The sequence below is a fragment of the Poecile atricapillus genome, chromosome 2 (genome assembly GCF_030490865.1).
Source record: "Poecile atricapillus isolate bPoeAtr1 chromosome 2, bPoeAtr1.hap1, whole genome shotgun sequence".
Taxonomy (NCBI): Eukaryota; Metazoa; Chordata; class Aves; order Passeriformes; family Paridae; genus Poecile; species Poecile atricapillus.
This window is the reverse complement of record NC_081250.1, coordinates 144,402,774-144,868,769: the sequence shown is the minus strand read 5'-3', so window position 1 is coordinate 144,868,769 and position 465,996 is coordinate 144,402,774. Positions and strand designations below refer to the sequence as shown.

The following is a 465,996-nucleotide window of genomic DNA, read 5'->3' as shown; positions in this document are numbered from 1 at the left end:
TAGAAATCACTACCTCTAAACAACAGCCATCATCACCTTTGCTCAAGGCCATAGCTTCAAATTTGGGCACCTGTCTTCTGCGTAAGTCTAGTTCAGATGTCAGATTCCTTCAGCCCTGGCTCACAGTTTTGAGCCTGCACTTCAAACCCTGGGTCCAACCCTCATAAAAAGAAAGACTGAGGTCTTTCTTTCTGAGGTCACTGTCCATAGAAGGACAGTGGATCTGGTGAAGTGCCTGGAGCACAAGTCTGATGAGGAGCAGCTGAGGGAGCTGGGGGTGTTTAACCTGGATAAAAGGAGGCTCAGGAGAGACCTCATCACTCTCTACAACTCCCTGACAGGAGGCTGGAGCCAGGTAGGGTCAGGCTTTTCTCCCAGGTAACAAGTGACAGGACAAGAGGAGATGGCCTCAACTTGCTCCAGAGGAGGTTAAGATTAGATATTGGGAAAAATTTTCTTCTAAAGTATATTTGGGCATTGGAACAAGCTGTCGATGGAAGTGGCAGTCACCATCCTGGGGGTATTTAAAAGACGTGTAGGAATGGAACTTGTTTAATTAATATTGTTTAATGGTGGAGTTGGCAGTGGTGGGTTAATGGTTGGACTTGTTAGAGGTCTATTGCAGACTAAATGATTCTATGATTCCATGATCTTGTGGTCCCTAGGACTGTCAAAATGTGTTCATAAAAATTCTGTTGCAGGCCAGTGCCAGAACTAAGTCAAGCTGTGTAGCTTATGGAAATGAAGGCTTCACTGGAGTTAATTGACTTAATTCCAATGTATGAATGCTTTCATGGGCCAAAAATAGCAGTTTCTTGAGACCTCTTTTAATCTAGTGAAGAAAAGCAGAACAAAAATTATGATGGGAGCCTAAAAAAAATCAGATAGGAAATAAAGCACATACATCTGACAGCAAATATGCCTAACCACTGGAACAGGACATGATGAAAAACAATGGATCTGTTATCTTCTGAAGAGTTAAAAATGAGATTATGAAGACCTTTGTGGAAATTATGCTTTATTCAAATACAAGTGCCTGAGTCCACTGATGGGGAACAATGTGTTTTCTACAATCTGTGAAATTCCAACAGACAGGCTGGATATTTCAAGCTTTCTGTTTTCTATATCCATGAATTTGGCATTATCTCTTTACCGCTGAGATAAAAAAACAAAAGAGAAAAAGACAAAGTCTTCAGTCCTGAGAAAGTTTCACAGCTCTTGCTAGTACTGAAGATGAAGTACTGGCTGAAGATGAGGAAGGAAAACCTTTTCAATTTCATGCATTGATTCAGAGCCTGGAAAAAACATAATTTGTTACATGTCTCCCTTTGTGAATGCACTGGAGGCGTTGCAAACCCGTGGCTCAGCTCACTGGCAGACACTCCACCAAGCTATTTAGCTTCCCAATCACTTATATAACTGCTCCATTGATTTTACCAAAAAACTCTGTAGTCAAGCATCAAGAAAGAAACTGAATTACTCCCACAATTGCATTCCACCATTCCCACCCCCTTACTACTCCTCTGCCATTTTCCTTCCTCACCCCAGTGCTCAGAGCAATCTCTTCCCATTGCAGTTGTTCTAAGCAAGGCTGTAAGACCCACAGGGGAAGAGCATTTGTTTCATAACAAGAGTTCCTTCACACAGGGCTCAGTGAGATGTCAGGAAGTGTTTATGGCATTGAGTTGTGTGACCTTGTCCGACTGAGGCTGTTCACGCTTTCCCTTATAACAAGAAACATGTCCTTGACTTAAATAAAGGGTTTTCTAAAAGAGTTTATTGTAATGATGTTTCCCTGACATTTTTGTATAAACATATGATATTACATATGTAAGATAGCCAGCCTGACACGACTTCTGTACACTTTTATTCCACATCCAGAAAAGCCTTTCGGGAACAGAAAACATAGGATGCAGTAAAAGAAGAATGAAAGGAAAAGCTACCTCTGAACTTGTCTGGAAGGAAGAAAAAGAGGCACATCAAATTCTCATAAAATACCTTCCAAATAGCCCAGTTATCTACTTACAACCTGCAATTCATGACGTATTTCTCAAACTTCTCACAAAGGCTGACAAGAAGAATTTTTCTCTTTCCCTACCCAAAATGCACTGTTACTCTGACACCAAGATGAGAATAACTCCTAATTTCTCACTTGGATTAGCATTTCCCACCAAGTGGCAGAGGTGAGGGATTTGTACTGGAAAGTCACAGTGGCAAGGCAGAGTAAGTCTCTGCTGCTCTGAATTATTAATAGTGCCTCACCTCAGAGCACAGCCCAGTCACACTGTTCTCCTGTCAGGAGAAGGGAGCACAGTTTCCAGTGCACTTCAAGCCTTTTTACAGTGCTTTGAGCCTACACAGCCATTTCACACCACCGGTAGGGGCAGGGCAGGGCAGACTTCTTAAGGACATAACATCCTGCTCAGGGGCATCAAATGAGAGTTTCACAAAGGTTATTTTTGGGAAGACATTTTCAATTGCATCTAAGTGGAGAGAGAACAGTTTAGTGTCATCAAGCCCCTCAGATGCTGTTAAAAAATAGAATTTTTGTTAATAATGTAGGCAAACAATTGCGTCTGAAATGTTGTACAACATGATTCCTTTCTATTGGTTATCTTTATGCAGTTTACCCTACAGGTTCTGATGTTCAGCCTATTCCTACTATATCTTACACCATCTTAAACGGTGTTTTTGATGCAGAGAAGCAGCTTCTGCAAGACAAGAGGAAAGCACTTTTGCTGGATGCCTGTCATAGGTGTCCTGAAATCATGACTCATGGGAAATGCCAGCAAGCACAACTCAGGGGCTTGTCAGTCATGTTTTTTCTGTGTCCACATAAATGTTCTGAAATATAATAACTTGACTTTCTAAAAAGCTTGAAGTTTAAGCTGCAGCATGCTAGACTAAGTTGTGTCCATTGTGCCCTTCTATGGTTGCTCTTGAACTATGTAAAAAGTTCTTTCTTCAGAAAAATCTTCATTTACAACATTTCCTACCTAATCTGTCTTAGATAAGTAAAAAATTCAAGGTTTGCAATTCCTCAAATTGCAGAGGAACCATGAACCTCTTTTTTTTATAATAATTTACCTAGAAAACATAAGATTGTATTTCTGTTGCAGAAGCTCACTTTTTATTTCTTTGCAGAAACATTTAAAACATGAAACAAGAATAAATGACACAGCAATTCCTTTTTGCACCAGCAGGCAGGATGAAATTATTGGCCAGAGAGATGGAAAAGATGAAGCAGACACAGCTGGCCAAGTTACTAATTTTGATTCTCATAGCAGCAAGTAACCAGGCTCAGGATAAATCCAGAAAAAAGATGCTGTTGTACATACCCTTTTCTCAATGCCACAACAAGGAAAGGCAGGGATCGTGTATTCAGAGCTGTGGGCATTGCTTGTGGGTACAGTTCTCCTGCACCTATACCCCTGTTTTTACTGTCTTACACTGAAAACATCTAGAGCTGGATAATCAAAATAAATAAACAAAAATTAGCATTAATTTCTGACCTCACTTGATTTTAAACTATGACCTGGACCCCCAGTCTACCAAGTCCTGAAATTTCTCTCCCAATCTGGGGACAGCTAATCCTTTCCCCAAAAGTAAAAATTGCATTTTTTCAAGCATTCATGGGAACTTATCTCCTTCCAGCTGTATCTGAAGATGCCTTAATCATTTCAGGTTTCCACTCTCCTGATGCAAATCTCAGTCACAGACATGCAAATTGGGGGAATGAATGAGCCTAAAGTTTTATTGGAACACCAAATAGCTCAACTAAGACCTTTCTAAGACAAACAGCATAAAGTGGCTACTGGTGTCTCAGAAACCACTGTGAATTCTTCTCCTAAATCTGATTTTTGCTGTTGACTTTCCCTCATGATCATCATCCTGCTGCTAATGACAGACCACTCCAGGGACTAATCCTGGCATTCTTCATGTTGAATCTTGTGCTCTTGCTGGACTGTAGCCCCCGAGCGTGATGTTCATTACTGGGCTTGCCAAAGCACATTAGGGCTGTGAGCTCTATTTCCAGAGCAGCCAGATCAGAACAGATACCTCTCCTGGGTGATGCTATAGCACTTGGCTGCATGATATCAACGTTGGTGCTGAAACACTCATATGCACACTTATATGAAATTATTTTAGCACATGAATCTTCCCACACTTGGCATTACCTGAACCCTTGTTAGAGTTAAGTGAAAATTCTTCTATTTTAATTTTTTTTTTTGTAAGACAGCTGGTACCATGAGGAGCAGCTGAGGTCATTTGGACTGTTCAGCCTGGAGGGGAGGAGACTGAGGGGACACCTCATTGCAGTTACAGCTTCCTCATGAGGGCAAAAGGAGGACACTGACATCTTATCTCTAGTGACCAGCGACAGGACCCAAGGGAATGGCCTCGAGCTGTGTCAGAAGAGGTTTAGGTTGGATATTAGGAAAAGGCTCCTCACCCAGAGGGTGGTTGGGCACTGGAACAGGCTCCTCAGGGATGTGGTCACAGACCCAAGCCTGACAGAGCTCGGAAAAGGGTTTGGATAAAGCTCTCAGACACATGGTGTGACTCTTGGGGTGTCCTGTGTCCAGGACTTGATGATCCTGATGGGTCCTGTCCAGCTCAGCACATTCTAGAATTCTATGATAAAAATTATGGAAGTTTAGAGTCACAAGTATAGAAACAGGATGCAAAACTGCATGCAGAACATACCCATGGGCAGAGTCAGTCCTGCTGATCTGAAACAAGCTGTCATGAAACTGACATGCTCTTATGTCTCACTTCATTTATAAGTTAATAAACACTAAAATCTGTAATATGTTGTGGGTTGTGCGGAAAAAAAGAAATAATATAAGTTCTTTTTGGGGTAGAGTGCTTGAAAAATTCAGAGGAATTCAGTAGGGTTGTCGTAAAAATGGTTCTGGAAACAATCACATCTGCTGACTGTTGCAGTCTAATTCATCTGCAAATCTGTCATGCTGCACACAGAGGAAAACCACAAGCATTAGAAATCATTCCAGTATTTTCTGAGGGATCCATTTACTGTGTAATCATTGTTTAGGTAGCTATGAACAACTTTCCCTCTTTCTTGCTTTCCTGTGACACCCTTAAATAGTACTCAGTCTTTTACCAGCACAGAATGCTAATGTGCAGAAAGATCTGCTGTTTTCATTCCTCTACAGTGCGTCATTTTTAAAAGGAGCTCTCAGCTCATGTGGGCCTCTAATAAACAACTCTCAGATGCTCTGCTCATGCTCAATACCCTCTGCCTTGAAAAAGGAATGCAGATATGTCCAAAAATCTAATGCTATTGTATTTATAGCAGAGTCAAAAATTTGGAATGCAAATTAAAGTGCATGGAAATCACCTGACTTGATTCAAAGATCACATCAGTTTCCCAGAAGTACACATAACATCTGAGATTTTCAGCAGTAAGACCCAAATTAACCTTGAGGTTTGGCAGTGAGGGTGGATGAGATGATCTTTAAGGATCTCTTCCAACCCAAACCAACCTGTGACACAATGCTGTGAATGAGATAACAATTGAAATGAGAAACAGGGCGACAGAAAACAGGTGAACTTTTCTAACCTGATTTCTTCTGGCAATTCCCAATATTTCCTGTGTTTCCCTTCAAACCAGATCAAAGATTTTTTAGTATCTTTGTCCTGTACAGTAGTCAGATGTGCTAGGAATGTCTAAATGGAAGTAATACTGAGAATAACACCCAGGACATGTCCCTGATGGATCTCTGTATGCCCTGGACTTTATGGCATTACAGGTATGCAGTGTGTATATCCCTGTCAATGTCACACAAGATGCTGCAGTAGCTAACACCACCACATTCTAGCTGCACAGACAAATCACTGTTCCCCACAATGCTTAAAACAACCTTACCAATATATTGCAACCCACGAAGTTCTGGGACTTTTGTTGTCTCTGATCAGGAGAACATAGCCTGAGACCCAACCCAAAAAATCCTAAAATCTCTACCCTGTGCCTTATGTTCTCCAAAACATTATCTCATCTGAGCAAAATGCAAGGAAATGGCTCATTCATGGTACACTTACACTTACACATGGTATATTGCACCAGATGCTCCTTGATTTGTAATACTCTCTAGTCAAAATTGGAACCCACTGCACACTGTGTAAAAGGAGTGAGTTATCTCTTCAGTGCTCCTGGAAACGTCATCAGATGCAGGTCCAGGTGTGGATGAGGCTGTGGATGAGGGGAGGAATTCAGCAGTGCTTTTGCACTAATACAGGCTCATGTGGGGTGCTGAGACCTCAGAAGGCATTGCTGATGGACGGGGATCTTCCTTGGTTCTCCTCAGCTCCATCACTGCACACAGATCTGGCACAGTGGGACTACACAAGGCTCCCTGAGTGGCCTCAGGTTGCATTAATCAGGTGTTGGCTGCTTCTGTGAGTGGGTCTATAATGCCAGCCTTGAGGAGTTTGCTACCAAATAAACAAATGGGCTGAATACGGAAGGAAGTGAAGAGCTCTAAGCACCAAAGGGATTTGTCTGATGCTTCTTGGCTTGTTCGTATCAGAGTCAAAATTGCATTTCAGGTTGTTGATCCTAACACAGATCTAAAGAACAGGGTTGTTTCACCTCAGATAATACACAAGATTTTTAAGGCTGCTGTTTTGAATTGACCATACACATCTATCAAACTTTTTTCTTCCCATAAACAAACCCTTATAGAAGAGTTCCAGCCCGAGAAGTTTAATCCTCTTAGAGCCTCAAAGGGACGCATGGATTTTTGTCTGTTTTCTGTCAGTGTTAGAGGATTTGATTGATTCTTTCATTATTCTTCCAACTCAGAAAAATGGAGAGTGGCATTTTACTTGGAGAGATGTACATTGGCTTAAAAAAACACTCCCAGTTCATCCATCTGCTAGAGCTCTGGAGAGCTGAATTGTACTTACAGTTTTAGATGTTCAGTCTAACACAAAAAGGATTTCATTTTCCCTTGCTTTAAACTGTTACACTGTGTTCATAGTTGTATCCCACGTGGGTTTCATTTTTCATCTTAACCAGAGCTGGGCCAGAGCCTTTCCTGCCTTGGAACTGATCTAGGGTTGATTCTTGCAACCCTGTAGGGATGAGACCATGCCCCTCACCATAAAAAGCCATAGCAGAAGCATGACCCAAAGACCACAGAGAGATGTGGTGCCCTGGTGTCAGGCAGATGTGCCTGGGAAGCTTTCACAGCTGCAGGCAGGTCCCAGACAAGACCCAGCATCCAGAGAGATGCACAAAGTGGGATGCACTGCAGTGAATGCTGGACTGTCTCAGCCTATGAGCAGCAGCAGACAAGGTACAGTGTTCAGTTATCACTTTTAGTTTGAGTGCTTAGTTATCACTTTTAGTTTGAATCTGATGACTCTCCACCAGGAAAAAAATAAATAGGTCAGTTTGCAGTAAAAAATAAAAGGTGGGGACAGAGGCACACAGAGGTAACAACCTTTTTTTAGAGCAACCTTCCAGGCAGCCAAGTTTGTCTCAGTTAAGACAGCAGCTCTGTACAGCCACATCCACCTCAGATGGCCATGGGGACAGTCTCCTTCTTCATCTGAGCAGCAGGCTGGAGCACACTGGGGCTTCCCTTGGGGCAGATACTCAGGGTTTGTGTTCAGGTAGTCAGGTGCACGGTGGAGGGATGACCAGGACTTGCACCCAGACCTAGCAGCCCTTGCACACCATTTTATAAGGGGTAGTTTCTCTGCATCCTCAGCCTCAGGTAAATTGTAACAGTTTTGGCTGCACTTGTGACTTGCTGCAATTCACCTCTCATTCTACTGCATTCACTGGAAGACACCATCATGGAGATAGATCCTGCTTGGAATGAGCAAACTGTGTCCCTGTCCCCCTCATGTGTGTTCTGGCATCACCCAGAGCACACTTGCTGTTAGGTACAATATGACAGCAGTGGTAGCAGAAAATGCCACAATCCTGAGGCTACAAAACAACAGATTTGGATCCAAACCCAAGCTCTAATACATCCCTTGGAAAGAAGCCTTCACTTTTCTAGGCTAATTTTTGTTGGTTCCCCCTACCCCCCTACTTTCTGTTTGTCATTTATTTAGAAGCTGAAACATTTAAAATGGGAAAAATTGTCCTGTATATTTTATAAGTAATTAACATGCTGGGGCCCTGTTTGCCTGCAAGGACTACAGAACACATGAATGAAAACACAGCTTGCTGCACAGAACCACTTTGATAAAACCTCTATCTGCATTCAGCACAGCCACTGTGGCTCAGACACTCCCCCAGCAACTCAGACCTGCTGGAACACCCTGACTCCTGCTTCAGTAGCTCTGGGTAAAGATGCCAAAAAACACACCCCAAACCTCCACTCCCCATGCCCACACACCCAATTAGAATTCCTTTATTACTTAGGTTGGATTTTGGGATAAAATATCCCAGAGTGAGATAGTTTTGTTGCCACCAGTGTAGCCCTTTCCATTTGTGTCAGCGTTTCTGCAGGGAAAGAGTGTTTAGAAAGAGAAGGAGGGATTTGAGATAAAGCACCTGAATTCTGAGATAATAGAGCAATTAACACTAGAGATGAGGATGCTGAAGCCCAGGAGACCTTGCTCTGCTGCTGTGCTGTTATCACATGATCGGGGAATGTATTTGAAGGTAATAGCAAATAACTTCATTAAGCTATCAATAGATTGAGAAGCTTGGAGAGCTTTTGAAAAAAAATAAAAATATCTTTCTCTCACCAGGTGGCTTCTACAAGCTCTCCTAGTTCCCACACAATGGTATTTTCAGAATCTTATTAAACACAGTGGGAAACTTAAATGCGTAAACGTCCTTGAATGTTTTTGTCTTGGGTTTCATCAACCATTTTCCTTTGCTGCCCTCTTGTGGGAGAACAGCAAAAACACTCCCATTCAGAAAGAAAATAAAAGCCTTCATTCACCAAAATACACCCTGACCTAAATTCACCTAGACTGGAGATAGATCTCTGTGAAAGAAGCCCGTTTTATTTAATGCAGTTTCTTCACAGGAGGAGGTTTTCTGTTGCTGCTAGTATCTGTATGGTAAAACAATTCAGTGTCAAATATCTGTGTGGTAAAACAGCATCATCCAGGACAAATGAAACCAGCATGAAACAGTTTTTCCCTTAGTGAGCTGGGGCAAAGCAGACATATGTGCATACATACAATATATATCTATATGAACTGTATACACAGGTATGATGTAAATATACATTTAAGCACAAGTACAGGCTGGATGGGGAATGGGTCAAGACTAGCACAGGAGAGAAATTCACTTTGGGGAAAAAAAGATTATTGTGATTCAGCAATGTGCACTTGCAGCCCAGAAAGACAAATGTGTCCTGGATTGCATCAAGATAAACGTGGGCAGCAGGTTGTGGGAGGTGATTCTGCCCCTCCACCCTGACCTGGTGAGACCCCACCTCAAGTGCTGCCTCCAGCTCTGGGGTCCCCAGCACAGGAAGGACATGGGAGCAAGTCCAGAGGACACCCATGACATTGATCACAGGGCTGGAGCACCTCTCCTATGAGAGGAGTTGTTCAGCCTGGAGAAGAGAAGAATCCAGGAAAAATTTATAGCTCCTTCCGGTACCTAAATGGGTATATAAGAGAGCTGGACTTTTGACCTCAGTTCTGAGGTTCTCAGTGTCACTTGCACGCTGCATTCATCTCACTTTACGGATGACTTTCACTTTTGCAAGTACGTTGTTATCCATGATTTTCCAAGAAGAGATCTATTCTTCAGGGTAATACAAATTTATCTCTAAAATGAGGCTGAAGAAAGGTCATTTTGAGGTTTATATATTTGTGTAAGTGCTTGAGCTGATGAATGATGAAGATTATGTAAGCCCTTTTTTATTATCAGCTAAATACTTCTTTATTTATGATTATGACAATAAAAAATACACTTCTCCATGTAGACCATCTTTTTATACATAATAGAAGAAGACCAGAGAAGGAAGAGCAGAAAATACTATAAAAAACCCCAGAAGAAACATACATTATCTGCTGTAAGGATTGCTCAAGTCCATAGGAATGACAAAACTGACAGGCAATTTAAGGATGTCCTGTGGCATCATGAACACAGAGTAACTTTATGGTGGTAAATCATAACAATTTACCTGAGAAGTTTATAGATGTAGTAGGTTCCCATTCACAGAACCAGTTTATTAACGTCTTTAATTTCTGACTAATGGTTCCACATGATGTTTATTTATGAGTAGCCAAATGTTATTATCCAATACAGGGTGGCCCAGAGCAGATAATGTAATCATCTCCAGATGAGCTGCAGCCAAGGCTGCCTCCAGCTTGCTCCACTGTCAAAGGAAATATCCACAGAATGTGTGACATAAACCTGAGAGGCCTGAAGGTCTTTTTGCCATCCCAGTGAAACAGTGCTGTAAAAGCCTGGGGGCTCTGCAGGCACCTAAATGGGGTCTCTCACTAAGGCACTGAAAACAGCACCAGCTCAGACACTTTAAATATGTTACCTTGAGATTATTTCTGCCTCTTTTTTCCTCTCCAGTTAAAAATTATCTCTTTCAGATGGCAAAGGCTGAATTCCATAATCAGCAGGCAGATATTCACATCTTTAAGAAGTGGCTGACATTTCCAAGCTCTGTCAGTTTATACCCCACAAACTCTTCCCATGAGTTTTCAAGAAGTCTCTCTTTCCTTGGACATGCAAAAGCCTTTGGAGTCACCATTAACTGAAGTAGATTAAGGAGCACCCTGTAAATCCACCACAAACCCCCTTCAGATGTCACTTTGGGTGATGCTGGCATGTACAAGTCAGCCAAGTTAGTTGTTTGAGGGTTCTTAGGGAACTAAATGTCAGCCCTAAAATAAATGGATTTTGGAGATTATGCCACTCCTCCCTCCCCCAACATGATTAATTCATGAAACCAGTGCATTCTTTGTGGTACTTCACAGCTACTTTTAAAGTAAGAGCAAACATTAGATTTTATGTAAAATCCTGCTATTCTGAAACCTCATGAGTTCACCTGAGGAGATGTTCTCAAAGATTCCTGTCAGCACCTTCCTATCTTCAGAGAAAAGTATCACTGCAGGTCTTCCTGCTGGGCTGTGCTGTATGTCAGTTTTTGGTGTATGTGACTTCCCAAATCCAAAACAACTACAAATGTTCTGTGTTAATGGTTCTGTGATCATTTGGAGAAACAAAGAACGTTCTTTGTGTAAATTTGGTGAATTACCTTAAAAGTGTTTAAAGGGGGAGACCACAAATCCTGGAAGAGGACATCTGGTAGTTGGAGTGGGAAAGTTCGTCAGCAAGCAATTCATTCATGATGCTGGAACAATGCAGAACAGCTACATTCCCATTAATTTTTCAGGAAGCAATAGAAAATATCTTGTCAAAAGTGGTGCGTGTTGTGAGCCAGAACCTCGGTTCAAGAGGGTGAATCACTGTAATGGAAGGGATTCATCTACTATGAGTTTGGCACTAAAATCTAAAGTGCTCTCACTGGGCTCTGCTAGAGATAATGAAGTAGGCATCACTGGGATTTTTTTCTAGCAAATTATCCCAAAATATTTTTCAATGGAGATCAGCAACACAGCCACAATTCTACAGATGAGATAACTAAAAAACTGAGAGGAAAATCAATTTATTCAAGGTCACACAGAATGCAAGCATATTCCATTCTTTGAACTGGACATCCATACTCTGCCCACTTGACCAAACTGAATAACATTTGCATTCTCTCAGGCCAAAAATGCTCTATTTGTTCATGTAATGCCTGACATAACTAACTGTGAGTGCCTTTCTAAGGCTGATGAATGCCATCCAGTGTGCAAAATAGTCTGGCAATTCACTAATGCTCTCCACCCATGTGACCCCCAAGCTCTTTTTTACATCCTCTGACCACATAGCAACACACAGATGGAGACAGTACTGCCTTATGATGGAACCAGGCAAATGTTATCATCAGTAATTTGTTACAGTAACTACTGTTTTGTTTAAATCACTGACACTTGTAAATTCATGTACTGCCTGTCATGTATCTCATTAACAAACAGTCCAAACATGAAGAACAAAAATATATGTTGCTTTGACATGTGAGGAAAGTGTGCAAAGGAAATCAGGACACTCTTCCAAGCCAATGCAAATTCCTGTAAATCACTGATTGGTGCAAATAGGTGTAGCTCTCTTGCACCAACTGATTCTACATTAATTACCATCTGCAGAAATTCCAGCCCGTAAGGTATCATTTTCCTTGTGTTCAATTTAAGGAACAGCTTAACCAATCTTGTTCTCAGACCATTAAAGACAAACCAACACCTTCAGGTCCTAATTTTCTGCATTTTTCTTATGTCCCAGAATGTGGCAGAATGAGCAAGCACAATGTCAAATCACAGTTCTCCACCCGTTGTATCCACAATAATATTTAACACCCAGAAAACACAACATAAATTATGAGAGAAGGAAGTGATGTCAATTAGTGTCTCACCTATGGATTTTTCCATAAGGAGCAACAAATTCAGTTCTGCAGCAATTTCGGATTTCCAAACTGAAGTGACAACCCTGTTTATTCACACTTTGTGAATTTAGCACATTATTTTGTCTGAGAAGCCAACCCCCACCTGGCTACAACCTCCTTTCAGGCAGTTGTAGAGAGCGGTAACATCTCCCCTGAACTTCCTTTTCTCCAGGCTAAACACCCCAGCTCCCTCAGCAGCTCCTCAGACTTGTGCTCCAGACCCTTCCCCAGCTCCACTGCCCTTCTCTGGACACTAGAACCTCAGTATCATTATTTTTGTGAGGGATCCAAAACTGGGCACAGAGCTGGAGGTGTGGCCTCACCAGTGCTGAGAACAGTCCTGCTGGTCACTCTTCACTGATAACAGCCCGGGTGGTGTTGGCCTTCTTGGCACCAGCTGTCCCCTGCCACCCTCTCTGCTGCTCACCCCATGTGGGAGACCTGCAAGAACTGAACTGCCACACCAGGAATGCCACAGCTGAGCCACTTTCCCTCTGCTCTGGAACTCTGTCTGCAAGCCCTGCTAACACCTTATTTAGCTTTATCAATTTGGCATCTAACATTTTCTTCTTTTATCTCTCTATATCTATATCTAATCTATATATATATATATATATATATAGTTCCTCCATTTTCCTAAATGCCTCCATTTTCTTTCTTTGAATTTTCATTGTGTTGACTGCATTGTCAGTGATGTTCAGAATACAGACACTGACACTGCTCAGCTAAATTACTTTGTTTGCCCAGCTTGTTTATCCTAACCAAAGGTTACAGTAAGAGCTTGTTGAAAAGTTGCAGAGTCCTAAAAAGCAGGATAGAAAGGAAGAACGCATCTGGGCTATCCTCCTGATCCAAATCCTGTCACCTCTATCCATAACATTCCCACGGATATATTTATGTTTCTACATTTTAGCCAGTACCATTAGTTTTTAATATTCCTCTACCTACTGCCTAAACAAAAAAAAACATTTTCACCAGATCATTTTGTTTATTTTCCTCTAAACCAAATCTATTTTTTATTTGCTAGCAGCTTTTGTGCTTTTATCATTGTTACTGGTGTTCACATTTCCCTTTAATTCAAAAGTCTAAGAACCCCATTAATATCCAGCCTACTCAGCCTTCTTAGACCACTAACATGGGTGTTAAAAATGATTGATTCTAACTGCAACCATTAGCCATGACTTCAAAAGTTCTACAATTTCAGTGGGTTTTTTAACCCACTTGCCTGCAAAGACATTTTGAATTCATGTTTTGGGCAAGAATCCATTCACACACCATTCTAAAGATCTCCTTTAAATCAAAAGCTGTTTTGGCTTTAAGGAGAACTGCAGTGGGCAAACTTTTAGAGTGTAATTCTGTCAAAAATCAAGTTTTCAAAACATGTCCCATGTTTTTCTGCACACAGTATTTTCTTCATTCAAAAACACCTCTGTCATTTTATTTGCAGTTTAAGGGACAATTGCCAGGATCATTTTCCTTTCATCTTCTGAGCACTATTCTTTGGATTTTCAGAGCTATCAACTGTCTGATGCTTTTCAAGTTATATTGTTATTCACCTAAATAAATGTATTTTTTTGTCATTTAGACATGTCTCAGCTCAAGGGAAGTGAGAAAAAACAAAATAGCCTTTTGGATAATACTTGATGAGGCAGCTGGACCCTGCACCTGCACATTTGCAAGCAAGGGAACCGAAGGCAGCCATGGCTCTGAGAGGCAGAGTTCAGCAAAAGAGCACAATGGCTCTTTTTCTGATGCTGAGAAGCTCTAGAAGACCCCTAAACCTTTTGCTGGTTGACAAGAGATATGGAGTGTGTGGTACCCCTGAGGACCTGAGCAGCACCCAAAGTGCTGGCTGCCCTCAGGACCCTCGGGGACAGGTTCTGCAGAGACCTTCACTCACTCTTGCATCGTGCCAGGATGACTCAGTATCAGCCCATCATGAAAAAGTGAGTTCAGGCTCCAGGCTATTGCTTTCCAGCTATGTCTGCATCACCTGAGCCACATTAACAGCCACACAGACCTGGCAGATCCTCTGCCTCAAGATCTGCTCCAACCTGGAGGGTTTAAAAGCTCAGCTAAGAAGGCCTAATTAGTTTTGGGAGATATTCTTCTATGCTTTTAATTGGCTTTATGCTTAAGGAAATTTAGGCTGTGAGAGATTTAGATATGGCTGTGAGATATTTAGGTTTTCAGATAGCAGAGAAACTATTTATTCACAGGAATAGGAGGCTGCACAAATACTTGCCCCATTCTGTGAGAGGAAAAAAATATTCCAAACCTGTGGTTAAATGCTTGAAAAGCATCAACATGATTATACATCTACCACTCTTAGAACAGGAAATGATCTGTGTAATAGATCCGTAATTCAGCCACCTGTTTTAATAAGGAAAAATGTAATTAACATTGAAATCACTGCCTTGAGACGGAGGTTTACTGGAAGAATGAATCACTGGTCAAATTAACAATTTAAATGTCCATTTTACATCTAGGAGTTGCTTCCAAACTACTAAACAGTAACTTTTCACACTCTTGACCAGTTACATTTCATTCTTATGTTGTTGCATAGGAAACATAAGCAAAAATATTTTCCTAGAAGTGTATCAGACATTGTCCTCTGCTCAGGACCAGTCCTCAGCAGACATTCACAGGGAGCTCATCCAGCCCTACACAAAGTCTATAGGTCTCCTCTTTACAGTGAGAGGGGTTCCTATATAAAATTGGTATATACTTCTTTAGGCATCTTTAGAACACACAAATTCCCAATTGTTCACCTCAGTTTTAAGAATACTTTCTAATGAGATCTGAACTAGCCCACCAAGGATGTGTATTTCACAAGACACGTACAACAGACATTTTCTGGAGACATACATCAGTAACTGACTGTCCCTAAAGAAGACCCAATTTTATTTTGACAGAAGACTTCCCATAGCAGACATATAAACCATGATTTTCTTGTCAGAACATAGCAAAGAATCTTACATTTAATGCCTATCTTAGGCTTCTCCCCTATCTCATTAAAACCATCTGGAGCCTTTCTGTCTCTTGAATAGGCCCCAAGCAAATACAAATCAAATGTGATTAAGGTTTAACACTGGTAAATTCAACACAAATGGCAGCATTGGTAGTACTTGACTCTGAGAGTTTTTAATCCCACAAGTAACCAGTTAAAATTAATTTTACTTGAGGACTTCTGGACTTTATGTCAGCTCTTGCATGTCATGATGTAGGTCTGCTCTGTCAAAACACCAAAATCCCCAGAGTCATGGGGTAAGTGGGCACAAAAAGCTAAGGGAGGGGAGAGCACAGTGAAGTATTGTCTTGACCATCTTAAGTGCTCTTGTAGCCAGTGGTGAGTCAGTGGAGTGTGGGTTGTGATCCCAGCTGGTCAAATGTGGGCACCTACCTTGCAGTGAGGCAATCCCATCCCACACTCCAATCCCATCCCACACTCCAACCCCATCCCACACCATCCCACATTCCATTCCCATCCCACACTCCAGTCCCATCCCACATTCCAATCCCATCCCACATTCCAATCCTATCCCACACTCCAATCCCATCCCACACTCCAGTCCCATCCCACACTCCAATCCCATCCCACACTCCAGTCCCATCCCACACTCCAATCCCATCCCACACTCCAGTCCCATCCCACACTCCAATCCCATCCCACACTCCAATCCCATCCCACACTCCAATCCCATCCCACACTCCAGTCCCATCCCACACTCCAATCCCATCCCACACTCCAGTCCCATCCCACACTCCAATCCCATCCCACACTCCAATCCCATCCCACACTCCAATCCCATCCCACACTCCCTTAACTCTACAGAACAGATCTCTGCTGATTCCAAAGGCATCCCATGGTCCCATACAGGAGTCAGTATTACGAACACCTAGATCTAAGTGAGATAAATTCCCCCTCAGGTACCATCTTGGATTCTGGGGGCAGTAGGTGCTATATGAAGTTGCTGGAAATGTAAATGCAAATCAGAACACTAGAATCCTGGATGGGAAATCAACTCCTCTGTGCAAAGACAAAAGCAAGGTGGAAGGTCTGGCTCCATCCTTTGCAGCGAGCTGGGAATTAGTGTTCATACTCAAGATCTTCCAAATTCATTCTGCCTTCTCTTATTCTTTAATGGCTTCTATAAAAGGTACTGATAAAATTCTACTACGTTTTTATTTTTCAAAGCATAACTATTTATTATCTTCCTGCTTTGCTTTTCACCGACCACATTTTTTGTTTAATCCTCTGGCTAATATTGACACTGATAAGGTACTTCTCTTCAGAAACTCTGTTTTTATAATTAATATGATGTCTGCCATTCAAGAAAAATGCAAATTTTTATAAGGCTTCTATCAGAAGATTAAAGATCATCTCTCACAGGTGACAAAAAAAAGGTTCTTCTCTATTAACCTTCATTATCATAATGAATTGTCACCACTGACAAGAAGCAGCATAAAATGAGGTTTAAAAATAACCTCAGACTAAAGTTAATCAGGTCATGCCCAGGGATGGGAGAATTTTTAGTTTGTGACATCTATCAAACCCGAACAAACTAAAATTATCAGTACAGGTGTGTTAAAGGGAGATGTGAGACATCAGCCTGCAAATCCAAGGAGGGCAGTTCTTTATTAACAACAAGATATGAACCCCCAAATGAAATTTAATCACCTTTAACTTTTGTCCTTCTGAGGTCATGCATCAGTTTTACTGAAAACAGAAGACTACTGGTACAGCTGTATTACTTTAGGAGTGCTAAAGTATGAAAAACTTCACCTGAGAAAGATCATAGAGGATTTGTTGAAAGTCACAAGAGACCTGAGGTGTTTGTTCCCTCACTCACAGGACCAGCCTCTAATGTGCATCCTACAGCTCTGTCCCTTGGCCAGCTCTCTCTGACCTTTCACAATGTCAGTTTTGACCCATGGGAGAAGAAAGATCCAAGGCCCAATCCTTACAAGCCAATGAATGTGGGTTGCTTCCTCAGCCCACACAGGATGGGAGTTACAAGTCTGTCTTTTAATAAGGATTTGGTTACCTTGTATGAGGTGCTTGAAGTGCATCATGACAGCTGAATAACTTCCTTCAATACCATTGTTTAACAATTGCATCCATATACTTTCTTTAAAATCCCAGAAAAGCTGCAGAGAGTTAACAACTGTGCTGCCAGGCTGTTTTATCAGCCCCTGACATTTACATAGTCAGCAATCAGCGAGGACATTACACTCAAACAGCAATTATACCTCGTGCCATCTAATCAAGATAACTGTGATTGACATTGCTACATCAGAAGAAAGAAAGTCACTTTTCCCCTCATTATTTTATGAAGGCAATGCCTTATGCAACATTACAGAAACTCTCCTCAAACACCAAACACAGGTAGTAGACTCATGTATTTTCTTATGAAGGAATGGTAGTTTTATCCAGAAGATGCACACCTTGAAAACTTCATGTAAATTTATGTTTTATTTATTAAGTGAAATTCGGGATATTAAATTTTGGTAACAAGCACTTTAATTCACTACCTCAACTTGGCTAATGATGCCTGAATGCAATAAAAAATGATGCAAAATATAACTACTGAGCCAAATAATCTTGTACAAGCTGAGAAACAATGAGAAATAAAACATTTCAAGAAAATCTTTTTGCATCTTCATGGGAAATGAATCTGCCAGATGTTCACTGTGATCAACTGGAGGGAGATAAGTGCTGGAGCTGGCAAAGAACTTACTCTTGTGCCAGCTATATAGAGATAAAAATGTGTTTCACATGAGATGGTCGAAGTTTAACCCCTCATCAGAGCAACATCTTATCTTCTGTCTTTACATCCATCACAACTTTGATCACATTCTGTGTTTGCTCCTATGGTGGTGCTTGCCAGGCACAGCTTGTGTTCACTTGCTTCTATTTTAGTATTGAGGTCTTCCCTGTTAAATACTTTTGTGATTTTTCTCCAGCAGCATAGAGGCAGATAAGTACCCTAAAGTATTTACACTTGGTGGCAATAACAAGTTGTTGCAGTCAATGTAAACACCTTTAACAAAACAAGAAATTAAAATTGGATGGTAATTCTAGCAGGAGTACAACTTTTATTGTTTTAGATGAAAGTTATGACAATTTATTGTTAAAAACTCATGTAAAACAAATAAAAATAAATTAATTTGGTTTAAAATAGACACAAAATTTTATTAGATAGTTGCAGAGCCCAAGAATCCAGATTTCACCAGAGTTTTGACCAAATCAGCTTTCAAATTTGCAGTTTCCTTATTCCCTTAAGGGTTGAATTTTTCATTGCCTCCCTAACATAATTTTTCACATTTCCAACCAGCACCCCTAAGAGAAGATATTGCAACCAGAGTTTTTCCTAATTTTTTCTGCCAGCTCCAACTGATGTTTCTACTTTTGATCAACAGGCTACATCACATGTCAGGGCTACTCCCTCTCTTGTGTTTGGTGGCCTGCCTGTCTGGCACAACTATCATATCTCCTTTGCAGAGAACACCACCTTACGAATTAAAATCTGGCTTGAGAGTAAACATCTATCTAAATTCCTGCTTTGCTTTAGGTTTTTTGGTGACTTTCTTCAGAGAACTTCCTCAGGTCACACCTTTTTGACTTGCAGAGGAAATTACAACATTATTCTCAACAGATTGATTATGGGGTTGATTTTAGCTGAAAGTAACAAATCCTAATTAATAGTAAAAAATAGGGTTTTAACTACATACCACTATATTAGATCTTTTTAAATTACTTTTAATTCTGACTTAATGAGACCAGAACGAACCTCATTTTGAAAGGTCATCTTTGCAACCTGTGTGTTCAAGAACAGTTTTCCACTTCATAGTTATTTTCCACTCACCCCTGTGAAAAGTCACATGCCAGAAAGAATGCAGCAACTTTTTTCCTGTGCAGAACAAGACAGGAGAGACAGGAGCAAAGGAGGATTGGCAATGTATCATGACCACTTCTTCTGAGCCCTGTTGAGGGCATTCAGTAAAAAACTTTCAGTGTATATGGCTGAACCAAAAGATTCAATCCAACCATAGCCATTAAAACTCAGATAAATAATTCAGTAGTGAACTTAAATGGGGATTTTGCTCTCTGTTGTCACATTTGCATTTTATTTTCAGAAGCAGCTTTTGCATTATTTGTTTTTTCTTTCACTCCATTATTATTCCTCAGCCTTTGGTCATTGCAGGGAGGCGACTGTAGAACAATGAAAATTTGGCAATATCCTCCATAAAAGTACTCCAGTTTCAGCCAGCCCATGCTCCACTGCAGCTCACCCTTTGCTGCCTTCATGCAGGTCCCTGCAGAGTTTTGCAGGGGTGCTGTTCATTGCGTCGCCCCAAAGCAAAGTGGTGCTCTCACAAATCACAAATGTACCTACAAATGCTCAGTAGAGCTCTAACACAGTGGGATATATAGGACCACATCCTATTCCTACTGCCACTTGCTAAGGGGAGCAAATATGGAACACCATATGCAAAATGAAATAAAGCTTGTTACACAGTTATGAGCAGTGATTAAAAAATTGCAGCTGCAGAGGTTAAATCTGATTCCCACTGCTTTTTATTCATTATTTGACAGATCCCATATCAAGTCTCTACCATAGCAGCAGATATTCTGCAGCTTTTTGATTCACTGCTGCAAGCATTGCCACCGAAGATAAAGACAATATTATTTTATCAGGTTTTTATCAGATACATAAGAGAGTCAGACTGAAATATTAGTGGTATGTCTTTGAAGTCTCTTGGCTCCACCTCAAGATGAAGAGGCTAACCTGGTTTGCAGGCATAGCCAACCTATGGAGATAAGTCAGGAGAAAGGAAGGAAGGAAGGAAGGAAGGAAGGAAGGAAGGAAGGAAGGAAGGAAGGAAGGAAGGAAGGAAGGAAGGGAAGGAAGGAAGGAAGGAAGGAAGGAAGGAAGGAAGGAAGGAAGGAAGGAAGGAAGGAAGGAAGGAAGGAAGGAAGGAAGGAAGGAAGGAAGGAAGGAAGGAAGGAAGGAAGGAAGGAAGGAAGGAAGGAAGGAAGGAAGGAAGGAAGGAAGGAAGGAAGGAAGGAAGGAAGGAAGGAAGGAAGGAAGGAAGGAAGGAAGGAAGGAAGGAAGGAAGGAAGGAAGGAAGGAAGGAAGGAAGGAAGGAAGGAAGGAAGGAAGGAAGGAAGGAAGGAAGGAAGGAAGGAAGGAAGGAAGGAAGGAAGGAAGGAAGGAAGGAAGGAAGGAAGGAAGGAAGGAAGGAAGGAAGGAAGGAAGGAAGGAAGGAAGGAAGGAAGGAAGGAAGGAAGGAAGGAAGGAAGGAAGGAAGGAAGGAAGGAAGGAAGGAAGGAAGGAAGGAAGGAAGGAAGGAAGGAAGGAAGGAAGGAAGGAAGGAAGGAAGGAAGGAAGGAAGGAAGGAAGGAAGGAAGGAAGGAAGGAAGGAAGGAAGGAAGGAAGGAAGGAAGGAAGGAAGGAAGGAAGGAAGGAAGGAAGGAAGGAAGGAAGGAAGGAAGGAAGGAAGGAAGGAAGGAAGGAAGGAAGGAAGGAAGGAAGGAAGGAAGGAAGGAAGGAAGGAAGGAAGGAAGGAAGGAAGGAAGGAAGGAAGGAAGGAAGGAAGGAAGGAAGGAAGGAAGGAAGGAAGGAAGGAAGGAAGGAAGGAAGGAAGGAAGGAAGGAAGGAAGGAAGGAAGGAAGGAAGGAAGGAAGGAAGGAAGGAAGGAAGGAAGGAAGGAAGGAAGGAAGGAAGGAAGGAAGGAAGGAAGGAAGGAAGGAAGGAAGGAAGGAAGGAAGGAAGGAAGGAAGGAAGGAAGGAAGGAAGTCTTCTGGAACCTCCACGTGGGATCACCCCTCCCCTTCCCACTTTATCCTCATGGAAGCACCCTGCACTGAGGGACAAGCCCAACAGACTTCCTTGTATGGGGAAAATCACCCAGTATCTGACATTGCAATTGTAGTACTTTCTTCACAGTTTGGATTGGACACCTCCACAAGACAACTAACTTGTATATTTGTTGTGGTTTTAAAGCTGTAATTAAAAAATTATTAGAAAACTTACTTATTTCTTGCTGTGAGATATGGATTAGAGCAAGAGCAAAACAGGCTTAAAACTTAAAAGGAATAAAGAAAGTTTATTAACAAAACTACAAGAATAAAAACACCAGAGTAAACCTCCAGAAAACCCTTTTATCCCCCACTACCCACCATTCCCTTGTTCACATGACAACATAGAGACAAAAAACTTTGGAACTTTGGTGTTTAAAACAGTCCCAATTCCTGTTAGAGTCTTTTCATCAGCCTTTGTAGAGAAACAGAAGTCTTCTCCTGTTAATCTATAGAGTTTTTCAGGAGAAAACTATTTCTGTTATAGCTTTCTATTTCTCTGATGCCAGCTGCCCGGAAATCTGCCATCAGTTCACTCCTCCCAATTTCACATCACTCTGAGGTGTGTTATGGGTCAATGAGTCTAGGAATGTCATTTTAAGGATGAGTTATTCAAAGGCAAAAGTTCTCTTCATCCGTCTCTGTGAGCTTCCCTGGAAACAGTTTTCTCATTGCCCTCAAGGCCTCAAATCTTTGCTTCACTCTGTTCCAGCACCTCACTGTATCACAATTACTCCACCTTTTGCTCAAAATTTCACACTTTTAACACTCCATTCCTCCCAGTATACTCTGTCATGAATTAAAGGAGCTTTTTTTCAGAACACTATTGTCCATCTCCATAGCTTTAACAGAAAATATTTCAGCATATAAAGCATCTCCTTACTCTCTCTTCCCCATCTAAAACTTAACTCTTTTCTTCACTGTCTTCTTCATGTTGATTGTCTCTCTCTCTCTCTCTCTCTCCGTCTCTCTGGGAAAAAAAGAGTAACCTGTACGTTTTATCCAGGTAGTAAAAGAATTAAAGTCTTGGAAAAGCTGCAAGTGTTCATGGTGTCAGGTTTCAGTCCAGCAGCAGAAACTGAAAACTAAACCAGGCTGCCTGGCTTTGCTTCTTCCCCACCCCCTCTGCGGCCTTGTCCGGCCTGGAGGGGTGGAGGAGGCCGAGACAGAGCCTGTTACTTCTTCAGAAGCCAGAAACCCAAAGAAAACAAGAGAGCTCTGGCTTTACATCTTAAGTAACAAGTTGATCTCGCTTTTCAATGGTCAAAACTGCTGTCAATTCTTAGAAATGACCGATAATTGGTCAGGAGAAAAGACTCCCATCAGCCACCAGCAGCTTCAACTTCCTTAGCTCTCAAAACTATCTTAAAGGTAAAGTCACCCCATGACAATATTAATTCATTAAAAACTTTTAAAATTTTTCATTTTGAGGGTCACATAGGAATCATGTATTTATTATATCATATGTCTTAAAATATATTAATATTAATGATGAAGTATCCATACCCTGAAATATTCTGGTTAGCTGCTCTGTGGTAAGTAGGTCCTCTCCCACTTTGCCACCTTGCCTCAATGTTTGTTACTTTTATATTTTTATACTGAAAATACATCTTAATTATAAAGTCTATCTCAGTTTCCATTAATTTATCATTTATCGTAATCATTTAACAATCCGCAGATAATCCAAATCAGATTATGGAAATTTTTAATTCCTGAATTTCTTAACTGATAAATCACTAGCTCAGCTAGTTACTAGACTATAGTCCAAATACTGTTTCAATTGTTCCATCTCATTAATCAGCTGTAGCCCTGTAATATTTTCTTCACAAGTCTACAAGTGTCATCTGGTTCCTTCTGAGTCTGGGCTCAAAAGCACAGGCCAATAGGTATTTGAAACAAGATTCCTTCCAAGGAGACAAAAGCTGAGCAAAGCTTTCCATGGGATCTTTCACAATATGAGGCTGTGCCTGCTCTGCTGAATGCAATTTTAAGAACAGACATGTAAATAGTCCCTACTGTGAGTTTACACCTGAGGTGTGCCCAGGGAAGCATCCCATGACCATGAAGGTTATTCACTCAGCAGTCTGGGGTAGGAAAGCACAGGATGGGAAATATGTGGTAGAAACACTTCTCACACCAAGTACCTGTAGCACAAAAGAACAAGGGGGAGAACCCACAGTCTGCATTGTGGGACAGGAGCAAACTGCCTCACCTGAGCTCCCACTGAACTCCAATGCCCTGGAGAAATCCTGCCCCTTGTCCTGTGTTCTCCTGTGTCCTCAATCCACTGCTCCAACCCCAACATTGCATCACAGGGTGCAGAGCCTCCATGAAGGGCACCAGCCTTCCTTCTCTCTATCCCAGCAGCCTGGGGGACAGCAGTGGCTGTAGATTTTCCTTCCCCAAGAGAACTGCACTGTTCAGGATGTGCAGAGGGGAAAATACACTGGGTGGAACACAAAACAGACACAGCTATCCCCAGATAAGAGAGGGAATGGGGGACCTTCTTGCAAGTGACTCAAACATTCTAGCATGGAACAAGTGTGTGCCACTGCCTCTTCAGAAATTTGAGGAAAACCTGAGGAGAGAGGTTGCATAGGCACAAAGAGGAGCTTAAATTAAAAATAGCATAAATAGAAACATATTTTGTTGCCAAGATCTAAAAAATACTGGATGGTAAATAAATGGGCTGTGTTAGTTCCTTTATCTTTTATCTAGCCCTATCAGATTAGTATATTAAATTATTTAGGCTGGATTGATTAACTGATTTTCTTTTAAATCCTTTTAAAGTCTTTTGTTGCCTGCAGCCTGGCACAACTATTTTGCTTCCCCCTCCCCTCCATATGCACTGCAAGGCATTAAGTTAATATGCTCTTTGCAAACCACATAATCAGCTAGGTGATATTGAAATGCCTCCAAAAGCCTGAGCAAGTGCAGTGTGCTCAAATCTCTTCAGGAGCAGAAGGACCCTTTAGGGATAAATATTAAATGTGGTGCAGTGGGATTTAGCTCCATGCCTTCACAGGAGGCATGCAGCTGAAGATTTCTGCACCCTGTTAAAAATTTAGGCCTTAATGTTTAAATATTGAACAAAATGTTTAATGTGAGAACATCAGTTGCTCTGTCTTTGTTGTTCAGCCACTACCAAAAAGGGACGCAAACAGTTTATGAGATTTCATTTTGCTTCCTTTCACTGATGCTGCTAAAAATGAGGGCACCATTCAGGCAATTTGTGAGCCTCAGCCAATGGCACAGAAGTGACAATTTTCATTTATTTCATGGTTCATAAATTCATATAGGGAGAAGGTTAAAATTCCCACCCTGGCTTTCAATATCAGAAGCACTACAGGAATATAGATTGAAAGGGAAGAAAAAGTACCAAATTATCATCCCAGGAGGGAAATTTTTTCCTCCCACCATGTTTTGGAAGTCCTGGTTGGAGGCAGCATGGGCCATCCTGGGGAAAATGCAGTTGCTGTATAAACAGGAATAAGAATCATCCCTGCACATGGACCCCTCACCACTTGCTGTGTCCCTTTATCTGTAATAGTATTGATATCTGGCCCTGTGTTTCTAGTTCACTGTTTATTTGTCATGCCATGAAAAGGACAGCCACAGAATTTTGTCTTCTCATTTCACTGTAGGAATTAATTTAGGCAATCGGTCGGATGGCATTATTTGACACATTATTTGACTTGGTTTTTATGTGATAAGCATTTAGTACCTGAAGGTTAATCATGGTCTTCCAGGATTTGTAGACCTATGAAGATCTGAGGAGCTCCCAAAAGTTGCTAAGAAGACAAGGAAATACAATTTCACACAAAGCCCGTCAGACTCAGTGGAAAGATAGAAATGGGCTAAGGGTTAAAATGGTTCTATTGCTAGCTTGTAATGCTGTGGTGTGTTTTGCTACTGATTTCCTTTTTCTGGAGCTCGATGGAGAGAGGAGCCCAGGCTGGAGCAGGTCTGCTGTGGGGGACCCTTGCTGGAGCAGCCTGTTCCTGAAGGACTGCAGCCCATGGAAAGGATCCACATTGCAGCACTTTGTGAAGAACTGCAGGAGTGTCCCATGTCCCCCACTGCAGGAAGCAGCACCTGGGGACAGTGGGCAGGGAAGGAGTGTGAGGAGTCCTCCAGAGAAGGAAGGAGAGGCAGAGACAGTATGTGATGAACTGACCTCAATCCCCACTCCCTGTCCCCAGGTGCAGGCAGGGAAAGGGTAGAGAAAATCAGTAGTGAAATTGAGCGCAGGAGGAAAGGAAGCCTGGGGAGAAAGTGTTTTAAGATTTGGTTCTATTTCTCACTACCCTGCTTTGGTTGGTAATAAATTAGACTAATTACCTCAAGTCAGGTTTGTTTTGTCCATGGCAATAACTGGTCAGTTGTTTCTTCTGCCTTTATCTGCACCCATGACTTTTTGCCTTATTTTTCTCCACCTTGTCCATCTGAGGAGGGGAGTGACTCAACTGCTTTGGTGGGCACCTGGTGTCCAGCCAGGAATAATCCATCACATAAAAAAACTCCAAAGCAGAGGTAAGATAGTTCAGAATAGTTCCCTGGCTTCTAAAGACACAAAAAAACAAAAATGAGAAGATCAGACAAAAGCAAAGAGGTGTGCAATTGATAAGCTTCAAATATTGCTTAATGCTGCACATCCCTTTTATACCAACTGCATCCCAAGAAGAATGCAAGTTGACACGTAGTGTATATTAGTTTAGGGAAATCCACCAACATTTTAGGCAGTGATCCTGGAAACTTGTCAGCATGGTCCTCTTTCCTGATTAGTGGTATAAGAACCTCAGAGTCAAGCAGCAGGGAACAAGAAAGCAGATAGAGAATAAGTGATAGACAAGCCTTTAGTGGCAAGAAATAAGGAAAATATGTTGGAAACCTGTTGCTACTATGATATCATCATACAAGTGAGTAGACATTGTTGTATGAGTTCTTGTATACAGATTAATTTTATCATTTATGTGACTACAAATGAGATGAAATAAATCATTTGCTGGTGACAGCAAGTCTGTATGTCCTGAATAAATGAAGGAATTATCTATTAAGCAGTGCAGAGAAATGAAAGTCAGACACCTGAGGGGTTTTTCACAACTGGTGCTTAATGACAATTGCGTGACATCCCCAAGTCAGCTTATCTCTGTGAATTTTGGATCCCAGCCTGAGGAAAGGACACAGCAATATTTTCTTCACAGAGGCCTCAGGGTCTCTGAAGGCAGCTTAACTGCTATTAATGCAATTGAAAATGGAGATAAAAGCCTTCTTTTTCTTTTTCTTTATTAAATATTATCCTGAACTATAGATATGCTCCAAGATGGTTTTGCCTGTTCATTTTTTCCCTATTTAATAAGAAATAACTCTATCAGAACCAGTTACCCTTCACCACATGGATTTTTGTAGGAAGCATTAAGATCAATTTCAGTTGCATGGCCTAAGGCTGCAATTCCCCTGCACAACTCTCTGCTGTGATATCAACACAGTACTCCACTTTTTAACTACCTCCTCCCATGGAAAGCTTTGTCTGATTGATCCACTGGTTTCTGAGATACAAGAGCTGTACCTTGAAAGAGCTGCTTGTCTGTCTTGAATTCTGTCATCCATCCCAACAGAGTCCCTGGGGACAGCTGTGCTGCCCTTAGGTCACCAAAGGTCTCCAGCTTCAAAAGCATGAACTGAGACCTTGCTGGAGACAGGCACTGAAGCCACCTCCAAGTGTAAGCAAGCACCTGATAACCTGTGCCAAGAATTCAAGAGGGACAGATGGAAGTGATGATTGTACCTTCCCCTGCCCTTGTGTGCTGCTGTCCCTGTGAAGCTGGAATGTCTTCAGTCAGAACAGCCACCAAACCTCACTTGCTTGGGGTTTCTCTTGATAATTACCTGTGTTCAGCAGGATACTTTAGATGACCTACTGAAGTCCACTCTATATTTATAGTCCATGATCATTAGTTATTAGCCAGGAGAAATGATAAAATGGTAAAGAGTAAAGGTGTAGAATGACCCAAAACCAAGTAAATTTCTCAAAGCAGCCATTAGCCATAAAGTGTGATCCAGTGCAAGCTGAACTCATGCAAGGTGTTATTTAACACAGGCACAATGAGGTTCATCACAGTGACTGAGCTGCACTTTCATAACAAAGAACTGTGTTTTTAAAATAGGCAGCTCAGAGTTCCCTGAGGGTAACCAGATGAACACTGACTCTTTTTATAATAAATCACTGAGGAGACCAAGCCCCATTCCCATGGAATGGGAATTTTCTATTTGGAAAGGAAATGCTAATCGAGAAAAGGTCTAAAGTATTTACCTCTGCTTGAGAAACTCATGCTAGGATACTGAGCTCAGTGCTAATGTTTGCATTTGAAGAACAATGCCTTGCATCCACTGCAAAGGTTGGGGAATTATTCTTGTTCCTTTTCTTTAGTTTCCAAGAAATAAAGTCTCTATAACAGTGTAGGGAGAAGTTGGAGATAGCACTAGGGAGAAAGACTAAAGAAGGTTGATAGAGAAGCTTAATAAAAATCACAGCAAGAAGATAAATTGATGAGAGAATATAAATGCTTCCATGAGGAAAAGATGACCTTTATAAAGATTTTTAATGTAACAGAAAAGGATAGAATACAGTCTTTTTAAAGCTAGGCAAATTAAGACTGGAAATAAAACAACTTGTTTTAAAGGATAATTAAGCACTGAAAACCTTTCTTTACAACCTGATTAAATAGTCATCTCCCTTTAAATGCATCCTCTGTGATACTCTGCCTCTCTGAAAGATATTCTTTAACTCAGTCATGGGAATTAAACAAAATTGCTGAGTGATCCAGGAAGTCAAATCACAAGGCAATAATGATAGGTTAAGACAGTGGGGCCCAAATCTTCCAAGTCCTTGTCCAAACTCCTTGTGTGTTTCCATACCCTCCAAAATTCTTGCACAGACCTAATCTTTCAGTGTTCCCTACATAACCTCTCCAGTAGGTGAGGCATCACTGACCTCTGTGCACAAAATATTTGATTAAATCACAACATCAGAACAATATTACTGGTGATATTACACTAAGCCATAGTTCTGTCTCCAGTAGATCCACCTCCATGTCTCTTTGGACTTTTTTTGACTTAAAGAGTATTAAAATGCATCTATTCTTGGAGATATCTTCCAGATTCTTAGACTGCAGTATAAATTCACTGTGACTAGCATTTATTTGTACATCTTCTACTTGCTGAAGCAAGGCAAACAAAAAATCAAAAAAAAAAACCCAAAAAACCCAAAAAAAAACCAAAAGAAAAGGTGCTATTTTCCCCAGCAACTTAATTATGTATTTTGTGTTTTGACCTCTTTGACAAGATAATATTTAGAATTTCACTGATAATCCTCTTTGTTGCTAAGTGACAGTAGGACTGAGGATGTGGAAAACTCAGTTTGCAGGAGAGCACCCACAGAATACTGGAACACTGTTCTCAATATAACACTTGTACTATTACAGTACAACACATGTCATGGAAAATTATAAGATAAAGAACAGCCAAGAAAGGGACTCCTCCAGGAAGGCTGATGGTTTGCAAATTTGAACTGATGCAGTCATTGCTCAAAAAAATAAATAGGTTTCAGAGTGAAATCCATGCTGTCATATACAATTGATATTTCCAGCTCATACAGCAGCCACTTGCAGGGCTCTGATTCAGTGGTTTCTTGAGCTTGCTGCCATAACCCAGCCTTGTGAGGAAATGTGGAGTATCAGTGGTTAAGTTTATTCCCCAGAAGTTTTGAACCCAGTGAAGGTTCAATCAAGGTATTCTATAAATGGCAGGCTGACATTTCATGATCTCTGGTCCCTGTTCTTGTGGGAAGGTAGTTTGTCAGATGTCTGCTGGAAGCTGAACACAGCAGAGAGGATGCAGTCTAGGAAGTTCCTGGAGTGTGTGGAAAAGATGTTATGAGAGTTTATGATCTTCAGAAAAAGAGAAGGACAACTAAGAAAGAATTCAAAGATGCTAGGTCATGTAGACAGAAAATTAGAAAGGTGAAAGCTCAGTTAGAACTCAGTCTAAGCAATGCTGTGAAAGATAATAAAGGGTTTTATAAATGCATCATCAACAAAAGGAAGCCTAAGGAATATCTCCATACTTTATTGTCACTGAGGAGGAGGAAAAGGCTGAAGTATTTAATGTCTTCTTTGCCTTAGTCCTCGACAGTAAGACCAATATCCTCAGGACAAGCATCCCCCTGAGCTGCCAGACAGGGATGGGGAGAAGGCTAGACCCCCTGTAATCCAGGAGGAAATACTTTAGAGTACTGTCTATGGCTGAGCCATTTAGACACTCACAAGTCCATGGGGCTAGCTGGGACCCACCCAAGGGCACTGAGGGAGCTGGTGGAACCGCTGATCAAACCACTCTCCATCATTTGCCAGCAGGCCTGTCTGACTGGGGAGGTCCCAATTGGCTGGAGGTCAGCAAATATGACACCCATGTATGACAACAGCTGGAAGGAGGATCTGGGGATCAGTCCTATCAGCCTGAGCTCAGTGCCCAGGAGGCTAGGGAGCAGATCACATTGAGTGCTGTCATACAGGATAACCAGGGAATCAAGTGGTGCTCCTCAGGGCTCAGTAGTGGGGTAAATTCTGTTTAATATCTTGTCTGATCATCTGGGTGAGAGGGCCGAGGGTACCTTCAGTCAGTTGGCAGATGACAGCAAGCTGGGTGAGAATGTTGATCTGCTGGAGGGTAGGAGGGCTCTGCAGTGGGACCTTGGCAGGCTGGATCGATGATTTAAGGTCACTTGTATGGTATTCAAGAAGATCAAGTGCCAGGTCCTGCCCTTGGGTCACACGAACCCAACAGTGCCCCAGGCTGGGAGCATAGTGGCTGGTGTTTGGTCAAATGTTGGACAGGATCATCTTAAATATCTTTTCCAGCCTTAATGACCCTATGATCAGTATTTTTACAGTTCCAAGGAGTGCTCTGTTTCCATCTGCCTGCCTCAGAAAGGGTTAAGGACTGCCTCCTACACCCATCCTTTGGGAATGACTGGGGACATTCTGCATGCATTGTTGAGGTTCTGTCTAAGTCTTTGCTTGTCCCTGGTATCCTAAGAACACCTAAACTGCTCTGGGCCTTATACACCTGCATTCAATCAGCAGCCTTGTGGTGGATTTGAATCATATGAAAGTGCAATGACACAGCAGAGCAATGTCTTACCACACAATTTATTTCTTCAGAGCAGGAAAGAGGTGTGTGTGTGTGTGTATCTGAAAGTAACAGGAAGCCCATGCCAAAATTTCACGTGGTGAGTCATCTCTAGAAATATATGTGGGGGGAAGGTGTTTTGCAGTTTGGTTTTATTTCTCATTGTCTTGATGTGACTTAATTTGTAAGAAAGTAAACTAATTTCCTCTAATCAAGTCTGTTTGACCAAGATGGAACTGGTGAGCCTTTTCTCTCCCCTATCCAGTTGAGGAGGGGAGTGACAGATTGGGCACCTGGTATCCAGCGGGGCTTTATAAACAAATGACGCAGCCATTAATCTTAACCATGCAGATTAAGATTACCAATTCTTGAAATCTTACCTTTGTTTCATGATTGGCTTTTTCAAAATAGGTATATTATAGGTATATATATTATTATTGTTTTGCTTTTGTCTTGAATCTTCCAGTGAGGTAGAATGACTATATCCCATCTGTTTTATTTTACACTTCTATCCTTGTAGCACTTTAATATTTTCTGTGTTACTTTGCCCACTTCTAAGACTGACCATCTGGCCACAGATCAAATTTAGGCAGCTGCTAGATGCTCCACTGAGGGAGTACCTGTGCCAGGGAGTGTTATTAAACTGATTTGCAACCTTCACATGAAGTTGTGAATACCTACTTGTAGAATAAGCATTCTCTTGCTGTTTCAGTCAGTGGATTAACACAGGACTTCTCACATTTCTGATTAATTTGCAAATATGGCTTCAGAAGACTAGCTTGGTTCAATGCATTTATTGAGTGAAACTGTAAAAGACCATACTTGATGAACAAGATAAAGATTTAAAAATGTGTTATAAAGTCCTTTGCTCTTGCTCCAGCTATGAGCAGCCTATTGAAATGAAAACAAGTCTTTAAAATTCAGGGTTATATTTTCAGTCACTGTTTATTAGTTAATTGCATGTTTTCTGTATCCTGACATAATCTCTATTTGACCATCTAATAAGCAGCTGTACCATTCTACTAAAATATTAGTCATAAAGGCCACCTAAAGGCCTCCTTGTTTTTTAGCAGCCATCTGCTCATTAGAGAAAACCTGGCGCAGAGGGAAAGTAGGAAAAATGCAGAACTCCAGAATAGCTCAGATTTGAGAAGGAAAAAAAAAAAAAAAAAAGGGTCAGTGATAGCAATCTAACAACCCACCCAAAACTGCTGGGTGAAATATGAAAAAGTGAAAAATGTATCCAGGCCTAATGCTGCATAGCAGAGCATCTTGGAAATTCATGAAACAGCTTGCTATGAACACATTAAACCTTGTGCCAATTGATAGCCAAAATAATGGATAACCAAAATGATAACAGGAGTAGTGGAGGCAGGATAATGGATGATAACAGGAGTAGTAGAGACAAGATTTCATATTTTGAAATAAACTCTGGGATTTTTACAATAAACTGTGATTTAACATATCAAACTGCTCACAACAGACTTAAATTTAGTAGAAGATGAATCCCAGTAGAGGAACAGAGCCAACAATTATTTTAAAACTATAGGCTGGTTTTATAAGCAGATAATCTTAATGATACCTGCTAATATCCATGTTGTTGCTATTTTTCAGTGGTCTCTAGGTTTGGTTTGCAGCAAGGAACAAAGAACAAGGACTTGTACCTCTCATCTCCAAATCAGCCACCAGACAGGTAGCACTGCCCTACACATCCCTGTAGGACATTTACAGATTGGTAAATGTTGATATTCCTCCTCTCTCTTCTCTATAGATATGCAAGTGAACATTTGTGTCTGTATGTACAGGCTTTTTATTTATGGTATAACTGCAGATTTGGCTATGATACCTCAAGTATTCAATATTCTCCAGAAAAAGCTAGAAATCACTTTATATCCTTAAACTGGGCTTTTTAAGAGCTATAATTCATGTTTTCTCATCTCTAAAACAGGTTTTTGGCAGTTATGAGGATTATTGAGTTGATGTTATGAAAGTACCTGGAAAGCAAAAATGCCTCATTAGATCTTAAGTATTATTCATAGTGTTATTTATGTTAAAGGTTTTGGTTGACCTTAAATAACACTGGCTATTGGGCATTTTCAGTCATGTTATACATCATTTCATGCAAATGTTTTACATAGACAAAGATAAAATTTTTAGCGGGAGGGGGGAAATTTAAATTTTATTTCTTTTTCTTATATGAAAATAAACCTGCAGGTGATCCTCCAAGGGTTGATAGAGGCCTTACTCAGCCCCTCAAACTGTTGCATGGTCTGTCATCCCTGTGGGTTCAGGCAGGACAAAGGGGTCCCTCACCCAGAACCTCCTGGGCAGTTTAACTTGCCCTTTAATTTCTGACTGTAGGAGATAGGATTGAGAACCTGAGGAGCTGATTAGCTGGGATGCTGTGGGCTAAACACAGTTCACATGAGCTGAAGGAGAGTGTCCCCCTGTAAGGAGGAGGTGATGATTTGGAAAGCACATCTGGGATCCAAGACTGAGCCTTCCCTCCATGGATTTAAGGGTTGAGAAGGCAAACGTCTTTGAGAACTTAGCACTTCTCTGCCCTCATTTTCTCTATCTGTCATTTTCTGCTGTCCACATACAGGTTTTGAGAGATAAAATGAATGTCTATAAATTATTTTGAGAATCTGAGATGAGTGATTTGAACCAGGAGCTGGATTATGACTGAGTAAGGCACATGACAACAAAAAGGATCATCTTGACAGATGGAAAAGTGGGTATTTTTATCTCTTTGGTTCTCTTTCACATTCATTTTAGAGTAAACTGGGTGATTTTTCCTGGAATGATGAGCTGTCTGCCTGGACACTTGTGTGTAAGCCTAGATGAAACATATGCAGAGCTTTATATAGATCCAGCTTTCCTTCTTTTTAAGTAAGTGGGAACCTCTTGCTGCCTGTATTAAAAGAAGAAATGAGGCCTTTGTTCAACTGTTTTGTCTCCAAACTACTTAAATTTCACTCCTGAAGATAAATCCAATACCCTTGCCAGACAGCTTTTCAGAAGACTGCAGCAATTAGAAATCCAGGAAGAACAGATTTGTTTCTCTATTTTTTCAGCTAGGTCAGACACTGACAATGAAAAAAGAAGCTGGCTCAGAACAAGGTGGAAATTCTAAACTTTCAGACTTATCAGTTCTGAAGGTTCCTCATGAAAATCTGCCTTTTTAGACCTAGTAATAGCCAGATGGAAATTTTCTGTATCTTTAAAGACTTAGAGGTTTGCCTTTTCATATTCAGAGTACTTTCTTTTTTTTTTTTAAATGTTGATCTCACTTATTATGATAGAAATATATAGAAATGTTTGAAGGGCTTTGTTGTATTGTGATAATAGCTAACTGAAGCTTCTCTGTGCCACAGTGACCCTCCAAGTAGATGAGGGAAAGTCTGTGAATGTTGTCTACCTGGGCTTTAGCAAAGCCTTTGACACTGTTTTCCACAGTATTCTCCTGGAGAAAATGGCTTCCCATGGCTTGTGCAGGTGTCCTGTTCACTGGATGGTCAGCCCTAGAGAGCAGTGGTCAGTGGAGTTAAATCCAGCTGGTGGTCAGCCACCAGTGGTGTTCCCCAAGGCTCAGTATTGCAGATAATTCTATTTAATATCTTCATTAATGATCTGGATGAGAGGATCAAGGGCACTCTCAGTTTGCAGATGACACCAGGGAGTGATGATCTGGTGGAGGGTGGGAAGACTGCAGAGGAATCTGGATGGACTGCATCAATGGGCTGGATCAATCGTATGAGGATGAACAAGACGAAGAGCCAGGTCCTGCCCTTGGGTTGCAACAACCCCCTGCAGTGATATGGGCTGGGGCAGGAGGCTGGAAAGCTGTCCAGAAGAAAATGACCTGGGTTTCTGGTCAACAACACCTGACCATGAGCCAGTGTGTGCCCAGGTGGCCAAGAAGGTCAATGGCACCTGTGTGCAACAGTGTGGCCAGCTGACCAGGGCAGGGATTGTCCCCCTGTGCTGGGCACTGGTGAGGCCACACCTCAAATCCTGCATCAAATTTTGGGCCACTCACTGCAAGAATGACACTGAGGGGCTGGAATGTGCCCAGAGGAGGTCTGTGGAGATGGGGAAGGGTCTGGAGCACAAGTCTGAAGAGCAGCTGAGGGAGCTGGGGGTGCTCAGCCTGGAGAAAAGGAGGCTCAGGGGGGACCATATCCCTCTCTACAACTCCCTGAAAGGAGGCTGTAGCCAGGTAGGGGTCAGCCTCTTCTCAAGGTAACAAGTGACAGGATAAGAGCAAATAGGCTCAGTTTGCACCAGGGAAGGTTCAGGTTGGATATCAGGACAAATTTCTTCACCTAAGGGTTGTCAAGCATTGGAACAGGCTGCCCAGGGAAGTGGTTCATTCAGCATCCATGGAGGTATTTAAAAGATGGGTCGAAGTGTGATGCTTAAGAACATGGTTTAGTGGCAGACTTTGCAGTGCTGGGTTAACAGTTGGACTTGATGGTCTTGGAGGTCTTTTCCAACCTAAATTATTCCATGATCCTATGATAAACATGAATATAAAAGTCAATACTACAGAAGACCAAAACTCACACCATCAAGTGCAAATTTTGTTTCTAATTGTACCCATTTCATGTTGAGCAAAACATGGAAGATGTAAAATAACTCCCAAAGATTAATATAAAAATTAGCAGGATACATGTACACATACATGTTTTCAGAGCTTTGTCTGATTCTGGTTTCTGTTTCTCATCTGTCATACTCATTCTAGTTCCATCAGATGGGAGAGAAAAAGCCTGAATTATATGTCAGTTGTCCAGAAGGTCCAGAAACAATATCCTGACAGCTCTCAGCAATTCACTTAATGAGAGACAGCTGCTGGATTTGAAGAGCTAAACAAACTGTCTTTTGATTGGAACTGTTTAGGACAGAGGCACCTTCACTAGGAGCATGAATCAGACAGATGTACTCCTTAACAATGTCTGCCAGTCACTTACTGTGGCTCTCAGATCAAAAAGTAATTCTGCTCTAATCCAGACACAGTACATCAGATATCTGCTGAATTAAGAAATATGTCACATGTTCTTCTTTCCCTCTCAACACATGATTGATATGGCAGATATGAACTTGGATATGGACCACTAGTTGCTTGTTTTTTCCATTAAACCAGACTTTTCTGTAAAGCAAAATTTCACTTATAAAAGCATTACTCGAGGAAAAAGCCACCTGGGCTACCTGTGTGTGTATCAATATTCAGCATCCCAATTTCTAATGGCTAAAGTGAACATGTGATTAAAAGCAGGAAAGAAAAACTGTATAGAACAAATCAACCTCATAACAGTGTCACGCTGTTTCCACTTTGAGGTCTAGCAGAAAGTCAGGTTTCCAGCTGGGAGCTGCAGACCCATTTCAGACAGCAGCTGGGAGCCTGTCCTTGCTCCACACAACCATTCACCATGGGATGAAAGCAAATCCTTCACTGCTTGGTGGAAGGACTAAATAGCTCTGCTACAAGATCCACAACTCCAGAATGCAAGTGTCTTGGGATTTTAGATGTCAGAGGAAGAGCTATTAATTCTTATTTCAACTAGCAGTTCCTTCCCTTTTTATATCTGTCTGTCTTGACCCCCTTCTTATCTCTTAGGGATAAATACAACTCAGGTCTCTCTGCTTGGCAAACCATTGTGGAGGATGGTGATGTCCACTGGAGTTTCAGTCTTCTCAGGGAGGAGAAGGAGAAGAGAAGGATGGAAAGAGAAACCTACTTAACATAGGAATGAAACATTTTCCTGTTTTCCCTAGCAAGGGCTGCCTGTGAGAACAGGGCTGTGTTTTCAGACCCGTCTGTGTGCAGGCAGGTCCTGCCATCACTAGGGCTCGCAAGAGAGCTGCAGGAGCCAGCCTTGGCTCTCTGCAGGAACCACTGCTGCTAAACCCAGGCTGTGCCTGTGCCTGCCTGCTGCCAGGAGTGGATGGAAATCTTGGGAGGGCAATCTGCACAGCAGGAATTCTTAAAGCCCCTGCGACAAAATATAGAGGGATGCCCTGCTACCCGAAGGAACCGGGCTCTGCAGCTGCTGCCAGCTGTGTCTGTGGAAATGGATCATTCAGAACCTGCACAGGTCTCTGCTGCTTGATGCCCCCCATCTGGCTGTGCTGCCCCTGTCCCTGGATTGTTTATGATCTCTCAGCAGGCAAACACTGGTGTGATTTTTTTTTCCTAAATCTCATTCCCATGCAAGCCCTGACAGAGTGAGAAAAGATGTATTTTTAAAAAACCACCACGCTGTTACACCCAAACAAACACCTCTAAACAGTGAAATGCCCTGTCATTATTTCATAATTAATCATATGGCTTCTCCTGGCATGACACCACCGCTGGCATCAACTCAGTGTGGGTTGTACCCTGACACCAGCACCAGCATTTCACTGTCATCTCCCTCCCATTCCAGCCCCCTTGGAAAGCGCTGCTGGGAAGGGGAACGTGACCAGCTGCATTTCTGAAGCACATTCAAAGCCATTTCTGTATGCTGTGTCTCCACAGAGCTGGGACAACTTGACATAATTACTGTGCCACATAAACCCTTTCCTAAACAACATGGCTGCTGTCAGAGAGCTCCTTGATAGGCACTCACTGACGGATTTTAAAAATAATTGGTTCATATTTGCACAGGTGCTGAGCTTGTAATCCCAGTCATTTCATTACAGGGTAGGGTACAATGAATTAAGAAAGTGCCAAGACATCACCAAGGTAAAGCAGATCACCTGCTTCTGAACTTGAAGAAAGAAAACAAACAAGTTCTCCTATTCCTGCTTCATTAACATCTCATTTGCATTTGGTTATGCAGCTCTTCAGCTGCACTCAAAAAAATGTGCAGCTCTGAGATATGGGAGACCCTGAAAACAGCATTTGGGAAAAGATTCCACCTTGCCCATTGTGTGCCCACAGGCCATGCTAAGCCAAATAACTGATTGGGCTGAGACCCATGTGCTGGGAAGATTTGTGGTTTAATGGGCATAACAGTGGCTTCAGAAGGGAAAATGCATTATTTAATACATGATTTATCCCCTTGTACTGAATCCTAAAGTGCCTTTCCTTGTGCAAGGTGAGTGACTGAGCAATGTTTAGTGGAGGAGTAACCTAACAGCATCTTATCTCTGTTTTAAGGCTTGGTCCCCTTGTGACTGTCATTCAGATAAGGACATTGTCCCTAGGAAATACAGATTTTTGTCATTCCTAAAAATTGTTCATCACATCTGATTTAGTTGAAATTGCCCTTTGGGGGCACACAGATGATTCACTAGTACAAAGTCAGCTGGACCTCAACACTGCCTTAAAGAAGGGGGCAAAGCAACATCCCTTCAGGCCAGCAGAAAGCAAATCTCTTGCTGACGTCAAGGCCTTTATACCAAGGTTTTGCAGCACCAGGATCTTCTTGGGCTCCATTTTAGTTATCTTATACTGATCTTCTGAGTGATTACAGGAACGTATAAGAGCACTTTGGGCTTTCTGAACCTGTTGGGTGACATTTGTAGTGCCTCTTAACCTCATCTTCTAGAGGAGGCAAAGGGCACAGGAAGAGGCTAGGAGAGCTGTATCTGACAGCTTCTGGGAAAAAAAAAAAAATTATAAAGAGAGTGGTCTGAAAGAGGTGTGGAGAGGCAGAAATCATCCAGCAGTATCCAGGGATCCCTGCAGCTCTGTGCTGTAATGTGAAGAACAGAAAAATGTCTTGCTTGGGAATAAGGGTCTTCCAAGAATTGACATCCTGATTTCTGAGGTACCTCTCCAAGCCACTCAAAACCCAAGAATATCTGTGCATCAGGTAATCTGTGCATTTAGTAAACCAATTGACTCAGATAAGAAATTTAGGGACTTCATCAGTTTTCCATTTCTAGGCTACTGGTAGGAACAGTAAGTTCCTTATAGAAATAAAAATATAAAGCAGTAACAGTTCCACCCTAAATATATCATTTTATGAAACAGAAGAAAGGTGCATTGAAGTTGTTTTGGAGTGACTCTCATCACAGGCTGTTCATACCAGTGAGTCCAAAGGAGAACCACAAAGACTAACAGAGGGCTGGGGCACCTTTTCTGTGAGGATAGGCTGAAAGAGTTGAGGCTATTCAGTTTGCAGAAGAGAAATCTCCAGGGAGCTCTTATTGTGTCCTTTCAGCATCAAAAGCAGCCTACAGGAAAGCTGGAAGGGAATTTTTTATAAGGGTGTGTCATGATATGATAAGGGGGGATTGTTTTAAATTGAAAGAGGGTAGCTTTAGATTGGATATTAGGAAGTTATTTACAATAGGGTAGTGAAAATAAGGTATTTATGTCAGGTTGCCAGAGAAGTGGTAGGTGCCCATCCCTGGAAACATTCAATGTCAGGCATTCAGTATCAAAATTCAATGCTCTGAGCAACTTTTTTTGACTCATTTGAAAATGTCCCTGTTCATGGCAAGGGGATTGGACTAGATAACCTTTAAATGTCCCTTCCAATGCAAACCATTCTACAATTTTATGATTCTATGACTTTTCCACTAAGAGGCAGAGTAAAGCAAGAGGTCAAAAGAAAAAATCTGGGAGCATAAGAAAGTGAAGGATCATGCTAATGAATCTAAGTGTTAATCCTGGTGGCAAAATTAGGAGATTTCATATTAAGAAATGAGGTGAATCTTGGACAGAAAGTGGGGGTGTTTTTGCTCATTTAATTTCTCCTCCTGTCAGGAAAAGGGGATTTTATATATTCATAGAGTCATGGACTTATTTAGATTGGAAGGTACTTAAAAGTCATCCAGTTCAAACATCCCTTCCATGTACAGGGACATCTTCCATTAGGCCACATTGTTCAGAATCCCATCCAAACTGGTCTTGAACACTTCCAGAGATGGGGCATCTACAACTTCTTTGAAAAATAAAAATCTGTTTCTTGTGTCTCTCTCCTCCTTAAAGAGATAAAAAAACAGTTTGAATTCTCCAGTCCATATGGACTATGAAAGGCTGATGTTACTTTTCTGGCTTACAACAATTCTTTGAGCTATTAATTAAAATTATATATAGCACTTGGAACCTCATGTTAATGACACAGTATCTATGCATTTTATCACTTGATTTATTGCAGTCTTGGACACTAGATAGTAATGTTTCTCTACACCTTTTTGTCCTTTTACATTTCTGAAGCACTTCTCTGTTTTCTCTCCCAGTTTTAAACCATGATGAAGTTTAACTAGCCATCTTTTTATGTTTACATCCCTGTCCAGCACCATCCTCATTCATTAGCTGCCATCACCAGGTTCCAGCAGTTTCAGAAACCACTGGTGCCAATGTCTCATAGTCCTCTATCAGCAGCAATTAGTCATTTTGTTGAAATCTGTCAAGGTGCCCTTCTTCTAAATACATGTGCACTGTTATTTCCTCCAACAAACTTCCTGTGTGGCAAGCTGGTGTTCAGTCTGTAAAAGAGAAAGCTCCAGGGAGACTTTACTGCAGCCTTTCAGTATCTGAAGGTGCTACGAGAATGCTGGGGTTGCACAGTGACAAGATAGAGTCATGACAAAGTAACCCCCATAAAACAAAGCAAGCCTGAATCCATGATGCAGAATATGATTTTTTTGAGTGATAAAGGATCACTGAACTTTGCTTATGCAAACTGTTGAGGGCAGGTGCAGCTACTTGTGTGGATAGGCAAGGTTCAGCACATTGGTTAAGGATCTGTCAGCTCCAGAGCACTGGGGACTTGCCTTCCCAAGCAGAAGTCTGGGTCAGAGCATGAAGACAAAGATTCTTGCAACCTAAATAACAGAAGTGAGAGTCAGGTCCCGCGTCTTCATCCATTATTTTCCCTCCAATTATTGGGAAAGGGGAACCAAGCATCACAGTGAAAAATTTCTTCCGTGATTCCTGCCCAGACATGCTCTTCTCCACTGACTCCAGAGGGAATCTCACATTTTCAATCTCTCAAAAAGCCATCCATTGAATCCTACAGTTCTCATCTTCCCAACCTGGCTAGCAAATGCAAATGTCTCACCATGCAGAACTCCAAGGCAATTAATTTCTTCAGCAGGGTTGAAGGTCTCAAGTATAAACCTTGCTGCCCACCAGTGCAGCAAAACAGTACCTGGAGGATCACTGGGAGATCATATGGGATTGCACCATCTTCCTCCTGATTCTGCTGAGACAGTTTGTTCATGTTCATACTCAGAGAAACATCTCCACTTAATACATCGGTCAGGCTGCCCATGACTTCACACATCACTCAAAATGCTTAAATGAGAGCCCTCCCCATCGCCCATTGCACACAAAACAAAACAAAAACCAAAACATTTGCTGGGCAAATACACAAACTAAAAGTCCTTCCTGTCTTCTTCATCTCTCCCTTCACAGGTTTTATGATAATTTTCAAGTGTTTTTCTGCATGCATAAATCTATCTTTGTTAAAATATAGAACTGACAATATGGAAAGCAACTCTTCTCCCAGCAGAGATAATAATACATGAAAATCTCATTACAAATCAGTTTCATATATAGAATCTAGATCTAGAAATTATAAAACTATCTCAGTTTACCAGCTGCTATGAATCAATGCAAAGATGTAGTTGACAAGAACTACAGTTACAAGCTGACATTTGTTAGAGGACAAACCTGCTTTTCCAATTTATGCAAGGAAAAGAAAAATGGCAAGGGCAGAGAAAGGGGAAAAAAGCACAGGACAAAGCAATAATGACCACAAGTCAATGTTCTTTTCAGGTGATCTTTTTGGAAGATAAACACAAGATCAAGATTACCTAAATGAAAGCAACAGACTGGGTAATTTTTTCACTCCTTATATCTCCTCTTATGTAGTTGAAGGACAAGTCTCAAAGTTTGGATTAGCACCTGTAAATTGTGAGCATTCTTCAAGCAATGAGAGAGGCAGTCTTGGCAGCCCTGACCCTGGATTTGCTGTGATCTGACCCTGGTTTGTCATCTCCTGCAGCGACCTTACTGCCTCCCTGGAGCAGTCCAGTGATCTGCCTGGATATTTTTAGAACATCTATGGTGACAGTCATTCTTTTTTCCTAAGAAGTGAAAAAAAATAAATAAAAAAGTAAAAAAACAAAATAGACTTCATAGTTAGAACAGGCTGAGGCCTCAGAAAGAAATGCTTTATTCCTCTCCCTGTGATGAAAAGCAACCAAGAATTCTCTTATTTCTTCCTCTCATTGCTAGCAAGGATCATTTCAACCCTGAGCTGCGGTCTCTGCTTTGTTCAAAACTTAATATGAAGAGATGTTAAAGAATCAGGGACTGATAACCTGAAGGCACCCAGATGGGTGGGATGGAATCTGCATGGCTGCACTGAGTCCCATCAGCAGCCTCTGGCCACAGTGCGACTGCCACTGCCAAAAAGGACCAGGATGCCCTTTGACCCTCTGTCCTCAGTAAAGTCATCCCTGGCAGAAGCAAAAATAATGCACCAGCCAAAGGAGTTTGCATATGCTTGTTCCACTTCCCATTCAAGAAAAAGGAGGCATTTATCAAAATTGTAATGTGAAAGTTCAAACAGTAAGGTTTTCATAGACCACATGCAATTAAGCTATTTTCCCTGCAATGCAGCAAGTTTTTGAGGTAAGGTGCACATACAATTGCTGGCCAGTCTTGATGCCCAAGTTGGCCTAAACTGACTAAAGAACTTGGAAGAGCCAATTAACATCTGTTAAAGTATTTTAAAGTATTTGTATATCAGAGACCAGGGTGACAGCTCATGGAGGACATGGATTATCAGCTTGGAACATAAACATTCCTCTGAAATATCCAAAATGTTCCTTTTAAGAAATGGCTAGCATTTTATGCAGTCTTTTTAGGAAAGACTGACTAAAAGGACTGAACCACATTTGCCAGCTTCTGATAGTTTGTCAAAATATTGTGGTTGCCTCATGGGATATAACATGAACTGACACAGTGGCTGGATGACATAGCTTCAGCCTTGAATATTGTGCAGGCCTGTGGCTTTCTGCTTAGCCACTTCCCTCCTGGGATATGTGTCAGATGACATAGCAGTGGCAGGGTTTAATCAAAAATTGGTGGAGCTTGGTCCCTGCATTCTGTTGACAGGATTTATTCAGGAGTTTACCAGGAGACACATTCAGGAGTGAGAGTTCCTTTTCATCTCCAACAGCCATCAAGACATTGTGACCTATATTCTTGCCACACTCCTGGGAAGAATGGGAAAATATAGGCGGAAAAGGGTGTGTACCAAGGCAGGGAGACTTTTTCCCTAGCAGTCAGTCCCATCACAGTCAGGGTTCCTCTCACACAGTCCTGCCTGCTCCAGGCATTTACACCCATTGCTGCTCCCTTCAGCAAATGCTTGTTTAGCCTGGAGCCCCAAACTTATCGGCTTTGCATGAGGACAACCCAGCCCTTTCCTTTTCACACTCCATCCCTGTGCCATGAGCTTACAGGGAGTAGTCTTAAGCCAGTCATTCAGTATTTCCCCTAATTTCTTGGCTGGAAGTGTGGGGCAAAGAAGGGTGTTATCAATCAATTGCCAATTAACTGTAGCTTTTAACAGTCAGAATCTCCTTTTCAGGAAGTTCAGCAAGAAAGAATAAGCTGTTTTCAGAGCTGAAGGCTCTCAGTACTAGCTCCTTGTCTAGAAAGTGCTTACCTTTACACCCAAAGTTCTCATTTCTCTGTAGCCTACACTGCCCAGATGCTGATCCCATAAAAAAAGGCTACTATTTTGTTTTTTTCAGGTGAAATCTTCAGTCCTTTCCCACCAATGCAGTATGAGCACATGCATTTGGGGTGTATAATTGCATGATACCCACACATTTCCAGAAGACTCTCTTGGACAAGAGCTGCTATTCTAACAGCATTGCCTTCACAATTAAAGTACACAGAAAACATCTTGTTTGCTGTTTCTAACAGCAGCCAAGAGCTTTATGACTATCTGTTCTGCCTGGGGGCAGCCCATGCCCATCACATCTTGGCCAAGCTACTCCAGAAATCTCTTAATTAGTTTGTTGAGATGCAGAACAGGTGAGCTTTAACAAGTCTGCTATGATTCACCATACACGAGCACCAAAATCTCATTTAACCAGCTCTTCCCAAGCACAAAGTTCAAGGTGATGCTTGTGAAGAAGTAACGCATCCTTCAGCTACTGTAAAACTGCATAGCTCCATTGAAATTGAATTTCAATAACCCTTTCAGAATACTTATGGTCTAATGTTGTTTAAGAATTCTTATAGTGCTAATAAATTTTATCCCCAACTTTGTCACTAACTTGTTTATCAAAGAAACCTATTTTACCTTTTCTTCATTGTCCCCAACTGAAAACAGGTTAAGTAATTTTAAGTCTTTATTTTTCAAAGTGCTTTCAAGCTTGGAGACAATTCACCATATAATATTTAAACATTGCTATGACTTTGGCCTACCTTGAAGGACCAAGGTAGCCAAGGACCTCTTTTGAAGATAATATTGTTGCTGAGATGGGTCAAAATGGCCATATTTTTTCAAGAAGGCTAACAGGTAACCTCTCATCTCATAATTTCTGCCTTGTGCAACTAAAGGGAAGTTAAATAAACACACAAGAGAGACTGCATACAATGAAACAGAGAGTACTTTTGACTGGGTCTGATCACATTTATTCCTTTTGAACTTGCTAGTGCTGCATGCCAGAAAACTCCCATTCATCGTGGCCAATTCAGAGGTTCTCTGGCATTTGAAGTAAATAGCAAAGCAAATGTAAGACAATGTTTAATAAATGGCACTCTGACAAGCCTGAGTCCATTTTTCTTTGTGTAAAGCAATACTGAGTTATTCTATTATTTTTCCTAATGTTTTCCTTCCTTTCTGACCCTTGTTTCCCATTGCTGGTTTACAGCAATATAATAATTTCTGGTCCAGTTTAAAACTGATCTTTTTAAGCCTTTTTAAAGTCTATATCTTGATGATAAATAGTAATGGCAATATGATCTTTCTTTATGTTCCATATTGCACATGAAAGAGCTTCCTGGAGGCACTACATGAGGGAGACCACACTTAGATCCAAGGAAAATATAATCCAGAATTGCCTGTGAGGCTCTTTAACAGTGCAGCACTTAGGTTTACAAATAGGAGGGTAGTTGCTTATGTCAGTGTCTAGGGGGAAGCAAAGTTTGGAGAAGGGGTGATATCTTCTCTTAGACAGGCTGATAAGGTCAGAGAAAAGATGAGTTTCATCAGCTTGTTTAGCCCAGGAGACAAGTTTTATTTGCTGCTACCAAGGCACAGACATTTAAAAGAGACCTGCAGAACTTCATGTGCTGAACACGAGGCTCAGGAGTGGTTCCTGGCTCACATTACCCCACAGGAAGGACACAGGCAGCATCACAGCCAGGATGTCCCAGCACCCTCCTCATCAGACTTTCCATACCCATCTCTCCCAGTGAACAGGACCATGCAGACTGCACGGCTTCACCAACGTGGGACAGGGGCACCAGCCTATGCCACAGCTGCTGCTGATGTGCCATGAAAATGGAAAGCTGTGTCTAGAGAAGTCCTGGCTGTAAAAACCTGGCAGTGAGCATGAGCCCTGGTAATGAGCAAGTATTCATCAAGGGGACTCCTCAGTAGGGGAATGCAGATTTTGTGTGTAATGCTAAACTTTGAGATGTCCAGCATGGACAGAACTAAAGTTACAAGTTAGGGCCTTACAGGAACAGAATACCTGTAATTTAATTGAGCTTTCAATGTGCTTTTAAAACAGCTGTAAGGACCCTTGTATGTAGACATACATACAAGGACATATACCAGAAATGTGGACATATAGCAGAAGTGTGATTTGCATGGTTAATAATAACAACAACCTATAACACAAATTAGTTAATTGGCAGCACAACACACTAAAATGGACAATGAGTAAGAGAAAGAGCTGACATCCTTTGTGCTTTGTCATCTTGTCTTATGCCTGTTTCATGGGTGGGTTCTGACCAGCTGTATGCAAGTCATTTTGCTTGTCAGATGGAATAAATAAACAGAGACATCATAACAGCACAGACAATCACAGTGAGAAGGGTCAAAGCCTCTGGCTGAAGAAGACCATAGAGGCTGGCAGAACCTACACCACTAGAAGAAGGCCCAGGCCAAGCATCACATAACCCAGCATATTGTCCAAGCCCATTGTACAGTGCATAACATCTGGTGCACTTTAAGATTTGGATAGTTATGAGGTCTGATAAATGAAGTTATGAGGCCTGTGTATAAAGCATCTATGGTTTTCCTCAGTTTGTTGCACATTGAAGCTCTTGGGTTTTTTTTCATTGAAGCTGCTGGAATCAGCATAGCATTACTGAGAGGCCGAGGAGATCTGTTTTCCACCACTGTGTGGAAAACAGTTTTCTGACTGGTCTTTGGAGCTGACCACTGCTGGAAAATACAGCTCTAAGTAGACTTAGACCATATTACAGTCTATATAAACTTCCTTAGAGAAAGATACAGGGATCTTCTTAAGTAAAGAGATGCATTAGGAACAACTCAGCTGCTCCATCGTTCTCTCCACCTAAGGAAGACATCATGGTGGGAGATTCTTTCTCCTTTGATCTATAATTCAGCAAAAATTCAGCAAAACTTCATCTAACTGTCCTCTCCAGCAATAATCACCTATCTCAGAATACCAGCAAGCTAGCCACTAATTTCACTGGATTTCCTCTCTGACACTGTTGTCTATTGAAACAAGCTAGGAAGAAATTTCTTTACCATATTAACAGCAATTATGCACCTCTAGAAAAATTTTCAAAGTGTTTTGTGAACACAAATTAATTAATCTGCATAGTGGGAACCAAAGTGATGTGACTTTGACTACTGTCCCCTTAGGTTTAAAGCAAGTGTGTATGACTTGGTTTTGCATAAATTTGTTTCTGGGTCAAGCCTTGCATACTTTGCCAGCATTAGCAATAGTTAGAGAAAGGGAAAAATATGCAAGAATGGAAGAGAGCAGATTAAAAATTGCTTTCAAAAATTTCCTTTAAATAAAAGCCCTACAAGGGTGTCTTCAGAGTTCATGAAATAGGAATAACATTTTAACAAGTTTAGATCAATAGTGTCCAGTCATGAAGGATTTTCATTGATGCTGTGCTGGAATAGAAAGTCATTATAAAAATCTAGATGTGTTCAATTTCACAACAGATGAAAATTGAAACCCAGAGCCAGACCTCAAAGTCAGAAGATCTAAATTCTGATCTAGACCATAATGTGACAAATTAAAACCTTCATATCTCTATATAACTTCTTATGACTCTTCACCTTAAGACCTAAAATGATATCAGTAAATGTGAATGATTGTGTTTAAATGGGTTCTTGTCTCTCAGAAGAGTGTGACCCCTGAAGCAGTTTTGACTGTATTACTAAAATCAAGAAATAACTACCAAAATTTTGGTTTAGTTTCAGCATAGACACATATTTGATTATTTTTTTCCTAATGTTACTTTGGATTTTCTCTAAAATGAGCTCCAGGTAGTGAAGATGTGGAGAGGATGAAGGACTCAAAGGTTAGGTGTGGGTGCTGGGCAGTGCTGTGCACCAGGGGCACACTGCATCTCTGAGGAAAGAGATGGTGCACTTTATATCATTAAACAAAGATTACTAACTTCCTGATGACTATCATGGAGAAACACTGACATCACCTAATTGCCAGCTCATGGTCACAAGCCCACTGTTTTAATTCTCTCTTCTGTGCTGCACTATCCCATTCCTTTCATTCTATCAAGGTTTACGCAAATTATTACTTGGATTTGTAAGGTTTTGCTGTTCTCTTAAACTTTCAATTTAACTTCTTCCAGAACCACTTTTTTTAGTTCCAACCTAACAGCTTCACTAAGGTGCTTACAGAGACAGAAGAAGTTGAAAATCAAATCTAAAAAGTCTCTAAAAAGGAACTGGGGCTCTGCAGTTTTTATCCCAATGGGCCAGAGTTGGTTCCTTCCTGTGTTGCACCACAGTCATTCCATCCCTTTTCAGGGGACATCAGTACGTCCTGATAATGTTTTACATGCATGCAGACAGCATGGATGGATGAATTAATTTCATTACTTGATCAGGCATCCATGGAAGTAGAAGACCAGAGAACCTTTTTACCTTAAAGAAAAGTATTTATACTTACATTATCTGTGAAAAATTTGTGTCCTAATCCTCTTAAAAATTGTCAGTGGAGAAGATCCCACAAAATCTGCATACTGTTTGTCCAATGCATCTTTCATATTTTTAAATATTTTCCTAATGTGTAATTTACATTTTCCTTGATGATTAAATTGATTAATGTGAACTGATTTTTTTTTTCCTTTCTTAAAACAAGTACAAATGATGACACTTTCATTGGCCTCATTACAACATTTTGCAGACTAAATATGATTAAATCTGTTTGTTCTTCTCTAGATTAACACACTTTTGACAGCCTTTTCAATTTTTTTTTCTTTCTATTTGATTTGGATTATTTTCTTTTTGCCTATATCTTTATTTTAATTTTTTTCTGGTTATTTTTAAAGTTACTCTGGTCTTACATCCAAAGCCTTGCACAATACTTCTCAGAAGAAAATGCTTGCAACCATGCCCCTTCATAACATAATTTCAGTTCCCCAGTATTCACCATTCTCTTTTTGATAGTTGTACCAAAGCAAACATTAACCACCTTTATCCATCTTTCCAAAGCACTTTCCTTCTGATTCCCATGAAATTTCATCTGACTGCTTTAAGACATTCTCTCCAATTCAAATCTAGTTTCAAAGCTGATCTCCTATGAAGACTCCACAGCCCAGTTCTATCCAGGGGTCTTTCAGCTGTCCTGAGCATGTTGCCTCTTCATCATCAAAATCATTCACAAAGTAATGTCCAGCTCAGCAGACCAGACTCGGCCCCTCTGAACTCCCCACTTTCACTGTAAAATCTCATCTTTCTCTGTGGATCATCAAAACATATTTGTATCCACTGCCTTCATTTAGACCCCACTCTCTAACCTAGGACCCTCTTAATTGAGGTGGAAAAGAAGGAGAAATGACTGACACAACCCATCATTTGTCCTGCTGACCTCCTGTGTCAGTGAACTTTGGCTCCCAGGCATCTAAACTCTGTTCTCACAGTGTACATGCTAGTGTCAACTGGGAGACCATCAATAGCATCACTAGAGATGGATCTATCATTTACCAAACAGACCTCATCTTCTGTGTCCACACAATTTTTCAATTCTGTTCCAAAAAAGAAAATTTATTTAGTTTTTCCCAATTTGCTATTGACATGGCTGCACTCGTTGCTTATCATGACTCAGCCTTAAGTGGAAGGAAGCACCTTTAGGAAAATTTTATTATTCTGAAAACCTGAAGAAACTGATTATTTAGTAATCTCTTCTTGTGTCCACCCAGGTAACAAAGTTAATGTAGCTGATCTTGAAATCCCTGATCCGCTTTCCTTCAGTCCTCTGGGACCACAGTGCCCTTGCTGAGTTCTCAAAGATAATCACGGATAACTCAGAGCTGTCTTGGATATTCCTTAAATCTGCTCAATTTTATCAGGTCCTGCTGAGCTGACAGCATATATTTTATATAAATAATCACTGAGTTTTGGTTCCCTTCCTGACCTCATTTACATTCCAACCACTTTGTTAAAATTAATTTTGTCATGTATCTGGGAGTAAGTAATATTTTTGGGGGAGAAGAGTGAAGTAAAGATGACAATTATATTTTCAGTCTTCTCTGCAGTCTTCTCCCCCTTTTTTGTTCTTCCTATTAATGGTGGGGTGCTACACACTCTCTTTTCCTTCTTTATGTTTCTAATGTATTCTGAAAATGTTCTGTGAACATTTTCTTGTCAGCTTGGTGATTTTAAGTGCTGGATTAGAGCTTGGACCTTTTGTGTTTTTACTTTGGGAAAGATTTAAAGAGGAACAGGGAAAGAATCAAAGGAGAAATCCAGTGAGAAACGGAAGTAAAAAGAAAGAGCAGGACAGGAAAGGAACAGATTTGGAACATATTAATAAACAAAATAACATCTCTGTAAATGCAGTCATATTTTATCACACTCAGTTTAAAGATTTATTCTGTATGTGAAGATGAAAAATATTAATCTAGAAAAACCATAGTGGTGTTTTAAAATTATTTTAATTTCTGGGGACATAGAAGGTTGATAGAATCTGTGAATCTGTGTCACTCTGTCATCTTAAAAATTAGTTGTTGTGCTTTCCCAGAGCACCACTACACGAGCGACCCAGGCCATTTTCAGCTTACTCAGTTGGTGCAGCAATGAAGGTCACTTTTCAAACAGACTTGATGCTGGCAGTGGCCCTCTGATACCCAGAACACCTGTCTAAGTCAGTCTGTTTCAGAAGATCACCTACAAAGACACAGCTGATAGAATTGGGTCATTGTTTCACCCTCTCCTGAAGCCTTGGAGGGTATCCTGGCAACACCCACCGGCTCACAGGCGCAGGCTGTCACCACATCCTCTGCCAAGGGAAAAGGAGCAGGTTCTCTGCTGGTGCCTCCAAGGAAGGAACAGGAATAGGTCCATTGAGCACACAGGGTGCAGAACAGCCAGCTCAGGGGGACCATTGATACAAGGACTGTGTTATTTCCCCTGTGGGAAGGAGTTGTTATTCACTGGGTTGGTACTGTGTGGCAGTGGCACCCTAAAGATGCAGCACTACGGTGACACACTGGTTTTTGACCACTACCAGTAGCTTAACACTGGACACTGCAGAATGGACCAGATCTGCTGATACTACCAGCAAGTTTGTTACCCCTGGAGATGGGATGAATGAATAAATAATCTGATAGAGACTTATCCCACCATCTGCCTCCTTAGGGGTTCCTTGTCTTTTACCTGTGTGCACAGGTAAAAGATGTCTGGCTGCCAGGCTGAGAAAATGTGAGGATATCTAAGCATGCACATTGTATCACTCCTTGAGTGGCTTTAGATCTTTTAACTGACTTGGCATTTCAAAGTTGTACTACAACACTGAACTTTAGGTACCTGGGAGAAGCCTGGCAGCACAGCAGACATGGAGAACGGGTCCAATGCAGACCACTTTTGGAGTAAAGCTGTAAAATATTTGGTAGCTGGTAAGTGGGAACTCAGTTTATTCCATTAATTAATTTTATTTGATATAGTTTTTCCCCTAGGGTGCTTTTCCAATTTAACGCAATGGTTCTGAGCCTTATACTTTGATATCAGCTATGACAACTATAATGGCCAGAGCAAATTGGGTGATTTACATCCAAGGCAAAAGGGACAGACACAGGTGTAAGGAGTTAATGATTTTAAAAGGTGTGACCAGAAAGGAAGGGAGGGAGGCAAGGAAGGAAAGGTAAGTTAATGGGCTCTGTTCTAGCAATTCCTCTTAACCTATATTTTCGTCCCTAAAAGGCATTGGGGTTTTGCAACAGTTTATTTTTTTAATAATCAGAGTGATGAACAACTGTTGAAGTAAGGTGCTTTTTAGTGCTCTGACAGCATTAATCACTGGCATAACTAAGTCAAGGCCAGAGCACTGTCACAGCACAGGATCCATTTGATGACCTCTCATGGAATCTGGTAGAGAGAAGATTGATTTATTTTTTCTCAGTCTTTTTTCAGTCTTAATATTTTCTTTTTCTGATTTCAATCATGTTCCAGGAAAACATCTCTATTTCAGAGATCACTTAGCCACATGCTTACTCAGCAGAATGACTTGCTTAAATCCTGTGAACTCCTCAGCAACACAAGTACATGCAAAACTGTTCATCTGAATTTGATTTACATTAAAGTTGGAATTCACTATGCCAGTAAAAGCAGTACTAATTTATTTCTTTTTCCTGCATCATCATTAAAGATGATGTGATCATTATGAGCAGCCTAAGTTTGCACTTGTAACTTTGGCTCAGATCTGCCCAGTCCAGATCCTGTGAGTTCTGGAGAGACAATGTTTGGGTGCTTACATAACTCCTCAGCTTTGATGTGGTTCAGTTTATTTATAACAGCAAGCTCTTAGGAATAATAATTCCTGCTTCAAAGAGTTCATAGGCATCTTCAAGTTCTTGGCCCCTCGCTGCTCCCCCTCCAGAAGAGCAGTCTGGTTATCACTGCTCTTCCCTGCCAGCCGTGGGGGAGCGTGCACAGGGACAATACCTCCAGTCTGACTCTGGCTGGGCAAAGCTCAGGACAATGCTGTCTATCAGTGAATTAATTCACTGGATTGTCAACATTTTCAGACATAATTTTGATGTTCAGTTTGAGCCTTTTGTCCTCTACTGTGTATTTTTAGAGAGTCTTGCCACTGGCATTAGTGAAATATTTACAGATGAATTCTTTGACTTTTGATGTCATCCAAATGCTCTAGGTGGCAATTAATACTCAAAATAGAGCAATGACAAATTCAGAGTTGTGAAAAAATTTCTTTGCTCAGGACAACATTTTCACTTCAATCTATTCACTGAATTTCTATTGACATGTACAGGAAGTTTGCCCAAGGGCCCTTGAAGAAAGACGAAACATTTTGCCAGTATTGCATAAGGATTCTAAAAGCATTGTGTTTCTCCAGCCTGATCTGACTTTCTGTTCTAAGAGAAAGGCACCAAGTACTCAGAAAAGAAATTTCTGAAGGAAAAAATTCAAGGGGATTTTCCAGCCTTTTGGTTTGTGGTTATAAAAACAATATTTCAGGGTGTGAAGATTCAGCAAGGAGTATAGCTTGTGTTTCTGGATTAAATTGGACTTTTACATTGCTAACATATCAGAATTGGTATTCACCTACACTGTGGCCCTTTGAAGCTCTGTGTGGTGTGGAAAATCACATGTGGAGCCTTTTGTGGAGCAATTAACTCATCATTTCATCTATCCAAGGGTGTGCTATAAGATACTTCATCTTTTCTTCCTAGGTCAGTAATTTCAAACCCCTAATCATTTTTATTGCTCTCCTGAATGCATTCTCATTTCCAGTAGTTAGAACTTAATGCAATATGCCCAGTGCAATTACAGCAAAGCCTCTAAGGGCTAAAAAGAACTTCAGTTATCTTTTTGGTCTTTGGCTGCAATTATGTTTTGCTTTATTTGCTGATAATATCAAAGTGACAAATTATATATCCCCCATCATGGTAATGAATGTGCTCAAGCTATTTTCCACACGCTATATAGAGCAAGTAGCATTTTTTTGACATACATTGTGTTACTTTTTGTTCTGCATTTCTAGCCTGTTTCTTAGTGTCTTATTTCTGTGATTTCATTAGCATGTACAGAAGCTCTAGCCCATTTTAGCGCTGTGTTCATCTGCTCACAAAGGATGATCACCTTGTAACAAAAATCTGTCAGTTATAAGGAATTAAGGCAAAATGTGTCAGCCATCAAGGAACAAACTGAATCTGAATATGATGCTGAGACAGCACCACAGCTCACCTGGAGAAAAGGAGGATAACGCCACTGTTGTGGTTTAATCCCAGACTATTTTTGATGGGCACTTCAGAAACTCTGTCCTCTTCTACCAAACATAAAAGTTTTGACTGGGCAGGGACAGCCTGATTGGCAGATCCTCTAGTGTTGGCCAGCCAGGTAGCTTTTGCTAAATGTGTATCTCTAATGTTTGAAGGTCCCACCACCCACTGCTCTCAGTGCAGCCTTTAACAATCTTTTGCATCATTCAATCTTCCCAGAGGCTGGGGCATGATGTGGGATGTGATATACCCCCTCAGTGCCAAGTGTCTATGAGATTGTTAATGAAATGAGCACCATTGTCTGAGTCAGCTATTTCTGGGATGCCATATCTCCCTAAAATTTTCTTTTCAAGGCCCAGTATAGTGTTCCAAGTGGTGGCACAGGTTATGTTTCCAGACATCCAGTGGTTGTTTTCACTACTGTAAGAACATGGTTCTTGCCTTGGCAGATTTTTGGGACTGTTTATATATTAAGATGTCCTGTGGTGTGGAAGATCCCTTTGGCCAGTTCAGGTCACCTATCCTGCCCACGCTCCCTCATGACTCCTGTGCACCTGCTCAGAGCAGAGCACGGGACATTGAAAAGGCCTTGACCCAGGGTAAGCCCTGCTCAGCCCCAGCTGGAGCGTGTTAGCAGTTATTATTGTACTAAATTAAAAATAAAGCACTGAACCAGCTAATAGGAGGAAAACTATCCCAGCCAAAACCAGGGTGTGTTGACACATGGGTGTCAACTGGACAGTCTTCAGAGGGAGCAGAGAGAAATAGGCACTTTCAGGGAGAGTTTTGTCTGGTCTGCTTTAGGCACCTACCTTGTCAGGACACACCGTAAAGATGCTGTGTCTCTTCACTAAGTGGGGCAGGACTCTACTCTGTAGGAGTAATCTGTGTAATAGATGAATCCTATTTGATTTCTCTCCAATTACAGTGCCATTCAGTCATGTGCAGATGCAGCAGATGCCTGATTTCAGGTACAGGAGCTAGTTTGGCATCACAAACTGAGGGAGGTGATAAGTGAGTTGGATCAGGACTCATTTCCTAGGATCTGCACAGACAGTAGGGAATTTCTACAACACCTAAGCACAGCTCTCAAAATAAGCTAATTGCCAACCTCTCTGTCCCACTTTCACAGTTTTATAGCTTTGATCATGGGAGCCTTTGAGCCAGACTCCTGACTCCCACATTACATATGTACAGACTCCTGCACAACAAGCCCATTTTGCCTAAGGACCCCCTGGGTGTGACTTGAGAAATAATCCTAGACTAAAATAGGATTTTAATTTTCTCTAAATATAGCTCAAGTGTCCAGGCACATTGCTGCTAGTGGATACTTGGATCATATGATCAACCATGAACACCTTCTGTAAATATCTTTCCTGCAATAAACACCACAGAATCTAGTTTGCTGTTATTTCTAAAAGCAAATTTCAGCTTCTGGAAGCTGAACAACCTGAGCAGCTTCTCAGGATGAGAAGAATGACTGAAAGGAGTGGGTACATGCATTCAACAAAACAAGCAGCACAATACCTTCATAGAGGTGCCTTATTTTTAATTAAAGGAGGCTCTTGAAAGCTGACATCATGCCTCAGTCTCCCTCTGTTCAACTAAGAGATCATGGCAGAGCACTTCTCTGCAAGGCAAAAGATGTTCAAATTGAAAATGTTCATTCAGTGCTTCTCCAGTATTGTCCATCTCTCAAGGTCATTAGCAAATCTGCCTACAGCCTCATTTGACAGGCACTGAAGTTGCACAAGTCTGAGCACTGTAAGGCTCAGTGGAACTGATGAGAATTCACAAGCTATATTCAGCTTGCTAAGATATTAGCAGACACCCTCTGGGCACACTCAGGTCTCTCAAGCTGAGCAAGCTAGCCTGGGAGCCAGGGTTGACTTGGCCACTCTGTGACATGTTCTCACAATGACAGAACTAAAGCCAGCAGGTCAGAATGATGGCCATTAGACTGCTTCGATTCACAAAAAAATGTTTTATTTCACCTTGGGCTCCAGATTCAGTATTGTTTATTTCAGGAGAAAGCAGTAATAAAAATGAGAGAAAACACCAGGTTTTCACAAGATAAATAGTCCCAAGGGCACATGCAGGACAGAGGTCTTTTTTTTCCCATCTCTTGCAAAAGAACTGGCTTCATACTGGTTCTTTGTTCTTTTGTCCTACTTCTTGCAGCAGCATCTTTGTTGAGATTTTTAAAAAGGCATGGACCATTATTTATACTCCTGAGTTTTTCTCAGTCATCCTCAGGGATGGCTCTTTACCCCAGAAGAATGGGAGAGCTCCCTGGACTGCCCACACTGGAGACAGTGGTAGGCTTTGTTGTGACCCAGGCTTTTCTCATCACATTTAAAATGTTGACAGGAATTAGACTTCACTGGAAACCCTTGCCTGCTTAAGACAGAGGACAATCCTGTGTTTAAACAATCCCTAACAATCCTTAGGAACAGGATACTGGAAGGATCTCCTGGGACAAATCACATCCGTGGCTGTCACATATCATCAAGTTCCATCTAGAAGCTGATCATGTTTCAAATTTAAAAAAACCTAAAGCCATAAAAAAAAAAATAAAATTGTCCTTATTACCACTACTGGAATAGGAATTCTGGAATTTCTTCCAGAATCTCAGTAATTGCCACAACAATTAGGAGCACTTTTCTAACTTTCAGACATTCATCCATGAGCAGTTTGTACCTAATTTTTCTTATAGTTGTATTCTTCAAATTAGCTGATTCTGATCTTTCCCTGGTGTTCAGCCACTGGGGTGTGTGTATATCTGACAGCAACCCTCTTCTCACTCGTCCTTCTGCAAGATGACACAAACTCCCAGGTCAGTCAGACTCCTTCCAAGTGGTGATCTCTCCTTTCCCAAGCCACCACCATGTCACTCTGTGACAGTATAAATTCATCTTTCTTTTCAAAGGGGTGAGGAGAACAGTGCAGTATTGCAGCACAACACTTTCCTGCTGGAGATACTTCCCTTGAGACACTCCAGGAGTGCCTTTGCCTTCTTCACACCTGCACCATTTCTGTGGCTCATGTTCTGCTTTTATCTGACAATTACTGACATGTCTTTCTTCTCCTTAGTTACTTCCTGCTGATGAGCTCCCAGCTTACTACAGAAATCCACCTTATTACTCTCTAAATCCCTGCTACAACAAAGTATTTAGGTTTCTAATTCCTATTTAGACATCTCCTAACATCCCACTGAAATCAGTAGGAATCAAGAGATGCTACCCTGCTCCCACTGAAATCAGGGGGAATTAGGTTTTGTAGTACAGAGTAGACTAAGTTATCAGCTTTTCTCTAAGATAATAGAAACATTATCAGCAGGAGACAAGACACCATGAGCCTTAATATTTCTAATAATTACTTCAGGAGTAATAAATCAGAAGGTGCTTTTAAAGACCTAGTAATGTATTCAGAAAACAAAATAAGTATGCACACTGATTTGACAGCACCCATTCTTTAAAAAAATAAAAAAAAAGAACTATGCTAACTGAGAAGCCCTGTTTCGTTTCCTGAAGGGAAAAAAAATGTCAATACTAGGTCAAAAAGGCAAAGTACTACTACTAATAATGATAATAATATAACAGTCATAGCTTTTCTCCCTGAGTCAGAAGGGCCAAGTGGAGCCTCATTGTAAAGAAAATTGTCCCTCCTAACCTTCTGGTTCACTAAATCACTGTTGGCACCCCCAGTAATTTTCAGTTTCAGGAGCTCCTGTGAATAAATCTTGAAAGACAGTGACTTCAGAGAGAGTGAACTTTGATTATTGTGTTCTCCACATCACTATTGCTGACATATTCCAAAACTTGCGTATGTTTTCCTTAGTGCTACAATCAAGCTTTACCACAATACTAAATTATTACAGGATGATGCTGCTTGGGTTATCACATGAAAAAATAGGGCACAACAACAGAAAAGTCTTTGATGGAAAAATCACAATTATTTAAGAATATGTTACTGCCAAAGAAGCCAAAACCAGACAATTATTTGTTGGAAAACCTAGACTGTAAGAATATTGCTAATCATTGGGTTCTGCAAAGTAATAAAAGTGTGTGCTATACTTCCAACCTTCTTTATAAACATGAAATAATGTAGTAAAATATGAGAAAAGACTGCATTATAATAATTACATGACAGCTCAGAAGCAAAGGCATGTCAGTTTTCTTCTCAGACAATTTATTTCTTGGAAATTTACCCAGGATGACTGGAATTTCTTCATGCATCAGAGATAAGCCATTGTTGCAGAAATGGGTGCAAGAAAGGGGTAACCAGGACCTCTGGGTGCTTCTTTGTGGTAGCTCATGCAGAGGCAGGGCAGAGCACCGAGCCCTAGGTCTGCACTCAAACACCCATCTCTTCACCTTTCAGTTAAATGAGGAGATTCAATTCCAACAGCATTTCTCTTAGCAAAGATCCAAATTGCTTCAAATCATCGAGCTGTGGAGAGATTTCCCTGACACAAGCTTTTTAGAAGAAAACTGAAATACTTCCCTATGAGAAGACCCAAGCCAGACACAAAGGGTGCTGAAGTAGTCAAGATGTGTCCCAGGAGACTTCAAGAAACTTACAGAGCAGCCTGAAGATACAGCTGAAAGCTTTTTCCCACCTCTCAGGCTTTTTAAAGTAACTCAGCCCCCAGAGAAGCCCAGATTTATCATTTCAGAGGTAACTTGCTGAAGCTAGTGCTGTACATTAAAGAAGCACCATGAAGAAATTTAACCCTAGGAGTGTCATTTTATAGATGTGTGTGTGCACATATATGTGTATATGTTATATATATATATATATATATATATATATATATATATATATATGCAAATATAATAATAATAGGAGACAGTGAGATGCTCAGGTACCAGTTAAAGAATCAAAGATGCATGGAGGTGCAAATAGCAAAGATATGTTGACAGAAATCCTCCCATTCTGTGGATTAACAGATGGATCCTGCAGGGTGGCACAGTCCACTGCAAACTTCCCCAAAATCTGGACTAAGTTTGTGTTTAATAAGGATAACTAAACTCCTTGTAAGGACTTCATGTGAGGGAGAGTTCAGCAGCTTTACTGGTAGCTGCCCAAATAGCTAATTTATCTCACAGCTAAGACACTACCATTTTATTCTAATGTAAAACACATCGTGTCACAATATAAGAGAATACAAAGCTGAGGGAGACCCTGAGAGGCCTCTTGATTCAACTTTTTTCCAGTTTTACCAAATGTGTTATTGTATATGATGTTGGTTCTCAGCAATCCACAGGGACACAGGACCAAATCCCTCATTCCCACTTTCTCATAAATAGCCTGAATAGATTGTGTTCTTTAAATCTTCTAAAGAAAGATTTATTTCATAGTGCTCAATTAGTGTTTGGGCCTGGGCCTCTTCTGGACATCCTTTATTTCCATATCTGTTTGGAAGGATGTCAGCTCAGTTGGATGAAATATTTAGTTCATAAACCATGTGGTGCTGTGTCCAAAGAAAGGATGACTCTCCTACAAACATATCTTCTCTTTTTTTTAATATCTCCTGCAGAGACATTTTTTTTCTTTCTTTCATGTCCTCGCACCTTGATTTGGCATTATGAGCCTTAATTTTCTGGATGAAAACTAAAAAACCACACCTTTCTAATCATTCCTCTCATAATATGTGTTAAAAAGCAAATATTTATCACCTGCTATATCAGAGATGAAATAGTCATATGTTATCTGACCAAGAGCTGGTGGCCAGACCAGTCCTCTACTAATGGCCTAACCAGCACCAGTTAGTTCATGACTCCATTTCCAGTTCTGTCAGTTTTTCATCCATCTATTTTTTGCCCCATAGATTCCCTTTAATGCAAGATTTTAATCAGTGTGTCAGGCAGTATTAAGTGAAGTGCCTCGGAGAAATCCAAAGGTACCTCCTCAGCACAGCTGTCTTAATCATCCAAACCTATAATCTTATCAAAAAGCGATAACAGACTTGTTTAACAAGATGTACGTTCCATTAAAACCATTTTGCCTGGCGTCAATTACCTTCTTAAGGTCTAACTCTTCATTGACAGAGTCCTGAACTTGCTGCCCCACTGCCTGGCCTGTAAGAAATGTCAGACTGACTGATGGTCTCTGATCTCTTCCTTTTCTCTCTTACACAGGAATAAAAAAAAAATTGTCTGAAGATACAGCACTGCCTTATTTACCAGGATGAATTATCAACTAACCACAGCAGATCTGGTTAGTTCTTGCCTCAGCCCTTCCTGATACCTAATGTAATTTTATTTTTATTTGTTCATTTGAAGAAATCTGGTATCAAATTCTGCTTCATATTTTCTTTTTATATGGATAGTAATTGTTTTTCTAGTCATCACTTTTTTTTTTTAATCACCACACCATCACATGTGCTTAGACTTTTTTGTTTTGTATCTTTCAAATACAGAACAAAAATATCTGCAGATCATTTTTTCCTTGTAATTTTTAATTTTATATATACTTAATGCATGATTTTATATCTGAATCCAGTAGATAACTTATACTTAGCTTTTCTTTTCTCCTCTAAAATACTTGTTGTTATTGTTTGTAGTCCTAGCAATTGTTGCTATTCTATTGACCCTTAAGTTTTCCCTATCAATCACTTATATTTTAAAACTTGCAACTCTAATTTGTGGTTTTAACTCCCACTTCTTTCCTGTTCTTTGCAGTAGGGAAATGCTTCTTTCATAGGTGTTTTTTCCTACAGGATGCCTTTTAAAAACCAACCAACCAACCCAAGCAACTCAGGTTTTTTGCTTTGAGTTTGAAAGATCATAATTTTCTGGACCTTCAGATGTACTCAGGTAACAAATTTACAGAGTTCATTAAGCTTTGCCACTCGTGTTCCCACATTGCAAATAGAGGCTTAAGGAGAAGGCAGTTGTGTTGCCCAACAAAAGACAGAAGTTGTAGCTGCTAAACATCTTACACTTCAGTATTTCAAAGATGCATTCCAGCAGTCATTCTGACCTGGAGTCATATATAGATACATAATGGTTACATAAGCTGAGATGAAGAATGTCTTCTCTTTTTTCCTTTCCCTTCCAAATTTACAGAGCCAAAAGGATACTCCTCCCTTCCCCAGAACCTTTCCTCTTTACAGCCAAGAGGGATGTCTGTCCCATTTGAAATGTCTCCCAGGTTCTGTGCAATGACTTCACCTGCAGGTCACTGCCAGGGGACCATGGCACTTTCCCTCCATACCTCAGGATCACACCTGTAGTTAAAAGCTTCCTCACCTTCTCCTGGAAAGTTGCTGTACTATTCTACTCTTCTTTTTGCAGGAGACCTGCCCAGTTTTTCAAAGACTGTTCACCTCTTTTGGCCAATCCTAGATACTTTCTGAGCTGTCCATTTTGAGTTGCACAGAGCTTATTTTCTTTCCCATTTTTTGAACCTGTTAGTTCTTACATATGGTTATCCTTTACCTAACCACATGGAGATATCATTTCCTTTTCTTTCCTTTTCCAAGCTGTTTCTTACCCCGTGCCCCTGTGGTACAACCTCCATTTCCGAGACAGAATGTGCTGGGCTCTTGTGTGTAGCTGGATGTCAAGGAAGTCATGTCTGCTGCTGACACATATGAAGATGATCAGCTATTCCTCAAGAACATAATTTTTCTTTATCTTACAGGCAAAGACTTTCTCTTCAGGCAGGATTTTTTAATGCGTGTCATGACCATTGATTTCTCTATAATGCTTGATAGTGAACTAAACTTGTCCCTAGAAAGCAAGACCACCAACCTTTCTCCAATTAATTCTCATGTAAAATACATTAACTAAAGAGATCTTTAGTTAAGAGAGAGACTAGAAAAATATGTTCAATAGTCAGTTTGTCACAAAGAAAATTGAAACAAACTACTGATATTTCAGACCTAAAGCAAAATGTAGCTGTTTGGGAAGGTTATCTGAGTTTGTTTCACTATAAAATTCTTTCTTTTCAGAAATCTAGACAGGCAAATTGCCCACTTTTCCTCACTTGAGCTGAGATGTTTTTTGTAAGTGTTAACAAGTAGAAGGCTATACTCGTGTACACCATGACATCTCTATAAACAAAGAATACTGGGAGAGGGGAGATGGAAATGCATTCTGGTTTCCATTTAAGGCTCAATATTACCACCCTTGAATACATGGAACTTCATACACTGTCAGCACATGAATGTAGGATGAAAAGAGGGATTGCACAGTAAAATTTCCTACCAAAAAATGCAATGTTGAAAGCTGTCTGTTGAGTGTCCCGTTCTTTGCTTAAATTGAAGATCATTAAAGTGCTACAAACAGAGACCTGCTTCTTAAATCTGGTCTTCTTAAATGAGCAAAAGGAGATGAAGAATCTAGGTCATGTAATTTCAGGGTGTACAAATGTCAACAAAACTTCGTAGTCTAGGGTGATTAACATTCAACTGCAGCAACTGCTACAAGTAAAACCTTTTTTTGTTGTTGTTCCAAAGCCTTAAGATGTAACCATAAAACTGTCTGTTCAGTGATTATTGATGCTGGATTGGGTTTCTCCTGATTGGAGAGTTTTGGACACAATTTTCAAAATTCCTACATTGATTTTCTATACTTGGTTTATAAAATATTGGAGGAGAATGAAATAAGGAGTAATGAGCCTATTTGTGTGCATCGTTGAATCTGAGGGTGAAGACATCAGGATACTGAATTCTTAGGTATTTTAAAGTAGCTGCAGCACCAGATTTTTGTGCTATTTGGTCTCAGGCTGAGGGCACACAGCAGGACAGCATGAGTTTTACTGTACTTCAAAAGATTCATTCCTTCCTTGAGTTACCCTTCACTGTATGAGGGAAGAAAAGGGATTAAATCCCCTCCTGTCTGGATTAGCTGTGGAGGGAAGGCTGCTGCTGTTCACCAAGTACTGTTTTCTCTCATAGGATGTCGCATCCACAGCCATGGGCCTCTAAATAGGTTAGGTGGCACTGTAATTATTTTAGCATAGGTGTGGAAGGAGAGATGGATCCAAAACTCCTCCAGGGGCACCTTGTGTCTCAATGCCTTCCACCAGCCAGGGCGCACCACATCATTCACTGAGAGATCAATGTACCATGCTGGAAAAGCATCAGTGTGGGAAAGGGGCTGCAGTGCAAGAACAAGTCTGGCCCTGTTTGTTCAATTGTCTGTGGGCGTTTTGAGGATGGAGCTTCTCCAAGAATGGACCCTAAAATCAGCAGGTTATTGCTTGGCAGGCTCTTTCATATGCACGTTAATCTTTGCTGGAATTCCTCTGTGTGTTTCTTGCCCTGCCTTGAAGTATATACAGTTAATTTATTACCACACCTGCTGTCCCCAAGGTGTGTTTCAGAATGACCCCTCTCTAACTCGGCATTATTACCATTCCCTCCCATCACCTTTTAAGTCATATTCTCTCCCTGCATTTTTCCCATCTGAATTTAAAGGCGTTGAGAAAGCAGAGTTTAATCATTGAGTTTCACTGGCTTTATTAGGTTATTGCACTGAACCTCAAAGCTTGGTAGTAAGGGAACTTGATAATAAGTTATAATGATCCATCTTTTCTTATGTACAGTGTATTTTAAGCCCCCTTCACTGATAATTTATTATTTCTGCTTGGTATATGAATTATTTTTTTCTCCCAAGCTCTAACATGTAGGAAAAAATGCTATGAAACAATATAGATGTAGACATGCTTCCACCAAAGACAAAAACCCTGGCAATTTCACTGGAAGCTCACAAACTTAGAGGATTTTTTAAATGGAAATTGCTTCATTCCCAAAGAGATTTCCAGTGTTATCTACAGAGCTGACTTTCAAGACTCATGTAGACACAAAGATAATATCCAGTTTCAATTCCTAAAATAAATTCCTGACACTGCAAGATCTTACAGAACTGCTGGCACCTCACTTTCTTTGGTCCTCTCTGGTTTGGTCTCTCAAACTCTGTCTTGGCTATGATCTGGGTCTGAGAGAGGGCACTGCTATGGTATTTATTGTCTGAGCAGAGGAACAACATGCTGTGAAGGTCTATTTTGGCTTCAAGCCTGGATTAGGTGTGGAAGATCATTCCTCAGGACTGGCATAGACAGTACTCTTCTGGGAAGTAGTTGCTGTTTGTGAAGAGTCCAGGTTCTGCCAAATCAAAAAAGTGGATGCCAGAAGGGATATTTATGCATCTCTTGGAAGGCATCTGCAGCTAAGCAAACAGATTCCAAACCTACAGGCAAAGGATCCCAAAAAACCCTCTGCAAAGTGCATCCCAGACACTCACTGCCCTTCATCAGCCACAATCTTTGAGGGTGATGGAAACGCTGCCCATGCCATGCTCCTGGCTTTTGTTGCTGTGGTAATCCAGAAGTTTTTTCAGGACAGAGGTTTACAAGTTCATTATTTACATTGTGTTGCTGTCTTCGTTTCCTTCCACTCATCTTTCTTATTTCCCACTCTTCCCATTCCCATAGACTGCCTGTCCACACCATTAAATAATTAACACCCCTTTGTATTAAGCACCAGGGACAGACTGCAAACATCAGCTGTAAGATGCAATTCAAAAGTACAGAAATTCCTCTCTGATTTGAAATTAAGTAGGGGAAATGTTCAACCCTGAGGTCATATTCTTCAGTGCATTTACATTTCTGTATCGCTCACAGCAAATAATTTTAAAAACTTAATTTGCATTTCAATTTTTGTCATTCCATACTTACTGTATTTCACTCAACACAAAGAATGAAAACAGACTGTGAAACTTACTGGAAGCTAAAAAATCTGGCTCTTCTTTTCTAGCAAAATGATGCAGTGTTTGGCTTATAAACCCAGCAAGGGAATAACTCCAATTAAAATTGTTTTCCTTGGAATGCTTAAATATGGAAATATTTCTATTTGTTTGAATCTTCATTTCACAGAACTTAAATTCAGCTCCAACCTGATGTGTTGGTACAATTTCTGAAAAATCCATATATTTTCTTTCCAGCCTGCAGATCCTGAAGTTGACTAACACCTAAAAAGAAGTTTTTAAGTAAAATTGCTCAGGCTTATCTGATGAGAGCAGGGCCCCATGCTATTTCTGAGCTTAGTGACAGGCTTTAAAACTTCTACAAAGAAAAAAATTCAAGCAAGAAAAATTCACAAAATATATGAGTAAAAATTAATTTGGGAAATGTATTGAAAACAAACCTGAAACAAGACAGTCCTCTTTTCTGCTAGTTAATAAGAATTTTTCAGATTTTTTATCTCCTCTGATCTGGAATTAACCTGCCTTTCAAAGTTCTTTAAATCCAAAAAAAATGTAGGACAAAATCCAAATTTAGCTCTGTGGACAAATTTCCGTCCATTAGACTTTAATTTTTTGCAAAACAGAAATCTCAACTTCATTATTTTCATGTCCAAAACCAACAGAGGATGCTTCCAAATGTAGACATACGGATTTAGTGTACTTCCACTGAAAACATGTGTAAATCTCCAGCTACCTTTCTTTGCCTGGAGGAAAATTCCTTACTCTTCTTGGTCCTTGAAATCAAATGCAACAACAACAAAAAGGATGACTTCTGACAATTAGGAATTGCTTGTGATGGAAGAAGGTAACCAGGTCACCTTAACAGAATATCTTTAACTATGTTTGAGATGCTCTTTCAGCCCCAGAAGGACTCTCTGACCCACACAGAAATAATGCTTCGCCCTTATGAAATGCAACATATCTCTGCAGCATGTTGCTTTGAAGGCTTGGTTTGTTTGGGGCTTTTTTTAATTCTCCAAGGAGAAATTCCACTGGCAGTCTTTATGTTGGAGAAATGAGTCAGGGATAAGTGTTGGATCTGTAGAACTCACTCTCGCTACTCATTAATGCATATCCTGTGAGGAAATGAAACAGCAACACCAATTCTGTCACCAGCATGAAAACAGAAGGTATCTGTTGTTCAGCAGAGAAGAAATGTCTTTTCCTGACTACCCGTCAGTAATTAATTACAGGGCCCTTCAGAGGAAGAAAAGGTGGCAAATAGAGCAGTTGCTTCATCAACCTGTTTTGAATGAGCAGAGAATCCTGATTCAAGAGGTTTTCATGTCTTCTATCAAAGATCAAGACAAAGTCCAAGAATTTTATCTCAAAAAGTCTGTGCTCCGTAGTAATAATTACTAGGCATGTGATATGCTATGGCAGCTCATGGACTGGACCTCAATCCAGGGAGTTCTGAAGGAATGCATTGGGAAATGGGGTCTCCCATGAGATGTGCCTGAGATCATTTCCATATTGCTGGCCACTTGAAGGCAAGGCAGAAAAGACTAATCCCTTGTCCCTGCTCCCAAAGCACAGGAAGAAGATGCCATGTGTCTGGGGTTGGCTGTCATCCACCAGACTGCTGAGAGGCTTTGGCACTCCTCGGCAGTCCTCCCTGAGCCAGCGCCAGTGCTCTGTACTGCAGCCCAGAGCAAGGCTCTGAGCCTCAGCCCTGCTGTGAAAGCACTGATTGAGAAACAGAAGCAAAAGATGAGGTCCCAGAGGGCTGGAAGGAGGTAGTTTTAAAGATGAAGAGGTCATCCAGCAGTGAGACCACTTGCTTCCAAAGGGGTAATTTGAGCTAAGCCCTTGACTTCCCACAGACTTCCAGAGTGCAATCAAAGAGAAATTATAGGCTCTACTTATGTTCAGGTCCCCATGTACATCATGGTGCAATTGTATTTTCACTTCTCCATGGAAGTGTTGGGAGGAGGAGGTGGAGAGGTTCTGCCATAGTGCAGCAGCTGCAGCCGTGAAAGCCTGTAGGATCTGAATGGGACACAAGTGTGGATCTTCTGTGAAACTGCAGGGAGCTAGAATGAGACAGTGGTCTGCCAGGCCAGTACTTACCATGGGAGAGAAACTGGCATGCAGAATAATGCCTTTTGCATTCCCAGAGCAATTTTAGAAAATGACAATAGTATCAATAAAAACCATTCATGGCTCTGTTACACCCAAACAACCAATGCAAAGCTCAGCTAAATGTCAGATCTCCTCCACTGTCATAAAAGAACTTGTGCAATGCTGACAGTCAGATACAAACCATTTAGAGGAATGAAGAAAATCGTAATAAGAAATGTCAGGGAGACAGAAATAGCTGGTCCCCTCACAATTTCACCCTGAAGAAACACTTTCCTACAGCATGAGACTGAGGATGAAAGGGGGTGAAGGAAGGTTATGAATTGTGCCATAGAAAGTCCTTGTTAGAGAGAACTCTATGTAGCTATAAATCTTATAAGCAGGTTTTCTTGCTTAACATCAGCAAAAAGAGAAAGTCACAAGGAAAGGTGTCATAACTGAGAAGAAAATCAAAATGTAATTGTTTGTATACTTTAACCAGAATGAACAGCGCTCACATTTTCCATCATGCTCACACTTGTATCTGAGACCTTGCTAAATGTCAGTGTGTTTAACCACACAGAATCCTTTGGCAGGACAGATACAGTGGGAGGACACAGTTTCTAGGACAGCCAACTGCCAAACACCACCAATGAAAAGGCAACCATGGCCTGGATGCCTTCTGTGCTTGTGCCAAGGTGCAGCACAGCAAGCCACGGGTGGCAGAGACAGAGGGGACACGTCATGGCTGCAAGGAGCCACGGGCCATACTCTCCTCTGCTTATGACATCTGCAAAGCAGAGAAGAAAGAGCAAAAGAAAGGGATGCACCATACCAGGGGTGGCCCTCATCCAACCCAGAGTAGACTTTAGATGAATACACCCATCTTAAACCTGAATTTCCTCACCACATATACTCACATTGTTCATCTTGCCCAAGGCTGCTGGGCAGCTTAAAGTGATTTCCACCATGGTAGCTTAGACCCCAAACCCATAAATTAAATGAGTTTGAGCAGTCACAAATAGTCAGCCTTCAGCCTTCCAGCTTAAGTGAAAGTTTAAGGGACATTGTTAAAATCTCAGTGCACAGGGGGAGGAAAGAAGCCACCATGGAGAAGGCCATGAATTATATTTGCCCTGCAGCTGTCTTTCATCACTGGGATGTGCACTAGCTCAAGAGGGAGCAGTCATGGTGGTCACATTGAGGGTGTAAAAGGACGTTGTTGAAGCAAGGTTGAGCAGACAGGCCCCTTGTCCTGCCCTCTCAGGGGCTTCCTGCATCCGCGTCCACCACTAGCGAGGGTTTTCTCCAGGGATTAGCAGCTTTCCTATTTTTAAATAATTTACACAAAAGCATCTTCCTTCCCTAAGTCTGGTTATTTTTAGACAGAGAAAAATACACACTTTTATCTTTATAAATAATCAGAACCATATGGCCTAAGCATTCTAAAGAGATCAGTTAAACCAACTTTCCAAGGGAAAAGCTGTGTGTGCATGTGTGTCTGTGTGAGTGTTTAGCAGAGCTGAGCTGTGCCAGCCTGGAAACCTCAGGGGCTGAGTGCAGGACTCACAGCTGGCTCTACAGCCCAAGATGTTCTTACACCACTTTTGCAAACCTGCCTTGGGCTATATAAAGCAGGAGACAGGTCATTTTTTGCATGGTTGTGTTTTGTGCCTGACTCAATGTGACCAATAAGTGCCAAGATCAGACTTGGAGCTGCTAAAAAAATCTGAGACAATCTCAACATGACAAGAGGGTTGGAGAACTTGATATGAATAAGGGCTGAAGGAACTGGGTTTGTTCAGCCTTGAGAAGAGGAGGTTAGTGGGAATCTAATCATAATCTTCCAATACTTAAAGATAGTTATAAAGAAGAAGGTACTTTCTTCACAAGGATGAACAGTGAGAAGACAGAAGGCAATGGGAACAACTAGACTTAAGAGAAGTTCTACCTGGATATAAACTATATGCTTCACTGTCTAAACAATTAAAAATTGGAACCAGTTGCCAAAAAAAGCAGAAGATACTTCCTCAATGGAAATATTCAAGACTTGACTTGGCAAGGCCCTGATAACCTAACCTAAGGTCTGCTTTCAACAAAAGGTTGGACTAGGCGATCTCTAAAGGTCTCTTCCAGCCTAGGCTTTTTTTGTCATTCTGTGATTCAGAGTTCTTCATGTAAGACAATTCTACAAGTGGAATAATTAAAAAATAAAGTCCCTTAAGTCCATCAAATGACTCAGATAGTGAAGTAGAGCTCATAGCCTGTGTCCTAAAGATCAAGTTCTGCAGGCACAAAGGTTTTGACTCTGAGGGACCTGAATGTGGCTGCAAAAAGGAATGAGTTTCCATATTTGAGCTAGGTATGCACAAAGTAATTCAGTTCAGTTTATAGTTCATCATATTTGGCAGCAGAGCTGGTATGGAGATACCTGGCCAACAGGGGAGTCCCATTGTACAAGGTATTGTAGTCCACAATGACAATTTCAGTATCAAATGCAAAAGGATAAGCAAGATCAGCTCCCATGTTTCTACGGAAGTCAGTGTTCCTTATGCTGCAAATACCCAGCAAATTCTATAATTCATCTGTTGGCTTCCACTCCCATCCTGCCACTTGGCAGGTCTAGGCAGAGCTCTGGAATATAAATCTCCAAACAGTGAGCAGGAATCATGCTGCAACCTGCACATGGGGGTTGAGGAGACAAACACATTCCCCAGGAGAGCTTGTTTATTTTTAGTTCTAGAGAACCCACTAAAAATCTGTTGAAGAAAATAAAGAAAGAGTCCCATGGTGACAGCTAATGCTGTAAGTAGGAAGACAGATGCACGTATGTGCACAGTAGATTAGATGGGTGATCACTGCCAAAATCAGTCGGCGTATCCTTTTCAGGTCGTAAAACTGTTTTTAATAGTAGGGCAGAAACATGTTAACATTGCTTTTCTGTTTACTTGTTTGTTTTAATTCCTTATCCCAGGAAGTAGTCACTTTGAGCATTTCACACCGTATATAAGCAGTTAGCAAGCCTAAAATTTAAGAGCCTCTGCTGGAGAGTGAATGAAAGTCTTTGTGCTGCCCAACCTCCAGCTCTCCTTGGCCAGCTGAGATTTACCTTCATGTGGGGACCCTTTGATGGATGGTATAATGAGGCTCAGAGGGGTACTAATCCCCCAGGGTTTAGGAGGGTCGAACAGAGGGTATGAAAGGCCATGCTGAAGCAGATTTCAGCAGCTCTCAGCCAACAGCCACTTTGGCACCATTCCCAGCCAGCGTAGGCTAGTGCAGTCTCTGGGGTATTTCTAGCTGCTGAGTGTAGGAGTCCAAGAGGAGAAGAGAGAGTGAGTAGGCTGCAGCATCTGTACCTCCCTCAGTAAAAAGTGCAGTGCCAACCTTGCCTTCATAGAGACACATCTGCATGCACACACAATCTCATGCTTGGCCTCACATGGCCAGGAGAGAATGAAATCTATTGGGTTTGATGAGGGGGATGGCCAGCAACCACAGACATGACAAGCTGGAAAAAAGCAGATTCCCAAAGCCTGCTGTGTCCCCAAACTCAATAGAAAATTATTGATTTGTGCTTATAGCGGGGGCCATAACACCAGTCAAAGTGGTCAGCAGAGGTGGGATGTGCCTGGAGTAGTCTTTTTAGAGATTAGGAGAATTTCAGAAACTTGATCATTGGTGCCAGCAAGGGGCAATTTTACATTTATAGACACCAAAAGTTAATGGATGACAGACATAGTATTGCCACTGCAGCTGTACAGAGCAGCAAAACTGTGAAAGATGACTGTGTGGCTCATCACTCTGTGTTCCCTCATCTCACGGTAAATTAGACACAGAACAATTCTCCTTTTCCCTAGCTCTCCTCTGGTCTTTTCATTTCCACCAACATGACTGCAGACTCTAGTCCTTTTGACCTGTACTGAGGGAGAGAGAAAATCAAACACACACATCCCTTGAATTCATGACTTTTAAGTTATTTACCTCCGTTATCTCTATTCAACCAGAGTACTGTAGGGGCTTTCTGTCACAGCAATATTTGTCACTGCTCTGATTTCAACCTTTCTTTTTGTTGGCACTTTAAAATGATTGGTTTTCTTTATAAACAGGTGCTTAGTTTTAATCAGTGTTTAGCCCCATTACTCATCTAAGTATTCATTATTTCTCAGTTCACTGATGTTTAATCATCCCCATTTGATCAAACCGAGTTCTTCATCTGCTCTTCACAGCTTCCACGCTTTGACTCTGGTCCCTGGTGTACTCAGCTGCTTTTCTGCCTATAAAATGGCTCCATAGACATTTCATTTTTTACTTCATGCACAGTTAGGATCAGGAGATGAATCCTTTCTTTGAGTGATTGCTTTAATATTCATCCCTTTCTTTGCCTTTTCTCGTGCATTACTTGCTTTGTGTACATGTGGGATTTGTGCCAAGAGGTGCTAATTTCTTATGACGTGGGTGTTGTAAGCGACAGGTGTTAATAAGGTTTGATCTGTGACTTTTACTGTACTCAACTTTAGGATTCTTCTTCTCACTTTAGCTGTCTCTTTAACACCTTTGATAGGTCTGTACAACTGTATATCAAGGCATATTAGAGAGGTCTCATTGATATTGATATGTTTGGGATGCACTCCTCTCACTCTCTCTTTGAACTAATCCTTTGATTGAAGAGCTTTTCATTTATGCTCATACTTTCACATTTCTGCCTTGACTTCCAGGGAAAAGGCATCCAGCCATTCCCGAGAGCCTTGGGAGGGCAGAACAAGCAAGAGCCCCAAAGAAAGCAGTCTGGCAAAGGAATACCCACAGTGGCCAAACATGGGTTTACTTTCCCCACGAAAATCAGATTTAATTTTTTATGAGACAGGTTTTCAGTAGTTACTAACAAGGATTTTCTTCCCAAAAATACTTTCCTCAGGTTGAGACATAGCCCTAGAAGCAATGACTCAACAGCTACAAATTCCTAACTGGAAACAAGCCAATAATTAACCTAGTTTGGAGTCTTTGCAGAAAATGATGGACAGAAAGTGACTCTGCACTTGACCCTGGGACCCTGACAGACTCCAGCCTTTCCTACATTTATGTATTGATCCAGACATGGCAGGGAGCTACTGTGTGATCTCAGCAGCAAGAGCACTGCATTTTTCTGCATCAAGTTCTTGCAGTGAAAGATGATGTGGCAGCAAAGTTTTGTCAAGGGGTTGGTGTTCACAGTGTTAACTGAGATGCTGTTCTGATCTCCATAAGAACTGCTTCTGCTGGTTCACTTGGTGCATTTAATGTTGCCTCGGCTACTGTCAGAGCTTCAGTGTAGGTGTCTGCAACTGAACTGTTTAGACTCTTTCTGTAGTCAGTGGAGAGAAAAAGGAATTTCCACAGGGCAGTTCATTCCATCTGGGAACAGGTGGCAAAGCTGAAAAGTAAATCTGTCAAGGAATAATCCAGATGTTGACTTCTGTGGGGTGTAAAGTGCTACATTCATACTCAGATCACATGAATCTCCACCTTGCCTTCTCTTCAATGACCCTTTGCAATGCTTTTACCTTCTCATCATGTTTCCTTGGAACAGGAGAGCACAGGGCTCTTCTCAGCCTCACAGCTCTCTGCAGACACACTGCTCTGGATTCATTTTATTGACTCAATTTTAAACAGAGTGACAACGTGTTGAAAAAAATCTTTTAAAGCCTCTGTCCTACCAACACCCCCAAAATCTTTTGGTTTCTGTGGTAACATTCCAAAACAGGAGCTGAGTTTTACAGTATTCATTCTTTTTGAGCAGGAAAAAGCCTGGCCTACAATTCTCCACAAGTGCTCAAGTTCTGCGTTTTGGGATGGTCCTGAAAACTGAGAGAATGGGAAACTCACAATTAAGTCCACCAGTATGAGGACTTTTGACAAGGCCAGGCCAAGTATCTGCAGCCTCCAGCATCTGAGCTGGACCAGGTAATTGGTGTTTGCCAGAACCAGGATAAATCTCCTCACAGTTCTCCTCAAGGAGCAACAGGTCATTCAGTTAATAACAATAACTTAAAACTATAATTATCCCACCAACAGGGAAGCTGAGAAAAAATTATGGAAGAGCCACTTAGTTATCTCTTGCTCCCTGGGATGTCCTAACACTGCAGAGTATGCCTGAAAAGAAGGGTCCAGTGATCAGGAGCTCGTGTCATAAGGAGTCACATCCATGGCCATAGCAGAGAGATCAAGGAATTTACATTGATTCAGGGTACCCGCTGGAAATGACAGGGTTTCTTTCCACAGCACCATATCCTGTTGTGCTGTCACTTATCTTCCATGTGCTGTGGAAAAAAATAAAAAATGTACTCTCCAACAGCCTGTAAAGCCACTAAAGGCCACACAGAATTTTTTTCTAATAACCATTTACATTTAATTTGTGTCTATTGACATGGGAGAGAAGAGGAAGGAAATGCACCTGTGTTTATTTATCTCATGATTTCCTGATGATTTTGTCAGACCTGCTGTCAATTAGTCACCAGTTTTGCTGTCAAAGAGAATGTTTTTCTCCTTAGAGTTTCACTGGGTTAAATGCATGCTTCGATTGCCTGTTGGAAACTCCATGCTTAAACTGTGCACTGAGGGGATAAAAAAATCTGCAGTCAAAGAGAATAAAATTCCTAAGGACTCAGTTCTCTGCCATCCTGTACTAAATTTGGCCATTCACAGCTGTGCAAAGCAGATGTAAACCCACAACAGGAGTAAGCATCCACTTTGAAGTCACATAAGTGACCCCACAGGGTGCCAGGCTGAAGGAGTTGAGTCTTTGTAGTGGAGAATCTACCAATTATGGAAGAAAATGGGCTTTCAGCATTTATGTATTTAAAGTAGCTCTGTGTGTATATGTGTGCATAAACAGAGAGAAAATAAGAATTTCAGACTAGCCGTGCATCACCCCTCCAAAGCTATGCCATCTGAGTCATCAAGAAACTTAATACAAACATCATGACACAAATGGTAACATGCCTCTGAAGAGATGTTGTTTTCTATTTCCATCGATTGGAAGAGGATCCATCTGGAATGGTCAGATGGGAGGTAATCAAGAGAATCAATGTTGCCTGGAGTGCATTTATCCCATCCCAAAGCAGACATCTCAGGCAGGTAGGATGAATCATGCCTGATTATTAGTTATGTAAAGACATTAGATGCATAAAATTAGGATGAATTTTACCATTGAGGATTCCATCTGATTTAGAAAGCTTCATAATCTCTGAAGAAAAGAAAATATCCTCAGGGATTTACTATTTCTGTCCTACCAAAAGCAAAGATTATTTGGTTTGGCTCTTACACATAAATTAGAACAGAGAATAACTTTAAAGACCAGAACTCCTGAACTCAGTAAAAGTGATTTCTCTGAGCATTGGTAAGTTTTGAATCAAGCCTGAAAGAATCAGATCTTTACACCAAATACCTTCTTGATATAGGAGCAATGTCACACTTTTTAGCTTTGGTCTTCTGCCCCCCAGTCTGGCTGTTTGCCACCAGCAACAAATCTGTTTTGCCCCTTTGCCCACCTGCATTTGATCTTGAGCTGTTGCTGGACTTTTTCAGCTGTGAAGCCATGGTGGATGGTGGATCAAGAGCACTTTCACAGAAACACATTGGATTGTTTTTCTAAAACCAGTTTAAGTTCCCTTAATCTGTGTGTGCAGAAACATGTCAGGGGAATGTGGAGGGAGAGCAGAAAGGGACACCTCAGGGAGGCATTGTTGCCAGTGCTTCCTCTTGGGTAAAGCATGAGGATTTTGATGATGCATGGGAGTCTCACATGTTTAATGGCCTAATCACCCCTGAGCTCCCACCCTGCCTCAAGTGCTTTTTGGTACTGTAAAAGAGAGCCTTTGTTCCAAGTATCATATAAAGAAAAAAATCTATGGTACTCCACGGTAATGTGAATCACTTGATCCAATATTTAGCAACTTAAACAGGTGCCAAGCAGCAGAGTTATTTGGGCATTTTCCAGAAACATAGTTTATCGTTGGGAAATGCCACTTTGTTGAAATGGAGATTTCTCTTGGGAATATGCCAGTTTTGATGAAATTTTCATAAGAAAGGTTTCCATGGTAGGATAGGATTTCTGGTCAAAATGCCAAAGAGAGAGAGAGAGAGAGATTTTTGCTCCCCTAGGAAAGCCAATAGGTTATTGTTACAGCACCTGCTGAGGTCAGGACATCCAGACCCAAATCCATACCCAGAGCACAACTTTGGACTTGGCTGCCCAGTTATCTGGTTGAGTACCTGAACAGTCCATTTGCTGTTCTCAGCTTCAGCGTCCTCTGTAAGAGTTATTCTGCATTCTCTGAATAACTATTGTTGTAGGAATATGAACCCTAGTCCAAACAAGGCTTGAGACTCAGCCAAGCTCCTTCTCCTTTCCTGGACAAATATTATTTATTCATTAGGAATATAGTCACTGGAATGAGTAGCTATTCCTCACTTAGCTTTAGTGTGTGCACCCAATCCTCAGTAGCTGTGGCTATGCAACACTAAAACTTGTTCATGTGTCCATGTTTACTGCTGTATCCAGTTTTCCTTCCCCCCATACAGCAGCCTGGTGCATACCCTGCAGCTTGCACGTTGACTAAAAAGTGCTGAGCAGCAACATGGGAGCCAAAAAGTTTCCACATGTTCTGGAGGGAGCATCCCAGCTCCACCTAAATCCAGCAGAGGACCCTGGTGAAGGTGCAGTGGTGGGTCTGCTCTGAGTTGCAGGCTAAGGGCCATTCAGTAAAGACAGAAAATGCAGACACTGACCTCAACAGGAGTTAAAGACACGGATCACAGTGGATGACACCTGCTAGCGTTGTGTGGATACACTTACTTCAATTAATTAGTTAAAACTGGGAGTATTCTTAGTTCTTTCAATTCACTTAGGGGTGCTAGATATCAGCTTTTGAGTTTGACATGTCTCTGATATTTCCAGCTGTGTGAACAAACTTCTGACTTTTTTGCTGGCAAACTTCCATAGTTTTACATTCTTAATGACATCTGAACAAAGACCACAGATTTTTTTTTTTTTTATTTTTTAAACTAAGAACCATTTCATTATATCTTGAGCTCCTGAAAGAACCACATTGTGGGCAGTAATTGGTGAGAATTTTTTAAGTTTCTTCCATGGAGTAAACATCATTTGCAAGTACGTCATCCATCAGAGTTCTCTGAGATATTGTAGTGATCTGCAGCATAAACAGCATTTTTTTACCATGATCCCAGCAGGCTTTGTTCTTATCTACAGAGTGCTTTGGATTATGTAGGAAAGGGTACATAGGAAGCTTACACCATCCGAAACATTTTCGTTTTATTTCTCACTGCCTTGCTGCTGAGGAAGAAAAGGTATATTTATATATTCAGTTATGTGGACAGTTCTGACTGCTGCTGAGTCATAAAGGGTTGGTTTAGTGGGCCAGGAAGGGGAAGTACAAAGACTGGAACAATTTTGCCAGTCTGATTTCCAGTTACACCACTTGAGATGCCCCAGTCACGAGATGACAGAGAGAGACAGAGGCTGAACAGTGGCTGTCTCTTCCCCAGCCACAGCCCTGGGCTTTGCTTGGACAGAGAAGATGCTGTGGGAACAAAGGGTAATGATAAAAGTGGAGTAAGGGATAAAAAACAACCAGAGGGAAAGTCTTTTTCTGCCAGAGACTCCCACCATGGCCCTGCAGGTATAGACAAATCAAGTGGTTATTGCCTCTGTCATCTCTCTTTCACAGTGCCACTGGTATTTCGGTCTTCCCTTAAAGGGTGAATTCTAGGTTCCACACATGGCACAAGCTGCAGTAGGCTGGCACTTGGCAGTTTTGAAATCTCAAGTTCACACCCCCCTCACCCCTTACATACCCAGGAAAACATGCTTTTCCTTCTAATGCAACAACAGGGTCTTCAGGAGAGTAATAGTTTATTGATTTTTCCCCGTTGGTAAATGTAATAGAGGACAGACAGATGGAGCACTGAAGTAACACCGTCAAAACAAACAGATGATAAAGAAGATTTATCTAGCAAACAGTTCACTTTAAGGCATTAGACTGGGGCAATCTATGGAGTGTAAGGTGAACATCTATCCTCTATAAGGCATCAGTTTCTAGTCAGCCTGTACTGAAATAAAGTTTGACTGCAATTCCATCACCATGAGGACTGTCATCTACAGTATGAGCATCCTAAATATTTATATTTTATCATTATTTTACAGTTCCATGTTTTAATACATTTACATACACTTGCAAATATTTAATAAAATATACAGTTTTAAAGTTTAAAATAATGATTTTTAAAATCCCATTCCTGACGAGGTCTGGACATTTATTGCTTCCTTCAGTCATTTTGAATATGACAAGTTTCAAAGGACCAGACCTCTGTTGCTTAGCTTACAGACAATGTCTTAACAACAATCAAAAGTTCTAAGACTGTAGCTTATCAAAACATGTGATGAAATCCAATCCTGATTAACACAACACCTAAGGACAAGCCTAAGTTTCATTTTTAACAGCAAAAGTTAAGTATGTCCTCGAGTCCCTCACTGGCCCAGCAGCTGAGCCAGGTTAAGGGGCTGCAAGGCACCATTACCTGCCACATCAGGCCTGACCCACATGTCACTCTGCCATCTGGCTTGGTCTCAAAATGCAAGCAAAAGCATTTTCATCTCTCCCCAGCAGACTGCAGCCATAGCTGAAGTCCCAGGATCCCACCTGGGAATATGACATCTCACTGGAAGTGCAGCAACCCAGATTGTGGTCACAAGGAGGTACCAAACACCCACACACTGCTTTTATTCAGCAGTTTTCTCTTTCTCTGAGAAAGAATAACAAAAAGGAAAAAATGTTTGTTAGGTTGAGTTTGTTGACACATAGCTAAGTGTTTCGAATTAAGGAAGTACAGAATTTATATTTTGGTTATTCACTTTGCACAATGGAGTAGAACTCAAGGTTGATTGCAGATATTTCAGATGCAGTCTAAACACAGATTCAGTTGATTTAGGTCTAAATCAACTGCTTACTTCAAATCATAAAAGGGACTAAAATATGTATATCTAGAGGTCAGCAGTAAATTTTTATTTATTCATGAGCTTCTGTCTCTACTTATGGCTGAGCTTATAACAGAAAATAAAACATGGTCCCTTTTTCTATGACTTCTTACTTAATTCTAGCAATATCCCATTAAATAATTGACTTCTACAAAGATTGTACAACTAGATTCCTGGATATTATTTCATAGGTATGAAAACAAATCAGGATTAATTCCATTGGTTTAAAACATGGCTTTAAAATTTACATGGGTGGCATCAGCACCAGACTTTATATACAGTACATTCAATTTCTATGTAAGTTTAAGCTTTGAGGAATTTCAGAGCAGCTTATCTGCCTGAGCATACAAATTCCTCCAGAGACTCCAGCAGCAATTAAAACTCCACAAGTACTGAGCTATGAAAAATTTGGAAATACCACTAAGTTTTTAAGTTCTCAGAAGTTCAAGTATTTGGTGCAGATTTCATCAAAATGAATCAATCAGCCTTCTGGGTAAATAGGCAAAGCTTTTAGGCAGGAATGAAGTAAATATGATATATATATACCTATATATACCATATATATGTGTGTATATGCGCATATATATATATGTATAGATATATAAAAATAAAATATATTTTTGCTAGTTTGTGCTAGACCTGAGGTCCAGATATTTTTTTCCCTCCTGCCACGAAAATTAAAAAGAAAATTAAACCTTCTAATTTTCCAGTCCTGTCTCAAAAATGCTTACTCTGATTTAGCTAAAACTTCCTAAAGAGAAGTTTAGAGGTAACAAACATGTTTTTCCTAGGAGTCCATGAGAGCAGAGCAGGAATGGAGGAGTTCAAGGAAAAATTTCTAAGTCAAGCCTGTAGTGCAGAATAAACTTTAGCCAGACATGATGAGGAGTTCTCCTGCTTTTTTGTTTTTTCATTGTTGAAAAAAATTGTCATTTCATAAAAATGTAAACTTAGCAAGGAAGCCTGCTGATTTTTTTTCTGGACAGACTTTGGAACATTTATGTGGGTAAAAGTGGAACAAAAGCAGTTCCTGTCTTTCTCTGAAGCCTTATATCTGGGGTAATGGTTTGGAATAAATGTGATAACCAGTAGGTTCTGTCCTTCTTAACTTATGGGATAAAACCAAACCTTGTTTCCCCAGCATTTTCCTGCCCTATTTATTTCATTAATTATTAATTATTATTGAACTTCATAAAATAAACACCTTGTCTATCCATGCATATTGGGCAAAATAGGAGCCAGGTTTGACTGGGGGCTTCTGACCTGTGTTATTTTATAAACAATCACCTGTTTGTTTATTTGTGGCTGCTGCCAGCCATCTCTCTGGACACTTTGTGCACGATGAGTTCAGTGCAGAGACCGAGTGACTGCTGCTGCGGGAGTCACACTGGCAAATGATGGAGCAGAGACTGGAAACATCCCCCAGCCAGAGAAAGCTGCAGGTGCCATTTCATCACAAGAACACACTGCAAGGAAAAACTAAGGATGTGACTTCTCTCTTTCAAGGATAAAGGCTGGAGTTGACCCTAAGGAATTTGCTCTTCCTAAGACATTCTGAGCCTATAATATTAAGAAGGGTGTTGGCTATGCTAGAATTACTGTGGTAGTCTCTAGATATTTAAATGCCTAAGCCCCAGCCTGTTCCTGATTTTCTCTGTCTAGACATGGACTCTAGCATCTTTTATTGCAGAAAAATCTTATGCAGTGTTTTCTATCAATCTCCAAGCACTTCATGCCAGGCTGAAAACCTTACACTGAGAATACTTTGGCAGATAACTGATTTTGGCCTTGCATGCAGCGGGGCAAACACTGGCGGAGGGGATGGGGACAGTTGCTGTTATCCTTGGATTCACAGCTCACATCTGCTGCAGCTTTTAAAACTTGCCTTGCTTCCACTCTCCAGCCTTCAGCTACTTTAGTGACTTCAGCTCCCAGCTCCAAATTTAACGAGTTTCTATAATCTGTCTACAGCAAACCTGGGGGTTTTGACTCAACACAAACTTGCAGAATGTGACACAGACAGTTAAACCCAGCCAAGGAGGATTTGGGTTTGTTTTCTCTCCTAAAAAGAAGCTGTAATCCATTCAAAGTATTACCAAGGTATTTTGGAATCAAGCTAACTCATTTCTGAAGTTCATGCTGAGGTAATGTGTTATTAACCTCAATTGTTCTGTTTTAATCTTCTCTGTCCATGGGAACAAAGTTGGGCTTTGGCTTTGGCTTAAAAAAATAATCATCTACCATCCTGACAAAACTCAGAAGTGAATGGAGCTGTGTGAAGGAGAGACAGCAAAGGACATTGGGTACTGTGTTCTGCTGAGGCAAAAAAGCGAAGGATGAACACTATTTTCCAGACCACTTAATGCCACAGGCTCAAATATCATGGGTTTACTTGAGTGAGTGGAGGTTTCACCTCTTACCAAGAGTGTCTGAACACTTCTACCCTAGTGCTGAGCAGTTAATCTGCCCTGGGGTGCTTCCAGTTCGGAAAGCAAAAGCAGCCCAGAGGGAGAGGAGGCTGCTCAGCTCCACACTCTTTCAGGGGTTAATGTAACTGGGTGCCTCCAGCTCTTCACAGATGTCATCCTCTAATCCTCTGCTTTATTCAAAGGACCAGGGACCATGACAAACTCATAGTGACTGTGGCTAAAGAAGTTCTCCAGAAGCCACCAGCTGGCACTTTTCAGCAGTAGCTATAATGCAGGTTTACTGGCCAATTCCTTCTGAGCTGATTTTTCATCATGTAAAATGATTCTGCCTGCCCTGCTGCACTGATAGGGAGAAGCAGACAGAGACAGAAAACAAGTGGGAAATGCCAGTTGGCACTGAGAGAAGTGATGTGCTTAGTGTGGAAATGCTTGTGTTCCATGGGATTTAGCAGGCCCCAGGTCAGGCTAGAGGATCATAAAGACCTTCCCAGCTAGGAATATGGATTACTATTTTGTAATTTCTTAACAAACAACAACAACAACAATTGTTTACTTGCGCAAAATATATCAGAGCAACTGTCACAATCTGAAGATACTTTCACCAGCTCACCATCCCTCCCTGAAGCAGGAAGGAAAGGGTGGGCAGGGCAGATGTCAACAGGAAAACATCTGTCTCAACACCTGGCAGAGATACAAGGTAAGGATATGGGTGGCAGCATCTTCCTGAAGGGCGCCTCAAGTCTCAAAGGCCTGGAAAACAATTCTCACGACTGTGCAATGGTTTGAAAATAACAATGAAAATAACAATATATTATTATTTTATATCATAACATATATTTATTTTTATTATATAAAAATATATTCTGTGTATATTCTCCATAAAATTGCTTGTATCTCTTCTCTCTGCCCTCTTGGCAAGGAGATCCAGATGCTGATTTTACTGAAGTCAGCAGATTTCACAGTCATTTTTCTGTTTCTTGTGAAGTGGTTTCTGCCATTGTCTTTCTCTCTCTTTAATTAATTCTGCATCATCTAACTGTCCCTTTTGGCATTCCTGATTTTTAATGTTCTTAGATTTATATGGTTTTCAACGATATTCCTTAAAACTAAAGTGTATGGCTATCTATTTAATCCAGTTTTCTGCCTTCCTTCCTTTTCATCTGTGTAATATGATTCTCTCCCATCTTTTTTCTGCAGGCTGCCAAAGCCAAAACAAAGCTAGTCCTATTACTCTGGTCATACATTTTTAATGAATTTTTGTTTCATGCTCGCTATTCCATTTTTTTTAATAGATTTCTATCTTTCTTTCATGTATCATTTTTTATAGAGCTCTCTCACAGGTCTCCCTGCTGAGACTCTTTAACAGTAAGTCTCAGAGAAATAGGAAGACTCACATCAGCCAGCCAGAGACAAGCTGGAGTCCACTGGGGCTGTTGGGAGCCCAAGGGCTCAGTGCTGCATCTTCACCCAGGTCCAGCACAGCATGAAGCAGAGCTCCACAGCTTTTTGCTGCAGGAAGCTCAGGTGCAGCTGGCTCAGAAGAGTCAGAGTGAACTCATCTGTGCCATCACACACTGCACCCCATGGCATTCCTCCCCAAGACAGCTGCCTCTAAGGAATGGCTGCCTATCCACCTCCTGCAGGATTTTTCCAAGCAGTATTGCACAGATTATAGCCTTGTCTGCTTTTCTGCTTCTGTCAGGTGGGGTTAGAAGAATATGAAATATGCTGTCCTTATACCTTCCATTCAGGCCTAGTTTATGTTCATTTAGTATTTTGTTTTTGAACCTCTGTGTCCTTGGTTTATCCTCTCCCAAGAAGCCTGCAAGTGCATTTGTTTTCAAAGTCCTTGGGAGGAGTAATTTCTCCACTATGATTCTGTGACCTTTCAATTCCATACTTGACTGCAATCAAGAAGGTGCAAAATTTTTGGATTCTGGATATTTCTGCGTTTCAAACAAAATAAGTATCAATCTTTTTGGATGAAAGGAAGACTTCACTTTTCTCTGCCAGAGAAGAACCTGCTAAAAAAGCTTTTTCTTTTTCTTCTTGCCTTGCCACTTTTGAACTGAAATATTCCATTGCACAGAGCTGAAATGAATTGGTCAGAAAACTTAAAATGTATCACCTTCATCAGCACCATTCTTTAGCAGCTAAGCCCAAAACCACTGGTATGTCGCTCCATTTCATGACTCCAGCACAGTACTATCAAATCTAACTTTTGGGGCTCTCCATGGACCAGGGTTAGCTTATATCAAATATCACATCCAAGTCTCCAAAGACATTCTGTTTTTAGAGCTTACTCAGGTATAAGAACTTATCCAAGAATCCATATTGAATGGTCTGGGATACCAATGCATGGCTTCATGTTTCATTTCTATTGGATGTGACATTCAAATTATCATAGTGAGTAACTGCTCTGCCTCAGAAGAAATTTGAAATGACTGGATGCTATCTAACAAGAAAAAAGAAAATAAAAGAGAAAAGGTCGGGGGATGTTCTGCAATGTTATACAAGAAAAGCAAGATTCTTCAAATATACAAATATGGATTTTTCTATGTACATTATTTCACACAAGTATTTAACTTACAGTTTCTTAACTTCAAGCTTAAGCTACCAATGCTGTCTTCTTGTATACAATCATACAAAGTCAAATGTCAATAAATACATTTCATATGCACAACCTGTTTCCTGGAATTCAGGCAAAAATATTAGAAGAAAAGAACATCTTCAGAGTGGTTTAATTTTTATTTTTTTTTTTAAAAAGAAAACAAAACCTTCTGGAAAATTCTGCAAGTACATTGTAAATCTGGCTGTTCTGTTCACTTCCTCTTACAAATTCCACAGTGATAGGGAGGACTTTGTACACAATGGCAGCTGATATTTGAATAGCTTGCAAGAGGTTTTGCTGTTAGCATCTCAGCCTCAAACACCCAGCAGTATTACCATTTACCCCAAAAAAATGTTTAGAAGGAAAATAGTTTGAAATTGAGTTGTCTGGAATTATTTTTGGCCTGAACTTGAATCACCTTTGGCATTAAACATGCCTTTCATTTTGGCACTTGAACTTTGCTCAAGGAGATGGGGAAGAGCACAGGCACAGTGCCATGTTTCAGAACAAAATACCCATTTTACATTACATTCCCACTGCCTGTATCTAATTGCATGTGAATATCTGACAGGAAATGGAACAGGATACTCAGCATTCAATGCTTTTAGGAAACAGATAATCGGTAAATTGGTCTTTGCTATAGTTAAAGGAACAATTGTTTTACCGGACTGACCAAAACCAAATTACACCAAGGATGCCAAAGAATACTGACAATCTGTACTCTACTGAGTGAAAATGGAATAATTCCTTTTCTCTTTATTTTTCCTTTTCAGTTTTCATTGCATTTCTTTCCTTAATCTGATGCTCTCTCCTTGTAGGTGTGTGACTGGTAAGAAAAAAATATTTAACTTTAAATGCTGTTAAGATAATTAGCTGTCACATACAAGTTTTGTTTATTCTCCAGCCAGGATGATGTCATTTTTAACAAATTTTCATGGCTGGCCCTCCATTACAGAAATGAGCTGTGTTCCTAATGAGCATTTTCTGGCCTTTGAGATAGAAAATGGCTTTGCACTTTTTGAGTATTTTGAGACAGTGATCTATTTATATACCAGTAATCACGTAGTTCAAAGATGTGGGAAACTTTTTTCTTTTTTTTTTCTTTCCTTTCCCATACTTCCCTGATAAAGAAATGAGGGGAAAGAACGCTTTTGAAAAAGATTTCCAGGCACTCATACCCTCCACCTAATGGTAACAGGAAATTATTTTCCTATGAAACTCTCCCTTAAGCAACTTTCTTCTAGAGTATTCCAGGGTGGTGGTGACCCCAAATGTGATAAAAAGGGTCCTTTTCATATGGGCACTTCCAATCATTGCTCAGCTTGATGGAACCTGAAAGATTGGGCTTTGTGGTTGGGTTCTCCTAGGTCCATGATTGACTTACTTGATTTTTCCCCTTTTTCCTAGAAATCATATCCTCACTTGGTTCAATTAATTGCATAAATTACTGAAGTATTTTGGGTTTTTTTTTTCCTTGTCTTTGCAGAGGGATCAGGAAAGAGAAGCACATCAGCTGGGTGGTGGCTGTTCTTGTCTTTATTACACAAGATGATCTGCAAGAGATGCAGATACCATTCGATTGGATATAGCTTATGTACCCACCATGGAGCCAGCCTGTGGTAATGCAGTTAGGAAAATGGTATGACCCAAAGAATGTACCCCTGAAAATGTAAACTTGGAAGTTCTTTCCCTTATCTTGTTCTCCCCAGGTCCCCCTATTGGTTGTGTAAATTCCCACACCCCCTTCCCCTGTCCAGAAAAAGAGGTGCCTCTCGATACCTCTTCCTCTTTCTCTCCTGCCATCTGACCCCGAAGGATCCCAAGAAATAAAGCTGCAACTGCCATCTCAGCAAAGGGAAAGAGCCTCATTTTTAGGGCCTCCTCTGGCAAGCTAAAACTACCTCCCCAGCCTCCCTGGCCACTGCGGGGTGGACAGAGGTAACAGAGGGGCTGGGGACAAAGTTATAATAGCACCAGCCTAGGAAATGTAGTGCTGTTTTCTCAGAGTCCTCATAACTTGTCATCTTGCCCAGCGTGCTTTTGTTAATGTTTGTGACATTAAAATATAAAACACCCATTAAGGAGCAAAACTGTAAGTGAATGATAAAACTCAGTAGGTAAAATCAGGTGAGCCCAGGGGACAATTTGAGTAGCTTCTACAGTTCTAAATCATTTCCCTTAAAATAAGAAAAGGAAACGGTGAGGAAAAGAGTACAAACATCTAACAAATATATATGACTTTAAATAAGGCTTATGGGCAGAAAGATTACATTTTACTTTTTATATTCCTGAATGAAAGAAATAAAATATTTATATTAGAAAGTAGAGGTGTAATTTAGATTAAACCATTTGAAGACTGATATGCCAGACAATGAATTTAATAACACTTCATAGTTTTCAGCATCTGTAACAATAGGATAGTGAAGGACTTCATTAAAATTTACAATGCCCCTGCCAGATATTGCTATTAGAGACCACTAAAAGGAAGGTGACTTGCCCAAGGTAGTCCTACATTGAATTCATAACCCATAAAGCTCAGAAGTCTGAGTTTTATTCCCAGGTCTAACTGGAAACCCTGAACTATGTCAGGTCCCTCACCCGGGGGTCTGGCAGTGCTGGCAGGGCTGCACATCCTGGTGTCTACAGGGGCAATCACACCTTGTTGCTGTTTCTGTCTTCAGACAATTTGGTGTGTCTCTTTGCTTCTTAAACACCATCTCAGCAGGAGATGAGCTAATTTTTGTGGATTTTGCATGGACAACATGAAGTTCAACAGTCCCTGTCTGATCGATGTCTCTGTGGCAGCTAAGAGACAGTGCTGCTGCACAGAGTGAGAACATCGGCTTTTTCTAGCAGGAGCAGCAACCACGAGCAGCTCTGAAAAATGACACAGATGTCCATTTGTTTTTTAAAGATACATTAATCTTTCAGCAAAGTGTTTCTGAAGTTGTATTTGGACTTGGCTTTCGTTAATGTCCCACATTGCTAATTGATTTTTCTGACCTTCCCAGCCCATATGAAAACAGGGCGGCTGGGGCTGCTGAGGGAAAGCACTGTTTGCTGCCACAAGAGCCACATGGCCGGCAGCCAGCAGCACAATTACACCACGTGCCTGGAATGATAATTGAGCTACTGCTCCCCTCTTTACTTTTAACCTTGTTATTAGCATTGATGCAGCCTCAGCGTGACAGATTGACAGACAAGATGGGCCACAAAGACTGATTGTGATGACGCTACATAGAAGCCCTCTGAAGGCACCACAGTGAGGGTCCACTTGGCTGCATGCAAGGAGGAAATAAGACAAATGGTTCTTATTAATAATTATTATTGTTGCTACTACTGCTGTTACTGCAGCTGCTACTGTTACTGTTATAACTTGCTGCATTCAAGAGGATCTGGGAGGTGCTAGACATGATAGTTTCTACTAAGCAGAGAGCAGGATGGACAAGAACATCATGTCCCAGGAGGAAGATCTACCATTTTTCATTTCTTCCATCCCCTTTTACAGTTTTCACAGCCTCTCTCATGGCTCTGTTCCAATTTTTTGCCTCCTCTCAACCCCATTTTTCTGTAGCCTGACCTCTACTCGTCATCACAGAGGCTTGCAAAATTCCCAGGGAGCCTGAGGATAGTTTCAGAAGTTGGATGTGCAACAAGGAATGAAGTTCTAAGCTGAAAAATTGAATCAAAAGTGGGCAACCAGTAAAGAATTTGGCAGGAACTTTCCCTCAGAATTAGGCCCTTTGGAGACCTATGGTGTTCAAATCTGTATAGCACATAATGAGAGACAGTCCCTTTCCTTGAAAAAAAAATTTACAGGCAAAGTTCCAGAGAGGAGACCAAAGAATGGGAGGTACAAGCTGGGAGATAATAAAGGACACAAAATGAGTTTCTTTGACAGAGAGAAAACTTTGCTTAAGATTGGAAATTAGGCAAAGAGGGTAAACAGTGGTAAGAGAGCAAAGCATTTAGTAGAGATCTAGACTGATTTAGAACTTCACATTTTAGTATTCCTAATTTTCAGAGCACATATTTTCTTGGGTTTATTTTTTTTGGGTTTACTTTGTTTGTTCTCTTTGTTGTACAGAACCTGCAAATCTATTCCATTTTAAATTTTACTTCTCTTTAGGCAGGATAGTTTACTTTCTAGGTAATGAGATTTTTTTTCCCAGTAAATTCCCAAGATTTTCTCTATCTCTAGGCTTAACAGGTGTAAAAACTACTTCTACATTACTTTAACATTTCTATTTTCATTTCTGGATCTTTTTATCAATATTTTTCATGTTTTACACACATCTCATGTGTACCAGGATGGTAATTTTTAGGCCCAAATTTAACATAATAATTCAGTCCAAATTTTATTATTTATTAAATAATATTTAATAAATATTATTTAAATATTTATTGTTAAATATTTATTATTTATTTTATTTTAATAATAAAATAACTTAATAACAATACACACAGCACCAGCTGAAAACAAAACCTCTGAGCTAATATGACTCATAAAAATATAACAATCCATTACTTGCTGTCCTTTGCTTTTTTTCCTCTTCTGCCTTCCACAATTAAATACTAATGGTCATGAAGAGATTCTCTGGGGCTTTTTCACAATGTAATTTTTCTCAAAAGCATTTACAGTTGCTCGTGCACTATTGTTCAAAACATACAAATAAGCTGCATCATCCAGCATTTCAAAAGTAGAATTTTACTGCCATGTTTAAAGTGCTCTTTACCAATTACAGCTTGAGAGAAGCCAGGGAAGAGATGTTTATAGATATGCTCTGCACTGTAGGGGTGGATTCAGACACAAACTTCATGGGGCATCGCTGCCTCTCCTGTCTGACTGAGCACTGCACTTATCACTGCTGATGGAAAGATTAAATCCCATTAAACTACCACATTTTCTTATTATTATTCCCCCTTCAGCAGGATTTTATCCAGCAGCAGGCTCAGACCAAACATGACACATGGTTCATATGTGGGGCAGCTCTGGTTTTGTACTGAGACTCAGAGCAGTTCTTACAAGGACGTGATCTCCCACTGACATCCTGAGTCCTTCTCTCTTTCTCTCAGCTCTGCTCAGCTACAGAAGCTGTAAATTTCCACTCACAACTGAGACAAGAGCTAAGGATAGCTGATTTGGCCACTCCTATTGGAAAAAAGAAAGAGGAAAACAATATTGAAACCACATACAATAAATAAAATTCCAATGCCAATTAATAAAGGAGAATGAATAGTTTTCAGTTGTCCACATAGTGCAGCATTGGTTTAGTGACAATTATTTTCTTCTTTAAATAATGAAATTTGGTTTTGATATTTCTGGATGGGATGTGAAGGAAAATTCATGGGTTTAAGTCCAGAGAAAAAGAGGAAATTCAACATTCTTATAGACGCAGTCTGGCGTAACGTACATAGCTTCGTATAAGCACAAGAGTTCAAGTTCAGACCAAGACTCCGTGCTTTGCTCATCATTGCTGCTCTCTCAGAGCCACAGCCTGACATCTCTCCTCTGCCAACCTCAATGTTTTATTACATCTCACATTATTGCATTTTTTTTCTTAAAGACCATGCTCCTGAAAACATGCATTACACAAGAATCTCAGCTTTCCCTTGAAGAAAATGAAGTTTCCAGACCTCACTGCTGCAGGACAAGGCTTGGAAAACATGAATCTTAAGTCAAACATAAAAGCCTCAGAAACCAGATGGAAACTCAGAAGCATACAACTATCTCTCTATTTTTTAATTTTTTTAACACCTTTTTGCTTTTAAAGCTGTCATGCAATTGTTCTGATACCTGACTCATGATTTCTGAGTGCCCAAGGTTGGCAGTCCAGCTTCCTGAGATAGGAGGGTTTGCCAGTTCTGAGAGAGAGGCAAGATTAACAAAACATCACCCCTGAGCTGAGCAGAACATCATTCCACAGGGATGACTCCCTCCAGGCTTTGGAACCAATTGTCAGGCTGTGTCTGCTCATCCTCCAGGCTGCCCTCCCCTTAATTGTCCAATTGCATGAGCTGGGCAGGAAGACTGTAAATATTTAACAAATGTGCCTAAGTCAGGAGCTGAAGCTATATAATCATTAAAGTCAAGGCAGAGCTCTCTTCAGGATGTAATTCCAAGGACTGTCTGGAGATATTTCCACTGTCTGCAGAGGAAACCTTCTGATGACCATGACCCTAATCTAGGCATACTAATTAAGTGCCTAAATTCAAGTTGGATGAAATCAGGCTAAATCCTTGTGTCTTCAACAGCTTCCCCTTCCAAAAGAGGTTTTTACTGCAATCATGAAGTGATTCTGCAACTAAGAGAAAGCTCTAAATGGCCACCTGAGCCAACTCACAGGAGATTACAAATAATCCACTACCACTCATACATATCTCATTTTTCAAAGTATGTCATATGGATTAAAATTCATGCCTTGCACCTGCAGGATATTTTGGTGTTATGCTAGAAAAAAAAAAAAAAATCAATAGATTCTTCCAGGTGTGCATTAACAAATGCACAGGGAAATTTATATGCAGGGGTTACAGAGGTGCCTTTAAAAACCAGCCTTTTTGTTTGAGTATTTCAAGACACAAGCTGTGGTGGTGGTTTGAGGAGTATGAAGAGCCCCTCGCAGCGAGAAGCAGGGTCTTTGACTCAGGGTGCACTAAGATAGCAGGAATATACTTTCTGCTGCCCTCCATGAAAATCTCTAAGATATCTCCTCTTGCACACACTCCTCTCAGAGCTGCTGAGTCAGCTGGGCTCAGCAGTGGGTCCTTCCACAAAGGCCAAGCCCTGGGCAGCAGATGCAGGGGTTGACCAAACCATAACCTCCAGTTTCACCCCAGATATTTATGGTTCCAAAGACTGGGAAGAAGAACCACACATCTGTCCATGCCCAAGTGTCAGGGAGGAGTGGGAGTTGAGAGGAAAAGAGGTTTTGGAAGCCATGGGGGTGATTAGGAAGAGGAGGGTGGTGTGATCACAGGCAAACACATAGATGTAAACAAACACAGCCCAAGGTGCTGAACAGAAGCAAAAAGCTTCCCAAAGCCTGAAGTTTGGAAATACCAGAACTAAAGTTGCTAGGGCAACCATAATTGGCCCCACTGTGTATAAGCTTCAATTAGATAACCACAAACTATTTTTCCACAGGGCCTAAAGATCATTTCCAGTGCTGGGACTGGGTGTGGTGCTGGGCACAAAGGCTGATGCTCCAGCAGTCCCACCCATAGTCAGGGGACAGCTGCAGGGACAGCAGAACCAAGCTGGGTAAGCAGCAGCAAAATGCTTTCACAGCAGCAGAAAGCACAAGCACAGATCCAGCAGAGCAGGGCTTGTCCCTTGCTGTCTGATATCACGTAGGAAATCACAGACTCCTGTATTTTCACAGCTGGTCATTAGTTAGTGATTTCTTTGGATATGTGGCTTAATGAAATTGTTCAAGGCCAGGTTGGTTGGGGCCCTGAGCAGCCTGATCTACTGGGTGGCATCACTGCCCATGGCAGGAGGGTTTGAAGGATGATCTTTAAGGTTTCTTCCAACCCAAATCATTCTATGATCCCATGACTAACACTCACAGGTCTAGAGAGGAACACTCACACTTGAAGGTGCTTCATCGTGGAGCAACCTGACACATGAGGCTGATCCTCCTCAAGCACCCAAAGCAGGCTTTGGACAACTGTGTCCTTCTAGTCAACCCTCATAGAAGCACCAGAGGAAAGTACTGTCTTGAAGTGACATGAAAGCTGGCTGTGTATGTTTAGTACTGACATCACAAACTGCTCAGAGCAGACAAAAAGGCTGCTGGGGCTCAGCACAGAATCAGCACACAGAGGTGTTTGAGAAGAGGCTGCACTGTTGCCTTCAACATCAACATCTCCCTTCCTTGTGTGAGCACCTCAACCATGGCCACATTCCTGTAATACTGAAGTCATGAATATAACATTAGCACCAAATACATGGCAGGCTGATTGCACTGCTCCCCATGCTGCTGCTGCTGCACCTACAGAACCAAGAACCCCTGGGTGACCTTACAGAGTCATTATCCTGGGACACTGCACCTCCTCTTCTCATATTTTGTCTCTCTTTTTTTTTAGACTAGTGGCTTTTAATTCAGAACTTATCCTCACTGACTTTTCACACAATGAAACATGATTTTAGTCTGGTTTTTCAAGCACTCTCATAATCTAAAGAAAACCATCTAAAGTATCCCTGGGTCTTCACTGTGTCACTGCTGTTACAGTGGTATCAGTACGATCATTTCAATATTTCTGTTCAGCTCCAGCACTGAAGGAGAATTTTGGATGTACACACAAGTCTTTGTGAAGCTGTTTTTGCTGACCCAGAGAGGAGCATGTTATTTTGGACCTCCCTTTTGAACATTAACACAAACTAAAATGAAGGAGAACCAGAGAGGAAGTAAGTGGCTCACACAGTAAAATTGCTTTCGAGAAGAAATGACTCAGCCATTTTCTGCTTAAATGCAAACACATACACAAAAATATCCCTGCCACATTATGCAGAAATCACCCTTGTTTCAGCTGGAAAAATAAAGAGCCACTGAAGCGTGATGAAAGCAGCCGGAGCCAGCCAGCTCCTGTGCCCAATGCCCCATGCTGCCCTCCCCCGCTGCTCTGCTCTTCTGCTCCTCAAATCTGACCAAAAGAAAAGGGTTTTGAAAACCAGGAGTAGAAGGGGATCATTCCTGGCCTGAAATCAGACTTTCGCTGCCAAGTTTCAGCCCAGAAGCAATTTCTTACAGCAGAATTATAAAACTCTGGGCAGAAAAAGGCTGGGAAACAGAGAAGGGAGGAAGACTGAGGGATTTTTGATGGATAGGCAGGCATGACCTTCACTTCAGCAAGGCACGTGGGTGATGTTCGAGTCTTCCCAGGGCAGAGAGGTCTTGCTTTAAGGCAAAAAGATGAAACACCATCTGACAAAAATAAAAAATTTGAGATATTTTCTTTTTTTCCTTCCTTGTATTATTATTTATTTCTTTCATCTTCAGACCACTCTTGCTCATTTATCTGAGTTGCTTTAAAGTACCTGTCAGTTGAAGCACTGAGTCATATAATCAGATATTGTCATCTTAATGGTGACAATGTTTCTTGAGCTGGATTTTTTTGTGTTTTACCTTTGGCAGTTATTTAAGACACTCCTAGAAGTAGGCCTGTAGGCACAAATTGTAGTTCAGCTGCATAAAATTTTCTTCTTAAAAATAATTTTCTGTGCTTGCAAATGTTCTCTATCAAATGCTAAAAATCTGGACTTGTCTGACTTTAGACCAGTGGGTCAAATACCAGAAATTAATCATTTTGTGACTATTCAAACATGAGACTGTACTTTCAATTCATTCATTCTGATACAAGTATATGTACAAACAGTGAAGAAGAAAAATGACCATAGATCCAAGGGAGTTTCAAAGTGACTTGGCAAGTATCACACATAGGATTTTGGCAAACGGAGGAGGACCTGTGTCTCATTACAGAATACAGATCTGTGCACTTTTTATCACTGCTCTGACCTCAGAAGAGTGCTTCCCACCCTTGTTAATTAATACGTGTACTGTTCATTTTGAAACAAAATGAAAAACATACAAAGAAAAATATTCACAGAAAGTTTGTTGCAGTGTTGTCACAATATATTTTCTTTTCAAAAGAATAAAAAATAAATGAAATGTTAAATATTAATTTGTTACTTTTATTTTGCTCCTGTTTTGCTTGCTTGCATTTTGAGGGTTTCTGTGTAGGAGTATTTTAGATGGGTGGGAACAGGGTTTTCAATATTTTGTGGAAACACCTCCAGATACTCTGCACCAGTCACCTCGTAAATGAGTTTTTCTCCATCATAAACTGCCTCTTAGTGAGCTTGATGTTGATCCATGGTGTCCATGTTGATGTGCCCTCAACCTGACCTTCAGAAAACACCACAGTACAGGAAAATAGGAATTCTGTCTTCAGGCCATTTACATCTTTGGTCTTGTGGTTTACACCACTGAGCATAAGTGCATCTGTGGTTTAGGGAGAGGTTTACCAGAGATCAGGCACCAGAAGTCACTGGACAGTCAGTGATGATATCAGCTGTTAGGCAGATCTGATTTAGTTAAAAATGGAGATTTCTAGATACCAATGACCTTGAAATGTTGATAAGTTGCATTGTGTGGGTGTAGGGAAAGGCCTTGTAATTTGCATCTTACACACAGCTGCACTGGGGCTTGAGGCACCAGGAGCACCAATAGTAAAGATAAACAGTGTCTTGGCTGGTGGAACTGTTGATTTCTGTTATGTTTTGACAATATTGTCAAGGGCTTTTAGTGTCCCTGGATCAGTCTGGGGAATGACTAGCAGAAGGGAGCTACTCATTCTTGGACTTTAAGGAAGCAGTGACTGCACCACAGCCTAAGGAAAAATCAGTTTAGCTGATGCTCAGGAATCATCCTGCTCATCTGCTGATAGTTGCTCATGTCCACAGTCACGTGAGAGCCACTGATTGAGGGCCTCAGTAAGAAATGTAAAGGAAATGCTCACCTTGCAGTAACTAGGATTATAAGTCATGAAAATATGGCTCCCTCATCCAGACTAGAAATGTTTTTGTAAAAGACCCTTCAGGGCACTCTGCTGCACAGAAGACATTTGTGTAGCTGATTTCTTTTTTACTCTCTAAAAATAGTTCCCAGATTTGTATCTTCTGGTCTGTGTCAGAATTAGGAATGAGGCCAAACCATATCCAATTACCAAGTTACTACTGATGCTGGAAAATATAAAAAAATAAAATCCAAATTTATCCTTGGACTTCATTTTATTACACAGTTTTGCCAAACCACACTTATATAGTTCACAATTTGAAAAAGAAATAAGTCTAAAATATTTGAAGAATTTTCAGAACTGAAGTCCCATTTTTGTATACCACTTCAGCCAGACCTACAAATGCAGGGAACTATGCAATTCCCACTGAAGTAATTTGAAGGTATTTATGAATGTCTTAGCTATTTAAAAACTCTGAACTTCAAAGATACTAGATCTTACATCTTATGCAAAGTCAAAAATTTGGCTTGCATGTGACTTGTCCTGTCTGAAATCATTTAACTGGCATCATCCTTCTGTGAAGAAGACTGGATATTTGATATAAAATGATGTGTCTCATATTTCTTCCATTGGAAAACTGAAAATAAAGCCCCTCTGTTTTATTTATAGTGAAGATTCTTAGACTATCTGCTATGTAGCTTCATGTTCATGTTACAGTTGGTGTAAGCTGGTCTCAGTCCTGGACAGAGGTTCTAGACTGGACACCTCAATGAGTTCTAGGGACTTGTATTATCACTGCTTACAACTCAGCTTTTTTTTCCTTGAGGTTTGGTGGTAGTTTTACGTGCAAAATTTCCAATCCAGAGTGCTGGTTTGCCTTTGCAGCTCTGTCAGCTCTGTAGAATATCAATGGTTGCATCCTAAACCAAACTCAAAAGTGAAATGCTGTGCAGGAGGCTAAAGGAAATGCTTCTGTCTGCTCCTAGATTATTCAGTCAAAAATAATTTTTAGGTTATCTGGCCACTTCCCAGCCTTTCCTAAATGGAAAACTCAGTCATCCCTAATCCACTCCTTTTATATGTTTGTCGCCAAGTTGAAATCTACTGGAAAGATGCAGGACAGGGACTGTCTGCCAGGAGGCAGGGTTCTTATCCCACTCCTACGCACAAAGCCATAAATCATATTCTGCCATCAGATCATTATTTTTCTTCTGTTTCTTATAAACACAGCAGCAGCATCAAATGAAATATGAGTCTTCCAAGGCTGTTGGATTTCCCTGTATGTACTGTAGAAGGCAACATTTGCAGACATATGGCATGCAGGCTACTCTTAGAGAAGCATTTTGAAAACTGAACTTGTCCAATTTTGAGTCCAATAATTGTAGGTGGTCTGGGTTACTAACCCTAAATCACTTCAGTGGTAACTATTTCTCCTAGTCCTACACATCAGTCTACATGACACTATGTTTGATGTGATTTTGTTAAATAGATATCTCAAATATAATCCCCTGAAATGAACTATAAAATATAATCTTCTGGATGCATAGTTCTTTTTTTCATTAGATTTGCTTATTTGGTTACAACACCCAGGAATTTGTTGGTCAAGCACACATAATTTGGAGTGCTCTGGTGAACAACCTGGATCTACTCTCATTTCTTCACCAATTTGTATTCCTTCCTGATTTTTGCCTCTTCCTTTGCCACAGAAGTATAGTTAGGATAATGAGAAAACATTTCTCAGGACTTCACTTGTTACAAGAGAGGAAGACCATGGAAGCATCACAAGTATTTTGTTAGTTTTGCTCTTTTGACTTACATTTGTCCCCCTACCTACAGAGAGAGAAAGAGGAGGTCCATACACATATATTCATATCCATAGCTGAATACACATACCATATATTTTATAATTAATTATTTCTATGTGACTGACTATTGAGTTACCCTCTTCTATGTAGGAACTGTGCTGCATAGGCCATTTTGGAAACTGTAGTTCAGGAATGGCCATGGAAAAGAACAAGGGAAGAACAGCTTTAGTTTTCTTTGGTGTAGAGATCTGTATGGGTACAAGCCCAGAGACTAGAAAGGGTGATGAGGATTGTTGTGGCAGGCAAATGAGTGTGAAAAGCTTTGTGAAAAGACAAAGAGGCAGGATCTGGCCACGTGGGACCTTGCGTGCGAGGGTGGCAACATCAGCCTGACAGCAAGCACATCCAAAAATCCTCCTATGAACTCTCAAAAGCTTTGTTGCTCGTACATTCTGCTCCTGGATGCTCCAAGCTCTACTCCTGAATTCTCCAAGCCTGCTGTGAGCAATGCAAGGGTTGGACCCAAGCCCAGAGATCCCCACTTACAGGATTGGAGGCAGGGCGCCCTAGGCCACACCTGTGCACATCACATGTACCCACAGTAATTTCTCAGCTTTTGGAGAACAACCTGGGTCTGCTCTGCAAAGCAGGGTGGCCACATTCAAACCACCTGTGAGGAAGGGCTCTTGTCCCCTGCTCTTCCCCAGATCATGGCCAGGGGAGATTTGAGAGATAGACCATTCAAGCCAAGCCATAACAGTGACAGAGTGTGGCATTTTCACAGCACAACTGATCAGGTTCCAGTTCTTAGAGCTGTTTCCTGATGCCTTTTAAACCACTGGTATGAATACAGACCTTCACCTTGTCCCAGCCACAGTGAGGCACGTGGTCAGGAGCAGCTCACCCCAGCCAGAATCCCTCCCTGTTTCCCTGCCACAGAGTTTGGCAGCTGTGACCCATCTGCAGAGACGCTGGTCTGAGGACATCCTTTGTGCTGAGCATGCAGCAGGTTTAATCACACTGCAACCTTTAACATGATTGCGTTCATATTTATTGCTGTGCTGACACAGACAGCTCAGCTACTCTGCTGATGGATACCCTCATAGATTAGCTCCGTTAGAAACCTGATTTCCTGCCTCTAAGTGAACTGAGAGATGCACTAGATGCTGATACAAATGCCTTATAATCCAGCTATAGCATACCATTAGGATAATTGTCTTGAGACCAGTAGTGCCAGATTGATAGTCCCTGTTCCATTTGCCAGCAGCGCAGGTGCAGATGCTATTAACAAATGCATCCACACCTTTTTAAAACACTGCTGAGCACTTTGCTTCAAGGCTAACCTTCAGCAAGGAGTTCCTTGAGTTAATTATTCACTGTGTCAGTACAGATAAAATGCCCAAATTAGAATTAATAAAATGTTGGAAAGTTAACCCTGAAGGGAATATCTCAAAGAAGGATGCTACACTGACAAGGAGATTGAGTAGATGACCTAATAAGAAAAATGTAGTCCCTTTTCTAATTTCTGTTTTAAGACTTTACCAGATGTGCTCAAATCCCAAGTATATTACATGCTTTGAAGTACTCATCCAGCCCTGGGTGCCTCTCAAACTAATTTTTTCTCTGTGCATAGTATTCCTCACTGTTGTCTCTTTGGCCTTGTTGCTGCTGACAAAACTGATGTGTGCATTCACACCCAATCCCACTCAATTAACACTCACTGTTTGTGCTCAGTGTTCATAGTGAAACAGCTCCAAGAAGCACTTTGGATAAAGCACAAAATCTTATTGGTTGTTTACATTTCTTTGTTCTCAGCCCACCTCTGCTTTTAGTTATATAAAATTATAAGTACTTAAAACTAATGAAGTAAAGAGCATAAACAGAAGTGAATGATCAAATAGGTCTTCTTCACACTGAACTCTGAGATTTCAAGTGGTGTTTAAAATTCAGTCAGAGCTGCAACTGCATTATCTTCTGTTCACTCAATCCTTGATCGTGAATTGGAAGCATTCATTATTTATCCACATCTGTCATTCATAAACCTGTTTATTATGAAAGGGATTAGACATTTCCCCCATACAAATCCCATTATTCCATTGGATTTGTAGTCATACCATCCTTCTCCTTTGAAAATGCTGCTCTCTGTTTCTCTAGTAACATTGAGCAGTTGCTGCCATTTAGATAGACACAGGACAAATTCCACATTTCAGTGGTCCTTCATGAAGTAGCTGCACTCAGCCACACTGCTGTTCACCTCACCATCCACTTGCCCCAAGTAAAGCAGGGATAAAACCATAGAGTGCAATGAAACTCCTGAGGGTCCTTCCTTCCTCCCCAGCATGTGGTGGGGTGTTGCCGCTGAAGATGAATAGATCACACAGACACAGGTCGAGATGTGGTGAAAGGAAGAGAAAGTTTATTTTTCCTCCCAGGATTTATAGGCATCTGACCATGGCCAGGGATTGGATGGTCAGGATAAGACTTTCTCACTGCACTGGCCATGAGAGATGCCCATCACAAGACGTGGAACAGAAAGAATGTACACATCTCTATGTTTATAGTTACTGTCCTGGGAAAGTCCTTAGAAAACCATGTCAGCAAGCTCAGAAGCTGAGTTTTCAGGGCAACATCTCACCCTTTTTGTTTCCTTAACAAATGAAAAGGAAAAAGAAAAATGAACAAAGAAACTAGCAACATTATAAACAATCAAAAGGATAAATAATAGGAAAATACAATACTCCATACAATCAGAAGGCTGTAGTTTCAGGGTGATAGTGGGGAAAATCAGACTCTCAGACCAGGAGTGCGGAGTTACCCTGGACAACAGATATACCACAGCTGGTGTCCCCTGGCTCACACTGAGGGCAAGACATGGTCCACGGACTGTAGGGGAATTAAATATTGGTAGGACAGTGATGTTTGTAGCAAGAGTGAGCAGAGGACAAAGAAACAGCACTGGTGATTAAAACTATGGCAGTCTTGGGAGCTGTCCTTAGGAAATGAGCTAACAGACAATTCTTTCAGGCAGGAAAATCAGGCCAACAAACCATGGCAGGTTTTTTCATCTGGTGGGAGTTTTATGGTATGCACCTTTCCAAAGGCAGATATTTGGAAGGTAAGTATTAGAGCAAGCATCCTTCTGAAATGCAAATTTTCTGTGCAAATGTCCCCAGAGAGAGCATAGATCTGAGATATTAGTTGTTATTATTATTTTTTATTGTTGTTGATATTGATATGATTATTGCTGTCGTGTTACTTCTGGACCGAATGGGATGGCAACATTTTGGAACAGGGAAAGATCTCTTAGTTGAAGTGCAAGGAAATATGGTTATTCTGGTAACAGTCTTGTTTCCCTTTATTCCATTGTCCCAGGATACTGCAGGAAGCTACTAATACATAGCCTGAGTTCAACTGCTTCTAGGCACTACTGGAGGCACTCAAAAGTACCTGGTGATGCTACTCCCTGCATTTCCAAGCACACTTTTGACTACAGGTCTGAGCTGGGCTCTGCTGCTCTGATTAGCCAGCTCTGTGCAGTCACCACAGCTTTCCCCAGCAAGGCAGCAGATGTCTCGTGGGACCAGAGCCATCTCTGCCATAAGTCACTTGGTTTCACTGAGGCAGGACTGCAGCTACACTCATCCCAGGGGTCTGGACCTTGACTGCTCCTCTGCATTGCCATATGCTCCACTATAATTGTAAGCTGCAAAGCAAAAAACAAATATGCAGCTTAAACAAGCCTGCTCTGTGTGGTGTTATTTCACTTAAGGATTAGGTGAATCAGCTTCACTGAAGAAGGCAATCTCTCACCATATGCCCACCCAGACCCCCAAGGGGCTGCTGCAGGGCAGGAGGGAGGTGTGTGCTGTAAGGTGTGTGCTAGCTCTGTTGTTAATATAGTGTCCTTGATAATGCCTGGCTATAACAAATGGTACTTAGAGAAAAAAATCTATTTTTAGACAAGACCTCTTTAGGGAAATACCTGAAATCCAGCAAGGACTATCCTTAACTCTCAGAGAAGGAGTCTTGAACACCCATGTCAAAATTCCCACTGTAATAAGTGACCCCAGAGCATCATCTTCAGACTCCTCTATTTCAATGCACAAATTCAGAGCAATGAAATCTTAAAAATCTAATTACATCAGCTCCAGATGTTTGCATCTCTGAGGCAGCACTTATTTACCTGAAGCTCTCCCTTCAGGAGAGGAGAAGCAATTAGCACAAGGAGCATCACCCACAGAGTCAGGCATATATATATTACTGAGCATCAAGCTGCGACACCTGAAATACTGGGGCACCAGAAGACAAACAGACAAACACTGCATTTGCTTTTGAGACAGGAACACAGCAAAAAACTACAACCAACATCAAACTAAAAAACCCCAAAACTTGTAATCAACAAGTAACAGCAGAAAATACCGAGAAAATATTATCAATATGTCAGATGGTAAAACTGTAACACATCATGAGGAAGAAAAGGATAACCTATGTATCTACCATAAAGATAAGTGATTCTGAGAGTTTCATAGGCAGAAACTGTATTCCTTATGAAACCAATCAGAATAATGGGTCAAAAGGAGGCAGACAGACTGATGGGCACTATGTCTTCTTTCAGTGAACTTTTGCAGTTGCTTTTCATAGGCAATACAAGCACACCTCAGACTTTCAGATGTGTGCTAGCTCTCACTCATCTCCCCTGACAGAGGGTACGGCCTGACTTGGAGCTGTGCAAAGCTTCAAAGTATTATCTGAGGTACAACAGTGATTCCACCACTTTTATAGATATACAGAGTGAAGTCTTGGTGGGAAACTAGTCAGATGTTCCCTCCATGAGGCAAAAGGAAGGGCAGAATCTTGATTCTCTCTCCCTAAAGTGGTGTTCTGCACAGTTAGCAGAAACAAAACACTATTTAAGTCACTAGCAATGCCATATTTTATTCTGAATTCTTGAAGGAAACAGACCTCTAGAGTAATAAAGGGAAAATAAAAATAATTTCTTTGGAGGAAAGAGATGCTCCAAAATTGGAAAAATGTACTGGACATGTTGCTCTTATAGGAACCATTTATCTTGCATCTGCTCCCTTGACTTTCTCTCGAGCTCCAATTATGTATGAACACAGCTGTGTACATAAAAGGTAAATATCCACATGAATCTAATGGCCCAAGAGTCGTGTTTTAATTCTCTTTCATTTTGTTTTTTAACTCTTCATGCAGTTCTACTTACCTTATGGGCCTGACTTAAAAAACTCAGCTGGTGAAGGGACAGAAGGTCTGCAACTAGCACAGCAATTTTTATTGTTTCAGGATATATCCCAAATATATCCAAAAGCTTTCAGACATAGAAGAGTAGTCTTAGTATTAAATGAATTTGGTTCATTACAGCTAGAAACATTTTTTTTCCCATCAGATTCTACTTAGTTGACTGTAAGGGACTCACTGAATTATTTCACATAACAGAATCACAAAAACACAGTAGGTATGAGAACAGTAAACAAATGGCACTGATTTTTGTCTCATTTACTTTAGTTTCGTACCACTTCAGTTTCACTTTTCCAGTTTTTTATCTAATATAAATCAATAGGTTTCTACTGCAACCAATAGCCCCAGAGTGATTTCATCAATCAAGGTTTAGATCTATTTGGTTCAGTGAAACTACTGCTATTTGTGCCATAGTAAATAGGTAAACACTCAGGTTTCATATCTCATATTTCATTATATTTGTCCTTATGAAAAAATATTACTAAGTATATATGAAAAATGTTTCAGAGAAGTAGGAATGGACAAATGCAGAACATTCAAGGATTTCCTAAGCAGGAAGATAAATATATTTTATTATGTACAATAATTAGCACTAAAAACATTCTCAGCACTTCCAGGGTACTGCTCACACAGCAGCTTGGTTATAGCTATTTTTTGTGTCTTTCTCTTTCCAATGCCCCAGAAGGTTTGGATCATATTTTGTTGCATAAAGATGAAAAAATTAATTTAGATTAAATGTGTCAACAGAGGGTAGTTCCATCAGTGAAGTGCAGTTGTCTCATCTGAGCCTCTACAGGATTTCCAGCAGAGAAATGCCCATTTGCTCGCTTTCCTACTCCACTCTGTGGAGCTCTGTAGGGTAGAGATAATTTTCTCGTGCCTCGGTATTGCTTTGATTCTGAAAGGCACAGGCATGGATTAAGGAAATGCCCCAGCTGAGCAGCTGTTATTTGTGAATCTATCCTCAGGCTAATCATATAGCTAAAGCTCTAATAAAGCAATGAAACTAGAGCCTCAGTGCTGGCAGGGCATTTTTTGGCATGAATTGCAACTCGTCTTAACCAGAAAGGTAAAATGGTAAAAAAACTGAGAGGGTATTTATTTTAAAGCTCTAAGACATTGTTGTTAATGAACCAGACTGTGAACCTCTTACTAACACTTTGATAAAAAAAAAAAAGACAGAACAACCCCCAAAAGGCTGAAATTTCAGGTACTTTGGTGAGCATCCAGGAGAGGTATTTTTCTGTTAAGGTTTGAAGTAAATCCAGCAAGTCATTTTTGAAACAGCAGCAATAGTCTGAAAAGCGTGTGTTCAGAAATAGTACTGATTTTAAAGGTCTGCTCCCCATGTTCAAGGACCAAACAACTTTCAACTTTGAAATTTCTGTATCTACCAGTTAAGGGGAAATAACCCAAAAAAAAAAACAAAAAAAAAAAAACAAAAAAAAAAAAAACAACCCCTCTTCTCTTAATTTGTAAAGTGACTATATTTGATCTTATATCATCAGGAGCTCAAAATTCCCAACATCTCAACATCACCTTTCCAAACAGTGCTTTTTGATCTTCACATCCAAAAGCTGAAAATTTATCTTGTCTTCCCCCAATACCTTTCTACTTAAAACTCAGGAGTTGTAACTCAGGAGGCAGTAAAAAATTTTTGAATTTGTGGAAGAAAACCTGACAAGCCCCAATGAACTAATATGAAGCATTTACAGATTTTCATTATAAAAATAAAATAAAAAAATCACAGATTTCTAATTTTGTCTCTTTCTGAGGTGAAGAAAAAAAAAAAAAAGAAAAAGGAAACAAGAATGGAATTTATATGTTTTAGAAATGCCATAAACAGGCACTATCACCTGTTTATTCAGTGGCTGCAGAGTTCTGCCAGGAGGTAGAAGGTTGGGGTTAAGTTCCCACTTCCCTCCAAGAGATCAGAACCTAAAGGAGGTTCCTCTATTGCACAGGGAAATAGTCTTCTGGGAAATACTTTGTGTTTTGTTTTTTTTCCCCCCCTGTAGATCTTGTTCTACTCTATATTGAATATTGAAATATTCATTAGGCCAGAGAGAACAACTCTATATCATGATGTTTAGGCCCTGCAGTGGAGAGACTGAACATCACTCTCATGAATATTTCAATATTATAAACAAAGTGGAACATACTCTATCAGAGGTATTGAAAAAAGATTTCCTCTGTCTCCATCCTGCACTGGGGGATACCAAACAGTCTGGTACTTGGGGGCTGTTCCTGGGAAATTAAGGTGGGCTCAGATCTCGTCTGGCAGATGAGGAAACTAAAGCCTTCTTTTTTGGCATTTTAAATGAGTCCCTGCCAGATGAACTATTGAAAGACAGGAGACAGGTGGCTTTTTAATCAACTAATCTATCTTTATGTATCTCTTTTTCTTTTCTGCCTCTCACCTTCAAGAATGACAAGCTCATCCTGACTTTTAGAGCAGTTCTAAACCCACTGAAATGCCACTTTTGGGCAAAACACTTAACAAACAAAGCTTACTCAAATCTGAGCATATTTAATGATATTTATGTTTTTCACAGCTTTAAGTTCATCTTTAGGATTATACAAACCATGTCCAGGTTTCTTTCTACATCTCCTCATACTTGGACAATTCTGATTTGTCTCTTATTTGGTGGAAAAGTAGATGGATAGGTTGGAGGGAAGGAAAAGGGTGCAGAGGAACCTAAATACATCTCACTGTAATTAAAAAAAAAAAAAAAAGATCTGTTAGAATTGACATTTGTGAAAAATATTGATCTGATTTCTATGTTACAGATTTAAAGCTGAAAATTGAAAGTTACTAGAACCTGTGCTAGACTGTCCATGATTTTGTCCATGATTATTAAAATCATAGGATTGGTAGCTAAAGTTAAATTCAAGTGAAGTGCATTAAAAAAAGTCCTAACCACTACTACATTTCTGTCTAAGAAAAAAAAAAAAAACCAAACAACAAAATAACAAAAAACAAAGCACAGAAAAAAAAATCAGAACTCTCTGTTGAGCAGTGTTCCCTTATTTATGTGTGAGTCCACTCTGGAGGCACAGCACAGTATTTCCTCACATGCTATATGGAATGCAGTCCTCCTTTCCTACCTAAAAGCTGGGCTGAGGGAGAAGAATTTAGGCCAACCATTTAACTTTATTGTGAATTTTGCTCTTATGACTATACATTATAACATGGGGGCATTGGTAAAGTCAGGGAAGAACTAGAGCAGATGAGCCTTTGGATTTTCAAAGCTTTAACTTCCCAGGCTCTGAATGATAGGCACGCTTAGGTCAGAATATAATTTCTTTTGTCATCTTCAGAGCCAGGAATATCCCTTTAGCTGACTGAGAAAAATAATGTTTGGAAAATCTCAGTGTGATATTATATTGCTTATATTATTTATTTTGCCTGAATTTGTTCTGTAGCAAGCATTCTGGAAGTAATGCAAGTAAAATAACTCATCAAGAAATGACATAAATGCAGTGAACTGTCATTGCATATAGCTTCAAGAAACACTTTCCACGTACATCCACCTAGCTTTCTTCAGTGCAGTTGTCACAGGAGAGTTTGCTAAGGATCCTACATGATGGAAATTTCAAACACATCTTCCTACTGCAGGTTATTCACCAAAGAAGAATCCCTAGGCTCCTGAATACCCAGGGAATCATTGATGTTCTGGGAGACAGGCTGTCACACAGAGGCAATGAGCTTGTGTGTGTGTTTTTGCTCCTCACAGACACACAGTGATTCAGGCTACATCTGCATCCACAAGTGATGTGGTGCAACAGGAGCACCAGATTATCCTATTGCAAATTGCAACCATCACAAAGCCATTTGTGCTAAGGACAGCAGCACAAACGTGATTCATGGGGTTTTGCTTCAGGACAGCTCTGATCTTGTCCTCAGGACAGAACTCCTCTCAGCTGCTGGAGCACATTGGTGCTTGGTTGCCTGCAACATTTGGCTGGATCTGGCTCATGAGCTCAAACAGTGCAAACCAAAACTGGAGAGTGGGGACAATTAGGAGAGTAAAAGGCACAAAGCTTTTATCTAAAACCATGCCTATTCCTTACTTCAAACCCATCATGTCTACACTGTTTTCTCACAAGCCACATGCTCCATGGAAACCTTCAAGCTTCTTTCTCAAAGCAGTGGACAAAAGCAAAGACTTCCCTGAGCCACCAAAGGCAGGACCACAGAGGGCATTACTGCCCAGGTGCAGTTCCCATGGCAGATGTGATCCCTCCTGGATGCCTCTGTGATGGCAGTGGTACAGGCTCTAGCAAAACAGCTCTCACCCTGGAGTCACTTAATCACTTTGAAGAAGCAATTTAGATAATCTGCTGGGACTACATGGGTACATGGAACTGGGGGCTCAGCCATCCCGACTGGCCAGAGATGTCAGGATGAATCCCAAATCCAACCTGTGTGCACTGAAAGAGAAGATATTAAAATTTAAGCATATTACAATGACCTGAGAGCTGTCCAGTGGTAGACAGGTGGTGACAGTAGATGTAAAACTGAGATCTTTACTTATTTGGTGGTTGTGCTGAAGGACCCAGTTCATACACTGGCAAACATCTCACTCTTTTCAATGCCTAAATTGAGGACATGGGACAGTCACAGCATTAAAACAATACCCAGAAAACCTCATTTTATGTGGCTAGCAAATCCTTAGGAAAATTCAGATGGCTTTGGTAAACCAAAACATTTTACTGGCTTCACTGGAGGTTTTAACACATCTAGTTTTATACCCATACACAAAGATAAAACTCCACAGTGCTCAAATTTTCCATGTCAAGACAAAAATTCACCCACTTTTCCCTCTGCAGTTGTAGCCCAGCCATGGGAAGTGCACTCTTCCATTACTCAGCTGTTATCAGAACCAGATCCCACAACTGTTTGATTCAACATTTAAACTCAGCTTTTAATGATATGTAAAAAGCTACAAAGGAAGAACTTTACTTGAAACTCTCAGTTATAAAAGCAAATTGTCCTAAAAATGCACCTAAGCCTTTTGGAGATGGGGCCTACATCTTGGCAGGCTCCACAGGATTGCAGCACATTACAATAGTTCCTCAGCATAAATAAAAATAATCTAGATGGTTTTTTGGTGTCTGCACATTCACATAGCAGGGACCAGACCCAACTGGCCTCCTGATGACAGTGTAATATAAATATTAAATATTAATAGCACTGTTACTGTTAATTTGGCAAAATGCGATACTGTGTAAAACAAACTTTGTCTCTTTTGGCTGTGCTGCAACAAGGAAAACACATGTTCCCAACATTTCTAGCTGGACAGCTTTCTTTTACAAATGTTTGCTTTTCTTAAATTAACATACATGAGTGGGTTGGGGAAGGGGGGAGATGGTGGGGTGGTGTTGCTGTTACCTGAAGTCTTTCAACCCCCTTTTTTGTGAGTCACATTTACACCTACTGGAAATCTGGGCTTAGGTGACATTTGTCTCTAATTCAGAAACAGTCTCTTATTCATCAGATAAAACCAGGAAAAGCTGTCTAAAACCATTCCAGTCTTTGACTTTTGTAGGTTTTTGTGCAGTTCCTGTCATAAATGTAGGTCAGAGACTGAAGGTAGTGGCTGGAGCAATTAAGTGCTCTATTTGACACAATTGCAGATCAAATAAAATACTTGAGAGTTTAACCATTATATGCACACATTTATTCTTATGCTTTCTATGTGCTGTAAATAGGAAATATTTACTTTCATGCAATCTGGAGACACAGTATCAACAGTGAGAAATAAACCTCATGAATATGGCTATTAGAATATTTGCCAGCATCCTCTCTTCGTAAAAAAAAATGTTTCTACCTTACCCCTTTAACAATGTACTTAAATCTTGAAAGGTGAAGTAAAGATTGGAAGAAGTCTGAAGGAGGTATCCCTAACACTCTCTAAGGACATGTGGCAGGTATGAATTGCACTGTTAGATAGCTCTGCTACTAAGAGCTTGCAAACAGCAGAGCTGTGGAAGCCTAAATGTTATTAGTTCAACACAGCACAAAAAGATGAGGTTTTGTTGGCCATTTCATTTTGAGTGGGGAGAAAAGGAGAAATAAACAGGAAAATGCAGGGAGAGCTGAGACCTCTAGAGAGAAAATACCACAACATTATGAGGAAGCACAAGCATGAAGAGAGCAAAAGCTGGTAATGACTGTTTCCAGAGCTGGCTGTTGAGTACTGCTGAGAAGATTGTGAAAAAGTCCTTCACTGTCTCACTGGGGAAAAGGGAAGAAGCAACAGTGTTTGTGGAGACAGGTGGAGGATTAATCAGCTGAGACAATGCTCTGGCACCTTGTAAACACGGTAAGACAGATGCAACTGCCCAAACTGGGTGCCCCATGAGGAACAGCAACTGGAGTGCAGGTAGACATTCAAGGGCATCTCAAGTAGCCCCAGATACTTCCCTGGCAGTGGGATAGCCAGTCTGATGTGCCTGCATGTGAGGTAGATGGATAAAGAGGTGGATGGTTGTGCAGGCTGGCGTGTCCAGTATTATTTTAGGTTCAGTGAAGTATCTGCCTTTTAGTACCCTGGAGGTTTTTCCAACCTAAATTGTTATGATTTGATGACTCTCTGCTCTCTGATGCTGTCTGTGATACTGTGATATGATATGGTTTAGTGGGCATGGTGCTATTCAATCAAAGGCAGGATTGATGGTCTTGGAGGTCTTTTCCAGCCTTAGTGATTCTGTGATGCCACACTGGCCAATCCACTGCAGAAGTGCCATGTATCATCAGGGTCTCAAACACCACTGAACTTGTTTTAAACAGCAGCGTTCCTCCTCTTTGTCACTACAGGCAATCTGAATTGCAAAGGAGCTTCTCAGCCATTCTGTCTCAAAGCTGGCCCTGGAAATTGGCCTGTTGGGTTCTTCTTTCAGGTCTCTGGACTGCACTATAATGTTACCTTAAACATCTCATGCATGTGTAGACTCCTCCAGGTAATGTACCTTTAAGTCTTTAACTCTGGAGATGAAGTCATCCTGAGAAAACAGACATTTGGAGAAATTAATCTCAACCTGGGGCAGTTTTTGGAATATTTGAGTGCTGCTGATCCGCTGAAGGGAGAGGACCAGACAGTAGAAGTCACGACGTCAGCAATGATAGGTTACAGTTAAAGCTATTTGAGAAACACAACACAGCCTGGGTCAATTGGATTGCCTGATGTGGGCTCATGCTCCCTGGAAAAGCAGCCAGCCACGCTCCCAGCCCGCCCACCATGGGGCTGCAGGATCAACAACTGATTCATTTCCATGCAAACAGCATGGTCAGCTGCAGAGCTCATCCCACCAACAATAAACATCAGCACAAGGCTGTGAAAATGGAACTATGTGTCTTTGAGACTCAAAAAGCCATGCAAATATGCTAAAACCATCAGATGAATACAAAGCCTCAGTAAGAAACTCTTACAAAAAGCATTGCCAGGGGTTTATAGGACCTAGCACGAGGCAGGACAATGCAGCCCCTGATCTGGTAAAGCAGAGACAGTGAATGTCCTCAGGGTGAGACAGCAGCCACGGCAGGTCAGCTCTCTAATGGACAGGGGCACAAGACAAGGAACTGAGGCTATAAATAAGCTTCTCTTCAGCCAATGAGCCATGAGAAATGCACCGTGTAGTCACTGAGGAAGGAAGCTACAAGGCTGCAAAGAAAATGGATTGTTACATCTCTGGAAACTAGCACAGACTGCCTCTAACAGCAGTGAAAGCCTGGCAGACACTTGGGTATCTGCACTCACCCAAAACCACAGAACAGAATCACAGCAAAAAAAAAAGTGTCACTGCTGATTACCAGTGAGTGAAGCCAGAGCACCTGGGCTGTTCAAGGCAAAACTGTCTGCTGATGATTGCATCAAGACGAGTCTTAGGGGAAGTGCCATGGATAATGAATTTCCCTGGGCTTGTGTTTTAGTCTCAGCGAGCCACAGGAAAGGTCTGGTGAATGTTGAATCACTAATGGATGCCCTACCAGCAGCATTTACACAAGTTTTTCAGAGTGCAGTCAAGAGTTTGCTGGATTAGAGGAAAGTCTCTGAGCACATGGCTAGAATCTATTAACATGGCTATCATCTGATGGGACAAATATACAAACAGTTGGCATTTGGAAATTACATGGCTGGCCAAATCACAGGGAGTAATCCCACTGAATGCCCAGAAATACACAGAAGGAGAAGAGCATGTAAAGGAAGTATCCCATCTATCAGATTCCAGCCAGGTTCTTGGGAAAGATCAAAACAAATTTAAGAGGGGAATTGCCTCATGAGAGAGAACTTTCCCAGCTTCTAGTAGGTGGATATTTTGGAAACCATTCAGGCAAAACTCCAGTGGGGAAACAGAAAACACATTTTGCAAGATATGACATAACCAGGTCCCACACTCAGACAATCGAGCACATGACACAGTAGCAGAGTTCAAGTGACTCAGCACTCCAGGAGAATTTTAATACAAAACCTCTTCCCCTGGGTACACACAAAGCAATAGAAAAACCAGATCAGCACTAAATAGCCTGAGCTAAACATTCATCTGGACAAAAGAACAATCATGCAGGCAAATCTGGCAGGCGTATATGAAACAGCAACAGGCTTGGGACAGCAGATGAAATGAAACCAGTAGCAATAGAAGACTAATGGCAGGGAGCTGGAGCCCATGTAGAACAGAGGCCAGGGCCAGGAAAGCAGTGCAAGGCACCCAGCAACCAGCTGAGTCAGAGGAGATGGGAGGTATGAGAGGAGAAGGCTGAAGAAGAGATGTGCTGAGCTGCCTGGTACAGCAGAGACACAAATCCTCCACTGACAGGAGGCACATGCTGCTAGTGGCAGCCTTCTTCTTCAGACACCTGTACATGAGAAGGGCTACATGACTTAGTAGGTCACTGCAAATTGGCTGCAAAAGGAATAACCATATATCTCAAACTTCAAGTTAGAAAATGCTTTAAAAATTAAATAAAAAAAAAAAATTGAAAATGGAGTGGGTAGTTCAGTATCTATCATAAAGCCAAAAGGGGAAGCACAGGTCACAAGAGCATGTGTTTTGAAAGGGTCACTGGAGGAGGCAGGCTGGGTGCACATGGCTGGGGAGCTGAGCCAGAGACAGGAAGATAAAACCCTTTTGGGATATCTGAGAAGGTCAAACAGAAACATAAACCTGAAGCTCAGATCCCTTTTTCTTTTTTTCCTTCCCACATTTCCCTCCTGGGTCTTGCATATTGTGCTGTCCCTCTGAGTGCACCCACAAGCTCTGTGGGTCAGGACACCAAGGACACATCACATATTGCGCTGGGAATGCTGCAGTCTCTCTTCTGCTACTAAAAGCCTCAGCAATACATTCCTTTTTGCATTTCTTCTGCTTCACACTGTGCAGGGGCACATCAGCACAGTTCCTCTTAATCCCCTTTTGCTCAAACATCCCCTCTTGCTCAGGCACATTTAACTGCTTATTAGGCCACCACTACCTTAAGGTCAATCGTGATTATGTCGTCCAAAATTTCTGAGTGTTTCTTTCCTATTGACTAACCACATCATACAACAGACTAATTAACCCACCAGGTTCTCATTAAGTGGTATTCCTTTGCTCTCCTCCAGGACCACCAGCTGTGCTGCAGATTTCCTCTGGGTTTTGGAAAATAACAAGATTCATTATTAGAAATGGATTTATTTTTTTTTTCAGCATGTCACAGGCCCACGGTCAGGTTTAAAATAGCAGCCCCCAGACTCTGGGGCTTGGGTCAGGATTTAGATAGACTCCTGCAGGGGATGGGGTTGATGTTTCATCAGTTCTTTGGGGAGTGAAGGAAGGATCCCATCACGAGGAGACCTGGATTTCTACCATATGCCTATTTTGGAGAAAAAAAAGCATGTTTTATTCTTTCACAGACCATGATACACTGGATACTGCTGCTTAGGGTCACAGCAGGTCTGCAGCTGATGTGGTCTCCAGCTCTTGGGCAGCTCTTCTGCCACTTCAGAGCCCGTGTGCACCAACTCATTTGTTTTCCAGAGGAAAAACTAGAATCCTGGCACCAAAACAGAGAAGGGTGCTGAGCTGAAAACAGTCTCAATTTACCCATCCTTTGGGTGGTTAACAGCTTCAGACACTACCCAGGATGTAGCAATTCCTACATCTGGTTTGTGCACCCATTCCTCACATACCAACTGCCAGGTGTTCCTGCCTGGTGAAGGAGCATCTCTCACCTCTGTCAGAATCCTGCCCAGCCTGGGAATTCACTCCAAACTTCAGGCAGCACAAAACACCAGGACACCAAAGTCCTCTGGTCTGGCAGGCCAAAATGTTTGATCCTCATACTTATGTTGGTGGTGAACAAATTAGACATCAGTGTGTGGGCAAGTGCCTCAGCTCTGAACAGGCTTTTAAAACTGAAGGAAAAAGAAAAATCTTATTCAAAGAAAATGGCCCATTTTATTGTCTCTCAATAACTTCCAAGTCAGCGTGGACAGTGTCTCTGGTATTGCTTCCAACCAGCTGAAGAGAGAAGGTGTCCTAATTTCTCCATCAATGCCTGTAATTTGAGGGATGTTACGATTATAAAGGAATGCTTATTTATCATTTAAAATACCACTGATATGCATGTGTAATGAAAACCTATGCTAATTTTTATTAAATGAAATAAAATGTCTATCATTGATAAAAAATTTTATTGGCCTGTTGTAAGTAAAAGAAAGATTTTTTTTTTAAACTAAATTAAGCATAGACATAGATATCTCATTTCACGAGACTCAGCAGCCAGCTCCTATTTTGAAATGAAAGAAAAAAACAAAACTTCAAAACTTTTCATTAAGACACAGGTAAAAAATTATTTAATTTTGATGTGTTTCCTAAACCAAACCACTTTGAAGTATTTATTTAAAATTTAATATTATTCAGCTGCTTATGAAAATAAAACTTTACAAATAAGTTGTTTTGACTAAAATAATTCTCAGCATGTTTTCATTCATGCTTTATTTAGTCTGATTTTTTTAATATGTTACATGTGTAAATTAACTATTACCTTTTTTTATTAGAAAAGGAGGGGGGTGTTTTTGCATTTGGGCCATAGAAAATAAAGGCATACTGGAAGATTGCAAGGCCACTTTTATCTCAAATAAAATGTTTTCTTTCCACAGAAAATTTTAATTTTTCAAGTTCCTAATTTCTTAATTAAACTGTGCAAAAAGGAAATACAGGGTATAAAATATTCATTAGGAAGAAAATCAATATATAGCTAAAAGGCTGTATATTACACGAAGTACATTAGAGCATATCGATTTTATGAAGTTGTCTTTCAACTGCTAATTACACATTCATTACAGGATTATAAATCTTAATAAAGTGATTGAGTCAATGTACTAGAAGGAAGAAATCTTTTCAAGTCCATGATTTGCAAGACCAGACTGTGGTTTCCAGCCTCACATCTGGACAGGTCTGCTGTGGGAGCAGGACGTCAGGCCGTGGAAGGTCTTTGTGTGAAGTCAGGAGCAGCCTGATGGGGCTTCTCCCTGCCTGTTCTCATGAGGGGGGTTTCCCCCTCGAGATGCAGAGATGGAGCTGTTTGGAGATGGGCCAAGATGCAGAGGGATACAGCTCAGCAGCAACCCATGGATCTGACCTAATACGTGCAAGAGGAAGCAGCTTCCTGAACACTCAACCTCTGACTAAAAAAGCTTTTTTAATAGGCACTTCAGGTTGCTTGGAAATATTTCCTGTTGTTACAAAATCCCTAGACAATCAGAACTCAGTTGTCTGCAAACCATATTGTGCAAGGTAAACTGTCAATTTTGAGAGAGACAAATGCACAAATCCTAAGTGTACAGCCTTAGTAAAATTCTGGTTTTAATCTGGCCTTCCCAAAAAGCACAGCATCATGCCCTACTTGGTGATGAAAGACCAAAATGACTGAATTTGATCCTGCAAAAAATACCACTATGAGCCATGGAAGTGTGGAGCACAAGGGACAAGATGGGCAGGTTCAAGAACTTTCAAATGAGAACCTTCTTGCTCAGACGAATCTGACCTGTGCACAGGTAATGGGATCCCTGTGCACAGCTAATGCAAGAAATTGTGGATTACATAAAAATATAGTAAAAAGTAAGGTCTGCTTAAGGGAAGCACAAGCTATTCCACTTAGATGCCAGAGCAGTGGTCCAGGGAAAGCTTAAAGCAGTAGTTTCCTTATGCATAAATTACAGTGGCTCACTTGTGCACCCTAAAAGCCACATTTAACCCAACTGGTGAACCCTGCCCAGCCCTGATTTACAGCATGTTCTGTTTTACAAAACCTTCTTAGCCAACATATGGGAACAAGGATGGGGGAGGAGACACGAACATCTGCTTTCCTTGTCCTGGGCTTGCACTATTGCTGCGTACAGCTTTTCACTCTGGAAGACTTTCAAGTCTGAAAGAGTCACCAACCACTTGGATGCAAGAGTGTGCTCTGATGTTGCTGCTGTCTGTCTTCCTGCTGTGACTAACTCGGGATTTTTCTGGTTTTGACAGAGTGCTGACGTGCCTGGCAGTTTGCTTGCAGTCTTCACTGGCAGGGCCAGGGTCTTCACACCCCACACCCAGCAGCCACCTCGTGCTCATGGTCATTGATGTTACCAGTGAAACAGCTGCTTCTTATTAAAGATTTCCAATAAGGGGACTTGATAAATGACTCCGTTTGTCTCAATCTATACCACTGCTGTCACTTTCTATGTGCATTCCAGGGATGGGAGCATTATTTTTAAGAAAGACCAGCATTTCCATTTTGGAGGCAGCAGAGAGGGAGAGGAGACAGCCAGATGTGGCATTTGGCTTCAGAATGCGCCAGGGCTTGGATCCAGCAGACAGAGCAGAGGTATGGCTCTGGTATGGTTGTGCTGTGCAGACTGGCTGGCTTCTGACAAAAATAAGATGTCTCCTCAAGAAATTGGCACAACTCTTATGAAATGCAGTCCCTCAAGCCTCTACTGCTCTGGGATAAAAGGACTTGAAATGCTCTTTCTAGTCCTTATGGTTACTTCTGTGAGCTCCTATCCCCATAATTTGTTTGAAGTGTGGCAGGAACTTGACCCTTCCCTTGACAAAAACCTTGTAAGTGGAGAAATTTCTGTTTGTCTGAAACTCCTGGCTGCTCCTGGTCAGAATAATGTGTGATCAGCAACTGCACAGAAGCAATTCCTGTGCCTGTATTTCAGGCAGAGAGCTTTCCTCAGCCTCTTTGCATACACCACATCTCTCCATCAAATTTTCTTGCTCCCTGCTGAACTCCCAGCAGCACATAAAGCCTTGGAGTGGGGACTGAGGGAGCTGTTCTGCTTTGCTTTATTACCACAATGATCAGTTATGAAATCAGGCACAAGGGTAACCACTCTGTGTAAAATCACCGTAAAGATGGCCAGGTGAGTTGTGTTTGAGGATGCCAAGAACATGGCTGTCTTGAGGGAAAGAAAATGGAGCAGGTTCTGGTGTTCCCACAGGGTCAGGTCCTGCCACTCGCACATCTGGCCCTTTGAAATCACTGCAGCATTAAAGATTCAGTGGCTGATCTGGCTGGCTGGTATGTGATGAAGCAAGCTGGGGCCCAGAAGTATCCTTGAGCAGGGGAGGAAATGCAGCCCAGGGCCAGAGGAACTCTCAGGATCCATTTGCAGGCTGCACAGGATGCTTGAAGAGACACCCAGCAAGAAGCAGCAGCCTGCGAACTGGAACAGATCAGTCAGATGCCACTTGCCCCATGCAAACAAATCCCTTTCTAGTTGCACTTCCTTGAGACAGCAGACCTGCTCCCAAAGCAGTGACCTTGGCCTCTGAGCACCACTGGAAAACAGGAGAACCATGAACTGGAAAATGTGTCAGAAAGCAGCTGCATGTACCTCCCAAAGCAGCCCCTGCTCCCACTGAGGTAAGCACAGGCCTGTCTGCAGCTCAAAACTGTCAAAAGTCACCACTAATGAGTATCTCTGAAATCAGTCTCCATTACATTTCTCCTCTCTTCATTCTCAAACTTTCTGGGTCACACAATGATAAAGGATGTAATTTTGGTTGTCATGCATGTTTTCTCTTAGTGCCACGGCTGAAAAGTTGAACCAGATGCTGCCTTGTCCATGGCTTTGTCATTTTTCTGGCAAGTTTTTCCCCCTTGTAAGGTGCACTCCTGTACTTTTCAAACCACTGAGCCCAAGGAGCTCTTGGTCACTACTTTTCCATTAAGTGACAACTATCATTCCAGCTGTAGAGAAATTAATATCTCCCAGCCTTCCCCATCGTCCTCCTAAATCCAAAAGGAAACATTTTTCAAAGTGCTAAGTACAGATCAGTACCCCAGTGGTGTCGTTTTTGTGTTGTTCACATCATTTTTGCCAGAGCAACAGTGAAGAAAATAAGCAGTTTGGTGCATGAGCCCTTGCCAGGTCTCACAGCTTTGTCCTCCTGCCTTCCAGCATCAAACTCTGCTCTCCCTCCTGGTGCATCCTCCTTCTCTCTGCCCACTGTGGGCTCATACCCTTCTTTCATATTATTTATATGCCACCAGTTTCTCATGCCCCTGTGTGTTGATTTTTGGGGCCCACTGGACCTCAAGGAGACAGCAAGATGTGTCATGGAGATGGTGACAGTCCAAGATCTCAGCCCCTTCTTCTCCCCTCCCCTGCCCCTACATTATCACTCTCTCCATCCAAACATTCAGTCTGATTTTATCCATTAGTTTCCCCATTAACACCCAGCTTTGGTTACATTTTCCTGAGCAAACTGGCAGAGCCAGTGGGCTTTGGGTGCTGTCTAACAACTACCACTGGATTTTCATAAGACACAACTTTTCTTGGACTCTCTGCTTGTCCCTCTGTGTGCATCCTCTGAGCCCACAGGCCACTCTCAGCCAAGCCTGGACGATGTCAGGACATCCCACATGGCAGGACATCCCAAAGCTACTGTATTATTAGCCTGTCAGACAGGAGACAGCTGAGGAGAAGGCTGCAAAGCAAGCTCAGCCCTTGCTGGACACAAGAGAGATTTTATTAACACTCAAACCAACATCAAGAAATAAATATCAATAAGCCTCAAGGCAGGAGAGGGATTTAGGTGCATCATTTCAGACCAAGAAGTAATTACTTGTTTTCAAAAAGTCATTTGAAGTCAGAGTCACCAGAGCCCAGCCATTAAGAATGACTGCACCTGGGATTGCAGGACCCAGCTTGTTTTTTCCCAGCCCAGTCTGGCACTGCTCCCTCACATGTCCCTCATCAGCTCTTTAGGACCAGGGTCCATCCCACAGGGCTCAGCCCTGCAGCCACTTCACAGCCTCAGTGATCTCCATCTGTACCTGAGGGACATCTTCATCTCTGAAATTATCCAGGCTTATCCAAAACACTGCTTTGTCCAGTGGGATGACATTTGGTTTTCCTGTCTTCTGTGCAGAGGAAATCTGCTCTTCAAAACATTTCTAGGGAGGGTGACAAAGAAATAACTCTGTTCTGTTGGCATTTTGAGTTTATTCTCATTTAATGTTGCTGAGGGTCCCAGAGTCATAGCAGATAACAGCCCCCTAAATCTCATAACTTTTCTTTACCATTTACATCATGTTCTCTGGAGTCACTGGGATAAGTGGAAGGAAGTGGGGAGGAGGGTTACAGATGGTCACTCCAGAGACCAGCACTTCCTGTTCTCTCACCTCCAGTGACTTCAGCACCCAGGCCTGGCCCTCTCTTCAAGACAGTTTTGCACAGTTTTACCTGGGCACTGCTAAAGTGGTAAAAGAGAGGATCTGGATCTGAACATCCAAATTGCACACACAGAATTATTGCAGACTGGTTTTGAAAAGTCAGTTGCTGTCTAGCCTGCTTGCCTTCACACACTGCGTGCTAAGCCTGAACAGCACTATGAACATTAGCCTGTCTCCAAATATTCTCAAATAATTGGTGAAAAAACATGAAAATAAAAAAAAATAATAAAAAAAAAAAGCAAAGAAAGCACTGATCCAATCTGCTCTACCCTGTGTGGGTGACAGAGAAAACTCAGTATCCTCAGGGATTTGTCAAATACAGGACAAAACGTGAAGATGTGTCCTGAGGAACATCTGTCAGTCTCAAAAATGTGTGCATGTCTTGTCAGAGTGGTTTTCTCTCACCTCCTGACACTCTCAATAAGATCTCATGTTTCCATGGATACTTCTGCTTTGGTTTTCTGTGATATCCTTCTTTCTGTGCTTCTTGTTGTCTGCACAGCTGGTAAGGAGACATCACAGTAGCCTTCTGGAGGTAGAGTGTGGATCTGCAGGGTGGCTCACACACCACCTAGAGGAACACATTTGTCTGAACCATCGTCTGTACCTTTACACCAGTGGGGTCCCACCACCAGCCTTAGTAACTCAATGGTAACTCAAGTAACCCTTGTGATGCTCCTCAGAAGCAAAGAGCCCCAAAGACTGATCCAGATTGAGAATTATATGGTCTCCCTCAGCCTGCCTAGTTCCCAGCATCATTCTTGATGTTACTGTGGTATCATCTGCTGAAATACCACAGTATTTTGGACTCTTCAGGGAAACAACGGGAGGGAACTGGGTTTGTATTCACCTTTTCCTAGAGAGTTTTCTTGTGAAAATGGAAAGGAAGTGATTGTTTAAATAAGAAAGGATAAAAAATAAAATAAAATGAAAAAAGCACATCACTGCCTAATCTTGAAGGACAAATGAGCTGGAGTTTTTGTGACAGCACTAGTCAAAGGACAGCCCTTAGAAATGCAGAAACCCACGCAACAAAGAGAGATGAGGAATGAAATCAAACAAGAGGAAAAGGCAAAATGTTGTGATAAATGCACCAACTGTATTTAAGAAAAATTAGAGGCAACATTTTGCTTGTCTTTTTAAGTGACTTAATGACAGAAATATAGCAGAGGCAGACTTGCAATTGAAAACCTTTCATCTTGCCATAGAAATTATTATCACAGGCCTATCTCCTAACATCATCCTAACTATCCTAATCTGTCCTATCCTCCTAACACATCTTCTACCAAATATAATCCTGAACTAGTCAGTTTGAACATTCGTCTTCCAAGCCAAATAGAGCCTCTATCGTAAGAGCTACACAGCTGAAAGTGATTATATTTTACTTGGGCCATAGATTTGATTCACTTTTCAGAGAAAACCAAAATCTCTGTGAGTTACGAGGAGAGACTACCAGTGACACTGAAATCACTGAAAGCAAGTCTTGGCCATACCATAAATCCAGCTTTAAGACATCCATTATCAAATAAAGACCACCACAACTTCATAATACAAAACACTTATGTGATAAAAAACTCAATCTACCTTCTCAGTTTTTTTCAAAACCTGTGGGCAAGTTGACTTCATCCTGGCAGGCTTCAGGCTGGAAAAAACTATCACTGGCTCCTACTGCTTAACTTGATGACAGACCTCTGTCATTCCAAAGTCAGGCTGAATCCCAGCATAAAATCCAGCCTGAACTCCATGGTAAGTACTCAGCTAATTCCTTGGAAAAATGGTTCTCAGCCTTGTTTTCCTACCCTCGGTCTCAGTGGAAGTGAGTGCTGCTGGGCGATGTGTTAACGCGCAGTGCCCGCAGTGCGACTGCAGTCTCTGTGCTCTCCTGCCTCTCTCTGTTGTTTAAAGAAGGTGAAATTGCTTTTTATCCCAGTGAATGCTTTAGAAAGATAAAATGTACCAATGCCAAAATAACAGGAAATAGCTGTTACCACAACGTTAGCTCACTTTGCCTGGGGTCTATCTTGCAGCAATGTGCCAGGTTGCTACAGTTCCTCAGCAACTTGGATTTCCCACCTTGAAAATTCAAGTATGAAACCCAGGGTGGTATCAGCTGGCAATGTGCCACCTCCCTGACACTTCTACATGGAGTGAAATCCCCTTTCCTGGCATCCAATTCACCATGCCCCAGCAGCTGGTGATGGGAGCAATGCAGCCAGCAGATCTCTCTGCCCGAACAAGACTTTTAAATGGTTTTGTCTGCAATTTTCCTCCTTTTTGCTTCCCTGTGGTAGCATAGCCTATTTTGAGAAACAAGATAATCTGAGACTCCATTGGCAATTACCCACCTCTCTGCTGAAGCCCATTACTTTATTTTCAACCAATTTCTCTGCCTACAGAATCCAGCAAAGCCCACACCAATGGGTGAGGAAACAGGGATCCCTCACTGCCTTTAAAAATATTTTCCAGTTCCAGCCTTCTATATTCAGGGTCTTAATGTTGGGACTGCTTGATTTTTGTCTTGTTTTGCCTTTTGAGGAGCAGGACTGTTTCTGAGGTAAAGCCAAAGTCCACATGTGGGGCCACCTTGTATTTCAGCCCCATCTGCAAACAGCGTTTCACAGGTAAATAGTCGTCCCTTTAAAAATCATGATGACTATTTAATAGATTTAGGAACCGTCTTTGAAGGGCTGCCTGATACCCAAAGAGGCCATCCTAGGGAGATGCATAGACATGCATTTCTGTTAGCAAAAGACACTGAAATGAGCTATTGAGCTCAATGAGTTTTTCACATGATTTAACAGGCGTTGTGAAAAATGCCTGAGCGTGCACAGCTTCTGTGTATCCACACACAAATAAAGAAACCAGCTACCTTCCACATTTCCCTTGGATATTCCTTTTTTCCCATCCTACAGCGTTTTCTTTTCTTTATTCTTCAAAAATTGCTGGTAGAAAAAGTACTTTTCTGTTTTTATTTTGAGCTCTGTGTGTGCTGGCAAATTACAAAATATTTGACAATGGAAAAAGACTGTGGTTATCTCAATGTTGTCAATGAAGAAACTGGTATAGAAGGAGGATTTTGGAGGAGTATGTCTTATTTGCAGTATATACCAATGCACAGTTATCCCATTTGTAATAAAAGCTACAACTGATAAAATAAAACTTTCACTCAAATATTTTCAGGAACTCATAAAAATATAGTGAACCAACATGAAGAGTAAAAATAGTGAAAATACTTTATGGATCAAAATTCTTTAAAATTTTTGGGTTTGATTGAAAGCCTTATTTTTTAATATATTTGAAATTTTTCATATAATCTTTACCTTATTTTACCTTATTTTTCTTTTACGTATTAGTGCTTACTCAAAAATAGTCCATTAATTCACATATTACTGTATCCATAAATTCCAACAGTAAGCATCTCAGAAGTAGCTGTTACATGTAATGTTGTTTATTTAGATTTATGCTACTTATAGTAGAACCAACAAAGCAAAAAATTAATTCAGAGATTCAGAATCAGCAGAATACATTGCTGCCATCGTTAGCTAAAGAGTTCGCCCTTTTGTGTTTCTCAACACTATGAATTTCCCTCAAACAATTCAACACACCTGGACACAATTAGGAAGAAAAATACAAAACACCTCCAAAGTATTGCAATTAGGTTTGTTCTGGCAAGTCCTGAATCTGTATTCTGGTGGCAATTGGCTTCTGGTGCAAAACATTGTGCCAAAAGCAATGTTTTCTTTTGCATAAAACATATGGAGGGCTTTTGCTGAATTCCACTGTGCAGCATGCCTCTGGTAACGCTATTTCCAGCCTGGGAAAGGGACAGCCCAGAAAAAGTTACTGCTGGGAGCACAGAGATGTTATCAGGGCTACTGAAAGGAGACTGTGGCTTGCAAGTCGGTGTGAAAGCTTTTCTTGCAGTCAGAGGCTAACCAGCAGCAAAAGGCTTTTCCACAGGAGAAATCTCTGATCCACGTGTGGTGGCCATGGGCACCCTCAAACCCAGTGGGTGTAGGCAGGGAGGGGATTTATTGGAAATGTGAAACAAGGTAAGTACATCATTTGCAAAATTATCCAGCCTGAGCCTGTACCTGCAAAGAGCAAACTTGTGCATCATGCTGAGTGTACCTGTATCTCTATCCACCAACTGTTGTTTGGTGTGACAAATCTTTGGCCTCAAACACAAAACAGATCCTCTGTGCAGAGTGCTTGCAAAGAATTTGATGATATTATTTGATAAATATTTGCATTGTTTCATTTTCTTGTTAAACTAAAACTTTTCTGAAAATGGTTTGCAGGCATCATCCATGTAGTCATATGACCGAGTTCAGCAAGATTAATTTTGTCAGTGAAACTCTTTAGAAACTGAAAGTTGTAAACTGAAAACAAAAAAGCCAACCTCAGAGCACTCTTCTCATAAACTTTCCAAAATCTGAGGGTAGTAAATGACTGTGTCACTGCATCAACTGATCCTTGTAGGGGAAGCATTGTCCAGCCCCCTGTGTGTCCACTCACCCATCTTCCAGCTGGTGAGGCTGGGCTCAGGCCAGAGGTGAGGCATCACATAACAGTGGAACTAAATATTACAAGAGAAGCTTTGTTGTCCTTTCTCCTATGCCCACAAAAGCTCTGCTTTCTGGTGAATATAAAAGAAATGCACTGTTGGGAGAGAGTTTGATGCAGATCAGCAGGGTCCTAGAGCAGCAACTTGAAAGTACTGGGAAGGGATTTGGAGAGATATTTCTGCCTTGGACCTGGATGGATCTGGGAGTGAGGCTGTACCTGCTGAGGTCTAGCTGGAAATATCTGCAGCTCAGGGTGGCAGAAAGCCCTGAAGAAGAAATTTGGTCTCTGTCTGGAGAAGAAAATGGGTAATTAAAGCTGCAGATTAAAACATCTCTTTCCTGTTTCAGTTGGACCAACCATGCCCAATGACAGGTTGTGAGCCAAGGAGGGGACTGCAAGGCATTTTAAGGGGTTTGGGGGCCTGCAGGGAGTTTAGGGCCAGCAACAGCATGGATGAGCTACATGTGGGTGTAGGAGTGTGGCAGAAGCACCAGCAGAAAAGTCCTGCCAGCTTGGCTGGAGAGTGGGACAAGTCTGCTTTTCACCAAAGCACTTCCTACTGCCCTTGAGGTGAACTGAGACAGGGGCTGGCGGGGGCTGAAGAGATGCTAAACCACAGTGTGACATTCCTGTGTGCATGAAAGGCCAGCAACTGGCTTAACATATGGAATAAACACAGTAAGAAGGACTTTATCAGTTTTTACAATTAATTTCAGTGACTCCTCTACACCCCTGTGTATGCCTTTTTTGCACACGGAGTTTTGCAGTCTGTGCTAAGAGCATTGAGCACTGCAGAATCTGGGTTCTGTATTATTTCTGAGCAAACCTGTTCCATTCAGACCCACAAAGCTGTTCCCCTAAGAGGCACATGCTTCACCCCCTTTGGGCACATGAGACATCTGGAGCAATTTCCAGGAGCTAAAACCAGCGCAAAGCAAACATAGACTGTTCCCGGTGTGTCCCCAATGTGTCCCCAGTCTCCCTCCTGGGAACAGCAGAACTACCTCACTTAGAACTACCTTAGAAAAGGTTGATTTTGAAAGACTCTCAGCAAAAACTACTGTATTTTAAAAACAGAGACATATAGTGGAAATATTTGGTAACCTGAGCTCCAGCATGGTCAGTGGCAGCTGCACTGTAAGGATGAGAGAAGACTGTAAATCTGTTTCATCCTTGAGTCCTGTGGGTCCTGCAACTCCTGCTCACAAGCCACAGAGAGCATGCAGTATCCTCAAACTGTTCTTTGGCAAATTTGTGTATTAAAATGACATTTTGCTTGTCATTGAGCACAAAGACACCAGAATATTAATGAATCTGCCCTCAGAGGTTGCTAAGATGTGAATGTTTGGCTTTTGGTTTTGTTTGGGGTTTTTATTTGTTTGTTTTTTTAATGCCTAAACTTTTCCTTTAACTGTTGGATTGGAAAAATAAGCTAGTAATATTCACTTAAAAAAAATAAAAATTTGCAGAGATAGAGCCTTTTAAGTTGTACTTGGCCTCAGTTCTGTTCCAGACCCAGTAATCTTATCATTGATTGAGGCATTCTTAATGGGCCCTTTAAAAAATAAATAAATGAAAACTGGTAGTTCAATCAATGTGCAATCTTTAATTCAATATTCATCCCAATTGATTTTCACTTCCAAGTTTCATTTTAGTATGAAGTAGGGCATTGTGTTAAGGAAGTTGTGGGGGAGCTTGTAGGTTTTGGCAGCTGGGATGAGGGGAAACTGTGGTTTTTAGATTAGAGGAAGGTGTGGGAACCAGTTCTTTAGCGAGCTGTTGGAGCAGCAGGGGCTGTGCACGCTGTTTGTGTGCATGTTTGCTGTCAGCCCCCAAAGCTGCCACGGGCCAGAGGAGCAGGATGCAGTGACTCCCACTCCAGTCCTCTCCTTGCCCTGTCACCAGCTCCCTCCACCGCAGTGACTGGACTGGGCCACCCCAAAACCCCTGAGCTGCTCCCCAGGTGTCTCCTGCCCTCCTAACCGAGGCACCATCAAATCCCCATGCCCGCTTTAGCTGCCTGGGGGAAAGAAACTCCCTTTCCCAGCTGGGACATCTCCATTTACAAGGCTGCCAAGCTCCTGCAAACATATTTCCAGATATTTTCTGTGGCTGCACTATATATTCTGTGGTTCAGTCTCATGAGATATGCAGGGCTTTCCATGGCAACCACAGAGGTAGCTTTCTTCTTAAAGAAACAGCAAGTAACAGAAAACGAGAACTTTACCCAGATAAATTCAACCCATTTAAGGACATCAAGGAAGCCCATCAAAACACATCCTGCTCCCAGGAATGCAACTCTGTCCTCATGGGGAGCAGGACTGTGGAAACAGTCACAGTCCTAGATGCACTGTGGAACAGGGCAAAAAGAGCAGGAGGAGCAAAGCAAAAACCCATCCAGTTTGTGCCTCACCTGTCTGTGCCCCTCCTTGCCACAACCAGCTGAGCCTGTCCCAGCTCCCTCACCAACACTATGGGTCAGGTTTCCAAGTGCACTAATTTCCACAGAAAAAAAAACCAAAAAGCAAAAAACAAAGCAAAACAACAACAACAACCAACACAAAATAATAATAAAAATAAACTAAAACCAAACCAAAAACACATTTGAAAAAAAATTTTAAAAACCAACAAGGTGGTTTGCCTGTGCTTCACTGTCTGCCCAAATACACATCTACACTGGCATCTTGACCATGATCCCAGCTGGTCTCCATCTTCTTTCTCCCTCCATAGTCAATAATCATTTCTCAGTATGTCCTTCAGTATCTCAATCTTTTTGTGCAGCTCTCTGACCTCCTCTCAGCCATATCAAGAGCTGTCAGTTAAGTGGTCAGTTATAATGGTCCATGCAGCACTTTGTGCTTTACTACCCCATATTTTTTTACTGGGAAATCCTTTGGGAAGGCATCTTTCCACTTCAGGACTAGTGATAAAAGGAGGAAACAGCCACTTCTGAATTATTCTGCTAGCTGATATACATGATGAAAATCATTACAGCTGTAATAAAAAATGTTGATAAATTAGAGGTAAATTTAAAAAACAATGGTAACACCATGGGATCTAAAGGGACTAACTTAGAATCACTAGAATGTCTAAATATCCTCCCCAAATAAGGGTGTTAAAAATGCTTCACTAATTCAACAAAGCTGTAATTGGTACACATAGAAGGAAAATACATATTCAGGGTGGAGCCTTAAAAAACACCAGATGAACTGCAGAGGATATTAAGAATCAAAACCCAAAGAGAAACCTTACACCTTGACATGGTTCTCCATACCTGACTACATGGCACAAAAATCTGGAGTACCCAAACCAAGGGCTGCCACAGCTGCCCTCCTTTGGCACAATCTCCATCACCCATGTCCTGTGAATTCTGAGCATCACCTAAAACAGCCTGGATTTTACCCTTGAGAATTAAACCTCAGACTCTCATCAAGATTTGAAGCCAACATTTACACAGGGGGTCAAACAATTACCCTCCTTGCACATTTTCCCTTTAAAGCATGGGTGTGGTCATTTGGAGAAATTTCTATTAAAAGAATGAAATAATTTTTGATAATCTGTTAGAAAATCTGTTTGATAGCAGTCAGAGAATGCAGACACAGGATGCTGTGGCATGGTGCACCAAGTGCTACAACACAGTTTGGAAAACAAGTTACATGATTTGCTTGGAGTCACATGGAAACAGACAGGACTGGCAGCAGAGCTCTGACATCCAAGGTTCCAAATCTGAGATGTAACCACAAAACTCTCTTTCCTTCCTCCCACGGCCACGCTTGTGCAGCTTCACTGGGGGAGGGAAAAAGCCGTCAGTGCTCACTAACTGGAAAATTAACTCAGTAGCAAAAGCAATCCTGTTTCCAAACTTTTAATAGACGAAGACCTAAGGGAGGGAAGGGGTAAATCTATAAACCCAGGTAATCTACAGTGTTCTGCTGACTCAAATCTTTATAAGTGAACTACTATCCAGACAGAATATGTATTCATCGTCACAAAATCACTGAAGTAAGAACCACAATAAATTGCTGCAGCTCCTTTGAAGTCCGCCAAGCTTCTGCAAACTGGGCAGGCTGAGGACAAACTTTGGAAAACTCTCTCTTCATTTGAATATTAAGAGGACTAATAAAACAAAGAGGACATGGTAAGTTCTGGAGGCTTTTTTTTAGTTGCCAAGAGACAATTTGGATGTCAGCATGGTTTTTAATAGCTCTCTTCACTCCAGTCCTTTAGTTGTGCTTACAAAACCAGTTGCAAAGAGCATCTCCTGCTGCTTTGCAGATTAATTACCCAATGTTTGGGTGAAGTGCTGTGTCAGTGCTAAGCATTATTGCTTCCAGCACCACCACTCTGCAGTGAAAGCAAGTGGCCACTTTGGGAGGGCTTCTGCAAGACCTCCACGTTCCTCAAAGCCATGTCCCACCCTCTGCTTCAGCAAGTGGGATTTCTTCATAGAGCTAGAGATACTGGTGTGCTCCAGCAAGCATGAACATAGGCAGCACACACTGCATGGTGATACAGCATTTCATGCACACTGACAGACAGGATACGAGCCCTCAAAGAAAATCCTCAAAAAAAATCCTGTCTGATTCAGTGGTAACATCCATCAAATCCTGCCTCACTACTCTTGTTGCCCAGCTTAGCTGCCTACAGTGCTTTTGTTCCTCCACCTTCAATCTCCTGTGCAATTGGACCCTATAAAATGATTCCCATGGAATTTATATAGCCACAGTGTCTAGAGACTGTGAAATGTTACAGTAATGGCTGTCTTATGATTGCAGAAGAATGAACAGATTCTGCCACAGTGGTGGCTCCCTGCAGAGTGTGAAAGAACTCTTCTTTCCATAGAAAGCAGAACTTTAGGGCCAGAAGTACCTGCTTCTTGAATAATGAGACCCACAAAACATCATTTGGTGCTTTTTCCCACAGTCCTTGGGACAATACTGTCCTGTCTCCAGTAGTCTGCGTGTGTACTTTAACAGAGGAGAGTCATAAGAAGTCCTCTCCTTGCCTGTTTTACTCAAAAGCCAGGCACCATCTCATCCTACACTCAGGAGAAGTGATCTGTGGTTAGCTGGCATGCTCCCCTTATTGCAGCTGCCTCAAACTCCTTTTTGCACTGATATCCTCTCAAGATTCTGGGATGCTGCAGCCACTCCTCCCTTGTCAGGGCATTATTTGAAAGAACAGCCTTTGCAGTATTGCCTCCTGCATATGTTATGTACCAGCTCAGGCACATTCATCACCTTTTCCAGGAAAAGGAGGAGGAAAGTACAGAGCATATCAGAATCAGGCTTTGTTTTCTCACCATCCTTTCAGCAGAAGTCTGGGAGAAAAGAGGAAGCGTTATGAGAACTGTGGTTCTCCTTTATGTTACCATAGGAATTTCCTGTAAGATGGTGTGTGCATTTTCCAAGGAATTTAGTTATTCACTCAACAGTTATGCTGAGTCTGTCCCACAGGGAAGAGAGATGGGAAGGGAACACATAGAAAATGTATCCACACACAGGAACCTTGTATTAAAGCAAGGTTATAGCTCATTGCTCAAATACACATGGAAAAAAAAATCATATCACTTTTATACAGCTCACTTAATTATTATATTCCTAAAAGGAGCACTATAGATGAAATGGATCCAAACTTCTCAGAGGTGTACTACAGAGGGACAACGGGCAGCTTGATCTAACTTTGAAGCTGATCCTGCTTTGAGAGATCTACAGAGGTCTCTGACAATCCCAGTTACTCTTTGCTTCTATGATTAAAAATGAAATGTATGTCATGTAGAATGTTTATTAGGAGGTAACAAGATTTTTAAAGATGCCTGATTTTTTCAGTACTAGGCTTGAAGTCATCAAATCAGCCTGAAATTCTCCCTGAAACTGTCTCCATTTAGCTGAAAATTTCCCTGGTTTTCTTCAGAAGTCAAAATAAATAAGCCATCTCTACATAAGAGATAAACTCATTAGAAATGCCCTGCTGTGTTAGATCCGTCATCCATCTCTTCCACCAGTGACAGTCAGAGATGTTATTTTGAGAGAATACACAAGCCCGGATACTATTTGTGTTAATTCCCCACACACTCCCACAGCACCGGCACTCAGAACAGAGATGTTCAAGTTCCCTCTGGGTGCTGCTCATGGCCTGTTTCACAGTCTCCTCTAGCAGCAGTGTCAGAAGTTTGGGACACCCCACAAAAGCAATCCTTTCTTTTTTGTGCTTTTAAAAGATCCTCTGCTGGTTTCAGCGAATGTCAGGAAGTTCTGGTGTGGTGGGGTATGGTCAGCAACTTCTCTGCAGACACAACCCAGCCTCCTTGAGGCTCAGTCCCCATCATATCCCCCCTTCAGCTTTGTCTTCAGCCAGAAGAGACTCAGCTTTTCTAGTTCCTTCTCATACAGAAGCTTCTCTAATCCCTAAGTTATGTTGCCACTTTCCTTGCCATTTCCCCTAACCCTCACGCCCTTGAGGTGCAGAAACTCAGATCATTCACCAAACTCAAGGCATGGAAGAACCAAAAATGTAACAGGAAAATGACTCTTTGTCATGACTGCAACATCCTTCCTGATGAGCTCCAGCATTTTATAGACATGCTTTGTTTCCACTTAACATGCTCAGTGAAAAATTTCAGAGTTTTCAGTTACAGCTCCAGGATCTCTTGCCTGAGTTCTAATATCATCTTTTTTAACCTGTTACAAAAACTCCACACAGATATGTGAGAGCAAGAAAGCTTTGTGAGTAGGTGGTATAAAATTGGGAGAACTACCTTAGGTCTGCAATTTACAAAAGCTTAGCTGCACCCCTAACTCTTATGGACATTAACTCTGTCAATGTCCATAAGAAAGATGACCTGGTCTTTTACAATAGTAATGCACATTACCTCTCAAGAAATACATTTGTTCAAGTACTGGAGCTTGTTTTGTGTTTGTTTGCAGAACAGAATTTCATTCTATATACATTTTCCTTAGAAAATTTTTCAGATTTTGATTTCTTACACTCTTTAGAAACAATTATGTATTTATGCACTTCCTGTAAAGGTGCCTGAAGTATTAACATTAGTGTGGCTTTTTACAGCAACATGTATGTGCTTATCTGGACAAGAGAGATACTCCTGCCATACTTTTTCCCCTTGTATGTTCAGCACATAAACATGATGGATCTATTTCTCCTACACAGTTTACATAGATTAAGTGTGTGTCAAGAATTAAACCTGAAGAAGATATACACCTGAAATGCAGAAATCCACTCCAGGGCTGAAACAAATAAGGATGTTCTTCTGCATTCAAAATTTTACTTTCTGAAAAATTCATAGAATTCAGAGAATCATAGAAGGGTTTGTTGGAAGGACCTTAGAGATCACTTAACTCCAAATCCCTCCCATAGGCAGGGACATATTCCAGTCAACCAGGTTGCTCAGAGACCTATCCAACCTGGCCTTGAACACTTCCAGGATGGGGCATCCACAACTTCTCTGGGAAACCTCTTCCAGTGTCTCAACACAATCATTTTAAGGAATTTCTTCCTAACATCTGATCTAAAGCTACTCTCCTGCAGTTTGAAGCCATTACCTGTCGCCCTGTAAACTCAGCTTTTTGAGCTTGTTGACATAGTTTCTAAAGACTTTCCCAGGACAGTAACTGTAAACATAGTTATGTATACATTCTTTCTGATACACGTCTTGTGATGGACACCTCTCATGGCCAGTGTGGTTGGGAAAGTGTTATCCTGGCTATCCAACCCCTGGCTGTGGTCAGAAACCTATAAATTCTGAGAGAAGAAATAAAGTTTCTCTTTTCTTCATCACACCTTGAGCTGCGTCTGTGTGACTCATTTTGTGTCCAACAGCGACAATTACCAATTATCCTACCACTACATGCCCCTATTAAAACGTTCTCATCATCTTTCCTGTAGCCGGTCTTCCCTTCCATTCCCTTCTCTTGGAATGCAACTCTGAGGCCTTCTCTTTTCCAATCCAAAGAATGCCAATTCTCCCAGCCTTTCCTCACAGGAGAGGTGCTCTATCCCTCTAATCATTCTGGAGGCATCCTCTGGGTTCTCTCCAAGAGATCAAAGTCCTTCCTGTGCTGAGAGCCCCAGTGCTGGATGCAGGAGTTCAGGTGGGATCCCGTCAGAGCAGAGGAGCTGCATCCCCTCCCTCCCCTGCTGCCCACAGGGCTTTGGATGCAGCCCAGGACATGTTTGGCTTTCTAGGCTGTGAGTGCACTTTGCCAGGTCATGTCCAGCATTTCCTCCACCAACAGACCCAAGTCCTTCTTGGGAGGGCTGCTCTTGATATGTCCATATCCCAGACTGTTAATGCTGGGGACACAGCACCTTGCACTCGGTCCTGTTAAACCTCATGAGATTCCCATGGGCCCACCAATAGATGAACAATAACCACAGCCTCCAAAACCTGTATCAGGAATGTACTGTGACTTTAAGAGTAGTACATTTGTAAGAAAAATGTAGGCAAACAACCAGATGATTAACAATTATGACAATAAGTATAGTGGAAAAAAACCTAGTAGGAACAACTTTACTGAGCAGTATCTGCAGCTAAACTAAATAGGTTTATGTCATCATTCAGATCCAGCAGCTTGCTGCCTGCTCACTGTTTATTTTCAGAGTTTGTCAGCTGTTGAGTTCTGGGCTATGGATTGTGTATTCTGAATTTTTTAGTGACTTTTATTTTGTCATGGCCTACAATTATGAAACATTTGGTCTGAAGAGCTCTTAAGAGCTTTTCACACTGCTGCCTCTTTTATTGCCATAAAATGGGAACATACACAACCTAAGGCTAAATGCTGCTCTGTACTGGACAATGAATTAGTTACTACAGAGAAAGCTATATATGCAACTCATTTCAAAATCTTCCTCCAGGCTCTGAACTCAAATTAAAATCTTTTTATACTGACTTCTCAGCTTGTAAATAAAACTGAAGGTAGGTGAAGAGAAGGGTCTTCCATCCTGGAATTCAAGCATATCTCAAGGGAATTCTGGTGCAGCAAACCTGATCTTTGGGCTGCCACACCATGATGAAAACACAGGAAACAATATGCAAATAGAAAACTCCATGAACTTCAGCATCAATGATAACAGCCAGGTTTTTATAAACCAATTTTGTTCTGCCTTTGAGCAAGTCCAGGTCACTCCTTCACTGACAGTGTAGTGGTGAGGTAACAGCATTTCCCTGGTGGTGTTCTCTCAGATAACACAGTGGCATTTAAACCCTAGATGAAGAATCACTTGGTTTTTAAACCCTAGATGAAGAATCACTTGGTTCTGGGAGAGTCTAAACTCCTAGTCTAGCGGCCCTGCTGTCTATCACCTGAGACAAACATTGAACAAATCCCTCCAAAATTCCATTTTTTAATGACATTCTCTTCACTAAATGAGACAGTTCTCATTTTTAATCCACTGGCTTTCACAAACATATGCAGAATGCAAAGGATGATCCTAGAAATAGACCTGTGGAGAAGGCATGGAGAGCCAGAGGAATTAGGACCCTGCTGGTTGAGAGAGGTCACATATAAGTACTCAGCTCCTGCCTGAACTAGGATGTCCTCTCCTCTGCCTGTGGCCAGGCCTGCCTGCGCTGCCTTCATGGTTACTAGCTTTAAAAAATAGATTATAATAATGAGATTAGCATATTGACATCATAAACCCTGCTACACGTGAATTAAGCGCATCCATTCTCAAGCTGTGAGGTTATTTAATCAAAACCACCCAGGAGAGGAAATGTTTACAGAGTTTATGATGTCAGATCAAGACCTGGAGTGGCAGCAGTGGGTGCTGCTGCTGCTGCCAAAGCAGTGATTAAAAGAAGATGATGTTTATCCACAGTCAGGACTGAAACAGGTTGTTTAAAAGGGAAGTTTGTTTATAGCACAGTAGCATCTACACTTCTGAACGTACTCCTTCTTTCAGGAAGGCATCTGCTCTGTGATGGGCAGAACTGCTTTAAAGCATCTCAATGTGTGGGTCACATTGCCTGGGGAGGAGGAACAGCCTGCCTGACCCTACTGTCCTTCCTTTCCTCTTCATTTAGCACAATCCTAACATCAAACAGGAAAGAGAACAACTGCAACTACCTTCTCAGAGGTGATGTGCTATGAGAATATTTTTTCTTTTACTCTTCCAGTAAATCCCAGATGTCAGATGTTTCCAGTGGATGGAGATGCCAAACAGGAGCAGGAACGGTCACATGGAAGGAATTGCACATCCACCCTTGGTGCTGGGAGAGAAATTACATGTGGAGATGCAACCTGTGCTCCAGGATGACTTACAGATATACCCAGAGTCAAGGCAACCTTTGGAGTCTCCTACAGCTCCAGCAGAAAAGTTTTAGAAATGCTGTGGTACTTTCAGATCAAGGGACAAACAGTGACACTACTGGAGTATGACACTTCATGGTGGAGACTTGGTCTTACCTCAGGGGTGTTTGCTGGCTCTTCTTTGAGGAAAACAGCTCTGATCAGCTCAGCCTCACACACCTTTCTGAGAGTCTGTGCCTCACTTGTTTGCGCTACACTCTGTACATTCCTTATCTGTGCAAAGAGAGCAGGACTGCAATCCTCTCCAGAGCTACAACTGCACCTTCCACCTTCAGCTTGTCTCTATATTTCATCCCATTAGCTGTCAGTATGATATGACCACAGGCAACGTAAGGCAGACAGACCATCAGCCTTGTTTGTCTTTGCTGGGAGAAACATCTCTTGATCCATGGGCTGGCTACTGCTGTAGTAAACAGTACAGGAAACAACTTGGGCTCAATTTTTTTCCAGTTCATTCTGTTCTCATGATGAAAACTCTTTGTGTCTTCTGTTTTACACCAGTCTGTGTCTTGCCATTCATGGGCATGCAAAACAAGTTACTTTATTGCATAAGACCATATCATATTCAGTTGTGGACACTTTTATTTCATTTGGAAAAACATACACCACATCTGGCAAGAACAGTATTCCTTTGATTAAAAACAATGAGCTACATTTTGGTCTGACTCCTGTTTTGCTGAAGTTGTACAGCTGTTAAATCTAATGCATGTGAGTATTAAATAGGGTTTTCTCTGTGTTCATGTGAGCACATGCATGTGGGGAACTGGCAAGTCTTCCTGCCTTAAAAGACAAACAGAAAGCATTTGAGCTTGGGACAACACAAGAAGAACTTGGACAACTGCATGACTGAGTGAGAAGGAAATTCTCTCTGCTGTGCTGTGAAGTGTGGCCAGCCAGCCTTGGGGAGACTTGTCACACACACAGAGGGAAAAGCAATCCATCCCTCTTTGCCTCAGCCATGATCTTCATCTGAAAATTAACTTTCACCAAACAACTGCACATGTTGTTCTGTATATCTGACCTGCAGAAATGTAGCTCTCAGAAGCCATGTCTGACACCAGGTGCTGCAGCAGTTGAGTAAAATGCTGGTAAGATGACCTACACCTGCCTTAGAAGCCTTCCAGCCCCACTGCAGCTCTTCCTGGCAGCAGTAAAGTCCAAAATAAACCATGCTGAACATGAGGAAAAATTCTCCAAGGTTGAGCAATACTCTGTGTCCATTGCAATCTCATTCAACATCTGTCAGTGTCCTCAGCAGGCTACTGCAGTGCATCTTGCTGTAGGAGAAGCAGGGCTCGGGTTACCTCTGTCCCAGGGCTGTTTTGCTGGTCAGGTCCTCTTAGATTGGCACCTCTATTGGCAAAGTGAAATTATATTGGTAAAATAAAAATACTTCCTACTTTACCCCCAAAAGACAAGATTTTTCCAGCAAGAGCATTAATAACAGGGATTAAGAGAGCAGCACTGTTACAGCTAAACCTCTGCTCCCAGCTCCAGTGTGACTGGGCAGCATCGTGGGTCTGCTTCAGCTGGGGTCACATCGCCCTCAGACCAGCACAGCTGAAGATAACCATATCAGTGCTGGGCTTCCTGAAGTCCTACTGAGATATGAGTCCCTATCCTCCCTAAAAGTACAGGTGCAGGCTGCCTCTTCTGCTCCTCCCTTTTCAGGCCGCTACTAATTTTTTTTTGCTTGAAATAAAGTCTAGGACAATAGCAGGACAAAGTACTATATTAAAGATAGCCCTTGCTGTCTTTATTGGTCTGTAATTCCCAGGCCTGGGACATCATCAGAAAATACCAAATTTTGGACCTGAACTTCAATATAAAAATCAGTATCAAATTCCTAAACCAAGCATTAAAAAAAAAAAAAAAATTCAGATTCCATATATGAACCTATTCCACTGGACTGTGCCCTATATTCAGAAAGCATATTTTCTCCCTCTCTAATCTCACTGCAATCAATCCTTAAATTACACTGGGCACCTTAATCACAACATCTAACATAAATATCAATTCTATTAATTCTTTCTGTGTGGTCCAACTTCACAGAAACCTCACAGTAGTTATTATTATCATATTCCACAGCATCCAATCACTTCTCATTGCATTCACACATTCAAAAACCTGTCTCCCCCAGATCTCTGAAATGTTGTCATGAGCCTGCAGTAAAAAATACTGCACCCAACAGAAGAGAAAAGCAAAATATTTAGGTCAGCTCAGAATAAATCAAATTCAAATAAGAATCTGTTTTGCAGCTACATTAAAAAAAATAATAATAATTCAGTGGAGGGAAAAAAGGAAAACTCTTACTGTGATGTGCTGCTTAGGTAAGTTGGTAATGCAGGTGTTTTGATTGAGAAACTAGGTCAAGTTTCTCTGAGACGTGGGCAAGGCCTCAGATGTTGTTTAGCATCGTACGAGTCTGTGGTGTTTCCAGGCACTCTGGTGAGGAGAGAACACTGAGGCAGAGCTGTTTTCATGTGGGTGCAATGGCAGACAGTGCTATCGGCTGGGAAAAAGGTTTACAGACCTTTCATTTGCATCTCTCCACTTGCCATCCCTGGGAAATCAGCTGCTGAGAATTGAGGCGAGGTGCCCTCCCAAAATAACTAATTTGCATCTACTAAATAGCAATAGAAAATGAAAGAGGCTTTCACTAATTCTTTGTTTGTGTTTCATGTTTCACCTGTTTAATCAGAAAAGTACATTCAGCATGTAAAGGACCACAGGGCCCACAATGAGATGAAACACAGCTTTTTCAATGTGAACCCAGATGCATCACACAGGGGAGAGACCAGGCAGGGCTACTCCCCCCACCAAGGGCATCTGCCTCTCCCCTGATGGGAGACCACCATGAGACCACTTGGAACCTGGGCCCATCCTGCATGGACACAGGGCAGCACTGAGAATCCATCCCTGCCACCTTCAGCCCGCCCAGAAACCACCCCCTGACACCTTGAATGGGAAGCTGGGTCACCCTGAGAGCATGAGAGGTGCCAGTGGTGTTTTCACTAGGCTGCACACCATGGCATGGCCAGAAGGAAAACACATTGGTTTCACACAAACAGTCTTCTCTGCTTTTCTGCACTGTGACATCAGACTGCAGCATCCCAGCCACCGGAGCAGACACGCAGGAGCAGCATGTCTCGTCATGGCACGGGTGTTAAACAACACCAGTTCTGCAGAGAATGGGAGCTACAGGACCCCAACAGCTGTGTCGTGATAATTAAAAGATGGAGAAGCAAAGTGGCTGCCAGTCATGCCAAAGACCCCTCATATTTTGCCACTGCTACTACCCGTGTGATCTGCCATTTCCAGTGCATTTCAGGTGGCAATTGAAGGATCTGCTCTTGCTTCAGCAGCCTCTCCATTCACAACTCACTGACACAGCTCTGCTTGTGATGAAACATTTCCAGACAAAAGGTTTTTCTTGACTCAACCCTCCTGACAGGAAAAGAGAAGTAAGATCCTTCCCCATGTGTGTGACACATGACTCACCTTCACAGATCTCTTTCCCAGAATAAGGATTAAAAAAAAAAAGAAAAAAAAAAGGAAGTACAGCCAGAAGAAAACAGCAGAAACACATCAGAAAAACAAGCAAGCACTTAAGTCATAAAAAACCTGCTACTGACAGCTTCTACAAGTCTACAATATCATCACATGAGATTATCATGAAGAGGCCTTGGAAATACAGACAGCAGCATGATGTGTTGTGAGTTGTGTTTGCAAGAGGACAGCAAATCCAGAACAGCATACAGGAAACTGCTGCTAGCATGATATCTGTCAGGCCACACTAACACTGCACCTCTTAGTGACCTGCAAAAAGCATTTGAGAGAGAAGGTAAATGAATTTCCGAGCTTTGTGTCCCTGCTGTTTATATCCTGCTAGTCACTAAGTCAAACTCAGCTGAACAGCTCTGCCAAGCCCCTGCTGCCTCCCTGCAGCCTCACGTGAGCAGCAGTCACAAGGAGCCACATCTCCCCAGCACTGCTGCCAGCACTACATTAAAATTTTGCCCTTGGTTTAACCAGGCATTTATCTGGAAAGCAAGGGTGAGAGCCATCTGAACACATGAAGGTAAATAAAACACAGAGAAGTGCATCTCGGGCCATCACTGAGTCTCCTCTAGCAATGAAATGAGAGGAACCAGCACTTGGAGGCAATAATCTGCCCACCTTGAAGCAGGCAGCACATCTAGAGGAGGGCTAGTATCTCCCCAGAGGCAATGCAGGGAGGCCACCTGATAAACCCAGGTGCAGATGCCAAAAAGGAGGGGACTATTTCCATTCCCACATGCTGGCACATGCTGCAGTATAGCGAGTGAGACCACTGACACCCACATCCAGGTTTGGGGTTTCCCTGAATGAAGCCAACCACCAGGTTTCCATTTAAATCAAAGACACCAAAGAATTGTAACATGCTTCCCAGCTGGTCAGATTTGGTCTGTTTTCATAATTTCCTAATTCTTCTGAATAAGCTTTTCTATTATTTAATTTCTTGAAGCAGTGGGGGTTTCTCCCCTTTATGGAGGCTGGCATGGATGGGCCACCTGTTCAAAATCTCATATGAAAACAACCTGGATGACAGAAACAACAGTGGAAAGAAAAGATTGCACAGAAAAAACAGCAAAACAAAACTGCCTTGGCAGCCCCAATCTTTTCACACTTGAATTTGCTAAGATCAATTCTTCAGTCAGTTCTGGAATACTCAATATGTGGAAAGGGTTCTTTTTATCCCATACCAGAATTAAGCCCAAGTAAATGCCAGTTTATGTAAGGTCCTCCCTCCTAACTCCCTCTCTGAGGAGCCCAAACTGAGTGAACTTGCCTCATCTGCTCTTCCCCTGTGATCCTTTGGGAATCCCAGAAAGAGGGGAGAGAGACCTCTGGTAGGTTTGTAGAACAGAATATGTTGCATTTATGTCCATGAGAAGAACTGATCATTAGACACCAGTCCTGCTCACCAGAAAAGGCAACAGCTTTTCTTCCAATGCCACCCTCATGTGGTTTGCACTGAAATCCCAAAGCCTCCTCCTCCAGCAGCTGAGCAGACAAACCACAGCCCAGCCACTTTCTCTCCCTGTGTTTCAGTTTCCCTCTTAGCAGAAGGGATAATAAAATTACCCAGCACTCAGGAATGCTGTAGCTTTAATTCACTAATATCTATAAGTAGCTTAAAGCTCCTCAGCCATAGGGGGTTCTGGGAATGCCAGCAGAAATGCTTTGCTTCTTGTTGCTGTACTTCAACTTTCCAAATTTCCCTATTGCATCCACTGATTCCAATAATTTGAGCTCTGAATCTTCTGACTTGGCAAATTCGAATCGGCTTTTCTCAATGATTCTGTGAGTAAAAATGTGCTCTTTGTCAGAGAGAGGAAACGGGGAGCAGCACTAGGCTATCTGTATGCTGCGTGAGTCAGCCACACTTTGTGCACCTGCTGTGACTTACAGTCTGAATGCATTGACTGCACTCCGAGATGCTGCTGTTGCAAACAGATGGATTTTGTAAATCCTGTTAATGTTTCTATGTGTAAGAGCTTCCCAGCAGAAAAGGATCATGTCCACGTGAGTATCAGATCCACTTGCCCTTATAGATTTTAGAATAGTAGATTCATTTTCCTCAGGCTGGAGGTATAAATAGATTTATCGCAGAGTGAGTACCTGGTTGTGTTTGTGAGAATGGCGATTTTCAGGAAATTAAATTTTAAATTAGCTGCTCTAAGCTGTAAGAAGAGGAGAAATGTGTGCTTCCACATGCACTGGCTCTGGAAGTTCAGTTCCACCATACTCCAGCAAAATACCCAGTCTGGAGATAACACCGGGGCTGCACAAGCAAATGGCTTGCTCTGCTCTCTGTCAAACACAGGGTTTTATTCCAAAAAAGTTACTGGAATGTTATGTTCTCATAAGATTTAAGCAGCTCAGGCAGGGAAAATTGCATAACCTGTTTTCTAAGTTTCAGACTTTGACATGTAGTGAGCTCCTTTTGCTTCTTTCATGTGCAGTTGCCTATTGCATGGGATGTGACTAGAGAAGTAAATAAGGAAACTGAGCTGGATAAGAAGGGAAAAAGAGTTCTGGGAGCTGCTGCAGTAAATGCAGGAGAAAGAGAAGTGGGACGTAGCAGTAGGGTACAGCCTGTGTACACACAAAATTGCCAAAATCTTTCTATTCTCCTAGTCAAAGAGGCTGCAATGGGGCAGGGCAAACACATGCCCCACACCTGCCTGTGCATGCCATCACCTTCCAAGGACACTGGCTGTTCTGGATTGACCAAATATAACAAAACAAGGGAGAAAAAATAAAAAAAGTGGTGAAGGTTAACATGCTTCAACAGAATCACGGCAGAATGCTCTTTGCCACCCCTGGAAGCAGCCTCTCTTGGCTGCCACAGTGGTGGGTTTAAGCATAGCTGTGGTTTGGGAGGAGGAGGCAAAGAAGGTGGGAACTGCTAAAAACTTGTCATTTTGGTATGTTTGTTTGTGAAGGGACCCTGACACCAGGAGGGACTGAGGTGCTGGGGCAGGGATGTGGCAGTCCAGCCACAACCCCACCACCCAAGCTCAGAGATTGGCAGAAGGTGCACTTAGGAGCTGATGTTCAAGAAGCTGAACCCAGCTCTCAGACCTGCCTGTGTTTAGAGAGACACCATGACACTATACCTCCCTGCATTGCTGGCATCATCAGTAATGGAATGCTAAAAACCCACTGCAGGCTGTAAAACCCTCGCTGCTGTTACCGGAATTTATTATGTGGGCAATTAACATAGGCAATCCCATTACCACTGCTGCAATTTATCTGAGGAAATCTCACATGTGTTATTCTTCTACAAAAACAAGCGATCAACTTTTTGGCTTGGCCTAAGTTTCCAAAGATAAATGTCTCCCCTCATTCATTACTAACTATGCAGCTTGTGGCCATGTGGCATGAGTATAAACAAGCTGAACAAATGTCTAGTATGGGAAGGAATGAAATGTTAATGCAAAAAATTGATTCAGTGATCTCTTTGCAGGCAGCGAGATGGATATTTCATTGCCAGGTCTGGCTATGTAATATAGTAACTGTGTGATTAGCACTTAATGACTGGAGTTTGTTTGTTTTCCTTCCCAATCATTAAAGCCATGTTGATTTGCTCAGAACATATTGATAATTTCTGAATACATAGGCAAGCAAATCAGAAACCACAACAGCATGCTCAGCCTCTGTTTATTTCTCTGCACTGACATGCAGCAGACCTTGGCAGACAGAGAGGTCTCCACCTGGGCAGGACAAAGGACAGGAAAAAGGGGATGAGGTAGTTCCTAAGCTCTCAGTCCTCAGAAATACCAAATCACAAGGCCACATCCATCCAGAGAAAGATGACTGAGGCTCTGCTGCTGTTAAATCTTGGGGTCAGCATCCCACACAGCTGTTGAGCACACAGAACAGCCCCCCTTGCTGTGCACAGCTCACAGCCCTCAGCACAAACATTGACTTCATGAGCTGTCAGAACAAATCCTCACCTGCACAAGACTCAAAGCACGTCTCCTTCCATTCTTGGCCACAAAAGTCTCAGCTTCCAAAGTAGTTTCCTGTTTGTCTCCCCTCATTTCTGCAGCATTTCAGAGACTCCAAGACAAGGCTGCCCTTCATGCAGAGCACTCAGTGTGACTCTGCACCTCATGTCCATATGCATTTCAGCACAGCTACTGCTATTATTTTGTTTTTGTTGACGTCTGTAGCATTTCCCAGTCCTGGGAGATCTGGCCTTTCACCACCACTCAGGCTGCTACAAGTGGTGCTCAAAGTGGGGCTCTTGAGTACCATGGCTGGGACTTTCAAAGGTGTTTAAGAGGAGTAGGTGCCTCCCTCCTGAAGTTTTACAGGAAGAAAGGATGGCTAATTCCTTTAGTTATGACTACTTGCAAGAAAAGAGGCTCTCTGCCCACAGTGTGTAGCAAGGACACTCTCATGCATGCTGTGAACTGACCTGTGTGAGCACATTTATGTCCCTGCTCATCACTTGGCCCAGGGCAAGATGTATGTAGGCTTTGTGCCAAAATCTCTGCAGAGATTCTTGTTCATGTTCTGTGGGAGAAAAATCCCAAAACAGAACGAGCTACAGTTATGGATAAATATTCATCTGGCATTCAAGATAAATGCAAAGATGCATCTCAAGTTGGTTTCCATCTGCTAGTGATGATCCCAAGCTCCGTTACTGGAAGCAAAACCCAAACAGCTAATTCATCCCTATTGCCTCCAATGCCAGAGCAGAAGCCTGTTTCCTACCCAGGTCTGTGTTACCAGGCAAACTGTCTGCCTGAGTGATCAACTTTATTATGAGCAGGAACTGTGCCAGAGCTTTGACTCTGCAGGTGGATGATGACCACAGCATGAGGGGGGTGGCATGGTCGAAGGGATCAGCAAATCGCTCTGGGTGTCTCCTTCCTCAGGGGTGCTCCTGCTAATGTGCATGGATTGACAAGGCAGACCCCACCATATCAGTTAGGAACAGTGTTGTCATGTAGCCCAGATGTAAAAATTATGCTTAGGTAAAAGGAAAAACCTAAAGGAAAATCTTGTATTGGTAAACAAAACAAGCCAGGACACTTTGCATCCTCTTGAGGGCAAATTAAGTGATACATCTCTCACCATTGAACTCTGGAAAAGGAACTCTGTAATTAAACCAGAACAGCTACATCTTCACTTCATCTACACCAAGGGAAATATAGGATGGATGTTAGGAAAAATTTTTTCATGGAAAGAGTCGTAAAGTACTGGAATGGTCTGCCCAGGGAGGTGGTGGAGTCACCATCCCTCGATGTGTTTAAAAAAGACTGGATATTGCACTCAGTGCCATGATCTAGTTGAGATGTTAGGGCATGGGTTGGACTTGATGATCTTGAAGGTCTCTTCCAACCTAGTCATTCTGTAAATTCTGTGAATTCAGTATCTGCTGGCCCTTGCTGTCCTCCCAGCTGTGCCACAGAAACTGTGGCAACAGTGGTTGGGATGGTCAAAACCTTTGAGGCATTAATAATTATGGAGAGAGTACCCAGGCAATACTCTGGCCCTGTTTAGCTCACTAGCCTAAGTGTAGCCAAAGGGCATGACTCTGGAGTCATCCCTTTGGACTAGGAAGTCCAAAGCTGCCTTTTCTTGGTGCTGTGGGTTGAGCTGAGGATGTGAGTCTAAACTGGGAATTCCCAAAGGGACTTGAATTCCCCTGTAATTAGTAAGGGAGCCTGGAGACCATGCACTGTCCCACTTACAGCCCACTCCCACTGGACAGGCAGTGGGCCCAGATGGCTGTTTTTGATATAAAACATGTTTTCCCTATTTCTGTCACTCCCTCCTTGCTACTCATGTGTTCACCCGGCTGTGGCTCCCTCTTTATTGCAGCCTGGCTGTGGCCGTGACTGCCGATGACTCACAGCAGAGCCATAAATGTGGGGCTCAGTACCTGAGTGTAAGCCAACACACCCCACAGAGCAGAACCAATCGCTAACACAGAGCTGGGTACATGGCAAAGGAAATGGACAGAAATCTTCCTAAATCCAACTTCAAAAAAACTGGAAAATAACTCACTGAAATCACTTTATTTCTGGGTTTGTATTTCCGATTGATACTGCTGTAGGTGGACATGTAAAAAATTGTAGGTGTCCTGAATTAAATTTTGAGGGTTCTGATGATGTCGTGTTATGTTATAAATAGTGTCTGCCTAAAGCAGTTAAATTCATTCTTATAATGCTTTTTTTTCCCCCTTAATATCATGGTGCCAAGTCCAATAAATTGGTAGAACTCCCACTCGCTTCAGTAAATTTTGGATCAGATCCTGCAGGATTAACCCATAAGTGCTTTGCAGAGCAAGGACTTGCAGACAGCAGTGACAGATTGATGAGAGCATTTCTGTGACCAAGAGTTTGCTGACAGGGGTTAAGTTTCCATGGCCAAGCACTAACAGACTTATGCCATCATTTTAATGGCCTCTGCATCCATTATGTTGAAAATGAAATGAGCACATCTGTGTGCCTGGACATGAGAATTATTAATAAAGGGGGAACAAAAGGCAGAATACTGAGAAGGTAAAGTGAAGAGCATGGGACTGTTGTTCAAAGAGTTTTGAACAAACATGCGGGGCTCGTGGATCTGATGAGTGGCGTGTGCTCTTGCACAAACATCCTACAATGACAGATGTGCCCTGGGCTTGATTCCCAACTGAGGGCTGCTGTCAAAGCTATACAGAAGTGCAATTCCTGCTCACTCTGGTAGGAGCTCCCTGTGCACAGTGAAGAGCACAGCGGGAGCAGTAGGGCCCAGGTCAAAGCTCCTAATGTGAGGAAATTGGGAGTTAAGTCTAACGACTGGCTGCATGCACAGAGAGAGGGTTTAAATAAACATGCTCCAGTGAGGGGATGGGCAATACATTTGGAGATCCAGACTGGCTCTTTCTGACAACTGTGTTTTGTTTCTGAATCCAGTGCTATGATAATGAATAAGCTATTTGCCCTTTCAACTGCATACCTCATGATAGCTAGTTTCCATCCAAAAGCTTTGGCCCCTGTTTGTAAATTGATCCTGTAAAGTTAACTCCTTTGTTCTAGAGGTTAAGTATGTGATGTATCAATTGGGCTTTATGTGGAAAAGCCAGAGCAATACACTTACTGGTCCATATATGCATTGTAGAATAATTTGCAGTAAGGGTATGTGGAAGAGCAAAGATGGATCATACAAAAATAAAATGTAGGCTTCAGTTCAAGAAAGTATCAGTTCAGAACAGAAGAGGATTTAAGCATATGTCTAACTCCCACCGAAATATGGCTTCTAATCATATGTTTCAGGTCAAGAGCATGGTTAATGGGGAGGCTTGTAGACAAAAGCTTAAAACCTCTGAACTGGGGCAGAGGTGACAATAAGGCCTCTGGTGTCTGGACTGACCAGACCAGGAATCAAATTTGCACCCAGTGTCTACCAAACACACCAGGGAGACCCACAAAGGGAAAAAAAAGTTGGAAGGAGAGAGCAAGATCACCTGGAGACACTTCAGAATGCCAGAAATACAAGCTCAGTTTGATTCCAACCACAAAATTTGGCAATGACGCATCCCTGGGATGCAGCAGCATAGCCAGGAAATGAAGATGCATTGGCCATCACCACTCCTACATGAACACCTTTCTTACAGAAAAGTGGATGCTGAGGATCCCAGCCCTGGACTCACAAGACCTATTTGTTCTTTTGACTCATGCTTTGGGCATGACCTTGGGTCACACCCTCCTCACAACACCACAACTCTTGTATCTGTCCCAACCTCCCACGTGAGAGTAGAGAACCAGGAAATGCTCTCAGTCATGGGGGCCGCAGAAATCCCTTTTGTAGATGGAAAAGTACCTACATTCTTGTTGCTGTAACCATAAAAATATTCCAGGGAGCACAAAGGGCTTCTGTAAAAGTAGTTTTGCCACCATGAAGAATTCAGAGTGAGCCCTGAGGGAAAAGTGAATCTTCCTCACAGGAAACAGGACTGTCTTCACATTGTCTTCTTCAGTAAAATTAACATTGCCTAGGAAGGATGACGTCTCATCTAACATCTTAATCCCTGCCACCTACCCTGCTGGCAGTGGGATCATATGCATCTTTGGCAACAGGCAATTGGCATTTTCAAAGCATGTTAAATTCTTCCCTTCTGCTGTAGTGCATCGGGACACGGAACGTATTGGCAGCCTTGCTCAATGTTATAATTTTACTAGAAACTCTTGAAGGAGTCTATTTGTCTTATCCCTTCAGTTTTTTCTTATTTCTTTCTGGTAGAAAGAACCAACAGCCAGTGAGGTACTTTCCAAAGAAAATAGTGGCACAGTCTCTGCCTTGCAGGGCCTTCAATCCCTTTAAAATCCTCTGCAGTGTTGTGAAATAAGAGAATCAGAAACCCAACCCTACCATTGTGACAATGTAAGGGTACTTTCAATATTTCTCTTTTCTGGGTGTTTGTGTGTGAGTGTGCTTAACCTTCATCTGTTTAATAAGGAGGTTTATTTTTCCATTGTAAATGGGAGGATTGGGAAAAGAAGTGCCTTAATCCAGTTCCTGCTCCAAGGTGGAACATCACATCAGCTGTGCTGTTAAACACCTAAAGTTTCTCTTTTCCTCCTTTTTTTCACCTACTTTTCCTCCTTGGGGACCCTGGAATAAGCAATTCCTATGGATGCCCCAGCAAAGTCTGGAACAGCACTGGCTCAAAGAGTTTTTGGGGATTCCAGAAGTACAGTCAGCATCTCATCTGATCTAAACTGGTAGAGCTCTGCTGTGTTCCTCAGAGCTCTGCCAACACATACCATGTGGGGATCTGGCCCTCAGCCTTTATTAATTGTCACATGCACTCAGAGATGAAAAATACGTTTATCACAAAGCAGGGAGGAACCTGCACGAGCTGCCAAATGGGAAGGTGTTCACTCAGCTCGGCTCAGAGGGGCATTGCCTCAGTGGCACTGGGCACAGTTCTGCCAGAAGCAGGGAGGCTCTCACTGATGTTAACCAGCAGTGACAGAGAGAGACCAGACAGCGCTTTGGAGTTCCTCCCTGCCCTATTTTTCTGATCTCTGTTATTTAATAAGGAACCAAGTCTCCCCTGTTGGTACAAAATACAACAGCCAAGGCCAGGCAATGTCTTACAGGAGCAGAGGGCTCAAAGGGTTGTGTGGCTTTGTTCGGACAGGATTTTGAGGACAAATTTGGGCTTCTGGGGACTGGCGATATGGAGGGGGTAACCGGGAGCTCCCAGTGGAGTAGGGCTACATGCAGTGGTGCTGGTGGATGAAGTCAGAGCAGCTGATTTTCCCCAAGGCGTTTCTTTGCCTGGTTTGGGAGGTTTCATAGGGATTAGGGAAGGATTTGTCAGGCTGTGGTGCCAAACCAGTGTTTATCCACAGAAGCCTTTTGATTTTTTAATTGTGTCAGAGATCTCTAGCTGGCATCTATCTCTCCAAACCTGGCCAGTCAGTGGAAATAGAAGATTCATACCCAGCCTTTGTTTTAGAGCTGGAAGTAGGCAAAGGGAGGGCTGAGCTTTCTTTTGTCTGACTTTAAAAAGATACCCCCTCCTCTTCATCTGCTTCCAGCTCATCCTCCTGGCTGGCAGACATGGAAACACTACTGCCAGAGCTATGGAGGGATGGGGGAGGTAACAATGGCCCCTTAGTGTGAGAGCATCAATAATAACACAAGGCCCCCTCAGATGCACACGAGCCTTTCTTGTTGACTGCTGTGGGAGTTGCCTGCATATTTTAGGAGACAATTAGGCTGATGCTCTGTACACTGCCTATTCACTCTTCATCTCCAACCCTGGGGAGCAGGAGGAATGATTTATTAGGGAGACAGACTTAATGTCTTCTGGCTTTGGTCAGCTGTGATGTGAAAATAGCCTCATTGAAGGCAATTAGTATCAAACCCTAATTAAAACCATAATCTTTCATTGTTTTTTTCACAGACAGCTACTGCACTGGAGCAGTCTTGCAGGGGGAGGACAGGGAGATGGGGAGTGGTGGGAAAAGGCAGGAACTCCCACTCATGAGGAAGGCAAGTGTGGGCACCACTTGGGAGCACTCAGCCCCTCATGGAGGACTGCCTGGCAATGGGAAATTCTCCATCCCGCTCTGCTGGGGCTGTGCAGTGACCTGAAAAGCTCAAGAGAGACGGTTTGTGTCGGCTGGTGCATATCCAGACAGTCCAGGAGAGACTAGCACTGCTCTCCATGACAAATCCTCAATAATCCCCCAAAAGCAGAAACAAAACCTAAACAAGTGATGCAGCCTGAGCTTGCAAACAGGCGTGGGTGGCATTGTTCAATCTTTGGTCCCTGCCCAAATGGGGCTGGCTAAACCCCAGTACTCCCACGAGGTTTGTACCAGCAGAAAGCCTGTGTTTGCATAGGTGCTGGGATGAGATGCTCACCCCTTTGCTTTGCCTGCCAGACCCCATGTCCTTGCTTCTGTCCTGAAGCATAGTGCAGAGCCCCACATTAGCTCTCTCATTGAAAATATGCTTATTCTGCCCTTGTGCCTGGTCCTCTGTCAGGTTCATTTAGTGACACTAAAAGTGACACTGAAACCATTGCAGAGAGGGTGTTTTGTGCCTTTACAAAGAAATGTGGCCACTTTGGGGTGTCCCACTTGAAGCCAGAGGATGCAGAATAGGAGATCATGTGTGGGTGATTGTAGCAATGCACTACACCCTTAAAACAGCTTGTGTGCTTGGGTCTGGGCTCTGAAGCCACTAGAAGGCTGAAGAAGGATGGTGTTGGATGGGCTCTTGTTTGGAGATCTGAAAGCTGGGTTATTAAAGTGACAATAAGATCCAGGGACAAGAACGAGGATGAGCTGAGGGTCCAGGATTATATAAGAGGTAAGAAGGGGTGGTTCAGTGGGCTAGGATCCAATGGGAGTAAGGCAAAACAGTGTATTGGAGGGGTTAGGAACAGGGAAAACCATTGGGGTTGACAAAGCAGGGTAATGCAACAAAACAGGGCCAATAGGGGTCAAAGGAAGGGAGAATATTCTAGAGGGTGTACATAAATGGGAAATGGGGGCCAAACAAGGGTGGTCAGAGCCAATGGTCCAATGGGATAACAGAACCAGGAAATAATTAACATTTGACTGCAAAGGCCTGTGGGAAAGAGGCTTCTCTCACCCCAAACCCTGGGAGATATTAGCTATTACAACCTTTCCAGAGCTGAGGGACAAGGATTTTAATAACTGGCCCTTGGGCCCCATAGGTGATGGGGAAGCTCCTGGGAGGCTGGATCAAGTCTCCAGTCCCCATTAGGCCTGTGGTGGGGGTGCTCCCCGTGCCCACCTGCAAGCACTGCCCTGCCAGGTCTCCTCACTACATTATGGTGCTCCAGGGGACACAGCAGCTGCACCTCTGGTAACAAATTAAACATGCCCAGGCCTCTTCTCTGTCACTGAGGCCAACCAGCTTAGAATAGCCTGCAGATGTACTTCTGAGCTTTTTTGCTCTCCAGAACAGTGTAACCTCTTCCAGGTTGCCTGCTGGGAGAGGTGGCTGACCCATGCTGCTACGTGAGCTGCAATGGAGACTTCTCTAACAGTGCAGACAAGTTCCAGTGCTTTTGAAATGGAAAATCTCCTATCAGTATTTAATTTATCAGTCAAAATAGAGACTAGATGTTTTCAGTATCTTCAGGTTAACAGAGGATTTCTGTGATTCAAGGAGCTATTCCGAAATGCCAATGGTGTGGGAGAATTTTTTAGGGCTGCTGTTCTGGGAAAAGCAATCTCTGCTTGAGCTGAAGCCATTACTAATTTGAGCATGAGTCTATTCAGCAAGTTCACATCCGCCACATCTGCTGCAGCCAGCGGCTGTGGGGCTCTCGGTGCACGCCTGCCCATCTGCTGAGCATCCACCTGCATCCCCCACCACTGCTGCACTCCAGCTCCCTGCCCCAGCCTGGCTTCCTGCACACCAGGAAGGAGACAGAGCCGGGCACTGCAGGTGTTTCCAGTTTCCAGATCCCTGCCGGGATGCTGGAGCAGTGCCTGGGATCCCAGCAGCACTGTCAGCTGGGGATGGCTGTGCTGTCCCCTTCCACACCACCCACTTCTCTCTGCCTTAGGTCTCACCACACACGGGACCTGTGAACAGCCTAAGCAGCAAGCCAGAGCATAGCTGGCCCACAAACACTAGAAGATAGACTATTCTAAACACAAAAATTTGCATCTGGAGTCTGCTCTTTGTGCTTATTTAGAGCTTTATTAAAGTTATATATATTCCAATTAAACATCCATATGTCTCATCACAGTTGAGTAAATCAGATGTCACACGGCAGCCAAATAAACCAACCATATTTCAGCATTGTACAGTTTGTGGCAGCAATGTATATGGGGTAAGAGAAACTCGCTGACAACTCAGTGCTAAAGCATGTGATCCCACTCAGTTCTGATAAGATTTCCATATTAGGAAGAAGTTTCCTGTCCTAATTTCATCCGAGATAGAGTTCATTTTCTTAGTAGCTGGTGCAGTGCTGTGTTTTGGATTCAGTATGAGAATAATGTTGATAACAAGCTGATGTTTTGGTTAGTGCTAAGCAGTGCTTTCCCTGAGCCAAGGACTTCTCAGTGTCCTGGGCTCTGCCAGGGAGCAGGTGCACCAGAATCCAGGAGGGAACATGGCCAGGGGTGACCTGGACTGGCCAAGGGGATATTCCACACTCTAGAATGTCATGCTCAGAGTATAAACTGGAGGGAGCTGGCTGAAAGAGGACTGATCACTGCTCAGGGATGGGCTGGGCATTGGTCAGTGGGTGGTGAACAATTGTACTGTGTATCACTTGTCTTTCTTGGGTTTTATTCCTCTCCCTCTTTTTGTTATCTCTCGTCTCATTACCATTTTATTTATTTATTTATTTATTTATTACTTTACTTTGAGTATTAAACTTATCTCAACCCATGGGTTTTATCTTTTTCTGATTCTCCTTTCCATTCCACTAGGGGTGGGGGGAGTGAGTGAGCAGCTTAGTTGCTGTCTAGGGTTAAACCATGACACTTCCTTATCTGAGGATTCAATAAAAATTTGGTTTCTGTTCCTAAGAGGAACTGATGTATGCTATCATCTGTCCAATTTATTCTGAGGCGTCCTCAGGTTCCCCTGCATCGCTATGAATCACTTCCCCAGAATTATGTGCAGATATTTAAAATGTATGCCTCGAGTATTTTAAAAACAGAGCTAATTGCCAGTTTTGCACTCCTTTTGCACAGTCTATCAAGAAGATTTTGAAGATTAACTGTTTTATTAGATAGCCAGGATTAGATCTTCAGCTGTATAAACTAGGACAGTCTCACTTCAAATTCCCATATATGATCCTTATCTCACTTGTGCATATGTCTTCAGCCTCAGGCTACACTCACTTCTTCTGCATCCTGTGAGAAACTCAATGGGTGGAATAACCTGTTATGTTCCTAGTGTGGGAGAGATGCTGTTGTAGCATCTGCCCTAGTGCCTTTCACTGAAGGCAGAAAAAAGCTGCACTGAGATTTTAGGATCAGACCTAGGCCTGGCACAGCAAAGCACTGCATAAATGAGTAATTTATTTCCACTATGTGCCTCATTTTCAGTGACTTCAGCTAGACTGAGAACTGAGATTTTCCAGAGACTGATTTGAGGCTATGGTGAACAGGTTGCTGAATCAGAGCCTGGCTGGGGTTTTTTCATTTGCAGAAAATGGAACAGGGGTTGCACTGAAGGATGCTGCTGCAAACCTTCCAGGGCAGATGCTCTCACTGCCACTCAGTCCACCACATGCCAGATCCAAGGTTTTCAGATGCTGCAGTTAACCTGCCACATTCCCTAAAGAAAAGTTCTTCACAACTTATCAGGAAATTCCAGTCTTGTTAATGCCTATTTTGGGTCTTTTTAATAATTTTAATTCTAACAGGAAATTGCATATAAAATGCTGTAGAATAGACAGGAAATCTGCTGGATTTCAGGGGGTAGCTCTGATTTTTTTCTATAGTTCCCTATCCTTGAAGATCCTCCTGATTTCACCAATGTTAAATTCTGCAGGACTTTTCCACAGAGGAAATCTGTCATTTATTTTCTTTACAGTTTCAACTGAGCAAATACAGACAAAATAAAGTTTACTGTGGCACAAGGGAGGCTTGAATCTGAAGTCACTTTTCAACAAATACTTGGAGCTGTGAGTGATATCTCATGCCCAACAGCTGAGTATGTAATTTGAAAAATCCTGTTACATGAGCAAATGAGAAGAGGAAAATATCTTGCTCAAAGCTTTTCACTTTTCCAAAGTTTCTTTTTTTTTTTTTATTTCTTCCTCTATCTGCCTTGATTTTAAGAGACTGAATCAGAAAGTGTGCTTTTACTAGTTGAGAGCTGTATCCTCAGAATTATCACATCTAGTCCAAACTGAATCTTGATCCATGTGTTTCCTCAAGCCCCATACTGCTTGAGACTCAGGGCTGTGATTCAGGTGCATCGTCCTAGTGAAGATTAATTATATCTGGGTTTCCTTGAAGCTTCAGAGACCCAAAAGACTGCAGAGAGACTAGCAGAGATTTGATTTTTAAGTGGAGGAAGACCCACTGCTGCACATACATCTTTATATACCCAGTTTGTATATACAAGAACAGGATGATGGAGTATTTTCATATGCCTTTGTCTAATTGGGAGACAGGTACAGGTTCATAAACAGAACAGAGAAAGAGGGCTGAAAAAACGTAGAAGAATAGATTATCAGTTTCATCCTACCCAATCCATGCTCCTCCATCCCCAACTCCTAGTCTTCTTCCCTGTGTGGGGCTCCATCCACTCCTGCCATTCGGGCACATTATCATGCACACACAGCTGTTGCTTTAGAATAAGGAATCATTAAGTTTGGAAAAGACGTTTAAGATCATCAGGTCCAACAATCAACCTAGAACTACTGTCATGTTCATGATTAAATGATGTCCTTAAGTGCCATATCCACACCTTTTGAATGCTTCCAGGGATGGTGACTTCACCACTTCCATCAGCAGTCTGTTCCAATGCTTTACAACCCTTTCTGTGATTTTTTTTTTTTTTTTTTTTTTTTTACTATTATCTAATTAAATCTCTCCTGGTGTTACTGGAGGCCATTAGCTCTTATCCTTACATTTCTGTGTTATACAAGGCCAAACACATATGTGCTATCTGGATGCATCCAGCACTGAAATTTGAGTCACACTATCAAAGATGATTAATACTGATAAATAACATAAAAATCAAGAGGAAATTTTGTGTTTTGAGTTATCACAGCAGTGCAGGGAACCCTCCACAATTTTGAAGTGGCTGCTGCAAAATACATGTTTTGATTCAGTGCCCTGGAAATCTCAGATCTGCTGCTAATATTTCTTTTCCAATTATTGCTATGATTGGATAAAATATATTTTAATATCTTTGTGCTAATAGTTCTATCTAGAGAGAAAGAGGTATTTCCACTGCACTGCAAGACCATTACATTTATTTGTACAATTCACTTAACTCTGGTCCATGATATCGCCAGAAGCTCTTGATGGAATTATGGTTCCATAATTATAGCTTTATACATTACAGTCCCTAATAGCTTTAGGGCTGGGTTCTCACTTGCAATAAATCATCAGGGCTTCATTGATTTCAATGAAGTATATGGAGGAATGTCAACTTACACCAGCTGAAACCTGAGGTGAGATCTTCACCCTTTGAAGTCATTGGGAGTTCTGCCATCAGCTTAAAGGCAGCCAGAAATTAACCCTTGCTCCTCATTTTTCATAGCCACTTTGCTACCATGAACTGCATCAAGACAAAAAATTGTGGAAGCTAATACTATCACAAACCAAGATGCTACTGCTGATTAAAATCTATCATTATCACTCATACTCTAAAAGGTTGGGCACTAAAAGGTTTGATTGCCTACCACTCTGCACCTTACATTCCCTTTGTACAGACCAAATGCAGCAACACACCCTCAACTCCTGCAATACCCTCATACATTTTTATGGAGGTTTTCATATATGCACATATAAATTTAAAGTTTCAAAGTATGTCACTGTGCACTCTCAGATAATTTACTGTTCATATATGAGCCTCAGTGAAAGGAAAGGATAAATAACAAGAAGACATCCAGCATTTCAAATGGTCAGCACATGGATGGATCAGTTCACTCAGGCTCTTCTGGTAACCTCCTTCTTCCAAGAAGCCAGACAATGGAAGAGGAGGTTAAAATACTGAGTGTGAGGAAATGCACTGCACAGGGGGAAACAGATCTGTAACATTCATATGTATGTAAGTGGTAAAAATCACTCATTGCCATAGGTCAGATTTGACCTAGTATTGATCACTTGGCGTGGATGCAACTATCAGTCACTTAATAATAAATATAATACACTATCAAGTCTTTCCCGTGAAAATAACATTATATAGCATCAATGTGTTTCAAGGATAACATTTTTGTGGGCTTAAATTTGGCTATTTGCATCTTCACTTATGGGAACAAAGCTACTGAAAGTTTTGGTCCAAAACAGGCATTGGTTTTTTTGGCATTAAAATGTGGATGTCTGTGCCTTGCCCAAAGTCATCTTTGGCAGGCACATCAGAGATCAGCAGTTCCTAAGTCTGAGCAGTGAACTTTTGATTACAGCTTATTGCCCTCTGAATCTAGTTCCTTTAAAAATCAAAACAGGTCCTCCAGAGGAGGATTATTAGGGGTCTGGTAAGGATAGAATATCAGCACAGGCCCAAATTTACCAACAGATGAGACGGCTGTGGCGTAGGCAAAGGAAGGTATAAAATGTTTATCCCTTTAAGCCACAGTGTCTGATGAAGGGTAAGCTGGAGGGAATGCTCTCTGGAGACCTCTCCTGCACTGCACTGCTCCACTTTTGCTTTCCTCTCTGCTTATGGTTATAACTGTCTTATTTGTCCTTCCACTAAGATAAACATAACTTTCCCCCATTTGAATCCGTTATGACAAATTTATTCACTCAGAGAAAAGCTATCTCTTGCTTCTTGATAGCTCCAGAACAGAAAGATAAGGGTGGGCTGATGAAAACGTTGAGCTTCTCATAACTGGAGAATCCATGGCCAAGGGACAGGCGGGTGAGGAAGCTCCTGCTCCAATGCAGGCTGTGCTCTCCTCAGGAGCCTGTGGCAGCTGGACCACCCTTTCAGCTCTGATACATCAAAGGTGGCATTTGGGAAGAAGAACCATGAGAAGCAAAAAGTAAAGACAGAAATTCAGGAATATGGAAGAGTAGACAAACCATTTTCATGGAGCAGATTACTGAAAAGTTAAAACCACTTGGTCAGACACAAGTGGACAATTTAGCTTAGAGGATAATGCACTGATGCCACAAGCTGCCCTGAAAGCGTGGAGTGGCTTTGTCACAATGGGCAGCTGGAATCCTTTCAGGTCCACTGCAGCACAAAATGTAATGGCAGGGAGGAGCACACTCCAGCACGAACTCCTGAACCCACATGCTTTCATGTTAACTAAGCCCCAAAAATAACATGCTGTATCAAACATAAATTGATAAAGTCAGTCCAGGGTTTTTTCCTAATCTGCTGTCACTTGAAGAATGCTGTAAGCAGTTTCATCTCAGTCATTTAGTACTAACAGATGCCTCTGCTCCTTGCACTGATGGAGAAAAGTGACGTTTTCACATAGGGAACACAGTTACTCCAAACTGCTTGCAAGGCAGTGATGAATACAGCCCCAGGGAACACATTTTTCTGGGTACAGCACATTAACAGAGCATTAACCAGGAGAACGTTAATTACACATTGTCGCTGCTGCTCACCCAAAAGGAATTCAGACTGGCAAAACATGATCATAAAAAAGAAGGCATTTGGAACAAATCAATGTGTGTGTGACATAAAAATGCCATTTGCATCCTGCCTGGGAAGGGTCTGCAAGCCTTGCATCTGCCTCTCAAGGTCTCCACAGCACCATCAAACACACCCTCAGATGATGGTCCAGCAACTCTGTGCTCCACTTAATGAGCTCTGACAGGGAGATTAGAACAAAACCCAAAATACCCTCTGGTAACGTTTCCAGATATAAAACCTCCTTTTCTAAGGATTTTTTAGCCTTTTTCTTTTTTTTTTTTTACTTAATAATTCTGTTTGAACACAGACTTCAACATTCCAGTGACCAAGGGCCAAGACATCTGGGTCTCTGAGGTTAGAATGTGCTGTGAGGACACAGCTTCCTGATTCTCTGCCCAGTTTCATCCCCCCGAGTCTCCCAGTCTGCTCAAGTCTGCACTGTCCCCAGGGCCCACAGACCAGATGGGGACAAACCAGTGGAGCACACCCCGAGCTCTCAGCTTGCACCCATCAGCATCTTGGAGAAGGAGACCAGGAGATCCATTCTGCCATGTCTGTGACTGCTGGAGAAGACACAGTGTAGAGAAGAAAGTCCCAAAATGTCAAATCAATTCCCCTGAGCCACAGACAATTTGGTTTCTACTTAGACCAGTTTAACGGAGTACTGATCATCCATCTTCAGGGCACTCTGAATGAAAGCATACCTGTCACCACCAACACTACCAAATCACTGTTCAGAAAAGCAAAGTGACCTGTATTTTAAAATCTATACAAAAGTTACATTCAACAGCTGGTTCTGTTAGTGAAACACTCTGCTGTTAATGTATGCACACACACGGGGCACAGCCTGGTGTGAGCATGCAACTTTGGGTTAAAGCCACCACTGCTTTATAAATTGTGCACAATCATCCCTAATCTTTGCGAAATACAAAATACAGTTTGCTCTCTGTTGCCTGTTCTGCACAGCCCTTTCATTACAGAAACATCTGTTAGAAGTGCTTTAGCTGAGAGCTCGTCAGACTTTCCATTATAAACCCCCATATTCAAGGGGTTACTGCAACTGAGCCATAAAAAGTTGCTCCAGGCTCAAACTTGGCATAAAAGGTCTCCAGTGGGAAAATTACTTTTTTTCTAAGCCCAAAATGTTAAAATACATGCAGTTAAACAAAATCAATTCACTTTTCCTCAGAGACTGCCTCTCCTGATTCTATGTGTTAGACTTACTTATATGTACTAACATTGTGCATGAGCCTTTAAAAGCAAGCCATTGATTAATTAATTCATTAAGGTCTTTGTTAAGATAAAGTCACCAAATTCACAGCCTCACTGATTCATTTGAAATATAAGTGGCCAGATGATTTCAGATAGAAAAGCAGCTACCATATGGAAAATAAAATATCCATCCATATAAAAAAACAAGGTGGGGGGGAAGTACTTTTAGGTCATATTTTCATCCTCAGCTTTAACTAACTTTCCTCTTGCAGACAATGGATTTACCCCTGGGCTGACAGTAGGATACAATGACAAATATGACCTGAGGGCAAGTAGAGAAGCTATTTTTTTTTCAGAGGCAGCCTGCTCTAGCAAGATGGTGGAGATTAGCAGAAAGATGTTAAGTAGGAGGAAATATGCTTGTTTAGAGAAGATAAACAGGGGCGGGTGGGGGTGTGCTTGTGTGTGTTTCGCTCTACTGTACTGATCAAGGCAGTTAAGGTGATCCACTGATCCACAAGCAGCAGTACAAACAAAAATCCTTCATGCAGCCTGGGGACAATGAAGAAGAGGCAGAAACCATAGGAAAGTTCAATTTAGGAAAGACTGGTCTGCAGGTAAAGGAAGATGAAGCAAAGCTAAAACCCAGGAGACCTCTGAATTGAAGAAGGGTTCATTTTTCAAGCTTGAGGCTAAGAGCAGTGCTGATGTTCAGCAAGGCAGCCCTTGGGTATAGAATGAGCAAAACTCTTGTTACACCATTAATTGTACTGCACCCAGCAGCTGCAGCAACAGACCTCACTGCTGATCCTGCAGGAATTTAAACCCATGAGTAATCCCATTTAAATTAATGGGATTATGCCTCAGAAGTGTAGAGTTAAGCATATGTGTATTGGTTTGCTGGAACAGGCCTGGGGGGACAAGCAGGCTCACAGAGCACCCTGCCTGCAGTGTTGATGCTCTTTGTGCTGCCATCCCACAGCTCCTGCTCTTCCATCCACCCAGCCATTGGGAAGGAAGGCTGAGAATGAGCTCTAAGGTCTCTAAGGAAAACCTCGAAACTGGGGGAAGTCACACAGTGATTCACCATTGAATGAGTGCCACCATTGAGTGGCACCATTTCCTCTGAGTCAGTCCTGAACAAAAGTCCCAGCACAGCTTTAAGATGGGAAACTGCGGCTGAATGTGTGGTCCCATGGTGGAGATGGAAAACAAACATCCTGCTGGTGACCGCCACATAAGGTCTCAGTAGCTCATTTGGAGGGTTCGTTTTTTCACCCTGGTGTTTCTGGCCAAGATCCAAGTGCTGTAATTCCAGCTTTCTGCTTCACCCTCCCAGCATGGGCTCTGGCTGTCTTGTGGCCTTGGTTGCATTTCTGAACACCAACAAGCAGCTGCTGGAGCCCTGATGGGTGAGGGACAGCGGCTCTCTACACACAACAGATGACCCAGACACCCCTAGAGAACAAGCATGACGTGGAGAAACAACACTGCAACCTTCACTCATGCTGAGGAGAGCTTTGATTTGTATTAAAATCAGACATTGCTCAGCATGCTTGACTACAGCAAAGTGGCTCCCCAGCCTTCACTGACATTGGAACAACTCAAAATTTCACTACATGCGAATGTTCCCTTTAATCCACTCCAACGCTTCAGCTCTAGCAATGAGCTCAGGGAAAAGATGTGAACCTTATGTACCTTATGTGAGTAATGCATATATTACATCCTGCCTGTGGAAGTAAGAGGAATATTTCACCACATTGTGAAATATTGTGAAATATCTTGCTATCAGCATGCGGCATATTTGAGAGGCTCCTGATTTTTGGGCATTGGCCAATCTCCTCCAGAGCTCTGGAGTTAACATCGCCATCAGCTGATGCATTGTGTCACACCCTCTCCTGAGCATCAGGAGCTCCTAGAAAGGAACAACTCAGACAAGGAATCAGTCACCTAAGTCATAGGTTATCTGAAGTGAAGGCTACCCATGGCTTCCTTCCTTTTTCCTGTTTTCTGCAACTTTCTTCTGTGGCAGTTGTCACCATATTTCTTAGGTCAGGAACACTCAGATGACCCCTCCTCATACTATTAATTATTATTATTATGAAAATATTTAAGTCCTCCAAATTAGAAAGAGTGTCCCAAACATCAGATATTTGACTGGCTTGCTCACCAGCAATTCAGTTTTCTGTTTTTGCTTTAGGTGAACCTTGCAAATACATGTTTTGACTGGTTGAAAAAAAAACCAACCTCTTCTTTTAAACATAAACAAATATTAAAAATCTGACAACAAAAGCTGACATTAAGTAGCTGGAAAGCTGAGATAGATATCAGCTAAAGGGAATTTCCTGCTGCTACTATGTGTGTTTCTACCTTTAATCACTGTCACATTATTTTCTTATCCCTGCTTGTCCTCCATGGCATGATATAAGCAGGTATCAGAGACAGGTCCTAAAGAAGCCTTTTAGAACAGACCAATCTTTTAAGATTCACATTTTCTGTAAAAAAGGAATAATGTTCACAAAAGTTATATACTAGTCTATGTATTGAAATACTTTTCCTGGGCAGTTATATGTAATGTCAACTCAACTTTCCATTTCAAATTCAAACATGCTCATCTCTACAAGTCCAATTAAAAAAAAAATAATTTTCTTTGCACATTCTTTTTGTGGAAGTGATGAAAATCATCTATTTAAAATGAATGGGAATGGATGTGAATCTGTTACTTTAGCAAGAAACAATCTGGTATTTCCATAAGCAATTAAACTATGTTAATAGTCTATAATCTATCATGCCAAGAAATAACAGAAGCAACTTCTAATCTATATAAAAGCGTCAGGGGTTTAGCTGATGCTTCTTCTTTACAGAAAAGATAACTCACATGTCCATCTGGATCTAACTCAGCTGTTGTGAAAGAGCAGCATCAGCATCCAGAACAGCAGAAACAGCAGAGAGTCAGAGTTCAGGTCCCAGTGCCATCCTGTTGTTTCTGCAAAAGCAAGGCAAATGACCCTGGAAAAATACATCAAAATGCAGCAGGGAGAGGTGTTATCCTTGGCTGTAAAGCTGTCTCTGAAGTAATCACCATGGGTGTTGGTTTGCCTTTCTTTTATTTTGCTTTTAAATAAGATCTGTGATCCTGTTAGCATTTTGCATGTCACAGTGAAACTTCACCCTAGAAAGGGACTGGGATGGAAATTCCTCAGCTGTGGTCCATGGCACAGTGGTGAGCTCACTGTGCCTGCAGTATGCTGACTTGCATCCTGGACTTCAGCTGAATGGAGCAGAGCCAAGGGAAGGAGAAGAGATGAGATAAACAGCAAAAGCAGAAACCATGGTCAACTTTTACAGGAAGGTCAATACCCATATTCCTCTAAAGACCTCTTTAAAAGAGGCAAAAATGCTTTTTCAGTATGGTTTTCCATGTAATGTAAATTGCTACAGGGATGTTACACAATGACTTGAAGGATAAGTGCCCACGAGGCAATTTCTTTATTGAGATGTGGAGCTCACCACAGAAAAGCTGGAAAACACCTGTAGGTGTGGGAATAAGTTTCTACTCTTAGTGGAATAATATAGTTGGGTCATTGTTCCAGCTTTTCAAGATCCCATAGAATACATCTATTTCTGTCCGTCCTCTGAAGGATCCCTTCCATTTTTTTTCCCACAGATGAGATAATTCACCTGGCATTTAGCAGAAGAAAAACCATTAAACCACATAATTAAGATGGCCCATGATGATCAGAAACCAAGAGGCATTGGCAAAGGGAGGAAATTATATGTGTGAAATGCAAGATTATGCCAATCTTGAGATGCAGTGTTAGAATTGGCTTTCAATAGACCATGTATGTTGTATTCCCTGTGAATAGGTACAGCACTGAATGATTCAGAAGTCTGACCTGAAGACCAAAAAACAGAGGGAAAGTTTCCTATTGACTTCACAGCCTTTGGATTACAAGCTTTTTGCAAGAAATTGATTACTGAAATAGCCTCAGCCATATGAAACCCCTGAGAAATATAGTTCACTATGCTGTAGCTATTTCTGCCACTACTTCTACCTTAGCTGTCTGTCTCAGGCTGATCTATTTTAAATAATTATTTCTTTCTGGAACTTTAAAGGCTTGAGTCATCCAAGATGATGAATTTGCAGGGAAAGCTCCTTTTCCACCTCCTCCCTCCTCCCCCCCCACTTCCATTACAGCACTGTGGAGGCCTTGTACATGAAACTTCACTCCTCCATTAGAACTTGAAATTTGACAGTGGTTTGAAATTCAACAGTTTGAATATGGCTTTTCAAACAGACATATACCTTCACATCTTTGAAAGCCAATATATACCACAGAATCACAGAACAAGCTGAGTTGGAGACCCACAAGGATCATGGATCCAACTCCTGACCCTGCACGGCACCATCCCCAAAAGTCACACCACAGCACTGTCTAAACACCTCTTGAATTCTCTAAGTCTTGGGGCTGTGACCACTCTCCTGGAGAGCTTCTTCCAGTGCTCTCTGCCTCTGACTGAAGAAACTCTGTCTAATATCAAAACTAAACCTCCCCTAAGCCTCCTCTGACACAACTTTAAGCCATTTCCTCAGGCCCTTTCATTGGTCACCACAGAGGAGAGATCAGTGTCTGCCCCTCTGCTTCCTCTCACAAGGAATGAGGTCTCCCCTCAGTCTCCTCCAGACTGAACAGAACAAGTGATCTCAGCCACTCCTTATAGGGTTTCCCCTCAAGGCCCTTCACCATCCTTGCTGCCCTCCTTTAGACACTCTCTAACAGCTTAATGTCTTTCTTACATTGTGCCACCCAAAACTGCCCCAGCACTCGAGGTGAGGCTGCCCCAGCCCAGAGCAGAGAAGGACAATCCCCTCCCTTGCCTGGCTGGCGATGCTGGGCTGATGCCCCCAGGACAGGGCTGGCCCTCCTGGCTGCCAGGGCACTGCTGGCTCTGTTCAACTGCCCCCAGACCAGGAGCCCTGGTCCCTTTTCATGGCTCTGCTTTCCAGCCTCTCATTCCCCAGTCTGGCTGTACATCGAGGGTTGGCCCATCCCAGGTGCAAAATCCAGCACTTTCAACTTCTGTGATTGCCCAGTCCTCTGATTTGTTGAGGTCTCTCTGCAGGGCCTCCCTGCCCTTGAGAGAGTCAATGGCTCCTTCCAATTTTATATCATCTGCAAACTTGCTTAGTATCCCTTCCAGTTTTGTATCCAAGTAATTTATGATGATTTTGAAGAGCACAGGGCCTAAGAAAAATCTAGGTTTCTGACCAAAATTGCCTACGACACCCTTGCCATGTAGGATATGCCGGCTCTGAGCTGACCAGGGCTGATCTAGACTGCAACTGGGTCAGTGCACAGACATCTGAGAACTGCAAAACTCACCCCAGCTGAGAAGAGAGGGAGGGTAAATCAGGGAAGATTTAAGAAGTGAAAACTACATATTCACATATCCAATAGGGATGGGAAGAAACTTAAGTGACCAAAGATGGGGAAGAAGCAGCTCTGCCACAGCTCTACCCACGCAGCTTTTAGTGACTGATCTACACTCTCTTACAGTATGGTTATATTTTACAGTATGCATTGAATTTTAATTTTTCTGTGCAGATTTCACAGCCTTCCTTCCTCCTGTGGCTTTTACTACCCAAGAAGGGAGAGAGGCGGAACAAAAAGCTGCAAACCAAAGGGAGTGTGGGTGTGAGGGGGTTTATGTGTGCTTTGGGTTTGAAGCTTTGGCCTGAAAAGAGATATTTCTGTTAACAGACTACAAAAGATGGATGATTTGCTGTACTGAAAAAGTTAGAAACTCCTGCAACGTCAACACAGTTCATTGAAAGTTAAGAGGGGGCGTGTTATTTTTAGGTGCTAAGTAATTCACAACATTTTGTGTTTAAAATAAAATATTCATCTGTATCATTATGAGTCATCTTTGTTCAGATAGTTTACTAAAATATTCTCCTTATGTAATACTATCATCCAACATGCCTGAGATCTATATTTTATTTCAAAGTTGGTGTACAACAGAAAGTCAACAGATATATTTGTGTTTTTAAGGTTAATGGTGAAACAATATTTCAGGTATAGTCACTATTAACAAGTTGTAAAATGTTGACTTCCCTTTCTATATTTCAAATATTCTGTGTCCTTTCTATTATTATTTTTCTTCTGCAGTTTATGTGCTGTACTCCTGCAGCCAGGAACATGTGTTTCCAATTACTTGAGCTTTCCATACCAGCTTTGCGTTGAATAGCAACATTTTTTTAAGGTACAGCTCCTCCTCCCACAGAAGTTAATATTCCTCTCCTTTTGCATTAAGCTAACAGCAGTGGCTCTCGATTTCAGGCTTATTTTAGAAATCATTGGATTGGGAGCTCCCCCATACAAGAATATTGCTTTCTTCTAAATGTCTTGTACATTTCAAGTGAGAAAACCAAGCTTTCATATTGAATATATAAGAAGTCTTGAAGCAAGACAGGGAAAACTGATGTAATCCAGTCTGCCTTGCATGACATTTTCTCTAGTTTCTTATACAGCAAAGAATCCAAGTTGACCACTAGAGCCCCAATGGTAGAAATATGAGACATCATCCCATCCTTAAAAGATATGCTTAAGCCTTACAAATGCCATTCCTGGAGCATCTGTGCAACCTGTGTCCAAGTAATGTCTTGTAAGGTCATACATTGTGATTATGACCATTTGTACATGGAGAATTGAGGCAGATAGACGTTTTTGCCTCTGTGTTGGCTTAGGTGTCAAGCTTGTATTTGACTTTTCTGCACATTTCTGGGAGAAGAGGGATCTGAAGGTCCTTGAATGTTTCCTGAGGAGGGCAACAAAAGCAGTGAAAGGGCTGGAAGTCTTGTCCTGTGAGGAGCAGATGTGGGCTCTGGGCTTGTCTAGTTTGGGGGAGGCTGAGGGGTGACCTCATGGTCCCTAAAAACTTCCTGAGAAGGGGAGGGGGAGATAGAGGTGTTGAGCTCTTCTCCCTGGGATTCATTGGTAGGACATGGGAATGGTTTAAAGGTGTACCAGAAGAGGTTTAGACTTGATATTAGGAAGGATTTCATGGAATCACGGTCATTTTAGGTTGGAAAAGACTTAATATCTTCAGGCCCAACCATCAACCCAACACTTCCAAGTTACTATTAAACTACGGCAAGCTGCTACTAACCCTAAGTGCCACATTTACATGTTTTTTTTAAATACCTCTAGGAATGGTGACTCAACCACTTCCCTTGGAAACCTGTTCCAATGCTTAACCACCTTTTCTGTGCATATTTTTTCCAGTGTCCAATCTAAACCTCAGCTGGTACAACTTGAGGCCATTTCCCCAGGTCCTGTCACTTGTTACCTGGGAGGAGGGACTGACCCCCACATCTCTATAACCTTCTTTCAGTTGTAGAGAGCAATGATGTCTCTCCTGAGCCTCCTTTTCTCCAGGTTAAACACCCCCAGCCCCCTCAACTGCTCTTCATAGGACTTGTGCTCTAGACCATACCCAGGCTGCTTTGCCCTTCTCTCAACGTGTTTCAGAGGGTGTCAAAATAGTGGAACAATCTTCCAAGAGGGGTGGTCAACACTCCAAGCCTGTCAGTGTTTAAGAGGTATAAGGGCATGCCCTTAACAGCATGCTTGGTAAGCCCTGAAGTGGTCAGGCAGTTGGACTAGATGAACATTTTAGGTCCCTTCCATCTGAAATTTCCTATTCTATTGATCATCTGCATCAATTAGACATTGGCTTTCACTCAGGCTTCAGTCTGAGAAAGGCCATGGGCTCACCATACAGAGAAAAATCAGGCACAGAGCTGTAAACTGAGATGCAGACCTACAGACAGTGCAACTATAACCAACATAAAACACCTAACAAGAAAATGGACCCCAACCTGAGGCACAGTTCATCAAGGTAAGAGGTGTAGCCAGAGAGACTCAGGCTGTGTCTTGTCTGAGCAGAAGGTAAAGGGCAATGTTTGAGTGGAATGGAGTAGGGTTACTGCACATTCATCCTGCTTCAGGTTGGGATTAAGACAAAACACAACTAGACAGCTGTTTGGCTGTGCCCCTGCGTTTGTCACTTTAAGTGAAGTTTGAGCAATTTGATCAAGGCCAGCATAAGAGCTTGAACTTGGCATTATCCATGAACCTGCTTAATGAAACTTCATTAACAATTTAATCTGCCTCCTAGGACTGGATAGGGATCAGAAGGGGCAAGCTACTGAGTGTGGTCTGAGCCCCAGGCAGCAGAAAGGCCAGTCAGAAGGTGTTAAGGTGTTTGGAATAGGTTATAAACTTCTGGCCTTTAGTCACTGAGTAACCAAAGATTGACTAGCAGATCTCTCATCTGACCTCCATGAGAGGAAAAGTCACGATCCCTTGTTTGCGTGAAGAACCACATGAACACTACTTTGTGGTTGCCCTGAACACTGGGGAATATGGGTACCTCCATCTGAAGTACGAAGCTGGTGAGGCAGTGTGTGCTGAAATTACAACGTAGGAAAGCAAAATATTTAGCACAAGAAGAGTCATTCAGAAAGGGGATTAATTAATGCATGGTGTTGTATCATCTTGCTCCATGGATGTGCTTTGTAGACCTCAAACAGACCCTGTGTTTTAAACCTCCAATGATAATATGGCAGAGCATAAATGAGAGAACTTGGTGAGCCAGGATGAGTGTTTCAGATGGTGAGCACTTGCAGAGGGATTCACAGCAAGTGAGAGTGGGATGAAGACAGCCACCACCTCCCACAAGAGATGAAGGAGCTTTTCCCAAAGAGAAGCCTATAACCAGTGTGCAAGCCAGAACAGTGATGTGATGAGGAGAAATATGGAAATGAGACATCTGCAGAGCCCGTTCCTTCTTTGGGGAAGTGCTGCAGTCACTGTGGCAATAGTGAGTCTCTTCCCTAATCACTATTTCTCCCCACAAACCTCTCTGATGCTGGTCTCAGGTGCATTGGTAGCAGAGGACAGGCACTGCAGCCCTTCTGAGGATGGTCAGAAGTTTCTGACCAGCATTTTCTGACTCATTGGGTCTAACAGAGGCCACCCCACCACCCACACTACCTTAGTTTTCTCCCTGCAAAAATCACATCTTTCTGCAGCAGTCCCAGCCTTCTGCTGGCCCATCTCCTTCTCATCTACATACATCAGGGCCATAACAAGCAGACTTCTATTTTATCCTTTGGCTTTGTTTCTCAGTCCTGTTTCCTCATCAGCATTCTAGGGTTTGGATTTTGATGACACACATGCATGCATATGCATAAACATAAAAATCTAAACTGCTAATCAATTACAGCCATGGGGAATAAAAAAAAAAAAAGAGTTCATCGTCCTTTTTGTAGTCACGTTTCCATGATGGCAATCACCTGTTTCCAAAAGTTGCGAATACAACTGAAACAACATTATTTTCCCAGTGGCCTTTAATTTTCTGGACCACCCTAAAACTCTCCACACTAACAACTCACAGCCTATGTTGTATCCAAATATTCAATGATTAGAGCATGTGATGCTTGCAGCATTTATAACAGTGTTGACTCTCACATGTCTATGACAAGTCTCATGGCACCCATCCATACTTTCAAATGCTCAGCTCCTTGTGATAAGGGATTGAAAAAAAAGATAGCACTAATTTTTATGTATACATTTAGTCTTCATTTGTAAAAATAGCTTTTAATAATTGCTCATATGACTTCCAAAGGCCCAGATCATGAGAAGCTTATGTCACTTTTTTTAAAAGCCCCCTAATTGCTAAACAAATCTGGTGATCAACTGGGATTTGTCATACTGTTTGTTAATGTCTGGAATTCTTGACTTCTGTTTGTCATTTAACTTTTCTGTAACAAACCAGTGACACCACATTTTCAACCATTCTTTTTCAACCATTTTTTAATAAAGAAAATCAAGGAAAACTTTAGTGACAATTGGAGAATAAGCCTGGTGTGGTGCTCATTTGCCCAAGATGTCCTTCCAACCAAGCCATTTCAGCACGACTGACACCCTGGAAACCTATAGAGAATGATGTAGAGAGAGTCAGATTTCTCCACACAACATTGTTATTGCAGCTTGGGTCTGTGGTGCATAATTCAACTTACAATTGTCTCTCAACATTATCTGGACTGTCCACATATCTTTGGGAAAAGATGAAGCCAACAGCTACTCTGACACCATGGAGACCTCTCCACATGACATCTGCTCTCTAGTACCCTGTACTGTATATTTATGTACAGCATTTCTTGAGCAGACCTGGTTAAAAAAATTGTTTGTACATGTCTTTGGTTTCTTCCCTTCACATGCCACATTGGAAAGAAAACAGGGGGGAAGGGGGAAATGAGAGCTGTGAAAATACTCCCCATTTTTGCCATTGTAACAAGGAACAATGAAGGAGAGGCAAGAGGAAATGCTTCAAGGTTTGGGGTGTTTTATTTTTTCAAAGAAGAAAACTGAAAACAGTTCAAAATGAAACATGCACAGCCTCCTGTGCATTAGTGCAGCCTGTAGGTACCACTAAGGGTCAAGTGCTTCTTGTCAAGGCACTTTCTAATGTCTGGACCTTTTCATAACGTCAAGAGGTGCTATTTGCTTAATAAATGTACAAACATGTTGTTAAACTTGTTAGAACACAGCTTCTGCTGTATTTCACTGAATGAACAGTGGGGAAAGTGGCAATGTTTCTTGTGTAATGCAAGAGCACATGGTTTGTGCTGGATGGAGGGGGCTTGGTGCTTTTCCTAGTGCAACATTGCCAGCAGGGATGCTGATCTCAAAAGTAAACCTCCTTGGCTGCTCATTTAGGAAGGAGCAGGACTAGTAATAAAAGTGGCAGGGATCTCCAAGGAAATGTTAAAATTGAAAGCCAGCGCACAAAGAGATATGTTTTGTAATGCAGCAAGTCTCTAAACAAGTTAATTACTGAAGTTTTCAAGAAAAATAGTGTTTATATCTTATGGTAAGTTGTGTCAGTGTTCATGAAATCCTTTGTTTTCTACTAATTTTCTCTAATGTTTGCAAAGTTTTATGTATGCTGTAGTAAATCCAGGTGGAGTCACAGTGTGATTAAGGAACGTGGTTTAGTGTTTTTCTCTGACATCCAGTTTCTGGTAGCTAGAGAGAGAGTGGTCTAGGATGGCTGAGACACAGAGCTGACCATGCTCTGAAGGGAAAATACATTGGTTTCATATGAATATATTAAGTCATTTTTTTCAAGGATGTAAAGCTTCCAGGTGACGGAAGGGTGCAGAATGACAAAATGGGGACCTGCAATTTCTTTCTCCAAATGTTTTAATTATTCTGTTGAAATCTTCTCCAAATCCAATAAGTAGAGCAGTAAAGAACTGATCTGTCTTTCAAATCTATAATGAAAAACACCAAAATCTTAACTATTATGATGAGGCGGCCTGTAATTGAAACATGAAAAGTAATAGAGCTTGGGGCCTCATAGGTTGACAATAACTTTCTTGAGCATTTTGTTCATGATCTCAATAATAATTTCATGTGATTTATCTTTCATATGCATAGCTAAACCCTTTTAATCTTTAATGAACTGGCTTGTCTTAATTCAGTAGCCATAGAGTTCTTTGTGGAAGAAGTGACAATTTTATTATCAGCTCTAGGAATACACAAAGCTACATCCTGGGGATATAGAGCAAGCAATCAGAAAGCTCAGCTGCTGCGGGTACATCAAGGGTGGATGTGGTTGAGGGATTTTCCCAGTTTAAAAGCAAGCATCTACACATCTGTACTAAGTAAGGCCACTAGCCTTTTTTTTCCCTAAGGTGATGGGGGATTTTTTGCAGCTGCTGTGCCCTTCCAGGAATCTTTATCTACTCTTTAGCTCTGATAACTCTGCTTGTCTGAGTTTGAAAATGTCTTTCTTCCTGATTTCTGCTGCAATGTTTCTGTAAAGTTTATTATTGTCAGCTTCATTATTTTGCCTGCCATGCTGTCCCTGTTCTCCCTTTATCTCGAGGTGGACAATAACATCTTTTTATAGAGTTTTTCAAAACAAATATCTCATAAAATTAAACTTTTCACAATAAGCACAAACATTTTTTCTACTTACTTCTAAACTGGAAAACCAGAAAAGTGTATATATATTTTTTTATGTTTCCTTCTGGAAATTGTTGGAGATGTATTATAAATTGATAGTTTTCCATTGAATAAAAATTATTCCTCCCCATCCCCCCCCACTTTTGAATTTTTTTCTAGACAGAATCCCACTTTTCAGCACTTGCTCTTCTGCTTACAGCCTATTGAAGGTAGCTGGAGGACACTGGTCTTTTCAATTATTGCTTTATCCTCTCTCACCTTGACCTAACTCTGCCCTGGTAGGGAATGTTTGCCTACCTCTAACTGATTTACAGCAGATGTTAGTGGTAATAAATTATATCCCACTTCCCCCAGCTCCTTTTTTTTTTTTTCTAGAGCTGCTTGAACATTTTCAAATGAAAAGTCTTTCAATCTTAAAAGACTTTTTTTTGGTCAAAATGCATATTTTGAAGTTTTATGCCTATTTTCTCTCTTTTTTAAAATTTCTTTCCAGTTATACTGAAAAGGCTGCATTTTTTACCTTTCTCTATTTTTTGCTTTCCTTTTGCTACTGCAAAGAGTGGCACTAAGGAAAAAATACAAGAAAAGAGAAGGTGAAAAATATTATGACAACAGAAGAACTTCTATGAAAAAAAGTGAATAACTGAAATAGCTCACTGGCAAAGCACATGGAACAAGAAGAAAAAGAAAAAAAAAAGATTCAACCCCGACATGTTTTAATTTTTCCATGTTTTTCAACCAGCTCCCTCCTGACATCATCAAGCAACCATTTGGTCCTTGTTTCATGTAGCACGTGCTAGGCAAGCAGATGACTTCATGCCTCTAAAATCAAGTATTTGTTCTACCAGCTCTTTGCACAGATGCAGCCACCAGTGCTCCAACCACACTCATGGGGACTGACCCCCATCACCAGCCTCACGCTTTCCAAAAAGCAATAGGGGAATAACTGGGAACATGAGGACTCAACTTGAAAGATATTTCCTGAGTCAGAATTAGGTTGGAGACCAGATGAGAGCTCCTGACAAAGGGATGCCCCCAAAGCCCCATTTTCCACCCCAGTTCTGCTGCCATTCCCTACACCCAATACAACCCAACTCCACAGTCCAGGCATGATGTCCAAGCCTGGCCATTTCCAGGGAATGCTGTAACCAGTGCTGGTTTGCCAGAGCTTCTGTCTTAGAAATAATAAACAGAAACACTGCAAGTAGTAGAAGGTGCTGAAGTAAGCCTTTTCCTATAGTGCTCCTATTTTGTTCCTAGCAGGAAACTTAATATAATGATACAGGTTAACATGGCATGTGGGACTCACATTAGGGCCATTTCAGATGAGATAATTGCCAATGCCTTAAGTGAGGGTACCAGTCAGTGGCTATTACCTCTGTGTCATTACTTCCACCAGCAGCAAGTGAAATTCAAGGTACTAATTTTGATCTCTTTTTTCTTATTATTATTACTATTTCTATGAAGTCTTAGGAGAATCAGAAAATCTAAACACGTGATGTTTTTTTTCTAACATGCTTTAGGCAGGACTGTCCCAAAAAGTCAATTTTCAGAGAGAGGAAGAGTTTTTGGAAGTGGGCCCTTGCCTTAGGAGTCCACAACCTCTGGAAAGCAGAGAAAGCTGCAATTGTCTTTCTCCAGAAAACACAGTGAAGTCCCCATCATGCAAACATGTAGGGGCTTAATTGTGTGTGTGTACTTGTAATACTATGAATTTAAATTTGGCAGCTCTCAGGTAAACTTCACTTTATTAGTTACATCTATGGGAGCAAAGGGTCAGCTCTATGCAGTATTATTGCTTCTCCTTGCCTTTGTGACTAGCTAAGAGCTTAACATTAATAGTGTAACCAAGGTAGATCATATAAAAGAAATAAATTCAGAAGCCTAATGGTGATATTTTTATGACGAGTGAACCACAAGACACAAAGAACAAAGTATATATTCTGAAAATAACCAACCAAACAGGCTTCATCTTAATTTTGCTAGGGACTGTAGAGTTTGTTCCTCAATTCATAGAATCAGAGGATAATTTGGGTTGGAAGGGTCCTTAGAGGTTATCTAGTTCCAGCCCCTCTGCCATGGAACTAGATTCCCTCACAAAATGGCATAAAGGGAGTCTCCAAACACCCCTGTTGAGTTTAGTAGCCCGTCCCTACCATTTCTAGGGTTGGAAGCAGGGGGTCCCCACTGTACCAGCCTGGACTAAGCCATCAAATATCCCACAATATATGGGAAATGTCCCACAGACAGCCATACAACTCCTGTGTTACAGCAAAAGAGAAGTGGAAAAAGAACCAAGTGAAACTAGCTCAGGACCACCAGGTATCCAGGCAGCAGCACACAGGACTTCGGGCAGGCTGCTGCAGGGCTCAGGGTGCATCTCCTTCTCAGAGGAGGAAAATTAGGAACCTTTCCACCAAGGCAGCCCTGTGTAGAAATCAGTGGAGTTTAAAAAGGCGAGGGCAGGGCTGAATGCAGGGCTGCTGCTCAGACTCCTGAGCGCTCGGGCTGTGGAGCCCCCCGGGCAGCTTGTGTTTCCAGGCGTGTCAGATCGCAGATCTGCTTTCAGGCTCGGCCACGGGCAGGCAATGGGTTAACAGGGACGCTGCACGTTCACTGTATCTGTGGAGATTATGGCATGTTTATCCAGTGTTCAGATTTCCTGTCTGAGTGTTTGGATTTCCTGAAATCCCTGCTATCAGCCCAAGTGCTGTCCACTGAGCAGACCTTTTTCTCTCTCTCTCTTCCCCCTACCCCACCCCCCGCTTTTTTTTTGCTTTTTTTTTTTTTTTTTTTTAACTTTGCTCACATGGTAGGTTTTCCTTCCTGCTCTTTCCAGTTGTAGTGCCTGTGTCTCCTCACCGGTCAGGACATTTATGGATGCTGATCAACACTCTTAGGCTCCAGAACTCTGAGGATTGCCGTACATTGGATTTCCTTTTTATTATTATTATTTTATTTCACAATATTTTATCATTTTGTGGCTAAAAAAACCTGAAGAAACACGCTCTTTTTCAGCTGCCCATGGGAGAATATGTTTTAGTCTGAGATGGAATAATGGCCTTAGGCTTGAGGAGCAAATCTGGAATGGGAATTCAGTCTGCACACGTCCTGGTGAGTTACAGCGCGTCGGGGCTGAGCGTGGCTGGTGAGGAGCAGCTCAGACAGGGACAAAGGCTGAGCCCGTCCATTCCATGTGGCTGCCGAGCAAACTGCGAAAAGCAGATGGGTGAAGCTGAACTCAGAACTTTTCCCAAAAAGAACAACCGAAGTCCATTTCTTAGTTCCTGAAAATGCACACACGGCTCCACAGCCCATGTCTAGGTGAACTTCGCAGCAAAAATGTGTAAGGCCGGATTCTGTGAGTCCTTTCTCATGTAAGAAACTTCTACTCACGTAAACAACCTCAGTGACTTTAAAAAGAGCTCATGTAAGAAAGCACTTGCAGAATGGAGCCCCCATTGTAAATTTCAATGTCTCACTCTCTGCAAAAAATAATTTTAAAAGAAAACCGAGCATTTTCTGATTGTCTTTGCATGTTTTCTTGGCCTTTTACATTTTATTGTGGATCTAGATTTAAGTTTTAAGAAGAATCCGTGTGCCAGCTATTTGCCTTATTGTCTCTTAAATAAGTTTGCAGTAGGAGTGACAGTGTATTCCATGCAGCAGTTGTGGGAGGCCAGAAAGGGGCTTTCTGTTGTTGGAGGGAAAATGCTGAGTGCTCTGCTGCTCTGAATGAGCAGGAAAGCTGCATTCAGACATGGGGCTTAACTAAGGTTTTAGCTTCGGTTTTGGATGTGAGAGTTCATGATGACATTATCAGCCTTAGGTGGTTTTAGCTAAACCACAGTCACAAATGCAATGAATTGACCAGTCTCAAAATCAGTAACTCAGAATTTGAAAAGGAAAAAATCTTCCTTTCAGGACTCTGAAACAGATTTCATTATTGGCATCCATGGAAGTTTTTGCTGGAATAAGTTGTGGAAGATAAAGCACCATCATGTTGCAACTTTTGTTCTGTCCCATGGCTGGAGGCTGTGGTTGTGCTGAACATTCCTAAGCTGCTCATTGGAGCCAGTCCAGGGATTTGATTCTCTAATTGTAGGGGAAAAACGTGTTTCAGGAATTGTGTAGATGTAGAGAAACATCTTTAGCAAAGCCAGCTTTTTATAGTAATTTTACTTCTTTATAGTAGTTTTACTGTTCTTCTTAGACTAATGAACAAATCCTGAATTTTAGTGTACAGCATTGCATGCCAAACAATGAGACTTTGATATTTAAATGTTTTGGGGGGGGGTTAATAGGACAAAATACTTTACTTCTTATACCAATAAAGGAAAAGAGCCATTTTCCAAGTTCTTTGTCAAGCTTTCAGATCTGAGGTTTTAAACTGAAGCCTGGTGTGCCAACTATCTGTACAACCCTTTGAACATGATCCCACTGCTCATCTTCAAGGTTTTGTGTGCTGAAAGTGGACAGTTTTCTGGAGGAGCCAGACCAAACGAATGTCTGCCTAGGAACCTCCAGGAATTCAGTTTTAATTATTGACATGGGGCAACAGTGGTCAATGTGTATTGATATGGTGGCATTTTATGCATTGAAAGGTCAGTTCTTGCTGTGTATGTAGGATGTACTCTCATTCTAGTGGGTTGACTGTCAAAAAAAAATTAGGAGAGCCAAGGAACCCCTCACCTGAATTAGACTGGACCATGGTGTCCTGCCTTGCAGTTACCATGCAGTTTGATGGTCTGTGGTCGTGGATGTGATCAAACTGGCTGTAGCAGAAATGTGCTCCTCTCAAAGATAGCAGAAGGGTCAAATGTCATCAATGATCCACGAACTGCAAAAAATACAGATGAGGAGTCAGGGGAAATATGAAGACTCATCTAAGTCTACCCAAATCTCCTAGCTTTAGAAATTTTGTTAGCCTTCCTATGAACAATATCCTTGAGACTGGGTCAGTTGTGGAATTTTTGGCCCCTTTTTACAGGACTGTCAGAACTTTTCTGGTTTCAGCCAGGTTGGAAATGCTGTGGGAATAGTTCTTTTGGTGGTATTTTGGAATTTCCTCTTCTGCTCACACCCAGAGCAGGAAGTGCAGAAGCACAACCTTCAGCTCATTGTGTACGGGTTTCTTTTTATAAACCTGAATTCTCTACCCGCCCCTCTCCTTTTTTTTTTTTTTTTTTTTTTTCCTAATAGCCCTCATATAGGATTAAGGCTCTGTTGTATTTAGAATGATTTTTTTTTTTATAAATTTTCGTATTACAATACTAAGAAGTAGTTCCTTGCTAATTCCTTAATAAGTGATTATCACACTAATTTTCAATTGTCCAAGTGCAATATTCCAAATCCCACATTCGATAATGTCAGTGTGCTAATGCCCCCCAGTAGCTGCTTCTGCTGGCATTTACTCCTGAACCTTCAGCAGCATGAGGACTAACTGGAGAGCAGGATCTACCTACTGAGTTGCCCATGAAGAAAATCTGCAAATTCTTCTTTTATTGTAACGAACTGCACCATTAAACTCTCTAAGATTAGACACTTTGTGCTTTAATGTTCTTACACATTTTACTTTTCTGCATCAGTGAGGAGGTTCGACTCATGCGCCCTCACTCCATGTGTCCAACTCACTCAGCATCACGACTGCCAGTCCTCCTGCCTTTCTTGCTATTGTTGGCAAGTATGGATAAACAATTTTGACAGGTACAGAGTCCTGCAGAGCTAACTTCATAAGCAGAGTGATGTTTCACTGCTCAGATGATAAATGGACCAGAGGAACTAAACCACTTTCACCAAAAATGTCCCCCACATCCAAAAATGTTTAACCCTTCCTCTTCACGCAGTTTTCCTCAAAAAGCAGAGAATTCTTGTTTCACACCTGAGAAAGCAGATCACGTTTGGATTGCATCTTCCCCCTCAAGACTATCCTAGCCATGCTGTGAACCCTTAATTTGCCATTTTAGAAATTAAAATAAAGTTAAGATGGATCTTGAAGTTGGTCAATGGCAAAATAATTATCTCTATCTCCTTTTGGGTCCACTCTCAGATACACTACATGAACAGCTCTGCCAGTCATGATTGGAAACTCTCTCCATGAGTTTGTAAGACAATTTGCTCCTCAACAGTTTCAAAGTCTTCAAAAATACAAGGAAACACAAGCAAAGGGAAGTTAATTTACTTCACTGTAATCCTCTGTAACTTAAGAAGATTTAAGCAGATGCAATGGAATTACTAAGGGGATTTGAGTTCTGTGCTTGTTTTGGGGTGTTTCTTTTTCTATTGCTATTGGCTCCGAGTCTCTTTCTTGGGCTTTGGGGAGCTGCAAAGCTCCAGAGAGGGCACAAGGAGGGGGATGGAATGACAGCCTGGGTCATTATTTCAGACACTGATTAGCAGCAGCCTCAGCCTAGACCACACATCACTGTGCCATGTGGCACCCAGGAGCTAAGCTCCATCCATGCTGAAGAGGGTGAGAGGTGATCCTTGCTCAGTCCCCCCCTGAACCCCAAAGCTGTGTTCAATCCCACTAAGTGATGCTTTTAGTTTTAGTGCATCTTCCTCTATCTCGATTGGAGTTAACAAAATCCATCTGTCTCTGTGAGTCAGCAGAAAAGTATTCAGCTTTTATAAGAGTTAAGGGACATGGGATAGGACAATGTCAAAGCGCAGAAGTCTTCCCCCAGCTTGGCACTTGCACATCACGCAGGGAGAGGGGGCTGCATTTCCAGTTCCTACGCACCAGAGGAGCTGATTTACACCAGCAGAGGATGGGGCCCGTGGTGTGTGTGGATACAGCTGCTGTACAAGGCTCCTTTCATCAGCAAACAAATGTGCAAATGCCGTCACCCAGCACACACTGTGACACGGAGGCTGCTGGCACTTTAGGAAAAGTCATAAGATAACTCTATTTTCTTCTTATAAAAAAAAATAAAAATGAGGAAGTCTTCCCTCTCCTCTTCTGCCCCCACTGCTACCACCCTGGCTTGAGCAAGTTGATCCTTAGGTATTTGTGTGGGGGTTTGTTCTCAGTGGTTAACCACATAACAATTTGAAGCATGTGGCTCACTCAAAAGAAACTGCCTTTAAACATTTGCAGACTGTAATTGTGTTGGAGAGAGCGAAGTCCCGGCTGGGGACTGCTGGCCGCCCTGGGGCTGCGGCAGCAAGCCCTGAACATCCCTCAGCAAGGTCCCATGGAGAGGGGGCAAAAAGCTGATTTGGTATCTAGGAACTTCTATTCTTGACAATGCTCTACAGCCAGGGCCAGATGTTCCCACCTCATGTTTTGTGTCTTTTCTTGGTGTGTCAGAACAAAACACCCGACAGGAAACAAAACAAAGAGAAAAGGGTGGCAGTGTGGGGGACAGTGTTTTGGCACACCACTTTCATAAATAAAGACAGAGGAAAAAATAACAAATTGGATAAGATTTGCTGTGAAGCTGAGAGTGCCTGAGGCTGCTGCATGATCCTTGGGGGAAGGGGTGAGGCAGGCACTGTGGCACTAAAGAGCCAGGCTCTGCAGGGCATGGCAAGGAACAACCCTGTTTGTGGTGGTAAAATACTTCATTAGAGTTCTTCCATCCCTCAAACCCGAATTTGTTGGACAGAGAGGAAAGACTGGAGAAAGGAAGTGTGCAAACAAGATGAGTAGTTGTGCCTGCAGGGGTAAAGATCCCAATGCCTGCATGGTGCCTCAGCACTTGTTATCCTAGAGCTGTGGGGCTGTGCTAACATCCAGTTTTAGAGAGTCTGGGGCTTAAGGAAGCCACTAAAACTGAAGACTGCAGCGTTTCCCCATGGGAGAAGATGTCTGTGAGACGTTCTGTGAGCAGTCTGTGACTCCCTGAGGCCATGGGCTTTTAATTGCCATCTGATCCAGTGCATCCTCAGTCATCATTGCATCAGTGCATCATCAGTCATCATTGCTCTCTCCATGGTTAAGAGAGCCTCTCCTTAGCTACACATATACGCGCTCCTAAGTGTTCGTTGTGAAAAATAACAAGTGCAACTAGTCTTCTTCACCCAACTACAAGCCTCACTTGTCATTCAGCAGGTAAAAATACTGTATCTGTTCAGTTGTCAAAATGACCCCTGATCTAGGAAAGCAAATGGCTTTTGCAGTATGGCCTTAAGGCTGAAAAGTTAAACTAATTTGGAGAAAGGGTAAATAAGGCCTTGCCAAGTCTTCTCTCATGGCTACAGTGACAGAAGCTGTAGCCTGGTGGCACAGAGATGGGATTGGATTCCAATTAGAAATTGAGCTGTGCTCCCAGGTCCTGGGAGGACCTGCAACCCCACACATTCCCCCATATCTGTTCTCCAGTCTGGGGTGAAAATAAATCAGCTCTTAGTCAGTGGCTGAACAACACCTCTGGGATTGCCACCTTCTGTCTCAGAATTATGATGTGACCATGGGCATGGCACTACCCAGACCAGAAGCAGGAGCAGCATGGCTGGCTGCCACTTTCCTTTTGTTCATCTCTGCAGCAGGCAGAAGGGATGTGTACATGGGAAATGCAGAGCACACGGTTGATGTTCTCCTCAGAACTACTGGGGCAAGGAGAGGGAGATGTCTCCTGCCAAGCCTGGCACGGCTTCATGTCCTTTTTATAGCAGCTGGCCAAGTGCACAGAGAGCAATTTTGTCCTGGCCAGACCTGCCAGCCAGGGAGGCAGCAGGACATTTCAGGCACTAGGACAAGCCTTGTAGTATCTGGATTCAGCCTAACACCAAGCCCTTAGCAGAGTGTATAAAATCATCCAAGCCAAGACTTCAGGATCTTGTCTTCAGCAGTGGCTGGCACATGAAAGGTGCAAGAGTTGAACAGGGAGGACAAGGTAGTGGTATTTCCACAGATAATGGCCCCAGCGTTCCTGGATCTCATCTGGAGGATTTTCTGAGCTTTCAGAGCTCATGCATAGCTCATCACACTTGTCCTGCAGATAGTTGCAACATGCTTTGTAGACTTTTTCCTACTTAAAGTAATACACATTTTAGGCATCCATTTTAAAAAGGCTCTTATAGATACAAGAGATTGTTAGACAAAAATGGGTAGGCAAAGCCATGGAAAGAATTTTGTCCTAAATTTATGTAGTTATTAAATCATTACTGAAAGTGAGGGTACGGTCCTAGTTTCCTACCTGATTTGTAGTCGTGCTATACACTGAATTTTGTAGAAATATTCCAGATTCATTTGTGAGTAAATAAGATCTATGCCAGCACTGTGTAACTCTAGTGATTTATTTATCTAATTTAGCATTGCTACTTTCCTTCTGCATTAAAATCCATGCAGTTCAGTATTCATACAAATTAATATGCCTACTGATGCAATTATTTACATAGCATATTTGTCACAAAATGTGTAAGACTGCATTCTCTACTGACGTAGGAGCTCTACTGGCTCCATCCATCAGATAAGAGGCAGGTTGTAGTTGCACATCCTTTAATAATTATTTCAGCAGGTGTCCTTTTATTCCTGTTCATAATTAGTAGCTGAGTACTTAGCAAAGCTTGTCAGGATCAGAAATTCCTACAATTCAGTAGTTATCTATATGCATGAACAAAGAGGATCTCTACCTCAATAGAATAATTTCTGAAGATATTTAAAAATAATTAAGGTATTTAAAACTAATGGGTACCATAATTCTACATTAAGTATAGAGCTTTTGAATTGTGATCAGCCAGCAGGGTATAATTCTGATGTCTCCTAAATGGATCTGATTCCAGATTTAATCAATGGTAAGATTGGTTTTAGCCATAATCCCAGATCTCACAGGTCATTTAAACTTCGTCATTTTTATTTTCTGTGTTTCTGAAGCTATGGTAGAGAATGATCTATCATATTTCTGTATTGACCAGGATGGGGTTAAAAATCCAAGATGATCTTCAGCTGGTATTCATTCTCACGACCTAGACAAATGGGATTTGGCTCAGTGGAAACAAATTTCCTTACTATTGAGAATATTAGACTTAAAGTGCATCAGTAGCAGAGGAACAAGGATAAAAAGGTGCTTGTAAGTCATGTTGTGCTGGAGCCATGCAACAGCCTACCTGACACCTGGTCTGAATTACAGAAGTCTCTTGATGGCTGAGATTTATGCTTTTCTTCTCAGAGTTCCTCGGAAGCTCAGAGCAATAATTAGGCTTTTCCCCTACAGGGTGGTATATACATGTCTGCACAAGGTATTTCATAAACTCCTACACTTCGTCCCCTCCATTGCCTTCGAGCACAGAGGACAGCCTGGCTGTAAGGTTCCTCTTCAGTGAGAAACATCCTTCCCTCAAGGATCATTTCTGACACTGCTTCTGCCCATTTTAAGAGACTTTGGTTTCCCAAACAGCCACAAGTGGGTGACACATGTATCTCCTTCTCAGCTCTGGGGTCTGAAATAGGCCTGTGTTCTGTGAGTCACATCAGCAGTGTCCTAAGCAAAGGACTGCAAGAGCTCCAGTGTGAATAAACGGGTTAGACTTACAAGTAAACTCCTACCATACATTTACACCATTAGACAGACGAGGCATAAGAAGGAACATGACCTTAATCAGTGAGACCAGGTTTAGCCTGATCCTAAGGAAAACAGGGAATCTTAGAGAACACTTTTCCATGATACTGGTGCTGAAAGACACCTTCCCATTTAAGGGACCCTTATCCCTTATCCAGGATGTGATTTACATCCTGGGGAAAAAAAGTAACTTGTATCATAGGGATCCATATTATTTGAATAGGGTTTAAATAATGTGTCACTGAGAACTCTGCAGTGTCTGTAGCCTGTCCACAAGCGACACTGAGGCAATTGCATTGTGTGTGTATGTGACACCCCAAGACTTTGACCCCCCTTCAGCCAAGACAGATGGAGGAACAGAGGTCTCAAGAGCTCCTACACATTTTGTAAAAATAGGCAGATTGCTAGAAGGAAAAAAATACTATTTGAAACCTCTAACTACCTCCTCCCAAAGGGAAAAGCCACAGCTGCTGTGAGGCTGAAAGAGAATTTCCACAGGAGTGTAATGATGTGCTCTCTGCAACCCAGGAGAAAAGCTTCCACAGCATTTGCCACTCCAGGCTGCCCATAGGGGGTTTCAGAGTTCTCAAATCCTCTTGGTTCTTGGTATAAATTAATGCAAACCTGTGTGTGCCAATGTGGTTTTAGGAATAATAACAGTTCAGTTTTGCTCCTTGCAATAAATACCACAAGCCATTAAACCACCATATTAATGCAAGAAGTGTTTCCTGGAGATAATAATGTCCTGGCATCAGTATTGCTTCCATACTAGTGCTGGCTGCTAGTGCATTGGCAATGTCTTGAGAGGACCCTGTTTGCTAAAGCTGGACATTGAAGGTAAAATCTTAATTAGTAATTTTCAAGAGGTGGTTGCCTAGAATTCAGAACTTTAGCTCATAACCAATTAAAATAGATTGGATTAGATTATTTCAACATCCTTTTGAAAGTGAGGTCGATTATTTTAGTCTAGTAAGGGTTTTTCTAGACAAGAGTTCAGTGCTTCCTCTCAAGTGTCCCAGTGCAGGACAATGTAACTCTGCTCTGAGCTGCAGAACATCTGTTTTTATGATTCAAGGCCTGTTCTGAATAGAAATCATCAGGTGGGTCAGGCTGTTGAAGACAGTCGATTTGAGTTTTGCAGAAAGGCACTAGGCTCCCTTCAGAATGGGAACATAGACGGGAGAGAAAGAGGGATGCCCAGAAAGGACAGGTTTGTGCTTTTGCTCCTTAGCACCTCCAGCCGTCTGCAACATATATTGAGTTTACCAGGTTTGGCGGGAGACAAGTGCTGATCATGAACAGCAGAACTGAGCAATACCAGCCAGCTCCCACTCCAGGAGCAAACTGCAGCAGGTTTTGCTCTGGTTCCCACAGATAGAATGCAAGGGAGGAGGAGCACCACAGTGACCAAGCAGCATCTGTGTGAACACTGACAACACCCTCTGGTTTCGACAGTAGTTATCATGAGAAAATACGTTTCTGCTTTGTCCTTTCTTGTGCATGACAGAAACAAACAATTTTTTTTCCCAGAAAGGAAGCAGGTTCATTTTGGAATGTGCTGGGCAGATCAGGTTCTTCTAAATACTGAAGGATATGTATGTGGGATTTCAACATTTTTAAGCCCTCCCAGGATATTTGTGCAATATTAATTGTGTCAGTTACAGCACTGTTTTTGCAGCAAACAGTAGACCCAGTGTACGGAAAGCTGGGCTCATTTGTGCTGTTAGGTCTTTCTTAGAAGCAGAAACTATTTGCAAGATAAGAATTTCCCTCACGGACACTATGTTTAATTGCAGAAGAGTTCTCTTACAGGAATAATATTCTTGCTTCTATACACATCTGCGTAGTATTTTCCTGATCAGGAGATCAAGAGAAAGAGAATCTGAACAACTGCTTCTCTAAGTAATAATGAACAGAGAGCTGTGCAGTAAATCATAATGTTCAATAAAATTTAAAACAAAATTTGGCTGGAGATTAATGGCTGGAAAGGGACTTACTGAATTAAATTGGATCAGATGTTCCCTGAAAAAAAAATCTGAGATATATTCACAGGGTTCTGTGGTGTTGGTTTTGTTTTTCTCAAAGGAAGATTTAACTTGATTGTTTTGCAGCTATTAAAAATTTCTAGGCCTTGCAGAGTGATCTTAGGGGCTTGTGGGAGAGGACAGACACTGGCTGGAAATTCTGGTCCCACTCAGGCAGGGTGGGGAGGGGGATGAACACGGAACCTTCCTGCTACACAATGCCACAAACTTGTCGAGTGTTGCAGGGGTATTGCATTTTTACAAGATAAGGAGGGCTGACTTCAGTTGCCACGTTCAGGGGCAGATTCATGATTACAGGTCTGCTGCAAAGACTGACATCCCTGAGTTCTCTAAGGTTGTGCTCAAAGGCCAGCTGCACCTCTCATGTTCCCTGTTAGATGGTTTAGGTGCCTCCTTCTTACTGTGTTTTCTCCTATAAACCCAGTTCTAAGTGTCCAGCCCTTCAGATGTTGGCTAAAGACACATATGGGCTGTGACTCAGGCTTTAGATTTTCCCCAGGGACTAAGGCCCTCTAAATCTACCCTTGACTTGGTATTTAACTGCCAGATTTGCTTGTGGCTCCAACCACAAGCAGCAAAACATTGACACTTCAAGAACTGTTCACCAAAGAAACCGACTTAAAACTGTAAACCAATGACGGGAACCAACATTTCCCGCTGGTGCTGGTGGTCTGTCTAATCAGAGATGTCTCTTGTTTTGTCAAGATCCGGTTCATTAATACATCAGATGAGGGAAACTAAAGCTGCATATATTGTCACTGATTGTGCTAGAGATACTGAAAAATTTTTTCCCCCTTCAATTAATTTGGTGAACTGAAAGCGAAACAGACCCATAGCAGGACGGATGAAAAGGCCCTCCTCAACAGGCGTGGTGCTGATAGTAATGCACACACCTCTCTTCTCACCTGCTCTCTGCAACCCAGCACATCTGCAGTGCTGGGGTTAGCAACTTGGACTTATTAACTCCTGCTTCTTAGGCTTTTGTAAAAAATGGACTTAACAACAGTTGCCTAGAGCCAGAAGAAGAGGAGAAAGGCTATGTTATTAAAACCTAGAATGTAATATCATTTTAAAATTCATCAAAGAGATCAGAGCAAATTCTCCAGAGACTGGGGACTTAGTCATCCCAGGTTTCTCCAGCTCATTTAGATAATTGCCCTTGAAACAGCTGTTCTTTCTTTCTTTCTTTTTTCCTTCCCCCGTCCTTTCCCTTCCTTTCCCTTCCTTTCCCTTCCTTTCCCTTCCTTTCCCTTCCTTTCCCTTCCTTTCCCTTCCCTTCCCTTCCCTTCCCTTCCCTTCCCTTCCCTTCCCTTCCCTTCCCTTCCCTTCCCTTCCCTTCCCTTCCCTTCCCTTCCCTTCCCTTCCCTTCCCTTCCCTTCCCTTCCCTTCCCTTCCCTTCCCTTCCCTTCCCTTCCCTTCCCTTCCCTTCCCTTCCCTTCCCTTCCCTTCCCTTCCCTTCCCTTCCCTTCCCTTCCCTTCCCTCCCCCTCCCTCTCCCCCTCCCCCTCCCTCTCCCCCTCCCCCTCCCTCTCCCTCTCTCAGCAAGTATTCGCAGAGCAGTCAGATCAGGTCCACAGCTGCAGAAGAGCAGAAGAAACCTCCAGATACCCACCATTCACATCTCTGCTTTCTATAATATGAGTCAACCCCATCTGAGTGCATTCAAAATACTCATCTACTGTCACTTGCAGAGATATTAGGAATTCATTAGCCAGTTTAACAAATTAATGCACTGGTAATATTAATTTTTTTATTAAGCATTTTATTAAATACCAGGAGCTGTTTAGAGAATATAATGCTATTTATTCCACATTTTTAACTACCTTCAAAGCCTGGAGGCTGTCATTCTCAGTTCTTTCCCACCTTCTTGAAAACTGCATGATTTGCTTACTTCTGTCTTGCTATAAATTCATGCTGTTACCAAGACAGGCAGACCAAGCAGTGTTACATGAGGTTGAACAGGAAACTGATACAAATACAACAGAAAGAAGAGCTTATTTTTTTCAGATTTTGGTACAAAAATAAAACTGACATTCCAACATATAATTTTGTTGTGGGATTTTTGTGTAACTTCTATCAAACAAATTCTGAAAGATCGGTACAACTCCCCGTTAGATAGCCACTGGAAAATATGTAAGCGTACATGGCAGCACATCATCTTTTTTTGTGTTGTTTTCCATTGAAAGATTGGGGGTTTTCTTAATTTGTTTTCTTTTTCCTAATGTCTCTTCTTGACTGTAGAATTAGAGGTACAGTCTTATACCTGCCTGTGGTAAGGTTCAGGCAGAAATAAAAAGGCCCTGCTGCACTGTCCTTAGGCATGCAGTATCTTTGGAGTAGGTGTTCACCTCTGGAATCAGCACCCTACTCTCTCTTTTAGTCAGTAGGATGAAAGAAGCAGTTTAGCATGTGATTCATCTAATTTTATAGACATCTACTTTATTATCTCTGTTTTAAACTTCAGCTTTTGTAAGATGAGGTGAGATGCAACCTACTTTCAGTTGTCTGTGTTGACCATATCATCAGTCATGATGAAAGGAGTCTGGAGTGAACAGCCGAGGCAAAGACACTTTGTCAGATACATCCCACTTTCACAGTCTAAAAGTTGAGTCAGAGCTCACTAAAGTGGAGGTAAAGAATCCCATTTACATGGACTGAGTTTGGGTTAAGTTGTAAAGGTTTTGTTCTGTCACTAACTTTTGAGGTTATCTCATTTTTCTGTGTAGATAGGACATATGATTTCAAAGACATAAATATCCATGCTCATGGATCTGGGCATGACTCACTGTATGGGTAGATACAGACCTGAAGAGAATACTTAGGAACATCTTTCTATGCCTATATTGAGGCTCCTATGTGCCTTGTATTTTGGGAAATTCTCTACAGACACTTTGATAGTTCTGCACTCTGCTGAAGGACAAGACGGCTAGAGGTTTTACCGAGCCAAAATAAATTACATTTTCACAGGGCTGTTAAGTAGGAGACTGGTACTGCTTGGTGCATGTCAAAGAGGAAGGAATGACAAACAAGGCACTGTGAAGGACAGAGCTGTATCAGGAAAAGTGGGGTTGTCACAAACTGGAGCCTGGCGGTCTTGTCTTCAGTCTGCTGTAGCCATCCTACAAATATATATCAAACATATTAACTTCTGTGAGGTGTTCAGACACCAGGACAATGCATAACCTCACGAGTGCCTGACTAATCAATGAGGGCTGGAAGTAGGAGGTGTGGTGCTTGCTTTGCTTGAGTGCTGCCAACTCAGAGTAGAAAAGCTGCTGAAGGAAGGACATGGAATGTTCAAATGCACCCAACTTTTTTGTGCAGAAACAATTTGATCTTTAAAACTGATGTACTGGGTTTAGTTTCTAATTTTAATAATGACTCCTTCTTAAAAACTCAGATAGCAAATGACTGATCTTGATTTTAGCCCACAATCAATGGCTATTGAGAACAAGTGGGGGCACTGAAAAGAGGGCTGTATGTCATATTCACATTATATTATTAATCTATATATACCATGCAAAGGGTATTTTGCAATCAACTTTGTACTGAGTAAATAATTAAGCAGTGACTAAGCATACAGGGAAGATAGGAAGCAGTCTTGTGTGTTATTATCCCCTCAGAGTTTTCAGAAGTGGATTATAACTCAAAATCTTGGACTGTGAATAGCAACCTTGTCATCAAATAATAAAAAATACCTTTGACAAGATCAGTGAAAGCCCTCCAGAGATGTGAAGCTGGGCAGCAGACATTCTGATTAGGTGCTGCCTCCACAAAATGAAAATTCTTCCCTGAGCCCAAGAAACAGCTGATGGATATAGTCAAAAGTGATAAAAAGGTCACTCTTAAGTGGATACAAGGAGATTTAACTCACAATACCACCATCCTGAAGCCCTTAGACAAATAATAAAAGACAGGCTCCAAAGACTAGAAAGTCATTCAGTCTAAATATTTACACAAATCTTTGTCATATATCTGAGACTTAAAGAAAATTCACCTCTGAACAAGACAGCAGAAGATGACCACACAAGTACCTGTGAGCCCTCTGGCCCTCTCTAACAATGTGCTATAAGATCCTATGGTTGGAAAAACAATCTTAGAATTGTGTTTTGCATCATGAATTCCAAGCTGCTGTTCTATAGCACTTGCACAGCCCATCCATGATAATTTCATAATCGTATGACAATTATATCACATGAGAGACAGAGCACTAATTTCCATTCTAACAGTAATAACCATCTCCTAAAACTAGTTTCTTTTTTAATCTGTTGCTATTTCTAAAAGTACCTTGAGAGAAAAGGTGTGAATTATTAAGTTGATTTTCCATACATATTCAAACATGAGGGTATTTCAAGATGAATAGAAGAAATCTCATACTTTGCCAATATATTTAAAAGTTTGGTGTAATGACCTGAGGATTAATAACCCTCTCAGCTTGACATCAATACATGCAAAACCCCAGAATTGTTAATTCCAGGTATTACTTGTAAAAATCAGAGAAAAGTAATGCAATTTATTACTATTTTCATTACTCATTGCATGCCATTCAGGATGGACTTAAGGAAAATATCATTTATTTCAATAAAGCTATCTTGATATTTTTTCAGGTTTTAAATTTTCCTGGGGAAAAGAAAAATCTGTAATACTTATATATAACACTACTTATATATTACTTATGAACTTTGGTAGCACTTGTGGCACTAAGCAAAATTTTGATTAAGAAACCAGAGTTCTCCGAAGTCATCACAGTAATGATTGAATAGATTAAAACCACGGCAACTGACATTCTTGGAAACCCTCATAAGTGGGGACTCATCATCAAGAGGATGTCACTCAGCCCTTCAGGATCACTTCTGGGCTCTGCTCTGGCTAGTTTTCCATTATTGTTTTCTTTCAGGATTCAGCCCATGTCTATAAGCATGCTAATATTTTGATCATATATTTTTAAGAAAACACTGAAAACACATACAGCTAATTCATGAGGTCTGGATGGAGCTTCTATTGCTTAGGACATACTAAAATCAAGTCCACAGACAAATATCCTCAGACTTGCTTCTCTGAAGTTTGTTAGACCACATCTTAATAGTGTTATCCAAATCATGGATTAGGGCAAAGCCAAAGAACATATGTTTGTCAGATCCTGTTTGGATGATACCAACACAGACAGAAACAGAACAAGCAGATTTTGGCATGAAATGAAAAATATTTTTGTTAACCTTACAGTTGTTAAAGAACATGTCAGTTACCACTTGGACTGAGTAATTTAGTTCCATATTTTGCCCATGAAAGTGTCTTAATAACCTTTGCAAAATGTGATTTTGAAGACAATCTTTAAATTTGTAATACCTGCTTTTCAACAGAACATGGATAGAACAATGACTTGATTCACTGCTGTTCAAATAACCAGCTTATTTTTTTCATTTGTGGGAAATAAGATTTTTCTACCTGCTTTATTTTAAAGCTTTTCGGGATATAAAAGCTTTCTGCTCAGTCATTTGCTGCAAATTGCAGAATGAAGCAGTACCCTACAGCATTTCCAGATGAAGTAGTCTGTTTATACAGAAAGCACAAGAGCTATAATTACTACATGATCACATTTGTATATCAAGGTCAGATTTCTGTGATTCACGCTATTGTTTGGACATAAAGGGAGTTGATTTTCAGCATGGTGGTGCACAACTACTATTGTTGTTATATCAGTGACTGTAGAAACAATATTAACTTTTGCTTGTTTGAATTTTTCTATTTAGGCTAACTCTAGTTCAGGCATATGAGAAAATTGGTTGGCTAGTATTTGCCCTAAAATAGTCATTAGACATGAAAAATACAGATTTGTATTATTGCTACTCAGGTCATATAGTCTATTATGAAAGAAAAAAAAGTCCTCTAAAACAAAAAGCAAGATAAAATAGGTCATTAAATGACTTACACATGAAATCACACAGAGTTTAAGCAATATCAAATGCAGGTAATTAAAGAATGTAAAAAAAAAAAATCCTGATATTTTCTTCTCTGCAAAATCCCTGCATAATTTTTTTCTTTATTATGACCCAATATATTCACAATTTTATATTCTCTTCCTGAGAATCCATTAGCTTTCCACAACATTTACCCTGTTCTAAAACCTTAAAAATATGGGGATTCAACTCATTATACTTATTAGTTAAGCATTAGGATTAGTCAAGCACTTAGGTTCTACCAATTAATTTAATATAATTGTATGTATTTATAACTAGGCACAAGAACAAATGCTTTCCTCATCCAAGGACTCATAGAATCTGCTATTGTATTACTGTATTGTGTCGAGTTGTCACCCAGCTGCCATTAATGTCACCCTGTTCTCAGTTGGGCCCCCTCCTTACTTAAGCCCCACTAGACTTTCTCTTTTCAGGTGTAGGTGTTCCTGGGTGAAAGGCAATCATATTTCTCCAGTTTTCATTGTTCTCTATATGTTCTGGGCTTTTATATTTCATATTCACTCCCTGCTCCCACTCACATACTGTCATATATAAGGATTTTCCACAAATTTGGTAATGTTATCTCCACACTGCCACGGACAGTCAGGGAGCATTGGTTTTGGTTTCTTTTGGGGGGTGCGAAGAAGAGTCAAAATGCCATCTTGACACAGCCCAAATTCTACTACTGTCATTGGGTCAAGGGTTTGAGAAAAGTTGTATTTAGCCTCAAAAGATTCTTTACCCAGATAAATTATTCTAATGGGTGTATGGCTTGAGGAATTTGCCATCTGAATGATGTCCTAATAAATGTCCAAGGTCATTGAGTCAGTGTTGAACTCACATGAGCACTTTCATCACTGGACCATCATTCCTCTCTGTAGGAGAGCCACATATGTTTCCTTCTCAGTGTTGTTTCTCATCAATCAATGATGATAACTTCAACCAACTTGATTTCTTTATAAATGTTTTTCTGGATTTCTTCGATATTTAATTTATTTGTTGATTGCTATTGTATCAAGAAGCCCCAAAATGAGTAGGAGACCTAGAAAGGGAATATAATCATGCAAAACCACTGAGATCTAACTGAAAATCCTCATTATGCCACTTACAGCAAATGAGCAATTAAATAATATTCAATAGCCTATTATAGCAGACATAAGAATTTCTGTGACTTTTTAGACTTACAGAAAATAGATTTCCATCCATTTAAAATTTAGTTCAATGTCAATCATAGTTACTTGTAAACTTAGGTCAGCAACTGATTTAGAAAGTAATGAGCCATTATATGGTTTTTATTTCTTGCTTTGATTTGAATAACATAAACCTATGATGATGCTTTTTTTGCCTAAGGAGATGAATAGTATAATTAAAAGGAAGAGGTGTGCTGTAAAATTAAAGAACCAGCAGACATGTCATCATGGGTTGAGTCACATCCAGGGTTGCCAGTGGCTATGGGTTTGTTGTACGATGGTGGTACTCATCTGTCTGCCAGGAGAGGCCTTTCCCAATCCACAAAAACACAGCACAGTGCCAGGGCTGCCTTCACACAACTTTCCTGGATGTAACACAATATTCAAGCAGAATATTCTTGATTTGAGGCAGATACTCTTCCTCTTGCACACTTCAAATCAAGGGACACACCTCCTCCTTATGAGCAATGCTTGTAACCATTTCTCCTCCTGTGTTGCCAAGCTGGTGGCATACCTGGGAAAATCTCAGATCCTTTCCAGCCAGCATGTAAAAATCTGGAATCTGCTGGTAAAAAAAGATGTCTAACCCTCTAAATAATAAAAGAGCTCTTGACAACATCACTTTAAAGTATCTTAAAGGCTCAGAAACAGAAGGGAAAAGAGAGATACTAACATCCCATCCAAAAACTTGTATGCCACAATTTTTAATTGAATCTCATATGTCTTGGAGACAAGGATTATTCTGTGTTATTTTTAATGTTAAGGGTTGGAAAACCTCCAGACCCACATGACATATCTGGAAACACAAAACAAACAGGACAAACCCCATAAACAAACTACAGCAGTCTCTGGGGAAATAGGTCAACAGGCGTAACATTGCTTCTCTTAGACAGAAGGTTAAGAAAAAAAAGTACTCATGGAAAAGGATTTGTGTTTTTCCTCATGGAATCAAGGAATAAAGTGATATGCTCAAATGACAATGGGCAGACTGGTTAATTCAAGGGTGTAACATGGGGATGGCTCTCTCCCACTCCCCTTCTGCCTGGGCCCCTCTGTTTGACCCTGATCTCATCCTCATGGCACCTCTCCCATGTGCAAGCTCACGCACTCCCCATCTCTCTCTCACTGGGCTTGCCCCAGTGTCCCTGCTTTACCATCTCATGGCAATGGCTTCTGTGTAATATTCTCCTTCCCAGCACCCATATCTAGCCTCAAGCCCCTGCCAGTCTTTTTCTAGCTTGTCACTTTGGTCCAAACATGAAGATCAGTCCAGAATGTCCCAAAGTGAAAAGTATTTGCCATCCCTACCCACCTGCTCAGGGCTCTGCACCATGTTTAGCACCTTCCTTTCCTCACAGCAACACAAGTCTTAAACTAGAAAGAGTATGGAATATAATGGCAGAAAAACCTGATGAAAAACTGTGAGACACTCGTCCATATCTTGCTATGTCTGTCTCCCCACACCCTCCTGCCCTCTTCTACATGCAGGATTACTCCCCGTCAGAACACTTCTTGTTCCCAGTCTCTTTATCCTTCAGATCTTATCTCTGTCTTGTGCATACACCTGACACTGAAATTTTCAGCTTGAATGGTTAGACTGAGGTTATATCAGAAAACAGGGTCTTCTGAAGTGTCGGACAACTTGGACAGTCAATGCTACCAGCACTGCACTCAGTGCACCTGACTGAGTAGTTGCCACATTGAGTTAGGCAAAGAGTTTTCCCAGCCAGCTAAGTGAAGCTCTCCTCCAGCAATTTTTAACAAGGTGTTCTTTTTCAGGGAATTTCTAATGGATCTCTTCACCACAGTGAAACTCAAAATATCAAATGCAGCAATCAAAAAGTGTAAGATAAATTTCCATCCCTGAAGAATTAACACACATTGTTTCAAACTGACTGTTTAAATAAGTGACTTTGTCATAGCTTTGGTCAGTTTTACTTACTTGATCTTTTTCTCCTCATCTAGGTAGGTTTCTGGTTGTGACAGATGAGACATGAGATCTTCAGCATCCAGGCTTTCAAGTTTTTCTTCAAGAGATTCACTATGGAATCGGTAAGAAAGACAAAAGTCATAAATATAAACAACTAGTTTAAAGAGTAAAAAGAAGACCAGATGTTTTATCAATTCTAATACCTGCCAGTGGGGTTTTTCTGCTTAATGACACTTTAGACTTCACTACAGTGGGTGTTCCTCAGAAAAAGTCTAACCTACTGATTAGGTTTCAAGGATCAAAAACTCCAATAAATCAGTAAATCCTTACAAAGCTTTGGTCACCTGAGCAATTATTGGAACAAACACCAGAATTTATTACATAGTTTGCTTTGCTTTCATAGATTTCAAAGCTGGATGAGGGGGGCAGGGTATACAAAGGACATTGTAACTCCTTTCAACTGATGTTGTTTTAACTTTGAAAATAACAAATCTCGCAGATCAGCCTGAAAAACCTATGGCAAGACTTGTGCGGGGGCTTGAAAAGAGGAGGGATTCTCTTCTTTGCATGATGTAAAGTGCTGAATAACACACAGTTGTCTAAATATGCTTTTGTTTATTCAGTCTCTGGATGGTGAGTTCTCTTGTTCTAAAGTTTTCACTCTCTTTCACTGAACCACTAAAAGCTACATTTGGATTGCCTAACTTGAATCCCCTACAACAACAATACTGATGGTTAAGGCTGAAGTTTTCTTTGTACTGGATGCACAGGCTGGAGCTACCCTGGCACAGGTCACTGCTCCCTGTGTGACCACACAGCAGTGTGGGACTTGCATCCCTTCCTCCTCCCTAGGGGAATCAGTTGACCATATTGCAGTTCTATTCCAGACCAGCCAAGAGGGTGAATCACTGCTGCTGATCTTCTCAAAACTGAATAAATCCTTCCTTGGCGCATTTGCTTTGTCACATGGCTACACATATTTTTCCTTTTTGAGTCCACAAGGTCTTAAATAAGCAAGAGTTCAGAAGTCAAACAGTCATATTTTAAAAAATACAGAGCTATTAAGCTGGACATTCCTATTTGATTTTGAAATGGCACTTATATTTTTATGTCCTACTGCTCCTAGATTTCCTTGAAGGAATAAAATAAAACACAGCCATCAAAAAGAAAATCGGTAGAGCTAACATCCCCGAAGTTAATGAAGTCAATTTTCCTACAGTTCTGTGGCTTGACTGAAGCTCCTGAGGAGGTGCAAACCATCATTGAAACTCTTCCTATGACTGGGACACTTAGAGGATCTTTACCCAACACTGATTAACTTGACAAAAACAAGGTGACAGTGAGCCTTTCCTATTAATAAAGGCAAGAAATATTTATTTCCCCTGCTCATTTTTATTTTCCTGCAAAAGTTTCAGGAACTGAAGATTTTTTACATCTTTCCTGCTGCCCTTTCAGATTTTCTGAGATCAGCATTGCGTTAAAAAAAATCCTTAGAGCAGAACAGATGAGCAGATGGTCACCCTCTACAGTAGCCAATGGAGCACCAGTTAACTTAGGAAGCTGCAAGCTCAAATTCAGTAGTTAAAAGGAGAAGCAAATGAGTAATCAGCAAAAGGAGCTGCTGAGATGGACCTCTCAACTAAAATTCTACACTGCTAAATTTCATTTAGCACCATGTGAACACTGGCCCAGCAGAAATTTGGTACACACAGCAAGACTAGTTTCCAAAAACTTCCATATGGTTATCTGTCATCCTGGGTTTTACCAGAACCCTACGACTTCAATATTCAAACATCTACAAACATCTGCAAACCATAACTTTAAATATGAGTAATTTTGCTTGAGCATAAAGGAGAAGTGCCACAAATTTTTAGATCTTATGTATCGTTAAACATTCTGATTTCCTTAATAAAACAAACAAATATGCAAACAAAATAATCACAGACAAAACCCAAAAGACATCCCTCCTGAATTGAAAATTTCTTATGCGACTTTAAAGTCTAGAGTCTGCCCAAGTGATGCATCCTTGAAAACAGTAGCTTATATAAGGGAAACACAGATGTGCTACGTTCAGTGGTTGCAAGGACCTTTTTTATAACATCCAACATCTGCAGATTTATTTCCAGCCTTTCTCTAATGAGATGCTATTTAGGAAATTATGAGAAATAAAGTATGCTCAGACAACACTATAAGACAGCATTTAAACTTCAACTCAGTAGGCCCTTACACATTCACATCTGCAAACCGTGTCTTAGCAAAGCTTGTGTAAAGCACAAATTACTTCTGTTTATTATCATGGGGGTCTTAGTCCCTCTTCTTCCACAAAGTAATGCTAGTAAAACTGTAATATAGAGGGAGAAGTCCCTCACAAACCCAGATCTTTCTGATTTATGTTTTCACAGCATTAACAACTAGTAGAAAGAAACCCTTTCATTCACCTGCCAAACCTTTTTGTCTGTTCAAAAAAGTGCTGAAAAAATTGTATAGACTGAGAGAGTCAAACAATGAGAAGAGTCCTTCTCATCCCTCAGCTACTTTTTTTTAACTCTTACAATAAAATATATCGTAAAAATACTTAGTTCTGATACAGCCGTATTCAGCTGAAAAGGCCCAGTGTGCTTTCACCTAGAAAAATAAATGTAATTGTCTGCATTCCACAGATAGAGAAATGATGCACACAGCAATCAGTTGCCGTGTCAGAGCCATGAGTGGCAGCTCAAGGATATGATCCCAGGTCTACAGAGCCTTTATTTCATTCTCCAGCTGTTTCCCAGGTTCATTTTGGTCTGAACCTTCCTTTTCACTGCAGGCAAAACGCTGCATGTTTCCATCAGCATACATTTAGCAGCTTTGGTAGAACCAGAGATGTGCCTGGTAATGACACAGACATATCGTTTCCAGAGGGAAAGAGAAAATATTGAAATGTTTGCAATGTGGGTTGAGGCTTTATTTCATTCTCTTTTTATTTTGGAGAGCCTGCAATGCCAGCTGCCCTGCAACATGTTCATTTCTGCAGTATCACGCTATGATTTTAGTCATTGCTATTTCTCATATTAATAATAAAAAGGAAAAAAAGCATCCAGCTACTATGACTCCTTCTTTGGAAGGACTCTTATTTATCTCCTTTCAATTGGAATATCCCTTAATGACTTACTGGCTTCATCTTTTCCTTTGCAATCCCACTGGCATGGCCTGCTCTCAATGCCAACATGTCTGCAGTGCTGTTCCCAACAGCCCTTCATAGATCTGCTCAGTGTCAGGAATGCAAGGATAACTGGGCCCAGGTTTCCCTGTGGTGTTCCTCAGCCTCACCAGGGCAGTGATGGTGGGTACTGCTGGAACACCGCCTCCCTCAGGGTGGGCAGTTCTCACCTGACCATCTCTGTGAGTAATAAACATTATTGTCACTTGGGCAAGGGTTAATATCAAACTGCGAGTGGCTCCACTGACAGTTCTCTGATCCATCAGCACTCATAAGAGTTTGCTATCTTTGGACTGTCCAAAAGCCAGTCCATATAGAAGAATATATTGCTGTGCTTTTATATTCTGTAGATGTTGTAAGAGCTGTGTTTGAATCTGTTGTCTCCTGACACACAGAATCATAAAACATCCTGAGTTGCAAGGGACCCACGATGTCAGTTCCAGCCATTCCCTTGGGTCAGGTCTCTGGGCACCAGAAAGAAGAGGTCAGTACCTGCCCCTCCTCTGTGCCTTGTGAGGATGTTGGAGATCACAATGAGATCTCCCCTGACTCCTCCTCTCCAGGCTGAACAGCCCAAGTGACCTCAGCTGCTCCTTGTATGGCTTCCCCTCCAGATCATTCATATGCATTATTACACTTCCTATGAAGTGAAGTAAGGTTTCTTAAATGAGCATCTCTAACAAAAATAATCTGTGAAATAGAAATACCAAATTCAGTACACCTGTAACAAGAAAAGGAACCTGTCTATCCTGAGCCTGCTGCCTCTTGCTGCAGGTGAGCATTTTGCTGTTTTCTCTTTGGAGAATGCAGAGGTGGCAGGGGAACAGCCCGCTGCTTCTTGTTGTTACTGGGAGCCTGGGATGACTTTACGTGTTTGTCTGCTTGACACTTGATCTTGCATGACAAAACCAAAAAACAAAGGCAAAACTGAATCAGCAGATTAGTCAGCTTAATCTTGTGTAACTCAAAGCTGCAATTCATTTTCAGTGCTGTTATTTTCAGCTGTCCTTTGAGATGGTTATTTGAGCTTCCTTATCATGCAGCCAAGCTACTTGCCCAAGACATTCAAGTAAATAAGATGCAAAATATATAATTCAGCAAAATATTTCTGATGTTTTGATTTAATCATTTTTTCATTTTGTCCACATAGCATTTAAACCACAAGATCTTAATGCTACTAAAATGTCACTTATAATGAGAACACAATGGACTCTCTTTTTGCTATCATTTTAATATTGAAAGAATGCAAAAAGAACCTTTTGCTTAAGCCACTATTGTAAGTGCTAAAAGGTTTTTAAAATAACATGTAGTTTCTGAGACATTTCCCTATCTCATTTTAAATACCAGATGAAGACAAATGCTGGGAGATGCCAATATTAAAATTGAAATCAGCTGATTCTTGCATTCAAAACAGTCACAGCAGCAGCACAAATTTTTGACACAGTTCATGTACTTCATAAGCCACACTGGCAGATACTGTCTCTTAAAAAACACAGAATTGCAATAAGCATGTTTGCTGGACCTGGATTTTGGTCTTCTTCATGTTCAGCAGTGCAACATAGGCAAGGTTTCTTTTACTTGAAAGTTGACCTGACTATTCTGTCCCAGTAACACAATCATTTCAAAGGTTTGTTTGCAAATGTCAAAGCTAACAGCCTTCTTTCTCAAGCAGAAACACTGCAGTTCACCATGTAAGTTCCCTTAAAGCAAATTAGCACCAGTCACAATGTGTGATGTAGGCTTCAGTGTTTAAAATAGATTTTGCCTTTTGCTGTAAGTACATCATGCAGTTATGTGATATTAAACGTGTAAACACACTGCAGGTTAAAATACATAGTTGTTACATTTTGTACAAGGCTGTCAGCCGTCTGACTGTCCTCTGAGAGGAGGACACAGCTCCTGGAGGTGAAACGCCTTCTGACTAAACATTTCCCGCTGAAGTACAAAGTGACGATGTTACTTGTCCTTACATAAATGGGGTGGTTTTGCTTAGCAAAACAAAACCATGAGAGTTCCATTAACAAAAAAAGTTTACCGAGTTTTAGCACATGAGATATTCCAAAACCAAAAGCATAACGCATCCTGCTGAGATTCTTGTTGATTTGAAGCTTCTTTTATCCTCTAAGCCCAGCATCCAACTCAAATGAGAAGAGCTGAAATTCAGAAATGAGAAGAGCTGATATTCAGAAATATTTGTAGATATTCTAGTGCTTATGGCCATAAATTTAAATAAGCCTTTCCCATTAATTTTGTCAGAATTATCTGAAAGTAAAACTATAAAAATGTAGGAACAGCAATTTACCATATAGATATTTTCTCAGGGAACTTCAAATCAGCTTTATCAGGTATCAAATCCATGGATATCTGATGTCATACAATGATCTCATAAAGTGAGTTAGGATCAGGAGGATGGGAAGTACTGCTGACTGTTGTGTTTAGCTGAAATGGATTAATCTAACACCAAACCACAAACGTATTCAGGATAGTAGTGTAGTAGAAAAACATAGCCTAGGGATATTTTCCTGATGAATTTTAGCACACCACTACTTCTATTGCTATTTGCTGCTAAGCGCGTGACACTCTCCACATTTGTGGAGATGCTAAGGAGCATAAAAAGAACAACTATATTGTTTACTAGGAAAAGCATGTGCATTTCAATTATTTGATATTTTAATTAAATACTAGTCTATTATATTATAAAATCACTACTTTCATCTGCAGTAATAGCCAAGATGGGAATCTTGCAAGTCAAGAAATGAGTGTAGTTGTAAACCTGTATTTGCAAAGAGGCATCATCAATGTTCATACTTGAGAATCAAAACCCCCTGAATTTGACATGTGAGATCCTGCCATGACTACACCTGTACTAATCAAAAGGAGTCACTGCACAGAACGGATGTGTGCAGTGATTTCCTTCTCCAGGTAACAACTCACTTCACTGCCACATTGAGAGGTTGCAAATTGCCCTGGAGGCAGCTTGTCTGAGCATGCTTGACAACACACTGGTGCACAGCCAGGGACTTGGGTCGAGCTTGTTTCCAAAAACCAAGCGGCAACCACACCTGAGTTTGCATCTGTGAGTTTGCTTCCTATGCAGCAGGGAAGCATGACCTCAGGGCAGTCCTGGGGCTGCTCTCTGCAGGCAGTATAATCACATCCCACAGGAGATTCACCACCAGCTTCAGCCCAGATGAGGTGTTGATACCCTGAAGAGCTGACTTTGCATGCCTGAAGCTAGACAGCCGCAAGCACAGCAGGGCCACAAGCTCATCTATCTGGCTCCTTATCTGTAGTGGAAAGATAATCTTGCTGTTCTCTACCTCAGTGCTGTGTGGTTCCAATAGTTAAGTGCATTGATGATGTGAAGAGCTATGCAGGTGCCATATACTCTTCACCTCTGGGACATACTGGTCATGCTGCAAAGTTCACAGTGATGGCTACATCATCACCTGTTCACTCCTGCTCAGCTCCTGTGAGTGAACTGATGAACTCAATCTAAATACAAGCTTTCTAAAATACTGTAAAATTAAAAATACTATAATTGCTATTCGATTTATTGCACAACACCTGTGTCTGTAGTTTGTCACTGTTCCTTAGCCTCTGCCTAAGCATGGCGACTATCAGCAGTACTGCAGAATTATTGTCAATTTGCTGTAATTAACTCTTCTGTTTGCAATCACAGTAAAAGCCAGGGAATCAAGTGGATTGGGTGGATTGAGTGGGATGGCAAGACATCACAACTTCCTTGACTGCAATGCATCAAGCAGTAAGGAGTAAGTGATTTCCAGTGCTGCTTGCATGATCCACACTGGCATTAGCTTGTCCAGGGTGGACAAGGAGATGTAATTCACTTCAGAATACCAAGGGGAGTGAGAAAAGCAGAACTTCATTGGAAAACCTTCCATGAGAAAAAGGCCGTGGCACAGCCTCACCCAGGATCTAGCACAGACTAATATAGCATTACAGCATACGCTGTGAAATATAACTTTCACACTCTGATGATTATTCTTTGACATTTGTGAAGTGAAACAGTGATTTCAGTTAGTGACAATTTATAGAGAAGTGCATCTGACAAATTTAGAATTGAATCTCAGATACTGATTGCAATTCAAAACAGGAAACATGGTTAAATCTGAAATTCACTAAATGCTATTTGAAATACTTACATAATTTGACTAGTTTAAACATTAGCACATTTTTTACAGGCAGCTTGTATAATTTATTTTTATTAACATCACATTAGTTAACTGATCGTACTTCCAGTGAGTTTAAATGAAAATAATCCAAGTCTAAAGAGGTCATGCCTATAGGGCTATTTTCTCTACTAACATTTGAATAGGGAAAGGGGAAATGCTGCTTCTAAGCAGCAAAACAGAGCACTGTATTCTCTCTGACAGAGCAAACAACTTCAGAACTGTCAAAAACAGACCAAGAGGTAATTACGATCATCCCTTTTCATTTTTAGGCCTTGTGTCATTATCTTTATTTACCAGTATTCTTCTGTATTTATTCTATTTCTTATACATTTAATATATCATTTTAGAAGACAACTTTTTTCCTGATGAGGAAACAAAAGCTCAGCTGCACATACTGTCTGCTCTGCCTTCACTTCTGTCACTCTTCTGCTACCATTTCCCTGGCCTGTCTATTCCCTTTATTATTTGAACATGCTTTTCAATTCTGTAGTTTAAATTTTCACAAAATAGTATAAAAGAAATTAGGTCTTTAACAGCATGTTCAGCTTCTGGGGGGATTTGTTTGAGATAGCAGATGAGGTTATTTTACCATCCAGAGATTAATGGTCAAGCTCAGTAACTTCAGCCTGAAGAAGAACAATTCAACCCTAACAGTGAGAGTTCCCAATTAATTAAACCATTTTGTCCATCAGTGTGATGGATTTATCCTCACTTGAAGTCTGACAGCGAGGGATCAGGAATCTTCCTAATGTGAACACCGTGGCTGACCTGCAGACCACCAGTCTGGCCCAGGAACAGCTGTGTGATAGCCCATGATTGATGTTCGGCAGGAAATTACAGGGGATGACCACAGAGACCCTGCTTGGCCCTTGAGCCATGTCCCTCACCCATCCAGCTTCCGAGCAGGCTAGGACAAAACAGCTCTTTTGAATGTTACTAACAGCTCTTCCCTGGCCCAACCCCCCAGCCAGTTCTTTACTCTTCTTTCCATACTGTTTTGATGCCATCAACCATTTTTATCTTCTTGGTCTCTCTTCCTCCTCCACTGCTTTTATGAACACCATCATCGATTTTCTTCCTGCCTCTCCCGTTGCTTCTTCGGTGCTTCATTTTTTTTTGCCCAGATCCATTTTTCAGTGCAACTCCCACACAGTTCTTTTCTTGGCTTCCTCCTCCTCTTGCCTACTCTACCTTTCAGAGTCTCATGACGTTTAACAATCATCTGTACGAGCTCAGAGCCTTTGTGCCAGAACGCTGGATCACGTGAAGCAGCAGCAGCAGCAGCAATCACATGGCCATATGGAGGGCTTCTGCTAAGGCAGTGAAATCACAGAAACATGTTCAGGCAGGACCATTGCTCAGGAGTATTGGTCATATTTTTGCTGACAGAACTGCATAGAAATAGTTTTTATGGGTATACTCAGATCAGGTATCTCCTTTTTATCCATACGCAATCATTGCAGTTTTTAGCTGATACCGTCAACTATTTTTGAATTGCACAGGTATTTTATTAGAATTACATACAAAAAAATGTACAAGCCTAACTGCATTATAATGTGGTAGGTACTTATACAGAGAACATAAAATCTTTTGAAATGGATACAGCCGTATAATACTGTTCATTCTCAGTTGTTCAGGTTTGAGAATGTTTACCATTCCTGAATGTCCCAGCTTCTGTGGAAAGAATCCCAAATACAAGGAGGAGGAAATCACACAGTATGGCTAAATAAATCACATTGATGCAGCAGATGACCACAATTACTTGAGCCTCCTGAGACTTAGCCTTCTTTAGAAAGGAACATATGGGACCCCAAACCTAAGCTTTAAAAAAAAAAAAAAAAAAAAGAAAGAAAAAACAAAAAAGATAAAAGTCATTAGAGCTGTCTGTCTGTCAGTTCCCTGAGTTACATGGTGCAATAATGGATAAAGGACACGTTGACTACTCAGAAATAGTGCTCGTGAGAGGACACAGGGCTGTAAGCCCGCGGTTCAGGGCTCGGGCCGGCGCTGCTGCTGAGGCACCGCGCTGGGCTGTGCGACCCGGCCGCGGCAGCGCTCAGCTCTGCTCTGGAAAGGTTCAGGAACAGAACTAGTAACGCAAAATCGGCAATAGCAACTTCAAGGACTTCTCTGAATCATAGCAAGACTTCTTAAAAATTAACTAAGTCTAAGGAGCGTAAAAATCTGCAGTCAAGATTGCCGAGAGGGATGGCTCCCTCGGCGGTGGCTGCACGAATCCTCGGCTGTTCATCACCGGCGGATGGGGCTTCAACCGGCTGTGACGGACTTGAGGGAAAAAAAGCAGCACCCTGTGACTCGCCCTGGGGGTTCCCTGGACCGGGAGCGAACCCGCAGCCCGAGGCGGGCAGGGTCCCTCCCCGCTGCCAGAAGGCACGGGAAGCTCATTCTCCCGCTTAGGACAGTACTGCAGCCCAGCACCCCCCGGCCTTATCAGCTTCCACCAAAAAGCCCTTTTTTATGATAAGAAAACGAAGCAGTGGCAGCCTCCCCGCCTCAGAAACCGCGAGGGCGGGGGAGGGGCGCGGCGGCCGCGCCTGCGCGGAGCCGCTTCCTCGTTGTCGCGCGTAGCGGCGGCGGGCGGCGCGTGCCCGCCAGCGGTGCCCGTCAGCGCGGCCCCGCGGCCCCGCCGCGCCCGGCCCGGCCCCGCCTCCCCCGCCCGGGGGACGCAGCCCGAGCCCGCACAAGTCAGTGCTCGACGCGGGCGGGAGCAGCGGCTGGGGCGGGGGGCGTGGGGGGTCGGCGCGGGTGGGGAAAGGGGCTGAGCCCGGCGCGGTCGCCGCTCCCCTCCCGCCGCCCTCCCCCAGCGCCGCGGCGGGGCCGGGCTGGGCTGCTCGGAGGCGGCTGCGGGAGCGCTCCCCACCGGCGGGGCCGAGCGAGGGGCGCCGTGCGGGGGCCTCTCCTCCTTCACCTCCTGCCCGGAGGAGGAGGGGGCGGCTGGGGAAAGGCTGGATGTAGCGGGCGAAGCCTCAGCCTCCCTCTGCGGCTCCGGTGCTTTGATGCTGCGGGTCTCTGCTGGCTGTTAACATCTTCTTCCCTCTGCCCTTTTTTTTTTTTTTTTTTTTCTTTCGTTTTATTATTTTTCCCCCCCAACCTTTCCCCTCGAAACTGGGCTTCCCCTCTCTCCGGATCTGTGTGCCCGGCTTCTCCTGGGCTTTACCGGTGGGGCAGGATCATGCCGGACCAGATCACCGTGTCGGAGTTCATCGCCGAGACCACAGAGGATTACAACTCCCCGACCACCTCCAGCTTCACCACGCGCTTGCAGAACTGCAGGAACACGGTCACGCTGCTGGAAGAGGTAAATCGTCCACACCCAACACCCTATCCCCTGTTTTTTATCCTTTTTTCTCTTTTGTTTGTTCCTTTTTTTTTTTTTTTTTTTTTTTTTTATGCCTTTGAGAGAGCATCAGGGACGGGGCAGCACCACCCGCCCAAATCCACAGGAGCCAGAGGCGTTGGTATGCATGTAATCTGGTCTTTTAATTGTGGGACTTTGCCCTTATGTTGAGCTAGTTAGTGAAAGCTTTCCTGCTCTGGCGTCTCAAAGATTACTGCGTAAAACAGTTGTCTTAACTTAAATGTTGCTGTGGTACTTCTTGGTGTTTTTTCAGCGTTGTCAGTTGTTACAGTAGAAAAAAATGCGTGAATGTTGGGATTTTTAGAAAAAAGATGAAGGGTGAGTTTTGTTTGGGAGCGTTTGTAGAGGTTTTCCCCAGCCACTCGGTACATCAAGTATTAGTGCAGAACTCTGCAGAAATCTGCCAAGGGAGACTCAGTTTAAGAAATGAGGTAAGGATGAGGAGATGAATGTGGAGTGAGGGAAATAGTATGAAAACAGAATTGGTGGAAGGAGAGGAGCAAAATAATGCAGCAGAGGAAATTATACAGTCTCAGCACTTCAGCCTTGAAGCCTCAGTGCTGGGGTTTTTTCATGCTTGTTATGAGCGTCATTTAAATGTTCACCCTGCTCTGCTGTCAAGAAATAGAAGCGTGAAAGTGGGTAAACTTCCAAAGCTGGTTTCCAAGGAATATCAGTCTGCTGCTTCCTATTTGAGGTTTCAGAGTGATTTTCTATGGGCTAGGTCAGTGGTTATGAGGAAATGTCTTCCAAATGACTTTAAAACAAGACAGTGTACAGCTCTTCTCTTGCCCTGTTCTTGCTTGAAGGTACAAACATAATGATGTTGAAAGAAGACAGATTTTTGCTATAGTTGCATAGGTTGCAGTTAGTTGTTGTTTTGGATTATACACTTAGTTTATCAAGTATTTGTCGATACTTCAGGAGCCAGAACGTATCTAGGAGATGGATTTAATAGAGTCTTTCAGTTCTGCTGAATGTGTTGGCATGAGCAAAACATTTGGTATGCAAGGAAAGAGTATTAATTATTTAATTACGGTGTTTGCCTGATAGTCTTGGGTATGGAAATATAATTCCACAGGATTCAGATCAGCTAAAGTTTTAATAGAAAAACTATGTTCAAAATTGTAACAGTGCTATTAGATTAGTCAGTCTGCAGCAACTGACTAGAGTGATTGTAAGTGCACATTTAAAATAATGTATCTTATTTTTATTATGTAACCTAGAGTAACATCTGTAACTTTTCCATAATTGCAATTGGTTTGGTTTTTCTTTTCTGTTGTAACTGAACCCTGGCCGCTGATAGATTTGTCAAAAATCAACCTGTTAGGTTAGTGTTTGACAGAATTGCTGCCCCCTGGTCTTAACTATGTGGAATAGGTAGAGCCACTGATATGCTTATTAGTACAATTGACGGCATGCACCTAGAGTTAAGTAAAAATATGTATTTTGTCATCACTGATGACTTACTTCTAGGGTAAGAATACAGTGTAATGCTTTCATGGTTTGGGAGATACATCAGTGCAGGCTGGATGTGATAATGCCCATCCAAAGAGAACCAGAATATAGAAGATAAATACACAGTGTTCTTCACTATTTGTGTGGACTGTTTGTATTTTAGAAGTTTTTATGTCAGATTTGACAGCAGTAAATCAGAGGAATAAAGAATGGTGGGTGCTGCTGGTGCTTGTGTTGCTCTTCTTTGAATTTCTTTTGTTTGTATAACTGTTTTATATGCCCTATTTAGGCTGATTGCAGTTTAAACTGGACTCGTTTTGCATTATTTTTTTATTATCTGTAAATACAAAAAAGCTTTATTTGGTTGGAAGCAAGATACAAGCAAGCTCTACTGTAACATGTGCAAGAAATCTGTAACTCTCCCAAATTTATAGTTATTAATTTGCAAGGGGAAATGCAGACAGTCAGGATGTGGCTAGCAAAAGGCTCCTTTGGAGTCTTTGTATGCAAGCTACAATTACAGTGAAGACACAGTTTTGCTGCTGCTGCTTTCAAGCTGGCTTGGCTTCTGTACACCTGCTTACCTAAAACAGTGAGTTCTGCACAGGCTTGAAAAATGCATGGTTGAAGTGGGCATTCTGTAGCTCCTGCTGCTGTTGTTGATGTGTCATGGATGACCTAAGAACTCCTCAAGCAGCTCCTTCAGTGTTGAGCCTTCTGTGTTAAGGCAAAGGGGATCATTCCATCCCTACAGCTGTTTGATTTTTAACTGGATGTTGCATCTGGGCTGGAGCTCTCTGGGCTTTTGCAGGCAGTGTCAGACTCCGTGCTGTTATGGCGCTGCTGCCTGAAGTATCTTAGGTTGTTCTTTTACAGCTAATTTAATTCATCACAACCTGCACCCACCTCAGTGATTATAAGCTAGTTTGTGGATTAACTAATTATTTTCTTTAAGCAGGGTTGCAAACTGGAACTATTTTCTAAACAGAAGTGGAAGGAAGATTAAGCAGATTTAACCAAAGTTAGCTCTGTTTCCCAGCCTCTCAGTCCAGTGTAATTCATGTTGTAGCTCAGATCAGGGGCTAGATCAGACGCACCTTTTCATACAGAATGTGATGAAAAATAGTTTTGTGTGTGGATGACTTTACCTAGTTCCCTGAAATTCTTAAAAAATTGTGAACATACTGTTGCTGCATCGCAACTCATGAGTTTTCTGAAATAATAAGAGGCGATGCATTCGTTTGCTGATTTTCTCACTTGCTTGTCCATCACTAGAGGGGCAATCTATTCAGCTAGGTAAATTGGGACATATTTACCCCCTAGTTACAACTCTGTTCCTATTGTAATTAAAATAATTTTCCGAGGAGATTTTGGATCCAGTTAGATGTAATTTTGGAATGAGTTTCAACTGAAAATCAGAGCAGACATGTTTACTGATTCTGATGAGTTTGCATTCAATAAGTTTTCAGTGGAAGGCCCAACAAATCACAAAGGAATACCTCACAAAATGAGAACCATGGAAGTGCTCCTCCAAAGGACTTCTCTGTTCTCAACTTATTAAAAAAACAAAAGACAAAACAAAAAAAATCCTCCATTCAAACTTTATTTAAATCCGTCATAATATTTTCAAAGACGGTAGTATGAACATGCTATTCTATAGCAGTTTATTGAATAGGAAGGTTTCATACTACATTATTTAAAACTACTGAAACTTAGGAAGACTTGCAAGTTTGTTTTTTTTCTTTTTTAAGAGACTAAGCTTAGGTTTTTGTCATCCAGTCACACCAGATTAGGAAAGAAAAAAAAAGACCCTGCCATATTTCAAGCCAGGCTTTGGCATCTTTAACAGTAATTACCAAAAGCTGCAAGATTGTTTTATAATATTTTTTAGAGCATGAGTGTTATGCAATTGCCTCAATTAAACACACATTTTAAAGTTCATTCTATTGCTAAAATCATAGGAATTTTTCTCAAACTCACAGAGGGAGAAACAACCATTATGTTGTACTGTAGGTCTAGTTCGAGAGAATTTGCAATCTGTACTCCTTTCTATTGATTTCTTCAGCATAATCTTACATTCATGCAAAAAACATATTTCTGCATACAGGTGGGAGATGTCTTTTATAATGCAACACCTTTCCTCTTTAGAAAGGCTGAGAGAGTTGGAATTTTTTCAGCTTGTGGAAGAGAAGGCTCTGGGAAGACCTTAGAGCAGCCTCCCAGAGCCTAAAGGTGGTTACTAGAGAGTTGGAGAGGGACATTCTTCAAGGGCATGGAGTTTCAGGGCAAAGGGGAATGGCTTTAAACTGAATTTAGATATAGGAAAAAAATTCCTTGTTGTGAGAGTGGTGAGACACTGAAGAGGCTGCCCAGAGAAGCTGTGGGTGCCCCATCCCTGGCAGTGTTCAAGGCCAGTGTGGATGGGACCTTCAGCAACCTGGTCTAGTGGAAGGTGTCCGTGCTCATGGCAGAGGGTGGAACTAGATGCTCTTTAAGGTCTTTTCCAGCCCAAACCATTATATGAATCTATAATGATCATATGAAGAGAGAATTTTTTCATATGTAAATGGATGGTTAATTATTCTTTAAAGAAAAAAGGCTAAATGGTAAGTACGGACAGATTACTGTTATAGTCTCTTAAAATACAGCCTCTGCTATGTTCTGAACAGACATGCTTTTATATCCACAGAAGCTCCATGATTTGTATTACTCAAATAGATTTTGAAAAGTTGATTTTAATCACTGAGTTAATATTATTTTGTGAGCTAGTTGGAATTTTTAGAGAATGATGACATCTGTTCTGAGAATAAGTAGTGCACATGTGGGATCACCACAAGACTGTCTTGATTATCATTCTGCTGTGTCCCAGCTCCAGCTGAAAGGACATCTTTGCACTCAAGGGATAGCTCAGTTATCATGACCAGGCAGTTCTGAGTGTTTCTCCTAAAGTAGCAGATGTTGTGCAGCACTGTATGGAGACAGAGGTTAAGCTTAAATATTTAAATTCTCTTTAGTCAGGCTGGTAGATAGGAAGGGACAGCTAGAAGCTGATGGTAAAATAAAAAATAGCCTCAGTTGTGTCCAATGCTGATTTTGGAGTTTAATGCCTATTTTACTGTTGTACTTCTGTAGTACTTGAACATGTTTAATGACTAATGTTATTTCTTTCTTTCTTTTGCACTTGAGTGAGAAGTTGAAAACTCAAAATGTGCTTTCTGACAATTAGATTGGCTGCAGATATGTTGTGTTTTGCTTTCAAGATTTTTTTTTGTTGTTTTTATTTTGTTTGTTTGGGTTTTTGTTATGTTTTGGTTTTTAATTAAAAAAAACAAAACAAAACCAATACTATTCCTTCAATGATTGTTGCTCATTTTGTTTCTCACTCTGCTGATCTGCCTGAGCACAGCAGTCTGTCAGTCTAGGCTGGTCTTACAACAGATGTGTGCATATACATCTCAGTAAAAGAGTGACTGACTCCTGCTCAGCCTCATACACGTTTTGTTGTTCACAGTGCAAGTCTGGTGTCATTTGACATAGCTTGAAAGGAGAAAATTTCTCATGTTCTTCTTCATATCATGGATACATCTCTAAGATTAAAGATGGGAAAGGGGAATGTATGAGGATGTTACTTTTTTTATTTGGCCTTTTTTTAAAAAAAAAAAACTTTCAAAATGTGTTGTGTATGAATCATTTTCACAGTTCCCCATATGTAGCTTTCCTTTGGGCTTCAGTTTATGCATATATTTCTTATTCTACTGTGAGGAAGGCTTTTTGGTATGAGGGTGAGGGGACAGGATTTTTCCTCCTTATAATTTTGCTGAAATTTATGTAGCACTGAAACTGCTGTAACATCAGATCATCTGTGATGATTTCATACACTTCTCTACCAGAAGATCATTTTTCAGTGACAAAGTATTCTATCAAAGGAGGCAGGTGAAACCATGCACAAGAATAGGAGTATTTCCATTCTGAACCAACTTTTGTTGGTATTATGCACAGAGTTTGTTTTTCAGCCTGGACTGTGATAATGGGCAAGGTCTATTTTGTGTGTGTGTCAAGAGAAAGAAATAATAGAAAAATTTCTATCACCTAATTTTTTTTGAAGCATCACTTCTATATAATTGCAACAAATACATTGTAACATTCTATTCTTTGTATTTCTTTATTTTTTATTAGAATATGTTTTTATTTTTAGGAGGTGAATCCAGGTAACTCCAGCAGTACTAAACTTAAACCCAGCTTTTCCTAATCTTGCAAACTATTACTTATGGCAGTTACAAGCAGTCTTGCATCATAGAGAGCTTTGTACTTCAGAGCTCTTTTCTTTATGTAACAGACCATGAGTAATCTTCAGTTTTTGAAGAAATATACTTTTGATAGCAAACTGACCTAAAAATAGCAGATAAGAAAAGTTATTTGTGTAGTTAATAAAACTCAGGATAATTGTTGCTGCTTTTGCATTGAATGACAAATTACAGCAGAGATGTAAAGATGGGCATGTGAGCATGCTGAAATATAGAGGCCACAGTGAGAGCACATGGGTGGCTCCCAGTCATAATACTGAAAATGTGATACAGGTGAAATTGACAGCAGTGTCTTGTATTTAAAATGCAGCTGAGGATGCATGCTACAGTATTTATTCATTTAGTGTGTAATCAGTTTTACCCTTCATTTGACAGTAGTCAAAGCATTAGGCTGTAATAAGCAGGCAATTTCCTTTTACTTAAATGCGACTGATGTGAGGAAAAATAAGAAATGCTCACTGGTAACTCAAAGTTTCAGTCATGGCAGATGAATTAGCTTTGCCTTTTGAGAATTTGTATTCATTTTAGGCATATTTTTGAAAGTACTTACTGCATTTGGTATCTCATATGTTTTTTTGAGAAGTACTGCTTCTTGTTTTGAACTCCCAACAGGCTTCCTCATGTTTACTCGTCAGTTAGGAAGCTGTGAAAGTGCTCTTTGGTGCACTCTGTTCAGTATGCTGTGCAGATAAACCCTGACAGAGTGTGTACCATGTAGTCATGGGAACTTGGCCCCGATGGAGGGGAGACACTTAAAGTGACATGACTTAAAGTTGAGTTTAATGTTCAGATTTGAGTCCTATGGAGACACCTTCCATAGTTAAAATGCAATAAAAATGTGCTTTGAAGAAAACAGAGAGGGGGAAACAAGCCACAAAGCCATGTTTGTATTTCAACAGGGTGTCACTGAAGGCCTGCATGTGAATGATTCAGAGCAGAATAAGATTGGTTGATTTAATTTCCAGTATTTTTCTTACTACAAAGAGTAAAACTTGATTTTCATAACTGTCTTTGTGATTTGTAACAATACGAATGAAGATGGTTGTTAATAATTTTAAACAGCAGATGTGAAGCAAATTTACAGAGGATAATTGTAAGAAAGATCATAACATCTCATTTTGAATGGAATAGTGCCTTGCAATAAAACCATTAGGAGAAATCAAGCCTAGAATGCTAATTATCAGTATTGTTTCAAGTGAAAAGGTAGACAATATAAGCATGTTTTTAAAAAAAAGGGCCCTCAACTAATAGTGTTTTTGTATTTCATGGGAAATCTTTCAGAGTCCAGTTAGTAGCATATTCTGGAACTTCTCTTAGAGACTGCTCAGTCAGGTTTGTTTGATACTGGCCAAGAGATCTAAAGTTTATTGGTGAATACAAAGGAAAACCCCTGAGATAATCGAATGAGTTTCCTTTCTTGAGGGAGTGCAGCTGGAAGTCCACTCCCTGCTGACAAGTGCGACAAACAGTTATTTTATATTTCTAAAGAGAGAGTGTTGGTCTGTGTTATTTATCTGTATCTATGTATAATGGGTTATAAATACTGCTATCAGTGGGCTAATGTTGAGGTTTTGTATAAGCATTGAGACAAGTAAGATTTTGGAGTACAGTGGGCTTGATTGTGGTGATAATGGATAATGGAAAACTTTTTCTTTCATGATCCTGTGAAAAAGCAACAAAATGCTGTAAGGATCCCATTTCCCCCTTTACACACATAGATGTGCACGTGGCCTTCTTGTCTCTTTTAGTTAGTGGTGAAAGGAGCTGTCTGAAGTTGTGCTATTGCTAAGGTTAAGCTGGAAAGTGTATGTTTTTTCTTTCTTTAAAATAGCCACTTCTATCTTGAATGTACTTGTTTTATCCTTCTTTTTACGTTTCTTAACAGAAGAAATATAAAACTATTTCTGATGCAGAAATAGAAACTTATGATGTCTCTAATTTTGTCTTAGAGTCTTTAATTTCTTGGTTTTCTCTTGGTTAAGAGCTAAAAATCAGTATGGTGCTGGAGATAACTTCCTGCTAAGGGACTGTCAGACCTTAGACATGGTGTGCTCTGGGAGTCTTCTGGCCAAGCTGGTGAGAGATGGAGCATGTAAAGTTTCTGCAGGATGGGTGGGACATGGACTGGCTTGCCAAGGCCAGAGGGTGGGGATCAATGAAGCAAAGTCCAGCTGGCAACAGGTTGCAGGTGGCATCAGTGCCCTCCAGGATCAGTTTTAGGATTAGAACTATTTGGTATCTTTTAATTGTGTCAATGATGGTCTTGAGTGTGATCTCATCAAGTGTTTTTGGATGATACCAAGTTGTACAATGTGCTGGCAGCAGTCACCCTTCAGTGGGACCTGGAGAAGTGGCCTAAACAGGAAGAGCCTTGTGTGACTCACTGAAGAGAAATATGAAATCCTGCCCCAGGGATGGATGGAGTTGCCATGTGCAGAAGGACAGGCTGGCCAGAAGACAGTTTTCTAAGGAAGAACCTTGGAGTCAGGTGGGTGAGTTGTTGAGTGTGGGTTCACAGTGGCAAAAGCCAGCCACATACTGGGCAGTGTTAGTGAAAAAGTGCAGCCAGCAGCCAGAAAGTAGTGGTTCTTCCCCTCTGTCAGCAACTGTGAGACCACATCTAAAGTTCTGTGTTTGGGTTTCAGCAATACATGAAAGAAATTATAGACTGCCACAAGTCCAGGTGATGATTGCCAAGATGATTAAGGGCCTGGAGCACATTGCTTCATGAGGGAAATCTAGACTTCTTCAACCTTAGATAAGAGACTAAGGGAAGGTCATATTGATTTCTCCAAGTATGTAGTATATGTATTTGGAGGAAACTGATAAAGCAGAAATTCCAATTAGTTTTGAGGGGGTGTATTTGTGGTTCTTTATTATTATTATTTTTGGTCCTTGTTTGTTTTGAACCATGAGTCTGGTGAACAAGTGCTCAGAGAGAATGTGAAACCTCTTGTCCTCAGAGACATTCAAAACTCCACTTGACTGTAGAAGTAGACTCCTTAAAAATGTTTGGACTGCTTATTTAATCTTTTAGAACATAAGGAGGCAGAGTAAAGTGGTTGTTTAATTTCATGAATGTGTTTCTGTGTCTTCAGGTAGAAGTTTACAGTGAGCTTTTTCTTGGAAAAACAGCACATTCAAACCCAGTAAAATCGGTGTAAGCAAAGTTGATAATCTTTTTCCTTCAGTGAAAGACTGATTAAATAGAGGAAATGGGATACTACTCACCCTTCTGCAAAAGTGTAGTTGAAAAAGCTTATCAAATTTGGGGCTTTGTATGATTTTTAGGAATAGTTTGAATAGTTATTGAATGTTGAAAAATTATATAATTCTTTTTAAATGATCAATCTGTACTTCTGGAAACTCAGCTAATTTATTCTGTAAAGCTATATTACAGATCAACTATGTCACTACTGGATTAATTTTTATTATTAACTTTTCTTTGTAGAAAGGTAATTTGAATTTTTAATTCTAGGGCTCCCACCTTGAATTTATTACACAATTTCCTTCTTGTAGTATATTTTACTTTTCAAGTAAATTATCTTTTGGTTTTTTTTGATTCTGAAAGAAATAATTTTGGACTGAAGAGGGAAATACACCTGAAAAGTACCCTTAATACAAAACTTAATCTTTTCCATAGCACTTCAGAAAAACTTACTAGGGGTGGGGGATACAGGAAAGAATAAAATATAGCAGGTTTTGTTTTTTGGGAGAGTTGTGTCTTGTTATGAGACCACACTAGGATTTAGATATCCTATTTTGGTTAGTTTTTTAAAAATTCATTTGCTAAAATCATATAATATGGGGAACTTTTTCCTTAATGGCTAACCTAAACCTACTGTATTTCAGTTTGAAGCTGTTCCCCCTTGTCTTATCACTACATGCTCTTGTTAAATGTCTCTTTCCAGCGCTGATGTAGCTTCCTTTAGGTACTGGAAGCTCATATAAGGTTTCCCTGCAGCCTTCTCTTCTCCAGACTTAACAACCCCAGTGCCCTCAGTTTACTTTCATAGGAGAGGTGCCCCAGCCCTCTGATCATCTTTGTGACATTCCTCTGGACTCGCTGCAGCAGGTCCATGTCCTTATGTTGGGGACCCCAGAGCTGGACCAGCATTCCAGGTGGACCTCACCAGAGCAGAGTAGAGGGGGAGAATCACCTCCTTCAGATGTGGACCACGCTTTCCTTTGTGCAGCCAAGGGTACAATAGCAAATGCACATTGCTGGCTTGTGTCTGATTTCATTTCTTTTTGACCACCAGAATTCTCAAGGCCTTCTCGACACTGCTTCTCTCAAACCATTCACCCCCAGCCTGCTGTTACAGGGAATTGCCTGGACCCAGGTGTAGGAAGTTCAGCCGTTGATTCAAACTCTGGATATGGTCATCAAGCCAATTCCTTGTCTGTTGAATAATTCATCCAGGAAACCTGTGCCTCTCTAATGAGTGACTAAGATTCTGTGTGACTGTGTCCTGGGCCTTACAGAAGAAATCAAGGCTGGTGACATAAACACACAACAATCAAAGTACATGAATGCAATGCTCATGCATAACGAACAAAACCATTTTAATTAATACTTCTATGTGTCAGTGTCATAGTCTTGAAAGTACCACACAGTCAAAGTAGTTGAGCTGTTCTGTGCAGTGTGTAGTAAGGAAATGAAAACAGCTGTTAGAAAAATGTAATGGTGATGTTAAAACAAACTTAGGATGCTTTTGTTCAGTGATGACAGAGTGCCTGTTTACAACCTTCAAAAACTTGGTTTTTGAGAAAAAAGAAACAAAGTGGGTTTTTTCAACTAACTTTGTTAGTTGTCAGGTTCTGAAATTGTTGAATTGTAATAAAATTGAATGATGCCAAGATGTAACAGAGTATACAGATTGTGCTAGGTTGTGCCATGCTATAAATAAGCACGAGCATGATGATCCATCCCTGTATTCTGAATAATGTAATACACAATGGCAATGGTGTTTGTGAAATCAGTGGGAATGGATGACTTTTAACTAAGAATTTTTAAGGAGGTAACTTAAATCCAAGGTACACAGATGCTGGTTGTGTTTTGGCTTTGTAATTTTTTTTACCTCACTAAGTGTCAGAATTATGGGGAAAATTGCTAAATGAAGAGTGATGATGCTATGACAATGCAAGTGGGATATCCTGACTATGTCTGTTGTCCAGTCCAATCTCTTATCTTAGAAAAGTATTTATATTATCTGTGTTAGTTGTGAAGTTGAAATGTATTAAAACAGACAAAGAGTTTTAAGTAGACAACAAGTTATAACTAACTTGAATGAGAAAGTTGAATGAAGTTGCCTTAAATGTTTTGACAAAGCTGCTTTTTACTGTAAAACTGGTCTCACACTACATTTTTCAAACCTTATAAATGATGCTTTGATTTCTTTTGCAAATTGTTCCTCATATGAGACTTTGCCAAAGTTAAGCTTTTATGATTTGATTTGGGAAAAGCTGCTTGGGCAAAACAGTAAAATTTTGATTCTTTCGCAAGACAGATGGATATCTATATTTTAGTTTTCTAGTATATTGTCATGGTTGCAGCACCTACAACCTACATTTTTAGGGGATATTTTGTTTTGGGTTTTCTTTGTTTTTTTTTTGTTTTGTTTTTTGTTTTGTTTGTTTTTTTGGTGGTTTTTTTTTGTTGTTGTTTTTTGGGGTTTTTTTGTTGCCCATTTGGTTGGTCATGGTTTTTCTTCCCCCACCTCTAGCCTCTTTCAGGGAGGGATGAAAGAATCCCAAAGAGACTCTTTGATGTGAAGACCTACTTAAATTATTTCTCAGTGTTATGATACCAGAACTGTCTGCTCACAGATTTGGAAAAAATGATGGCATTCCTTAGGTGATGTGATTCAAGCATACAGAGAAGTAAAATCTTTTGGGGTGGGGTCACCCGAAGTAGCCCAAGTGCTCAAAAATTGTCTGCTCTCTAGTGCAGTTATAAGGAAAGAGATGCTAGATGTCTCTAAACCCTCATTTTAAAAAATGTTTATAATTCTCTGGTGGCAGTTTTGTTGCCAAGCTTTCACAGGAAGTGCTTGGAAGGAGACCTTGTTTAAACTGGCAGAGAAAACATGAGAAGAAATGCCATTTTTTCTTTGCTGATACTCTGCAGGTTTAATGAAGCTCTTTGCTGCTGACTTAAACCCTTCAGTTCACTTCCTGCCCTTCCCTGTCTCTCTGTTTCATTTGAAGTGCTCCATATGCTTCTTTGCTTACTTTTTTCCACCATGTCTAGGACAGGTTTTTCAGATTTTTTTTCTGTGGTTAAAACAGCTGTAATGGTGTTGCTTTGCTTCAGCAAAGCCTGCTCGATTTGCTGAACTCATGTGTAGTTTAGTGCAGCTTCCTGTTTTTCTCATCCTATTTAATTAGGCAACAAGTTGCAGCAAAGCAGCTTCCTTTAGAATGAATCAGTGAACGCTGTGCATATTGTAAATATGAAAGCAATTCATGTCTCTTTGAAACTTACAAAATCATGGGTATTTTTCCATAGCTTTAATGTTTGTGTGGAAGGCCAAACCTGGTTGCATAGAAAGCATTTTTCTCCTTTTCTGTGTATTCCTTTTCAGTTTGATTTGATTTACTTTTTGTTCTCTGTTGCTGCCTTTTGATGGTAACAATAAAGAACTATCCTGCCTTATTTTTTTCTGTCATAATCTCTATTGCTTCATGACATATAACGTGTTCCTACAAGTAAAGGTGCTACTTCATTGGGTCCAGATGAGTGTATGCCATTGGATAACTCATCAATAAAATTGACAAATACTTATTAAGGCTGTCTCATTTGTCTTGCAGTGAGCATGGTGTGGTGTGATCGTTCTTAGAGCAATACAGATGTTTCTTTGAAACACTCTGTGTGTGTTCGCTGTGAGAAAAGCAAGGGAAATGAGGAGTTAATACAATGTAGCTGGTGCAGAGGACAGTTCATGTTATAAACCTGGGAAACAATTACATAGTTTGAAATCATTGATTCATGACTCAAACTGGGAAACTACTGGGTGTAGTGATGACATTTTGCTTGTAGTTGAAACATGCTGAAAGCACATGTACAATGTGTACGGAGATATCTGGATGGATGTCTCTTCTCTGATAGTGATTTGCCTGTTGTAAACACACACCTGGACCTTTATCCATGTGCCAAAAGTTAAACCAGAGAGCTGTGATTTAGGCTTACTCAACAGGATGTTTTGGAGTATCGTTCTCTCATCAAGTTGCTAGATGACTTTAATTTGAAACAAACCTATAATCTTGTGGTAGCGGGAGAAAACCTGAACTTTGTTCATTGTAAAGCAGTATTAAGTAGATCTGGAGCTTGGCCTAAGGCTCTAAAAGCAAGTAGATGCACCTGTAGTGAGTGTTATTAGGTGCAAGAAACACCTGTATGTCAGTGAGTGAAGTGCAGTGCTGGAAGGACTTCCCAGTCATTATGGACTGGACTACCAACCTGCTGAATAATTCCACCATTTGGGGAGTTTATGGTGTTTTTCTGCAAGAATTTACAAATGAAGTTTAAGCTTGACCATGACTGAGAATTTTAAAGTAAAGATTAGATCACTCTCAAAACAGCTGTAGATGAGTTAAATATATAAAATACTGAGGTTTGATAGTGTGAATTTTTAACTATTGCTTATACATGCTGAAAGTCTTTCTAGTGTTGTGTCTGCGAAAAGCAATTGCAGGAAAAATAAATTTATATCTCTTGGTCAGCTGAATGCTAGAGAAGTGGGTTTGTCCCTGTCCTGTTAATTAATTTGTTTGAGCTAATCAAAAAGTCATATAGTGTGTTTACCACATGACCTGTAAATTGGAATTTCTTAATTTCTGAGAACTTGCCTTGAAGTTAAGTAGCCTAGCTGAATGAAGAGAATATTGAGGTCTCTACGTGAAGGCAATTGAATGTACTAATTGACCATAGAAAACTTTACAAAACACTGATGTACCAGACACTTAACCTTAATGGAAGATCTTAACTCTGATAGGTCATCTTATTGTTTTTGACAGGGCCCCAGGTAAATGAATTAATACTGCAAAATTCCAAGTTACAGTAGTCTCATAAAATGACAGAAGAAAATTTAGTATTTCTGTTTTCAATGCAGGATTTGGGTAGCATGTCGTTTTAATGGGAAGGAAAAATATGCAAGCCTAGAAGTTTATAATGAAAATAGACTGAAAATGTTTTAAAAAGCTGTTCATGGAGCACCACTCAGCCTTCTGGGAAGATGGGCTGGGATAAATTAAAGTCTATAGAGACAGATGGTCATTTAGGGATGTGTCTTACATGTGGTAACAATTAAGATGTGAATGGAGCCTGCAACTGGGCTTTTGTGTTCTGTACTAACCTTACTTTTTATCCTCTGTGTCAGGGTATATTCACACACATCAATACAAAAATGTACACGCACCTCGGTATAAAAACTGAATGGAGCTGCTCCTTTTCTGTGCCTGTGCTGTGGTTTCTGACCCACTAAGCAATGCACATGCAGCATATATACAACCAGTGCTCTTTCTTCAGCAGTATGGGCATTTAATATGAGTCAAGCTGATGCATAAAGAGCTAGGCATTTCACTTTTCTCCTGAAACTTAAAGACAGTTGGTAAATTTAGAGTGGCATAGAATCATAAAATGGTTTGAGTTGGAAGGGATCTTCAAAGGCATCTATTTCCAACATCCCACTGGTGAGAAGGAAGATCTTCAACTGGTTCATGAGCTTTGGTTTATTTGACTGCATTGTAGTCTCAAAGAGGCTTCCTGTAATCAATAGGTTTGTTTGTAGTTGGCTTTGATATTGTGGATTAATCTTCAGAACAATTTTGACTATTCTTAGGAAGCTTTTAATTGAGTTTGAAGAAGCCCTACTTCATACTTTGTATGCAGTTTTTAAAGCATTTTTTCTTTTTATTAATAATGGAATTAACAAAGTGGAATAGAACAATATGTTGGTCAAAAAGATAGTTTTTGTAGAAAAATGAAAAAATGCATACAGCAGAATAATAGAAGTGGTCCTCAAGTGCATATGATACATGGATGTAATGTCTTGAATGTCACTTTCCAAAAAAGTGTGTGAGCCGTGTGATGAAGTATAAAGCCAAAGGTAGATAATTAAAGTTTATGTCATTATTATATCATATTCCAGGATCTTCTGGGGACCAGGTGTAGTAGTTAATGAGTTCAAGCATCATGTTATTGCTCCAGAATATTAGAATCAGAAAACTTTCATTTCAGCTGAGGAAAGGGAAAGCATTGTTTAAAAACTTCAGCATTATTAAACTTACAATTAAATTGAGCAGTATTTTATAAAGAAGTTTTATGAATTTCTGCTCAAACTTTAAGCAGAACATTTGGATGGTGCTTTCCACCCAACTTTCTATCCTTCTGTTTTACCTTGTGTATCTTGTCCCTTCTTGAATGGCCTAGTTAACTGATACCAAGTCCGTGTGGATGGCTCTTAAATGCTTCAGTACTTGTAGCAAGACCTGCAGAAAGGTTAGGTAACAACTTAGGTAACAACCTTTTCTATGAAAGCTGCTTTTATTTTGCAGAAATAAATGTAATATTCACAACTTGGTAGATTTTGTTATTGTGGGTAGTTTGTTCTGAAAGACAGTGTATATCCCTCTAAATTGTACTGGTTCTATCCTTGTTATCCTGGTATTAATTCTATCCTGTTACCCATTCTTGTAGCTGCATTAGTTTAGAGCTTCTGAGACTCCCTGGCTTGTGTGAGCACGATAATGAGAAAAATGAAGGCTTAGGAACTGAAACACACATTGTGGGTTTAGAAGTGTTGTTGAAATGTGTGCTATGGTTGAAACAGTAAAAAGTTTACTTGCTCAAGATAGTCTCAAAAATTGTCTAGCTTCTCAAATTTTTCACCAGAAGCTATCACCACATTGAGTTAAACCACAACTACCCCTAAGCCTGTATCCAGCTCTTTAACAATCACTGATCAATAGCATCTGTCTTGGGGAGAACATTGACAAGAAAACTTAACCATGATACTGTTTCAACAATCTGCTTCTCAGAAATTTTCTGAGCTGAAGATGATGAACTATTAAACACACAGATGTCTTGAATATCCTTCTCATTAATTAGAATTTGTTAGCATCTATGAAAACATAAATTTCACATCTTACCTATGTGGTGCTTTAGATAAAAAACAGAGCTTTTAATTAAACTTGCATTCTTATGATTTAATTTGTCATTTTATTAGTATGACAAAATAATTAATCATTCTGTGTTTATTTCCTATGATCCTTATGGACTGTAAACCTCTCTTGCTGTACATCATCAGTCTTTTCTTTTTGAGCTTGAAGAGCATTAGCATACACATATTTAATCCCACCCCTTTAGGAAGTGTTTCCATAGCTGAGGTCAACCTAGTTGCCTTCTTATATCCCTCTTTTACCTTTTTGAGATACAAAGAACAAAAGGCAAATGTACTATGAATTTCCATCCATAATGATATCTTTTGTGCTGCTTTTGTACTGTCCTCCTACCACCTGTAGTAGTTTGATATTCAGGTAGCTCCTGAATATTCAAGGATAGTTCAAGAAAACTCTTAAAACTGGAGCATGTATTTTGTCTACCATGGTTGATTCAGAGACTCACATTATATATGTTAAATTCACAAAAAAGGATTTTTATGTGCGTTGCTTTAGTCCTTTACATATATATTTTTCATCTGCTCTCTTAATGGGCAGTTAGAATTTGTGAAGTTATGTGACCTCTCCACATCTAGTTTTCATTTTTCTTTCTTGAATATCTTGTATCATCAGTGAACTTTGTCTCTTTACCATCTACATCCTTTCAAGACAGTGTAGGATGCATTGAGCTGCACAGATGGCAGAGATGGTTCTTGACGATGTCTCTTGAATAGCAAAATTGACATTTTGGAGTTTATTTATACTTCTTTTAATTCTAAACAATTGCTGCTCTGGAAGAATGGCTTTTCCTCATCTTGTGTCAGCTGTTTTTTTATCAAGCAGCTTTGATGCTCAACATTGGTAGCTCTTTTGGAAAATTCAGATAGACTATGTCAAATAGGTTGCTAACAAACCTATTTGTCTGCCAACAAGTGGTTATAGTATATTAAATGACTTGTATCCTGAGGTAACACTTTACAAAATGCATGGTTTGGGTTATTTTTGTTCTCCCTCTCCCCATGTTTGTAGTTTCTTTGCCATTTTGAGGTGTGGGAATGAGAGAGGAAGTTCACAGCAGAATGAAGACAAGCTTTTTGCTTTCTATGTGTTTGAAAAAGATATTGGTTTACAGCCATTTAGAAAAATGGTTACTGCAGATCTCCTGATTTGTGATTTTTACATTTAGTTTGCAGAGTGCTTCTATGATTTCCATACTTGCCCATGAGTTCATCTTTTTGGAGGATGTCATTTAGTAATCTCCTTTGCAGGCTCTTTTGTCATTGTGGTCCTTCTGAAAAGCTCTGGTTTTTAAATGACAGAAATTCATTTTCTTAGGTACAATTACTTAAAACATTATAATCAAAGATCTGAAAGTGTGTGTCAAAGAATGGGAGTAGATCTCCAGCATACCTTGCTGAAAAACTGTAATCCTGAGAATTATATGTGAATACTAATTTGAGTGTTTATACTCTTTCACCAGGAGACCGTCTCACATTAAACATAATTTTAATGTACTTTCAAAAAGTTTTTGTGTTTTCAAATAAGCTTAGGTTAATAATGCAAATATTTGTAGATTTTCAGGAAAAAAAGACCTTTTAGCCAGCTGACCTTTGCTAAAAACCTGGGCAAGACTGGGATGCTTGTGGAAGAATTTTACCTTAGAAGTACAGTGAAGACATCAGCATCTAAATTCAAGTGGAATTGGTGAACGTATTTTTCATGGACTGTCCTTGTCCACTGAGGTGATGTTCAAAATGTCAGGAAATTTCTTTCTTTCCTTGTGGAAAATGAGACAGAACTTCTGTGGGTCAGCGAACATTAGAGTGTCCTGGTCTAAAGTTGTTATCTGAAAATTGAGCAGATGTTTGCTTCAAAAACATGAACGAATGTTCAAAACTGGGCTAATTAATTTTTAGACTCAGGGGAAAGGTTTACAATGTTACTGTTTTATCTCTTGCTTACTTAAATGAGTGAAATTAAAAATATTTTTTTTTTTAAATGTTACCCATGTGTTTTTACAGAGAAGATATTGTTCCCTTTTTCTCCTGTCCTTAGGTCAGTGCATTGCTGTGGGGCAGAACCTGTGCACAGCACTGCTGGAGCTGCATTAACCACACGAGTGCCTGCACAGGAAATGGAAACTTCCTTGCATGCACTGCAAGAGAAGTTGTGACATGATTGTGCAGGTGGCACTGCTGGTGGGAAGTTCTGCCTCTGCAAGAAGGATGTCCCTTCTCTGCCCAGCTCCTGAATAGGGTCAGGCAGAGAGAAAGGTGGGATTACCAATCTTCAAGTGGACATGATCCATTTGGCATTTGAGAATGTGTAGGCAGCCGCTTTTAGTTACACTAAAGCAAAGGATAACTTTGTTTTTATCATGTTGCTTTTCTGCTTGGTTTTGTCTTGGCTTGTTTTTGATCACCAGTGAAGGATGGCAGCAGTGAAGGGTGTAAGTCCTCCAGGCTTAACTTGTTAACCAAGCAGTTTCTTTGTTCTTTGCTTCAATACACATCCTTATATCAAAGGGCATGTGAGCCACTGGTGTTACACAACTCCCTTTTATCCGGGGGTAGTTGCATGTGCAGCAGGAGTGGTGTTTGCTATCACCCTTCCTCCCCAGCCTGCTTTTCTTGCCAGGCTTGTGTGCCTGGAGCAGGGAGCGAGCAGCACTGGACTGTGCCATAGCAATGGCTACTTGGCTCTTGCTGCTGAAGATTGAATTGCCTGCCTCTCCTTGCTTTGTTCCTGTTGATTGGCCATTTGTGGTTCCTTTTTAGGAAAATATTTGTTTACTGAGCTGGATGTTTTGGCTGACAGTTTTTAAATGTGAAAAAAATATCAACAAGGCATCTGCCTCACAACTGGGATTGCACTGAGAAGGCAAAATGAAAAAGTTCTGTGAAAAGAAAAAGGGATCAAAAGGGAGATGAAGTTCTTCAGGCAGGGTGGAGGAAAAGTCTTTCATATTATCTTCAACATGTGGCTCTCTTCATCTCATTTCTTTTTTTCTTTATAAGATGGCAAAATATATCATTAGATTTAACTAGGAATTTGTTTGAGGCCTGAAGGTATTCAGAGTGTGGAGTTTTCTGGGATCTTTGATGTTCATTAGGGAGTAGTTCTGTGCCAGGTAATGTTTACTTTGCCTTTTTTAGTTTCCTTTGCAAACTGCAGTTGTACTGTTTCATACTTCCTCCTGTAAATGTTTCTTATTTAGCTTTTCTTTCCCAGACAATGTCCTAGGCTTTAGAAAATTTGGTTATCTGACTTGTGTGGGATTAAATTTCACACAAAAGAAAATGGATAATATGTCAGTTTGAGTTTTTTTATTTGTATTAGTGTTTGTTTTGGTTTTTTATAAAGGACTGTAAATTTTTTTGCAGTATGCTAGTACTGAGGTTGCATATGAATTGATAGGTTATCTCCATGTGGTCATTAAAGTCAGTACTTAAAATATTACAGTCTTGATGTCATGCTCTGTGCTTGCTTTTTATATTTTTCTTATGATAAACAGTAAACGGTATGTTAATTTTATTTTCTGTTTATGTTCTGAATATTTCAGTGAGTGTTTGTTTTTCAGATAATTTTAAATAAATGTTTATTTTTTAAGTCTAATGGAAACACTTCACAGTCTTAAGAGATGACTTCATAAAACTAGCAGAACCATACATTTGGTGTCATATTTAAATTAAAACACTGGTCATAAAGAGAAAGAGTTGTTTTGCCACACAAGTCATTACTACAGCAAATGGCAACTTTTTTGCTTTGTTTCCTTAGTCACAATACATTTAGTTCTCTCCATTCCTCACGTTGTAAACTTCTGTCTGAGATCATGTGGGTGAGCTGGTACTACAAGCAGGTGTCACGGGTATTTACTAATCAGATTAAGAGAAACTGAAATAGAGAAAGGAACTTGCACGGAAGGTCAGAGTGTTGTGCCAGCAGTAATGAAACCTCTACATGGTTTGTGTAGGAAGCTACCAGGCTTCAGCTTGAGGCCGGGAGCAGAGTAGATGCCTGTACCAAGGTTACTCTGGGTGATTGATAGGAGGATTGCTCTTTGAGGGCTGATGAATAAGCTGGATTCCTATCTCTGTAATCATGTTATGACCCAGGCTGGCCTGAACGGGTCACAGGGCACCGCTGCGGCAGCTGAGCTCTGTTGTTGCTTTCAGGCAGGGATACCATGAGATGTTGCAGGTTGCCTAGGAGAAGTCTGAGGGGACAACCTGCAACCTTCAGGGTATTCTCACTAGCCTTTCACATGTGTACTTCTTCAGTTTCATTGTGAATAGCATTTACTGATTGTTACAGTTTCACTGAAAGGGATTGTGAGAAATGTACCTGAAAAGCTTTCTAATTCGTGGATGTTACAACTTCCATGATAAAGTTAAATGAATGGTGAATTAAATGTAAATGGAATTGTAAATTAATTTAAAATGTTACTCCCAAGACCAAAAGCAAATTCCAGCCACTGAAACAAAAAAAGAAAATGGTGCCAAATATACTGGGTCCTTTATCGAATAAGAGCTGGCTCTGTCCTACATGAAGGCAACTTCTGCTGTCTTCTCACAGGACCCACCTTGCAACGCCTCTTTTTTGCCCTGCTACCAAAACCTTACCACATAAACCAAATGCACTAAATAGCGCATCTACCTAGCAGAGAAGTTATTTTAATGTTGAATTTGGGAATGCCCTTATCCAAGCTGTGGTAACAACAGCTGTCAAGTATGGCTGTGGATTAGAGAATAGGATGGTGAAAGATTGATCAAAACATGCCTGACATCAGCACACAGTGCTGATAGTATAATGCTTTGCATAAGACTCTCTAATATAAAATTGCCTGAAAGTATTTGCCAAGATCTAGTTTGGCTGTGTTAAAAAGGACATTTAAATCAATTTTCAGAGTTATTGCATGTGTAGCAAGTTTGACAATTTGGGGGGAACCAGACTTCAAGTAGAGTTGGTCTGGAAGTGTATGCAGTGCTTTTAGGAGTTCCTGTGCATCCCTTGTAGATTTTGCAGAACGGATATAATGAGTGGGTGCTGATGTCCAGACTGCTCAACATGTACAGGAGTTTCTGATGCACATGATGTGAGCAGGTACTTACATTGGGTCAAAAACCTTCTGGGAATTCAGACAGCTGCAGAAAATCCTCAATTTCTGTGGGCACAATTTCTGAGTTTCTTAACCTATTGTGCCACTTCACTGCTTGGATCATCCAGCTGAAGTGGGAACTTCAGTTATCAGTGCTTCTGATAACTCCTTGAATAATCAAAAGGATGTAGTAGTCAGATGAGGTGTTTGGTAGCACATCTGTCTTGGGTAACTTGCTACATGATGGAATTAAAAATTCAGTACTGTTTTGTTACCTTAAAAATCTCAATCAACTCCAACCGTGGCAAAACAGAGTGCAAATTTGAAACATTCATCATGGCTTTGTGAATGGTAACACACAGTGCAAATGTTTCTGAATGAAGTAGGAAAAAAATGGGAGAATGATACTTAATCAAGTTGCAGCTGACTTAGAGCTTTTCTCCCCCCCCTCTCTGAGTCAGCTGGAGAACTGCCTGTCCTGGATTCTTTCTTTTGTCGTACCTCCTGCTACACCTGGTAGGAAGCACAACCAGCCTTGATGCAGGGTTTGTGTCTATGACTAATCTTATCCTTGAAGCTGTGGGTGGAAAAGAGGGAGAGGTCTAGACTTAAAATTTTCTTCAATTTTTTCTTTCTTTCTTGCAGCTGCAAATATGGGTCAAGGTGTCTTGCAGACTAGCATGTTGTGTTGAATAGGCCAATTAACAAATTGTTTGTCTGAGTGTGTGGTAAAATTTTCTGTCCCTTTTTGTGGCTTGCGAAGTATGTTATACTGCAGAGTCTGAGTTACTTTTTTTTTTTTTTTGATGGCACCAACTGTGACTTTATACACCAGCAATCATATTTTATACAGTGTACTGAATAGGGTAAGTATGTATCATTACTGGCAATGAATTGTGTGTAGCCACAATGAGGTCTACAGTTTTTGTGGTAACTGACCTCCAACTTTTTTCCTTACAATAACAGTAGACAGTAACCCATACCTGCTTATCAAGTGTAAACAGGGCGTGGAATGAATATTTGAGAAAAGCCAAAAACCCCATTACTTTTGTGCATAATTGGTTTTTTTTTTCTTCTGTTAGAATGAGGTGTATTCAGTTGCTCTTAACACAACTGTAATAAAATCATCATCTTGGAAAAAGAACAGCTCATTCGAGCTCATGCTCTAAAGGTATTGTTAATGTATAATATGTTACACAAATCAGTAGAAATAGTTAAATTGTATATTAGTAAACATTTTGTTGTAGATATTCCCTATTTGCTGTGATTTGTGATGAATGAGTTGTAGCAAGACCTGTTAAAAATTACTCCCTTATGTTTACTGATGCCAGTGTTCAGTGAAAAATTTCTGTTCTTAGTTCAGTAGTACAGTAACTGCACCAGTGATGACTTAGCTGGTGTTAAGACCACACGGATGTGTTATTCTTCTTGAGAGCACTTGAGATGGCTCAGAGGATACTATTTACAGGCAAAGCAAAATCGTGGACAGCTTGTTTTTCATTCCTTTCCACCAGCAGTTCAGATCGATTGGTCTGCAAGGTGGCAATTATGTTTCATCTTTGGAGGCCGTAAAAGATACCTTTAAGGTACATATATGTTTTAGTGCCTCTCTTGGTACTTTTTGTAAATAAGGCTTCTCTTGACAAATGAGTTGCTTGGAAACTGCTGGATGATTTGGAAAGTGTATTTTCTGGTCATGATACTCCTTGGTAATGTATGGTGCAGATGCAGTGAAGGCCTGTAAATTGGTAACTGCAACAGTTGCGCAGGGCTGTTCATAGAAACTTGTAAAAAATGGTCTAAGCTACACTGGGTTTGTTCCAGGCTGGGAGCGTGCATGGGAGTATCCATTAATGGTTCAATTTAATTTTATTTGTTAAGATGCTGTATATTGATTATATATCTTAAACTGTGGAAAACAACCGAACTTAGGTTGTATGCTCTATAGACATTCACTCATTGGTAATAACACTGATTTTTCAAGACTTGATTTTGTTTTTATTAATATTGGTGAGTCATTTCTGTAGAGGTTATTTTGTTTCCTTGTGTCACAAGAAATCTTTTAAAAACTGCTGCTTCTGCTAATAAAGAGCAAAAAGCTTTATACTGACTCAAGGCATAAACAGAAGAGAGATCTCGACTGAGCATGCAACTGTTCAGGCATAACAAAGTCAAAGCAGCTGGTTGAATAGCTTGGAGGTTTTTGTTTGTGCCAACCTTGCCAAGACATCTGTGTTCTATAAGACATTAAGGGGAGAAGTTGATTTCAAATAGTTGTGTGTTTTTGACAGCCTGGCATTTGAATAAAGGGTTTGTGTAGGTTTCCTTGGTCAAAAATGCAGCATGCCATGTACTTTGTCTTCCCTGCAATCTTTCTGAAATTCAAAGTGTTTTAGTAAGGGTCTGGTTTAGTTTGAAGCGTTGATTTTATATCAGCTGTTCTCTTACCAAGCAGAGAGGTATTTGGATTCATTGCAACAGTTGAACCAGCACTGAGTTTTGCCTTGTGAAAACTTGGGGAAGAATCTTTGCTTTTGGGGTTTTAGATTAGCTGTTGTATCACTCAGCTGTGAAGCTATGAGGTGCACAAGTTATTTGGCTTTATCTAAGAATTTCAGAAATGGATGCCAGAGGAGTATCGTATGGTAGCTATGAGTGAGTCTTTGGAATATCCTTTTAAAGTAGACAATTACTTCTACCTAATTGATTTAGAATGCTTTTTCTTTCAGTTTTCTTTGTTTCCCAAAGCTTAGAATATAACTAAGATTTTATTTTCCCCCAAGATTCTCAAGATAGCCGGCACACACACTGTTAGATTAGACATTGTAATCTAACATTCAGCCTAACTCCAGGAGTCTGTGATACCACACTTCATTGTGAATTACACTTGTAGGGTTCAAAAGATACTGCTGCATCATGGAAAATGCTTACCTTCTTATAAGATTGAGGATCCTCTGAATTGTGTGAGCTCAGTTGAAGTCATTGACACTTTAATAAAGGAGTAGTACTTTATTTTGGCTTGGATACTGAATTTATAAAGTTACATGCTGCTACAAATGGTAAAATGGTTTAGTTCTTAAACTCAGAAAACAATTGAGAAGAAGAGCTAAGATGCTACTAATTGCTGTGGAATAGTGATGTTTGTTTGCTTGTTTTAATTTTAAAGTTCCCATATGTAAGGGCATGCATACATATGTTACATCAGGTAAACGTGTTATTACCCAAGTATCCATGTAATTTTACCTTGTTAAATGAAGGCACCTCAAGGTAGTAACAAACATTACTCAAAGTAACAAATAGTCTGAAAAAAAATCTTTGGAATTTAAATATCTTACTTCTTAAAATAAGTCTTACTTAACTATTAGCAGTATGAAACATGTAAGTGTGAGCTATTTGTTTGTGGAACTCATAATTACAGGCCAAAACCTAAGTCATTGTTTTTCGGAGTTTCACAGACAAAGTTTCTGTTGCATCTGTTCCTGAAGGTGCTGTCTCTGCATGAGCCTGAGCAGGGCAGTGCTACCTCTGCTCCAGCCCTGGGCTGCACATTCTGCTCTGCCACACGCCGGAGTGCATGTGGTACAGCAGCAGAGTGGGTTTGGGTTGTCTACTGGGAAACCATTTCTGGAATAAAATTTGAAATACCAAGAAAGTTCTGCATTTTTTCCTTCCATTTAAATAGTAGTGCCTATAACAGGACCTTGGGAACAATTCATTTTTTAGTTTTTTAATGGCATGGGTTTTAGGCTTGTATTTTATCATATTAATTAGCGGTCAGTTAATTTATGAATTCACTCAATTGTTTTGTTAGACTATTGGTATATGATATGTTCAATTGTTCTGCAGTTATCCGCTGAAAAAAGCATGTTAAAATATGTGTCACTTGTCTGTTAGTCTTTGGGTAGGTAGTAGAATGCATGGGGTTTTTTGGAAGGATATGAACTTTTCTTGAGCTCTCAGCCAGAACGGCTGCAGATAAATGAGGTTTGCAAGCTGTTTGCAAGGGACTGATTGATAGAAAGAGACAATGGGAATAATGGAGAATTGAGGAATAAAAACATGAAATTCTCCAAGTGAAAGTGGGAGGAGGAAGAGACTAGGTGGAAGAAAGACTGGGCATGAGCTTAGACAAACACAGTAAGGATTCAGAAAAAAAGAGGAGCCTGCAGAACTTTAACAGCAGGCAGAGAAAAGGACACGGTGTTACGTGAGTTGGCTGTAGATTTTTCAAGTCAGTAAGTTAAAACAAATGTAACAAAAGGGAGTTTATTTTTAACAGCCCACAGCAAGGCACCCTTTGGGAAACCAGAACACTTTCAGAGGTGCATGTAATGCAGCTTCTTGGAGATTGTTGACCTTGCCAAGGCCTGAACTTGGTGAGGGGGAGATTTTCTGGTTTTGCAGTGGGTTTTATGTAGTTTCGGGGTTTTTTTAAGTTCATTTATTTAATCCAGTCCTTGACAAATTCACTGATCTCTGGGATACAGATGAAGAATGTGTGTTAACTTAAAAGAGTTCTGCTGAGAAATGAATGCCTTCATTTCCTCTAAAATAGCTGTTCTGGCTTGTGTGTACACCTCCAGCTTTGCTCTTACTTTTTGGGGAGGAGTAACCTTCCAGCTTTCCACTTTTGACTTGTTGTCTCTTGCTTTCTTCCACATTTGTCCATACTTGGCTCTGGCCTTCTGTGTTCTTTTGCCTGTAGACTTAAAGGGAACTTCTTTGACTTTTACTTCTTTGACTTGCTAGGGACTCCCTATGAGTCTGATCAAATGTTACGTGTATCTCTTTCATGTTGTCAGTAGAAACTTGAAAAGAGGGCTGTCTGTCATGCTATCAAGTGCTGTCTTGTTGTACTCCTCCTCTGTGTAGAAAAACATTTTCCTTTTCTTTCATGTATTGCTGCTGTCAGATCAGAGACTTTGTTTGACACTTGCAGAGTTCTCACCCCAAAGGAGTTTGACTTTTGCTTGGGCACTTTGGTAGTAAAGTAAGAATACTCCCGCTTTTGCTATAATTTAACTTATTTTTGTTGTTTTTTTTAATTTTTAGACTATCTTACTTGTGGGAAAGTTGTTATTAATGGGTCAAGTCCTTATTGCTGTAGAAATTATTTTCTTTTCTGCATTTTTTTAAGGAGATAGGGAATGGCATATACATCCTAGCAAGTTTCTGATGATTTGCAAACTTTCAAATAGATCTTTATTTAAAAAATTCCCTTTTTTTTGTATGGTATAAAAGTGTTAATGTTGGAAAAGGCCACTAAGTTAATCAAATCCAGCTGTCAACCCAGCCCCCCCCACCATGTTCACCACTAAACTATGTCCTCAAGTCCTACCTCCACATGTTTTTTGAACACTTTCAAGGGTGGTGACCCCACCAGTTCCCTGGACACCCTGTTCCAAATGACATCTCCTTACTCCTGAGTATCTGAGGTACAAAGTGTACAATGGGGCAGTCCTCTCTAGCTTTATTCTGAAAGCCAGAGGATAAATTGGCTTGTGTCGTAAAAGACTCATCTCCAAAACCACAAAGGGACCCAGTGGAATGCTGACAGGTGGGGGAATAGTCTGAGAAACAGAGCATCCTGACCTGGTTCTTCCCAGGTCTGCCACAGGAAGGTGATCATTTCTACAAGACTTACCATGGGGTAGAGGGGAGGGAACATCCATAAGTTCTTCAGAATGTGTTATAGAATGGTAGAGGAAGGGCAGAAGACAGGGTCTGTGATTGTGTAAAGGAATATTCAAGTTGATTTGGAGTGGAAGAAACATAGGACAGAAGAATGGGGGAATAAAGGGGCCAGTCATGTATTGCTGGGTGAGAGGGCTGTCTTCTGAATACATTTGTATATATGGAGTATTGAGTGCCAGTGTCAGCCCACAGTCCCGACTGGAGAGGGACCATTGGGTGTTAGGGGCCCCTGCACTTTGGTGTCCAGTCAGCTGGAGAGTGTGCCCTGTGTGGGGGTGTCAGTGTGCACCAGCAGCAGGGCTGGTATTGGCCTGCAGAGTGGCTCAGAGGCTTGGAGTCAGATACTAAAGCAGCCACAAATGCAGGAGAGACAGAGAACAGAAGGTTTGCCAGTTGGCTGATAGAGGGTGGCAGGTCCAAGCCAACTTCTGCAGACACGATAAGGTCTCAGGCCTGCTTGAGGGCCATGTTTGTGTGTGGTGTCTGTGCACGAGGCACAGCACACTGCAGTGATGTATTTTTGTCCATGTCAGCTGTAATAGAGCCCAGCACGAGGAGCCCTTTGTGTCTCTGTGTCTGCTGGAAGTACACACTCGACCTTTGTCCTGGCCAGAAGTAGGAATGTGGAACCTCACCTTTCCTGAGATCCCGGAAACAGCCACACATGAGCCATTTGGAGGAGTTTGTGTGTGTGGTTGTCTTTTTCGTTTGCTTTCTTATGCATGTGGCTAAAAATGATACAAGGTAGACTCTGGATATATTTAACATGCGCATTAGGCTTTTTACAGATTTCGGTTTAAAATAAATTCTGTTGTTAAATTATATGTCTAAGGATAGCAAATCTTCATTGAGACATAACAAGTATCTTTACTTCACTTTTTTTTTTTTTTTTTTTTTTTGAGCCCTCTGAATCCTGTTATGAAAAGGGTCTTAAAGGGTCTTCTGCCTCTTCCTGCAGTAACTTAGTCATATCTGCCCTTTTCTGCACAACCTGTAACCTACAGTTCCCACTTTCAAGGAACAGTGAATGAATAGAATGTGTAGAAATGAACATAAAATTTACAGCAGTGGAGGATGAGCAAACATAGTCATCTTACTATTGCCTTCTGGAAATCAGACTCATTTGACAGTAAGAAGCCTTTGATAGGGGGCTCAGTTTTCAACACTGCTGTGTTCTAGCTTGGAGCATGAATGTGTCCTTAATATGTTTTTATGTTCTATGTTTTATATGATGGAACAGCTTTATAGGAAACAAAATGGGATTACTTTTGTATGAAAATAAACTGGTGGATGCTCTCACAGGTATTACTGAGCATTCAGTGCACTGAGCAGTTTAGATCTGGTCTGGAGTAAACCTGCTTTTGAAATGCTTCTTATGTGGATAAGTTTTGTTTCACAGGTCCTATCCTACTACTAGGATCTACTCGTGGCTATAGATATGCTTTCTATTTCATGGAGCAGCACAAATACGTGGAATAATTGTTTGTTTGCTTTTCCTACTTTAAACAACAGAAAAGCTTCACCTAGGAGGAGTTCCCTTCTGATGTTCTCTAAGGGGCATTGTTTTTGTGCACCATCCTGAGCTGCAAGTCATATATTCTTCTTGAAAAAATCCAGGATTGCAAATCAGTTCATCCTTCCTTAGTATGGTGTGTATTTAAATGCTTTTCCACTGTGCTGCTTCTTTTTCTTCTGTTTGTACTATTTCTTCAGTGCTTATGACTTTATCAGTTGAATGTCTGTAAAATAATCCTTTGTTTATGGTCCTCCAGCTCTGCCTTTCTTCTTTTTATAACTATTGTGAAATGTACTATACAATCACATCCACCATGGGTGCTGGTTAGCTGCAGTTGCCATTACCTACTGTATTATGTGACTTTAACTATGACTTCTATTTTGTATATTATACAAACTGTATGTAACATTGGCATTAAATCAGTCTATTTCCAAATTCTGGAACTCTCCAATTTTGTGATTAACAAGTGTTGCCTTTTATGATTATTCAGTATATAACTAGAATTTGAACATGTTCCAAATGTGAATGCTTAGAAAAGTGGTTTACTGAATCTTCTATTTATATTCCTCATGTGAATGAGCTGGAGGTTTTCTTACTTTCTTCTTCGTATTCAGGCAGAATACCAATCAGCAATAGGATTTTTTTGCATCGTTGCACACAGCTTCCTTTTCTACTGCTCCGTTCTATTTGTGTCCTGCCTTCAGCCCTGCTCGGATACAGCCCTTAGCATTCTGTGCACTACAGGCTTGCAGGCAGGCAAACAATGCAATGTTCATGAAAGCTTGGAAAGGCTGCAGTTGCCAGGTGTAGGATTTACTCTGTTCTAGCTGTGTGCTGGTAACTTGTAATAAGCCAAGACAAAAATAGAATCCTACAATATTCTCTTGTGCATTCACAAGGAAAGATTTATGGTCATGAGGATGTAAGTACCTCTGCTTCCTCAGCCCATAGCTGTCTATAACCAAGGTGAGAAATGGATGCTTGTGGGAAGAGTGTAGAAGCAGTTTGCAGTGATATTTCTCCTGGTATGCAGTTCCACCGGTTTTGAACAGGGATATTTTGAGCTGGAGCTGCATAAAAGCTGTTGTGATTAAACCAAGACCTTCTGATTTAAAAGTAGCATCACTACCATGTCTTTTACCATTTCAGTTTTCCCTACCCTCAATTTAATCCAAACCTGTGATGTTGCAAACTGGAATTTTATTGTGTTTTGCCTGGTAGATGCTCACCAAAATTTTTTTTTGTTTATTTGTTTGTCAAAACATTCTGGGTCAGGGTACATGCAGCATTACTTGTTCTCATTGCAGTAAAGGGTAGAATTTACCATGGTAGGTTTCTCCAGTGTCTGATGTATCAAGATTCTTTCTAAAAAAGTGTATGTATTAAAAAAAAAATCTATATTAAAAATGTTAATCTTAAAAGGCTAGGAGCTAACTTAATACAGTCAGTTCATTTTTCTGTAAAGGATTATGGATTTTATTAAAACAAAATGGCTTTCTGGGAAAACTTTCTACTCTTAGTGTTTCAATTTAATGTATTAGTTCAGTAACTTTCCATTCACTGCATAAAGACTGGATGTCCTTGAGTAATATAAAGAAGTTAATTAACTTTCACTCTTGGTGTATATAGGGCAAAAGTTACAGTATCAGACCGCTGTCCTTGTAAAGACTGGAAATAAATCATGCTTTTATTTTTCTGTGACTATAAAACATTCTACAATCTACACATGAAACAATCAGGTTCTGTTCTCTTTTTAGTTTAAAACATACTGTAAAATATTCAACGAAAATTTGAACAAATTGTTTACTTTGCCTTGAGTTTATTCATTTGACTTTGAATGGAGCACATCAATTTGATTTGTAGAACTGTCTAAGGGGTATTGTACATGTAAAAATCAAAATTTATTTAATGTTTCTTCGGTTTGGTAATCTTTATTGTTTGGTTAATTCCTTGCTACTTAGTTACTGTTAAACCTTTCAGAAAATTTTCCCCCTTCTATATGCTAATAGCTTTTGGGGCATTTGCAATGATACCTGATTCTCAGATCTGAAGTGGAAAAATTATCCTGATTTTCTACAGAGCTTTTGTGGACTTTTTTCCCCATCTTTTTACTGAGTTTTGTCAGTGCTTGGCATTGTGCATATATTGTTATCTTCCGGTGAATTCCTTCTTGTTACAGCTTACATAACAGAAATGCCATTCGTGAGGGGAAGAACAGCTGTGATGGGGTAGTCCAGAAGTTGATAAAAACCTAGGAGCTTTTCTCATATTGCCAGCAGTAGAGGATAAGGGGGATGTGTAGGAAAAGGGCAGAGTTATACAGATACCTTCTCCAGTATGACCTCCCCAACTCCAGTAACATGCAGCTCAGGGTCTGGCAGAACAAAGGTATTAAATTGCTATTTAAAGGCCATACTGAATCTTTCTTCCCTGACTTTACCCATTTTGTCTTCTATTTTTGGAGTATATATAATTTTTGAATTCACAAGGAGTTTCACAGCTTACCCTATGTTGTGGTGCAAAGCACTGTACTTTTCCTTTTTTTTTTTTTTTTAATTTGCTACCTGCCGGTTTGTTTAAAGTCCTCTGCCTTTTATGCTGGAACAGGCTGTATTCAGCCATTGGATATCCAGCCCACTTTGCCATTTGGGATTTTTATAGGCCTGTGAGGCCAGGCAGGGTGCTTGGCCCTCTGTCTTGCCATGTGCTTCTCTCCAGAGAGGGACCTTGTGCCTGCTGTGACTGCTCTGCAGACATCTGAAGGATTGTACTTACTGTCTTGGGCAAGAAGGAGGAATGGGTGAGGCTTTTGAAATAGCCGTTCTGTGAAAGGAAATTCAAGGTGAAGTATTTCTAGAAAAGCTACTATCAATTTCCCACAACTTCTGTTGCACCCTTAGTGCAAACAGAAGTTTTCTTTCTGTTTAGTGCTCTGTCAAGGCCAGCATCTGGCCTCCAGAACTAAATTCCCCTTTATTAAATACCACCTTTCTCTGAGCAAAAAGTGTGCTGAGAGGAAGTGCTGTCTGCTTGGAGTGATGTCTGGTGTAGTGGATAAATGGTCTTATAAAAGCAGCAAGGAGGCACTTAAACCAGGTTAATAGACAGTTAATAGTACAGAACACTGGGAGTTACATTAAGTATTTTTCAGATTTTGCTCCATTGATATTATCAAGTGCAGTAATTCTGTAGCTGCAAACATAAAAATTGAGACCATTCTTCAGCCATGGTTTATGTACTTGTGAAGATCATGAGAAATGGTGTAAGGAACAGCAGTGAGTTTCTGTTGTTTAAATAGTTGACTGAGTTTCTGAAGGATAGGCCATTTTAAAATCAAGAGAAACAATATGAGATTTAAACAGGAAATCTGTAGATGGAGTCACCTCTGTTTGGAGAAGGAGAAGATGGAATTTAGCCTCTGTGCATGGATATTTCTGCCTTCTGACAGAATTGTTTTCTAAGCATTCTAATTTTACAGTCTTAAAGTGTATCTTCACAGATCAGAAGTAGGTGGATTACAAGGGATGCAGCTCAGATGGTATGTATTTTAATGTAGTTGAAGTATGAAATATAATCTGTCTTCTCAGGTCACATGGCAATTTTCATGGAGTCCCACAGTGGGTCATCTAGTTCAATGTTCCTGCTCAAGCAGCATCATCCCAGAGCACATGGCACAGGATTGGTCCAGAAGTTTCTTGAATATCTCCAGTGAAGGAGACTTCACACCCTCTCTGGGCAATCTGTGCGAGTGCTTGGTCACTGCACAGTAAAGAATTTCTTCCTCATTTTCAGGTAGAACTTCCTGGGCGTCAGTTTCTGCCCATTGCCGCTTCTCCTGTTGCTGGGCACCACTGAGCAGAGCCTGGTCCATCTTTTGACACCTCCCCTTAGATACTGATAGACATTGATGAGGTCCCTTCACTGTGACCTCTTTTTGAGGCTGAACAGACCCAGCTCCCTCAGCTTTTCCTCATAAGAGATATTCTTCAGTCCCTTAATCATCTTCTTTTCCTCCACTGGACTCACTCCAGGAGTGTCTGCCTTGTATGAGGAGCCAGGATCTGGACACATCACTCCAGGTGAGGCCTTGCCAGGGCTGAGCAGAGGGGCAGGATCACCTCCCTCAAAGTGCTGGCAGTGCTCTTCCTGATGCAGCCCAGGATAGCATTTGCCTTCCTGGCCACAAGAACACACTGATCTGTGTGTGCAAGTTTGTGCATCCATTGAAGGGGTTAGAGCCACCATATATGCAGTTGTGCATCCTCATTTGCAATGGCCCACCAAAAAAGGCAACTTTAGTCTGATCTAATTCCTTGACTTTGTGATCAGTAATGTGCTGGTACAAAGAAGATAGTGGGAACGAGTGGTTGCAAGAGGAGAAAGAGGAAAACCATATTTTTCAGGTCCTGTGAAGCAACTGACCACTCTGGCTTTCCACTAAAACCTACAGGGATTCCCGTTGTCCCATTGCTTTCAATCGTAAAACACCAGCTGGAATATGGAATGGAACCTTCCTTTGCTTAACAATTTCCTCTTTCCTGTCCAAATTTTTGTTATATTACTCACCATTTTTTTCCTATACATTCATTCTGTGTTCCTATGGGAGTATTTTAACTGTACACATACATTTGGTGTATATTGTATGACATCTATTTTATTTTTTGATAACTGAAACAGTTGTTACTTCCTAAGGAAAAGGACAACAATCCATTTTCATTTATATGCCTCCACTCAATTAAATTGCATTTGGAGGTATTTAATTTTTATCAAAAATACTACAAGGAAGCTGCAGAAATGTAAAAATGAAGAAAGTGTCTGTCTCACTAACAGTGATCATGAAATGGTACTATATTTATTGGTCATAACATAGTGTCATGTCCCGTAGCATCAAAGTTTGAAGGTGTTTGTCAAGTGATTATCCTGTAATTCAGAAGTTTCTGTTGTGTTCACAGCTTCTTTGCAACTCTGTGAGAGCTACTGTACTGTTATTTAATTTTAAAATACTATAACCTGTTCATCTGTTATTGTTCAGTATGGCTGTCTGTCTAGTTTTTATGTAAAATTATTCCTTAATTGTGGAAACCTCTTGATTGTCCTTAAGACTGATGTTGACTGAGGTTAATTTCCTTTAATCAGTAGCTGCATCCATTAGATTTAGCTAATACAACATTTAGAATGGGCTGAAATGAATAAATTGTTTTTGGGAATCTGGGTGAATTCAAGATAAATGCTATAAATTAATGGGTTTTAGTATTAGCCTTAATTTTGTGCTTTGGGTGGGAATGTATAGTTAAAAGGAAAAAAAAAAAACATTAGACTAAAATATTACCAACTTGGTTTCTGATTAAATATACTTCATTATGTAATCACTGCTCTTTTGGATGGATTTTAGATTATGGCATTACTTTGTCCTATGTTTAAGTGTAACCTATATGTTCTAGTTGCGTATTACACAAGCATGAAAAGCTACATGGTAAGAATTAACTTTGCCCATGCACTCTTGTTACCCTGTGGTAGTAATCCTGGTTTTCATTTGCTTTCTCACATTCCTTTCTCCATTCTGAAACAGAAATTCTCTTATTTTTGAGAATGATATTGGAAGCCTGTGTTCTTTTGAAGTGACATACATCCTCATCATAAAATCACAGAATGATTTGGTGGAAGGGACCTTAAAGATGATCCAGTTCCAACTTCCTGCCCTGGACAGGGACAGCTGCCACTAAACCAGGTTGCTCAAAGCCCCATCCAGCCTGGCCTTGAAGACTTCCAGGGATGGAGCACCCATAACCTCTCTGGGCAGCCTGATCCAGTGCCTCTCCACACTCACAGTAAAGAATTTCTTCCAACATCCAAGCTAAATCTACCCTCCTTCAGTTTAAAGCTATTCCCCCTTGTTCTTATCATTCCATGCTGTTGTAAAAAGTCCCACTCCTGGTCTCTTGTAGCTCCTTTAGGTACTGGAAGGTGCTGTAAAGTCACCCCAGAGCCTTCCCTTCTCCAGGCTGAGCAGCCCCACCTCTCTGAGCCTTCATCAGTCTGCTGTTTAGATAAAACAAACCAAAGAAACACAGCAGAGTTAGTTACAATTATTTATATAAAATTATTTATATAAAATAATTATAATTATTTTATATTCATTGTGGGTGTCTAGTACAAGTGTTAGCGAAAGTGATTTAAGCTTGAGGAAGAGAAGGATAATTGGGCGTGGTCTTCTCTACCTCCACTGAACTTGAACCTTCTTCAAGTCCTGCATGTATGGGGAAGTTGTGTTCTTTGACTAACTTTTGCTTTTGATTCTGTGGAATGTGAATTATTTTTGTCTGAGTATTTTAAAGAAAATGTTGCTAGTGTAATTTAGCTGTGTTTAGGATCTTGGCTATAAATTATGTCACAAGTGTGATATTATTAAAAAAATCATAGAATATTCTCTAAGGGTGTCTGTTCTGTAATACAGTAATAAAAGAGAAACAGCATGGGGCTCTTTTTGCAAAACACAATACTAGGCTAAAAAAATTCTGTGAAGTAAGTAGCAGTTTGCTTGCAAAGTACTCATAATGTTTCCTAAAATGCTGAAAATTGCTGCCAAATTCTTCTAAGTTTCACTGTGGTTTTGAAACAATACCTTTAAAATCAGCACTGTATTCAAAGTGTCCTTGGTATGGAAGAGAAAGTTGTACATGACTTTGACAGGTCTTATACACAGTTTGGGGAATTTAAGTTACCTTTATACTGTAGGATTTCTTCTTGCAGTCTTGATTGATTGCTGTCACTTATATGCTTATACATGGGTCAGAATTTATTTTTTTTTATGCATAGCTGCTTTACAAGTGGTCATAGTGTCTGCCAGCATCCCCAAAATAAACCAAACAGAGTATAATCAAACTCAGTTATTTGCTTTAGTTTTGATATCTCTTCTTATTTCATTTTTTTTATTTGTATGTTGAGGAAGCAGATTTTATTCTGGTATTAAGTTGTATATAGAATTATTCTGGTAAATAAACATATCTGTAATTAAATCATATGTATTACACACATATCTATGGCTAGATTTTCTTCAGCCTATATAGCTTTTAGAGGTCTGTAGGTTTTCTGTACCACAATGAAGATGAGATGTACATCTTCATTTTCTACTGTACATTTATGCTATTTTTGAATGTTGATTAAAAGGCAGTGTAGAAGAAAATAGAAGCTTTTAGATGAGGCTTTTATTAAAATACTGGACTTGACTATCCTGATTATTGTTTCCTTTTCTATAATTTTCCCACTTAATTATATTTGTCCAGAGAATGTATTAAAGAACATGACATGGAAATTAAAACATGAATGCTTCACATCTAAATTATGCTCATGTGACTATTTTATTTTTTTAAGGGAAGGGTCTCCAGTCCGCTCATTTATGCATTTTGTAAAGCTCTAGTCAGCCTAAGCAGAGTTAGAATTAGCCATATTTTGTCCCAGCAGTTGCGCTAGTGTGTTTATCCAGAAACTGGGGTAAGAAATAAGTAAAGTTGTGCTGCAGTGCCATTTAAAATGGGAAGATTGTTTCACTGGTTTTGCCATTCTAGGTTTCTATTCAGCTTTACTACTGCTGAGTTAAGATGTGTGGTTGTATATTATGAATGATAGCTGTTCCAGCAGTTGTAGCTAGCTCAAGGTGTGTTATTGCCAGTGTAAAGATAAGAATATTTCACTGAGTAGTTGTGGATGCCCCGTTGTGTCCAGAGGAGCTGTGGATGCCCTGTCCCTGAAAGGTTTCAATGCTAGGTTGGATGGGGCTTTGAGCAACCTGATCTAGTGAAAAGTGTCCCTTTCCATGGAGCATTGGAACTAGATGATGTTTTCCAATCCAAACCGATCTCTGATTCTCTGGTATTTATCACCAAGATTAGTTTCTACCCAGCAAAGCCAGTTTAGAGCCTGTGGGGGAAACTGTCATGGATGGTTTCAAGTGTTGTCACTAATTGTGGGCGTTTCAGCATCTCCTACACAACAAAAATTAGAAAATAAATCAGATAAGTGTCATCAACATTCCTGGAAACAAATCTCTTAGCTTGTTTTTCAGATGTGCACAAGATAAGTAAGTTAAACTCAGAAGTGTTGATGTAACTCATCTTAGAACTTAAAGGAAGAAACTGCCCAAAATACTGTTAATCTTTCCCAGGTGTGTCAGAGTGCTCAAAATTCAACATCCACACCATGCTTGTTAGAATAAATGTGATGTTAACTTCATTTTATGCAGAAGTGATCATACATAGTGATTCGTGTCTGTATTCTTGCTCTTGCAGGAAAGGCTGCTGGGTAGGAGTCTGGTTGCAAAGAAGGATCCAGTTGTCAAGCAAATTACAATTAGCAAAACTGAACTTTTACAAGCAATATCTACTGTGCTTCCATTTGAGTAATACTTGGAGAATAATTAAGTGGTTAACATTTTTGCAGCTCTTTCAAGAGCCCACACAAATGAGATGGCTCATCTGTTGTGACCTTTATAGCACTGGAGGTTGGTGATTTTTGTCACATATGTGGAGTTTGGAGAGGATGTTGCATTGCATCAGACCACATAGCTCAGAGCAGATGTGAAGGAAGTTCAACTGATGGGGCCTATGTTAAATTTTGACATTACCTGAAAAAGTACTTTTGGGAAAAATGTATTTACTCAGTTTGATCACTGAATGTTTTTTTCATTAGGTTATGCTTAGAACACTTAAAGCTTGAAATTTTCAGAGAAAAGACAAGGTTTTAAAAATAATGTTATTTTAATTGGTCATCTTTTGAGTGCAGCTGGTAAATGGTGGTATATGAAATGATGCTTGCATCAGTCACTACAATCATAAGTGCTTGTTATGTGTTGTTTTGGTTTGCTTCCTCTCATGGGGAAACCCTTTGGGGTTTTCATAAGTAATTCAGGACAAGTTCAAGCTGGACCTTTCTATATGCACCTTTTACACAAAGAGATTGTCTCTAGAAAATTCTTAACAGTTTAACACCTCTATTTTTTGTCATGTCAACATGTGATGAGAACAGCAATTGGAAACAATTTTCATTCTGGTGACTGGCAGGATCAGTATAAATTGAGTGGAGAGGGAAGGGCAGGAGGGATAGTTTGAGTCACTTCTGTGTGCTCAGAATTAAATGGGTTTGGAAGTGTGCTCATTTCTTAATGAGTGAGCTACAGAAGACCAACAGTTGATGCTAATCTTCTCTTTTGGTTTTATTTCACTGTGGCAATTATAGGGGTTTTTGTTGTCGCAATTTCAGTGGCATGCAATAACTTTTACTAGCTGTCTACTCTGTGTTTATTGTATATCCAATAAAGTCTGGATTTTATGGTGAGGAAGGCTGATACTGCTGCTCAACAGCCATAACTTTGTAAGGTGCTATTGCTCTACTTTATTCCATGGGTCCTGTAACTGGGATTTGAGCAGAGGGCAAGCATGTTTTATAATGTAGCCAACAGTAACTTCTGTGCCAGGGTTAGAGTAGTATGTAAATTGGTAAGTGACAGATTTGCTACTTTCACTCTCTTGAAGCCAATAAATCATTCATGTATGTTCCATGAAATAATTATTCATGTGTCTGACAATACAGGCACATGACTACCAAGCATTCATTACACCCATTTGTGTGTATAACCTCAAATATTATTATATTTCACACGGATTACTTTTTTAATATAAGAAAATAATTTCTTAAAATACATGGAGGAAGGGGTTTTTGTGATGAGTACATAGGTTGTGCATGCTCTTATTGCCTTCAAGGATCTTTCATGGGTTTGTCTTGTGCAAAATATTGCAATGGTTTAAAACATTTCTTCTCTGGTATATAATTTTTGAGGGCAGGTTCTGGTAGTGCTAGGATATGGAATCTTTTAGTACAAACCTCCTACAAATGGTGTGAATTTCTAAACTTCCTCTGGTATAAACATGACTGGTTTGTTCCAATTGGAAAATGCATCTCCTTTGGATAATAATCCACTTGGGGATTGATAATATCCAAAAATATATACTGACATATTAATGTGATCATCAATGTCTTGAGCAGCTTTTTTTTTGTTATGGTAAGGCTGAAACAGAAATTAGTGGGGTTTTTTTACCCCTCTTCAAATTGTAAAGGTTTGCGAGGCACATAAAATGTATTTGATGTTCTAATACTCTAGTGAGCTCAGTGGGCAGTAGCATCCTTTGTGCAAATGTGTGCCTCTGGGTTGGTGCTGGTTTCTAGAAAAGCTAAATTTGTGTGCAAAGCACTTTTGTGATTGGTTTCTGGAAGTAGTGTTGTGTTAATCTAGAAAGAAAGGTTTATGTGGTTTTTAAACCGTGATTTTCATGTATATTAGCAATAAGTATCTCAAATATTCATAAGTATGGTTATAGTATGTAGCCTTTTGTGCGCAAACACATCAGCACAAATATAGAATCACAGAATGGTTTGGGTTGGAAGGGACCTTAAAATTAATCTAGTTCCAACCTCCCTGCCATGGGCAGGGACACTTGCTAATACACTCTAATATAAGTATTTATACACACACATGCCCATAAATATATGCATACCTGTACAGAAGAAAAAGACACAAGGTTTTAAAGATGCAGTTAGTGGTTTAATCTGAATGTGAACCTTCCAGTTTTTACTGCCTCAGAGACAGATGGCGAACCAGAATCTACCACTTTCCACATTGCACTGTTGTATAATTTTTAGTTTAAAATTTAGAGGCTATTAACACAGAGCATGGTCCCAAAATAGAAATACCTTTCAGTGAGAAGAGATCAGGCTCTTGAGGGTTGAGGAGAGGCAAAAGCAGTGTCTGTCAGTGTGAATAGCAGTGGAAAATGTGCAGCAGAGAGGACTGGCGTGGTTTAGGGAATGTCAGCATATACCTCTTCTGACCTGGCCTTGATCTGTATGCTGTGGTAGGCTGGTAAAAGTGCATGTGCAGCTACCCAGTGATCTGCATCAATTAAATGATCCATTGAGAGAACTCACCTTGTCTCCAGCCCAAAATTAATTTGGTTTTACATCCTCAGATGAACAAGTTTTCCATTCATATCAATAGCTACCTGTAAATGTACATCTTAGGAGGGAGGAGGTACCTTCTCTGAATGTGAAATGGTAGCTGTAAGTACAAATGTCTGTCAGTGTGTACTGCACTGAGGGAAGGTGAGCTAGATCCATGGTGCTCAAAAGGATTCATGGGTCTGTTGGCACCACAGCAGCCCCTGAGCTGGGTCACTGTGTGGCCAACATGAGTGCTCTGGGGTGGGGGAGCAGAGATTCCACTTTGTTCAGCACTGCAGATTTGAACCAGGCTGGTGGTTTGAAATGGCAGGCTAGGTTCAAAGCAGCCATATTTTAGCAGAAAGGAGAAATTATATCTGGTGCAACTGTGTGGGGAATTTCACACTGATTAGTTAGAAGAGCTGATGTTGCATGATCAGGAGATTTTCTTCTTGAGCATAAGCTTCAATATAAGTGAATGCAGCAACCTGAAGCCTCAATAAAGAATCTGAATAGAGAATCTGCTGAGAATGGAGCAAGGAGCTTTCCTTGCTTCTTTTTATTTAAGCAGGTTAAATATCATGGGTGCTTTGTGTTCTTTCTCTTTTTTCCATTTCAGTTCTTTTATTTTTATTTTTTTTTTTTGTGAAAACTGATTTTGCATTATTTTGAGCTTGTCTCCAAAATGACTGTTCTCAAGAATAAAGCTTTGTTCAGCTAATAAGGTAGTGAATCTGTGGTGTAGGTACCTTTAAATGATTTGTCTTTCCAAAATGCATGAGAGGGTGAGAAAATGTTCTTCAGTGGAACCTAAAAAGGCCTCCGGCAAGATGGTATCCTAGAAATGAAGAAAGAAGCATTTGCCAGGAGTGGGTAGTGATAAGGAAGAATTTTGAAGGTAGGAAGGAGTGTCACTGAATACCTAGAGATTGTCACAGAAACCCCTTGCATCTCTAAGACATTGCAATTTTCAATAATACAAATGTATGCCAGTTTTAATGGAAGATCAGATTTTTTTTGTCTTCGACAATAGGCAGTTAAAATATTTAGTATTCTAAATACTCGAAATGAAAATCTATGGATACTGCAAAAGCTTGTTTTAACCTAACTAGGGAGGCATATCTATACCTATCTATACCTGCTGAGAAGGGAATATTACTCTGGAATAATAATTGAATTGAGCATGGAGTGCTACTTACTGCCTTTGCAGCAGAGCAGCAGCTAAAAATTATCAGCAAAATACGTCTAAGAGGAATGTAATATATTTGGAAACAAATTATCTCCAGTTATATAAAATAAACAAAACAAAACCAAACAACCAAAAAACCTCAAAACCCAAAAGCACCTAAGCAACCCTAGGAAACAGGTTTTCTGTACCTGGTATGTAAGTGTGTTTTGTTTATAGTTTTGGACTACGAAGAAGTAGTTCACATAAAAATTATATTTGCAAATATAAAGATACAAAATCGGCCTGTGATGTCATTCTGACTTAGATCACTGGCTCCTTCAGGCTGTGGATGTCATCTCTGTATATTGCTTTGCTCAGTGATTCCTCTTTTAAAATAATGAATGTTCCCTTTCCTCCTGCTCTCACATTAGCAATTGCATCTAATTCAATAGCAAATCCAATTTAGAAGATTTTTCTAGTCTGCTTGTCATAGTCTTTTATATTGATAACTTGAGGAAAAAGTTTCCTGGAGTTTTTGTATTTGTTTCTTTCTCCTGAGTGTTCAATTTGCTTCAGTATTAGACCTTAGCAAAAAAGTTTTCTCTCTCAATTTTGTCAATATTAACCATTTTCTTTCTTTCAAAATACTGGTTTCAAATTCTTACCCTGTGTTCAAACTCTCAGTAGACAAGTGAGTCATTATTTTTTTATGGTCATTGAAGATGGAGAAAACTTCAGAGGAAATGTATGATAGCAACTGCCTGACATAGGAGGCAGGCAGAAGCAAAAGCTTTTGACAGCATTTGCAGAGGAATCAAAGAGAAGCACTTGCTGTGCACTGTCTTGGAAAGGAACACAGAGTTCCCAATATTTTAGTACATTTAAAAATGGTAACTTTTCCTGGCAAGATATAAATCAAGTCAAACCCACTGTTTTAGTGGGGAGCAAAAGAAGTAATGATGTTTGCAATTCTTAATGTTTTAATCCATTGTTCTGCTGTAAATGGGAAAAAAAACCCAGAGATAAATAGCCTCAGAAGGCATTTTTACAGCTTTTGTGGTTCCAAACGTTCTAGTTTTAGCTGCCACAGGAGTGATTGTATGATTTGAGAAAATGGTTGTTTCCACTTAAGGAACAGAAACATTCCATTTTATTTTGCTACAGATTATCATGTATTGTTCAGCTATAACATTTTTCATGGTTAAGATTGGGCTACTAATTCATTATATATGAATAGGTTTCTCTGTATGTATTCCTACTGTAAGTGCTCATGGACAGGAACACTCAGTGTTTGGAGCTTTCTGATGAGCAGTACCCTCACGTTTAACTGTCTGTAGTGCTTAACACTGTAGTTGATCTGGATCTCCTGATGTGGTTTTCTGGAGCTTCTTAATGCCCAGTGGAATATTCTTCAATTATAGAATCATACAAGGAAAACTAAATATCATCTAGTTCCTACCCCCTGCCACAAGCAGAGTCACCTTCCAGTAGACCAGGTTGCTCAAAGCCTCATCCAGCCTGGCCTTGAACACTTCCAGGAATGGAGTATCCACAACTTCTCTGGGTAATCTGTGCCAGTGCCTCACCACCCTCACAGTAAAGAATCATTGCCTAACACCTAATTTCAACCTACTCTCAAGTTTCAAGCCAGTCTTCCTTCTGCTATCACTCTATGCCTTGGTAAAACCTTCCTCTCCAGCTGTCTTGCAGACCCCATTTTTCAGGTATTGGAAGGTGCTACAAGGTTTTCTAAGGCTTTCACTGTCAAAATCATCTCAGTTTTGACAATGACAGCTCTGCTTACTGTGTGTTTTCACTCAGTGTTGCTGGTGATGTCCCTCTGTGAGGAAGCAGGAGTAGCTGACATTGTCCCTTTTTCTGCCAGTCTTCAGATCCCCCCCAGTTTGAACTTTTTGGACAACAGGGCTGTGCAAGGCTCTCTGCAGCATAAATTGTGTGGTTGTTACGAGCTCCCATGCTCAGTTGGGCTGCTGTCCTGACAATGGTTCTGAGTACAAATTCTCCAATCTCTCATGACTTGAAAGTGAATGTATTATGGCAAACACTGCCAGCTTCATTAAAACTTGGAATTATTGATCTAACATTACCTAGGTGATAGGAAATCACCTGTGATCTCAATAGGAAAAAAGTATAGCAAACTATTAAAAAATTTCTATATATGATTAGAAATCTAATCCTCAATTCATCATTATGTAATAATTTCATAATAATCAATTATATAAAATATAGCATATATACTGTTATTAAATATATTAATAATTAGTAATATTTCTCAAAATAAATCTTTTTGCTGAACCAATTTGGGGAGAGGCCGCTTAAATTTGCTTTCTGGAGGGACTCCATTCAGAGGTTTTCTCCCAGATTTGTCCTAAACCAGGATACATTTTATACTGAATTTTGGAACTATTGCAGAAATTCAAAATTCTTAAAGATAAAATCTCGAAAATGAATATTTCATTATTATTACTACTATTATCATTCCTTCAGTCACATTATGTTGCACAAAATCAGATATTATTCCTTTATTTTGATTTTCTACTTTTCATCTGCTGTACTTTTGGAGTTATGTTGTAGAATTTGGTGCAATGGGTTAGTGTGATTTTCTATGTCTATAAACACTGTTGCTGTGGGAGAACCACAGATGTTAATAAGCAATTTAGTTGTAGTAGAAACTCTAGGGCTAGTGTAGAAGCATCTGCTATTTCTTGTTTAGGGTTTTTTTTCCAAAATATAATGCAGTTTGAATATATGCTTTGTCCTTTGCAGAACTAAAATAGTGTTTTTCATCTAGCACTGTCAGTACTGTTCTACTCTGTTGTCAGAGCATTTTCAGTTCAATTCTTTAATTCATCTTGAAGGGCTTGAATGACCCCAGACCTTCCCACAGGCTGAATCGTTTGTACCTGCAGCTTTTTCCAGCCTGTGAAACTACTTATTTTGTGTGTTTCTTTTTAGTTTTTAAGGTATATTCTGGCAATCAATTAAGTAAATATTTAAAGTTTGTTTACTTCTTGCTGTTGTAGGCATTGGATCAAGACAGAACTGCACTACAGAAGGTGAAAAAATCTGTGAAAGCAATATATAGTTCGGGGCAAGGTAAGACTTTTTTTTTAGTTACACATGAGAGCCAAAGCATTTAACTTCAAGTTTGAAACAGGTTTCATCCTTTTGAAATCTACAGCATAAGAAATGCTTATCTGCTTAGCAGTGTTTGGACTTAATTTTTTTTTTTTTAATTGTGATTATACATCAGACTATTGTGGTCTCCAGTTCTTTTACCCTCATATTCCTTCTCAATGGCCTCTAGGAGAATCTCATGGGTAAATTTTCTTTCTGTCATAATATTTCAAGCATTTGCCTTCAACAAGAACAATGACACAAATGTGTTCTCAACTGAATTTTTAGAAAGCACTTATAAGTGAAATAAGTTTTAGAACTTGTTTAAAAGTTTAAAAAGTAAATAAATATAAAGAAATACATGTTTTAGTTTTGTCAACATGTGCTCTCCCTTCACGTGTTTCTCTTCATACCTAAAATCAAAATTATGTATTTCCCTTCTTACCTGAAATAGTATAGATACGTAATTGTTTTGCTTCCTTGAATACACTGTTGATGTTTTACTGGAACTATAGTAGTTACTTTGATGGGAGGTTATTTGGTTAGAATATGAATTGATAATCAATTTGAGTGCAGTAACAAACGGTGATTAAACACATGAGTATACAAATTTTGTTTTAAAAGTGCTATAACTCTAATGCTTCTATCTCTGTTTCTCTTAAGTTCTAAAAACTGCACCGAAGGCAGATAGGGTAACAGAGCTGTGCAATTTCCAATACTCTTCTGGCTGTAAATACAGGATTTTAGAAAATCCCAGTTCAAATTTCCTAACAATTATAATCAGTTTAGCAAATATTTTCCATATACAGAGCTACTTTTGAGTGCTCATAGTTTCTGTGTTTATGGAAGTGTCTTGGATTTTTAATATCTTGTAGATTCTTAACTATTCTCATTTGCCAATCACTGATGTTGGTTTGCTAGCACCATGCTGTAATTTCAGTTGTTGATAAATGTTTTCCCAATAGACTGTGAAGCCTGATATAAAGTGAGAATAGTATTTGGTGCAAGTGTATTTAGCTTTATGCTTTTAGAAGTATTCAGATGCTCCAATAAGCTTTTCTATTTGAGAGCACTTACTTAAAAAGAGTTTTGAAAACTGAGTTTCAAAAGTGATGGAAAGTGTAGAACATGGTAAAGGTGTTCTGCATTTTTTGAAACATATAAATAACTATCATTTGAGTCTTGTGATAAAAATAATATTAAGGGCTGTAAGGAAGGCAGTACTATATGATGAATTAGTTGCATTGAAAGCAGTAGAAGGTGAGTTAATGCTTTTGATTGGGTGCTCTGCACTTAAAAAGGAGCCAAGATGGGTAGCTGGTTTTTAACTTTTTTTTTACATTTTTAAATTATTTTTTAAAACAAGCCTTTTTTCGAAGGTACAAGTTAGTAGGAATTCTTTTGGCTCGAGAAAGCCTTATGCATAATCCTCTGGCTCCCTCTTCAGAATGCTGCTGTCATAGGCTCTGGTACAATAAAAAGCTGTGTGCAGGAGTCAGTTCATGCAGTGATTGATAAACTGGGGTTCGTAAAACCAAAAAACATGTTATACATGTGAAACCTTGTAACAATAAATGTGAGGTGAATCAAAACTCAAGATTATTTAGCTTCCTTGTACAAGAAAAATTACTGAACCAACTATTTCCTTGTGCTCAGTGATGAAAATGGATTTTGTTGATATTTAAGTAAGACATACCAGAAACAGCTGTAAAATGAATTGGGGTTTATCAGTTCAAGAAAGTATTATGTGGCCAGTTTTGTATTTCAAAAGAAAGGCTCTAATTACATTTTGAGAACCCAAAATTGGAATTTTGTTTTACAAACTTAATAGTTTGCTGGATGTTAAAACTGTATTTAATTTACTACAGTAGGAGAAGGTTTTTTAGTACTCCTGTGTTTCATAATCTCCTTTGAGAACTCCAGCTGAACTGGTGAGAAGGAGTTATTCAGGGACAATAGAAATTCTTTTTCCAGATCAGTAATCAAATTCATACTTTACCAAACGCCATAGCTAGTTGTGGTATTGGGTTGTTGGGGTTTTTTATTTGTTTCTTTGTGAGCTTTGTTTTGGGTTGATTTTTTTTGTTGTTGTTGTTGTTTGGTTTTTGGTTTTTGTTTTGTTTTTGTTTTGGGGGGATTTGTTTTGTTTGGGTTGAGTGTTTTTTGGCATTTGGTTGCGGTTTTTTGTGGGGGGGTTGGTTTTTTGGGGTTTTTTTTTGGTTGGTTTGGTTTGGGTCCTTTGTTTACTTTTTTTTTTTTTTCCCCCTGAGTAACAATTGAATTGTGACAGTGACACAATGCAGTGTCTCATACAAAATTCTTCAAGAAGGCTGAACCCTGTGGTGTGTTGTTTGTTCCTCTCCAGTGCTGAATTCTGAACCACAAGAGTTCCTGATCTGTTACAAAGAGCTTTAACATCACCCAAATACTTTTTGCTCTTCCTGAACTTCCCTCACTCGTTTGTCATATTTACATTTAGAGCTGTGGAAATGAAAACATACCAACACAAGAGTATAGAAAACCCTTAGAAATATCCCTTCCCTATTTTATTTTCTGGAAGTGTTGCATGGGAAAGGACTGTTTATGAAATCCAGTGAGACATACAAATGGACACCTCTTTCTCACCACTTCCTCCCTGTCTGGCTTGCTGTTTACTTCTGGCATGATCGATTGTATCTGTAACTAGGAACCCATCTTATGCCAAGGATGCTTGAACTTAATGGAGAATCTGTTCTGACTTCCTTTCCTGTAAAATTTGGATTGAATTGTAACAGCAGTAGATTGCAGAAATATTTTTGCTGTAGGTTTTTCAATAGCTCTTTTTCATTACTTCCCTGGGATAACTCCCAAATATAATCAAAAGAATTTACCCAGTGGAGAAATAAAAACATAAAATCCATACAAGACCAAAGGTGCTGAGATGGATCAGCAGTCCACATGATCTCCCACAGAGTTCAACAGCAGATGCTCGAGGAAGTAGAAAAACTGTTAAAAGACGGAGTGTATTTTAAGCATCTTGTTTAGCACTTTCTCAGCTCATACTGACATGAAGGCCAGGAACTACCTTGAGTCAGAAATTATATAGTTATGTTTGGTACTTCTTAATGGACTTCTGCAACTTATTTTGTCCAAGGAATTTGAATAAATGCAAGTCTTTATCATTCCCAATCTTGAATCAATCTAGGTCAATTCTCCTGTGCAAAGTTTCCCAGTGCATGTTCATGTTCTTCAGATCATAAGTCACCTGAGGAGAAGACTGTTACTGCCCATGTATCACAGCACTCACCAAAATCACTCATCTTGATAGGAAACTGAGGGAGCTGGGCTTGAAAGTTTGTAAGAGGCTTTGAAGTGCCAAAGCTTACAAGAGTAGAGCCAGAGGAGTTTTTGGTGGATGTATTCATTTTTCTGTGGACCATTTTCTCTCTTGAAATAGGTTTGAGTTGCTTCAGTTATTACTCACAGTATCTCTCTTCTGAACTCAGCAGCTCTAGGGGGTTTTTTTGGTTGTTTTTTGTAGAAACTGTCACATTTAATCATCCTCACTTTCTCTCTCCAAAATGGCAGCATAGACTTCCTTTTTTAAAATAGGAAAGCGAAAGAGTGAATTTTGGGCAACAGGGACAGGAACTGCACACAATATTAAGAGTATAAGCCCAATATGGCAATATTTTGATATTGCTCTGTTGCATGCTGTGTTTCTTCATAATTTCTGATGTGCAGCTTTGTTTTGCTTGGTACTGAAAGTCAAAGTGATAGAACTCCAGAACCTTTCCTTGTAATGTCTAGTAATGCAATAATTTCCTTAAAGTTAGGAGTGTTTTCCCTGATGTGCTTCACTGCTACTAATGCACATGTCCATGCACTGGCCATTAAACATGAGATTGCTCTAACTTGGGAAGTACCCTGGTGGGAGCCTCTTGCTGTAGACTGCACAATAGTGGGTACATGTAGAGACTTCTAGTTCACTGGTAACCTCCCTCTGGTGAGAAAATGAACACTTTACTATTTTCTTTCCTCCACGTTTTTTTTTTTGTCCTGTCTCTTCTCCTTGTGAGGCTCATCCCTCTTAGTGTGCTTAGTTCCTTTCAGTGTTTTTGTAAGGGAGAGAACTTCTTGGAAAATCAATAATTTAACGTGGACTTCCTTTCTCTGTATGCTTGTTGATCCCCTGGAGGTGGGAGGTGTTGGATGTAAAATTTTCTTTTTATAAAATCTGTGTTTCTTGTTCAGCATTTTGTATTCATCCACATGTCCACAATTCTGTTCTGCACTGTAGTTCCTACAAATAGCCTGGGGAGTATATAAGCAATATTGCTGTTGGTGCATACTTGAATTCTCAGTTATCTCTGGAACTTACTAAAAATAGCTATTATATTTGCTTTTCATTCTTCCTGTAGTGTTGAGACTGGTATAAGTAAGAGGCTTCACTTTGCAACTGTGTAGTTTGCCTCTTTTATTCTTTTGTACATGGATCTAAGTGACTTGACATTGCTCATGTTATCAGATTTTAAGACCTCTAATGTTAAATTTGGTACAAATCCTCTGAAGCAGAGGAGAAAGAAAATTATTCCATGAGAACTTCTTCAAGCATGCCAGTGATGAACAGATGTGCAAAAAGAAGTTAATTTACTCTTCTGGGCTGGGTTATCTCTCAGTGCTCTTGTACTGTGATGAGCTAGAGAACCATGCAGACTCAGTGAGATGCTTCTTGCTCTGAAATATGGAAAGAGGCTTTTATTACTTTTCCATTGAACAATCTCATTCCAGAAGGGGTTATTGTTATCAAGTTCAGACAATTGCATGGTGGTCAAATAATTTTTTTTCTATTATTTTTTTGTGAAGAATGAAATGAAAAAGGGTGTTTTTTTATTTCAAATAATTTCTGCCATCCTTTTTAACCTTGCCAGCTTTCTTGCTTTTCTAAAGCCTTTCTGAGTCATCTTTCATTCATAAATGCATCTTGGCCCTGACCTTGGTTATTTTTCCTATGGCTGTCCATGGAAGAAAGCTGTTTTAGAAGTGAAACTTAAAAATACTTTAAAGTTGATCGAAATTCTCAAACATGATTTTTATTTTAAAAAATAAAAACCACATATGAAGAATCAATGCTCATTAATTTAGACATTCTTCAAGTTTCTTTGGGCATAATCAGTGACAAAAGAGAGGCCCCTTTGAAGGGAGCTGCATTTTTCAGTGGGTGCAGAGCCCTTCCTCAGGTTTCCATGATCCTGGCATGCCTCAAGGAGCTGCTGAAGGCGCAGGATGTCTGGCTGGGGAAGCTGTTTTATTTTCATCACAACGCTGAGCATTGCTTACAATGTTGAAAAGACACGATTCAGTTCTGGAAGACAAATCTTATTCCCTGCATTTACTGCTGTCAGTGATCCTGTCTCACTCCCAGGTTTATTAAAGTCTTGTATGAGGACTTGTATCTAAGAAAATAAATATTGTTGTGCCTATTACAGCTTTCTGTAGGCAAAGGAAATTCTATTAGAACACTAGGAAGTAATTTCTGAGTTTGCATGAGGCACCTACAGTGAGATTAAAGGATGCTCTTTGCTCTAAGCATGTCAGGTTTCACATTCCATATTTTAGTGCAGGGTACATTGCAGATTTAATTTTTCAGCTATGTGCATTTAAGGTTGAGTAGGGAATTGCCTTGCCTCTTCAATAGAAAATATTTAATCTCCTTTTGCAAGATTTACATTGATACTTTTGTAGAAATTGAAAATTTCTTATTCTTACAGAGTACTTGCATTTTGTGTGTCTGTGTGTGGCAATTACAGAAGTAAATACAGGACTATTACTTTTACCTCACCATCAGAACTGTATTTCTAGATTTAGGTGATTTGTAATCTGGGATTCCTGAGAATTTCCTATTGTTCTAGGACAATGATTTGCTTCCTGCTTCCTCTTTCTTCTGGGAATTTCTTTTGCCATTCCACAGATAAAGGAAACAAGCTTCTTCAGCTCTTTTTCACTCTTTATGAAATAATTTTTTTAAATCCTCTGTGAAACAACATAGTGCTTAGAATCAAAATGCTGGGAAATGCTGTGGTGTAAAAAGCGCTTCACAAGCATGGACAGGGATTCCATGATCTAACAGGGCTCTTTCTGACTTTCCATTATCCTTCCTTTTCCTTCAGCACAGCTGGGTATACTTGAGCTTTACTCACTCAAGACAGCATAAACTAAACCCTCTTCATAGATAAAGTCCTCTGTGTGTATTTGTGCAAAAGCTTTTACATCGAAACAAAATGCATATTTTAGTGTTATGTAGTGGTTTCCTTGGGTTCAGTGCTAAGCTATTTGATTAAAACTGCATGCTTTTGGAACAGTTTTCTTAAAAACATACGGCTTGAGTTGCAACTCTGTATTAGCATATGATTAAATATTTGGCCTTTTGAAAACCTCAGTATTAATGTCTGATTTTTAAAATGTGACTGGTGTGAGAGCTTTGGGGCTTGGTATTGGTGAATAAGGATTTTACTTTTTTTTAACAGGTTTTAACATTGTTTTTTTTGTTGGAGCTTTGGTGCACTGTTTGAATATCTGCAATACTTTAGAAGAATTAACTGTTTGACTCTTCATCAGCTGTTTTTTAATGTCCAAGTAGACTTGTGCATTGTGAGATGTTGTTAATGAGATTTGTTTGAAACTTGTTTTTTTTCCTTTTCTTCTATCTTTTGAGTCATTTCTTGTAATTCAGATACTCTCAGGCAATATCACAACTTGAATAAAAAAAACAGCCTGGAGATTTTGGGGGAAAAACCATGGTATTTACTTGCAACTATTCTTTCTGTCCCTTCCTCTGTTTCATCACACAGAACTTGTGCTGTAGCTCTGTGGTTTTGTGTTTGTGGTTTGCAGAAAAAAGCCCACATAGTAAAGCTAGGAGTTGCATTAAAGTGAAATATTGATTTAATTAATGACAGTAATATTCCCTAAGAGAGTTAAAGGTGGTAAAGTCTTTCCCAAAGGGCTGTAGAGGTAAATTTTCTATTTAAAGATACTAAACTGGAAGTAACAAAAGTTATGCGAACACATGCCAGAAAGAAAACTAAATAGAAGCAGGAAAGACATTTCAGATACAATGGTTTCTAATTCATTCTTGAGTTGAGGATTTTTCTCACTTTCATGGGCTTCCACTGCATTGTCTTGGTTCTGACCTCTCTGTATGTGCAGTTTGCTAATAAATACATTGGAATGAATCTTTGGCTGCAGACCAATAAGCATTCCATTATCTGGGAAAACTCAGTGTACAAAGCAGGCAGAAAGGGAACCTTTGTAAGATGTTTCTTTTTTTGAACTTACAGTCAGATTCAGACTTGTTCTCCTTACTTTTATATCTGATACTTTTGACTTTTTTGTTCTGTAAAATTTTCCAACATTTCAAAATAAAAGTTCATGTATGCATGAAAGTTCCTGTAGTGGGCAGCTGTAAATTGTGATATTGTTTACAAAACAAGCTTATATTGTTTCACTGCTGTATTATTGATCTTATTACTCTGTCAATAGCTACAGAGTTTTCTTCATCGCTGTATTACAAATTCAACTTGCTGATTTAAAAAGCCTGTTGCTAAATATTTCTTTTTAATTTTAAAATTATTTTAATTTTCAGTAAATGTGTTGACTTGTGGCTTTTCTCAAAGTCCTGTTTGCTAGTTTGTTTTTAAGTGCAATAAGCTTAAAATTATGATTGATTGACTACAAAAACCTGGCTTTTGATTTTTCTTTGCAGATCATGTTCAAAATGAAGAAAACTATGCACAAGTACTAGATAAATTTGGAAGTAATTTTTTAAGTCGGGATAATCCAGATCTTGGCACAGCTTTTGTAAAATTTTCCACGCTTACTAAAGAATTATCAACACTGTTGAAGAATCTGGTGAGGAATTTCAAACTTTCTTAGCTTTTAACTTGTTTCAAAATAAAGTATCATATAAGAACTGCATGATCATGATGACGAAGGATAATTTTTAAGGTGCTTTCAGTTTTTTTCAAAAACAAAACCAACAGTTTCTGAAGAGAGGATCTCTAGAGGGTTTTATTACACACTCTGTGTTTGATTGTTAATTGGCAGTTAAGAAGGTAAATATAAATGTTGAGTCATCCCTTGAGTCATCATTCTCAGGTGATTGATGGTGATATATACCTCATGGATCTTAATTTTAAATCATCCTTTAACTTGAAGTCTTTCTAGTTAAAAATACTATATCATTAGTTATGGCTGTTTTGTTTTACCACAGAAGGAGAAACATTCACTTTTTGGAAGAAAAATAACAATTTGAGCATGTTTAAATGGTGTTAACAGTCTGCTCTCCCTGTGATATATAAAGCATCCATTGCTTAAATACTGGTTTTTGAAGATGGTTTAAAGGTTCGTCTCATTTAAGGTTTGCCTTAGGCCTTTTATTTCATTTTTTCATGATAATGAAATCATTACAAATACCTTTGAACACTGAAAGTAATGAAGCCACATTTCTTGTGAAATCGTTTTTCATGGGCTTTGTAGCTGTTATATTCAGAAAGTCATAGCTGCAGTTTTGCATTTTTCTTATAGTTGGGCTTATTTCCAAGCTTTTTTGGTGTGTGCAGTACAAGTGATGTTATAGACTTGGCTTCCTATAGTCCCCAACACAACCATAACTGCTGTAGATCACCAGAGGTCCCTGTAGCAAATTCTCTGCCTTTGACAGGTGCCCAGGTCTGAGTCTTATGCTTTCCTCTGTAGAGACTTCTGTCACTCTGGGTTATTTTGACCTTCTTTAAATAAAACTTAACACACAATTAAAAGTAATTATTTTAAGATGTGAATTAAAGTACAGTATAAAGACAGCTTGGGACTAGAATTCAAGTTTTTTGGAAGCTTTCTAGACTTTGTGATTCCTAGCAGGGCATCAACAGAAAATTTTAACCTGTTTCAACTAGAAAACAATATGGCAGGGTTTATTTAATTATTTTAAATATAGTGGTGACCAAGAGGTAAAAGCTTTTAATTTAAGAAGCCACACTTATTCAAAACAACATTATAATATTTCAGCTGGATTATGAAGCATTATCTACCCAAATTCTTGTTGACAGGATTTGAAATAGGGTGTTCACTAATTTAGTTCATTCAATAGTTTCAAATAGACAACAAACTTACTTTACAATTGCCTCAGCATTTTAAAGCCGTTTATTTTTCTCCTTTTTCCTCCCTAAGGCAGAAAATTCTGTTTTTTTGTTCTTAAGCATGAGTCTGTTTAATAAGATTTCACTGAAAGAAAAAAAAAAATGTTTATATCAAAATAGAAGTTGAGGTCCATTGAAAAAGCAGATGAGAGGAGGACTCTGTTATGGCACTGATAAAGGCCCAAAGTAGGTGCTGAGCATTATGTGGATAAAATTAATTGGAAAAATAGTAGGAGTTATTAATATGAATGGATAGATAATAGGTTTGGGATCTTTTTTTCTTTTTTTACCTAGAACAGGTTGTTGATAGCTTATTTAATAAAAGTATAATAAAATAATGAATGGTCTTCAAAGACATAAAAATTAAGAAGGACTAGAGCTACACAGTAGACAATGAGAAAAATGCTTCACAAATTTGGATCCTTTGTTCCACCTTTGAACTTCAGTTATGATTATTTACAATTTTCATATGAATTGTGATATCGCTATTTCATGAGAGGGAGAGTACAAAATAACTTTTTTCTTCATCAATTATGACTACTTTTAGAGTGATATTCAGCTACTATGAAGTAAAACCAGCATCTTTTAATACATGCACAACTTTTTGAAAGCATAGTTTTGAAATGATTACTCGCACACAAGGGCAAGAATAAAAGCATGTCCATTCATCATTTTAACAAGGCTAAATAAGTTGCTGTGCAATTTTTAGTATTAACTGTTGATGTTAGATTTAAATATAATGTCTGAAACTTAAAATCTATGAATATAATAGTTAAGTTGTTGATATTAATATCATCTTACCAGAAGGACACACAATGACCCTTCAGTAAGATTTTATAAAGGTAAAACATTGAGATTGGCAATTGCCAACCCTGGTCTATGTTTTCAGCAAACTCTTTTGAGTGTCCCACCAGAATAAGTTTCTCTGTTTTTTTTTACTTCTACCTCCTTGTCCATTTCAAGTTTCATTCTTTATGCAGTAGTTCATTATAATAGTGCATTTTAAAGGTGTATAAAGACCTATGTATATGAAAATGTGTGGCAGTATCTTTACACTGATCTAGTTGAGGTTTTGACAGAACATTTGTAGCACTTGCAGATTATTTCTTTTGAAAATTTTCATGGTTCTTGCCTTTTTCCAAGTGTTTAAAGCCTGTTTTTCCTGTAAATGTCCTCAGCTACTCTTTTCAGGCAAGTTGTTTTTTGTTTACAACCCTCACTAAATTCTCATATGTGTTTCCATGTGTTAAGGGTTTTTTTTCTCTTTGTTTTGGTGTATATATGAGAATGTTTTGCTTTCTTAAATTGTTTCCAGTTCATTTGGGCTACTGTTTTATCAAGTCTACAATGATGTAAATGATTCCAAATCCTTGCTGTATTGGAGTAATACACTGCTGTTTAGCTTTGTGTTTTTTGGTTTTTTTATATAGCTGACATACTTGCTGGCTACTGTTCAGTCATTTCAACCCAAAAATTAATGGCTTGAGTTTGTTCTCCTTAATGGATACACCTGAAGAACCTGTTTGAGTGGTTGTTTTGATACTCTTGTCCATAATCAAATAGGTCTGAACTCAGTGGGGTGAAATTTATACTCATGAGAGGTTAAGCAGATGTCAGATATGCATAATGGACGAAGAAAAGAACAGTATTCCCAAAAAGGGGGAAATACTCAAAGAACTGGTGCCCCTGTTGGCTCCTTCTGTTCATAGTTGAATTAATTTGTGCTTTGTGTGTTCTCTGCCTGTGGCACAGCAGGCCCTTCTTACTCAGGAAGCTGTAGCCAAATTTGTACCCAAATGTTTGCTTCAAGAGGATGAATACTGCCTTGAAGTGCTTTTAGAACTTTGCTTATGTGCTATTTGTAAAATTCTGGGTTTATGTCACCTTGTTTAAATAAATGTTAATTATAATGTTTCTATGTCTTATGCAAGTAAATATTTATTAATTCTTCCCAGACTTGAATTTACTGTAAGTTTAGAAACGTGAGGTGATTGCAACTTGATTAGTGAAGTTCAAAAGGTTGTTGGCAGTAGTTTGATAAGATCATAATAAATCCTTTTGAATGATAATGTTTTTGTTTCTAGCTCCAGGGCTTAAGCCACAATGTTATTTTCACTTTGGATTCTCTCTTAAAAGGAGACTTAAAAGGTGTTAAAGGGGTAAGTGTTGCAGACTAAATTTGTGTTTCATGTTCAGTCTAGTGACTGTTTTCCTTTCACTCATGAAAGAATTTCTTATGTTGGAATTTATTAATATTCTGTATTTAGTACTAAGAAAAAAAATGGCATGACTGCAATAAAATCTTGAACATTTCATTGTAAATTGCTGTGTTACTGTGCACAAGAAAGCAATACTTTACAAGATTCAGACCCAGTATATTTTTTCCAACTGCTGTCTGAAAAGTTTTGAAGAAAATGGTATTTTTGTTGCTATTTATTATTTGATAACTACAAAGAAAAAGTTTTTAAAATGTTCTAAGACAATTTTCTATTTCCTAAGGACCTCAAAAAACCTTTTGACAAAGCCTGGAAAGATTATGAAACCAAATTGTAAGTATTTTTGTCACCCACTTGGCTTTGTTTTTTGTGGGGTTGGGATTTTTAAAATGAATTATTATTATTAGTGTTGTTAATTAAGATATAACTCTTTATTGTTTTCCCCAAGTAACACACAATCTAGAGGACAGAGTTGAAGGAGGGGCAGTTTCATGGCTCAGTAGCTTCTGGAGACCTAAAAATATACAGGATTTGGTAGAGGAGCTAATCTTCAGAATGTCTTTTTTGATACTTCTTAATTATTACTTTTTCCCTAAATAATGCTAGATCATGTTTTAGTGGAAGGAATTCTCTAAAATGTTTTCTAATTAAAATCTCAGTACAAAGATTGAAAAGGAAAAAAGAGAACATGCGAAACAGCACGGGATGATAAGAACTGAGATAACGGGAGCTGAGATAGCAGAGGAAATGGAGAAGGAGCGGCGGCTATTTCAGCTACAGATGTGTGAAGTAAGAAACAAATTTCAGTTTTTTAATTGCAACACTAACTTCTCATTAACAGACTTTGTGGGTCTTACTTGAAGGTGGTGAAATCTTCTTTGTCGTTTAATGGGGATGGAGGGAGGAAATTAATTTAATGTGACACAGTACAGCAATATAAAGATAATTATTTTAGCAACTCATACAAAACTTGGCTTCTCTTTTGTTTTATTTCTTCAGCTTGTTTTTAGATTATTGTGGGAAGGTTCTTGGGCTGAAAATACACTGCAGAAATATTTCTTACTTTATCAGGTTTATTGTTAAGTGGTATTTTGATATCTTTCTTCCAATGTGCTTTCTGAAGTCTTCTAAAATTTCTAATAACGTGATAAATGTTAGTGATAAGTCAGTTTCATAAAACTGATTTTTTTATATTAATAGTTCTTTTTATTACATTTTAGTGGGGATTACCTTAAATTACACAGTGTTTGTTATGCAGTATTTTCCAGAATATTTCAATAATGGCTATAGTAACATTTAAAAAAGGAAATCTTTAGACAATTGTAAAGGATTAAACTTTTTTCTTGAATTTGCTTTATGTTTTGAGGTGTTAAAATTTTATGGAGTGGCCAGATAAACTGTTTCCTGTTTTAAAGTCTATTAAGCAGTGGTGGACTAGTGTTTTATGGGTCAGCACCCAAGTTAACCACAGAGTTTAATTCATTGAGCAAATGATGTTTTATTGTTTGAAAACTTTTGAAGGTTGTAATATGTGATTGTCAACATGTTTTACATTGTCTATACAGTACCTTATTAAGGTTAATGAAATCAAGACAAAAAAGGGTGTGGACCTTCTGCAGAACCTTATTAAATATTACCATGCACAATGCAAGTAAGTGTTGCAATGCTTTAAGCTTTAGCTACAATTTTCTTTATTGCACAAGATTTTGTTTCCCTTTGTTTGAAAGTATCAGGGCTTTTTTTCATAATTGTGATGTGCCAGGTGTGTGGATCTTCCTCTTCAGAGGCTGTAGATTTCCAGTAGAGTGTGAGAGTGAGTTTGTGGAGCAAGGCAATGATGGAGAAAGAAGCCAAAGGAAAACTTGCATATTGCATACAAAAATTAATTTTATTTCCTGAGGCATTGATCTAGAATGCATTTCTATAAATATCTTGTTTATTCTAATTAATAGTTTTTAGTCTTTATGTAAATTTTAAAACCACTGTGAAATCCAGTCATTTCTTTGGATTTCCTTGAGGTGAAACTGGTGAGATACAACCTTGTCATTATTAGAACCTCAAAGGCAAACACACAGGAACTTAAGTTAAATGCAGAAAAAAGATTTGTAGAAATTACTGTAGGAGAAACACATTGACTATATTCTCTCTAATTTGATATTTGTTAAAATCACAATGGTGTATCTCCACTGTTGAAAGGTACTGTACTTTAAACTACTAGGAAGGGGTTTTTTGTTGGGGTTTTCAGTTGTTTAATTATTTTGTTCAGTTTTGAACAAGGAAGAAGCGGGCTATGTTTTATTGGTTTTGCTATTTTTCTCCACAAGACAATCTACTTTGTGTTATGAACTCGATATGTTCCTGATAAATCAAATTTTTCATTCCAGTTTCTTCCAAGATGGCTTGAAAACAGCTGATAAACTTAAACAATATATTGAAAAGTTGGCTGCTGACTTATATAATGTAAGTTTACTTACAAGTAGCTTTATATCTGAAAATGAAAATATTTTGTTTGTATGAGTACATTTAAAGTGTAACTATAAGGATCTATATTTCATTTGCATCTTATAGATGAAAAGTATGTTACTTGAAGCTGAACATAGGTAGATGAAGAAAAGACATCTTGACTGTTTGACTTCATATGCTGTTTTTAGAGCTGTTAGGAAAAGGAGATTTCATTCTACTACAAATTCAATCATATATTAAGATAAAACTACTTTAAAGTGTGAATATTGGAATCAGCTTATATTATTAACACTAATTTTAGTTCCATTTTCACTTTTTAAAACCAAACTACTTAATGAGAGCACCACAGTTTTAAAATGAATTGATTTTTGATGTTCATTGAAGAAAAGTAATAACATCGAATCAAAGATCACTTGTCACCCAAGTGTTTTGTATTCTATAATCAGAATTACAGTAATCCCATTTTCTATTGTCATTTGTTGCTAAATTAAACTGCATTTTCATTCCTTAAGTAATCTGTCAAATTTATTTGAGTTATTTTAATATTTCAGAGGATAATTTAGTTGCATTAGATATAATAAGCCATTAAAATGTAACTGAACAAACAGTGCATGTCAAGTTGTACATTCATTTTAATTTGCTTTTCAAGCAATAAATGCATAGAAGGTGAAGACATAAGAATGGATTGGTCCATGAAAATAAACTCAACTATTACAAAAACACAAAATAATTGAGCTAGTTGTTCAGGATATCTAAAATGGTATGTTGAAATGCATAAAACATTAAAGTTGCATCCAGCAAGCATATAATGGCAATCTCTTTCTACAGATAAAGCAGACACAGGATGAAGAAAAGAAACAACTTACAGCTCTTCGAGATTTGATAAAATCCTCTCTGCAGCTTGATCAGAAGGAGGTAAATAATTTAAATATGTTATTCTTGGAGATAGTGTAAATTTGTGAGTTTTATATTCAGAAATTAATTAATGTTAAATTTGTGTAGTTATTGGCTCAAAAGTTGGGTTTGTGAACATTATGACAAAACTAATATTTACGATGTTCAACTACATATCATCAAACAATGTTTTTACATTCATTTTCTGTTTGAATTCTACGTACAAAAAGAAATTTTTCTCTTTTTTATGTACTTTCTTAATGCACTATAAGAAAAGTTGTAATGGGTCAGATAAATGCTTCATCTACCCCAGCATCCTGTCCATGACAATGATAAGGAATGATTGTTCAGGGCAAAATATGAAGAGAAGGGATGCACATTTCCATCTTGTGTTCTGCTACCCTCCAGCCAGTTTGTGTTCAGGATTTTCTTGACCCAGGTGATCCCAAGGCAGAATGAGAACCAGAGACTTGCCTTTAGCTGTGGTTTGTACTTTAGAGTTCACCTGCTAACTCACATGGATTTTGTGCTGCTGTTCTCCTTTCTGAACTCCTTTTTCTAACAGTATATAGTAGAGAAGAAAATTTGTTTGCTATTCAGACAGAAGGGGCTGAGACAGGGCAGTTAAAAAGTAAAATTCATTATCAAATGCACTGGTATCTGGTATCCACTGCAAAAGTGGAAGGAAGCACATATCATGTCCATTGCAGATGTTCTGGAATACTTCTTGAGCTAGGAGATAACATAATAAAGCACAGCTTTTACCTGAGATAATCCTGTGACTTCAAAATCTTAGTACCTGAGGGAGATACTGAATATCCCATGGTGACAGTGACTGTTGGGAGGGTCAGTGTAGCTTTCCTTCAGGAGAAGTTTGCTTACCGTCTCTTCAGTTTTCTTGTAGGTTTATGAGACATGTTTACCAGGTGTCTTTTATGAAATATGAATTGTAACTAAACATTAGACAGATATATATTCTGCTGAATATATATAATCATCCAAATATATGATTAATAGTATTGCTAATATTATATATACATAAAAACATAATTTACAACCACTGAGTCAGCCAAGTTTCTGATGAGTTAATAGTGGGTGTTGAGAGTAAAATGCAGGGCAATAAACACTGATACTTCCCCAGAATACCCTCCCATTAGCTTGACTGGCTTGGAAGTCTTGGAATTTGTGCAGTTGCTTTTTGAAGAAATGTAAGCCATCAGCTTATGATGCAGCTGTGCCTTTCCCGCCATGGTTGTATGGAAAAATCTTTTCCCTTTTACTTGTTTTTAACTTTTAGATCTTCATACCTTATTCAGGATCTGAGTGTGTGTGAATTGTTGATATGCTCACTAGATACCTTTTTGATTATTTTTTTAAATTTTTTTTATTTATTTATTTTTCCACATAAAACCTTACATTGGTTTGCTTTTTGGCCAGAGGAGGTGTGTAAGCTTAATCATCTGTAAAGCTATAACCGTATCATCCTGTTTCTGAATCTTTGTGGCGAGCTCAAAGTATCTTATTCTTTCTCTCTGCATCACTTGGCATTTTTTTATGCGGATCTTCACCTGTCATTTGTTGTCAAGCTACTCACTATCACTGAGTTCCTGAGAAATTCTTCAGTCAGCCTATTCTTGAGTCTCCTGAATAATTTAATAGCATCTAACAAAGTTTGACAGTTTACTGTTCATCCTTTTCCATATTGTTTGTGTTAGATGCCACATGTGCTGGCACAGCTTTCTGTAAACTCATCTGGCTGTTTCATGCTTTTAACCTGTTTCCTCACCTGAGGACTTTTCCTCTCATCCTGTGGCAATGCAATTCTTTCCCTTCCATAAGGAAGAATAAGTGCCCATTGAAAGTCCAGGTACACTGCATCAGTCATCATTTACTTACTGATTCTTCAGGGAACTACAGGAAATTTTTGTACACAACCTCTCTGTTCAAAAGCTGCCCTGATTTTCCAGTGTATATAATAATAAATATACTCTTCAAAGTTGTTTTCCATGTCCCTTCTGTGGTGTGAAGGTAAAAAATCTTTCCTGGAATTCTTCTGAAACTTTTGAAAAATAGGATTTTAGCAACTGGGGCAAGTATTTTCATAGGCTTTCATGTAATTTTATAGATAGCCCATTGTGATTATGGCCACTGTGTATAGATGTGGCCTTGAAGTTAGTAAATTAACTAATGTGGAATCACAGTAAATAAGGAGTAATGGACGAGTAATTCCTTACAGTGGTGTTTGTTTTTCTTTTGAACGGTAACATAGGTGTACATCATATAGCAGATAAACCTTGGCCAAGAGGCTGTTCCTCTTCCTGCATCTCTAATCCCATCATTCTGAAGGACAACACAGCCTTACATCACCCTGTACACATTTTTTAGAATTTCTTTCATGGTACAAATGCTGACAGGAGTACCACAGAGCACCTTTGAATTGATCCAAATTTACTGTAAAAGCTGCTAGTTCTTCCTAGTGCTCAGTTTTCCCTTATCTCATATTTTACAGTCTTTCCTGATTCTCAGTTTGGTAATTTTTCCCCTTCCATCTCCGATGTGCACTTACCAGATCTCTTCCATAGTGCTTACAGAGCTTTCCATACAGGCATTACATTTGTTATCTTCCTGTTATCTAAATAATTCTGAACATAATTCCTGCTCATTCTTCATCAGGAATTGATTCCCAGCATGCAGAGCAACTTGCTCTCCTCTCATGTACCTTTTCTTCCACAAACTGATTATCTGGGAAGCAAAGAAAAACTTCTCCTCTTCTCCTGGATGCTGCATATGTTGTTGAGTTCATGCTTCTCGACAATCAGCCAGTTCTTGAAAATAAAGTAGGACAAATGGGTGGATGTTCTTCAGAAATACATTGTGCATTCACAGCTGCATATGGAACAGTCCATACAAGTCAAGTTTCAGAATTGCTCATAGATTATTGTGAAGCAGAGTAACAAGTGAAATACAATGTTTGGATTTTTGGTTGCCTATTTCCTGGATGCATAGTAAAAATCTTGTGTTTTAGTGGAAAGCAACCTTGTGGGTGAGCTTGTGGGTGAGGGTCCATAGTGACACTGAGTCCCCAGGCAGGTGCAAAGGAGCTTTGTGCTTTATTGCAAAAACCGGGCCTTTTTTAAGCGGTTAGCCCATTATCAGTTACTTGGTTTTATATCATAATAAACAACATTCAGCGTCATCAACCACCATACACCACGATGGTTACGTGACTTGTTTTTCTGCCTCTGGTTCAGCTGAATCACTTTCTCATAGTCCTTTTCTGCTTAACTGAACTAGCAGACTTTATGATGAGCCACAAGCCATGATTTTACAAAGCCCCTTCCTTTCGTAAAGCTTTACCTATGTACAACAAAAACCTCATCCAAAAAACAGAAGTAAAGTCAAATATAAATGTGAAGTCAAATTTTGATATTTGAATACATGCTGAAATAAAGTAGCTTCACAGGCATCACCAGAATAAACTGCAACTGTTCTGACTGTAATTACAGTGTGGACGAATTCTAGGACTCTTGAAAAACTTTGTGTGTGTATATATGTATAATATGTATATAAAGTTATAAATATAAAAATAGTGTTTTGAAGAGAATTGAAGTTGTGTCTTAGAAGAAAAAGGAGCAGTATTGTGATTCTCAGATATCCAGACAAATCAGAGAGAGAGACTGAGAAATGCTGTAATGAGAGAATCTGCTTTTTTTGATAAAATAACCATTTGATCACATTTAATGTTCAAGTTTCTCCTTCAAAACCAGCATGAGGACTTTCAGTCATGAGATTCTGCTACATGACATGAGTCAGAGTGTAATGATGCTGGAAGAAATTGAGGAGCTTGATAAAACAATGTGTTACTTAGGTATTCAGTGTTTAATCGTGAAGCAGCATGTCAGCATTTGTTACTCCTTGGTTAAGAGGAAGCAAAGCGTGACATGGCCTGAGTTTTCACCAGCCAGCCTCCATCACTGTCTGCATCCAAATCTTCAAGTACATAAAGCTGGACTTTATTACTGCAACAGATGGCCTGGTGGATTACAATAAAGTATACATTCTCCCACTTGTATTATTGCATCATAATCTCATCGCTGGAAAACTGATGGATTAATGGAATTACTGAAGAACGTGAAATGAATGGGATTTCCGGTGGATTTGTGAAAAATCAGAACTCTCACCAAACATTGCTTTGGCAGGGAAGCAGTTTAAAATAATAAAATTGAGGCCCTGGTTGTTGATAGTTAAGTATCTTTGACTGAGAGAAGAAAATTGAAACTAGTAATTCCTGTCCAAATTGTAAGTTCTGCCACCTTTAACCTCTGTAGAGCTGCTATAAGAGAGGCATCCCAACATTTTCAAGGTCTCATGGTGCAACTTCTGTTTCACAGTTGCACTTGTTCAAGGTGTTTATTTAGCATTATGGGCATCTGTCATGACTTTACACATTTTTGTGGCATACCTGCCCTTCCATCAGGGAAAAAAATATTACTGTAATCAATGCAATCACTGGTTCCTGGAGAAGCACATCTTGCCCCTGTTTGGATCCTGGGCTGTGCAGCAGTGCCAGTGCTGCAGCTTCATTGCAGGAAGTACCACTGGCGTTGGCTCTGTTACATGCAGTGTCCCTTGTGGCCACTGTTGTGCTGCCCTCATACCAAATTGGGGCAGATTCTGTTACCTTGTGCAAAATTACCTAATTTTGGAAAATCATTTTATGGCTTTTGGATGAAGTATTTTAATGAATACTAGTGTACTTTTAATTGTGTAAAGCATCTGATCTTGTATGTTGCAAAATGCTCATATCCTAAGAAGCTTACATTTTAAAAAAACCTGGGCCTTTAATACAGGCTTCTGTTCTCTACTTTTGTCTATTAATTATTGCTGCAAATGTAACTTAACAGCATTAAGTTAAATGTAGCTAATTTTTGGGATCATGTTTTGTGTCTGTTTTGTCAATTATTTCTTTACATTTTATTTCCCTGAATCTCCCGTCTCGTATGCTACTTGGAACAAGAACTATATCTCATTATGTTTGTTCCTGTGCTAATACCAGCAGGACCCTAATTCCAGTGGGGATTTGAAATTTGCTTTTAACAAATGAGCTGCTGATTGTGGTGGTGTAAGCACTGCTGGCAGCACCCAGCTCGCAGAAGCCTTTGTGCTGCTTCCAGCCACAATTGCCAGCTTCACCAAAGCACTTCCCTAAACTCTGTGGCAAACTTGTTACAAAATAAAAAACAATTGTAAGCACCCTGGATAAACCAAGAGTGAGTAATCTTCAGTATATATTGGTTGTGGTAGTAAGAAACTCTACTTTAGAGAGGAAAGATTATTGACAAGGGAGTAATTGAACTTCCCATTTTTTTTTACTTTTTTTTTTTGGGTGGGGTGTTTTGCAGGTTATTTTTTCATAGTTACATTCAAAAACAAATTTATGAGGCCTTAATTATAGCTTTTTGCATACACTTGCAAAAAGTAAATGTTAACTTTGGGCCTGATCTTTTTCAATGGAAATTCAGAATTAGCTCCTGTGGTGGAGGATACAACATAACTATCATTTTAGGCAAAAGAAAGATGACAAAGATTGGAAGATATTTTAAAATTCGATCTTGCAGTCCTCTTAGTTGTTTTGTGAAGCCAATGTCATATGTGCCAGGTTGCCTGGAATTTTGTTATGATATTTTGTTACTGGATGAGACAAAACACCGATATGCCTAAAAAAATAGCTCTTGCCATCCCTCTATTAGTCTTCAGAAAGGGGAAACACTGTTTTAACAATGGGGTCTATAAACTATGTTCAAGGAACATGTTAATTTAAATGAATAATAATTCTTGTTTTAAATTATTTGCTTTCTCTTTCCTCTGTTGCTTTTGCCTTTCGTGATCGAAGTCTAGGAGAGTAAGTCAATGTTTTAATGAATTTGGGGGATTTTTTTTTTCTGATGTGCTTGTAACAAGTTAATCCATTTCACTTAATTGTTTCACTAGAACAGGCCAAAAGTTATTTCAGCTGACTTCATTCACTAAAACTCATGAATTATACATACTTTTTATTTGGGGAAAAAAAAGATTATTAGCGTTTGTCTTTCTTTATATATGTATTCCTATATATATATATATGCATGCTATATTCTGTTGTTTTCTTTTTGAAACTTTATCTTAGCTTTTTGCTTATAAGATTGTGCAATATTAAATATCTGTATTCTAAAAGTCTTTGTTTTGAGATGCATATTTGCATCAAAGACCTAATGTATTAATTAAATCTTGAACATGCCTTTAGTTCAAGATTGCATTGTGTCAGAGCAAGCTCTCCAGTGAATGTAAAACATGCAGTAGAAGTTCTCCTTTTTTAATCGGTATTAATTCATGATGTTGTAGAAAGGAAAAAATAAAATAGGATTAAAGGTTGGGGAAGTTGACTGTGCACATCAGGAGGAGATTAATGTTGTGTTTCCTCTTTTCAGGATTCACAGAGCAGGCAAGGAGGGTACAGTATGCATCAGCTTCAGGGGAATAAGGAATATGGCAGTGAGAAGAAAGGCTATCTTCTAAAGAAGAGTGATGGGTATGTTCTGGTGTCACATAATAGTGAAGTCTACTACTATGTTCAGGCTCTAATTTTAATAGTTTTCTGCTGTGGTTTAAGGCATATTCTCCTAATGTGTGTGCCAAAAGTATTTGTGAGTTCCAAAGTTCAAGCCTGAACACAGAACTGAATTAATTTAGCAAATATTAAAAGCATGACAAGCAAGTGTAAAAAAAATAGTCATAGTTAAAAGAAAACTGTTGTCTTTATAACTCTCTGAAAGATGATTAAGATCTGTCACAAATCTCAAAGGTTTTTTTTGGTGAAGCATTTAATAAAATTTTGACTGCATCTGTTTGTTTTTAAAAGCTAATTGTCTCAAACTGATAATGATATTAATGTGTTTTGAAGTTACATCTATTTACTAAACTTGATATGGTGTTTTTTGTAGGTTAAGGAAAGTATGGCAGAGAAGAAAGTGCACTGTTAAAAATGGAATTCTTACCATCTCACATGCAACGGTAAGTTATTTTTATACCTTTATATGGAAATAATAAATAGCATTGTCCTTTCCTGGTGAATCTGTTGCTGCTAATGTGCTATTACAAAAAGAATATTACTTCAGCTTCTGACTATTGAAGTTTTGTGAAACTGTAGCTTATGAAATGAATTTATCAGTAGTTTAATAAAAAAATGGCAAATGTATTGAACAGACTTCTCAATTAATACTTCAGATGGATTTGCCTATGAGGATTGTCATGGTATATATGTGAACCACGTAATTTGGGAACTTGGGAAGCACTTGATACTAGGTCAGAGGCTGGCAGATGAGTGAATGTGTTTAGTATTTTGAGTGCTTTCAATTAAAAGTTTGAAATGTTGGGAAGTTTTGATCACAGTGAGTTCTTGGAATCAGGCACATATCTGAAGGATTTTTCTAGGAATGCTCAATCGTGAGGTAGCACCAAGGTGATCATGGTGAAGGCAGTGCTAAAGCTGCCTTGTGGGAGTGTAACATGAACTTGTTGGAAACAAGCACAGGAGTTGCTCTTACTAAAGGAAATTATCCCATTTCCTCACCTCTTTTCCCCCTTTGCCCGAATACCACTGACAGCCCTCAATTTCTCAAGTTTACTACCTGTATAAATCCCAAATTCCTTAAAGATACATTTAATTATCATGTCTTAAGTGACTTAATTACAGCACAGAATATTGGTACTTGTCCTGAGTTCATAAACTCCAGATCTTTGGCTTTCCACTTTCCTTTTAAAGTTTTAGGATTATATCTTTGATTTATTTAAAATGGGAGGAAACTTGGATTATGGGCATGCTGTAATGAAAAACTCCATTATAGTTTTGCCATTGTTGATGAAATGCAGTTTAAAAATATTACTATTAGCATATTGTAAATTTCTGGTTTTCTCTTTCCATCCCTTTCAGATAAAGTGAGGCCATGAAGTTTTTAATTTTGTTTAGATTTAGCAATGTGTCCATTTTGAGAGACTAAATAAGACCAAGTGATGCTGGTCTCCAGCTTTTTGAGAGTGGATATGTGTGCATGTCCAAGCTTTAAGTAATATCATACATACCCACTCCCCAGAAAGGGAAATTAATCCTAAATCAATACATTTTTAAAATAAAATAAATTTTCTTTTTAGTCCAACAGGCAACCAGCTAAACTGAATTTACTGACCTGCCAGGTGAAGCCAAATGCTGAAGATAAGAAGTCCTTTGATCTAATATCACGTATGTAGCACCTTTAGTACCATTTTGTGGGATGCACCACTTATGTGGGATTTCTGAAAATATCATTGCAAGATGCTCTGAGTAGAGCACGAGGCTAGAGCTCAAAGTTCAGGTCTGTATCCAAACACATGCAGTGTTTTATGAGTGTTCAGAGCCTCAAGTTCTGATAATGAGCAAATGGATGTAGAGCATTTCTCTGTATAGATGTGACATAAATACTGTTTGTTTGTGACAAACCATGAAATGCAGCATATGTGCTTCTCCCTAAGCTCACAGATGTTTAACAGCTTTCTGGAACATACATTAGCTGTATCCACCAGGAAAGGGGAAAGACCTTGGGCTTTTCAGTCATTGCTCTGCTTTTTGAGTGCTATTTGAGGGAATGAGGAAGACAAGGGGACCCAATTTCTTTCTCTCTTATCCTACATTAAAAATATATTTCTCTTTGTTTGAAAATTGGTAATGCCTTGTCTTCTCAGCATTAAAGCTCCTGTGGTTCCCCTTCTTCCCATTTTGGTCTCATACAGCAGGTATTTGTATCCAGTCTGGTTTTAAAAACTTTTGATGAGTCAACTTAGTGTTTTTGGACTTCATATACAGAGTATTAATCAACAAACAGTTCCAACATTCTATACTGAAAAGGACAGTCTAGGAAACCTTTGATTGTGGGAGATACTAGCCACTTCATGTCTTCATCTGTTGGATAGTAAAAGAATTTTCTTGGCTCACCTGGCTGGAAAAACTGTACAAAAGGAACAAATTAATTTCGCCCTCTTCTCCTAATTGTTTCAGTTTTGACTTCTGAAAGGATAAAATTTGATCCATGGGTTTATTTTTCTTTAGTATTTCAAACTTTAGACTTTTAAAATACATACAATTGGTGTGAATCAAAATTTACAGTTTCATTTTCCTTTTTTCATTTTTTTGGAATTGTTATCCATAGCTATGAATAATTAATGATGCCTTTTAAGAGAAATTGCTCTTGAAGGCTTTAGCTGCCAAATGTGTTTTAGTACCAAATATGTAGGCACATTAACATTTATCATGTGCCAAATGAAAAGATGTATTTCTTTATTTCAGATAACAGAACATACCACTTTCAAGCAGAAGATGAACAGGAATATGTCGCGTAAGAATATTTACATTTTTTCAAGTTTATTTTGCCAATAGAAATGTACAAAATCACACATAACAGTGGAAATAATTTTCTCAGCTAATGCATAAGTAGTGCCCACTGTCTCTTTTTTTCTGCTGTTACGAATCTGTAAGTGTAAACTATTTTGTGTCTCACTACAGAGCTCTTTTAAAACCTAGTAACATTCTAAGCAAAACTAAACCAAATCAAACTAACCAAAACCCCATTTAGATTGTGTAAATCAGTACCTGGATTGTGTGAAGTGCTTGATATTGTAGATCAGATTATTAAGATTCAAATGAAATATTTTTAAATTCTTCTTAAATCATCTCTGTCAACCCTGTTCTGCAGTTACTTCTTTTCCTCTTGACCCTACCTTTTCCTTGAAATTAAACATAATAAATAGATAAAAGATCTCCATATGACACATAGAAAATACCTACAGGCAGTGCATTTTTTCTTTTGTAGGCCTAGAAATGAACGACAAAGCATATCTCTCAGATTTGTGTACTTCAGAATCCAGGAACTTGCTTCATTAATGCATGTTTCCAATTAGAATATTTTCTTTTAAACAACATTTCTTCTTCCTGGATTAGAATTATTTCCTGAGACCCATGTACCATTGATTTTTCCTCCTGTGTCACCAGATAACGTGTTGTGCATGTTTTCTAATGCTCAACACCCTAAAGTTGAAGGAGTAAAGTTACTACTGAAGAGGACAGCAAAGGCTACCTCATTCTTTCCTTAAGTATCCACATTCTAGTGGAAGACTGTTGCTCCATGTGTATTTTAAAGGTACAGGGGATATTTGTAGGGTGTTTAACTTGTTTTTGGTAGTGTTGGGTGACAGTGACAGTGGCATTGACAGCTCAACCTTGGGAAGTTATGGGTGAAAAAAAAGGGCTGGAGAATTCTTCGTTGTGCAGCTATTTCCTTCTGGGCTTCCCCAGCTTTATGTTGGCCCTTACAGTGTAGAACTGACTTGCTAGTCATGATTACTGCATTCATCCTGGAACTTAATTATTCCAGTAATTTTTTTTAGTCACAAAGAAAACCCTGTTAGTTCTTAATGAGTCATAAGTTTTTGGTACTCTGCCATAAATTAGTTTTTACTGTATTAGTTGGTTTAACAGGTGTGGTGGTTTCTTTGAGGTTTTTTTGTCTTAACACATAAGCAAGGTAGGGGAGGAATAGATTAACAATATCCTTCTTCTGAGAGGCAGATTAATAAGTTTAGTTTAGCAGGCTGCCTGTTGGACTGTTTTGAAATTCCAGGCTGGTTTTATTCCCTATTAGAAGCACTGACATTTTGTCTGTCACTCTAAAGTCAAGTGGTTTAGAAAATTGTTTTGGAATACAGAATCCTAGAATATCTCAAGTTGGAAGGGACCCTTTAGGATCATTGAGTCCAACTCCTTGCTCCTCCCATGACTGCCTACAACTAAATCATGTGACTAAGGGTATTGTCCAGATGCTCCTTTAACACTCACAGGGTTGATGCCCTGGCAGTTTCCCTGGGGAGCCTGTCCAGTGGCCAACCACCCTGTCAGTGAAGAGCCTTCTCCTGGTGTCCCATCTGAGCTTCCCCTGATGAAGCTTCATTCCATTTCCTCATGTCCTGTCTCTGGTTCTCTGGTCACCAGAGGAGCTCAGCACCTCCCCTTCTGCTGCCCCCCTTGAGGAACCAGGATGAGTGTAATTGTGCTGATGAGAAACTGTCTTGTGCAGCCACTGAGCAGGCCCTAAAAAGCTTTATTATCTAAGGTGTCATGGGAACAGCACCCCTTGGACTTCCAACCTCAGTGATTTAAGGGTTTTCTGCAGGAACTACTTGATGTAACTCCTCAGAGTTGTCATCCTCTTGTTTCAATTTCCTCCTGACTGGTATAGGTGTGCCTCTCTCTTGATCCTTTCCTCTTGTGTTTTGTCCACACAGTTTTAGTGCTGCCTCTGTTCTGTCCTTTTTACTTTGTGAACCAATTGAAAATGTGTAAATAGATTTTCAAATCACCTTCCTTCCAAACTCACATCTAAATAGAGAAGAAAAGATGTATTTAATTTTATTCTAGTTTAACTTGTCTTGCATACATTTTCCTAGTAATCATTTTGCACTGCTTCAATAAGTAGCTCCTCAAACGAAATAATAATAATAATAATAATAATAATAATAATAATAATAATAATAATAATAATAACGGGATTTTTATAAAAACATGTATACAAAGCACTGGAGCCTACTTTCTGTTACAGGTTTATTACTGTTTCTCCCTCAAACATTTCCTTCAGACCAGTGCCTGCCTTTATTTTTATCCAGGCAGCTGTTTCTTGGCCTTTAATTACTGACTGACAGTCCTTAAGTTCTCAATAGTTTCTCTAGCAGATAAAGTAAAGTTATTAGGGGGAAGTGGAGTGTGGATAATATGTTTGTTTATGTGCATGTAGATATATATTTATGTGTAGATTATAGAAGGGTAACCTGATTTTTTAAACAAATACAATAATAGTTGCTTTCTGTTTTTTTTTTATAATAGTGGATAAGGCTAAACATACTCCGGTGATGAGCTTTGGGCTCTTTTCTACCCTGTTTTTGAAGGTCAAGAGCATATCCTTACCCACAGGAAAAGCCTGGATTATGAACAAAGCTAGATTTAGAAAGTTTTCTCTGAAGAAACAGACATCTAGCTTCAATCTAGTTTTTAACAACAGTCCTCAGACATTTTTCACCTTGGAAACACTGAATTTGAAGGCATTGATACTATCTGATGCTTCTTCCATACAAAAAAATTATAAATCAATATTTGAAAAATATTATACTATTCTTGTTCTAATTATGCATTTTTACCTGGAAACAACAGTGTTGCAATAGTGACTGTCAGAAAAGACAGTTAAATTTTTACTGTAAAATTAAAAAAAAACCCAAATATATTAGACTGGTTCTTATTCTTGAGGGACAGTTTTTTATTGACTTGAAAATACTGAAGCAAAATAAGAGAAATGTGAGTGAAGTCTGGTCCATGCAAGATTAACAAAGACCTTCTATTTCCTGAAGGCAACTAGGATGCCAGATTTTTGTTTAGCTTTGTTTCTTCAAAACTGTGAATCTCCAGCAAAAAAAAATGCCTTAAATGATGACAAGAAATTACTGTTATTCAGAAGAACAAGTTTAACAGATGATTGGACCACCTATTTATTGTGTCAGGTAGAATTGTATCGTAGACTACTTTAGGTTGGACAAGACCTTTAATGTCATTGGGTCCAACCCGTAATCAAATACTGCCAAGCCTATAACTAAACCATCTCCTCAAGTACCCCATCCACACATCTTTTAAAGCCCTCTAGAGATGGTGGCCCAACCACTTCTTTGGGGACCTTGTTCCAGTGCTTAAAAACCCATTTTGTAAATATTTTTTTCCTACTATCCAATCTAAATGTCTGCTGGGACAACTTGAGGTCAACTCCTCTTGTCCTAAAACAAGTAGACAAAGCAATTCTGTAAGACTTGATGAATTTTTCAGTTATTTGAACTACAAAGTATTACCAGTAGGTTTTTGACTGTTCATTTGGCACTGGTAGTATTGTGAAATAGAGCAAATAAATACTTTTTTTTTTTTTTTTTTTTAATGAAGAACAAAAAAGACTAATAGAGATAAGAAAAAGAGGAAAAGAAGAGCAGATAGAACAAGTTTTATAAACCATTAACATTTAATTAACATTCCATATTTACTGGCTTGAATTGTTTTGAGTGTGCAGCCTGCCAGGAGGGCCTGGTGACCAACTGGGCACTTCTTGATAAGCAGCAGCAATCACTCAGAGCATGTCCTTGTGCTTGTCAGGGAAGAGCTGCCCCTGAGGTGCCTCTTGCTCTCACTCACAGGTGCCCTAGTCCTGGACAGGGCATTCCTTCTACCTGAGCAAACACAACAAAAATAATGATTTCTCTGACAGTTTAGATACTTGTAATAAGGAATTCTATATCAAACTAACAGCTGGCTCAATTGTGTTGTGTTTGTTTCAATTGCATCTAATATTTTTTTTAAATTGTTACTGCTTAGTTGGGTTTTATTCAAATTCTGCCTTTTAACAAACTAATCAAATTGTAACTCTAAAAGAAATTATCAACAAATTTCAGGATAAATGTTGTTTGTCCTAGTTTAATTATTATTTTGCTGTGTATTTAACCGAACATTGTTATAATATTAGAAACAAGACACCATTGCCTCTTATTTTTTTAATAACATTGAATTTCATCATTAAAATTGCAGAAGGATGCCCTCTAGTGTAGGTTCTTCTCATGTAATGAGAAAGATTAATGTACCTTTATATATTCCAGCACATAAACTTTGGAGCAAATTTGTGCTCAGCACTTTCAAGTTCTCTTTTATTTTTAAGGTTGATTTTTCAAAAAATTTTAAAGCATTTTAAGTACTAGTTCCTATATTATTCTCTGCACATAAAAATTTAAAAAAAAACATACATGCATGAAGTGTATAATATGGAATGCCCATATAGTCATTCAGGCTCTGAATCTGTGCTGTAAGATTACACACATAAATTTCCCTCAAAAATCCTTTTAAGCTAATATTTTCATTGTTATTTCAGTGAGAAATTATGAATTTCAATCTGATGTTCTCTTAGTTTGTTTAGATGACCATATAACCATTTTTCATATTTCAGAAGATTGATGATTACAATCTGAATATTGTAAACATGGGATGCATTGAGAATATTGCCAATTTAAAATATTTCTGTGTTAAAAAACATAAAACATTTGCAGTAGATCTGAATTCATCTAAAATCACTTTACCTGTGAGGATTTCTTTTTAACATGTTTTTTTTTTTTCTAAATTAGCAACACTGCAGCTGCAATGTGCTTGGTCCTTAGTGGAACTGCTTTCCCCTCTTTACTTCCACATGGAGCACAGCAGCTGCTGAGAAGGGGTTTTGTTTAGTTTTAATTAAAATATTATGTATAAACAACAACTTGCAGAGTGATTGAGAGGGGAGAAAATAGTGCCCGAGATATCATTAAAGAGTCTTGATTTGTTGCACTTGACTGTTGTTCCTAAAATTTTATGTTGGCTATTGGTATCATTACTCTCCTGCCATCCCTTGGTTGCTATGGCAGTTGTCATTAATTTGGGCTTTTTAGTCTGACTCTGAGTAGTGCACAGTGCATTTAAAAGGCAACTAGACATAAACACATTCACCAGGGTGCTTGCTGAGAAAGATGCACGCTGAACAAAGTAGGGATTATAATTTTCTCCAGGAAGAAGACTTTAGGAAGATTTTGGGCACCTTTCAAAGCAGTTAAATTTACAGAAGCTTAATTGCCCCTTTTCTCTAATTTCTGTTTATTTGAGAAACCTGAGAACTTGGCTTTAAAATTGTTCACCAAATATTCATTATTCAATTCTAACCTATAGAATTGACTCTTTATCTCGTCTCATTCTTACATATGTATTCAAAATCTTTACTTTCTGACTCTCACTTTTCCCCCTCCTCAGTCTCTCCCACAATACAGTCCTTCCCTGTAGTCCCACTAACATTTTGTTCCTGGCAAGATTTCTACATTTTATAGGTTAACATGTATTTGCAAATGCAGATCTTCATTAAGGTCTTTATCTTGTGCTAGATGGATATCAGTATTGACTAACAGCAAAGAAGAAGCATTAAATATGGCATTCCGTGGAGAGCAGAGCACAGGTGAAAACAGTTTAGAGGATCTGACAAAAGCCATTATTGATGACATACAGAGATTACCCGGCAATGAAGTCTGTTGTGATTGTGGCTCACCAGGTATCTCCATTTGTTCATGTCATCAGCTTCTTGTTGGGAGCAAAGTAATTTCTTTAAAAAGTGTTTGTAGAGTGCAAACTAATTTTCTAAGTGATGTTTCTCCATCTTCAACCTGTTTTTAAAAGAACAAATATGACTTTCCTACATTAGTTCTGTTTAATTCACTAAAATATTTTTGTGTGTTGTCTGTGCTTACTTCCAGCAGTTCAAGCCCCTCTGGAGTTTGAACTGTTCTTGTTGCACTGTGTCTAGATGCTTGTTGCACTTGAATGGAAGTTGCTTGGCATCACTGATCCTGTGCATGCTACTAAGTAGAAGTGAGTAATACTTAGACAATGATTGTGGAAAAATTGACCTGGCCAGGATCTTGCTCTGAGGCTTTATCTTGGCATGAGACTACTGGAATTGAAGCATGAGAAGTTTTCAGAGGTGGAATAAGTAGTCTTGTGCAAAGAATGAGACCCAGAGTTGAAATCCTATCAGATAATATCTTCAGAAGTACAGAGTTACAGGTCAGTTATGTGTCACTTAGAGCTTGAGAAGGGGCAGCTGGTCACAGTACAACTGAGCTGGTGTGGGAGCTGGCAGCTGTTGCAGCTTTCTCATCAAAGGGACACTTCAAGAAGGTGATGCTCATTTGGAACTGAGTAGATCATGTGTATCTTGCAGATGCTGATGCAGAACTGATCCAAATTTGAAATAGCTAGAAAAAATTACTAACTGGGATATAATTATGTCAAATCCTGGAATTGGTTCATTCAGTTATCTCATTGTGTAAAGCTATAGAAACTTCAGATTACAGTTCTCATTCATCTTTTAATTTGTAGTAAAGTTTTAAGCTTCACCTCTGTACTCCAGCTTGCTGCTTTAAAACTCTTGGCTTAATGCTTCAGCAATTACTATTTAAGGTCAAGGAAGAGATTAATTTGTGCACAAAGTATGTCTGGAGCTTTTTCTTTTCCTTAAAAACTGGTCATGCTTCTTATGTAGCATTAGTAGTATAAAATCTATTCTAATATTACATGCAGATCTCCTCCATGACAGCATTTTTTAAATTGGTTTTTTTTTCCTGGACTAGCCAGCATTCCTCAAATTTTCTACAACATGCTGCTGTTTTACATACTGGAAAGCAGTATGATTAATCTTTTATGAAAGACTACTTAAAATTTAAGTAAATTTTAAAACAGAGGTTGTCAAATTTAGGAGATCTGTTACTTTTAAAAACAGGAAATAATTTGTACAGCAAACAAATACTAAATGTATTCAAATACATTCATTCAGAATGAATGAAGAAGCCTAAATTCAGTGCTTTTGGGACTGTTTCTAAATCTGAAAAACTGCATTCCATTGGTAGCAATTTGTGGTTAAATTTGCGCTAGAGTTTGGAGAAAAGTATGCAGTGTTCCTAGTTTATTTTCATTCTTTGAAATATGAAATAAGGAATCATTTCAGAATACATCTCTTACCACCAATGCAAACCTTTTCTTGGACTCTGATTAAAGACTTTGTTTTTCAATTGTGCAGATCCAACATGGCTCTCGACTAATTTGGGCATTTTAACCTGCATTGAGTGCTCTGGAATACACAGAGAAATGGGTGTCCATATTTCTCGAATCCAGTCTTTGGAATTAGACAAATTAGGAACGTCTGAACTCTTGGTAAGTTTCGTTAATTTATATTGGGATTTTTTAGTCAAATGTTGACATATATGTAGGAAGCACTAAAATGTACAATTTACTGTTAGTCTTTTTCAAGGAATGTGTTTTTGCAGAATTTCTCCTTCATATTTCTGTAGATATTTTAAAGGTGCACAGTTATATATTATTATATATTATTGGTGCTCTTGACCCTTCTCATTTCATATCCTGAAGTGATGCAGAATGAGTATTGACATCCATTGTAATGAATGCCATCAGAATTTTGCCTCTCAAAAGTTGATCTTGGCCCAAAATCAGGACACTCTAAAGGCTCATACAATTTAAAACCTGAAGCTAATTTGACTTGAAGGGAAAATGCCTGTTGCTGATTCTGAGAGAAGGATATTGGAGGAGTCTTAATTTGATGGATGAAATCATGTCATATTGAAGTTATGAAAGGAATCTAATGTGAGACTACCAAAAAAAAAAAAAAAAAAAGAATATATAAACAAGTCAAAAAGAAACAGTTGCAGTAACTTTTATCTCCCTAGCTGTGTTTGGCCTTATAGATGACGCATGTTACAGAAATTTTATAAAGGAAAATTGAGAGAAGATATAAGACAGATCTGGATTTGGGTATAGGTTCAACATTACCACTTTCTCTTCTTGTGAAATACTGAGGGTTTTTTTTTGCAAAATTACTATTAATCTTAATCAAATTTTACTAAGCATGATCTTCAGTAGGCCTGAGCATCTTTCTCAAAGCAGTTGCCTGATCAGTGTACCAGCACCATTTCAATGTTCATGCTGCTGGTTCCTCATTCTGCTTTTGTGTTGGAGGCAGATTGTCTTGAAATGCAAATAATTCTGTGACTCTGAAGTCTATTGTACAAGTTCTGGCATAATAGAATCGTTTTCTTTGTTTTTAATTGCTCTGTATCTGCATGTAATCATTGGGCTTTAATTTTTCAGTCCTGTGTTTTCCATCTTTTATTAATTGTGGGGAAAAATGCACGTTAATAGTCCTATTGTTAGGTTGCTGTTAGACCCCAAAAGTCCTCATCTTCATTAATTCTTTTCTTATCACAGCTGGCCAAGAATGTAGGAAATACTAGTTTTAATGATATTATGGAAGGGAATTTACCTAGTCCTTCACCTAAACCCAGTCCATCAAGTGATATGTAAGTATTGAATCTTTCAACTTTCTAAGGTTACTGTGGAATATATATGTGATGTAAAGTGTCTTAAACAGTAAAAAAGCCAGGGGAAGGCATGGATGGCAGAAGACTGCAGGTTTTTATTCCCACTGTGGAGCTTCTTAGAAGTTTAGTCTCCAGTCATATAGTCACATTTTAGCTACCTCAGCTTCCCTGTGTAGAAAACTCTTTAGTTTGGATTTCAAGGTGCATTATTCCACTCTTGAATGGTTTTGAGTTTTGTGGTAAACCCTCAGATGATAAAAACAGTGGTCTAAACGGCTCTGCTTTTTTTTGGTCTTAGTCCCCACAGAGTAATTTTGGTATATAAGAAGTCAGGATAAAATCGACAGTTTTCCATATTTGGGGCTTGTTTGCAAGAAAGACATGCAGTGTAACAATAAATAACATGCTTTTTATCAGATAGTTTTCAGCTTCCAAGTTAGACAAGGTGATTTTAAATTATAATCATTGACCCATTTTTCTAAAAATTTCTAAAGCAAGCTCTATTTTCACACCCCATAGGACTGCACGTAAAGAATTTATCACTGCTAAATATGTAGATCATAAGTTCTCTAGGAAGACTTGTGCATCTGCGGCAGCTAAACTGAGTGAATTACTTGAGGCTGTCAAATCCAGGGATTTACTTGCACTAATTCAAGTCTATGCAGAGGGGGTAGAGCTAATGGAGCCACTGCTGGAGCCTGGACAGGTAAGCTTATCAGGTAAACAATTACTATTTTAAACCATGTGTATTTGTAAAATGCCCAGGATCTGTGGCTGCTACTTTGATAAAACAAAATAAATAACAGATGAAAATGTTGGGTGGGGCTTTTCTTTCATTCCTTAATGTTGCATCCTTGTAGGGAGGGAAAGGAACACTATCTTTTGTCATCAATTGATCTAAAGGAGTGTGAAATGAAATAGTGATATCATACACTGTTTTGGTGCCACTGTAGTGTGTTGAAAAGTGCCTGTTCTGCAATGTGTCTCTTAGAAAAGTCCCAAAGAACTGACTTGATAGCCCAGGGTCACCTGGTACCACATATCACACTATCATACCTGTGCTTAAAATAGTGACTGAAGGAACATGTTATTGACTGTCTGCAAGTCTCTGTTTACTGTAGACGAGGAAAGAATAAATCTGATGACTTCACAGCTTCTGATGAGACATTTACAGAAGTACAGTTTCTTTCAACCTAAAAAGTTCATTTGTGTGTGTGTGTGTGTATCAAGTTCTGAGTACTTGATCTTCCTTCTGAAATCAGTAACAGTTTTTCTGAAAAATCAGTCTGGGTTGACTTCAATTATCCATGGACAAATGTTAATCATGAGTATATAACCTGCTTCTATAGATAATAGATAATTAATGCCATGTAACCATTTGCTCAGTCTTTTCTCCCAACCTGGAGACATGTCAGAGAATGTTTTCAACAAGTTGTGTGAAAATAGCTAAGTTGATACAGACAGTGCCTGTCTGTGTTCAGTGAAAGGGGTAAGTTCAGTATAGTCTCAGCACTTGAGCTATCACAGAGTGCTTATCACGAAAACACATTACAAATTCCCTGACTGCAAGGTCAGTTTTCTGTATTTGTCATCCACAAGCAGTTACCACAGAATTAGCTCCTTAGTCTTCCCAGCCATTACAGTCAGTGATGTCTAGAAAGCTGTGAGCACCAACTGAAATGTAATTTGCAGCATTCTCTTCTGCAAATTCTCTGATGTTTAATAAAATAATACTTTTTAATTAAGACTTTAATTCTAAGTATATATCCTGTAATATGATTTTTTAATTTTTCTTTATGATCAGTAGGAGTTAATGAAATCTAAATTTAGATTAACTTCTCGTGCAACTTTTAAAATGAATTAAACAGCATTTCTGGTTCTATTTCAGTGCATTAATGCATATGATATGTATAGAAAACAAAGTATGATTGAATTCAAGTTTGACAAGGAGAAACCCTATATATGGGGGAGACCCCCATGTGCCAACTTTATGCTGGGAACCACCCAGCTCTGCCTAAAGAGACCTGAGGGTCCAGATGGACACCAAGGTGAACAAGGGCCAGCAGGGTGCCCTTGTGGCAGAGGTGACAGTGGCATTCCAGGCAGTGTGGACACATTGCCATCACATGAAGAGCAGTGATCCTTCACTCAGCACTGCTGAGGCCACAGCTGCAGGGCTGTGCCCAGGTCTGGGCTTCCCACAACAAGAGTGACTTGGACATGCTGGAGAGAATGCAGTGAAGGGCCACAAACATGTCTGAGAGTCTGGAGCACCTGGAAAGGCTCCGAGATCTGGGACTGTTCAGCTGGGAGGAGGCTCAGGGGCATCTCATCGTTGTGTGGAAATAGCTGCAGGGAGGGTGGAATGAAGATGGAGCCCAGTGGTGTCCAGTGATGGGACCAAAGGCAATGACACAGACTGGAGCACAGGGAGTGCCCTCTGAACATCAGGAAACCTTTTTGTATTGTGAGAATGACCAAACACTGGCACAAGTTGCCCAGGGTCATGGCGTCCCCATCCTTGGAGATATTCCAAAGCCATTTGGACATGGTCCTGGGCAACTGTTCCTTCGTGGCCCTGCTTGGGCAGGGAGAGGTTGGTCTATAGTAACTTGACAGGTCCTTTCCAACTTCAGCTGTTCTGAAAATCTGTAAGAGTTTTAATGTATGTAGGACTCTGATTTTTGTGATGCTGTTTCTGTAGGAGATAATGTTGTGACTTCGCTTGCTGCTCACCAGGCTGTTGTAAAACAAGTATTACAAATTTCCTCAGTATTCCTTGATAGGATCCCTCTCAGTTACTGGTAGCTAAAATGGTTAAAGGCTCCTCAGGGTTGTTCCATCCAGCTGGGAGAAGTGAAAATTTGGTTTAGGAAAGCTGAGATCTTGGGAAGTGTAACGCTGTTTCCTTTGAAGCACAGTGTCTTTTAGAGACAAAAAAAGATAATAATAATTTTCATCATAATTTCCTAATATTTTTATTTCTAAAGACTTGTAAAGAGTGAATGAGATCTATCTCATAGGTCTGATATACAAGCTTTGTAAATTAGACAGAAATCTAACTTCTGTTTATGTGTGTTTAGGAGCCAGGAGAAACAGCACTTCATTTAGCAGTCCGGACTGCTGACCAAACCTCTCTCCATCTGGTTGACTTCCTTGTACAAAACTGGTATGGATTGCTGACTTATCATTAAATAGCACATTACAATTGTGGGTGTTCAGAGTAATCCTGGCAGTGCCTTTGACAGTGTTTGCTCAGAATATATGATCTTTCTCCTTAGATATGTTTCAAAAGAGAATAGTTTAGTACCTTTGAGTTGACCTTTGTGTTCCTGGTCAGTAGAGAGAGGGAAAGATGTGTAGATTAAAAGCATTGGAAGCAGTTACATAAAGATAGGATGAAAGAAAAAACTCTGTAGTGCATAAGAGAGCATTGATTTAGAGCGCATGATGATGTGAAGCCATGCAAACAAATAGTTCAGGTCCAGGAGGGATGGCAGGTAAATGTACCAAATACAGGACACATGCAAAGGAATTGTAAGAGTAGAAAACTATGAACTGAAAATTCAAACAAAACACTCAGAAAATTATGAACAGATGCTAGATGGACTTTGAAAAAGATGTTCCAATAGTTAATAAACTGTATTAAAGGTATTGAGAGCAAAACTTCTTAATTAGTAATTTTCAACATCTAGTTTATTGGCTGAGTTTTGCTTTAAGGGATGTGTTCCTAGAAGTAAAAAACGTTAGTGAAAAGTGTGAGTGCTGATTATAGGAGAGTGTTACTAAAGTAACAAATGAAAAAATTCCAATATTTTCAAGCTGTTTGAGTTCATAATTTGAAAAATGTTTTAGAAACCCAAATTGCTATTTTGAGCATTATTAAATGTTTTGGTTTTTTCTTTTGGATGATTATTTCAAATTATTTTGTTTAGTTATGAAGCTTCTTAGTTTCTTCAGACAGCCGTAACCTTGTGTTTCTGTCTGCTGGATGTTTTTTTGTGGCAGTCTCAAGTTTAGGACCATCTTTACAACCCTGTGGGCTCTTACTGTCCAGTATTGGGAAATACTGTCTAATTCTGTCCAATATTTCCAAACTGGGAAAAGCTGCCATCTCCTGAGCTTTGCTTTTCTAGTTTATGGAAATATTTTATTATCCCAAAATGTCAGTAACAGTTTTTGAGAAAACCTGGGTTTAGAAGTTGAAAACTGAAGGAAGTACAGCTTTTAAAAAGCCCTGTATGAGACCCTTTGCACTTCTGTTTTTTCCCTAACTTGATGTGTTGTCCTTGCATTCCTTCTTACAACTCTTTCGTTCATTCTCACAGCTGCCCTCTTGATAGTTCCTTAACTGCATGGAATTTTAATGAAATTAACCTATTTTAACTGTATCAGAATTATTTTTCAGATATTTCTATTGTGCTAACTTAACATGTTTGAAAAAAGAGTTACAGTGGAGTGGCAAGTGGAAAACAACTGGCATGGACTTAGAGAGGTCTAGGTTTGAGTCTCTGAATTTCACTTCTTTATTTTTTTGAATGATCATCTGTAGACTTTCAGTCCTTGTCAATCACAGCTCAGATATTTCAGATATTTCTTGGAAAAATTCTTGATAGTCTTTGAAAGTAATGTTTAATTCAAATATTTTTTTGTCCTATTTCCTATTTGTCCAGTAAAGTTTGTTATGCAATTACTATTTATAGGGATGCTAGATCTGGAATGAATAGCACAGCTACTGTACTTTTCTTGATTGTTTTTTGGTTTTTTTTTTAGTGGAAACCTGGACAAACAAACAGCATTGGGTAATACAGTTCTACACTACTGCAGTATATATAATAAGCCTGAGTGTTTGAAATTGCTTTTGAGGGGGAAGCCAACTATTGATGTAGGTAAGTTAATTATTTAAAACCAGGAAATACGGATCTCCTAAAATTTCTTCCCAATATTTTAGCCACTTTTGTTTATTTCTCTCTGGTAAGTAAACTTATAAAATAAAACTGTGGTAGAAAGATGAAGACCTTATCTACAACAAGCCTAAAGGAAACATTCATTCAAGAAATGAAATTCTTAGAAGATAATAGTTATAAAAATTCCTAATATGAAATACTAATGGCAAACCCTAATCAGAGTTCAGAGGGTTCTGTTTCTGACCCATTTTAAATTGGAATTTAGGTTTATTGTTTATTCTAGAATTTGTATGTTATAATGCTTGAAATATTTAATTCCACTCTTAGATATGTGGGCTTTATGTACACAGCACTTAATTCTTCTGTTGATGTCAGTGGCAGCTGGTGCTGTGGTTTCATGCAGCATGTCCCAGCCAACGCTGCCACTGGTTAGGGAAGACCATGTAGAGAACAAGAGATTATCCTAGCTGTGAGCAAACAGATTCTATTTCCAATTAAACTTTTGGGATGCCATTATGATAAATGAACTGATACAGGTACCATGTTACACCTACCTCATATGTGTAGGTGCAAAGAGAAGCTGAAAGGGAGCTGAGAAAGCTGATCCCATTTTTCATGAGTTAAGAAGGAATCCAGCTTGTTAAGCCCAGGAGTTAAATGTGATCAGTGTGTCTATAAAACATTTGCATTCAGTCAGTTAATGGTATAGGAGAGAAGTTTTCATAACAGCTGATGCAAACTGGATTTTATTTCTCCCTTTTTCTACATCACCATTACTTTTCTGGGTGTTAGGTTCATATAAGAAGTACTGTCTGTTCATTCCTTTTCATACTGAGCCATCTCTGATAGATCTTTCCATAAGTAAATCTTTCTTCTAGGGATCTGAATTCTTTCAAAGTCACAGGCCTTTCTAGAGGACTACTCTGTATTTTCAAGGATTCCTAACTGGCATTCTCTATGTAATATTTCACACAGATATTATAGATCTCAGTTTGATAATTTTCAGTTCCTGATCACAGAAATGCTTTATAATCTGAATGTGCTGTAGAGCATTCTCTGTTCCAGCCCCATGGCATTTACTGATGTACTGTGAGTACATTTTACCTCGGGTTTATCCACATCAGATGTGGGAGTTGTTTTTGTTTACTGAGATTTGCTACTGAACATCTAGGAAGGATTTCATTAGATGCTGTGCCTGAGGAACTCCCAGCAGCCTCAGATTATCACCTTCTTTCTGATTTTAAATTGTAAACCATTTTATAGCTTGGATAAAGACAAAGCTAGAAAGTTTTAAATTTATTTAAATTTATTCTTGTTCAAATGTCACCAAATTAAGGCTTCAAGCCTCTACATATTAATCAAAGTAAAATCTGCTTGGATTGACATTTACCCTTTTTTTTTTTAAAGTCTTAGAATTAGTTTTCTTTTTTGAGCTATTTTACCCTGCCTGCTTGCTTCTCCTGCTTATTCAGGTACATTTTATCGGCAAAAGCACTGAGTCAAGATTGAGATGACTAAATTTCTTTATAGGAGGGATTTGGGAACTGTCCCAACAGATGCTTCTGCTCAAAAAGAACTGATGACACATGAAATGCATGAACACTTATTAAAGAGCTGTAGCTGCTATACAGTGAACAGGTGTTTTTGATCACTTTTAGAAGTTACTGTGCTACAAATAGTGAAATGTAATAAATTGTTTCTTAAGACATCTCAAAGAATTGCTCTTTTTTGTATTGTTAATTTTGTAGTAAACCAAGCTGGAGAGACAGCTCTGGACACAGCGAAACGACTGAAAGCTGTCCAGTGCGAGGAACTGGTAAGGACTGGGCCTGGGGGCAAGGGGGAATGTTTGCTTCTTTAAAAAAGATTCACTAAATGTATCATTACCATTGTATCTCACACCTGGTATTGCTGCCAGCTGGCTGTGGGTTGATCTGAAGGCCGTACAACAGGTGACTCTTTTCTTACCTAAAACACAACAATCATTTTCCTTGTAACACTTTATGAAAAAGGTTTTCTTCTAGTGGCAGTACTAGTTATTTTAACCAGTGTATTTGAAGACCTTAAGTACTGGAGGGTCAGATATGTCAATAAATACATCATTTGAGGAGATCTGGGCTTCATCACTTCAAAAGTTCTTCTTAGAGGCTTTTATATCAGGAGTACTAAACAACCCCTGTAAAATTAAAACAGTCAAGACCTTTTAGGTCTGGATCTTTTTTTGATGTTTTTCTGCTTTGGCTTTTTTCGCATTATTTAACAGGACAGGTAGTTCAGGGATGGTGGAAGTCTTCTTATAAGGAGAATTAAAACAAAGTTACTCTCCTGAAAGGAAGAAGAAGAAAATGTAATGTCTGGAAGTTGGCATATCAAAAGATGTGTAGAACACCAGCTTCTGTGGGACTTTGTCCCTCTACTGAACATGATCAAAGAAAAACCTCCTGGAATTTTGAGAATGTGTGAGGGATCTTAACAGACACCACTCAAAAAGATTATTGCTGTTCAAGAAATAAAGGTGTTAAGGATTTTCCCAGGTACTCCTCTGAAGCATTTAGCCAGGCATAAAGATTTTACATCACACCAACAAGCTTGTTTGTTCTTGGCCCTCTGAGGTTCCACCAGCATGCATTTTATAGGCAAGAGAATTTAATTACTATCAAGGTACTAAAAAGTCTAAGTACTGTGGCATTTTCATATTCAAGACAAAACCAGGAGAATTTACAAAACACTTGCCACTTCATTCTATTTCTTCTTCCTCATTTTGATGATCTGAGCATGTCTGCTTTTGCTCTGCAGCCAGTAATTTTAATACCTTTCCTGTGACAATTGAAAGTTCTTGTCATGAATTAATTATTGAATAATCAAAAGACCTTGTCCTTCACAAATCAAAGAAATTTTCTGTGTTTCTGGGGATGCAAGTCAGCATTTTGCTGTGGTTGATCAGGTGGGACTGACTTCTTGCTTACTCCCATGTGTACTGTGTGAGTAGGTGCTGTTTCCAGTGGTTTGAGTGTCCTGTCAGCTGGATCAAGCAGATCACCTGTGCAGCACACAATTGGGATTGATTGCTTTTTTTCTTTATAGTATCCCTTTAAAAAAGTGACATGTGCCATTAATGTGGACCAGCTGGCTGTGTTACAGTCACGTGGATGTTATCAGTGAGCTTATCTAGCAGTTAATCGTTTAGTTATAGTGATCCAAATTCCGTTAATACCTCAATGATTATTTCACTTTACTCTCACAGAGCATTTATGCCTTTTCTCTTTTTTTTTTTTTTATTTTTTTTTTTTTTTATTTTTTATTTATTTTTGGAGAGGAAAATGATTTCTGCCTTTTTTTTTTCCAGCAGCAACGAGTTAAGAGTGAAAAAGAAACACGAACAAGCACATTGTTTGCTGTGGGCAATAAAAAAGTATAAGATAAATAACTAGGTGTTTGTATTATGATAGATGTACTAAACTCATTTCTGTTGCATAACTGGAGTCTTAACTGTGAAATTAAATTCAGTTTCAGCTCAAGTGGGTTCATGAATACTTACATAACAGATTGGAAGCACTTCCTTTATTCCCAGTTTTATTTCAGGAGGATGGTTAAAGGCACTCTTGAATCAACTATTATCAAGTATACTACATTTCACAGGATATGAAGGAATAAATAAGGAGGGAAGATCTAGGCATTGAAAAGGAGAATTTATTTCCTCAAAATAATCATGAACTGCTCGATTAGTTTTTTTGGTGATCATTGAGGTAGTTGTTTTTTAAAGAATGTGAAATACATTACTTGGGCTGGCAAAGTCGAGGAATTTTGTGCTGAAGATATTTTGGCCTCATCCAGTGAGAGAAAGTGGCAAAATATCTAAATAAAATGTAAACACCTTTTCATTAGATCCAAGTACAAGGATTGTGATTTTGCTGGGACAGCAGTTGTATGTACCAAAATGTATAAATCGGTTTTGCCTTTCCTTTTTGGAAAGGAGGGCTCTGGATAAATTCTGATTTTGTGCATATACCTTCTCTTAATGTCATCTTTTCAAATGCTTGTCAAACATGGTGACTTCTGCCCATTTGGGGAAAATCTTTCCTTTTTGCCTTTTAGCTGTCTTTCTATACCTCAAACAAATGAAGGATGTTTGTGTGATTGCCCTGACACTGCTTTGTTCTTCTTTGAATCTGGAATAATTGTAAAACTTCCAAATACTCCACTTTATTTCTTGCCGTTACAAAACTGTCACTGGTTAACTGGTGTTAACTTAGTTAACACCAAAAGAACTGCAAGTATTTTAAATAGAGTTTTTATTTCTTTCAGCTTTCTCAAGCCAAGGCAGGAAAGCTAAACCCACATGTGCATGTGGAGTACGAATGGAATCTTCGGCAGGAAGAAATTGATGAAAGTGACGATGACCTGGATGATAAGGTGAGTGTGAATTACGGATACAGCTTTGCACAAAAACTGGCAGCATCTCTGCTCCCTGGAAAAAAATGGCAATTAGAGACCCACTTTGGCCTTCCTTTTCTTACAGATATTTTTTTGGGGAAAAAAACTAATTTTGAAGCCTTTGTTATAGAGTGGATAAGTGCTTTTTGAATATTCTTTGTCAACCTAGTTATTATGGGCTGTTTCAGAAGTTTGACTTTGACAAGACATACAGTATGATGTAAATCAGCAGATCTGGACTACTTTGTTGCTTTATCCTCTTCAGAATTCTAGGCTGTTAAATTTTAGCTGGAGGAAATCCGAAGCTTACATACTTAATTTTTTCCATGAATTAATTAAAAACCTAGTTATTGAATAAATAACTCTATTTTCCACAAACTGTGCTGTGCTATTTATTCCTGATTTTTTTTTAAAAAAAGGAGTAATGGAAAGACAAAACTTGAGGGCATAGAATAATTGCCATCCTAGAGCATGTGAAAAATTAGCCTCAGTGTCCTACTTTAGCAAGTCAGTTAATTACTGTGTGCTCTATTTCTGCAATAAATGCGAATACACCTCTCCTATTTTATATGAGTGCTGCAGAAAGAAATGTGGACAACTTCTCATTTTCTGTGGAACTTGGGACTGAAAAATTCAAAAACCAAAGTAATTTGCATGTCCTCAAGGACAAAATTTTGTAGAGAACAAAATAATCATCTGTATGAGGAGGCTCTGGAGGATGAGGGATGCTGTGCTGGAGATAATAACCTGAACCAGAGCTGCAGGGAAACAGATCGTGCTCCATATGCACCCATTAACATACAGCAGGCAAAAACTGATGTGTAAAATTTCTTGAAAGAGCAATTAGAAGCATTTAAATAGAGCTGTATCATGGATTATATTGCTAGTTCAGAGACCAAATAAATCTGATCTGTCAGAAGTGTTTGTTCATTTTTACTAGGCATCAGTGGAGTAATATACTTGATACTTGAGGATAATTAATACTCTATTCTGAGCAATGTGCTATATTCCTTGAAAATTACTTTTCTAAAATTAACTAGGCTTTAATTGGTATTTTATTTAGTGTATTATATATGTATTAGTATATATATATTTAGTATATTATATTATATTTTATATATTATAATTTAGTATATTATTTTCTGCCTTAACATTAAATTTAATTTTGTGTTCGTGGTGATTTGTTGATGGTACAATCTTAATTTTCATAGAGGAGGGGACTATTCAGGTTGAATTACTGAGAATGGGAGAAATGGGGGTTTATTTGTCCAACAAAGAAAAAAAAAAAAAAACTAGGATCATGTTCACTAAATTATGTTCTGGTATGCTTTTTTCCAAACATACTAAATATGATTAGTGTTTAGCCACTGATTCACAGACAGCTGTATCACATCTTTGTTTTTCTATTCACAGCCTAGTCCTATAAAAAAGGAGAGATCTCCAAGACCCCAAAGCTTTTGTCACTCCTCAAGCATTTCTCCCCAAGACAAACTGACTCACCCTTCATTTAGCACTCCCAGAGACAAGCAAAGACTCTCCTACGGAGCCTTTACCAACCAGATCTTTGCTTCTGTAAGCACAGACTCACCCACCTCTCCAACATCTGATGCTCCTCCTCTTCCTCCTCGAAATGCTGGCAAAGGTAAGTCTGTCTCCAAACCACACTTGCAAGCAGTGATTTTCCCACTGTTGCCCTTGCTCTAACCAAGGACGTGGCAGTGTTTCAAGATACAGCGTGTTCTTCGTGATGCAGTATTGTGGTACAACGCGTGTTCTAAACTGAAAAGACCTGGGGGGCACTTTGTAATCATTCATAACACTGCACATGAGTGGGTGAGGAATAAACTAATACTCTGCATAATGATAGTTAATTTTATGAGACTTACAGCTGCAGTGGATTGTGATGGTTTGACCTAGATATCTCTAATCTTAGAGGATATATTTATGGAACAAAACTTTTTACTGTATTATAATTTGTGCAGATATACTTTTTAGGACGAAGAAACTTTTCATTCCTTTTTACATGTTTAATTTAGAAATTGAAAAGCTCTGTTTGTACAGTACACTTGTTAGAGGAATCTTTAGTTGTGGTGAGGTTACAGTATAGTTTAACACTTCAGCAGTTATGCTGATTCTCCTTTTTGTTAGCACTACTATAACTTCATTTCTCAACTGATAATTGACTTTGTTCAGGAAAAATGAAGAGATGGTCTCACCAATATGTGAAAGAGTAGAAGGGACAGGATAGTGTTGGCATCAGGTGTTTGCTTTCACACGGTTCAGATGTTGTGCTTAAGCACTACTGTTCCATCAGTCTTTGTTATGTACTGGCAACTTTCAAATAGATCCTTTGGCTCTCTCTTCTAAACAGGTTTGTTTCCCATTATGAGGCAAAGCGTTTTTGACAAGGTTTTCACATGAGATTTTGTAATCCTTGTTTCCCTGGGGACTCAGTTGTATTCCTTGTAACTTTACTTTGTCAACCTGCTTATTTGGTATTGTAAGATTCTACCTTTTCCTTGCACTCTCCCATCTCTTTTACATGCTCTGTCTCACAATCTGCTGTGGATTGTTCATTGCAAACACAATGTACTGGCTTAGATGTTCCGTCATGACCTAGGATAACTTCTTTTTCAGTCATAAAGTTGCAAGACTTGGAAATTAATCATGCATCCGGTTACTGGAGAAGTTTAATGAGTTTGTGTCTGGTATCTGTGCACACTATTGATGTTGTCAGCTTTCAGTAGATTTTAATGAACTTTATTTCTTTGTCATTATATAGTGGAGTTCTCATACAGACTTACCTAGCAAATTGTCTTTTTTCCAGGAAGCGGAATATATAATTTCATATTTTATTCTAAGTATGTATTTTGGTTTCTGAAATGTTTGGCATTTTCCTAGCTGTTCCTGGAATTTCCTTATTGTTCCTAGACTGGGGAATAAACACAACACCAAAGCTATTCAGAAAGAATTGACTCCTTGAGTTTTTATTTGTTTTCATGTTAGAAACTATGCAAAGAAATCCTTATTTATGTTGCAATGAAATAATATTATAATATCAATAAATTCCCTTCTAATGTAACATTAACTGCTTCATCAGATTGGAAAATGTCAGATTCACAGGGTAAGTCAGAAAGGTTGAATGGAACTGCTGTTACATTAAAGTCACTATGCTTCTCTGTGTCGAACATGCTGAAATTCTACACTGTGAGTGATGCTGGAGTGGAGTTTTGGTTGATACACACTCAACAATACTGTGAAATTAGAATTTTCCATTGTATACATGCCTATGTTACAGGAATAATTCAAAACTTAAAAGTTGGTGAAAAAAGTGACAAATGCGAAGGACAATTCATCAGTGGAAAGGTTGCTGTAGATGCATCATTTCAGATGAACTTATGGTTCATTTTAAACTGTGCTGCTCCTTGTTATCATCCCCTCTTCCAGCTCTCTGATTACTTAAAAGAAGACGAAGCAGAGACTCTCCACTTCCATAAGACACTGTTGGCACATCTGAATTTTGAAAGAGTCAATTTTTTTTGTGTAAGAAAACAGAAACCTGTAGAATTTTTCTCCTCTTTTGGATGAATAGTAATAGAGTACATTGAAATTTGAACAAGCTTACTTGTTAGATGTGTGTTTTTGTTTAAAAAGTTCATTTGAATAGCCTGTGTTTAAGATTGTATGAAAATTAGTGTACTTATTTCACTAAGCTCCCTAAACAGCAAGAGTAACAAAAGCACTGAATCTGTATTTAAATTTAAGCTTACCTTCTGTCCAAAAGCATAATCTGATCTTGTCCCTGTGCTGCTGTGAGGCTCTGGCAGATAGCATGGGCCCCTGCTAGGACCTGGAGTCTAGCAGGTGGATCTCCATTTTAGAAGGAGGCAGACAATTTTCAAATTTCATGGGTTCTCATCCTTTGCGACATGCAGCTGAAATCGTCTTTCCAATCGTCTTTTCTGTTTTTAAGAAAACACCCTCCCTGTAGCCCTCTGTTTCATTACCCAGTGAAGTTCCTGGGTAGTGAAGTTCTGTGGTGTTCCTGAGGGGCCACAGTGGTCAGGAAGCCACCCACTGAACTTGTGTTGGGGAGAGGAGGGAGGTTTAAAGCAATTTGCATAAGGCACATCACTCTTGCTCATGATTTTCAGTGGACATGCTGGCTAAAAATAATTTTATAGGCACAATAATGGGAGGAGGTAATATGGAGATATTTTAAAATTTCTCCATACATCATTATAACTCATGTCCACATTTTCCATTTGATAACTTTTCAAAATACTCCTGAAAATGCTGGAATCTTCATGTATTTTACTCCACATTGTCTAATTTGTGGATGCATCTCACTTGCTGCTATCTCTGCTATAGATTTAGTTAATCCTAACAGAATGAGTGCAGTTGGCTGCCTGAGCCAGCCAATCAGTGCCTTTTTCAAGTCAAATCTTTAGCCTGTTATATTCTCAAAATCATCTTTTTTTATTGCTCTTCTCAGCTTATTCCCTAGCAGGAATAAGCTATTGTTATAGGCAACAGTTTGCCTATTGTTTTACAAAAAGCTTTCCAAAAAAAAAAAAAAAAATTAAGTAGTTTCATGACTTGCCACAGTAGCTAAACAAAATTTAGCACAATCTTCGTTTCAAATCCAGTGTGAGGGTAATGTTGCTAACTAACTTTGGAGGAGTGTTAGGCAGTCTAATCCAGGTTTCCTTCACTATAGCTGAGAGCTAATTGATATTAGTGGTTCTTCCAGGAATAAATTCTGTATCATGAAGTTAAGTTTGGATCTTCAACACCTACAAGATTGCATAGTTTACACTCTGTCCCAACTCTGTCATGAGGTGCTTAAACCCAAAAGCACTTTCTTTGTGGTTCCTGTCTACTGTTACTGCAGAGACAGACACATTATCTGCTCCTTCACTAGATCAGACTCTATTTCTAACCAAATTAGTTTATTTAAATTTACTAGTAACTTCTAGAAGTTGTCTGACTGCATTGCACACAGGATTAGGAATCTCCTTGAGTTCCCTAAGTTACTTTGTGCATGTACAAACACTGCCCTTCGCCTTTGGTGGTTTTTCTGTGGCTGGTAGCTGTGTCAAGGTGCTGCTGGAAGGAAATTGTACAGGTCTCCATGTCTGGGGTGTTACACTAAACAAACCAAGCGTATTTTACCTTATCTGATTGAAGAATATTTTTATTCTCCTGGGGTTCATGTTACCCTTTCATCACACAAGCTCTTCTTTGTACCTTTGCTGTTTAAATCAGCTTTCTGAAATACAACTGTCTGGACAGCAATAAAATTTGCTGTTTCTACTGGAAATGCCATATCAAAGAATCCTTTGGTCCTGGTTTTTTGTTTTTGTTTTTTGTTTTTTCTATCCCGGATTGTATCATACTGTGGCATAGCAGGCATCTCTACTCATGTGCAGCTGAAGTTCTTAATTTATAGCACAGATGTATTTATTCTCACTTCCATTACCTCAGCCTTTGAAGTCATCCTGTTCCTTCTGAATGCTTGCAGGATTCTATACTTCTCTTGCATATACTTGGAGACTTTTTTTTTATATATTTTTATAAATTGTTGCACATTTTGATTAAATTATGCTACTTACCCCACTAAGACTTAGTATTTTTTAATACCATAATAGGAAGGGAAGACTAGCTGACGACTGTTGGTTTCATGGGCTCTTTTATTTCTGAATAAACCCAAAACACAAAGTTCTTTAGTATAACTTTTTTCTTTTTAGACTGAACCTTTTTTATGCATTAATTATCTAATGTACTTCAAATGCTAATGTTGAATCAGTGTATATTCTTAGCTTTCTTATTCAGAGTGATCATGATAATTTTGTCTTTAATTATGCTCTTCAGTAGTGAAAATATGTGATCTGAAGTAAGGCAAACTGAAAAGACTTTTAATAATATCTATACAATAAGTCACTCATGAGAAATTTAAAAATAAGGATAACAACACTTGTTAATGAAAATACTACTTTTAATGTAAGTTACTCTCTTTTGCAGTGTCCATTCTACCATTAGCTGGAATTCTGTTTTTTACCCCTATGCCTCATTAAGTGGTAAAAAAAATTACATATGTGAAGTTTTTACACTCTAAACCCACCATTTCTTGATTGGATGGCAACAACTTTGCATGGTTTCACAAGTACACAAATGAATTGTTACTACACTAACTGCACAAACCCTAAAGGGCAATGCACTATTAATTGCACAACGAATCCAGTTATTTACCTTAATACAATAATTTTGAGATTATTTGATCTATTTACATGTGAAAGCCTGACCTTGGTAATACAAAAAAGTGATAAAATATGACAACAGTACTGTAAGCATTTGCTTTCCAGTGACTGAGGAAAGGAAAGCCCGACAGAAGCAAAAGGAAAAACTTCTAGGTCAAGTTTTTGGGGGTTTTCTTTCTGTTTTTTGTTGTTTTGCTTCTGTTAGGAAAATGTCCTTTATGAAATTTGAATTTCTCAACTATGTGAGAAATCATGACTAAGATATCTGTTGGAGGGGAAATGACTAGCTCAATTGCTGCCTGGTTAAAACCACAGAATTCCTTTGATCTAGTAACTGCTCTGATTATTGCTTAAAGATATCTCGCCTAGCCTTGTATAATTAAGACTATGAGCCAGGAATTGTTTAGAGCTGTTGGTTTCACACACACATTTGTGTGTACATGTGTGTGAATACACAGCCATGTGCAGTCACTGCGCTGAGCAGCCCTGCTCCCGACACAGGAGGATTCCTCAGCCGGGGGAACCTCGGGGCAGTGACAAAGTTGCAGGGGCCAGAGCACTGACAGCACCTGAGGGGACACAGGCAGGGCCAGGGGCAACAGGGCCCAGCCCAGACGTGTGTGAAGAAATCTTGGGGAGCACCAGGAGCAGCGTGCTCTCCAAGGGCATGGTGGGGCAGTCTGGACGGGAATTTGCATGGAATGGCTCACAGGAAGGGGCTGTAACTCTGACAGCCTGAGCAGGGAGCAATGGTGTCTGCCTCTGGGTTAGTGCACGTTGCAAGAGCTTTTAACTAGATTTGAAAGGGGAAAGAGACAAAACCAGGCTTGCTGGAGGTAACCCTGGGGGCAGCACACCGGTGTTTGAGGGAGTGTGTATGACAATGAGGTCACTTGGGCTGGTGGCTCAGTGCAGCAGGGGAGTGACAGCAAAGACATAAGGCATGGAAATGCCTCCAGACAGTCCTGTAGGAATTAAGGTTTCTCCTTCACAAAAGGTGGTCAATATCCCAACTGAAGTACATCTACACGACTGCACACAGCACAGGCAACAAACAGGAGGGCCTGGAAGCTGTTGTGCAGCAGGAAAACTGCAGCTGCCATTATTCTGGGAGGGCTCTCACAACTGGAGGGCTGCGATGGATGGCTGTAAACCCTTCAGAAAGGAAAGGCAAGGAGAGAGAGACAGTGGGGCAGCCCTATATTAGGGGCTGTTTTGAGTGTCTGAGCTGAATGATGGTGGCAGTAGGGTCAAATGTTTGGTGGTAGGAATCAGGAAAAGGGCAGCAGGCAGATTTCCTGGTGGGAATCAGTTAGAGACCACCCACCCAGGATGGAGAGGCAGATGAGATACCCTGTGAGCAGCTGGGAAAAGTTTCACAATTGCTGGCCCTTGTTCCCATGGGGCAGGAATGTCTAGGATGTGTTGAGTGAGTGGAAGAGAACGTTCCTACTCAGCTGGTGAGGGAGCCAGCAAGGGAAGGCACCTGCTGGACCTGCTGCTGGTGGAGAAGGATTTCTGGGTGATGCAGGCCAGCTGGGGCACAGGGATCACGAGTTCCTGGACAAGTAAAGAGGGGGGATCAGCAGAGCTGCCACCTTAGACCTCCAGGGGGCAGACTTTGGCCTGTTTAGGAGGCTGGCTGACAAGAGTCCCCTGGGAGACACTCTAAAAGGAATCCAGGACATTCCTGAAGAGGGAAATACCAAAGGCGCAGGAGCAGAGACGTAGTTTAGGGGAGGACTTGGTGGTGTCCGACTCAATGATCTCAAAGGTCTTTCCCAATCTAAGTGATTCTGTGATACACTGTATTTTATAATAATTGTACAGACAGTTCATACATTGTCAGGTCTTGTATTATTTCACCAGTTGTTTCCATAAAGCAATTTTGATTCAAGAACTTTCCCCGTGTTTTCTTTATTCAAAGCGTGATGTCATTTTATACTTCTTCCTGAAATGGTGATTTGAAGTTTTCCTTTATTTTGTTTTTATTTGAATGTAAGTTATTTTGTACTTCAGCCTTGTAATCATTAGTGTGTGACATCTGTATTCATATTTTTTCCCTGAGTTTAATACAGAAACAAATGCTGTGAGTCTGAAAGTACAATTTGTAATACCTTAAACACCTTTTCCCCATCACTTTTGTATGCCATGTGAGCTTCTGAAAGCTGTGAAGGGATTTTTGTAACTCCTCTGTAACCTCTGGATATGTATAACTAATGTGAAATCTGAAACATGCCAATATAATATAATTTTAAGTTGTTTTTTTTTTTTTTTAATTCTACTACCGTTTATTTTTGTACAGAAGATTTCTTCCTCTTATTGGAAGTTAAAAGGACTAATTCCACTTCATGTCTGGAGTTTAATTTTTGCACTAAGCGCACAGAATTATTTCAATGCCTTTCCTGCACTTTTTTTCCGCTCTGAGCCGATTTGGGGCAGTTTGGGAGCGCTGGGTGCGGTGCGCGCAGCCACCGCCAGGGGGCGCTGGGAGCCCCCCGCTCCGGGAGCTGGGACCGTGCGGAGAGCCCGGCTGGGGACAGGGGACAGATAACGGGACAGGGGACTGGGGAGAGGGGACAGGTAACAGGGGATAGGGGACTGGGGACAGGGGAGAGGGGACTGGGGACAGATAACAGGGGATAGGGGACAGGGGAGAGGGGACTGGGGACAGGGGACTGGGGACAGATAACAGGGGACAGGGGACTGGGGACAGGGGAGAGGGGACTGGGGACTGGGGAGAGGGGACTGGGGACAGATAATAGGGGAGAGGGGACTGGGGACAGATAACAGGGGAGAGGGGACTGGGGACAGATAACAGGGGAGAGGGGACTGGGGACAGATAACAGGGGACAGGGGACTGGGGACAGGGGGGAGGGGACTGGGGACTGGGGAGAGGGGACTGGGGACAGATAACAGGGGAGAAGGGACTGGGGACAGATAACAGGGGAGAGGGGACTGGGGAGAGGGGACAGAGAACAGGGAGTATGGGACTGGGGATAGGAGACGGGATAGGGGACAGGGGAGAGGGGACTGGGGAGAGAGAAGAGGGGGCTGGGGAATAGGGGAGAGGGGGCTGGGGAATAGGGGACTTGTGTTAGGGGACTGGGAATAGGGGACAAGGGACAGAGGATAGGGGACAGGGGATAGGGGACAAGGGACAGAGCAGGGGACAGGGACTAGGGATAGGGGACAGGACAAGGGACGGGACTGGGGAGAGAGGACAAGGGACAGGAGACAAGGGACAGAGGACAAACGCTGTTCGGCCAGCCCTGCATGCTCAGCTCCTGCTTCAGTAACCTTACTGTTAACATATTGATGTAATATAGCTCCTAGCTTCCCCCTTGGCATTCCCAGATACATCCACATTACATCACAAATCAAAACAACTTTTGATTCGTATTTCTGAAAGAATTGGTACCTTGCAGGAGTTTAAGGGATCATCAATCAGAATCTAGAATGAGAAAAGTTGGTTTCGCTTTCAGAAACATCTCAGCATGCAGTTTAAGTTACCCTGCTTACTTGAGCTTAAGGAAGAAATTAAAATGAGAAAGGGTGAGGATGCAAACTGGGGAACAATCATTAAATGCACTGGCATTTGTCTTGTTGCCAATTAATGGTTTTCTGAACTCGGAAGTAAATTGAGGGGAACAATTGCAAAATACATAATTTGATTTACAAAAGTAACCAATTAATTAAGCCATGCCCAAAATGTCTGCTGGACTTGTGGTTGAGAGATTCTCCTGCACAGCAGAAGACCTTCCAGGATTGAATCTGGAAGAGAATAGATTGAATTATTGGCTCATTAAGGGCAGTTCTATTAAATTTTTCTATTCATAAGGAAGAGGGAGGTCACCTGCTGAAAATATCTGAGAAACAGATTCATGCTTACAGAATGATTGAAGTTACTTTTGTCAGTGTTAAATGTTTCACCTAAGGAATTTTAACAAATACTATTTTTCACTAATTTCAATATTCCTATAATATAATAATTTGGGAAGGAGTATGGATACTAATCATTTCCAGTCTACCTAGAGAATATTCATAAATATTTTTGAAGAAGGCAGCTCTAGTTTTGTGTGCTGCATGGTAAGATATATGTCAAGTAACTAAATGAAGGTTTTGTCTCAAATACTGTTCAAATAAGGTAGCTTTTCAAAAATAGGCAAGTTGGTTCTACAGTGCTAAAAAATAGACTGACAATAGAATTGAAATTTCAGGTATAAATAGAGTTTGCTTTTAAAGTTTTTTGTCAATTTTCCGCATTTATCTGGACTGATGGCAAAGCTGTCTGATGTGCAAAACTTACTGCAAGTGAAGACTGCAGTGAAATTTAGTTGTTGGTTAGATTAAAACAAAGACAAAACCAACAAACCCACAAACTAACAAAACCCACCCCAACAGCAAACCCCCTGGAGCTGTTCCAGCCTAATGCAGAACTACTGCAGAAAGTGTTGCATTTCTTGGGGCAGTGGTGGCAGCTGACTCGAGCAGTCGTCCCCTCGCTGCCGGTTGCGCCCTGCTCTGCTTCCTTGAGCTTCTTGTTAGAAACGTTTGTTAAGGTCAATGGTGAAGCTGATTAGCACAAACTCCTGTCTTCCCACTGGGTTATGTTGTCTTTCAAGCTGTATCTGTTCCCATATTGTGTAAAACATGCATTGTGTTGAATAATACTTGTGCCAGCATTAAATCAGAGGGAAATAAAAGTATTTAAGGGTAAGGGTGACTGCATCGGCTCTTATGAGCAATGCTACCATGAAATATCTCAGTCCCAGAAAGGACTTCTCTGATGTTTATTTTATTCATACCATGTACAACAATTTGCATTGCTTTTGGAATGTATAGTTTGATGTTTTTGATCTACAGAAAAAAGAATTACAGAAAATCTTCTCAAGCTAAAAATCCTATTTTGAAAGTGAACGGAAAATTTATAGGCATATTTCTGTTTCTTTCCTCCTGCCTTCCAGTTTATTAACAAAATTTGTATGGGATGGTCTGGAGGGCTAAAAAACCTCCCCACGTATCAGAGCATATAGAAAGTGCTTTCAGTCTGGTATAAATTAACAACAATTTTAATCCCATGTGCTAAATATTACTTAAATTTAATATTTCATGCTGCCTTTTTTTTTTTTTAATATTGCCTAAAATTAGAAATCTTGGCATGATTAATCCTGTTTTTTTAAACATAAGTATACATGTCATTCTATTGTCAAGTTGCTTGTATTCCCACAGCTGAGATAGTTAAAAATGTGGTGGACGTGTCGTTTAATCTGAACGGTGTTTTGGCATGGCTTGTCTTTTTATTTCAGTCTTTTGCTGCATTTTGCTGTGGGTCTGACTGTGAAATTTTCAGTGCTGCTTTGACGTTTATGCACATGTATTTGTAAGAAGGTTGTTTGTTATTTTGCAGGCCCACCTTCAACCCTCCCTCTAAGCACTCAAACCTCTAGTGGCAGCTCCACTCTTTCCAAGAAGAGACCACCTCCCCCACCCCCAGGACACAAAAGAACCCTCTCTGACCCACCAAGCCCACTACCTCATGGACCCCAGAATAAGGGCCCAATTCCTTGGGGTGAGTTTTGAAATGCAAAACAAAAGGGCAGGGGAAAACCTTTATGATGACTGATATATGATCTTTGGTTTCTTTTTACCTGGTGCTTGCTTTCCAATGATCGCAGCTCGATGGAACGTCAGCTCAGATAAATCAGCAGTTCTGTCTTCTGTCACTCTGCCCCCCAAGCTGCTGCAGCTGAGTCTCACTTGAGAAAGCTTAAAACGCTCCACGCTCCCCTGGGGCCCAATCCAATCTCCTCCACTGCCTCCCTGGCTGCCCCAGCTGCCCGGGCTCTGCCCTCGCCCGGCCCCTCAGCCCTGCTCTCCTCTGCCTCTGCCTCTGTCCCCTCCCGTGCTGCTGCTGTGCCCAGCTCAGGAACCAGCTGCAGGATGCACACAGACCCCACTGTGGCTGTGCAGGTCTCACAAGTGCCACAGGACTCTTTCCTTGGGCTCTGGGCCACGCCTGTCCTATAAAGTGTTCACACCTCACTGGTGGGAATGTGTTGTCTTAGTATGTATTTGGCTTTTGTGATGTTGTCTGTACATACACAAAGACTGATAGGTTTGCATTCTGCAACCAGCAGAAGTTACACAGAAAACAGTGCAATTTTTTTTATTTTTTTATTTTATTTTTATTTTTCCAGGATACATTTCTGACAGATGCTTTTTGGAAACTGTTCTCCAGACTACTCAGATTCTTCCTCTTTTAAATAAACATTGCTCTATGCAGTCAAATTCTCTTGGTGGCTATAAATCTCTGACCCATGTAATTTTCTGTGGTTTTAGTCTTGGTGGCAGGATTTCCCTGAATCTGTAAATTTTTAAACTGGAATCCAGTGCTTACATAGGTGCATCATCCCTACACTACTTGTATCTTAAGAGAATCCTCTCTCTATTCTAGTATAAATACACAATTACTAGCCTAAAATAAAAAATTGCTAGCCTAAAAGCACCATTTTTTTTCAGCAAATTGAGTTAAATGTAGTTAATAATGGAGTACTCATGTGTGATTTAATCGAGGATTCAATAAGAAAAGTATAGAGTCCAATGAAAAGCAAAGACTTTTTCTCAAGGAATAAAAATAGTGAAATCTTTTCAGTTCTCTACTTCTCAGACGTCTGGGATACGGGAAAAAAAATGTTTCCTGTGTTCTAGAATCTAACAGCCCTGTACTTTTTCAGTGGTAGTAAAGACATTTTGAAGAGCTTGGACTTTAAATATGTAAAAAACCTCAAATGTCTAAGTCCAAAACAGCACCTAAAGTGCTATACACTATAGAAAATATGAGAATACTGTATAATGTAGCACTATTAGGCTGAAAGGTGTGATAGGATTAGATGCTAAGCAAGTGCCAACTTTTCATTAAATACATTAGGCAACGGATAAGGGAAGAAGAAAATATGGGACAGGTGCAGGCATGCAGTTGAAGATGATTAGCAGTAAAGCACCTTGTCAGAGTAGGCCCAGGGAAGAATATTTCCTTTCCTGTCTCTTCACTGCTTTTCAGGGCAAGGTAAACTTCAGTGGATGGAAGAGGGGCCTCTTCTCCCCATTTTGCTTAGCTGACATCTGTACAAAATCTTGTTTCAAAGTCCATTTGGATTTTTAAGCAAGTATTAAATTTTGTGTTTATAAAAGAGGGAGTTTCTTGTATCTGACTTTGTGTTTTTTGCTTAAGGATATTGTCAAATGTTCACTGCTTTTCCTTTCAGAAGCTTTCTTCTATGTTGTTACATTTCTTGCTATGTTGAATTTCAGCATTTGTCTTCTAATCTGTGCATTAATTGAAGTTTCAAGCAGAGCAATCCTTAGTTTATGTCTAAGCAAATTGAGTTACTATTCAAAGATGTTCTAAAAATGTCATTTAGATTATTTTGTATTTCCATGGCAACCATGAGATATTTTTCCTTCCTTTATCCGTGGGATCTACATGTTTGCTGTTTTACCTTAGTTCCTTTTTTGCACCACTTTTAAACACAAACATATTTTTAGCAAGGCACAGCACGAGCCTTTTCTGCTGTTTCATTTAGACATCAATGCGCCAAGAATGGTATTTAGAAAAATGTGTCATTCTTTTGAATGAGAAGTATTTTGTGTTCTTGGATCATTAAATGTCACTTTGCATCTATTTCAATGACAAAATTTACTAATGGTTGTTGAAGCTGGTTCTGAGATTAAGACATGCTGTAAAGGGAGAGGCAAAGGGGGGTGAAAAGGCACTAAACCAAATGAATTGGTGTCATTATACCTTGGAAATGGTGACTGTTAATGAAGAGAAGCTTTCTGCTGAAGGAGTCCAGAGCACTTGGGTTTGGATTTTGCTGCCTTTTGACAGAATTCTCTATACCCAGGATCTTTTCTTTACCAATGGCTAGAGTGTAGATTATGGGAACATACAAACTTAATCATTAAATCAGTCAAGCCTATTCTTTACATAGGATAAAATACCAATCCTTAGAAATTTAATGTTTTGTGAATAAAATCACATTCATGGTGGTTTTAAAAAGATGTGCCTCACAGTACAAAATGTAAACATCTGTGATAAATTTGTCTAATACTGGCCTGCTGAATCTCCTTCTATACAGAGAAAATTGAAACACTATTTCAAAACAAATGCCCTACAGCAATGTCATTCAATCTTGCCTTGCCAGGCGATGAGAGCTACCAGTGAGTTGTTTTAAAATGTGTTATATGAAAGGTCATCTTGGATTATTTTAGTCCCTCCTGCTTTTTCAGCTGCAAAATTATTAATAAAGAATGAATTTATAAATGATCTTTTAGCTATGTTGTATAGAAGATGCATAGAGTAATACATGTTTTTGCTTTAAATTGCACCCTCTGCTGATTATATTTCAGTTATCCTAATGATTTTTTTTTTTTTTTAAATTGTCCTTTTTTTCACCTCAGGTAATGATTTGGGCCCACCTTCAACTAAGGCTGCAAACAAGTTTGAAGGGATGTCTCAGCAATCAAGGTAAAATCTGCATATACAAAGGCAAAGATGAAAATTTAAATAAATATAACAAATTGTAAATTAGAAAAGAAAAGCCTTTCATAGGAAATAAAATCCTAGCTATGTTTTCTGTTAGTTTTCTGCATGCCTTACTAGTGCACAAATACTTTGGCTCCACTGAGCCTCCTACGCTTTGTTCCTCGCTGTGCGTGCACAATCCATCCTTTGAGCGGGATGGACAGAATGCCTTGTACCCGAATCTATCTGCTGCTCCTACAGAAGTGCTCTCCCAGCTGGGGAATGCTGCCTCAGACCACAGTCCAGCAGGACAAAAGTTTTATTTTCATGTCTCCTGGCATTTCATTCTATCTGCTTCAGTGAGGTGTCCTGCCTGTAGCAGCAGTGTCACTGGGTACAGGCTGGCATCCAGGATGGCTCTGTTAGAGAGTTCATCTCAGTCTTCCAGTTTAGCTGCTTTCCATTCTGTCAGGCTTCTGTGCTTCCACACAGTCTGCAGTAACACAAACTGCTTTTAGCTCGTAGTTCATCAGTTCTGTCCATTACAAGTGTCTTTCTCACTAACTGGAGCAGTAAGAACAGCCATACATTTCTGTCACTTGAGAGTGACTACTCCTCTATCTGTGCTGTGATTCCAAAGTCCTGAGTTTCAGAGAATGGTAATTCCAATAAGCACCTGCCTCAGGCACACAGCCTTGCATGACCACAAGTGTGTGGGCTGGGCTGTGACTGGGGATGGATGAATCATCCATCAGATGGGGGCAGACAGGGCACAGCAGAATATGTGTAGGAAGAGGTTCTGGACACCCCCAGCCTGTGATCTGCCTTGTCAGAACAGACAGGGAACCTGTTGGTGGTAGCACAGCTGGCTTCCCACATTTGCTGAATTCATCCAGCTGGCACTGGGCATTCAGGGAAAAAGTGGTAGTGTTCCACAGCACAGACAGCTGGGCCCATCCTAGATTCTTGTCAGACAAAGGTAAAAGTGTGCTCCTTGTATTCCATGGCATTAGAGAGAGACCGAGGTAGGAGCTGGGCTTTGATGATCTTTGTGCGGCACTTCCAATTCAGGATATTCTATGATTTATTGAATCAAAATTGAGCTTGGCTGTTCTTTCAGTTTCATGTCATGATGTATTTTTGCTATTTAAAAAGCAGCAAGAAATTAAAAATGTTTCATCATGCTCATTTTGAAATGTTGCTTGCAGAGACAAGCAATACCAGAATCAAGGCAGTTGATGCAGAAGAGTCTCTGCTCTGTCAAACATACACTGACAGCTTTCTCAGTCACTTTTCTTTTTGCCTTGTTTTATGAGTCTTTCTTTTGAGGTGATACTGATTTTTATGTACTTTTAGATTTTTATGTCTTAAATAATTTTTTTCTTCTCTTCTTCCACATTCCTTTTCTATGAAAGTGACTTAGGTGTGGTTTTAGAGGAAAAACTGTGATAGGAATAGCTAACATATGTGTAATACAGGTTGACAGAGTAAAGCATGTTGTTTTCCCACAATCATCAGTATTTCCTGGGAGAAGTAGAGCCCTTGTCTCCTCCTGCAGCAGAGCATGTGTGTGATACAAAATCATACATGTGCAGGAGGCTACAAGGCAAAGGCCTAGTCCTGGAAAACTTTGCCAACATAAAGCACAGATTTATTTTTTTGTATATTTCAGTAAAATTATTTTGAAGAACACATTCTTCTTAAGGTTCAGAATATGCCCAAAGAGTTGGTCTTTCAGCTTCAGCTATTTTCAGAGTACATTTTGCATGTACCATAGTTCATACAATATATCTGCCCCATAGCATTGAAGGTGTTTAGGGTTTGTTATGTCTTTTTCTCTGAAAAAAAACCACAATTAATTCTTAACAATGCTTTGAGTTTTGGGATTTATCCATGGATAAAGTGATTATACAAAAGGGGCAAAATAAATGGGATTTGGGGGATTTAAATGGATGTGTAAAGGGAGAAAATGAGAAGTATATTTTATAATAGCTGTAAGCACTAATCACTCACATCTGTTGATTTAGCACTGGGACTGCAAAGACTGCACTTGGCCCTAGAGTTCTTCCCAAACTACCTCAGAAAGGTAAGAGATCTCTTTGTGGCTATTCTCATAAAGGCATCTTTGAAATATGGGTGAAAGTAGATACTTGTTTTGAATATATGGATCTTTTCAGCAGAAATTTTATTTCTGAAATGCCACAAACATGAAAGCTTCACAAAACTGAAAAGATTTTGAAAGATGGGGAAAGCTTTTATTAATTTTTTTTAAAAATACACCTAAGAAAACAATAAATCATGAATTAATTGAAGCTGGAAGACCTCAGGAGGTCTTGTGGTCCAGTCCAGCACTCGGAGTAGGGCCAGCTCTCTGCCATGAGAGCAGGTTGCTCAAGGCCATGTCCAATCACATTTTGAGTGTCTCCATGGATAACTTCTCTGGGCTTCTGTTTCTATCCTAGATCACTCTCACTGGTAATTTTTTTTGTCCTGATATCTCCAAGTCCAACTTCTTGATATGTTGGAGCAAACTGTATCTGTGCCATGTTCTGGCAATCAGGGGTCTGGTCAGTGCAATTGCTTTGGAAAGAACCAAGTACTGTTGCATGCTCATTTATATATCAGTGACAAACTTGCCGAGACCATATCCCAGGGACCACCTTTCTTTTAGAAATGTTTTTTCCTAGTGTCTTTATACTCACACAGCAGGTTTTTAGTTTATTTGAGTTGTTGCAGCAGTTGACTATAAAGTAGAAAGTAGACCTACTTCAGACTGTTCTGTCTGAATACAGAATCCATCAAAAATATGTTACATCTGTATGAGTGGATGATCACAATAGAGCCTGAAGATCAGGAAATGCTGCTTGTCCAAAATTCTGAAGCCAGATGTCTGAAATTGAGAGTGCCAATCATTTTTAACAGAAGAAGCAAAAGTAAATTTTTAACTTTATTATATTATAATTATTCTGACATGTTATCTTTTGAAAAAGACACCAATAATGCACTAGGGTGGCACTGTGAAGAAAGCCAGCACTTCCTTGATTTAAAATTATTTAGGTGAAAATTTAAGAAGGGCCAAATCAAAGCACTTCGATAAGGGCTGCTATCGGGGTTTTTCATATCATTTACTCACATCTCAAACCCATGTGGCCAGTCAGTGTGTGCACATTTGCTGCAAGGTAAGCTTAGGACACAGAGCCATATACAGGGATCAACACAGACATTTTTTTTAAAACGAGACATCTGATAGTAATTATACAAGTCTTTCATGGAAACTATGCAAATGAGTTTGGTTTGGGGTGTTTTGTTGTTTTATTTGGTTTTGGGCTTTTTTATGATGAGGTTTTTTTTCCATAAATAGGTTATGGAAGTGTTATTTAAGTAGGTGATATCCAAAGAGAGTGTTGTTGCTTTCATAGTCTAATGTCAGGCCACTTTTTGGCTGATAGAATATGGTACATTCAGCCCTGCTGAATGCAATAGAAAATTGTTCTTTCTAGTCAAAATGTGTTGCTTTCATCACAGGCTGTAAATGTTTTCTTCCTTGTCCCCTTTCATCAGTTTTAACATTAGAGTTATTTGATTTAGGAGGTTGTGGGTTGGGGTTATTTTGTGTGTACTAATGGTTTTGTTTTTGAGGTAGATTTCAGCTGAGTTTTCTTGGAGAGCTTAGCAGTAAAATCAATAGATGCTGTTGAGAAAAATCTAATTTCAATTTCCTTCCATCAAATCTGCAAAATACATGTTTTAAAACTTTCCATCTTTACTAAATTGTAAATATAGACAATAATACATTTTTTCTTTGTTTTAGTGTGAATGTCTATAGGACAGTATGTTCTATGCACTACATAGATACATATATGTGGTCTCTCTCTTCTAAGAGATTTTGCAGGTACTAATCCAGAGAGTCAGATGGTTTTTAGTATGGAATTCAACTGTATATGTAAAAAATTGTCATTAAAAATAAATTTTGTTACAGTCATATCAATTGTTCTATAGGTGGTTTTGCAGTCTTTTGTTATATTTCATACTTTTTGGTTTAGGTCCAAAAAGTGATCACTTTATTTCATTTTAAGTAAATAATCTATGAATTGACATCTAATAGCTGTTGGAAGGAACTGTTGAGGCACTGCTGGCCTCCAGGAGGAGCAATTAAATGAGACCTCAGTGAAGGTGGATTATGTAGAGTTGTATTATCTTGCCTTTGTCATAGACTAGGAGGACTTACGGGCAATTGTGGGGCTCAGTGACTGTGTGGTCATTGACACAATTGCAGTTTTGATATATGCATAACTTCTTTAATGTTAAATTATTCAGATTGCGAAAAAACATAGTTTTTCTTTTTTGTTTTAGTGGCACTAAGAAAAATAGAAACCAGTCATCATCTTTCAATAGATAAATCCCATCAGCACATGGAAATGTTTCAGAAGCCCTCACTGTCCATCGATATACCACAGAAGCCACAGCCTGGAGACTTGCCCCCAAAGCCTCTGCCTCTGGAATTAACTCAGAAACCTCAAGTGGGAGATTTACCCCCAAAGCCTGGAGAACTACCCCCAAAGCCTCAGCTAGGAGACTTGCCACCAAAACCACAGCTTGGAGACTTACCTCCAAAGCCACAAATGAAGGACCTTCCTCCAAAACCTCAGCTAGGAGAGCTGTTGGCTAAAACTCAAGGTGGAGAAGCAGCACCAAAGCCTCAGCCCTCAGAGGCAAATCAAAAATCTCACTCCATAGATCTTTCTCCAAACGTACAATCCAGAGACACCGTCCAAAGGCAAGCATCTGAAGAGTCTAATGACATAACACACACCCTGCCAGAAACCCCTGTGCCACTTCCCAGGAAAATAAATATGGTAGGTATTACTCCAGCTCCTTGGAAGTGTCCATGAAAGGCCTTGAAGTTATTGTAGGACTTTTTGTGCACCCTTGAGCTATGCACTCAAGGCAACATAAAGTTATGGGCTGGGGAGAGAAATGAGGGGCTCTTTTTGTGCCCCTTCAGCAAATATTGGGGGTTTTCAAGGCCTCTTGCATGCTCAAACAAATTGTTGCAACATAAAACTATAACCCTGGGAGCATGACAGTGTATTTAGATTTATTGACATTTATGTATTTATTATATCTATGCCAATCACAACTCTGAATGAATTGATGATTTTCTCTGTTGCCTTTGGTCATGGGTCTATGTGCCTTAGATTGCTAGAATATTTACATATTTGACTTTGTAAGCTTTAGGAAGGGATGTTAGCACCTGTTGTCAGTGGATGCAAAATTTAAAGTAAAGTCAACTGTGACCAAATAGCAAATGTCCCTGTCATGAGTATTTAGTGTTGATATATTTAATGGTTGAGGTGTAGGTTCAGATGTATTGATGAAGCGGAAAAATCAACATTGCTGCATGGTGCGTAGTAGTAGATCTGGAACTTTAACTTGATTCCAACCCCCAGTTCATCTCACTGTTCATCTTTCTAACCAGTACAATTTCCAAAAGAGAATTCTTAATGCATATGTAGATTGAGATAACCATGAAACTCCAGAGCTTTCTTAAGATTTTCATCATGAAGAATACATCAAAAGGGAAATGGCTTTGTTTGTCAGATTGGCTATGCAAAGAACTTATGTAAAAAGGAAATAAGACTTCATTATAGTGAAACAGTGAAAGCAGAGGGTGAGTTTCTGCCTTGTGCTTGTCTGAGGAAGAGCCCTGTGGAGCCATCATTCTACTTGGCCTCTGGCATGGACTTGCCTGTAAGCTCTTGTCTGAACTGAGAACAACTGAGTTGTTGCTTGGGCTTCCTGAGTATTCTGGAATTTAAATATTATAGGGATCTGATCAAAAAGTGTTTGTTTACTTATGTACTTTTAAATATAAGCAGGCAAATGATGCTGGTCATTCTCAGCTGCTTGTCACTTTATTAAAGAAGAAAAGAAAGCAAATAATGGATTACCTGTTTAGTTTGGTTACTTTGGGCTTTTTTTAAACTGCCATCCTACTGTATACAGAAAAATTCTGAGGAGAGGTTCTTTGTTCTCTGAACTCAGCCATTTTCACATGTGCAGTAAATTAAATAGTTCCTCTGTTGTGCAGTAATTCAAGCAATTCTATATCTTTCCAGTATATATATATATATGTATGTATGTATATATATATATATAGTATCACCAGGTTTTTGCACATCTTTGCACCACACGTATCTCTCCGTGTTCAGTGCAGCTTTTTTTGCTCTAATGATGATGTGCAAGAATTCATCTGAAATGTATCTTGCCTCCACTTTCATCCTCTGGCTGTATCCTCTCCACAAAGCTGGTGAAATGCTTCATCCCAGTGAGCAGTGAGACCCACGACAGCAGCCACAGTACTTGTGGGCACCTCACTCTTGGGCTTGACTATTTAGCTTCTTAAGAGAGAAGCATAGATTTTTTATTGGTAGTTTTAGAAAATTAATTGATCAGAAATACAATTTTAAATTTCCAGTGTTATAGGATTTGAAAAGATATTTTTAGAGAAACAAAACTTGCACTGAGTGCTCCTGAAATCACACTGAGCACTGGAGCTTTCTTTTTTGTGTGTGTGGTGGTTTCTATAAAGGAGACAAAGTATTCAATTTTAAAGAAAAAGAAAATGTGTTGAATGTAAATAAGAGCATGGTTGGATTATTAATGATCACAGCATCTTATTACTGTTCAATTTTCAGCATAAAATCTCTTTAATAAGCACTTGTTGGGTACAGGGAGTCAGTAGGTGGTGAGTATTTGTTTTTTAGTCATAGATTACGGTTCCTGGAATTGCTTCCATTTCTTTACACACCAATGCCACAAACTGTTCTGGAACATGAACAAAATATGTTCTGGAACATATGTGCTCTCTACATACCCATCCTTTTTTATATCTTCCCATGATTAAATACACCTTGAGCTTGAATGCTGGTTTTTGCTGCTCTCTGTTAAAACGAATAAAATGTTAAAATCTGATGGAACCAGAGTAATTCCCATCATTTCTCATGTGCTCTTACAAGCTGAGTTCCATACAGTTTTCTAATTTTAGAGGAATGTAAATTTCTTGATTCTTTTTACTGAACAAGAGAATTTTTACCTTGTAGAAGTAGATGCTTCCCTTCATCACTGGAGGATTGATTGGGAGGCGGCACTCTTGGTTTGTAAAGGTTCTCTGGAGTTGAAATCTGGGACTGTCCCCAAGCACTCCTTCCTGTTGAATTCCAGTCCCTAGTTCTAGATGTGATTTTGCTTAAATTATATGAATATATTTTTAAGAAAAGAGGAAGCATTCTTTGAAGTGACTTTTCACTTCAGCAAACCTTTGCAGTAGGAAAAAACCCTTGATCTTGTATGACCTCTTCAGTATTTCTCTTCATTTGTCTTGAGCATGGGTTTTTGTTTTTTTAGTTTTATGTTCTGTTAACTACTGTCTCCCTTAAATCCCCCATAACTTTTTTTTATTTTTCTGTACCTTGAGTTTAGTGTGAGTGCTTTTTTCAGTGTGTCTGTTCTGCTGTTGAGCTGTTGGGATTTTTTTTTTTCCTTTCTTTTTTTGCCAAAACATGGAGGAATTTCAAGTCAGTAGGTAACAGCAAAGAGAAGACTCCCTAGGAAATTTCCTCTGTGAAGTTAGGTTTGGCTCAAATTCCTCTAAACCTGCTGACTTTTCCCTTCATAGCCCTTCTGCTTCTCATCTCCTCCTGCTCTTCTTGGGTTTTTGCATTCTTGTTATCTGATACTTCTGTTAAAAGAAGTAACTGTAGGTTTTGAAGAGGTGTGGGTATGAAAATACAGGAATAAAAAGTAGCAAGAGTGTTTTGCTGTGAATATTGCTTACTTACTCTATTTGGAAATCATTTAAGTCATCTTCCCTGCCATAAGAAACATATGTTTGGGGAGGAGTCCATGGCTGAGGCTTTTTTCATATGAATTAGCAGTATGCAGCAAAGTATGACCTAGAAAATACTTGGACTCAGAATGCTAGAGCTGTGAGAATATCTAGTGTGAATTATCATCAGAAAATAGTACTGCCATCTGACATTAAGGTAATTTTAGTAAGAAATTGGTAACATTTGGATGGAAAAATCGCTAAAAAAAATAATTTCCAGTCCTGTAAGCAGATTTGAAATCAAAGAATACTGTATTTTTGCACTAGATCCAAAACCAAAACTGTGAGGAATACTGGGATTTCAATGCAGCATTTTCCTCAGTCCTTACCTCCCTTGGAACATTCAGAGGAGACTGGATTTAATTTTCTATTCATAGTGGGTTTTTTGATGAAGAAGAAGAAGAAAGAGGGTGTTTGCAGACTAGAATAATGTAAAGACATTATTTAAACTTTCTTAACCAGAGGATGCAGAGGTTACTTAAGCCCTTTTAAGGGCTACATGTTAAGCACTACATATTATGTTCTACTGGGAGTTCTGAGTCTTAAGAAAAAAAATCTACACCTGTGTAGGTAACTTTTGATTTTATTTTTTTAATATCCTTGTTGAAGCGGAGTTTTTGGATTTCTATATTCCCAGCTGCAGGGAAAGTGATTGATAGTCTTCACTTTCTTGTAAAAACAAAACACAACTAAAAGGCAAAATTAATATCATATATATTTTTTCTCTGTTTCTCATGTCCTTCATCTCACACTTCATTCTGTTTTTAGGGGAAAAACAAAGTTAGGCGAGTGAAGACCATTTATGACTGTCAGGCAGATAATGATGATGAACTCACATTTGTTGAAGGAGAAGTAATTATTGTAACTGGTGAAGAGGACCAAGAGTGGTGGGTATGTATCTTTCCCTTTTACAGTTCCACGTAACTTCTTTATGACTTTTATAGGAAAACCTCTTTTTCCAAACATGGAGGGTTTGTTTCTATTTTTGTTTGTAGGTTGTGGGTTTTGTTTTTGTTTTGCTTTGATTTTTGTTTTGTTTGTTTTTGCCTGAGTTAACAGCCAGCCCTTAAACTTCTATTAGAAAAAACCCTTTTATCTGGGCTAACAGACTCTGGAGAGTCTGTTAGAACCAGCCCCACTAGGTTTAGCTTTATTGCTGGCTCATACAGCACGTATTTACACATGCTGTAATGCATACAGCCTTTCATTAAATGAAGAAATGGTGATTCTTACCCCATTTAACAAACTTACACCCTCCATGAAGATGAGATGTGTAATTATCTTCAGTTCACCCAAAATGTTAAGTTATACCTACAGGGGTTGCTGGAAATCTAAAGAATACTTTGTAATTGATGTTATATGCTGATGGTTTTCTTCTTAAATGAGGGGCAGATAACACTTTCTTTCCCTTCTTCTCTTTCATGTCCTGGTTTCATACCATACTCACTCTATTATGGCCTGCACATTGTTCAAGTGCTAACACCAGGTTTTTCTCAACCTCATGCGAAGGCTCTTTCTTGACAACCCATGACATCCAAGACAATCATGTCCCTAAAGCCTTGCTGCATCATATTTCCCTGCCAAAGAATTACTCCTGGGGATAATGAGACAGATTTCAATTGACTGAAACAAATTCTAATTGCAATGCTGCCTGTGATACCCTAATCTAGGTGCAGCACAACCTTTGCTGTTTTGTTTCCAGCTATGTTTTCCACTCACTCATCATATAAGTGTGGAAGATTCTTAGCTGAAGAGCTGATATCAAAGGAGCAGTGCCCAGTGAAAAGTGCCTGTGTTGCCCATATCACCCAGTCCCTGATTACTGCTGCATTCTCTGCTGGACCTATTTTGTAAAGTGGCTTTTTAAGCCCCTTGGGGACATGCCCAGCAAGTTCCATGAAGCACCCCAGCCTGAGTTTTTCTGAGAGGGGAAACAAGGGCTGTTGACTCATATGCTTCAAAACTTTGGCTCTCCAAGAGGAAATGGCCAACCCTGTATGTTTCCCCTTCCCATTTTGTAAGCTTGTGGAAGAGGAAGGAAGGTACACCATTATTCTGAAGGTAGTGAGCAGCACTGTAGCAGGGTGAGAAGAGGGTTATGTGGTCAGTCAGGGCTGCTGCTCCAGTGCTATTCAACAGTTGTTTATAAGTATGCATTTTAAACATGGAAAGTTCATATAAAATATTCCATTGTTTTTTAATCTCTTTGAATAAGTTTATTAGCTGTTTCTTTATAAATAATCATTATGCAAAAGATGTTGTAGCTGAAGGATGCTTAATTAGACAACACTGATTTCATAATATGCTGGGTTCAGTGGGGTTTATCACTAGTGCTATAAACACTAGTATGCACCTAAATCATTAACTATCATACTAATTCAATGAGAAAACAGCTGGGCTTTTATCACCTTAAGTGAAACATGCAGAATATAATAAGTAACTTCACAAATATATAGCAGACAATTCCCTTCAGTGAGATGTGCAGGATTTATTCACTTAGTTAAGATAAGTGGTTTGCAGAGATGTTACTGAAAACCTGGCTATCAGACAAAAGAAACTCAGGCTTCTGTTTTGGTGAGATTCCTGAAATTCAGTGATGTACGTAAGTTTCCTAAAAAAAAATTTGAGTTTTATTCTCTTTAGATTTAATTTGCTTCATTTGTTCTATTTATAATATGCTTGTGCAGTTTCATTTTGTTCCTTTACACAGATTCAAATGTTAACTACAGTCTGCTTCAGAGCAGAGGTGCAAGAGGTTGCTGAGGCTCTGTGATCAGTTCTGCTGCTTTTGAATGAGTGCAGTCTGTGAAGTCTGTGTGTACACATGCACATCTATATATATGTATATCTCTACCTTCTTCTCCTGTGTTGCAGATTGGCCACATCGAAGGACAGCCAGAGAGGAAAGGGGTCTTTCCAGTGTCCTTTGTGCACATTCTCTCAGACTAGTCTAAACAAACAAATCCTAAACTTGAGCATTGCACATTCTTCATGCAAGACGGGCTTTTTAGCAAAAGCGAACGCTGCTGCCTCCCTGTAATCCTGTGCACAATTGTATATATAGCTGCTGTTACAAATTAAGAATTCATTTAAGTTTCACCTCATGAGGTTGAATTATATGTATTGTAAATATACCGTGTTATTCTGCCTTTGCCAGTATTATGGTAGCCTTGGAACCTGGCACGCCTTATCGGGTTTGTTGAAGCCATCCTGGGCATTTAGCACTTCCATCTCTGTCCGTGCTGTCCCACACGAGTGGACTGCCAGCTTTCCAACATAGGTGGTCTCTGTCACCCCCGTAACTGTACAGAAATGACTGTTCCTAATAACTTGGTATTCTCAATATACAATTAGCAGAAAGTTAGAATGAGTGAATGGTTTTGGACAATTTAAAGATCAGTCTGCAGTTCATAAGTGTATGCAGTTTACAGCTATGAAACCCACTTCGATATTTATTTAATATAGTGCTCAGTTAAGTGTAATTATGAAGACAAATATTCACTGACTTTACAGATAACAGTAATGTTTTACAGTGTGCATACAGCATTTCATGTTTATATTTTGTGGACCTATGCCAAACTGTGATTGCAGTTCCCCTGTGATATTACCTCACTATAAAAATTAACAAATTTATTTCATCGAAAACTTACTTTAATGAAAATTAGTCATATTGTTCTTTAGTAGGTATGTGTGAAATTTGCTGGTTTCTTTCACTGAATTCTTAGTAACCAAGGACTTCTAGCAAATGTTAACTGTTGACATTGTGCATGCATTTAGACGCTTACTTGAAACCTGCCTTTGTACAAAAGTAGTACTGTAGTCATATAGCTACATTTGAGGAAAAGAACATTTTAACTTAATTGCTATTCAGGTTAATGTGAGCTTGCAACAGTATTTGTTTATAGCTAAATTGGCTCTTTGAAAAATGATTTTGTGGATTTTTTTTCCTCTTGTCTTCAACCTTGCTAAAAGTTAGTTACCTAAAATAAATTTTTTAAGTGGTGATATAAGGATAAATTTAAATTATTTTTAACGCTCTAAAAAGTGGAAGTTAAGATGACCTCTCATGCATTTGATCAGGCTGTTAATGGTAGATCTCAGATCACAAGGATAAGGCTGGTTTTCATGGAGTTCACCAAACTGACAGTTGTAACCCAAAGCACAAAGTAACAGACGTATGTCACAAAACTAATTTCTAAGAAAATCTTTGGAAGGCTGCATTTGACCTGAGGTTTCTTGAAAGTTGGTATAAAGTTGCATTGCCAGAAAACACTTTAATGTATTACTGGAAACTTTAATTTCCTGTGTCACTTTTAACATAATTTTTAATCTTTTGAAACATCATGCAATTGTGTTTTTCCCATGGTTTGTCTGTAGCGGGTTCCATAACTTTCATATGTGGTTTTGTATTACTTGCTTTAAATGTTATTTTGGCTTCAGTACCTAGTGCTGCTATTTCAAAGCAGATTGTCTTGGCTGCATGGAAAGTTTTTCATTTCATAAAAGCATATCTCAGACTTTCTGAGGTCTTTCATTTCTAATACAGTTTTACAAGACTGTAGTCAGTGAATATTTAATTCTGTTTGTGATTAATTTAGAAACCAATATCTGTCTAAATCCCACACAAAAAAAAAGCAAAACATTTTCAACTATTAATGGTTTTATCATTTATTTTAAAAACAATGAATTCCAAAAAAAAATATGCAATGAGTGAGCAAGCCTGCTGGCATCTAATCTTCAGTATTACCACCTCCAGTATTTCAGACTTTATTCTGTTTTTATGGAAAGGAAGTCAGGTTTAGCATTTATTTAGCATTCCATTTTATCCATTACTACAATGTTTTAAGTTGCATTAAAGAACAAAACCTATTCACTTTTGTGGTCAGTTGTATTTTTAAGTGATCTTGAAATAAACTGATAAATGCAAATCATATAAAGAAAACCTAGGCATGTAAAATTATGTAGAGTCAAATGTCTATTCTTTTCTACGCTCTTTAAAATAGTATACATATGCATTTTATAAAATTAAATTAGTTCCATAAGGAACAATAGTTCTGTTTATTCTGGCTTATTGTGGATCATAAGAAATCTGAAAATGTATGATATTGATTGAGTTTAAGTACAGTATTATATTTGAACTCAATGAGCCACTGTCTGCAATTTTGTATATGACATAGTATTTGGAAAGTCTAAATCTTTATGGAAAATTAGCTGATAAAGGGTTGGGGGGAGGGGCAGGGGAAGGTGCCCCCAGAGGGGGAAGTTTGCTCTGCAGATGATGTCTTATTTACTGTTGAACAACAGTTGCTATTTATTTTTTTATTACATAGTACATCAGCGTGTACAGAAATCAGATCTGGTCATGCCACTAGTTAAAATCTTGACTTCTCATTGAATGTTAAGGTAAAACATCAGTACACATGTCTATTCACATGTATTTAATGTGACAGTTTTTGAGTACTGTATGTGTTAATTTCTACTTTTTTAATATTTAAAATTGCTTTTAAATAAATGTATTCAGTTGATCCCAGATATCTGAACAAGGCCCTTTTTGTCAACTGGAATATCTTCTAAGGGGAAAGTCTGGATTCCAAACAGGTAGAACTAAGACATTTGAAATGTTTTCTCTTGAATATAAAGCACTCCTTATATAATGCAATTAAATGTATATCTCTTTAACAGTTGTTAAATATGGATGCAATTGCCTTTATCTGGAAAACTTTACTTACTAAAGTTAGCATCAAACCACTTGTTTTGTCCATGAGTTTCGATTGCTTTCTCTCAGCAGGCTCTGTGGGCTCCCAGCCCCCTCTGTGTTGTTTCACAGCAGCCTGTGGGGTAGAAGGAACCATTCACAAACTTGGTCTGTGGGCAGGATCTGCCAACCCGACAGCAGCTCTCGCACCAACTAGAGCAGTACTAATCTTTCCTGGGTGGAGTGACTCTTGCTTAGACTTTCAGTCCTGACCTGGCTTGCAGAGGTTGTATTTCCCCCGTCGCTGACTCAGTTCTTGGATGTTTCTCATTTAAGACCCATTCCTGTCAAAGCTACTCCAAAATGAACAAGTCACTTGAAATTGCTAGAAAGCAATGAGAACATCCTTTAGCCAGAGGAAAAGCTGGAGTGTGGAGCTATCAGATCTGGTTTGTATCAAGAATAGTAGCTGCCACAGCACAGGGCTCAGGAGACTGCTGTGAGAGATTCTTCAGACTGGATTGTGGCACTGATGTGATGACCCACCATCACAGAACATCCTGCTTGCTGTATTTGGGGCTTTCAAATCTATATAGGCTCAACATGGTGGGGTTGGAGGGGGAAAATATGGATGTGGGGCAGAAGAATCAGCCCGGTTAAATATCATGCTCTTTATCAATTTCTACTGTGTCACGGTATTTCAGATAACAGCATTCAGAGAGACATTGATTCCAGCAGCCTCAGTTCTCTGTCCTACTTGTATTATGTGTTCTTCAGTGACACGTATTGATTTCTTTTCCTAAGTCAAAATTAAGGTGGATATCTCATATACTGTTTGAAGCAGCAGAGAACAAGACAAACACATGCCCAGAGAACTTCCTTGTTATTTTAAGTTTCAGTCTCCTTACCCTTCTCCTGGCAAACTCAAAGCTCATAGATAAACAGAAAATTGGCAGTCTATACCAGTGAAAGTGGTGCAAATATTAAATACCAAAGCATGAAACTCAAGATAGCTCCCTACTGCACAACAGAAAACAAACAGTTCAACCGCATAAATCTGATTTGTTTTCAGATGCTTCCCCTCTCCAGAACTTTCTAGTTCTGTGTGATAGTTCACCTGACTGTCAACAGAAAACAATTTTATTTTTCCATTCTCCACACTGTTACATGGTTTCATGCCACTCACACCCTGGACTGGGAAACCTCCTGTGCCATGAAACCAGAACTAGACAGAGAAGCAAATGTCCATAAGTAAATGAAGTTTAGTTTCAGGCCTTACATTCTTACAGAGACCTTCTCACCTTAAGAATTTAAGGCTCTCAGGGATACTTTTATTAGATGCTTTAGGCCTTCTGGAACAGCTGGAGGTTTTTCAGGTGGATGCAAAATGCACAAACGACTGTAAGATGTTTTCCTCTGCATAGCTGCAAGACAACATTTTTCGTATCTAATACAAACGAACTATTCTAAGTTGTCTTAATGATACTTTTAGGGCTATACATAACAAGATTTACAGCTCTGTCATCTGCTGAGGGAGTGCTCAGGTTTCTTGAGATAAGCTAAGTGCTGTTTGTCAACTCACGCTTAAGCTGACACGCCCCCCGCCCCCCCAGAGCTGCAGCGGGCACAAAACCTGCACGTCTTGGCTGGTTCTGGTCAGCTGCTGCTCGGGAACAGTAAAAACGATAGTGTGTCATGGTACAGGCTCTGCCTTGTTCCTCTGTAAATTACAGAACAGATCCTCCCGGCTGCAGCAAGGCGGATGTCTGCTCCAGTCCTTTTGTAATGGTGGGGGCAGGGAGGAAAGTTTGTGACAGCTGTCACATCTGCTAAGCTGTCAGAGCAGAGGGGAAGCTGATCGGTCATTTTCTGCACCACCTAAAGGATGCCTTGAACAAGGTTTAAGCTTACCAGGAACTTTAAATCCAGTGTTGACTCTATTGATGTTGTTCCTACCAGTTTGACCTTGGTTCTTGTAGTGTCTGATCAGAAAAATCCCTTCCCCATGTGCATTCTGCTCTTCTCTGAAAGGCTGTGTGGAACTAGGTCTATTTCCAAGTGGGTTTTTAGGTTTTTTTCTCACAAGGCTTAAAGATAATTTTGTGCCTCAAATACCACCAGAAATTATGAATCTGATTTCTCTCTCACAGTCCCATTGAGTGGATGAATCAATCCTGAGCAGTGAAACAACTGTTCTAGAATGGCTGTATGGGAGATTGTTTCTTGTATTTAATTTTGTTTTGTTAAAACCAGTAGCATTAGGCTTTGTTTTTTGATAAATAATTAATTTCCCCAGTCTTTTCCTCAGGGAATGCTCCAGTAATAACTTATTACTTCTGCCTGCAAACTTATAAGCTTAAGTTGCTCTTAAACCTATTTTAGTAATGTTTTTCATCTCTCCCTATTCTCACATCCCTGCTACAGTAAGTGTCAACAGTCCCTCCAAGCTGGGTTTCGTAGTCTTTAAATAAAAACTTAGGAATCAGAAAAGACTGAAGTGTGCTCCTGAACTTCAGACTGAAGGAAAGACAAGGCACCTTGAGCTGAATGTGCACAAAAGAGGTCAGCAGCTGTTTGGTGATTGAGCAGAGGTTTATTGTAGTTTTCCGGTTGGAGCCTGCAGATTTCCTTAATGACCTGACACCAGCGGCCACTTGCTGCTTTAGACACCTCAAAGACAAAGCAGACTTTTTTAAAAATAAGTAAAGGTTCTACTGCCTGTAATCACTTGTCTGTTTAGCATCTATTCCCATTCATGGCTCCAGATCTACATATCCAAATGCTTTCCCTTTATTCACTGTAGGGTTTGAATTCGGAGCTGTAGCCCTACTTTAACAACTGTAGGCAGGAAAGGAAGAGCCCCAGGCAGCTGATCAGTAAGTGAGCTGAAGCCAGCCACATGCTCTCATTTCAACTGAGATTTTTTTTATTGTGTGGAATCCCACCCAGGCACTGGGAAAAAAAAAACACCTTGTGGAGCACTTTCAGGACCACTGCAGTTGTTCTGACCTCTGTGGATAGAAGTGGGGGGATGAAGGGCAGATTTGTGATCCATAATACTTCTCAGTGTCTGTCCTCCCTACAGGAACTGGGCCAAGCTCTGCAGAAAGAAACAGAACAAATGCTAAACCTGCCTTGATAGGGTTCACAGAGCTGCTTAAAAGGGAAATTTGGCAGTCTGGACATCTGGAGAGCAGGAAACATCTTCATCTGTGAACTGACACCAAGTGACACTGGAAGATGGGGAGTTACAAGACTTTTGCAGAGTATAGAAATAAATCTGAGCTCTACATGTGTTACAAGGCAGAATGTGAGAAGAGCAGGGGATAGAAGCCATCACAAACCACAGCTTGGACACCTTGGAAAGAGTATAAATGACTCCATTGTTGATGTGAAGATCAACCATAAGGAGTCAGCAGCTGTCCTGTGAGCACTATCTCTAGGCTGACCACATACTTACCTGATAGTCAAGGTAATGCAGGTTCCAGTGAAGTGAAGGTTCCTTGTACAGGAGAAGCAGCAACATCTTAGCAAGCAGCACTTGGGGTGGGAGGGCAGCAGGGCAGTGAGACCATCTGGTCAGCATTATGCAAGTAGCTGCTGTAATTGCTGGGCCCTGAGAAGGAGCAGCAGGGCCTGTTCCTCCACATTTGGCTGTAAGCAAGGAGGTGCTGCTGCCATGCCAGAGCAATCTCTGGCTGCAACATCACACAGGACCCAGGTCCACCCTTAGATGTGGTTCTGGCATCCCCAGTTCCTCCTTGGAGCAGATCTGGAACAGTCACCTTGCTTAGGGACAGATCATCCTTTAACTTGGCACTTATGTTCCCAGCCAGGTTTGTCTGGATGAGATGCTGCTGGGTCCTGCAGAAAAGCTCCTTCTGTTCTGCCTTCCCTGCTGGCATGTAGAGAAATATGAGAGGGGAAAAAAAATAACAAGAAATTTGGAAGTGGAAAACCCCTCTCTGCTTTAAAACCCTTGAGAGCAGGATTTGTTGCTCTCATTTACCCATGGCAGTCTTCCATCTAAATGTTTTTCATGCAAAATGGAACCCCTGGTAATGTTTATTTAGATGGGGGCTGCCAGGAGTCATCGCTTCCCTGTGTAGAGCAGGCACCTGCTCTAACTATGATCCACAGCTTTAGCTGGTTGCCTGGTGGAATTTAAAAGCACCAAATGAAGTACTTCTGCATAGGGGTCCCAATACCTATGGGACTTCTCTGCACCCCAGCCTCACTGCTGCCCATGGCTCCTCAGCTTTGGGCAAAAGGCAGGACTTGTAGCCAATGCAGCAAGGCCTGGGCCTTGGGGGCTGCAGAGTGAACTGAAGCACCACAGCCCCCCTCCAGCAACTGACAGTAAAGCTGGGAAGCAAAATGCCATTTAGAGAAATTACCTTAAGACATGTTACCCACACCTAATCCCTGTCCCTTACTGAAAGGGATTGATGGTGCAGGAGAACAACAGCATCTGTTGCTGGAAGGAGAGCTTCCTGAGGAACAGATGGAGAGGGCATGTCCTGGAGGGACCCTCACTCCTCCTGCAACCAAGATGTCATCAGTTGTCAACAGGAAGAAGATGAAGAAAAAACAGAACAAGGTGCCTCAGAGATGTCACAACTGCTCCGGACTCTTAAGTGTAGCTCTAGAGATGGAAGGAGCTCCTGGGGTTTAAAGGAGAAATTAGGCCTTGTCGAGTTTTTCCTTTGATCCTCCAAAGCTAGCCTTACAGACAATGTCTCTCTGAATTGGCTTGGCTGCCAGGCTGGATAACCAGGCCTTGACCATAGCAGGGACCAACACCTGCGTTTGGAGTAGCCCCGTCCCAGGATGTCACTCCTTCCTTGGCCACAAACCTGCAGCCCCAGGTGCTGCTCGGGCCAGGGCAGCTCCAGCAGAGTCTGCAGGCATGAGACTGATGGAGACGGCTGGGTTTTGTTACACACATTGGAAGCCTGCAAGGTGCTCCGGCATGTGGCTGCAGAGCCTCGCCCGTGCTGTGTTTGTGTTTCGTGCGTGCTCGCCCAGAGCAGCCCGTGAGGGCAGGGCCGTATCTGGCTCCTCACGAAGGGTCTCTCCTGGCCCCCCGGGATGGCTGTGGGGGCTGATGCGAAGGCTCTGACCTGCGCTCATCCTTTACCCCCAGCCCGGCGGGGTGAACAACCTTGAGTGCCGCTGGCCCGCGGGGGCTGCCCGGGGGAGCCGCAGCCGCTGCTCCGGAGGTGGCGGGGAGGGAGCTTGTGAGGGGCCCGGGAATCGGGGCCGGGCGCGGCGAAGGTGCCGGGGCCGCCTCTCCCTCCCCCCGCGCCGCTTCCTTTTATATCGATGCGGCACCGCCGCCCGCAGCCACAACCTGCGGCCGTGACGCCGCCGGCTGCCGGAGGGACGAGGCTGCGCCCCGTGCCCAGGTAAGGGCTGCCCGCGCCCCCCGGGCGGGCGGAGCGGGGCGCGGAGGCAGCGGCGAGGGGCGGCTCAGCGAGAGGGAGATGGGGATCGCCTAAGGAGCCGGGAGGAGCCGGAGCTGAGCCGTGGGGTGGGCGCCCGTGGGGAGCCGCGGGGCGGAGAGGAGCCGGGAAGGACCCGGGGCAGCTCCCGCCCCGCTGTCCCCCATCCCGGGCGGGAAGGCGCAGCCCCGCAGAGGATGCTCAGCGCTGCCCGCGCCTTCCCGGCCGCCTCCCTCGGCGCCGGCTGGTCTGTGGGGCCGCGGAGAGAGCCCAAGGGCGGCCGGAGGCAGCTCTGCTTCCTCCAGGGCCCAGGGACTGCGGGGCCGCCCGGGTCAGGAGGGGCCGAGGCGGATCTGCTCCTGCCTGCGAGGGGCTGACAGGCCGGGCACGGGAAGTCCTGTGTGCCCTGGGTCCAGGCAGATTCAGCGAGCGGTGTGACAGCCCTGACACCAAGCCAGTGCCTGCCGGATTGGAGCCCAGCAGCAGCACGCTGGGCTGGCCGGCCTCAGCAGGAAGCCATGGTTTGGTCCTGTGCGCCATGGGTGTTGTTTGTGGCCGTCCTGGGCTGGGAGCAGCAGTGACCATCTTGGATGGAGGCTTTTTGTACAGATTGCAGTGTCAGGCTGAAGACTTACTAGTCGTTCAAGCAAATCTTGTACCTAAAAGTTCAGCCCAGCGGGCAGAAATGTGCTGGACTGGCTGGTGAGAGGGTGAACACTTCTGCTTTGGGGGATCTGGTACTTCCTCATCTGGGGAGGAGCAGTGGTGTGGTTGTGATCGTGACTGTGTGTGAAAAATACCCCTCTCTTGAGCAAGCTGTAGCATTTCAAAAGGGTTAGTGCTGAAAAAGAATAGCACAGAGGAGCCCCTAAACAGTGAAGATTACCTGGCTTAATGGTTTGGAGCAGAGTTACCCTTTTGCCATTTAAAAATGAACTCTTATCCCTAATAATCATTTTTAAATATATGTAAAAAGGGTATACATTCTTTAATTTAAGACCCAAAAAGCCATGAGGATGATGCTTATTCAGTGTTTTGTTAGGTATGTGATTAAAATATTACGAAGGCCCTTTTATTTCATTCAAACAACGAAAATCCCACATCTGCACTCCAAACTGAGAAGTGCTTTGAAGAGATGTGGGATTTTGGTGGAAGTTTAATGTCCTCTGTTTCAGGGCTTGACTGAAGATGAGGTTTGCAGTGGCTGCTGCCTGTTTAATCTTGAGGAGACCAGAACTGATGCTGTAGGGAGTTGGGGATTGTTCATGGTGCCTACATGTGCTCTGAAGGACCCTCTCAGGTGCACACAGACACCCTGGGTCATTTCAGTGCTTGGCACTGCTCAGGGTCATCTTGCCTTAGAGAGAGGCAGCATTTGGCTCCTCCTGGGTTCCCTGCTGAGCCAGTTCCCCTGTGCCAGTCCAGGCAGCAGGATGCTCTCCAGCTGCTGTTGCAGACAACAACCCCTACCTGCTGCCCATTCTTGCTCTCGGGGAGCACTGCTCAGGCCAGAGGCCTCATTAGTGCATTCTCTGACAGTTGTCACCGCTCACTTTCCCAGGGTTGCTGATGTGTTTTCCTCCATGGCTCAGCAGGAGCCCCTGTCATGGAGGAGCTTTTGAGCAGGTCTGAAGCAGTGCTCTGCAGAGAGACTAGGAAGTGCTCAGCATCCAGTAGAACAGTTCTACCAACAGGACTTTTAAAGACAATACCAATAAAGTCCAGAGCATCCTTTTCTCTAACTGAGATCAATAGTTCAGACAGCTCAGCAAGGAGTGTGTGCGATGGATTCTCAATAATCGGCACAGCACAGCTGAGGCCTGAGGAAAAGATTATTAGGCCTCATTCTGTGTCTCTAAATGCGAGTGTGCCTAGCAAGAACACTGGTAGAGGCTGAGGCACTGAGGGGAGTTAAAAAACGTTAATGCTTCCTCTGAGCATGGAAGAGCACAGCCACTCTCAACTACTATTTATTTCTTTGTACTCAAAGGTAGCAGAGGATATATAGTGGCTCACAAAAATAAAGACTGGTATTTGAGATACTTCCTGTGCTTGTTGAAGGAGAACAAGGCCCAGAGTATTTTGAAAGTAAAAGCATATTTCCTGTGAAAAACTGCTGAAGTGACGTGCGAGATTGCTTCGGAGCTGGAGGCACAGGCGATGATTCAGGCCAGCAGTGTTGGCAGCTGGGCTGGTGTGAGGCCGAGGGGAGGGTGCTGAGCACCAGCCTGTCTAAACCTGCAGATAGGGCACAGGCACAGCATCATGTGCTCCTCTTGCTGCCCTGGGAACAGGCAGACAGGCTGTGTCCTCTGGCTGCAGACAGCCTCAGGGGCTTGATTAGGGACTAGAGGTTGGTCTCTATAGAGCAGGTATAAGCAGCCCTGCTCTGGCTGAGTAAGTACATGCTCCAGAGGCTCCATAGAGAGCCAGTGTAGGTCTCTGGGCTACTCAAGCACAAAGGTGATTCCATTGTGGTATCAGGACTTTTTCTATAAGCTGAAGGTCATTCCTGCATTGCTTTCTCAACCCTGACATAGAAAGACTTGTCTCTGAGGTTAATTCAGTCCAAGACCTGTCCTTCTGATCATCTGGTTTAGGTTTTCCTTTAATGCTTACCATGGCTGTGAGACTGCTTATCAGCTGAATCAATGCCCCCATGCAGACCTGCACGGTTCCACTGGGAGCTGAATTCAGCTCACTGGCTCCCAGGAGCCTTGTCTCCCCTGCAGCAGCTCAGCTCCGAGAGAGGAGGTGGCTGGGAGCAGAACACAGCCCTGACAGTCTGCTGGAACACAGTTGCTGGAGCTGGTTTTCAGATCTGCAGCAGGGCTGTATCTCGCAGTGGGTAGGAAGCACTTTGCACAGTGTCTACAGTTACTCAGCTGTTGGAAACCTTTGTTCTGTGCTGCTCTGTGTGGAGCTTGATATAGCTTGGAATTTTTTTTTTCTTTTTTTTTTTTTTTGGTGCTCGAGTTCTATTACTGTCTTTGCTAGGTATATTTTAAAACAAATACTACACACATGAATTTAATCCCTTGAGGTATTTCTGCACTAGAGATGCTCAAACTGAGTGTATCTATGACCTTGTGGTAATAGGTGGGATAAGTCTAATAGGTAGCTTTGGTTTCCATTTGCAGCAGTTTTTCAGGTGCTGCAAGCTGCGTTTCTATCATAAAAATTCATTTTTTCTAAAATTTCTTTCTAAAGCTGGGTTTGCTGTTTTGCAAGAGTGCTGTAAGATTTACCACAGGGTATCCAGTGGACGAACTCATTTCTCAAAGGCTTGCTGGGTAGAAAGGGAAAAATACCAAGTCTTCTGGCTACAGCAGAAAACTAGGAATTTTATCTGAGTCTTGCTAAGATAGTCTTTGTCTCAGCCAGAAATAGGACCCCCCCCCAATCCCAAGCATCTGCCTTGTTCCCAATCTTGAGGTCAAACCTCCTGGCCACAACCCTCTCTATTTAAGAAAAAGATGTAGACACAAGTTGTAATCTGTGCTATGAAAATCTAATCTGTGACCTAATTTGTTGTGATACCATGAAGAACCTGTCAGTAGCAATCATTGTAACCCGTGGCACGGATGCACTGCCGGCTTTCCAAGAGTGCTCGCTCGCCGTAGCCCCAGAGGGAGCAGTGTCATGCCAAGTGAGTACATTTGGGCTTCTCCACTGACAAATTTGGGAATAATATACAGACAGCTCCCAGGTTGCTTTTGTTACTCTTTTAAAATGGAAGTGGTATGGGCATGTGTGGAAGGGAACCTCTTCTGAGGATCCCTGTGGAACAGCTGGTTTGAAATGTGTGGGAAGGAATGAGATGCAACCAAAACTGGACAGTTTTCTGTGCATTCCATAATAGCTGTTTACCTGTCTGTTGTTTGTTCCCCATGACCATGGCAGCAACTTGGATGAAACCAACTCACTGTGTGAGTGGTTAAAGGAGGGACTTGTCTGAATAACTTCTCACCAGTGGGAGCTGTGGTTGTGTGGGCTGATTCTCAGAGGGCAAAACTGGCTGGCTTCTGGTACAGCCCCTTTGGGCCAAGTTTGCTGTCCTTTAAGGAGAAAAAAACAAGGACTTTTTTGGTGTGTTCCTGAAAACATAGCACTGTCAATCTTGCTCTGCAAGGCTAGAGAAAGGAAGGAAAGGTTTACAGGTCAGGAATGCACATGCAATAGGCTGAAAATCTGGGAACTGTACTCCTAGGTCCCTGCACTGCTACCTCTGTCAGGGAAAAATCTTAACTAAGGAATTACTTCTGTATTGGAAACAACAGAGCTGGGCTTCCATTTTGTTTGTATTAGAAATAACTTTTTTTTTTTTTTTTTAATATTATCCTTCAAATGCTTTACTTAAAAGTACTAAATTAAAATTTACAGAGGCATGCAGTCACTGCTAACATCCATGTCTGGTTAGTGAGACCATCAATCCATTTGGACTTTGAGATCCAGTAACCTAGATCCAGTAAGATGCATGTGCATGGTCTGCTGCCTCCCTTTTTCACCCTCACTGGAGCTACTTGTGCTCCTGTTAAGGCATTAGATCTTCAGACATCTTCTTTATTTTGAGCCTCCTCTTTATTTTCAGTACTTTGTTCCATAGTATACATTAGGTGTATGTTAACATAGATTATTTGCATTCTGGTAGTAATTTGTGTGTTCTTTTTTTTGTATTTTTGTGTACTTTTACCCACCCTGAGCACTCAGAGCTCAAGTTTCAATGTGTTATTTGTTGATTTTTGTTCACTCCAGGCTTTTCCCTCCACCCACTCACTTCCTCTCACAAATGTTTCCTCATTTCACCACATTTTCACACCCATTTCTAGCACAGGGTTGCCTCCCACTGCGGGCAGGCTCAGCACTTCATCTAGTGTTCACCTCTGCGGGAGATGGGCAACAGATCCAGGTGTGAGGGGAGGAGAAGAGGGAGGAGAAGGTGCTTGCCCATATCAGGGGATATGTGCAAGGGGATGTGGCAGGGAGAGGAGGTCTGGGTGCAGGTGTATTTTTGGGCAGCAGGACCAAAGACATGTAAGTGGGGCAGGTGAATGAGTGGAGGGAGTGAAGGTAGAGAGTGCAGCTGGTTTTATGTTATGCTCATGATGGGGCACAGCACAACCTCTGCATGTGCTGGGAGACAGCTGGGCACACTGGGCTGGGTCCTCTGAGGTTTGAGGAAGGTGCATCTCCAGACCACAATGCAGCCAGGCCAGAGGCCCTCAGCAAAGCACAGACAGCCGAGGTAGCTCCAAGTTCTAATGTGCAATTTTGTTCTGTCTCCCTTTTATTTTTAACAAAACGTTTCTCACCTCCCCTTGGACAGTACCAGTTTCTTAACCACACAGAGTGCATCTGGCAGCTTACAACCTGTTAAAAAGAGGAAAAAATACCACGATGAAAATAGCATGTCTGTAGTTTTAAATTAGGTAAGGGCTAAAATTAGTAGGAACAGGCCTGTCTGTGGCTGTGCAAACCAGCAGAGAATTAACATTCATCTGATGCTGAGCAAGGCAAGCAGAGGTTTGCAGCTCACACTTCCTTCGCCTTGTCCAAGTCCTGTCCTTGCAGCTTCACTTCCCGCAGGGCTCAGTCACCAGTTAGCAGAAAGCTGTGCAGATACCACTGACCTTGTGCCAATACTGAGTGCTACTTTCAGCACTGTGAAGTGTTAGCAACAGCCAGAGCATTTTTACCACACTCCTTTCATTTCTTTGCTCAGCTGCTGTGAGTGCAGCTCTGGATGCTTCATGCTAAGGTCACTTGTTGTCAGAGCCCTGGATGCAGCCTGAGTCCCATGCTGGGGCCCGGATCCACCCACCATTTCCTCGGTGAGATAGGAGCCCCCAAGACACTTGTTTCCTCTTCCCAGCTGTGGTTTACTTTCCTTTTCAGTAATTGTGTTTCTGTTAACAGGGCTGCAGTAAAAACTGGTTGCTGAATTATTCACCTCGCTAGAATAACTCTCGGGTGGTTTGGTTCTTCGCAGACTATTTTTCATCTCACATCCTGGCGTTGTTTCCATTCGCAGCATGACCCATGCAAACAGGTTTATTTGTGCAAGTTAAAGTGTGCAGTAGATTGGTGGGGTGATGTGTTTGAGGGAGGGAGAACAGCAAGAGCCTTCACCTCTCTCCCCTCTTCCCTGGGAACTGCCGTGCTAGGCCCTGTGCCCACTGCCAAAGTCAAACTCCTGGGAGTGAATGTTCTTCCACCCTTAGCATATCCAGAGGAATCAGAGGTCACTTGGAAATCAAAGCTAAACAATGCCTTAGTGCAGCTTTGAAAAGTTTACTCAAAAGGCTGGCGTTGCTCCAGTGCGGTTAAACTGGTGACCTCCCTCCCGTAACAGAGGGGGCTCTGGTCAGGCTGTCAGTGGGCAGGGGTGGCTGCAGAGCTTCACCCTGGGTGGCAGGGCTGGATTCACACTCCTTGCACCATTCTCCCAACCAGAGCATGCAGGGTGCAAAACCAGGGAGGGCTGGACTGTGCCAGGCACATTGCTGCCCAGAAGCCTGTGGCAGGGGTTATGCTAGAGGCTTGTGAGGTGTCCAGGGTGCTTCAGGCAAGGGGCAGGGACCATCCCCAAATGGAAAAGCCACAGAAGACCTGGATTTGGCTTGTTTCCTTGGGTTGTGCCTCCTCTGAACTATCCCATGGAGGGACAACTGGAGGCTGTCTCTGCAGGCCTCATCCAGCAGCATGCTCCTGGCAGTGAAGAGCTGCTGGCATCAGGGCAGTTACATGATGGATGATTTATGTTCCACCAACTCAGTGTCTTGCCAGAGACACAGGGACAGAGTGTGTGATGGGAAGTATTTCTGTGGTCTGCAAGGTCTAGGGATGATTTGGGCTTCCATGGTGGTTGGTCTGAATCAGTCAACAAAAGTTACAGGTGAAAAATAGGAGTCCAATTCCCAGCACTCTTCTGGCATTCCTAGAACTGAGGAGAGCAGGTGCTCCTGCCTGTGAATCCTAACTCTCACCAAAGGAATTGCTGATGTCCAAACACCATCTTCTGTGTTTTAATGGGTCTGTCAAACATCCTGCTTACCTTGAAGCATTAAGAAATATTTACTGTACATGTTAGTGTTCTCTGTTCAGTGCACTCTGAGTATCACAGATATCACTGGCAATGGCCTACAGCAATCCATCAAATGTGAATGAAGAAGCCACTCCCATCTCTATTTAAGGACTAGGACCACGTTTCTTTCCCAGGATTACTGCCTTGAAAGGAGATGGTTTTAGGAGTGCCTCCAAGTTGCAAATCTTATATCAGGACTCCTTGTGACGAGAATCCACAGCTGATACATCCTGGTTACAGGTATTACCATAATTGCATTTATGAGCAAAACCTGCTTTAGCTCACTTGCACCCGTTTTAGGTCTGCTGCTACCCCCCTGTATGCCTGGACATAACAATGAATCACAACACCTCCAAAATACATTTGTGCATTGGGGTATGAATGCACCCAGGACCTGTAGCTGCTGTTCATACAAAAAAAACCTGGTCTTTTAAAACTTGTTGAGGTTCTGTTTGGTCTGTCATCTTTTTTCTTAAAAAATAAACTACCTGATGTGAGAAGCACTTGGTGGATGTACTCAGAACTCTTGTTTTGTGGGAATAGGCCACCTGTATGGTGACTGTGCCACCCGACATGGTTTTGCACAGGGCTCCCAGGAGATCACATAGCTGGCACAGGAACAGTAAATTCTTCCCCCTGCAGACTCCTGCAGCTGCCACTCAGTTTGAGGAAGCAAGAAAGAGGAGCAGAGGCCCAGAAGGACAATACTATGTTCAAGTGAGCACGTAGAAAAGGCCTGATCCTGATAAGCTTGAGTGCCTGCTGAGCCCACTGGCAGGCTGGAGCACTTATCCAGAGCCCTTGGAGAGGACTGTCTGATCCAAGGCCACCAAACAGATCATTCCCTATCAGCACATTGCCCAGTGCTGCATGGCTTTGGAGCTGTTCCTGGGTAGTTTTCATAGAGCTGAATACAGTTATTTGCATGTTGCACAGTGTCTGGGCTTTTCCTCTTCCTCTTAGCTCTGTTGGGCACTGCTGTACAAGTGTCTGCGAGGGAAGTTGTGTTCTCAGTCAGTGCCCAAATTGGTGTAACTTCCCCTGGACAGCGGCTCCCAGAACTGCAACCCTGTCTGCACCAGCCCTGCTGGGGAAGGGGAAGAGCAGAGTCTGCTCTGCACGGGGACTTTGGTGAGAAACTTCCCCTGCGTTTGTTCTCCTCCTCTGGTTCCTCATGTATGAGATGATCCGAGTCCCCATGTCCCCATCAGGTGACATTCACCAGCTGGGGTTTCTGCAACAGGGGATGTTCAAGTCTACTCGAGAGGAGCTGTGGGCTTCCTGTGAAATCCCCTGTGGAATAATAACACACGCCCCATCCACATTAGTACCCATGTGCCCAGCATGCTGCAGCCTCTCGTCAGCCCTGCTGCTGGAGGAGCTTTGGGGAGGCAGTTGGAGATGTCCTTGCTTCTGGGGGAAACCAGAGCAATCCCCTGCTGGCCCTGCTTGCTGGAGTTCAGCACAAGGAGCAGATCCCCTTTCGCTCCCCTCTGCTGGGAGCTGCACCACCTGCTCAGGTGTGCAGGGACACAGGAGGGAGGTGAGCCATATTTCTGCCCCCAGTGCCCTGCCTGCAGCCATGGCAGAGCCCCCCAAGTCTTGGTCCAAAGGTGGGTGTTGGTAGTTCACACCCAACTCAGACCCACCAACTTGCCAAGCTGGTCTTTCTCCAAAGTTGCTCCGTATCTGCTTTACCCTCTTCTGCAGTATGGAGCCCAGACCAGCATTTAGGCTTTGCTGTGTTCCCTTAAGGTTTGACCTACTCACTGTATGTCAGGCAGTTGTGGTGTGTTCTAAATATTTCTTTAGATCATCTTTCTCATAGTGCGCTGAATAGTTTCTGAGCTGGAAGAGCAGGCAGAGCATTGGCCTGGGAACAAATTAAGCTACCCCCTCTTGGTATGTTTTTACTTTGTTTTGTTTTCTTTCCTGCACTATTTTGTTGGGCTCCAGTACTACTGAGAATTTCACTGACATCAGTAAAACACTGACAATTTCCCCAGTGGATCTCAGCAGGATCAGAACTCTTCGGAGATGAAAGCATATCCCATGTGTGAAAGATGTATTTTCAGAGGTCACTGAAATTCGGTCCCTTGTCCCAGACCCTCGTTTTGCCCTAGACATTAATATTGCAAGTGCAGTAGGTGAATTTAGGTTCCAGCCCCATGAGAAGATACACTAGTTAATACAGAGAATGTTAGAAATTGTCCTTCCTCTCTCTGATGACATTTTTATCCCTTGAGTGTAGAGAGATTAAAAGATAGTTGATGAACATACTAAACATTCATTACACATTTCTCTTCCAGTATCCAGCTGACCTCAAATCTAGAATGAAATGAATTTGCATTTGTTTCTAAAAGTATCTTATTTTGTGAATCAAAATGTCAACACATTTGAAAGTGGTCCCACATGAGACATTTGTATCTCTTGAAGTTTAAATTGCTGGATCAATGTCCTATTAATACTAAGGGTGTCTAAAGGACAAATTCTCTGCCTACTGCAGTGAAAATTTACCCCAAGGTATGACATTTCACCTGCCACTGAGTATAAGATTGTTTCATATAATGGACCGGAATAGCAAGATTTGCACATGCTGGTAACAAAAATGGGTGAGCAGCAGATCCCATTACAGAAACCTTCCTTTTTTTTTTTTTTTAGTCATCCTTTTTCAGACAATAGAACTTGCATGTTCTTTGCAACTTATATTACTTCACTATTCAGAAGCCCATGCCTGAATGTGAGTACAGTTTAGACATGCAACATATGACTGAATAAAAAGAACCCCAAAAAGCTTCCACTCAAAAGGGTGCAAGGAAATGAGAGCACCAGGGTACATGCAAGGTCTTGTGGCACAAAGTCTGGCTCCAGCTTCATCAGCTCCTGCACTGGACCACAGGGCTATGAGCCCCATCACATGCTCTCCTGGTGGCAGCTCTACTGATGGACAGGGCTTTGCCAGAGCTTGTCTCTGCCCTCAGCATGGCTCTGTCCTGAGGGAGCAGAGGACACTTGGCAAGTCTCAACTCCCTCCTCCTCAAATGAAATGTGGAGACAACTGGACTGAGCTGTCGGCAAACGAAAGCACTGCAAATAATCTGAACCCAGGGACCCAGTGAAGCTGAGCCTGAGGCGAGGCATGTTTACCCGAGGAAGTGCCAACATAGCCCAGGAGAACATACCATAAAATTGCACCATACCGTCCCTCCCTTGCGCTGTCACGGAAACCAGATGCCAGGATGGAAAAGCACCAGGACATGAATAAAAAAGCTTCAAGTGCCAGAGAGCCCTGCTCAGCCCTACCTTCTGCTGCAGGCCATCTATGCTTCCCAGCATTCCCTGGTCTCCTGCCAATTCCCATCAACAGCTGTGGTTTGTGGTTGTAATGCTCAGCATTTGTCTCTTCTTTCTTCTAGCAGACCTGCCCAAAAGCTGGATGTGCAGCATGTAGCAGTTCAAGTGTCCCAGGACTCCCAGAACTGGCCTCTAAGTATATATATATATATATATAAAAAATCTTTACTCCTTTATCTTCTCCAAGGCCTGAGACATTTGCAAATGTGGATTTGTAAGGCTTCTGAGCCCTTCTGATTGCATTTGTGAAGAAAGGTTACATAACACAGTGCTTTATAATACATGGTTTTCTTTCTTTTAAAGAACAAGTAAGTGTCAGCAGTAAATCTAAACCTGGATTGCCAGCCCAGAAGCAGCCTGCTTACTGCATTTAGCAAATGAAATGTTCTTCACTCCACCATGCTTATTACCAGTTTCTGTGTCAATGTATTGCTGTTGAGGCTTCAGCTTGGGTAGGAGCAGCTCCAAGATGTTAGCAAGTGTCTGTTAGGAGTCCCACTCCCTGTTTCAGGAGGCCCCAGAAGTTCATTAGATGTTTAATAGCTTCCAGTTACTGCTGTGCTGGATGGACCTGAACTGGTGACCGAGGGGGGAAAGGTTCTCTCACACATTTACAAACCCTGAGGCATCTGTTCCCCAGACACAAATTTGTCTAATTCCCCTAAACCACTGATGATCGGCCCTGAAATGATACTCCCATTCCCTTAGGAAATCCCTTGGGTTGATATCAAGTAGATAGTTATTTTTGGATTCTTTCCCAGAGAAAGTGCACTGTATTGCTCTGAACCCTACACACCAAATAAATACTTCATCCTACTGTAGTAAAGGTCCAAAAAGTTTTATTAAAGGGAAACAGATTATTAATAATTAAGGGTAGTTCACTGTATTGGTTTTGAGCCAAGTAAAGCTAATAGATTTTTTTTTTTATAGCAGAGATAAAAGTGTAGAATATTGAGACTGAATTGATTGCAGCATTTAATGCAACTTAAAGTCAATTAATGAATTTCAAGGGTTAACTCTGCATTAAAGTATAACATGAAGCTCACAAGCAATGTATTAAGCATTTTTAAAGATTACAAAAGCAAACAAACACAAAAATAAATAAAAAAACCCACCCTTTTTGATTAGTAGATGCCTGTATTTTTTTCTTCCTGAGGGAGAAGCTCATATGATCATTATTTTTACTTCTTTTACCCTAAAGCTCTGGGTGCTTATATGTATGTGTGTGTCCCTTACCCTCTTTTGGAATAATAAAGCCTTTACATGAAGGTGATCAGTGATTAATTCTAACAAAATTCTCCTACAGCTGCCTGAGATATTCTCGTGGCAGGGATGGACAGTAGTGTAGAGGGAACAGTATTTGACAAATGCTTTTGTAAGAAAGGCTCTAAATGAGGAGAGTTCTAAACAGCTACGTGTTTGGACCACCTCATGTTGTTTATTGTCTACCCAATTACAGTTTCTTAATTTAAAAGTATATTTTCTATTTCTCTGCAGTAACAGAAGAACATGACACAAAAGAGAAAACAGAATCACTGGGTGATTAGCTGACTAGTGAGGATGAGGAAGGTTTTAAAACATTCCGCACTGAACAATTTAAATGTTTATTGCAGAATAAAGCTGCAGCCATTCCTTCTCTCTGACAGACATTATATTGTAATGTTGTCCCTTTGCAGCCTTTTCCAAACAGTCCACTTCTTCTGAAACCTTTGTCCAAATCCCCATAGTCCTCCAAGACATGAGGTCTTTTCCTGAACCGTGGTCTCCTGCTCTCTGCCTTGTTTTTTGGTAGCTATTCAGTCTCCCAATGGGCACACATGCCCCTCTTTGCCATCTGGCCACAATGAAGTCCTGAGTGTAGCCCCCTCTGCACTAAACCCAAGCTTGTCACACTCAGCTGCAAAACCTTTCACAAGCTCAGGGGCAGAGTCTGTCATCCGAGCAGCAGCATGTTGTGCCTTAGGACAGAAGTGACCCCATTAAAACCATTTAGATGCATGCACACTTATGACTGGCTCACTGCCCTTATGCCTCTCCTTGCTCCCGCATGGTTCCCCAGGACATCTCACATTCCTGCTTAGGCTGGTAATTTTTGAGCAAACCACAGAAATGTTGTATTCTCAAAATCTGCCCCTATCAGCCTTTTAAAGTAAAATTCAACTGATAAACAATTAAGATTAAAATAATAATGGCAACATAATGGGAGCATGAAGGAGCAGGTACTATTCGTCTTTTCTTAGAAGAGAAGAAAATATAATTGAAAAACAGAGTCCTGTGAACAGTGTAACTAATGAATTGTAATTTTCTCCTGATTTGCATTCTGTGTGCCCTGCATTTCCCACTGGATCTTTCTCAGTGTGAAACTTCTGGGCTCCTCCCTGTTTCCAGCTCCCCTGTTCTCTGCTATGTTCCCAGTGCTTCCACTGCAGTTCCCCCAGTCTCTCTCTTACATCTTGCCAGCCAGGCAGGAGATGACCCAAGCAGATTGACTGGGCAGTACACATGCTATTGAGTGTACAGCACCATAAACCAAATTTCCAGGGGAGTGTAGGATGTGTGTCCTGGGACAGGAAAAATGGCTACCTGTCAAAGGCCAAGGGCTCACAGGCAAGCTAGAAACCAACTCTGAGTGATCAGCCTCACTGTGTAACACATAGTAGAGACACTGTGCTGCTCCCACTTTTGTTCCCAGGTTTGTTGATTTAGGACTAGCTGGGTGCTAGAAAGCCAACGTATACAGCAGATCTCAGCGTCTGTGTTTTCCCCCCATCTATGACTTAGTCTGCAAGGTGCTTGGAGCAGCAATTGCACCAGTGGTTTTTCAAGACGTTGTACAAATATTTCCAACTTAGATTTTTGCATATGAAATTACTGAAGTTTAATGGTACCAGTTTAGGCACTTAGAAGTTGTCAGAATGGGAGGTACCAGTACCAGGCTTTGTAGCCTTCTTGCTTAATGTCATACGAGAAGTCTGAGGTCAGAAATATGGTCTAAGCTTCAGAGTTGCAGCCTAGCACCTCACAAGAGAAGACTATTTTGCTCCTTTCTCTTTTTTTAGCTCGTTCACTGCCTGAGACAGGAATAATTTACAATCAGAAGATTATGAGCATGTATTTAAAAAGTCCCTCTGGTTTGTGATGCAATCCTGCAGAGGCGGTGTGGTCATGGGGAAAAGCTGTCTAGTCTGATCATTAACATAATAGGCACCTAAGCTGTGACTCCAGGAACCCAGATGTCTCAGATGGGACTGGATCCAGATTGGTATAAACAGGCACCAAATGTTTTCCAGCTCATGCATGGGGTTTATCAGCTGAACATAAAAAATATTATCTTTTAATCAACTGGGAAAACTCAGAATAAGTCTAAGCAATTACAATGTGCAATACCAGCTTTACTCTCTTTTCTTACTAACTGAATATTAAACAGCTGTATCTGGTGCTAGATTTAGCCCTAGGTGCCATTTTCCTGCTCAGGAAAAAGGAAGAGAAAGACGTCTGGTGTGCAGTGTTACAGTTGCTCAGCAGAGGAAGTGTTTAAGTGCCTGCCTAAATGCTTTGTTTCATGGAGCGTTCATCTGCACTCAGTCTGTCTCTCACAGATTACAGCACGGGAAAGTCCTGGCTTCCCATTTCCTCTGCTAACAAACTTCCTTGCAGCTAGAGGGACTTGTGCTTGTGGGACCAGTAAGGACTCTATTTCTGTCCCTCGAGCTACCCAGGCATCTTAAAATGATTGTGCTCAAAGATTCTGCTTCATAACCCAAATGTGCCTACCATGAGAGTGATGAGTGACTGGGAATTTCTTATCCCACAGAAAAAGAGTGCTACCTAACCACTTCATATGAGGTCATGGGAGAACCTACAAGAAAATGTATATACTGATAAAGAAAAGGTTTCTTCAAAGTTCTTTACATTCAGCAATTTGACACACTAAAATGATTTTAATGTCTGCTGCTCTTTGGAGCATATTGATGGAATTGCAAGAAGGCAGCAGCATAAAGGGATACAACACATGACTGCATCAAAACAGTGTAATTTTGAAGAGTTAGATGTAGCTGGTGAGCTAATAACTAAATCATAGTCTATTTTTTCTCTCATTATTCAGTGGCCTTGTACTCAATATCACTTAGATCACACACAAAGATAAATTTGGTTTATAGAAGTTCAACTGAATGCTGCAGAACCAGTTGAGGTTTTGATTAACTAAATTGAATTCTAGTTTTCAGATGGGACCAAACAGTCAGGTCCTTTCAAACAGAACTAGTGGTGTAACAGCAGAATAGTGGCAGCAGTGACACTGCAGTCCTGTGAAGTGCTGAGCACCCTCAGCTCATGGCTGTGCCACTGGAGCTCAAGGAACACATCCCATGGGATGCAGCCTGAGATGCTGTCCTTGCTCGTGTCTTGTCCAGAAGTGCCTAACATTGTTATTTTGTGAAGTCCATGTTTACTCACTGAGTTTTGAAATTGTCCCCTGAGACTGATACTCTGCAGAGCCCTTCCCTGAGCTGCTTTAAGGTACCTATTTCCCCAGCAGAAGATTGTAACTTCTCTGTGATGTGAAGAGGAAACTAAGAACAGCTGCAGCAAAGGAAACAGCTGAGGCAAAGTGAAATGGTCTCTTGACAATGTCCATTGGTAATATCTAGACACAGACCAAAAATCCCTTACAGCCAAATGCTCTTCTGAGGGCTTCTAATAACAAATGAATTATGCACTTTGGGGAAAAATAAAAAAAAACAAACAAAACCACTCACCAATAAACAAAAAACCCTGCAATGATTACATCACAACAAAGGATATGACCAAAGTAAAATGCCAGTCTCATGCTCCTGAGGTGGGCAGAAATTTCAATTAAATCAATGAATATTTGTTTCCATCAGGGCAGCACAACTGTGTTTGGTCAAAAACACCCAGATCAAACCAAAACAAAAAGCTGGGTTCTCTTCCAGAGAGTCATGAGGTAGTCTAGCTCTCTGGGACATTGTCTTCCCTACTCTCTGAAACATTGATTCTGTCCATTAAGTGGAATATTATTATGCTGCTGATTTGAAAAAATTCTGTGGGGAAGAGAAGAGAAAGAAAATAAAATGTTTTTGAGAAAGTTCCAGTTCAGATATATATTTTATTTTGTCCTGTGGTCCTCGTGGTTTACTTTGTTTAATAAACTGGCTTGACTGGGGCTAATGAGAGGTCAAGTGAAACTCTGCCACCCTACATCACTGGATTTGCAGCCTCCTCTGACTTGGTGAAGTCCTTACTTAAAGGCACTGACTGCTACTCAGAGTGAATAAATACAGTGGCATTTAGGAGTTTTGCTGGAGAAAGGTGCCTCTCATATGAGCAAGGGTGATGGCCCAGCACCAGCTGTGGTGATCACAGCTTTTCCACTACACTAAACACAAACATGTGTATCTGGGGCTTTTCCTCCAATGAGTGCCATAAGTTCAGAAGCACAGACTGTTCCATGACCTCCTAAACTTGGTAATGCTGGATTATCTCAGTTGCTTAGCAGGCCTCTTCCCTTGCCAGTTTGCTACCAGCATAGGTTCACCACTGCAACTACTCAAGGTACCTGTCAGTGCAATGACCTCCGTGTGGTGATCACTGAAGAAATTCTATATTTCACAAACTTTTATAAGCAGCTTAAAAATCTCAGAATCTAATACTGTTCTGTTCTATTCTGTAGCAGGTCTACTACTCTAATTTATCTTTCTATTTTCCAGTAGAGATAAAACATGATTAAAACAGCTGCAGTTCCTCTTTCCACCTTCCTCTATGCTTACTGGTCTGTAATCTTCTAATGCAGGCTTAACACCTGACATTTTCTCTTTTTTCCTCCTTTTTCTTCCCTGTCTCATGTAGGTAAGGTATATTTTTGAGGTAAGGAAGCAAAATGTAAAAAAAAAAGAGCTTTTTTTGGTAAAATCTCCATTATTCTTGATCACAGTCCAACTGACATGGCACTGAACCCCTCTGTGTTATTGGACTTAAAGTGTTCATTAATTGAGAGTGTGCTGTGTGTTTTAGGTGAGGCTCCCCACACAAAAAGGCCGTGCTGATTGTAGGGAGCAACTGCATCACAACATGAGCAAACTCGGAAATAATCTTGGACTTTGTAATGGCAGAAGAGGAGATGACTGATGCAATTAGTCACGTGAAGTGACTGGGGCATAGCATGAGGAGATGACAGGATTTCACCAGGCATGTCAGTAAAAAGATTGAACTCCAGAAGCATCTCAGTTTTCCCAGCTGGCACCAAACATCAAAACGACCTTTTTTGGTGGGGAGGGGGAAGGCATTCTGAGATTGTGAGTGCCCATCTCCATCCAAGTAAAAAACATTGCAACTGTTTGGCATGACAATATCTACAAGCACTTCAGGGATCCTTATGAGCATCCAGTGATTTGACCTTGGGTTTTTGTTTTGTCTGCCCTTCTGGAAATTTATGTAGACCGTTCAGATTTTGTTACAACTGTTTGTATTCTGAAGAGTGACATTCATATCAGAGGATTTGTACTATCTAAATGAAAGCCCTAGAGGACTCTGTGGTATAAATGTGACAGCCTCTGCATTCCCTTGTCTACTACTGTGGTACTTGAGAATGTGGGGAAATCTGGGCAGGGAAGGGCAAAACCTGACATTAGTTTTATCTGAACTGAAAGGTGCTATGAACCACAACAGTGTAACAAAGGAGCCCTGCAAAGCTGCCTTTCTTCCATTATTGATGTTTTCCATATGAAATTTCATCTCTTTAACCATTTCTTTAAAAGAATAATCTTTAGACATAGGATGTTTACTTTCTATTTTTCTATTTTCGTCTATGTAATGGAAGAGCTATTGCTGTCCTCCCCCCCAGAACAAACAAGGCTGCTGTCAGTGGTCAGGGTGCTCCATTGTCCCTGCTGAGTTCACATGGCTCAGGGTGATGGTCACTTCTTTTTCCCCTTGGACTCTCTCCCCTAGGCTACCATTAAGTTGAAAAGCAACCCAAGTATCCCAACAGTACATGGCACCTAAGGGCAGCTTTGCTTCTGTGGCTTTATTTATCCATCTGGCCATCCATATATAAAATAAAGTAACCTTTTGTCACTGGTGTATACACACATATGCAACACAAATACATACATTGGAGCTTATTAATCTTTTCTTGATAAAAATGCTCTGACCTTTTTTCTTTCCTGTCAGATATAACTACCTGGCACCAACACTCCTACTAACAAAATGATCCTCAGGCATTTAGCAGTATAGGAACAGTTATGTTCCGTTGCCACTCTTCTATTCTATGATACTAACTTACAGATATAATCTTTAATTCTGTCTTATTGTTGTTGTTTTGGGGGTTTGTTTTTTTGGAGAGAGTTTTAATATTTATTGCAGTGGTAGCCTGGTAAAACAATTTTGCATTCAAAAGAAGCAATTAAGAAATTAAAAGTGAAGGCAGAACTAACAGAAAAATTGCTGGGTTTTTTAGTCACGCGGCATTTTCCACAGTGTTCAATAATTTTTTATGCTTCAATTATTATGTGGGATGTGGATGTCTTAGTGTGCAGCTGCTGTTAAAGCATCAATGATGCTCAGAGTCTGGGCATTCTTGTACTTCTGAAAGATGTGAGATCCAAATCAAAGGATCTTACAATCTTACAATTTTGGAGAACCCTAAAGAGTATATATTGTTATAAACCTGCTCATGGTTTCACTAGGAAATTTTCTTTGTCTAACCCCATCCTGCCAAGCCCTGAGTGCTTTATAATGTTATGAGCAACAAAAACTGTTCATCTCTGAGGTTGGTTGTGTGTAGTTCTTTAGTTCTGTGTAGCAAAACAGAGTTCTGTGGTATGGCAGGTGAGACTCCCCAGTTTCTATTAAGCCCAAATGATAACAAGTCCAACATTAACTCAGAGCACAATCCTGCTTGCCTTGAATTCAGTTCAGTGAAACCTGGATCACCTCCTGCCTGGCACACAGACTTTTAAAGCTCTGTGGACTTTATAGAAGATGAGGATGTGGTAATCACCTTTTTCATCTCAGGAAGGAGTGTGCATCGATTCACACCTCAAAATTTGTATCCACTGCAAAAAAATCCTTTCTGTGGCAGAAGTGAAAAGCCATGTCAAGCATTTGTTCAGCCACTTACACAAATCACACACAGGCAGAACTGGAACTTCTGCCATTCTGCTGAAGGTGCTTCTGTGAAAATCTTTTTTTCATACCTTCTTTGACATCTCCTCTGTTTGCTCCAGTCTGTAGAAACCTCTCAGAGCCTCCAGAGCTTGCCTGAGCCCTCCCCTTTCCCTGCTTAGGTGAAGGCAATGGACAGGTATGTGGTGTGCACCAGCCCTAGTCTTGCCTGACTGCTACCCAAGGACCAAAACTCAAGTGTGGTGATTTCCTTTGAGTTCACCAAACAGGTTTTGCAGCTGAACTATACTCACAAATGGCTTCCTTCATATCCCAGGATACTCTTTCACCTAGAATATTTTAAAGTTATTATAGTCAATCCATTTATCTTGAATCCTAATAAGTTAAAGACAAACTAAGTTTATCAGATTAAGTCAACATATATGTAGGTATGAAAATAAAAAGAGAAATAGATTGACATATAAATAAATCTCTGAGGTATTTTCCATTTTTGTGCTTTCTCGGTGGGCTTGGGGGCACCTGATATTCACTAATATTTGCCAGTTAACAAACTGCTATCAGGCTTCTGAAGAGAAGCTAGTAGAAGTGGTTGGACTTTGAGGTGCTTGGTTTATCTCTTTCAGATTGAGAAATATCCTTTGATTACAGCTGTACTGATAATGTTTCACTATTTGAGGGTGCAAGTTTTCTCCTGGCAGTGTCCATACCCTATTGCCGGTCTCTGAACTGCTCCCAGCGCAGCCTCACCGAACACGCTGCGAACTTCTCTTGGTGTCAGAACAGCTCGGTGTGAAGGCCAGGTGAGACTTCATGGCAAAATTTAGAAAAGCATTGTCTAGATTCCAGGTTACATTAAAAAAAAAACAACAAAAAACCAAGGCAAAACAAAAACAGCAGAACTTTTAATTTTTTCTTTCTAAGTAGGTCTGTGTGGAGTTTTACTAAAGCAGCAAGCTCTAAAACAAAGTATTTGTGCATTCCTTCTGCTGTGGCAAATTTATCCACAGCCGGAGAAGTAGTTCAGAGTGTGCATTGTACCTGTGTGAGGATACCAAAATCCAGGGTATGATATGGAAGGTGAAACCTTCATAAGATCAGAGAATCACAGAATATGTTGAGTTGGAAGAGACCCGCAAGGAAGATTGAGTCCAAATCCTGGCCTTGCACAGAAAGCACATAATTAAGCCCATGGGAAGTTCTAAAAATATGGTTTTGTGTTTAGAGTAATTTAGAATAATTTATGCTGGAGAAGACCTTTCAGATCATTGAGCCCTTCCATAAACCTGTAGCAAAGTCACCACTAAACCACGTTCCCAAGTGCCACATTTACATGTCTTTTAAACACCTCCAGTGATGGCGACTCCACCACTTTTATAGGTTGCCTGTTCCAGTGCTTGACAACCCTTTCTATAAGGACTTTTTCTCCCCCTAATATCCAATCTAAACCTTCCCTGATGCAACTTGAGGCCACTTCTTGTCCCGTCTCTTGTCACTTGGGAGAAGACAGATCCTGCACTCTTTCAGGGAGCTGTAGAAAACCATAAAGGTCCAAAAACCATGAAGCTCCTTTTCTCCAGGGTAAACAACCCCATAACCTCAAGTGGGGTTTTTTTTTTGTGATTTTTTAAACACATTTTGCTTGTCTTTTGTGTTTTCATAGAGATGAAAGTGGAAAGCATTCCAGGATCAGCCTGAGCGCAATTGTACGGGGCTCTGGAAGCGTTCACTCAGGGCTGGAACTTCCCACCTTTTCTTTCACTATTTCTTTATTTATTGATTTGTGTTTTGAGCCACCCAGGAAGACATTTCTGAACGGCTTTAGGCCAGCAGCTTCGCTTTTCCCAGAGAAGAAGCACCCCATCTCCCTTCCAACCTGGCTTTGCCAGTTGCAAACGCTTTAAACCCCTGAGCCAGGCCTTACAAAGCCACCCGAAGCACGGAGCTGGCTCAAAGTCCGATCAATGATGTTGACTGAGTGACGTTCATGAGCTGTTCCCGGGCGGCCGCGGGAAGCCCGCGGCCCCTTTAAGGGGCTGCCCCACTCACCGCCTCGCCCGCCCGCCTCTCTTTCACTCCCCCGCCCGTGCCCGAGACACTCGGAGTCGAAGCAGGTGCATGCGCAGTGCGCTGGCGGGCGGGCGCGCTTGCGCAGTCACCTGCTGCTGGCCGCCCCCCGGTACATCCGGGTCAGCGCACGCCCGCCCGCACGGCCGGTGCCCGCGGTGCTGTGCGGCCGCTCCCCCCCCCCCGCTCCCCCCTCCCCGCGCGCGCTCCCGCCGCCCGCGCGCGCTCCCGGCGCGCTCCCGCCACCCGCGCGCGCCGCTCCGTCGCTGCTCCGGCCGAGCGGGGGAGGCGGCGGCTCCGGCTCCGCTCCCGATCCCGGTCCCGCTCCGGATCCCGGTCCCGCATCGCCGCGCGCGGGGCGGCTCGGTGAGTGCCAGCGGCGCGGAGGGCGGGAAGGGCCGGGCGGGGCGCTCGCCGCTGCATCCCCCGCGTTCCCTCGGCGCCGGCGGCGCGACCCCCGCCCCGTTCCCGCGGGGCCCCCGTTCCCCGCCCGGCTCCAGCTGTTGCTCTCCCCGCTCCCCCAGCTCTTCGCAACTTCTCCCGTCCCGCCGCCGCTTTCCCCCGCACGCCGAGGAGGGGCCCCGGGACGCAGGGGGAAGCGGCGGCCGCTGCTCCCTCGCCGGGGGAACCACGCGGGTCACCGGGGACCGGCCGCCCTGCCCTGGGCTTCCCCGGCGCCTCCTTCCCCCTGTCGCCGGGTCTGGTTTGCTGCCGGTGCGAGTGCGGGCGGCTCCCCGGGATGCAGGTAGTGCCGCGGGATGCGGGATGGAGTGACAGTGTTAATGGATAACGGGAGCGGCGGCAGGGGGAGAGCTCGGGAAGGGACATCTGCAGTCTTTCGGAGTGTGGCTCAACATGCAGCGGGTTAAGCGGAATGCAGGGATCGCTGCAAATTTGTCATGGTTAGGGTGTATCCTGCAGGTTTGTGTGCAGCGCTGTGATGCTGGCGATGTAATTCCAGGTGGGGTTAAGGTGAATTTGGAGTCCGTAACAGGACAGTGTTGTTTCTAACCTGTTCATTATATAGCAGATAAAATCGAATTTTAATTGCATTATAATTTTCTTCTATGTAATTTGAGAATAAGGACGCCTGCAACTTAATTTTTTGTTACTTTTAAAAATGGTGTCATATCTCACTTGGTAAAAAAATACAGGAAGTTTCTTCACAGACACATTTGAGACCCCAAATAAATCAAGAGACTGTGTGTTGTGAAGGTTGTAGAAGTTTTTTTTTTTCCTTTATGTGTTCCATGGCATCAGCATCCTGGATCCAAATGTCAGCAACGGTGTGACAGCTGTATAGCTGCTGTGATAGTGGAGTCTTACTAACATTTAAAATCTGTCATTCTGAGTTTCTGGTAACATAATATGGAAATACAAGTGTACATTAACATGAATGTTAATCCTCAAACCAGTAAAACATTTTCTAGATTGGTCTAATAATCTGGGTTCTTCCTTTTTACTGTTTCTCATGGTAAAAATTGCAAAGTCTCTTTTGCTCAAATTCTTTCCCCCTCCATTGACACAGAAACTTCTTTCTTTGTGCTCTGACTGCTTGGACAACTTTTAGTTAATCAGCATTTTCTCTTGTAGGTTGTGGCAGGTTTGGGTGTTGGACAGTAAATAGCTGGAGATTACTGTTGTCAAGGTTGGAACATGGATTCAAACTTGAAAGGTTCCCCCTGATAAATACCTTTGTTTAGCAAGGTGTGTTGTTTTGCAGAATGTGTCTTTGGTTCTGTGTGGCAAGCTTAATAGCAAAGTCCTAAACCACGTGAATAAGATACTGCTGTTACATGAAGTTGGATTGTTTCTTGCCTGGCATCCAGAGTATTCTATTGTTGAAACAGAAGCTTTGAGTAGGAGAGAAGATAGCTTTTTATCCCAGTCAGACTGTCAGATTTGTTATTGCATATATTAGCTGTCTGAGAGCAGGGGCTGTGGAAAGAAGTGATCCCAGGATCTGTTTTAAAATATCCCTGTCAAGAAGTGCCACAATTATATGAAAGTAAGGAATGAATTTGATCCCATCTGTTATACAACTTCCATTTGTCATCAGGTGCTCTAGATTTTCTTGTTTGCAGTTTAGCTGGGGCCACCTGAGGGGACAGATTATAGAAGAGTTTGTCTTCTGAAAGTCTCTGCCTCTTCCTGTGAAACCTTCCCTGCACTGGCTGTGGAAACGTGGTGTCAGCCAGTTCTCTTCTTGTATACAAAACTGTCCTGTCCCCTTATCTGGGTTTTGTGTTAGTCTTAGTCTCTTGATAAAGAGAAAAAAGGAATATTTTTTTTTTGTTTTGTTTCTATCAGTAGTTATATATATTTGCAAATAATTAATTGTTAAATTAATTGAATACAATAGTTTAAAGACACTTATGGGGACACCTTAAGGCGTCTGTCACCAGACCTCTAACATTGCTTACTAAACATTTGGAATTAATGCTGTAAAGAGACAGAAGGACGGGGAATCTTTGTATTGCAAACTACTGAATTATTGACTAATACAGTAACAGAAATTGTCTCTGTCATTTGGAAAAGCATATGTAGGGGCCACTTTGGATTTCTGCAGCTGCTTTGGCATGGGAAACATAAATGCAGATTTTTTTTTCCTCTCGCTGTGTATCTTGGAGAATACACAGCAAGAGGAAAAAAACAAACAGCCTGCAGTCCCCTTTTTCTTGTTCCTGCCTGCCAGCTGGGGGCATAGATGGAACCAATGCATATCTTGATGTAGTGGAGACAGGCAAAATTAAAGCTTGTATGCAAGGAGTTGTATTTGTTTTTTTAAGCAGGTTTGTGTGTGGCTGTTGTAGTTCATTTGGTTGGTGGTTTTTAGGAAATGATGGCACTGGTGTAAGTCAAGGTTGTCACCTTTGCCTGTCCTACCTAAAGGCTTATTCTCTTTAATTATACCAGGAGTTTCTGTCATTGATGTAGACGGGCATAAGTTGAGAAGAATGACTCCTGTTCATTAAGATAATGTTAACTACCCTGAAATACATTACAAATCAATTTTATGAGACACGTTCATCATAAAAATGTTTGAAAATACATCTTCAAAGCTGAAATATTTTGAATGTTGTCGAATTACATCTCATGGATTATCAGCTGTCAAGCAAATGTGCTACAGGCAAGGCATGCAGCTCATGTGAATATATGTGCTGAATCCACACAAGGCTTGAATGTCAGTGCCAACTCCTGTGCTTAGAACCAGGATGCAGAGAGTCATCCTGGTAGTCATTTTGGTCCAACTGAGTCCCTCCAGACTGTCAACATGTCTTCAGAGGTGATGAGTCTGGGGGTATGAAGGTAACTCTGCTTGGACTGGAAAGAGTTAAGCACTGGGGACCCTGAAGCATTGGCACTGCTTACTAGCTGTGCCACCTGAAATACATGCACCAGTTAGGCAGGGTAAGAATTATTTCAAATAATTTTCCAGCTATTAATGTTGGCCACTTATATGTACCATTTCTTGTCTTTTCTACTCCCATTTCTTTGCTTATATCAAGAGTATTTTTAAATAAATGGATAGTCCTCTTGCACATCTCTTAAATTTTCATTTATTATTTATCTGCAGCCGTATAAACTTAGGAGTATCAGTATTTTCTTCCTTGTGATTGTGGGAAATGTAACATATTTACCCAGTGTAGGGAAATCTGCATTTCTCTTCATGTTTATGAAGACAGGGACTCTTTTGATTGCCTTTAATTTCAGGATCTCTTATAAAATCACCTCAGTTTCCCCCCATCTGTGATTCAGGAATGTTCTCTCGAGTGCCACAAGTTGACTGCTGCAGCTGGCAGAGTGTTTCCAACTGTCTAAAATTTGCTGAGAGTAATAGGCTCTTACATAGGCGCTGTTTTACATTTGCAGTTCCAGTGCTTACTGGGGATACATGTATTTCAATCATAAACAGCAGAGCTTAACAGAAACCAACAACAAACAATGAGCAGTTTTAGAATTGAGTAGGTAAAGCTGAAAGTATTTTTAGCTGCAGCACTTTCTCCTGTGTTCCCCATCCCCTATGGTTTTAATTGCATTCTGCTTTTTAGAAATGGCATTTTGTCCTCTCTGTCACGTGAAAGCCTGATGTACAGAGAATACCTTCACTGTGGAAGCTAGTTACAGACAAAGCATAACTGAAAAGTGTAGGGAAAATTATGCATTCTTTGGCCTTTCATTTATAATCATTTGAATATCAGGATAATTGTAAGACAGTCATGTTTGTGAGGTAAGGGTTCACCCTGTCCTGCTCAGTCTGTTTATGTGGCTTATGAACTGAGACCTCTTGTTGAACCTTTGTTGTCGGGTTATGCTGCCCTCTTCATTTACTGTTGCTATTGAATATGGTGATATTGATGAAATGTTTAGTAATTTATTTCTGGTTAACTCTGACAATGCTAATGCTGTCCATGTAATTGATTTGTAAAAGTATTTTTGGTTTCAGACTTACTATCTTTGAATGTTCTTTAGGACTACTTTTTTTTTTTTTACCTGGAAAGAGAATTTTTATGATTTTACTACATAGACATGTATTGACTAATTTGTGTGTCTTGGGGAAGGCTGCTGTTTGCCATTTTTGCGTGAATCTAAAGTTCTGATGCTGCATTTGGGGGATGGTATCTGACTGACCAAGCCTGCCATTTTTTTTTCCTACTGTATGAAATCATTGTGGAGCTGAAGGAAAATTTGGGGACTAAATATCTCTGAAACTAAGAGATTGTACTCAGGTACAATCTGCAAGTGTATAAAACTAGTTTTCTAGTTTCTAATAATGTTTGTATGGGAGGATATATTTTTATTCTTTTACTCTTGTTGAATGGAAATGCTGTATGGTTTGTGGTGTTGGTTTTTAAGTGATTCTCTGGCTTATATCTACAGCACTTGGGATTCCCAGGTGGTCCCTGTGCAAGCAGTGTGACTGGGTCTGGGACAGCTTAGCTTGTGAGATTTGAGTGCATTCAGTTTGGTGTGGCTGTAGCTACAAAAATAGCATGCCTTGCAAAACAGGCCTTCTGTCTGCCACCCACACCAAAACCTAAAGCTTGATCCTGTAGGCAGTTAATACGTTTATCTGGGAGGCTGATTCCATCAGCAAATGCTTTACCTGAAATTGGTGTCCACCAGGCAGAAAAAAAAAAAAAATCTTACATTGGTAATCACTTTATGTATAAGAAAGTGCAGCAGAACACTGTCCTAGATACATTTTTAAAAGCACTTTTTGCTTCAGACTACAGGGCTTAAATGTTCCCCGGTAGCAGGAGGCAGTTCTGTGAGCAAATTCTGTTTAACTGGCGTAGTTCAAAAGACTCTTAAATTCAGCCATGAGGCAATTCTGGTTCTCCTTCAGTACTAGATGATTAAATTAAATGGAGTGTTAGCGTGAGTAACTTTTTCTGGTGTACTACACAAGATAATAGATGAGTTCCTAGGAGCTCTAGTTGTAAATTAGGTGACTGGAAAGCCCCGTTTCTATGTCTAGTGGCTGTAGAAGCTGAATAACTTCAAAAGTAGATCTAATTGTGTATTCTCTCAGTCAGGTGTGGCACTGGATGATGGCTCGTTCTCCTTTTTATTATAGCAGTCTTGAGGGTGATGTCCTCACGGAAAGGGATTTCTTGTCTTTTTCTGTTGCACAACAAAGGTGTTTGTTTCAGCCTCTGATGTACAAATCACTTTGACCCTCTACTGAATAAAACAAAACAAAAAACACCAAACCAAACAAAAAGCAGACCGTTTTCTGAATTCTAGCACTGTTATTCTAGGGGAAAAAAAAAATAAAAAAATTAAAAGCTGTAAGAATTAATAAGAAATACATTCATAGCAGGTTTTTTTAAAATTCTTTTGTTTTGAGGGGTTTTTTTTTGTTGTTGTTTAAACAAAACCTTCCTGTTTAGTGTCCTTGAAAGTGAAAATTTTTAAGCAAAATGCATTCTGGCCATGAAAAGGCAGTTCATTTCTTGTTGTATTTGCACCTTTTATGTGCTGAGACATACGGTTACTTGAAACTGTTCCCTTCAAAGGTGGAAGTGAAATAAGTAACCACTAGACTTCATGGGGCTTCATTTCAAAGATAAAATTGCTGACCTTTTATATAAATGAAGATTGTACAGACAAGAGAGAGCATTGTGTAAGGATTGCTTATGGAAGCAGTTAATTGATTCGGAGTTTAGATTTCCTGCTTCTGTGTGGGGAGATGTGGATTTGTCAGCTGAACAGGCAATTGCATTGTAATGATGGTTTTAAAATCTTTTGGTATGGCTGCTTTGCTCATTCCCATGTATAACTGACTAAAGTAATGTCCTCCTAAGCACTAAAATAGTAAATGCTTTATCTGTTCTTTCCTTTGCATCTCAGAGTTCAGAACTGAATTAATTTCTTAGCAGGGGTAACAGAATAGCATAATCTAGTTTATATCTCCAACCTTGAAGTTCAGAGGGCAATCCTACAAGAACATTCAACTAGTATAACAAAGCCCAAGTTGTTTTCTTATCTCTTCTGAAGTTTATGGTTTTAGCAGTGTTCCAAGTTTTTATGGGAAACCATTATTCTGTTACTCTGGCTTCTTAATAAACATGGGGTAGAATTGTGTCCCAGTAGGAAACTCACTGTAGGTGTGACTGGCAGTAGAGTCTAGTGTATGGCAGTGTAAGAGACTATTGATTAAGACCTAATATTTTGAGTGTGACATAATATTGATGTTAATATTATGTCAGGTTTTCAAAGGAATTTCAGTCAAACGACTTCAGTAACTGCCAAAAGTGAAGCTTGGGAACTGATGTTGTAATGGGTGTCTTAAAATTTGACAGCTCTTCAAATAACTCTAGCGTGTCTCTGCTTTAGAGCAGAGTGTTTTTGCAGAGCTGATGACTCTCTCTTTGCTCGTCTCCCTGTCCCTAGTCCAGAATGGGCCTCGGTTTGACCCCATTACAGTCCTGTGAAAACTCATGCTCTAATAAACATATATCCAGGCAGGCAGCATGGAAGAAGAAATGGATTTGGATGGAGAGGACAGCTGAGGTGAGGAGACATGGCAGTTAACTAGGAGGAGGAGCAACTTGCTTTGAGTTGAAAGCAGGGAAGAATATTAATTAGAATCCGGGACTGAGTTAGAGCTAGGTTGATGATAAACTAGCAGAGAGGTTGGGTTGTGAGCTCTTCGGCTGTGTGGAAAGTATTGGTCAGTACTGAGGGAGTGTGTAGGAATGATGCTGCCTCTCACCCAGCATCTTGGGGACATCAAGGAAAATGAGGACTTCCTGGACAAAGAAAAATTCATAAAAGAGAGCTGGTGGGCAAGGAAAGGTGGACAGGAGTAATAAGAGTAGAAGCTTGGATTTTGTAAAGAAGGCAGATAGGTCTATTGGACAAAGAACTTGTGATAGCAAAAGTAAAGTTAGAAAATCTGTAAGGAAGGGGCTACAGTGAAATAGTTTTGTCTATTGCCATTAGTAGCCACCATGTCTTCACCACTTGAGCTTAATACGTATCTCTGAGTGGTAAAAATTAGTGTTATGAGCAAATGGTTCTGATTTTGGTCATGAGCTATTTAATGATGAGGATGAACTCTCTGGGCTCATCTCCTGGTTAAGAATTTAAACTGTTTGGCTGTGAAGGAGTGTTCAAAGAAGTTGCAGAAAGCAGGCAGCCATGAATACGTAGTTGTAACCCATTTCTTCCATTAATACCTTGCTTCATCCCCTGAAGTGTGTGGGGCTAGTTCTGTCAACATAGTATTCAATACTATGTCTTCATTGCTTTGGACTGCACAATGCTCTTGCTAGATTGCTCCAGAGAAGCAGTTGGTTTCCTCACAGATAGTCTGGTACTGCTTTCTGTAAAGTTATTTATTATCAGAATGGTCTAGTGAGATGAGGAAGTAGTTTGCTTCCTATTTTATGCAAGGACTGAAGGCACGAAGAAGTTAAGTTAGTTTTGCATGGTTAGAAATTACTGTAACCTGACTCTTTTTAGACTGCTTTACATATTGCAGCCACATCCCCATAGAACTTGGTACCTTTCTCTTACTATGATTCCCTTTTAATAATGAATCCTAATGTCATGCTTATTTCTTGTGTTTGTGGCCTCCTTGGGTATGCAGCTGCCCTAATCGAATGGGAGAACAAGGCAGGCTCCAGGTGATTCCAGCAGCAGGACAGAGCCATCCAAAAGGCAAAATTGTTTCTAGTTTCTTCTTTTGTAACTATGTTGCTTGCTCAGAGAAATGAGGAAGTGTTAATTCCGGAATTGTGTGACTCTGAAGAATTTGTACTCTGGTGTTAGTAGCTCCTTTAAGCATTTGGTATTGATGCATTCCTTCTCTGTACTGTATTCACACAGCTTTAGGGCCAAACTGGCACATGTTGTAAAAAGACACCTACTTGGTGTTTAAGTGTTATGGAGAAATTGAAGTGGTGTTGCAGCCTTATTAAAAGAATTGTGGGAAATTAATTCCTTTCTCTGCTTTACAGTGAGGGAAGGAGGGATGAGCTGTTTATTCTTTTTCAGGTGAAAGTCTCTCAGTTGTCCACATTGCTCAGCTTATCTGTTTAATTTGACAGACAGTTCTGTCCTGCTGTCAGCAGCGCTCCCGTAAGTTCTTTCTGTTCTGGAGACCCTTGTGGTTTCTTGAGTTTCGCTATAGAAATGAAACTGTATCAACCAAGGTAAGAAGTATGAGGATTCTGTTTCTTCAGTCAGTAGAAGAGTGGTTAAAAACCTTTTGCTACCCTCTTGGGGTTTTTGATGGTTTGTGTGTGGATTTTTAATTTTTTTTTTAAATTTATTTTTATTTTGAATCATGCTCAACACTCAGGTTTTATTGGAAGTTTTTTTATGAAAGAGAAATACTATGAATTAAGTTTATTCTGGTTAGAAAACTATATAGTTGTTTTTTTCTAAAAAAAAACCCAAAAAGTTTTGGTGGAACTGTGGTGTTTTGCCATTTGTTACCAGACTACTATGTTGGCTTAAGTTCAATTAATATTTGGCTGACCAGCTTTTCAGCTTGGAGGACTAGAAATTCTTCTGCCATAGAATAAATTTGGTGGAAACTTGCTCTCTCTTAAGTGTGGCAGTCATTGGTAGCAAATCTCTCTTCAGTCTTAGAGAGGCGAATGATCCCAGGAGTGCTTTTGATCTCAGGAGTCTGTCTGGGTTTCTCAGAAGCACATCTGGCTTCTGATGTGATGTTGAGAATGTGACAAACATTGGTGTTCAAACCTGAGATACTTTCATGTGGAAAAGGACACATAAACAAAGATTTTAAACAATTAGAACCTCAGGCGCTGTTTCTGGCCTTATGTAGGCTTTTTGTATGTTTAGTTATGTGATCTGACAGCTCTGCCCACCTTTACCTCTGTGGGTGGATTTATTCAATTTAAGCCTCTTCAGTTCAAGTAAGAATTGTAGTGACACTATAAAAGAACATGAACTGCAACATGCTGAAGCATAGCTACGTGTGGGTGAGTCAGGAGAGAGCTGGAGTAGCAGCACTAAAAACAAAAGGAAGTACAGTCATGATAAAACTTTATTTAAAAAGGGGAAAAAAGCAATCAACCTAATAAAAACCAAAAGCTAATCAAAAGCCATCTGTCTCCAGAGGATGGAATGCAATAATTGGTATGGTTTGTATCTTGGTTACTCTCCGTGTGTGTAGATTTTTTGTGTGTGTATAAATCTGTTACACCACACGTGCACCCATGTGCTTGGTGTGTCTGCACACTGTGCAGGTAGTCAGCTGGATTGTGTCTCAAGACACTACTCAAGCAGGGCAGTTTATATCCAAAGCAAATTTGAGCCCATGTACTTTTAGGAAACTAATATATTAATTACTGATCAAAATACTTCACTGATTTTTAAGCCTCTATCTTGGTACACAAGTGATACAGCCTTTGCTTATTCTCATGTTCCATCTGTTGAGGGCAGGTCCTCCCTGCCAGGGGACAGGCATGCACACATTCCCTCATCAGGGCACTGTGTGTTGCTGACAGTTGTTAGGAAATAAAAAACTCTGTGTACAATAAAGTTTAATTTCTCACAATGTGTTGGATTTACAACACTGCCAGAATGGTTCAGTACTGCATAATTTTGTGGTTTTGATGTATATGCCATAGCTTCAGTGAAGGAACTAAACATCACTTACTAAGTTCCAGTAATTTGTGTTTAGCTTCCACAGTTACATAGCTTTTACTTCCTCAGAGAACATGTCATCTTTGGTCTTAGTATTTTAGCATGTTAAAAAAAAAGTTGAAAGTCAAAAGCTTTCTCTAAAATGAAAAGCACAATTGTTGTGTTTAGAAATGGTCTGTTTCCTGGTTCTGAATCAGTGTTTGAAAAAAAAAGCCCAACAAAAAAAAACAACTAAATGTATTTACTTGATAACATGTTGTTCTCTACAAAAGGATTGGTGTTTTGTTTTTGTATGTGTTGTAAATGAGCAAAAATTTCATTTCACAGTTCAAGACATTTCTTCATAACTTGATCATAAGAAAAATAAGTTATTCTAAGTTGATACTTCAGTGTATCTCTTTTCAAGGACGGTGTTCTATCTTATGCTACAACTTTTTGAGACAAAAAAAACTGAAGATGGTGAGTGAAAGCCTTGTTAGATATGTCTGAGCAGTCATCATAGGGCTTTGTAAATACCCTAATTCTTTGAAGTGCTTGTGTGTAGCTTTTTGCTTGATTTAAAGCTGGTTTATTTAAGGTATTCTTTTTTCCCCTTGCCCTAGGCAGTCCCAGAGTGTGAATTTCTGCACTTCATCTGCTGCCCTTCACTGAAGGAGGGCACCTCGTAAAAGTATTTTCTCTCTTATCAGGCGGTTATTGTGTGTAACATCATCTGTGCCTTGCTGCTGTCAGCTGTGCTCTGCTTCATAAATTGCTGAGGCTGCTGTTAGAGGACTGGCTCGTAGCGGAAACGTGGAGGCTGTGTCCTGCCTGCAGTGCTGTAATAGAAGTAACTGGAAGGTGGGGTTCGTGCTCTTGTTTTACATCTGCTCAGATAGTTTCACTCTCACCGCTCTGCCCTTCCTTATCATCTTTTATTTAGCACTTACGTAAAAGGCTCTTCTTGCTTGTACTTCAGGAAATATCTGACATAGATAGCATTCTTTGTGTTTTCTTCTGCTCTTAGCAGCCATACTTTTCTCTGCTTTGTACTTCCCCTGAATGCTCCTAAATCAGAGAGTAGCTAAAATGAGCTACTAGTAGAGTAATTGAGTAGTACAGTAGGTCTGGTTGTTATCTTACTGCTTCTTTCACTTAGCATCATTAATATTTGTAATCAGCTCTGCAAAGCTGAGGCTAGAACTGCCTGAAAAAGAATTTTGTGTTTGAACTTTTCTTTTTTTTTTTTTTTTTTTCATAAAATCATAGGATAGTTTGGGTTGGAAGGGACCTTAAAGATCACCAAGTGCCGAGTCCCCTGCTCCTGACAGAGAACCTGTTTACCAGTTCTGAATGCAGGGCCAGTCAGGCCAGGAGTCCAGAGAGGTTTTCTTTGAACTGTGCTTTGGAGTTGGTGATGGCTTGTTGAATAGGACATGGCTTCCTTTCTTTTTTTTTTTTTTCCTTTCTTCCTTTATGCTGGTTCTCAGGGTTTCTCAGTACTTGTAATTGGGGCAGACTGTAGTAGTCTGGTTTGCATTTCTGACAAATACTCCTTTTGGGTCTGGGTAAAGTTTATAGTGCAGAAGCAAACTTTCCTTCTTTGTGAGGATCTGTGAGACACTACTCTTTCCAAAGCAGTGATTCCAGACAAAATATAAAAAAAAAAATCTTATTTTTGCAGTGAAACTGATCTTCAAGGTCAACGCGTCAAACTTTTCTAATATCATTTGGGAAGAACTAAATTCAGCATCTACTGCCTGAGGTTTTAAAATGGAATACATTTATGTGTTTATTAGTTTTATGGCAGTAATTCTGAAAATATGTCTTGGCTTTTGTCATTTTTCTTGAAAAAGTTGGAAAAAAGTAGTATTTTTTTCTTAGACAGGTGGAGTCAATATCTTTCCCCCTCCAAATTTTGTAGGTTGTTTACAAAAGGAAGTCTATAGGGGAAGTTTGTCTCTGACACAGTAGCCATGTCCTCAGCCTGGAAACTTGGTGATTAGTTCCTCCTTTGCCTATAGTACCTGTGCCAAGTAGTTGACTCTCTGTACCTTACAAAGTGGGACTGATTTAATCTTTAAATAGAAATAATATGGTCATGGTTTTTAAACATGCTGCATTGTTGTTTTAATAGCTAGCTACACTTCAAAGAAATTGTTTTGGAAAACACTTGTGAGGGTTCAGCCCCAGAACTATCCCATCTTAATGAGATTTGCACCTCTTACTATTGACTTATATATATTTTATCTAACTTGTGTTTATAGAAAAGTGCAGCATGTATAAAGACTTAAGCTGTGTACCATTGGCTTACCCAGAACAGAAAGGATGGAAATGTGTTATCTAGTCTCTTTTCCTGGTAATAGGGGATCAGTTCTATCTGCTTATCATATTTATAAGAAAATTATTATATTTGCATTTGTTTCATGGCCCAGCTTCTGACTCATTGGAAGGTTTGGATAGAAATATATATTCTATTGCATAATACTTATAAACATACTGTTTATAATACATCAATATAAAATATATATTTAAACACTTGATGTGAAATACTCTGGGATATGCAAATAATTTTTTCAGAATTCAGTAGATGGAGTATGCAATAGAAACAGTTGTACCAGCTGATTTCAGATACTATTTAATTTTTTTTATTGAGATGCTGTAATTCCAGTTACTTATTGTTCTGGTCATACAGGTGTGCAGGGTAGGTGATTTGAAAAGGTCAATCTATTTCAGTGTGATGAAATGAACTGTAGTTGTCTATTCATAAATAGAAGTAGTCATCTAAAGCTTGGACTGACTTAAGTTCACAGTTCTGCTTGCCCCAGCCTGTGTGCTGGTTGGGCCACACAAAACAGGTTTGTGAAACTGGTCCAGGCTTCAAACAATCAACTTGTGGGCTCGTTGTAGTTTTGACCAGTGAACTTACCCATGTTAGACCAGTGGTGTTGCTGTTAGTAGAACAGAGGAAGTAAGGCAAGAACTGTCTCATCTCTGGCAGTCATGGCTTAAAATATTTTATTTAAATTGTTAGAGAGACCAAAGGAAATAAATACAGATCTTAATTTCATACTTTTGAACTTACTGTATAAAAAGGCTTTGTCTTTATAGCTAATAGAACTGTCTGCTTTTTCCCATGTAAGGGTGGTTGGGGTTGGGTTTTTTGGTTTTTTTTAAATGCAGTAAATAGAGTAATTTGTATTCCAAATGAGGAATTTGTCTGCATTATTCACTCACAAATGTGAACACCTTTCATTTATCTTGGAAATCCTTTGACAAAGTTGTCTGGCTGTGAAGAGCATCAGGTTATGCTTCTAACAGGAAAAAAGGTGTGCAGTTCTCTTGTCTGACACAGCAGAAGATGAGCCAAAGAATTGAACTGTGGCCTTTGGCAGTTCTGTATCTATCTTCCCCTGCATGCAAGGCTTTTCTGTTAAAGGTTTTTGGGGTTTGTTTTTTGTTGTTTTTTTTTTTTTTGCTTCTACCATGGTTTTTTAGCTTCCTAAAAGGAGACCTAAGGATGTGACTCAACCTTGCAGAAGGAAGGAAACATGAAATGTAGGGCTGTTCTCCTGTTCTGAACTTACAGCAGACCTTTGCAGAGGGCTCTGTATTGTTGCTAAATAAGTGTAGAACTGCTGTACTGTGCATGACAGACAGGGAGAGCACGGCAGTGTGAGTCTTCTGGCTTTATGGAAAAGACACTGCATGTAATGACATCTTGTGTGTCACTACAACAAAAGTAACCTACCCCCTCCTTTACATAATTTCAGTCCAAAGGAATAGCAAATCCCATTCTTCCTTCCCCGTGTTTTTTTGGTTATTGGGAACAAAATGCTCTGTATCCTTCCTTGCTGGTATGACAGGTGGGTTTGAGGTGGTGGATTCAGGTTTGCTGACACCAGTGTGCAAACAGAAATGTGGATAGGAGGGTGATAATACTACTGGGCCTCCATTTGTATAGGCACTTGAATCATTTTCTCACTTAAGAGGTCTGAATATGGTTATTCCTGTCATCTGCTGTTCCAAAATAAATTTGTATTAAAAAAAAATTTAGAAACCAAAGTGGCAATCATAAATATTAGACTTCTTGGTTTATGGTAGTTTTCTTTGTCTAAAATTAATATGCTAGCTAAGGAACAAAGACATTTTTATTCCACTTTTTCTGATATTCTGAAAGATACCTCCTTCATGGCATTACTGTGACTGGTTTTGTGTTCCCCTGACTGGGGGATGGACAGTGAAAACTTTACTGAAGTAAAGTTTTAGAATAAGTAAAAAAAACCAAGAAAAAAAGCCTCCAAAAAGTCAGTGCACAGCACATCTGGTGTTACCTCTGAGCTAGGGGAGAGACTTGCACAGCCACACAAGCAGTTTCTATGGAAGCTGAGGCGAGTGGTGATTCCCAGTATTTTGATAGTAGGAACAAAAGTTTGGGAGGCAACTGAGATCTGGTTGATCCAGGACTTTCTCTTGATCTATTGTGCTCCAATTTGAGCTACAGGTTAAGTGAAAAAGGGGACACCATCAGGGAAGTAGAGATGGAAGGAGAAGGGGTGGCAGAAGATGAACTTTGTTAAAGCTGCAACCTTGTGAGCTCAGTTTTGGATTAATGATCTTTTCAGGTGGCATTTAAAAGAGTACAGTCATCCAGGGCTTTAGGAATAGGTTAAAGAAATTTCTTGAAGCTTCTGTAGATCAGCCTTGTTAAAGGTTGAAGAGTCCAAATGAACCAAACAAAACCTCATCATACCATCACTGCCTTTTTTTTGCTTGTTTGCAGAGATTGAGTCTGCATGGGTTTCAGTAAACAGCTGACCTAGTTTCTTGGCTAGCAAACTAACATATATGTCTGCTTTTTGTAAAAGCTGGTCATAGACCAAGCTAATGTGTAAGGTCATTGAAAATCTTAGAATGTAAATGTTGTTTACTAAACTGAATACCTTTTACCTTCATTTTAAGGAAATGGAAAGGCAATGTGGTAAAGGTAGATTAAATAAATTCTATAGCACAGGCTGACAGGATCAGGAACTTTCCTTCACAGCACTGGAAGCTGGTACCTAGTTATCAGCCAATATCCATATAAATCAGGCTCTTTTTTTCCCCCTCCCCTCACACAGTAGCTGTGGCACTTGCTGTCACTATTGGTTGGTGAGGGTGAAGGTGTTCATATCAAATGTACAGGGGTACCTTGTAGTTCAGGCAGTCTCTGCATTACCTCTGAAGTGGTCCCAAGGATATTTCCCTAAATACCTGCTATTGGACTAGGTGAGCACTTTATGTGAATCATTTTGGTTGTTTATACATTGCAAAAACCACTCATTTGCATTTAATGCATGTGAGTATCATGGGTAATAGTTGGTGCTCAGTGTCAAGGTCCTTTAACATTTTAAAGAGAAAATTCAAGGGTTTTTTTGTCTGGATTTTAGCAAGTATAGAGACAAAGGATATTCCATGAAAAAAAATCTTGTTACAATGAGGATATTCAGCTTTAAGTAATGCTTGAGTTTATAACTTCTGTAAAAATAGGAGCATGTCTGTACTTATTCTTGTATCAGTGCTGAAAATCAATGTATTTAAAGTTAGTGGCAGTGCTGGTTGCAATACTGATTTTGAAGGTTTTTTTGACAACGAAGAATGAGAGAGTGAGGGAAGCTAATCTTTTGTTATTAAAGGCCACTAGATACAAAATCCTGTACCTTGAGAGCTGTTTCTGAAGTAGTCCTTAGTCAGGATCCCATGTCATTCCTGTGGTAGTCATCGTTATGCTGAATGACTATTCATGTATCACCTTTCATGGTGGAAGATGATTTTCTAAAGCTGCTGATGTGGGGCTCTAATCAAACCTCCCATCACCTCCATGCTGGCATCAACTTGTTTGCATTTCTGCTCTGCAAATCCAAATTTTTGTTACTGGGTTAAGCTTTGGTTGGAGAATTTTTTTGCTACTGTGTACAGCAGGAGAAACAGGTTAACCTGCTGAATGGAAAAGAAACAAGTTCTCCCGCTTTTGTTTGTGTGATGCTAACAGTGCTAAAAGTGGGGAGAGAGAAGGGCAGGAAGAAAATACTTGTTAACAGCTACTGTAATTTTCAAACAGAGCTGCACGTACCCTGTTAGTCTTGTTTAGTATGGAATTGTACAATTCTGTATAAAGGTAGTGCTGTATTTACTGTGTGGTTACTTTTTCGTGCCAGCACTGTTTTCTTTATTTTGTGAGAATGCTATAAAAACTCAATTGTTGATACTGATCTGCACGAAACGGAACTTGATGGATATTGCTGTGTGAAAGTGGGATTTTTCTGCTAGCAGATGTAGTTCAGGGTTTTTAGTTATAGTGATTCCTGTTTGTATTTAAAATATTGTGCAAATTAACTTTTTGTAGCTATTTTGTTGTCTCTCCTTTTTTTCTGACATTAATAGCTTATGTATAGTTCAGCATGCTGCATGAAGTAATGAAGGTAAAGGTGCAGCAAGAACTGAAATAATATAACACAACCAACTTCCCACTACACCACATCTTCCTATCCACCCCCAGCCCCCCAAGCTTCACCTTATTGCTGCTGTGGGTTTCATTCCCCCACCCTAGTGCTGACTGAGGGAGCCTTGTGCTTCCTGTGTGATTTTGGAAAGGTGTTTTATGCTTTCCCCCCCACTTCTCCAGCCTGCCAGGCCGGGTCAGTGACAAGGCTGTCTCTGCATCCCATCACATCTCCTGGGGTCCTGTCCTCATGGTATTGAGTTGCTTGAGACTCAGGTCAGTGTGGGAGGTGTCAGGGATGCTGAAGTCAGCAGTGGGCAGCTCTGGGCAGTGAGAGCAAGCCAGTGCTGTAGTGGGAGATGCCTCTGCCTGTGCCAGTCCCATGGGGACATTTCTTGGACCATCCTGGCTGACCAAGAAGCAGTCCAGTACATCTCATTGGGAAGTGGAAGGTCTCCTGCTGGGTTCCCTATAGCTTGGATGTGGAGGGCAGCACAGTGTCTATGTTGCTGCCCAGAGCAGCATGAGGTTCAACAATGACAGGCACAAGGTGAGGAACCTGGGTCCAGGCAAGCCCACGCTGCAATGCAGGTTGGGGGATGGAGGGGTTCAGAGCAGCCCTGAGGAGAAAGACTTGGGCATGTTGGTGGATGAGGAGCTTGACATGAGCCATCAGTGTGTGCCTGCATCCCAGAGCAAATGTGTCCTGGGCTGCATCCCCAACAGCAGGGCCAGCAGGTCAAGGGAGGTGCTTCTGCCCCTCTATTCTGCCGTCATGAGACCTCATGTGGTAAATACTGTGTCCAGCTCAGGAGTCCTCAGCACAGCAAAGACATGGACTTGTTGGAGTGAGTCCAGAAGAGGCCCACGAAAACAATCAGAGGGATGAAGCACTTTTTTCTTTAAAGGCTGGTGGAAAGAGCTGGGATCATTCAGCCCAGAGAAGAGAAGGCCCTGGGGGAGACCTTAGAGCACCTTCCAGTACCCAAAGACAGCTTGTAAGACAGATGGGGCCTTTCAACATGGGCCTGTTGCACTAGTGCAAGAGGCAATGGTTTTAAACTAAAAGAGCCAGATTTAGACCAAGGAACAAATGTTTTGCAATGAGAATAATGAAACACTAGCACAGGTTGCCCAGGGAGGTGGTAAATGCCCCATCCCTGGCACCATTCAGGGCCGGGTCTGAGCAAGCTGATTGGGTTGAAGACGTCCCTGCCACCATCTGGCAGGGTGTTGGACTAGATGACCTTTAAAAGTCTGTTCTAACCCAAACCATTCTGATTCTCTGCTTCTTGGCAGGAAGTGGTGCATTGGGAAAATCTGTTTTGAGATGTTTCTCTGATCTGGTGATGTTGATTTTGCATTATGCATTCATGGTCTGAGTTACTTGTTTCCATCTTGTTCTGTTGAGTAGTTCAGAATCAGAAAAACAACTTAAAGCAAGTTAGTTTTTGGACTTGTGAATGTTTTGATCTGTTGTGTAGGTTTTGCCCTCCTTTACTATTAGGAAAGAAGCAGCAGTTGCATAAACACATAGTTTAATCTTCTCAACCATGAGAATTGAAATGAACTTTTTTCCAGCTAAAAGTGATGAACGGTGTGAATTAATACGAAGTCCATCAGAGGCAGTCAATAACATGTTGTCAAGGAAAGCTAGAGTTTAACTTGGACTCGTTATGCTTTATATATTTTCTGTGCTGCCAGGGAAAGTAGCCTGGGAAACTGTAGGCAAATGTAATGCTGGCAGTTATGGAATATCCTAGAGATCCAAGATTTTATTGATTTGCATTTCATGTTAAACATAAGTCCTACCAAGGAGTTAAGGAAGACATCCTTCCAGGATCAGATTTATTTCAAACCGATGCTGTACTTCTGATCCTTTCAGAAATCTGTTCCAAATGTGACATGGCTCTGCACTGTAGCCATTATTTAAGACCTTGATTTACTAACCTGTTGCTTCAAAGTAAATTTGAGTTAAGTACTGGTTTCCCAGATAGTGCTGACAGACTGTTCTGTTTAAGTAAAATTGGGAATCACAGTCTTTGTAGTTGTGTCATATTCACAAAGAAACACAAACTCTAAACTGTATCTTAGTATAAAACTGATATAAATTGTGCATGTAACTGAAACAGTAATTTGGCAGTATTTGTGACTTCTTTTCAACCTAAAAGAATTTTGATTGCTGAGTAGCAGCTTTTTGTGTGCGTGTGTGAAGATGAGCAGGAAATGATGGCTGTCCCAACTGCTCAACAGCCCTTTTTACTGGCTACTGTTAAAGTAACTGGCACAGCCCTGTTAAAGATGTCTGGGGAAATGAAAAAAAAAAAAAAATTTACACACACCAGCAAGTTCTTTTTGCTGTTATCTGTGTTGTACAAGGAAAAAATACTTTTTTCTTCCTTTTATCTCAGTATTCATTAAGATCCTCTTGGTTAGACCTGACTTTAGACATCTACATAGAAAACTATCTCATGAGAATGGACTGGATGTTTCTTCCCAAGATACATCTTAAAGTGACGTTAAGTCGAATGTCTAAGCTGTATGAAAGATAGGGTGGAAGGTTAGAAAAAAGAAAAGAGGAACGAAAGTAAAACTCAACTGATAATAAATCTCTGGTGTGTAAACTCAGGAGATAAGATAGTCTCACTATGTAAGTGTTCATGGTGGCAGAGCTGAGTTTTCTGGGGAACTTCGGAGTACTTGACAATCTCTGTGGTGTTGCTGTCTTCAAAGAGTAAAGTCAGTGGGAAAGAAACCTTGATTTAGTCGTAGGAGTTGGGAGGAATTGTGTTGAATAAGCATGAAAAGTAAAACTGAAATCTGTTTGAGGATGTAACTGTTGGATGTATCTGTTTGAGGATGTAACGTGTTGACTGTCATGCTTTTTGTGTCAAGGGCTGTGTGTGCTTGGGACTGGAGTTAGGCTGAAACATTGGTGTGAATGGCAATGCCTTTGGAATTAAAGGCGGTGGATGAAAGTTGCAGTTTTAACTCTAATCTGTAAAAAATAAAATGGAGACGGTTTTTAATGGTTAGATGGTGCAAAGCTCTAAATGTATACAGATATTAAATCCTGCAAGTGCTTGACAGGCAGAACTGCTCTGTTGTAACACAGGCATTGATGAAATTTTGACTTTGGTGAAAAGACAGGCTGCTACATAACCCATAACTACAGCTGCTTTCTTGGAATCAGTTACATCATTTACAGGCTTTAACTTTGTTCCTGGTATGACAGCCTTCCCCCATCCTGATTTTTATTTATTTATTTATTTATTTAATTTCCTGCTTTCTCAGAGCTAACCTTTCTGTGCTGTACAACAATAAAAGACATCTTCCTGTCTCTCCTGGGAGATAATGGAGGCTGGTGATAAAGTGGTTAATATTGCCTCCTCCTACTACCTCTGTCTAGTAGCTCCTTCTAAGCTTAAATGAATTTGTAGTACTTCTGTTCAGACTTTATAGTTCATTATGTTCATTTTCAGTTTCAGTGGTTCCAAGTCCCAAAACTTCTATCTCAGGGCTTTTCCTCTGATGACATCAGGCTTGTAAAGAAGTGGCAATAATTCTTACTAATCCAATTTCAATAAATGGTTGTCATTGACAAGTTACTCGTGGGGACCTGAATGGTTTATGTGCGTAACTGTCCTAGGAAATTCCAGCATCCTTCCTGCTTTTAGATGTTTTTCAAGGAAAGAAAAAGCTGATAATTCAAGACAGTTAAACTTATTTTTGTTGGGAGGAGAAATGGGCATTTTCAGGTCTGATGATAGAACAGATCTTTAAGTTAGGAGCTACTTACTGTCTTGCAGGTATCTATTATAGGATATGTCCCATCAAAGCTGTGAAGGGAAATGCTTGAAATAAAAGTTTGGAGATAAATTTATTCTTGTGATCTTTGTCACAAGTAATCTTCACTGTCAGAGGGATTCAGGAGTAACATGAGATTGATTGCCCTGATGGCTGCCTTTGAATTCTGTACAGTTGTGCCGGTTTAATAGTAGTTTTGTATGTACTTTAGAGTATAATGGGAGACTCCCTCCACCTACAAGGAGGTATTGAATTCACCCTTTTTCTTTGCCTATTCATATATGTACCACAAAATTGCCTTCACAGTTTGTATGCTATCTCCTCACTGAAAGCATCCAGGAATGGCATTCCTTGATTTTTATCTCTTTTCTGCCATGAAAAAGAACAAACTGCCAAGACTTCTTTGCCAATTAAGAATACTCTTCTGCATTGCTTCGTAATTATGGCTATCTAGAGACAGTGTAAATTAAAGAATCTTTAAAAGTAGAAGTACATTAATCTAGACTGACTGAACAGATACTGGGACTTGCTTAACTTCCCCTTTTAGTCAAGTAACAGTGGTAGGCTGAAAGCCTGCCTGCTCTTAACTGTGATACAGTACAGCTGTAAAAATTAATGTTTGGAGTAGTTCTGAGTTAAGAGATTTTTAAGAACAGGACTGGTAGATGCAGATACTTCTTCATTTTCCCCTCAGGTAAGTGCAAAGTTTATTCATATTTGAATAATTTGCCCTGGGACTTGCTTCCATATACGGAGATTTCTCCCAGCCTTGTACTACTTGGCTTGGTCTCTTCTCAAATAGTTGTAGGACACTTTTCTGTCTTTCTTAACTAAGCTATGGATCTGGAGTTGTTTGCTCTTTGCCTTCATAGATGGGGGAGAAAATATGTACGTGGACAGGTTTTGGTTTCTCTGACTTAGAATAGTGTCTATTTTAGCCTCTGAGTATCAATTCTATAAATAGGGAAGAGTAGTCTTGGTTAGCATTTTTGAAAGTCTGAAAGGTCAGTCATTTCGGAAGTGCTCATTTTCTATAAAAATATCCAGCTAGCCATTTTTAAAGAGTAAACAGGCCAAAAGTAAGTTTTTTTTATTCTTCACCAGACTGAGGAGAAGGCTGAAAGCTATGAATTTGCATGTTGGGAATGGTGTTTATGGTGTTGACTTTAAACTGTGTTGCAACACTTGAGTGCTTTACTGATTTGAATATGCCTGATAACAATTCTTGCACACCAGAGAAGCCTGCTGAGGGTGAGGGAGTATGCAGCTCGATGGCAGATTCAAAGTCATGAACAGTCACACAGATAACAGGAAGTATTAAAACATTGTTAATACTCAAGATTTCAAGAGATTCCATAGTTAAGAAAACTTTTGAGGAGCTCTGATTTCTGATGAAAGGTAGAAATAGATTCAGGTTAAAGCACTAAGTTGTTATGTTGCTCGCTGTAGAGCATGTTTCTGTGTGTTAACTTATGAAGGGTGCTGATGTGGCCGAGTGTAATTTAGAGCAGTTTTTATGTAAAGAGAGTATGATGTTTAGGGTTCTTTGCCTCACTTTTTTCCCCACTGTAAATATCTCAGGTACTGTAAGATGTGAAATGTATATCCTGTTTTATTTACTTACTAGGATTTGCAATGGAACTTTGATAGCCATAAAATTGATGGTATGAAATATTAATTCAATTTGAACAATAAATTCTAGAGCTTTCCTTCTTTTATGTGTGCAAGACAACAGCTTTGTGGGAGCCCAGAGTGCAGTGACTATAGTGAAAAGCTTCCCATCAACAGCAGCATTGTGAAGAGTAGGATGGATCAGGTATAGCCATATGTGGGCTGGTTTCTGTCTGTCTTTTTCTGTCCCTTTCCCCCACCCTTTTTTTGCCCCTATCTGGTACTAAGTACACTTCTTTTCACCTTGTGTATCTTTTCAACTTCCATGTCACTCTGTGTGTGACTTAATTCTACTTGAGTTTGTTTGCTGGGGAATGGTTGTGTTTGCCATTTCCCTGCTCTTGCAGTCACATGTCTCAGAGGAAGTAAAGTAAGTGTTCTGCCTTTGGGCTGGCAAAGTTAGGGCTTACTATGACAAAAAGTAGGAAGAGCTGCAGTTGGAAGGAGGTTGAGAATCACTGTCTTTAAACAGTAGCTTTTATTGTCTAGTAGAAAAGTTATAGCTCTGTTTTCTGAAATAAATCTGCTTCGGTGGCTTGGCACTACCCCAATGTACCTTTTTGGAGCAGTGATCCTTGACATAAGTGAGTGCTGAAGCAGCTCTTTCCCATTCCAGACAGAGTACTCAGTGGAAGAAACTAAAAGTCTGTAAAATAGTGTTTGATAATTCCTTATGATAATCAAAACTTTGGTAGTGTGTACAAGAGCTTAAGGTAAGGAAGAATTATTTCCTCAGAGTTTTATTTCCTACCATGTGTTGCTCTTGTGGTGCCGTGTGTGTGCACAGAGACAGCATGTGGGGCTCCAGAAACTGCCTCAAATAGGGGGTTTCTCAGTGAATTAATTCTTGTTATTGTTGTGTTCCAGTATTAACAGGATGTAATACCTTTTAGGGCAAGGTCTGTGTGCCTGAAGTTACAGGTTTTGTATCTACTTCTGTGATATGTAGTATTTGCTAGTTTCAAAGTAGGCAGAGGACACGTGGCTGCTCGTGCCCTCTATCTGTTAGGAAGGTGACACGGAACTGGAGTTAGAGATGCCTCCTTTCTGAACTATCCTTGTTTCTTTGCCTGGTTCTTTAGAGTGTTTTTCATGGTCTCATTAACTGTTTGATGACTTCTCTGTTGTGTCATAAGCGTGGTTTTCATGATCACGGATGATAGTCTGGCTGACCAGCAAAACAAAAAGCTGGTTTTACTTTTCCAGGTGTGGTTTATTCTTCAGTAGTTCTGTAGTCTTGTTACAGACTCCTGTATGAGAGATAATAGAATTTGTGGATCCTGTTAATGGTCTGAGCACAAATTTCTTTTGCTCAAAGGCTTCTTTCATGGGAGCAGCTTTTTCTAGAAATTTGACTTAAATGTACCTACCAAAATGCAAATTGTACATTACACTCATGTTTCATCTTAGAAAATTGTCCTAGTGTAGTTTCAGTGTTGTTTAAGAAGTGTGTTCTAACTACAGGACATCTTATGACATTGCTCTCAGATAATCCAGCAGTAGCCAGTGTTTAAGTTGGTTGATTTGGATGAAACTTAATTTTTTTCCCTGAAGCCCATTGTGACATGTGCATATTTTCTTTTTTTTTTTTCTTTTTTTTTTTCTTTTTTTTTTTTAATTATTTTTTTATTTGTTACCTTTATGAAAGGATAATTTGATCAGCAGTTTGGAACACTTGAATGATTTCATAATTCAAAATAGTCTTAAAATTTTTTTTTTAACTATAACATGCATGTTGAAGTGAAGTTACTGTTTATGTCTAGGATTAGATTGGGCTGTCTCAAATGATTAGTTAACTTCTTACTGTCTGTAGGGCCTTAACTTAAAGGCTTAAGAAGCTCAAGTTTTCAGCAGTAGAACAGTAACTTCCATTATTTTTTCAGGCTGATGGATGAGAGTTTAACATGAATATCTTTGCTGGACAGGAATGCAGTATCTGATTTTTGGAGTCTGTACTGCTTCATCAACTTCTGTCTGTAATGTGATGTAGTGCAGAGATTTTGGAGGTATTCTGCATGGAGAGTATCCTCCCTGACTGCCTGGAGAGTCACTAAACAGCTCTTCTATGCTTATGTCTTTATTCATTGCTGCCCCTAGCAGCTCTTGCTGTAGCAGAATTCAAAGACAACACACCTGGCTAAAGTCCTTCTCTCCTTAGTGTTGAATGTTTGGCCTCATCATGAAGAAAGATAAGATAAGGAACTGAGGTATGGCAGTGTTAATTACCTGGAAGCAAATAGGAAGTTGTAGTAAAAACAGGGATCAAATACATATTTCTCTAGTTTCTGCAGCACTGGACTGAATTTCTGTAGTTGAATGACTCCTAATAAAACATGTTTATAAGGTAAAAGCAAGGTTAGTGATAGAATATGGGACTCCTTTAGTTTCTCTGCAGTAATATATTAACTGAAAGTACATCCAAGTGAAACCTTTTCATACTTTCAGATCTGGAAGATTTTGGTCACTGTTGGTGGCTTTCTTTTTGATACTATTTTTGCTGATACTTGTATTTTTAGGAAAATAACAATTTGCACAGAACTGAGAAGGAGACCCAGAAGGCCAACATCCATTTCTAGATCTGTGTAATAATACAATGAATAAGTTAATATTTGTCTTGTCACTAAATCTTTGAAAGCCATATTAATTTTTACTGAGAGACAAAAAAGCTACTGGAAGCCTCTTGATCAGCCGAAGGGGTTTTGCACTGCTCTTTGTGAAGTCAGCCCTCCTTTTGTTAGTGAGCTTTCTATGGTGCCTATGACAATACCATTAGGCAAAAGAAATTTTCTAGTTCAGCCACAGTGACAAGCATATCTTTATTAACAAGATTTATTGTTATGTAAGTCTTCTTACTTTCTCTGTCTTGTTTTTGTCACATTCCAGTATTCAGAGATTGCTGGAAAATGTCTGTTGTTGGAAAGTTCCTGCTATAGGAGATTTCTGCTATAAGAACACCCATAAATCATCCCGTTCTTTGGCAGCGTCTTTGCCACGTGAGATGTCCCTGATAAATTGTGTAAGTTCATGAATGGCAATACAAATAATTCCATAGTAGGTAATGTTTGTTTTAGCCCATGCTGGGCATGATGACCCTCAAACTAAACATTGTGAAAGTTAACTTTACTTACTCTGAGACTTCTTCAGAGAGAAATATGGAAGCTTTCTGTAGTTGCACTGGGCAGGGCCAACAAGGCTCAGTCAGCCCAGTTAGAGCAGATGATTTAACTTTTCTGAGTGCTCCTAATTGTGTATGTGTGTGTAGCCTTCTTCTGTCAGCAGCCAAACACATATATGGTGTGCAATTAATCTGTGCATCTGTACTGAATCCAACACACCCTGTAGGCACTGAATCATAGTCCTTGAACAGATAAATACTGTATGAGCACCACGAGATGGACTCAGCCCCTTGCTAGAAGTTCCGCGTCGATGGTGCGTGTGCCTGCGCTTCTGTTCGTACCTCTCACCAAGCTGGAGCTCGCTGCTGGGCTTCTGTTACACAGTTCCTGTCACACTTCTCCGGTTACTGTCTTTCTGAGGAGCTCAGGAGCCTCTGCCTTTCATTGAACATTAACCTCGTATGTGGCACTGCCCATGCTCTGGTTGCACAGTGTGGTAAAGGGCCCCGTGGGTTTCTCATGGAGGAGCAGCCTAAAGCATGCTCTGCTTGTAGAGCAACTCTCTCATCACATGGTTTGATGCAGTCTGATCTAAATGTGGAGACTGCAGAAGCCAAGCACCTTCATTTCAAGTCTGCTTACACATAGTAGTACAATTTATCCTTGGTTTTCAATGACAGTCTTGAAGTTGGTAGTCCTAGGACTTTTTTCAGGATGCTTGAAATGCTTGTACTGATGATACTCCTGCTGAATGTGCTGGCATCTGCCTGAAATTAGTGGTAATTGGATGAAGGGAAGCTGCTACCTATGCATGCCTCTTATTGGAGTTTTACTTAAATACAACAACTTTGTTTACCAGAATTATGCTGGCAATGATTCCACAATTTTGGTGGAACTTTAGTGGAATTTTAATACAGTTCCTTTTCTTCATGTATGTATTTAAGCTGAGTTTTGTGGCCGTATTTCTTCACGGAAACCCCCTATTTGAGGCAGTTTCTGCAACCCCATGTGCTGCCTTTGTGCATACACACATGGAAAGTGGTTCTTCAGAATCTGTTAGTCTTAAGTAAGTCTGTCTTGCCTTAGAATAGCAAAAAAGCTTTGTAATGTGACACATGTCTAAATAAAAACTTTGTTGTTTTATTTGACTTCTGTTCCACAGTAAAGCTTAATTTCAAAAGTATGAACTAACTGCCTTGCTGCAATCTCTAGAACATGTGTGAATATTTGAACATCGCAGTTTGTTATTTTGCTGAAGCAGAAAAATGTAAGACTTGTTCTTTAAATGCTTCCTTTGTTACTCCAAATACAGTGTTATATAGAAAAATTGTTGTGCTCCTGTTTTGACTGAGGTTGTAACTTGCACGTTAAATGTAGGAAAAATGCCTCTGGAGATGATGACATCTACAAGTACCCTTTGAACAAAGATCTTGTGCTCTCTCAGTACAGACTTAAATGAGAGGATGTGGGAGTGTAAGAATGGCTTGAAAATTCATCAGATTTCCTGTGAAGAAATAGGACTCCAATTGCCTTTAATGTCGTGGTAGTGAGAAGCGGATGTAAAGGCTGAGTCGGCAGACAACCTTCTGAGGGTGAGACTTTCTACTCAAGGTCTCAAACATAAGCTTTGCAGTTTTTTTGGTTTTGTTTTTTTTTTAACAAATATTGGATCCTAAAAAGATCATTCAGACTGCTTAAGCTAAGAGCTTAAACTATTTACTCATCAGATAAAGTTAGCTTCTGTAAACATCACTAAGAGCTGGAACTAATGCCTGCCTCTCTGTGGACTAGATAACAAGCTTGTCTAAATCCAGCTGATGAGAAAATGGGGGGGAAAAAGGATATATTGACCAACTACCCAGAGCAAGGGCTTCATAGCATCTTCCCTAGGCTGTCTTCCCCCTTCAGAATTTTTAAATTACCGACTTGTTGGCATAATGATGGGTAGTATAAGGGACATCTGACTACCTTGTGTTTAAGGAGTCTTGAATTGATTGTCTATCTGAGAGCCAGGCTTGTGCCTCCCTCCCAGCTGAAGCTGGGACACTGTATAAGCAAAAATATGAAGGACATTGAAGCTGGGACATGTTATGGATAGGGGCTTCAGGTGTGTATCCAGGTAAGACTAAGCACAACAGAGCCTGGTGAGAAGGAATTTTTATAGAGTGGGAAAGTCTTTTGTGTTTAGTCTTTGCTTAGGACAGATCTCTGTCCAAGGGAGATCTTAAACTGATCTTGCAGTTAGGATATGCAGCTTCTATCCTATAATTAGAAACCTTAACTTATTGAAGAATTTGTGTAGCTTGCTCAAAGCTTTAACAGTTAAAACTTATAAAGCAGAACTGGTCCACTGGTTCTGGTCACATGAGTATCTTTATTTTATTTTCTTTTATTGTGGCTCTGTAGATAGCAGAAGAAATAGGACTGATCCGACAGTCAGTCCATGTGTTAATTCCTGGTTTCTATAATATAATTCAGTGCCTTGGTTAGGTGTTGTGTATCCAAGGAGAAGACATACACTGAGATCTGAGGTCAAACAATTTGTGGCATCTGTACTTGAGAGTGAAGAAATATTCCAGGTTGTGCTTTGTGCCTGTTGCTGACATTAATTATAAGAATTATCAGACTTTCTGCAAGGACTCTGCACTTCTGACCAAGTTTCTATAAGTTACATGATCTGAACTTAATTGTCGTCCTCCTTGTATTTATCAAGAGCATCATCTCATTAGAAATAGGAAAAGATTAGTCCTGTCTCAGTCTGTGTGTAAGTATGTGCCCTTTTCACCCTGCTATGGAAACCCGCTCCATAAGTAATCTGGAGAACATATTATCCGTGTCCTGCCTCTTCATCTCTGAGCTGAGTCACTGTAAGGACTTGAGTCATTCTCAGAAGAGTAGTTCTGTTTTAAAAGGGAACTGGAGAAAATATTTGTGTTGTTTCAAGTCTGGCATCAAATATATTCTTCTCTGCTCACAGTTAAACTTTAAGCCTATCTAATATAAGAGTATTCAAGTGACTGACAGGCATATTTACTGCTTCCACATTTGTCCTTGGAACAGGGGGATATGCTCTTATTATTGTATGGCTAAGTGGAATAAGTATTTAGCAGTTTCAGTTTAGTTGGTTTTTTAATACAAAAGCAACTTTCTTCTTATTGATGCATTTGTAGTAAATGCAGATATAGGTTCCTGAGCTCCAAGAAGCTGGGTGAATTAGGGCTTGAAGGTCAGAAATGGCCTGGTGGGAGTCAGAACTTCTGCAGTGTGAGCAAAGTCTACTGGAATTGGAACATATACTATTTTCAATAGTAATTAATAAATAATAAAAGAAAAAAGTGATAAGGATACTCATCTACTAAAGTTCAGTCCTTTTATAATACTTACATTATTTTGAAAACCTGTATTTTTAATGCAAGTTGCTAAACTGTTGCACAGTACTGAGCTTGAAATACCAAGTCCAGTGTTAGAAAGCTACAGTATGGCACTGACAGGAGAAAGTGTTCACAATTGGAAATCCTTTCTATGACTTTGGAGTAATTATCTGAGGAAAAGCTGGTCAGTGTTCTGTTTGGTAAATTACACTTCAGAGAATACATTGTGTTGGGCTGATAACACTTTAAACCTCTGCCAAATGTTTGCTGTGGGACAAGGGAAGGTTATGTGTGTCTTCCATCTCTGTCTTTGCAACTTTTAGCTAACTGGATGATCCTAATTTACTCACAAAATTAGCTTCTAGTACATGAATAAATACTAGAGGTACACTTTTAACCAAATTTAGTGGTTTTGCAGCTCAAACCTGTAAGGACTAGCATGCTAGTCCTGTAACTCATGCTGTTCTGATGAATGAGAAAAAATAAATACTTTGGTGTTGAAAATGATCAGGGTGTCACTAGAGTGCTCTGGTGTTACATGGAAGCAGAGCTGCAGTCTTTTGGAGGCAAATGATTTTAGCCTTGGAATGTGTCCTAGCATCAATGTTATTAACTGCAAGATGTTGTTTGAGCATGAAGCTCAAATTATTGAGTTTTAGTGTAATTATTTGATCTTAAACACTTGGTTTCATTTCTGTCCTGGAAATAAAGGAATGACAACTTTACCTTCTCAGCTGTGCAGAAGCAAATAAATGGGGATTTTTGAATATTTCTCTGACTACCAATTCCTGAAATCACAGGAGAATTTCTTCTTTGAACTGAAAATTAAAGTTTTTGCAAAATATGTTCATAAGGGGAAAAAGTAGTCTCTATCCTTTTAGTGGGATATAAAATTGTTGAGTTTTCTTTCTTGGACCTATTAGTGAATTCTAGTATTTGTATGTTTTCCTGCTTCTGTAGGACACTGGTTGTGTTGCTTTCTGCTCCTTTTTGCATAGCTAATTACTTCGAGGAGTAGCCTGCCAGAAGGTCTGCAGGGGTTATTTTGACTGCTCAGTGTGTGCTGTCTTATGTCTGACACCAGAATTGTTTGTAAGCTACCATAAGCCTTCTGACTCTTAGTTATCTTTATGGATCTTTATGGCTTATTTTTCCTTCAGCTCATTTTGTATACTCTGCATTTCAGATACGTCTTATGATGGGCTGTTGTGTCTAACAGTCTGTTGTGATCTGTGTTAGGGAGAATACATCACCTTAAATCCGAGCTACTCTCTCCTGTGCTTTCTATGTTTTGGACTATGCAAAATCAAGCACAGGCAAAGATGATGTGTATAATGTAATTTTAAATGTGGTTCATATCTATACAATGGTGTTAGGTATACAGGCTAGGTGGAGTTACTCCTCAATGGAATTCAGACAAAGCTTTTGAGTTGAAATAGCCTGTATGTTAAGTTGTGAAATCTGCATTTGTCTGGGCTTTTGAAGATGCTGTGTAGGTTATGAAATAAAGAGGAAATGAAATGGCATCTCAGGCCACCCCAGATGGTCACTTCAGTAGCGTCCCTGGGATGCAATTGTCTGACTGGAGCAAGGTAGAGAGCTGGAAGGTGGGCTCTTGGATCAGCAGTTGAGGGTCTAGGCAGACTTTAAGGACAGACTGACCTTCATATCTGTCTGCATCTCAGCCCTGAGTCATTCCTGTTACCTGCTTGTGAAGACATGTAGCCAGCTCTGACATGGGCCTTACCTGTGTCACTGTCAGTCTTGCTTTAATGGCGGCAAAGACTGCAAAATTATTTAACTCGAAGCCCTATGTAGACACTGCTGTATCTGACAGTAACTGCCTGTTTTGCCTCAGTATTTCAGCAAACTGTCTTGAATGGAGTACCCTGAATTCCTCAGTAAAACCGACTAAGCCCTGTGTTAGTGGCTTTACCCTTTGCTCCTGAGGACGTACCCATTAATAAATTTCTCAGAAGTTTTCTTCCTTGTAGCTGAGTGTGAAACTTGGAGGCTTGAGAAGCACTGCCTGTGCCTCTGCCTGTTGAAACATGTATGCCAGGGAAAAGCAAATGCTGTGCAATTCACAGAAGGCTTTTTGCATCTTCATGGCTAATGGTTTTCTTGAGCATGAATTTTATATGGAGAACAAGATTTAATCAGGTGCTGTACTAATTCCACCTTCCCCTTAAGTGGCAAAACTAATGAAGTAAGGGATGGTGGCTTACATCAAGAGGTGAAGTCTCCCTAATTTAGAAGGAACAAGTAGGTTTATTGTCTGCTTCCTTCTTTTGAATTCATCATTCTACAAAGCTATGCCAACACAGTGCGTGGAGGGCAGGCAAGGATATCTCCTGGGAATGAGGTTACTCTTTTGTTGTTCACCTGCTATTCTCATTAGCCTGTCAAAGAAACAGTGTTAATTTACTCCACAAAGGTCTATTGAAGTAAAGAAAACTAGTTTGTGAACAAATCTTGTTTAAACTAAGATGGTAGCTAACTTGGTTTTTCTCAGCTACGCTATTTATATCATAGGTTACAGTTTGGGGATCTGTTATTTAAAAAGAAAAAATCTCTCTTGAGAGGTTTTATGAACTGAACTGGATTAATCTAGATCATATATAAGGAATTGTTGCCTTGAAAGCTGTATAGAGATCTCTCCAAAGAGGCCACATTTTCTGCAGCTTTTTCTGCATCTGTTCCCGCTTGATCACCCTTGTCCATTCTGTGTGCAGTGCTGCCCAGTGCTCCTGTGCAGCAGCCTCCTTCCTCTCCAGTTCCACCTGTCACACCAGGCTTAATTCTTTGCCCCATGCTGGCAGATGTGCTTCTACTGTTTTTCTGGATGTTTCCATCATCTCTTCAATGCACTGTAACATATGGCAGTTGTTCTGCCAGGTGGAATTCTCCCACCCAGAATTGCTCCACAGCTATTACTGCTGGCACTTGCTTTCCTTTCTCACCTGAAGCCAGTCTGGGCTGTCAGGGAGGAGGAACTGCAGCACAGCTAATGCTGAGCAGCCAGGAGTGGGAGCAGTGCAGGACTGGAGAGGGCAGAAGGGTCTCCAGTGGTCTTAGGTAATCCTTTCAGTGAACCAAAATCCTGCTTGTGATTTCGGTAGTTACAAGGAGATCTAACCATTCAGATTTGGCAACGTGATTGTTGTATGTGTCCTGACAGTGGAACAGTGGAAATATAACAGTTTTTCTGTTTAATGAAATGATCAATCATGCTTGAAAGAAAATCCATTTTTGGTACTGAATAAGGAGGTTTTCATACTGCAGTGTAGCAGGGTAGAAGGAAGTGTTTTTGATTGAGTGTATCGAAGAAACTTGTTGAGTTTCTTAAATGGCCACTCAGGCAGCAGGACTTTCAATCCTGTTATGGATTGTAGGCAGTGATAGAACTGCTCTGCTCAGCTCCTGCCAAGCAGCATGAATGAAAGGAGCTTATGGCTTCCATTCACTTTATAAGGTAACTGTTAACCTACACAGTTGTCTGGCAAGAGGTCCCTGAATGAAAGGGACTGAGTAGGGTGGTGGAACAATTGTTAAAACAAAGCCTATGCATTAACGGAGTGAATGTGGTTTGGGTGCTTTTTAGGTTTCCCGAGAAATAGAGAAATAGTGCTTCTTACAACATTTGCAGAAAAAAACCACCAACACATTAACTTGACAGGCAGTTGCTTATCTTAGGTGCTGCCTTGACACAAATTGGCAAAAGTTATTGTTAGTTAATGTTATTCTTCTTTGATTTTGCTTTTCCACTGTCTGTTGCAATTATTTGCTTGGGTGTAGCTGTGAATAGAATCCCTTGGTTTTATTTGGCCATTATATTTTGCATGGTGTCTCAGAGTCCTTGCCTTCTTTTCTCCTAGCTGTGGTCTTCAGGTTGCAAGTTTTTCCTTTGAAGAGAGGACAGGAGTCAATGGGTGGCATCTTTTGATGATAGTTTTCACTGTGACTAAAATCATTCCCCAGCCTTGATATTTTATACCTCTTGCTCTTCCCTCTACCCTTCCCAAGCTGGGACAAATCAGTAATGTTATGGTATTTGTGATTAGAAATTTAACTGCAGAGCAACATATTTTTGTTAAATGCTCGTTAATCAGGATTACCTGATATAAGAGGAACTGCTGATAGATGATTAAATACAAATTAGCGCTGAATATTTCATGCCTCTTCAGCTGGATTTGAAATGACATGACAGGGATTTTGTATTTCTAAACCAAGTTTGTGCTAAAAACAGACGTGTTACAGAATATGCTTGACTTTGAATTAAGAAGCAGAAAGAGAATTGGAGGACAAAATGGGAAGATCACTCTCTTTTAAAGAAACTTTGAGATATGAGATACTAAAAAGAAGGATTCTGGTACCAGGAACACCTGAAGCAGGAGTAGCAGTGGTTTTGCTGGAGACAGGTTAAGTGACAGCACTCAAGTATTTAAATTAGCTGAAATCTTTGAAAGAGAAGCAGCCTACATAACCCCAAAGGGAGAAGACATATGAACCCTTCACCACAAGAGAAAGGTACCAGTTCTGGGCAGTTCATCATCCAGTTACTGTACTAAAAAAGATACACTGCTTGCTGTATAAATCTGCTCTAAATGAGCTGAAATGCTCAAGTGCAATCCTCCAACTGCTTGCAATGGAATCTCAGTGGTGCATTGCCATAGGAAATGGTGTTTTGTCTGACCATGCAAATACTGATTTTTCTAAACTTAGTTTTGAAGCAGAAAATCCTAGTAATCCTAGAGAAGTTCAGATAGGTAAAAACTTTGGTGACATTTCTCTTTAACTGATAAAAGCTGTAGCAATGAGGTATTTTTCCCTGTGTGACACTGTAAATAAAGCTTGAACCGAGACCTACTTTTTTCTGCTGCAATTATGTGTAACTTGGCTCTGTAATGCAGAGATGTAATGCTCTATTTTTTGTGCTGTAACTATATGTAACTTAACTCGGTAATGCTGGGATGCAATGCTCTATTTCTGATGCTGGTGATCATGGCTAGCTAATAGCTATACTGACTCACAGAAGAGTTTGTAAGGATGCTTCTCTGTTTGCTTGTAATGTCACTTCCATAAAATCACCAAGTGTTTTTGAAATCGGCATGTTTCATTTGCATTCCTAAAGGATTATGTGGGTTCCTTGGCACTGCAGGATTAACTTTGATTTACCCCTGGCACTGGTTTATGTGATTGAAATACAGTGTATTGTTTATGTTTAATGGGGTTCTTCTGTTTTTTTCAGATTGTGAGGACGAGCTGCTGCATCAATAGTCTGAAGAAGGGAGTTCTCTGTTAAGACTGCAAGAAGATACTACTAACTGGTAAACACTTCCTTGGGTTTCTTTGCTTGTAGAATATTTCTTTGTTTTCCATAGTATTTTAGTCCAAGGAGTACCAAGTATGTTGAACTGTTGAAAGCAAGAAGTAGTTCATGCAATGTTTTTTCTTTCTAGCTGTCTGTAGCTCACCAGACAAAAGAATCAGTAGCAGTGGATAACATGTGGGTATTTAAATTGGAATACAAATTGATTAAATTCCTGCTCCCTCAATAGGAGAAAAAAGACTGGTTTTTTTCCCTGTAATTACATATTAGACATAGTCTGTTTGCCTTTTTAGCTGAGACAAATACAATGTGTCTGTACTGTGTCCTATATAAATACTATTTGAAATGTGATAGTGCAAACAGTGCAACTTCAAATATAGTGCTTCAGAGTCTGGAGAGAGAAAAAAGGAAGCCTTAACAGAAGTCCAGATGCTTTGGAAGATGCCATTAATGTGCTTGTAATTATTCAATGGATGTTTGTTGAGGACTAATTTTCACTGAGAATAATGTATGATAATAAAACTGAGGATATCTTGTGATTCCCAGACACACCAAGTCATGTGCAGGCTGCTTTTGGATACAGAATAATAGGATCATCAGTGAAGAGCTATGACCACTTAATAGCGGTTTTCCAGCCCATAAGTTAAGATGTTGAGCTACAGCATTACACAGCAATCACAAGGAAACCTGAGAATTTAGGACATTTGAATATCTTGACATAGGTAAATTATATGCACATTGTCATGGGTACCAGAGTTACAGCTCACTTATCAAATAATTAATGTTGTAGATGAAACAGCAGTTTTCCTGTGTAATTACACCTTCCTATACACCTTCTATAAAGCTTGGATCTTACCTTTCTATTTACTGCTGCCACTTGAGCTGCAGGGCTCATTAAACTTGTGTCAAGAGAGGGTTCTTAGCCCAAATGGGGTGGTGTGGCTGGGTTTCAAGGGTGAACATGGAAAGAAACACATCCTAGCCATAAGAAAACACTAAGCTTTCATGACTTAAGCATTTGCAGATGCTTTATTAATCTTCTCTTGCTAGTTAATTTGCCTTAATTTTATAAGCAGTCAAGGATAGCTTTATAAAGTTCTTCTGTGTAGCTGTTGGAGAGAATAATAAAATGCTGGGTTTGGTGACTCTGCCAAACCTACATTAATGATAGGAAAGTTTTGAAAGCTTATAGTAGTCAGCAATGTGCATCTGTCAGAATGACATAGTAAAAACAAAGTTTGACTTTTTTAGTATTTTTTTTATATAAAGATAACTTGCGTACATCTATTTCTGAGCAATAATTTCAAGAGTTTTGTTGCATGTAAAATTACAGTTCCTGAAGCTAAAATACATATGAGACTCATTCCTAAATACTGGGTTTGAAAGTCTATGGACTTTAGCTTACAGGAGAAAAAACCTCTGGCATGTAGTGTGCCACCATTTGAGGTACCAAAGCACTGTATTGCCAACATAAGTTTTGAACCACGTTATAATTATATGATAGTAACTTTTAGACCAATACTTTGGATTATTCTGATTGCATTTGATATGAATAAGTAATGTGTGTCTTTCACTAAATTTGGGTGCATAGCTTGCCCTGTATAGAAGACTGGAAAGCTCATTGTCTAGAATTGAAGTCTTTCTATCTTTTCCCTACTTTGGCTTCCTTTTCCAGCCCATCATTTCCCCATCTCTCTCAGTGAGAGAAGTTTAACAGAATGGCCATGCTGAGTAAAACTGGGTAGTTCCATGAAGTAGTTCTTCATCTGCAGCTGTGATAAAGTATTTGTCTTAATTCAGTATGTCCTTTAGGATCAGTAAGTTCTTTTCAGTGTGTGATAGTGCTGCACAAACTTGGTTTCAGTGTTTCCAGCAGTAACTTTAATTTGGGAGGACAGGAGCTGAAAGCCTGCTGAGCTCTACTGCATTTTAGACCTGACCCAGGTTCTCAGGTCAGGGCCCCAGCTCTGGGTCTGTGCTGCAAAGAGAACATGGCATGTGGATGTTGCACCCCTTGGGGCAGAGGTGTCTGGGTCTTGCATGACTGGTGCCAAGATAAAAATTTTAACCTAGCTGGTCTTTGGTAATGGTGCAGACTAGCCCAAATGTGTTGCAGTCTGCAACCTCAGGATCTCGTCCAGGGAAGCAGCAGGGTTCTGGGGACCAGCATCAAACACTAACGAGACGGGCTCCCGGTTCACGAAACCATTTATTCAGCATGGGAACAAACTCAGGTCCAGAACAGAGAGCCCCGAACAGAGGCACAGCAGGGGTTTTTGAGGGACAGAACCGAGGGTTTCCACCTTTGAGGGTGGAGTTCAGGATCAGGGACCATTAGAAACACACCAAGGGAGAACCCCCCAGGGACTCAAACCCAATCAGAACTCCTGGGCCGCCCTTCACAAGGGGTTTGGGGTGAACAGTGTAACTCTTTGTCTCCCTGAGGCCGCTGCCACATCTGCTCCTTTTTTATTTTATTTTTTTTTTTTTTTTTTAATTACGAGCTTAAAATGTTTCCAAACACACACTTTAAAATCTCACCTCTTCCACAGAGCACCCACTTTGCTTTGTGGGACACCAAAAACTCAATCACAAAACACATTAGCCAAACAGAAAAAAAAACAAAATTAAAAACAAACACTTAAATCTCGGACCACGCCGGGCAAATTAAACTGTGATGGCACTTAATGCAAACATAATGGTTTTTTAGTTCAGTCTCTTCCACTTTAGGATTCTCTTTTCGGAAGGGTGCAGCTCTTAGATCTCTTACGAGGGGCCGAATTCTTCGATCTCCAGCTTCGGCTCCGGCTCCCATGTGGGCGTCACCGCTTTAGATGATCTCGGTGTAACACTGGCTTTCGGAGCTCGGTTACAGTTTCGATTTCCCCAGAGGAGGTGTTGCCCACGATGGCAAAGCACAGCTCTCAGGGGTGGAGCACTGAACAAAGGGATGGGACCGAAGCAGGAGTTACTGGGAGGTTCGGGAAGGTTTGGGACCGGAAAAGAAGGAGCAAGGCGGGAAACAAGGGATCCCAGACCGCGTGGCCGGCGCCATCTTGGGAAGGGGGGGGGGTCCGGGACGGACTTTCCTGGACAGGGAACGGGGAATATGGAAAGACAGGGGGTGAAGGAGGACACGGAACGGCGGGCAGACGGCAGCAGACCCGCAGCACTCTGGATGTTCTCTGTTCCTTGCCTGCCTTCAGGAAAACGGGGGATGGGATGGCAGAAAAGACACCGGGGTGACGGGGAGTCGGCAGCAACCCCGAGCCACCTTGGCTTTTTTCACCCTTTGTCCTGCCCTTAGGAACAGAGGAAAGGGGAAGATACAGGGAGGTATACACCAAAAAAAAAAGGAACTTCACAGAAGACAGAAACAGTCCACCGGAAGAGCCATACCATCCATATTCGTCCATAATGTTGATATAATCGTCCATAATGTTGATATCGTCCATAATTGTCCATAATGTTAATAGAATCGTTCATAATACGTCTCGTTGGGTGATGTTAGGTGCTTGTCCCAGCGTCTGGTCTCGGCTCCCACACCTCCGTAAGCCCTTTTCTTCCCCCATGCCCGAGGCACTCTCAACCCAGTCTCCCTGCCAGGTACTCTCGAGTCCTCCTTTCCAAGGCGGGGGTCTCGCCGGCTCTCAAGCCATCAGCCGGGGACTTACGAGGTGTCCATGGAGCCGGGTCCTGCTGTTCTCCTGGTGCTTCACTGGATGCCACGCATTCTCTCACCATTTGTTGCAGTCTGCAACCTCAGGATCTCGTCCAGGGAAGCAGCAGGGTTCTGGGGACCAGCATGAAACACCAACGAGACGGGCTCCCAGTTCATGAAACCATTTATTCAGCATGGGAACAAACTCAGGTCCAGAACAGAGAGCCCCGAACAGAGGCACAGCAGGGGTTTTTGAGAGACAGAACCGAGGGTTTACACCTTTGAGGGTGGAGTTCAGGATCAGGGACCATTAGAAACACACCAAGGGAGAACCCCCCAGGGACTCAAACCCAATCAGAACTCCTGGGCCGCCCTTCACAAGGGGTTTGGGGTAGGACAGTGTAACTCTTTGTCTCCCTGAGGCCGCTGCCACACAAATGGTTGTAGATGTGCATGCCCATTTTATCAATGTGATGTCTCTTTTGCTTTTGATGTTTCCCCTGTCCATTATCACAGACTGAAGGATGAGTACCATTTCAGTGTTTGCCCTGTTTTCTTGTATTAGCTGTTCTTTTTCATCACGCTAACTTGTATGGGATTATTTTTCCAGAGTATCAATCATTCAGAAAAGATCTTGCTAATTGTCTTCTGCCTTCATGTATAATCTCTGATAATTATTCACTCTCATTTTAGTGTTATCTCTTAGATGTAGCTTGAACTTGTCTGCATGCTTAAAGATTTAAAAATCTTTCAGTGCAACTTAGAATTGTTCCCCTATAATGATGATGGGGAGATGTTTTGAGCAAACTGATGAACATGTTGTGAAGTCTCTGTTCCAGTACTACTGTTGCACTGTGGGTGGATTAACAGGTTTTGCATTTATGCTAATTTTAATAAATATGAAAACACCTTTAGTATTATGTTTACAAAGTGGAAGCAAATGCATACCTGCCATTTTCTTATTAATTTTGAGAACTCTTTGTTGTGGCTTGTATAGCTCTTATGAAAGTAACATTTGTCTGCCTGACACATCTTTACATGTTTTGCTTCCTCTTGTGAAGAATCTTAAAAACTTACTCAGTAACAATGTGAGTCTTTTCGTGCAAATCTCTTAATATGTGTTAAATTTGAAAAGAGTAGGGAAGTTTGTGGTCCCCATATCTGTGTCCCTAAAAAAGGTTTGAAGTGAAGGATCTCATGCAGAAGAGATAGTGTATTTGAGTAAGGTCCTATTCCAAGTGTTTACAGAATTCTGTTTGGTTTTGACTAGTGGGGAAGTTTATATCAAGTCAAATATGTTGCAAGAAGTATAAAGCTAGGTTCTGTTTTGTTTTGCTCAGTGCTAAATGTTTCCTCTATTAAACAAGGAAATAGGTTTTATAAATGTGTAGCTTTTAATGGCTACTTTCAGAAGGGTTGGTTGGTTTGTTTGTTTGGGGTAACCTATGTAACCAACAGAGAAAGTGGTGTCATTACAAATACTTCTAAAAAGCTTTCAGTGCAAAGCCCACCAAATACTCACAGCAGGGTAATGTGGGAACATCAGGGGTGAAAGGACAGTCTTTCCTTGTTACGGAATGTTAATACATGAAGAAAAATTGTCTTTCTGACAACTTAAAGCGCCTGTACTTCCCATTTGTGCTACAAGTTAAAAACAATCTCCTTTGGTATTGTTGCTCTAAATATATTGTTGTAGGTTTGTCTGCAAATTCAGCAGAGCTTCTTGAATTGATTTTTTCATCCATGTGAAAGTGGGTTTGTGTAAATGGTTCTTAGTACTTAGGGGTTAACTATTTGTGATTTTGATATTCAAGATGATGTGGTAGAATTTCTGATCATGATGCTGATATTCTGCCAGCATGCATTTATTTTGCATTAATGGTGGTGTCTAAGGCAAAAAAGAGGAATATCTGACTTGTTTTAGGCTGAACTGAGCTGTCTTATTTATTTGCTGTATTTTATCTTGGGGCTTGTTTAATGTGCCTTGCTGCAGTAGCACAGGAATAGATTGAAGTGTTAGAAGCTTTTATGCAATGCTGTGTTTTTTAAAGTTTATTAATGTGTATTATCAATGTAAATAATGTGTCTATGCTGAGGAAACGTAATGTGGTATCTTTTTCCCCACAGTAGATGCAAAATAAGTTCAAGCTTGAAAGAAGATTGTAATAATCTGCAGATGATCAGTGACAAGATTTTTTCACTGTAATCAAGTGGAATTCAATGTTGGGCTCTTCCAAAATACCCTTCCTTTGCATGTACTAGTCCTACTGCAACAGTTAACAGAGTAGTTTAAAAACAAGTGAGTTTTGAACTTGGTTTAAAGGCTTATTTAGTAAACTGTGCTCTGCTTGAGACTTCAGCCATGGCGATTTGTTTATGACGGTAAAGCTGCTATTTTTCTTTACCTGTAAATAGTTCCTCAGGACAGCATGAACTGTTTAATTCTGTTTGTCCAATGAGCCTTCAAATCAAAGGCATTAATTTAAGGGTTGTTTTGACTTTTTGAAAAGTCGCTTTTATACTTTACCAAAAATATGTAAACTTTTCTCATCAGAAAGACATTTGACCTGAAAAGCTGTGCTTGTTGAGACAGGTGACTGGACATTCATGATAAGTTTTATGTGGTCTATTCTATTACATTAATGTCAGATGTTGCTTATTTCACTTCTTGACTTAGAGAAGAACTCTTAAATACTTGTCAAAGGATAATTCTAGGTTTTTTGGAGGGAGGGTTGTTGTTTTTTTTTAACTCTGTAGGCACTTGAACTATAGACATACAGTCCTTTAGTTCTTGTTAGTGTTCAGCTTACTGCTTGACTACATAACTGCAATTCTATTCTTTAGAATCGTAGAATGTCTCAAGTTGGAAAGGATCCACAAAGATGATCAAGTTCAGCTCTCTGTTCCTTGCAGGACTCCCTACCACTAAATTATGACTTAAGAGCATTGTCCAGACACTCCTTGAACTCTGTCAGGCTTGGTGCCATGACCACTTCCCTCAGGAGTCTCTTCCAGTGACCAGGCAGCCCCTCAGTGAAGCAGCTTTCCTTAATGTCCCATCTGAACTTCCTCTGATGCAGCTTGCCTCCTTTTAGGTGATCATGGAATTAATTTGAGAAATTATTAAAAATAGTATGCAGCTGTTGAGACTGCTGCCATTAAATTACAATGCAGGAATTAAGACCTTGTTGTGTATAGCTCCTGTTTTTTTTGTTTATTTTCCTGCCTGTTGGACAAAGCTGTTGAAGACACACAACAGTCCCTAGGAGCTGAACGTGGACATTCCTACATTTTCTCTCATATGTTTGTTATCTTGCATTCTGTAATTTTTGATGATTTTTCCATCTTATATCCTACCCAATAAACATTTGAGATCCCAGGTTAAAATAGCATGGTTAGATTTTTCCTTTCTGGACAGCTAATGATTGATACAATTGCTTTCAGTATTCTATTCACCCATGTTTTTGCTAGAATAATTTCAAAACTGTATTGCTGCAATGTATAGCTGATTGGAAAAGCTTCTTCATACCCTGCCCTCTTCTTTTTTAAGTTGTAGATGCAACAATTACTGCAAATCTTTGTGTAGGTGAAGCTCACAGAGCTCCTGGACAAGCTGGAGGCACTTTCAAGAGTCGCAGTGCTCTGTGACGGTTCCTCTGGTGGGAGCAGAGCTCCTCCATCTTCAACTACAGAAATTGCTGCTTATCCCAAGGCTCTCATGGAGCCACCCTTTGGAAAGTCCTGCCTCCTTTTGTGGATGAGTTACAACTGGAAGGAGCTGCCTCTGCTGAGATTTGTGTAGTGGGGCAGCACTGGGGACCCTGGAGGGAAGGAGTTAAAGTGAACTGCTTGACTGTCACCTAGAAACTGCTCAGCCCTGAGCCTGTGGCAAAACTTGCTGCTGCTGGTGTCCCTAGGAAGGGCTTTTCAAGCTTTTAAAAATCTAAACTGTGTTCTTAACAATCTGAAATAAACACATCCATTGTCTCTGAGCAGCAGAGATGCTGAATGGGATACTTCCATAGCTGCAGCTTAATCAGCTTAGGCCTAAATTCATCTTAGTTTTACCTATCAGAGGGGTAACTAGGGCTTCAGCTCTCAATTTTTGATACTGTTGATGAACACCTGATGGTTAGAATTCAGTAAAACCTTTAAAAAGATCCTTTAGGTGGTAAGTGGCTGTAACTCTTCTGTGGCTGGACTTTGTTTTGTTGGTTTTTTTTGTGGTAGAAGTTCCTTGCTGTTCATATGACCTAGTACAGTTCTGAGAAAAGTGGGTTTTTGTTACCCTGAAAGTAGAAATCTTTTATAAGGAACAAGGACTCCTCTGTTGAAGCCTTAGGGGGTAATAGGGTTGTGGGTCTTGACATTGCTCAGAGCTGCTCCTACACCACTAATAATGTGAATGGAAAAGCCCTGCTGACCTTTCCTTGTCTTACTGTTTGTATTGTGCAAGTGGATGAACACTGCAGACTTCCTGGGACAGGGTATGGTTTCATTTCTGTTTTGATGATACTGAGCCAGAACTCTGTGTTAAGCTCTGTCATATTCCTAATAAATTATATCTTCTGTATATATTAAATAAATAAGCTGTTGAATCACTGGGGTCGTATTCAGGAGCACTTCACAGCTGAGTGTTAACACCATAACCATAAAGGAAGCATCTACTGTGGCAAAACAGCGGTGCCAGGTAGTCATGGGGAGTTAAACATGCAATGGAGAGCAAATGCCAATGTCATTTCAGGGTGTAGGAACGATATCCCATTTCTCTTCCTACCTTAGGAATATTTCAGTAGTTTCTTTGAGGGGTGAAAGCCTGAGTTCTGAAGAATTCTTAAAAATTCTGCTCGTTTTTATATCTGGTACTGAATCAATTCAGGACCTGGATTTATGAAAGCTCAAAAGAAATACAGGAGATAATGTTACCAAAAGTAGAAAGTTCAGTTGTTTGGGTAATTGACTATTGGAAACTTTAATAAATACTTGGACTGAAGTACCACAGCTCCACCCCTTACTCCACTACCAAAAAAAGCAACCAGACACAAACAAAACCCAACTCTAAATTAAACAGCTAAAGAAGTCCCATCTCTGTTTTATGAAATTCATTATTTGTCTTCCAGTTACCCAACCTTTATTTTTCCCAAATTGTTTCTATAAGTGAAAAAGTTTATTTGGCAATATTTAAATTCTTGATTTGGTTGAAAGTCCCTTGGATTTGATACTCAACTTGCAGGGTTTTTTCTGTGTAAAGCTTTGAGATGCAAAAAGGAAGATTATGATAGTTTATTTTACTGTTTGCACTAAGCCAAAGTAACAGTTTATTGCAGAGCACAGGGGTGTAAGTGGATAAAATATAAATTTTCATGCTGAATATTAGTTTTGTGTGAATATCCTCTTCTGCCATACAAGCTTCTCAAATATCTTTTAGTTTCCCCCCCCCCCGCCTTTCTTTTCTTAAGTTGTTGAAAGGGGTGTATGTATAAAACCTTGTCCCTCCTGTTGGTCTGTAATGCAGCTTCTAAACTTTTCTGAAAGCTTTCAAGGAATCTTTTAGGTTGAAACAGAGGTGAAAGATCAAGTCCAACCATTACCCACCACTGCCAAGTCCACAACAATATGATGTGATACATAACCACAAAAGGTATTGAAAAAAAGAAAACCTTGAAATTAAGATCATAGGAAGTGAAGCTGCTATGCAACAGTAACAGTTTAGACATAATATATCCTGTGAAAGTATAATAATTAGGGAAAATGAAAGAAGCTTGAAAAATTATAATGGAACACTAGGCCCTCTGATACATTCACAGTCCATTTGTCATTAAATTACAAATTTAAAACATGGGTTTGTGTGTAGCAAGTAATATTAGATACTGTGGCAGCATTGAGAAATTTCACAGGATAGAGAAAGGTTTAATATAACACAAGGACTTCTAAGATGCAATTTTGCTTCACCAAGATAAATGAAAATTAATGGAGAAGATTTGAGCTGGAGCTTTACAATCAGATATCAAAAAAGTGGTTTTATAGCAAGCAACCAGTATATTTGCTCTTTATGAACAACCGAGGTCACTTTGCAGTAGTGGTAGCCTGCTTTGCTAATCTTAGTCTCATATACAGTTGCCATACAGATATAGATGAATCTTTGTCTACAGTCACTGATGTTAAACACCAGAGTTCACATCCATTTAGCATTGAACCATGAGTTCATCTGCAGATGCCCTGAAACTCCCTTTGAAACATGATCTTAGCAATAAATTATTTTTTATAGCTTAGACATCTGTTTTTGTTACTGAAGTAAAAATCAAATTTTATTACTAAACATTTCTTAGTTTTCTCTTTTTATTACCCACAAGATGTGGGACATATTTGACTTGCGGTTCTGTTTTGGACTGGGCTTGGTTTTTATGTTTAGTGTGTGCTTCTAAGGGTAACAAGTTTTTTACATCTGTTTCCACAAACTTCATTTCAAGTCTGAAACTGAACTAAGAGTGCAGGAGCATCTAAACATTTCCAAGGCAGGTAGTCTTTGAGCTAGACCTGTTATCTCCTGTATCCAAGGGCTGTTAAGATAAATAAAACGAGAACATCTGTGCCATAGTCCACAGCTGGTTCACATGGATTTCAAGTTGGTGATGCTTACCAAGAGGAGTCCTAGTGCAAGCTTGAACTGCAAAGTAGGAATTTAAACATTTAAATTTAAACATTTGCTCTGTCAAAGTAGTAATCTATTGTGTTTTGAAATAAATTTTAAGCTGGGTGCCTGGTATTTTACAGAGCACAAGAATCCCGTGCAAGTTTTTGCTAGTAAGTGTTGTAAGCATTGTGAAGTTAGTACTTTCTCAAGTTCCCTGATGAGCTGAGATACCAGTTGAGAACACAGAAAGTAATTTAGATTCTTGGTGAAAAGTTGTTAATTATTTCTTAAAACTCAGTGTTTTCAGTTTTTAATATGCGGAAGAACCTGAGTGTTGGAAAGCCTGAAAAATCACCATTTTTGTAGTAAATCATGACTGACAGTCACTGACAAGTCTATGCCTGAGTGTAGAGGCCTCTTAATTAGTTCAGCCTGAGTTGGGCAGAAGGCAGTGGTTTCATGGAAGTTAATGATTAGCTGTTCTCATGTGAAATCTGTTTTTATGTACTGATTTAAGCAGCATCAGTTCAAAATAAGGTGGATGCCCAAAGCACAGGGTTTACTCAGTGGTTAGCCAGTTTCCATTGGGGTTTTTTTCTCCAGTTTCGTTATTCACAATGCTGCCAAGTTTATTTACCATAGCTTTTTAATCTGGGTACCATTTGACTTGTCAGCATCAAGCTTTTCCTCTGACAAACTGAATGATGCCTGGTTTTGTTTTGTTGTGCTGCAGTTTAGACGATTCACTGTCCCTCTCTAATGGCCCTAGACAGTTTTCTGTTTTGGTTCTTCAACTGTTGTGACAATTCTTTAAATTCTGTTGTAGTTGGCCTGAGATACTGGCATCTGCTTTGGCCTGTTTCTGCTGTGGTGAAGTTAGGTTGCAGTTCAAGGGAAGAGGTTGTGTCTAAATGAGATCCCTGGGATGGGATGCATTAATCTTTCTGCTGTTTGACTCCATGAGCTGTAACCCATTGAGTAAAGTTCATTTTCCTGCCCAGAACTTTTTTTTCTCTGTAATGTAATATTAAGTATTTGACTCCCTTAGAATCACAAGGAATTGAAAAATGCTGGGTCTGAATCATTCAATTTTCACTACCTATTAATTTGTATAGTTTACATGTCTCATCTTGTGCCTGTTTGTGGTATTTCTATAGTAATCTGCAGATCTAAACCTTGAGGAAAAGTCAGAAGGAAGCTCAGAGGTTTTGCGGATACTCTATCCCAGCATGAAAACCTAAGTAGTGCACTTTGAACCTCAAAGAGTTGTTCATTTAGAAACTCTTGTCTGAATTAAGGTGCATCCAAAGTGCAAAAATTAATTCTGTAAAGAATCCATTACACCAGTCATTTCACATCTGTCTTATTTTTAATGCACCTTTGCTGCTGTTCCTGCCTGACTAGAGATCAGCAAGTCAATTTCTTGTCCATTTAGGCAGTGCTTTATTATATTGCTCTGTACTAACCTCTAAATTTAAAATACCGTGATGTGAAGTCACGCTATACACAAAAATCAAATACCTATCAGCTTGCCAGTGTAAACCAAGCCACAGCATCAGCGGTGCTCGCTGTTTCACACAAAGGCTTGTTCACAGGAACTAAAAGTTAGGAAACCAGTTAATGGATTCCTGGGCTAACATCTCTCTGCCTATTATTGATGATAGTCCAACTGACCTATAATTCTCAGCTTTCCTGGCTGCTTCCCTTTTGCCTAATGGCTTTGCTTTTCTCCTCCTGCCTTCATTACCACAAGAGTCCTATAAGGCTTTGTTAATTATTAACTTCCACTCATTCATTGAAGCCTTCAGGACAAGCCACCTGAGCATCAACATGTTATTCCTGCAGCTTGTACGTGCTTGTGTCTCTGTGTGTGCAGCACTGTGCCCAGAAAGATGGAAAGAGCTGAGCAATGCCCAATTTTTTTTCCTAATAATTCTATCAATTGGAAATATGAGTATTTCTGTAGTAATGACCTAGTACCATTAGAAGACACTTTTTTTTTTTTAAAGTCCCTAGGCTAGCTGCTAATGTGGGCTTTTTTTCTTTTCAAATTTATTTCTATAGTCTGTTCATGCTAATGAATTTAGGCTTTTTGGTTTTGTTTATAGCTTAGTCCTATCTGACTTTTCTTTCACTCTTTTTCAGAAAATTAGCTTCTTACAGTAGTGTAGGGTTGCACTTTGGTTTCAGTTTCTCTTTGCAATGTTAGTTGTAGTCAGCCCTGAGCTGCAGGGGATCGGTGATTTCCAGAGTTTGTTTTTTTTTTTTGTTGTGCTGTCTCAATGCACAAATTGAGAGGTCTGAAGTTATGAGAAGGGAAAAAAACACCAACCATATTTAAAATATGCCTAATGAGAGTGGGTGCATTTTAGGGAATTGCAGCAGCTCCTACAAAGCCTGTGCTGTTAGCCATGGTTTTGTCCTGAAGTACTGGCTGTTGCTTATTTCTGAGAAAGTAAGGAGAAGCTGAAGTCAATGGGCAAAGGCAAAAGCAACTGCTGCCCAAACTTAAGTCTGGTCAAGGGGAAAACTTGTTTGAGGGAGATGCATGCACTGGAAAGAATGGAGAGTTAAATTTCTACAGGTGTGTTTGATGGTCATCTTTTTGCAAATGTTCAGTTCTCTGGGCTGTGAAGGATAATTCTCACTGTAGTCTCCACTCTGCTTCTTGCCTGTGCTGCTGTATATTTCAGGGCCCTCCCTAGCTAATGTTACACTATTATTGCCTGCGAAGCTTTGAGTTACTGTAGCAGTCCATGTCTTCTCCTTTAAACTGTACTATTAACATAAGTATTTCACCATGTTAGGACGGTGGTCATGATGTGTACAGCACATTGAGGCTGCCCAAAACCACTAGATTTCTTTATTAAGCAAACGGTTTTCAGTGGTGACTTGAAAATGCCTTGTCTGGAGGTCAGTATGCAAGCCTTGATTTTTTTCAAGGGCACATTTGTGTGGTTGGATTAGAATATTGTGTGATTTTCTTGTTAAAGCAATGTGAAATGCAAGTGGAACAGTTTACCACTGTTATTTCATTGCAGCTTTGACTCTTTAGTTATTAAATTTATCCTGGAATATGTGTGTTTATGGATTATCTAATATGGCAGCCTTTTTCTGTGGAAGCACCTTCATCACCATATAATGGCATTTCCCATTTATTTGTATTCCTAGAGATAAAACACAGTTCTGAATTACATTTTCTTAGAGTATTTTTAAAAGTCCGAGTGATGTATGGATCCATGTCTGTGTTTCTGAAGCAGATACACAAGAACAGTATGTCTGGAACAGATGTATGTTTGCTTTTCCCGTGTTGTATGCATCACATTTAAGACTTTTGGTGTAAAATAATTAATTTCCATAATCTCTTTTTTCTTTTAAAACAGACTGGAGGCCAAGAACAGAGTGCAGCTCTGGCTGTAGGTAAGAATTGAAACTTAACCTGCTTGAAAACTGCTGACAAATAAGCAAAACTGTAGTATGTTAAAGGACAGAAAATGGGACTCTTTCAATATTCATAATTTTCCCTTCAAGAACTTGTTTTCCCTCTTTTCCTTCAAAAACTCTTGAAATTTGTGGTCTCTGGGAGTTCTGATCCCTGACTGAATTTATTCCTCTCTGTTTAAAGATGCTAAACCAGGCTGCAAGGGTTTGGTTTTTGCTTGCACAGGGCCTCACCACACAGCCTGGCAAGGCTGATTTTGAAAACTCTTCACTAGAGTGGTGTGAAGTCCCATTACTTCAAAGAAGGCATTTCCATTATGCACGGAGTTAAAGTGGTTTGGCCACTTGTGTGAACTTACCCTAGAAGACTGTGCAACTTCTTGAACTATTTGAATAAAGAGATAATGTGTTGGTGGTTTTTCTCTCTGTCTCTTTAGTAAAGCTACTGTGTAGCTGAACCAGCTCCCTAATGCCAGAAACCAGTACTCTGAACCAGCTTGTGAGACTGAAGAGGTAGCACATGCTCATGTGAACGTGTTAGCTCTTAGTTTTATAACCTGCTGCTTGTCATCTAAGCTACTGCATAGAGTGTCTGTGTTATATTTCATGTTTACTGTGCTTTGCCAGCACTGCTGTTAATCCTCTGTCACATTGGGAAGGTAATGGTACCAAATGTGAGGTAGGATTTCTTTTTCTTCTGGTTTTGATTAATTAAAAGCCTTTGAATTCTGGGGAGCTGGTTAAATGGATTTGTGTTGTGGTTTAATCCAGGCTAGATGCCAGGTGCCCACCAAAGGCACTCTGTCACTGTCTTCTCAACTGGGGAAGGGAGACAAAATACAACAAAAGGCTCATGGATTGAGATAAGGGTTGGGGGAGATCATTCACCAGTTACTGTCATGGGCAAAACAATCTCAGCTTAGGAAAATCTGTTCAGTTTATTACCATTCAAATCAGAGCTCCTTCCCCCCACCCCTCCTTCCTTCCTAGGCTTAACTTTATCCCTAGTTCTTTACCTCAGCCCTCCCTGCTCCATCAGGAGAGATGGGGAATGGGGGTTACAGTCAGTGCATCACAGGTTGCTGCTGCTGCTTCCTCCTCAGGGAGAGGAGCCCTTTTCTGCTCCAGTCTGGGGTGTCCCTCCCACAGGACACAATCCTCCAGAAACTTTTCCAACATGAGTCCTTCCCAAGGGCTACAGTTCTTCACAAACTGCTCCAGTGTTGGTCCCTTCCGTGGGGTGCTGTCTTGTGGGAACAGGCTGCTCCAGTGTGGGTCTCCCACAGGGCCTGCCAGGAGCCTGCTCCACCATGGGCTTCCCATGGGCTCAAAGCCTCCTTTGGGCACCCACCTGCTCTGGTGCAGGGTCCTCCACGGGCTGCAGGTGAATCTCTGCTCCCCTGTGGTCCTCCACAGGCTGCAGGTGAATCTCTGCTCCCCTGTGGTCCTCCACAGGCTGCAGGTGAATCTCTGCTCCCCTGTGGTCCATCCATGGGCTGCAGGTGAATCTCTGCTCCCCTGTGGTCCTCCACGGGCTGCAGGTGAATCTCTGCTCCCCTGTGGTCCTCCACAGGCTGCAGGTGAATCTCTGCTCCCCTGTGGTCCTCCACGGGCTGCAGGTGAATCTCTGCTCCCCTGTGGTCCATCCATGGGCTGCAGGTGAATCTCTGCTCCCCTGTGGTCCTCCACGGGCTGCAGGTGAATCTCTGCTCCCCTGTGGTCTTCCATGTGCTGGGCTGCAGGCCACAGCTGCCTCACCATGGACTGTACCACAGGCTCCAGGGGAATCTCTGCTTCAGTGTCAGGATTGCCTCCTCCCTCCTCTTCCTCACTGACTCAGGTTGTCTACACTGTATTCTTGGTATCTCTCATATATTTTCACTTTCCTCTTCTCTGCCCGCAGTTAATTCTGTGCCATAACTCTTTTTTTCTTCTTAAGTACAATATCCCAGAGGTGCTACCACCACCAGTGATGGGCTTGGCCATGGCCAGTGGTGTGCCCATCCTGGAGCTGGCTGGCATTGGCTCTGTCAGACATGGGAGAAGCTTCTGGAAGCTTCCCACAGAGTCCCCCCATAGCCCTCCTGCCACAACAACCTTGCCACACAGACCCAATACAATTTGTCATCAGTTTTGTCGACAAGAGTAGAAAACATTTTCTAGTGCTGTATGTCAAACTATATGAATTCTCCAATCAGAATTATGAATTTATGGCATATAAATGTGTTACTAAAGTAGTTGTCTCCATTTTAGTGAATTATTAATGTTTTAAAATACTTACTTTGCAGAATTGAAGGTTCTGATGAACTGTCACACTTTTGTCATCCTTAGGAGAATTTATGATATTGCTGGTTCAGGCCCACAGTCTTTCTTACTTACTGACTTGTGTCTCTGGGTTAAGGAAAGAATCTAGGAACTAGGCAAGCATACAGCAATGTTTTCCAAATCTTTAATAAGTCAATGAAAAAGCATCCAGTGCTAGCAGCAGTAGTACCTTTTTCTTTTAATAGCTTTTGCTTACAAAGTCCTTGAGGGTGTTGTTAAAGCTGCAGTTGGAACTAGTGCAGAGTTTTGATTTACAGCATTGTGTGCATTTGCAAATTTTACATTATAAAAGTCACTAAAGTGAGTCAGACCATGGGTCCATCTAGTCAAGTTCACCCTCTAAGATCGCCATCTTTCTTCTGTCTGCATGTGTGCACTTGGTTTTGCACATCCTTTCACACCTTCCACTTATTCCTCTACTAGAGCAATGCTGTATCTGCTCAGGAAGGTGAGAGTCATCTGGAAAAGCCAGGAAAACTCAGGTTGCATTGCTGGGAATGATACTGCCTGCAGGAAGAAGAATGCTGTTAAGCAAACTACTTGAGCACATGGCAGATAACTTCTATTTTCTTTGAAGAAACTGTGAACCAACAGTGTTTCAGGTATTGAAGGAGAATGTTTGTAAGTCAGGGTGATGTGGTGTCCACTTCAGCAGAAGCTGGGGTGTCAGACTCCTGATGCTTTCAACTTCTCTAGCTATGCCAAGACAAAGTTAGCTGCCAGATGCTTGACAGCATCATAAATCATCAGGGAATCACCAGTGTTCAGAGTTGGGAGGGACTGTCAATCCTTACCCAAAAAACATGTAAAGAACTAGACACTATGGAAAAGTTTGGTTGTATTAAAGAATGGGACAGACTGAACTAGATGATGCTGTTGAATAAGGTTATAACCTTTAAAAAAGCTTAAGATGCAGTAAAACCTGAATCTTTGTGTGAGCAGGTGCTTAAGGAATAGCAGGAACAGGGATACCATGTTTTTGTGGTTCTTCTAGTATGTATTTTCAGATGGAGTATTTTTCAGAGCCAGATGTGATTATTAAATGTGTTCAGTATTCTTATTTCTATTCTCCCTATGTACCTGGTTTTCCCCAGGAACTGCTGCAAACTTCTTGGGAGATGAGATGGACCTGTAGAGTTCACGGATGGACCACTGTAGAAAATCATAACTCTGCATGATATTCTGTATATTTGTTACTGATCTTAATGGATTTCAGGTTGTAAGATATCACTGAAGAATAGTGAATGTTTCTCCATATTTCCAACAGGTGGATGAGAATTAATTGTTCTGTAATACCTTAGCCTTACTGGGTACCTTTAGTTTGGTTTTAAGTCTAAAATAAAATTCAAGATGATGGGAGAAATGGAAAATGTGATACAAAATTATCATATTTGCATGGCTAGAGAAATTTGGACCAGTGAGGTCAGGTGTTTTGTTTTGGGTTTTTCTTGCTTGTTTTTTTCGTTTGGTTGGTTTTTTTCTGTATTTTGGATTTTTTGTTTGTTTGGGTTCTTTTGTTAATTGGGATTTTTTTTACACTTGCTTACCAACAAGAAAAGCTACCCAAGTTCAGTAAAAGTAATTGGTGCTGTGTCTTTTGAGGGGATCTGAAGAAGTAACTGAATGTAACAAAGATGGCTGTAGATCCTTGATCTGGCAAGGAGTCACTTTTGAAACTTCAAATAAATAAGCAACCATGTAGAGATCAGTTTTATCCCTGTGCCCTGCCTAATGCCTGTCTGTTTGTTACTGTTTCTGAAAGCAGATGGGATGGGAAGGAGCATCATCCTGCTACTCATCCTCTGTTGTACCATGATCATCTTGATGTGCTTCATTAGCCTTCTGTATCCTGCAAACATACTGTGTCTGACTGGTGTCTCAGAAAAAGGAAATTCCACAGAATAATCTGAAAGCTGTCCTAAAATATGGAAACTTTCCCTTCCAGCTCCATGGTTTGGAGGACCATTGGGCTTCCTTTCTACCTTGATATTTCAGAGCTGCTGTGTTACTGAGCGGAATTCTCAGATGGACAGTCAGTGTCAGGTTTATGCACACAAGGTTTGTGGTTTAGCGCTGTGACATTCCAGTAGAAGTCCCTTGAAATGGAAAATATTAATGGCTATTTATATCCATCAGTTTGATGACAAGATAATTTGCTGTGACATCGTTAGTGCAGGATTGCAAGCCAAGGAACTGAAGGGATGCAACATTTTTTACACTGAACTCGGAGGAAGCATTTTACCTGAGCGCTGCAGAGCGCTGTGGGTGCTTGTATGCCTTGTCCTGGTGCATTAGATGGCAGCACTGCCAAGGCTGTGGGATCCTCAGTGCAGCTTCATCCAGCTCTGATCCTGACACGTGTGGCAGTCTGATAGATGGGAATTCAGCTCCTCTGAAAGAAAACCATTTCCAAATCAAGCTAGGCTGGAAGAGGAGTGCTGTTTCACATGTGAAATACCAACTGAAAAATAGCACATCAACTGGACTAGTTAGGAAGTTAGGAACTGAAAACATTGTGTGGTTTTTTTTAGCATTTAGATAAAACTTTCAGGTTTGGTTTTGGGAGTTTTGGGCTTTTTAAAAAAATTTTTTGTTTGGGGTGTTGCTTTTTTTCTTTATACAGAGGTGATTGGTAGGAGAAGGACTTAGCGTACAAATTATTGTTTGGTTTCAGTTTTTTTTGGAGACGAGAGCTTGAGGGTTCTTAAATTATAGGCTGACATCCTGGAAATATGAAACTTTCTTAGTAATGTGGTAGTATAGCACAGTTCTAAAGGCATGCCATCTTTCACAGAGTGAGCAGTTTTTCTCTAAAAGAAAAAAAAAAGTGTAAATCTGCCACAGCTCTCACTAAATGGTTTTTTGTTGGTTTTTTTTTTTTTTTTTTGTATCTTTATGTACCTGATAAAGACGTTCCCAGTTTACTTTGAAAAAAGGCAGAGTTGGAGGTCAGGCAGTGTTGCCAGGATAATGGCAGCTCGGGCAGGAGGGACAGGGCTGCTCGGAGCTGTCGGGCTCTGGGATCCCTTGGACACGCTGGTCCCTGGATACTCCCGGGCTCTGCAATATCCAGCGGCAGGCAGCGGCCTCTGCTGGGGAATCGCAGCGCTGCTGGGGGCTCAGCGCAACTCCAGCCCTGCGGGAAAAAGCAGAGAGTAAATTGCCTTCCAGTGGAAATGGCCCTGAGCTGAGAAAAATGGGTTTTCCGATGGCTGCGATGTAATGGAATTAAAAACAGAATTCTGAAAAATTAAGTTAAAGCATGTTGGGCTTGTATCCTTTCGAAGAAGGAAAGCATAATTAATTATTTTTTAACCCCAGATTCACCCTTGGAAAAATTGTGCAGTTGCTTGTTAAAGGGTAAGTCAGAGCAGATCCATGGAGCATAGTCTCTGCCCTATTCAATACAAGTTCTGTTTTAAAAACAAGCGTAATTCTTCCAGACAGATTGGGTTTATTCCAGACTTGTGTGAGCATGCTTAGTAATTTTGTTGTAGTCCCTGTCAAATACGTTATTCAGTGTCAGCTGTGCCACTAAAATGTTCCCAAATTAACAAGGCTCTAAGACTGCTTCTAAAGAAACTGTGGATTCTTCAGTGCCTTTCCCTTGATTCCCTCTAAGAGAAAAAATGGACTGAATAAACACTCCTCTGACCATACTTTACAATTCTGGTTTTGAGGAATGTGAGTCTATTCACTAGTCTGTTTTCCCTGGCAGACCTCCATCCTCCTGATATGACAAGTTTTGAATTCAGTTTTGTTCTAAAGGAGACTTTATTGATGATGTGTGAGCTCAAAAAAAAAAAAAAAAAAAAAGCACAAGAAAAAACAAACCCAAAACAACTTCAGCTAAAACAGGTTATTGTATCAAATTCAGTTTAGCCAAATGAATTGACATCAGAGGCAGCTTCCAACAGCTTTTCACTAGTTTGAATGCTTACTATCCTGTACAAAAACATTTCCTATCTGGCTGTATAATTTGTTTTTCCACTTTTGAGGTAAGATGCTAATGATTGAAGCCCAAATGATTTAGGCATATAGGCTGTTTTAGGGGATTTGGAGGATTTTTTGCCTTTCTTGTGGTTGGTTTGCAGTCCCTGCTTTGTGGCCACTGGGTGTCAGCAGTGCAAAGCCGTGTGCCCGTCTGGCCATGGGTTTGGACTGGCAACTCTGTCCCAAAAGTGTCTGTGAAAGCTGCTGAAATCTTAATGCTTGCTTGCAAACTTGTCCATCAATGAAGTAGAACTGTGTGTTTTGAGCAGAACTGGGGGTGGCTCTGGCACTTCACTCATGTGTCTCATTCAGCACATTTACACAGGTGACACAATTTGAACTGTTACCTTTCATACTAGTGATGTTACTAGGGCTATGATGAAACCTGAAAATGAAAGCAGTTTATCCAAAGTATAACTTTCTTTAAGCTAATGTCACCAAGCATTTTCTTCCTAAATCTGAAGGTGATAATGAGTGATAGCTACTGTTTTTTTAAATATTGTCTCTAATTTTATTTTCTGGTGTGTATGATATTACTTTGGAATTTTGTATCATGGCAGATCTTTATTACTTTAAAACACCACTAATATCAACAGATGAAATTAGAATGTGTCAGAAGGCATCTCTGCTGCTTTAGCACTATTCAGAAGAGAAATAAATATGCATTAGTCTAGGAAAAACACATTTGTATCCAGGGAGAATGCTGCAACCATCAAAAAAGAGTGATTCCGGCAGTGCATTTTACCAGCCTGTTTCCATCTCTGCAGCATTTCAGGTTGAGGGCAGAAATTCTCACTGGTTGTGGAGCTTTGCTGCCTCATTGGCAGAGAAAGCCACACGGGATGCCATAGGCTGCTGGGCTGTGATGCCATGTGTTGCTAAGGGCTGCCTTGGATTCAGCTGATGTGGGCAGACACCTATCCGCTGCCTCATTCTGTTTCTCTCTCTTTTTTTTTTTTTTTTTTTTTTTCTTCTCCCTGTTGATGGCTAGATATTGTTTAATAAGCCTTGAAACAGGCTGATAGAATTATCCTTCTAGAAAAACAGTATAGGGAGACATTCAGTAAGTGGTTTTTTATGTAGTAATACTGCAAGTGTTATAACTTGGTGGTATTCCACTGTAATGCTGTGCATGTTTTTTACTGACTATTTTGCCAAAATATCTCTGAATTGGAGGTTTATGCCACACTTGTATGACAAAATGAAAATTTTAAATTCAAATCCCAGGAGTAAAATGTTTGTTGTTTCATTAGATGTGCTTTCCATATAATGTTGTGCTTAACTACATATGAGATTTTCAGGGAATATAGTTTCCATACTGTGGATTTTAGTATTGGGAATAGCCTATACATTATCCAGAAGGTAAGCTGATGTTTTCTTGAAGCAGATTTTCTTCAGGGATCACAAACAAATTTTTTAATCTATTTATTTAACTGGGGTTTTTGTTTTTTGGTTTTTTCTGGTCATTTTTTTTTTTTAACTAGTTTGAAAGCATATTGATATTGTAATAGAACAAAAGAAAAATAGAAAATACCACTTTTGAACACCTTTGGTAGTGTTTTACCTTTAATGAGAGTAAGTTTTCCAGCTGCTCACTATTTGCAAGCAATATCCTTTTTAATGCAAGTTTTTCTTCCAGGTGTGAGAGGGGAAATTTCTTTGGTGCTCAGATAACATTACTTGCATTGCTGATTTCTATTACATTTCCTTTGGGTTTAGCCTGGGGGGGCAGGGGGCACTGAAATGTGTCGGGGATGTTTTCCACAGGAAGGAAGGGCATGCGTGCAAGACTTGTTTTGAAAATATGCCTTTGCTTTCCGCTTGTCTGATCATGACTCTACACGCAACATCATACAACCCCATAAGGCTGTAATGGGCCAAATCATCCTAATCCAATGTGGCATTCCGTATGTCTTCCTCTGCAAGTAGGTCAAGTTTAAGCCCTGTTCCTGGCTTGTGCTCCGATTTCCCATAACCTGCTCCACGTGGCTCGAGTATTGTGCTGGAGTGCAGAGCATGCCAGCAGGGATTCTGAGCAGCCTCACAGGGACAGTCAGTTTTTGGACAGAAACTAGTGTTTTTGTTCCACTCTGATCTCGTGATGTTGCATTCGTGGCAGGAGAAATCTTCAGTGGTTTAAATGTGTGCTTTTACTGAGTCTTAGGATGTTAGTTTACCTAATGAATTGCCTTCAGGCACGGCACTATAAAATTTTAAAATCAGTAATACCTCTGGGACAGAAATTGGTTTGCAGGATTTGAAGTGTACTGTATTCTGAATGAGAATACCAGATAAAATTGGATAGAGGTTGATGCTCTGAAGCTGTGGAAAGACAAATAGGTAGTGACCTAAAGTGTACCTCAGGCCAGACATGTGACTGTTTAGATATTAGTGATTGCAATGTGCAGAATTCTTCTTGATAAGGATTACAGCTTCAGTGTGTGTTTTTTTTCCCATTTGTGCTGGAAGAGTTGTGGGTGAAAAGGTAGATTAGCACCCATAGAGGTCACCTCCAGTCAGTGCTCTGAACCAGCTATCCAGCTCCAAAACAAACCCCAGCTGCAGGACATCAAAATCAACTGTAGTGCTTGCTGATGGCTTTGGTCTTCCTACAGGCTAAAGTTTTTCTTGAATTGGAGCTGATTGATGTGGCAGTGTGCTCAAGAAGGGTGCAGTCAGTGCTAGGAGATGTTCTTGGCTATGCAATGGAAGCTCAGTGTCAGGGCTACCTAACTGGAACCACACCTGACTTTCTAAACCAGTAATTTTCCTTACTTCAGATAAAGTTGTAGACTTGGAAGGAAATTGTAAGAGAGCTTGATAAATTAATAGTGGCTGGGCATGCCACTATGTGGTTAATTACCAAGGTAATTCACAGAACTACCAAAATCTTCATGCTGGTGATGCTTTTACAGGGCATCAAAGAGCAGAAGAGGTCACTGAAACTCTGGATTTGTAGACTTCTTCTCATGCTATGTGCAAATTGTCATCATCTTTAGTATTAGAGCCAGTAGTGGTCTTTCTTTTGTGTGTTTTGGGCCCAGAAAAACTGCAAATGATGGGCCATCTTGAAGAAAACAAGAATCTCTAGTGAATCTTTTCCTTATCTGTCAGGGGCCTGATGTATCTCTGAGCTAGGTTGCTTTACTCTAGATTGGTCCAGGTATTCTCCTGACGCAGCACCTTGTCAGAAAGGTCAGATTCCATTTTCCCTTCTGTAGTGTTCCCTCTGAGTACAACAGGTCAGCTCTGCCTGCTGCTCAGCTATGCCTTCTGAAGGAAAATAATGTACAAATGTGACGGGCCATCTAACCTTAGCTGTGGCATATTGACCTGCAGCTGCTTCCATGAATCTGGGAAGTTTCACAGATGGCACCATGGTCTTGTTTCTAAAAGGTCATTTCAGAGCTCAAGAAGGGAGTGCTTACCTTTGCCAGAAGAGTAGATTCTGACCTTTTGGCTCTTGCATTCATTACCTGGAATGCTAAGGTGAGAGAAAGCATCCTCCAAAAAATTCTAGAGAAATTACATCTTCTCAATATTTTTGTAAATAGAGTTTTCAAGCTCTTCGTAAAGAGTCTTAAAGTCTTTTTGGATTGCAACTAGGAGAAATGGTTGTTTTCACAGTTCTTAAAACACAGCTGGTCTTCCAGTTTTAAGGAATGCTTGAGATCCTTGAGTCAACGTTACAGTGCATCTTGATTCAATTTGAAAAAGTACTGGGTTTGTCCAGTTTCAGATAAATTTCCATGCACACCATAAAACCATATACAGTAGCTGTTTTGCTTCTAAGAAAGTAAATGTGATTGTATGTCTCGTGTGCCAAACTCTGATATGACTAAAATTTATCAAGATTTTTTCAGTACAATGAAGACACAAAAGGGAGAGGTTTGTTGGGAGTTTCATTGTGAACAAGTGTTTAAGCAGATTTGTGTTCGTGTAAATTGAAATACATTCCTATAGCACATCTTGTCATCTTGCTGCTGTCATAGTTGAATTAATCCATTATCATCAATTTCTCTCCTTTGCTCAGGGAGGCTCTTCACTGAGCTGTTACCTTTAGATCAGTTGCATCTTCTACTTGAGTATTGCATTGACTATTCCATTGTAATGCCAGAACTTTTATTATGTTTCTCTATTTGTTAAACTTAACTCCTGGAAAAGAAACCATACATTCTTGCGGCAAACTTTCCTGAGGGATGAAGGTATTTGCATTACAAAACCGAGTCCCCAGCTCCCTACTTGTATTAGGAGGTGATAGGTGCTCAGTGAAGCAATCTGTTCTTCTGTGAACTTGGCTTCAAAATATTTCAACCCTATAAGCATGCACCTACTCTGACCTTCACAAGTAATGTTATCCAATATTTAAGCCATGTGCATGAGCCTGTAAACTCTTAGAAGACTGGTTAATATCAAAACAAAGGCAAAACCTACACAGAGGCATTTTTTTGAGATGTGGAAAATATTTTGTTGGGGGAGTGGATGATGCAGCTGAAGCATGGCAGTAATTGCAGGTACAGGAGTTCTCTTTAGGCCATTAGCACTATTCACTGCCACGTGTTTGCTGCTTGTTTGTTAATGTTGGAACTGAAATATTTAATATGCTGAGATTGAAGTTTGGTTTTTTTTCATCTGAATCTGTAAACTGGATCACCATTATGCAGCTTCTGATTTTTTATTGGCCCCGTTGAAAATATTTGTTTAAGGATGCCTCTGTCTGCTCCCTAACAAGAGGAACATTCATAATCTGGAAAACTCTGAAGTACAAAGTGGCTTATTCAGTCCTGTGTTAGAGAACATGCTTGAGAGATATGGAAAATAATTTCTCTGCTTTCTGCTGTTGAGTGTTTACACAGCATCGGTGCAGGTGTAGCTTTAAAATAGTTTGCCATGCTATGGGATAGAAGGTCCTGGAAAAGCTGCCTCTTTGAAGAACCATGTTTTAATGATTTTTTTTCAAGAGTCTCTCAGCTGGACACCCTAACTTAAAAATTGCTTGAATTAATAGGTGCTTCTCACAGGCTAGAAGTCTGATCTGAATTTCCAGGAAATAAATTCATATTATTAGGAAGCAGGTCTTCATTTCCTTGAGTTTCAAGGAGAAGGTTGAACATGTGAAAAAGCCAGCATACACCTCCTGATGAAGCGCTGTGTGCAGTCCCCTGTGGTCACCTGGGTTACACTCAGAGTTACAATGCTCTAAGTCTAGGTTCTTAACAGTCATTCTGTAGAAGTTATTGGAGCAAAGATATGGGTTATTTTCAGCAATTTGGGATTAACTGCCCCTTCTTCACAAGCTTTGACTGCTGAATCTTGAAGATCCCAAAAAATAAATTGTATGCTGTTCTTAATTTGACTAATAAATCTGTCAACACACGTTCTGAAAATCTGTTTTGCCAGACTGTTTTGAGTTCACATTGCTTCAGTTTCCTCGACTCCTAATAATGATTCTTGGCATCATGCTATCTCCTTCCAGGTAAATGTGATTCTTCAGTAAAAGTCAAAATTAGTTAGTGTAGTTAGACTAATTTGAAAATTGATTATTTTTTTTTTATATATATCTTGTGCTTAAATCAAAATATCAGATTGTTGATGGCTTATTCTTAAATAGTTTGAGATGAGATTTTTTTGTGTGTGTCTTGCTTGTCTTGCAGCAGCACTCTGACGAGTTCTTGGCATTTCAGAGCAATGGTTAGTATGTGTATTTTCAGCGTACATAAAAAATGGGAAGGTTCATGAAAAGGCTGCTGTGTTATGAAATGCAGTTTTCATACTCCTGCTGCAGGTACTGATTTCTGAAACTTGTGGTAACATTTGAAACTGTTTTGATAATTCAGCTGATCTCAAGTAATCTAACAACTATTTAATGTTTCTTCCACTTTTCATTTCTTTTAGCTGGGATGTGACAGCAAACATAAGAAGAACTGTTGAAACTTGATTTTTCTCCTGGTCTTGGAAAAGTCTAGTTTTTGTTTTGCTTGTAACTCTGATTTTAGAGGAAAGCTGTTCATTGGCCACAGATGAGTACTACTGAGAGGCTTTCCGAAATCTGTTTTGGATTACAGAGAGGTAGTAAAAAAGTGCTATGATGACACCAGTTCCAGTTGAGGTTCCTTTTGTCCTAAACAATAATGGGTTTGTTTGTCACTCAGTGCTGCAGTTATGCAAAACAATTGCTCAGTCATCATAGGTCACATGTTCTTTATATGTATTAAACAAAGATGAAAAAGAGCCAGTAATTCATATCTTTATTTTTGTCGAAGATTATAACCTTTCCAGTTTTTCAACAATCACTGCTCTCTAAGAAGAAGGGGCATGGAAATGCACTGTACCATGCACAAGTTCTGCTCCCCACCAGAAACTGATGAATCCAGAGTGCAAAACACAATGGGAGCCCTGCTCCAGTGAGACCCAGGCGTGTACTTAAAATAGGAAATGGTTATTGGAACTAAATTATTTTGCCATTTTTATTTTTAGGTTTGCTGGCATGGGTAATCTCATTAAGGTGCTAACCAGGGACATAGACCACAATGCAGCACATTTTTTCTTGGATTTTGAAAGTAAGTCTCTCAGCCCTTCACAGCTGGTGCATTTCAAATGGTAACAGTAGGGTTGCTTATACCTGCTGCAGTGAAGGCCAGGGGACTCAGTTGTGAAGTTGGAATTTGAAAGAGTTGCATGTGTTTTTTCTGTTCCTTTTTTTTTTTTTTCCCTTTTTTTTTTCCCCTCTCCAGTGGTAGCTAAGCCACCATCATGCTGCTGTGTAAATTTTCTTTCCATGTGCTTAGTCATTTTGGGTCTCTGTGGTCAGTGATGTCCATCCATCTGCCTGCAAATCAAGTAATCATGAAATGAGAAATTCTGTCAGTATGCCATAGTAATCTGTGCTGAGCAGTTGTTCACTGTAATCCTCTCATACACAGGAGTGAGTGCTAAATCATTCCTGATCCTGCTTTGGTCATTCATCGTGCAGTTAATGTGTGTTTGTTTACATCCAAAAGTCTGAATTGAAACTGTCTTGAGTTTCACAGATGTTTTAGGCACCTTGTGTAAAAGATCTGTGGCACATCTCTGTTAGCATTTTCTGCACACTGAAATGATGTATCATGATGTGGTTTTCTGTGATGGCCTTCTTACACAATTATAAGGGCTGACAAAATTAAAGCTCTTTCCTTCTGTTGTCCCATCAGGTTAAAATCAAGCATGGCTAATGCTTTCAAATCTGGTACTTGGCCCTCAAGGCAGTACTCCTGCTCAGGACACTGGTGCTAGGGTGTACTGGGACAGAACAGTCCCTGGCAAAGCCTTCTGTTGGATTCTGCCCCTTTCCCAAAGGGGCAGCTGTGAGGATGTTGGTGACACGGTCACTTCTTGCAGGAAAGCTGCACTGCTGGGGTCACCAGCTGTGCATCCTCGAGGTGGGGATGTCCCTTCACCCAGCCTGAAGGATGGGTTCGTACCTGATGGAACTCTCTGGTCTTCTTTTCCCGCTGCTTCAATCAACTACATTTGGGCTGTACTTTCTTATACAAAGAAAATTTTCTTTTCTCTTATTCTTGTCTTGGCAGGTACCTTAACATGGGGAACCTTCTAAAAGTTTTGACATGCACAGACCTTGAGCAGGGGCCAAATTTTTTCCTTGATTTTGAAAGTGAGAAGATGATTTTATATATCTATTACTCTTTGCCTGCAGTAGACTGCATTTGTCATGTACTAAATGTATGTTTTCATTTTGCCATCCTTCTAACTGCTTTGCATGCCTGAGCTATGGATAATTGTTCAGTGAATTTCGGTAGAAAGCAATAACCTGTTCTAAAATATCCTCAGGTCCTAAAATGTAAAATCTTTATTTTCAGGAAGGGCTTTCAAATTACATTTGACTGTTGAAACCTGATTTGGTTCTTGTAAATTAAACCAAAATTCTGCCTACTTTTAATCAAAATGGTAAGAATAGTTGTAATTATGTAATTGAAGACTTACTGAAGTTGCAACTGACTTACTGAAATTTGTGAGTTTTGTCCCATGCTCGTTAAAGGAAGAACTGAAAATGAAATTCTCATCAATTCCAATGTGACTTAATAATGCTGCATACACAGAATGGCTCACAACAGCTATTCATAGCTCCAGCATCATCATGTTAAAGGTTATATGTGAACCTTACTGGATCTGCCACTGAAATTTAACCTCTTGCCTTCTTAAAATGGGGTCTCAAAATGTATAGAGATGAAGGTGATTTTGGAAAGAAGAGACATGTAGCTTGTCTGATCAATGTCAGGTGTTCTAGAAGGTTCACATATGTCAATATTTCTGCTTTCTGTTTTTGTTGCATGATACAGGATAGCCTAAGTGGCAGGTAAGTGTTGCTGCCTTCTGCTATGCATGTTTAATTACTTTATTTTGGGATGTGCTGTTTCTTTAGCCAGATGTACATCAGCAAGCATAAAATAAGATTAATGTTTAAGTACCTTTTGACCATGTAATAGAATACAATGGAATAGTGTAATAAAAAAATAATTATGAAATATTATGATATGGATATTTTGCAGGTATTATATCTTTTTCCCCTGAGTTGTTTTTCAGTTGTTTGTTTGATGAAACAGTAGCAGTTTTTTATATTAGTTGTAATACAAAAGCAAGTGCTTGAAGAAATATGGTTTTGCTTCAATGACATTTAAAGTTACAACTTCTCTAAACCCTTATCCCATAGTGCTAATTTTTATCACTTGTCTCTTCTGAATATATTATTAGAAGATGCTAGCCATACAAATTATTCATAAAGGGAAGATTATCAGGGCCTGTGTTCAAAAATCAGAAAGCAAAATTTGTCTAAGACCAATTCTTGCATATTGTCATAATAAGTAAAATTTAGTGAAGTGGGAGAGCTCATGAATGAGGGCAATAGAGTTGTGAAGCTCCAGCTTAATCTGTAAATATTGAAAATTTGATTGGACTAAATTAAATTCACGTTAGCTGGATAGAAGAGGCATAGTTCTAAAATAAATTGCAATAAAAATTGGTCTTTTTTTTTTTTTTTACTACAGATTCTTTAGCTATCACTTTTGTTTTAAAATGCATGTTTTGAGCATGAACAGGATTTGGCATGAGAGTAAGCAGGTTGCTGACATGAAATGCTTTCTTATGCAGTCAAATTAGGTGATTTATATTATGGCTGAATTGTTAGACTGATCTTTGTTCATTTTAGACCCTGTTCTGCGTTTGTTTCTGCTGCTATACTGTGTATCCATGCTTCTTTCTCCTCTGTTTCAGAGAGCTTGCCTTGACAGGATCTTGGCTTTGACACAGCCAAGATCTTTCTTCAAGACTTGGCACTTAATCTTGTGATACTTAATGTTGTAGTTTTGTGTGGAAGGACAAGTAAGCTCTGTATTAAAACAAATTTGCCAATTCTGTGTTACTTCTGCCCCAATAATAGGCAGATTGAAGTCTTTTGTTCTTAAATCCATGTATGTGAGTAGGCTCCAATGTTTGTTACATAGTACCATAAAGAACTAAAACCTAATGTTCATAAAGCTTTGTAGGGCCAGAAACTTCAAATTTAGAAAGGTTTTAGCCTTCTAACCATTCTGTTTTCCCCACATGTTTATCTCGGTGCTAGGTTCCAGTGATTGGTGTGACTATGAGAATCTATGTAAAAAATATGATGAGCTGTAAGCATTTCTTTACCTCCACACTGGTTAAGCTTATGCTTTCTTTGGTCATTCACCTTACCTGTTTGAAACAAATAGTTGTCTTGAGTGTTCTTTTAAAGTCTATGCAGTGCCTTTGAGCAAAGTGCACAGGTCAATATTGTTTACATAAAACAGTCACCAAAAATGTGAGAAACTTACGGCTCAACTTTTGCATTTGTTTCATTACTGTCACAGTTGCAAATCCTTTCCAAATTTCCTGATTTGAACAGCAGCTAAAATACAGTGTACTTAGAGATGGTGATATCAAGCTAGCGCTGACAGTATCCTGCATTATCTCCAGAGGACTTGGCCAGGTTTCAGAGGAGCCACAGAGACAGCATTCTCCATAGTAATGCCAGCAGAGATGAATAAATTATTTCATCTCCAGCAGTCTAGCATTTTTTTTCCCTTGTTTGTGAGTTTTGTCCCAGACATTTTCAGATGACTCGATGTGTTATTCCCTGGGAAAAATGTCAGCTTAAATAGTTTGCTGTTCAGTGTAAACTTTTAACCCCAAATTTCTCTCCCTACTAGTTCTGTAGGCTAGCCAAATATTATTTTAATAGTCAGTAAATGTGTGTGTTCCCCGCATGCAATGTGTTGTCTCACTTTTGTAGTATTTAATTCACATAACAGCGTTTGTATATTGTTTCAAGTCTCCTCTTCTGTCTCTAATACATTACTGTGTGAGCATTCTGAATTCTAAGTGTATATTGCCTCTAGTGCAGTGACATTCTGATGAATGTGATTAAACAAACACAAATTAATTTCAAGGTGAACTCCCATTTACTTGCAGAGCCTCAGTCTTCCCTTTTCCTACTATTGGATTAAAAATAGTAGAGTTGCCCTCAGTAACCAGGGGTCAGCTCCTGTGGCCACAATATCAAACCTCAGAACATATGGGTGAGCTGTGCTGTGCTTGATGAATTTGTTCTTTCTATGGAGAGCATTGCTGATAAAAGCACAGCCTTGTTGTAGCCTTGTAGCAGGAACTTAAATGGACAGGGGAGAAGGGAAATCCATTAAACTGTATGTCCTTCATCCTTCTGTCTGGATGCCTGGCACTGCTGGCTGCTTTTTCTTAGCTGCCAAGAGTAACTCCAGAAATGCAACTCCCTTTCCTGCTCTGTGCACTCCACCTTGGGAAGAGGAGTTCCACAATTCCCAAGTGAAGGTCCTGTAGCTTCAGCCCTCAGGTACATACTGAGGGGTGCTATTCCCATAATATAGGAATGCTACCTCCATCCATTCAAGATGATAACAGTGCTTAGGAAGAGGGAGCTCTCCCTCGTTCTTCCCCTGTGATGTGATTTCAGAATACAATGCCCTAATCAGCACTGGGTAGCAAATAAACCAATTTTCCTCTGAGTCAGCCAGCATTAGGCCCTGAAGATTTTTTAATATCATGCCTTTTAATTCTATTCTAATAATATTTTAAAATGTTATTGTGAAGGGATTATAAAATAATTTAAATTTTGCTTTTAAATTTGACCTCTCTTTTAGAGATGGCAGAGGAAATGAGTTGGGACAAATCAGGTTTACAGATGTCTTTTATTGGAGAGGACTAGGTTGAATTTCAAAAATGAAATACATACCAAAAGAAGTAACTCAATTCCTACTTGGTTTTCAAATAGATTTATATTTAGAAGTTTGTAATAATCAAAACAAACAAGTGAATAAAAAAACCCACCACCCCAACAAATTCAGTATCAATGTGCATTGGTTTAAGTTTCCTGGAACATTTTAAGGAAATTAAATATAGTGGTTGGCTGATTACATCCTACAGTAAGAGAGGTGATGATGGTGTTGATTTGCCTAGCCAGCTGTCCAGTGAAGACCACTAGATCTGTATCTGGAAGATGATTTTCATTTCTAAACACAGAGGGTTGTAGTACTGCAGCTGTTCTGCTTGTTGGCAGGTTTGGAAATGAGTTCTTTTCCAGCCCTTCTGCTCTGTCCCTCTCAATCTTATAAAAATGAACTCTCCTTACTACACAGGGTAAAGAAAAAATGGCATGAAAAATTAAATAGGCAGGAGATGTTCTCAGTGTGAGACAATCCAAGTGACAAGTCTTGATTGCATTATTTAACAACACAATCTGGAATGCTACAGAGCTTCACGTCTTAGTCTGTATTTCACTGTAACATTTCATGTTTGTGCATGAACTGCTGCCAGTCAACTGGTGCTTCCCTGTCTGCTCTTTTCCCTCATTTTTTGTCTTCATTTCTTACAGCAGTCTTCAGCAGCTTTCAAAATTATGTGACCTTTGTGATGATCTGAAAAGCACTGGCCATTTTTACTCGATGCCTAATCAATGTGGTGCTCTTTTATTTATTTATCTTCAAAGGAGTGACCAGGTTCTTTTTAACCTGTGCTAATTCTTGATGTTTCTCAAAATACCAGTTGAACTGTTGCAAGGTCTATATATAGGCACATTTGCTAATAGTGCCCACTCTTTATGCATTAATCTATAAAAATAAGAGGTATTTTGCAAAAATTACAGCAAAATCCAGACATGCAATGTATGTGAAATTTATTTTCTCCTAATACAAACTTTGTTTTCCCTTATGTTTTTCTAGTGTGTAACCCTAAGCTACTGTGGGAGTTTTATTTCAAATGTAAATATATACCTAACTTCCATTGGAAGTTATACATATGGATCATGGAAAAAGCACTTTTAAAAAGACATTTTCCAGACTCTTCAAACTGCACAAAGTCATGAGGATGTATTGTCCTTAGACAGCTTTTGTCTCTCCCTATAAAAAAGAATCTATTGTTAATACCCTGATTTTTGGCATTGGAAATAATGGGCTAAAATACAATGATATTTGTTCCATAAGATATTTTGCCCATGTTAGCAGAAAGAGAAGTGAGTTTTTTTAAAAAGATCTTTAGTAACTAATAAATATAATTTTTTTTCAAATACGAGTCTAAAAGGAACTAACCTTATAGCTTCCATCAGTATTTTAAAAGAAAAAAATTGCTTCGGATAAACAATATCTAAGATACTTGTCCTAGGTGATTGTTTTTAAAGGTTAAAACCTTCTGTTGATTCTTCTCAAAACATACTTCTTACAGAATCACATTTCTTTAAAAATATATATGTATCTTTTTGAAATTATGACTTAATATACTCCTGGGAAGCCCTTAGCTAATTAGAAAAGAATGGGAGACAACTCATGTCTTTAAAGACAGGGAAAAAAAAAAAAAAGTCCTACACAAGTTCACACTGGATCTTTTTGTTCTCAGCTTTGATTGTGAGATGAGTGCAGTGAAGAATGTTTTGAAAATTAAATATATTTAGAAATAAAAGATGGCTTCTTTCCCAAGCAGTTAAAGATGAGGCAGACAAGAAAGAAAATAATCTGGTGCAGTTTTTTTAGATAACAATAGACATGGACACCTCCTGTGCTATCTGCAGTGAGTGTCTTTTGAATGCTTACCTAAATTTCTTCCAGTGAACATCTATTGCACCCCAAGGTGAGATTACATGTTAGTCATAAAGACAACTCATCAGGATTTTTTTCTCCTAACTCACTTTTAAATAAGTCAAGAAGGTAGAATCCAGGTGAATTTTGGGATGGTAGATGAAGAGACTACTAATATGAATACAGTTAGTCTCTTGGAGTTCCTTATACAGTGTAGTAGCTCTTCAGAGAATGAAAATTCTTGATGAGTTGCTGCATGAAGAATTTGTCCCATAGCTGATGGTGTGCCGATTGAATTCCATGTTGTTGTTAAAAATAAATATCTATACACTTAATATGTTCTGCTGTTTAGATGCCCAACCTACAGAATCTGAAAAGGAAATTTATAATCAGGTGAATGTAGTGTTAAAGGATGCAGAAGGAATACTGGAAGACTTGCAGTCATATAGAGGAGCTGGCCATGAAATACGAGAGGTGAGCTAGAATGTTACAATTGTGCACAACCTGTGGTTGTTCTTTGTCTGATCCTAACCAAATACTGCTGGGGTTTAACTTTGCTTGCAGGAGCTCTTTTGGCAGAGCATGTTGTCTATTAAAATCACTGTCTTGAATTTCTGCTCTGGAATGTTTCTTTTTAACAGCAAAACAGATGTTGCTTGTTTCAGTCATATTAATCCACATATGTAATAGCAAATGATGTTTCTCAGAGTTATTGGGGTGTTTTTGTTACTGATTTTTCTCTGTGTTCCCACATAAGCTCTTGAGTTAATAGTGAATTTGGAAAGAGCATGGTGGGACTACAGTGCAATACTGGGTAGTGTTGACATCCTCTTGTATAGTAACTGGAGAAGCCTGGTTTGGTAATCCTAACACAAAAGGCATCTCATTTTCAATCCCTTTTAATTGGCTTTTATTTACTAAAGTACATGGTTGGAACAGAAGCAAAGTTCCTGTACAGAACATTACTCCATTTTTCCTTTGTTTAATAAAGGGTGGAATGAATATTCTCCCAGCCCCTTTTCTTTGCTCCTCACATGCAGCAATGGGGGTGCTTAGCTCAGAAGGAAGGAGTTACTCACTATAACATACCCTTAAGAAATAGAATTAGAGAGGAGTCTCTATTCACTCCATAGCAATTTGAGATACTCAAAGCCATTCAGCTTTGAGAGCTTTTCTCTCTACGGAATTGATAAGGTAGGTTTAAGAAGGATAACTGTGTCACACAAAACCCTTAGGAGGGGAGATAGCTTACTTGTTCTTCAAGGAAGGAGCGTGTTCAGGGACAGGCTGAAGGATCAGGAATGTGTGTCTGCAGCTGCCATGGATGTAGGAGAGATCCTCCTCTAGGAGGAGGTAGACATGGCAGGAAGAAAACTCTCTAGGACCAGAGAGGAGTCTGCTGCAAGCCACAGCCCACTGTTGACTGAAACAGTTCCTGAAATCAAGAACTTGATGGTGAAAATGCTGCAGGAGAGTTATGAGCATTTTTATTTCTGTTTTCTTAGTACATTTTCAAATGCTAACTGGAGAGGTTGAATTTAAGGTATTATATGTCTGTGAAGTTTACTGTGAAGACGAAGTCTATAAATATATCCCTCAAAGGTGTGGTGTAGTCCGTGTCCTGGTGGTGCTTTCTGTTGTTGATTAAGCTTAAATGTTACTACTGCAATAGCCTGAATTTCACAGCAATTTTTTTGCTTTTTGAATTTGGGAATTAGTGATAGATACCAACATTAAAATGAGGCTTTGATCACTATTTTTTTTTTTTTTGCTTGGAGTAAGCACAGTTAAGTTGTTAATTTTAATTAACTAGATATAGTTATGTAAATTTTCTTACCTGAGTAACTTGATTTTTAACCATTTCTTTATACTCTCTCCAAGTTGTTTTCCTATTCAGGATGCTTACTTTCAACACAATTTTTTAGACCTTTTTGGAACAGACATGGGTTAGTACATGCTTGTCTCTAAACTGAAAACTTTCTAGTAGGTAGATTTTTAATTATTAGCTCTTCAAACAATTGTTCTGCATAGGTGTTTTGGTTTTTTGTGTTTTGTTGTTTGGGATTGTTTTGTCAGCAGCACATCAGTTATTCCCAATCTGAGCATACTTTTCTCCTCTCTTTTTCTAATTTAAGGCAATACAGCATCCAAATGATGAGAAGCTGCAAGAGAAAGCATGGGGTGCAGTTGTTCCACTAGTAGGCAAACTAAAGAAATTCTATGAATTTTCTCAAAGACTAGGTAAGTGGAAAGGTGTTAACTTGGGTTTTTTTTGTCTTCATTAATCAGTATATTTGGCATATTCAGGTGTGATCACATCTAGGTCAATTCCTTTGTGGGAAAGAACTCATATTGCACGGGTTCCTCCATACACTGGATGACAGCTAACTTGCTTCAGTGGATACCTGAGAGGAGAGAGAGAATGGGGTCATCCTTGTTACTCTTCCTCTACTCCTTTAATAACTCAGGAAAGCAGTAACCAGCTGATTAACTGGAAATCAGCAGACTAAATAATCAGGAATTAATTCTGTCTGTGTTTCTGATACCAAGAGTACTTAAAAGCGATTATTATTCCTCCCTGAACACCAGAAATAATTTGCTATGTGGAAATGCCTGATCTTGGTTTTGTACACATGCAGTACTTGAGATGGTGCTTCATGCCTCTTCTGAAACTCACTGATGTGGTGGCTATGCTGATAAAATATATGAGACTTGTTTTTTACCAGCTTTCTGTTGTTATCTCACTTTTAATCAAATTTATTAACATAGCTTGTAAAAAATGTGTTTAAAACATGAAAACTTTTAGCAGGCAAGTTCTGGTTTATGAAATGGATATGTTTCTCAAGGAGATGAACAGGAAGCTGGATTGTAAATTTATCTTAAATAAGGCATGACTTCTGCTTACAGCTATGTGCCTCTTGAATTCTGTGTTGTCCTAAAGGCTGAAGTCTACTAACACAGATTATTGAAATATGTTGCACAAATGTTGCAGACAAAGCTTGAGTAAAACTTTTCAAGAAGTTTTTTTTGTGGCTCTCAGTGCTGATGAGACCTGGTCTGTACCACAATTTGTATGTAAATATGACAGCAGTTTACACGTAGATAAGCAATTCATCAAGTCCCTTTATTATTAATCACCATGTATGTTGGCAGCTGTATATTTTAGGTCTAGCATGCAGAATATCAGCCAGTATTGATACAAGAAGCAGGTGCAGTTGTAAGTTGCAAGCTCCTCTCGTGTTGTTGCAGAGGCAGGACTGCGGGGCCTGCTGGGAGCCCTGACGAGCACCCCGTATTCCCCAACACAGCACCTGGAGCGAGAGCAGGCTCTTGCTAAGCAGTTTGCAGAAATTCTTCACTTTACACTCCGATTTGATGAGCTCAAGGTAAGAGCTTGTAATCAGAAGGGCTGCAAAAAGAAGCCAAGTCTGTTTACTGAAGCAATCTGGGTTGTGTTCTTTTCTGGAATAGAGTGTTCAGTGGATACTCAAGTATCCAATATGCTTGGCTTGCTCTTGTGACCTAGAGTTAAGTTAAACTGGAAAGCAGATGAAATATCATATTAGCTTTAGGCACTTGTTGTATTTCAGTTCACATTAATCATGTTTCTTCACCCAAATTTGGCATATCTCTTGGGATAATGCTGCTGCTTTTAGCTTGTGTACACCCATAGTTCAGCTATTTTCTTGCTAATGTGCAAAGGAAGCTGAAATGATAACTAATTTGCTGGTCTGATTCTTGGAGTCAAATTAGCAAAGCAATTTTTTTCAACCTACTAATTTCCAACTTGTATTTAGAAGACTGCTCCTTTTCTTGTTTCTGTCAGAGCTTGTTCTGAATCTGAGAAACCAGAAAGCTTTATGCTGCTCTTACCAGCTCCCAGCATATCACAGGCCTTTTTATTTCACTTCAGGAAGTTGAATATTTTCATGTTGGGTGTATTGTACTTTATGAAAACTTGTCCTTACTTTTCTTGAATTTCTCACAACTCTTTTGCTTCCATATCTACATAGATGACAAATCCTGCTATTCAGAATGACTTCAGCTACTATAGGAGAACTCTGAGCCGTATGAGGATTAACAATGTCCCAGTAGGTAACCCTTGGATAAGATGTAATGTAGTCTTCTGTTACCACCTTTCTTCTCCATGTACAGAACAGCTAAACCCTTTCTTCTCTTTTTTAGGCAGAGGGAGAAAATGAAGTAAATAACGAGTTGGCAAACAGAATGTCTTTATTTTATGCTGAAGCGACGCCAATGTTGAAAACCTTAAGTGATGCCACAACAAAATTTGTGTCAGAGGTAAGGGTGTAAATTTATGGCTTGGATAATGTGCTTCAGAGCACTGCAGGGCCAGACATAATGGGCAACACAACCTACACCAGGCCTAATCTGGCATCTAGAAATAAAACTTGGGGTTTGAAGCCTCAAGAAATGTAATGTGTCTTTCCCAGATGCTGTAGAGTTAGGGAGTCCAGACAGGCACTTTGTGTATGCATCCCCAAAAGTTGATGGGTAGTGTCACATCAGTAGTGATGGCTTTCCTCAAACAGGGAGGTGGGACAGGTAAGTATTTTGCCTACAATGTGGTGGTGGTGGTTTAGAACAGAAATTTTGGAAAATTGCAAAGGAAACATTTTGATTCTCTCTGTTTGAAATAGGGAATGGAATTGAAATGTAGCTTCCTCTTCTCCTTCCCAAGACTCTTTTGTTGCACCGTGTAAAGTCAAGTATACTACATTATTGCAAAAGGGAGAAGGAACCTGAACTGGAAAAGTATTTCAACATTTTAACACATCCCTATTTATCCTTGACTACCTATATAAATATTGGTTGTAAAATCCAGTCACTACAAATACTGAGCATACCTTCTCGTTACTGTGGTGATTTTTGGCTGATGATTTTTGTGCAAAGAATGCTCACTATTTCTTAGTGGAAAATAATTGTACATTACATGATCAATGCCAAGTTACATCTGTCTTTTAACGTTTTTTTTTTTCCTGAGTTCTGCTTTATGCTTGAAATGCTTTAAGAAAACTGTCCTCTTATTTTGCATTTATTTGTTATGGTTGTCTGCCACAATTTTAAGTTTTACTATTACAGCAGATGAATATATTTGGCTATAGAAATTTTTCTTTGAAGGAGCAGGTTAGATGATTTCTTCAAAACTTTCCAAAAGTCAGTTATGTCAAGGATGTAGTTCCTTGACTATAAACAAGCAGGCAAAACCCATGTGGTAGCCTTTGCTCTATAAACTGTTAATCTTTATGTTAGCATTGAAAAAAAGTGCAAGGACAACCTGACTTACCATAGTTGTGTTGATATTTTTAATAGGTCCACATTGCTATGCCAGCAGATAATTGATTTGACTTAGGTTTGTAATATAATATTTCACAGTAATTGAAATGTGGAAACTGTTAACCTTCTTCTGCAGAATAAAAATTTACCGATAGAGAATACAACAGATTGCTTAAGCACCATGGCGAGCGTGTGCAGGGTCATGCTGGAAACCCCGTGAGTACAAACACTGCTTGGGCTGGGTGTGAGTCACCTCTCTGTTTCAGACCTGACTTGTGATGCATGAAAGGAATATAATTGGAGTAATTAGGGACTGTGATGTTTCCTTTTTACCAGCCTAGTTGCTTACTTTAACATGAAACCACCTTGTCTCATTTTGCCAGCCACACAAATCATGCGGTCTGCTTTTCTGAACATATTAATATTTAAAAATAAAATGGCTATGGAAGCTAGACAACCTCTTGGCACTCTTTATAAGTGGTTTTCTCATGTATAATTCAGAGAAATAGACTATTTGAGCATGATTGCCCAGGGCCTCCTGAAAGAGGGGCTGAGGGCAATGCTCTGGGTGGTGTGTCCTTGCTGACTGGCCTGGCTGATGGCTCTAACAAAATGACGGTGCTTCTCTCAGGGGAATTACAGGGAACTTCTAGGCATGAAAGTAGTCAGTTGTCTTTTGTACATTTGAGAGGCGCTGGGAGTATGACCAAAGTCAGACTAATCCTTGATTATTTTTTTAATCTGTTTCTTCTGTGTTCTAAATAGTTTTCTATTGGTAAAATTATTGGGCCATGAGCTATGTCTTTTTAAATAAGTTTCCATCCAAATACCACAGGACATCTGTTTTGGAGTACATTAAGAGCTCCAAGCATTTATACAGTCACTCTTCTTAGGAATGGACTGTTCCATTTAAAAAATCAGTTAAAGGTTGTCCATTAGGTGTGTATTAGATAGAAAGTGGCAGGGAAAAGTGTAAGAAGCACCAGAGACAAAGTTAATATGTATTGTTTTAATTTTTTTTATCCCTGAAAAAACCCAAATGGTGTAGAAGTAGGATCCTGTTTTAAGCTTGAGAATTGTCATTAATCTTCAGGCAACTTTCTAAACAATCATTTGACTTTTGGCAGGTTATTGAAAGGAATAAGGAAAACTCCCATAAGTCTGGGGCTGGTGGATTTGGTTGGGCTTGTTTGTTTTTTCTCTGAAGATTTGTAGTAGAATTTTTCTCTTTAATCTTAATTTGGATGTTACTAGTATGTACTGTTATCTTGTGTTTCATAGATAATAAGCTGTGTTTTTAAATTTCAGTGAATATAGAAGCAGGTTTACAAATGAGGAAACAGTATCATTCTGTCTGAGGGTAATGGTGGGTGTCATCATACTCTATGACCACGTGCATCCGGTGGGCGCTTTTGCCAAAACTTCAAAAATTGATGTAAGTTTACTGTTGCTAAATAATCTCCTGAGTATTTAAATTGTGTGTAGGCTCCTTTTCTGTCTTGCAGGTTCTAGTAGCAGATGTATACACTGGGTTGGTGCTGAATGTGTAGCTGTGAGCAAAAATATATAAGTAGTGAGAAACACAAACTAGACCTTCAGATATGTAAGTGGGTCATGAAAAAATCTGTTATGTAATTCAGGTAGTGTCTAGAAATACTTGTAAGCTGTGGTTGTGTTGAAAGATCCAGGTCAGAGGGTAACAATGGCCCCTGGATTGTTCCTCACTGACTGGTGAATAGCTCAGTTCACCATCCCCACCACACTTTGAGTTTCTGACTTTTTACTGTTGTTTGATAGTAAGCCTGTGGAATACATGCTGCTATTGTGTGTGCTTTTGTGGTTATTTCAAAGGGAGTAATACCCCATTGTATTAACTACAGTTGGTCTTAATTTCACTGGCTGAATGTAATAATTCTTAATGGATTTATGATAAACATGTATTTTTGCTCACAGTTCCATTATTTTTTAAGGGTGATAAAGCAGAGCTTGAAGGTTGCATCTGCAAAAGTTATCACAGAATGGTTTGAGTTGGAAGGGACCTTAAAGATCATCCAGTTCCAGCCCCCCTGCCATGGGCAGGGACAGCTTCCACTAGACCAGGTTGCTTAAGGCCCTGTCCAGCCTCATCTTGAACACTTCCAGGGATGAGGCAGCCACAATGTTCAGTCATTCTCTCTCATCACTAAATGCACTTGTAAAATGTCTCTTTCCAGCTCTCTTGTAGCCCCCTTTAGGAACTGGAAGTTGCTCTGAGGTCTCCCCAGAGCATTCTCCAGGCTGAACAGCCCCAATTCTCTCAGCCTTTCCTCACAGGAGAGCTGCTCCAGCCCTCTGATTATCTTCATGAACCTCCTCTGGACTCTCTGTGGCACGGCCATGCCATTTTTCTCCTGGTGACACCAGAGCTGGGTGCAGGTGTGGTCTTATAAGAGCAGAGCAGAGGTAGAGAATCACCTCCTTTGCTGTGCTGGCCACATTTCTTTTGCTGCAGCCCAGGACAGTCTTGGCTTTCTGGGCTGCCAGAGCACTTTGCTGGGTCATGTTGAACTTCTCATCCAACAACACCCCCAAGCCCTTCTCCTCAGGGCTGCTCCCAGTCCATTCTCTGCCCAGCCTGTGTTTGTGCTTGGGATGCCCTGATCCAGTTGCAGGACCTTGCACTTGGAGTTGTTGAGCTTCATGAGTTTCACAGGTGCCACCTCTCCAGCCTCTCCAAGGTCCCTCTGGATGCCTTCCCTCCCCTCCAGATGTCACCCACACCACACAGCTTGGTGTTATCAGCAAAGTTGCTGAGGATGCACTTGATGCAGCTTCTTAAGTAGCTAAGCCAGTCTGTGATAGGAAGATGTAGTACTGAAAGCTTAATTCCTTTCTAATATCCAGAACATGTCTTTACTCTGCTGCTATTTTTAAATACTTATTTTTGATCTTTGACATACTGAATAGAAAACACTCCTGTAAACTCAGAAGGTATTAGCCTGGAAAAAACTGTAATTTTTTTAACTCCTAGATGAAAGGATGCATCAAAGTTCTTAAAGACCAGCCTCCTAACAGTGTAGAAGGCCTTCTAAATGCTCTCAGGTACTCCTTTTTGTTTCTTGGGGTTTTTTTTTAATGCTTTGGTGTGAGTTTTTTATGAATTGTCCAGGGCATTTTCTTTATAACAAAGTATCAAGTGACTGTTACAGGGAAAGGTGAATGTAATTATTGCAGGCTTTTCTTCTAATGTATCTTGAGACAGGGATGTATGAAGAAACTTCTGTATTTTAACAGGGCTGTGAATTTGCAGGTTTTTTTCCATGCATGCAGGTTAAGAATGAGTCAGTATGGCACGGTAAGTAACTAGAAATTGTTCCTCTTCAGAAAGAAGTAAAGGCATGAGTCTGTGCTGTAGAATAGATGAGACAAGAATTTGCCACATTAATTGGAGAGATAAAGAAAAATGATTAATTCAGTATATTAATCTAAAACCTGTTAATTTGGGTTGTAAAGCTGTATCGACAGTCAGTCATGTGATCATTGTGTGGGTGTCCAGCATAGGAGAAGTGGCAAAAAGTGCAAAAATGTGATAGGCAAATGAAGTATTTGTTCTTTTCCTTACTTGGAAAAGTATTATTACTTAGGTAACAAATAACTGTAAACTAGATGTTGTTACTCATGCACTTGCTTTGAATGTGGAAGCTTTAGTTTGTCTTGTCTGAAATTGTGCAGTTGTGATTTGTTTTATTTATCTGTAGTGAAGATGCTTTAATTTCATTTGCCCTCATTTTATTTTTTGTGTCATGATGTGGTAAAAAGTTAAATAATGTAGTATTGTAGATGGGTTCTTTTGCAAAGTTGTTTCAGATTATTAGTTAAAATTTTTAAAAATCCATGCCTAATTTGAAACTTCATGTTATTATTTCCATGCTAAACTGATCGTCTCTGAACTTCATAACATGATCAGTCTTTGAGATGGTGATCAGTAAAAACACAGAGGGAAAATGCTGCATTAGCATTTATTTCTGACTCATTTATTGTGGTTGCAGCTACCATGATCACCAGACCTTACTGGTAGCCCATTTTCCCCATCATTGTTGACGCTACGAAAGTAGATGGAAGGTGTAGTTCAGGTGTGTGCTGCACCGAGCAGTGACACGTAACTTTGGGTTAATTACACCACTCACTTTGTGGTTAGCAGTGTGAATCCAGTCCATGCTCTCAAGCTGTGCTTTCCCTGCTCCAACCCTTTCCATGCATGGACACTGTAACAGTCCTGCCTTTGTACATTTGATTACTCTCTGGGTAGGATATTTAAATCTTTTCTAAATCGTGTTAGGAATCTTTTGGAAGAGATGCAGGGGTGAGCTGCTATGTGCTCATGTGACGAAAACAGGTTTGAGATGGCATCGAGACAAATTAGGTCCAAATCTAAATCTTTGATTCTGGAGGAGTGAGAAGTACTTGTGTTTTCCCAAGAGACAGATAATGTGTTTCAGAAACAAATGGAAGGTGGTATGGCTTTTGGAGGGAAATCAGCTTTTTGTAATTGCAAATTCATCTGAGTATTGTAATCATGTTCAGCTTTTTCATGTGGGCAGCATACCAAGTGCAGTAACTTTTCAGGATTTCAGAAAACCTTAGGCTGCTTATATGTTGAAAGTATAAATTACCAAAAAGTGCTGAAATCCACAGTATTATTAACTTTGAAACTAAAAAGTCATTATATATTTATCAAGTGAACAAGTAAAATATTACTGCAGTTGTGGATAACAATGAAAGTGCTAATTTAACATGTTAAATTACAAAGTAAGTTTTATTTCCTTTTAGATTGGTTAGGAAGGAAGATCAGGGAAATTAATCATACAAAAAGCCTGCAATGAGGATATCTTATAAAAATAGAGATAACTAAGTTTTTTTATAGTGATTTAAAAGTGTGCTATTAGCCTAAGAGAATTTTGAAAAGGAAAGGAGCTGAAATAAGCACATGTGCATGCTCTTCAGTTCTAGCAGCAGTCACTTAACTAAGCAGGAAATTAGGATGAAAAGTGATTAAATCCATTGTCATTGAGGGATTCTAGGAAGATTTGGTCACTGGAAATTATGAAGAGTTTCTCAAGCTGTCTTATTTGAAGATGTTTCCTGTGGGCAGGGCCCTCAGTCTGATGTTACAGGTGGTACTTTGAGCTTACTATGAAAGCCAGTGTCCAGCTGAGGCTTATTTTGAGCCCTCCTTGGTGCAAGGCTGCCAGGTTATAGTTCTGATTAGTAATATCACTTTCTGATCAGAATGTCTGACTTGGGTTCTCAGTGACCATGGAGTGGGTGATGATCCATGGCTGAGGGTTTTGCCTCTGGTATGGTCAGGTTGAGCCATAAAATAAGAAATAACATATTTGTAAGCTAAAGTGCAATAGCATTTATGTTCATCTTGACTTTATTTCTGTGTTTAGGTACACAACAAAGCATTTGAATGATGAGACTACCTCCAAGCAAATTAAATCCATGTTGCAATAACAATTACCTGGAATTCGCACCTGCTGTAGACAGTATTCTGCAATGACTGAGATGCACAGATTTTTTTTTTTTAGTGATTGCAACTACTATCTCGTTCATTCTTGCTTTTTATTTTTTCTCTTCCTGTTTACTCTTTTTTTTAATCACTTTCTTGTACCTAAGTAAGCTCAGACTTCTTTTCTGTGCCAAATCAATGAAAATTATCAGTTCTGGAAAGTATTTCTACTTTTCAGAATAGCCATCCTAAGTGGCAGCTAATTATGCGTTGCATTTGGATTTCTCTGTACTGGGGAAAGATTTGTGACTTGAACTAAATATTTTTAAACTTGTGGTTTTTTTCTTTTTTTGAAAAACTAATATTTAATATTGCTTCTTCTGCATGGCAAGACTGCCTACTTCTGCTATTTAAAAATCCCTTGATGACTTCATTTTCTATTGCAGCTTATTTTCATGTGCAACCATGAGGAAACTAAAAGCAGATTTGTTTAAATTAACTGTGTTTGTACAAAATGGTACCCAACACAAAAGTTTTTTTAAATGAGTAAAAACTGTTTTGTTTAAAAGTTACGTTTGCATTTTGACTCATTTTTGTAAGGATGTATGTTGTATGTTTAACCTTTAATAACTAACGTTAAACTGTGGTGTGTGCGTAGCAAAATTACGTATGCATGTTCATGTCAAATGATTGGCTGTGGATAAGATAATAAAATCAGCTTTCATTTTTCTAAGTGTGGTTTGATTTACCAGTATTTTGAGTGAGATGTCTTCGTGCTCTTTGGATTTTTACAAAAAAATAAATTTATAAATTTTATATAGTGAAAACTCTGCTGTTTCATTACCAGTAACCAGTTGCCTAATCCACTGATTTAAGCCTAGTGTGTTTTAGGGTTCTTGCTCTCCACTCTATGCTGCTTCCCTCTCCCCGAGAATTATTACTCAGGTAGGGTTGGTGGTGAGGAACTTGGTGCAATCCATATAGATCCCAGTGGACGTTGCTGAAGAACCTGCATCTGGGCTACCCATGCTGCCTCCTCAGTACAGCCATCAGAAATGACTCTGCACTTCGGGCTCTTTCCATACCAGTGGTGGGGAGATGAGCTCCCCTCTCTCTGTACTGCTGGATCTAGGATGGATCTATGAATTTGTACTGTGTAAAATCTGAATAATCACAGCATACTAAATAATGTCTCTTCTTAGGGTAACAAATTATAGCAACATGTCTTACACAGGTTGGTGAAGAAATTAAAGCTTTTTTGGGAGGGAAAGGATTGAAGGGGAAAAGTTACAGCCCTTCCAAAGGACCTTGGCAGGTTGGAGAGATGGGCAGAGAGCTGTCTGAAATTCAGCACAGGCAAATGCAAGGTCCTGCACCTGGGAGGAACAACCCTGGGCACCAGCACAGGCTGGGGACTGACCTGCTGGAGAGCAGCTCTGTGGAGAAGGACCTGGGGACAGGAGCTCTCCATGGGCCAGCAGTGCCCTGCGGGCCAAGGCCTGTGCTGTCCTGGGGTGCGTTAGGAGGAGCACTGCCAGCAGGTCAGGGAGTGACCCTGTCCCTCTACTCAGACCTGTGTGGCCTCACCTGGAGTGATGTCTCCAGTTCTGGGCTCCTCAGGACAAGGCAGACATGGAGCTCCTGGAGTGCGTCCAGTGTAGGGACAGGAGATTCTCTCTTACAAGGAAAAGCTGAGGGCACTGGGCCTGTTCAGCCTAGAAAAGAGAAAACTGAGAGGGGACCTCATCAGTGTCTGTCAGAATCTGTAGGGAGGTGTCAGAGGATGGACCAGACTCTGCTCTTGGGCAGAAACTGATGCCCAGGAAGTTCCACCTGAATATGAGGAAGAACAACTTCACTGGGCAATGACCAAGCACTAGCACAGATTGCCCAGAGAGGGTGTGGAGTCTCCTCACTGGAGATGTCCAAGAACTGTTTTGGACACAGTCCTGTGCCATGTGCTATGGGATGACCCTGCTTGAGCAGAGAGTTTGGACCAGATGTCCCACTGTGGTTCCTTCCAGCCTTACCCACTCTGGGATTCTGTGAGAACAGGAATTGAGAATAACTGGAAAACTCTGGGAAATTACACATTTTACACTGATGAGGAAGCATTAGTGCTTCTCGTGTGGGGCACCGTTGTGATTATGCCTAACATGAGTTGTCAGTGTTCTGGGAAGGAGACTTGAAACCTCCAGGCAAGTGTGAGTCCCTCAGCTTTATTTGGTGGACAAGTAATGTTTTGTAACTTTGCATATGCTGGCTCCAGGTAGAATGTATCAGTGTGACCATGCTTGAGTTCCTATGGATATTCCTTCTGCACCATCAAGAAATGTTTTCCTTTCTATCTTTTCTTTGTTTGTTTTGAAAAATTGTGAATCATGACACTTGAAGACTTTGGAGGCAGTTTGGGTGTGTACTGTGGGTATCTATGTGCATCTCTCTTAGGGCAAGGCATTTTTTGTCTTTCCAGCCAAAGATGCTTAGCCAAGGTCTTGGTCACAGAGAAACCAGCTCATGTGCTTTGTTGGCCACAGGAATAAAGTACTCTTGCTTTGACATGACACTACTCTAGTCCTTTTGCAATATCACAGTTGAATCAGGCTGAGGAAAGACAAAATTGGATTTGTTTGGGGTTTTTAAAAAGGAAAAAAAATCTTTCCCAGACTAATGTAAATGCTACAAACTCTATATAACTGACCCTTCTGCAGAGCTCTGAAAGGGAAACTGTCCTCATCAGTTCATCACCCTGAAGAGGAAATAATAATTTAGTGTCAGCCTTGTTGCTGCAAATACAGTTAAGGAATAATAATCTCAGGAGGAGCAAATCATGCTCCTTCCAGTATCACTTTTTGTAAGTAAAGCTTTCTAAAGGAAAACTAATTTACAGAGAATGGGTTTGAAGCACAACTTGTGTATTTGACAGTTTTCACTTATGATTTTATTGAAAAACACTTGAAACAGTAAATCAGGCCTGAGTGCTGTTGTGGCAGAACCAGCCATACAGCAGATTTCCTCTTTGTCTTGCCTCAGTGGCTGCTGACTAAAACAACACAATTTCTTCAGCTGACTGTTTTGGACAGATCTTCCTTTCTGCTGCCCTGACAGCATCTTTGCTTTTAAACATTGTTGTTCTTGTGGTCTGAGAATAATTGGAGCTTTCCTTTTTTCCCTCTGGCATCTGTGTTTTGCAGTTTCTCTGTGTACGCAGCTGGGACGGGAGATTAGAGCTGGCTTGCCTTGGAGTTGGCTGGCCCACTGCTCCACAAGCTTCCCCATGCATGAGCTTTCCATGAAAACAGGCTCTTCCAGTGCACCAGGCATCAGCTGTTTGCAGTTTTGAGCTGAAACTGCTGTGTGCTCCTGCTCAAGCTTTGGTGCTGGCTCCTTGCAAAACCACACTTTAATCTTGCCCACTGCATTTTATCTGTGCCGATGGACAGGAGAGCAGCTGGCAGGCCCAGCACTCAGTATGGGTCACTGAACAGCCCCTATTAAAGTTTGGGGGGGAAATTTGCACTGTTTGGAAGCACCACCCTGTTGTGTGTGATAGCCAGTAATTTTGGGGAGCTGGGCTGGGGAGTGCTGAATGGTTAAAATAGATGCTGTGCTCAAATGAGCCACTCTCCCTGTGCTGTGAGCTTGTGTCACCAGCCTGTAGCTGTTGTGGATGAAAGGCCTTCTCCTCATGATGCTGTGTCTCTGAGTGTAAACACTATTTCTCCTTTCTTACGAGCCTCAGGTTCCACAGATGGGTCTCTGGAAAAAGCATCCCCAGTGTGTGTGATGTGTGTCACAGACAGTGCAGAGGCTGCATGGCTGACACTGTGCGCCACCCCCAAGCTCTGGAATGTTGCTGCAGTTCTTTAGTACCAGCCTGCTTGAGTGATGTTGATTTCAGTTCCTTAAATTTCACTTTAAATTATGGAAATGTCTCTCCTAAAAAAAGTGACTTTCCTATCCATATCTTCTGTTAACAAACCACATCAGGATTTCACTTTGCCAGAAATGCTGCCTGTTTCAGTGTAGAAACTGAACTGATTGGAACAGATCTGGAGAGAAGGACTCTGAAATGGCCTTGTTTCTTGTGGACTTGGAGCATTCCTGTGCAAATATCTCATTTTGGATGAACTGTCCTCTGGCTGCTTTCTCCTGACTGGCACGGCCAATGCCAGCATGTCTTTTGCAGCAGGGATGTGATTACTCTTCAGACTGCTGCTCTACTTGAAGGTTGCTCATCTTCCTTTTCTTTGGGTTTGCTAAGCTTGGTGTTGTCTTTCTGTCCCTGCAAAGACTTAGACTGGTGAAATAACTAGCAAGGAGTAGTTAAGCCAGTTGCTGTGAGTTTGTAGCTAGTTGTGGGATTTGAGGTGTAGAAGTTGACTGTGATGTTCCTGGGTCCTGCAAACATGTGTAGTCACAAGTCCTGCTGGATGTTGGAAGCATCCTTGAGGGTGCCTTTTTTGGCTGCAGTGGTGGGATTGCTGATTTCTGAAAATCTTGAGAAATAACTTTGTAAAGCAGCTATATTTGTCAAAACAGAAAACTAGCTCTAAATTACCAAGCTGTTTGCTCTTTCTTGCCCTTTTGGACTTTCTACCAGCCTAAGTTTTTTGAAGAATTATACTGGGCTTCTCCCAGGATTATACAGGGATACCGTGTGCTGCAGAAAGATGTCAGATACATCTGACACTGCTGAATCACTTGAACCCTTGGGTGTTTTATTATGTGGATTCACTGTTGTAATTATTTTACCAGCAAATGCTCGAGTGCATGGTAGGCTGGTAACAAGTTACACAGACTTGGTGTGTCGTGAACATGCTTCCTGAGGTTGCCATTTTATGTGAGTGGTCCTGGAGCTCCCAGGGCCACACTTGCAGGGTTTCCTCAGTTGCCCTGCTCAGTCATGTCTGTTTTACAGCTGCAGCTTCACCCAAGACAGACCCTTTGTCTTCCTTTTGAAAGCATTCATCTTACCTGTCTTACATATGGAAATGTGTTGATGCTGTCAGTTATCTTCCATGTGTTTCTGAGGAATTATTGAGGACAGGTCTTAGAAGGGCTCCTGAGACATCAGTTTGTGCAAGAGGAGTTGGAGAACTTCAGGTGTATTTGTCTTCTCTGACTCAGCAGTGTGCTGTGAACTGCAGCAGTCTGCTACCCCCTGCAGGCTCCTGCCCCAGGGCCCTGCGTTCCCTGCTCGTGCTTGAGCCCTGTCCCAGAGCCAGCACGTTACTGCAGGGATCAGAGGTGTCCAGGAGTTGAGGTGAGGAGTTACAAGCACCTGCTGACCATGATGATGAAGTGAGATATAGGAGTGCTGTGCGCTGTCCTGGTTCCTGCTCTGGGGTTCCCTCGTTAGAGGTGGCGAATTCTTGTTGATCCCAAGGTCTCCAGAGGAGTGTTTCTCTGCATTCTCCCCTTCCTTGCCATTCAGGGTGTAGCATTGGTGTCCCCATCCTCAGAAGCAGGGAGAGCTCCTGCTGCAGGTGACGGAGGTGACTTCTGTGGTCATGGTAGTCTAAGACAACCCCATGTCAGAACTGGTCTGGCAAGAATATGCATCTGGCCTGATACATGGCCTGACCCATCTCTTCCTTGGATGTTGGCAAGGAAACAACTGAGCTGCTTATTTTATCCTTGCTCCCCATGTTCCTGCGTTGTGTGATTTCCCATGTGCCTGTTATGTCAAAGTGATGCTTTAACATTGGCCAAATAATGGGCCAACTTGGGCAAAGGAGTATGTGCACACATCCAGCTCATCCACTGGGCTGGAAACACACCCATCATGTGAAGGGGTATGTGAGATGTGTCCAAGTGCAGGGCAGAGAGAGATGAGCTGTTGCAGTATAAAACTGATGTCCCCATAACCAGCTGTGTGACCCCTGATCAGTATTGGTGCAATTAAACAGTGTGGGAGTGCATACTGGAACATGTGGTCTTAAGTAATGTGGCCATCCTAACTGTGCTCTTTCTGGCTTTAAAGCAGTTGCTTTTATCATCTTTAGTACCCTTACTGTTATTTTTAAGGTGATAGACTCTACGTTCAGTACTGTACATCTTTGAAATGACTAGCAGTGCTTGAGAGTGAAATGTCCCTTGGAGGCCCAGGCTAGAGATGCTTTCTTTTTGTGGCAGCTGATTGAGTGTTCTGGCTAGAAGAGTGATGACTTAATGCCAGTGGAAGGAAAGTTGGCTGATGTCACAAGGAGTTTCTTAACACTTCTCTTACGCTAATGTAAACATGTTGCAAGAGAAGTGTAAGAGGGTGGCTCCTTAGAGACATTTAATCTGGGTTGAATAAAGGGTATGAGGTGTCCATTAGGAAATGTTACTGCGCTGAAGCGTCCCAGACTGATTGACAGGTCTTTTGCATCTTAAATTGAAGTTTGCACTGGAAATTATGTTTATGAGGTGTTCCTGCATAGGCAATTTGAGGTGTCAAAATCCAGAAGTTGGGAAGCATTGGACCAAAACATCCTCCACAGAGCATCAATAATAAATGAAAATATAACTTTGGCTGGAATTGCAGAAAGCTTTCTTCTGTATTGTATAAATCAAAAACTGCTCCCAGAAAAGCTGCTGCATGTTGGGAAAGAGAAGGCAACCATCCTGAAGATGGCAGTGATGCTCTTCTCAAACAAGCCCTATTTACTGGCTGAGCGCTGCTGTTCTTTGAGAGCGACTGTCCCGCCTCCAAACTCTCCCTCCTATAAATTACTGCAGTATTGCTTTTCCCTTCAAGGACTCAGTGATCCATTGCTCTCTTTATTTCTCTCCCCATTTTGACACATTAACACAACTTGCTTCATGCTCTGGCTTTGCAAATGAGGAGCAATTGAAGCAGGAACGTAATTGCGTGTCTGCTCTCAAGGAGGGAATGCGTTTCGAAACAGAACAGTCCTGGACTCCCAAAGTTGTGCCTCTGCTGATCTGCAAGTCTCTAAAGGATTTTGAAATATGCTGTTAATCAAAAGCTAATTAAACATTTGAATTAGTTTTTACAGTGTGGGTTTTGTTATAGCAGGCTCTCTCTAGGTTCTTGTCATGGGAAGCAGAGCAGGAGTGTTTCAGTCAGGTGCTTAGCTGAAGGACACTCAGCCTCACAGGCACCATCATCTTCAGTGTCTGTCCCTCTTCACCTAGAGCAGGGAGAGCTGTCTCTTGTCAGTGAGGCTTTGGGAATGATGCTGTTCACAGTTCATCAGCTGCTTCCCTCCAGCTGAATGTTGCTCCATTCTTGGCCAGCTCACGGCCCCTCCCATGCTTTGGATTCATATTTACCCTTCAGGTCTGTGTCCTGGTCTCTGCAGCCCCAAATAGCTCTCCAGCAAAGGGATGGCTCATCTGGGGTTTGGATCTGGAAACCCTTAAAAGAAAGATCCAAAGTGAGAACAAGCCCACCCCATCTGCTCGGGGGATAGATTTCTTCTGCAGTCTAGGGAGGCTGGAGATCAGACCATGGGAAATTTCTGTGGTCGGAACCTAGATCAGCATATGGAGTTATTACTGTAAAGTGCTCTGTGCATCTGTGTGTGTACCTCTCTCTCATCACCTCATGTGCCCCTCTTGTGAGGTTACAATTAAACCTTTGCTGCAGGTAAGGAAGGAGCTGATACTGGGCACTGCAGGGATTTCTTTAGCCTGCTACATCTCCCTCTCACCCCTTGGCTGGGGCTTTTGCTGGATTCTTCCCTGAAACTGTTTGGTGATTTTGTTTTGTTTTGTGTTTCAAATAATGTCCATAATAACAGCCACAGCTTGAGACTACATACAATGCAGAAATTTCTGGGGTCTGTTGAGCCTGAGGCTGGGAATATCCCACACTCAATTTCTCCTGTAAAGGAAGAGTCTAGCTCTCTGAATCTTCACTGCATTTTCAGGTCTGAGCAAGCGGCCAAGGCTGTGCTGAGGCGTCCAGAGAGTGACTCTGAGGGGCTGTGTAAGGGGATCGGAATTTGGTCAGTCTGCGCCGCTTCCTCCTCAGCAAGGCGTTGGAGATGGAGGGCTGCTGGAGCCAAGTGCTGGGTTTTGGGGACACACCGAGGAGCAGCAGGGGCAGCAGACAGCCTGAGCCCCTCTTCAGACACAGCCTGATGCTCTGATAAACCACACAACGCCTGAGCATCAGGGAGCAAGGCTCTGAATCTAAAACAACGTGTGACCAAGTCACTGATGAGATTTGAGACACCCTTTTTAAGGAGATTTTTGTGCAAGGAAAACAGATAAACTGATAGGCACGGTGTAGGCTGTAAATGGGGAAAGCAGACAAATTTATATTGCGTGAGTTTCTGGGGGTGCTAATCGAGCTGTATTTCTTCTTCAGGAGTGATTTGGCCACTCAGCAGTTCTGTCACCTCCTCTAATCAACAGCCTGTTGCCTGAAATGCCCATTTCTCAGCAGGCACACAACATCAGTGCTTGCTGAACACCAGGTTTCAAGAACGAGATTTGAATTTGGGCCAGGAGGAAGAGCTTGTAACTCTTTAGTAACATCACTGGAAAGATCAAAACCAATCAGGATGCAGAGCAAATCCTGCCTCCCACCCCATCAGTCTCTATTAGTGCTGCTGACCATTAGGTGCCGTCTCACAGAGGAGGAATTTTTCAGGAAAATGCACAAAAATAATCTGAATTTTTCATAGGGAATCTCACACAGTGAACACCAAATGGGCTGCCCAGGATTGGTGTTGCTAGATTTGCCAACTCCCACAGGAATCACCTTCCTCTCACTTTTTTATTTCGCTGTCTGAATGCAGCATGGGAAGCTCATTAGGCTGGCTCAGCCTGAGTGCATGTGCTGCAGTGGAGTGTGTTGTGTTGCATGGTCTGTACCAAAGTCAGACCATTGCTTCCAGCATTCCAGCTCATGAGGGGTGTGCCCAGCCCCAGCTGGCTGGCACCACAGCTTTGGAGATCGTGGCACGTCACAGTGGCATTGTCAATGTGTCAGTGCTGCCACTACACCCTTGTCTGTTGGTCATGGCACTGCCTTGAGTGCTTTGTTTGCCATGCTTTGATCAGTTCCATGGGCTTGGCAGATCCTAGAGAAACCTGTTTTCTCCTCCAGTTCAGCTGTGTCTCAGCAGGGCCCCAGAAGGAACCCCAGCAGGAACCCCAGCAGGCCCATTTGACTGGGCACCTCTGCTGAGGTTTCCTGCTCTCTGTATTGGTGCTGCCTGACCTGCACAGCTTGGGTATTTCCCTCTTGCAGAAAGAACACCTCCACCCTTGGTGAGGCAGTGGCCTGCAGCATGTGGTGGGCTCTCACTAGTCCAAAATGCTGCTGTGTTGCTGGACCAGCACTGGCTGCTCCAGCACATCTGTCCTGGCACCTGCCCTGTGTGCTGCATTATCACAGAGTTACAGAATTGTTTGGGTTGGAAGGGACCTGGTTCAACCACCTTGCCCCTTCTACTAGACCAGGTTGCTCTCTTCAGCCTGGTCCTGAAGACCTCCAGGGCTGGGGAGTCCACAAGCTCTCTGGCCACCTCTCTGCATATCTGTGGCATTCCTCAGCTTGCACCTTTTCCAGAGGTGTGGGGGAAAATATTGCTGGTCTTGAGCTTGTAATACCCAATAAATCACTAGGTGGTGTAGACAGAAGTTTGTGGTTTACCATCAAATTCCTTTGGTGACCTGCTACAGCAAAAGAACACACTTTTGGGCAAGAGGTGAAACCATCCTGTGTTGAGGTTGTGGATGTGAAGACCATGACCAACCTTCACAGCTATAAGGAGCATCTTTTGGCCCTCTGTATTAAACCAAAACCAGCTGTTTCTACAATAAAGCACTCCCCACGTTCCTGCCTTGGCAGGCTGAAAGCAAAAGGGGCTGTAACCTGGGCACAGACAGTGATGTAACAGTGATGTAATGTCATGACTTGTTTGTATTGAGGGACCCAGGCAAAGCTGGAGAGCTCTTGCTTTGGCAGTTACAAAATGGGTGGTGAAAATTAGTTTGGGGGGGGGGAGGAAACCCAAAATAATAAATAAATCCAACACTATAGAGGAGAAAGAGAATTAAAGCAGACTGGACATTAATAATTAAACTTCCAGAGAATTGAATAGATCATTGTGTATATCAATGAGTCCTATGGTCTTCCATATTGCTTTATACAGTTGACCTATAAAAGTGTTTAAGCTTGGGTCTCCTGCAATGGGAAGCTCTTTTCTCATTCTACCTTTCTTATATGCTAGAAAAACACTTTAATATAGTTTTTAGCACCCAATTTGTATATTTATATGTGTGTGTATATTTATATGCGCATATATAAAATCCAGATATTTGTAATGGACAAGGTATTAATTACAGTTCCTGGGAGAAAAAAAAAAAAGGTAGCTATGGTAATGTTTTTCCTGTAACAAAACATCTGGGTTTAGATAATAATATATTTCTATAATTACTGTAGAAAATCAAATGTTCGCAGCAAGCAAAGTATAAGTTACAATTGCTTTTCTAGGAATTTAGGAGCTGCTAAGCTCTCTCAGACCTGCAAACCTTCTAGCCCAGGATTTTGACAATGACCAGAACAGGACAGACCAAGGGTGTTCCAAGAAACCCTGCAACAAGCAGTTAGGTTATCCCTTATCTCAGAAAACTTTCCATTCCTCCCCTTCCCTCTGTAATTAGAGGTTAGCTAATGCCTCTCAAATCATGCGAGTTTACATCTTTCCTGAGACTTCATTTCAAAAATAACATTAAATATTTACTGCTATAACTCTGGTCATGCTCGTTACTCATCAAAATGTCTAACCGTGGTTGGAGTCTTGCCAGGGCTTTGTTATCTTTCAGCTTCATCCCATTTTCCTTCTGCATGATAATCTAAGGATGGGTGAGAGCTGTAGAATGACCAAATAAAGAATGGTAAGTTTGTGGAAATTACTGGAAAACAACAGTTTTTTCTCTATACAATTTTTCCATTTCATGTAACATTCTGTTGCAGGAGCAAAAAAGCACAACAGTGCAACATTTTGGGGTTGTTTTCCATCCTGTTAACTCTGTGTTGGTGGCAATACTCTGGGCATGTTGCCCAGAGGTGGCCCTTTCTGATGGGAGCTGCAGTGTGCTGCTGTCTCAGAGCCACCTCAGGTGCTGGCGTTCAAGACCTCGGCTGGACCAGCCCCCTCCTCATCCTCCTCACGTGCCGAGGGTGGTTCTTGAGGGCAGAGCTGCAGCTGTTGCCCTGCAGAGAGCAGACAAGGGGCCACTGGCACGGAGCTGTTTGGGCACGGTGTGCTGGGGAACCTGTGCCATCTGAGGCAGGTAAGTTGTGCCAGTATGGACACAGATGTGGTCCTTGTGGGTGACACAGCCACCTTTGGCGTAGAGGGGAAGCAGAGTCAGACGCAGAATTCAGCTTCATGGGGATGCTGGACATCCAGTGGGCTGGACACTGGTGTGCTTGGGGATATGTCTCCAGTCAGTTACCAAATATCATCCTTGTGCTGAAATGGGGCACAGAACAGCCCACAGCAACGTCTGATTTCCCTGTGAGCCACAGGCTGGGGGTCTGTGTAACAGGTGAGAGCAGCCTCATTCCAGCCTCAGGGTTTGAGGTGACGGTGGCTCACGGCAGCTGGCAGCTCTCTGGAGCACAGAGCTCTTCCGACACCTTGGTCCCCCTGGGGTTAGCCCCATGGGGGCTGGACTGGTGTCTCTGCCAGGCATGCTGATACTGGGATGAAAGCAAGGCACTGGGGAATGAAACAGGGCTCTGATGGGATGATACTTCATCACAGACTCCCTGTTTGTATTAGTGATGGATGAGATCCTGCTGATAAACTGTCTACTGTGATATTATCAGGATGGATCTCAGTGTTAAAAGCTGGTTTGATGTGGTGCAGTTTAGTTTCCTTCCTACTTCTATCAGTGATAAGACAGTGATGTTTAGCTGGGATAAATACTCTGCTGTATGCAGCCAGGACTATCTCCCCCCCTCCTCCTCATTTGTGTTAATAGCAAGCATTATTATAAATGTGTTCAAGAGGGAATTGTGAAACTGGCAGTCGAGAATTTCTCAGCCTCTCTTGTTAAAGAGAGGCAGCCTTTGGTCAGGCTGAGTCAATATTTAATCTTGGATCCATCCTTTCCTGTATCTGCCTCTATGATCAAAGCTGCTGAATAGTGGGGAAAACAAATTTGAACTTCTTTTGGAAGTTCACTGAGCACTCAGTAAATATTCTATTTAGTATGGAAGAAGCTTTGCATTTGGAAGAAAAATTCATAGGCACTTTCCAATGTTGATAAGTGGATCTTCAAAAAACAAGGCATCTTCCTAACACTCTACTAATAATACTGGTGTGCTTATTTATATTTGAGTGTAAATGAAGGTACCTGAGGACCTTTGATTTAAAGATTGAGCACTCACAGTGCTAGAAGCTGTAGAAAGGGGTAAAAAATAAGAGAGCAGCTGTTCTGGTGATCAGACCAATGTGACTGTTGATTACAGATTGGAAAACAACATGGAATAGAAGAGACAAATGAACTGGAAGAGCTGAGTGGTTGTAAGAGGAAGTATTTCAAAAATGACCGTATCCTAATACACAACTTACTAGTCCCCAAGTGGCGTGATTTGCAGTAGGGCTGCCCACATGTAGGGGGCAGAATATAATTTGTTTGCTTGCTGTGGATGTTAAAACCATACAGTGCTCACACCCAAGAATAACAGAAGCTATAGGGGAGCAGGGAATTGAGAACAGGCCTCCCAAAGCCATGTCAAACCACCCTAACCGTTGCTTAAGATCACAATTGTCTTCAGGCTTCACTTATTGCTCCAGCAGCAATTTATCCGAATGAGCAAAGAGCATCACGCTCTTTTCCTTCAGCTGCAGCTGATTCAGATCCTATTACTGTCTCCAACAATGTGGAATTGCTCTTTGTGGGATTCATTGCTGGTGCTTTCCTGCACACCATCGTGGGGGCTGATGCAGCTGGAGAGCAAGGCTTTGGCCCTCACCCCCAGCACTCCTGACAGAGTGGCTGAGGTAGCACATAAACCCATCCTCATGCATTTAGATGTCTTCATCAGCAGAGAGAACCGTTCGGGAAGGAGACATTTAAAAATCTCTTTGTTGGGTTTATAGGTTCTTTAAAGCCACTTAGTCATTAGATAGCGGGTTAAAATTAGTCCATACAAGATGAGGCATCAACAGAGTCTTTTCCCAAGGCTGCTTATTAGCATTGATTTTTCAGTCAGGAGAAGAGTCGGGTAGTGGAAGATTAAATTAACGATGCTGCGGTCGGTACGGTTTGCCGGAAATCTTGTGCAGGGATCTTGTCACGTGGTTTTTTATGACACGAGACCTGAAGATTCAGCAGCAAGAACACATAAAGGTCATTCTCATTTTAGGGTGTTATTTTGACTGTGGTGAAAACTATTTTTCCCTCTCTGTCTTTCATTTCACTAATAGATGGTGGATGACATGACATGATCCTCGTTTTTCAGAATTTCATTTAGAAAATTTCCTGGTGATTGTGTCTTTCAAATTCATCCAAATGCTTAGAAATAGCAAATTGATTCTTTCAAGAAAATCCACTAAAAATAATTTTCTTTTTGATTGTTTGATTTGGCTTTTTTTCAAAAGCTGTGTGAGGGAATGCTTTGCAAAATGGTGTGCTGGAAGGAGGGGATGCATTCCTAGTCCTTGTGTCTCTCTGCTTGGCTGTTGCAGACCAAAGAGCTGATGCAACATCTTGAAACTGATGGGACTTTTTCCCCTGGCATCCGTGGGCAGCAGAGAGGTGGGATGGGAGAAGGCAGCCTGGCAAGGCTGGAGCATTCTCTGGTACCTTCAGGTATCTCTCTCATTGTGACTGCGGGACAATCTAGGTGGCTGTGGTCAGGTGTGCCAGATCAATCTACAAAGGCATGCAGTGATAAAATAAGGGGGAATGGCTTTAAATTGATAGAGAAAAGGTTTCAATTAAATTTTCAGAAGGAATTCTTTACTATGGGGGTGGTGAGATGCTGGAACAAGTTACCCAGACAAGCTGGGGATGCCTCATCTCTGGAAATGTTCAAGGACAAGTGTGACAGGGCCCTGAGGAATCTGGTGTCTAGTGGAAGGTGTCTCTGTCCATGGCAGGGAGGTTGGAACTGTATGATCTTTAAGGTCCCTTCCAACCCAAACCATTCTGTGATAATTCTATGATGATGGGTTTATTGCTGTTGTCTGCTGAAGGGCAACACTTGAGCCAGCACAGGTGCAGTTATAAACTCATGGCACAGACCCTTGGGTTGTAAAGTGTCTGCAAGACAAGGAGGTCACAAAACTCTGGTGCAAATATATCCTGACACTTTCCATTTTCTTTTTTTCTACACTGGAAGCAGCGAGGACTGGATAGCCTGATGTCTGTGTACTGGCGGTGTTAAGTGACTGGACCACAGAGCTTTATTAAGAAAAACCTGCAGGCCAGTTTGTTTTGTACCAGTAAAATCACCAGAACTGTAAATCACCTGTGCAAAGCTGTAATTAAGAACTTCTTAAATGAGAAACAATGATAATAAAGTATTAATCATGGTCTTTGCCTGACAATTGACTGCTCACCAGTGTTTTCCATAGACATTGTCAAAGTCCTGCTGATAAGTGAGATGTCCTTTTTTGGATTGTTTGTTTTTCCTTGAAGCATTTCACAGACCCATTCCCCATTCCACAGACCAGTTCCAGCCCATAATGATGGGTCCACACCTGACAGGCTGCAGCCCCCTGGTTTAGCAGACACTTGGGGATTGGACTAGTGCATGGTGTGGGGGGCAGATCTCAGAGGCTGTGGGGGAACTGATGAGGTGACTCCTCTGAAGGAGTCTGAAGGTGGAGGGGTCGCAGTAAGGAGCCAGCTCTGTTTATTGATGGTGGTGTTTACTGATGTGCTGAGCTCTCTGGAGAGAGGGGACAGTAGCTAAGGAGAATTAGCAAGGAGGGACTTGAAATACCAACTGTATCTCCCCTTTTAGTTATTTTTTTTTATGTCTTCAGACTCTCTTCTAGGGGGATTATGCAGGTTTCCAAGCCTAAATTTTGCCTTGTGGGAAAAAATGTGTCCCAGCTTTTGTTCCTTTGGATGCTAACATGTCAAGCTGAGGTTCTTGAGGAAGATGTGACCCCCTGTCACAGCAGCTTCCTTAGCTCTCCTTCTTCCTTTCCCCAAAACCTCGTGTTCAAGCACTGCAGAACATGTCATCAACACTGTAGCAGCTAGTTGCTTTATTCTAGTTGATGCCATCATTTCATAAATCAGATCAAAAGACAACACTGGGTCATTCTGTCCTGACTGAGGTGATTAAGTAGATCTGTGCCATTAACTGCAGTTATCTTCTGAAAATGTCAGACTTCCTGCCAAGATCTTGCCATGAGTTTAATCAGCATCTGCTGGCTGAGGATTCAAACTCCGGATTGGAGGCAATCATTTGTAACTCCTAAATGAAAACCCCTGGATCGAGCTGCCCCTGTGGACCACTGGATCCTTCATCTTGCTGCCCCTTGGTACTGTAGCTCTGCACAGAAAAATCCTGTGCCTAGCAGTTTTGTATCATCTTTATGGTTTCTTTTTAGCTGAGATATCACATAGATGGCAGTTGTTTATTGAGAGGCAGCAGTGGGAAGAGAGAAGTTCTAAGGAAATTATATATTCTTTTAAAATGGCAAATATTTTTCTGCATATTCTCTCTGTTAATTCAGTGGCTCCTAGACATCTGGCAAGTATTTTGACTGTGTCTGAGAGATTTTGGAGCAGGAAGGAACCTTGGCACTGGCTTTAAATGTAGTAAGACATAACCGAGAGAAGAAATTTCTGTTCTAAGAAGAGAGAACATTAACCGCATTGCAAAATGGCACAGGGAGCTTTTACTGCAGGCTGAGATGGGATTAACATCCCTGCAGCAGTGTTTTGAACTGCCTCCTGATTGTCTGGAGATCGCTCAGGACCTGCTGCCCCCCTGCCGCGGCAGCGTGGCCGTTAGCATTCTTCATCCACAAATGGATGCTGAATCACACGTCGGCCCTTTAATAGTTCCCTTTAGGATCTGAGGACATAAAACATTAGGAAACTTGCAGTGCTGTAATAAAAGCCACTGGGGATGTTTGGTAAGACAAACTATTAGAGGCGTCCTCCTGCATAAGTAGTCTGTGTATATATATATATATATATATATATATATATATATGTGTGTGTGTGTGTGTGTGTGTGTGTGTACATAATGTTTGCTTCAGATGAAGTGCACAGACAGAAAGTCAAAGTTTACTGCTCTCTTCCAGTTCAACTTTGATGTTGCTAACATGTGAAAACCCAATCGATGCTGAATTTTGTGTCTTGGGTTTTATTGTTTTCTTAAGATTGCTTTGCAGCCTTATGTGGATGCAGCAAAAATAAAATGCAGAATCTTTACTACTGAAATGCCCTTTACATTGACAGTATAAGGGCAGGACTCCCAGCTTTTATTTCCCTTGGAATTTTGAATGTTGTATTGCCTATTGCACTAAACTTCTCCGAGTTCCAGTTAGCTTTATTGCTACAACAGGAATATTCCCCTGGTGCTGTGAGGCTGCAGGAGGCAGGTCAGACTGATGGAACAGTAGGGGAAGGACAACTGAATTGTCTGGCCTGTGCCTATGTCCTTTCCTGTCACTGTTCCAGGACATTTGCTATATTTACCATTGCCTTTGCTTCCAGTGAAAAGATTCAAAATTGTGGGTATTTAGAAGATTGTGTTCACTTGTAGGCTGTTAGGTGTAAGGTCATTGTCACTCAGTTCCTGAAGTGGTTTAATGGCAAGGTTCAGCTAGGATTGCTGGGTTCAACATCTTGTTTGGGTGTCTGCCTCAGCAAGGAAAGAGCAAGTCCTGGCACATCACTGCAAGAGCTTTGGAGCTTTGGACTGTGGGGCCTGGGACAGATGGGGATGGTAAATCCTCCAGCCTGCATTGTTAAGGGAGTTCTTCCACACACTGCTGTGCCAGGAGAATTGGCCCTTCGTGGGCTGGTGTCAGTGGCTCCAGGCATTTCCCCTCCTGGCGCGCTGCAGCCATATGGACACAAGGACACACACCGCTCTCACAGCTGGTGGTTTTGCTGCAGCTGACTTTTTTCTCTTTAAACTTTTGATTGCCTGAGATAATACTAAAGCTCAGATGCAGTGTGGCTGTGATGATCCTTTGCTTGTTGGCTGTAAGAATTTATTTGCTTGTTTATCACCCAGCCTTGTAATAGCTTAAACCCAAGGTCAGGACAAGAAAAGATTAAAAAGCCTGTTTTATGGTCTCATGTAAATACCAGGGCCATCAGTGGTATTATCCCAGTAGGATGTTAGACCTCAAATTCTTATATACTTGAATTTTTACATAATTTTGTCAGTGTTTGCTGGGAGTGAAAACTGTTGTGTCACATCCTCAGCTGCTACAAATTGGCACAATACCAGTGAAGTCAAAGGGGGAGCAATAATTTGCATCAACTGAATTTTCTGGCATTGTGAAATGGTGAAGAGGGGACCCAAATGGTTTCCCCACATGCCCCATGCTTAGTGACCTGCTGTGTCCAACTTCTGATGGCATATTTATCATTTTCTTGTGCTGCTTGGCAGTTTCAGTCTAACCCCTTTTCTCCATTTCCTTCTGCCAAAAGCAAAATAAAAGAAATTAGCCAGGTCTCCATCGCTCTGGATGCATCTCAAAATCCCTTGGAAGTAATGTTACTGCATTCTAGTAATATTTGGCATGGTTTTTTTCCATCTATGGTGTATGGCTACTAATTATGGGCTTTTCAGGCAGTTGCACAGAGCTGTCTGTGGGAGTCAGGAGTACTGAGCATCCTAAAGCAAGTAATTCTTTCAATTCATCTTCATTACAATTTGGGATGACAAATGTTGTTTTGTGAAATATGACAAAGAACCCCAAAGTTCAGTGGGAGATGGGGGCACCATTTTTGCATTAGGGGTTTTAACAAAGAAGAGAGCATATGCATGGGTGTGGGTAATTTCTTTTTTTTTTTCACTTGTTTCTCTGGTTTATCATTTACATGTCATGTCCAGTAAATTTCCCAGAGAAACTTGTTTTTTGACCATGAAATTACTTTAAACCACATATTTATTTCCTTAAAATCATTTGTCTACCACTTTTATTTTATTTGCTTCCTCCCCTCAGTTTTTTGCTTGCCACAGAGACATTACCAAGCTGTAACATTAATGATATCCAAGAGTAAGTATGAATTTGTTGCAAATTTTCCAAATTGTTGCTGGTTTCTCTGACAGAGGGAATGGAGAACATTACTCATGAGCTGTGAGTGTTCTTTAGCCTTTTGTATGAGTAAAAGTGCTTTTTTGTGGGTCCAGGTACTGCAGTGATGGAGCACAGATGGGGCTTGGACACACAGGTAGAAAGCAGGGAGCAGCAGGGGTGCCAGGATCTGTACTTTACCTAAAGGCTGTTGTTGCTCTGCACCTTAGTGACAAGTTCTCACCTCTTTCATACCAAATTGTGTGGCAGCTAAAGGGAGGAGCAAAGAGCTTGTTTCTCTCAACTTCTGGTGTCAAATATGGGACCTCCCAACACTGGGCTGACAATGGGGAAAACAGTGCCCTCAGACGGGGTCAGGAAGAGGGTGAGGCTGAGAGAAATCTGCTTTATTTCATCCTGTCTTACCTGGTTGATCTGAGCCTCATCACTATTTCAGCTGAGAGATTAAGACACAGTGAAACATTGTATGGGAACCTGAATCTTTCCAGGTATGTTTGTGGAGAAAAAGCTGCAGTGTTTCCTCCTCAAGCTCAAGTTGACTTGGGGACCCACCAGTTCCAAATATGCTCAGCTTGTCAAGTGATGTGTTATTTTTTTGCATTCAAATTGTGTGCACACCATATGCTGTGGGAGAAGAGAAGGCAAGTTGTGCTGGGTTTAAAATGCAGCCTTTTCACATGCTCCCTTCCCTCCTCCTGTCCATTCCCTAAACTGGGAGCCCTTTTCACTCTCCTGCCCTTAACTTGAGCTCTGTAGGACACCAGCTCAGGGAACATACTTGCTTTGTATGGTGAATTAGTGAGTTCAAATGGTCACCTTACACAGCAGAGATGTGTGGGAAAGAAAACCTGTGTCAATGTGAAACATGTGTGTGTGCTTGTCCAGAGGATGAGGCATGTGATTCATAAATCAGTTGGCAGGGAGGTAAGGAGAGATGTGTGGGTTTGGTAACAACTGTCAGACTTAAATGGTGCATTTTACTCTTTTTCATCTTAAGTCTCCCAAGAAGATCATATTTTTGACTTACATGTTTTCTCTCTGGTGCTGGCCAGAACTTAAAGCATCTGGAAGGTCAGCGTTTTCCCATTTCGTGTCATCTTGTGATTCCTGGTGATGCTGTGGGTACACAAACTCTTTCAGGATCTGCAGACCTTGATCTGGGGAAACAAAAGTAGGCTGCAAAAGTTGTTGGAGAACTGTGTCTTGTCTGCCCCTCTGGGCAAGCTGAAACCTGGAGTGTGTTAATGCTGCAGTGAGTGGGATGTGAGGAAATTCAAAAACTGCTTATCTGTGCTGGAAGCATTTCCAGCAAAGACACAAGAATATGCTGTAGGGGAGGATGCAGAATGTATTGTTCTGCTTGTATCAATTGCCCCTTTAATAAAAAACTCTGACTGAATTTACAGTAGCTCTAGACATCAGACAGGGGGTTGTCCTACTGCAGTGAAATCTGTAGCCCATGAAGAAGCTGCCTGGGTCAGGCAGCTCCTGGAGATGGGGTCTGTGACCAAAAAATAGCTTTGGGACTGAGCCTGTAGTTGGCAGAATCTCCTCTTCCCTAGTGTGATTTCATGCCATGGAACCAGGCTAAGGTACAAAGAGCTGGTCTGGGTCAGAGAGAATATAGATGGACAGATATATTCTGTCCATTTTGCCAGAAGACAGAAATTCCATCTGATATTTTAGAAAGGCCTCTGTTTTTACCCTTGGGCTCTCTGCATTAGCAGTCCCTGAGCATTGACTTCTGGGCTGAGGGAGAGTAAGGCTGTGCTGAAGTAAACCACATCATATCTTCTCCCACACCACAAAGGTCAGGCTGGCCCTGCCACAGCTCTGCAGTTCCTGTTTACGCCATACATGACGTTCCCAATCCCTTCAGCGCTTGGGGAATGGTTTCTGCAGCTCTTCCTTGATAACTAATTCCAACTGGCACAGCTGAGACATCAGCAGAATGAATCCTTGGAGTGCAGCCAGCTCTGGCTTTGATTTTGCACTTGTGTCACTGATGTCAAGCGTTTGATCAAGGCCCCTGCTACAGTGTGGGGCAGACACATGCAAGAAGAGCGTTCTTGCCTTGTGGGGACAACCAGAGTCACAAGGTCTCCAGTGGGATGCCAGAGTGCAAGTGTTTGTTGTGGTCCAAGCCACGATTTATTTCCTTCTCCAGTGACGCAAACTCGTGTCACTCCCTTTTGGTGGCTGAGCACGAGCGAGGGGAGATGCTGCCCACCCCGGCATTCCTCCACTCCTATGTGTGCACGTGTTCGTGCAAACCCAAAAATGAGGGGCTCCATCCAAAGATGACTGGGTGGGGGCACTTGGTCCATGGGCTGCTGGAGCTCTGATCCAAGAGCTGTGGGGCTGGAAATCTCTGAATGAAGATTGGGAGAGTGTGGGGTGTGTGTCTTGTGGGAAACAGTAAAGGTAAGACTTTTATAAGCTGTGAAAATAGGCATTCATCAGAAAAGACAAAGCAGAGGACTTAGGGCTAGCTGCAGCTGCAAGGCCTGAAAGTAAAGAAGATACAATAATACAATATGCAAGGACATGAAACAATAGTTGAGTTTTTAGGCTTGGCTAAGATAGACCTTAAGACTGCAGAAAAATATGTTTACCAAGATAGTAGGTTTTAAGCTTAATAACGGAGTATTGTGTATTGTTAATGGAAAAAAAAAACCAAGCAAGCATTATTTGAAGAAGGTATATGTGTGTTTCTAATGATTGGATAGAACAATTGTCTGTAAGCTTTAGCAAAATGCTATTGGCTGAAAAACTTATAAAATGTTCTATAACAAAGAGATCTTTGTCTGCTGGTGGAGAAGTGAGCTTGCACCATCTCCTGTGTCTGTGGCTGAGACTGGTGCCTGAAATAAAAGCTCGTGACGTGTTACCCGGAGGTCCCATCCCATTTGTGAAAAACCTGCAGCAGCACCTCATGTAGCTGAGACTGGTTCTTAAACTTCTCCAGCTGCAATCAACAGCTTCCCAGCAAGTAGAACACCAACATCTGTAAGAGCTGTGGGGACGAAATAGCGTACTCTGAACTAGTCTGTGATAATAACAAACCTCCTGCTCCTGGGTTTTGCTGTAGGTGTGTGTGTTTTTTAGGGCAGGACTGTGTGTGAGCAGCAGCTGCTGACTTGCATTGCCTTACAGTACGCTAGTAGTGGAAAATGCACCTGCACTGCACATGCAAAGGCATTTATCATGCTGAAAAATATTCTGTAGAAGTTATTATTTTCCAGGGGACACTGATCAGTCCCTTCCCTTTCCTGACAATGCATCGCTCCTTGAAAGCATCATCCTGTTCCTGTCAGAATCACAGAAATTCCCACTGAGCAGGTGGAACAACCTCTACAGAAAAACTTTCTGATTTGAAATTACAAGAAAATAAAAAACTTAGTATGTGTGAATTCTTCCAAAGGGAGTTGGTTTATTTTTTTTATTTTATTATTTTATTTTATATTTTGTTTAATTTTATTTTCCCCAGTCTTTCCTTGTAATGGAAACATTCCTAGTGTTTACTGGTTTATTATGAAGATTTCTAGATGCTACAGCAATAATGAAATTTCCCTGTCTTTGTTGTGTTTTATGCACACAATGGCATGCAAGGTGAAGGTCTGACTTGATATTCTCAGCAAGACACGGGACAAGTTCAAAGGCCTGTTAAAACCAAGTCAAACTATATGTCTGAGATATTTGGCCCCATCACCTGCAGCTGTGAGACTTCTATGCAGAATAACTCCAAAACGCTGAAGGGAATGTGGCTGTGTCTTAAATAGCTTTCCCAATAGAAACCTTTGCTCTTATATTTGGGGGAAAATGTTTCTACAGAGCCAAAGCACCATATGCTTTGATTTGTCATTATATGAGTTGGAAAATATAAGTAGAATTACATAATGTTACATAAACATTTTCCTTGCCTGACTGATAGATTTCCCTCTACACACACTTTAAAATATTGGGTGTTTATTTTTTTAAGTCTCAGATCTGATACTTGAAATATTTTTTTTTTTCTGATTCAGAGGTTGTAAAAAAACCTAGTTTCTCTGCTATTATAAATTAATTAAATTACAGATCAGACCAGCGAGTTACTACAGGTGCAGAAAGACTTTCTCTGCCTTCCTAACTTCTCCAGTCTTATTATCTGGCATGAAAAATTTCAGACAATTGACTTACCAGCTTTCCAGCAGCTATGGCCAGTCATTCTTCTTAGTGAAAATCAGCCAATCCTTTTTTAACATGGAATTAATGAAGTGATGAAAATTTACATCAGCAAAGGATTTATCACAGAGCTTTAATACTGAATTAAAGGTATTTATGCTTCCATAAATACCAACCATTGTTGATAATCCAAGACTTGAAGTCTTAATTCTGTCACTTTATAGTTAAGCTGGTAGAGAATAAAAATGAAAGAGAGATATTTTTCCCATCTTTAGTTAAAAAAAAAATGCTTATTTTGTTCCTCCAGTAAAGAGAAATGGTTACTTGAACAAAAATTATGATTATGCTAATTGGTAATCTAAGAAATCTAGCGGATTTATGCAGAAGGTTTTAATTGTGTGCAATAAAGAGGTATTCTGATATCCCTAAAAGTTTCTTTTATCTTTGCATCTGCTATACAGAGTAACCAAGTGTCAAATGCCAATGTGCATAGAGCCAAATGGGCCAATGAATCCTCCTCTTTTTCACTCACCCTGAAGTCTTCGTTTCACTGTACCAAGTGGAAATCGGAGGCAATTCTGAGGTCTGACACCTGACTAATCACCTTTAATTTAAATGAGACCTTGAAGAACCTGTGTGGTCATTGTGAACCTACTCAGGAAATCCTGAGTCCCAGAAATAGCATTCCTAAAATATATACTGAGCAATTATTCATTTTTTCAATTGGATGGGTGCATGCTGTGGAGTGTTGTTATTGTAAACTGTTCTCAATTCTCTCCTGTTGTGCTTAAAAAAACTCCCCACACCTGGATTTGTGCTCTTCCCATTGGATGTTGGCAAAGTCTTTGTAAGGTGTGCCTTGGAAGAGAGGGAGAGCATGCAGATAGGCAGTGACATAAAGACCAGGCATTACCTGTACTCTGATTAAGCCAGATCAGGAGACAGTGAGGGCTTCTGTGCTAATAATCAAGGACAAGTCCCAAATGCCATAGCTAAACTATTTCTTGTCTTCTTCCAAAGAGAGAAGACATATACAAATAGTCCCAAAAATACATGGAAACTGCCAGAGAAAGCCCTTCCTATAGCAATGAATGTTTGTTATTTTTATATTGGGGTGCTGCTCTGAAAAGATGCTTCTGGGTACCAAGAGAGGATGGTGTGGGAATGTACCCCCTGGCAGCCTGAGGTCACTTGGACTGTGATAGGGAATGCCTGGTCTTGTGCAGAGTCTTATGCAAGTTTACACTGCCTCACTTTCTTTGTTCCTCAAATAAAAGCAATCACTCTCCCTATGAACACATGCGATTAGAGGTGAGTATTTAGCAGCATTAATTCATGGTCTTTGTGAGTGCTCATTCCTTCCTCACACCACCCCAGAGCGTTTAAACCTTCTCTGTGCCAAAATATAACAAATTGCAGGTCTGGCCCCTAACGATTCCTCATCCGGGAAGCCAGGGATGAGGGCAATTTATCTCCTAACGATTAAACCTGCAGAAAAAAAAGGGTGAATTGCCTGAATGAAATTACTGCCCATGCATTATTCAGCCACCTGTGGGGAGTTCTGCAGGAGAGCAGAGAGGGCAGCATCCCAGATCAGATGGGCTCCTCTGGGATGGGCAACCCATGCCAATCCCGTGGGGAGTGATGGGGCTGTAGATGGCAGCAAAGGCTGCAGGATGGGAAAGCAAAGTCAGAGCTGGTTTCAGGGGCTCCCAGGGAGATGGTGGGTGGGTGCATGATGGCTCGAGTTTGCAAGGCTGTGGGAAGAGGAAGGGTGCTCAGCCCAGGTTGGGGATGAGAAGAAGACATCAGAGAGGATCTGTCCTGCAGACCACAGGAGTGTGACAGAGAGAAGGTAGAGGAGAAGAGCTCTCTGCACTGGTGTGTGCTTGACTGCCCTGCTGGACTGTCCAAATCCCACCTGAGCTTTGCTCTTGTCACTCCCTCTCTTGGCCCATGTGCCAGGCTGGTGCAGTGCAGTGGCCAGAGGGTGTTGCTTTCTCCCCAGGTGCAAAGGGACATGTCCACTGCTCAGGGACATGAGGGGACAGTGAATGGTGTGCAGCAAATCATCTGTCCTGCTGCTCTGCTTTGATAGTTGCTAAATTACTTTTTTCCCTTTATCAGTTTTAATGATGGTGCCCAACTGGATATACAGATGTTACAATTTTGGCTGTGAATGCAATTTATGGAGTCTCCCCTGTCCTGCACCTGTAGTGTCTCAGCTTCTGTGGCTGCTTTTCCCTTCTCTTCTCAGTCAAAGAGCCAACAGGTGGGACCATGGTGAGCTCCCTGATATTTGCTCCTACAAAAAACAGGGTTCCCAGTTAAGCTGGGACTGATGATCAGTGTGTCACATCAGCCACATGAGGCTGCACAAGACTTTCAGGAGCATCACTCTTAGCCATCCTGGTTTAGGGGTAAACTCCTCTAGCTGACCTAACTCATGGGTCAGTTTTCTTGCATTAACCCCATACTATACCTTCCCTGCAGGGTAACCAAGCTGGGGGCCATCTTATCACTTAAACTCAGAGGGTTGAGAGATGCAGGGGAATACATCCAGATAAATGCTCCTCAGTGAACTGAGGTGTTGGCCTCATGCTGACCATGGTGTCCCTGGAACTGCTGCTGGGGAGCAGAGGGAATTTACCCATTTGACTGCTACTGAACAAACTTCCCTGAACTGTCAGTTGCATTGCCCTAGAAAACTAAACAGGGGCCAGCATGTGTACTTGATAATATGGAAAGCTGTATTTTCATCTTGGACAATCCAATGAAAGATCCACATCAGCAAAATCACCTTAATTTTTTTATTTAGTCTCCTTCTAGCTATAGCTGATGTAGGACTAGGGCAGAGGGTGTGCACAAGTGCTGGGAAGAGAGAGCTGCAGTGCTTTCACTGAAGTAGCATTACTTGGCAGGCTGAGTGTAAGCCACCTTTAAGCTGTGCCAACTGGTTATTTTGAGTCTGGGAAATAGGCAATACCTCTAGGGTGCTAAAAGTTCATGAATTTTCTTTATTTTTAGCAATACATGATAGAGAAATCAATGCCCTTTGCTCCAGCAAGATGTGAGCAGGTTTTGAAAAGTAGTGGGGTTCTGGCTGATGTCTCTCCACACTGAAATGTGTCACCTACTTCCTAGTCTCAAAGTCTGGCAAATGCTTTTGGCCACTATTAGGATCAGGAAGAGTTTTTCATCCCAGAGCAGTGAGGAAAACTGTCTGAAAACTGTTCTGTGGGTGAATGAGAAATGGCAGTGCTGTGGGAAGGAGGTTGGCATCTCTGTAACAGGAATGGATGGCAATCCCAAATGACTGCTCCAGTGCAATGTGTAGCCTCATCCCCTGTGAGTCAGACTTGCCTCATACCCAAACTTCCCCTGAGAAACTCTTAAATGGCATATCATGTCACTGAGACTCATGCAGTTACAAAACTCATCCTAGGTTAAAACGGGCAAGGAGTGCTCTGGGGTCTGTCACTGAGCCCTTCTGTCACAGCCTGAGGACTTGCATGACAGGGTGGGTGTTGGTCTCACATCAGTATCTGTCCAGACTTACTGGAACTGGTTGAATTGAGGGTCATGTGAGGGCTGGTGAAACTGGATGGATGCATTGTAGCGTGACAACAAAAAAAGAAATGGCATTGCACCCATCAGCTCTGGTCCATGAGTAATAGAGATTCCTTGTTTACAGGATGTGGGACAATTGTTTCATTATTCCAGTCTTTGCTGGTATTTTTCTTCCTTTTTGTCACATTTTAAAGCAGAGTGTTTATAAACAAGGTTGCAGGAGATGGAGTGAGTCCATGGAGCCCTGATGCCCACTCCTGGAGTATGGACCTCCAGCAACAGTGACCTCCAAGAGCCATTCCCAGGGAACATCACCTTTCCCACCTCCATGCCCAAAGGCGCCATGGGATTTTTGTTCACCTATTCAAAGGGCCTTTGAAGGAGATAGAGAGAGCTAAGGGAGAGCTAACAAATGATCCCTCCTGCTCCTTCTTGCCCTCCCAGCAGCCTGGGGGCCGAGTGGCTTTAATTAATCAGTCGACTCACGTAGCGACACTGACACAAATGGCACCTGCTGTCATCCTCTCCCACGTAAATGCTGGTGATAAATGGCACGGGCTGTGCTGGCCAGCGATTCCAGTTGGCCGAGCAGAGATGGATGCTTGTGTCCCCCTCTGTGACGGAGGAGTTAATCATGATGAAGAGTGAACATGTAGGGCAAGCAGCTCCAGCCTGGCCTTCCAAGGAGGTTGCTGTGGTCCAGTTCACAAAGAGATTTTACCAGTGGTTTAGAAAGGCGCAAAAGGTACCAAGTTCTCCCTCATGTGCCAGCAGATGGATTTGGTGCAGGTCAGTTGCATTTTAGAGCATGTTTTAGATAACTGCAGAGGGGAGGCTGGTAGCTGCTCTTCATCCTTAGCCCCTCCTGGATGCAATGTGCTATGAGTTCCTCTTCCAGCAGAAATGTCCTGGCTGGTGCCACCAGGTGTGCAGCTCTGCTCCAGCCTGTGGGAGGCAGAGACACTGCTTCTGCCAGGCAGGGCTTCAAGACTCCTTAGAAGAAATGGTCATTAGGTATATCTTCAGGTCCTGCTGACCCAAAGGATTTTCTTGATCCATCCAGAGGGATGGGTCTGGGCTTTCCAAGTTCCCTGAATCTGCCATTGCTCCTCTCCCTGTCTGTACTGTCTCACTGTGAAATCCCAAAGCTCTCTCTACCATGCATGTACCTTCTAGGACAGGAGAACCTATGAACAGGATTGTGGCTCACCTCAGAGCCTGTTGTGAATTGACACAGCAAGGACTGTCTCCATGTCTGAAGTATCAGAAAAAGGGTCAATGCCATCAGATGGTCACATACTCCTCCCTGTGTTTAGCCAAGGAGATGTGCTGGTCTGTGTCAAGCATCTGAATGGCTCTCAGGCCAGTACTTCTCCCAGCACCTGATCTCAGCCACTGCTCTCAGTGCCGGTGACTAGTGCCAGTAAAAAGGAGCCAGGCCAGAGGACATGTATGCATGTGCCAAATTTTCCCTTTGCAAAAGTTTCTTACTTATCAAAGACACTCAGGTGATGTGGTATCTGGTGGTGGACATGATAGGGGAACAGGAGGAAGAGTGTAATGGGCAGAGAAGAACCAACTGAAATTCAACGAAGGCAAATGCAAAGGACCCTGCACCTGGGGAGGAACAACCCCAGGCATCAGGACAGGGTGAGGGCTGACCTGCTGGAAAGCAGCTCTGGGGAGAAGGACGTGGGGTCCTGGTGGACAACAACTGTCCATGAGCCAGCAATGTCCTTGCATCCAAGATCAGTGGTTTCCTGGGGCACATTGCCAGGAGGCTGGGAGAGGTGATCCTGCCCCTCAGCCCCTGTGAGGTGTATCTGGAGTGCTGTGTCCAGTTCTGAGCTCCTCGACACAAGGGAAACATGGAGCTCCTGGAGTGGATCCAGTGGAGGGCAACAAAAATGGTTAAGAAACAGGAACATCTCTCATATGATGAAAGGCTGAGGGAGCTGGGCCTGTTCTGCCTTGAGAAGAGGCCACTGAAAGGGGACTTCATCAATGTCTATGAAGGATGAGCTCTGTGGGAATTGTTTGGTCTGTGGTGTAAGGTACTAGATGTGGATACAGAGTCTAGAATACAAAGCCTTGCTCTCTGGTGCTCAGACTGGCTGCACGCAGCCTGCAAAATCTTCAAAATCAAAATCTCTATTTCAGACTTGGCCTACCAGATCAAAAAAAGCACAAAATACTTCCATTGAGGGAATCACTGGAGCCTCCTCCAGCAGCCAAGGAGAGCACTTTTAATATCTGCAGTGTCCTGGTGGCTATGCTACGTGACTGAAAAGTTGATATTTGTATTGTTATTGACTTCTTCAGAATGAATTCAGCAACCCCTATTAAGGATCTCATTCTTGAAGTAAATTCATAGTTATTGAGAGTAATCTTCATAAATTATGTTATGCTTCTGTGTAATCTCATCCAATAAAGCTTGCTGTATCAGTTATGATTTTTTTAATGTGGAAATTGGTACAGAGTTCCTTATTTTACTGAAAACAGACTCTGAAAAGCCTTCTAAGCCCGAACTTTTTTTTGGTCTATGCTGAGCAGTGTGATTTAAGATGGAAAATACATGTTTCTGTCTTAAGTTTTTGACACTGCAATTTGATTGTGAAGAAGTGTCCAGTCCTCTCTGCTCTGACAGCTCATTGTGCAGGTCAGTGTGTCAGTGCTCCATATGGGGACATTACCCAGGCCAGGGTCACCAGGGCGACCTTTACTCATCGCTCTGCCACCCAGCTGGACGTGCAGGGAACTGGAGATGCTGTCTGCATGCCAAATGAGATCAGTGTTCCCAGTCCTCCCTCTTCTGCTTTGGGATCCATTGATCACTGTCAGTGAATATCTGCTGGGTGTCCCCTGAAATAAAACTTTTGTGTGTTTCTCTCTGTCCAGATTCCATCAAGGGCTAAAAACTCCTTTTGACTTCAGAGATATTTGGATAGTTTTCATTGAAAAAGAGAAAATAAAATGCATTAACTCTGCTCCAAATCCCCAGAATAATTAGAAATGATATCAGTAAAAATGGTGGGGTTAACCCAAAGATGAGTCATGCTGCTTTAGGGAGAGAGGAACAGGGTTTGATTTGTGATGCGGCTGCTGTGAAAAAGTGGAGGACCACACTCCTCAGGCAGCATTGTTAGTCCAATGGACTAACAGACCCATGGACCATCTTGGTTCTCCTACTGCCTTCTCAGACTACAGCTTCTGGCTGCTGTCCAAGATGGGACACGAGATCATGTCTGACTAAATGTTCCACATCTCCCTGTCTGTGTGAAACAGAGAAAGCTCTTTCTATACTCGTAATGCTCCAGGCTAGATGTTGTTGAACCTCAGTGCTGGGTGTGTGCTGCCCAGAATTTTACTGTTAACTTTCTCTGTGCTGATGAGAGCTAAAGAAAATTTTGAGATAAGTGGTTGATGCTGATGTCTATAAATGCAGAGATGTCACTGCCATCTCACAGGTGACACAAGGAGAAGAAGCTGACAGACAGGATTAGAATTGGATGGATATCTCTCATTTCCAACCTGCAGCAACCCCTTCCAGGCAGTGGTCAAATTTTCCTTTGGAAAGTGGAATGAGTTGGTAGGGTTTCCTCATGTTCCTGTGATCACACCTGTTTTCACCCTAGGGTACAGAAATCTTGTGGAGCTGCACTGACAGCATTGCCTGTGCCTTCAGCAGAGACCTTGATGTGTCTTGATTGTGGAAAATGAACTCCTTCAACAGCTGCGGTTCCTGAGGGCAAGACTGATGTGGTTTTGCTGGACCAGATTTTTGGGTAATCAACATTCATCATTAGCTACTTGAGGGAAATGTTAGAGGCACCTTTTATCCCTTCATAACTGAGCTTGCTTCATATTTTAGAGAGATCTCAAAACATTTAGGATCAAAGTTGCACGTGTGTAACTAGAATTTCATTGGATTTCCCACAAAGCACATTCTAGTCTTTTCCCTTTGGACCAGTTCTAAAGTGTGAGCCTACTGTAAAGAACACTGCAAATCAACATTTATGCCTGAAGAAAGTTAATTTAGTACTCTGGCACATTAAGTATTTTGTTCAAGCACTGCCACCAAAGCCTGCTTAATGAACTGAAGAAAAATTCTCCCCAGGAGGAAGACAAATTTTGGAGAATTGAAATAACTGGAGCAAATTCTTTCCTTGGTCAATATGACCATGTGTCACAGAGAGAGAGGAGGCACTGCCAAGACTTCCTTCCACACAGTTCTTCTTGACCACTCAGGTGTCACTTCTTTATGCTGTTTTTGTTTCTTCCAAGAATGTGATGAATGTTTTGGAGATCAGAAGAAATCGAGAACTGGCACAGTGCTGCCTTTGTTATCACCTCCTGAGCTATGTACGACATGGGAGTGAAGCATGACCATAGAAACATTTCTGGCCTAAATTGAGAACACTTACAGAATCGTGGATTTCAGTTCTTTGTGCAAATCCTTGTGGCTATGTCAGATTCCAAGCAAAGAACTATCTGTGTTTCTTTTAAAGGAGTCTTGGGTGTTTTTACTCCTCCATTTTCAGTTCCCTATTTGGGACACCTAGGTTTTGTTTTCCTGGAAGTATTTAAGGTCTGGTTGGACAGGGCTTTAAGCAACCTAATCTAGTGGAAGATGTCCTTGTCCATAGCGGGAAGGTGGGACTAAATGACCTTTAAATGACACTTCCAACCCAAATAATTCTATGGCTGCATGATTTTCAGTGAGTCCAAACATCCACAGGTTCTGTCACTTTTAAGTCATGAATTTTTATCCAAATACACCTTTACATCACTTTTTCCCCAACTTCAAACTTTGATAGAGCTGTGTTTTGGCCCTGTTTACACAAAACCTACAATAAATATACAGCTGCTGCCTTGGTTTCTCCCCAGGATTTTTACTTTATTATGTTTCCCAGATGTATACATTTTAAAATCCCTTGTCATGTTACTATCAGACCCAAGGGGAAGCACAGACCACTGTGTTAAATCACACAGCAGCAACGAGCCAAGCAATACTCAGTGGTGCATAGAAGTGCATCCTACTTTCTCAGTCTGGCTGCTTTTCTCATTCGAGGGGGTCTAATTGTTTGCTTGAAATTATTTAGCGAGTCTAATGAGGCTGAAAAGATGTCAGATCACCTGTGAATGACTTAGAAGTCTGGAAGCAGATGTGATTTTTTGTCTATAAAATTTAACGTTCCAAAGACTTTAGGGTAAAACAAAAATCTTCCCCGGAGTCACAAGTCTACAGACTGAATATAAAAACAATTGTCTCGTGGGCCACATAACCTTCTGGACTCTGTAAAGAAACTGCCTGATAAAATTAAAGACTTGTTGCATTCAGTCTTGTAAAACCCAGTGCTGCCATTTCTGAATAGATACTAATATGCTGATATTTTTGTTCATCATGCCCTGACTGTAGACTTCACTGCTAGGAAAAAAAAACAACCCACAGGGATAATGATAGTTTTTTACTTGGGCCACAGGTGGTTTCCTTGATGTTTGTGCAGTTTCAATTGATTTTCCTAGAAGAAGTATCATGACCCTTTCATGTGTTTATTAGTCACAGTAAACTGTACTTTATGCAAGACTGAGGTTACAAAGATTGTGGCTTTCTGTGGTATGTCCTGGGAAGGGTTCCTGGCCCAGGGAGTTAAGCAGATATAGATGAACCTTAACCCTGCTTTGAATCGGGCCTTCTTTCACCTTAGGAAAGTTGTGATGGCCTGAGCTGGAGAATAATCATCTTTGAGTTTGTCCCTTTAAAGATTACTTTTAAATATTGCCTCTTATAATTATATATTCTATTCTATTCTATTCTATTCTATTCTATTCTATTCTATTCTATTCTATTCTATTCTATTCTATTCTATTCTATTCTATTCTATTCTATTCTATTCTATTCTATTCTATTCTATTCTATTCTATTCTATCCTATCCTATCCTATCCTATCCTATCCTATCCTATCCTATCCTATTTGTTATATTATATTCGTTTGTTATTACAAACTATCAATGTAGCCTATCCAGATCCCTCTGCAGATCCTTACTACCCTCCAGCAGATCAACATTTTCATCTAACTTTTCATCTGCAAACTGAGTCAGAGTGCCCTTGACCCCCTCTTCCAGATCATTGGTAAAAATATTAAATAGAATTATATGCAATACTGAGCCCTGGGGAACATGACTGGTGCTGACCACCAGCTGGATTTAACTCCACTGACCACTCTCTGGGCCTGACCATCCAGCCAGATTTTTACCCAGTGAACAGAGCACCTGTCTAAGCCATAGCAAGCCAGTTTCTCCAGGAGAATACTGTGGAAAATGGTGGCAAAAGATTTACTCAAGTCCAGGTAGACACATCCAGCCTTTCTCTCACCCTTCAATCTGGTGTCCTTGACATAGAAGAAGAGCACATTGATCAAGCTTGACCTGCCTTTTATTAACCCCTGCTGGCTGGGCCTGATCCCCATGTTATCCTTCATGTGCTGTTTGATGGCACTCAAGGCCATCTGCTCCACAGCCCTCCTGGGCACTGAGCTCAGGCTGACAGGACTGTAATTCCCCAGATCCTCCTTCCAGCCATTCTTATGGATGGGTGTTTATATTTGCTGACCTCCAGTCAGCTGGGACCTCCCTGCTGAGCCAGGACTGCTGACAAACGATTGTGAGTGGCTTGCTCAGATCTTCCACCATCTTCCCCAGTTCTCTTGGGTGGATCCCATCTGGCCCCATGGACTTGTGAGTGTCAGTGCTGTAACAGCTCACTGACCATTTCCCTTGCATTATGGGGGCTTCATTCTCCTGCCTGTCCCTGTCTTCCAGCTCAAGGGGCTGAGAACAACTGGCCTCTTATAGACTCAGGGAAAGATGGTGTTAAGTACCTCAGTCTTCTCCTTTGTCACTATGTTTCCTCCCTCATCCAATAAAGGATGGAGGTTCACCTTCTCCCTCTTTCGTTAATGTATTTATATAAACATTTCTTATTGTCTTGTACAACAGACGCCACATTAAATTCTAATTGAGCTTTGGCCCTTCTAATTTTTTCCTTGCATAACCTCATGACATCCTTGAGTTGCCTGCCCATTCTTCCAAATGCCATAAACTCTCCTTTTTTCTTAAGTCCTAGACAAAAGTCTTTGAAGGCCAGTGTCCTTCCCCACTGGCTCATCCTTTGGCACAGGGGGATAGCCTACTTCTGCTCCTTTAAAATTTCCGTCTTAAACAATGTCCAGCCTTCCTGGATTCCTTTGCCATTCCAGAAGTTCCTCCCAAGGGGCTCTGTCAGCCAATAAAATGTATTTTCTCCATAAAGCTCCTAAACATGAGAATGCATGAGAAGACAATATTAATAACTAGTGTTCAGAGAGAGATTTTATCTTAAGCTTTCACATTGGCATATATATAACACAAAGCACATGTATAGTCTTCAGAGTTAATCACCAGTGCCAGGTTCAAGAGGTGCCAGTTGTTTTTTTTCCCCAAAGATTCCTGAGAAATTCCATACTAACTTCCCATAAAGCAAATCATCTCCAGCTACAGAATATTTTTGTCTGGGTAAACTAATTTTTTAAGATACTTCTGAATTTTGGCCCAAAGTAGCTTTCCTAGTTTCACCTTGTGTATTTCTGTTGGGACTGACACAGGAATCCAAATTCCTGCAGTCTCATTCTATTACCTTACAGCTTCTCATCCTCCCCTTACTTTACACTGATACGAAATAGAGGCTCTTGTACTCATTCAGTATCCTTCTTGGGGCTCTGTGAAATCATCTTGCACAATGTTTGTAGGGTTCCTGGAAGATTTCTAGTTGAAAAAGCATGGTATTGGAGCTGACACCTTTTCTTCTTCCACTTTTCAATTTTTTTTATTTCAAGAGTTATAAATCTGCTTGCTGGTGTTCCATCCTGCTGTGGCTTGGTCGTTGGTCTGCTCCACATCAATGTGTTCATTATATAATATGCTGATGTGGAAATTGCCGGAAATTATTGCTTCCTATTACATAACTGTTGCTGCCTATCTGATGTGTTTTCTGATGCTCAGGGAAACAGAAAGCATGGTGTCTCTAATTGCTGCTATGCTTTTGCAGATCCTTGACTGTACACAATGATTATCCTCAAACAGTTGCACCAATATGATTTTATTGGAATGTTGCAGGTTTTTCTTCAAATATTTTTATGTTTGCATGTTCCTTTGCTATTCTTATAAACTCAAAGCTGGTATTTGTGTTTTTTCAGCAATGATGGAAGCTGTGGAGGGAGGTCTGGATCCCTGAAACACACAGGGATCTCAGGCAATGGGGTCAAACAGCTTAAATCAAGCATACACAGGGCTCAAACATGCAACAGAGATGTGGCTATTAAACCCACTGAAGTGTAGGGGCTGGGCTGATGTAGCTCTCCACAGCCCTCAGAGCACATGCTCTTGACCTGATAATGAGGTCAAGTCTTTTATCTCAAACTTTGATAAAAAGCATTAAAGTTGCATTATATTTCCACGTATCTGGAGATAAGCAATCCTCTGGACAATCTCCAGAATTCAGCTGATCAGTGATAGCTAATGAAACCACTGTTTCTCAACTGTGTGCACAAAGTCCTTGGTGATATTAGTACCTGATAGAGCTACTGGCTACTGTGAAGTGGCAAAACCTCAAGGCTGTCACAGTGGTAGCTCATGTTCTCTATTTTAATATTGTGTAGAATGATTCTGCAGCAGCATCAGACTAAAACTGTGCTGGCAATTGCACATTTCAGCAAACTGAGACCAAAGTTGTGTGGATGGATTTGAGTCAGTTTGGAAGTCACCAACCAACAGTGTAAGTAATGAACCCAACCAGAGTGTATCCTATAAACTCTTGTGCTCATCACACATTATCCAGCAAACACTGCATCAATCAGATGTGTCATACAACGGGGACATAAAATTTTGGGAAAATGATCACAACAGAATCAAAGTTTTTCAGAGTGAAATAACATCCAGCATCTAGAACAATATAGCATGTAAATTTCCAGTAGGAAGCAAGAAAAATAATTTTGTAGATTTGGAACTTTGAAATGCGCCTGGTGTGTGTTAAATATTAATGAATATGCCTAGTTAAAATATGGAACCCATTATAATAGGTATTTTTGAAAAACATGGATAGAGGACAAGGTCTGTCTGAAAAGAGGTCAGATCACCTGTAAATGTCTTAGAAGTCTGGAAGCAGATGTGATTTTTTTGTCTATAAAATTTAATGTTCCAAAGGCTTTAGGGTAAAACAAAAAAAACAACTGCCCTGGGGTCATGACAGACCAGGTCTGTCTGCCTCAAGTGACATTTTGAAAGGTAAGCAACACTCACTTGTGTTACGGGTTTGTATCCTATTGCCTTGTGCAGCCCTTACTGCTCATTGAAAAGCTTCAGCCCCTACTGCCCATGTGCTTTGCAGTTTGTCTGTTCAGTGAATTCAGCATATTTCATCTGAGACCAGTGTGTTTGGCTGCATGCACAGGCTGAGCTTCAGGTGGCCCTGCTGAGTATGAGAGTTGTTACTTAGGCAGAGAAGGGAGCACAAGATCCAGGATGGGCCAGGAGATTTGGTTTCAGTAACTCATCTATCACACTGCTATCAGATTTCCTAGATAATTCTAGGAAACCACCTGAGACTTTCAGAATGCTGTTGGAAACACCAATGCTGGTATCAATGACAAAAATGAAGATTTTGTTTAGTATCAAATCCATGTTGAAAAAAGAGATGCTACTATTTCTGTTTCTTACAGTAAGACATAATTTTAACTGAATCATATTGCAGAATTTGGGACATCTTTAAAATAAGAATATACATCCAATTCTGCTGAGAATATGTTTGGCACAGTAAGATCATGAGGTCATGGGGTAAATCCACGTTGGAAAAGATGACAGAAATTTTTTTGCAAAGCCTCCTACTCAAAGAAGGGTCAGCTGTGAGATTGGAGCTTCATCCCATTGGACTTTCAAAACCTCCAAGGAGGGAGAGACCATAACTTCTCTGTTCCAATGTTTGTCTGTCCTCATCGTGATCTCTTATTGACTTTTGAAAAGTGTATAACTAGGGTGTGATTCTGCCTGTTTTCTTCAGACCAGCCAGTCAAGACAATGCACCAGTCATCTGAAGTAGACAGATCTCAGACTTTAGGTAAGGGGTGGAAATGTTTGGAGTAAGCAGGAATAATTGGTGAGCATCTGTAGAGCTCACTGTCTATAGGAAATCAAGGATATTAAGGTCAGGAATTAATAAGATGGCTGAGATCATGCTTAAGTGGGTTTTGCTAGAACTAAGTGGCAGCTTTTCTTATTTTTTTTTTCATTTTTAATGTTCATAATAAAAAAAATGAGCTTTTTTAAAGTGCTCTGTAGTGTTCTTTAATTTCCATTTTCTACAAACACTTGAGGACTGAATAAGAGGGTGTTGTAGTCAGGGAGGTTAACATGTGGTTAATGTGCTAAGTCAGGTGATTCCTGTGTCAGCAGTCATTTGCTAGTGACTGTGACCAAGGAGCTGGGCTCAAGAGTGTCTTGATAATGATTTCTGCAATGTCCTTGGGCATGTTTTTAAATTTCTTTTTAGTTACTCATTCAGAAAATTATGCTGCTTACTTCCTCCCCATATTTGTCATGTCTATTTAGAAAGACAGTGTGAGGAATCTAAAACAAACAACCTTGGACATCTCTGTCCTACTGATGTACAAATAATAAACAGAACAAAATGCCATGCTAATGCTTAGCTCATGTTGAAAGAATTGTTTTAAAACAAAGATTTTTTGTTGATTTTTTCTCCTTTCTCACTTGAACTCTGTGTGCTTCAGAGGATTCCTTTACTCCTATCTAATTATTTTTTTCTAACTGTATCAGGAGGTTCATTGTATAGGAAAACTTCCAGTCATTCCCTCTCTGACAAGCCTTTATTCTAAGTTGCCTTAGTGAAAGTGGGGAAAACTGCACGTCTGATCTCTTTGGATTTTGCTCCACTGGATCATTGTTTCTATCATCTGCTTTTCCTGGGGTTTTCCTGGCATATTCTGATTACATTTTATGTCAGCTGAAAAGCAGATTACTTTTTCTGACTTCTCAAAATGCTGCCAAAATCTCTGTATAGGAAGGTGGGAAAATGCCTGCCAAGGCTGACTGCAGGTCCCCAGGACTTCAGGCTTCAATCCTCTGTGATATAATTTGTGACTTGCTTTGCAGGAGATGAAAGGAGAAGAACTCGCTACTTTTTTCATTTCTTCCAGGAATGTTACAACATCATTTCTCAGACTGGTTCCCAAGATTTCAGTGAAAGTGAAAACCACAATCCAACCACAAAACCTTTAATCAGGTATGTCTGTATAAGGAATATTAAAGTGAGCTCCCCAAACCCTCTGTGAGTATAAGGAAGATCATCCTCTTAGGAGACTATAATTAGGCAATCTTAATTGCCTTAAGTGTTGAATGTTCTTTTTGTCTTGGTTCCATCACTTTTTCCAGAATCCCTCAATTTCCATCAGTTGTATCTCTTGACCAAGTCATCAGTTTTGCAAAACAGGATCAGAGGGTGGCACATGTACCACTGTATACCTCCATCTGTTAAACCCCTGAGGGACAGAGATGGTGCTGCCAATTATTCAGGTGGGATTACCTACAGAAATCTTGCCTTGAATAATAATATTTTATGTCTACTCTTTTGTAATTTGCATTGTATCATTTGTTCTTTCAGTGACAATTAGCTAGATGAGGATTGGTTGTTTACTGTTCTGAAATAAAAAGGCTTCTGATGGTAAGTAAAAGGACTCCATGAAGAATTATTGAATCTGATAGCTACAATGCTCAGGACTTCATTTAGAGCTACTGTAAATTTATACCCACATAAACCTCATGAAGATGATGGCATAGTTTATGGGTTAGCACCTGATACTGGATTGAATATTGAGTAATACCTTTTTCCAGAGGATGCCCAATTCCCTTCAGTCAGCTGTGAATGAGCTGAAGTCTCACCTAAAGTCATGTCTTAACAGCTTCTTGTGAATAAGGGCCTTAGAATCTTGATCTTGCTTTTCCTCTGTTTATAAAATTTAGTAGTAAAGGGAGATATTCTGCTTTGGGTAACACAAGGAGTTTGACTCTTGGTCTTTTTAAGTATTGTCTACTGCCTGATGGAGGGAGGTAAGTAGAACTTCAGAAATCTTGTTTCTTACATGTTTGTCTATTGGCAAGCATGGGAGGTACCATTTCTATGGATTCTTAGTATCTAAAATAAATTTCTGCACATCGGCCTTGCTGTCAGTAACAAGCCTTTGTCCCATCAGTTACCAGTGTCCACAAAAACTGTAGGAATGCAGCCTGAGGTTGCTGCTCCTTTGCCACATTCAGTTGATGTGGATTCACATCTTCAAACTATTGGTGAAGGATTGGTTGACAGAAGGTATCAGTACTTATTTATTTAAGCATTATTTATTTAAGGGACCAAGTTAGAAAGAAATATAAACGTTGGGATAAGATTTTCCTGATCAAGTGTCTGAGACCATTTCTGCTCTAAGGTCTGGTGCATGGGTGACATAATATCTTCTGCGGGTGTTCCTGATTTAAGCCATGAGGTCAGTTAGTTGATTGAAAAGAAGTCCAAGGCTTTCTGTAATGTTCCACCAATTTCGAAGAAGACTTGGAAGCACATACTGGGATAGTGACATGGAACTACAGGCTAGAAAATCCTTGGATAAGACTGTGGGTCACCTACTCTAACTTGTGTGTCCCTTCTGCTGAAGCCCCCCAGCAGGGCTGGCACAAACACAGGTGTCGAGCTCTGGTAAGAGCTGTTCTGGCCACAGGCACTGAGACCACCTTTGGTGTCTCCTTCCCACTAAAGGCACACAACTGCCTTGTGAGCCCAGCTCAGTGTAACTCCTGTAGGAAATGCTCCTGCAGAGCCCACTGTAGCCTTTTTGGGCTGGATATTGGTGACTCTTTTCTGTGTCAACTGATCAAGTGCTGAATATTAGAGGAAAGGGTTTTCCAGGGGGAAATAAGCTCATAAGAGTAATTTCCAGGACATTATAACACTCATAGGCTTATCAACTAACCAGCTAATGTCTTTGCTTTTATGCTTGACCTTTGAATAGCAGAGTTTTAGATTCACAGAGCACCGACAGTTCTCTAACAACAGAAGTGTAGTCAATGAAAGGACTGAGATTTTGCTCACTATCGAAATGGTTTAAGCATTTTGCTTACCTGCAGTTACCAATTTGTTGAGACTGGAATGACTCAAACATGTAAAGCTTTTCTGCAATAAAATAAGGAATTAAAGCAATTGAGAGGCTCCTGTAGAATGCTTTTGACTTTATGTTCTTATTCTTGTAGTGCCTGTCCTTGAAGGTTTAACTGAATTTTTTATGAAGTGAAAAATCTAACCAGTGAATTATTATACACTGAACACCAGTGTATTATTTTAACTGTAGCAGGATCACAGCACAGACAGGTCTGGAGTCAAAAGGAAAAACGAACTAGAAATACCCATAAATATATTAAACATGCATTGGGAATCACATGAGGATTGTTTCACCAATATATTCTATTTATAAAGAGTTGTTCATGTGTGTGTGTATATCAGTTTCTACAGATGCACCCATACTTTAACAAAAAATCACTGATTTCTGGGCTATGCTGGTGTTTTCCACAGATAATCTATAAGATGAAGAGCCAGAAGTGGGACAGTGTTGAATAATGTTATTTATCACTTGGTGCAATGATGCAGCTTACCAGAGACCAGGAGGACCAGCTCAACTCTACACTCTTTGTTTTAAGTGAAGGTGAATCCTGCTGATTACCTCAAGGCTGCCTGATCTGTTTCCTGATTTCTCTGTTAGCCCCCACTGAGGTCCTAAATGTACTTTGATTCTGTGTAGGATTGTCTCAAGGATTGAACAGGTGTTGAATACATTGTGTTTCAAAAAACTCACCTCTGTCATCATCAGGTCTGAAAAAAATCCTGTAGCTTTGAGCCATGTCACTCATGGGGCTTATTCTGTGTCTCTGTTTGAACTTAGAGTGTTTTATGTCCAAATTCCTGCCCACAATAATTTGTTCAGGACCTCATACAGAGATCTCACTTAAACTCTGCAGTTGTCACATTGATTTGGTGCAACAGTTTCAGATGTCTGGATTTTCATTTTTTTGTTTGGGTTTGGTTTTTTTTTTTCAGTATTCCACTGGTTGGAATTGGATTGAATCCTTTTAGCACTTTTCTTCTGGCAATTACACTGTATGATTTTGCAATTTGTTCAGTTTTGCCACTCTGCTGGAGACTGGCTGGGCTTTTTCTCTTACAAACAGGGAACTTACATTTAAATAGAACTTAAAAAAATTAGATAAAATAAACAACACTATACAGCCCAACAAAACTATTTATTCTTTTGATAAATCTAGACTTCCTTCAGCTTTGACAGGAGGATTCTCCCAATTTTGTGAAAACTATGTAATTTTTCCTTATGTAAGTCCAGTGTAGCTGTGATCTGTCATTTCCTATTCATAGTTGCTAACTGTTAATTGATATAAGATTAACAATTAATAAGATTAATAAGATTAATAACAATTAATAAGATTAATTGTGCTCTGGAGCATTTCCCCATCTTTCTCATAGTATTGCTCAAATATTTCTCAATAGCTAGGATGATGTTTTTTAAGTCATGGAAGAAATGAATGAAAATATACTATTATTTTGTTTCTAGAGGGTTGCCAGCCTGAACAGACCAAGGCAGCCTCTGACAGATATTTAGAATGCATGTATATTTATTACATTATTCATGGAGGTGTAATTTTGGTTTGAATTGTCCTGGGGATTTCTTTGTTTATTTGTTTGCTTCTTGATGAATGGGTTTTTTTTAAGAGTATTATGAATAAGCTCAAAAATACAAATTTTATTTTAGAAGTTTTCAACATAGAAGATGTTGAGGGCAGGATTTGTAAGAGAAGTGTTTTGTATCATGTAAAAATTTTTGCCTTCCTTTAATCTCATTTAAAAATCTGAAGAACCAAGTGTCTTCAGCTCACCCATCATAATGGGTTTTGGGACAATGATGAGCAAATGATGGCAAGGCATGTGCAACTATGTGTAGTTATTCCCACTGATGCTTGAAGAAACAGGCAGTGGGGATGCACAGTTATTGGGAGGGTTACAGGAACAAGTTATGGGGGCAAAAAGACTGTGATGAGAGATGACTGGCCACTGAGATTGACAGAGGAGTACTTGCAAAGCAGAGCCTCATACAGACTTATGGAACAAGGTACAGTAGATTTAGACCAAGTGTAAGCAGTCTCCTTGATTTGAACTCATTCCTGGTATGATGCATTTGAAATCTGGGGTCTAGGCAAGTGGGTGGAAATTGTTGCTTTGAGAGCTATGTAATGAGGGTGAGAGAAGATGTGAAGCTGGGAGGTGAGAAGGAAATTGCTGAAACCTTGTTGACTTCTGCACTGTCTGTGGTATTAAACTCAGGTATCATGAAACCATCACTCTCTATCACCCTATTTGTGCCACTAGCCAGGACTATTTTGGCACTTTAATTCATGCTGGTCACAGGTCCTGTTCTGGTGCAGCAGAGACATGGGATCCCATGGGATCCCATCCCTGCCTCTCAGCTGGGTGGTTTGCTTTTCCTCCACTCTGCCAACATTCCCAGGTGTGAAAGTGTGCCTTCATTCAGAACTTGAGGGGTCAAAGAGGAAGCAATGCTTTGATTTAGATCTTTTGAGGAGACCAGTTTAGGCAGGAAATACCTGAGCAGGTTATTGATAGGTCAGAGAGTTGACTTCAGATGGAGGGAAAGGTGACAGTGAGGTTCTCAGGGTGGGCTGGGAGAGTGACCTTCTCCAGGACTGGCCTGCAGCAGAACAGGGTGTGTTTTTCCTACACCCTGCTTGTTTCCACTCTGCTGGGCAGCTCACAAGCCTCAACCCTGTCTGTCTGTGCAGCCCTTGGATGCTTTGACTCAGCCTGCCTGCCAGCACACTCTCCCTGCTCCCTCCTGCCTTTTCTTTATTCCTTATTCCCTGTGGCTTTGCAGCTCATTAGACATGAAATATCAGCTCAACTTGACACTCTGGGAACAGCGATTTACGATTTTTTTTCAGTTGATTTCTCTGCTGCTTCTCCTGGATTTCTGATGAAGGGGAGGGTTACAGACACTTTGACCATAGGAATGCTCGGTAATGACCTCGGACTGAGGAGTACTGAAACAAACTCTCTGAACGATGAAGATTAGGCAATAAGCAGAGCAAGGGTCACCCAGACACAGGCATATTTTCCCCCTATTGCCTCAGGGTTAAGAGTGGGTAATTGGTATTTCCAGTTTGGCTTCTTTCTCATTTTGTGTCATCCCATCATGGCATGCCAGGATGCATTACATTAAATGGCATCAAATAGTTGGGGAGTGTGACACTATACATTATCTGACATGTCATCTCACACCCTGTCATAACACAGTGTACTCAAAGATCAGTGGGGACCAAAAATTCATTTGTCTGATTCCATTTTATCAGTCAACCCAAAGGGAGACAAGCATATTAATTATTTGCATCATGGTCTGCATCCTGTGCTGGTGGGAAGAGGATGGAGCATGATGGCAGAAGGACAATTTCTATGCAGAAGGACAATTTCTATGCATCAGAACAATTTTAGATCTACTCTCTATGTAGGGGGGGTGTGATAGTGAAGGATCAATCTCTAAAACTTGATGCACAATGCAAAACTAACATGAAAATAATGAGATACCTGAAGAAATGCTGGTTCCTCAGAATGAGCAGAATATGAATTAAGTATCTTCAGGAAAGAATGATTACACAAGCCCAAATTGCAAGGATGTCTAAAAAAACCTTTGTTAACAGCAAATCTTAATATGTAGATTATTGTATGTTTCAGAAAACTTGCTTCAATGGGTATAAAGTATCTGATAAAGGAACCTTCAATGGATTTAGCTGGGGTCTTTTAGGACATTTGTTCCTTGCTTTTAATGTCCAAACTCTGTGCAGAGGCCAATGATGTTGATCTCAGCTATACCCATATGTAACCTAATGTGTTAGCTGATATTCTCCAAAAAGTTGTATCATGGGATGAGACTGGATATGTAGAAAAGGTGAAAGCATGTGATCTGGACACCTGAAAAGAAAAAGGTTCCATATCTAACTGATTTTCTAAACGAGAAATAAGTCTGGGGTCTTCCTGATTTCTTGATGAACTTTTTTTGTAACTGTATTCTGTGACCAGAAGTTTGGAGTCCCAAACTGAGATTTTTATGAATAACTGAACAGAGGTTGTTTGAACTCAAACAGATGAATGTCACAGCAGCTTAGAAAATGTTCCTTTGTAAGTTACAGGTGTCACATGAACTCACAGACATAGTGTATGACCAAAAGAAGCAGTCATGCATCTCAGAGAGTGAATTTAAATACAGGGATATGTGCTGCAAACAGTGTGAGCAATGCTTACCTCTAGGATTGCTCTTAAAGAGGGAGAGGCTGAATTGTGGAGCACATGACAGGAGTTTGTGTCCTAACCTTGCTGCAGAAGGTGTTGCTGGTTACTTGCACATGTGAGCAAACCACTGGTGGTGCCTCATAGCTCTGGCTGTGGAGGGAAGCAGCTCCAGTGCATGGTTCAGTTATATCCCCCACGTCATTCTTGTTCTGTAATGTTTTAGCGTTAGCTTTAAGGCACTCCTTGAAGTGGCTTATGCAGTATGGTGTAAGTAGGAAGCAATGTTAGCACTGGAGTAACACAAAGCTGTGTCCAGTGCCAGGGTATTTGCTTCTGGCTCACATTTCCCCATGTTTTTCAGACCAGCTGTAGTTTGACTTGTGGATGAAGGCTCACATCAGTTCCTCCATATGAACTGGGTAGTGCTTCCCTATTTAGCACAGATCTGCAGAGAAGAATACACATTAAACATCTGCACTGGCAGCTCTGTTTCTTGTGGTAGGAAACTACATTCCCCTCCTCTGGCTGCAGATATCCTTGGCAATGTCCCAGGTTTGTGGAGTGGGATGGTGGAGAGACCATAGTTTGCCTCTGGGGAACAGGATGGGAAGGCTTTGCTGATTCTAAAGATGTGTCTGCAAGAGGGAAATGGATTTTGCTCGCACACATCCTTCAGGAAAATATCCCTGAAGTCCTTTATGACTTGGATCCATGCAGGCTGCACAATGGAGAGATGTGTGAAATCAGAATGTCAGTGAACAGTATATCCTCATCCTGTACATCCAAGTGCTAAAGTATATGGAAATGAAAAAATATTTTCCGGCAGATGACAGCTCTCCAGATGAGTCATTTATTCTGGAGATGAACACTGGACCCATGATAGACATATGCAAAACTCCCAAAGACCAGGTCTGGTCACAAACTTCTGAGAAAAAACATTTTTTGGGTGGATCTTATCATTGTTTGTATTTAGACCATGCTTTCATCCCCAAACCAGACCAAAGTAGTACCCCAAATCACACTGAGGATGAAGTCATCCTGTTCCTGAGTTGATAAAGCAAGTCATGAATAATGGCAGATGTACTGTGTGGGTTGTTCTCATCTGTTTCAAAAAGAGACCTTTCCTCTGAGTGCAACCTGCTTTGGTCCAGATGTGGTTCATCATGAAAGGGAGGAAAGGAAATTAGTAGGTTTTTTTAGTATATTTAAATTCAAATGCATCAACCATGGTACTGAGTATGGTCAAAAGGGAAATTATTTATATTTTCCCAAAGAAGATTTTCTGCAAACAAATGCAGAAAGTGGGAGTAGGAAAGAGGAGTATTTTATACAGACATTATGACTTATGACTCTCTTGCAGCTCAGACAACAGTACAACAGGGCTGAAATCTCTAATATAAACTCCTATAGGCATTGTAAAGGAGAGAATGGGAACAAGTGTGGCATGGAAACTTCATGATGAATAGACTTAGAAAAGGTCAGAGGAGAGGAAGAGATTGAATATGAACAGGAGGAGAATAAAGAAGAAAATTCACTTAAAGATTTAGAGTGTGAGTTTGAGTGACACCCCTGAAGTTTTCCTGGGCTATTTCAGCTTTTGGTGGATGAATGTATCTCTGCAAAAACAGGCAAAGGGCTGGAGTTGTGACTGGGACATGTTCTGTAGAATTTGTACAGATGACAGGTCCAGGTGCTGCAAAGAAATAACTGCAGAGAACATCAGGAAAGCAGAAACTTAGGCCACCTCATTGCAGCCATTCAAGTGAAGTGCCCCCTTTAGGAGCCTAGCAGCTTCAGACCCCTTCAGTAATCACTGAAGGTAGAGAATGATACAGGTCTCACAGAGAATTTGCATCCTTCTCCATGGTCTTAGCTCATGCTTGCCCTGGTTCAAAGCCAAGTTAAGTCAATAAAGTGGATTTCAATAAGCTTGCTGTCACATTCATAGAAATGTACCTTCTGAAGTCAGAATTATGGGTGGGATTCAGTCCAGCTATCACGCCCATCTGCACCTTTGGTCTGAATATCATCAACAGAGCAAGACAGGAATCAGCCTGGGACACCTCTGCTGGGGAAATGAGTTATGATAAGATTAATCCTTCTTCTTTGACTGAATAGAGTCCAGACAAACAGCTCAGACTAGATAAACAGCCAAAGATGGAAAAGAGAAAGGCTACATTAGAAGTAGTTATGATACGGCAATCTGCTCAGGACTAGTCCATACCATGGGCAAAATGCATGGTTTCCTAAAGAACTGCTGAGCAGGTGACATCTCACTTTGCTGACCTCTGACTGCTATGGTGGATGTGAGCAAGAAAACATATTGTACTTGTGGCCAAGAACTAGCCAGGCTCAGTTCAGATGAATCTCTGGCCCACATGGCAAAAAGTGATGAAAAATTGGGAGTTTGATTTTCAAAGAGGCTTTCTCACAAGCAGCAGGGCTGGTTCCAGGAACAGTGCTGGGGTGGAGGGGTGTGGAGAAGACAATGTGCTTCCCTATGCTGGCCTCATTGTTGTTTTGATTATGCAGCATTCCCCTCTGCCCACAATGCTTGGGTCACCAGAACTTGTGAACTGTTTTTCCTCTTGGCCACATTTTATTGCTGTTATCCCTCAAGATCATCAATATCTAATTGAATGTGGGTTTTGTTGTATGCCCGATGAATTCCATCTGTTCATCTCTTAGAAGCAATTTGACAACAATTAATACAAGAAAAATTGCAAAAATAGTGAGGACTCCTTTTCAGGGAAAAGTAATTGAAATTATATAAGCCCAAGTTCTGGCTGAATTTATCAGTCCATGACATGGCTTGAGCAGAATGTGCTGAAAGTTCTGTCAGGGTTTGTTCCAGAAACATATAAAAATTTCCAGAAAATCTGTATCTATCATTTAATGCCCTGATAAAATGCAGATGCAGGTGTCTCTTACTAAATTGTCTCTTACTATGTTGAGACGATCAAAAGTGTATAAGTGAAAGAAGTATATTTATATCAGGTGAATGAATATATAACACCAAAAATAAAACACATAGGATACCCTGATCAAAATTGGAAATTAAATAATGCACAAAACTGTGTAACTGCTTCAGCAGACTGAAAAGGTGATGTGACAATTATACTAGCCACCTTTCACAAAATGCTACTTTCCATAACCTGGGATGCTGTATTGCACTGATTCTGATCTTGTGTGATCACTGACTGAATGGCAATACAAAAGAATTAACACCCACTCACGTATACACAGAGAACAAACAAACAAAGGAACAAACCAGAGAGGGGAAGCAATAACCTGAGGGACAGAATAGATTTTGCTCTGAAGAAGAATCAGTTTCTTGTGTAAGGGATGAGAAACTATCAAATTTACTGTTTCCCTCAATTTCTTAATTAATCACCACCATACACAAGCATTTCATGCCTTTCTTCTTGCCCTGTTCTTTCCCTCTAATAGACATTTTTCCTAACGGTGTCTGGCTCATTAAGCACTCAACAGCCTATTTTGCACGATGTTAACCCAGTGTTATCTGACCATGGACTTTGTGTAGATTTCCAGTTTATCATATTTTTTCTCTGCTCGGTGCCTGTGATCCATGCAGTAGTTCTGGTGATAGCCCATTCATTCACATTGTGTTGAAGGGCTGACTATAAAATTCTTTCTTTCCCCCCACCTCTCCTTGCAATTTAATGCCTTTTCTTGCTCTTTGATTCTGGCTGCATTCTTCTGGGATTAAGGGTTTTCTGTTTCCTAGAAGGAATAAAATATGACTATCTGAGCCAGAGGAGTAGGAAATCTCTCCGTAAAGTCCTTAATGGGGTTTTTTATGGGATATATTTTCACCTCATTTAGTTTTTATTTCAGTATGGTTCTTTCATCAGTCTGAGCATCTGAAGGAAATGACAACTTTATGGGAAGGCAAGAAGGAATCATTGGATTAAAAGAAGATATGAAAACAGAACTCAAAGAATAGAAAGGTTTAGAAAGAATAAAGGCCTAATAGGTGACTCACTGAAGTCAAACTAAAAAGGTTTTTTGGATGGAGAGATTCCTGAGACATTCTACATGATCACCAAGAGCTGTATGGAATGGTTCATACAAGTGGGCAGATTATCCTTCTCCACAGATTTTAAAACCAATAAAGAGGCTTTGATCTCCCATGCTGCTTTTTCTCAACAAGGGCCCTGATCATCCCCATATCAAGGTGAATACTTCCTTCAGCCACCTTATGGAAGACAAAGTGGACTTTCAGATATCATGAGACTTGCAAATCTACTGTTTTCCTGGGTAAGTTATTTCAGTGATTATCTGAACTCATTATTAGTATATATAAAAATGTATATTTTGTTTCACCTGTGTGATTTCAAACTCTGGCTGGTCAGACATTTTGTGCCTTTTGTCTGCTAAACTGAGCAACTTTTTATTGTTAGAAATATTTTCCAGTCCCATATACAGACTGTGATTCCATTGCTTCTCAGCTTTTTCTGAGAGAAGTTAAAGAGGCTGAGCTTCTTATGCCTTTTGTTTTAAGGCAGAATTTCCAGACATAGAATCATTCCTGTAGCCTTTTTCTGATCCCTTTCCAGTAATTCAGCTTTCTCCTTGGACTCTGCATGTTATTTGAGTAATGGACTCACCAGCCCTGTGTGCTGAGGTAATAGCAACATTCCATTTGGCTCAACATGCTCTTTGTATCTTAGAAGATACAAGCATTGTATCTTCTGTTTTACAGGATAGTATTCAGGAATCTGAGTACCTGCTTCTGAATATGCTCTTAGAGTGGCTTTCCTAGATGTAGAAATTGTGTGTTTTACTGCAGGGCAGCATTCAGAATAACGGTGTCAAATAAGCTTTGAGGATGATTGGCCCGTTCCCATTATTGTTTAGTGTTCTCCAAGTGTTTGTGTCCTCTGAAAACTTCACCATCCTGGCTAAAGATGTTGAATAACTTTTGACAAAATGAGATCTCTGTAGGATGCCCAGAAAATGCCCCCCTTTGATGATGATTTCCTATTAACAATTGCTTTTTAAGAGTGTTACTCTGGAAGAGACCTCCTGGGTCATTGAGTCTAATCCTCAGCTATTTCAAGTAACCACATCATACATTTACTATTAGAAATCTAGTTCAATTTTAATCCATTTAATATGTGCTGTATTGGTTTTTATATAGTGCTGCTTTTGTGCTGAATGCCATGTGATAGTAAATCATTAAGTCATTATTTTATTTCTAGTAATGACAAAACCCAGCTGACGTGATTTTTATATATTGCAACTTCAGTCTAGAAACAATGAAACCCTCCCCAAAAAAAGAGCCTGAGGTTTTTCTTCTTTACTCATTTCAGATGAAATGTTTTTTAAAAATTAAAATAACAAATAAGATGACACCAGTAATGTACTGAGACACATCGCTGAAAAAATAACACGTGGGATGTTTTTAGTAGGATAGTTCAAAGTTTCAAATGGGTTTTTTCCTAAGGATGTTGATTCATAAGAACAGGAAGATAAAAGATAAATGGCAGGGTTAATTGCCTTCCCCAGTACTTCCTTCCCTTCTTTTCCTAAAGGTTGCTCCTTTCCTTTTCCCGGAAGGTGAGTTCCATGTGAAGTAACTTTTGGACTACGGCCATTTGCATCTGCTCTGTTAAAGTCACCCAGACTGGAGATGATTGGAGATGGTTTGGGAACCACAACACACACAGTTTGACTGTAACCTCTGCAGTGCCAGAGTCCCCAGGAAACAGAAGAGGTAGATGAGGGATATCCCTATTTAACCTTCTGGTTACCATGAGTGAGCAGCCCCAGGCCCAGGCTGCTGCTGGGCTCACGATGCTGGAGAAGGCCAGGCAGTGTCTGGCTCAGTGTCTTGCAGAGGTGACAAGCTGAAGGATGAGGTGGCCACTGTCATTGCTGAGTTCAGCCACAGCTGATGGCATGTAGTGATGTGCTTCCTCCTCTGTGTTCCATGGCCATCAGTGATCAAAGAAGATACCTGTGTGTGTTTTGGGAAGAGTGAATGCAGCACTCAAGCTAAAGGCCTGTGTACTCTGAGAATTTTGCTGTATTTGTCCCTTCTGTTTGGTAACTGGGAACTAGATGGAGCTTAGTCATTTATGGAAATACAATTTTTTGTCAAAGTGGATTTAGGTAACATGTATATACTTCTGTCACAGTTTCTTCCCAACCAGCAACTCAGCCTCACAGAGCCACTCACTCACACTCCCCTGGTGGGATGGATGAGATAGTCAGAGGAGAAAACGGGAGAAAACTCACAGGTTGAAATAAAGACTGTTTGAGGGCCAAACAAAAGCTGTGCACGGCAGCAAAGCAAAACAAAGAATTGATTCACTACTTCCCATGGGCAGGCAGGTGTTCAGCACCTCCAGGGAAACAGGGCTCCATTGCTTGTAATGAGGACTAGGGAAGACAAATAAAATTACTCCAAATGTTCTCTGCTTCTTCTTCCCCAGCTTTATTTGCTGAACACGATGCTATATGGTGTGGAATGTCCCTTGGGTCAATCGGGGCCAGCTGTCCTGACTGAGACCCCTCCCAACTGCTTGTGCACCCCCAGCCTCCTTGCTGGTGGGGCGGGGTGAGGAGCAAAAAAGACCTTGTCTGTATAAACATTGCTCAGCAGTAACAAAACATCTCTGTGCTATCAACACTGTGTCCAAAACAACTCCAAAGCACAGCCCCATTCCATTTATTGTAAAAAAACAAGACTCTATCCCAGCAAAAGCAAGAACATTTTCCTAAATCTTGGAGACTGAGCATTTTTAAGCTCATCTTTAGAGCTGGGGATGGGAGACGAGTTGGAAAAATCCTGGGTCTCAGACAAGGTATTCAACCTCATTTATTTGATGAATAAATAAAAGCAGCCCACAGGATGCAAGGCTCCCCTGCCTCACTGTTACAATCACACATGCTTACAAGAGATGTTTCTATGCCTGTGACATGTGTCCAAACAAAGAACAGAGTTTTGGAAGTCTCAAAAGAAGAGTTTTTTGGGCCTGTTCAAAAACCTCCGAAATATAAATCTTGCTACTTCTATAAATGTATTTCATCAGGGACCTGTTCAGTTGGGCATCAGAGTGGAAAACACTTGGGTAGTAACTGAGGGAAGCCATTCCCTGTGCAGCTGACTGAAGGTGGGATGAGAGCTCTGGTGTGATGGTGTGGGACTGAAGCCAACAAAGCAAAACTGTAATCCCAAGACTTTTCTCCTTCCATTTGATGGGACTTCCATTTGCTGCTCTCGGTAGACAGCTTTTACAGAGGCTGCTTACACAGAATTTAGGACCCAAAGATCTTTGTGATCTGCAAAGACCACATAGTTAAAAAAAGAATCACCTGGTTTCTAGATCTGCATATTTACCAGCTGCAGTTTACTTGAATTCTGCTGGGTGGAAGGACTCTCTCATTTTGTCAATGTTCCAAAATGTGAATGTTCCAGGGAATCTAATTTTATTTTAGATTATTCTCCTTCTCCTATCCAAGGGGGTATGCAGTCTTTCCTATTGACAGGTTAGGAGGCTGTCCAGAGCTGGCTTTTTTAAGCACTCTGATGTGGCCAACTGCCTAATTTCTA

General features: G+C 40.6%; 2 protein-coding genes across 11 annotated transcripts; both read left to right on the top strand.

Annotated features, from left to right (window-relative positions):
• Positions 1–167,468: 167,468 nt before the first annotated feature.
• Positions 167,469–310,892, top strand: ASAP1 (ArfGAP with SH3 domain, ankyrin repeat and PH domain 1). 3 transcript variants are annotated; one of them, XM_058831157.1, is made up of 30 exons: positions 167,469–167,735; positions 186,283–186,369; positions 196,835–196,964; positions 240,457–240,529; positions 248,295–248,440; positions 251,811–251,885; positions 252,226–252,275; positions 252,602–252,731; positions 253,508–253,593; positions 254,327–254,402; positions 255,234–255,320; positions 261,767–261,867; positions 262,280–262,349; positions 263,487–263,574; positions 264,655–264,703; positions 270,342–270,505; positions 272,030–272,163; positions 273,232–273,323; positions 273,864–274,050; positions 276,428–276,513; positions 278,118–278,233; positions 280,000–280,067; positions 282,557–282,664; positions 284,099–284,327; positions 294,356–294,517; positions 297,409–297,475; positions 299,500–299,558; positions 301,826–302,328; positions 306,129–306,251; positions 308,235–310,892. In XM_058831157.1, exons 2-30 carry the CDS (start codon positions 186,311–186,313, stop codon positions 308,307–308,309), a joined length of 3,393 nt encoding a protein of 1,130 aa, XP_058687140.1. In that variant the 5' UTR covers positions 167,469–167,735; positions 186,283–186,310; the 3' UTR covers positions 308,310–310,892. The 3 variants fall into 3 exon arrangements, with proteins under 3 accessions (XP_058687140.1, XP_058687142.1, XP_058687141.1); XM_058831159.1 differs by lacking the exon at positions 294,356–294,517; XM_058831158.1 differs by lacking the exons at positions 167,469–167,735; positions 186,283–186,369 and adding an exon at positions 196,240–196,350.
• Positions 310,893–316,412: 5,520 nt separating this feature from the next.
• On the top strand, positions 316,413–415,725 carry CYRIB (CYFIP related Rac1 interactor B). Of its 8 annotated transcripts, none has more exons than XM_058832183.1 (14): positions 316,413–316,463; positions 370,951–371,029; positions 384,710–384,746; positions 385,205–385,280; positions 398,654–398,736; positions 404,556–404,677; positions 406,339–406,444; positions 407,453–407,589; positions 408,217–408,294; positions 408,389–408,505; positions 409,638–409,717; positions 410,810–410,936; positions 412,512–412,582; positions 414,934–415,725. In XM_058832183.1, exons 4-14 carry the CDS (start codon positions 385,237–385,239, stop codon positions 414,995–414,997), a joined length of 1,029 nt encoding a protein of 342 aa, XP_058688166.1. In that variant the 5' UTR covers positions 316,413–316,463; positions 370,951–371,029; positions 384,710–384,746; positions 385,205–385,236; the 3' UTR covers positions 414,998–415,725. The 8 variants fall into 8 exon arrangements, with proteins under 8 accessions (XP_058688166.1, XP_058688168.1, XP_058688170.1 ...); XM_058832187.1 differs by lacking the exons at positions 316,413–316,463; positions 385,205–385,280 and adding exons at positions 337,322–337,509; positions 397,563–397,645; XM_058832182.1 differs by lacking the exon at positions 316,413–316,463 and adding an exon at positions 337,322–337,509.
• Positions 415,726–465,996: the final 50,271 nt, after the last annotated feature.

What these genes read in the sequence shown, in the direction of transcription:
- ASAP1 (XM_058831157.1), top strand. Translation starts at nt 186,311, where the DNA reads ATGAGATCTTCAGCATCCAGGCTTTCAAGTTTTTCTTCAAGAGATTCA. An exon ending in TGCAGCTTGATCAGAAGGAG is followed by an intron (nt 255,321 to 261,766) that starts GTAAATAATTTA and finishes TCCTCTTTTCAG; the next exon opens with GATTCACAGAGCAGGCAAGG. An exon ending in GATGAACAGGAATATGTCGC is followed by an intron (nt 264,704 to 270,341) that starts GTAAGAATATTT and finishes ATCTTGTGCTAG; the next exon opens with ATGGATATCAGTATTGACTA.
- CYRIB (XM_058832183.1), top strand. Translation starts at nt 385,237, where the DNA reads ATGCCAGAAACCAGTACTCTGAACCAGCTTGTGAGACTGAAGAG. An exon ending in CAGCTTGTGAGACTGAAGAG is followed by an intron (nt 385,281 to 398,653) that starts GTAGCACATGCT and finishes TTGTCTTGGCAG; the next exon opens with GTACCTTAACATGGGGAACC. An exon ending in TCCGATTTGATGAGCTCAAG is followed by an intron (nt 407,590 to 408,216) that starts GTAAGAGCTTGT and finishes ATATCTACATAG; the next exon opens with ATGACAAATCCTGCTATTCA.